The following is a 576,716-nucleotide window of genomic DNA, read 5'->3' as shown; positions in this document are numbered from 1 at the left end:
AAAAACTTTTTCTCTAAAGATGAGTTCTATATGAATATACGATATCCTTAAAAGTCCATGAGGACTTTACCATTAAAAGATGATAACTTACATGCCATCATATGGGTGAATCTCAAATATAGTATGCTAAGTAAAAGTGGAAAAAAAAAACCCACCTCCATTCTGTATGTTTCCATTTATATAACATTCTTGCAAAGGTAAAACGATAGGGAAAAAAAGAAAAAAACAGTGGTTGTCAAGTGCTGGAACTAGAAGTGGGCTACTAGGAAAATTTTGGAAACGTTGGAACTATTCCATATTTTAATTGAGTGGTGAATTTATAACTGTGTGTGTCAAAACTCACAAAACTGCACTAAAAAGAGTGAACGTTCTACATATAAATTATTCTTGATATTTTAAAAAGTTGAAAAAATATCAGGGATTAAAAAGGTGGCAGATTGTGCATTCTTTTCACAAACATTTCTTGAGTGCCTTCCATGTGCCAAATATTATCCTAGGTGCCAGTAATACAGCGTTGAGAAAGCAGACAAGTAACACTGCTCTTTCTAGTAAGATTGATGGAGAGATCATGTCACAGCAACCAACCACATTCATCAGGTCTTTAGTCAGAGTCTACACTGTGCAAAATGTCCCAGGAGGCCAGAGAAAAAGCAAAGTCAAGCTCTATTGGTCACAGAGATTCACGTCATTCATCAGTCCAACTCTGTGCCCAGAAAACACTGCTACTTACTAAAGAAACAAACATTTAAGGAGGAGCCACCACAAGCAAAACTGGTGTAAAATTTTACTAGTCACTTGACATATAGTTATCATATAGAAAAATGTTAACTTTAAAGAATGCCTTTCTATCCAAATATTAACACCAATAAAAATGACAATGTATCAATTTATTTTCCAAAGATGATAACTACCATTTGGATAAACAGCCACTGTTTCAAATCCTGTGCTCTAGAAATCAAGGGTATAATGTCAGCAGTTTTACAAAGAAAATTATAATATCCACTACGAAGATAGCGATTACTTTTTATGTGAACAAGATAAAAACATGGTAACAGATCCTTATATTTACAAGCATCGGACTTCATAACATAAACTGAAACCTGTAAGGGAAAATAAAAACTGAAACATGAGAAATATAAATATGGTGAAAAGAACATTATCCTGTTAGAAGAATTGAGTCCCTCTGATTCCTATAATGTTTCTGAGCGATTTATTTTTTCCTTCATGGACACACACTTTATACATCTGAAAAGCTCTTGCCTTTCAATATGCCCCAGTAATTTTCTGTTGTAGCTAGCTATCATGGAAAGATTTTTGTTGTTAAAAGAAAGTCACCAATTTGTCTTACTGGTGGAGCAGATTTACATTAGAGTTATCTTTCCTGCTCGAGTTTTTGATATTCATGTGTTTGATTTGTCTTAAACTTAATAAAAATTCTTCTCACATTGCATTTCAAAGGCCTATCCAAAGAGATCACAGGGAGTCACATACAAGCATAAGATCTTGGGTGGACAAAATTGGCATTTCCAACACAGAGAACAAAGCATTTATATATTCAAAAGGGGAACATATAGTAATCATTGCATATCTTTAAGACTGACATTAATAAAAATTTCTGTTTTGCATTAGTCTTTGATAATTTCTATTGAAGTAATGTGTCAATTGGGCATAGGTAATATATGATATTTCCTGAGAAATTATCAGGATTGATATTACATATACAGCAAGGACGAATCTCCTATCTCGTGAACATTAGTTCAGAGACACGTGATAATAACTCATAAAATTGAAACTATAGATACTTGATCTAGTACGAGTTTTATCACTATTTTATGTCTTTAACCTAGTAACTTAAATTCTCTTGTTCTTTGTTTCCTCCACTAGAAAGGGGAAAAATTGCATTAGATGATTCCTAAGGTTTCTCTCTTTCTTAATGTGGATTCCCTTAAAAGTAGAGCTTGAAGCAGGCTTATGTTGCCCACAGTTTGGGGAATGGGAGATGTAATTCAAAGAAGCAGCAGTAGGGAGCAGCACGAGTGAGACCATTAGAAGAAAGTCTAACAAAAGTGCTCCTGTACCAACCTCACTGGATCTTGGAATAGTTTAAAAATACCTCCAAGACAGGATTGTGCAAAGGACAATCATTCTGGCTATTGTTCCCTGTTGAGTGAGGATTATCCCTGAAGGAGAAAACCCTCCCACACTTCTGGGCTGCTCTTTGGCTTAGATCGGAGCACAGGAGGAACCCACTGTTTCAGAGAAAGCCTGAGACAAGAGAGCAGAACTATGCACAGTTGGTGATTTCTATGCGATCTCAGTCAGTAAAGAACGGAACTGTCGGCAACAGCAGTGGCCAAAATCACAGGTACAGTCATCCCTTGGCATCTGCGGGGGGCTGGTTCCAGGACCTGCCGTGGATACCAAAATCCACAGATGCTAAAGTTCCATAGTGGACCATCTGTATTTGCTGTTCTGTCTCCATGGATTCAACCAACCGCATATCGTGTAGTACTGCTGTACTTATTTTAAAAATCTGCATATAAGTGGACCTGCCAGTTCAAACTGGTGTTATTCAAGGGTCAACTGTTTTCTGAGAGACTGGGATGATGGCACTATGAGTATTCAATACTCTTTTGGATCTAAAGGCCACGGTTCTAAATCTGTATTTTCTGAATTCAACTGAATATCATGGTCATTGAGAAACAATTAAGAATGGGTAACCAGGACTTCCCTGGTGGCTCAGTGGTTAAGAATCCACCTGCTAATGCAGGGGACACGGGTTCAAGCCCTGATCCGGGAAGATCCCACATGCCGTGGAGCAACTAAGCCCATGCGCCACAACTACGGAAGCCTGCACAACTAGAGCTCATGCTCCACAACAAAGGCCACCACAGTGAGAAGCCCAATGAGAAGCCCGCGCACCGCAACGAAGAGTAGCCCCCCGCTCGCTGCAGCTAGAGAAAGCCTATGCACAGCAATGAAGACCCAATGCAGCCATAAATAAATAAATAAAAATTAAAAAGAAAAGAAAAGAAGATGGTGTATCAAAAAAAAAAAAACAGAATGGGTAACAAGACCCAATAAAAATGATGATGATGGGGAGGGGGAAGGGTAAGCTGTGACAAAGTGAGAGAGTGGCATGAACATATATACACTACCAAACATAAAATAGATAGCTAGTGGGAAGCAGCCGCATAGCACAGGGAGATCAGCTCAGTGCTTTGTGACCACCTAGAGGTGTGGGATAGGGAGGGTGGGAGGGAGAGACATGCAAGAGGAAAGAGATATGGGGACATATGTATATGTATAACTGATTCACTTTGTTATAAAGCAGAAACTAACACACCATTGTAAAGCAATTATACTCCAATAAAGATGTTTAAAAAAAAAAAAATGATGGTGATCCTCGCGGTACCTGTAAATAGAGAATGGTGTGGTGTCAAGTAATTTTCCCACATATCTTGATGATTTCTGACAAGAAACATCCTAGCATATATATTTTCAACAGCATGAAAGGTTGAATTCTGTGGTAGGAGGAGGTGACTCACCGAACTCTCAGCTTGATGAAAGATTCTTTAAGGACATCGAGCTACTAATCAAAAAGTCCTTGCTCAGCTAGCAACTTTCCACTTAGTGATAAAGCTTTCCAAGTCCCAAGATACTGGAAAACGGATATCTTTGCAAGGATTTCGATTTATCTCCCATTGTGAATAATAAGTAGATTTGCTGATACATAAATCACTCTTTTTAGTTTAGTCGTAAATCAACAAGTGGTAGGAGATAACACCTGAATGCACAAGTTTTAAACATGCATCCTCAGAATTAGACCCTGCATCATCATGCCATAAGATCCAGAACACCTGTAGAGTTTAGTGTTTAGTATAAGGAGCAGCTGGGATGGGAAGAGACATAATATACACAAAGGTACATGTTAGACCAAGCTTCATACTTTTAACTTTCACAGTATGTTTATCTGAGCCTACAGTACATGTGGAAATGTTTTGTATCTGAGACAGGAGACACGGGTGGGGTGGCTCCCAATAGATTTCAAAGTGTTCTAGACATTTCTAGAGAGCTAAGAAGGAAAACAGAGAAATTCAACTATAAGTTAATGGCTATGAAGTATTTAATGGGTCAGATATGCTTTCAGTAGATCAAATGAAAGGAAGGACTTATGAATAAATATTTATCATTGTGGCAAAGGTATTGATAATGAGATAGTTGGGAAAAGAGTGTTCATAGTAGGGAGACTTTCCTATCACTTTGATTTGCAACCAAACTTTTATAAACACACAGTATACTAGTTTTTTGCTATTCTTTTTCCTACTTTTCTCCATTTTCTTAGCTAACGTACCACTATGTCCGTTCTCCTGATTCTTTCACTTAAATAAAACTGTCCGTATATACATTACCAAATGCAAAATAGATAGCTAGTGGGAAGCAGCTGCATAGCACAGGGAGATCAGCTCGGTGCTTTGTGACCACCTAGAGGGGTGGGATAGGGAGGGTGGGAGGGAGATGCAAGAGGGAGGGGATATGGGGATATATGTATACGTATAGCTGGTTCCTTTGTGATACAGCAGAAACTAACACACCATTGTAAAGCAATTATACTCCAATAAAGATGTTAAAAAAATTAAAAAAATTTTTTAAAACACTGTCCACATTTCTGAAAAATGTTCAGCCTCGGGCAAGCCAAACTCAATCTTTATTCCCTGTACCTAATTGTGCCCTTTTCAGCTTGAGATGTTTTCTAACAGTTGTTAGCAGTGGGAACTTCTGGGAGGAAGAAGGGTATAAAAATAAGAATGTGGTAAGGGAAAAAAAACAGAGACATAGATAAAGAAGATGTTCAGTTAATTCATACTATGCAATAAATTTTAGAGGTTTACTCCATGGTAGGCTGGGAATGTACTGTAAGTAAGTATGATAATATGAAATACATTTTATAAGGAGAAACCTAGAAGGCTCAAATGAGGTAATGTATTGGGAAAAACTAGGAACTCATTTTCATAAAAATTATTCTGAATTATTATTAAATGTGTGGTATCTATATTAAAACAATTTCTAGTTATCTATACAAGCAAATTCAAGGTAAATACTATGAATGACACGTAGTGCATCAAGTCATAACATGTAGCTACAAAATTATGAGACATTATAATAAGCACATCACAAAGTACATGTTTAATCAAGTACTATATTTCATGGTAGGGTCATTACTAGCAGCTACTTTATGCTATTTTGATCAAGTGTGCCCTGGAACTATTCTGGATTGACTCCTGAAATTAAGGTGTCAAACAAAATCTTTAATCTCCTATAGATTTGTTTTGTTTTGTTGTTGTTTATTTCATAATTTATTCAGCATACATATATAATTTATTTGCCAGTCTTGGGTCCAATAAATGTCGACTATTCCTAAACATCAATCCAACTCCCTCCAGTATGGATACCAAGGGAGAAAAATGGGAGTGGATGAATTGGGAGATTGGGATTGACATATATACACTATTGATACTATGTATAAAAGAGATAACTAATGAGAACCTACTATATAGCTCAGGGAACTCTACTCAATGTTCTGTGGTGACCTAAATGGGAAGGAAATCCAAAAAAGAGGGGATATATGTATACATATAGCTGATTCACTTTGCTGTACAGTGGAAAATAACACAACATTGTAAAGCAACTATATCCACTAAAAATTAATTTTAAAAAATCCAACTCCCCACAAAAGGATAATAGCATGACTACAGATGTTTAAATTTATGCTGACAGCTCTCTGAAGTTTTCTGAAATAAAGTTAAAAAAATATGTGGGGCATTGTTGTAATAAGTTTATAGACCCATGCAGTGAATATGAAAAATTAAGTCTTGTCCATATTCCCATTACATTTATAAGTTAGGGGGGAAAAGACTTAATGTACTGTGCTGGGCCCTGGAAGATTCCTGGAGAGAATTCTGAAAGCCATATTTCAACAATGCCAGCCTAGAAGTGCTAGAGTGACTTGGCAAGTAGAACTCTCTCAACGCTAAGTATGACACAAATTACTACAGCTAAAACCAATTTATCGGAGGCTGCTACATCTGAAAATGACAGAAACATTGGTAGTAGCAGTTAATTCAGGAGGTACCCACAACGTTCTACCCTTATGGTTTTCTTTACCCAAGAAAATGAAAACGATTGGCTTTTGCACTTCAAATCTTGTACAAAATATTTTTAAGTATCTAATGTCAGTTTGCAATGGCCTTTTTTTTCCTTCCAGTTTTAATGGGATATAATTGACATACAGCACTGTATAACTTTAAAGTGTTCAGCATAATGATTTGACTTACATACATCATTACCAATGATTACCGCAAGTTTACTGAACATCCACCCTCTCATAGGGATTCAAAGTAAAACGAAGAAAATATTTTTCCTTGTGATGAGAACTCTTGGGATCTACTCTCTTAACCACCTTCATATGCAACGTACAGCAGTGTTCATTACATTAATCATGTCGTACATGACATCCCTAGTACTTATTTACCTTATAACCGGAAGTTTGTACCCTTTGACCACCTTCCTCCAATTCCCCCTCCTTCTACCCCCTACTTCCAGTGACCGTAAATCTGATCTCTTTTTCTAAGAGTTTGTTTGTTTCTTTGCTTGTTTTTGAAGTATAATTGACCTACAACACTATGTTAGTTTCTGGTGCACAACGTAGTGATTCCATGTTTCTACACATTACAAAATGCTCACCACGATAAGTTTAGTTATCATGTGTAACCATACAATGATATTACATTATTATTGACTATACTCCCACACTGTACATTTAATACCCGTGGCTCATTTATTTTGTAAATAAAGTGTGTACCTCTTAATCTCCAACACCTATTTCTCTCATGCCCCCCACCACCTTCCTCTCTGGTAAACACCCATGTGTTCTCTTATCTTCCACGTAACCAGAAGTCTCTTTAAATGAGGAAACTTTAAAAGGATCTCGGTGGGACTTCCCTGGTGGCACAGTGGTTAAGAATCCGCCTGCCAATGCAGGGGACACAGGTTCAAGTCCTGGTCCAGGAAGATCCCACATGCTGTGGAGCAACTAAGCCCATGTGTCACAACTACTGAGCCTGCCCTCTAGAGCCCGTGAGCCACAACTACTGAGCCCACCTGCCACAACTACTGAAGCCCGCGGTCCTAGAACCCGTGCTCCACAACAAGAGAAGCCACCACAATGAGAAGCCCACGCACCACAACGAAGAGTAGCCCCCACTCGCCGCAATTAGAGAAAGCCTGCACGCAGCAACAAAGACCCAACGCAGCCAAAATAAATAAATAGATAAATATATTAAAAAAAAAAAAAAAAAGGAAGGATCTTGGTCTTCTCCTTTGGGTATATAAAAAAGGGATTGCTAAATTATATGGTAGTTCTACTTTTACTTTTTGAGAAACTTCCATACTGTTTTCCATAGTGGGTGCACCATTTAAATTGCCACTCCCACTAACAGTGTACAAGGATTTCCTTTTCTCCACATCCGCATCACCATTTACTTATTTTTTTTATGATAGCCATCCTAATAGGGGTGAATGATATTGCACTGTTGTTTTGATCTGCATTTCCCTGATAATTGGTGATATGATGCATCTTTTCATATACCTATTGGCCATTTACACATCCACTCTGGAAAAAACGTCTATTCAGGTCCTTTACCTATTTTTAAATCAGGTTGTTTTTATGTTCTTGAGTTATATGAGTCTCATATATTTTGCATGTTAATTCCTTACTAGATATGTGGTTTGCAGACATTTTCTCCCGTTCCATAGTTGCCTTTTCATTTTGTTGATTATTTCCTTTGCTGTGCAGAAGCTTTTTAGTTTGATGTAGCCCCACTTGTTTATCTTTGCTTTCATTTCCTGAGCTTTTGATGTCATAGCGAAATATTAATGTATTGCCAAGGCCAAATCAGTATTTTAAGGAGATATCTGCACTCCCATGTTCACTGCAGCATTATTCATGATACCCAAGTTATGGAAACAACGTTAAGTGTCCACTGAAAGATGAACAGATAAAGAAGATGTATAATATACACACACACACGAATATTACATTATTCATAAAAAAAAGGGCATCTTGCCATTATAGAGGAACCTAGAAAATATTATGGTAAGTGACATAAGCCAGACCCAGAAAGAAAAAAATGCATGACCTCACCTATATGTGGAATCTGAAAAATTCAGCTACATAGAAGCCGAAAGTAGAACAATGGTTACCAGGGGCAGGGAGGTGGGAGAAATGAGGAGATACTGATCAACAGGTACAAAGTTACAGTTACGTAGGATAAATAAGTCTAGAGATCTAATGTACAGCATGATGACTATAGTTTGTGATACTGTGTGGAGACTGGAAATCTGCTGAGAGAGTAGATTTCGGGTGCCCTTATCAAACACACACAAAACGTAACTATGTGAAGAGAAGATACATTAATTAGCTTGATTGTAGTAATCATTTTACTATGTATATGCATGTCAAGTCACGCTGTACACCTTAAATATATACAATTTTTATCAAAAAATGAAATTAAAGTAGGGAATCAACATGATAAGAAAAGCAGAGCTCTCAGGCTTTATGTCTGAGACATAAATGAGTAACATCAGTGTCAAATATGTAACGAACTAAATTCAAGCGTAGAAGAGCGTGTGATCACTTTTATCTTAGTCTCAAATCTGTGTGTTCCTGAGAGTGGATATGAAATGGTTACATTTTAAAATAATACATGACTATAACCAATGGGGGTGTACCGTTAATATTGCCTACTGGACACACCGAGGTCTTTGTAATATTGTAGAAAAAGTGGGGCTACAGATGAAAAGTAGAAGTTAAAAGAGGTTAAATAACCGTCTGCGGTTACACTTCAAAGGTAACACTGATAGTTTTAAAGCCCTAATTTTCTTTTTCATGCCTGCTTTGTTGTCGACATTGTTGTGTAACAATGCTTTCTCATATCAGGCTCCTCTTCTCCAGGGGTCCACCACATCCACCTCCCCACCCCGTACCCCTGATACCATGCATTCAGGTATCATATATCTTCCACTGGCCGGCCTCCCCCCTTTTTTGACCTCATCTATCATCCGTAGTTCAAGGTCTAATTAAAGTTCTACTTTGTTCATGCAACTGTAGCCACTCCAATCTGTAGTAATCATTACATTTCCTGTACCACCAATGAACTTTTAAGCTATACGGAATGAATTAACGCATAATTACCATGTCATTAAACCATTTGATAGTTTGGTAACCCTAAATAGATGGAAAACTCCACCAGCAAGGCTGGGACACATATATGCTATATTAGCACACAGCAAAGAACAGAGTACATATTGGAAATACAGTACACAATACTTTCTTATTGACTCAATGATTCACTTATTCTTTCATTCATTCATTCATTCATTCATGTCAGTGATGATTGCAAATGCATATTCTCTGTATATTAAAAGTTGCAGAGGACTTCTGATTCTGGTACTGAAGACAGAAATGGGACCAGACTTACCCTCCCACATTAAACAACTAGAAAACCAGATAAAACACGTATAAAACAACATTTTTGTCAGATATCGGACCAGAGGCAGTGTAAGACTCTGCCCTTTGAGAAAACAGGACTGAGGTGAGTCCTATAATTACTTTGCTTTCTTGAGGCACTTTCCAGACCACAATGAAGAGAAGGGAAACAAAGTGAGTCAGGCAGTCTTGCTGAATTAAGAAGAGATTCGATTTCAGGGAAGTTAAGTTGCCTAAAACTTGTGGGGCAGAATCTCTCAGGGAAAGAAACTACAGGGAGAGAAAGCTACCCAGACATGTTAAGAGGGTTGCCTTTGAGTATCAGACCGAGTACCGATTTATCCATGAATGCCACAGGTGAGCAGTAAGCCAAACAAATTCTCTGAGTTTCTACAGGGATGGAACAGTTTGTGTTTGCACCAGTCAAAAGGCCTCCAGACATATGGAGCTTTAGGCACAGTCCCAAAAGTGGTATCGCTTTGTAGTGGGACCCAGCCACATACTAAAAGTTTCTCTGAACTTGTCCTAGCAAATCTTAAATGCAAGCCTTAAAGAACCAAACTGATTCAAAGGGACTTAGCTGTGTCCCAGAAGAAACCCCAACAGTGTTTAAAGGAACAACACAACACCCAGGACCCAACAAATTGAAATTCACAGTGCACAGCAACCAATTAAAAACAAAAGCACCAAGCATGCAAAGCAGAGAAAGATGACCTATATGCAATCTGAAGAAAAGTCAACTAATAGAAAAGACACTGAAATATCAGACGATGCATTTAATAGATGATGATGTAAAAATCTGTGATAATATGATCTATATTTTAAGAATATAGAGGAAAACTTAGGAATGATTAGGAGAGAAATAAAAATATAAATAAAGCCAAATGGAACTATTAGAGATAAAGTATATTATCTGAAATACGAAGTACACTGTATTTTTGTATATAGTGTGAGGTATGTATGGGTTGAGGTTCCTTTTCTTTTTTTTTTTTGCATATGGATGTCTAATTGTCTCAGAACCATTTGCTGGAAAGACTATTCTTCACTGAATTGACTTTGCACCTTTACTGAAAATCAATTAATCACATATATGTGTGAACGTTTTATCTCTGGACCTTATTGTCCCATTGATTTATGTATCTAGTCTTTCTCCAATACCACACTTCCTTGATTGACTGTAGCTTTAAGATATGAAACCAGCTACTGTGAGTATCCAACTTTGGATGGCATTTTAATCATTAGAGCATTGCTAACTTTCAATGCACAAATGCAAAAAAAATGAAGTATTGTCAGACATATATTTAGTCAGAAAATATGGTCTTGCTCAGCTTATTGACACTCAAAAATTTAAGATGAAAAGGACAAGTTAATTCTGTTAAAAACATAACAAATAGTTAGCTTTGATCTGAGTAAGAATCTTTCAAATATCTATTTGATGGGTTTTTTTTAGTTGTTTTCTTTCAAGTGAGAAAAACATATTAATTCTTTGCAGGTTTCTTTTATTTTGGACATTTATGCCTATTAATTCTCCTTCAATTTTCATTCCAATTATAAATCCCAAGATGATTTCAGACCTAGGTTTTTCTATTATATTTATTATTGACTGTTTCATTTTCAAAATTACGCAATTTCATCCTAATTCATTTCATCAAGGTATCATTTACATATCTGCTCATTCTTACATACTGAAGGGCTGAGAAATGAGTAAATATCTTTGGAGAAAAGAAATATGATGAAATTAAATATGTAGTAAGACAAAATGACAAAATTTCTTATGTGAATTTAAAATATAAAATGAAAACATAACTAAGGCACGTAGTTAAATTCATGCGAGAAGCATACAATGACTATGGTTGTCACTGTAAAACAGAGAAAGAAATGTGAAGTCAACACCTTTTGTTTTATTCATTTACTGAGTTGCTCTTTGCAGCAAATACATTAAAACCAAGATCGATTTTGAATAAAATTCATATTTGGTCAGTTGCACTGTCTATGGCAATAATACTATACAACATTGAAAAGAATGATTCCTAATTATTAAATTGAGTACAAAAAAATGCTGTTCCCAGCTCCATGTTTTAAAACAGGGATCCCTTACAACAGAAAATATATATATATTTCCACACTGGCTTTCTGAAGAGGAATTCTCACTAAACTATTTGTCTTACAAATTAAATTTGTTAAGCAGAAAGTAGAGCCAAAGCAGAATTCTCCTGCTCAAAGTTCTTGTTTACGTTTGTTTTTTGTCATTTCACTCAGCCTCCAGTTTCTAAACCTAAACCCTAGGCCATCAATCAACAGCACACACTCAAAGCCTAGACTCACTAGAAAAGAAAAGTAGTAGGAGTGATGAGGAAAACATTTCTCTTCCTTAATATTGAGATTGTGTAATAATAAGCTTTTCTTCTATATTGTTCCGGCAGTTAACATATTAGACTTTCAGTTTTGGGAGACTTTTCCTATGCCATAGCTATTCAGTAGCCTTTACATTTCTCTGGCCATTTTTCTTTTCTCTCAGTGTATCATTTTATATTTACCTCTCTGTTTAACATCAAACTTCTTGGAAAATTTCTGGTTTGATTTTAGCTTTTTGTACAAATTTTATATTCCCATACAGATCTAGAATTCAATAACACGTATTTGATGGAGCACTAGCAATGAGCAAGGGACTTTTTGGAATGTGCTGTAACAGGCAAAATATTTGAATAGACACCTCAAGATAAAGATATATAACTGGTCAATAAACACAAAAAAAAAGATGTTCAACATCAGTTGTCCTGAGGAAAATGTAAATAAAAACCATAGTGAGATTCCACTATGCACATTTTGTTACAACTAAAAGAAAAAAATACCAAATATCTAGTAGAAATGTAGAGTTACTGCGAACAGCATACGCTGCTGTTGAGAGTGTAAAATGGCACAACCATTTTAAAATTGTTTGACAGTTACCTATTAAATTTCACATACACTTACCATATGGCCCAAGAATTTTACTCCTAGATTTTAGTCAAGAGAAATAAAACTTTGTCCACACAAGGATGTGTACCTGAAGCTTTATTCATCATAACCAAAAACTAGAAGCTGTGGTATATCCATAAAGTCAATACTGTACTACTTAGAAATAAAGGGAACAAACTACGAATATATGCGACGAGATGGGTGAATTTGAAAAGCTTGTTGAACAAATGAAGCCAAATGCAAAATAAAATTCAGTGTATGATTCCACTTGTAAAAAATTATAATGAAAATGGAAATGAAAAAAATCTGAAAAAGAATAGATATGTCTACATATAACTGAATTACTTAGCTGTACACCTGAAACACTGTAAATCAACTACACTTCAATAAAGTAATAAAAATATTTAAAAAAAAAAAAAGAAATTATAGGACAGGCCAAACCAATCTATAATCTCAGAGAGATTAGATGTTACCTGGGGTTGGTATAGGATTGGACTGACTGCAGAGGAACAGAGGAGATATTTTAGTGGGGATAAAATTTAATTCACACGTTGACAACAAAGGCATATATGTTTGTCCAAGTTTATCAAATTCTACATTTAAAATTGATATATTTTATGTTAATTTTATGTGTTAATTTTATGAAAAAGATACTCTTAAAATTGAATTTAAAAGTAAAAAATAATTGTGACAGAGCTCCTAGCAAGCAGCCACCATTGGAATTTACTTATGACATCTTTGCTTCAAAGTTTAAAGATGTTACAGGCATGCTTCCAGCACCTGAACCCATAAAAAGTCACTTACGTACCGATGGCAATTGAAGGTGTTGTTTGGATACAAACAGATGGAAAGAGTATATAGGATAATGTGACAATTTCCTTACCCATTTGGTTTGGTTCTTATCTTAAACTACCCTGAAATACAGTTTGCACTTAAGACTTTCCTATACAGATGAATGCAGAAAAGTTGGAACGTTTGGGGGATAATTTGAATTAAAAAGAGAGAGAACTTCAATAAAAAGGGAGAAAACCTCAACAGAATTAGAATAAATGAAAAGTTTGAAATCCAAATAGATTTGCAATATTTAGAAGTTATTGGATTTGGAAGTGAAAGCTTAAAAACTGGCTACGAGAATGCACTGAGGAACCTGCCCTCCTTTCTGAAGGCTAAATGGCAAATAACAGCAGGGATTATACCACAGGATTTAAGAGTAGGACATCCATGACAAATAACATTTTTTTTTTCTTTCTGTTATGCACGTCATCAGAAATATTCTTGGGATTGGGTTTTTCCAAGGACCATAAAAAGAAATCTAAAACACCAGAAAACCCATGACAGCTTTCAGTTCACAAATGAGAAAATACACTCCAAATACCAGCATCTCATCTTGTCACACTGTTGCTTTGGACATTCCTGATTAGAGCTAAGGAAATTGAAGGCTAGCCACCAATGAGGGTGTTCTCACGGCAAACCCACAACGTCCATGGCTCTATTTCTGCACAGCACACTATTTTGTCAAACCTAATACAAAACAGAAAGAAGACAGTGTTTTTATACAAAATGGAAACTAACCAAGGTCTCCAAATAAAGGACTGTACTTGCAACCTCCCGATCAGAGTCTCCCAGGTTGCACACATTTATTACTTTAAAGAAAAGAACATTCATGTGTGATACAATAAAAATTAAAATTCATCGGATTTTTAAAAAAATATGTTTTAACCACTTCAGAAAAAAGAAATAATCAATATGGAGAGACTAGTTACTTTTTGAAATGCAGTTTTTTGGAAGTGTTTTGATATTTCAGAGACTCCTGGGCAAAATAAGATGAATGATAAATAAAGAAGTTGATGACATTTGCCTTCATCATCCTTTTTCTTAACTTTTAGCATTATTTTCCAGTTTCATTTGTTCCAACTCTAGTTTCCTATGCTTTCCTGTACCCGCCTACAAACAGTGTAAAGTCTTGTTTCTCTGCCCTTGAGTCAATTCAATAGGGTTAAGCGACTGTCATTCTTTTCCTTCCAATTAGAATAAAACTAAGAAAATCTAGCCTGGGTTTAATCTTCTCTTAAATGTAGACTTCCATTCATAAACTGGAAGAGAACACTTTCAAAGCGTTTCTCAGTTTCCTTCCTGCCTTCCTGCCTTTCTCTCTCTCCCCTTCCTTTTCTCCTCCCTTCCCGCCTTCATTTCTATCTACAAAACAAAACAGGCACATATTCTTGCCCCACATTTCAAAGAAGGAGCCTGAGGCTCAGGAAATACTTATAATGATTTCCTCTCCCTGCCCAAGGTCACATAGGTTAGACTGTGAGATTATTATCAAGGCCATTCACACTCTATTTATTCATTTAGGATGTAAATACTAAATTCCCATAGGTACCTGGAACTCTCCAAGGCAGTGGAGAAGGGGGTGGTGAATGAGAAAGACCCAGGCTTCCCCCTCCAGCGGTCCAGCAAGGCAGATGGGCAATGAGCAAGCACCTGTGAAGGTGAGAAGATGTATGAAGGAAATTTACAACGTGCATTGTAAGTGAATAACAATGGGACACAACAGACCTTTGGGATCAAGGAAGTTATCCTCTGAGAAAATGGTGTTTCAGTTGAGACCTGAAGAAAAAGTCCAAGTGAGATAAAAAGTGAGTATGGAGAAGGGGGTATTAAATTTAAGGGAGCAGAAGGTAATCCGAGTGCATGGAAAACCTGGAAAGTGAAAGATGTTCTGTAGAAACAGAACTTACTCGGGTGAGAGGTCCCCGAGCTTTACACCTGTTTTCCCTCTGTCTGAATGCTCTGTCCCCAGATGGACTTGTGGCTCATTGCTTCTCCTCATTCAGGTCTTGCCTCAAATGCTCAAGTCTTCTTTGATTATGTAATTTAAAAGGAAACACTCCCGGCCCTCCTTATTTTCCTCTAGTCTGCATTATCTTTTGATATGATGTATGCCTCTGTCTCTGCCCCTCATCTAGAATGGAAGTCCTGTGAGAGCAGGCGATCTGAACTGCCTTGTTCTCCACAGTAGTCTCTACACCGTCAAGAGGAACTAGTGCCTGGTACGCAGTAAGCCAACATGTGTCAACAAGTAGAAAGAAATGAAGACCAGCACATAGGTAGGGGCAGACCTTTCACAACGTCATACGCTATGAAAATAATTTTCTTCTTTAACAACAATGAAACAGCTTGTAGATAGATTTAAATATTTTATGTATTTATTTGGTTGCATGGGCTCTTAGTTGTGGCAGGTGGACTCCTTAGTTGCAGCAGGCGGGCTCCTTAGTTGCCATTCCAGGGCTACTTAGTTGTGGCTCGCCAGCTCCTTAGTTGTGGCACATGGGCTCCTTAGTTGTGGCATGCAAACTCTTAGTTGCAGCAGGCATGTGGGATATAGTTCCCTGACCAGGGATCAACCTGGGCCCCCTGCATTGGGAGTGTGGAGTCTTAGCCACGGGTGCCACCAGGTAAGTGTCCCAATTGTAGATAGATTTAAAAAAGGAAGTAACAATTTGTTTTCAAAAAAAGAATACTTTGTTTCTAATGTGGAGATTGGCCCCAAATGGGCAGAAATGTATGTCGGGGAGGGTAGCAAGGAATTCATTGTAGTGACTGAAGGCCACAGATGCTAAGAAAATGTTAAAAAGTTACAGACAGCAACCAGGGATTGGAAAAATGAAATGCAAGGTCCACACTGGAAAGGGCCTTGTGTGCCCAACTACAGAGCTTGAACTTAGCTTTGCAGACAGGGTAGTGCTATTCTAGGCAACTCTACGAGGGAGAGTGATATTTCTTAATTTGGAAAGATGATTCTGATAGCAGTATCTAAAGAGTTGAATCAGGGCTTGATATGAATGAATGTGCCAAATGGAGATAAGTGACTTGTTTAAGGTTATACAACCAATACATAGCAGAGTTGAAATCCTGGCTTTAAACGTAATGTTACTGCCACTATGCTACCTGTTTGTTATGATAATATTGTATAATAGTAATAGTGATGACATCACATCTAGTTGGATGGTAAATTACATCTGTACATAATCTCATGTATTCCTCACAGTAATCTTGTAAGGTAAGTACTATCATTTCATACATGTGTGTGTGTGTACACATCCCCACCCATCCACACAAGCTGAGTGATGCAGGAAGCATGGGTCCCCAGCCACCAAGTCCAGAAGACCCACACCACTTTCAAACGGCCTTCTCCTACTCGTCCCAATCTTTGCCTGAAGGTGGCACTGAAGCTGGTGCTTTTGTTTCTTTTCCCTGTAATTAATGCCTTCTCATTCCCCTTGTTCAAGCAGACAATTCCTTTGGGGTTTCCCTTGATCCAAGAGTCTTGAGTAAGGTACCCATTCCCTGGCAATTTGAGTCCTGGAGAATGTATGGAGCTGATTAAATACACACGGTTTGGTGATATTACTACTTTTATTACACAGAAGCAGAGATCACAAAAAATAGCGTGTGAGTCACATGAAGCCATTTCATGGAGGGGGAAACGGAAGCTCAGAGAAAGAAAATAATTTAAGGCAAACAAAACAACCACCCTACCACCAAAAACAAAAACAAGTTCTTTTTGAGGTCACGACCTATAATCTTCCTATTACATCACCTTACTTTCATAATATCGTCTTACAAAATAGGTTAAAGTATAACATACTTTAGAAAGATTTTTTTTTTTTTTTTTGTTTTGTTTGTTTTTTTATACTGCAGGTTCTTATTAGGCATCAGTTTTATACACATCAGTGTATACATGTCAATCCCAATCGCCCAATTCAGCACACCACCATCCCCACCCCACCGCAGTTTTCCCCCCTTGGTGTCCATATGTCCATTCTCTACATCTGTGTCTCAACTTCTGCCCTGCAAACTGGCTCATCTGTACCATTTTTCTAGGTTCCGCATACATGCATTAATATACGATATTTGTTTTTCTCTTTCTGACTTACTTCACTCTGTATGACAGTCTCTAGATCCCTCCACGTCTCAACAAATGACTCAATTTCGTTCCTTTTTATGGCTGAGTAATATTCCATTGTATATATGTACCACATCTTCTTTATCCATTTGTCTGTTGATGGGCATTTAGGTTGCTTCCATGACCTGGCTATTGTAAATAGTGCTGCAATGAACATTCGGGTGCATGTGTCTTTTTGAATTACGGTTTTCTCTGGGTATATGCCCAGTAGTGGGATTGCTGGGTCATATGGTAATTCTATTTTTAGTTTTTTAAGGAACCTCCATATTGTTCTCCATAGTGGCTGTATCAATTTACATTCCCACCAACAGTGCAAGAGGGTTCCCTTTTCTCCACACCCTCTCCAGCATTTGTTGTTTGTAGATTTTCTGATGATGCCCATTCTAACAGGAGTGAGGTGATACCTCATTGTAGTTTTGATTTGCATTTCTCTAATAATTAGTGATGTTGAGCATCTTTTCATGTGCTTCGTGGCCGTCTGTATGTCTTCTTTGGAGAAATGTCTATTTAGGTCTTCTGCCCATTTTTGGATTGGGGTGTTTGTTTCTTTGATATTGAGCTGAATGAGCTGTTTATATATTTTGGAGATTAATCCTTTGTCCGTTGATTCATTTGCAAATATTTTCTCCCATTCTGAGGGTTGTCTTTTCGTCTTGTTTATGGTTTCCTTTGCTGTGCAAAAGCTTTGAAGTTTCATTAGGTCCCACTTGTTTATTTTTGTTTTTATTTCCATTACTCTAGGAGGTGGATCAAAAAAGATCTTGCTGTGATCTATGTCAAAGAGTGTTCTTCCTATGTTTTCCTCTAAGAGTTTTATAGTGTCCAGTCTTATATTTAGGTCTCTAATCCATTTTGAGTTTATTTTTGTGTATGGTGTTAGGGAGTATTCTAATTTCATTCTTTTACATGTAGCTGTCCAGTTTTCCCAGCACCACTTATTGAAGAGACTGTCTTTTCTCCATTGTATATCTTTGCCTCCTTTGTCATAGATTAGTTGACCATAGGTGCGTGGGTTAATCTCTGGGCTTTCTATCTTGTTCCATTGATCTATGTTTCTGTTTTTGTGCCAGTACCATATTGTCTTGATTACTGTAGCTTTGTAGTATAGTCTGAAGTCAGGGAGTCTGATTCCTCCAGCTCCATTTTTTTGCCTCAAGACTGCTTTGCCTATTCGGGGTCTTTTGTGTCTCCATACAAATTTTAAGATGATTTGTTCTAGCTCCGTAAAAAATGCCATTGGTAATTTGATAGGGATTGCATTGAATCTGTAGATTGCTTTGGGTAGTATACTCATTTTCACAATGTTGATTCTTCCAATCCAAGAACATGGTATATCTCTCCATCTGTTGGTATCATCTTTAATTTCTTTCATCAGTGTCTTATAGTTTTCTGCATACAGGTCTTTTGTCTCCCTAGGTAGGTTTATTCCTAGGTATTTTATTCTTTTTGTTGCAATGGTAAATGGGAGTGTTTCCATAATTTCTCTTTCAGATTTTTCATCATTAGTGTATAGGAATGCAAGAGATTTCTGTGCATTAATTTTGTATCCTGCAACTTTACCATATTCATTAATTAGCTCTAGCAGTTTTCTGGTGCTATCTTTTTTACCTTCTGTAATACACTGGGTCTTGGATTTGACCTTGGGGTTTCCAGGGAACACTAAGTGAAAGTCTTGATTTTTCTGGATAAGATGGATACAGTCTATATGGTCTAATCTGTGGATTGCTAGATATCACCTAACTTGGTTAGTATGAGTACGCTCACATTCTATCTTGTTGACCAAAAATACCTACATTCTCATTGTTGATGCAAATTCTAATCCCAGATGTACATACAAGGGTAAATTATATGAAGGCTATCACACCAATAACTATTACTTTCATAGGATTTTTAAAAATATTTCCTACTCCTCCTAGTGAGATGAGCACTCTTGAGCTCCATGCCTTGCTTCTCTAAATAAGTAAGCTGAGCACCACTGTTATTCTGTCTTCAAACAATGCATTATTCCAAGTGACACCAACTTATGTACAGTAAGTCCCCTACATACAAATGAGTCCCTTTCTGAGAGCGTGTTCGTTAAGTCCAATTTGTTTGTAAATTCAACAAAGTTAGCCTAGGTACCCAACTAACACGATCGGCTATATAGTATCGTACTGTAATAGGTTTATAATACTTTTCACACAAATAACACATAAAAAACAAACAAACAAAAAATAAAGAAAACATTTTTAATCTTACAGTACAGTACCTTGAAAAGTATAGTAGTACGGTACAACAGCTGGCATACAGGGGCTGGCATCGAGTGAACAGGCAAGAAGAGTTACTGACTGGAGGAGGGAGAGGAGGTGGGAGATGGTAGAGCTGAAGGATTGTCAGCAATAGGAGACGGAGGGCAAGCTGCAATTTCACTCACACCTGACGTTGATGGCACAGGTTCTGGTTCCTTTCTGGATTCAATTCTATCTACCCTTTTGAAAAAAATGATCCAGTGATGTCTGGGTAGCAGCTCTTTTTTTCTCGTCATAAATGATACAGCAGCACTGGACTGCATTCTGAATGGCTGCTGCAACCTTCGTGTACTGTTCTATGTTCGGGTCCTGTGCCTAAAGACTAACAGTGCCTCCTCAAATAAAGAAAATCCTCTTGCTATTTCCTGTGTCGTGAATCTCATCGGTTCTTCAGTTACTTCTTCTTCCTCTTGTCTCTCTTCATCCTTTCTCTGGGCCTCCAATACCATCAGGTCTTCATTAGTAAGCTCCTCATGTTGCACAGCAAGAGTACTGCACAGTAAAGTACACAAAAGCACAACCACTTGTAGAGGATGCACGCACGTGACAATGTACGCCAGACACGTGAACTAACAAGTGACGGGACACTTGAACGAACGTTCGCATCTTTGAAAGCTCTCAACTTGAAGGTTAATATGTAGGGGATTTACTGTATTGTACTGTGATGAAATAGATGAATCCAAAAGCGCAAGAAATTTGAGCCACCTGACCCCCTCCCCCGCAAGGAGTGAAAACTAGGATGAAAGAAACCTACCTTGCCACCCAGAGGTTGGCTGTAGGCACACAGATTTGTTTAGAGGTCTGTGGGGTGTGAATAACTCAGTTTATCTGAGGACATACCTTACCTCAAAAAGTCAGATTATTTCTAAAAACAGGCAGCGTGTAAGCCAGAATTCACATGGATTTACTACTCCAAATGCACTTCAGATCCAAGAGCTGTGAAACTAAATTGAAGAAGGATTTCCTGATTTGTTCAATATCACACATCTAATAATTACATGGCTCTGGACCTGGTCTCTGGTGTTAGGAGAACAAAGGATCAATCTGGAATCTGTCCCTTTAGTATTTACGGTTTTTTGAAATAGTTGAGACAAAGGACTATGCACTTAACCCCAGGGTGGGTGCTGGCCAGGCTGAAGGTCCGGAGAGACTTTCAAAATCTCCCATTCTAACTTCACACCGTGAAAGAAAAATGTCGCCTGCCGTATCAGTAGACAAAGGATGTTGCAGCCATCAAGCCACTACAGCCAACCCAACCGTGAGCCCTGAGGGGACTCAGGATGGAGAAAGCAGGATCCTGGCCCTAGATAGCTAAGGTGCGTATCAAAGGAATGATTTCAGTGAACCCAGACTCTTGCATCTTCCCATACCTAGAGAAGAGCTAAATTCATTAACTTGAAATGTCTGGTTTTCTTTCATTAACAGTAATCTTTTGATGTTCTGACTACTTGGTCTTTGTTACAAAACTCCTATATCCTGGTTCCTCCCTCACCTCTTCAGAGCAGTCCCTTAGTGCTGAGAGGCTGTCTCCCAGGCTTAAGTCCTCAGAAAGCCCATTGAATAAAATATAATTCTCAGCTTTTAGATTGTGAATTTTTTTTCAGTTGACAAAAACACCAATTTCAAAGCATCCTGTATTTATGGCTTTGGCCCATATCCTTTTTTCTTGATACCCAGTCTCTGAATGCCAAACTTATGAAGAGGCTTGGGAATGTTGATGTAGACACAGATATTAAAAGAAATATATGGGATGTAACATGAATGCACAGCTTTTTGCCCTATTTTACTGGGAAAAAATATGCAATTCAGATAAAAGCAACTACGCAGGAAACTTAGCTTTTTAATAATAAGCCCTACATGAATCCATAGAAAAGGGAAAACAAAAGACCTAAATAATGGTTATTGAGCTGAAAGAACTGGTAGTACTGAACACATTTCTTTTGATAGTTATTTGAAAACTTTTTTTTTTTTATTTTACTGCATAGAGAATGGTCTAATTATTCTTTCTTCAAAAAGGTATCTATAATCTCAGAAACCATCAGATCCCTGATTATATTTAATCAACACTAGAACTTCCTGTTGGAAATAAATGTTGAAAGTCCCATCATATTAGCAGCAATCTCACAGAAGCCTGATTGTTTTAACTCTTTCACTTTAAAGCCTATGGGGGGGAAAATGTTCTCAATAAGTTTTCTTCCTTCAGTTATAAAACTACTGAACATTCCTAATTAACTCTACCTTTGCATATTTAAGGGTTATGGAACTCCGCTCTTTTTTCTTTTTTTTTAACCAAATTCTCTCTAGGGAATAGCATAAGAACTACAGGCTTTGGGGAAAGATTTACCAAGAGTAAAGTTAAAAGGATATTGGGAACTTTAGAAAAATGTACCACATTAAGGACTTTATTTTTTTTTATTTATTTATTTATTTATTTATTTTTGGCTGTGTTGGGTCTTCGTTTTTGTGCGAGGGCTTTCTCTAGTTGCGGCGAGCGGGGGCCACTCTTCATCGCGGTGCGCGGGCCTCTCATTATCGCGGCCTCTCTTGTTGCGGAGCACAGGCTCCAGATGCGCAGGCTCAGCAATCGTGGCTCACGGGCCCAGTTGCTCCGCGGCATGTGGGATCTTCCCAGACCAGGGCTCGAACCCGTGTGCCCTGCATTGGCAGGCAGATTCTCAACCACTGCGCCACCAGGGAAGCCCAGGACTTTATTTTTAAGTCAATTTCCTAGGCCTACCTAGACTCAAATTGTTATAGCTTATTCAACAGAAAAAGAAAACTAGAGTAGAAACTTTAGTCGATTGTACAAAGCACAAATTAGCTACTGATAAAACTTAGGTTTCCTGATACCAAAATTGTTAATTATTCCATGTATCAGTACAATATCATGTTTCAGTATTAGACAGTACTAAGTAATGCCTAATATCTCTACAGTACTTTATACTTTATAAAGGTAATTTAATGTATTTTATCTTTTTCAAATTTGCATAAAAACTGCAGAAGCTAGTTGAACTATATCAATCATGTAAGCAGTTCTGGGGAGGAAAGAGCTCTTCGCAGTAGGCCCCTTTTGTCTTGACACTAACCTTAAACCAGGCAACCCCATACTCTACTCATCTCTGGCCCTAGCACACCTTTCAGATCTTTTGATAACACAACACCTTGCCTAACTGCTGGTTCTTTCCGTAGATCAAAGAAGTAGAAATGAAGAATAAGTAATTAACAGATGACCAGATCTCTTCTCTAGCTTCCCTTTCAGTAGTCTTGCGAACAAACTGTGTGAACAAGAGAGCATCTAAAGAAAAATCACGAGAAGTAGACAAGGCTGCACACAAGCCGGCACACAGTGGGGGACGGCGACGACTCTGACCCCCCATCTCAATGCTTAACTGAGATTACTTCCATTTTGTCCCTTTAAAAAATTTTCATGGCTGAGCAGAATCTTCGGAGGTGGCTTTTGGGGGACACTGAGTGTACCATCTCCCCAGATTGCCAGCATTCTGATTAAAAGCAACTTTCTTTTCTACCAACATTTGTCTCTCTCTCTCTCTCTGATTTTTTTGAGCAGCGCACAGCTGGACCTGAGTTCGGTAAAAATCATCGGATCTAATTTTACAAGTAAGGGGGAAAAAAAGGGCCCAAGCAGGTTTGGTGACAAATGCCACGTAGTACGTACATAAACTAGAATTATTTCTTCCTATTTCATTTCAGTGCTGTCAGTTCAATGTCTAAAATATCTACTGGATATGCACCTGGTAGGCACCACCTGTCCTATTGGAAGTGAATCTGCTTGTCCTAAAATTATGCAAAAACCACTACATTCATCTTACTGTAGTTTTTTTTTTAACCTGTGAAGCTAGGTTACAAACAAAAGGCCCCACAGAGTCAAAGGGAAAAAGAACTTACCTCTGTGAAGCCCAGCACTTTCCCCCGACTGAATTTTTGATTTGAGGTAAGATTGAGATTGATAGCTTTCCTTTTTAATGTTTTAATTGTGCTGTTTGTTTATTTTTTAGTTGTCCCTTAGAACGATCTCTTTATTTTCCTAATATAAGTTAGGAAACAAAGAGTTACCATTGGATAGAAAGCCTGCTCTGCCTCTTGCTAAATTTAGGATCTTGGACAAGTTACCTTCCTTCTTTAAGGTTCATTTGCCTCGTCTACAAAATACTCAAGTGGGTATCTCAAAGATTTCAAATGAGAAGAAATTGGAGGGGATCAATAGAAGACAGATGTCAATAAATAAGTATATTAATCATGAGGATGATAACGAGGAGGCGAAGACGAAGAATGCACAGCAGATAAATAGATACTGAGAAAGTACAGGGTACCTTCTGTTCTGTTCTTGTTTTTCATGACATCTCTAGAGTTGCCTGCTTCAAAGTGACCTCCAGCTAAAACTGGAATGCTCACTTCTCTCATTTAGATTGGGAAATCAGGATCTAATTTGGAAGTCAATAGAAGTCATGTGTGGCATAAAAATTATAGAAAGAAGATGCAAATACAAATATACCAGCTAGAAAACATATTAACTGTTCCTCAAACAATTCACAGAATGGCTCTGTCAATGCAAACTTACTTAGGAGTGACTATAATTTCTCAAAAGTTAACAGGATTGTTACTGTCCATTAATTTTGGCCAATGGTTTTTAAATGTCCTTGCATAAAATAAAATGAATTTAAAGAGCAGTTAAATTACTAAAGAAACCTGTTAACTGGGAATTTTTTAACAGTTAATTATAGCCAGTGGAGTATTTAAAAAACTCATTTGTTCTGCTCAATTGGAATAAGAAGATTTTGCTCCACTCCACAATTTAAGTATCCCATAAATTTGTTTCTAAATGTTCAGAACAATAAAAAGGTACATTACACATTATTATAAAGGCTCCAAATTATGGGGTGAATAAATAAAAAAAAAAAGATTACATGTGGTGAGGAGACATCTAAGATGGTTCTTAATGATTCCACCTTCTCACTAGTAATCTTTATTTATTAAATAGTGACTAATTGTCTCTTTCACAGTGTTTGCATAAGAGTAAATCCAGAATGTTTTTCAAAGTATTTGTTATGTATACAGGAAGTGAAGCTAATTTTGAAATTTTATTTTGGGGAATGACATGTCATATTTGAATATGAAAAGAAATGAAGGGTCAAGTTAAAGGTCGTATCCTATTTAAAATGTTAATATGTGACAGATTGAATTAAGAAAAATGCAAATTTATTTCAACTGAATGGAAAGCAAACAATGGGATCTCAATTCTAGTTTGGTAAATCCCACTATGTTTTCTCTCAAGGGCTATTTAAATTCTCCTGAAATTTCTCCATAGCAAGTGAATTGTAATTTATTTTAAGTTAGCACCTGTTCATAAAACAAAAAACATATTTAGTGGAACTAAGATCATGGTCACAAAAGCGAAATGACAGAAATAGGAATTGCTTCTGTAAATGACTTTACAGAATGAACGCCCTGTGATAGGTAACATACCTACACTCTTCTTAGGCATATGCCATATTTTTAAAACTCTCCAGAATTTCAATTATACAAAGAACTCTTTTGTTATACTTTTCGTAGGCTGTCATTAATGAATGAGTGGGTTGTCTGAATGATGAGATGCTTTCTAGTTGCATTCTCAGTTGAGATTATGATAGGACTGTCATCTGAAAGAGATATGATTTCAAAATTGTTGGATAACAGAGGAGGAAGAACCTGGTCCAGGAAAGCACAAGATACAATCCACCTTGGCTCTTAGTGACTTTATGATGTGCACTTCACATTGAAGCCATTGCAGATTGATCTAAGGGCACTTCATCTATTCTTAGCAATGCCAGAAGATCAACTAAGCTTGAGTCCATAAAAGAAAAAAGGCTTTATTAATCAAGTGTATTTAAGACTGTTTTATTTCATTCTCTGTGTTTTTAAAGATATGACAGATGGCAATCTTGAAGGTTTTCCAATAATGAAAAATATTCATTTACAATTGAGCCAGTACCCATTGATAAAAGGCAAGGTCTTGAGAGTTAGAAAAGCTGTCTTCTCTTAGGCTCCAGACAGTAATCAGTAAGACTGAGCAATGTTATGAGTGATAAAAATCCATTAAGACTCAGGTCTGTGGCAAAACTATAATTGAGGATATAACCTTTCCACCTATTAGTTATCATGGCTTATAGTAGCATGTGAAAAAGAAAAGCACGGCAGAGAGGAAATAAAGAAATAAATGAGATTTGAAAAATCTACACAAGGATGAACTTTAATACATATTGGCTCATGGAACTGTGTGGAAATAGATCAAAAGCCAAATAAGTATTTGAGGCAGTTTTATTGACAGTGAAACCAGACACACGAACTAAAAAAAGCTTATGATTGTTGGAGCCTTAAAAAATCTTTACACCCACTACTGTGCTCCAAATTAGCATGGGCTGGACACATGTTGTGAAAGCTGTGTGGCCTTCAAGAAAGGCTTCTTCCCCTTCAGATATTAACATGATATCTCAGATACTGATCAACTTCAAATATTGACATGAGAGGTGGAGAGTCATTTTCCTCGTAATTTATAGAGTACAGGACCACAAAGAGGCACCTCCAGGTCTTGAGAGAGAGAGAACCTCACATTTATTATGAGATGTGGGCCCTCAATTGGGATGCACCAACTAGATGGGAATTTGGAAGATAATCCTTCTGGAGAAGGTAAGTGTGTTTTATATCTGGGAAGAAGATAAATTAGATAACAAAAAGGTGGGCTAAGGAAGAGATTGGCCAGTTGATCACAAAATAATATCCATTCTCTCCTGGGCACAGTATTGGACCACATTTCTCAGTCTGCCTTTCAGTAGGCTGTACCTGGAATGAGTTTTGTCCACCAGAACGTGGGCTGAAGTGATGTACACCATTTCCACATCTGGCCTCCATGCTCTCTCCTCTCCCTACCTACTGGTGGACGTTGATGACCTGGGTGACCTCGAAAGCCAAGTGTGGAAGATGCCAGAGACTCTTCATCAGTTTGTGTCCCTAAATGACTGCAGAGAACACAGCTTCCCCTACCCCTGCCTTGACCACGAATTGGATTTTACATGAATGAGAAATTTAGTTGTGTTGTACTACGGAGATGTTGTGGGGTTGTTTTTTTTTTCTTAGTGGCAGCTATCTTCACGAGAATTAATATAAAAACAAGTCATTTGTGGGTATATATGTTCCAAAAATTATATCTCCATGACTTTTATTTTTTCTGTATATATATGATGCTTTTTGATTAGCGACAGTTCTTAATTTTGACATAGTTGAATTTGTAAATTTTTCCCTGTGGAGTTAATTCTGTCTGACCTGCAGAGAAGAATCATCACTGACCATTCCTGGTGATGTCGGTGCTCCTCTCACCAGTGCATCCCCAGTATCTTTGGTAAATGGTTTGGCCTCTGGGCTCTCCTGTGGAACATAATCTTTTGATGGGTCTCTTGGCCTCACATAATATATCTGATTCAGAATACCCACTTCCAGGGGCTCTTGAATCCTTCCCCACCACCTACAATGGCAATTCAGGCAGTTGCCTTTCACTCACCATGGGTTACCATTTTCTCCAGGCTCCCAAGGGCCACCCTAGGAATAAACAACATATCCCGAGATATATATTCAAAACTAAACATCATATTATAATTTATCGTTAGTTTACAGGACTTGGATAGCATGTCCGGGCTTAAAGCATTGGAATCCTTTCTGTACTACATATGTGGTTGGGGTGAGGGGTTAAGGGATGGAGACTAGAGATTAGAATAGTTTCATACTACTAGTGAGTCATGTATATTTAATGGAATTTGATGTAAAGTTGAGTTCATAAGGAATTGGTAAGGTTATAATAGAAAAACTTCACTATGATACCATGGAGGCTTATGTGCTTGGTGTTTGTTTTAACTAAGTGAACACTGATGGGTTCACTGAAATTAGCTATACTCGCTTGGATCTCACTAAAATTTTGAGTTATGATTTGTGACAGTTATGACTGTTATATTAAATCAGTAAGACCACTTAATTTTCTCATTCCATATAAATACAAGTTTACTTTTGATAACATTAATTTTTATTCTAAGAGTTCGTCTGACTAAAGAAGTTATCTTACAATATGAGAATTAGAAAGGAGATACAGTCCAGGACTCAAGATCTATTCCTGGTAATTCATATGATGTTAATAGTCTTCATACTTTTCAAAATAATTTTTTTTTAAGATTTAAAAAAATCTCATGCTGCCAGTTAAATTGCCCTGTCCCTGCAGATGCTGTTTTTAATTTATGAGATGTCTAATAGTGTTTTTAAAAATATTAAACGTGTGCTTCATCAGAACCTATTTGTAATGAGATTAAAGCAATTAAGTAATTGGAAAAGCATGTCTGAACATGATGAATAAACTCTTCTGAAATAATAATTTGTTTAATATTAATATATTAAAATATGAATATGTAGCTAATTTTTGTCAACCTCACAGTTTTCACTTATTTGGCAACATAAACTTATCCAAATACTAATATCCAAGGTAAAGGTTGGTTCACCACCCTCATCTATTTATCTCACTTCAAGTACTCACCTTTTTTAGCCACTAAGGAAACAATATATAAACAGAAATAAGCTATTGGTACAAATACTCAGTATTTCAAGCCCTTCCTTTCAGGCTTACGACTGCCAATGCAATCAACAATTCATCATTCTGGATGTTAGAAATAAAACATCCAGCTTTTAACCATTTGCCTGTGGTGAGGGGAAAAGGGGGAGAAGTATCACCATATTGGAAATAGCAACATTGTTTACAAAGAGAAGTATAGTGAGAAACTACAAAGTACAAAAGTGGTTTGTTATTCTCTTTTGCCTTTTCTGGTATCCTGAAATGGCCCTTGAACCCACATCAGAGACTACCAAGTCCTAGTAGCAACAGTCTAGCTCTTTAATGCTCTAACCTGAACCCACTCAAGTGTGTGAAACATTTTTTTTAAATGATTCGTGTTTAAGACATTAAGTTTGTACTTCCGGGAACGACTAAGAGCCATACTGAGAAGGGATATATTATGGTAATGAAATGTGAGGTAAGAGCATTTTAATGTAAGCATCTAAATGTAAGACTCCTCAATAACATTTTCCGGAACTTCTGCAAGTAGAAACATGGGGAGTTCATTTTCATAGATCACTGAAATTCTCGATACATTGTAATGAAGAAATGTCTAAGCTGGCTGAGCTCTAGGGAGTGATTATGTGTCCTTGAAGAATAATGTGAATGTGGTTTCTTCAGTCTCGGGTAGTGGTCCCATCTGATGCCCATTCACAATCCACAACCTTTACAACGGGTCCCAGAGTAGGTCCTGAGCTAATCCTGACAGAGGCAAGAACCATCAGTGTGTCAGCCCTAGCTTCTGATGGGGCTTCATTAACTTATCCACTTGGATTTGGTGCCTGCTGACTGATATATTTATTTTGGTCTTTGCTTGTTTGCTTCATAAAGGTAATATTACTTTCAAAAATATTAAGAAACTCCTGAAAGAGAAACTGTGACCATGTTACAAGCAGAATAGTATTACTTTTACTATACTCTATCCTGGTCAGATCCCATCCCAAACATGTGTTGAGAGTATTATGAAATAAGGAGTATTCTATAGTTGGATTTTGTCTCTAGTTAGATTAGAAAGGCTTCCTAAGTCTGGAATGTTCTGCCTATTTTTCACTGCTATTTGAAATTTCTCCCATTTTACTAGAGTTCCAGATCCAACTGTATCCTCTGTGAAGCCTTCTTATTACTTCTAGCCCACAGTTAATGTTCCTATTTTTCAATTGCTAAAGCACATTCTGTTTCAACTTTTAATTGGATAATTATTAAAGAGTTTTCATTAAATTTTTATATGTGTGTGTCATCTCACAAGTGAGACTTATGTGCTAGTCTCTATTATTTCTTTTCTTATTATTTTTTCTTTGCTGTTGCAAATAAGTAAAGCCCAAGAGAATAAAGAACATATTAATTAGAGGGGACCAGATCTGAGTGGGGAAGTGAATATGAAGCCCCATCAGAAGTTAGGCCTGACTCATAGAAGGCTCCAACCTCTATCAGGATTGGCTCAGGACTCACTATTAGGGTCGTGGGTTGTGAATGCAAGTAAGATGGTACAACTACCACAGGCTGAAAACCTAATTCATATTTACCTTTAAGGATTCACAATCACTCCCCAGAACTTAACCAGCTTAGATTTTTCTTCATTAGGATTTATAAAGAACTCCATGATCTTTAAAATGAGCTACCTGTGTTTCTATTTGTAGAAGTTCCAAGAAATTTTCATTTATTGGGGGGTCTTACATAAAAAAGCTCTTACCTCACACGTCATTACCATATCACATCCCTTCTTAGCATGGCTCAACAGACTTTCACCTAAACTGTATTTAACACAGGTCTCATATATGAGTAAACGTCCTCTTATGCATTTAAATCTATGATATTTCATTCCTGGTTCTACTTACTAATTCTATAATTAAGAACGTATATGGAAATTACCTAAGGGAAGTCTATTCAAATTTCTGGAATTAACTTATCTTATTATTGGTACCAAGATGGAAAAAAAGAGGAGACGATCGGCCATCAAAGTGGGAATAAAATCATTTGAAAGATGTTGAAAACATAGCTCCTGGTGGCAGATTAAAAAAGGACCATGAATCCAGGATTAAATTCAACTTCACAGCAAGGGACAATCACTTTTAGGTTTGTATACATTGTTTCTTGTTGCTTCTAGCTTTTTGGATATTCCACCAATTCCCAGCAGGAAGAGAAAGAAAGATAAAGGATATCTGTAATTTCACTGTGATTCTGAGAGACTCATTCTCTTTTTACCATGAATAGCAGTGTTTCTCAGACTTTAAAGTACATAAAAATGCCCTGAAGAGTTTAAGAATCAAACTCTAAGGTCCTACCCACAGAGATTCTGATTTGGCCAGTCTCAGATGTGGCCTGGGAGTCTGCATTTTAACAAGAACCTGAGAATTTGAATGCAGGTGGTCACCATTAGCTCAAAGGTTTTTGCTTCCAAAATACTTCCCAAAATAATATTATTTCACGTATGACTGAACTGGCTGCACCACTACCTGGGTGTGTCAAAATATATATATATCAAGGATTAATTTTTTCTTTGGTTATCTGTACTTCCCATGTGCTCCACGTCGCAATTCTTTCTGAGGCTCAGATGGCTACCATGGCGTCAGCATGGAAAAAAACAATGAACCTAGAGGAGAAAGTATGCTTGGTAGGCATTACAGTGTCATTTTGTACAAGCCATAGATATTGCTTTTCCTTATGTAAAATAGCTAATAACTTCCCTGCCTGGGTTGCTGAGACTAAAATAAGAAAATGTGTGTGAATCATTTTAGTAAATTTAGTACATCAAGTAGTAAATTTACAAAACATAGTAAAAGGAAAAATATTCTTATCCATAGCACTGTTCCTTTTGAAAGAATATAGCCCCTCTGATTACCAATGGCAAGTTTAAAGACTAAAACTTGTTGGAAAATTTAACAAAGCAACAGGTGCCGAAAATGTTCCAGACTATATTATCTGATCAACGATTAAGTATTTTACATCCAGGAAAAATTTCCTATTACATTTTTTTAAGAGAAGCATTCACCTTAGGAAAAAATCTCTATTTTTCCCCCCTTTGGGAATTTGCATTAATCTACAATTTATCCATCGCTACATTTTTCTATGTGAAAAAAATAATAGAGTACATAAATTTCATCAACCTGAGAGCAATACCACAATATGTTGAAACAGAGCTGAATATAGAACACACAGATATTGTTTTAACCTAATGCTTTAATCCAGATCTTTGCTCTTAAGAGTACTTTGGTTTTCACTTTTGAACAACTCTAAATAATTTTTGCAAGCACATTACCAGACCAGTCAATGCACAGCTCAGGGCACAGAGAGGCCTGTGTTATAGAAAATGCCAGACCAATCTGTGGCATCCACAGAGAAGTCTGAACAGTCTTCATAGTCACAGTGAAGTACTTCTAAGAAGGGGATGAGTCTCAAAGTGACTCAATAAGGCAAATGCCAACTACCTGGCCTCAACACAGCAGGATCATTTCATATTTTGAATATTTCCTAGAGTTGTGGCTTTTAGAACAGCCCTCACAGACACATCACTTGCATTTTCATTTTCATTCCCCACACCTTTACTATATGACCTAGGTAAGGTATTTGGGGCATAGTATTCAAAAGAAAAAAAAAAAAAAAATGAAGACAATAAGACAATATTCTAACAAATGTTCAGAATAAGAGCTATCTTCAGAGTAATGCTGTCTGTGACTTCAGCTGCAAAAACAAAAGCCTTAGCAAGATTTTACAAGGTGATAAGTTGATTATAAGACACCCTTTCCGCTTACAGAAGAAAAAAACAATATCCAAAGAGATTTTTAAAATTTATCCAAAAATTAAAATCTGATTAGTGATTAGCCTCTCTTGAATCTTTGTTTTTTTTCTTCTATAAAGATGACTAGAAATTATTCAGGAAGTCTATAGTTTAATTTTAACATTCCAAATTCTTTAGGTGAAAATTCTTTTGAATTCCACTTCTAGTATAACTTTTACACAATTTGAACTCAACGGAACATGTTGAACTAGAAGGTCAAGGCTGAGCTATTGAGTCAGAAGTTCCTGTTTTCAAACTCCAAATCCCTGAAACTGAGCTTCAATTTCCTCATATGTAAAAAAGACATACTAATCCATATGTTCTGGCATAATTTTAAGGTCCAACTGAGATAATGTATCTGAAAACATTTTGAGGACTGCTTGACACATTGCAGGTAATAAGTGGTATTTTTCTATTTTTTACACTAATGATTGATGAAAAATTGAAAGTATAATGGAGGAATCATAGTTCAGGCATAAAAAAATGCAGCCATTGAGGATCTGGTCTCAGACACATCCCTGCACCACTGAGAACTTGCATTTTCTCTGAACTGTATCAAAACCAAGGACATCACGAAGAGCGTTTAGAACAACATCCGCCAGCTGCAACCTTATGATCTCAAGGTCCTGCCTTGTAACTTCGCAACCATTTCAGAGCCCAACCAATCCTTGCTTAATAAGCACCCTTACTTCTTGCCAGCTCCAATTATAATTCTCGACAAACAACTTCTGTAACTAACTGTGGCCTTGCCGTTTTTGCCTTTATAAGCTTCCTCCATTGTGTAGTTCAGTGGAACACAATTCAAGTGCTTCTTGAATCTGTCTCCCCTGGGCTGCAGTCTTAACAAACCTCAAATAAAAGCCTCTTTATTTCAATCGGGTCTCTTTCTGAGATTTTGGTTGATATGATCACATTATCAGATATAGATTTCTGTCAACATATTCTGTTTTAAAGTATAACACAACTACAGAATATCAGAAAATATAAATGGCCAATATATGCCCAGTAAACTGAGAGGAGGAAAATTTAGTATATGAAATTCAACATAGAGAATGCTTTTCTGAAACTGAGATATGAGTGGCAGGGAAATGAACCAAGTGTGCAGGTTCCACCATGTAAGAGCTCACACAGCATCTCTGAGCCTCAGTTTCGGTATCCATAAAACAGTAATGATAATATTTACCTCTGTCATCAATCAGAAAGAAGAAAGTCTTTGTTAATTGGATACTGCTATATGAATATGTTAATTTTACCCATAATTTAAAAAATTGCAGAGTAATTTAAATGTAGGTGAAGTAAACGTCTGCATTTCATACATTTGGACTGCATAAAATTTTTCTTTACCTCACCCCCTTTTGGGGGATTTTGCAGAACTGTAAGGGGAGTGAAATATTAATACATTTTAGAAAACCGTATTTTGTTATAAATTACTATAGCACTTTATGTACAAATACAAGTTGAAATAAAGAAGTATGTAAGTTTGGACACTTGTGTATCTCATTCAGTCTATTTCATAGTCTTAAGGTATGTGGTAGGTTGTATTTTCCAAAAAGCTCACAGCAATAATTTACATCTCATATGTTTCTTTACAATGTGACCTTGACTTGGCTCCATCAAGATGGGGAGTTTAGCCCTATCTTCTTGAATGTGCGCAGGCTTGTAACTACTTTGGGTAAGGTGGAAATGACACAGTGTTTCTGAGACTAGGTCATAAAAGGAACCAGCAGCAAGTTCCCCTTGCCTGCTGGAACACTTATCTTGGAACCTTGGCCCCCATGGCCTATCCTCAGGCCAACATCCTATGGGGAAGTCACAAGGAGATCTTGTCTAGGTGCTCTAGTCAGCATTACTAGCCTTCGAGTCATCCTAACACGGGTGCCAGACATGTGGATGAACGAGCCTTCAGAGGATCCCACGCTCTAGCTGCCAATTAACCCCCACCTTCAAGTCTTGGAAATGGAGCTCCCAGGCATTTTGGAAGCAAGCCTTGGTGCTGTGTTTGATTCTTGTTGCCTCAGAATCTGCCAGCCTGATAAAAATGGCTGTCTTCAGTTGCGAATTTTTGGTTACTTGATTATGCGGCAAGAGTTGCTGGAGCAGGATATTTAAGCACCCTAATGTTCTTCTAATGAATGTAATACAAATGCAATACTGAAGTTATTAATAGAACAAGAATGTCTTTTACATTGGCCAGAGCTACGTCAGAAATAAATGATAAACTTACTCACTGGGTTGTGAGTTATTAAAACAAATTAGGAAAAGTGATTCTGAAATAATCAAACAAGACACATTTGAAGAATCAGATTTAAGTGGTCTCTCTGGAGGGATTCAAGGAATATCTTATTAGTTAGAGGATAAATTAGGTTAACTCTAAAAATTCCTCCCAAGCCTGTGCTCCTCTGACTGTTACAGGGAGTGTGTCAAGGATCTATGGTATTCACCCGTAATGGAATGTAACACCAAGCTTTGTTTGGTGGATTAAGAAGTATAAGAGATATCCCAAAGTGTCATTTATGCTGTATCCTCAGGTGTCTCAGCATTGGGCCTGCTGGATAATATATAGAGGGGATTTCCTTACGTAAATATTTTCTCCTCTAGAGAGGAACTGAGCTACAATTCAGACATTTCAATAAGTCAGGACCATACATACAACATCCCACAAAGTTCACATGAGAATTGCTAGCTCAATTTGATTTTGAAAACTAATAAAATTGCAACCTCAATTTGATTTTGGATCTACAACATAGAAGAAAATTGCTTTAGGTGATGTGTATTTATTCTTTTATTCAATATTTACCCTTATTGTTACTTTCTCCTGATAATATTTCTATAACTGTTTATTAAGCCCTTATATTATTTCTATTTTTGCATTATAAAGCATGTTGTGAAAAATAATACTATCTGAATTGTTCACTTAGTGTAATCATTGGGAGGGGAATACAGGGTCAAAGCTTAAAGTCTATTTTTTAGTCTATCAATTTAAATATTGTTCTATGATGCTTGCAAATGAATTCTGATTTCTTTTTAGGGTCCAAAAGCTAAACACAAATTGGAAATAGACAGATTTCCCTCCACTCTGTAGAAGTTAATGACTATTTCTTATGCTAGGTCCTAGTAAATTTGGGGTTCGTGAGTATTCCATGAAATAAAAACCCGAAGTTCCTATAGTGCAGTCCAAAATACTGTGATTCTTCTTCCTTTGCTCTGATGAATGATTATACAGTCCAGACAAACCTGGAATACTCATTTTTATAAATTGAATCACAGGCTAAAGTAAAAATCTTTATGATATTTCAATTCTATCTAACTGGGTGCTTGAAACTTAACTGGGACTTTAGTGATTTTTAAATTATATGAAAGTGAAGAATTCGTATACATTATGTATTAGTGAGCACTAAACCTAAAAGACTGAGTTTGTTTCTTTATTAAAAGCAGTATTTAATATAAAGATAAATGGTTTTCATTAACCAAAATTATCTGTTAAGAAATAAAATAGGATATATTTAATAATAATAAGTCTGCTAAAAACATCAATAGCAGCAACTTCCTTTCTTACCATGGGCCAAGAACTCTTCTAATCACATACTCATTTCATCCTCACAACAACCCTATGGGATAAGTTACTACCCATATTTCACATATTGAGGAAACTCAGCCAGAGAGAAGTTAACTTGTACAAGGTCACCCAGTTACTAAGTTGCGTGGCCTGATTTGATGTCAAGGAATCAAGTTTCTGAGATTACACACCATGTGGGGCTGACTCATGGAAAAAAATGTAAACTGACAGATTTGGACAGTTAAAAAAAATCAACTACTAAGGGATACGCAGCATTTCTCAACTGAAATTGACATTTGTTGAGAGAATTAAACCTTAAAGCCCTAGGCATTCATTGATGCAATGAATTAACTTCTCTCCTGTTCATTTAGAATGATATTAATTAGGTATCATCTTTGGAATAAATTGAGAGTATAGTCACTGCAATCACTTCCTGTGTTCTGCAACTCAGACAAAGAATCCTTATTGAGAAAGGTGGCAGAATCTTTTGAATTAGTTTATAATTCCAGTTCATCTTCTTGATTGATGTATGTCAGGGATCTTTTAGTTACAAGTGACAAAAACCCAAAGGAGATTATGTAAAACCAGTAATTATTTGGTTCATATAGCAGGCATGAATACAGTAATTGCTCACAGAATTAAACGAAGAAATACAGCATCGAAGACTTCAGAGTATGAGATGAGGGATTCAGTTCAAAAGGAAGGTAACTCTCCCCCATCATTTCTCATTCTCAGTTGCCTCTGATCTTCTATAAATCTGCTTGTGCAATTTATTGTGTTAAATGTCCATGATAATCTGTGACCAGGGCAGACATTTACACCTTACTACAGAGTTTCAGCAGGCTAACATTTTTTGCAGAGTGTATTCATATTCAGTTTAATCTTTACTTATACAATAAAAAAAATACTTTTCCTTGTGGATAAACAAATCTAGGAATCAAAAAGCAGATGGAAGAAGCTGTTTGGGTACATTCTATTTGTCATGAAATCAGGTCACCTTCATGAGGCCAGCACTGTTCCAAGAAATGATAATGCTTCAGTATAATTTCAGTACTTCCTTGCTAGAAGGTTCCAAAGAATATTACTCACACTGATAATTGCTTGTTAAAATTCATTGTAAGAGTATATATTTTCCTATAGACTAATAAAAAGTCCTTCACCTTAACAAGTTTAATATGCTGAAGTCTAAATTTGGGACTGTGAGAAATAGTAATTGGCTAAATGTTTTAGAACCTGAGGATCATTTTACACTAAATGATTCCAAAAGACCTAATTTGATTAGTACCTAAATGCATGTAATTGAATGGATTTAAGGTTGAATAGAAAGAAGAAAATCAATGTTTGTCAAACCATCTATTTATGATTATAGGGAGGGTGTGAGTAAACCACAACAATAAAAACAAAAACAAAAAACAGATTTTGTACAGAAGCAAGCAGAATTAAGACAATAGACCTTATGACGGTCCTTACAGCTGAGATAGCCAGGCATTTTTCCAAATTCTCATGCTGCAAATGAGGGTATTCCCCCCACAGAGAGTGAAGAACTTAGCAGAACAATCTGAGAACAACTAACAGAAAACTGGGAGTAAACTTCACAAACAAAAATATCTGGGATGATAGGGTACTCTGGGCATTGGTAATCTCCAAACTAGTCAGCAAAAAAAAGAAAAAAGTTTCACATTGAGGAGAAACTTCCTGGAATAAAACTCAAGTTCTTCAAGGTAGTCACCATGGGGTGGGGAGGGGCAAGGAGGGGAATCAATCAGATAGAAGTGGGGATGTGGAAGAACCATAAGAAGTCAATTTCAGAAAATACAAGAAAGGCAGAAGTAGTGAGACACACACTAGAAACATTTTGATGTGCTAAACAGAAGGGAGGACAGGAGCTCTAAAGCTTCCTCTTCGGACTGAGTGATTGTGTCTGCCTGAAATATGTAAGTTAAAGCCTTAACCCTTAATGTGATGGTATTTAGAGGTGGGGCCTTTGGGAAATAATTAGGTTTAGATGAGGTAATGAGGGTGGAGCCCTCATAATGGGATTAGCGCCCTTATAAGAAGAGGATGAGACGCTGAATTTCGTCTCTCTACCCTCTGAAGATACAGTGAGAAGGCAGCCCCTCCACAAGGCAGGAAGAGGACCCTTACCAAGAACCCAACCTTACTGACCTTGGCCTTCCAGCCTCCAGAACTGTGAGACAGAAATTTCTATTGTCTAAGCCACCTCGTTTGTGGTATTTTGTTATGGCTGCCTGAGCTGACTACGACATCTGATGCATCCCTTATCCTCTTAAAAGTAAAAGAAAACTCATTTGAACAATGTCAAAGTAATAAAAATCCCACACAACTATATTGTAGGAAAAACAAAAAGAGGATAACAATAATCTGAATAACACACCCATAAAATGTACAAACAGGTAAGAGAAAGATGGAGATAAATTAGAGGAAAACTGCTACTTAATACCATGTAATTAATACGTTAAGGAAATTAAGAAAATAATAAAAATAATAGCATAAATCTAAAACTATTAACATCAGAAATGGGATGTCTAGACAACAAGAGGACATAAAATGAGCTCAAAGAGCTAAGGAAAAAATTAGAAGTAGAAGAAAAACCTTTCAGAAATGAAGATTAAAATAGTATTAAGACAAATATAAAGGGATAAAAGTACCCTCATAAAAAGAATGCGAAAATAAGAAAAAAATTAAACAGCAATGAAAGGGAACACGTAAAGGATTCATAGAAAGTGATAGTCAAAAAATATCAAACGTTTGCATAATAAGAATTACTGAAGAAGAGAAGCAAAGCAATGAAACAAAAGAAATACCAAAAGGTATAATCCAGTGAAGCTTCCTGAAATAAAACATGACTTAAGCCTACACATTGAAAAGATATATATGAAACCTTCTAAAGTTGATTCAGAATGTTCAACATGAAGATATATTTTAGTAAAACTACTGAAATTTAAAGCAAAAATTCAAACAGAAAATAATGTCTCTAATATATAAACAAGATGAAGGAAAGTGAACAAACCAATTGAATATCCCAATGGGAAGAAAAGACAAAATTCCAAAAGAGCTATGAACAGACAAATTCATAGTAGTTCTATCCCTTATGGTATTCCTCAATTGGCTTTCAACTTTCTAAATCAATAATGTCTTCCTTAACTTGAAATATATTATTTTCACGTTTCTAATTTTTCTTATATGGTTTTGATGGAAATTAATAGCAGTTGGCCCAGATTTGCTCTATTTTCACACATCATTCAATGGATGTATCTAAAACCATGCTTTAGAATGGGGGCTATTTATCACATAATGTCCTCAACTTTGGGCTTTAGCTCAAACTCCCAAATAGAAAAAGTGGCAAGTCCATATCATATTATATACATATATACATATATATATATATATATTCATATATATATACTTTTAAATATACATATATATATATATACTTATATCCAAGGATATGCAGTGGGTTTGGATGCCAGTCTCCTAATTTTTCCCTTAATAAACTCCTAAAAATCTTTAACCAGGGTGATGAAGAGGATAGAATTTCTGTTGTTCTACCTTCTCCCTTGAATTCCTAACAATAATTAGGGCCATTATTATTTAATCACTTCAGACCAAATGTTATTTGGATTATATCTATCTACTGTAGACTAAAAAACCCAAGTATTAAAAAACCAAACACAATGTCAAAGGTGCACCTCTGGTCTGATTATGCATAGGTAAAAACAAGGCGAAAGTAGCATAACAAGACAAGGAGAGTATAAAAACGTGGCCTCCTTTTGCGTCCAAGCTCCAACACAAATTTGCTCTCAGTTTGGATTGGTCATTTCATTGTGTCCACCCCTCTTCCCTTCTGTAATGGAATTCCCCTCTGCCACTCAGGACTGAGATGGGAAGTTTTGGAAATTTATTTTATTATTCTGTAGTTGTATGTCTCTTTCCAGAGTTCAGTCAAGATCAAAATCAAGAAAAAATTGTGAAGGCAATTTTAAAAGGGATTGAAGCCCTGTATAATTTTAAGGTATTAACAGTGTTACTTTGACAGAAGGAAAAAATAATAAATTGGTCAAGTCCTAAGGATATGGCTTGGGTCTTTCTTTTTTCCACTTGGTGTTTCAGGCCAAGAAGAACACATAAGTGCTTCTGATTAAGACTTTATAATATAAAACTAATGAATAAAATACCACTTCTAAAGGCCTTAGAGGATGCTTTTTTTAACAATCTCATTAGAAGGTCATTTATACAGATGTCCTAGGTCTCATCTAAGTGATCAATAAATGCTGATTTCACTAGAGCAGGACTGGATTACACTGATAGGCAATAAACTCCTTAGTAACTGAGGTTCCAATACTTCACTTTTCCTGAAGCTCCTAAGAACATGAAGAATACAGATCCAATAAAAGTGAGCTTTCATTTTTAGTCTTGTTTTTGTACTCTTACTCTTCAGGAAAAACACAGGGGGTGGGGGTCAAATGTCATGGCTTAATGTCTAGATATGAGTTGGAAATGGATTTTGGCTGTGTGATGAGAGAACTTTTCCAGATGGAGCAATATACTGTTACAGATGACTTTTATGCACGTTCCTGTTTCAGTATTATTCTAATATTGAAGTGTTTTTCTTTTTTGAAAAAGGAACAGAAATGTTTGCATGAAAACTAAAACAGTCTAGATGTCATGAGCAAATTTTCCATGAGTATTATTTTCCTTTCAACATCATTGCACATAAGATCTTTTTAAATGGTTAAATCAGGAAAAGAGCAAATTTTACTAGACATATATTCACAGAGGAACAGTTTAGGAAAATAATTAGGAATTACTTCTGCTCATAAAAATAAAACACATGGATTTTCCCAGAAAACTAAGATTAAGAACCTGAAAAGAAAATTGAAGCATTCTTCTGGATTTTGTGATGTTTATGACAATGCAGTCTATTTAAAAACAATACTTTCTGTTCTGTCTGCATTCTAATGTTATCTGTTCAAATCTGTACGTAAACAAGAGAAACTTTTTTTAAAAAGTCTGAGCTAATTATTAACACTCAGATTGGAAGAATTTTTTTCACATGTCTGTATTTGCCTGGCAATACTTCCAGGGATATTTAAACATTTCTTGCATAGAGGAATGGAAGAGGGTGCAGTATTTGTATAATAACCTCCGAAATGGAAGAACTCTATGGATTTATTACAGTGCTGCTACTTAAAAAAATACGGAAAAGGTAATACATAAGAAAATCCCAGAATGACTGAAGAGTGAGCTTTTTGTGGACATTCGACAAAAGGATACTTTTTTCTATTCTGATTTAGAGTGGTGGAAAGAATACAAGTTTTTCTTAAGATGAAAGTAAACCTGCTCAGAATTGGAATATGACTACTTGTTGAAGCAAATGTCCACATGAATTATAATCACCCAAATTCTGAGGTCATTCATTTTTCAAATAATTTAAGAGTAATCATATTCAGCTACAATTAATTCTAGGCTGCTTATGTGTCCATTTTATACTCAGGGGTAAAACACTGACTCATGGAAATGATGTCAATGCTATTCCTGCCTGAAGATTTGAGTGTACTTGAGTTTAACCTAGAGAAATCTCATTAAAATTCTGACCTGCCTTGATCTTGATTAGTTTAAGACATTTTAAAAGATCATTATATATGATGGGGTATCTGATTAGAAAATCAAGAAGATAGACATTTGTCAAATTGTCACAAACTGATTTTCTTTCTAGATTTTCAGCTTCTTTATTGCTGTGAGGGCTTGGTGCAAGCACAGCAGCCATAAAATGCAGTACATTCTCAGCCTCCTAAATCTTGGCTAATCTCTAAAAACTAACTTGAAACTATCACAATAAGCTTTGAGATTCACACAGTCAAGTATTTATCTACTGTTAAGGGTTGAATTGGGTCCTGCCAAAATAAGTTGAAATTCTAACCTCCAGTACCTGTAAATGTGACCTTATTTTGAAACAGAATCATTGCAGATGACTGAGTTAATAGGAGTTCATTATGGTGGACCTCATCCAACATGACTGTGTCCTTATAAACACAGGAAATCTGGCCACAGAGGGAGAACGCCATGGGAAGAAGAAAGCAGAAATTGGGGTGATACATCCAAAAGCCAATTCCAAAGACTGACAGCAAACCACCACTGACAATTTGTAGAAAATAAGGTAAATGGAGGAACGGGGTAAAGTACATCACAAGACTGTGCTCAAAAATATCTAGACTATGGGAAACTCCAAAGGCCCAGTTTTTCAACAGATACATAACAAGGAAAAGAAAAGGAATGGAGAGGAAAACTGCACATTGACTTAAAAGACTTAAAATACATATCAAATCTAAAAATAGGCAAAATTAAACTATAGTATCCAGGAATAGACATTTGTGTGATAAAACTTTAAAGAAACAAATGGCAGTAATTAGTACATGGATCAGTATAGTAATTATTTTGGGAGAATATAAAGAATGGTATGATTAAGATGGGGCATGAATTCCTATTGAGGTGGCTGGTAGAAGTATATTTCTTAACCTGGGTGGTGGATATAAGAGTTTATTTTTTTCTGTTTTTTAAAAATTTAATCTATTTATATTTATACAGCAGGTTCTTATTAGTTATCTACTTTATACATATTAGGGTATATAGATGAATCCTAAACTCCCAATTCATCCCACCAACCTCCCCTCTCCCGCTTTTCCCCCTTGGTGTCCATATCTTTGTTCTCTACATCTGTGCCTCTATTTCTGCCTTGCAAACGGTTCATCTGTACCATTTTTCTAGATTCTGCATATATGCGCTAACATATATTTGTTTTCCTCTTTCTGACTTACTTCACTCTGTATGACAGTCTCTAGGTCCATCCACCTCTCTACAAATGACTCAATTTTGTTCCTTTTTAAGGCTGAGTAATATTCCATTGTATGTATGTACCACTTCTTCTTTACCCATTCATCTGTCGATGGGCATTCAGGTTGCTTCCATGACCTGGCTATTGTAAAGAGTGCTGCAATGAACATTGGGGTGCATGTGTCTTTTTGAATTACGGTTTTCCCTGGGTATATGCCCAGTAGTGGGATTGCTGGGTCATACGGTAATTCTATTTTTAGTTTTTTGAGGAACCTCCATACTGTTCTCCATAGAGGCTGTATCAATATACATTCCCACCAACAGTCCAAGAGGGTTCCTTTTCCTCCACACCCTCTCCAGCATTTGTTGTTTGTAGACTTTTTTTTTTAACATCTTTATTGGATTTTTTTTAACATCTTTATAACTGCTTTACATTGTTGTGTTAGTTGCTGCTGTATAACAAAGTGAATCAGCTATACATACACATATATCCCCATATCTCCTTGCTCTTGCATCTCCCTCACACCCTCCCTATCCCATCCCTCTAGGTGGACACAAAGCACAAAGCTGATTGCTATGTGGCTGCTTCCGACTGGCTATTTTATATTTGGTAGTGTATATATGTCCATGCCACTCTCTTACTTTGTCCCAGCTTACGCTTCCCCCTCCCCATGTCCTCAAGTCCATTCTCTATGTCTGCATCTTTATTCCTGTCCTGCCCCTAGGTTCATCAGAACCTGTTTTTTTTCTTTTTTTTGGTTCTATGTATATGTGTTAGCATATGGCATTTGTTTTTCTCTTTCTGACTTACTTCACTCTGTATGACAGACTCGAGGTCCATCGACCGGACTATAAATAACTCAATTTCATTTATTTTTATGGCTGACTAATATTCCATTGTATATATGTGCCACATCTTCTTTATCCATTCATCTGTTGATGGACACTTAGGTTGCTTTGATGCCCTGGCTGTTGTAAATAGATTTGCAATGAACATTGTGGTACATGACTCTTTTTGAATTATGGTTTTCTCAGGGTGTATGCCCAGTAGTGGGATTGCTGGGTCATATGGTAGTTCTATTTTTAGTTTTTAAAGGAACCTCCATACAGTTCTCCATAGTGGATGTATAAATTACATTCCCACCAACAGTGCAAGAGGGTTCCCTTTCCTTCACACCCTCTCCAGCATTTACTGTTTGTAGATTTTTTTGATGATGGCCATTCTGACCGTTGTGAGGTGATACCTCATTGCAGTTTTGATTTGTATTTCTCTAATGATTAGTGATGTTGAGCATCCTTTCATGTGTTTGTTGGCAACCTGTATATCTTCTTGGAGAAATATCTATTTAGGACTTCTGCCCATTTTTGGATTAGGCTGTTTGTGTTTTTGATACTGAGCTGCATGAGCTGCTTGTATATTTTGGAGATTAATCTTTGTCAGTTGTTTTGCTTGCAAACATTTTCTCCCATTCCGAGGATTGTCTTTTCAGCTTGTTTATGGTTTCCTTTGCTGTGCAAAAGCTTCTAAGTTTCATTAGGTCCCATTTGCTTATTTTTGTTTTTATTTCCATTTCTTTAGGAGGTGGGTCAAAAAGGATCTAGCTGTGATTTATGTCATAGAGTGTTCTGCCTATGTTTTCCTCTAAGAGTTTGATAGTGTATGGCCTTACATTTAGGTCTCTAATCCATTTTGAGTTTATTTTTGTGTATGGTGTTAAAGAGTGTTCTAATTTCATTCTTTTACATGTAGCTGTCCAGGTTTCCTAGCACCACTTATTGAAGAGGCTGTCTTTTCCCCATGGTATATTCTTGCCTCCTTAATCAAAGAAAAGATGACCATATGTGCGTGGATTTCTCTCTGGGCATTCTATCCTGTCCCATTGATCTATACTTTTGTTTTTGTGCCAGTACCATACTGTCTTGATTACTGTAGCTTTGTAGTATAGTCTAAAGTCAGGGAGCCTGATTCCTCCAGGTCTGTTTTTCTTTCTCAAGATTGCTTTGGCTATTCGGGGTCTTTTTGTTTGCATAAATATTGTGTAATTTTTTGTTCTAGTTCTGTGAAAAATGCAACTTGTAGCTTGATAGGGATTTCACTGAATCTGTAGATAGCTTTGGGTGGCACAGTCATTTTCACAATGTTGATTCTTCCAGTCAAAGAACGTGGTATATCTCTCCATGTATTTGTATCATCTTTAATTTCTTTGATCAGTGTCTTACAGTTTTCTGCATACAGGTCTTTTGTCTCCTTAGATAGCTTTATTCGTAGGTATTTTATTCATTTTGTTCCCATGGTAAACGGGACTGTTTCCTTAATTTCTCTTTCACATTTTTCATCATTAGTATATAGGAATGCAAGAGATTTCTGTGCATTAATTTTGTATCCTGCTACTTTACAAAATTCATTGATTAGCTCTAGTAGTTTTCTGGTGGCACTTTTAGGATTCTCTATGTATAGTATCATGTCATCTGCAAACAATGACAGTTTTACTTCTTCTTTTCCGATTGGGATTCCTTTTATTTCTTTTTCTTCTCTGACTGTTGTGGCTAAAAATTCCAAAACTATGTTGAATAATAGTGGTGAGAGTGGGCAACCTTGTTTTGTTCCTGATCTTAGTGGAAATGGTTTCAGTTTTCCACCATAGAGAACAATGTTGGCTATGGGTTTGTCATATGTGGCCTTTATTGTGTTGAGGTAAGTTCCCTCTATGCCTTCTTTCTGCAGTGTTTTTATCATAAATGGGTGTTGATTTTGTCAAAACCTTTTTCTGAATCTATTCAGATGATCATATAGTTTTTCTCCTTCAATTTGCTAATATGGTTTATCACAATGATTGATTTGCGTATATTGATGAATCCTTGCATTCCTGGAATAAACCACACTTGATCATGGTGTATGATCCTTTTAGTGTCCTGTTGGATTCCGTTTGCTAGTATTTTGTAGAGGATTTTTGCATCTATGTTCATCAGTGATATTGACCTGTGGTTTTCTTTTTTGTGACATTCAAAGAAAGATAGACAAAATGAAAAGGCACAGCACTATGTACCAGGTGAAGGAACAAAGTAAAACTCCAGAAAAACAACTAAGTGAAGCGGAGATAAGCAACCTTCCAATAAAAGAATTCAGAATAATGATAGTGAAGATAATCCAAGACTTCAGAAAAAGAATGGAGGCAAAAATCGAGAAGATGAAATAAATGCTTAACAAAGACCTAGAAGAATTAAAGCACAAACACCTAGAAGAATTAAAGAACAAACAAACAGAGATGAACAATACAATAACTGAAATGAAAAATACACTAGAAGGAGTCATAGCAGAATAACTGAGACAGAAGAACGGATAAATGACCTGGAAGACAGAATGTTCGAATTCACTGCCACGGAACAGAATAAAGGAAAAAGAATGAAAAGAAATGAAGACAGCCTAAGAGACCTCTGGGGCAACATTAAATGCACCAACATTCACATTTATAAGGGTCCCAGAAGGAGAAGAGAGAGAGAAAGGACCCGAGAAAATATTTGAAGAGATTATAGTCAAAAAACTCCCTAACATGGGAAAGGAAATAGCTACCCAAGTCCAGGAAGTGCAGAGAGTCCCAGGCAGGATAAACCAAAGGTGAACCACGCCAAGACACATAGTAAACAAATTGACAAAAATTAAAGACAAAGAAAAACTATTAAAAGCAACGAGAAAAACGACAAATAACACACAAGGGAACTCCCATGAGGTTAACAGCTGATTTCTCAGCAGAAACTCTAAAAGCCAGAAGGGAGTGGCACGATATATTTAAAGCAATGAAAGGGAAGAAACTACAACCAAGATTACCCTACCTGGCAAGGATCTCATTCAGATTCGACAGAGAAATCAAAACCTTTACAGATAAGCAAAAGCTAAGAGAATTCAGCACCACCAAACCAGCTCTACAGCAAATGCTAAAGGAACTTCTCTGAGTGGGAAATACAGAGAAGAAAAGGACCTACAAAAACAAACCTAAAACAATTAAGAAAATTGTAATAGGAACATATATATTCATAATTACCTTAAATGTGAATGGATTAAATGCTCTAACACAAAAGACACAGGCTCGCTGAATGGATACAAAAACAAGACCCAGATAGGTTTGTTCAAGATGGCGGAGTAGAAGGACATGCTCTCACTCCCTCTTATGAGAACACCAGAATCAAAACTAACTGCTGAACAATCATCAACAGGAAGACACTGGAACTCACCAAAAAAGATACCCCACATCCAAAGACAAAGGAGAAGCCAAAATGAGACAGTAGGAGGGGCACAATCACAATAAAATCAAATTCCATAACTGCTGGGTGGGTGACTCACAAACTGGAGAACACTTATACCACAGAAGTCCACCCACTGGAGTGAAGGTTCTGAGTTCCACGTCCAGCTTCCGAACCTAAGGGTCTGGCAACGGGAGGAGGAATTCCTAGAGAATCAGACTTTGAAGGCTAGCGGGATTTGATTGCAGGACTTCAACAGGACTGCGGGAAACACAGACGCCACTCTTGGAGGGCACACACAAAGTAGTGTGAGCATCGGGACCCAGGGGAAGGAGCAGTGACCCCATAGGAGACTGAACCAGACCTACCTGCTAGTGTTGGAGGGTCTCCAGCAGAGGCAGGGGGTGGCTCTGTCTCACCGTGAGGACAAGGACACTGGCAGCAGAAGTTCTGGAAAGTACTCCCTGGCGTGAGCCCTCCCAGAGTCCGCCATTAGCCCCACCAAAGAGTTCCGGTAGGCTCCAGTGTTGGGTCGCCTCAGCCCAAACAACCAACAGGGAGGGAACCCAGCCCCACCCATCAGCAGACAAGCAGATTAAAGTTTTACTGAGCTCTACCCACCAGAGCAACAGCCAGCTCTACCCACCACCAGTCCCTCCCATCAGGAAGCTTGCACAAGCCTCTTAGATAGCCTCATCCACCAGAGGGCAGACAGCAGAAGCAAGAAGAACTACAATCCTGCAGCCTGTGGACCAAAAACCACATTCACAGAAAGACAGACAAGATGAAAAGGCAGAGGGCTATGTACCAGATGAAGGAACAAGATAAAACCCCAGAAAAACAACTAAATGAACTGGAGATAGGCAACCTTCCAGAAAAAGAATTCAGAATAATGACAGTGAAGATGATCCAGGACCTCGGAATAAGAATGGAGGCAAAGATAGAGAAGATGCAAGAAATGTTTAACAAAGATCTAGAAGAATTAAAGAACAAACAAACAGAGAGGAACAATACAATAACTGATGAAAAATACACTAGAAGGAATCAATAGAGAATAACTGAGGAAGAAGAATGGATAAGTGACCTGGGAAGACAGAATGGTGGAATTCACTGCTGCAGAACAGAATAAAGAAAAAAGAATGAAAAGAAATGAAGAAAGCCAGAGAGGCCTCTGGGACAACATTAAACACAACAATATTCGCATTATAGGGGTCCCAGGAGCAGAGAGAAAGGACCCGAGAAAATATTTGAAGAGATTATAGTCGAAAACTTCCCTAACATTGGAAAGGAAATAGCCACCCAAGTCCAGGAAGCACAGAGAGTCCCAGGCAGGATAAACCCAAGGAGAAACATGCCGAGACACATAGTAATCAAAGTGGCAAAAATTAAAGACAAAGAAAAATTATTGAAAACAGCAAGGGCAAAATGACAAATAACATACAAGGGAACTCCCATAAGGTTAACAGCTGATTTCTCAGCAGAAACTCTACAAGCCAGAAGGGAGTGGCATGATATACTTAAAGTGATGAAAGGGAAGAACCTACAACCAAGATTACTCTACCCAGCAAGGATCTCATTCAGATTCGATGGAGAAATCAGAAGCTTTACAGACAAGCAAAAGGTAAGAGAATTCAGCACCACCAAACCAGCTCTACAACAAATGCTAAAGGAACTTCTCTAAGTGGGAAACACAAGAGAAGAAAAGGACCTACAAGACCAAACCCAAAACAATTAAGAAAATGGTAATAGGAACATACATATTAATAATTACCTTAAACGTGACTGGATTAAATGCTCCAACCAAAAGACACACGTTTGCTGAATGGACACAAAAACAAGACCCATATATATGCTGTCTACAAGAGACCCTCTTCAGACCTAGGGACATATACAGACTGAAAGTGAGGGGATGGAGAAAGATATTCCATGCAAATGGAAATCAAAAGAAAGCTGGAGTAGCAATACTCATATCAGATAAAATAGACTTTAAAATAAAGAATATTACAAGAGACAAAGAAGGACACTACATAATGATCCAGGGATCAATCCAAGAAGAAGATATAACAATTATAAATATATATGCACCCAACATAGGAGCACCACAATACATAAGGCAACTGTTTACAGCTATAAAAGAGGAAATCGACAGTAACACAATAATAGTAGGGGACTTTAACACCTCACTTACACCAATGGACAGATCATCCAAAATGAAAATAAATAAGGAACGAGAAGCTTTAAATGACACAATAGGCCAGATAGATTTAATTGATGTTTATAGGACATTCCATCCAAAAACAGCAGATTACACTTTCTTCTCAAGTGTGCATGGAACATTCTCCAGGATAGATCCCATCTTGGGTCACAAATCAAGCCTCAGTAAATTTAAGAAAATTGAAATCATATCAAGCATCTTCTCTGACCACAACGCTATGAGATTAGAAATCAATTACACGGAAAAAAAGGTAAAAAACACAAACACATGGAGACTAAACAATATGCTACTAAATAATCAAGAGATCACTGAAGAAATCAAAGAGGAAATCAAAAAATACCTAAAGACAAATGACAATGAAAACGTGACAATCCAAAACCTATGGGATGCAGCAAAAGTCGTTCTAAGAGGGAAGTTTATAACTATACAAGCCTACCTCAAGAAACAAGAAAAATCTCAAATAAACAATCTAACCTTACACCTAAAGGAACTAGAGAAAGAAGAACAAACAAAACCCAAAGTTAGCAGAAGGAAAGAAATCATAAAGATCAGAACAGAAATAAATAAAATAGAAACAAAGAAAACAATAGCAAAGATCAATAAAACTAAAAGCTGGTTCCTTGAGAAGATAAACAAAACTGATAAACCTTTAGCCAGACTCATCAAGAAAAAGAGGGAGAGGACTCAGATCAACAAAATTAGAAATGAAAAAGAAGTTACAACAGACACCGCAGAAATACAAAGCATCGTAAGAGACTACTACAAGCAACTCTATGCCAATAAAATGGACAACCTGGAAGAAATGGACAAATTCTTACACAGGTATAAGCTTCCAAGACTGAACCAGGAAGAAATAGAAAATATGAACAGACCAATCACAAGTAATGAAATTGAAACTGTGATTAAAAATCTTTCAACAAACAGAAGTCCAGGACCAGATGGCTTCACAGGTGAATTCTAGCAAACATTTAGAGAAGAGCTAACACCCATCCTTCTCAAACTCTTCCAAAAAATTGCAGAGGAAGGAACACTCCCAAACGCATTCTATGAGGCCACCATCACCCTGATACCAAAACCAGACAAAGATACTACAGAAAAAAGAAAATTACAGACCAATATCACTGATGAATATAGTTGCAAAAATCCTCAACAAAATACTAGCAAACAGAATCCAACAACAGATTAAAAGGATCATACACCATGATCAAGTGGGATTTATCCCAGGGATGCAAGGATTCTTCAATATACGCAAATCAATCAATGTGATACACCATATTAACAAATTGAAGAAGAAAAACCATATGATCATCTCAATAGATGGAGAAAAAGCTTTTGACAAAATTCAACACCGATTTATGATAAAAACTCTCCAGAAAGTGGGCATAGAGGGAACCTACCTCAACATAATAAAGGTCATATATGACAAACCCACAGCAAACATCATTCTCAATGGTGAAAAACTGAAAGCATTTCCTCTAAGATCAGAAACAAGACAAGGATGTCCACTCTCACCACTATTATTCAACATAGTTTGGGAAGTCCTAGCCATGGCAATCAAAGAAGAAAAAGAAATAAAAGGAATACAAATTGGAAAAGAAGAAGTAAAACTGTCACTGTTTGCAGATGACATGATACTATACATAGAGAATCCTAAAGATGCTATCAGAAAACTGCTAGAGCTAATCAATGTATTTGGTAAAGTAGCAGGATACAAAATTAATGCACAGAAATCTCTTGCATTCTTATACACTAACAACAAAAGATCAGAAAGAGAAATTAAGGAAATAATCCCATTCACCATTGCAACAAAAAGAATAAAATACCTAGGAATAAACCTACCTAAGGAGGTAAAAGACCTGTGCTCAGAAAACTATAAGACACTGATCAAAGAAATCAAAGATGACACAAACAAATGGAGATATATATATAATGTTCATGGATTGGAAGAATCAATATTGTGAAAATGACTATACTACCCAAAGCAATCTACACATTCAATGCAATCCCTATCAAATTACCAGTGGCATTTTTTACAGAACTAGAGCAAAAAATCTTAAAATTCGTATGGAGACACAAAAGTCCCCGAATATCCAAAGCAATCTTGAGGGAACAAAATGGAGCTGAAGGAATCAGACTCCCTGACTTTAGACTATACTACAAAGCTACAGTCATCAAGACAATATGGTACTGGCACAAAAACAGAAATATAGATCAATGGAACAGGGTAGAAAGCCCAGAGAGAACCCCACGCACCTATGGTCAACTAATCTATGACAAAGGAGGCAAGGATATACAATGGAGAAAAGACACTCTCTTGAATAAGTGGTGCTGGGAAAACTGGGCAGCTACAGGTAACAGAATGAAATTGGAACACTCCCTAACACCATACACAAAAATAAACTCAAAATGGATTAAAGACCTAAATGTAAGACCCAACTCTATAAAACTCTTAGAGGAAAACGTAGGAAGAACACTCTTTGACATAAATCACAGCAAGATCTTTTTTGATCCACCTCCTAGAGTAATGGAAATAAAACCAAAAATAAACAAATGGGACCAAGCGAAACTTAAAACCTTTTGCACAGCAAAGGAAACTATAAAGAAGACGAAAAGACAACCCTCAGAATGGGAGACAATATTTGCAAACGAATCAATGGACAAAGTATTAATCTCCAAAATATATAAACAGCTCATGCAGCTCAATATTAACAAAACAAACAACCCAATCAAAAAATGGGTAGAAGACCTAAATAGACATTTCTCCAAAGAAGACATACAGATGGCCAAGAAGTATATGAAAAGCTGCTCAACATCACTAATTATTAGAGAAATGCAAATCAAAACTACAAGGAGGTATCACCTCACACCAGTTAGAATGGGCATCATCAGAAAATCTACAAACAACAAATGCTGGAGAGGGTGTGGAGAAAAGGGAACCTTCTTGTACTGTCGGTGGGAATGTAAATTGATACAGCCACTATGGAGAACAGTATGGAGGTTCCTTAAAAAACTAAAAATAGAATTACCGTATGACCCAGCAATCCCACTACTGGGCATATACCCAGAGAAAACCATAATTCAGAAAGACACATGCACCCCAGTGTTCATTGCAGCACTCTTTACAATATCATGGAAGCAGCCTAAATGCCCACCGACAGACGAATGGATAAAGAAGAAGTGGTACATATATACTATGGAATATTACTCAGCCATAAAGAGGAACGAAATTTGGTCATTTGTAGAGACGTGGATGGACCTAGAGACTGTCATACAGAGTGAAGTAAGTCAGAAAGAGAAAAACAAATATCGTATATTAATGCATATATGTGGAATCTAGAACAATGGTACAGATGAACCAGTTTGCAAGGCAGAAATAGAGACAGAGATGTAGAGAACAAATGTATGCACACCAAGGGGGAAAAGTGGCGGAAGTGGCAGATGAATTGGGAGATTGGAACTGACATATATACAGTAATATGTATAAAATAGATAACTAATAAGAATCTGCTGTATAAAATATAAATAAAATTTTAAAAAATAGGCAATACATTTGTGTGTGTGGTTTTCTATATGTTTTGTTGTACAATAACAAATTTAAAAATAAAACTTAATTCATAGTACTCTTTAACATTTTTGTAAAGAACATAAAATCTGCAGAAATTGTGGGTTATTTCATGGTCCCGCCCAACTCCTAAGTTTAGAAAAGTGAAGTGACACATGAGATCCACAGTGTTAGATGGTACATGGAGGGTCACGTAGATGGGTAAGAACGGACACAATCATCGTTTCCACTTCTCATTTCAGTGCTTCCCCTCCTACCTTACGCTTTTCCCATTACTCCCTTCCCTGGATGAGCAGGGAAGTCTTTTCTGCTGAGTAATATGTGAAAACGCGTCCAAGTTTAGAGTGAGGCACCTGAGCACTGAGCCTGTCATCCATCACTGATCACACTGGGGTACTGGGAAACCTAAGGGGTATTCCAAGAGTCCCAGAGCCCAGCTCAGCTTCACAGACTAATAGAAAATGAGCAGCTGTTTTAATCTATGTAATCTCTGAAGCAGGACCATGCTATTTGGGTAAAATGGCAACTTTGCTGAAAAAGCTATTTCCACAGGTCAGCAGGGGAAAGGAAACATTTAAAGTCATTATCAGGGACAACATGAGAGCGAAATCCAGGAATGTTAGTAAATGGCAGATAGTTTCAGGTTAGTGGCAGTACAACTCTTATTTGTTACTAAGGTTTTTGGTAAAAGAATTCCAACTCCCTAAGGCAATTATTTGAATTAGTACTTACAGTTTCCATATTAACATGCAGATGCTTAATTTGCATCCATCTTTTCTGAATACCTGTCCTGTAGGTCATCACCAACTTTCCTATACCCACTCTGTTTGAATATCAAGGACAGAACATGAGGAGATCTTCACTGCTAACCCCTGAGAGTCCATTCTGAGCCAGGGGGCAAGGAAGCTTAGGGTGGCTGAAATTTGTGTTGTATTTCTTCTATCGTCCATGATAATTTACAGGATTGTTAGAGAAACTGAAAAGTGCACCATAAATTTGTACTGGTTTGATTTCAGTAAACAGGACAAAGTAGAAGAAAAGTCAGGAAAAACTGAGACTAGAACAATAAGCATCCCTTCTGGAGCCAGCTCTTGGAGTCCTGGTAAGTTTCTGAGGGTACATTCCAGATAAGAACTAAAAGGCATAATGGTTGCCACCAGAGGGTGGAGAAAGGTCCTGCTCCTTGCTGTAATCAATTTTCCCTTTTATTTAAAATGACTTAAAAGATAGACATCGGTAACTTTGGCCTGGATCCTGATTCTCACTGCCACCAGAGTGCCTTTATTTCTAAATGAAACCTCCAAAAGGCTTCATTTCTGTCCAATGAATAAGCATTTTCTTTTAATTTCTTTGGTGGTATCCTTGATTTTCCTCTTTCCTTCCAAACGCTGCCTCCTTTTTTTTAAAAAAATATATTTATTATTTATTTGTTTTTGGCTGTGTTGGGTCTTCATTGCTGCGTGCTGGCTTTCTCTAGTTAACGGCGAGCGGGGGCTACTCCTCGTTGCAGTGCGGGGGCTTCTCATTGCAGGGGCTTCTCTTGTTGCAGAGCATGGGCTCTAGGTGCGCGGGCTTCAGTAGTTGTGGCACGTGGGCTCAGTAGTTGTGGCTCAGGGGCTCTAGAGCGCAGGCTCAGTAGTTGAGGTGCACAGGCTTAGTTGCTCTGCGGCATGTGGGATCTTCCCGGACCAGGGCTCGAATCCGTGTCACCGGCATTGCCAGGTGGATTATTAACCACTGTGCCACCAGGGAAGCCCCAAACTTTGCCTCCTTAAATATGTTTTATGTGGCCTGTTGAAGAACTTTCATGTTCTTTAAACATCTCCGCCTTTACTGTCCAAGTCCAAACTTTCAGTAAGTCACACTTTGACTTTGTAAGAGTCTTCTGATGCAGGCCTGCCTCCATTCACCCACTACCCCAGGTGTTTCCAAACCATTCTTTACAGAGCTGCCAGATCCATGGTCTTAAATGTTACAACAGCAGAATTCGCAGCAGATGGCAGAGTAGGAAACACCAGGAAGCAGCCTCTCCACCTAAACAGTTGCACTGGAAGAATGTCTGATGTATCCAGTTTGCAAGTTCTAGAGGAAGACTTGGACAGTAAATTGCTAGTTGATTTTGATCAATTTCAGCTCTTAGCACAGTAGCAGCTACCTATCCCCAAGCTGCAAGCAGCTTCCGGGAGCCAGGGTGGGCTGAAAGGACCCAGACCTCCAAATGTGGAGGATCTGTGCTCTCCTAGCTGACTGCTACTTCTGATCAAAGAGGTGCAGACAAAGAGGTAGGCCGCCATTGTTGTTGTACCTCCCCCAGTTGTTGCAAGCCCCTCCCCCTTTGGCTGCAGTGACTGCCAAGGGATTTAAAGGGCCAGCACCCTCTTTTTCCTCCCTTCATTTTTCTCTTTTGAGAACCAGACCTTAAAGACTAGGAGATTCGAAAACAACTGCATATGCAGGGAAAATTAGAAAGTGACCATGCATGCCCAGGGAAAGGCTCAGAAAAGACCTGAGAAGACCTTAAGTTTATACCTCAGACTGACACTAGGCAAAGAGACAGTCTACAATTAAAACAAACAAACAAAAAATCAAAAAACAATAAACACAAAGACTAGCAAAAACAGCAAACCCTGGGAAAGAAGCAGAGTCTGATTTCTAGTGCCTCCCTGCGAATGGACACCAATGGAATGTGTGCATGGGATGCAGTAGTCTTTTCCTACTGGGGTCATTTCATCCTGTGGAGCCAGTAAACTCTACACAGGAGCTGCACCCCTGCCCCCAGGGTTCCTCTAGCTGCACAGGTTAGAGGCTCTAAGGACAAGTGGTCATATATTTGTAGATCACATACAGTCATCCCTTGGTATCTTCAGTGGATTGATTCCAGAACCCCCAGCAGATACCAAAATCCAAGGGTGCTCAATTCCCTTTTCATAAATGATGCATATAACCTACCCACATCCCTACCCACATACTTTAAATCATCTCCAGATTACTTATAATACCTAATACAATGTAAATGCTGTGTAAATAGTTGTAAATACAATGTAAATACTATGTACGTAGTTGCCTACAGCAGCGAATTTAACTTTTTTTTTTTCACACACACACACTGTATTTTATTTTTACAAGAGATAAATAGACTGACACCAAGCATTGTAAATGGATGACCACAACAAAAGCAACAATGATTGCAATTACCAAACACGAAACACACTCATACTATGTCATAATATTGACATTCAGTCCAGTAATCCTCCACTGTAACAGCTCCTTTACTTTGCAGTGAAAACTGATTTGTATATAGCGAATTTAACTTTTGCTTCCTGGAATTTTTTTCGAATATTTTCCATCCATACTTGGTTGAATCTGCAGATTTGGAACCCATGGATACAAAGCCCTGACTGAATTTAAGAGAACTATAAGACGTATAAACAGCAACTTTCTCCTTCTTAGAGGAAATATTTTGAAGAAATTAGAACATGAAACAGATGCAGAAGTGTGAACATCTAATTCAGTAACTACAATTAATGTGTTGTTTTCTTATTTAAAAAAAAGAATAGTAGGTCAAACTAGAATAGTTGCTCTTTATTTTGAGGGGCTCAAGGATACCTTGAAGAATCTACTGGAACTAGGGGTCCTTCTGCTCAGGAAATGCTACATCTTCACATATGCACCATTTACATACAATTTACGTGTAATTTCAGGGGATTACTGGAATTAGCTTAAAGTTGTCTTCCTTCTCTGACAATTTTTTATTCTGCCATCCCATGATCAGTGATATTTCCAGGTAATTCATGATGACCTGAGATACATTCCCTAACAATATAGATTAAATAGGATTGAGAGCCACTCAAATTATAATATTTAGCTAGAAAAAGCAGTTAGGCCCTAGAAAATCGACCTGTATGCTCTACTCTTCTCTTTCACCATATTCAGTGATTCAACATTTCAATGGTAACCAGAAAAAGCAATACAGGGTAGGTGGGAAACTTTGAAGACAATGGAAAATGAAAAAAAAAAAAACAGAATGTAATCTGAATACAATTACTGAGTATATTAAGGCCATGTTTTCCTTGCAAAGTTATGATATTTGATGTATACTCATTTAGATAATCCAACAGCACAAAGACACAAACCTACCAGGCAGTATGAAAGCAAATGTCACTACTGAAGGTCAGGAAGAAAAACATATTATATTACACAAAGTATCTATTTTTTTAAATAAATAACAGCTGTTCTTGATGTTCTGGAAGATAAATATACAGGGAGATAGATCCCTCACTAACTCTGACCATAAAAGAATATAAAAAGACATAAAAATGCAAATGCAAATCATCTATCCAATGAAAGATAGCTTATTGTACAGACAAAATCCTAGTGTCAATGGGTCATATTTTATAGAAGACATATATGGCAACAAACTAAATTAAAGATTCTTACAAAAATAGCTTTAAAGGAGGATTGAGAAAGAAGATATGCTAGTGGTAAAATTGGAAATGAGTCAGTATGTAATACAAGAATCTCTGAAGAAAGGCAATGACTGAAAATGATGTTAAGCCCTTCACCAATCATTATAAAAATTTTCTTGGTAATGAGTAAAGATCAGGAAACCTATTTATAAACAGCCCAAATTCTGCAACCCAGGCAGAACTACCTTTAAATATGTCTTTAAAATGTACAGATTAGATATGCAACTACTGATAATTTAACATCATCAATGAATGAATGAATATTTGCAGAACAAAGGGAGGGAGGGAAAATGAAGGGGAGTTCAGTTTACTAAAAGGTTTTTAAAGCTACCTTGTTTTTGACACTGCACTAAGCAGGGTATCACGTTAACTTGTTCACCATGATTTCCATGCTTAGCATAGCATTGGGCTTTAGTGCGTCCTCAACAATTCAGTGAATGAATGCATAACTCAAAGAACTACAGAAGTGAAGACCTATGTCCTGTGCTCTAAGGAGCTCACAGCCTTGGCATTGGAGCATTTCAGCCAAAACGTAGATGCCTTCATTTACACAGCGCTGTTCCCATCACTGGCATCTTCCAATGCTGTGCACTTATTTTTGGGAATCACAACTCTGAGTAGTTCAATTCTAGCGTTTTTGGTTTTTATTGATTTCAATTTTTCTACTCAAGTCCTCATATCCACACATATTATATAATCATTGGTGAACAAAATATTTATTGTTAAACTGGCTTGCTTCACAGACACTGTTAATGCTTGTGATCTTAAGCAGCTGTCTACTCTGGCATCTGGAGACGTGCCCATATTCCAGGCAGAAGCAGCACCCATCTCAGACAGACAGTTATCTGAAATATTTTGATCGATGCCTAGTATTCAAAAAACCATTTCTGCTAAATTCAATAAATTTACAGGAATAGGGATGCCCTGCTAGTCCCCTGTCTCCTGTCCAGAAATAGGACCATCTATGTGATTCTGATACCCACTTTCCCACACTGAAAATCTCTGGCTTAGATAATGTCCAAAGTCCCCTTCCTTGACATCTGGGTTAAGACAGTAGATATCTTAAAACTTAATTTAACATGCTTTCAATAATAACAAAGTTGTAAAGTTTCCTAACATACTGGACTTCCTAGGTTAGTAAAATTTCAAAAAGGGGAAAAAAAATTCTTTATGTTACATCCAAAACACCTGCAGGAACATTTAGGAAATGCTCTCTTCCAGAAAAAGGCCTTGTCTTATTCACAGCTGATCATGAATAGCTTTAGAAACCACAGGATGCTGCAAACATCTCTAAAGGAATCACTAGAACAGGTTGGAATGAGAATAGGAATCAAACCTCTCAGCTATAATGCCTTTCTGGCTTTTGAATATAATTATTACTTTTGTTATTATTATTATTTATTTTTGCTGATACAAGTCTTCTGGAACTTGGTAATTGTAAAATAGCAAAAAAAAAAAAAAAAAGTGGTAGAAACATTGTACTCGACAAAATTTTCACTTATGTTCTTGAGTGTTATCTTCAATATTTACAAGTTCTAAATTCTATTTTATTCTTTCAGGTAAAAGAAAAAGAAACACATATGTAACATGTTTTTCATATGAAATAGGTTTGCAGTGCCATAATAACAATGATAAAATGGGACTCTTCTGTTTCAGGGGCAGTTTGAGGAGCTTTTGCAGAGCTGGCATTCTTCTGAACTGGTTGGGAGGCCTCCAGGGGCTGTCTCCCAGGCGGTCATGGCCTCCTGATTGCACCCATGGGATCTATCATCTTCCTTTTTCTGATCCTGATGTTGGCTTCGCAGGAACCTGACCAAGAAGTTGCCACCCCTCCACCATTCTCACAACTCCTTTCTCTGTGATTCAAAATGTGTCTTGCTACCCCTCCTCCATCCTACAGCTTAATTTATTTACTTCTCAGAGGCAAAGCAAATATCACCAATCTCTATACAAAGGTGGCTGAGAGATCAACACTGTCTAGGTCACTCAGCTCTTACAAAAATACTAAAGATGTGGCTCTTTTAGCCTTTCTTGAAGAACTCTCTCCTGAAGACCCTGGAATGAATCACAGAGAGCTTGGCTGGCAAGTAAACTGAGTCACACACGATACTCTCTAGTAAACATCGGTCCTTCTCTTGGCTAATGACCAAGCTTGTCTTAGGACAAGCCTATGGACTAAACCATATGCAAATGGCATAAACCAAGCTTATGGTTTCCCTTCTGGTATAGAAGAATTTCTTTCCAGAATTTCAAAAAATAAATGATTAGGGGATCTACGCTAAAAGTTATCCAGACATCCCTGGGCATGCCCACATTTACAGTGAATGTAGAATGACCCTTTACTTCGACAGACTTCAATATATTTGTTTTAATCTATTTACCCCTTTTATGTACAGTCAAAATGGAAATAACACTTAAATGAGCACATAATGTAGCACTCCTCTATGTCTTTAGATTTACACTCACAATCCTAGCTACATCAACCGCTGAACCTAGAAAGAGGAAAAATGGAGTTCTGGTCCCATGCCCAATACGAACCATCCACACATAAAAACCAGAAAGAACTGCAAAACATAATACAAAGAAAAATATGGTTTCTAAGAAACTCTCTCTTCATTTCTGACAAAAATCAATGTGCATAGAATTTGGATGCTTGCAAACCTTTGGAGAACTGATCCATCAATTTACCACATAGTCCCAGGCCTGTATAAAATGGAGTGAGATTGAAGCACAGGACAGATATTGTTCTGGAAGGGCCAGGAAACATCCTTGACTGCCAGACAACTTAAGCATCTGAAAAAACTGATATTCCACAATGTGTGACGGCAACCTGTAATTGTTTTATTTCTGTAGCAAACTGACACTTGACATGTGAGATCTATTACTGGACATCCCTAAATAAAAACAAATCACAAAGTCCTGTAAATACAGTTTGACAAGAAGGGAAGACATAGCACAGTTTTAAGCTTATGGTGGAATTCCTCTCTGCATTTAAATGTCCATTATTGTATAAAAAATTGGCTTCGTCTGCTATATAGATGGAATAAAGTTTCTAGAAAGCAAAATGTTTAAATGTTTTCAGACGATCTATAATATAGAAGATCTTCCTCTCCTTCCTTCTGTTGTTTTTTTTTTTTTTCTTTTTTTGGCCCCACTGTGCAGCTTGTGGGATCTTAGTCCCCCCACCTGGGATTGAACCTGTGCCCTCAGCAGTGAAAGTGTGGAATCCTAACCCCTGGACCACCAGGGAATTCCCCCTTCCTCCTTTTTAATTTTCCTGGTTCTTACCTTTTACCCTCCCTCCATACCTTCTTTCCTTTCTTCTTTTCCATTTTTTCTGTTTGGTCCAGAACGGACGCAGAAAAAAAAATACGCACAAGATGACCAGACTGCATAATTGAAATTGCCCAGAAAGAGAAAGAAGGAAAACTAGATTGGGATCTGGTTCTGGGTAAGAAGGAGTAAACACACATGCCCTGTCTGTCCCACTGAATGCAACTATAAAACCTGGAGAGAATGTCTGGAGCAGCAATGTGAGGGTTCTGAAAAGTAAATAATGGCAGGTGGGTTGGGGAAGGAGAGCAGAATTCCAAGTAGCACTGGACCAGTGGTGTGTTACCATTTTTGTATTTGTTTTCTTTCCCCCAGTTGCCTAAGGCTTCCACTCAACACATGCTAAAACCTAAAAGTGGGCAGCAGTGTCCACAGAGACCTCAAAGAGCGGCACTTTAGTTCTGACTTAAGGAGCAGAAAGGGGTCCTTCAACACTCAGAGAGAGTGGGGAGATCTCTCCTGTGTTTCTCTTTTCTCCATTTTCTAGTGCCCCAGCCCCCAAGCTATCTTTTGGTAGCAGCAGGAGTGACAGCAGCAGCAGCAAGAACTCATAGGAACCTAAAACACTGAAAGAGGGAAACTCTTCTCTGATGAGAGGCACTATGGTCCCACGAGGATGAGGTGAAACCACGGTGCTTTTCTCTCTCTCTTTTTTTTTTTTTTGACAAATGCTTACCCCAGTCACCACCCTCCTTCCCCCCAGGGAAAGGTATTCCACATGCCTAAGTTCTGAGTCGGTCAAACACAACAGACTTGCAAATGGTCTTCCAAGGAACCACGAGAGAGGTCAAATAATAATTCTCTGGGAACAAGGCTTTGAACAAGCTGGAGTTGAGTTCTGCCCCCATCCAGCGCTTCTAGGCTTCCAGTTTTCACCATAGTTGTTGGCCCTTAGTTTTTGAGCCTCCCTGATAAAACAGAAAGCAAGAGATGGAACTAGGGCTGCTGAAAACACCACACTGCTCACTGGTTTTATCTGGCTTCAATCATTTTGCTTGATTAAATGCTCTCTAGATTGCTGCAAGCCTTGAGTGAACTTCTCAAGTTCTAATAATTTCAACTCTGATCATTCTTTTGCAAGATTTACTTTGTTGCTTTTATGAAGGAGGGCATTTTTAGATGTCCATGCTCTTCCATTTTCACTAACGTCACATATATAAAGACTTATATCTGCCATAAAATTTACTGTTTTTACTATAATTTAGGTCTTCTTTCTGCCGCTCCTCATCCTCATCCTCTTTCCTAACTTCCATTTCTTAGATTGAAATCTCTTCTACCAGCCTAAAGTTACATATGATTTTGATTTTCTCCTAGAGTTTACCCCTAACTTACCAAGAACACACAATAGGACTTTTTTTCTGCCCTTTTCCTAAAGTTTACTTTTTAATTTATTTTTTAACATTTTTTGGCCTTGCGGCTTGCAGGATCTTAGTTCCCCGACCAGGGATTGAACCCTCGCCCTGGGCAGTAAATGTGTGCAGTCCTAACCACTGGACCACCAGGGAAGTCCCTTTCTGAAGTTTTCAATGTTCATTTCTTCCTCACAAAAATGGCAAATGTAACACAACTGTATTAAACTACTTTTGTTAGCTGACTCTAGAGCATGACCAGCCTGAGCTGTTTCCATGTTCTGCTTCTCACCTGGTGAAACCCCATCACTGACACCTAATCAGGACCATGCCTGTATAGTCACCTGGGTTTCCCAAGCTCTAGCCTCTGCCAACCTCTTTGATGTTATTTCCCAAGGCTCTCTCTTTTTTTTGCTCATGGCACTGGACCTCATTCACTTTCCAACTGGATGGCCAAATAATCTAGTTCTTTGCTTCCCCCATGGTCTTTGCACTGTTGTTCCCCTTGCTTGAATACTTTTCCTCTTCCCACTGCTACCCTATTAACTGATTCTGCTACCCAGTTCAATGCTGAGATATGACAGTAGTCTTCAGATGGAAGAAATTTCCCTACTCATTACACTTATAAAATAGCACCATTGAAACCATACTATGTTCCTGCAGATGAGATCCAATCCTCTGGTTTGTTCAGTTATATCCTATATGAAATAGCCTATTTCATGGTTACTTGACTCTGGAGATTACTGTCATCAACTCCCGATTTTCAATAAACTTTTGTTTAAAATTAAAATCATCTCTTTCATCTGTTCTGCATTACCAAGATGCAGATCAATGTCCAGTCACAGACTACATCTGATATTAGCGTCCTGCAATCTAAATAAGCATTTTAAGACTTTTCTCCTTAGAATTCTGTGGAAAATTGAGGTATGTATCCAGTTAGGACACTACTTGGTTTTGAATCCTGTAGCTTCTTTTCCTCTATTTCTTTTCTAAAACTGGATTCTGGAAACAGAAAAAGCAAAATGCAGCTACCTGATATATTTCTTCTCTTGGTGAGTTCATACAAACAATAATTAACCTGGACAGGAGATATGTAGCCACAACCAGAGAATATAACTCTATCTATTGGGAAATATAAGTCCTTCATTATTTAAAGTTGTTTCTCTATTTTCTTAGCAGCCTGAAAACATTAATTTTAAATGCTAATGGGAATTACTAGAATGCTCCTAGATACAGAATAGATTCCAAATTTAGACTTAGCAGCTGTAGGCAATCATCAAACTGAATTACCTGGAGGGATCTGGGAGGATGGCAGATGCTGGTCAATTACCATAACCTAATTGTAGCAGGGCGCCTGGTTTAGATAAGATAGTAAAACTTTTATTAGACTGGAAAAGAACTATCATTTGGGGGATCTCAAGCAGTTTCTGCTTACCAGGGAGGAAACTAAAATTTGCATTTGGGGAAGACTCTTCTGAGAGAGCTCTTTCAGTAATGCAAGTAAGTACCTACTTATTATTGGGGGGCGGGTAACTTCATATACAGGTGAAAAACCCAAATATATTATAGATGCTTCAGAATGAGCTTAATAAAATGAACTGAAGAGCTTTGACAGAACTATAATGCATGAGAGTTACAGATTTGCTTTTCCAAATCTGAATTATAGCTTCCAATTGCCTTAAAATTTTTTCTTGTTCTCAGTAAGTTCTGTGATTCCTATTCAAGATAATTATTCTCTAGACATCAGGAATATGGATATTGAAAGACGAATGTAAAAAGGAATTTACTTGGCTTGACCCTGAAGACTCTAATCGCAATGCTGTCACTGAAGACTGAATAACCTAGATTTGTAAAATGTACCACAGTGATTATTCTGTCTGGGTCATTGGGAACTCACAGGAATGGATGGGGTTTCGGCTTCTCTGAGAAAGAATTTTAGTTGTCAATCACTCTCAGAAAAGTTTAATTATGAGACAGAAAATAAAGTGAACACTGGACTAAGGAAGAGAATAATTTCCTTTTTCTGTTGCTGGTTGGGAACAGTTCAGCCTGTACTCTTACATACAGAGATGTTAGAAGCATTCTTGATTGTGGGGTGTTGACCTTCAGCTGAAAGTAGATCAAGAGCAAAAAGAGGTGAATTCTCAAAGGACTCCACGGTCAGCATTTCTCTCAGCTTGACTAAACTTTAGACAGGCTTCTCCCAGATTCTAGGTCCTTCCTCTCCCTATTTTAGAGCATTTACTTTAGAAAATGTGTCATTGTATATTCTTTCTCTGCCTCTGTGAAGTGCAAATATTTTAAAAGCCTCTTACTTGTTTTGCATCCCAGGACTGTCTTTCTCAAGGACCTGGGAGCCATCCATTTGAAAGGTAACCATCAAGGAAAATGTGGCCTCTTTCTTCCAGTTTGTGGGAGAAAAAGAGCCCAACTTCCACAGGAGCCTTCCTCCAAGTTTTAAACCTCCCTTCTGTCAATAAGATAGGGGAAAGTTTACTTTTCCTTTGAATAAGGCCACTTAGGGAACACAGATGGCCTATGATGGCCCCTCCCACCAACCCCAGCTCTAAAAGCCTCTCCTGCTGTGCCCTTTGTTTCTGTGGAGTTGAGCTCAGATTGAGTTCTGATCTCTCTCCCCTACAGCAATTGCTTTGATAAAGCCTTCCTTACCTGTTGAACTTTGTCCAGTGTAATTTTGCTTTGACCAGATTGGTCCTTTCTAATGTTAGGATGATACTATCTAGCAGTGTGTGCAATTCACTAGTAATGTTTAGTATTTGCTTTGATAGGGACTGGATCTTATTTTACAGCCGTGGAATAGTGATGCTGGCCATATGCATTTAATCTGTGTTTGTCTCCAGGGTACTGCTGACACTAGCAGACTCAGAGTCACCATGCACTTGGTTTTGTTAAATTATTTAGGAATTTTGTATAAAAGGAACTTTGGGCACTGGCAAGCACATTCTTTCTACTTCACTTTTCAAATAATTGCTTACTTAGCAAATATGAAATCACCATCCTCTCTCAAAATGTGCGGCCCTTGCATGAAAATTTTTAGGTTGACGGAATTATTGGGTATCTTGATGACATTGTTACATGGATGTTTACGTTCCTCAGACTCACTGAACTATACAATTAAAATAGGTGAATTTTATTGTACGTAAATTGTACTTTTTTACTAAAGTATAAAAATTTTAATAAAGTAGAAAATAGATTTTTTAAACTAACAAAAAGCTATGAACAAAACAACAGAACAAAAAGTTTTAGCCTTTGTTGTGTTTCTTTGGTTTCTCTTTCCTCAGGTATCAATATTTTATAGAAGCAATCAGAATAAAACCAGTTGTCATGTCTCTCCAAAAATACTTTAGCAAGTAATAAACAACTAATTTATAGGAACTAATTTCCAATTTTTTCATCTATTGCAATTCTGTCTGTGAAATATAAAATAAATAGCCATCAGAGAAGATACTATTTAATTAATTTGAAAATATGCAGTTCTCATTTGGTTCTCTATGATAAGGGACCATAATGATAAGATTATGTTATTTCTAATATTCAGCAGCTTCTCTAGAAGAACCATGGTAAGTCTGCATCAATTTTTCAGTATCTTCTGATTTCATATTTGGTAAATAACACAAATATCTGAAAAAAGCAGGGATAAAAAAGGTGCTTACTAGTGCCCAAAGCACCTTTCTTTCAAAATTAACAGATATTATTCCCATTTTTCAGGGTTGTTCTTCTTATGTCCCAGCTTTAGCAAACAACTTCGTCTGTCATTATTTTTCATTTTCTTTCTCGTAACCTTTCATTTGTAACTGAGGAAAGTATGTTATGAAAGAACTCCCTGTTTAAGAGCCTCAGTGAGATTTATGCATTTTGCTAACTTATGTGGCATATGTCTAGATGAATCGTGCCTAAAATTTTCTTAGTTATGACCTTTCGTTTTGATTATGTAGTTAAAAGCATGATCTATTCAATTTTTAATTTCACAGACTACTGTTGTATGTTTTTGATTATTCTAGAGACACAGCATCCTCTGTAGTTTCAAAAAACTAAAATACAAAAATTTTAACTATTTGTAGATTGAATTAAATTGCATCATTAAAAATATTTGTATTTTTAAAAAGAGCAAAGGAAAGCTGTATTTGTTATTTTGTTTGCAAATATAGTAGAAAACGACCACATAATAATTTGTTTTGGAGGAAATATCTCACAATAGGGTTTCAGGTATGGAGACTGAGGATTTAAGTCCCCTGTGCTGATATATGCATAACAAAACATGAATTTGAAACCATAGCATACGGTGCTAAATAAGATATTACAGGGTTTACAAAAAGTGACCAGAATATTGTGGGGAACATATTGTATGAAAAACATTTGGCAAAAGTTGAGAGAAGAAAAGACACAGGAAGAATAGACATGGCAAAAAGACAAATGTGTTCTGTGTGGGCACAAATGGTAGATGAAAAGAAATGAGAGTGAGTTATAGGGAAGCAGATGGCAGCTCAATATAAGAGGAAAATTTTAACAGAACTTTCCAAAGATGGAAATGGCCACCTCAGATGTTGATAAATTTTCATAAACTTCCTAATGCTAACGTATTCAAGCAAAGTTTGTATTGCTACTTATTAATGTTATAGAGAAGATTCAAACATTGGATTCTGTATAAAATAATGTCAAACGGACCCTCATTATTCTAACAACCTCTCAGGCAGGGTTGCCCAAGCTCATTTGTTCAAGTGCTCTGAGACTATTTCCTACTGTCTTGGAGACCATGCTGAGAAGGCCTTTAAGCTCCATGCTTCATCCAGGAAAGAAGAAATGGGTTCAGGCACCTTAGATGGCAGCAGATTCACTATCTCCAGTCTCTGCTCTGAACTGCTTAATTCTATGTCTCTTGTGAAATCCCCTATCCTTTTTTCTAATCAAGGAGTACCCTGAAAATGGACTAGTGCAATACCCATAGCTTACCAATGCTTAGATTCTATTTATTTTTAATACAGCATAAGTAGATGTCAATTCCCATATGAGTTGTTAATTGAACTTAGTTCCTCTAGAGATGACAACTGGTCGTATACAAGCCAAATAGATTTGAGTGTCAGGTTCACCCAAACCAGATACATAAACAAGACCTGGGCTTCTTCTCTTTTCCTCAATCATCTCTCTCTACTCCTCTTTCTTCCTTTCCTTCTGCCATCCCATTATTCTTTTTTTCTCCCAAACAAGTTCACTTTTCAAACCAAAAAGAGAAAAATAAAAACATTATCTCTTCTTCCACAGCATTCCATCTCCAGTTCATTTCTGTCTTCTTTCCTATGGATGATGTCTTCACATTTCCTTATATCTTTTCCTATAGTGGATCTAATCTCCTTCCTTTCTGCCTTCCTTCCCTGAACGCTTAATACTGTTCAGGTACACAAAAGGGGTCACAGTACACCTTCCTTTCTCTGTGCCCTTATGTGAGGGAACACTTTTAAAAGATTAGAGTGGGAAGAAACAAGCCCATGGGCAGCAAGGTGTGGGCTGACTTTTTAGTGCAAAAAGCAGTGAGCCCCGGGCTTGCCCCATAAGATAATCATTCTTTTTCAGGATGTTCAACATTGTGTATTGCCTCAGAGAAATAAGTTCCATGTTGAAAATATAATGCATTCTGTGCTTGGTTAAGTAAATCAGCGTGGGTTATGACAGATAACTTACTTCCTGCCCTGTTCTTAACTTTTAGAATAGTATCACAGAGCTCTTGAAGATGACTTGTTTTCATTAAAATCACTAAGCAAGGAAACTGAACTATCTCTACCCAGCACTGAAGATATAATTAAGTTGCTAGATGTAGCCTTGAGCAAAAGGACAAGTGTTAAACTGCCCTGGCTCTCTGGCTATTTTCAGCACACAGAGGATGACAGGGTAAATGAAAAACCAGTAGGTTGTTAAAGCTCATCAAGGAGAAACCTCCACTCTCACTAACTTTAGTCTTTTTTTTTTTTTTAAGTAAAAAAACATTTTGTTTGCCTCTCACATTCAGTACTTACTAAGCTCTGATGTACTTCCTCTCCAATTTTTCCTATCTTCATTGCCTTTTCTGCACTCCTATTAATATCTTACCTAAATTCTTTATCTTAATCATCTCATTCTTCTATATAATCTTTTGCATTATCAACTAAGCTCTAGTCCAAAAAGTCTTGAAATATTTCATTCTAAACATCGAACCTTTCATGACCAGTTGGTGTATGAAGTTACAGGTCAAAATCCTTTACAGTATTTGCACTCTACAACCTCAACCAGCAAATGTTTACTGATTATTTTAATAACTATCGCTCATGGTGCTAGGCCAAGGCCAAGGCAATGCAGTAGTGAGCAAAAATAGACACAGTAGACTTGCAGGCTAATGTAAGAAAGATACATTAATCAAATAATTGCAAAAGTAAAATTTAACTAAGAGAAAGTGCTTCCTACTTTGTCCTAGGTAGGAAGGTATTCCTGAGGGAGTGATGCTTGATCTAAGAGCTCAAGGGAGTAGGAGTTACTCAGGGGCAGAAGGGAAGGAAGGAATTTCCTGGCAGGAGAAGCCATCAGACTGCAGTGCACACCAGACAGTGCCCCCAGCCCACCCAAAGCTCTGGAGCAAAGATTGCTTGTTAGAGAAGTTTTTCATGGGAGAAATGATGAAGCTCTGTCACCACCTCCTCGCTCATCATTAGCCAGGAGCTGCCCCCTCACCCCCAAATATAAAGTGTGACCACGGTCCAAAAGCTGAAGCAGACCCTAAAACTGTGAACAGCTGGAGGCTCTCAGATAGCACTGTTCCTGGTAGGTGGACAGGGAGTCCTCTCCTCAAGAGGGGTCTGAGCAGTGCTTCTCCGTGTTGTAAAAAAACAAAAAAATCAACGGAGTAAATTTTAAAGGTCTTACTGGCTTTAATCAATGATTCGCGAATTGAGCAGCATCCAATCTAGCAGACAGTGTTACAAACCAGGTCCATTTGCCCAACGCATAGCAAGGCAAATGCTGAGACGCAGAGGTTTACAGCCAAGAAAGAGTTTATTCACAAAGCAGCCAAGTGAGGATACAGGAGGAGTCTCAGGTCTGCCTCCCAGAAGGCGAGGGGGTTGGAATATTTATGGGATAAGCAGGGTGGTCTTAGGCATGGGGAGAAGTGATTGGAGGCAGGGAAAATGTGGGGTAACTGGTGTTCTGAGCAGGTGCATCTGCATTACTTGCTTCTGCATATTCAAGACGGAGGGGTTAGCATGATCTGAGGGTGGTGTTTTCCAGTGCTCTAATGTAAAAAGCTATTCCTCAGATGTCTACACAGGCCCAGTTTTAGGGTCAGTGGTCCCAACCAGCCCCAGCCGGTTCGCACAGGCCAGGAGCTGACACCCAAGTTCCTGTGAAACAACTGGGCTGCGTGAAGCTGGGAAGGTCATTTACAAGCCAAGTAGTTTCTTTAACAACCTGTTCCCTTATCTGTTGTTCAAGAATCGCTATTAGTTATTGGCTTCTGTTAACTCTATGGGGCATGGTGTCAATAGAAAGGAGCTCCGAGGAGCTGTAAAAAATGGAACACTTTTGCCAGGAAGCAGGAACAAGAAGTTGTACTGGGCAAAAAAAGTGGATTGTTATGGCAAGGTTACTTTCCTTTATGGGATGACAGGGGTCAATCAGGTAGATGACCTAACTAGTGCCGATAAGGTGATTCCTGAATGACTGGTTTAAGATTCCATTTCTGGGAGAGTTGAAAATATAATTAAGTCTCAGTTTGGTGATGTGGGGCTTAGCATAAGCGACTCCATTTTGGGAGTCTTTCTGTCTTGTTTTTGACAGTGCCTCCCACAATCCCCAATAATATACAATACCAGAGAGCAGGAACATTTTAATAGCATAATAGGTGCATTTATAAAAAAAAAAATAAAGGCTTAAACCACTGTTTAAAAAATCCACTCTGGTGGTTAAGTGGCAAAAACTCAGGACTGAACCCAGATCTACATAACCCCAAAGTCCATCATCTTTCCATTGTTCAAATTCAACATGTATATTGTCTGAGCACCTACTTGGTGCCAAGCTCTGTCCTAGACTCTGGGGATACCACAATGAACAAAGAGGCAAAAAGCCTGAGTTGTGGAGCTAAATATCTAGTCCTTCAAGATACTAACATAACTTGCAGATATGTGCAGAGCCACCATTGCAATCATTTACAGCCCATGAAGAATAACATTGTAAGTAAAAGTTAAAGGTGTTAAATAATTCCAGTTCTCATGGAGAGGAAAAATAAATGTAGTTAGACAAGTAAACTTGACATCAACTTATGAAAATATTCTAGAATGCATTTTAAAACAGATGGTTAAGAGCACAAAAGATAATAATCATTAAGTAATGATAGGATTTCATTAAGAAGAAATCATTCCTAGCCTGTCCACTTCCTATTGGAGCAGGGAAATATAGGCAGAAAGGGTCTTCATTTCAGTGCAAAAGGACATGTTTCCTACCTTTTGAAGAAGATTAAATATCAATTAAAAAATAACACGGTCAACCAGATTTACAGCTGGTGGTACCACTATTCTGCAAAATATATCTATAAAGAGAAAGTTGTTCCACCTGACAGATGGCTTTACGTCACAGGCTGAAAAAGCTTCTTAGTAATCTTGCTCAGTATCTTTATCCAAATGTAAATGAGTATAAGTTATGCTCACTACATACACAGAGTGGCACAAATCTAGGAGGAATGATTAACCTATTGAGGGATAAAATAAGGCTTAAAAATTAGCTCAATGCACTGGAATAATGAGCCTATTTGCAGAGGATGGGATAGGTTCTCACAGGGCTGCAAAAAAAAAAAAAAAGAAAGAAAATCAACTTTCTTAATTCAGAATGGAAGATATCTAGTTTGGCAAAATTCATGTGAAAAAAAAATTGCTCAAAAACTTTTAGTTGACCACCAATAAAGGCTAAGGTGACTATTTACTATGGGTACTACAGCAGCATGTCCTAAGCTGCCTTCTTAGAAGTGTGGTTGAGTCTGTGCCAGTCAGAGAAGAGTAGTGAGTTCAAAGTAGAGAGCAAGATGCCTACCCTGTGAGGCTCCTATCCTCCCATAGAAACTTGGAGACAGGGTGCTGTCTCCCTTGATATGATGACTCTCAGGTCCTTGAGAAAGCCATTCCTGACTTGTAAAACTTGCAATGGAAACAGAGCAGGACCCTGTAGGGCCTTCCTGGAGAAAGACCCCCGTGCCTCTAGCCTCTTGTTTATAGAAAAGCTTTTGCCTCCTAGGTCTTCCCCTAGTTCCAAAGAACAAATTTAATCAGAGAAGTGAGAAAATGCAGAAACAAAGGAAAGCAGTCATGCAAGACAAAATAATAATAGTTTAGCCATAAAACAAAGTCAAGGACCTTTAGTTCCTCCTCAAGGGCTATAGATAATATCCAGAGCCATATCCTTGAGTTGTTTTGCAGATACTAAAACTCCTACCAGGTGGAAGAAGTTAACTGCATGCTCACCACCAGCACATAACCCCAGACTGGTTGGAACCAGAAGGTTGACGACTGAAATTCCCAAAACATCACCCTGTTACCTCATCATCAACCAATCAGAGAATTGTGCACAAGCTGATCATGCACCCTGCGACCCTCTCCCTCACTCTGTCTTTAAAAGCCCTTCTGTGAAAGCCATTGGGGAATTCAGGTCTTTTGAGCATAAGCTGCGTGATCTCCTTGCTTGGCCTTGCAATAAATGCCATACTTTCCTTTACCACAACCCCGACTGGCACTGCTGAACGTCTGGCAAATGGACCCAAATTTGGTTCAGTAACATAACAGGCATTTTTAAAAAGATGTACACACATCTCAAAGGTGCAGAGAAAGAGTTTATAAGTTTACAAAAGAAACTGTTCTGAGAAAAAGGAAGAAGGAACATCTTTTCCCTTATACTTACTGGGAAGAATTAAGCCTCTTATGTTTAATTTTTATATGTCCTTAGAGTTGATTGGGAATGTATATATACACTTTAATGTAATCCCTGCCTTTTTATATTTTCCTCCTCTTTTTTAAAATTTTTTAAATTTCAGTAGGAAAAACAATTCATCACTTCCTCTCCCCTTATATTCTTTCAAATTTTTCCAATTAAAAAAAAATGGGGCTTCCCTGGTGGCACAGTGGTTGAGAATCTGCGTGCCAATGCAGGGGACACGGGTTCGAGCCCTGGTCTGGGAAGATCCCACGTGCCGCGGAGCGGCTGGGCCCGTGAGCCACAATTACTGAGCCTGCGCGTCTGGAGCCTGTGCTCCGCAACAAGAGAGGCTGCAATAGTGAGAGGCCCGCGCACCACGATGAAGAGTGGCCCCCGCTTGCCACAACTAGAGAAAGCCCTCGCACAGAAACGAAGACCCAACACAGCCATAAATAAATAAATAAAAACAAATACTTAAAAAAAAAAAAATCCACACATAATCCTCAAGGTGAAATAAGCATTTCCATTAAAAAAAAAAAAAACGAGGCTGTACAAAACAAAAAGACAACCTACAAAAAGACAACCTGAGGGAAAAAAAAATGAAATAATGCCATTTGCAGCAACATGGATGGAACTAGAGATTATCATACTAAGTGAAGTAAGTCAGACAGCGAAAGACAAATACCATATGATATCACTTATATGTGGAATCTAAAATATGACACAAATGAACCTATTTACTAAACAGAAATAGACTCACAGACACAGAAAACAAACTTATGGTTACCAAAGGGACAAGGGGGTGGGGGAGGGATAAAGTAGGATTTTGGGATCAGGAGATACAAACTACTATATATAAAATAGATAAACAACAAGGTCCTACTGTATAGCACAGGGAACTATATTCAATATTCAGTAATAGACTATAATGGAAAAGAATATGAAAAAGAACATATATATATATGTACAACTGAATCACTCTGCTATACAGCAGAAATTAACACAACATTGTAAATCAACTATACTTGAATAAAATAAATTAAAAAAAAAAAAAAAAGAGGCTACCCAAAGGCAAGGGCTTTTGGGGCATAATACCCTGCTTTGAGGCAAGCAAGGAATGACCTTACTTCTCACTTTGCTAATCAGTTCCTCTGGCCCCGGAGGTTTTTCCTCCACGGGGAGTAGTTCCTCTTTGCTGGTTGGCTACATTCACTAGGCAGTTATAAAGGTGTGATAGTACAGAACTACCTGATGGTGTAGGGGGCCAACGATAAGCTGCTGCAGACCAGGCTCCACTGCAGACGTGCTGGCCTGATGTCATCGCTTTCTTCCCGGTGAGATTTTAGTGGGACGGAAGCGGCAACTGAGAGGTGGCGGTGAGGAAGCAAACGCTGCTGAGAGCTCAAGAAGCTTTCTTAGGTCTGGGATAGGTTTGCAGCCATAGTAAACTGAGACACAATACATTGCCTCAGAGTAGTTAGATGGTTGGAGGGCATGAAAGAGGCAAGGGTTCCAAGTGCAAGCACAGACCAGAGAATCACACTGACATAACCAGGGAACTGTTACTATGGGGAGGAGGCCAGTGCAGCAGTCACTGACCCAGTCCGGATACTGCAACCTTGACTAATGCAAAATAATAATCTTTTTCTTTTGAATCAATTTCTTATGAAATCACAAAAATAAAGGATTCTGCTACCCCAAGACACAAAATAAATTTATATGAGAAATCAATCAAATTTAGCATTAATGTTTTGTAAAAGTTCAGCATATGTACAAAAACAAATTTTGTAACTACTGTTATGACTTTTGTTTGTCTTATCTGAGTTTATGTTGCTGAAAGCACTTAGGAGAAGTTGGTATGTGAGACTTCATGTTATTGATATGTTCAGAAGAATTTGACTAGTTCAGTTCGCAATGTCTAAATTCTTAAGAGATTTAGCTTTACAAGATATTAGTTTTTATTTATCAATTATAATAAGCAGTATTAAATATTGAGAGGAATAATTTAATATATTTTAAGTGAAATACATTGAGTTTCCAACAAACACAAAAATTCAAAAGCCCTTTGGATGTTTAAGGTTTCACCAACATATTAAGCCAAGACTGGCACTCCCACCTGCTGAGGGGTCAATTCTAAGACCCCAGGTACCTTCTTTGAGGACTGAAGTTCTCACACAAAATCAGTCATTTGTATTTCTCCAAGTATTAGCAGTATCAGAGCCAGCCAGCACAGCACCTGGCACAAAGCAACTGCTCAATTAAAGTTGGAAGAATGGCTTATTTTACTTTAGACATATTATGTACCTGAGCTCCTTATTCTGAGCTAGGACTTATGAATACAGTAGCTGGGAAAGGTCTCATCACCAAGAATGGACATGTCAGGAGTAGAACACATTTGTGGTTTCAAATGTTGGTGAGAGCAAAAGTTGTTTCTGTGAAAAAAATGTAAAAGAAGAAACACTCAGTTTGGTTCTTTCTCTTCCGGTCCCAGGGGTTTCAGGATCTAGGGCCCAGCCCAGTGAGCCCCCAACTCTGATCTCCACTTTCGTCCTGCAGGTGCAGTCATGGCCAAGTCCAAGAACCACACCATGCACAACCAGCCCCCAAAACGGCACAGAAACATCATCAAGAAACCCTGATCACAACGATATGAATCTCATAAGGAGGGGGACCCCAAGTTCCTGAGGAACACGCGCTTGGCCAAGAAGCACAAGAAGGGCCTGAAGAAGATGCAGGCCAACAATGCCAAGGCCATGAGTACACTGCTGAGGCTATCAAGGCTCTCTTAAAGCCCAAGGAGGTCAAGCCCAAGATCCCAACAGGCGGCAGGCGCAAGCTCAGTTGACTTGCCCACACTGCTCACCCCAAGCTCGGGAAACGTGCTTGTGCCTGCATTGCCAAGGGTCTCAGGCTCTGCTGGCCAAAGTCCCAGGCCAAGGCTCAAACCAAGGGCAAGGCCGCAGCTGCTGGTGCAGCTGCAGCTCCAACTCCAGCTCAGGTTCAGGCTCCCAAAGGTGCCCAGGCCTGCTCAAAGGCTCCAGAGTAGAGGTCTTATCTGCCAATGTGAGGACAGAAGGACTGGTGTGACCCCTGGGCTGCTGTCTGCATGGGGCTGGTGTCCTCCTGAGCTATTTGTACAAATAAACCTGAGGCAGGATCTGTCAGTAAAAAACAAAAATACAGAAAGAAACACTCAGTTTGATTCTGATATTGTCCAGCTGAACTGCAGTCCTGTGTATTGTCAATCTGATTCGATCATTTACCTTGGGCAGGAGCCTCCCATGCTGGTAACTGGGAGTGAGTAAGCTCGTTGTACAGCTGTGCATAAACTTCAGCAACTCCTAGAACTGTACACTGCACAAACTGCAGACACAGAGGGTGTGAACCCTTTGCTCAAGGTTGGAGATAAGAATAAAAGAATCCAGAGAAAAGGCATAGAAAAGGGAGTTTAAACTAAGTAAAGTAAATGACACGAGACTGTATCCTTATAACTCTGATTATCAACAGTTTGATTCTTGATGCCCTCACACTGGTCTAAAAATTAGATGTGCACTGGAAAAGATTCTGAATGCCGCATGGAAGGAGACAAAGACGAAATTACTGTGAATCTGTGCACATCTTAAATCTTAAATTGAAAGCATTACCTGTTTTACAGTTGGAGTTGTTCTGGGGGCAGAATCCCAAAAGTAAAGTGTTCTGAAGCCCTCAATCTCCTTGCCCTCTAAATCCATATTCCCTGGCAAGGGCCAGCAAAATTTACATGAAACAAGTCTGGTGGAACCAGAAGAGAAGTTTGCTGTCTCCTGGCAGCTTGAGTGCCAGGAGATAATTTCCAGCTTATTTACCCTGCATTATGAGACAGCTACAGATGTATTACAGTTCTCCTCAATCACTTAGTTATGAGCTTATTAACTTTCCTAGCAGCTGGAGTAATATCTCACTGTTTGAGAAAGAGAGATGTGTTAGTGATTAAATGACTTAATAAACAATCTGTCACTTTTCAAGTTTCATAAACCTGAGCACATTTTTGAAGGACAAGGAGGTAGGTTCCTTCATGTATTCAATATAAAGCTTATGAGAGGTGAAGGAAGGATAATTTCAGGGTCTCTCAGATTCCCTTTCTCATTTAAATGTACTCTGACAAAGCAGGTAAAAGTGAGACCTATTTAGAAAATAGGTTCCATATTTGCTATTGAGCAAATAAGGGAAAAAACAAGTCCTATACACCCTTATGTTCATATTACACACACACACACACACACACACACACATACCATTGAAATGTGTGTGTTAGGAGTGGGGAAACAATCATTTTTAGCTAAGGAGAAATTGCTGGCCCCAGACTGCTCAATTCCAGCTCTGCCATTTTACTTGCTGCCTGTGTGACTCTGGGCAGGTTACATACATCAGCACTGCAATTCTCAGTTTCCTTCTCCATACAATGAGGGTAATAGTAGTACTTTCCTCGTAGGGTTGTTGGGAACATTAAAATGATTTTTTAAAACATTTGGAACAGTGTCTGGCACATACAAAAGCATGCAATAAGTGGTAACAATTTTTATTAATCAAAGATAGCCCCCAAATTAACTTTACGACGCAAGTCAGACTTAAGTAAATTTACCATTAATTTGTGTCTACTGGAGAGCAGAGGATATTTATTTGCAACATCCTCAGTGCTACTTTGCTATTTCTCTTCAGTGGGATGAAATGGGGCCGGATCTGCTCTCTCTATAACAAATTAGCAGGGAATCTCCTCTGCTTCCTTGCCTCATAAGATCCTAATGGTTTGAAGTCAGGAGAAAACATCATTTTCCACTTTCTCATACTCTTCATGAACCAAAGGTTCTTGCAGATCTGTTAACTTTCCTGCAACATCTTTAACAGTAGAACAGAGGGGGAAAATCTTACTTCATGAGTAGGACTTTACTGTTTCTTTCTTCCACAATTGAACTCTGCTGGTTAATACAGAATAGCTGAAAGAATGAGTCCTTGAATTATGACACCACTCTGTGCTTGAAGGACATTTTCCAACCAACAGCAACAGCCCTGATAGTAATTTTAAATCTGGTTTCAGTGAACACATCACAGAATCTCAAGGGTCTAAATTAAGCTGATTGTTAATTTGAATAAGAAAAAACAAAAGCATTGATCATATATGCTACTTCCTGTGAAACGTGTGACTGAGTTCCAGAAGTTCTGCTGGATCTCCTTATGCGGCTGTGATTTTTCTCCCAACGTGTGGTCAGTGCATCACTGGAAGCACAAAATTCCTCACTATGTTCATTGCAGAGCCTGTGACATGAATGCCAATGAAGGAAAAAGGATCCATATAACATTGCAAAGTGTCACGTTGCACAGAATCTTGAGAGTATGATTATAAGAGAAACTGCTTGACTTCAAATCATCATGTTTTTTGTGTTCACCTACACTTGACAGAATTCCTGATAAATCTCTCTTACTCATCTCTATGCATTGCTTAGTTGTTATTTTTAAAGATCCAGGTTATTTTATGAGACACAAATCTCAGGCACTTCCTCAGATGCCCTCAGTGCCAGCAGCCTCCTGGACCCTGGCTCACTTGTACAGCTGCCGTGCTAAATGGAGTTATGGGGTCTTCTCAATCCCCTGTCTGGGGCCAACCAGTCACCTGCCCTCGGGATGCCAAGCCCTGTACCCTTGACTGCGCACGGCCAGAGTTTCTGCCTCCTCCTTCTACATCTAAATTTGGATGAAACACCATATCACAGCAGAGGATTTAAATTCTGAATTTCTACAGTAAGACCCAAATGATGCATCCCAGAATATGAGAGAGTTAACTCCCACAAACAGTAAACTTTGACTTATGGGAAGCAAAAAACTAGAGAGCTAAGAAATAAGTTCTTGCTCCTTCTTCCCTCCCATCGATGCCCGAAGTCACAGTCAGCTTCTCCTTGTCAGCCTCCAGAGCAGCCCGTGGGTCCAGCAATGTCTTGCCTCTGGGCAGCCTGCCATGAAGTGGTACTCAGCCTGGCCGTGCATTCCTGCTGCTTCGCCCCTGCCACTGCCTCACTTCGTTACCCTCATCCACGTCATGCTGGGCTGGGTTTCACCTTCAAAACTGCTGCGTTATCACTTTTATCTTTGCTCCAAGCTCTCTTTTCTAGGGAACCTGGGCAATGACAGTTCTATTTTTCTTGTATTTTGAGATAATGAGACACCTTATCATTTTACACTTTTTGTCTTCCTGAATAGAATCGTGACTTTTGGGGATTAAGAACACTAGCATTGTAAGTTAAAGTGAGCTAAAATATTGCTATGAGCAATAAAAACAAATAACTTGATAGGGTCTGGAAAAAAACCCATAATTAAATGTCTACTTTCATCTTATTGGGAGACCAAGATAATTCACAACAGAGCAATGCATCTGTTTATAAATGCTCTTAGGAGGAAAGAAAAATAAAATTTGTTTAACAAGGCTCATGCCTTTTACTTTTCCAAGAAACACAGCAAGAGGCTAGCACCTGGTGGTCAGAGGAAGGATGGTTACGGCAGCAAGGATGATCATTCATAGCGCAGAGCAAACACTCGGCGAAGGCAGGAATAAAACGTGATTCTAGACAACGGTAAATAATTATTTACAAAAAACAATAAACACAATTTACTGACTCTACAACAAGACCCCAGTCTCACAGGTCTGCAGACGTTTGTTAGCTTGTTTGTTTTTTTGTTTCTGTCTGCCCCTGGTTTGTTTCTCGGGAAAGAAATGCAATGCGATTTGCAATCCCCCGTCTCTTCCAAGTCCACTCCTTAAAGGAATCAGGAGATTCTCTGCACGGTCCTTCAGTTCCCACCCCCATCCCAACAGACAGAACCTATAAGATGGCAGCCCAACAACTACCTTTTAAAATGTCTCAAATACATAATTTAAAATGACATAACTAAATATAGCTTGACGATCAACTCTCTTCTTTTAACTGAACACAAACTATCATGAACGTCAGAGAAGAGTAAGAGGAAAACGCTCTTAGATTTTCAGGTTCACTGTTGGTCCTTATTTATTTAATAGGCAGTGACTCTGCTGAATGGGCTTGCAGGAGGGCAGAATACACCACCCCCAAATATGTCACTTTGGCGTAAGGATTATTTTGAGCTAAAGGCACTTAAAAAACAGCAGATGAGAGAAGGCCATTCTAATCTCCCCTCTTCTTCCTGAAAACTGAAGGAAAACTCCCGTGTGAAAGATGCCCTCCCTGTACCAAGAGAACATTCTTCCATGGGGAGTCAAAGCCAAGAGACTTGTATAAAAACAGACCTTCTTAAAATAATTCTCATCTTCCTTTAACCTCGTCATATATTTTAATTACTTTTCCACAATTACCTCTCTTTGTTCAACCTAGTAAAAAAATCTTTAGGTTTCACCATTGCTTTGGGTCCTCCTTGCCTTAGGAAGGCTCCCGCATCACGTAAAATGTATAAATGTGTAAGCTTTTCTCCTGTTAATCTGTTTTATCTCAGTTTCATTCTCAGGTCCAGACAAAAAAACCTAAGATGGTAGAGGTAAAATGTTGTCTCCCCTACAAGTTCCACCTCCTTTCTCCTTCACCTTCTCTGCAGCACAATCCGACTCCTGCTAACCTACTGCTTGGGGCCGAATCAGTGACAACAGCTGCTCCTGGGGACAACTGGCGTCCCCAGCAGCTGACCCACATAGAAGAGAAGCCAATCCATTGACATGGGATGCAGCAATCAACTAAATGTTCTTTTACAATTCTGTGTGGGCTGTTTAGCACTAAAGATTATTTCATGGTTCCAGACTGACTAGCGGAACAACAGCGATATAAAAGGGAATCTGCAGCTTATGTATTCACATAAAAATGAAAAGGGTTTATGGCTACCTTAAATGATAAATACTTGGTCTTCATCCTACTGCAGCACTGACACTCCTGCCTTCGAAATGTTTATCCCCACTCCACTAGAAAAGTTCCCTCTCCTGTGCTCCCTGTAGCATATAAATGATCATAATGTATTTGCCACTAAAGCTAGAAAGGTTATTATACCCCCAGAATCTCTCATTTCCTACTTCCTCTTTTTTTACTGCTACTGGTCGATTCCATTCCCCGTAATTTCTCACCAGGACAATGGCTTCTAACATTTGTCCCCGCTTCCTGATTCCCTCAACCCCAATGTATGCATCCCAGTACATCAGAATGATACTTTTATAATCCGTTCTCTATCATTCTACACATCTGCTCAGAAGTCACCTAGAGCTCCTCGTTGCCAGTCCCACGAGCTCTCTAGTCAACTGTTCATGATACACCCATGTCACAGCACCACTGCTGATGCTATTTCTCCTGCCTGAAATACTCCCTCTCTGACTTGATAAAATCTGTGTCACCATTTAAGCCCTGATTCAAATTTCTTCTTTTCATTGAAACTTTCCGAGACTTTCTGGCTCAGGCATGATTCACCACTGCTTTCTCTACATTCCTGTAGCAATTCATCAAACCTTTTACGGATTTTAAGAAATGTGTGTGATTAATGACTACATTTCAGTCTTTCTTCAATTCCTCATCAGCTTAAGTTATTGCAATTACAACCCTTCCTGAGCTCTGTAATTGGCCTATGTATATATACCAGTCTCTCTTCCTCTCTCCGTGAGAAAAAGGGCAAAATCCTCGCCATGTTCTTAATATTTATTTATTTATTTATTTTATTTTTGGCTGCGTTGGGTCTTAGTTGCGGCACGCGGGATGTTTGTTTTGCAGCACGCGGGATCTTTCGTTGCAGTGCACGGGCTTCTCTCTAGCTGTGGCTCGCGTGCTCAGTAGTTGCAGCACGTGGGCTTAGTTGCCCCGAGGCATGTGGGATCTTAGTTCCCCGCCCAGGGATCAAACCCATGTTCCCTGTATTGGGCGGTGGATTCTTAAGCACTGGACCACCAGGGAAGTCCCTTGCCATGTTCTTATACTCAGTGTCTGCCACCAATGTCTTGCTCATAGAGGGTCCTGATAATATTATTTCTCAATAAGCTTTATTACACAAGAATTCAAATTAGGTAATTTGGCCTATTGTGTAGCAACCCACTTATTTTTTGATAATTCCACTTGATTGCTTAATTGTGTATCTCTTACTACTCACACTTGGAAACAGGCCCCAGACTTTCTAGCCCATGTGAGAAGCAACTGAATTCGATGAATATTGAGGAAGAATGCTAATTTAACTAATCATATAATTCTTTGTCTCTTAATTAGAAAATGAGCTAAAAAATGCTTCCTTGAGGTGATTTTTTTTGTATTATTTGATGCACTAGAAAAAAATTTAAAATGCACAGTTAAAATATTACCTGTTTACTTACATAATTTTATTAATTTCCTTCAATATGCCAGATATGACACCGTGTTTCTTGTGGTGAGGGTTAAAGTATGCAAAGTCAAATAAGACACCACCTCTTCCCCCGAGATATTTACAGGCTGGCACAGTCCCAGACACATCAACAACTCACATCCAAAACCAATGAATCAAATGATAAACAGGGGTACAAGCAGTGCTGTGAAAGGGCAAAATAGGAAAAAGTAGTTCAAACTTAAAGAACAGAACATAAATATTTCATGGAGGAGGTGACCATTTATAGGATATTTACCAAATCAGGCCCTGATTGTCGGCCTATTTGTAATGATGATAGGCTGACTTTGGATTCTGTCAAGATTGGTTCTTTTTTCCCCCCTGAAACAGCAACTTGGTTTCCTTCTGTTTCATCCATTCCATCATTTCATAGAATAATGGAAATGTGCATATCATTTTTACTTGTTATTTATTGTTTAATTATTGCGCAATACAGTTATCTGCGGAGTTAGGCACTATTAAGCACAACTTAGCAGGAAGTGTAAATCTTTCATCAAGTTAATTCCCTACACAATGCTGTTACCTAGCATCTCTGAACTCAGGATCATTTGCAACAGCAGTTTGGAGAATAATCTCAAAGAAACACTGCAGACTTCACTGACCATGTTTGTGAAAAAATGTCCATTTTCCTTATGAATTGCTCAAATGCTAAAAACATTTTTTAATTTTTTTGAGATAGTTAAATTCACTACAAGTAAATAGTATATAATATCAATCTGGATGTAAAAGTTAGTTATACATAAACAGCCATTCATTTACTGATTATAATTGGAATATTAACGGACTCACTGCTTTTGTAGACTACCTAAAATTGCTGTCCTTTAAAAAACAGGTATTTAAAAAGGGATTTCTCTAATACTGATTTCTAAACAATTAAAGTAGTCACATTACTACTCAGTATTTTATGTCATCAGTATAAGTATACTAGAATGTTTTTATAATGTCCCAAATTACTTACAACTTCTTCTCTGCATCCCTAATACCCTCCCAATTCCCACAATAGAATTTACAACTCTTTCTCCTATAATCAATAGACATAGGGAATCTTGTTCTTAGAATAAATTTATTCTTAGAATAAATCAAAATCTAGAAATTTATCAATGCTTATGAAATTGCTGAATTAAAAAACCAGCCTACTACAAACTTGAAAGAGTAATTATTGTGGTGGGGGAGGTGGAGAATAGAAAAAATATGCTGTGCTCTCTAAATGTATTCAATTATAAATTCTTTTGCTAAGCCTCTAAAATTTAAAAAAAATATTCTATGTATCATTAATGTATTTATGCCAAGGAAAGGTAAACAATTACAGAAACTTCCTAGACAACACCCCCCAAGCAATATAAAATACAATCACTATTATTAAATAAAGCATTTGCTTCTCATTATAGGCAGGGTTGATTAACAAAAGTGTTATTTGAATCTCACTTAATAACTCTGTGTTGGGCAAAATCTGCTAAGTCTCTGCCTCAGTTTTCTTAAACATAAATCACGTAATACAGTGTTGCCAAAAAGTTTCAAAGAATATAGCACTTTGTGCAGGTTTTCTAGGAGTGAGCTGTAATTCATTACAGTAGGGATCATGCAATTTTACAATAACACTCTATACAACATTTTACAATAACATTCTGTGATATCACTGCTAAGGAGAAAACTTCTTGGTAGCTTCTAATGGGACTCAGAAAAGGAAAACCAGAAAATCAGTCTGTGATAGCTTTAACATCAAAACAGAAGGAAAATATAACCAAGTTTGTATCCTGATCCTGACATCTTCATGCCTTCCATCCTGTATCACATTTTTCTAGAATAGTGGTAACATTAAGGACTTTGCAACAAAGTCAGAGCTAAAGTGACAGACACACAGAGAGAAAGACAGGACTAGAACCCAGCAGGTCTGACCTTTCCTACTCCTCCAGCCATAAGAAGATTCCAGAGAAAGACAAAGGGCCCATTATCTATAAATAATTATTCTTATTATAATCCATATTTATAAGGCTGTGAGGTTTTGCAAATGATTTGAAGTCATTAGTTATCATTTTTTTAATTAAATTTGAAGATGAATTAGGATAGCCAAAATTTCTGAGCTAACCTAAAGTTCAAACAAAGGAAAATAAATTTTAAATAACAACCTCCTGGTCAAACCATTTGTCTTAACCCTTGGGAAGAACCATGACCTAGAAAAGCAGAATCAACTTGTGACATTAGTTGAAAAGAGAGAGAAAGAGTACCCCTCTTAATTCTTAATGATTTTTTCATACTAATTTTAAGTCAACATCTTGAGATATTCTAGAATAGGAACTAATGCACAAAATTATTATCTGAATATAACTTTTCTCTTACTGCAGATGAGAAGAACTGTTGGGAGGCTACGTGATTTGACCTTCTGCGTCCTTATATGCTCAAAAAATAATGTGTATGTGTGAGTAACCGCTGCAATGTTACTAGGACAACATGAAATAATATAAATAATAAATAATATACAAAAAATAATAGCAATGGCCAAGTGGTACAGACTATCTATGAAGCAATGCAGATTCTAATCCTGAGTGAAGTTTACTCTCACCCCAGTATGAAGCCAAAATTTTATCTAATATAATACTTATCAGAATTACAGCTTTTTGTAGCTGTCTGCCTATTCTTTCCTTCCAAAGTTAAGGCCTGTATGGAGTTATCCATAGGGGAACCAAGTCAAATTCAATTTCTCCCCTTTTCCAGAAGGTCACCAAAAGCCCTCCCACACAATGAGAGGAAAATAAAAGTTAATGTGGGCATTTTTATTTTGGGGGGATTGCACAGAAGTATACAGTTAACTCATTTTATTTGAAGAGGATGGATTCCAACTACAGAAATTTTAATTACTGTAAGGAGAAAGAATGTAATAGTTACAGAGAAATGTCCTAGTTTAGCGATTCATGGAATCATAGATTGTTAGAGCTGTATGGGACACCAGGGACCATCTACTGTCAACCCTGAGTTTATGAATGAGTCAATCAGAAACAGGGAAATTGAAAGAACATGTGTAGGGTCGAAAACTTGGCAGGTAGGGACTAAAATGAAAATTTCCTGACTACAAGTAATTCTGCTTTCATTACATTCTGATCTTTAATTCACTTCTTCAGAGCACCATCCCTGCGATACCTTGGTCTGAGCTCTTGAAAACTACTTTGTTGAAATCTTCGAAAGTTCCTTGTAAGAATGAATAGATTTGAAGTACTATTGCCATGTCCAAGGCAATGGAACCGTCACAATATTCTCTGTGTATGTATGCGTGTGTGTGAATAAAATCACTGTAATCAAATCAATGTGCTAATGACATAGGATGAGAAAGGCAACTCAGTGCAACAGAACAGAGAATCCAAAAATAGATCTCAATATATATGGTAATTTAATAAATGACACTGATGGCATTTTAATTGAGGGGAAAAGATAGATTATAGCACAATTAGCCAAACACCTATGGAAGAAAGTATATTTTGGCCCCCGTACCAGAGAGGATTGTTTTCAGTTTGAAGTAACAAAAACCTCGTGATACAGTAGCTTAAACATATGAAGGGTTGTTTTTACAAGTAGGTCTAGGGGAGTGTAATTCAGTCTATGTCAGCTGCTCAAGAACACAATCTACTTTCTATGTTTCTGCTCCATCATCCTCAGTGTTTTGGCTTTCATTTTCATCATTGCAAGATGACAGCAGAAACCGAGGGCATAATATCCAAATTACAGACAAGAAAGTAGGGGAAAATGGTTTTAAAAAGGGGGCTTAATGGGTTTTTTATTTCTTTTTAACAGGCTTTTGTTCTTACTCAGAAAAGAATGCCTTCCCCATGGACTTGTGCCTATAGCCCAACCAGGGTCATATGACCTCCAAACTGCAAAGGAGCCTGAGATATAAACTCTTAGCTTCTAGCTTTGATAACAGAGGAATGTCAGAGGGCAGGATTTGGGACATTGCTGTGGAATAAGCCAACCCACTGAGTCTACCACATATTAAAAAAAAAAAAACAAAAACCAACAACAACAAAGACTAAGTACATTAAAGAATTAAATGTAAATTAAAATAAAATTTGTTTTAAAAAAAGAGACTATACACAAATAACAAATGCTTGAGAGGGTGTAGAGAAAAGGGAACCCTCCTATATTGTTGGAGGGGATGTAAATTGGTGCAGCCACTATGGAAAACAGTATGGAGGTTCCTTAAAAAACTAAAAATAGAGTTGCCATATGACCCAGCAATCCCACTCCTGGGCATATATCCTGAGAAAACCATAATTCAAAAAGATACATGCACCCCAGTGTTCATAGCAGCACTATTTACAATAGCCAGGACATGGAAGCAACCTAAATGTCCATCAACAGATGAATGGATAAAGAAGATGTGGCACATATATACAATGGAATATTACTCAGCCATACAAAAGAATGAAATAATGCCATTTGCAGCAACATGGATGGGCCTAGAGATTATCATACTGAGTGAAGTAAGCCAGACAAAGACAAATACCATATGATATCACTATATGTGGAACCTAAAATATGACACAAATGAACTTATTTATGAAACAGAAACAGACTCACAGACATAGAAAACAAACTTATGGTTATTAAAGGAGAAGGGAGGTGAGGGAGGGATAAACTAGGATTTGGGGATTAACAGATATACACTACTATATATAAAATAGATAAACAACAAGGTTCTACTGTATAGCACAAGGAACTAGATTCAATATCCTGTAATAAACCATAATAGAAAAGAATATGAAAAAAGTATATATCTGTATGTATAACTGAATCACTTTGCTGTACACCAGAAACTAACACAACATTGTAAATCAACTATACACTTCAATATAAATAAATAAATAAGACTATACATCCATGTAGGAGCAAGAGAGACATTCTTAAACAATACTGGAAAACTATACATAATAAAATAAAAATACTTATATATTTTTTAATTTACAAAAAAACAGAGTTAATAAACAAAACATTCAGAAAATGTCTGTTACGTAGTTGCAAACACATACATAGAAACACACACACACACAGATACACACATATAGACACGCACACGCACACAAACCCACCACAAAGAATCCTTACAAATTTACAAGATAAAAAGCTCAAATGAATAAATGGGCAAAGGGTATTGGTTGGGTAATTCTTAGATGAGTAAACTGAAAGAGCAAAATAACATAAAAAGATGCTCAACTTCCCTAGTTATCAGCAAAATTCAAATTAGATTAACAATAAAATATCACTTTATATTTATGAGACCCACAAACATTTTCTAAAGAGAGACAGAGATACCTTCTGTAGCGAGAACCCTAGCAAAAGGATATTCTTTTCCCTGGTGGTGGAAATAAGTTTTATACCCTCTTCAGAAAGCAATCTGGCAGCATCTTTTAAAATCTGAAATGAATACATCCTTGACCTCAGAAATAACATTCCTGGGAACCTAGCTCATAAAATTAAAAACATTAAGACATAATGATATAGCTATAAGAATATTAATTGCAATATTGTTCACAGTGGCAAAATACTGAGGGGAAATTTAACATCAATCAACAGGAAAATGGTTGGCTAAATTATGTTATATTCACATAATGGAATAATATGTAGCCTACTATTAAAAAACAATAAAATTTTACCAAATTTTACCAGATTTCTTGCACATCCTTAATATCTTTCTTTTTTATAGAATAGATAAACGATATCCTGGGTTCCTGACTGAGGAAAGGGTTTCTATGTCACAACCCTTTTTTTCTCAGCAGTCTTCTGATTTATTCCACTATTTTAAATTTTGATATTGCAAACAAGATGTCCAACACAATCAGATATTTTCCTTTATGCAAAAACTTGTCATTTTTTTCTTGAAATGCATACATTTTTTTCTTCATCCTTTGAATTCATGTCTGGATGTCCAGTTCATGCATCAGGCTATGTCCAGATTCATGTAATTTTTTAAAAAATCTCCCAGATTGGAATTTGCTGAAGCTTTTAAATTTTACAGTCATATCTTTTCTCAGCTTAGGGAAGTTTCCCTCTAATTGTTTAAATATTGCCTTTCCTTTACCCTTTTTTCTCTTTTTTCCTCAATCTGTATCACGTTTTTTACTCATATTGGGTCTCCTGAATTTCTTTTCCAAGTATTTTGTCTTTTTATTTGTGATTTCTTTTTCTGTATCTTTTAACACGCTGCTAGGAGCTTTTTTTTTTTTTTTTGGCACATGAACTTCTCACAGTGATTATCTCTTCTAATTCATCTACTGAATTTTATATTTAAAAAGTTCATGATATTTGAACCCCCAAACGGTCTTATTTTGCATTACATTTGGTTCTTCTTATATGATCTTTTCTTTGTATTTTCATGTTCATCTCCTTCCTCTGGCAGACTTATTTGATTGTTATTATAATCCAATTGTTTACTCTGAAACTCTCTTTGAAAGATGCATCAGTTTAAACCAATGATTTTTTTCCCTCTGTGTGTCAACTGAATTTTTATATAAAAAAACTGATAGCTGGATATCCTTCTACCCTTTTTATATCTGATAGCTGGATAAGTAGAATAATGCAGGTGGAGAAAGGCAGTGTGCTCTCTAGTTTTGTGTACAATTAGCTCTACCTGAGGCCTGTCTGCTTTTGAGAGTCCCACACTCCCCAAGCCTTTAAGGCAGGGAAGACTCACCCCACTTGCTCAGTTTCCCTCTAGGCATTTGAGCATCAGGAACCACTGGCACTCACATTCAGGTCAGCATCACACACACAGATCCAAATAACAAGAACTTCCTATAATTACACTTGCTGGTCCATGCCTTTACCTCTGCATCCATCTCCAATCAATTTCTCAGCACATAAAAGGATGATCCCTGAACCAGTTCAATAGCGAAAAAGAAACTCTTCCAAACATAGCAGCCAGTAGGTCTCTACAGGTCCTAGGCTCAGAAGAGGCAAGTTGCTTGGCATCGAAGATAAAAGGAAAGGAAATCCTGTTCAAATTGCTCTTCCTGTTACTGTGGAAATTAAAACAAACGAACAAAAAACAAAAACAAAAACAAACCCCAAAGCCCAAGATGATATTAGTCTTTTAAAAACATTATAGGCTTCCTATGTGTTGAATTATAATTCACACCATTAGACAAAAATGACACCCACTTTTCTTTCTAAGACATGTCCTTCTATATCTCAGGTTGTGTGTGTAGCTGTTATGACAAAATGCACCTACGATTCTCAAAAGCAACATGAGGCATGCCTAAATATTATTAGTACCCCTACTGCTTACCTGGAGGCACAACCTTAAATCTTTCTGAGGTCCTAACCAAGGGTATTACAGCCATACCTCATATTTTGATCTCTGCCCTGAGGTCACTTCTCTTTGAGAGCATTTTGCTGGCTGGCAAACCCGTTCTGGGACCTCTATATTTCCTCTAAGTTCTGAAAACTAAACATTTCATTTTTAGTCCATCTGGCTCTCCTCATGTTTATCATAGCCAGTTGGCAATTTTAACATTCTACCTGAGATTAGCAAAAACCTGAGATTAAATAATATTTTCTCTTTCTCATGTTATTGCAAGCAGGAGTTTCTGTTTTGCCAGTACATAATTTTTCTCCAGCCTAAAATAACAGTTCTTTCACTGTCCCTCAGATTTTCACCAACCTTCTCCACAAGGCCCTTCCACTTTCTCTATTTAATAATCACCTTGAGGCTCTTCCAGATTTTTCTGTCACTGGTCCTCAAGCCAATGCCACAGGCTTTAGTTTTGTGTTATAGCAGCACTTCACTTTTATGGTAGCATCCCAAATTCTGTTCCAGTTATCTACTGCTATATAACAAACTACTTCAAACACAGAGAATTAAATCAGAAGCAACCCTTTATTTTCTTCTTGCAAATCTGCAATTTGGATAGAGCTCATTGAGGAGGACTTGTCTAAGGTGGCATGTGGCACAGGAGGGCTGACTTCAAATGGCTAGAGGCTAGGACAACTTGGGGCTTTGCAGGAATCTCTCTCTCTTCATGTGGTCTCAAGTCCTCTCCATGGGGTCTCTCCACATGATCTTTCCAGCCCACCATTTAGAGTGATCTAACTCCTTCTGTGGCTGCTCAGGGCGCCAAGAACAAGTATTACAAGAGACCAGGCAGGATGCTGCAAGTTGTTTTACAGAGTGTTCTTTGTTATACAGGGTCATCTCTAATTCAGTGAGAAAAGGGGACTCCACAAGGCATGTACAAGGGGACAAGGACTATCAGGAATGAGGGTCAACCTGGAGCCTAATTACCACAACCAGCTCTCCTCCTCCTGCACCCCAGACACATGTCTTTAATTACATTCATTTTTTTATTTCCTCTTTTATGTCAACAACCTTTAAAGAGACTGTGCCTTTTTATTTAAATGACCATAGTTGCAGTTTGCATGTGTTATTCAGGCATAAACTATTTATGGCACCACTTTCAAAGGGATGTCATTTTGGTGATGAAATATTTGGTCACTCTTCTCATTATTATTATAGCTCTAGCAATGCAAAGAGTGTCTGGAACATACTTGGTAATAATGTAATAAATATTACATTACATTTATTACGTAAAGTAATAAACATCTGTTGAAATAGTTATTTTATCAATCATTATTTCTATAATAAAGAATGACACTAGAAATAATGAGTAGTGTGTTACAACTGCAGCATGAAAGCAAGAGAGTTCATGCTTTTGTGTGAAGGAATCACTCTGATGTCCTTCTGGAGGTTACTAATTTCTCAAACTTAGAAGTCAAATCAATCTGCATATCTGATGAGTAGGGTCACTGATTTCTAAAATAGTTAGCTCTTCACTTAGAGCATTCAAAAAGTATTGACCTTAAAGTCTCCCAAAATAAACACATAAGAATATTTTCTATTTTCCAAGCCACTTCCACAAGGCACTTAATTTTTTTTTCCCACTGATCATTGTCAGAGCTTCCTTGTATTTTCCCCTTAGAGGACAAGGGAACAATGCAAGGGTCAAGAATTTCTAATGACATATTTCCAATTCCCTTTTAACACACCCATAAAAATGATCTTTTAAAAAATAAAGACTTCATAAGTGGAACAAAAATGTTCTGATCTATTTTTGATGACATTTACTTTTCTTAAATGTTCCTTAAAATAAAAAAAGATAAACTTCAAAGAGCAAAAGAAAGACACAAGGTCACCCTTGAGATTCCATCCTATCTATCTATATTTCCAGGACCAGGAGTTTTCAGTTTATATTTACCTTCTAAGAATAAAAGGACATATAAATTTTAATGTATTTACCAGCTATAGTTCTTGCCATGGTGTCTTGTAAGTAGTCACCAATCAATGAATATTTGTTAAGCAATTGTCTAATTTCACCTGCTGTCATTGTACCAAAGCTCCAAATGAATTTTGTTTATCAATTCCTTATATTCTCACTGTGTCCATCAATACCAGCAATGATATTTATTTGCAATATGTTTGACATTCCTGACAGTGCTATTAAGCACAGAAATCTAAACATCAAGGGCTTATAATTTATTTATTATAATGTTTATAATAGGGTTTATTATAATTTATTATAATGTTTATAATGCAAGCAAACAATATCTACTTGATTTACTGATGTTTAACATAGTTAGATTTAAGGACTCTCCTGCCTAAAATAATACCTTTATAGCAGTATTTTGCCAAATGTATCACAGTACACTGTCTTTGCCACAGCTCAATGTTAGTAAGACCTCACCACTGATATCACTTTCCTAACTATAGAAGCAATGCATAGAGTAAGCAACGAAAGCACCAATTTAAGCTTCAGATTAGAAGACTCAGTGTTTCAATTCCAGTTAGGATATAGAGAATTGCCAAATATCATTGCTCTTGCTGTAACAACCAAAAATCATCAGATAACTTTTTAAAAAACATAATTTTTATTAAAGTCATTGAAGAGAATGATGATCAGAAAACAGGGGCACTTTTATTCTTGGAGTTAATTTTCTAGTCTGGGTATTAGCACTTGGAGGAGGTTAAGAGACTTAACTCTAGTGAGGAAAAATAAGCTAATTTTTAAAAACAGAAAATATAAAAATGCTTAACATGTAGAGCCTAACAACAGAGCATCAAATTACATGAGGCAAAAGCTGATAGAACTGAATTCTATCACATCAACAGGCTAAAAAACAAAAATCACATGATCATATCAACAGATGCAGAAAAAGCATTTGACAAAATCCAACAGTCATTTATAATAAAAACTCTTGGTAAACTAGAAATAGAGGGTAACTTTCTCAACTTGATAAAGACTACCTATCAAAAACCTACAGTTAGGGCTTCCCTGGTGGCGCAGTGGTTGAGAATCTGCCTGCTAATGCAGGGGACACGGGTTCGAGCCCTGGTCTGGGAAGATCCCACATGCTGCAGAGCAGCTAGGCCCGAGAGCCACAACTACTGAGCCTGTGCGTCTGGAGCCTGTGCTCCACAACAAGAAAGGCCGCGATAGTGAGAGGCCCGCGCACCGCGATGAAGAGTGGCCCCCACTTGCCACAACTAGAGAAAGCCCTCGCACAGAAATGAAGACCCAACACAGCCATAAATAAATAAATAATTAATTAATTTAAAAAAAAAACAAAAAACCTACAGTTAACAGAATACTTAATGCTGAGAAACTCGAAGCTTTCCTGCTAAGATCAGGTACAAGGCAGGGATGTCCCTCTCCTTTTCAACACGGTACTAGAAGTCCTTGCTAATGTGGTAAATTAAGAAAGGAAATAAAAAATGTATACAGATTGGGAAGGAAGATATAAAACTGTATTTGTTTGCAGAACACATGATCTTCTATGTAAAAAATCTGAAAAAAATGACAAAAAACTCTGGAAACTAAAAAGCAATACACTAAGTTTATAGGATGTAAAACTAATACACAAAGGTCAATTGTTTTCCCATATACCAACAATAAAAATGTGGAATTTGAAATTAGAAGCACACCATCATTTACATTTGTACCCCAAAAACAAAAAAACTGAAGCATAAACCTAACAAAAATATGTATAAATTCTATATAAGGAAAAGTACAAAAAGTATAAAAACTCTAATGAACAGAATAAAAAACTAAATAAATAGAGAGACAATAAAACAAAAATGAGGGGGACTTCCCTGGTGGTCCAGTGGCTAAGACTCCACGCTCCCAATGCAGGGGGCCCAGGTTCGATCTCTGGTCAGGGAACTAGATCCCACATGCCACAACTAAGAGTTCGCATGCCTCAACTAAAGATCCCACAAGCCACAACGAAGATCCCGCATCAGCAATAAAGGTCTCATGTGCCACAACTAAGACCCAGCACAGCCAAATAAATAAATAAATAAAAATTTTTTTTAAAAAAATGGAGAAGAAAAGGGCGAAATTCATATAGACCTATGAAGATAACATGCTGTCAGCAGAAAATGAGTATTTTACATATGAAACACTTTATACCAACCTCATGGTAACCACAAAACATAAATCTAGAGCAAAGACATGAAATACAAAAACAACACACACACACAAAAAAAACAAAACAAACAACAAAAAAATAGGAAACTGAGAAAAACATCATAGAAAACCACCCAACTAAAATGGCACGCAGAAACACAAGTAAAATAAACAATGGAGATATAGAGCAACCAGAAAACAAAAGATAAAATGGCATTACTAAGTCTTCATTTATCAATAATTACTGTAAATGTAAACAGATTAAATTCACCAATCAAAAGACACAGAGTGGCTAGAAGAGTTCAATATGCTGCCTTCAAGAGACTCATCTCAGCTCTACAAATAAACATAGGTTCAAAGTGAAGGGATGAAAGATGATATTCCAAGCAAATGGCAGCCAAAAGAAAGTGGGTGTAGCCATAATGATATCAGACAAAATAGACTTCAAGTCTAAAACAGGTAACAAGAGACAAAGATGGGCATTAAATAAAAATAAAGAGGACAATTCATCAAGAATATATAATAGTTATTAATATATATATGCTCCTAACATAGCACCAAAATTTGTAAAGCAATTATTAACCAACCTAAAAGGAGAAATTCACAGCAACACAATAATAGTAGGGGACTTTAACATCCCACTTACATCCATGGACAGATCATCCAGACAGAAAGTCAACAAGGAAACAGCAGCCTTAAATGAAATATTAGAACAGATGAACTTAATAGATTTATAAAACAATTCCATTTACAATCTCAACAAAAAGAGTAAAATACGTAGTGATAAATTTAACCAACGAGGTGAAAGTTGGATATGTCTCCTCAGGCAAGGGAAACAAAAGCAAAAATAAACAAATGTAATTATATCAAACTAAAAAGCTTCTGCACAGCAAAGAAAACCATCAACAAAAGAAAAAGACAACCTACCAATACCATATGAACACCTACGTTCATTGCAGCATTATTTACAATAGCCAAGATATGGAAACAACCTAAGTGCCCACTGACAGATTAATGTATAAAGTAGATATATATGCACACACACGATAGAATACTACTCAGCTCAGCTATTAAAAAAAAGATGAAATCTTGCCATTTGTGACAACATGGATGAGGGTGTTACGCTCAGTAAAACAAATAAGATGGAGAAAGACAAATATTGTATGATTTCACTCATATGTGGAATATAAAAAAATTTAAAATAAATGAACAAACCAAACAAACATGTAGCTACAGAGAACAGACTAGTGGTTACCAGAGGGGAAGTGGGTGGAAGAAAGGGTAAAATGAGTAAAGGGAGTCAACTCTGTGGTGATGGATGGAAACTAAACTTTTGGTGGTGAACACACTGTAGTGTATACAGAAGTCTAAATATGATGTACATATGAAACATATAATGTCATAAACCAATGTCACCTCAATTTAAATAAAATCAAACATCAGACAAATTAAAATTGGGAGGCATTATACAAAATAATTGGTCATTTCTTGACAAACATGTAAAGGTCATAAAAGACAAACTGAGTAATTGTCTCGGATTGGAGGACAGTTAAGAGACATGACAACTAAATGCAATATGGTATCCTGTATTGGACAATTTGCACAATTGGCAATTAAATAAAGTCTGTAGGTTAGTTAGTAGTATTGTATCAGTGTTAATTTCCTACTTTGGATACTTGTACTTTGCTAAACTATTAAGCTTTGTGCAAGAACTTCCAGTTCTCTTTTTGCAACTTTGTATATGTCAAAAATTATTTCAAAATGAAAAGTTAAAAATAAACAAAACATAAACCATTTTTACAATGATCTAAAGCTCTTTTTAGTCAATATGCAGCTACAAAATAGTGAGCCAAATCTTTTAATAAGCATACCATAAATTACATATTAAATAGTTCTTTATACTTCACAAAAGTACCTTCCTTCAGGACTATTTTAGCGATGACCTTTTCTTCAAAGTATATTTCAAACACTTTTTCTGGAATTGCCACAAAAGTAGATTGTGTGCCACTGAGAATATTAATCACTTTATCTAAAAAGTTGGGGATTTTTTTCACTATTATACAGATAGGATAAACAGACAGATAGAAATACATATATATATAATATATACATATCCATACATTAATGAATATATTCATTCTACCATCTTTGCTACAAAACAATTATACCTGTTTTTAAATATTATGATTATCCACAAAGAACAGACTTTCCAGCATTGAGGATATTTAAAACATTATCCATTGTAATAATTTTTAAAGAAAAGTCACAAAATAATTGGGGCAACGATAGATGTGTTGGAATTGATGCACAGACTTCTACTAAAGTGACAGCTTTAAAGTGTGACAGCACCCACAAGCACTGTAAGGATCCATGGGTGCATTCTATTTATTTATTTATTTATTTTTGGGTGTGTTGGGTCTTTGTTTCTGTACGAGGGCTTTCTCTAGTTGCGGCAAGCGGGGGCCACTCTTCATCACAGTGCGCAGGCCTCTCACTGTCGCGGCCTCTCTTGTTGCGGAGCACAGGCTCCAGTCGTGCAGGCTCAGTAGTTGTGGCTCACGGGCCTAGCTGCTCCGCGGCATGTGGGATCTTCCCAGACCAGGGCTCGAACCCGTGTCTCCTGCATTGGCAGACAGATTCTCAACCACTGCGCCACCAGGGAAGCCCCGCCATGGGTGCATTCTAAAAGCTGTAATTCGACAGTGCCAGGCTAAAAGTGCTTCACTGACTTGTTAAATAGGATTTGCCTTATTATAATTGCTATGATTATAACATAAATCAGTACAACTGAAAACAATTTACATTGGTTGTTTACATTTGAAAAGGTCAAAAGAGTTATGGATAATAGCAGTAACTCTGAATGTACCTATAAAAATCTACATTATGGCTTCCTTTATCCAATAAAATGGGAATGAGTGGCTTTTGCATTTCAATTATTGCACAAAAGCATTTCTAAGGTATTAACATCCAGCTGGTAAAGGCCCTTTCATTTCATAGCATAACGTTGTTTAATTTTAGAATAATAATCATGTTTTATGCCACTTTTTGCCATCAGTTCTTCCCCTCTACCCTCATCAAGCTGGTAATTGTTACGTAAAAATATACTTATAAATTCTTTATGGGTTAGTTGCATGATGCATCAATTTAGCATTATTTATATACTGTAGAACATAAACTCATTATCAGTTAACTCAATTTTATTAATGTCATAACTGTGTATTAGAAAATATTGCCATCTTTTTTTTCTTTTTTGTATTGAGTTTGTTCTATATAAAATTTACAATAATTATATTATTCCAAACTCCACAAAAAGCTTGAGATGTCATTCATTTTTGTTCAAAATGCATTTATTCAGCATATTTTATGGTATTAAAAAATTTGGAATATTCTCCCAAAAAGATGTGTTTTTAAACACGTCAAAAATGGTAAAATTCTATAGTGGTTTGAAATAATATTATGTTAAAAATACATTTTGTCTTCTCTCATTTAATATTTGGCTTCAAATTTCAGGTCAGTTCTAGGTCTTAGGACCTGGAAGTAGAATCCACTGTTTTTGGTTCTACATATAACTGGAAATATTTAAGTCATTTAGATAATGAAAAGAATAGCTTACATTTTAAAAGTGCTTTATGGTTTAGAAATAATGTATTATCATGTCATTACATAGATAAGAAAGCTAAGTCTCAGAAAAGTAAATGTTTTGGCCAAGATAAAGCGAATGAGCAAAGCCTAAACCTGTCTCCCGTCTTCAGTGTGTTCTTTTCCCCAACATGACATAGTTAGCTGCCTTTATAAGGCAATTTGACAAGTCTTCCACCTTATCCTGGCTGTGGAAGAAAAGCATCCAAAGGATAACTGGGCCGAAGACACTATTTTCCTGAAGAAAAAAATATTCTATAGCTAACAGAGCCAAATTATAGGTTTTATACTCCAGGTATAAATATATGTAAGAATCAAGATGAACTAGAGATCAACACTCACTCATCTTCTGCCTGGACTTGATGGTTTATACCCTTCTAAGACTACATTAACTTGTTTAGCCCAGGATATCACTGGATATGGCAGCATTGTACAATAGGTATACGCTCTGAGCTCAGAAGTTGGGCAATCAGTACAATCATCTCTTTGCAAGTGGGACTGTCCCTGTTATACCACCCATAATCAATCAACTGGTATGATTTTGAATCTGGTATGATGTTAAATCTTTAACTTAATAATGATATTGTGTTATCTATCAAGTTAGCAAAGATATTAAAATACAAATACAAAATGCTAGTGAAGATGTGATTACAGGTATTTGCATAGACTGCTAATGGAGAGAAAATTAAAACAAATTTTTTATTGTTGTAAACAGTCAATAGACTTTTGTATGTTTAATTTTTTTTTCCGATGCTGTTCATTACTTTTCAGTCTTCTGCAACACCATCATTTTCCTTCAGGCAGATGAAGTTTCTTTAGAATTTCGCATAGTGCTGGTTGTTGGTGACAATGGCTCTCAGCTCTTGTTTATCAGGTAATGCTTTATTTCAGCTTTGCTGGGAATAGAATTCTGGATTGGCAATTATTTTTTCCTTTAGCACTTTAAAATATCATTCCATTGTCTTCTGGCTTTATATTTTCTCTTCAGAAATCAGCTATTATTTCTATTACTGTTCCCCTAAATGTAATGTGTCTTATTTTCTTAACTATATTTAAGATATTATCTTTGTTTTGGAAGTTTGAACATGGTGCCCCTAGGTGTGGTTTATTTGAGCTAAGGGTTTGAATCTGTGGGTTGATATCTTTTGTTCAATTTGAAAAATGCCTGTTTATTGTTACTTCAAATATTACTTTTCTCCTATTTTCTCTCTCTTCTCTCCTTTCCTGTCATCAGTTGTACCTATATAAGATATTTTGACAATAACCTAAATAAAACTTGAGTCTCAATATTTCCCCTGCAAGCAGTCAATGTAGGCTATTTTCTGCATCCCTGATTTCAAGTTCACTTATACTGGCTTCTGTTGTATCCAACCTATTTTTAAACATCTCTAACAAATTCCTTATTTCAGGTATTGTATTTTTCACTTCTAGAATATCCATTCTTTATTTATAATGAAATTTAATTCTCTGTTAAATATGACAGATTTTTATGTCTTTCGGTCATCTTTTTCTGTTTTCTTCTTAAGCCCTTCTCTGCTAACTCCAACATCTAGATCATCTTTAGTCTGGTTCTTTTAACTTCTTTATCTCGATTATTGGTCACCTTTTTCTGATTCTTGAAATTTCTATAGACATTGCAGATGAAATGGTATTGAGGCTCTAAATTATGTTATTGTCTCCAAAAGATTATGGAATTATAATAGCAGGCAAATTTCCAGCAAATCATCCTGATCTTCACAATGCTTGGTGTTGGGATTTGGTAGGATAGGTTCATTTCAGTTTTGTCCTCAGTCTGTTGGTGTAATCTTCTTCACTCCTAAAGTGTGAGGCTTACTCCTTGAGTATGGCATTTCTGAGGTCTCAATTGAAAGGCTTGGTATTCACCAAGTTCTCTCCTCACTAGATGAGCTGGAGCTCCAATATCTCCCAAACACCTGTAGCCTCTGAAATCTTTGTTTAGCTGTCAGCCTCCCAGCAGCTCTGCTCCACCAGAAGTTTCATAGCCTCACTCTGTGAATACACAGCACAAAAGTTTCCCAAGGGTTTGAGCGGAATTTCTGCACAGAATTTTGAGGGGTTTTTTTCTGCCTGACTTCCTCCCGTCTGGTAACCAACCTCCCAAAGGCAAGCTGGTTTAACTGTCCTGAATTCTGATCTCCATTTTTCTCTCCCAAACACAAACTCTATTTTTTGCTTGAGCTGTCTTTCTCTGGAGAAATCAAGTGTGAATGAGGAACTCATGTCTTGTGCTTCCTTTCACTACAGGATTGTAGCTCAGTAGAGGTCATTGTTTAACGCCTAGAAGCCATTGTTTTATATATTTATTCCAGGTTTTATATTTGTTTGCAGCAGTACAGCAAGCTGATAATATCTACTCAGCTACTCCCTCATGATTAGAAACAGAAGACCATAACTTTCCAAGGAAGATATTTTTATCCTTTTTGAAGAGGAGGTCCCTGAAATTCAGAGAGGTTCTTAACCTGCCTGTTGTTATATCTATGGCAGGACTGGGATTTATCCTTAAAGTTCTCTATTTTTTTCACTGTTAGCAATGTCTTCTCTCTAGTCAGGTTACTTTTCTCAAAGTATCTGACATTTGTCCACCTACATGCACTTGCTCATGATTTTCTCTTTCTATACCCTCAAATTACTCATATTCCTAAGCTTATCACCATTGATAATTTTTCTATGAAATAACCTAACTCTATTCACATTAATTCCTCTTTCTTTGAATCTTTAATGTAGTTTTGGACAATAATATTCTATTTTATTGTTATCTAATTTTACCATGATTGTTAACATAAAGAAGACTATTGTATAGTCTCTAGATAGTGATTTTTGTTCTAGTATAGTTAACTTGAATAAACTCAAACTCTAAATCTTGTCTTCCATATAATGGACAGCAGTTGACATTTCTGTTTAGTTTTTCAGCTTACAGTTGCTGATTTTTTTCACTGAGTCCTTGATGTTTTTTCTTTATCTGTATAATATAGCTGTCGGCCAATTATTTGGGCATATTAGAGGACTCAGCTTTCCCTTCAAAGATTTTCTCCCCTAAACTTTTGACTGTTCCTCCAGACCTTAACTCTATCCTTTGATACCTCAAGCTTATACACCTATGATTTTCTGAATCCCTAGTTATGTATGAATGAGTGAGTGCTCTCATGCAAAAGGCCACAAAGTCAGAAACTGTTCCAATTCCTCTTTCAAGGGTAAGCTCCTGTACAGTTTCTGTTTGCTTGTTATTGCTCTCTAGTGCCTAGAAATAGTGGCATTTTATAAATGGAGGATTGCTCCATCCAACCAAGCTACTCTGCCATTAGCAGCAACTGAAACACCAGTATTTTTAAATCGAGAGAAATTTTCTTATAAAAAAATCAGGATCATAAAATGTTTCATCTTTTTCTTTCAGAAATTTTGTTAGCCAAGATGCTGCATTTTCCTAACTTAAATCTCCCAAGTTGTTCTTACAGTTCTCACAGCTAGTTTTGTTTCATGGTCCACCAGTTTCAGTCTTTTCAGCATACAGAACGTTCAAACAATTAAAATCATATTTGCTAACAGAGGAAAATCACATTTATTAAATTTCTAATCTGTGACAGGTGCTGTACTAAGCATTTTGCATGTTATTTCTTTTAACATATGTCTTGCACCAAAGTCCATGCTTGACTTGAAACAGGTGGCACTCCAATTTACTTCCAGACTGGATGTGAATGATAATAATAATGGTCACAGGACTTCCCTAGTGGCGCAGTGGTTAAGAATCTGTCTGCCAATGCAGGGAACATGGGTTTGAGCCCTGGTCCGGGAAGATCCCACATGCCACGGAGCAACTAAGCCCGTGCACCACAACTCCTGAAGCCCGCGCATCTAGAGCCCATGCTCTGAAACAACAGAAGCCACAGCAATGAGAAGCCCGCGCACCGCAACGAAGAGTAGCCCCCGCTCGCCGCAACTAGGGAAAGCCCACACGCAGCAACGAAGACCCAACACAGCCATAAATAAATTTATTAAAATAATAATAATAATAATGGTAACAATGACTGCTCTTGGATCTGACATCTTATCTTCTGGGACTCTTATCCCTACCAGTCACAGGGTTGTTCATAAATTCTCCTTTGTATATTAAGGATTTTTTTCCCTGATGCAACCAGTATCCTACACCATGTCACTTACTAATACCTTTACATGCTACTCTCCTATTTTTTCATTTATATGAACTAACCTTAGAATGACTTTGGAGTTTGCTACATTGATATCACTCTTTCTGTCTTTACAGTTTACAAATGTATGTGCTGCTTGCTTTTTGAGAGCACTGACTCTGCACAGTTTACAAATGTATGTGCTGCTTGCTTTTTGAGAGCACTGACTCTGCCCAGAAACTATTTTAAATTTCAAAACCAAATGACCTGTTCTCTTATATTTTGATAACACCTCTAGTATTATTAGCATTTTACTTGATAAACGCTTTTAGTTTCTAGAAGAAATTTTGGACAAATTTCAGAACTGACATTAAAAATTATCGTCTAGGGGGCTTCCCTGGTGGCGCAGTGGTTAAGAATCTGCCTGCCAATGCAGGGGACACAGGTTCGAGCCCTGGTCTGGGAAGATCCCACATGCCACGGAGCGACTAAGCCCGTGAGCCACAACTACTGAGCCTGCGCGTCTGGAGCCCGTGCTCCGCAACGGGAGAGGCCGCGACGGTGAGAGGCCCGCGCACCGCGATGAAGAGTGGCCCCCGCTCGCCGCAACTGGAGAAAGCCCTCGCACAGAAACGAAGACCCAACACAGCCAAAAATAAATATAACTAAATAAATAAATTTATTTAAAAAAAAAATTATCGTCTAACTACAAAGTAGCCTCCCCGCGGAAAATTAATTAACATTATTAACAGACAATGATTAACTTAAGAGTCATCTGCTTCATGACTCTCTGCATTGCAAGGTCATTTCTTGGGCTTACAGGGAACAGATTTTACCCCTCTTAATATAGTGTCAATGTCTAGTCTTTTGGGAGCTGATTGTTAATTGCAAAACTTGTTCACATTTTTTCCCAGGGAGGCTATCAGGTCCTTATGCAAATGCTACCTCTGGAGACTAAAGTGCAGTCTCTGCTAGGGTTCTTGCCATTGATAGTTCAGGGTTTGCCATGGATATTTGCTATAGACTTAAATTTTGAGTCAGTAGCTCCAAGGAATGATGGCATCAAACTTTGAGGGTAATATGGGTACTCTAGGGCAATGAAAGGATCAGGCAAGGAGCTATGCAGCCAGGAACTTCCTGTGAGTTACTCCATAACTGGTCCAATGCTGCTAAGGTTCAGCACCGGTGCCACAACTTACACCATTGATGTTGGGTACTACATGTCAACATTATAATTCAGGCTGCTTCTACAAGCTGAATGGTTTGAGGCCAATCCAAAATGAATGGATTCCAAGGCATCTGCTTCTTCACACTCACTGCTGAATCAAAGTCACAAATGGCGGTGTCTGGTGGATACAGCCTGGGTCACACATACTTGTACCCCAGCTGCTAAGGAAGCAGGGGAAGTGTTTTTGTTTTCCATCTCGGGAAAACACAAACGAGTGACTTGTGAAATTCCCCAGACAAAGGACAGATTTTCAAAGGTTCTGTTTCGCCAAAAGCCTGGCACATTTCTACTAGATGGTCATCAGCATCTGAGTGGAAAGTCAGCCATGGATTTAGAGGTTACTGGCCAGGAAAAGTGGATGGTCTAGCTATTCACCTTGCTTATTCATTCTAATTTGTGTCTTATGTTATTCCTAAAAGAGAACTTGTGTATTATTCTACTTTTGAAGGCAAAACAGATTCTATTGAAATATGTGAAGACTTAGATATAAAAAGGATTATCTACAGAGTTGTGGTCCATGCAGAAACCAGTGCAGACATATATTTTACATAGAATAGTTTGTAGGTCTCTATATTCCTAATAGCATCCTTATAAAATGTAATAATTTATTAGAGGCAATAGAGTGGGATCTCATTTCTGGAAACACTGGGAGCTAGAAGAGAAATTCAAATGGAGATTATACTGCAGAGTTCAGGGGCAGTTGTTCTTCTAATTGTTATTCCCTTCCTCAGACAAGTTTCACATTTTGACAAATGGAGTGTGGGTTTTTACAAGCACCGTGGAAGAAAGTCTAAGCACCAACAGTGACAACGCACAGGGCGAGAAGAAAGAAGCAGCAATACATTAGCTTATCACCTTGTCACTGGCTGAAGTATTGACGCCTCAGATACGCCTGAGTAGAGTTCGGGGAATACGTAAGCTTTTTGCAGAGTTGTTTATTTTATAAATCTTGAAGACAAAGGTTGCAGTAAAAAGTTGACACATTTACCTCTGCTATGGAAAATATTAAAAATCCAAGATCTCCAAATAAAGAAGCAGTTCACAACCCCCTTAAGAACTTCTAGAGAGTCCTGCAGACACACTTGTTCTTTAAGAAAAAAGAGCATTCATATATAATGTGAGATAAAATTTAAACTTCCTAGAAATTTTTTTATGATTCTCTTTTAAATCTTTCATAGAAACCTCTGTAAAGAAAAAAACTACAAGGAAAAGTCAAAATCTGACATGCAGAGTTATTTATTTGCTTAATGTTGGTGATTTTTTTAAAATTTCATTTTGTTTGTATTGGTTAGGTCATTTCAAAGAACCCTTAGTTTTGTTCTGACACAGATTTTCTTTCGATAAATTGCTACAGTAGTTCTTCCCATGGGTTTGTTGTATTACTTCTAGGGGTCTTTGCATCTATCTATCCATACCATCAAATATATCTTTGATCCTTAATTCCATACAATAATATAACAGATTTCTTATATATTAATTCCTACATGTAGGAAATGCATGGTAGATTCAGATCCAAAACTAGGCAAACACAGGAAGTAGAAACTCAGAGTTAGTGAAAATGGGGAGCAGATGGAAAAGTGAGGAAAGAAGCATAGCCGCAGGAACTTATTTACACCTATCCATCTCTCTTAGGAAACACAGACTGGGGTTCCTGATTCCTTGACGTCGTCACCACCAATGGGCTGGTCTTCCATTCAGCAAAGTCCACAGATCACTAAGGATCACACAACACTGCCTAGCACCCTTGTCCATTTTCCTAGCATGCTTGATTTTCCACTGTCCAAAATGACTCTTTTACACTTTCTTTTCTGTTGACAAGTCTACCTCCCATTTCCCCCTCCCCCACCATCAAAGAGCTTTGTCTTGTACTTAGGAGAACAGAAGCAGACAACTAGTAAGCACACACCGAGCAACCCATCTGCATCTCACTGCATCTGGCTCCAGGGCTCTGCCTCCATATCAGAGGTGAATGCTGTATCTTTGCTCCTCTCAAAGGCTCACACATCCTCTCTGATTAGAATCCCATTCCTCTCGCAGGGAATCTCTCTTTCAGTGCTCTCTCTTATGGCCTGCAATACCAATTTCTCTGTCTCTAGTGGATCATTCTCAATAGCTGCATACATACTTATTAACTCCCCCCTTAAAAAAATTAACAAAATTCTTCTCATATCATGTTTAGCTGCCATTTCAATAACTCACAGCAGTCAATGAATAAATATAACTGAAAAATCGTCTTCCCATGGCATGTTTAACACCATATCTGCTGACTTTTTATGCTGCCTATTTTGGTTCCTTTGCCTCCGCTTCCTCGGCTTCATATATTAGTGCTGGGATGTTGTCCAAAGCTGTCTGGGCCTCTTTCTCTTCTCTCCTCATTACCCATCCAAGGAAGCCTATCCACTTCTCTTATTTTAAATGCTGCTTACATATCAATGAACCCCAAATTATTCTAGCAATGACTTTTCACACACGTCATAATCTTTATAAAACTTCCTACTTCTAACTTAATATGGCCAAAAGGGAATGCCCATCCTCCATCACCAAGAACCAACCTTTCCTTCTCAAAAATACTATGGCCTTACGTGCAGTATTTTAAGCCAAATATGCAGAGATCATTCTTGATTCTTTTTCTTTCACCTCAGCTGCGCTGTAGGCACCAGGCTACCTGAGCTAGACTGCATAAGAGGTTCATGGACAGTTTTTAAACAAATTAGAAACAGGTATTAGCTTAGATAAAAGTCAGGCTGGCTAACTTCCTTGGCCTCTCCCAGGCCAGGTCTTTTGTATAAACCTGCTCAATACTGCCGCCATGAGTAGGATCCAATAAATGAAGACTGCAAGGAGGAGAGTCCATTTGACCCATCATAGGCTTATTCCCTATAACATCTTTTACTGACACTTCAATATATTATTGTTGCTTCAGATAAAGCTTCGCCTGGTACATGCAGACCAGATGGCCCTGACCATGCCATTTGTTCTGGGAAGTGGAATGAGGAAGGGGCCTGAAATCACCCCAAAGAATAGAGCTTGCTACGCACACAACAACTCTTCAAATGTACCGACACACACACGCTCTCTTAGTTTTATTCTATTTACTTTTTTTTTTAATTGGAGTAAAATTGCTTTACAATGTTGTGTTAGTTTCTGCTGTACAATGAAGTGAATCAGCTATATGTATACCTATATTCCCTCCCTCTTGGACCTCCCTCCCATCCCCCCATCCTACCCATCTAGGTCGTCACAGAGCACTGAGCTGAGCTCCCTGTGCTATATGGCAGGTTCCCACTAGCTACCTATTTTACACATGGTAGTGTATTTATGTCAAACCTAATCTCCCAATTCATCCCACCCTCCCCTTCCCCCACTGTGTCTACATGTGTGCTCTTTACATCTACGTCTCTATTCCTGTCCTACAAATACTTTCATCTATACCATTTTTCTAGATTCCACATATACACGTTAATATACGATATTTGTTTTTTCTCTTTCTGGCTTACTTCACTCTGTATGACAGACTCTAGGTCCATCCACATCTCTACAAATGACCCAATTTTGTTCCTTTTTATGGCTAATATTCCATTGTATATATGTACCACATCTTCTTTATCCATTCATCTGCTGATGGACATTTAGCTTGTTTCCATGTCCTGGCTATTGTAAATAGTGCTGCAATGAACACTGGGGTACATGTGTCCTTTTGAATTATGGTTTTCTCAGGGTATGCCCAGAAGTGGGATTGCCGGGTCATATGGTAATTCTATTTTTAGTTTTTTAAGGACTCTCCATACTGTTCTCCACAGTGGCTGTATCAATTTACATGCCCACCAATAGCACTGGAGAGGGGATGTTATTGCCTCAACAGTGCTGCAATAAACTCAAAATTATAATTTGTTGGCTTTGACTTTTCTGAGTTCTAAATTATGCTTATTTTCTATTCTTTTTCATTCTTTTTATCATGTTCAAAATCATGGAGCTGTCAAGTTTGATTTATAAGATACAGTGCACATACAAACTATACCTATGTCAGAGTAAGGAGGTGAAAAACACACTAAAAGTCAAAATCATTTTTCTGGCCCTGTACAGTACCAACTGCTTTAAAGAATGTAGTCGTGCTTAGGTGTCTCCGTTTTCTCATCTCTGCCTGAGCTTTTACTGGGCTAATAGCAAAATGACAGGGAAATACATAAGCAAAATGTACTAACAAAAAGATTTGTACTAAGACTGTCAGGGGAAAAAGCAACATTTCCCTATCTGCCCTGACTTCAAACAGCCTAGACCTGTCCTAATTCTTCATGACTTTGGTTTTCTATTATATTTTAATGATAATATTTTATAAAGAATACATATCTTTGACATAAGTCATTCTAAAACACTTTTTGAAAATGAGTGCACGTTCTAATAAACTAGCACAATAATATATTCATGGCCACGAATTTTCTGTTGAGCAGAAAAGCCATACTGCTACTATCTGTTTTCCATTGATCTTTCTAACACAGGGATTCTCAACCTAGATAATATAGTCATTTTGGGACAGATAAATCTTTGTTGCTGGGTGTTGTCCTGTGCCTTGTAGAAGGTTCAGCACCTCTCTGGCCTCTACCCACCAGATGCCAATAGCACCCATACACCCCCAGGTGTGACAACCAAAACTGTCTTCAGACACTGCCAAATGTCCCGGGGGTACAAAATCACCCCTGGTGGAGAACCACTGCTCTAACAGCATCTAGAATGGCTTTCCTTGGAGACGACTTTCCTGAGAGTCAAGGAATAAATTATGTTTTATTATCAATTATATGGGTAAGACTAGGTCAATTTCGAGGACCTCTTTCCAGAGCAGAATGGAGAAGAGGGTGAAAATCATGGAAAATCTTAGTGTCTTATGTTTCTTCTTCACCATCTCATTGAAAATACCTCAAATACTTTCTACTGCATGTTTATTATGAATTTAGAAAATTCTTAAGTCCTGCACATGAGGTAAGAAGAAAAAAAGAACTACATTTATTTACTGAAAATGTACTGTGGTTCAAGCACTATGTTTGGTGTTTTTCGTCTATTCTGTTATCCCACTCAATATAGTAGGTAAAGCATGGGTTCTGTGGAACACAAACCTGTTTACCCCATCTTAGCCACTTTCTAGTTGTGCAACACTGTGCATGTTGTTTAACTTCTTTGAGCTACAGTTTTCTCGAGTATAAGTATGGTTAATCATAGTTTCTACCTCGTAAGATTATTGTGAGATTTAAACGTGACAATGCATGAGCAAAGTCACAAACTCACGCTGTAAACATTCCCAGATGTGAAACAGGAAACCTTAGTCTTTCATCATAGTAAAACTGGGCAATTTACAGGTCCTCGAAACTTTGTCTTTTAAATAAAATTTCAATGATTTTCTTTCTTCTCCTTATCTAATTTCTTTTTGCATACATTGCAATTTTTCATTTTTCAACCTCAGAAGATAAATGCTGTATGACAAGTTCTGTCAGACTAAAAGTGATAATGTCCTTTGGCTTATTTGCAGTAACGATTAACAAGCTATTCTGAGACCCAGTGTCATCTGTAAAAACAAAAGTCCGAATACTCAAGAGTGGATGTATCTTTTATGCACTCTATGAATAATAATCATGGATTATTAACGGATAATATGTCAGAGAGGGGAAAGTAGAAACCTCTTCATTCCCTTCCTCATGTTTTTTATTTTATCTTTGACAGTATCATATTTATATAATTTTTAAAAAGCAGAATTTTGAAGTGCTCAATTTTTGTTAATTTTGATATCACAGTGACACATAAATGAGTTAAGAGTGATAACCTAGTAATTGCACACATAACTGCTTGACTTGTTTTCTGTCTCTAGAAAAGCTAAATTAGATCTGGAAAGTAAGTGTAATATCATTAGGTTATCTCTTCATGTAGATGATTCTTGAATAGCAAATATTGGTAGGGATTCTAACAGCTGAACATGGAAGCGATCTTGGCATATTATCATAGACCACTGAGGAGGAACTAAGCAAATTACATGCTTCTATATAGTCCATGTTATATTTCAGTGAGAAATGTCCGATTTTACATATATATATACACACCGCACTTAATTCCTACTTTGATTTAAATATGTTGTTTAGGCTCATACATTTAATCTCAAATATTTAAGGTTTATAAATATTATACACATTAAAGATCAGATCTACAAAACTACTACTTGCATTGAAATTAAGACAGTATATAATTCCTACAGAATCCTTATTTTTAAAACGTCTATATAAAAAAAGTGCTTAGGGGGCTTCCCTGGTGGCGCAGCAGTTGAGAATCTGCCTGCCAATGCAGGGGACACGGGTTCGAGCCCTGGTCTGGGAAGATCCCACATGCCGCGGAGCAACTAGGCCCGTGAGCCGCAATTACTGAGCCTACGCGTCTGGAGCCTGTGCTCCGCGACAAGAGAGGCCGCGACAGTGAGAGGCCCGCACACTGCGATGAAGAGTGGTCCCCGCTTGCCACAGCTGGAGAAAGCCCTCGCACAGAAACGAAGACCCAACACAGCCATAAATAAAATAAATAAATAAATAAAAATTAAAAAAAAAAAAGAATGCAAAATGGTAACAGCCAAAAAAAAAAAAAAAAAGTGCTTAAAAAAATTCAATCACTGCATCAGGAGAATATGGATAACTTTTAAACACCAAATCAGTTGCAACCATGGTAGGTAACTATCTTGCATGTACAGAAATTATTTGATAATGGGGAATGGTTGATAGAACAATGTGTTACTTAACTAAAAGGTTGAGCTTAGACTACTGTATATTTCTCATGTCAGCCTGTGAGATCCTTTCAGAAACATCCCCCATCCCATTGCTGGTGCTCTTTCACCTGTAAATATCTAAAAGGGTTGGTTTACTCTCCAAGTGAACATTTATAGCACCTCCTTCAGCCCCTGATTCTCCATTTCTGCACAATTTATCAGGGCCCCAATGCCCCCCAGGCAGCCCTTTTGGACCAAGCTGTTTTAAGATGGCTCCAGGGCTGCTCTAATGCTATAATGCTCTGATCTGTTCAACCACACTCTTTTGTATTCTCCAAGTAGCTTCCAATGTAGGTTTTAAGCCCCTTCCTTTATAAAGAAGCTTAAGTAGTCTTGTACCTTGCTTTGAATGGGAGCTTCTTAACATCAATTGTGTGGTTCTTAGTATTTGGGGCCTTGGCCAAAGTTAGAGGACCAAAAGAGCCTCCTGTTTCAAGGGCAACAAAGAATGCACTCATTCATACATACATACACACAGTCATTCAACTTAATTTATTAAAGGTCGCCTAGTGTTTGGGATCTAGAGCAGAGGAAGAGGAGTTAGCTGTGGTAAAAAGAAAGTCACTTCCTCTCACTTAATACAAAAAAAAAAAGGAATAAAATATGGCTACAGATGGAGGTATTTATAAATTTGGTGACACTTTAGGCTTATTTTTTACTCACATGCAAATGTTTTCCCTTTCAACTGCATATAAAATAGGTGATTAAAATATTGTGTACACATGATGAGATCTTGGCAGGAAAGTTTCAGGAAATAGAAACAAAGCTATCATAATAATTTGATGAAAGCGTAAATGCTCTTATGTTAACACTGGATGGGATCAAATATATTATAAACATATAAGCACGAATATTAACCTGGCCTTTTTTATTATTGCAGTACAAAAATAAATTGGGAAAAATTAAAGACAATTTCCAATGTTTGCAGAAAAGCCAGCACACCAGGTGCTATCAACTTGTTATCTTCAACAAAGAGCTTTAAGATAACAAACTGATTGTTTTAAGATATGCTCCAATTTTTACTAAAGCCCTCTGAGGAACAATTAAGAGAAAACATTTGTAATGTACAACTGATATTTTGTACATAGTACAGTTACACAGGGAGATCAATTATCCATCACCATCTAGAATATATAACTCTCTATGCTTTACTTTTGTTTGTATAAAATTGGAAAGAATAAACTTTACTGCATTTTGTATCCTGCAGAAGGGAATATTTAATATTCTCAGAGCATCATGTGGTTTATACAGATGCATGATATCACAGTAAGAAAAAAATTACATTATGTCTCTGGCTTGTGAATGACAAAGGGAAAATTGCTCTCTACTTCAAAGAGGAAAATCACAGAATTACACAGTTTAAAATTTTAGGATTTCATTAAAACTGTCTTCCTGTCAGAAGGTGTGTAAGACTTCCAATTTTAGAAAAGCAATCATTACTCATCCCATAGTGATGTCTCAAATCCCAACTTCAACACACAGATGGAACTAAACGTTCCAGGGTCTGCTGTGACCCCTTCCTTTTTGATAAATTGTACTACCTATTTTTCATGTCATTTCGAGGCAGAAACGCAGTTAAAAACACAGACTCAGGAACAGACGTCCCTGGATTTACGTTCTGGCTCTGGAAACCCTTAGCTGTGAGACCTTGAACTCAACCTTTTTGTGCCTTAGTTCCTTCATATGTTAAATGAAGATAATGCATGTACCTCAGTGGGTCCTCAGGATAAAACTGCAATAGTGACTGATACATAGAAAATACTTTTTATAAAATTTAACCATTACTATTAATCATGATTCATCAATTTCCCTGTGCCTGCTTTTGCAATTTTTTGTATTTATATTTTCATATTAAATCATTCCTTGCATCCTGAAGTCAGATATTTCCTTTCTTAACCGCTTCAAGCTCAATGCACATAGTGGGTACTCAGTAAAACTACTCCAAATGAATGCACTTACGTTTAGAAACCTTTGTATGTGTTTGTCAAAAGTGAGAAAAACGTACATTTTGCACAAAGAGGCAGGCTCAATATAAAATAGAACATAAACCATTCCAACGATATGGTTTAAGTCAGTAATGAGATAAACACTGTTTCAAATGGCCAAGAGCTAAGGGAAGCAGGTCACAGAGCAAAGAAAACTGAGTGTGAGAATTTTACGGGGACTTAACAGCGTTAAAACGCCTCATGAGATTTTCTTTAACTTTTTACTTGGCCCCAGGTTCAAGGAAAGGGAACTTAAAGTAGAAAGCAGGCCCTTAACACTGGCAAGCTTCTATGTCAAGAAAAATCCAATATTTTCTGGAAGAAAAATTTAAAAGAATTAGTCAACTGTTTTTTAAAAAATTTTGAAGAAAGTTGCCCTGAGTCTCTGAAAAGTATTATGGCTGTGGACAAATATGAATATATTTTCTTTTTAAGTTAAAAGATTTACAGTCAGTTTAGAAGCAAGGCCATAGACTTACCTGTAGCTTTGTTTGCATAGCAAATGTGGTTTTTTTACTTACATAGAATCCTGGAGTCATCATTAAATCATTCTCTTTTTTATACCTACTGCATCCAGTACATCAGGAAATCCTGTTGGCTCTACTTTAAAAATACATCCCATCTGCCATGGTTCCCCCAGGGACCGACAATCACCACTCTGGTCCAGAACCCTGACATCTCCGCCTGGGCAAGCGTGACAGCTCCTTCTCTCTTTGGGTCTCAAGAGTCTCTTCCAGGGACTTCCCTGGTGGCGCAGTGGTTAAGAATCCGCCTGCCAATGCAGGGGACATGGGTTCGAGCCGTGGTCCAGGAAGATACCACATGCCACGGAGCAGCTAAGCCCGTCCGTGTGCCACAACTACTGAGCCTGTGCTCTAGAGCCCGCAAGCCACAACTGCTGAAGCCCGCATGGCTAGAGCCTGTGCTCTGCAACAAGAGAAGCCACTGTAATGAGAAGCCCGCACACCGCAACAAAGAGTAGCCCCCGCTCACGGCAACTAGAGAAAGCCCACGCACAGCAAATAAATAAATAAATAAAAATTAAAAAAATAAAATATAAATCAGACTATTACTCATTTCTCACAAATCTCCAAAGCCTCCTTATGTCACTCAGAAAAAAATCTTAAATTATTAAAATGATGTAAAAGGCACTCCAGGACCTCCTGCCTAACGCTTCTCTGCCCATCTACACGCGCCCCTCGCTCACGATGCTCTGCAGCGCCGCCTCCTGGCTGCTCCTCAAACACACCAAGCAAGGTCTCTGAACCCCTGTGTTGGTGGTCTGTCTGCCTGAAACGCTCTTTCCCTACACATCACATGTCCAGCCACCTCAGTCTTGCAGGCCTCTGCTGGGACATCTTTTCTGCAAAGCTTCCATGATCATCCTAGCCACTTCCCAACCCCATTCATGTCTTTATTTTTCCCGGTAGCACTGATGCTGTTTAATATATTTTACACACACAGGTCCCTGCTAAAAAGCACTTTGCCATTTTTCATGAGGCAGAATGTTATCTGTATTTGTCAATGCTATGTCCTCAGAGTCATAACAGTGCCTGGATCATACAAGGCACTCAAATACTTTTTGGATCAACTGAATGAATCAATATTGTGATTGTGTGTTTATTTATGATAATTTGAGTGGATGATATAATTCATGATTTGGGAGGGAGGTTGCCCAAGCTATCTCTCCCATCCCTGGCCCTCTCCTACCCCCTGTTGATAAATGAGAAGTAGTTCAAGATCTGAAAGGTGTATCTGGATGAAGGAGGCAGTGTGACTACAGCCAAGTTAAAGGGGAGAGGAGGAGAAAGAGAGGAAGAGAGAGCACAGCTGTAGGTGATGTCAGAGATAGGGTTACCAGATAAAACACAGGACTCCCAGTTATTTTCAAATTTCAGATAAACTATTTATTTAAATTGAATTACAGCATACCTTAATACCCATTTCTTATATAATTATTAGTCAATCTCTAGATAACCAAGATGGTTGAACTCTTATGATAGGATCAAGGACTCACTTGGTAGCCATTTATAAAATTATGAGCATAAAATAACTGTAGAAAATGTGCTTCACAGATACAAAATTTAATCTAAAAGTAATAACCTATTCTGAATACGGCATGGATAAAAACAGTCATACACTTGTGGATCAAATGTAGATCTATTGTGCAAATGCTTACTTTCTTAATTACACCTATGAAATTAATCATTGGGATGATTAAGTAAAATGATTGTACTAATAATTTTACTCTTAAATTTATTCCTCTGCCTTTCCCTATATATATGAGATTTAGATTTCCATATCATAACTTTTCCATAACATAATTACCTGAGACTTCTAAAGAGCTCTTGCATTTAAAAATTACTCCTAAAGAGAAAGGAAAACTAATAATATGTCAGATCATCATTCTTCTTCCTTTAAAGTGAAGAATGTCATGGCCAGAACTCTTTCTTTGCAGCCTATCCTGTTAAACTTAAACAATGAAAACTGTACTTTGCATTTCATGAAGTCTCTAATATGGTCTTTGTTCCCTCTTTAAACTAGTGGTTTTCAACTAATTTTCATTCAGGAGACAATACTGAATATTAGAATTTAGGAAAGGGAATAAAATGCTCAAACAACATTAACAAACCATCAATAATTTCAATGTCTTATTGAAATTAATTTCAATGCCTTATCATCATTCAAAACCCTAGAATAATGTCTCACAATGTCAATATTTATGTCTTGGTTATATTTCAGCCTTGAGCAGCTATTTGAAAAAAACAAAAACACTGACTGTCCTCACCTCTCTCTACCATAAGCACTGAGGACAAAATTCTCCTGTGTTCCAATAAACATGTGATTATTTTCCTTCAGAACTAGCTTGAATTCATGCCTTTTCTACTGCACATTTTATAACGTCCCCATGACTATGTAATGATACATTTTACTTAGAGCAAATAAAGTTTTGTAAAGAATGTTTATTGATATTCTTATTGAAAATTTCTTTTTTCAGTGCTATCACAGTAGGCTAGATGTTTAATTGAAGAAAATGGAAGTCAGCTTTAAAACATTTTTCTCATTTAGAAATGCAGCTCTGTGAGTTTAGAAGGTATTCCTCATTCAAAAATCCTTATATAAAAATAGAGAGAATTGTATTCTGAGGCCAAGTTTAAATATCTTTAACACCTTCCTTGAAACCAACTAAAAGTGAATATAATGAATAGGGAATTCAGAGAATTAGAAAACAAACAACTGTAGCTTCAGTTTTGACGGTCACATATGACATAGGAGATCACACATAAAGCCAGACAGGATCTAATAGGATATCCATAATAAAGCTGGTACCTTCAGGGAGAAACAAATAAAAGTAAACTGGAAATAAGCTGACATATAGAAGGGGACGCCAGATAATTTCTATTTAAACCTTGGCCATTTTGAGTAGTGAGAGGCAGGTTTTCCCTTGAACCTCAGAACCTATGTATATTTGTGGCCTAAAATTATTTATACTTGTGCATTCTTGTGAATCTCCATCAGAATTTATCCTAAAATAGTTCAGAATGGTAGTGTCTCTTTGCTCCTTGCCCACTTCCTCCAAAAAAGCCATATGTTTTGCTCATTTGAAGGGATGTTGTTATAGCTACACAACAAAAGGAAATTTAATGTCCTCTGAAGGAACTCACCTTCAAAAAAAAAACTTCAAAAATTACCACTGATAAAATTCTAAAGACCCTCAATTAAAAAAAAAAATCATGAAACATATAAGGAAGCATGGCATCAGAAAAAAGAGCTTTCAAAAACAACAGACAACAGAATCAGATTTGCAAAATTTCAGATATTCAAATTATCACTTAAAGAATATAAAATAAATGCATAAAATATATTTAAAGAAACAAAAGAGAGAACTATAAATATGAGGAAGTAATATATAACTACAGTTGACCCTTGAACAACACACTTTTGAATTGCAAGGGCCCACTTACACACTGATTTCTTTCAATAAATATACAGTCAGCCCTCCGGATCCATGAATTCCGAATCCATGGATTTAACCAACCACACGCAGATCACGTACTATGTTTACAATCAGCGATTGGCTGAATCTGAGGATGCAGAATTCGTGGATACAGAGGGCTGACTATGGAACTTGAACATCCCTGGCAGGTCCTGGAGCCAATTCCCTGCGGAAATCAAGAGACAACTGTATAAAAATCAACAAAACATATTTGAAAAGCACCAAATACAATCACTGAAAATTAATACTGAATTTGAAAACACAATGGATAAATACCAGTTGGGAGGAAAATTGAAGGGTATTAAAGAATAGAAAGTTAGAGCTGAAGAGATGATCAAGAATGACTCACAGAAAAAAAGAAGTGGAGGAATATGAGAGGGTATAGTATAAAATGTTCTATCATACATCTAATGGGAGTATCAGAAGGTGATAACAGAGAAATGGGGAGATGTAGAACCTGATTAGACAATAGCTAAGAACTTCTGACAACTGATGACAGCACAGATTCAAGAAGCTATTAAATTCCAAGAGGAAGAAATTTTAAAAATCTAATACAGAATTCTATATCCAGCAAGACTATTCTTCAAGAATTAAGAATAAATAAAAAGTGTAGAAAGACAAAAACTGACTTGGCAAACAACAGACCTTAGTAAAGGACAATGACACTCTTTAGACTGGAGGAAAATGATAGGAATCAGTACTCTTAAATTCCAGAATGATGTTGAGCAAAAAAGAAAAAAAAATCTGGTGCAATATTTAAAGAGATCAGAAGTTGCCACTCTTGCCTCACAGCAAGCAAAAATCTGAACAGACTGAAAATCAACTACTCTTCTTAGATCCATCAGAGAATCGAGGTCACTGGGCAAACCACTACCTGAAGAGACACAGGCAGATAAAGAGAATCACAGCTTATCAGGAGAAGAAGGGAACAAAAGCTGCTATCAGAGCCAGCACCCATAGGAGCACGTGAACGGTAACTGACTAATTACTGGAGAGAGAGGTGGGCCACCTGGAAAGTTAAAACCCTCTGGACCTCCAGCCTTAGGGGCCACCACACTCTTCTGAGTTTTACCTCAAGATCATTCTCTGATCTTGACCCTGAAAATGTGCTTGGAGCCCCAGCACATTTTCAGGGTCAAGATTGGAGAATGATTCCTTTGCACACCTTAACAGAGGCCTGCCCTCAAACAAAAACTATTTTACCAGAGCCTAACTGGCTTGAATTTTACTAGAGCTCAACCAACCTGGAGGAAGGGAAATACCCAACCTCATGCCCCTCTAGTCCAAACAAAAACAAAAACAAACAAACCAACAAAAAACCAACAAGCTCTTGTGAAAGTCACAGCCCAGTAGCCCAGGTCCACTAAAAGGCTGAGACCTAATCATAGGATTACGTAATATTTGTCCTGTCCTCACACCTATCATCACATCAATCATGTTCCTAAAAGATAACAAGGGATTACAGCTAAAAGAACGGCAAGGTTCATACCCAATTTAAGAAAGACTCTCTAAGGAAATCCAAGAACAGGGGACACTCTCAGAAATTTTAACCTCTGATACCTATAGCTACAGCAAACAGTAAACACAGCATAATTCCTAGCCAGATAAACATAAAACCTTCCAAAAGGCCTATTTACCTCAATTTCTTTTACCTGATATACGATGGACAGCTATCAACAGAAAACCTTAAGGCATGCTAAAGGGCAAAAATACCATATACAGAGACAAATCAAGTATCAGAACCTGACTCAGATATGGCAGAGATTTTGGAACTATCAAACTGTAATTTAAAATAACTATGATTAATATGCTAAGGACGCTAATAGACAAAGTAGACATGCAAGAACAGATAGGCAATGGAAGCAGAGAGATGGAAAGTTTAACAAGGAATCAAAAGGAAATGCCAGAAATCAAAAGCATTGTAAGAGCAATGAAGAATGTCTTTGATGGGTTCATCAGTAGACATGGGTAAATAAGAAGAAAGCAATATTAATCTCTGTATTAGTTATCTATTGCTGTGTAACAAGATACCACAAACTTCGGGTCTAAAAACAATCCACATTTTTTATTCCAGTTTTATTGAAATATAATTGACATAGGCACTGTATAAGTGTAAGATGTACAGCATGATGATTCGACCTACATACATCGTGAAAGGTTTACCACAATAAATTTAGTGAGCATCCATCATCTCATATAGATACTAAATTAAAACAAATTTTTTTTCCTTGTAATGAGAACTCTTAGGATTTACTCTCTCAACTACTTTCATATATAACATACAGCAGTGTTAATTATATTAATCATACTGTACATTACATCCCTATTTCCTTATCTTAAAACTGGAAGTTTGTACCTTTGATCACCTTCATCCAGTTCCACCTCTCCCCCCACCCCCTTGCTTCTGGTAACCGCAAATCTGATCTCTTCTTCTATGACTTTGCTTGTTTTTTTGAAGTAGAACTGACCTACAACACTATGTTAGTTCCTGATGCACAACATCATGATTTGATATTTCTATACATTTCAAAATGTTCACCACAATAAATCCAGTTACCATCTGTCACCACGTAAAGATATATTATTGTTGACTACATTCCCTATGCTGTACATTTCACCCTGTAACTCATTTATTTTGTAACTGGAAGTTTGTACCTCTTAATTTCCCTTACCTATTCACTCAACAAACATTTATTATCTCACAGTTTCTATGAGTCAGAAGTCTGGGCATGGATAGCTGGGTTCTCACAAGGCTATAATCAAAGTTGGAGTCAAAGCTGCAGTCTCATCTGAGGCTCACCGGGGGAATGATCTGCTTCTAAGTTTATCTGAGTGACTGGAAATTTTCATTTCTTTGCATGGAAGGCTTTAGGCTCTTGCCGATTCTTGGAAAGAGGCCACCTACAGTCCTACAGTCCTCTCACAGTTCCTTGCCTCTTGGGCTTCCCCAACAAGGGGAACATTAACTTTATCAAGCAGCAAGGAGAGCCTTTAGGGCAAATCTGCTAGCAAAGTGCATCATATATCATAAAGTAACTATGGAAGTGAAATCCCATCATCCTTGCCATATTCTGTTGACTAAAATCAAGCCACTGGTTTTGCCCACACTCAATAGGAGGTGATTATACAAAGGCATGGATACCAAATCGGGGGCCACCCCAGAGTCTGTCTGCTACAATGTCTAGCTCATAATGCTAAAGAGGTAGAATTGAAAGATAAGAGTGATGTATGAGTTGGCACTTGGGTAACTGGGGTTATATTTTTCTAAGCTTATATTGTTTGGGATATGGATAACTAAATTGATTTATTTGTGAAGTTAAGTATATATGTTAAATACATTGGAAACCATTAAAAGAATAGAAATAGAGAAGAAAATGGAAAAAAGGAAACAAGAAGGAAGGAAGAAAGTGAAGAAGGGAGAGAAGGTGGAAAGAAGGCCAAATATGAGTATGATAGTTTTAAGAAATTCAAGTATATCAGTAACCTGATTTTTTAAGAAATGGACAAAAACTCTACAGTTAATAGAATAAGATAATCAGAGTAAGTTTTTAAAATCCCCAGTCATATGTAGATTATAAGAAACACATCTAAAATATAAAGTAAGAAAAAGTTTGACAATGGAAATACAGAAATGAGATCAGACAGATCTCACTGAAAGAAGACTATAGAAGCATCAAACCAAGGGAATTTTAAGGTAAAAAGAATTGTTAGGCATAATGAAGTTTTCCACAATGAAAAAATATTTAATTCACCAGGAAAACATAAAAATCTGAATTTCTATTCCCTTGTAACATATATTCAAAACATATAAAGATGAAATAGAAAAAAAAAATCATAGAAATAAATTGGCAAATTACAATCTATTGCAGGACTTTTAAAATACCTATCAGTAACTGAGATAGTAATCAGTTAAAAAATCAACAATAATATCAAAGAATTGAAGTATAAAAATTAGAAAAACTTGAAGTAATTGACAAGAATATATGTTACTATATATATAAACATCATGTACAAATATAATAGAATATACATTTGTATCAAGTACAGACTTTATAAAGTGGCAACATAATAATGAGTGATAATGGAAATTTAAGCTATGGGAGTAGATAGACTCATCCCTTATGTATATGGGTAGAAAGAAAAAAGGAAAAGTTTCAGACAGAACCCTGATTATGAAGCTGAGCGTAATGACTAAGGCTTGATTCCTTGTAAACCTATATCCCTTGGCTTAACTTTTTTTCCAGCCTCAACTAAGAACATCCATCTGGATTTCTATAGGCATCAAGTGAATCATTTCCCAAATGTAATTATCTTATGTACCAAATGAATCCTCTTCCTATGTGCCCTATTTCAGAGGCTGAAACCTCTATGGACTACATTACAGAAGCTCTCTTGCCTCTGACTTCCTGTTGGGTTTAATCGATAAAAGACTCTGAAAGGAGATGGAAGGCTGGGAAGAAGAGGGGTGGGCTATTCACTGCCCCACATCTAATGCCACTCCCAGCTTAACTCCGGCAAAGGCTACTCCTCCTGCCTAAGGATTCTAATAGCCTCTGCAGCTGCTACTGCTGGCTGCCTGATGAATCCTCACCGGTTCCCACTGCTCTGAACTCACCCTTGCACGTAGCTTTTCATTAAATTATTTCTAGGTAAATCCTTTTGAGTGTGCTCTTTCCTGCTGGGGAACTGAGAGATCCCTCACCCATAAATTCCAAACTTAATTCTTAAACAAATGCAGAAGTAGTCTTGTATCCCTAATAAACAGAAGCTGGCAGCCAATCTTCAAAAATACAAATATAATATGTGTTGAAAGGCAGGGGGTTTTCCTCACAGAGGAGCATAAATAATTCAGAAATTATCATCCATTCCTGAATAAGCAAGTGCTCAGCTGCATACTGTGATTTATATTCCCTTGATTTTTTTTCATACAAGATTCGATAGTATAGAGTCTCCTAGCCTCTTTCGTGTGAAGTCTGTTTAACAGATAAAATAGTAAAATAGTCTCCTGATGTTTACAGCAGTTTCATTTTATCTCTAAAAGATTTGTATCTTTGAATAGTAATTGGAAACACCAAAGCTATTTTTTGTGGGGTTTTCTTTCTTTTAGGCAACTCCTTCAACTTTGTATTCTTTATGTTGTTCATTTCTCTTTGTTCAGTGGGAAATCCTCAATGCCATTTAAGAAATAATTTATCTCTAGTTTGCTGTCAGGACTCTTATCATCTGTGGATTAAAATCCATGCCTCCCGTAAATCAACTTGATTTAAACTTCCTCTCTGTTTCCCTTTGCTTCACCTCTCATTCTTTCTCTAATCTTCCTCTCCCCACTGTCTTATCTCCTTTTGACTATTCATGGGACAGATATTTAGTCTGGCCATAAAGTTATGCGTTAAGGATATTTTTCCAAGTGATTTGTCTTAGCCATTTAGTGTAATATCCCTGAAGTTCTAACAAGGCAGCTCCTCAAAGACTAGCTCACTAGCTAGGTAGTAGCTCTATCGACAGAAACTTGATAGGTGAATTGTACAAAATCCTCAAAACCCTAGAGTGTCTTGTTTCTGTTCCTTTGGGAGGTGAGGATAATCAGAGCAGTTTCTGGAGATGCAGGCAGGTTGACTCTGATTATAGCCTGCCAACAGGAAAATGTTGAAAGAATTGGGTTAACCCAGTGCACTGACCCCCAGTCCCAGAAGAACAGGAGAAACCTGGAGAAAAACTAGGAGCATACAGAGGTGTCATCCTTCTTCCCTCTAAGGAAACAGAATACTACTGGGCAGTATCCATAATGTGAGTACACAGAAGGTCACTTTTAAATGCACACACCTGACAAGGTAACATCAAACAGATGAACGTTCTATGAAAATTCACAATTCTTCCATCAATTTATATTCCAGGAAGACAGAATGGATAACTTTTATTGCCTGGGCATTTAAAAGTAATGCAATATATGATCAAAACAAATTCTAGTGCTTTAGAGTTCCAGCCTTTGCTGAAATGATTAGTCCTTTAGATCTATAGAAAAAATATACTACAAAGAATACCATCTTATATATCAGACTCTTTGTAACTTTTTGAGTACCCGCAGGCTTAATCACTGACTGTTAAAAATGATTTCTGCTTCTAGGTGATTTTTCATCTTGAGACTTCAAAAGACATTTTTAACAATAAATGAGATAGAAACGCTCAACTAAAGAAAGTCATATTTGTAGCATTTAACTAATGGTCTTATACTGCTTCCTGTTTTCTGAGTATAACTGGTAATTTTCTTACTTAGCCAAACTCAACTGTCTTATAGCTTCCTGATTTCCACGGCAACCTTGGAGAATACAACCAAAACTATGGACCTTATTAACAGTAGTTTGGACACCCACTAGAGAAAACAATACAAGCAGAGTTGTCTTCCTCTCACCCTATAAAAGCCCTCCTACCCCTGGCAGAGTCTCAAAATAGTTCATCCAGTCTCCTCAGTGGATACTAAAATCTTTCACTGTTGACCTGTAGGCCAACATTCTCTTCCTGCATCCCTGTACCCTAAACTCTGATGCTCTGTGATGGCTCCAGCATATGGACTGACATCGGCATGGTTTTGGTCTATGTAATGACTTACTGAAGGCATTCACGTGATTTTTTTCAAGGTCTTTTTCTGTCTGTAAACCATTTTTTTCCCCTTACCACCTACTTTAATCTAGCTGAGAAGTCTTGATAGTTTAATGGGTTTTGTTACAAGTTCACAAAATAATCTCTCAGTTTCTGTAAGTGATAAAGGTATAGCTCTTTTTACTCACTCTTCCAGTTCTCAGGCAAATAGAAACTGCAGACAGATATACAAGGTTTGGTCAAAGATCAAAGCATAGCAGCTCAAAAGTATCCTTTCCTACTTATAATCAGCAAGTCATTCTAGGCAGAATTCTTCTCTATTCCATAGCCTTATGGTGATGATTAACTAAAATAAAAACATGGAACTAAACACATAGTAAATGTATAATAAATATTATTATTATATATTATACTCTTATTATAGTCGACTTGTTAATAAGAACAAGAACATTGGATTTCAATCATGACTTTAACTCTCCTTCCTGTGAATGATAGCAAGCCACTTAACCTCTATTTGGCCACCCTGAACCTAGTCAAGCTTCACCTACATAAACACTTTACTAGCTCTCCCCGACAGCACAGTGAAGTCCAAATTCCTATGCATAGTGCATAAGGCCCTTGACAATATGAGTCTTGAGTTTCCATTCTTATACCACACTGACATACCATCAAAAACCCATCATGCACTCTAAACTGTAAATCTCATGCTGCTTCATATTGTGACATTTCATATGCCATTCTTCACTTAAAATGCCTTTTCACCCCTCCTTTTCAAAATAATTCTGAGTCATTAAGACTCACTTAAAATACTCTGTGAAATTCTCTCAGAATCCTCCGTTCAGTTACTACGTGCAATATGCTCACATACTGTTCCAATATATATTTATATCTTAGTACCTATGCTGCTCTGGGCTTGTACATTTACCGTTCAGATCCTTACTACAGTTAAGGTTTTCACTAAAAGGCAGAAATTTTATCTTGCTCTCTCTGTAACCTCGGCAAGTGGTGCTGCTTTTAGCACAAAATCAGTCCCCAAGCACTGGCAGAAAAATAAGTAAATGAACAAAATGCATTAATTCCAGGCCTCAAAACTCTCATTTGTAAAATTAAAAAGTTATGGTTAATGATCATTTATGTAAGCTCTATGATGTTATTATTCATAAATAATTTTATTTATAAAGATGAATGCTTCATTTTTATTAGAATTTATGCTTTACTCAACCTAAAGAAATGTATTACACAATGTATTAATTTTGTTACACATCCACAGTGCTGTTGCTACAGAACAGACAATACTGAGAACAATTTTTATAAAGGTGTTGCTTTAAATGACGTGATTTGGAGACCTTCCACTTCAAAATGGGATAAAGCAGTTTACAGCGAACCAACACTCCTGCCAAGAAAAGCCAAGAAATCCAGATACAATTTAAAGAAGTCATCAGTTTCAAGTAACCATGGAGCTGCAGAAGTAATGAGGACCACAGGGACTACAATTACACAAAAAAAGGAGCTTCAGAAAAATTATTTTATGGACAAACTACCTTTTCTGTGCGGGCATCTGCCAGTTCTGAAAACAGGCTAGTGCCTAAGAATTGAGACTTTGCTTGCATTCAAATAGGACTGCTTTTATAGGACCTAAAACCAATCAAACTTTAGCAGTCATTGGAGCTAGAATGATATAACTGTAAAACTGAGAGATCCTAACACACAGCAGGCATTTCAAGAAATCTGCTGAATTATTAAGCTATGCAAAACAAGGAATTAAAGAAATGAGCTTAAAAAAACAAAACCAAACAAAAAATAACCTCTGACAAACAGAATGGAATTCCCTACAGTCTCACAGCACTAAGATGAAAGGCACCAGGAGCCTTCCAAGGAATGGGCTCCTATGAACATACCAGATGATCAGCTAGAGCCCCTGAAGGGCTACACCCTCGGAATAGGGAATGGAACAGATGCAGATGGAGGCATGCTAAAAGGCAAGAAGAAACACAGTCTGAAAAAACAAAGCAAGCATCAGAACCAAACTCAGATATGACACAGATTTTGGAAATATCAGATAGAGCCTTTGAAATCACTGAGATTCATATGTTAAGGTTTCTAATGGAAAAAGTAAACAATAACCAAGAACAGATAGATAACATAGGCAGAGAGACAGAAATTCTCTGAAAGAATAGAAAGAAAATGACAGAAATCAAAAATACTGTAACGGAAATGAAGACTGCTTTGATGTGCTCATCAGTAGACTGGACACAGCCAAAGAAAGAATCAGATTGCTGAAAGATATGTCAGTAGACACTTCCCAGACTGGTTATCATAGAGATGGCATGTACTGATCCTGTGACACCAGTTCATGGGCCCAGTCAAAGAACTTACACAAAATGAGCCAGATATAAATTTAGAGTGGGAGGAAAGAAGGAAAAGCAAGTTTAGTAATTGAGAGTATAATAACGCTAAAACTTAGGAAAATAATCTAAGAATCAATCACATAGGTGGGAAATGGTATGGTAATATATACAATTATAATAAAAATCATATTCACTAGATAATCATACAGCACATTGCTCCACTTGCTCCTTGGAGAAATGAGCCTAATCTTTTTTAGATGACAACTTAGAGATAATTACATTTTAGGCCATTGAAAAATATCTTATATTATCCACTGATTGCAGTGAAACATTAAAAAATTTAGTTTAATTCTGTGATTCATTCTCCCTCTCTCTCTCTCTCTTTCTCTCCCTGCCCGCCCAGCCGTCAGCATCTATTTCCTACCACCAAAGGGATCAGGGTTTCCTCTTCACAGACCGTATCTTCAAAAGGTTCCTTTTTCTCCTCCTATCTTTAACACTTGTTGACCTTTCAAATACTATTTCTAGCAATAAAAGCCTATTCCTAGTTCTTCACAACAACCAATATAATCTCCATTATAGTAATGAAGACACCAATGAGCAAAGAGGCAAAAATGACCTCTTTTTTAAGGTCATACAACCAGTAAACAGAAGAACCAGGACTTGATGCTAGTTATCTTAATCCCAAATTCATGTAATTTTTGTCTTACTACATTGCATTCCACAACTCGTATGGGGTTCCTTTTGTCACTTTGTCATCCTCACCATCATATACTAAATCTAGACTTTAAAATACCTGATTTGTAGAAATAAATTCTTAGTTTTGTCTTATGAAATTCCAATCAACCTACTGTATATCTGTGAAAGTCAAGAATATCTTGGCTATTTTGGAAAACGTTATTGAAACCTTACCAAATATATTTAGCTTTACCAATCCTTCATGCACACTGTGAGTGCCTGTATGAGGTCGTCCCGACATACAGGGTTGGACATGTTTAATGTCACTAGGACAACTCTATTCAGAGCTAGAAGAAGCTAGCAGGACACTTGGACCTGCTGCCATCCACCTGTCAAACACTCAGCTACCTCCTACAGATAGAAATATGGCCACATCTTTTTCTCTCCTGAGGATGAATGGAAGATCCCTCACATCTTATCTGAAATAAATTTTAACCACACGTTGTTAAACTCAACTCCTCACTTTGTAATATTAATACTATATATTTTAATTAAGTATTTACTATTTATAGGCTATATTTCTCAGTTTATCTCGAGCCAGAGTCATAGAGTTTCCCTGACTCATCATTATTTTATAAAGCACTAAGTATGTTCTATACACTATGTTCAGTACTGTGGATAAGAAGTAAACACAGCTCAATCCTTGCCCAGAGATTCAAAATCCACTGGAGAAAATAGACATGCATAGACAATGCTAATACTGGATTACAAATTTCTTAAGAGGAGTAGACCAAGAATCCAAGGGGTTTTCTTCCCCCACACACTCTATTTCCTTTACCTTAATATTTACTATCCTTGATGATACCAAATTTAATTTTGCATGTTAAACTTCCAGGGCTATTTCAGCATCAAAAATTAGTATAGGGGCTTCCCTGGTGGCGCAGTGGTTGAGAGTCTGCCTGCCAGTGCAGGGGACACGGGTTCGAGCCCTGGTCTGGGAAGATCCCACATGCCGCGGAGCAACTAGGCCCGTGAGCCACAACTACTGAGCCTGCGCGTCTGGAGCCTGTGCTCCACAACAAGAGAGGTCACAATAGTGAGAGGCCCGCGCACTGCGATGAAGAGTCGCCCCCGCTTGCCGCAACTACAGAAAGCCCTCGCATAGAAAACGAAGACCCAACACAGCCATAAATAAATAAATACATAAATTAATTAATTAATTAAAAAAAAAAAAAAGCAAATCCTAACAGATTCCAGAGAGAAATACATAAATGAATAGGTCACGTGGTCACATATAAGGAAAGCAGCAGGGATAGAAATGATTTAAAAAAAAAAAATTAGTATAAAATGGCCATAAATAAAAACCAGATGATATTTCATTATTTTTACTTCTTAACCAGACTACATTAAACTTCATCCACATGAAGATATTGCAGAAAGGGAGAAAAGCTTGCCATATATACATCACTTTCAAGCTGTTCCTAAAATATGTACAAATTAATTGAGTGAGTTTAGTTCATACATGTGTTTTAGCAGTAAGACTTCATTCAGAGTGATAAATATAATTAACAAGAGAATACCAACAAGGCATGGAGTATCCTACAGTTTCTACCCATTTGTTTTTATTACTCGTTAAAAAAACCCTAAAATTCATTATCTCAAATTTTCATGAAATTAAGTGTTTATAATTCAGAGCTCAATGGCTCCTCCGTTTGCATGTTAAAGAAAATCTCCTGGGCCTCACTGAAGGAGAAATGATCAGAGAACTGCTTTACAGGAAAAATAATAGGCTGAGCAGATTTTCATATCAAAAATGTTCAGTAAATGTACCAAACCATGAATAAAAGATAATAAGATAAAATTTAAATGAAAAAGATAAAGATGTTTTTCTTATTTTAACTTCATTAACTATTATCTGCCACTAATATCTCGGATGTTCTGCCCTTTGATAAATATGAGGGCTGTTTTCAAAAGAAGAGTAGACTCAGCAAAATTTGTGCACTGAATGAAATTTGAGTTAAGGGACAATGTTTATAAAACTATTCAGGAAAATTTACAAGAGAAAATTCCAAGGCTGAAATTCAGCTATAGGGCAATGATCTTATCGGAGTTTCATGGCTAATACTTAGAAATGCATACGATCTGCCTTTGTAATTCATTTTAGGTTTCAAATGTCTCGTGTTTCTGAGTATTGCTCCTGACCGGTTCCCACATCCAATGGTGGCCACTGCTGCTATAATGTGATTGTTATTAGTCCAAAGACAAAACAGTCAAAGAATGAAAGATTGGTAAGCAAATGTTTTAGCTAGAAACTATGGCTGAGAAGCAAAGAGGTAAAAATAACCTCTTTTTTTAAGGGCATATATACATATAATCATACATGTAATAGTAAATGGAAGAGCTAAAACTTAAAACTACTTATCGTAATCCTAAATCCATGTGATGGCCTTTTCCAAGTTGGTCCCCAATGACCTTTGCCTCCTTGTATTCATATCCTTGTGTAACCCCTGCTCATGTTATACCAGCGTTGTTCTGTGTGATCAACAGAATATGGCAGAAGTGATGATATGTAGCTTCTGATATTAGGTATGAAATACATCACAGCTTCCATCTTGGTTCTTCTATCTCCTGGATCATTTGCTTGGGAGGAAGCCAGAAGTCCTGTCATGAAGAGTTCAATGCAGAGGCCCATGTTGTGAAGAACTGAGGCCTTTTGCCAACAGCCATGTAAGTGATCTTAAAAGCAGATTCTCCATGACCAGTCAAGCCTTCAGAGGACTACAGCACTGGTCGACAGCTTGACTGCAACCTCTTGGGAGACTCTGAGCCAAAACTACCCAGCAGCCACGCCTGTATTTTGAGATTCAGAAACTGTGTTTTTTAAAATTTCTAAATTATGGTAATTTGATAATTTGTTATGCAGCATCATATAATGAACAAAATGACCTCAGGCCTATTTTTTTTTTTAATTTATTTATTTTTGGCTGCATTGGGTCTTTGTTGCTGCACGCAGGCTTTCTCTGGTCACGGCGAGTGGGGGCCACTCTTTGTTGCGACGCACAGGTTTCTCATTGCAGTGGCTTCTCTTGTTGTGGAGCACAGGCTTCTAGGCGTGCGGGCTTCATCAGTTGCGGCGCGTGGGCTCAGTAGTTGTGGCGCATGGGCTTAGTTGCTCCGCAGCACGTGGGATCTTCCCAGATCAGGGCTCGAACCCGCGTCCCCTGCATTGGCAGGCGGATTCTTAACAACTGCACCACCAGGGAAGCCCTCTTGGCCTATTTTTAATAAAATCTCTAAAAAATAAGTGGGTTGGGGGACAATGGTATTATATACTAATATCTGAAAAACAAGAGTTTTGAAGGCAAAGCTAAGATCAGTGTCCAAGGGTACTGAGCCACATAAGAAACATAGGCAAACGCCAGTATCTGCAGACTTGAGTTCAATCGGGGCAGGTGAATTCTGATTGTAGGAGAAAGGAACTAAGTGTGATATTCACGGGGGATGAGGAATCAGGCAGAAGAGGTGTACAGACTGATTCTTTTGGAATACAATGATTTAGCCCTGCCTACAAACCCAACCTCATCTCATGCTAGTCTCCCTCCCACCGATCATCATGTTGTCCTAAGGGTGGCTTTCCATCAGTTCTTAGGGAAGGCCAAGCTCGGTGCTATCTCAGGCAAAGCTAAGATCAGGCACTTTTCCTGACCACAGTATGTAAATAGATCCACATTCTGATAGTCCTCTCCTAAACCTTATCACAATCTGAAATCATTTACATATTTGCTTGCTTCTGAAATTTCTACTCATTAAACAGTAAAACCCATGAAAGCAGAGATTTCACTTCTCTTCACTCCTGTATTCGCTGAGCCTAGCACATTGCCTGACACATAGTAGTTACTCAGAAAATAACTGGAATCTTGTTAGAAGTCAGAACAGAAGATTCCATACAACCAGACGGATAACAACTGCTAATCTCAGAAATGAGGCTGTTTGCCCTCTGCCTGCATTTAAAAAAAATGCATGGGAGCAGACAAGATTAGCAGGTGGATATGTTTCCCAAACGAAATGGATTCTCCCAGGCTGAGTATTTCAGCAAGGAGCTGTTTTATCCAAGGTAAGGCAGTGGTTCTCAAATGTTAGCATGTATCAAAATCACCTGGAGGGCTTTCTAAAATACAGCATGGCTAAACCCAATCCCAGAGTGTCTGAGTCAGTGGATCTGGGGTTGGGGCCTAAGAATTGGCATTTCTAACAACTTCTGAGGTAATACTGATGTTGTCTGTGCAATGATCACACTCGGAGAACCACTGAGTCTAAGGGACCTTCACAGTGCCTGTTAATGTTTCCATATGCTCTTTACCACCTCCATACTTGGTAAAGTGAAGATAGGCAGATAGTACCATGTACATGGCCGCAAGCTGGACTCTGTCCTTGTTGAACCTGAAAAATTTAATGGATCTCTCAAAAAGGGAAAAACAGAAAAAAATAATTTTAAGCCAGGAAAAAAAAATGTTCACAGACTATTCCATTTCTCAGCAAAAGAAATAATGCTCTGCGTTCCAAGAAAGCAACCCACATAGAATTGATGTTGTGGCTTTTGGAAATATCAACAAAGAACATCGTGTTTATTCTATGTGCAAACTATGTGTGAGATTTGGGTTTGAGTAGAGTCATGCATTACAGAAAATTCTGCATAAAAGCGTATTTCTTTAAAACCTATGCATCTATTCCTTAAAACTCTGTAATTCTGTTCTAATTATCATGGAGATTTTACCCTTATGATAATTAAAATATTAAGGTTACAAAATTACAATTACCTAGGATAGACGCACTAGACACATTCCAAGTGTGAGGAAGACCTCTATCTTGACATCGGTAACTAGGACTATCTGGGACACACATGACCCACCCTGTACATGTAAGCCGGTGTTACTGCTGGGGTTTCCCAGGAGGCCCAAGAAATAGGATATTTTTTCTCTCTCCAAATTCTGAACACATTTAGAAATAAGAGAAAGGGAATCTGGTAAAGACCAAAATATCACTGTGATAATCTGTAAAGACTAAAGTGGACCGGAGAGCTTAATGTGAGAACTAAATGCCTTTCCACAAAGAGAACCTGCCCAGGTTCAGACTTCCTGAGTGAAGGCGTAGAGGGTATTCACTCCTGGTTTAATGTCTTCATAAATTTGCCAGAGATAAGCCACCCCTTTCGACTAGAGTAAAGTACGTGGTGAAGAGGTGGGGAAAAACGTAGTGTTTCACCAGTTCAGCCCCCTCAGAAACATCAGGAGGAAGAAAGAAACGTGCCCACATTACTACTACTGCTGTTACTGTACGTTTCAAAGGAATCCATTTCTTCAGATGAAGAGATATTTCTGTGCTTAGTAGTTTTCTTTAAAAATGGCCTTAACTTCGCCACACCATGATATGTGTTTCCCCAAGCTCCCTGGCATACATTCAACTTTCTGCTCCAGCCTGGACTAGGAAACCTTCTTTATTCCTCAGGAGTCAATCTCTCCACTAGCTCCAGGCCTCCCCAACACAGAACTGTAGACAATATTGATCAGGGAGAAAGCACTGACCCTTCCCCAGGCTGGACCCTCACTCTCTAGAGTACTACATCTCTTCAAAACAGTACACTTAAACACAATCCCATGTCAGCTCAGATTTTGCGGACTAAGCAACTACAGCAGAGTACAGAAACCAGCAGTAGAAAGTGTCTATGAACTGTGGTTCTGCATATTTATTGTGGGATAATTGTCATAAAAATGTAACCTCAGCTAAATCCTGGGTTCCAGCTGGAACTTTCTGAAGTTAATGCTTTGGGGGATAGCACTTGAAAATCTCTTTTAAATTGAGTCAGCCAGCTAATTAAGTTTCCATTTCCCAGAACTGTTTTAGTAAGATGTATCAAAGCTATTAATAGACTGTGCAGCAAAACACATTTACTACCATCTTGCAGGCCCACAGTATAGATCTCTTGTTTTGATTAATGCCTAAAAAGTCACTTAGCCATGAAAAATAATTTTATCACTTGTGGTTTTTCTCAAAAATGTATAGATACCATAAAAGAGTTTTTCATTAAAGCATTTTCATTAAGAGATACTTCCCAAAGTCCTCACAGATGGTATATCAAATAGTTAACACCTATCTACTCCACCTTTAAAATTTCTCTAACAGCTGACTAAAAACTGAAAAAAGACATTCAAAATATCCCAGATCCAGGATATGGTCGATTAACTCTTAAGATCACTGTAACAAGTTACCCGTTTTACTAGGAGGCCATTTGGGCTGCCTGACAAGGTAGTAAGTTATAACTCAAAAGAGAGAAAACTTGCTACTGATAAGATACTGGAATCTGAGTCTCCTTGCAGCAATGAAAATTACTGATTTTAGCTACCTTTTAAGTTAATAAAGAAAGAACCACAACAGATTGCCATGAAATGATAAATGAGCTGGTAAACTACTTTACCTAATAATAAATACACAAAGATCTATAAAGCAAAAGCATATTCAGGAAAACTTCAGACAAAAAAATTAATGACCAAGATAGAGTCCAGGAAATTTTTGTGTAATTTATCAAATTTGGAAAGTGAAGTTGGGAATTTACCTGGGCCTCTTGGAAGACCAAATTTCTTCCAAAAGCCTGAATAATATAAAATATGTATTTCTCTCAATATAGAAAGACTGTCTTCTTTTCATTTGGAACTATATTCCATTAGTTTCTTTAGAATACTTTAACAATTAGAATTTATATATTTGCCATTAATATAATTGATGTTTTCAAACATATGATGTATTTGAATGATCATAACTATAACATACAGAAGTTGAGTGAGATATAGACAAGTTACTTAATTGTCCTAGTCATACATGAAATTTAATGTTTCTTTTAATGTTGCTTTGTATTTCTTTCTAGCATCCCAAGTTTGTACACATACAATTTCTTAAGCACCTAGCGCCTTCATGCTGCCCATCGCTGCCTACTTCCTCTCGTTTTGCTGCCCTACCTAGACCTATATTTCCAGAACAGTTTCTCTAGCTTCAGAGCTCTCTGATTTCCAGTTGTAAACATAGAAGCTCTATGCTTTCTAGCACCATAAAGTATTACAATTGTAAAGAACCTTATGGGTCATCTAGCTCAACATTTTTGTAGATGGGGAAAACAATTTACTCATTGTCAGTGAGTGAGTAACAGTTTAATTTTCTTTTCTCTTATGTTCCGGCTTTGAATACGGGAAAATTATTCCTTCTGCTAGGTTAGGCACATGTTTCCTAAAGGAATCCAAACATAAACAATGTGTATTTCTGTTTACATGAGTTGAGGGGAGCCAGGCAACCATTCACACGATGAGCAAGAAGCAGAAAAGGCACGTTAACAGAAGTCAACATCCACTCATGAGAAAGACTCTCAGCAAGCTAGGAGTGCAATGCTGTAAGACTGAATGCTTTCTTCCTAAGTTGGGGAGCAAGACAAGAATGTCCTCAACCCTCCTAGTCATCATCATACTAAAAGTCCTGACCAGTGCATAAAGGCAAGAAAAATAAATAAAAGACATGCATGTTGGAGAGGAAGGTAAATCTGTCTCTTTTGCCTGACTTGATTGTCTAGGTAAAAAATCCAAAGGAAATTTTTTAAAAAGTCTTCTGAAACTAATGAGTGAACTAAAATCCCAGGATACAAGATCAATATACAAACAAAACAAAATAAAACGAAAAAAAAGTTATTTTTCTATCATCTAACAATGAACAACCAGAAATCAAAAACACTTAAAGGGCCATTTATAATCCCACACAAAATTTAAATAGGTAATGATCTAACAATATATTTAAGGGTTCTCTATGCTGAAAAGTACAAATCATTAAAGAAGAACTAAATAAATAAAGACATTTATAACGTTCACAGATTGGAAATCTCAATATTGTTAAGATGTCAAGTATTCCCAAATTGATCTATAGAGTCAATGCAATCTCAATCAATATCCTAGCAGAATTCTTTGTAGATATCTACAAGCTGATTCTAAAATATCAAACTATCAATGGCATTTTTCACAGAACTAGAACAAAAAATTTCACAGTCTGCATGGAAACACAAAAGACCCGAATAGCCAAAGCAACCTTGAGAAAGAAAAACAGAGCTGGAGGAATCAGGCTCCCTGACTTCAGACTATACTACAAAGCTACGGTAATCAATACAGTATGGTACTGACACAAAAACAGAAATATAGATAAATGGAACAGGATAGAAAGCCCAGAGATAAACCCATGCACATATGGTCACCTTATCTTTGATAAAGGAGGCAAAAATATACAATGGAGAAAAAGCCTCTTCAATAAGTGGTGCTGGGAAAACTGGACAGCTACATGTAAAAGAATGAAATTAGAACACTCCCTAACACCATACACAAAAATAAACTCAAAATGGATTAAAGACCTAAATGTGAGGCCAGACACTATAAAACTCTTAGAGGAAAACACAGGCAGAACACTCTATGACATAAATCACAGCAAGATCCTTTTTGACCCACCTCCTAGAGAAATGGAAATAAAAACAAAAATAAACAAATGGAACCTAATGAAACTTAAAAGCTTTTGCACAGCAAAGGAAACCATAAACAAGATGAAAAGACAACCCTCAGAATGGGAGAAAATCTTTGCAAACAAAGCAACTGACAAAGGATTAATCTCCAAAATACACAAGCAGCTCATGCAGCTCAATATCAAAAAAACAAACAACCTAATCCAAAAATGGGCAGAAGACCTAAACAGACATTTCTCCAAAGAAGATATACACATTGCCAACAAATACATGAAAGGATGCTCAACATCACTAATTATTAGAGAAATGCAAATCAAAACTACCATGAGGTATCACCTCACACTGGTCAGAATGGCCATCATCAAAAAATCTACAAACAAGAAATGCTGGAGAGGGTGTGGAGAAAAGGGAACCCTCCTGCACTGTTGGCGGGAATATAAATTGATACACCCACTAAATAGAACAGTATGGAAGTTCCTTTAAAAACTAAAAATACAACTACCATATGACCCAGCAATCCCACTACTGGGCATATACCCTGAGAAAACCATAATTCAAAAAGAGTCATGTACCAAAATGTTCACTGCAGCACTATTTACAACAGCCAGGACATGGAAGCAACCTAAGTGTCCAATGACAGATGAATGGATAAAGAAGATGTGGCACATATATACAATGGAATATTAGTCAGCCATAAAAAAAACGAAATTGAGTTATTTGTAGTGAGGTGGATGGACCTAGAGTCTGTCATACAGAGTGAAGTAAGTCAGAAAGAGAAAAACAAATACCATACGCTAACACATATATATGGAATCTTAAAAAAAAAAAAAAGGTTCTGATGAACCTAGGGGCAGGACAGTAATAAAGAGGCAGACATAGAGAATGGACTTGAGGACACAGGGAGGGGGAAGGGTAAGCTGGGACAAAGTGAGAGAGTAGCACTGACATATATACACTACCAAATGTAAAACAGATAGCTAGTGGGAAGCAGCTGCATAGCACAGGGAGATCAGCTCGGTGCTTTGTGACCACCTAGAGGGGTGGGCTAGGGAGGGTGGGAGGAAGATGCCAGATGGAGGGGATATGGGGATATATGTATACATATAGCTGATTCACTTTGTTATACAGCAGAAACTAACACAACATTGTAAAGCAATTATACTCCAATAAAGATGTTAAAAAATAAATAAATAAATACCACTTTACTTAACAAGAACAATTCTAATGCCTTTCTTTAAGAAAAATTGTCAACACTGTAATCTTCTACTGCTAAAATGTCCCTCAGGACCCATGCAAATCTTTACCACATAATAATGACAAACCAATTTAAAAATTGTATTATTTTAGTTGCAACATTTTGCCCCTAGATTTTTTCCTTCGGTAAATAAGAAATCAACAGCACTCTCATCTTTGGATCTGAAAATGCCATGAGCTTCTGTTTGACTTTTTTTTACAATCCATCTGTGACAGGCTGAGTTGGTGATGGCAGTAAACAGATATTGAACTTCTTTTCAAGTGTCTCCTTCCCAGAGGACTCTTTTAGCAATCTGGGAAGTTCGTCGTTTGAAGCTTTTCTCCTTTGGAAAAGCATGCCAGTGAAATTCAGCAAGGAATTAAGTCATTTAAAACTAAGCAAGTCATTCTATTGCCAATGAAGCTAGAGATATCACTTTTGTGACTGAACCACAGGAAAATTAAAACTGTCCTTACCAACCTGAGGATTATCAGGTGCAAGAAAAAATACATTTCATCCATTTTTAATAATAGACATATAATCATACAGGGTAAAGATGATTTCTCTGGTCCAAGGAAAAATTTCATTTACATGGCATTGATCGAAAGGTGAGTTTTCAAAGTTAGTTAACCAGGAATCGGGCTCAATACAATAATTTTCTTAGTAGTGAAATATTATTACACATTTGGCGGTACTATTTAGAGGGTAATTTGGCAACCTCTTAACTGAAAATGGCTCCTCTCATAAAAATGAGTACCCAGAGAGATTTTTATGCATACTCGAATTCCATTTTATATGCAAAGAATTACTCTAGAGAAATATATCACTAACTTTTTAGTGTCAGAGTAGACAATAGTGTAAGTCAACAAAATCTAGCAATGGCAGGCAGAGTTTAGGGAAGAAAGGTAAAATACAGTCGAAATGCATTTTGTTAGAACCAGTGTTTGCCTACCTAGTATCCATTCTCCCCTTCCTTCTTACTCACAGCTTTTGTACCTACAGGCTATTTGCCAACTAAAATCAACCTTTTTTAGCTTCCCTTGCAGCAATGATGGCTATGTGACACATTTCCGGACAACGAGATATAAGCCATATTCTGCCAGGGGTTTCTACAAATGCTTTGTATTACTGAGATAAGCAATTCTCCTACTCTTTCTTTTTCCTTCCTTTTTTATGCTTGGAATGTGGTCTGGAACTAAAGCAGCCATCATGAAACCAAAAGTATGAGAAGAGATGCCCAAGGTGATGGGACATAAAGCTATAGATTGAGATATGGGTGGTCTCAAGGGGCTGCTACCTCAGACCTGGACCATGAGCCTCAATAATTCTTATACAAAAAATAAATTTTTTTTGGCTTAAGCCACTGTAGTCAGGTTTCTGTTACATCATGCCAAATGCAATCCGTAACTGATAATAATCTTTAGTGCAACTACCAAAAAATATAATAATCTCCTTGAATGAGGACAACTATTTATATGAGCATTTATGATAAATTCATGAGTCTTAAGTCATATTGGTGGAAGAAAACTTTACACATAAAATCATGAGCTTCTGACATGGTATTCTCCTATGATTTTTATGCAGAATGTCACAGAATCCATTACGCAATACATAAAGTAGGATAAGTTAATGTAAAACGAAAATATCACCCAGCAGGTGCCTAAGGTACATTTGCTACAGAACTAAATGAAAGAAGAGACATCCTGATGAAGCATCTTAAAAGGTCATGGTTTACATTCCTTCCATCCTTTTTCATAAAATCCTTCTTCAGTTAATTATGTTACTCTTTCTCAATGTATATGTGACAACCATCTGGATCTCAGAAGCTCCGAGAGTCTGTCCTAACACTGATAATACACATGCTTCTCCGAAGTCCTAGGACTGTTGATCATAGGCAATGACGACTACAGAGAAAGTAGCTCACCTTTCCAAATAGACGGATCTGTTATGAGCTCTATTTCTCAGCCAGATTGGAATCGACAAGTCTTACTGTATTAGCAACAACCTCTTTTAAGTCTTTTTTAAAACTTCCTTAATTTTGCCAACTGCGCAAAACTGGTGCTTACAAACTGTTACAATTCATAAACAAAAACCTAACCATTTCTAGGTAGGCACATCTCTTCTGAACCATGAAGTCTGCCTTACCCAAATTCTGAGATGCATATATTCATATAATCAATCAAATTATCAAATATCCTGTTATTTGTTAACTTGACATGAAATAGTCAATATTAAAAAATAATGAATTTAGGAACTATTAGAGTCATTTTATCTGTGGGATCTTTGCGTTGATAATTCTAAAGAAAGAAACAGTACAGTTTAAACAGAGGTCTCAGCCAATTCTACAGGAAGTTCTGTATTTGGGGACCTTCAAAGCTTTCCTAAGTTGAGGTAAAGGGTGAGGCTTTACCACTACGTCTACTAGTAATTGGACGTGGACTGCTCCTGAAGAGGGGAACTATTCTTGAATGAGTCCATTGCCATCAGCTAGGGTAATTCTGGCAGAAAGAAACAGCCAACACTTGCCATAGTTGGGGGAATGAGTAACTTGACTTGAAGGTGAGTCTGGACAGTGCACCTCTAAGACCCTTCTCATCAACTGAAGATGTCTGAGAAACATTTATATGAGATATACATCTCATCACACTCTGTGCTCATACTACAAACCCCTCACCCAAACACCTTTGTTATCAATTTTGCAACCTATTCTTTCCATGTCCTTGACCATTTGACCAACGTATTAGTCTCTGCCCTTGAATCACTGTAGATCTGTACCTCAAGCCCCCTTCCAACTTGAAGTAAATGACCAAAGGCACAATCCGAAGTGTTACCCATTTAAAGGACTTATTTTACTACATTCAGGACCAACCCTGCTAACTGGCTAGGCAGATAACATATAAAAACTAGTCCTTACTTTTCCACAGTTATAGGTGGAGGGGAAAGCAACAGCACAGTAGGAAATAGTACAATGTGAGTCTGAAGCACCTGTTTCTACTTCTTTACCTTCTGGATTTGCTCAGATCAAATCACATTACTTCATTTCCATTTTATACTGAATACTGCTGTGCACATTGAGCTGTATGGGGCTGTCAAACAGATAATTTCCAGTTCAATTTGGACATAATCACTTCACTATGTATCAAGCCAAGAGGTGCCTTTTAACCGGTTGCAGAGGATGGGAAAGAAAGAGAGGTTGAGAGTTATACCAAACTTGTAGGAGGTAATAGTAATGATGATTGATATTGTAAAAATTAACAAACAGAAACCTCAATTAAAATAGAGTCAGAAAAAAAAAAAAAATAGAGTCAGGACAGCTACATGTAAAAACAATGAGATTAGAATATTTCTTCCCACCATATACAAAAATAAACTCAAAGTAGTGTAAGACCAGAAACCATAAAACTCCTAGAAGAAAACAGACACAAATTGTAGCAATATATTTTTACAGCTGTCTCATAAGGCAATGGAAACAAGAGTAAAAACAAACAAATGCGGGCCTAATTAAAGTTAAAAGGTTTTTCACAGCAAAGGTAACCACTGACAAAATGAAAAGACAACCGACTGAACAGGAGAAAATATTTGCAAATGCTATGACAAATAAGGGGCTAATAGCAAAAATATATAAACAGCTCATACAACTCAATATCAAAAAAACAAACAACCCAATTAAAAAACGGGCAGAAGACCTGGGATGCTCAACATCCTTAATCATCAGAGAAATGTAAATCAAAACCACCATGAGATATCACCTCACACCTGTCAGAATGGCTATTATCAAAAAGACAACAAATAACAAATGTTGGCGAGGATGTGAAGAAAAGGTAACCCTTGTACACCGTTGATGGGAATGTAAGTTGGTGCAGCCACTATGGAAAACGGTATGGAGGTTCCTCGGAAAACTAAAAACAGAACTACCATATGATCCAGCAATTCCACTCCTAGGTATATATTCGAAGAAAACAAAAACACTAATTTGAAAATATATATGCACACCAATAGTCATGCCAGCATTATTTAAAACTACTAAGATATGGAAGCAACCTAAGTGTCCATCAACAAACGAATGGATAAAGAAGATATGGTGTATATATACAATGGAATACTACTCAGCCATAAAAAAAGAATGAAATTTTGCCATCTGCAATAACATGGATGAACCTGGAGGGTATTACGCTTAGTACAATAAGTCAGAAAAAGACAAGTATTATATGACATCAGTGATATGTGGAATCTAAAAAATAAAACAAACTAGTGAAGGAAGGACAGTTTGGAGCAACAGCTTGTCAGTTACTTGAACAGCTCTGGAGAATAATTGGGAAGATAAAAGATGAGTAAGTAAACCATACAAATTTAATGTCTGAAATATCCCTGTTAATCAAAGCCAGGAAGGGGGACCATCATCCCTTGTCAGTAAATCCCACCTTCCCTTCCTTCACTCTTTCCTTCCTTCCTTCTTTCCTTCCTTCCTTTCCTTCCTTCCTCCCTCCTTCCTTTCCCTCCCTTCTCTTCCCTTTTCTCTCTCTCTCCCTCCCTCTCTCAAGTGTGGTAAGAACACTTAACATGAGATCTGCCCACTTAAGATATACAGTATTGTTAACGCTAATCACTATGTTTTACAGTGGATCTCTAGAATTTATTCATCTTGCATAACTGAAACTTTATACCCACTGAACAACAGCCTGGGTCTTATGAATAAGCTTAGCATGTCAGATCTTGCTAGTGTGTTTCCTACATATCATGCTCAGCAGAAGTTAAGCTGAACAACAAGAACGAAAGGAAGAACCCTAATCCTTTGCCCTGACTGACTTGCTCTGCTCTGTGCTGTGAGAGAAGCATTGTCTGAGGCATCTGGGAAAGCAGCAGTGGGGACATACAACTCTACCAAAGACCTAGACATCTAGTTGCACAGACCTAGACACCCTTTTCTCCAGCCCACTCTGAATGAGAATCAGAGTGACTTTCTTGAAAGTAGACACATGTGGTGGGAAGTTGAAGTGGCCAAAATATATGTATATAAATGACGTTTGTAACTAAATAATGTGCCCAGAAGCTATAAAAATAATTTTCTTTTCAAGAATCTATTACTTTCTGGACATGTTTATGTTATTAATTTTCTCTGTAAAAACCTTTCTTGCATAGACTATGAAAAAGAAACTTCAGCCCTGTTTCTGTCTGAATTAGTTTAGAATATAAGCTAGTGGAGTCAGTTAAGATTTTATAAAACTGTAGAGGTTACATGTGCTTTTCTCTGTGTTCTGAGTGCTGCAGTGCTAAAAAGGATGGGGTGGGAGGAAGAGCGACCTGGTCCTATATTTAATCTTTTCTGGCAAGGGTCCAGCCACACAGCAGAGCTTAAACGTGACATTTAGAGTTCTGGGAACCAAACTTGACAGTGCACTGCCACCGGAATTCACCACAACCAAGCCCTGGCAGGAATTACCTTTGTAGAGAGAACACTGAATTCCCTCTGCAAGACCTTGAAAAAGGAAACAGAAACAGCGAACTAGAGGATGAGACTATCCAAAATACAGCATTTTGGCCCAAAATAAAGGGCGTTTAAAATGTGGCTCTGGAAAGTAAGTCCACTGTTGAGGGGAAAAGTAAGTTCACAAAATGCAGTATTTAATGTGTACCCCTTTATTTATAAATGTATAATATCTAGATATAGGTAAATATAGAACACAGAAGAAAAGTTTGAAAATGAATATAAGATCTTAGCAGTGCTCAGAGTGGAGTATGGTTCTTCTTTCCCTCTTTTTGATTATCTTTAATTTCTAAGATTTATGATATATAAATATAGATATAACTTTTGAAATTTTAGTTATTTAGAAATTAAGTTATTTGTCAAAGTTATGTATGGGCTGATGAACCAGGACATGTACATAAAGTCTTGCACCGTGTATAGCTCTAGTAACACACGGCATTATACCAATCAATGCTTATCATCTCTTCTCTTCAGTAAACTCTGAGCAACTTGAGGTCAGGGATAGGATCTGATACTTCTGGATACCCCACCTCCAAATAAATAAAAGAGAGGAGTGTATGTCTTTAGTAACGTGTACGTAGTTAACAAACTTAATTCTTAAAACAACTCTGTAATCGTCATCATCCCCAATTTTACAGATGAGAAATTGAAGCTTGGAGATATTAAGTAACACAGCTCAGGTCCTTCGGTTAAGAAGCGAGTGAGATTCAGGTGCACATCTGTCTGACTCCAAACTAATGTCGGTGGTAAAATTTCAAATCTGTTAAATGGAAGAGAGAAGGGAGAGGGGCAAGCCATGTGGATCTGGAAGAAGTTTAAAGTTATTAATGTAAAGCAAATGAATAGAATATAAAATAAAATTTACAATAAGCAATTGTTTAAAATATGTATAGAAAATATGCATCTCATGAGCAAGAATGTGCTCCCTGGCTGATATATCCAGATGGGAACTGAATTACTAGCACTCGAGAAAGTTGTAGTAGAGATTGCTGTCCTGAGGGCAGATGCTTTTAGGTAACATCCGGGCTTATCCATCTTGGTTCTCCTGTATTTTATTAGGGTCAGTCTCTCATTTTTGTTTTGTTTTGTTTTGTTTTGGCCGTGCCACGTGGCATGTGGGATCTTAGTTCCCTGACCAGGGATCGAATCCGTGCCCCCTGCAGTGGAAGTGCTGAGTCTTAACCACTGGACTGCCAGGGAAGTCCCTCTCAAGTTTTTAATGAAGGTCCCAGGTGATTTTTAAGGACAGAAACTTGTTCCTTTCCTCCGACATCCTCTTTCATTTGGCAGCAATGCATCCCGAAAGCATTGCTGAAAGAAACAGCAATCAGAGGAGATTCATTATGATTCTAATGAATCACAAGAGACAGGCCCTTTGCTTCAATGCATTAACAAAAATCATGGATGTAAATGCAGTCCCACGGGTTTTGTGGAGTTTTTTAATAATTAAAAGTTAATCCATTAGTGCTATCTCTGGAGCATTATGCTTGACTTTATGATAGCTCTAATCAAAGAAGATATACCCATAGGTAAATGCTGGGACATACTCAGAAAGTAGGACAGGCTCAGTTTATCCAAAAGTGTAGAGGAAGTAACTGATTTCCTCTTAGGGGCTTAGAATAAATTTGATAAAACCAGTTACCATATAACTCAAGAATGTGGATATGAATTAAAAAGCCCTAACAAATATTGCAATTTAGAGCTACCTATTGTCTAAGTAGTTAGTCCCAAGTTTGCCCTGACTTTGAAGTAAGTCCTAAGGTATGAAGGTTGGGATGAAAAATGGGAGAATCCAAGTTGTTCGTTCCCTGAATGTTTTTCAGGCACATGGGTAAAGAAAAGTGTTCCATTCAAAGAATGGAACTTGATATTTTTTCCTATACCATGAACCACATGGATACTAATATTAGAAGTACTACCTATAGTATTTAACAAATAGAAATGGCACTATGTTATGACAGTTAGTTTTGGCATTCCAAAGGAAAACAAATATCTTGGATTCTCATGATATGTATCCATAGAAAATAGTACATCTTTCGCCTATCTTATTTTTTACCTAATCTCTCATTCCCTATCTGTAGCCTCAAAGCCTTTAATCTTTACGAGTAGCGCAAAATAAATGTATCTGATAGAATTTAACAGTTTTCAAGTTCAAAAAGTTCTGCCAAAATGAGACAAAGAGAGGTGATTTCTCCGAAGAAGTCTTTTTTTGGGAGACAAAGGATGAACTAAACTGATATTCCAAGCACTCTGCTGAGCTCAGGGTATAGAAAGATGAATAAATAGCTTCTTCTCACAAGGAACCTACTGTCTATGAGGAATACAGACCATCACAGACAAATATAAAATTCTGAGGTAGGTATGCTGATGGAGATGTGGACATGCATTGTATGTTCGCTAGGATGTGACCGCTAACGCAGGCCACTGGGTACAGGAAGGGCTTCCTGAGTAGCTACTGGAGCTGAGATCAAGGTGTGTAGGTGTTAACCAGGCAGAAGGGTGGAGTGGAGAGAAGAAGAGTAGGGAAGGACATGCCAGGTAGAAGGGGTAATATGAACGAAAACACAGCGGGGAACTATGAATAGCTCTAAAATGACAGATTGTAAATTACGAAGCAGAGAAAGAAGAGATATGGGGGGATGCAGTTAGGCAGTGGACAGATCATAGATGAGGATATTTGCACACATGAAAGAGTTTATCCTTGTGGAGTTACTGAAAGATGTAAAGCAACCAAGTGGTATTACCAAACCCGAATTTCTTTTATTTTTATTGAAATATAGTTAATGTATAATATTACGTTAGTTTCAGGTGTAATAATTATGATTTGACATTTGCTCTCATCCTCTAATTTTTTAAGAAATAATGATTACATCCCTAGCACTGGTCCATCCCTCCAGACACCTCACACTTTCATTCAGTTACAAGATAAGGATAGCACAAGGACACTACAATGGATACACAGAATACAGATGGAGCTAAATCATATATGTTGAAATGATGAAATGCACCATTTCTATATTCAAGCATTCTTTCCACAGATGTCCCAACCTCTCACTGCTCCGCTTGGAGTCTAGTGCTGTGAATACTGTTACCTCCTTCTTATGAAGATAACCTGATTAAGTCTTACTTCACAATGGCAATTGGTTCATCGTTAGGGATACACTGGGGAGGCTGAAGATTATTGGATTTTGGACTCTTCACTTGTAAGAAGTATCATAATAAGAGATGTTCACATATATTTTTTCCTACCCCAAAATCATAACTTCAGGGGTATGTGTAGACTCATTTGAGATCTTTTTTTTATTCTGTGTTCCAGGCACTGTTCTAAGTTACTGCATTCAACCCTCACAACATCTCTGTGATATTGTTTTTTTAACATCTTTATTGGAGTACAATTGCTTTACAATGGTGTGTTAGTTTCTGCTTTATAACAAAGTGAATCAGCTATACATATACATATGTCCCCATATCTCCTCCCTCCCTCCCACCCTTCCTATCCCACCCCTCTAGGTGGTCACAAAGCACCGAGCTGATCTCCCTGTGCTATGCAGCTGCTTCCCACTGGTAGTGTATATATGTCCATGTCACCCCCTCACTTTGTCCCAGTTTACCCTTTCCCCTCCCCATATCCTCAAGTACATTCTCTAGTGGGTCTGTGTCTTTATTCCCATCTTGCCCCTAGGTTCTTCATGACCAATTTTTTTTTTCTAGATTCCATATATGTGTGTTAGCATACGGTACTTGTTTTTCTCTTTCTGACTTACTTCACTCTGTATGACAGACTCGAGGTCCATCCACCTCACTACAAATAACTCAATTTCGTTTCTTTTTATGGGTGAGTAATATTCCATTGTATACATGTGCCACATCTTCTTTATCCATTCATCTGTTGATGGACACTTAGGTTGCTTCCATGTCCTGGCTATTGTAAATAGAGCTGCAATGAACATTTTGGTACATGACTCTTTTTGAATTATGGTTTTCTCAGGGTATATGCCCAGTAGTGGGATTGCTGGGTCGTATGGTAGTCCTATTTTTAGTTTTTTAAGGAACATCCATACTGTTCTCCATAGTGGCTGTATCAATTTACATTCCCACCAACAGTGCAAGAGGGTTCCCTTTTCTCCACACCCTCTCCAGCATTTATTGTTTCTAGATATTTTGATGATGGCCATTCTGACCGGTGTGAGATGATATCTCATTGTAGTTTTGATTTGCATTTCTCTAATGATTAATGATGTTAAGCATTCTTTCATGTGTTTGTTGGCAATCTGTATATCTTCTTTGGAGAAATGTCTATTTAGGTCTTCTGCCCATTTTTGGATTGGGTTGTTTGTTTTTTTGATATTGAGCTGCATGAGCTGCTTGTAAATTTTGGAGATTAATCCTTTGTCAGCTGCTTCATTTGCAAAGATTTTCTCCCATTCTGAGGGTTGTCTTTTCGTCTTGTTTATGGTTTCCTTTGCTGTGCAAAAGCTTTTAAGTTTCATTAGGTCCCATTTATTTTTGTTTTTATTTCCATTTCTCTAGGAGGTGGGTCAAAAAGGATCTTGCTGTTGTGATATTTTTTTATTACACTTTGCATAAAAATAAACCAAGGAGGTTTAAAAATTTATCGAAGTATCTATAGTTATTGACAAAGGAGGACCGAGGGAGCCCAGATGACCAGCTAATTACAAGCAGAACCCAACATAAAACTCAAGTTCCTGAGTTGGCAACAACAGTGGGCTCAAATAAATATCCAATCCCTTGATAGACTTACAAACTTAACATCTCCAAAGAGCATTCCTGACATTGATTGAAAGTGACATTTCAACATTGAGGATGCACTGTCTTTCTTCTCTGGAGACCGAATGCTCTGAAGCATGAAAATGATGAAACACGGAGTGTATCTGGGGAACCCACCATGATTATGCCCCAGACTGCACTATCCCAGGCTCTCTCAGGGAAAAATACCAATGCCCACCCTGCTAAGAAACATATATTCTTTCCCTTTTTAGGGTTTTTATTCCCAAAATATTTTCAGCCACCTCAGGGATGCTTACATGTGTAACCTGGGGAACACTTCTGCTCCAGTAGCTTTGTAACATATGGTAACTCGTGGGTGTATTTTTTTCTTATGGAATCCGAGCAGCAGTCCCTCTGCACCAATACCTGGTATTCGAGCTTCTTGAGCTCTTACTGAATTGGTTTCACCAATCTTCTTTTCTTCCCCCACGGCGGAGGGGAGATGGCGTGCAAAGCACATACAGGCGTTAGGGTGTTCCAGCCCCGTCCCAGCAGTCCCCACAGCACAACGTGCTGCACGTGCCAGGCACTCATTTCAGTTATGCTGACCTTCGTGGTGCTTTTTTTTTCTCCTTTTCCCCATAATTCATCCTTCTGTTATGGACAAATTTGGGGCCTGTATCATTTAGGAATCTTTCAGGTATGAACGAATGAATGTGACAGCCTTTAAACAAACAAACAAAAAGGGCGGTTCACTTGCCCAAGTCTGATATCTGACTTCAGGCACCAGCTTGATCTAGAATTCAAAAGACATCTCGAGAATCCACCACTTTGTTCTCTTTGTTCAGATTTGGCTCCATTCTAGGGGGTCTACTGTATACAGCCCCCCAAAAACTCCAGGCTCCCACTTTTGTTTACCTCCCTGTCTCTAGGTGACCAACAACATCTGATGCCCACTAAGCCATCTGGCTATACCTCTTTTCTCCAGAAAGAAAAATGAGAACAAGGGACTGCAGGAAATGGGAAGGGAGAAAGAAAGAGAGCTGAGATTTGTTGAGCAGCTACTATGCACCAAGACACTTGGTAGGTACTTGACCCTCTTTAATTAATTAAGCCCTCATGAAAGTCTCTTAGGAACATAATCTCCATTTTTAAGCTCATGCTTTTACCGCACTGTCATTAAGGGAAGGGTTCCTCCTGTCGATCACTTTCCACGACATTCTATCATATCTTGCTCACCCCATCAGTACTTGCCCTATCCTGTGCTTCATCTTACTCTCATCTCTCCTATACTCCACTGGCCAACTTTCCAGTTTCCAGTTTCCAATGTGCCACTGGAGTTTTGTTCGTCTCTTTTTGTTTTCTTCTCCACTCTGAGCTTTAGAAGTCCTGCTGCCTCGGCTCTTCTCCTGGTCCTCGTCCAGCTAATTCCTCCTCAATTTTGGATCTTCGCTTACATGTCACTTTGACAGAGCGGCTTTTCCCAACATCCCAAATTAAATAAGACCACCTTAGTACCCACCCCTATTTGTTGCAGTCTGTTTTATTTGGCTAGAGTTGACACACGCAGTGTAACTATGTGTGCAGTGATGGGCTTATGTCTCTAAATTCTGTCCCCTAGCTGAACTTTAAGCTCCATGAAGAAAAAGACTGTCCTTATTTTTTTCACATGTGCCTAGCATAGTGCCTGGCACAGAGTATGGCTTAAGACACATCGACTGGATAAAATTTTAATATCAGTAAATGGATAAAAGAATAAAGGAAATTTTCTCCTTTCTGAAATCCACCTTTACTTTGTTCAAGGTATATGTCACTGTGTGTGTTATATTAAAGTTATTTATTCACATGCGTCATTTTTTTAACTAGGCTGTAAGCTCTAAAGAGGAAAAATTCTACAATTTCTCTATGTATCCCCCCCCACCCGCCTTCTCTCTCTCTCTCACACACACATACACGCGTGCGCACACACACACACCCCAAGAAAATCCTATGCGGTAGATACCAAATAATAGTGTCTTAAATAAATGAGGGGGGAAAAAAGTAAGTGTCTCAAGTTGAGTGGAGAAAAGCTAATTATGGTTTCACATGTTTCCTTTCCCAGGAATATTTGAAATGAAAAGAGCATCACTGAAGAGTTATGCCTGATAAGCTAATGGGGTTTCATGGAGTTCAGAGACCATTTTTCTCTTTTTTCAAATCCCATTCCATAAATAGTCTTCTCCTATTGGCCTGAACATGAACTTGGCTCTGTTTGTAAAAAAAAAAAAAAAAAAAACTGTAAATAACCTTAGAAGGTTTTTTTTTTTCCCCCCCCAGTCTCCCACTTCCCTGTTCTTCACTTCAGAATGTGATGGTGCCCATAAATGCAGCATTTATCCTCAGAGGGTGTCTTGATCAGCATCACCCAGCTCTCACTAGCAGCTTCCTGGTTCAATTCAGGATCCCCCTGTTCCATCTTAATAATGGAATCCTCATTTAATGGCCCTCCAGCAAGATTCAGAAGCATTTCCTCTCTCAAATAAACACATATCCAACCATTTCAAATTTCCAAGAAAAAAAAAATGCAGGGTTTGATTTAAGATGTGAGAGGACGATTATCCTGCATTCCTCTGGAATCACAGAATGAGCTCATTCACTCTGAACAGCACACTGGGAGACAGCCTGGATGTTAAGTAGTATCACCCTGTCACCAAAAGACGAATGTGTCCAATTATCAGCAGCACCTTGCCCTCAGTAGAGTATAACCTGAAAAGTAACAGAGGAGAGCTCCTCAGCTCTGGGGCCAGGGTTTCGCGACCTAAACTCAAAAGCGAATTCTGATCAGCACAATATGAGATGTCCAGCTCTCTCCCTAGTGTTCTGGGAAGGCTTCACTGTGCTAAATCATGGAGTTTAAGGTAATCCATTCACAAGCATGCACTGAATACCTCAATTGCTGATTCCTCCCTGTGCTAGAAGAGCTTAAATTTGTACCTCCCTCTGACTCACCTTCCAAATCCCACCCTGGGGCTGGGGAGGATCTCCACACTCGCTTTCCCAGTCCACGTGGGTATGTGTGTTGAGAGTGGAAGGGTGCTGTAAAGAGGAAGAATTAATACAGAAGTCTGGAACTCAGTGAGGATAAAAGGGGACCTCTGACTTTTCTGAGATGGACTGTTACTATCCTCAACCAGCAGCAGGCAATGGCTTTGAAAAGTAGAAAGAGAAACTCTTTAGCACTTGAAATATATTCATGCCACCAAAAGTCACCCTCAGCACTAAAACTGGCATCCTGTAATTTAGGTAGTAAACCTCTCCTCTGCCTACATTGTTACCCCAGAGGCACCAAAGAGGCTGCACATCAAAGTGAAAATGCAAAACAGGGTGTGATTCAGTTCACCTTATGAAATCAAAAAAACTTGCCCCTTTCACGGTATAATTCTATATATGCTTATAAATATGAATATGAATACACAACACAAAATAATGACTTCCAAAATGTGGCTGTTTGTATGGAATGTTAAAATGAATATTTGTCATTTTGGGATGTCTAGTATGCAAACATTTTTTCTGTTTGAGTGAGTAGAGGTGGGGTTCCATCTCTTACTACCTAAGAAGAAAAGGAAAAAAAGTGTCTTTCCCAGACCTCTGGCAGTTGGGGCATGGCTGTCAGACATAACATTAGCCAGCAGATGTCCCAACTGAATTTTTGAACCTTGAGGAAATAATACAAAAAATTTCAGAGAAAATTAAGACCTCAATAAAACATTAGAAAACAGAATCTATAATATATAAGAATTGTACAACATGACCAAGTAGTCTAACGTCTGAAAATCAACCAATGTAATACACCATATCAGTAGAATAAGGGACAAAAGCCACATGATCATCCCAACAGGTGCAAAATAAAAGCATTTCACAAAATCCAATACCACTTCATGATAAAAAAACAAAAACAAAAAACAAAAAACTCAACAAACTAGGAATAGAAGGAAACTTTCTCAAGCTGATAAATGGCACCATGGAAAAACTGACCTAATATCATACTTAATAGTGAAAGACTTAATGCTTTTTCCCTAAGGATCAGGAACAAGATGAGGATATGCACTCTTGCCACTTCTATTCAACATTGTACTGAGGTTCTGGCCATGGTAATTAGGCAAGAAAATGAAATAAAAGGCAACTAGATTGGAAAGAAACAAGTAAAACTATTCCATTTTCAGATAACATGATATTGCATATAGAAAATCCTAAAGAATCCACTAAAAAGCTAACTGAATAAAATGCATTCAGCAAATTTTCAAGGTACAAGATCAATATACAAAAACCAACTGTGTTTCTATACGTTACCAGTGAGCTATAAAATAAAATTTTGAAAAATTCATTTAAAATAGCATCCTAAAGATCAAATTCTTAATAAATTTAACAGAAGAGGGATAGAACATACACTATAAAAACTATAGAAACGTTGAAAACGATTAAAGAACGAATGTGTTAAAACCTAACATTTATGATACCACATATCCTGTTTTACTCTAGATAAAATCCTTATGAAGTTTTTCCGGTGGAAACCAGTGAACTTTTTTAACAGCTTTGGGAATTTTTTTGCATGATAACTTTTAAAATTGAAATGTGTACTCTTCAAACGAACTAAGGCTTGAGGTTTTCCAGGAGTCACCTTTTAAAAGTGTCTGTGCACATTTTAACACTTTGATATTTTCTAATTTGGTTTTGTATATTTTTATGTGTACACAGTGTACAGACTTTTTTTCTTGTAAATAAAACATGTTTTCATTTGTCTAAAAACATTTTAAAAAAGAATGTGTTTACTCAGAGCAGCTGTGGTGAAGTTAAGAGTAAAGCACTACCAGAGCATCTAAGGATGAAGATGCTTCTGACAACAGGGACTGACTTCCTGGAGGCCAGTCCAGTGATAATGTAGAAAGGGATGCTCCTATTTGCAGGATGAAATTTTGGTTGTGACATGACTTCAAATTTTGGTCCGCTTTCTTCGTCTATTTCTTCGGCCCTCCCTTAAATTCAGAGATCTGTGTATTACCCTTTCAATAAATTCCATTTAGCCAGAATCGGTTTCTATTTTTTTGTAACCAAGAACCCTGACTGGTATGGGTATTATTGCTGCTTAGTTTTCCTCCTCTCCTAAAGATTTCGCTTAGAAAAGGAAAAGCCCTTAAAATTCCTAAAATATATACATATTTTTAGCCCTTTCTAAGTGCCATTGTTTTCCCAATAACATTCTAACTTAATAATAATAACCTCATAAAGCATATATGATTAATCTTATTTTTATAGGTGAGAAAACTGAAGTTAAAAGAGGTTACATGATTGTCTAAGAGAGGGCAGACCTCAGACGGGAATCTAGATCTGCTGAGTCTAAATCCCGAGCAATTTCAACTATAATAAGCTGCTTCCTTAATTTTCTGTCCTCAAAGCACAAAAAGCATGTTAGCTGGCCTCTCCTTAAGGAGGATGGCATTGAGTTTAAGTAGACCCCACACTAAACAACATTAAAAACTCAACAATAAAGAAATAGTTACATGAATTACTTATATGCAGTCAATGGAATAGGAAACAGTCATTAATAGTTATGCTTTCAAAAGTATTTAATGACATGACGATATTAGTTGCAAATTTTAGGATAAACACTGTCAGAAACAAATCCAATTATGTGATATGCAGACATATGTGTGTTTGTCTGTCTTATATATGTGTGTACATGTATTAGACAGACATAAATATTATAAAAAGTGCTAAGAATTAATAACAGAAAGATAAGGAAAGAAAAGAGTATATTGTGTATTTGAGGAGAAATAGCAGGAGATAGGCAATTATAAAGACAATAAATAGCTCTAGTCTTGGGCCTTGAAAAGATTGGGCCCATGCAATCCTACCATGCTATACTCACCAAAAACCTATTGCGTGCTCAAGTCCCTGAGAAAGCCACACCTTTCCTTTCTGTGTCGGAGATTCCCATCACTTTTGGATTGCTTGTGGCTCTCACAGCTTCCCCAAACAGCCAAGTCCTCCCATAGCTTCCTGAATGCTGACCTCTCCTGGCCATTTATGATACTGCACTTCTTCCAATTGAGGCAGCTGTCAACCTGTTCTCTTCACCTGTTGCAGATGAGCTAAAATGACCAGAGGTGCCTAAGAGGCTAACGCTGCTGGAGACCCACTGCCAATAATCCTCCTTGGTGTCAGTCTTGCCATTATCCAAATCCAAGTTCACCCTGGGTGGGCATTCTTAAGAGCTCTCTCACCACCTAGCCCTGGGCACTGGAGACTTCTCTGTTGTGGACACTTTTAGACTCAGCGAGTTTTTCCAGACAGGGTTTCCATCACTGATTTGAATTTTCTCACTCTCATTTGTGTTCCCTGGTTTTGTGCCTTTCTGCTCACGTCTGTGTCCTCTTTCTGCCTAACTGAACAGTATGACTGGCTTTGATCATTAAGAGTCTCCACAGCAGCTGATAAAACCGCTGAATTTGGCAGCAATATCACTTATGAGAGAAGGAAGACTGGGCCCTTGGATGACTGAAATTCCATCTGTCACTCTGGGGAACTCTCAATGTTAGGAGCTGTGTCCTGACATCTAAAAGGAGGCTGCACAGGTCTCCAGCTGTGGTGGAAAACACAGCCTCATTGTGGTCAGTCCTAATGGTCATCACTCCACTACCAAGCAAACTAATGGGTCATAAAACTGTTGTAGCCACTAATGACCAGTCGGCTCTCTTGCCGACAACACAACCAGCCCAACACAATCACTTGATGAGGGCATTTGTCAGTCTTTCAAGCAATATCTTCTCTTCATGCTGAGAGTTAATGGCTGGCTAGGATAGAATCAGAAAGCAAAGCTTTAACAATGAAGACTATCCAACTGGTAAAATGTGTCCGATGCCATTTATATTATGGTTATAGCCTGACAAACATGTTAGATGGATTATTTTAGATGATACAGATTTTCAGTGATAGCCTTGGGATTTTCTAAGGGCCATTCCCTTAAGAAAGCATACACATGATTTTGAGTGTATCTGAGCATATCTGTGACCAGTCTTTCTGAATTTAAACTGTTATAGGGCTCACTAAATCACACAAATTTCACCCCAGGAATGAGAAAGAGGAGTAGGAAGAAGTGGAGAAGAAACAGCACTCACCACAATGAAGCAAGTGTGGGGCTGTTTAAGCAAGAGGCTGTGAAGCTTCGCATTTCCAGTCTGCAGAGTCAGCTGGAAGCACTGTCCTCAATCATGGTCTCCATTTCCAGTGAATCTTTGTATCTTGCCTACAGCCTGTCTGCTTTCAATTTAAGTCAAGTTTATTTCAGGCCTTGGGCCTGTGGACAAGGTCGTATAATCTGAACAATCTGTCTTTGTTTTCTTAGGGTGCAATTTCTTTGCCTTTGCAAGGAGACTGGGACCATGAGTACCCATTTTACACAAACATGTGATGAAGAGAAATATAATTATAATCAAACAGGGAGTATTTAAGAACCTAAACTTACACAGATATAGACAACAAACTAGTGGTTACCAGGGGGGAGCTGGAGGGGCAAGATAGGGATAGAGGATTCAGAGGTACAAACGACTGTGTATAAAATAAGCCACCAAGGATATATTATACAGCACAGGGAATATAGCCAATATTTTATAATAGCTACAAATGGAGTATAACCTTTAAAAACTGTGAATCACTATGTTGTACACGTGAAATTTATATAATATTGTACACCAATTACACCTCAATAAAAAAAGTGTTTTGAAAAAAGAACATAAACTTGGTCTTGACATTGTGAAGGATATATTAGAAATATATATTAGCTAGAATGCGTTCAGTGCAACTGAATACGCAGCTAAAACTGGTTTAATTGGTCAGAACAGTTATTTTCCCCCATAACAAAAATTCTGGAGGCCAGGCAGTTCCAGGGTCTGTGTAGTGTTGACTTAAAAAAAAATGTATGCACAATGTGAGAGTTGCAAGTTAAGTTTTATCTGGGACTAAATGAGGACTGCAGCCCGGGAGACAGCATTTCGGATAACTCTGAGAAACTGCTCCTTTGAGGAGGCGAGGGGAGGAGCCAGGTTATACAGGAGTTTTTTCAACAAAGAGCAGGTAATTGGGAAGTCAAAAGATTATATTGTTAAATAAAGAAAACCAGACATCTCAAGTTAAGGAATTTAGCGCTTTTCTATGTATGGGAAGATGCAAGAGTCTGGGCTCACTGAAATCATTCCTGTGATATGCACCTCAGCTATCTGGGGCCAGTAGCTTGTGTTTTCACATCCTGAGTTTCCTCAGGGCTCAGGTGGCTGCAATCTGACGGCTGCTAGATGGCAGGTATTCTTTTCAGCCTTGAGTTTCCTCAGGGCTCACCAGCTCACGTTGGAGGGCTGCAATCATTGGTGACTGTGACATCCTTTGTTTATTGATATGGCAGGAAATATTCCATTTATAAATATTCCATTTATCAGTAGTCGCTCAATAGAATCAGAGACCCATGTTCCATACAGCTTTCCACTCTGCCGCTCTTAAATTAGTGACTCTCACTTTTGGCTCTTCTCCTTGGAGTGGCATGATCACCATCAGCGTTCCAGACAACCACAGCGAGGCAGAAAACAGGATATTTTGTTTTCATGCATTTTTCAATTCATAGAGTTAAATATTTCCCAGAAACCACAGAGCTGATTTTCATTTAGGTCTTATTGGCTAGAATTGGGTCCCCTGCCCAAGTCCTAGCTGCTGGAGATGCAGCAAAGAGAGTATTTAGGCATCTTCAGCCTCTATGGCAGGAGGAGGATTCTGCCAGCAAAGAAACACAAAGGGGCTTGTAGGATGCTTCGGCAGTCAACACAATCCGCCACAGTAAAAGGTACATTTTACTCTCAAAGAGCTTACAATTAACTATTAATAATAACATCATTTTGTATGGTGATTGACAGTTCACAAAGTCCTTTTGAATAAATTATCTCACTTAATCTTCACATTACCCTACAAAATAGATTAAATTACCCTTTCCATATTTTTAAAGAGGGAATTGAATCTCAGTATGGAAAAAGGCTAGTAATATAGTACAAATTAAGCTTCCTCAACCTTGTAAGTCTAGTAGTATACAAACTTAGAAATCACAGGGATCAACTGGAATTGGAACCAGGTAGGCAGATCGCCACCAAAAATCAGCCAATAGTCTAGGAGAAGAGGAAATGAGCAGACAAGAAAAAATGAATACCCAGTGAATAGGTAAATCTAAGACAGGGGTCATGAATGCAAGCCCTACTGAGAAGTTTAATTCTACAGTATTTATTGGGCAGTTACTGTTGGTGCAAAGTTTAGACTGTGGAGAAAATCAATGTGAATTAGACTTAGTCTCTGTGCTCTAAGAGCAGAGTCTAATGTAGCACCAATTAGTAAATGCTCTGATAGAAACATGGAACTCAATATCTCATGAATAGTTGAGGGAAGAAAAAAGAATGTAGGCAGATTTTAGAGAGTAGGACACAGTCTTTTATTCAGCTCTCTTCTCCCTCCACATGTGATGTTCATTGTTAATCAGAGTTTATTTTCTTCCTGCGCAACTATTTTTGGTTCCCAGATCATTTGACATGAACATCAACCAGCCAGGATGGATGTTGGCCAGGGTGCCATATTCTTAATGCCCTACATGCTCCTGGTAAGAGTGTGAGTGGAGAGAGCCACATCCCATGGTTCGTGTAGACCCCTTGGAGGACAGTAACGAGCTGGTCACAAGAGTCCTTGGCCTCCATTTCACTAGACACTTTGTTCCTGGTGACCCTTAATTTCTCCTATTCAGACCAAGGGCTTATCACGACCTGGCTCTCACATCCTTAATAACCATGTAAATCAACACACTGTCAAAACCCAGGTTCCATCCAAAATTTCACCTAAAACACAGTTATTTAGCCCTAACTTTTCTACATCTTTCTAGGGTTTTTTGTGTTTTTTTTCTTAAATCTGTATCACTAGGGAACTTTGAATGAATTTGCTCTATGCAGAGCCTTATGAAAATGATGCAATTAGAAACAGGGAGAGGTGCTGGAAAGCGGCAGGAAGCTCAGAAAGTAAACAAAAATTTTCTGTACGCTAATGTAAAGTGGAGTTAAACATTTTCCCTACCCTCAGTATTCTTTAAAAAACTAAGTTGACCTGCCCTTACAAAGAAACTTCTAGTCTTGAGCTGTTGGGATGTGCTCAGTTGAATAAAGTCTCAAATAATAATTTATTTTTTCCACTTTAAAAATTTTCTGAGATTATTCCAATCAATGGAACTCTCATAAGAGAGGTAGAAAGCAGAAATTATTCAAAGTACAAAAAACAAGCAAAAAGTATTCACTGGCATTGTCTGTTGGGGGAGGTCATCAAGAGGACATGACCACCAGCTGACCCAAGAGCTGAACCCAGGCAATCGGAGGTGCCTCACCCCCTTCCCTGTCCTTGGAATGTACATCCCACCCACCTTTCCCATAGCCGGAGACATTTCAAGGACAATTCTTGAGAGAGCACTGTTTTGTTGAGACCATCTGGACTGAATACGTGACTGAACCCAGTCAAGGCCTCTACATAAACTTTTAAGATTCTGATGGATGGGTGTGGAGATCTACTCATCTTACAGTCATCCAAGACAAGCCTCAGATGTAAGTTCCTTTGCCTATTAAAACTGCCACCTACCAATCTGGAGTGATCTACCTCTTTCCTCGTTCTCTCTTTGCCCTCCGCGTATGGAGGCCAATTTCAGATTTCACCCACCGAGCTCCCAAGGTTGCAAACCAACACTGTCTGACCTTCAAGTAAATAGAACAAATTCAGATTTGTGGTCATGTGAACTCTGCCATGCACATGGCCTTTCAAAAAATATTTCAGGGACCAGTCCTCCAAGAGTCATTTAGTATCTCATGCAACAGTGATAGCTTATTGCATATAAAGGTGAGAATTGTTGTTGTGATGTGTACAGTTGATGGAGAATAATAGCAGCCTTCTCAGCAGCTAATAAAAGGCCATCTGGAGACACCCTTCAACACTGATGTTACATTTCATTTTTTTAATGCACTAGAGATTGCATGGAAAATTAAGTTTTGTGAAAGCCAAAAAAGTGGCATGTTGTTGCCTTTCCTTAGGACTTTGTCACTTGTATTCATAATATTGTTTCTAAGCTGACAAGGTGACTCAAATCAAATCCATTTTTAGAACTTACTTTGGCTTTGCTGTTGCAGATTTCTATATATCACAAATCCACACCTTGGAAACAGACTAAATAAATAACATATCCTATGTACTAGTGTCCTCTGATATCTTTAGTAGTCAAAGTAAAGTAGAAAATCTGATTTTTTTTTTCCCTTCCAGTCTTAACCGAGTGAAAAATTGTGTCATTGTCTTCTTGGATAACCCACACATTTTTCTCTCTCCCTGAGGGAAGTAAAACTAACATTCTTCAGTGTTTACTCTGTCTGAGACATATATTCATATACAAAACATTCAAGGAGGGTGACAGAAAACTGAGGCTCAGCAAGACAAGCAGTTGAAGTTGCCCACAATCCAACATCTGGAAAAAGGCTGAACTAGAACTTGGGTCAATCTAATGCCCAAGTCCATGCTCTTTCCACAACTGGACATGATTCACAGAGGCTGAACTGATGCACAACCAAAAAAACCTAGAGAGGAGATATATATATGTATATGCAATGGAATATTACTCAGCCATAAAAAGGAATGAAATAATGCCATTTGCAGCAACATGGATGAACCTAGAGATTATCATACTAAGTGAAGTAAGTCAGACAAATATCTAATGGTATCACTTATATGTGGAATCTAAAAAAAAATCATACAAATGAACTTATTTACAAAACAGAAATAGGCTCAAAGACATAGAAAACAAACTTATGGTTACCAAAGGGGATGGGGGGTGGATAAATTAGGAATTTGGGATTAACATACACACAGTACTACATATCGATATAAAGCAAATAAACAACAAGGATCTACTATATAACACAGATATTCAATATCTTGTAATAACCTATAATAGAAAAAATCTGAAAAAGAATATATATATATATATGCTGTACACCAGCTGTACACAACACTGTACACTGTATATCAACTATACTTCAAAATAAATAAATTGAAAAACCACATGCCTAGAGAAGTCACTTGATCAACAGAATGAAAAGAAGAAAAAGTAAATGTATTTTCATATTGGAATCAGAATCTTAGAACTAGAGGCCCCCAGACAGTGACCTCCACACACTGGCACCGCTCCCTCCCCAGCCCTAGTCCCCGGGGTGTGGTTGAGGGTTTCCTTCTCAGGCTCTGCTGGAGTCCCCTGACTGCATCTGAGACAGGAAGACAAGAGCACAGCCATTTTGGAAAAGGACCAGGGAACGCCTTGGGCAAAACAGGCCTTGCAAGCTAAAGAACAAAGGCCCTGGGGGCCTGAGTCCCAGAAGGGGGGGAAAAACAGGCTTAAAAGATTAACTTTATCTCTGTTACACTGACGAGTATATCTAGCTGCCATAACACAAAAAGCTCAACTATACATTTGCACCTTATCCGTGCCTGTGCTTTCTTGCAGAAAATCCTCCTGCATGTCTTTCCTCTCAGAGCAGCACTCCCCATTCCTGACAGCCACCCTGGAGCCCCCTGCTGCTGATCAAAGAAATTATCAGTGATTATGAGACAAACCCTACCTTTTGTTATAAAAGCAACTTGCCCCTGGGAGCTGGCCCTTTTCCCCCCGCCTGCTTTCTCCGTTGTGCACATTCTATCTCTTCTAATAAAAAGCTTTGCTTGTCTAAGAGTCTTAAGGAAGCGATATTCATTTCTACGGTATTGCTGTCCAAGAATCTGGAAAGGGCCGTGCACCAGCACATCAAGGGATACTCCAGGTTAGAGGGAAAGGCTAAAGGGATTCGCTACCACATCCCCGGCGCCCGGCCAGGCTGGGGAGGGGTCTCCGTGCGCCCTGAGGCGCCCTGACGAGGAGCTCGGTCACCGGGCAGGAGGACGTGTCCAGGGGGAGCGCCGAGGGTTCCAAAAGGTAGCAGGAGTCGAGGATGGAGAAGAGGGGAGGCCTCGCGGGTGGAATCTTGAAGAAATAGGGCCTCGGAGCCAAAAGGGTGGAAGGCGCGGGGATGAAGGGTGCTTTGGAGCTACTGGCCTGGACCGAAACGCGGCTCACTCACCTCAGTCGGTCTTCTGAGCTGCGAGGGCCCCGGAGAAGGCGCTAGGCACGCGGGTCCGACCCTTCTTAGGCCTCCCGGGCCGCAGGTGGAGTTCCCAGAAGCCCCGGGACGCCTCCGCAATGTCGGGTCTGTTTCCGCCTGGAGGGCGTGGCACATCAATTCTCGCGTTTTTTCCGGGACCGATTGTTGAGCCCTACCGTGTGCCCTGCGCCCTCCTCGGGGCCCAGCGGGCACCCAGACAGCCCCGACCTACCCTCCCAGGGCACACAAGCCAAGGGGACTTAGATTCTCGTCTCTTATTACTTTCCGTTTTCCCGGGACCCTGGAAAGGTTGCGGGCATACCCAAGCTGACCAATAAATGTGTATTGAATAAAAAAAAAAAATCTTAGAAATAGAAAGCATTATACCCATCAATACCCACAATAGTTTGCTTCCACGTCACCCGCATATCTTCAGTACCAGTAAGTGGACCCTCAGCAAAAATATGAAGTGAAAATTGTTTTCCTGTGCATGCATACGCACACACATGCATGCATGCACACAAATACACACATACATACCTGTTAAAAATACTCAAATTATTTAATGAAAATAGTTTGACAGAGGAGATATGTCTGTATAGAAGAGGTGTACGTGCAGCATTCTCTAGCATACATACTATTTTCTTTCCATCCTTGGTTCTCTATGGGGCGCGTAGTTTTTGTTGACATTCTCTTTACGAAAGTGTCCTATCAGACAAATGTTGGGCTCTCCTGGTTCTTGAACCAAATTTGGCCTCAGCAAACCCATATTTTCATTGGGAATGGTGGGACAGTAGGGTGGATGAGAGCATAAGTCGTACACAGGTAATTTAAAAAACAAACAACCAAAAAAAACTTTGTTGCCAATTTCCCATTGTTCAGGAAAACCCATTGCAAGAATGTGCCTCAATTTTCCCTTCTTCTCTGCCCCTGCCCCCATTCTATTACTCACACAAATACCCTTTTTATTCTCTTAGCTCCTTTATACTCTCTCCCAGATCAAAATGTATGTGCGTAAAAAGATCTAATATGAATTGTCAACACTTCTCCCAGAGTTATTTAGAGTTTACTCTCAGTCCTAACTAGAATTAAAGATGTGGTCTACTGTTAAAGGAATTTCTAGCACAACTAAGCATGCGAGAAAGTGTATTTGGGGGTGGCATCTTTGAAATCATACGAGTTGATTATTTCTTCTCTTGGTCTACAAATTTATTGTCCAACTGAGCAGTGACTTGGATGAGAGTCAGAAATTTTGTATTCTCACAGCATCATGTGGAGACTTCCTTCACATCATGTAGTCACAATCTTCCTGCGAGTTCATCTCCTGCAAACTGGCTACCATCTCCTTGAGAGGAACCATGTCATATGTATACATTATTTTTATTTCCAAGGGCTAGAAGTGAGGCTAGCATAAAGTGTAATAATTACTATAGATAACGTTGATTGGTCTTTCACTGCAGGCTGCACAGTTCAAAGTGGGTTCCATGCACTATCTATCTCATTTAATCCTTAAGACAAACATTTGACATGGGGTCTGCCGTTATGCCCCCTTCAAGGTGGAAAACAGCAGCACAAAGTATGCAGGGCTGTGACAGTGCAAGACTACAAAGTAAATGGCTCTCCCTGGAGGTGGGCAGTGCACAACCGTGCAGAATTAGCAACAGCCCTCTCAGTCATTGCTTTTAGAATCAAATTTAAATTTTCAATTGAATAGTAGGCTTTCATCAGATATATTTGCAATTCTGAAGAATATTTTTAGAGGTCTTAATGCCTTAAACCAAAGAACATGTTAGAGGTAAAGACAGCCATCTGCCTAGTGTCCTTCAAAACTTATTGTCCAGATAACCATTTATTCTGACAGAAAATTGTCACTAACATTGCTCTGATGACCATATGGTCTAACGAGAATGAGAAAACTAAAGGAGAGAATAGGACAGACTGTTTGAAGTAAAGATAGTCTAGAAAATCTGAGAATATCATCAATGTTACTCTACTACAAGTTTTAGGCTATTTTGGTAATAATTTAACATGAAAATGTCTCTTTTCTATAGACATATGTAATGCGTACTGGCCATGTGGAGCTCTGCTAAAACATAATAAAATCTTGTATGTCTTTATTTTCTAAAAGTAATAGCACATTAGGGTTTCCCTGATGGCGCAGTGGTTAAGAATCCGGCTGCCAATGCAGGGGACATGGGTTCGGGCCCTGTTCTGGGAAGATTCCACATGCCGCGGAGCAACCAAGCCTGTGTGCCACAACTACTGAGCCTGCGCTCTAGAGTCCGCGAGTCACAACTACTGAAGCCTGCGCGCCTAGAGACCGTTCTCCACAACAAGAGAAGCCACTGCAATGAGAAGCCTGCACACCACAACGAAGAGTAGCCTGTTTGCCGAAACTAGAGAAAGCCTGCACGCAGCAACGAAGACCCAACACAGCCAAAAATAAAAAATAAAAATAAAAAGTAATAGCATATTAGAATTTAACACCTGAGAGTCAACCAATAGTACACATTACATGAATTCATGGCATTTATCTGAATTGATATTTTGTCCATGGTCTCAGAATCAAAAGGATATTCAAGTAATCCTGAAAGAAGTTATTAAATTCTGCATTTCTCTTTTTTAAAGGACTTTAATGGAATCTGTATATTGCGTTGTGTATAAATATTCCTAATATCATTCTCTGATCTCATGGTAAATGGAAAGAGAAGATCAGTATAACAATAAGAGGTTCAAGTGCAGAGGGAGGAAACATGCCATGAAGAATTAGTAACTTAAAATGAGTGTGAATTAGGGATGGATTTACTGAATAGAATTCAATAACAATCTCATATCCAAGGACATATTCTAGCTTCACTGCTAATGAACTGCTCATTTTAGCACAAATGCAGTACAGTTCATGAACAATTATCAACATGTTGTTTTATCAACCATAGATCACAATCACAAAGGATGACATTAGGTGCATCTAAGTAGATTATTAAAGAAATTTTCTGAGAGTGTTTATAGCACCTATGGGTCGCCAGAATGGGCATCATTTCGAATATTTTCAGGGAAATAGAATAATCCTGAACTTAGGGAGACACCTACAGGTAGAATAGAAAAATCAAATCAAATAAAAGGAGGATCTGAGAACCAGAAAACAATAATATTATGTTTAATCACGAAAACCAAAATAATTTTCTTTGAAAATAGTTTTGAATGCTGAGAGCATTTTTCATAATGATAAGCACAAATTAGATAAGAATATCTTAGTAGCAAATATATATATATATATTTTTTAATTTTATGTCTCAACTTTAAGGTACTTATAAAAATCAAACTTCGTCAAATGGTCTAAAGCATGGTCCATAATTGTTGGGAATGGGTCAGGATTTATCTATTGGTAGAAATAACATTAGTTGCTATCACCATTACTATTATCATCATCATCATTTTTACCGAGTGTCTACCAAATAGCAACAAGTATATTTAGATATTCATCACTTCAGTAAGTTTTTTTTTCCTCATTTAAAATAAAAATACTCCTGATTGGACTTCCCTGCTGGCACAGTGGTTAAGAATCCGCCTGCCAATGCAGGGGACACAGGTTCAAGCCCTGGTCTGGGAAGATCCCACATGCTGCGGAGCAACTAAGCCTGTGCGCCACAACTACTGAGCCTGCGCTCTAGAGCCCGTGAGCCACAACTACTGAAGCCCACGCGCCTAGAGCCTGTGCTCCGCAACAAGAGAAGCCACCGCAATGAGAAGCCCAGACACCGCAACAGAGTAGCCCCCGCTCACCACAACAGAGAAATCCCGCGCGCAGCGACGAAGACCCAACGCAGCCAAAAATAATAAAATAAATTAATTTTAAAAAATAAAAATAAAAATACTCCTGATAGAACAAACATGGTCAATGCTAGCAGACTTTTATGCCTTAACGTAGGTGATTTTATTAGGTTCTTTTTTAAAGAAAAGAATTTTGAGTAGTATGGAGTGCATAGGAATATACAGATACTAGTGGAGAGTGATGCTGACGAATAGCATAATCTTGTCTGTGAATAGAGACCTAGAGCTGTTTAACAGCCCCCCATCCCCACCCCGTTAAATGAATCCCCACTCCCTGAAATGGAAATCAGAAGAATTCATCCGGTTTTCCTCTGTTGCTTATCCCTCCTACTTCTATGCAGGTTTTGCTCAGAAAGGCTGCGTCTTCGAAGCTCTCCTCCACTGCCTATATTACTATTATAATATTAGTATTTATATAACACTTATATTTCCATTAAAGGAAAGGATTTGACATCTTCAGATGCCTAGAGACATCATTCTAGTATACTTCCAAAGCCAGAAAAGCTTCTAAAGCTCTGGTATTGACCAAAAAATCATTAGAAAACAAATCCTGTAATTCTGCCTTTTCCTAATGTTGACATTATGCCAGTGTATCCAGTCGTGAAATCACTGCACATCAAAAAAGGTCCACAAAAGAACAACTAAAATGGGTGAGGGGAGAGCAGATTCCACACAGCAAATACCTAAGGATCAAGAGCCTTTTTTTTTTTTTAAGACAAAAGCCAGATTCTGTCGATTCAGTCTTCCAAAAATAAGATCATAGTCTCTCCATCTTTGCCATTTCTGAGCAGCACCTAAGCAGATAAGCTTAGATACTTAGAATTTCTGTATTATATTAACAGTCTCTCAATTCTTATCTCCAGTCTCGACTCCATTAAAAGCCATCTTCCACACAGCTGTTATGCTGAAACAAATCTCATCAGATTATTTCCCTGGTTAAAACCCTTATATGAATCTCTATCTTTATCTTCAGGATAAAGTCCAAATCCCTGAACTGTACAAGCCTCTGTACAAAATCGGTCCCTGCCTACCTTCCCAGTTTCATGACTTAACATTCATTCTTGTTTAATAATAACAACTAACATTTATAAAACAGGTACCATATGCCAGGGCTGTCCTAAATACTTTTTTGTTGTGGTAAAACATACAAAACATAAAATTTACCATGTTAACCATTTTTAAGTGTACAGTTCTGTGGCTGTAAGTACATTTACATTGTTGTGCAACCATCACCACCATCCATCTCTGGAACTTTATCTTCCCCACCTGAAACTCTATACCCATTAAATATTAATTCCCTGTCCCCTGCGCTCCCCAGGCCCTGGCAAGCACCATTCTACTTTCTGACTCTGTGAATTTGACTCTTCTAGGTACCTCATATAAGTGGAATCATTCAATATTTGTCCTTTTGTAACTGGCGTATTTCACTTAGCATAATGTTTTCAAGATTCATCCATTATTACGTGTCAGAATTTCCTTGCTTTTTAGAAATAAGCTGAATAGCGTTCTGTTGTATGTATATACCACATTTTGTTTATCCATTCATCTGTCAGTGGACACCTGGGTTGCTTCTACCTTTTGGCTATTGTAAATGATGCTGCCATTAACATTAATATACATAGGTTAATGTACAAATATCTGTGTAACTCCCTGCTTTCAATTCTTGTGCACGTATACCCAGAAGTGGAATTGCTGGGCCATATGTTAATTGTTTAATTTTTTTGAGGAATAATATCACCTTCCACAGCAGCTGTATAATTGTACATTCCCATCAGCAATGTCAAAGGGCTCTGTGATAGTTAATTTTATATGTTGACTTGCCTGGCCATGGGGTACCCAGATTAAACATTATTTCTAGGTGTGTCTGTGAAGGTGTTTCTGGCTGAGATTAGCATGTGAATCAGTGGACTTGGCAAAGTAGACTGCCCTCCCCAATGTGAGTGGGCACCATCCAGTCTGTTGAGGGCCTGGAGGAGGAAGGAAATTGGAGGAAGAAGGAATTCACCACTTTTTTCCATCTCACTAATTGAGCTGAGACATCTCTTCTCTGGCCCTTGGACTGGGATTTACACCATAGGCTCCCCTGGTTCTCAAGCCTTCAGACTCAGACTGAATCACACCACTGTCTTTTCAGATACAGACACCATAGCCCTTTTACACTCCCGGTTCACATCATCATTCTGGAGGAAGCCATGGTAACAGCCTGTGCACTTTCATTTTAGGGACTATTCATAAAGATCCACTCTCCTGAGTCTTAAGCCAAGCCTAGCAATAACAGGGTCACGTGTTCACGTTCAGGAAGAAAGTAAAGTCAGACCTGAAGGAATATTCTGCCATTTCCCCCCCGCCCCCCCATTCCAACTTTGGGTCTGATTTAGTACACTTATAGAAGTAATTCTGGTAGAATTTGCCTGAGGACTACAATCACAATATAGTCCCTACATAAACACTCCCATTATTTTTTCCAAGATAGGTATAATTATTTTATATATAGGGATTACATCTTCTGGTGTTCAAGTCAATGTAAAACTAAATTAAAGAATGGGACTAGGGCTTCCCTGGTGGTGCAGTGGTTGAGAATCTGCCTGCCAATGCAGGGGACACGGGTTCGAGCCCTGGTCTGGGAAGATCCCACATGCCGCGGAGCAACTGGGCCCGTGAGCCACAATTACTGAGCCTGCGCGTCTGGAGCCTGTGCTCCGCAACAAGAGAGGCCGCGATAGTGAGAGGCCCGCGCACCGCGATGAAGAGTGGCCCCCGCTTGCCACAACTAGAGAAAGCCCTCGCACAGAAACGAAGACCCAACACAGCCATAAATAAATAAATAAATAAATAAATAAATAAATAAAAAAAAAAGGATAAGCCCAACTTTATTAAAAAAAAAAAAAAAAGAATGGGACTAGTCAGATTTTTTTTTAGGCATTGTTTAATTCTTAAAATAAAAAGTAAATAGGTTTATAAGAAATCTTTCAAATAAATATCACAATTAAAAAAAATAATACCTTTGTCTAGAGTTTCTGACAAAGTATTGAGCATATGTTATAGAGAGTTTTTAAGGATAATTTTATAGAGAGTTTTTAAGGATTTTTTTTTAATTTTTAAAATTAAAATTAAAGTGAAACTATACATACACACTTATAGCATAACAACATTCTTATAAGTCAGGTACTTGAATGTAAAGCTTTCAGGAAAGCACATATTAGGTGTTGAATAATTTGAAGATGTGGCTTCTTTGATCACTAGTGAAAGAACAGTTTAGAAAGCTAAAACAAAAACAGAATGTTATATAGATTGTTGCTTCTTTTCCAAACACTTCTCAATATCATCAAGCACTTGAACGGCAGCCTTTGGAATTCGAGTCCCAGGACCAAATACATTGGAAACACCAACTTTAAACAGAAATTCATAATCCTGTTGAAAGAATTTAATTAGTAGAACAGACAATATTTCTAATTTCAAGAAAATGAAACAAAAGGACAATGAATGCTGTCCTTTCTTCTTTATCCCCAATGCCCCAAGCTTTCTCATCCGATACACTCTTGGCATTTGGGGCTGAAAACTTCTTCCTTGATTGGGACTGCCACTAGCACCACCGTTAGTACTCCAAGACATTAAAAGAACAAAAGACATCCGCCCATTTTCCAAACACCCCAGTGTGTTGTTCGTGGTGGGAAGCTGTATGGTCCACCAACTGAGAACTTCTGAGCCCTAAACCATAATTTTCTCTCACCTAAATTTTTACTACTTGCCATTATTTGTGTTAAATTTAGCAACACATTATAGCTTTAAATTTACAAGGCTATTTATTTCCTCCAAGGTAATTTTGTCTACAGCTAGTGAATGGTGTAGTACTTTGAATTTGGCTTCGTGATGGAATTCGATTTTCTAGAAATGAAAATTAACTCATTTAAAAAAATTCTCTGTTGTTGCTGCTGCTGTTTGTTAGTTTTACACAAAGTTTGAGTGAAAAGATTCCCAGGGCACAAATACTGCTCCAGGCTTTAGACTGTTTTAACAGCAGAATATTTGTAGCTGTATCAAGTTTAGGACGTGCTTTAAAGTCCTGATCCTCATCCACTAGGGTGATCATATTTCCAGGACATTCTGGTTTGTGCTTACTGTTGCAGCAGCTTTTTTTTTTTTTCCCATGAGTCTTTTTTTTTTTATTATTGAGGTATAATTGACACATAATATTAGTTTCAGGTATACAACTTCAATATGTGTATATACTGCAAGATGATCACCAGTAGGTCTAGTTAACATCTGTCACCCTAGTTACACAATTTTTTGTGTGTGCACTTTTGAGTTTAGAACTTTTAAGATTTATACTTTAAACTCTGTAACACACTGAGTAACTGTGGTTACTAACTAACTGTGGTTAGTAACTGTGGTTACTCTTGGTAACTCTCTTAGTTACTCAGTACTATGTCCTTAGTCTCTAAGGTACTACTTACTTACATACTACTCTCTTAGTAACTTTCAAATATGCAGTACGGTACTATTAACTATGGTCACCATACTGTACACATATACCCAAGACTTATTTATTTTATAATTGACAGTTTGTACCTTTTGGCCCCCTTCACCCATTTCACCCACCCTCTACCACTGCCTCTGGCAAACCACCAATCTGTTCTTCTCCATATAAGTAAGATCATGTGGTATTTGTTGTTTCTCTGTCTGACTTATTTCACTTAGCATAATGCCCTCATGATCCACCCATGTTGTCGTATATGGCAAGATTTCATTTTTTTTAATGGTTGAATAATATTCCTCTGTGTTTGTGTGTGTGTGTGTATCACATTTTCTTTGTCCATTCACCCACTGATGGACGCTTAGGTTATTTCCATGTCTTGGTTATTGTAAATAATGCTGCTATGAACATGGGGGTGCATATATCTTTCAAGTCACTGTTTTTGTTTTCTTCAGATAAATATCCAGTATTGGAATTGCTGGATCATACGTACTTCTATTTTTAACTTTTTGAAAAGTCTCTATATTGTTTTCCATAGTGGCTGCACCAATTTACATTCCTACCAACAGTGCACAAGGGTTCCCTTTCCTACACATCCTTGACGATGCTTGTTATTTCTTGTCTTTTTGATGATAGCCATTCTAATAGATATGAGGTGATATCTCACGGTTTTGATTTGCACTTCCTTGATAATTAGTGATGTTGAGCATCTTTTCATGCACCTGTCGACATCTATTTAGATCTTCTGTCCATTTTTTAACTGGATTACTTTTGCAGCACCCTTTTTAGTAGTACTCATTTTCATTCTTAAAAGTGATCACATTGGATGATTCATTACATGGTCATGCTAATTATCCCCCAGCTACTTCTTTTCTATCTCTATTATTTCCTTATAATATTCTTGTAATACCATAATTCTGCAATGGCACTTAACATCTTATTGCTATAAGCTCCACAATGGCAATGGCTCAATCATTCTGATTAACCGCCATATATTAGTGCTTTCTAATCTAAAATCTAAGAGACTTTCAGTTGAATAATAGCAACATTTTATATATTTACTGAAAACAAATAATGAGAAAAATGCATGGGTGTTAACTGATATATAATTATATTATAAAGGATACCCATGTTAACACACAAGTGTGTCATTATAGAATATGATCCTTAGTCTTTAAACTCATGGGGAAAAAAGTATGGCAAACACCTACAGATGTTCTAGGTAATTTAAATATCCAGAGACTTATACGAAATATATTTCTTGAAAATGTCAGCTCACTTATATAACAGGCCTGCATTTCTTCTCAATTCATATTTCAATGCCAGTATTTTGTGCTGCCTAATTATTTTGGTTCTTAAATTTTAATATCATGCCCAAGAGCTTAGGGATTGTAGACTCTAAAACTGCATTTTGATAGAAGTATTCCACAGACAGACAGCAATAAAGACTAAAAGCCCTTTATATTCCCAAATAGTAAACTATATTTATGAAGATAAGAGCAAATGTGCTAACAAAAGCAGTTTTGTGTTGACTGTACCACATTAAGTATTGTGTTGTTAGAAAGAATAAGTAATACACAGCTTGGTCGCCAGCCCCACATTGTCACCAATCTCACAACCTCATACATATGTGTATTTTTTCATTTCCTAAGTAGTGTATAAATTCATTATTTTATATTCTGAGTTGTAATGAAGGGAAAACAATTGTAGACATGGGCACAAGGTCACATGTCACTGACAGATTCCTGCTATATAGTGGTGAGACCTTTATAGTATGTATGAATCATTTACTTAGGAGCAGTTTCATGTAAAGTTCTTGTAACTCAATACTTTTTCCATTCTTAGTAGAAAAAGAAAATTTGATATAATTAAAAATTAAATTGGAAATAGACTCAATTTATATCTTAACTATTTTAACTTATCAGGAAGGTGTCCCTGCCCCCTTAATAAATTAATTGACATTATTGTTACCTAGCATCCATTTCTCCTTTCCTAAGAGGATCTACCTTTTTGTTCAAGAATCCACCTCTGCCCCATTCAGCCAATAATTTTCAGGACAGGCTGACTCCATTTTTGTCTGAATTAGGTATTTTTGTCTCTAAGAAAACTATACCCCAATCAAATTAGCTTCATGAAAAAGGGGCTCTTACAGGACCATGTAATTTATACAGTGCTGAGTTAAGGCAACATTTAGGGATGGGAACAGGCAGGAAATGGACAAGGCAGTGACTCTAAAACAACAGAAGTAAGTGCTACCGACTGACTGACTAAAGGACTGGCTCCACTGCTAGGACAAGGGGTGCTCACTCTATCTCTTGGGAGGGGCTGATATAGTCACTGTGTGTTCACCATTTTCGCTACTCCAGTTGTGAGATTTTATTACTTTTATCCTGTTCCTTCTCCATCATTGCTTATTGAATATAAAGAAGATAGATCTCTAACTAGGTGACTAGTTTGTAGGGAGGCAACTCTCTCATACAGCATTATATATTATTAAATCAAATTATGCATATTGAATTATAATATAGTCTGAATAGAAAACAACATGGATCACTTTTATAGAATTTACTTAGTAAACGACCTAGGAAATGATTTGGCTCTAAATCTGCAACAAATTTTTAGAGAAAGTATATAGAAAATTAAAGAACTATGAATAAGCTACTCAGGTTTCCCATCATGGTACTAGAAAATGTAGGAGATGAACAATACCTGTGGTGGTATCACCCCTCCACACATGACGAGAATATCCGGCCGTCCAAGGGCGCTGAGTTCCTTGATGAGCTCAGGAACCAGGGTCTTATGCCCAGCAGCAAGTGTGCTCACACCCACAGCATGAACATCTGCATCCACAGCCTGCTGGGCCACTTCCCGGGGAGTCTGAACAATTCAAAAGTAAAGAGACAAACCATTATTTATCCCTAAATGTGTTTCTAAAGTGTTATACTACTTCAATCAACATTCCAAGATTTTCCTCATTAAAAATCTTGAAGTGAATATAACTTCATACTTCACCATCAAACACTAACTCATCCAATTATTATAATAAACACCAGGGCTATATCTGCTTCTAGCACTACAAACTATCAATTAGATTTAAGTTACACCAAAATATAGTCCTCCCCAAAATGTTCAAGATAAAGTAGGAATATAGGCAAAATATATATTATCTCTTCATTATAATTTTTAAAAAATACATCTGTTGTCTTCACTATCAACATTTACTGAGAGGTAACATGGCATAGGGTTTATAAAGAAGTAAAAGACTGAAAATAAAATGCAACATGAAAAAGTGAGCCTTAGGTTTTAAAATAGAATAGGAAAGAACAAGATGGTGGACTAGGAAGCTCCAGGACCTCATTCTCCCATGGAAACACGGAATTAACAGTAATATATGGAGCAAAATAAGGTGAGAACTATAGAAACTAGTTAAGGGGCTACAGCACCCAGGAAAGTGCATAAACAAGAGAAAGGACAGTGCCAAGGAGGGCATGCCTCTCATTTATTAACTAATTTAACCATTGGGATATAGAATCATAAAGGATGTTTTCAAACATTCAATTATGAATTGAATTACCAAAGATAATATCTGCTCTGTAATGAGTCCGTGACATTGCTTTGATACTATACACATGTATTTAAATCATTTCATATAAAAAGTACCTACAAGTTTCTCATTGTAAATATAATGTAAATTGAGACAACTGGGAAGGATAAGGCCACCTGAGAAACCACTGCACAATTATAAGCACTAAAAATACTATCAAAATCTGTCAATTTTCTGAGTTGGCAAGATTTTAAGGCTCATAATTTTAGTGCAGAAACAAAAGATTCTATACTCAGTAATGGAGCCACATTCAAGAAGATCTCTAGGTAAGTCACACAACATATTGGTAAAACCTTGCGTCTGTGAAAAATATTAACACATGAAATTAAAACCTTTAAAAATGTGCATATTCCTGCTATTGATTTCTTAGAGGTAAGACATTTAATTTAAGCATGATTTGTTACTCATATCATCCATGCTACCAAAATTGATTAGATTAAAATTCCATTTAGGGACTTCCCTTGTGGCACAGTGGTTAAGAATCTGCCTGCCAATGCAGGGGACATGGCTTCGAGCCCTGGTCCGGGAAGATCCCACATGCTGAGGAACAGCTAAGCCCATACGCCACAACTACTGAGCTTGCCCTCTACAGCCCAAGATCCACAACTACTGAGCCTGTGAGCCACAACTACTGAAGCCCGCGTGCCTAGAGCCCGTGCTCTGCAACAAGAGAAGCCACTGCAGTGAAAAGCTTGTGCACCGCAACGAAGAGTAGCCCCCGCTCGCTGCAACTAGAGAAAGCCTGCGTGCAGCAACAAAGCCCCAAAGTAGCCATAGATAAATAAATAAATAAATTTATATTAAAAACTTCCATTTAAACAATTCAGTTCCATGCCTTATGTTTATATAAATTAAACTGTATTTTAAATGATCAAATGTTGCAATTTTAAAAACATCAAATCTAATTTTAATTAAATCAGTCATCAGAGAACTGCATGATTGTACCTTCAGCCACAGATAAGTTTTTATTTTAATGATGCAGAATTATGGTAACAAAGTTGGTGGTACTAAAAGACAAATTATATTTTTGCAGATGGTATATAATGGGGAAATAAACTTTTGGTTATTTGAGAAATTCCTTTAGATGCCAATGGCTGACAACAATTTTTAAAAATTCTTTTATTTTATGAAAAATTATTTCCCAAAAGCTAACCACTAAATGTTGAAAATGCATTATATTTGATCACTATTTAAAACAAACAAACAAACTAAAGCAAAAGGACAGCAAAATGTAAGTAAAAAAGTAGAATGGGAAAGTATTCAACTTAGAGGAAGACTGAAAGCAATCTAAATACAGTGTATACTATTTGTTTAATCTGAAACATATTTGAGATTCTTAACAAAACCAACCTTAAACGCCTAAGACTCTAAACACATTTACATATTTATCTACCAACACAGTTCAGGACATATCTCCAGAAGTCTGTGCTAACTCTGTATAGTAACAATTTCTTCTAGCCTCTCTAGAGTAGTATTTTAAAATCCCAAATGGGAAAACTCTTATGGGAGACTCTATAAAGGCTGGGCCTCTTCAGGAAGATTTACTTCTTTCCTGGTGAAAATGCAATGAATACTCTTTAGTCTTCATTCCAGTTGACCTATCCGCAGTATGTAGCAATAGTACTTGAAATTCCTCCCAACAATTTTCAATACCTGAAAAAGAGGACCAATATCCACATCAAAACCAAGATCAGCAAATCCTGTAGCAATAACTTTTGCTCCTCTGTCATGTCCATCTTGTCCCATTTTTGCCACAAGAAGACGAGGTCTACGACCTTCACATTCCATGAATTTCTGAACCCTAAGGAACATTTTAAAATACAACAGTTATATATTAATTGTCCAAAGGTAAGATATAAGACTCTAATTTATTTGCAGTAAATCTTTCAAGTTTATTTAAAACATCTAATCTGTTTACTCATATTTTATTAGTATCTCTGTTTCACATTAAGAACTCCATTAAAGCCTGAGTAGTATGTTTACCATCTCCCCCCTTAGAAAAAAATTTGAAAGATGGCACAGACTGTAAGCCTGTAACACTGAGAACATCACGGTGAAGCAAGATAAGGAAATAACAACTTTACAACTTAAGACAGTCCCCAGAGTACAATATGCAGAAATAGTTAAATATAAACTAAAAAATGCCTTCAGAAGTATTTGTACATATACATGACTCCTAGCTGTTTTGAACTGTCCATATCTCACTTACCCTTCACAAGTGTGAACTCCCCCAAGGTGACCTCAATGTGGTATCTTAATGTATAATCAAAATACTTGCTTAAATCAATAAATTTACGCCTCAGATGAAAAAGCACGAAGAAACAAATTTATTTTTGTTAAAAGAAAAAAAAATGTTCCATTTCGATGACTTTCACCTTGGTTGTTTTGATATTTATCTCATATATGAGTAGTGACATAATATTTTTCATGGAAAATTTATTACAGTGGTTGAGAAAACCAATCATCAGGAAGCTACTACTCACACTTCAGAAGCATGATCAATTTATATTAATTCATATTTCCAAATCATGTTTGACAGTTATTTACTGTCAGTCCAGTGACGAGTGATTTTAATTTATGCACAGATGGCAACCAAATATTTACTTTCAAATAGGAAAAGTAAGATTTTATAATTATTTGAGCAATTAAACAATGTAAATAAAACTTCAGAAAATATGAAAATGTACCATCGTAAGGAGATTGAAATCTAAGTACCTGGAGGATATGAAGCAATATCAATGTTAGTTAAACAAACATATGCTTGAAATGAGAAACTCCTAAAGGGGACTGTGGTGAAAGTTCAAAATATTATTTTAGTAAAGCTACAGATTAAGAGGAAAGTACAAGTCAAATATTTTCCAGTGGTATGTGAAAAAATTAAGCCCACTGTCGATTCATGGGGATTGTGTTAACAGAAAAGATGACATTCTGGTTTAAGAAATCTCACATATTACCTCTTGATAGCAAATGATATCTCTTTACTTTCTCCAAATTCCTGGCGATAGGCTCCACTCACCATACGATCACTAGCTTTATGCTCACCAAATACCTTTTTCATGGCATCTGTGATTTCTCCAACTGTACATCTAAAATATTAAATGGAAGTTCTGTTAACATCATTACTTGGGATAAAAATATTTATTTAACTTAACATTCAATATAATTATACATATTTTCTTACCTAAGTCAAAAATAGGCTGTCAAAAATCTAAATCCGAATGCTTTCTACTGCATTCATGATAGGATCTTTCCTCAGAATACTTATGAAAAAAAATGATTCTGAATGCCTTTACTGAAAAATGGCCGAATGACCTAAAAACTACTAATAGACAAGTATCTAAAGGTTACTGAATAATTCACTGCTTAACAATACAAATGGGCAAAGAGCAATATTCCTACTGATATTTTTTGATAAAAAGTAAATCTTTTAGCATATTCCATTTGGTTATTAATTCATTCAACACGTCTTGAGTGCCTAATATGGGCCAAGCACTGCTAAGTGCTAGAGATACAGTGATAAGTAAGACCAAAAAAAAAAAAAAACCAAAAGTACCCGCTCTTGCAGAATTTATCATCTAGTCAGGGAATACAGATAATGCACTAACAAACAAATAAATTAATAAGATAATTTTATGGTAATAAGTACTATAAAGACACTAAAATAGGCAAAATGGAATGAGGTGTTTGGGAAAAATGTTTTAGGGATACTGAAGATATGAAGATACAGCTTCTGAACTAAGACCTAAATGATGAGAAAGAGACACGCAAGGGAACTTAAGAGGGAAAAGTGTTTGAAAAGGAAATGCTAAATGCAGAGGCTCTGAGAAGTAGGAAAACAAGTTTTATGTTCTAAAAATAGAAAGAAGGACATTGGTACACAGCATAACAAAGGAAGTAGGATAAGACAAGGTCAGAGAGGTAGGCAAGGATCATATCCAGCAGTCTTGCAGGCCATGGTAAGATTAGGTTTTAATTTAAAAGGACTGGGAGACCACTGAAGGATTTTAAGCAGAGAAGTCATCTTATTTCTTTTAAGAAATTAAAACTAAAAAAAAAAAAAAAAAAGAAATTAAAACTGAAAAACAAACAAAAAAACAACCAATATACTATTCACTCCATCCCTTAAGCACTTGAAACAACTTAGAAGTCCATTATATTAAGCAATAAACAATAAAAGCAAAAATAATTTATTTAGTGACATTATCGTATATTGGGAGAAAAGTTTTTGTGTCACTTGCTTTTCTGCATGTTCTGTAAGGCAAAGTACTGACTGCCTTTATGCTGGACTATCTTTTCAGAGATGTCTACATAGTACACAGTCTTGGAAGACAGAGATACTGTCCAGCTTGGACAAAGGGCAGGTTTGATTACTGTCCAACATAATAATGTCTCCCTATCCTTGAAAGTATATCAAACTTCAACCTGCAAATCAGTGACACAGGTTTATTATAATAGCTTCGAATGTCCTGAGCCACAGGGAAATACACGAATATTAATACACTCCATTCAAAATGTATGAATGTTTTAAATGCACAGATGTTTAAGAAAAACAAGAATTTTTTTTTTTTGGTTTCCAATATTTTCTTTTAGGCTCACATGGTTTATAGAATCAGCCTTTTATTTAAGTACACCCTGAAAAACTAAACTGGTCAACTTTTAGGATTTGGAAATCTCCAAACTTACATATCCTTACCTTGCACGAGTTGCATCTACTGCAAGAGCGAGAATATTCCCATCTCCACTGGCAGCACATGCAGTCAGGGCACTGAGACACCGCTCAGCCAAAGCTTGATCCCTGCTGGATTTGACCTTACAGAAAAGGGTAAGGAAAGGGACCATTTATGTGATTAGGGAATAAAACAGAGATCAGATTATACTCTTATTTATATCATATGGAAATTGTTCCATAATCCTAACTTTAAAAACAAAAGAAAAAAATAGAAGAGAATAATATGTATCCTAGCATTGATATTCATTACATTTATTCATTCCCTCAACATTTAAGGACTTCCTAAAATAATACTAAATTCTGTATAACACTGATAATTCAGAAACAAGCAGGGCAATAATAAATAATAGTGCTGACCCTCCCAAGTAGTACATGCTACTTAATAGATTACAACTTAGGGAATATTTTAGTTATATTTTAAGTTTCCCTTAGCTAATTAATAGTCTACTGGTAATAATATGTATGTATATCGCTATTCTACTTAAAAATAATCCCGAGAGAAAAAGAGAGACAGAGACAATGAGAAATACTGCAAAAGAGAGAGAAAGACAATGAAAAGTGTAGTCAAAAACATTTTCCCTTGGGTCTTAGCTCTATTCTGCTCTGCTAACAACCTGCCTAAACAAAGTTACCTAAAATCCAATTTTTTACAAGTTTTCACCACCTGTAAAGAAGTCTAAAATATGATACTGCCTAAGATGCCACTAAAATTATATCATATCTATAAGCAGAGGTGGGTTAGAAAATTTATATTAAAGGCAAGGAGGAACCCAAATCCATTATCATTATTGAATTTCTCACTCTTACCCAAAATAAGGTAGATATCATTTATGGTAAGTGGATGCTCTCAAGCTGTGCGTTTAAGAGAGTTTAAGTACAAGTGAGGAAAAAAGCAGTTTTCCAAATACAATAAATATTGAGACTTTTGTGACCACTGGAAATATAATGCTACATCCTAAATAGGACCCTTTAAAAAATGACAAAAATGTGGGAGAGGAGTCATTATCTCCTGAATGAGGGTGAAAAAGGAAATAATATCATTAAACATCTGCCATTAACTCTAATAGAAAAAACAAATGGAAGTTGAAAGTTACACATACAGTCTAACTGGACAAAGTCTACTGGATTCTTAAAGAACATCTGAACTGAGGGGAAAAAAGTCCTATCTTAAACAATCATAGGGAAAGTTAACAGAGAAAACCATTAAGGAATTTCAACTTTCCTGCCTTAGAAATAGCAGTAATTACTAAAGCCAGAGATTAAGAGACCAAAGTAGATTCATACAATAGAAATATATAGGTTACAGCAGTTAAGAATTAATATGTTTTATCTATTTTAGTATTTTATATACTTTGGTTCATCTCAGTGAGAAACTGGAAATTAAAAGTTAAAACAGTTCTCTAGTTTCAATCTAAATATCTTTCATTCTAAACTGTATCTTACTAAAGCACTATTCAAATATATTTGAATTTTTTTTTTAAATTGAAAGCAAATGATTCTTTCATAGTAGTATCAGGAACATGGAAATAAATTACAGTGAGAAGACCTGGGTTCAAATATGGACTCTGAACTTAATTTTGTTTTTAACTTTGAGTGAGTTATATAATCATCTAAGCCTTACTTCAAATGTGTAAATTATAGGAGACATTATTATTATGGTGTGGTTTTTAATAAGAACGTATAAGTTTCACAGAGGCAGATATCATGATTAAAAACATGAGTGTTTGGTGTCAACAGACTTAGAGATTTGAGTCTTGGATGCTTAATTATTTATCCTGGGCAAGTTACTCCATCTCCCTTATCTTTAGTTTCCTTACTTTTAAAATGTTGGGAAATAATACACACTTCATATGGTGGTTCTAACAATGCAGCAGGACAGCGTGAGGGCTTGGACAGTGCCCAGCACACAGAAAACGCTCAAAATATGATAGCTGTTATTACCTTCTTAAGTTTTTCAATCTGCTTGTTACGCACTGAAGTATTATCAATTGCCAGAACATCCACAGATTCTTCTTTTTCCAACTGGTACTTATTTACTCCAACAATTACTTCAGAACCTGTTAATCTCCCAGAGGAAAATAATATGTAGATTCTATTCACAAATAACTGTCTAACAGTAATGCTCTGATCACCACACATATTTTCCTTATAAGTTTGATATTTTTAAGTAGTATTCTTACTCTTAATGAAATTTCAATATAGATCAGTGAATACCAATATGTAATGGGGATAGGAGGGGAAAAGACAGGTATATATCAGAATCTCTGTAAGGGAGGGCTTTGATTATTCACCCAAACTATATGCTTTCCCAGAGTTTCTGATAAACTCTCTTCTAACACTACGAAATTAAAACTGTAGTAGCAGCTACCAACTAAGATTTATGAGGTAGAAGACAAACATGCAATGGCTTTTCTAATATTTTCTTGAATCCTCTTACAGCCAATCACTTTTAAACAAAAAATACCTTTAAAATCTATAAGTGATAAACCAGAATTACAAATTATACTTCTTTAACACTATAAATATATTTTGCCTCAAACTACTAGATTATTACTCTAGCTAGAGACATCTCGCCAAGAAAAGAGGTATATCCTACCTCAGGATATACCTCTTTTCTTATTTTCTTCATAAAACTTACCATAATCCATAACTATTTTGTCTATTTATTTGTTTACTTGTTAATTTTCTCTCTCTCTCTTACCAAAATGTAAGCTCTAGGGTGTAGAGACCATGTCTGTCCCATTCACAGTTGTATGCCCAGACATAGCACAGTGTCTCAAATACTAAAGACTAAAAAAGTACTGGCTGATTGAATGAATAAATAAATGAATAGTCCAATGCAGAGCACAATGACCAATAATAATGTCATCTTCAAAATGGTAGAGATATCTACCCACATATATACACATAATAAGTGGGCAAACCTCCACACATACTTTCTACATGTGTTTGCTCATGTGCATCCAGGCATGCAAAAATACAAACACAGAGATAGATACATACAGATTCATGAGAAACATTTTATCCAAGTTTCATTTTTCTATAATTTTTGTTTTACTAACTTTATATGTTATCTTCAAACAGAAATTAATATTTCTTTTTAAATACTGGATTTCACATATAAACTTTTCTACTTTATCTTACCAGAATCTATTCTAGCTTGTCTTCGGGCAGCACATTCTTCGATTCGAAGTTTAGGTATTCCCTCTGCTACAGCTTTGGCCATTCCACCCATCTCTTCAATTTCATTAATGAGCTAACAAGGAAAAACAGATTAATAAAACTAGAAGAGAAGACGAAAATATTTTAATAAACAATACAAATGTGTTATGTTATATAATTACTAATGTTAATAAAATCATAAACTATTTTAGTGGTAAATTTAATGTTTCATAAGAAAAGAATTAACAGAGCATTAATTAGAAATTCTGCGGAGTTAATAATGCTGTATTAGGGGGCTTCCCTGGTGGCGCAGTGGTTGAGAATCTGCCTGCCAATGCAGGGGACATGGGTTCAAGCCCTGGTCTGGGAAGATCCCACATGCCGCGGAGCAACTAGGCCCGTTAGCCACAATTACTGAGCCTGCGCGTCTGGAGCCTGTGCTCCACAACAAGAGAGGCCGCGATAGTGAGAGGCCCGCGCACCGCGATGAAGAGTGGCCCCCGCTTGCCGCAACTAGAGAAAGCCCTCGCATAGAAATGAAGACCCAACACAGCCATAAATAAATAAAATAAATAAACCCAAAGTTTAAAAAAAAAAAAAGTAAGCTGAAATATAAAAAGTAATAATAATAATAATGCTGTATTATATATTTGAAAGTTGCTAAGAGATAGATCTTAAAAGTTCTCATCACAAGAAAAAAATATCTGTAACTGTGTGTAGTAATGGATGTTAACTAAACTTATTCTGATAATCCTTTCACAATATATACATATATTAAATCCTTATGTTGTATACAAACTAATACAGTGTTAATATGCCAATTATATCAATAAGAAAAAAGACATTCTGTGTTTAAAATTATTTAAAAAGACAACAGAAAAACTAACAAGCATATTTTGGAAAACACAAAAATCTCTCGCTCAAGTCTTAGAAGCCAACTAATGATAACACTAATTCTGTAATTTTTATTTTTAATTACATAAATAAAGTTTTTGTGGTTACATAAATACTCTAAAAAGTACATCTCAAAATGCCATTTTATTTTTCGATTTGAGCAGCAGAGTAATGATATAACTCTAGCATTACTGACATCAAGAAACACCTAAACCTTCAGTCACAGCCTCATATATACATGAGACAGTGGAAAATGGATGGTGGAATGGAATACGATTTCGTAGATAGGAGCAAGGTCAAACTGGCTTTCTGCTGATGGATTCAAGAAAGAAGAACCTGTACTAGATTCAAAAGAAGCCAAGAATCTTCTAGGAAGCTAAAAAGAAGGGGACTACTTGAGAATTTGCAACTACCTCTCTCCCATTCTGTCAGGAAAACCAAAATTTACTGAACTAGAGAAGCAATGGACTATGAAACATCAAGTACAGGGAGAGGCAAGAATAAGATGTCTTACTGAAACAAAAACCTACATTATGAATGCTAAGACTGCAAACAAAAAGGCACACAGAGGAAACAGTGACAATACAGGATATAAAAGAAAACTTCAAAAAATATAATGATCCTCAGAAAAAGAGGAAGAGATTCTGTAATAATGAAACAACTAGTATGAATGCAAGAGGAAAAATTAGAAAACAAAAATGAGCTCTCAGAAATTAAAAATACGATATATAAATTTTAAAGTATTTAAGTAGAAAGATAAAGGTGATGACTCTCCAAAAAACCAGAACAAAAACTCAAAGATGCATTATAGAACAGATAAAAATGTCAGAAATCATTTAAGGAGGTCCTTACCTGATAACCATAAGTTCTAAAAAGAGAAACCAAAGGAAAATGAGTGGAGAGAAATTATCAAAAAAATAATACATGACAAATTGCCCAGAGCTATGATAACATGAAAAAGGGGCCAGGTGAAAAATGTCCACCAGAGGGGACAGTGCAGGAAAAAATACACACACCAAGGTACATCAACACAAAAATAAAGAAGAGATCCTGAAACTTTCAGAAAGAAACATCCTGAGTGAGAATAGCATCAGATTTCTGAACAGAAATACTGAAAGCTAGAATAAAAAGTAGGTGAATGCTTACAAATTTGCTTACAAACTCCCAAATGAAAAATTTCAAACCCAGACTATCAATTAAATATGAAAGTAGAATAAAGACAGTTTCAAACATCCAAAGTTTCAACTAATTCATCTCCCATGCGCCATTTTTAGGAGGTTCCCATAAGATGTGCTTCAAAATAACAAGGGATAATCAACAAAGAGACAGGATTCAGGACACAGATACAACATAGCAGAGGTGAAAAGGATTCTGACAATAATGGCAAAGGGAAGGTCAAGGACAGCAACGGTCTAGAGAGAAACCAGTCTAAATCAAATGAGAATATAGAGGACTTCAGGAAGGATTTACATTGAGATATAATTATATTGGTAATATGGGACAAAGGAAAGAAGGGACAAGATCCAGCTAAAATACTAAGCTACCATACTAGCAAAGCAGTAGATAAGGTCTAAAATTGATTGAATTAGAACAAACAGTATATACATGTAATTTTAAAACATGGAGACAAAAACAAACAAAAAGATGTAGCTGACTCAAGGAAGCAGGAAAACAAGCAAGTGGAGGAGAAAGGACTGCTTTTTTGTTATAGTCTTTTAACATTAGTTGTCTTTTTAACTCTTTGAAATAAAATACTTTAATACAAATACAAATGTATTTTAAAATTAAGTTTCAGTTTTAAATACTATAAAGTCAAATCTAAAATTCCCTTTTCTCTGAAACACTTTATAAATCTTGATATAAATCTATAAATGATTTGATTTATAAATCAAAAATCTATAAATCTTTATAAATCTGTAAATCTTATAAACAAAGTTTCAAAGAGGAGAAACTGACCTTCAAGGCAGCGTCATAAACATCATTTGTGAGAGATTCCATCATATATGAACCTCCCCAAGGATCAGCCACTTTAGGAATCCCAGATTCTTCTTGAATAATGATTTGCGTGTTCCTGGCAATTCGAGCACTTTTCACAGTTGGCAAACCCAGGGCTTCATCAAAAGAATTTGTGTGCAAAGACTGAGTTCCTCCAAACACTGCTGCCATTGCTTCTACTGCGGTACGAATGATGTTATTGTAAGGATCCTAAAACATTTAGTAAAAGGCAAAAAACCAAAACAAAACAAGGCCAACAATTGATATATATTGCAGCCGTAAAAGATGACAATGATTAAGCAGTGGCTGATGCATACTTTCTTTGCCAAAGTCTGTATTAGTTTTCAGAATATCTAATAAATTTAGACAAATTAGTAAACAAACCAGACTTAGGATTAAGAGCCAAAGGATCTAGTCTGTGCTTAGGCACTAAAACATCACCTCTTATAATCATCTGAAAAATGAAGTATTTGTTGTGCTTATTTTTGTATTGCCTAAATAGTCTTCTATATGTGCATCATGAGTGTATACTTTCTCTACTTAGATAATTAACATACTTCATTTCATAATTCACTATCTCCTAATTATTGTATACCTTGAAGTATCTACCCTAATGAGGTGCACAAAACTGGCAATGATTTATTAATAAACGATTAATAAAACAGATGAACAATGGACTATGAGACAAGAAATATGACTTCTAGTTCATTCTGTTCCTAACTGTGATTTGGGCAAGTCATTGGACCTTTCTGAACTTCAGCTTCCTTAGCTGTAAAAATGAGGTGGCTAAGTCAAGAACAATTACTAAAGTTCTTTCCAACTCTGAAATCTATATTTCTCCATTTATAAGTACCTGAAATCATATTTAATAGGGAGACTACTAGTTTATATTTGTTTTAAATTTATAAAAGCAATGTAACTTTAAAGTTATAAATTATTTTAATGTATCAAAATAATTTAATATGGAAAGAAAATGCATGTTAAAAAAGATCACCACCACATAATTTTTTAATGAAATGAAATTTAAATAGATTACCCAAGTGATAATAGTTTTTAAATGGCTTGTTTGCATGCATGCTTATTTAAACACAACTATAGTAAAAAAATTTGTAGGTATAAAATCAAATTTTAATGAGGAAGTTTTGTGTTAAGAATTTTAACCATTAAAATTATTTAAGACAATATTACTTAAATTATAATTTGTACTTCTTCCTCCTCATCACATTTTTTTACTTTTAAAAAAGTAAAATACACAGCCTTATATGTAAGCTAAGATATAAATGATTTTATATTGTTAACCACTAGAGGGGGCCAATTTTATTTATTTATTATAATTTGTGTAAAAACAAATATAAGCATGTGTTACGCTTCAGAATAATTACGATTTTCAAATATTAGCAGATAAGTTCTTAAATCTGTTTCTTGACTATGCCAAGTTGCTTAGAAGAAAATATATGACTTTACTAAAATTCTACACTTTAAATGTTATACATACTTGCTCAGTAAGTGACCATCCTGATGTCTGGCAATGTGCTCTTAGAAGAAGAGATTTAGAGTTTTTAGGCTTAAACATTTTCTCTATTAAGTGAGCCCAGAGTCTTCTCCCAGCTCTCATTTTTGCTATTTCCATATAAAAGTTCATCCCAATTCCCCAGAAGAAAGACAACCTAAAATAGTAAAGTCCAGAATTTGATTATAAAATGGAAATTAATTGTATCACACACACACACACACATACACACAAAAAGCTCAGATTTTAATTTCAAGCAACTTAGTTTGAATTAAAATCAAAGCATATGTACTTCAGTAACCTTAAACCTGTAATAATAGATGACTTCTGTATTTTAAAATGGAAATATTAAAAGAACAAAAGCAAATCTGTCTTGAAAACCATATTTACATTTTAATATTATTTGTCAAATGTGCTGGTTAATTGTGTTCTCTGAACAGCAGAGGCCAAAATTCCTCTAATTTACCAAGAAGTACAGTCAAATTTAATTCTGAATTTTAATTATAAACAGTATTGGCTTATTCCCTCTTTATCACTAAGATAAAACATAAAAAAAAATCTGGTATATTTATATATACAAATTCATTTTTATCAATATATTTTGCTATACACTCATAAAATGGTCCTGTGAACTTTCTTAATGTTGAGGCAATATTGGAGTTTAATTTACTCACCTTGGTGCAAATTCATCAATTGTCAGCCCAGCTTGGAGTCCAGTTCTACAGTACTCCAACCCATCTGCTACAGTATAGGCCAGTTCCAGAATGGCATCAGCCCCTGCTTCCTGCATATGGTATCCACTAATTGAAATTGAATTAAATTTTGGCATGTGCTATATAAAATAATAAAAAAATACAACTGTAAATAAAAGTATAAGAAAGGTTCTATTAAGTCTATCTTCTAAAAGACAATATTATTTTAAAATGATATTCGATTCAGATATACTAATTAGTTCATAATATTAACTGAAAATATTTAATGTTTAGTTACATTCAATTCACTTTCCAATTAAAATGGCTGATCCAATGAACCACTGTAAGGACTGTACCTGTTTTATTTTTCTAGTGAAAAAGAATCACCAACCATCATTTAGCACCAAAAGTTAAACTCTGAAATTAGGTGGCTGAGGTTAGGAATGTAACCTTTGGCCCAAGAACTGAATGATGACATCTTTAATTCCAAACTCATGACTTCAACCTCATAAGAGGTCCTAAGACCTCAAACCTTTGGGAGAATCTGCTGAAGATGTATAAATTTAATTATTATTAACTAGTTATTAATTGTCTTATTTGAATGAACTCATTGAATATGCATAAGTACACAGTGGGTAAAAAAAGAAAATGATTCAGTGCTAGTACTGTATATCAAAACAGGAAAAAATGCATGGCTTAAAAATCAAAGATTTCAGTTTGATTTACTGTGACATTTAATGCTAAGGATAATTCAGACAGGTTCCTTCTACCACAACCACTAATCCACTATCCCCCTAAAATGTCACGTTAGGTGGGGTACATATCACACAGAACCTGCAGAACCAAAAAACTATTATCCTTCCAAGAATTAACCAAAGATAAAATAATAAAAACTAAATCAGACACTCATTACAGTTGGTTCAGAACATGGACTCAAGTCAGAGTGCTCAAATTCTAGTCATGTCACTTAACTAGCCAGAAGACTGTAGGCAAGTTTCTCAACCTTGTTATCCCTTGGTTTCCTAAACTATAAAATAGATAATAACTCTACCTTCCTCATGGAATTGTTGCAGGATTAAAAGAAACGATTCATCTAAACAACTTAGTACAGTATTATGCCAGTACACAATAAGTATTCAAAAAAAGTTAGCTGTTGTTAGTGTATGGTATGGATTATCTGTATTTTACATTTGCAAATATTTTATTTATAACTAACCAAGAGTTCTTGAAAAATGTTCATCACAAAAGTAATAAGGGGATTGAATTACATGGAATTGAGAGACTACTTGAATATATTTGGAGTTACAAACGAGAAGGAAACAAACATGTGCTTCTCTACTGAGAGGAGTTTAATAGCAGAAATTTTTTTAAGAATAGTAGAAACACTGGGAACATTGGAATATTATTCAGCCTTTAAAAGGAAGTAAATTCTGGGCTTCCCTGGTGGTGCAGTGGTTAAGAATCCGCCTGCCAATGCAGGGGACATGGGTTCAAGCCCTGGTCCGGGAAGATCCCACTTGCTGTGGAGCAACTAAGCCCGTGAGCCACAACTACCAAGCCTGCACTCTAGAGCCCACGAGCCACAATTACTGAGCCCACGAGCCACAACTACTGAAGCCTGCGTGCCTAGAGCCCGTGCTCAGCAACAAGAGAAGCCACTGCAATGAGGAGCCCACGCACCCCAATGTAGAGTAGCCCCCGCTCACCGCAACTAGAGAAAGCCCGCATACAGCAACAAAGACCCAACGCAGCCAAAAATAAATAAATAAAATAAATAAATTAAAAAAAAGGAAGTAAATTCTGAAACAGGCTATAAAATGGATGCAATTTAAGGGCATTACGCTAAGTGAAATAAGCCAAACACAAAAAGACAAATACTGTATGATTCCACTTATATGAGGTACTTAGAGTAGTCATATTCATAGAAACACAAGGTAGAATGGTGGTTGCCAGGGGCTGAAGGAAGGGGAGAATGGAAAGTTATTATTTAATAGGTACAGAGTTTCAGTTTTGCAAGATGTAAAGAATTCTGGAGATGGATGGTGGTGATGGTTGCACAACAATGTGAATGTACTTAAAGCCACTGAACTGTATATTTGGAAAAGATTAAGATGGTAATTTTTATGCTATGTGTATTTTGTCACAATTAAATATTTTTTAGAGGAACAACATAAAAGTTTAGTTACTTCAAATAACATACTTGATCAATATCTGAAACTGGCACTTTTATCACTTATATGAAAGACTATATAAAGCAATTTTGAACTTGCAGATGACATTAGTGTTTCACAAGGTTAAATGCCCAAGTACGTAACAGCAGACTGGTACTATCCACTCCAATAGCCATTCTCCACTCTCCTCTTGTACCTGAACCATACAGTCAGTGCCAAAGTGTTCTACATTTCCAATCTTCTCTCTTTGTGTCCACTGAGATATAAGTGGAAGTTTGGTTTGTTCCTTCTGGAAGTTCACCTTTAATCAGATGGGCTAGGTCCCTCTCCCCACACAAACACAGCCGGCCCACCTACTTCCTTAATCATGAGCTGGCACACAAACAATAGAGAAGCCAAATGAAAGGAGGCTGGAATCCTCACGACTGCAGTGTTTCCATACAACCAAGACCCTGAGTCTACCTTCCAACTTTTTTTAGTTGAAACAGAATTGACTCCTATTTAGTTAAAGCTACTGCTATTTGTGTATGTGTGTGTGTTTGTCATATACTGCTCAAATCAATCCTCCTGTGCATGTGTTCTTGAAATTGAAAAAGGTGATAGGCGTGTATTCTATACAATTCATGTGAGCAGATGGAATCTATGAAAAGCAATAAAATTGAAAAGTATAAAGTTTATCAAATGAGGAGAGCAGGCAATGCTAGCAAGAGTTCTGAGATAACAGCCATTACAAGAGGTAAAGAGATTAAAAAAAAGGTTTGATGATGGAGAAGAGATTTGCCCTTTGCTATGAAATAATGGTCTAATTTTAAGGTAGGTAAGAAGAGAGCATTGCCAGCAAAAAGTAAAATGGGAATGATGGGGGAAAATATAAATGAATTACTCAGAGGAAATGAAGAAGCTTTATGTTTCTCTGTAGAAGGATTGCTGCTAATATAGGAATACTACAAGAACCTTATTTTCCCACCAATCTTGGGAAAATGAACCTAGTTCAGGGGTGAAATATTAGGGACCTCATTGTGGTTGCAGATATAAGCGTTATCTTCTAATCCAGTTTTTTGCAGAAATAAAGCTAATATTTTGATCCCCATCTGTCTGACACCAGTGTCTATTCACAACTGAATCTGAACTTTGGGGAGAAATAAAAGAAGTGTAAATTATAAGCCCTCCCTGATTCTAACAAATATCAGAGAATAAAAATTTTAACAATAAAGAAAATACAATAAATGCCTACTGCCCAGAGTCCCATAGGTAATGACAGACCATAAAACTAGTACATTAAAGACCAAAAACTAAAAACTAACAATACACACACATAAACACAAAACCCACACCCTGACTCTATACTACAAATATTACTCTGACTCAATTACCAAATACAAATTAGGCTATGGCATTTTATAAAAATTCCTACATTCAAAGAACTACAGCAAAATCTATAAGAACCACAAAGGATACCTTTGCTGTATATTGGAAGATGTCAGCAATAATTTTCATGGATGGTTCTGGAGGAAAAATGTAAGTATTTCTGACCATAAACTCCTTTAGTATATCATTTTGGATTGTACCAGTAAGTTTCTCTTTAGGTACACCTTGTTCTTCCCCAGTTACTATAAAAGTTGCAAGAACTGGAATAACTGCTCCATTCATGGTCATGGAAACTGACATTTTTTCTAAAGGAATTCCATTGAAAAGAATTTTGGTATCTTCCACAGTGTCAATAGCAACTCCAGCCATTCCAACATCACCACGAACTCGAGGGTTGTCTGAATCATAGCCACGATGAGTTGCCAGATCAAAGGCAACTGATAATCCCTGCTGACCAGCTAAATATATAAAGAAAAATAATGTAGGATTAGAGTCTGGCATCAAAGTAAACTGATTTTCTTTAACACTACTTAGTGTTGATTCATCTCATCACATTATACTTTTATAATAAACATTTTTTATGCTCAAAACAAACTTAAATAAAATACTTTATTTCCTACTAAAAGTCTGCTGTTTCCCATGTGCTAAAATGCACAAAGTGAATTCCAGACTTCACTATAATAAAGGATAGATGGAACCAAACATGTCATATATCTCATGTCCATCTCAAGATTTTATCTTAATGATTTTTTTTTTTATTTTTAATTTATTTTTGGCTGTGTTGGGTCTTCGTTGCTGCCCACGGGCTTTCTCTAGTTGCTGTGAGCAGGGGCTACTCTTCGTTGCGGCGCGCAGGCTTCTCATTGTGGTGGCTTCTCTTGTTGTGGAGCACAGGCTCTAGGCACGTGGGCTTCAGTAGTTGTGGCACGCAGGCTCAGCAGTTGTGGCTCGCAGGCTCTAGAGCACAGGCTCAGTAGTTGTGGGGCACGGGCCTAGTTGTGCTCCGCGTGGTATGTGGGATCTTCCCAGACCAGGGCTCGAACTCATGTCCCCTGCAATGGCAGGTGGATTCTTAACCACTGTGCTACCAGTGAAGCCCTATCTTAACAATTTTTGATAGAAATATATTTAAGATTCACAAAAACATATGGCTGTTTGTATATAGTTAACATAATTTAGTATTTGTATGCTCGCTTATCTATTTTTGTTCTTGTCTTGACCATTCAAATATTATGGGAAATAGAATTATGAAAACCATGCAAAAAACTGAAATTTGTACATGATCATTTGTTTATTCCTTTCTTTGGCCATCACTTAAACCATCTTCCCCTCCAATTCCTATCCTGACGGTTTTAAGTAAAAGCTTCTCAAAGGCAAAGAAAGCCAAGGTCTCTTTTCTTCATACAACTTCACTTCACCTAATTCCTTTTACACAATGTGCATGTAAGTATTGTTTACTCTCAAGAATTTAGCACTTTATTCTGGGTCATCTATCTTTTTGACCATGGAAGTTGAAAAACATTTTTTTCAGAGTATAGCCTTAACTACAAAATTATAAAGTGACTATTACCTTTATAGAGATTAACCAGCCTCCCTTCAAAAAAACCAAGATGAGGAAGTGTATGTTTGATCATAAATATTACGTCTCACTAAAATCTCACCCTTAATATTGTCCTTATAGAACTTATTGCTCTCTTCCACAGTACTAAAACCAGCATACTGGCGGATGGTCCAGGGCCTAAAGGTGTACATGGTGGGATACGGCCCACGTGTGAATGGCTTTACTCCTGGAAGTTCTTCAGGTAAGTCCTTGGTATCCCTGCTGGAATATAGAGGCTTTATGGAGATCCCCTCTGGGGTGTGCCATATTAGTTCTTCCGGGTTTTTGCCTTTCAGCTGCTTTTTAGCCAGGGCAGCCCATTCTGGGTGAAGGGGGTGTTGCTGATGCAGAAGTCGCTGCCATATAAGCCTGGAGCCTGATGACTCTTTCAGCTGCTTCAGGTGATGAGGTGAAAGCAAAAAAAGCCGACTCTTAGCCCTCAACATGATGGAGCATGGAAAACACCCAACAGGAACAAGAACTGACCTAGAAAAAGAAACACAGTGCATATGTATTTATAAGAGAGCAGTAAAATAGGAGCTTTTGGTGAAAAGGGAAAAGAAAAAGAAAGGGTATATTAGTATGATTTCATCTCTTCTCCTCTGCTGCTCCCTCCACCTGATATTTTTTTAACTCTGGTCCCTCTTTTCCATAACTGCTATCATTGTTCTAGTTCTAGTCCTCTTCCTCAAGAGACTCTTAGTTGGTTTTACCGACCAACCTTACCACCTCTCATCCACTCCACACACTGACACCAATGAAAACATGATCATGTATCACACTTCTCTTAAAATTTTTCAAAGGCTCTGCATCACGTAGAGGATTGAGCATAGCCTCCTAACTAACTTTTTCATTCAAAAGGTTTTTATTTAACACCTACTTTATGACAGGCAGCATTGGACGCTGGAGAAAAAAGTGGTGAACGAAACAGGTATTCAAGGCCCCCACGACCTGATCCCCGCTTATCTCTCAGAATCACCTCTGTCTTTGACCTCTACAAATTTTGTGTTCTAGAAATACTGGCTTATCTACAGTTCCCTGCATACGTCAAAGTTCCGTGACATGCTCTTGCTCTTCCATCAACCTAGATGCTCTTCTTTGGCTAAGGCATCACCTCCAGTATGTGGGGCTTTCTATGTGACAGGCACTCCTTAAGGACTTTATGTAGAGCAGCAATTTTAATCCTCGTAACAGCACCAAGAAATAGGTACTAATATTATCCCCATTTTACAGATGAGGAAACTGAGGCACGGAAGAGCTAGCATTTAAACCTAGGAAGCATTTAACTAATATACTCACAGCCTGTCCCTGAAACTACAAGCTCAGCTAAATGGCCTCTTCAGTAATCCATACCACAGAGCTCTGTTTCCCTCCTTATACATTTATCATCTCCCACACTACAATATATTAGAACGTTGTTTTTTTTTATGTTCATATAAAACATATTTCTTTATATATGTTTTATGTTTATGCAAAACACACGTATATAAAATTTCATATATTGTATATATTCTCCTCTATTCTATAAACTGATCCAACATCAGAGTTGTACATTCCTGATAATTAGCAGAGTCTTTTTCATCATTTTAGGTAACTAAGTCCGATTTCATCATTTTACAGATGTAGAAATTAAAGTCCAGAGAAATACAGAAATAAAGTGGCTTGATCAAAATTCCACACAGAAAAGCAGTAACTGTTCACCTGAATTACTAAATCCTTGTCAGAGTCATATAGTCTCAATATGTAGAGCCTAGTATTTTAAAAGATTTTGAGTTGCAAATTTTATCTATATAGTCATCATGCCATGTAGTAGATAAGGCAACAGCAAAGTGAGCCTAAAATTCTATTTTCCATACTATTTCTTACCTATCAATTTAGTGGAGCTTAAAAGAAAATAAGAATAACCAACATTTGTTAGGGAGTTGTGAAACAAAAGACAATCCACTGGTGGGAGTATTAACTGATTTAACTATTTCCAAAAGCAAACTGGCAATATGCACAAAAAGTCTCTGAAATGATTATGCCATTCCACTGAGGGCCATCAGTCCTGGGAAAGTTACTAGATAAAATACATGTTCCCGGGGCTTCCCTGGTGGCGCAGTGGTTGAGAGTCTGCCTGCCAATGCAGGGGACACGGGTTCGAGCCCTGGTCTGGGAAGATCCCACATGCCGCGGAGCAACTAGGCCCGTGAGCCACAACTACTGAGCCTGCGCGTCTGGAGCCTGTGCTCCGCAACAAGAGAGGCCGCGATAGTGAAAGGCCCACGCACCGCGATGAAGAGTGGCCTCCGCTCGCCGCAACTAGAGAAAGCCCATGCACAGAAACGAAGACCCAACACAGCCAAAGATAAATAAATAACTAACTAAATAATAATTAAAAAAAAAAAATACATGTTCCCTATAGTTTTACTTGTAGTAAAGAAAACTTAGAATCATTAATGTCTAACAATGAAGAAATAAGTGAATTACAGTATATACAAATTACAGAATTTGATATAGCTATTAAAATATGTTTAGGACTTCAGCAAAACTAATCTTTGATGTCAGAAGTCAGAAGAGTGGTTACGTATGGTGACTAGGAGAGAAAGGGAGCAAGAAAGGAGCTTTGGGGTGATGGTCTTGATCTGAATTCCTATTACAAAGATGTGTTCAGTTTGTGGAAATTCCTCAAATTTTACAATTATGATATGTGCACTTATCTGTAAGTATATTATACGTAAGTCAAAATTTAAAATATGTTATGCACGGTTTCTTAAAAAAGGAGATAGGCTCAAAAAGTATTAAGTGAACGATAAAAAACTATACATGCAATGTGTTCAACTAGTTAAAAAGTGCATAAAACAAAGTCGAAACAGAAATACAACAAAAACAATTCCTATTTTTTTTTTAACTATAATGATTTTTATTCTATTAAATCCATGGGGTCCTTGTCATCCAAGTTCTTGTGAGCCATAAACTACAGGTACCAGCTTAAAAGGTGGGTGAGAAAAATAATTAATTTATAACTGAACCATTAGGGTAGTAATGATATAAAAAGTAATCTGAAAACTGCCTGAGATTAGATTGCAGACAGATAATATCAAACTCATTTCACACAAAATACAGGTAGGGCTTTTCTAAACCTGGATAAATGATAGGAAAGAGCCCTATATAAGTGACTTCCTAAAATCGCATGGCAAATTGGTAACGGTTGGAAATAGACATCACTTTTAGATAAGAACACAACTTCTGCTGATGGCAACAGGATTTCTGCATTCTTCTCATATCCATCAAGAGAGGCTTCAGCATCCAAAGAAGCAACATGCAAAGCAAATATAATAAGTTATTGACGGTTAGAATGTATTAAAGAGCAACGATGAAGCAAGCCTGACCCCACACCCTCAAAAAATATGGGTAAAACACCTACATACAGCTCTGAATCAAATAACTTCCAAGTTTGTTTACATGTGGTTCCGCACTAATACTTCAAGAAAAGCTAGCTTGGAGAGGACAGCATACAGCATGCCAATTAAATGTACTATTAGCATAAATAAATCATTAACCATAAGAAAATACTGGGAGAAAATCATCAAATGATTTTAAATGCGACACAAATTCACAAACAGATTATTGAGTTTCGAGCTTATGAAGGATTGCACTTTCAAGATAAAAATGAGAACAAGTTAGTAATTTACACTTTCATGTCAACTTAGACCTGTCTTTCCCCCTCTCAACCTTACCTTCATCTGTACACAGAAAGACACTTCCACTCCCGCCACCTCTTACAAAAAACCCTCACAATCACCGCGGCCTAGACGCGAGGCAGCTGTGAAGCCAGCACATCCCTGTGAAATCTACAATCGCCCTCGGCCTAGAGAAACTTCGGGGTGCCTGGGGGGCCAAGGAAGATGGCGACATGGCCTCTGGGACATTAAAGGCACCTTATATCCTGCAGTACCTCCGGACTCCCCCTCGCTGAAAGAGAGCGGTCGGTGGAGAATCTAAACCTAAGAAGCAAGTAGAGGAGAGTGGGATCCCTTCCCGGTCGTAAAGTAAAGAAGGAGAAAGTTGGGAGGTTGGGAGGAGGGAAAGGACCGAGGCTCAGAGGACAGGTAAGGGGGGAGAGAGGAGTCTGAAGAATGGAGGGATTTGAAAGGCTGACGTGCCTCAAGGTGCACGGTCTTACTCACGGGTCGGCCTATCTCGGACCGCGGATGCGGGAGAGGACGGCTGGACCTCGGCGCCCCAGCCCTACAAGTAAAAGGTCCCCAAAGCTGGGCCTGCGACCAAGCAAACGCAAAGGCCAGCGGGACGGGACGGGGGCGTAGGCCGACACCACCCTCTTTCCAGCCAATCTCATTGCGCTCTCGCGGGAGCGCTCCCGATGACGTTAGGGGCGTGGCTAGATTCCCGCCTCTCTCCACAAGTGTTTCCGGTTTCTACTGGTTCACTTCCGGGTCTCCGCGGCTTTGGAAGGTTTGGGCGCGAGTTGCTCTGAGCGCGGCACCTGGAAGGATTCAAGAGGCGTCTTTGGTGAGTAGTGAAAGCGCTTTCCCTGACGCTGGCTCCAGTTTGGGGATGAGTTTTGTGTGCGGCGCGTTGGTGGCAAACTCGGCGACTCGTGTTTGAGGAGCTTGAGGTGGTTTTCAAAGAGCAGGGAGATCCGAACAGGTGTGCCCTTCGGAACCAGTGATTGAAAAAGTGGTATTTGATTCGCAAGGAGTGAGTGAAGCCACGCATGGTTCCTCCCTCGTTTCCCCGAATCATCGTAATCCTTGTTCTCCCTCCTTAACCTCTCCCGCAGTCAGTCGTGGGGCTAAGTGCGGCCTTAGTGATGAGTGCCTTTGAGCCTTAAGGAAGCTGCGGTCGGCAGCGTCGCTACACCTAGGCCTCATTTGTCAAGAGGTAAACATTGTGTATTTGCAGTTTTGCCAGACGTCGTGCTCACCTGTTGTGCCCATACAGAGGTCTAGCTTGGTGGCTTCCACGAGTTTCAGCACGCTGGCAAAGAAAACAAGACAACCTAGAATACTTCCCTGTTTCCTACAGAGTAAAGAATACATTTCTTACTGCAGTATATAGACTGGCTGCAAACTACAGTCCCAGTCTTTTTTTCTGTCCGTTCCTCCCGTACACGTCAAAGCCTCTCTGAACTTTTTCTGCCCCTGAACAGACCAGTTTCTTTTGAAGTGTCTTGCCAACGGGCTTTTTTTCTCTCAAATGCTTTACTCCCCTTCCTTCTGGCTAAATATTGCAAAATGTAATTCAAATATTACTTTTTTCTCTGAATTCTGTATGTCCCCCCCCATACCCACACCAATTTGAGATATTCACTCATTTGTCTCGTAACATTTGTCGCATTGTGTATAACTGAATATACATAGGAATTGTTTTCACGTGTCTGTAGCTACTACCACTAGCCTGTGGTTTCCTGCGGATCCAAAACAGGCCAAAGTTTACTCTTCCTTTTTGTATCTGCTACAACTAGCCCAACAGTAACAGTAGATTATTTTATTTATTGAGTTCTTACTATGTCCCAAGTTCTAGGCACTTTATGTATTCTGTACAAAATTTTAGCTTTACAAAAGCCTTTGATGTTGATACTTTTAGCCGTGGGGAAAGTGAGCAAATTTAGTTCCCCAAGGCTATACAGCTGGTTAAATGACAGAGCTGGGATTTGGAACCTGGGCAATTTGTCCTCATCCCTGGCTGGCTCTTGGCAGTGGTTCTCAACCTCGGGCAGTTTTGCACCAGCAGATATTTGTCTGGAGACAATTTTGGTCTATCCCATGCAAAATGTTAATAGTGCTGAGGTGGAGGAACTTTCTGCACTATGGCTAATTGCCTCAAGTAGGTATCAATGAAAACAGAGCTTTTCAGACTGTCTGTGGTAAAGGACCAATTTTGGGTTTTTTTAAAATTTTTAATCAGTCACAACTGATACTTTTGTAAAATACAATTTAAAAAAAACTGAATACTAGCCAAACCCATGGAACGTACAACACCAAGAATGAGCCCTAATGTAAACCATAGACTTTGGGTGATAGGATGTGTCAATGTCGGTTCATGGACTGTGGCAAATGCACTGCTCTGGTATGGGATGTTGATAGTAGGGAAGGGGGGATATGCTCGAATTTTGTTCTTTCTGCTGAATTTTTCTGTAACCATAAAACTTCTCTAAAAAAGAAAGTCTTTTTTAATGAATTATTAGAAAAATTAAACTTAAAAAGAAAAAACAAAGCCAGTTATTTTTTGGCCAGATCTAACATACATAAAATTGTTGTCAAATTGCCATAAAAGTTTCTAAATGAATACTTTTAATGTCTATACTTTAAAAGACTGTAACAAACAGTTTGTAAATCAAATTTGGAGTAGCACTGAATTACATGTTACTGAATAAAGAATATCAAGAAAAACGATGAACAAAACCAAACTATAAATAAGTGCCAAATGAAAGAGACCATTAAGAGCCCACAGACTTCTGTAGAGCGTTGAGGTGGAGTGGTTAGGAAGGCTTTCAGAAGCAGGTGGCTCATGATCTGAGAGGAGGTTGGGCATAGACAGGAGAGAGCAGCTCGGGTAGAGTATGTGCACTACTCAAAGTGTGTTCCGGGAATCCAGTCTATCTGGAGAGGGAGATGCAGTTGAGGAGTAGTGGGAGAGAAGTATGGAAAGCTTGGCAGGTCTAGATTGTTAAGGACTATAAATGTCATGGTAAAGAGTTGGGATGTTATAAGGTAGGTATTACGGAAGGATTTTTCTTTTTTAATTAAAAAAAATTACCTATCTTGTTCCAAAATTTGGGATTGGAAACAACTTGGTAGGGTTGACTTATAACTTTTCCACGCAGCGTCAGCTGCAGTGTATTGGCTCAGGTACATGCGCGAGGCTGGCAATCGTTGGTGTTAGCTATTGGTTGGGAGTTCAGCTGGGGCTTTTGCCTGGGTCTTTAGTTCCTCTCCGTGTTGGCCTTCCTCATAGAGTGCTAGCTGGGTTTCAAGAGCAAATATTCCAAGCAAGGGGAAGTTGCAGCTGCTAGTCTCTTCATATTTGGGCCAGGAAACTGGTACAGAATCATTTCCACCATATTCTACTGCTCAAACCGCTGCACAGTCTGTAAGATTTAAGACAAGGGGTCATATACTTCACCTCTCAATAACAAGAGTGAGAAGGAATTTGCACCATTTTTAGTCTCCTAAATGGAATGAGGACTAAATCTCAGCCTTCAATTGTTCTCTCACCTGGATGCTCTTCTTCAGTGAACAACTGTACTGTACATGGCAGTCCTTCCAGGAGAGGTTCACAAGCAAAACTCTCATATGGATTAGTTTTTAAGTAGGGGAAATATATGGCAGGGATGTCAAGTTGAGAGAATTTGACATTTTAGGAATGCAACAGAGGAGACTGTGTGTAGAATAAGGTGCCACATTGTTCAAAAGCAGGGTAAAGTGTATTTTAGCTTCCACTGCTTTTTGTAACTGATCTGACATGTAGTCTCCAAGTATGGTTTGTGATCTTTCAGTTAATTCTTTCTTTCCCACTATTTTTGTCTTACGGGAAAAAGAAAAGCTTGAACTTTTCCTTTTAAAATTTGAGAGAATAGATTTATCCAGAGTACCCACTTTATTGTCTGTCTCTAAATCTGCGCGTATATTTAAATTGTAGTAATGTGATAAACTCTGAATTTTTAGAAAAGGAATGGTGACTGGTTTGTCTATATATCTAACTATATATGTCTAGAAAAATATGTATATATAATGTACACACCACACATACTTGTGTGTGTGTGTGTGTGTATGTGGGTTTGTGTTCACGTGTACTGTACCAAACGTGTACGTAACTTCTTAGCTATCTGCTCTTTATGATCTAATGCAGGAATATATATTTTATCCCTCTGTTTCTTTTAGCAAAAATGAGTTTGGTGATAAAGAACTATTAAATGGGGAAAAGGAATTATTCTAAATTTTGTCATTGACATTCTCATCCCCACTCCGGTGCCTGTTTTGTAATGTGTGAGAAGACAGAGTAATCAGTATACTTCTGTGCTTTTGTTAAAATACACATAACCCAGAAAAAGTTAAAGCTTAACTTTTTAACTTTTTAATTCTTAATTCCTTATGAGTGAATTTACCACATGAATGTCTACAACGTAGATTCATGGTATAATCCTAAAAATTATCGTCTCCCATCTTTGACGTTAAGTTGAATGATAAATCCATTAAGCCTAAAATAAGAAGGCCTGAATGTTATTCTTTGAGTTGACATTATCTGTGACTAGAGTAAAACAATTTAGCACTATATATTTCCATCTTCTTGGATTTTAATATAGAGATAACGTTATTGTCTGGGGGAGTATAAAGTAAGAGGTGTAAAAGTGTTTTTATATAAGATTTTTTAATGCTATACAAATGGAAGAAATTTTTAGGAATGAAATTGAATTAGATATCTTTACTCTAATGAGAACCAATGTTATTTGTTTTAAAATATATTTAAATGTTTTAAAAACACACAATACTATGCCAAAGCTTTCTTTATGATTTTTTTTTAAAGGCAAATTTGGAACATTTATAAGTAGTCTTTTTAACAAAATGTTTTTAATAAAACAAGTCTTTAGTGTTCTTTTCATCTTTACAGACATTTTGAAACACTGTTATAGTTGTTCTGTTTACATCAAGATGTCTAGCAAAGCAAATCCTTCTAAGAAAAGGTCTCAACATTTAAAAAGAAATCCAAAAAGAAAAATTGATAATGAAGAAGCGGAGTTATCAGAGAAAGAGGTAATGAAATATCAAGTTTATCATTCAGGACTCTGATTAGAAATATCATCTGTTCTATGTAAAGCAGTATGTGAAGACTAAAGGTCAGCTTTACTACAAATTATAGTAATTCTTATTCCACATATATTGTTATATGGGAGCTGTTGCAACATGGTTTGTAAAAGTTCTCACATAAAAATTGTTTACCTCAATTTCTAAAGATATTGATCAGAGAATTCTTTAGGGAAGAAGTGCTATGGGGCATTGCTAAGGTGTTTAAATAGGAAGACTGGGAATATAGTATACAGATTCTATGGCATTCATATGTTAAAAGACAAGAGAATCTGTCAATTGGTGGAGGAGATTTTTATTAACATAGAGAAAAATTAGTTTGGGAGGAATTAACTTCTTCCTACCATAAACGAAATAATCAACAATTTTTCTCTATTTACCCTGTATTAGACAATGCCTATATTTGTTTTTCAGGAAAAGTATATAACACTATTTCACAGGCAAGATGAGTATGATTTCTTTAAAACATTCTTTGACACCATATGAAATTCTATTATACTTTATCACCATTGTTCAGGAGTAGCTTTAGTATATCCTCTGCTTGTGATAAATACACATCCTTTTTCTGTAGAAGTAGCAATATACTTTTTTTCTGTCTTGCCAGAAGGTATATGAATTCTCTCCAACATACATGACAAATCTATTGCAATAGCAGTATCTTTTTATCTAATGTTTAATTCTTTGTGCATACACATGTGTTTTTCCCTCTAGGTTAGAAACACAGCGAAAAAAAATAGAAGTCATCCAAAACATCTGTCTTCTGAAGGTATTCCTTTTCTATGTCTTGTTTAACCTATCTTTCCCAAGCTATCTATATTTATGAAAAAATTCTCAGTATCTTGTTTATGAGTTCTGCATAAGCAAAAGACAGTAATAAACAGTTACATTCTTATTTTTGCAAGAATAAGTAGCACTGGTTGGTCAGTTCTTTTGGTCAACTGAAATTTTACTTACCACCTGTAGCAAAATACTGTGTAGGGTCCTAAGTTGAAAGGAGCAAGAGAAATTCAAAGTGTACCACAGTCTGAATTATTACTGATTTGTGATATACAGACACACCTACTGATTTCTCTTTGAGACAAATATGCTTCTGTTTCGCCACCACTATTTAGATTAGATTGGAACCACTGAGTTTGTCTGGAGTAATTTAGTTTGGAGTAGTCATCTTTACTTAAACATCACTTCAGCATGGAAGAATTTTCTACCTCTCCTCACCCAAGACCAAGTTAGGTCCTCCGGTTTTATACTTCCATAGTGCACTGTACTTTTTCTTTCGTAATGCTTTGCATACCTGAAATGTAATTATTTAATCTCCCTTCTCTCCAAAACTAATCTTCATGTGAGCCAATAGTGTATCTCCTTTGTTTATTTCTTATAAGTAGAATAATATCAACAACCTAGTAGACACTGATTATCTGTTTGTGGTTTGGTTAATCTCCTTTGTTTCAGTTGCCATCCAGCATTTGGCAGAAATCATTTTCTAGTCTTCTCAATGAAGCCCTTTAATTCAGGTCATTTCTGAGAACCAGACTTTTATGTTGAATCCTAAGAGTTGTAGCTTGGTTCTTTATTTAAGATTGTCTTGAGTTTGTATCCGCAATATCACTTAATAGTATTTTAGTTAATATAACAATAGCATATTCATATTCAGTACCTGGCCTGTTATGGCTGTGCAATAAAAAGGAAATTAAATAGTTTATACAGCTTCATAATATTGGTTCTCATAATTCCATTAGCTCTTTTAGATAAATTTATATTTGAATCACTTTTTAAGTAAAAACATACAAACTTCTAGAAAAACCAGAGTCTCTTCTTTCACCGGTGACAGGACAAGCAAAGCATACTAATCTAAAACAGGTAAAGATCGCAACCCACAAGAGAAAAACCTGGCAACCTCTTTCGAAGAGTAGCAGAGAACATTTGCAAACTATGATGGAATCAGTAATAATGTGAGTATGAAATTTTTTTCTATTTCACTCTTTTTATTTCTGCTTATATGTTTCCTATAGACAGTATCCTTTTAAATGTTATTATGTACTTTATGGTGATAGGGTGTTTTTCTCTTTTGCAAGATTTATTTAATGTCTTTTGATGGCCTTAGCATTCAGCAAAAATGTCTTTATTAATTTCAGAAACTTGGAATTTCATCAGTGGAATAAAATTGAAATCTTTGCTTGATCTGCTATCTACAACTTTTTCTGGTGAGGGATACTTTAGGAAGAAGTTAGCTCAAATTGACACTCTATGTGGAAGCTAACATGCTAAAAGGAATACAGAAACAGGATTCTGCCATCAAGAAGCTGAAATCTATCAGAGGAGTCAGGCCTATAAATTAATTACAACAATATAATGTGATAAAAAGAACTTAGATTATTCCTCTGCTTTAAATGTATTTAACATAAAAGAAAAAGTGATTGATTCTGCCTGGCTAGTAAAAAAGGGTACTTGAAAGAAATCAGAGAGAAAAAGTAAACAGATTATACTAGTTATGTTTCAAACTAATATTTATTCAATCCCTATTTTTTCTCTTCTAGAGAAATTTTGAGTAGCAGTGTTAGAGAAAATGAAAAAATTCAATATCATCTGAACTTCCTAAAGAAAAGGTAATACAGTTATGCAATTAAAAAATGATTGAAATATAATTGAAAGGTTAAATGATGATTTGTCAGGGATTTGGGGGAGGCGACTTATTGCTAAGATTAGCCACTGTTAATAAAAGAGCATTACAGGACTTCCCTGGTGGCACAGTGGTTAAGAATCCGCCTGCCCATGCAGGGGACACGGGTTCAATCCCTGGTCAGGGAAGATCCCACATGCTGCGGAGCAACTAAGCCTGTGCGCCACAACTACTGAGCCTGTGCTCTAGAGCCCACGTGCTGCAACTACTGAAGCCCGCGTGCCTAGAGCCCGTGCTCCGCAACAAAAGAAGCCCCTGCTCACCACAACTAGAGAAAGCTGGCGTGCAGCAATGAAGACCCAATGCAGCCAAAAATAAATAAATAAAATAAATAAATTTATTTAAAATAAAAGAACATTACAGCCCTTGGGAGTATGAGGGAAGAAAAAAGAGGATGACAGTATTTCAAAACAAGAAACAAAAATGATACTAATGGTACTCAAAAATAAAGTTATGTTTTTATTCTATCCATAAGATTGCTGCAACTGTGTGAAACCCTGAAAGTCCCTCCCAAAAAGCAGCAAGATTTAACTCATGTGTCAAGTCTACTGAAAATGGAAAGGGCACAGCACAGAGCTAATGAAGAGGGTCTGGCATTATTGCAGGTATGAAGTTTGAACAGGGAGTTCATCTTTAGAGGGTAAGGGGGAAAAGACCAAAAAGTTTTTAAAATTGTCATGATATTCTTCTAATAACAAATACTAGATCTTGGACCAGGTTTTTCATTAACTTTTTTTTTAACAAAGCAAAAACTTTCCCTGAACTTTGGGCCTCTAAAGTTAAGACTATTTCTAATATATTTGTAATTAAGTAGCAGTCTTATTTTTTTCATCGGACTTTAAATATCAGATTATAGGAATTCATCACTAAATGCTGTAGCATTTCAAAACACATTATATTAGTTTTTCTGTCCTGTACATGCTACTTTATTGGCAAGAAGAACACAATCATCATCATTACTGTTGTTATAGTCATTATAGATAACATGTAATGAGGGCCTTCTGTGTTCTAGTCATTGTTCTAAGCACTTTACAGTTATAGCCCTTAATGATTTAAAGAGACCTGTGCTATATTTCACATTTTACAACTGTGAAAAAGAGACATATGGGCATTTCTAGCTGAACCTTAGACAGACTGCTTACAGTTATGATGCAAACCTATTAGTCCGATTTCAGGGCAAGTGATTCTTAATCATTATTCTGTAGAAGACAGTGGGAGATAATATTAGCTGTCATGATAAACTGCAGGCTTTTAATTAGTGGATACTTGAACAATTAAGAAAAGCAACCTCAGGGGGCTTATTAAATAATTATTAAAACTAAAACAGATTGGACCATATATCCTTTTGCCATTTTGAAGTAGTTTGTAGATATGGTCTTTGCTAGCAATTCAACTTTGTAAATCAATAAGTTTGTTAACCTTTGTTAGTAAATACGAGGTGGTGGTAGTTTAAGCAAGGAATGCATCCCTAACGATTTCTAATAACTCACCATTCACAAATAGGTCATTCCAGATTTTCCATATGATTGAGAATAACAATGGAAGGATTTATTTGTGAGCAACAGCTCTACATATATTGTAAATTTATAGAGTGGTATTTTTTAGTGGTTGCCTCACTTTCTTCATTGTATGAGATTGTATTTAACTTTCATCCCAATGTTATTACTTTGCAAGAGTATATTCTCAGTACTGACACTAGCTCCCCCAATGAACAGTTGGATAACATTAATATAGGTTAATTTTTAAATTTCAGCTTTGTCTGAGATATAATTGACAAAATTGTAAGATATTTAAAGTGTACATCATGGTTATTTAATATAACTATACATTGTGAAAAGATTCCCCCCATCTAGTTAATTTCCCTTGTCATCTCACTTTTTTTTTTTGATAAGACCATTTAAGTTCTACTCTCTTTCAATTATATAATACAGATTTCAATTATGTAATATCAGTTATAGTTACCATGTTTTACATTAGATCCACAAACCTTATTCATTTTAGCTGCAAGTTTGTATCCTTTACCAACTTCTCCCTATTTCCCCCAGCACCTGGCAACCACTTTTGTACTCTCTGATTCTATGAGTTTGACTTTTTTTAAAGGTTATTTTAAAAGGTTTTAAAGTATAATAATGGTAAATGTTATTTTAACATTTAATATTTGCATAAAGTACTAAATCAGAGATAGTAAATAGTCTTTGATCAGAGACAGTAAATGATAGTGTGATTTTTGTAACACTGGGAGGCATTTCTCTTTTACACCTAAAACTGGATCTCCGTGTGCCAAAAGCATAAATAGAATTAAATGGAAAAAACTGTTTTTCTATACTCGCAACACTTCTGACACCAAATTTGTGGGGTTTTCATACCAAGCAATTCTCCACTTCTCTGTGGAAACCAACTGGGTGTCCTACAATTTAATTCAATTCTAACACTAACTACCTGGAGTTAGCACAGACCCCACAGGGTAAGGGCTTAGTCCCACAGAACTGCCCCCCACTTCAGATGCCAATGCAAGGCCAAGCCTCCGGTACTTCTGACCAACCAAGTATCAATCGGGGCTTCCCATGACCTCCTCCTCCGGTTTGATAATTTGCTAGAACAGCTCGCAGAACTCAGGAAAGCACTTTATTTACTATTACAGGTTTATTAACAAGGATACAACTCAGGAACAGCCAGAGGGAAGAGATGCATAGGGCAAGGTATATGGGAAGGGGCACGGAACTCCCATGCCTGTTCAAGCACCTCCATGTGTTTACCAACCTAGAAGCTGTCTGAATCCAGTAATTTAGAGTTTTTATGGAAGCCTCAGCATGTAGGCATATCTATTATTAACTAAATCTCCAGGCCCTCTCCCCTTCTCAGAGATCAAGGATCCAGGCTGAAAGTTCCAACCCTCTGATCACAGGATTTTGGTTGCTCTGGCAACCAGCCTCCATCCTCTATGAGTTATTAAGTAGCATAAATTCAGGTATGGTTGAAAGGGACTGATTATGAATCACAAAAAGTGCTCCTCCCACTTCAATCATTCAGAAAATGCCAAGGATTTGGAAGCTCTGTGCCAAGAATCAGGGATGAAAATCAAATGTATATTTCTTATAACATCACAACAGCCTAACGTTTGCTTCACAGTCAGTTAGTTACTCAGTTGAAGCACTGTTGGCATTTTGGGCATAAGAGTTCTTCATTGGCATAAGAGTCTTTGAACTAGGAGTTTGTAGGTGTTATCTGTGTCTATTAGTTTTCTCCAATGTGCCTTACTTAGAATGGCTTTTTCCCACTGCAGCCTAGAGTTACTGCTGGTGATGACTTTCCAAAACCTGTATCAGTTACCAGTAAGAGAAGTTGTGTTCATGCAATAAGGACACATTCATTGAACTCTCGCTGCTGCTGCTAGGGAAAGGCAGTGGTGAACAAAGTCTTTCAGAGATACCGAGAAGATGGTATAGGACCTGCTGGGGCATAGTTTTTTTTGTTTGTTTTTTCATTCGTTTAATTAATTAATTAATTTTTTACTTTTGGCTGCGTTGGGTCTTTGTTGCTGCGTGCCGTCTTTCTCTAGTTGCAGTGAGCGGGGGCTACTCTTCGTTGCGGTGAGCGGGCTTCTCATTGTGGTGGCTTCTCTTGTTGCAGAGCATGGACTCTAGGCGTGCGGGCTTCAGTAGTTGTGGCTCGCAGGCTCTAGAGCACAGGCTCAGTAGTTGTGGCGCACGGGCTTATTTGCTCCGCGGCATGTGGGATCTTCCCGGACCAGGGCTGGAACCCGTGTCCCCTGCATTGGCAGGTGGATTCTTAACCACTGCACCACCAGGGAAGCCCTGGGGCATAGTTTTTAATCTCTCTGATCTTACAACCAGAGTTAGCATAAGAAAATATTAGAAGAAGGACAAAAAGTAACATTTCTACAGACGCACACATGCCAAAAATATGTGTTCACAAAACAGATGAATGCTAACCTAATTTCCCAAGCGAGCAGAAAGAAATTTAGAAAAAGAATAGAAGGTATGAAAAAAGTCATAAATATTAGAAATACTAAAAAATTAAGTTATGGAATTCAGGAAAGAATTAGAGCTAAAAGAAAAAAAGCTTTTAGTAATGCAGACTAAGTTAGAAGGAGCAATAAGCAAATGAACAGAACAAATAATACTTAAATAAAAGGTAAAGTAAGGAGAAAATCTTAAGACTGAAAAAGAAAGAATGACATTTTTTTAAGGTATTGAGGAAAAGTGACAAATATAAAAGTTTGGCAAAAAAGATACAGCATGGATATGGTATGAATACCCAAAGAAGATAACCAAAGCAATGAAACAAAATTAATTTTTTAAATTATACTGAAAAATTTTAGTTCTTATTACATTAACCCTTTCCTTCATTCAGTGCTATTATTCATTCCCTTTTGTAGTGTGTTGAATGGTGGCCCACCAAAAGATATGTCTAAGCCCTAATGCCTGGAACCCATGAATGTGACCTTATTTGGTCTAATAAGTGTAGCTCACAGACCCAAAGTCGTGGGTACTCAGGGATTAGCACACTATTCCTATAAGGGCCAGGTGATAAACATTTTACTCATTGTGAGCCATGTATGGTCTTTGTTGCATAGTCTTGTTTTGTTTTTTGACCATCCTTTAGAAATGTAAAAACCATTCATAGCTCTTGGACTGATCAAAAACAGCCTATGGGCAGTTGCAGACCTCTGCAGGTACCCTTTTTAATGGTTACTAGAAGCCATAATATATTTGTTGAGGAAAATTACTATAGTTGACGGTAAAAATTCAGCTTCCAGTATTTGGAGAATGATGTAGATGTAAGTATCAACCATATCACTCCTCAGGATTTAAGAGTTATTATTTCTGTATGACTTCTGTGTGGCTTCTTTACTTGTTCCCTGATCCCCAGGGGCAGTGCTATCCTTGGCTGTTGCTAGGACTAGATTTGAAAGCAGTACAGTACTTAATACCATTTAGAAACCTGGAAGCTGGCTAACTCTATGTGTGGCCTGCAATCAGTACACCCCTGATATCATTATACTCATTTCATTCATTTCTTATTTTCTCTTTGTTTTCCCCCGTAAGTTATATTTTCTTTTTAGGTGGGAAACTGCCACTCATTTTCTATTACTATCTCTGCCCTAATGTTCAGCATTTCTTTCTTTTGGCAAATGAAAATAGCACTCAGATGTTCCTAAATTAAAGTTAGAGTTTCTCTGCTGTTACATACCGCTTAAGGAATGCTCCTGTACCTGCTGCCATCAGTCCTTGGGCTCTGCTAGATTCACACAGGTCTTCCAGGTTATCTGATGCCTGCAGTTCTCGTAAGTTTTTGAGGAAAGCTTCACATACATCTTTGTTCCGTTGGTAAATCAATTTCTAGGGAGTCTGTTTTCTGAAAGAAAAATGAAAATTATCAGTTTCTTCCAGAAGTGTTTCAATATATAAGGTGTTTTTAAAATATGTATGTATATATTAATAGCTGTTTGGGTTTCATTTAATAATATATTTAATTTAAAACATTAGCTTTCTCTCTCTGATGCAGGAAGAAACAGATAAAATAGTGGAGACCATAGAGTCAATGACTGGGGATATTCACAGCTTAAAGAACAAAGTTCATGTTCTGAGCAGTGAGGTAGAAGAAGAGGAAAGGAAGGTAAAACAGGTAATTTTTTTTAAAAAAAGTATCGCTAGAATCTGGATATAATTTTTCATGATTAGATTCTACCCAGACAGCTTTTGAGTGTAATAAGAGAAGTCAGCCTTTTGAAATAATCTAGCTTTATGAAATAATCTGTAGCTTTCTTTTTCTACTTTAGATGTTTCAAATAGATAGTGAGGTACTCTCTCTTCCCGAACTTTCTCAGAAGAGTCTCAAAGCACCCATACTTCAGGTAAGTACCAATTTACCATATTAACTGCATCACCAGTTACGAATTGTATATATGTAAAAACATTATATGCTACTCCTTTTTTTTTTTTAAACAAAATCCATGATATAAACTGTAAGGCAAAATTATTTTTCTCATTTGACAGTATAACTTGGAACATCTCATTCTTGTCAATAGCTGTATAGCATTCCATTGTATGGATGTGCCATGATGTAATAATTTGTGAAAATGATGGAAATATATAATTTTTGCTAGTACAGGTAATGCTAGGAACACCCTTGCGCATATATCTTTACACATTTGTGCAGTCATGGCTGTAGGGCGGGTTTCTGGAAGCAAATCCTGACAGCTGCTTTTATTTGTGCTTCTGATAATGGTGTGTGCAGCTTTTCCTAAGACAGTGCTGTGTCCACATTTGTGCAGTCATGGCTGTAGGACGGGTTTCTGGAAGCAGATCCTGACAGCTGCTTTTGTTTGTGCTTCATATAATGGCGTGTGCAGCTTTTCCTAAGACAGTGCGGTGTCCACATTTGTGCAGTCATGGCTGTAGGACGGGTTTCTGGAAGCAGATCCTGACAGCTGCTTTTGTTTGTGCTTCTGATAATGGCGTGTGTAGCTTTTCCTAAGACAGTGCTGTGTCCACATTTGTGCAGTCATGGCTGTAGGAGGGGTTTCTGGAAGCAAATCCTGACAGCTGCTTTTGTTTGTGCTTCTGATAATGGCACGTGCAACTTTTCCTAAGACAGTACTGTGTCCCATTTGGGCGTACACAGCACACTGCTAACTTACCTTTGCAAAGGACCCCCATAGGTATTATAGTGTAAGTGTTCACAGTGGTAGAAAGCCTTTACGTTTCCCCAGAAAGTAACAAAATTTTCCTGTCTCAAATCTACCTAGGGTGAGAGGAATGGGAATGGGCAGAGGGAAAACAGAATACCATAGATTTAAAAGCAGAATGGCAGTGAGTTGATGATAATTGAAGCTGAGTGAAGATTATATGAGGTTTATTATACCATTCTCTCTAAATAACATACATATAACATTTTTCATAATGAAAGATTAAAAACTAAGTATATGGGTAAAGGTGGTCAAAAGGTACACACTTCCAGTTATTTATAAATAAGTCATGGGGATGTAATGGACAGAATGGTGACTAGAGTTAATACTGTATTGTATATTTGGAAGTTGCTAAGAGAGTACATCTAAAAGTTCTCATCACAAGGAAGAAAAAGTTTGTAACTGTGTTTGGTGATGGATGTTAACTAGACTTACTGTGGTGATCATTTTGCAGTGTATACAAATGTCAAATCCTTATGCCGTGTGCCTGAAGCTAATATAATGTTAATATCAATTATATATCAAAAAAAAAATAAAATTTAAAAAAGAATTATTGTCATGCCCACAGAAAGAAATTTTGATGCTAATTCCAAACCAGAACGCTCTTCTGAAAGACTTAGATGTTCTCCATAATTCACCCCAGATGAAGAACATGTTAACTTTCATTGAAGAAGTCTATAAAAGACTGGATGCCTCTTAAAGAGTTTATTGTTTTGTTTTGTTTGTAGATTGTTCCATATGAGTTTAATGTTTATGAATTTGTAGAAATGTTATTCTACGTGATATTGCTGGGGCTGAGGCTTCTTCAGGATTCTCCTAATATGCGCTTTAAAATTAACCTCTATAAATCTACCATTAACCTCTATACATCTAACGTAGGCCTTGAAAACTGTTTTTATCAATTCCCACATGTAGGAACTCACATTTATGTTGCTGTATTTCCAGTTATTTGCCTAAAACCGTAAAATGAGAACAGCCACAATCTGATGGTTTATAATGGCTGAATAGAGTTCATTTATTGGTTAGTGCAGAGGAAATATGATACTGTGACTTAACATACGTAAAGTGTTTATAGTGCCTAGCACATAAAAATGTAAGTGTTTGGTATCAGTATTGTTTTTTTGGCTGATGACTTGCATTTTCTGTCCGGTCATGTCGAACTCTAGAAGTCCCCAAATGCCTTTGCTCTTTTACATAACTCCCTAGACTTTTTGTGGCATAATTAAGATTTGCCAGGTGTCTTTAACTTTAGAGGTAGCATGAACATTTTATTTCTTTGGTTAGGTTAGTGAATAGATGTTGAATATTTATTTTCTACTCTCATCAGAGCATACCTTTATTTCATAAAATTGTTAAAAACAAACCCAAGTTCATTTATTCCCTTAAAGTAAACACCAAACCAAAAAAAAAATCCCTTTCTAAATCTTTTCTCATTGCGATAATAAGCATATACACGTGAAGAAATTATCACTTAAATATATTAAAAATCATTTTTAACCAACCACAGTATATTGTCTGGGTTGCTTTTATCTGTTTATAAAATAAAATAATTACTTTTCTGTCTAACCTAGAATGTTTTGTCAGTTAATTTAGAGGGTGCTATAATTCTGTTAATGCCCTCCAGGCTGAGACCACCAGGAAGACAGCTTCGGTTAAATAAGTTGGGTTTAGTGCTCACTGCAGTGAGGGAGACCACACGTCATGGGGAACCCTGGGCAGCTCAGCAAAAGGGTCAAAAAAAAGGTCTCAGGAAATAATGGTCAAAAAGGACATTAATGGATCTTAAGGGAAAGAAAATCTTCGAGAAAGGAAACCTATAGTGCAACATTTAAAGAGAACATTACAGTATATACTTTGGACTGTCTGCTACATGCCAGGCAAAGCAACTAAAGGAAAAAGATTTCAAAAAATGTCTTAAAACTTAAAAACCCTTGTGTTTTTCTTTCTTTCTTTTTTTTTTTTTAATTTTATTTATTTATTTATTTATTTATGTATGGCTGTGTTGGGTCTTTGTTTCTGTGCGAGGGCTTTCTCTAGTTGCGGCAAGTGAGGGCCACTCTTCATCGCGGTGCGCGGGCCTCTCACTATCATGGTCTCTCTTGTTGCGGAGCACAGGCTTCAGACGCGCAGGCTCAGTAGTTGTGGCTCACGGGCCTAGTCGCTCTGCGGCATGTGGGATCTTCCCAGACCAGGGCTCGAACCCGTGTCTCCTGCATTGGCGGGCAGATTCTCAACCACTGCGCCACCAGGGAAGCCCAACCCTTGTGTTTTTAGAGTGGCAAGTAGAGCCCCAAATCACTTTTATCATTAACCATGATGTTTATAATCGCTTTTGGTGGGGATGAAGGAGTTACATTAAGTCTGCTGTTTCTCTCAGAACATCTGTTTAACAGATGATTGAAAGTCAACAGGAATTTTGACTTACCATTGTTGCTGAGGGGTAGTTCTCTACCACGCATAAACTGGTCATACTACCCTCTTGTAGCTTTGAAAAGTACATGATCTAATTTTGAGAGATGTACAGTATCTTCTGGTAGGTAGCAGGCAACATACACAATATTTTCTTCAAAGGTTGAATTGTGGTATACTCTTTGTGAAGAATTTAAGAGTTAATTACAGACCCAAATAAAATTGAAATTCAACTGCACAAGGTCCTAGTAATTCAGATGGTCATCTTATGTAGTATCCTCATCTGTCTAAATTATCACATACACAGGCCATGCCAACTATCATATACCTTCTCTCCGGTGACTGATAAGTACCCATGCCAGAAACTTTAAATTCTAAAAGATAAATATTTTGGAATGGAGCCTATATGGTGTAAAAATGTAGCCTGTGATAAAGATAGAATATCAAATAAAATGTAGAGAAAATAAATTATTCAATAAATGGTCTTGAGAAAGCTAGCGAACCAACCGCACTGGGGATGTTGGTGGAGGGTGGTGGTAAATATTCCTACTTTATGACAGAATATATTCAAAATAAATAAAATTAAATAGAAAAATAGAAACTGAACAGAATTTATGAATAAATAACTGATGTCAGTGTAGATAAAGCCCGACAGACATACTTGTTTTGTAGTACTTCACTTTATTGCATTTCACAGATGCTGTGTTTTTTATGTATTGAAGATTTGTGGCCACCCTGTTTTGAGCAAGTCTATTGATGCCATTTTTCCAACACCATTATTTTTTAATTAAGGTATATACATTTTTTAAGATATAATACTGTTGTATACTTAGTAGACTACAGTGTGACTGTAGTAGTAGTCATACACTAAACTTTCATATTCACTGTGAAGCCAAAAAATTGTTGCAAGATTTGCTTTATTGTGGTGGTCTGGAACTGAACCTGCAGTATCTCTGAGGTATGCCTGTATTATTCATATAAACAGAGACACACATGGTTTTGTCTCATAAATAGAGATAAAACCATAAAGAAAAAAAATTAATAGATCATTACATAAAACTGAACTTTTTAAAATAAAAATTAAAAAACCAGGTCAAAGACACAGCACAGACTGAAAAATATCTATAGCATATATAAAACAAAAATAATGTCTTTATTCATAAAGAGCTCTAAAATACCAGTAAAAAATAGATTAAATACCAATAGGAAAATGGGCAATTCTCAGAAGAAAATACATAAATGGCCAGTAAGTACTTGAAAGATTTTCAACCTTAAAATAATCATGTAAATGCAAATTAAAACAGCAGAACTTTTTCACCTATCAGATTGGAAAAGATTGAAAAAGGCTGAAAGGGAAAGTCGCTGAATATGCATGAAAATGGGTCCCCAATAATGCTGCTGAAGGAAGGAGGGAAAATGGTGTAATTTGGGGGGGGAAGGCAGCCTGTACAGATGTTACAGAAACACAGTTTACTGTCAGTCATTTAAAATCATTATTTTATATGGGTTCTACCATTCTGCAACTTTCAGTTGGGCATATGTTTAACGAACAGGTTTTGCTTAAATATGAGACACCTGCCCGGCAACCTAAAATTAAGGGATTTACTTTCTTTCATTTGGACAGAATTTCTTGGCATTCTCTATTTACCAGAAATAAATGTAGGTGCACCTGTCAGCATTAATATTTGAATCATTTAGGTTGGCTTAGTTTCCAAACATAAGTATCCTAAATCCTCTCAGGTTTCATTCATTGTCAAGAAATATTCAGCTTTAAGGAAGAGAGAGGAAAGAAGGAAAGCAAAAGCAGAGAGAAATTCAAATTTCCCATTTGTGCTTTATTCTATCCAAAGTGACTGATACATTTTTCTGTTCTAACTAATTTTCTCGTTAAGAGTTGCCACCCTTGAATGTATTTCTCACCACTTAACCACCACACAACCACTTTCTCTTGCCTTGGGTGTTTGTCTCCTCATTAAAGTGACAGCTGTTTATAACCATATCCAAAGACTGGTTATACTTGTTAAAATTGGACAAAGAGGAAGATGAAGGAGGGATGTTTTCCAAATACAATAAAACTACCATAGAGTACTTTTTTTACATGGACGTTTTTCCTTTTTTAACTAATAGAAACAAATGTGCCCTAGCCAGTTTTACCCATTTCCACCTCCAAGGAGGTCCTTAAAATTAAGGTAAGTTTTCAAATGGAACGACAGTGCTGTATAACAAAAATAACAATGGTTAAAATGGCTGATATTTATTGATATGTGCTATATGCCAGGCACTATTCTAAGCCCATTACATGTATACATGCATTTATACCAATGTTTAATCCTAGTAACAACCCTATGGGGATTAAACTTCATAGCAATCACTGTTATTCCCATCCTGCATAATCAGAGACAAAGAAAGCTAAGTAACTTTGTTTTAAGATCACTCAAATAGTAAGTGGTGATAGAGCTAGGAAGTAAAAAAGATCAGGCTATTTGTCCTTTAGAGTTTTAGAGTTTCCCACAGTCTGTTTACTGTCCTATCCCTGAGATGTTGTTTTAAATTTTCCTCGATCCCCAGTCAGGCTTTTTAAAATCAGATTTATTTCTGCATAGGAAGTTAGACAGTTTGTCTGTTTTTTTTTATTATTTTATTTTTATTTATTTTTGGCTGCGTTGGGTCTTTGTTGCTGCATGTGGGCTTTCTCTAGTTGCGGCGAGCGGGGGCTACTTTTTGTTGTGGTGCGCGGGCTTCTCATTGTGGTGGCTTCTCTTGTTGTGGAGCACGGGCTCTAGGCACAGGGGCTTCAGTAGTTGCAGCACGTGGGCTGCAGTGGTTGTGGCACGTGGGCTCAGTAGTTGTGGCTCGCGGGCTCTAGAGTGCAGGCTCAGTAGCTGTGGCGCATGGGCTTAGTTGCTCCGCGGCATGTGGGATCTTGCCGGACCAGGGCTCGAACCCGCAGTGGCAGGCGGATTCTTATTCACTGCGCCACCAGGGAAGTCTGACAGTTTGTCTTTAACACCTACATCATTACCCAAATTTGGACACCTTATTTTGGATATCTGCCCTTCACATACAAGGTCATAGTCTCCACTGTCACTCCTGAAACACATGTGTTAGTGTTTTTATTTGCAGTGACATTTCTGCCTGAGGCTTCTTTGACTTTGTTTTGAAGTTTATTTTCAAGAATTAAATGAGAAAGCCTATTGAGCCCGTTATTGCTTGTATTTATTTATTCTTTCCCCCTGCTTAGTTGTTAGATGAGTGACCCAGTGCCAGAGTCCACGGAATGCCTGGGATGTGAGCTAACACTGCAGAACCGCTAATAAAAAGAAAACACAAACGTGTTCTTTATAAAGAAGGACATAGTGAGAATGACATTACCAGTCTTTTAAGTGGGGATGGTCTTAGGATACTGATAATTTCTAGAATGAAAGCAAATTCGGAAGCACAACCAGCCCCAGAGACTTGCAACTAAGTAATCCATCTCAGTTCTCAGAAATTGCACCAATTTCTATCTTTTCTTTTCTTTTCTTTTTTTTTTATCTTAATGTCATGGGTTTTTAAACCTTTTTCCAGACCTTTTAGGGAAAGGTCTGGAAGAGCTAGCATTTCTTGAGCATCTACGTATGCCTAGAATATTAAGAAATTTGTATTTCTTTTTCTGGTCACGGATGCATAAAGATAGAAATTCTATCCTAAAACGTTTATTTTTACCAAGGAAACGATTAGGGGCCCAAGAATCTGGACTTGTTTAAGGCCCTCAGAGAGGGTGTCAGCAGTGTCAGGAGTTAATAAGATCAAGTCTGAGATCTGTTTTACAGAAAAATGAAATACTTACCTTCATCTATTCTGAGGACAATAACAAAGGGGCATAAAATTCGAAGGAAAGACTTAAATCTAATATAATGAGTGTTGTGTCTTATCAGAAATGAAACCCTAAAAGATGTTTATAAGTGGTGAGTGACTGATTCTAATTCATTGAAAATATTATGGTATTTGCAAGGCACTATCTCGAGGATGATTTCTCAGTTTGAGTCGGTATAAAAAGAGAAGTAGTTTGTGGTCCCGTGATACCGAGTTCATATTTCTTCTCATGTCATTTTCTTCGAGAATGAGTTCTTCCCCACGACTAACCTACCTGAGAGTTGCTGATGCTTATCTACTCAACCGGACTTGGTCTTGGGGCGGCAATGAACAGTGTCGTTGGTATATTGCCAACCTCCTCTCCTGCTTCCCGAGTGTGCGTCCATGATGACAAGGGGAACCCCGTGTCTTGGTCTGTCACAGACCAGTTTGCCACCATGTGCCATGGCTACACCCTGCCAGAGCTTCGCAGGAAAGGTTACAGCTGGCTGGTGGCCCTCACGCTGGATTCCCCTCTCAGGGCAATGTCCTGGATGACAACGTGTTCTCCATTAGCCTCCTAAACAGCATCCAAGCCGAGTTCTTGCCTTGTCGATTCTATAGGCTTGTTCTCACCCCTGCAGCTTTCTCTGGGCAAGTTCACCCCTAGCCCATTAGAACTCCAGGAATTTTCTTCCTTTTTCTGAACATAACACATGCTCCTTAGCTGTCAATGAGGGGAAAAATTAAAACTAGAATCAGGAGAACCTTAAATTTTTGAAAAGGACCAGAAGACAAGCAGGGTTAGGCTGGGAATGCCTAACTCTCCCTGTCTCAAGTTTCTACAGTAATGACTATAGGGGTCAGAGACAGCTATGGCTAAAAACAAGATAATTATCCTCCTTTGCGATCCACTGTAAGAAGAAGGTTCTAAAGTCAGCGGGTCTTCGCAAAGGAGCAGAAATGACTGCATGAGAACAAGTGATTTAACACGGGAGCATGTGGCTACTGCTTCCTTATTGCTGCTTGGGCTTCTGCTCGGTTTTCCCACTACCACGCCAGTTCCCTATGACCCAAAATAATGCTCCCCTGTGCCTGCCACTGCTGTTTCCCCAAACTCTTCCTACCACCTGTGACTCAAGTTCTCTGTAGAATATCCTGCTTTTTTCCCTTTAATTACTGTCTCTCCACTTCTGCCTAGGACTCTAGCCTATAATTCTTCCCTGGGAATGTTTGAATGCAGTGGTTCTCACCTTTTAGTGCCCTTCAGAATCACCCGGAGGGCAGGTTGCAACACAGGTGGCTGAACCTCTCCCCACAGCCCCTGATTCAGTAAGTCCGAGGTCAGGCCTGAGAATTTGTACTGCTAACAAGTTTCCATTTCTCAGTTGCCTTGGATGGAGGAATGAAGATATGGGCATTTTAAAAGCTAGAAAGAAACAAAAAAACAACAAAAACAAATAAATCAATAAAAATTTTTTTAAAAAAGCTCAAAACAGATGATGTCGGCATAGGACTGGACATTGCCTATCACCTATTCCAGCCCCCTTGTTTATAATCTGCTTTCTCATGGGAAACTAAGATGCATATGTAGGTGTGAATCTGGATATGCAAATGCACGTGTAAACATACATACACATATATTTACATTTATTTCATATTTCTGTATGCATATGTACATACTCAGAGAATTTTGATAAGATAAACTTTAATTCTCTCATTACATATGAAGATTTACGGGCCAAAGAAAATAAATGACTTCTTCGAGATCATATAGATAATCAGTGCTAGAGGACGAGCCAGAACAGTGTTATTTTGATTTCAACCTATTTTTTTCTAAGTCACGTATCTTTTTCGTAAAGGAAATTTAAATGATTAAATTGATTAAATGATTAAAATCAATACTCTTATTAGTCTTTTATCCTTGTCAGAATTTTTGTTTTAATTTGGGTTCCAATTGATTGTGTATGCATATCTTTCAAGGACAATAAAGGAAGAGATAAACATCACAAGCTATTTTCTTCTATCTGCAATAAAAGCAGACACAAACACAATGGTTGGATTTATCTAGTCTGGATAAAGTTGACTTAGCCATATAGAAAATATTGGTTTCTTACCCCATGGAGGTCACAAAAATCCCAACTACAAAGATTAGAGGAAATCTAAATTTTAGGTATTTATTCTTAGAAAAGTAAACAAACTGGCTGAAGGAGAGCTTTGTTTTAATAAAAAAGTATGATTCCTTGGGAGTGACAATATGTTTAGGTCACCATGAGCCAGTTGTTACCTAGAGACTTATCCTTGGTGCCAGAGGGAAGAGGTCTAAGTAACTGGAGTCCATAAATCTCTTGGGAGAATGTGGTCTAGTTTCTGCCCCAGGGATTCTCATTATCTTTAGCATTGATAACTGAGGGTTACTCCCAGGTGGTACATGGCATCATTATTATAGCCCTGTGCCTTATTGTCTTACTAATAATAATGTGCCTACTGTTTACTTAACATTTAACTACATGCTGATAATTGTGCCAAATTTTTTTTTTAAGACTTTATTCTTAGAGCCATTTTTGTTTGTTTGTTTGTTGTTTATTTTTATTTATGGCTGTGTTGGGTCTTCGTTTCTGTGCGAGGGCTTTCTCTAGTTGCGGCGAGCGGGGGCCACTCTTCATCGCGGTGCACGGGCCTCTCACTATCGCGGCCTCTCTTGTTGCGGAGCACAGGCTCCAGACGCGCAGGCTCAGTAATTGTGGCTCACGGGCCTAGTTGCTCCGCGGCATGCGGGATCTTCCCAGACCAGGGCTCGAACCAGTGTCCCCTGCATTGGCAGGCAGACTCTCAACCACTGCGCCACCAGGGAAGCCCTGTGCCAAATTTTATATATACTTTTGTGTACGTGTGTGTGTGTGTGTGTGTGTGTGTGTGTGTGTGTGATTTATCTTATTGTCGGAGTTCTGGCTCGGGGGTTTTATGAGGCATCAAAGGTTATGCAGATTTTAAGTCATGATCAGAGCCTGAGTTTGTCAGATTCTGAAGCCTGTACTTTGAATTATTATGCTAATTGGCCTCTCAGGCAGCTAGGAACTCTCTGAGGACTCAGTACAGGCAACATGCTCAACTCTCCAGAGACATGTACTTGTCGGCTCTGGGTGGATGCGAACTGGGTTTTGCAATTGTCTGTATTTAGTGAGGATGAATGTTCACTCTGCCTAAGACTCACTGAGGGGAAATACAGAGGAAGAATGGAGATTTCAGTCTGCTCAAACTTTGGGAGCAGGACAAGGCAGGGCAGTCAGTTTCGGAGGACATTTAGACATCCTGTAGAATAGAATCTCATTTAATAACACAAGTTTTGTTTCTACTCATTTTGCATTTTTCATCACTAATTTTTGTTGGGTGATTTGAATTTTGAGAAAAAAACATGAAAGAACTATAAATTAAATTTCTGTAAGTTGTCTGTGATAATACCTAAAGTTTTGTATCCATTTTCCCTAATCCCAGTAAGCACTAGGAACAGGGAAAAAATAAAACTGAAAGTAAAACACAGCCGATGGAATAGCACAGCACCTACTACAAAGATTTCTCCCTTCTAACCTGGGATGTTAGCATTAAAATCATTTTAGTTGGGGAAAATAAAAATAGTTTAAAAAAAATGCAGACGGAGGGATTGTTGTGTCAGTATAGGTAACATTAACAGCCTAATTCTCTTTCCCCAAGTTTCTATTCACCCATGTTTCTCAATCTCTGATAGAAATCTTGGCTCCAGCTATAAAACCCAGTTGCCGACAGCCCTTTGCTTTTTCTGATCTTACTGTACCTGAGCAATGAGGTGAAAGAGAGAAAGAAGCCACTCCCAGCCTCTCCTCTTTTCTTTACTCCCTCCAACCTCAGCAGTGCTGGTGGCATGTGTGTTCCAGCCGTGTTCCAATTTTGTTCACTTCTTTTTAAATTATTTATTTATTATTTTTATTTATTTATTTGGCTGCGTCAGGTCTTCGTTGAGGCACAAGGAATCTTCGTTAAGGAGTATGGGTTTTCTCTCTCTAGTTGTGGTGCGTGGGCTCTGTAGTTTGCAGGCACGTGGGCTCTCGTTGAGGGGCACGGGGCTTAGTTGCCCCGTGGCATATGGGATCTTAGTTCCTTGACCAGGGATCAAACCCAAGTCCCCTGTATTGTAAGGCGGATTCTTTACCACTGGACCATCAGGGAAGTCCCTGTTCACTTCTTGAGTGAACTTTATTTTCTTGAGTGAACTTTTGTTCACTCCCCCTTATTCTGGCTCTTGTGATTTTAAAAGTTACAAACAAAAATAGCGAACATCCGGGTATTCTTCTTCCTAATTGATGTGCGGCTTTCTCTCCCTCTAACAGATCTGTTTCCAAGGCAAAATATACTCTAGGTTTTAAACACTGTTAAAAGACATTGCTTATAATCCAGTAAGACTGTCAGACTTTAGTTAGTACCATGCAGTTACTGCAGTGGACACTAGATGTCAGATTTTAGTTCTAGATTATTTCCCAAAGTGAGCACTTGATATGTTTCTAGTTGTCCCATTAGAATTTTTGCTTTTTTTTTTTTTTTTTGGCTGCGCTGTGCAGCTTATGGTATCTTAGTTCCCGGACCAGGGATTGGATTGAACCCAGGCCCCAGCACTGAAAGTGCCGAGTCCTAACCACTGGACCACGAGGGAAGTCTCTCTGCTGCATTTTTGACTATTTCCTTTTATCAGATTCCTGAGACTAAGAACATGGAAAATAAATATGCAAAAATAACAATACAAATTTCAGGAAAAGAAAATAGGTTAAAAGGGGAGATTAACCCCGCAAACATTAAAACATACTACAAAACTTATATAAAGTGTAGTAATGGTACATGATTGTGCAGAACAAAGTCAGGGGGAAAAAAGGTCCAGAAATAACAAGTACACAGGAAAGTTTAAAATAAGATCAAAGTGGCATCTCAAGTCACTGGGGTAAAGATGGAATTTTAAATAAGTGGCAGTGAGACAAATGGATAGCAATCTGAAAAAAAGTAAAATTAAATTAAACTCATATTTCATACCTATACAAGAATAAACTCCAAATTGATCCAAGATATAAATAAATAAATAAATAAAGACTTTAAAAAGAAAAGTCATACAAATACTAGAAGAAAACATTGGTTGGTTCCTTTATAATCTGGGTATAAGGAAAGGCTTTCCAAATTCAGAAGTAATAAAAGAAAAATATTAAGTTTGATAAAATACATATGTATGTGTGCACGTGTGTAATTTCTCAGTGGCAAAAGATCTAGCGTCAAAATATAAATTACACACTAGGAGAAACTATTTGCAATTTATATCACAAATAGAGAACTATTTTCTGTAAAATATAAAGAGCCCTTAACACTGAGAGGAGAAAAAAAATATATACTCAAATCCAATAGAAAAATGGGCAAGAGACATGGTTAGTTCACAGAAAAACAAAATGACCCTTAAACATATGAAAAGATGCTTAACTTCACTCAAAAAAAAGTGTGATTAAACTGTCATGCAATACTTTTAAAAAATATTGAGAACCCAAGTTTGAAGCTGTAGAAAATAGGCATACTCATATACTGGTAGTGGGAGTAGGAAAGTTACAACTCCAGTGAGGGGAATTCAGTACCGTCTAATACAATACATATGCATTTACACAAGCAATTCAACTTCCAGAAATTTACCCTGAGGATTCCTCCACAAATATAAAACCAATGTTTGCACTGGGTTATTCACTCCCATATTATGTGTAATATCAAACTTTTAGAAACAACCTAAATTTCCATCCTTCAAAGTCCAGGTGAATGAATTACGACACATCTACACAATGAAGCACTTATAGCAACAAGGAAGTTCTCTGTGATGTAATTTGAGGTAATTTCCATGATACGTTTTTAAGTGGAAAAAAAAGCTACATGTACAAGAGTATGTAAGAAAGAATGAGAAAATTAGTGTATATCAAATAGATCTCTGCTAACTTTTCTTACTTTTGCAAACAGAAACACAGGAAGATTAAACGAGAAACTATTTTTTAAGTGACTTATAAGTAGTGGAGTTAGGGATGGGAATAAGACTTCCCCGAATATGTACCTTTTATATTGTTTTGACTTTTGAACAGTGTAGGAACCTGGGATTAAAGATAACATCTATTCTTTGGCTCTGTTGACTGAAAAGGGCTACAAGTAACAACACTCAATGATCATCCCTGATAGTCAGATCTTCGTAAATACCTTTCAGGGAAAATAGAACTCTTGGAGAAAAGGCTGAAGAACAGGAAAAGGAAAGAAGAAAAGGAAAGAACACCTTGGGCAAGAAAGTAAGGAAATGCTCAAGACTAAATGTGGTCATGTTGGGAATTCCCTGGCAGTCCAGTGCTTAGGACTCCACGCTTTCACTGCCAAGGACCTGGGTTCAATTAAAAAAAAAAAAAATTGGTCATGTCAAAAGAAAACAGAACTGGTACAACGAACTTCCTACTTGGCAAATTTGATACCATATATAACAGCATCGAAAATAACAATAATGCAGTGGATTGTAACACATGAATTTTTTAAAAAAATCCTTGAATCCACAATGATATGAAAACGAGGTGATCTGGCAAACAAAAGCTCTTCTTTACAGAAGAATACCTACTAAGGAATGTAGAAGGAATGACAAATTAGAAAGTTGACATTTTGCAATCTCCAATTTAAGAATTAACTCAAGCAAGAATTATTATTAAATAATATTAAATAAAATTTATTTAATATTATTACTACTTACAAATTGTAAAGGGTAAAATGGACCTGTATAATGGAGATGACCGGTGGTCACCATCTTTACCAAGTGGTCAAACTTAGCATGAGCCACAGTGGAAGAACACAACATTGTGTGCCTTCTGATACAGTGCAGTGAGAAGTGCAATATATCACCATGTAGATTTCTGGCCAAAACTGCGTAACCTGAATCTAATCATAAGGGAAGAATCAGAATAATCCAAATTGTGGATGGAACATTCTATCAGATAATTGGCCTGAACTCTTCAAAAAAGTTAATATCAAGGGTGGGAAGAAAAGATGTGAGTGCTTCATTCTAGATTTTAGGAGACTAAGAAACTGAATCACCTGCGACTCATGAACCTTTATTGAATTCTGGATCAGAGGAACAAACTCTAAAACACACATTTTGTAGACCATTGGGAAAAATTTATTATGATACATTAAATGATACTATCGAATTAATGTTAATTTTCTTAAGTATGATATTGGTAATGTGGTGGCATTTATTTTGTTAAGATGCATGCTGAAGTATTTAGCAGTAAAGTATGATATCTGTAACTTAATTTCAAATAATTCCTAGTAAAGGAATGTCTGTATAGTGTGTGTGTGTGTGTAAAGACAGAGAGAGATCAAATATGATAAAATATCAGTAAATCCAGGTGAACAACAGCTGTTTATTACACTCTTCTTTTAAATATTTTTACGTTTGAATCAAAATAAAACTAATGGTAGAAAGTGGCAGATTTTTACAGGCAGCTTATTAACCTATGTATAAATGACAAACACAGGTCACCACAAATTTCATGTAAAATATTGTATTTAAAGTATTATTTTATTCTCAGTTTTCCTTGACTCAAGAGTTCTTCTTTCTCTTTTCATTGGAAACTCCGTGACTAATAATTACTGATAAATGTTGAATTTGTGATGTTTAACTCTACTCAAAAACCTTAGACCCAGAGCCATAGGAGACAATTTAGGTGAGCAATAGATGATGGAAACCTGAGAGGAGGGAAGAAAGAAGAAGCAGAGCTCCAAAGAAAAACACTGAAAGATAAACACAGTAGAAATAGAAAATTAATTAATTCAACAATGGTATCAGGCACTGGTCTAGGTACTGGAGATACAACAGTGATAGTTACATTGCGGTGAACAAAATTTTTAAAAATCGCTGCCTTCATTCATTCTAGAGGAAATGGCATCTACTATGTGGCAGGCACTGTTCTAGAGGCTTTAAATATATTAAATCATTTGCTCCCAACAACAACCCTATGGGATTGGTACTGTTCTTACCCCCAGTTTTCAGATGGGTAAACTAAGGTAAGAAAAAGGTTAAATAGGCCGCCTAAAGTCGTTCAGCTAATATATGGCAAAGGTAGATATTAAATCCAGGGAGTTTGGCTCCATCACTCACGCTCTCTAATTCTGCACTATATCACAATAGAAAGGAAGGAAGGAACTGCATAAAAGACCAGAAAAAAAAAAAAAAAAGGAGGAGAAAGTGCAGAGAAGAGGTAAAAGAGACACAAAGCATGGTCAGAGGAAAGGAGGAAAGGGTACCTATCAGGAGTATTAAACTGAAGGAGGGCTAAATTCCATGCCTTTCTTAATGAATTTATGGCTTTGAAAATAACATAAGATTGTCCTCAGTAAAAGAGTTGAGAAAGAAGGGGGAGTAGAGATAAGCAGTGGGGTTACTAATGATCAGTTTAACCTACTACACCATTCTGTCTAAGCCTTGCCTTGGAGGGATGAATTATGAAGTATGAGTAAGAGGTAACGAGGGATTATTACTAACAGTTTCTTTGAGTTCCTAGACATTCCAGGTCAACTCGTTTGCAGACTTGTTAAATGAGAGACTCAGTATTTTCCAGCCACTCTTTGCTTGTTGATAAAACGTAGCAAATTATAACAGCTAGATATTTGGGGAATGAAATCTCTCTAGATGTAAAACATCACTGAGGATTTCTACAGCTGTTATACCCCATACCTGATCACATGCACATTGGTTAATAAAATAACGTAATGGGAAGAAAAATTGCCTTGCCCCATTAAAAATGTTTTATTATAAACTAATCAAGATTGGGTATATTAAGATCATGACCTTTATTTTACTAACCTGAGTGATTATTTTATATGAAGTATTTCATAAGTATTAATTCACCCATATTGAGTCAAAGATTGAATTATCTCTGGAATAGTAGTATGGGCTGCTGTTGAACAAGTCAAATTTTGTTTATGCTGAAGATGAATGTAGGATAAAGAACACTGGTTCTTTATTATCATCATAAAATGCCAACTCAATTACTAATGACAAAATTTCCTGTTTAATAAGTTGTTTACTCATACTCAATGAAAGAGCCTGGTGGTCTTAAATCCTAATCTCTGACAGGAGACGATGATGATGAATATACTTTAAAATGTTGGATAATGCAGGCAGCTGACGATGAATTATAGTTTAAAAATCCCCTTTATGCAGCTACTATTCAGAGTGCTGCGTGCATCATCTCTTGCAGCTGACTGGCACACCTAGCATTCTTTGTCCTTTCAGAGTGCCTGGCCGACATCTTTTAAGGGTCGCCAACTCTCTGTGGAGTGAAAAGGCAATGTGCTTAAATGCTTCATTCAAAAAATATCATACATATATAGCAAGTTAGTCTCAGGGCCACATGTTAGGTAAACTAAGCCTCTTTTTATTTCTCCCAGGAACACACCCTTTGGTAATACAAAATTTAAAACAAAGACTCCTTTTTAAAAAATTTGCCTCAGTTTCCATTTTATCTCTGACCACTGGGCTAAGCTGCTTGATATCCCCAGAACTGCCACATTCCCTCTCTTCCTCTTTTTTCTCCAATTTGTAGCTAGTAACATTAGCTCCTCTATTCTAAGATTATGGGTCTGGTGCTTATTGTCTAGCTCCAGCCCTTGACTTGTGCATCTTTCCCTAAGGATTTCATTAAAAAGTGTGGTTTGGGTTCCCAGTTCTAACAAACAATAATGAACTTAAAAAAAATAAATTTAAAATATTTTGCAAGTTTCATAGTTTCAAAGTGTTACCAGAAGAATTGTTTCATTTGACCTCCACAAAAACCCTGGGAAGCACACAGGACAGGTATTATTTATACCTTGCAGATAAGAACATAGATTTGGAGACATTGGGAGACTTGCCCAAGATAACAAGGCCCATCAAAGTCACCTGACTCAGTCCAGTGTAGATTTTCTTTGCAGGGTCTGAGTTCTTCAGGTCCCGAGAACCTTAGTTGTCAAAGGAAATATGATTAGAATCTCTTCTAAAAGGCTCGTAGTTTTCAAGGTCTATCCATAATCAGGCTGGATTTTATTTATACACAATAACCTCACCCTAGTCTCAGACTTGCACTTTGTGTTCATTTAGGTGGCTTGTTTGTTTCTTTTTTCATTTATTCATTAAACTATAAACAGTGATAGTAGGATTATGAAGATATTTTATGTCATGCCTAAGGGTCTGACTTTATTTTTGTAGCTGTGGGGATTGGAGAGGTAGGGACAGAGGAAATACACACATACACACACATCAACACTCGGTTAAATATTAGATATGTGGGGTGGGTCTAGCCGCTGAGGGAAAGGGAAGACAATAGAATTGGTAGTCAAGCTAATCCTTGGGATAAGGAACACTTGAAAGAGGGGACTGATTTAAGAGAATACATAATGAGTTCAGTTTTAGGTATTTTAGGTTTAGAGTGTGTTGACTGAAAAAAGAAAAGCACAACATAAAAGTTGAGAGTTATGTTTTATTCGGCGGACATTCTTAGGACTTCAAGCGTGGGAGACAGCATCTCAAATAACACTGAGAGACTGCTCCGAAGAGGACGGGGGGGTGAGAGGGAGGAAGCCAGGATATATAGGAGTTTTTGCAACAAAACCAGGTAGTTGAAATATCAACAGATTATTGTTAATAAAAGAAAATCGGGTATCTCAAGTTAAGTTTAGCGCTTCTCTATGTTTGGGAAGATACAGGAGTCTGGGCTCACTGAAATCATCCCTGTGCTATGCACCCCAGCTATCTGGGTCCAGTTAGCTATCTGGGGCAGTTATCCTATGCTTTCTCATTCTGAGTTTCCTTAGGTGCACCGTCGGGGGCGACTGCTGGGGCTGACGGCTAGATGGGCTTGAAGTGGGCAGCCCCTTTGCCTCCATCCTGAGTTCCCTCAGGGTCCACAATCTGGACAGCTGTAATGTAATGGCTTGATGGCTGCAACATCCTTTGTTTACTAATATGGCAGGCAACATTTTAGTTCTCAAGTGACATTCAAAAGAGGTGTCCAGTAGAAAATTGAACAGAAACATTTTTCACTAGGTTAGACTGTGGTAGGAAGCAACCCTCAAATTTCATTGTTTTACTATAACAAAAGTTTGTTTCTTGCTTAGAATATGTATCAGCTGCTGTAACTTTGTTGGATTCCAGTCAGCTCTGTCCCATGTACTGTCTTCATTCCCAGATCACAGCAAAGATGGTAGCTCTGATTGGGGCCTGCCCAGGGCCAACCTTGCAATGACTCTTCCTTTTTGCTCAGATGGCATCCAACGTCACACCTGTTTAAGCTGAAGCAAGTCACATGGCCAAAGTCAACATCAGTGGGGTAGAGAAGTGTATGGGAATAAGGAGCATTGCAAGTCATGTGGTACACAAGCCAGGAAGTATGATCTTCTTTCAGGATGAGGAAATAAATAATTTGAGACAATAATACAATCTACCACAAGTCTGGAAATAAGCATCATGGTCTATAATAGAGATATAAATTGGAGAATCATCAGAGTACAGGTTGCAGTTGAAGCCACGGGATGGATAAAATCATGGAGAGTGTTTTAGACGTGAGAGAAGAGAAATGTCAAGGACAAAACTATTCTCTACACGTGCCTCCATATTCACCATTGCACCATTGCTCATAATGTGGCCTTATCCAGAATACCCTGTCACTCCCATATCCACACTCTGTTTATAATAGTTAGTGTGATAGACATTAGTGCAATTTCAAAAAAATCTTAACAGCACCCTGACTTCTTTTTTGGAATGTTACCTTTCCCTATCATACAGTTTTATTAGGTGGTAAGTCCAGCTGTTTGCTTTTCCATTACAGAAGCCAAGGGGATCCCCCAAAGGCTTCTTTGACTGTACCTTTTCTTTTACTGTCCTGTATTGTAAAGGGGTAAGCAGATTGCATAAACTGAGCCAGGTGGATACTTCTGAGTGGAATTTGACTCCTGAGTAAGTGCCACAGGGACAAATGAGAGAGTTGGAGTGCATCTGTCCAGCGGAGAAATCTGTTCCTGTTGTACCAACTCCTCATTCCCTCGGCAACAGCTTTGATTTCTACCTGTTTTAAAGTCTGGTATTCCCACTTTCCCAACAAATCTGTCAGCTCCTAATATCCTTATGACAAAGCCTCTTTTCCTTAAATTAGAGTTGGTAGTAGGCAATTCAGAGGGGAAGTAAATGGTTCATTTTATCAGCACCCTTTATCAGGCTTTTATGCACTGTGAGATATTAAAGCATAGCAGACACCACTATCCTGAAGGCAAGCTGCCTATTTCTTTGTTTTATGTTCTTTTTAGACTTTATCTCTTTGAAGTTTAAATTGTTTGGCATTTCCTCTTAACATTCTTTTATGCATTAATACACAACTTCTTGACATCTAGAAATGCAGGTGCTTTATGGTGGATGAATCAGGCTCACTCCTCAGCAAATAGGTTTTCCCCATTCCCCATGCCTACTCTAACCCTCACCCAACCCCCACTGGCATGAAAATTTGAAAGCAATAAATCTTGTGGTTTACATTACACTTCCCTCAGAATACAGGCACCTTCATTGGAATTCTCCCAATATTCCTGCAAGGAAGGAAAACACAGTGTTCTTATTGCCACATGAAAGCAGCAAAAAACGGCCTAGAGTTTATCTATGGTCTAGAGTATTATCTTTGGTAATGTTTCTTATAATGTTGTCCATGCACCACTAGCATCAGAGTTGCTGAGGGTCTTGCTAAAAATCCACATTCTAAGCCCTCCCCGAAACCTATAAGAACAGAATCCTAGAGAGTAGTTTAGCGCATTAGCCTGCAGTTGATTTTCATGTGCGTTAAAGTTAGCTTATTATCTCCTACGTTAGAACAGAGGATTTGATGTATGTAACTGATGTAAAGAATGAAAATTCCAACAGGACAAGCAATTCAGCTTCTTTCCTCCATCACCTAGAACAGTAGCTGACATTTAGCACACACTCAGTGATTCCTGGTTAAGTAAATGAAGAGAAAAGAACATGAAGTCATAGGTTTAAAAATAGGAAGGTCATTTAAAATAGGACCAACCATTTAAACTTGTGAGAATCCTGGCTCCACTGTTTATTGGTATTTGATCTTAACCTCCCTGTTCTTCAGAGTTCTCAAGGAGACTATAGAGCTACTTCCTTAGTTTGTTGTGAAGAATAAATGAGTTTGGGCTTCCCTGGTGGCGCAGTGGTTAAGAATCCGCCTGCCAATGCAGGGGACACAGGTTTGAGCCCTGGTCGGGGAAGATCCCACATGCCTCGGAGCAACTAAGCCCGTGTGCCACAACTATTGAGCCTGCGCTCTAGAGCCCGAGAGCCACAACTACTGAAGCCCGCATGCCTAGAGCCCGTGCTCCACAACAAGAGAAGCCACTGCAATGAGAAGCCCTCGCACCGCAACAAAGAGTAGTCCCCACTCACCGCAGCTAAAGAAAGCTTGCGCGCAGCAATGAAGACCCAATGCAGCCTAAAAGAAATAAAGAAATTTATTTTTTAAAAAAAAGAATAAATGAGTTTAAATATATAGAATGCTTAGAGCAATTCTTGCCTAATACACTCGAAAAATTTAGTTAATTGTAATTTAGCAGTAACTGGCCCAAGGTCAGGCATCCAGTCAGCCAGGTATGACTCAGGTTTTCTCACCCCTTGTACACTTTTTTTTTTTTTTAGTGACTTGTCAGACATCAGAAGGTCCTCTCTTTCCAAAATATCTTTCACCATACTACTTGGTCCTTCAAAGTACGGGCAGAAATTTCCACCATTGCAGTCATTTTTTTCTAAAGTAGACAGGAAAAGTGAACACTTTCTAATAAAGCAAGGACCTGTAACCGAGGACAAACTGGAAATCACAAACTAAGCTCCCTTTTTTCTGTTAGCTAGCTTTCCGCATTACCCTCAGGCAAAGTTAAGTGTGTCAGAGGGCCTGGCAACGAGAGATTCTGAAAGCCTACCCAGAGATCCATATATATATATATTTTTTTAACTTCTGGGGTTAAAGATGTGTGTGTGTGTGTGTGTGTGTGTGTAGGGGGGGGGTGAGGGAGGTAGGGGAGTAGTGAAAGGGGAAATTTTAAAAACGAACACAAAATTTTAAATCCTTAAGTTCTTTTTTTAAAAAAATAAATTTATTTATTTATTTATTGGCTGCGTTGGGTCTTCGTTGCTCGGCGTGGGCTTTCTCTAGTTGCGGGAGCAGGGGCTACTCTTCGTTGCGGTGCACGGGCTTCTCATTGCCGTGGCTTCTCGTTGTGGAGCACGGGCTCTAGGCGTGCAAGCTTCAGTAGTTGTGGCGCGTGGGCTCAGTAGTTGTGGCTCGTGGGCTCTAGAGCTCAGGCTCAGTAGTTGTGGCGCACGGACTTAGTTGCTCTGCGGCATGTGGGATCTTCCTGGGCCAGGGCTCGAACCCGTGTTCCCTGCACTGGCAGGCAAATTCTTAACCACTGTGCCATCAGGGAAGCCCTCCTTAAGTTCTTGTAGCGGTTTGGTTTTGTTTATTTCCGTTTGATCAAAGGCACTAATGCCCCTTTGGACAAGCATGGCCAAAACCAAAATGAAGACCGGTGTGACCATTGTCTTACTGATTCCCGCATTCCAACGAAGAACAACAAACAATACACAGGCGTTTTCTCAAAGGACTCAACTTTCCCAATCAGATGCTTTTGATCTACATTCGATAATCTTGGTAGGATGGTGAGGGTGGATTCGGAGTGGACACGGAAACTTTTATCAGAAGAACTTGATTAAATCAGACTTTTTTTTTTTTAAACTTCCTTGTTCCTTCACTCCAAGGAGAGTCCTTGGAAAGAAGGCATACACTGTGTTGGACATTTCGTGGGGCAGTGCGGGTGTGTGTGCAGTGCAAGGGTGTCTCCTGTTGTTTAGAGACAAACGGTGGTGGGCTGGAAACTAGGATAGAACTGAGAAGAGAAAGGGGAGAGACTCAGAAATGAGACCACGGCCGCAGGTCTAGGATCGCAGGTAAGAAGAGGAGGGGCGATCGTGGGGTTGCGGGGCAAGTGAGGTTTTTCGCCTTTAAAAGGCCCAAAAGCCGCGAGAGAGGGAGGGAGGTGCGGACGGGAGGGAGCGGGGACAGTCCCAGGCCCGGGAGGCGGGGCGCGAGGAGGCCACGCCCACGGCCAACTGGCCGTCCTGCGCTTTCCAGAGCTCCGCTGGCGTTCGCTGCGAGAACTGGCGGAAGACCCACCGGATGAATGGCCTTCCTCCCGGGATGGGGGCCCCGGGTCCCCGCGGGGCTCCGAATCTCGCGGCCTCGCCCCACAGCGTGCGGCGCGCCCGGCCGTTTGTGCGCGAGGCGGGGCGCGGGGCTCCCCTGGCCCTGGGCGCGCCGGAACCCTCGGCGGCGGGGGCGAGGAGCAGCCGGGACGGCGCCCGCGAGCATCGCGAGGCCGGAGAGAATGTGCACTGTGACTCCTGGGTCCGAGAGAAAGTGCTCTTTCTTCTGCACCCGGAGAGGTGGTTGGGGACTCAGGGGGACTCCGCACGGGAAGAAGTGGCCGATGAGGAGGACCTTTTCAAAGCGGGCGGACAGGGCCGGGAACCCGACTGCCCTTCGCCTCTCTTTCCACGGGAAAAGCGAATTTCTGGCAGCCGTGCAGACGCTCCCTCCCGAGCTCCGGGGGACCCACCCAAACCCCTCCTCGTGCGGATCGTGGATTATGAGGTGACACAAGAAGTCCTGCAGGTCGCGTGGGCGAAGGGCTGCATGACCACGCTGACCGAGGAGCGCTCCATGACCGCGGTCACTTTCCCCGCCAACACGGAGTGAAACCGGTTGCGGGGCGCCGGGACCCCTGGAGAACCCCGAGCTCTCGGCACAGAGAGAGAGAGAGACCCCCGTGTCCACGCCGCGGACGGACAGTTTCACGGTCCCTCAGGACCTGACTCCCCGAGGAGATTCAGTGGGGAAGAGGAGCCCGAGGAACGTTCAAGAGTTGGTGAAGGAGCGCTCATCCTTAAGAAAAGAAAGTGCTCTTCCGGAAACTCCAGCCTGAAATTAACCGACAGCAAGAACCTTTTAAGAGGCTTCAGGGAGGCACACGGCACCCAGTGCAGACTGAAGAACTGTAAACAACACGATACCTCCTTTATACCGTGGCTTAAATACTCTGACGGTCTGGGAACCTTAGAAGAGGGGAGGAAAGGTATTTTCAAATTGGCAGAACGTGGGGATTTTGAAATAAGAAAATCTGTATTTAATTTTTATTTTGAGATAACTCTCGGTCACTTTTTTGCCTCCCTGCCCTCCCCTTCTCTTTAAGACCTGAAAGCAGAAGTGACGTTTGAAGTCTGCTCTCTGCAAAAGGGTGGGGGTGGGAATATATGTGGAGAGAGGCTTGTTTTGAAACTGAAAAAGAAAGTAAAAAATGGGAAAATAAAATGTAAAACAAAACAGCCAGTAAACAAAATCTTTTTTTGTTACTGTCTTCTGGTGTGCACATCTTTTTCTTTCTTTCTTTTTTTAAAATTTTTTAATTACCTTTAAGTGTTAAGAAAAGAAGGGGAGGAAACAGAAGACTGAATTTTTAAGGTGAAATGCTATTTCAAAGGGCTTTACCCCAAGTATCTAATTTAGTTCAGTAAAAAATGCTATTAATATGAAATTTTTAGTTATCTTAATGTTTGAAACACTGCAGATAAATCTGCTCCAAAGGTAGATAGAAATATATAGTTTGCCATAAAATGACTGTATATCTTATTCTTATTCGAAGCTTCTTACTAATAAGATTTGTAGTCGAGACTGGATTGAAAAAAAATCTCTCCTGATACAGTTGAAAAAAAAATTTATTCTGATGCTATTGAAACAACTCATTTTTATTTTATTTATTTTTTATTAAACACCATCTTTATTAACTCTAGTAGTGGGGCCTGGTTTGGAGGTGTGTTAGGAGCAAAGCACCCCCTCTAGAGATGAACTGATGAACTGAAGGAGTTATCTGGTTACTGCAGGAATTAAAACAAATGGGACTCTGGCTTTTGAGGAGTAAACTATTGAACAGGGCCCCCTCCCTTACTCTTCCTCCTTTGCCCCTTATTTTCAGTTTAGAGCTTGACAGGCCCTCAAATATCATCTGATCCACCTCTTGCCTCTTGGCAGACAAGATAGGTAAGATATGTCCCTATTTTACAGTTAAGCCAACCTAGGCCTAGAAGCCATGTGGCTTATGTAGGTCACAAAGCTAGTTACTGCATATGCTTACTAAGTAGATAAGAATATGATCATCTCCCTCCTAAAAGTTTGGGGATGCCTTTAGGACTTACTTCTAGGGAGTCAAAAGATGAGTGAGGGCAGCCTAGGTTTTCTGACTCAGTCAGTTATGAGAAATACTAAGATCACCTTAATGTCCCTGAGTCTGGCCAGACCTGTGGGCTTGAGATTCACCACTAGCAGTTCTCAGGCCAGTGTGATCCTCACTTGAGAGAGGAATTCAGCACCTGAGCTCATCTGTGCTCAAAACTGCTTGGTAGGTAGAAAAGGTAATACAGGCTCCATGAAATGAATGATCTTTTCATCCAACAACCCTGCCTGGCTCCAGTGTGAGGTTAAACTTATTGGCAGACAAATTTCAGACCTGACTCAATAAGTTCAGTTGTTGTGAGTCAACATATGCCCCATGTGATAGAGCTTTGAATAGAGACAAGAAAAGCCTCTTTAAAGTTGACCAAAAACAGTAGCGACATTCTGTTGCCTTCCCTATGGAGCAAACTCAGGACTTGAGCTACTTGGGTTCACAACCACTCCACCTCTTACTAACTGTGTGACATTGGGCAAGTGTTTCACCTCTCTGTGCCTCTGGATCCTTATTTGTTAAATAGGGATAATAAATAGTATCAATCTTATAGGGTTTTTCCTAGGATTAAGTTAGATGAAAGATATTTAGATCAGTGCTTGGCATATAATAAATGCTCAAAGTGAGCAATTATTATTATTAGTATTATCGTTATTGTTTAGTTCACTTTCATCCTAACAAGGCTTTAGGGCTTTATTTAATAAAAAGCAGCAGAAGGCATACAACACAAGAAATCTTATAGAACCCAAACCAGTGGTTTTTATGGACTTTTTTCTGCATTCTTGAAACAAAAGTCTTATTTCTAGCTTTTCCCAACATTTAATGGATCAATAAATTTAAATTCCTTAGATTCCTTAGTAATGACAGCGCCCCCCCCCCTCCCCAGCTTGTGATAAGAGGCCTAAGGTGCACCATGTTTGACAGTCTTTGAAGAGGTTTCTCAGACTGCTTAGTTCCCCTTGGCAGGTAGGAGCTTGGAGTACTTTCTTTAGGACCTGTCAGGTTAGTTTGTTTGCCCTCTGGGATTTTAAATCTGATGCCCTTGTCATCTCAGAAAAGCAGAATAGGCACAATTAATTTTCATTTCATCTCCTTTCTGTCAAAAAAGTATTCAAGTCAGCTGGACTCCTTTAATCCAAATACATTTGGGTTAATTTTCTTTCCTTTAAGTAAAAATTATTTTTAAAGCACTTAACCCCCCTGCTAACTGCCTATAATGTCCTTATACGTGTTCTATAAACAGATGTCTCCCCGATGCAAAAAGTAATAAGTTGAAGTCTACTGAATTTGCTTCACAGATTTTCCCAATCCAAGCAGAACCCTGCTGTGGGAGGAAGCTGAGGAATCTTTTCCCAATTAACAGTGTTCTGGGGGCATCCCTGGTGGTGCAGTGGTTAAGAATCCGCCTGCCAATGCAGGGCACATGGGTTCGAGCCCTGGTCTGGGAAGATCCCACATGCTGCGGAGCAGCTAAGCCCATGCACCACAGCTACTGAGCCTGTGCTTTAAAGCCCGCGAGCCACAACTACTGAGCCCGTGTGCCACAACTACTGAAGCCCGCACGCCTAGAGCCCGTGCTCCACAACAAGAGAAGCCACCGCAATGAGAAGCCCACGCACTGCACCGAAGAGTAGCCCCTGCTCACCGCGACTAGAAAAAGCCCACGCACAGCAACGAAGACCCAATGCAGCCAAAATAAATAAGTAAATAAATAAATAAATTTAAAAAACAGAAAGAAACCAAACAAACAGTGTCCTGGGAGTGAATCTGAAGGGAAGCCTGGGCATCCTCAATACCAAGAAGTCTCTGAGAATGACTGGGTCTTGGCTCTTTGGTCTTACCTCCACCTCAGCAAAAGTGTGATCATCTACAATTGTCTTATGTGGATGAATCACGGCAAGAACTTTGGAAGCCAGCTGACCACTCAAGTGACCATAAGACACATATTATAGTCACATAACTGCCATGGATCAAGCAAGTGTCAACCTCTCTTAACCTTTGTCCACAGCCTCCATCACCTTTGAGAGTCATTACATTTGACTCGCTGATCTTATTCTTGTTGGTCATCACCAGCACTTGATGTGCCTTTCTGCTTAAAAACAAAAAAGAAAGAAAGAAAAAAGGAGAAAGAGAAGAGGCTTTCTGTTAACAGAAAAAGTTATATTCATGGCAAAAAAATTTGAGGAAATGTTATTTTGTGAGGAAAAAGAAAAATGGAATAAAAGAAAACAAAAACTCACCCATGACCCCAAATCTCTTTTAGTAATTGGTATGTTTCCAGTCTGGTTTTATTTATTTGATTTTTTAATGTGTATGTACATACACTTTTCTGATCATAAAACTGTATATAAAATCTGAGTATTGTCTTTATGTAAACTAACATATACTGATGCTATTCAAGGTGGGGTCTGTGAACCAGAAGCTTGGGCATCTCCAAGAATGGTTTTTTAAGAAATGCAGAATTCCAAGCCCCACTCTAAATCTGTTGAATCGGAATTCACATTTTGGCCAGATCCCTGGGTGATTCACATTAAAGTTTGAGAAGCATTGACATATATGCTATATTTAGTTCTGTATCCTACTTTGTCACTTACAAAAACTTAAAAGTTTTTCTTCTCCTATATGGAAAACAATGCCATGGTAATAACACTTTGTAGAATTATGAAAACATTTAGAGATCACAAAAGAGTGAAACGTATTGATTTGTGAATTGGCAAAGAGATCTCTAAAAAGCTTCGCAGTGTTTTTTTAAAGAGCCTTATTATTCTAAAGTTTTCCTAATGAAAGATTGATTGGTTATTGGAGTTCAAACTATGCCAGAAATGTGGTTCTTTTATTGTCTAAGAATGTGAAACAATACTTACTTAAAAATCCCCTTAAGGGAAGAGGACAGGAAGTCATTAAAGAAAGCCCTATTACAACACTTGCAGGCTGAGTCGAGACTTGCCAGCCACTTGTAACGAATTACCAGGGGGTGGGGAAAAAGGTAGAGCCTGAATTTGAATCAACTGATTCAGATAAGAAAGCAGGCTGTGACTCTTGAACACCCTGACATCCTTATAACTCTGGTCAGTACTTTGCTATTTCATTAGGGAGGGCAAATCTTTGTAACTTTTCTTCTGTAGATGAAGATAAGAAACAGTCCAATTTACTTCGGAAAGAATAAGGAATTATAATCATTTATTAGGCACAATGTAACTAATAGTTAACAAAACATAAGACTTGGTTAGCTTTAAAGCAAGGAATAAATTTAAATTCAAACTCAGATTTCTAAGTATAAGAGAGAATGACTACTTTTAGGAGGCTGCAGGCTTCACAAAAATAGGACAAACAGAGGCTGTTTATTCAGAGCTTGCAGCATCACTTGCACTAGGCAAGGGAGCAAAGGCAGGCGGGGCAGTGGGAAAGTTTTATAGTGACCAAGATGATCTTAACTTTATTCTCAGCTCAACTAAACCTTAGGTTTCTTCCTGACTATAGCTCCTGAGCTCCTTAGAGCATTACTTGAGAAAACTTGCAATTGTAAATTTCTTTCTCTGCCCCTTTGAGATATAAATCTCCCAACGTCTTGCCAACCCAGGAACAGGACCTTCTTTCTCAAGGATCTGGAAGCCATCCCTTTGAAATGTAATCTAGAAAGATGGGGGCCTCTGACTCCCAGTCTCTGCAAGAGGGTGTCAGAGCCCAACTCCATAAGCCTTAGTTAGCAAACACAGATGGCTTAATGGCTTTGACCAACCTCCCCCCTAAGGTCCTCTAGTACTTCTCCACTAGCTCACCCCAGTTCTTAAAAGCTGTCCCACCTTTTGTTTCAAAGGAGTTGAGTTCAGTCTCTCTCCCCTATTGCAACAGACTTGAATAAAGTCTTCCTTGCGTCTTTAACTCAGTCTAGTACAATTTTTGTTTGACAACAGTGAAGAAAGGAGGGGTTTCATGTATGCTCTGATTGGAAGCTACTAACATGGGAAAGCTAGAGGTGGGCTATCAAGAGGGGCTTCTTATATAATGGTTTAGGGCTCTCTCTGGTAGGTCCTGAGTTGGAAGGGTGCAAAAAAAAAGAAAAAAGAAAAATAGGGAAGCTGGCAGTCATTGACCAAGTAAGTCCTGGTCTTTCTGGGCTGATTGCAGCAGAGACTGTGGTTTGCCTTCCCAGGCTAGTTGCTCCAGAGGTTGTAGATTCAAGTTCTACAACCTGGTAGATAGTATCAGCCTCAGGATTTTTTTCTAGGAGTAAGTTTAAACTACTTAGAACAGTGCCTCATATACAATAAATACTCAAAATTATTATTATTGTTACTATTGTTATTATTGTCTATTTTAATTTTTATCCTAACCAGCTTTAGTTTTTTTGGTTGTTTGTTTTTAAGAGCAAAAGGCATACAACACAAGAAACCATATCAAACCCAAACCGGTGGTTTTTACTAAGACTGTTTTTCTGTTAGAAACTAGAAGTTAGAAACTAGAAGACCCAGTCACAGAATTCTGGAAGGTCCAGTCACAGAATTCTTTTTTGGAGAAAATCACGTTATAATTATTTCTTAAAAACATCCAGAATGCAGCACTGCAAGTAGTTTCTTCATGGGGTGAAATATGCTTTGGCATAGTTCAGCCCTGACTGTTGGCACCCAAAATGCTATGTAATGGACTAGTGCTACCTTACTGAGAGAAAAGTAAGGGTTCACCTAGTATTACCCAGTGATCACTGAGGTTGATTAGTGCACAAGCCTAATCTTAAGGCTGGTTTGTTGGACAACCTGCCCCAGGCTTGGAACCATGAGTGTTAAAGCTGGTTTGTGTGCCTGTTGGATCATCCTTAGGCCCATGTCTTACTTCTAAAAAATCTTGTGACTTTGAGCTTATTTTGAAAGCCTGCTAGGTCCATGGAAAAGTGAGTACAATTGAATAACCGGAATTCAACTTACTTGGGAGAGGGACAGGGAGGTATACGGGGGAGGTACGAGGTATACGGAGCACCAGGTAATTTTCACCAAATCAAAAGAACTTGAAGGGGAGGGCTTGTGAACACAGTCACCTTGTGTAAGGATTCTCTGACCACTGATGTCCATGTTTCAGAGAGAAACCCTGTGCAAGCCTATGGACTTCCCAAGCCAGCCTCAATATTGACCCAGATTTCTGAGGTTATAGGTTCAGGGTTTACAGTCTTTCCATCCCAACATAACTGGATGGGAAAATGTGCAAACTTACAAGTGAAATAATATTAGATCAAAATACGGGAGTAGAAGAAAGGAGGTTCTGTGACCTATATTCAGTGGCAGGGTTATATTTAGGCAATGGGCAGGGTTTGCCCCAAGAGTGAAAAATAAGCAGTACAACATCTTCAGAGATTAAAAAAAAATAATGCTGGACTAAAAGCCTGTCTGCTTTTTATCATCACCATGGACTTAGTAATAAAATACTTGTCTCTGAAAAAACTCTATTGTTGATCTAAATTCTAAAAAATTCCTGTGATTACTGTTTGAACTTTAATAATAGAGAGGTAAGCCTCCAATGAGCACATTTTCATTTTCCTTTATTATTTTTTTTCTATGTGGAAGATAATTTAAAGAACTCTCAGTGTTGCCCCGCAAGTCAATCTCTCTCTCCCTCTCACTCTCTCTCTCTCTCTCTCTCTCTCTCTCTCTGTCTCACACACACACACACACACACACACACACACACACACACAGAATCAGTTACATGCATTCATTTAGAGAGTAAATTCCTAAGAGTTCAGAACCTTTCTTACTCACTTGGAATGCACTTTGTGTCTCCGACCCCTATATATTCCTGCATTTTAAGAGTAGATTCAGGGACTTCCTTGGTGGCGCAGTGATTAAGACTCCGTGCTCCCAATGCAGGGGGCCTGGGTTCAATCTCTGGTCAGGGAACTAGATCCCACACGCATGCTGCAACTAAGAGTTCGCATGCAGCAACTGAGAGTTTGCATGCCACAACTAAGGAGCCTACCTGCCGCAACTAGGACCCAGCTCAACTAAATAAATAAATTAAAAAAAAAAAAAAACTCTTTTAAAAAAAGAGAGTAGATTCAATATAAACTGTAACCCAGTGGTTGTAGTGATTTAGAAAAAGAACTCGAGTTACTTCAATTCTGACATTATATGTGGCATGTATAAAATTTTAAATAGGGAAACAGCAAAATGTAATATTTTTTGTTCAATAAGCGCAATTTTAGTTCACACATGAACGGTTTTATTGCATTTGGATAATTGACATGAAATTTATTATTTATTCATCGTTTTATAACTAAAGAATGAATCAAGAAAATAAAATATCCCATGAATTGTATAATTTAGTAGTTCTGTTTCTTTTGCAGACATTTCAGTTTTATTAAAGTTTATTAGTTATTTGACAGTAATTTACATACATAATTATTATATCAGACTCACAGAAGGATCAAAGTTATTGTTTTAGTTTATGATTATTATTGAATATTATTTTCTCATATTGGTGTTAAAAATTATCTGCTACTGGTGTCACATTCACTAAGTATGCCACTGCCAACATGTAGTCATAAAGTCATAAAAACGGGGGACTGAAAGGGTTGGAATTCAAACTCAGATTTCCTGATTTCGAATCAAAGCTGTTTCTGTTAATCCCTATATAAGAGAAAGTAAAATCTCTACCTTAATGCAGTAAGTAATAAGTGATAAGGATAGAACTGGGGAAAAGAGCGCCTTCAAACACAACTAGAGAAACATGAGGGTTTGGAGAGATTTAGCTCTCACAGTTCAGGCATAAAATTGATTTTATAATAGTTTTTCTTATTGTGACACTTGGGATTATATTTTAGTAATATTTCTGTTTGTGTATGATAAAAAATAGTATTCCTACTCCTAGATTTCCTGAAGTAGAAAAAATATATATATATATATATCTAGAGATGTTTAGAATTCCTGAGGTAAGCTGGGCAAAATCCTTTAAGGATGGGGCCACCCTGCAAAAATCTATCTGCTGCTGCCTTGTGGTCCAAAGAAGCTCCAGGTCCAAGTGCGTGAGAAACCACGGAGGCCCTGAACACAGTGTCAGTCAGAGCTCAAGAACAAAAGTCAAAGTAATTACTGTTCACAGGGTGTCATAGAGAACATAATTTCTTTAAAGATGAACAGCAGTACGTCCAAGAGCTGATAAAGGGCTCTGGAAAGCAATATGTATCTCTTCACTTGTAAAATGAAGGTTTGGAGTTAGATATAGCTGGTGTATCCTCCAGAGATCATTGTTTATATTTCTGTGGCTTTTTTTTCCCCCCAAACTATAATGCAGGGAAGTGTTGAGAGAAATTGAGCTCGAAACACTGCAAATACATGTATGTTACTTTTCATTTACTTTACCTCTTGTTCCAGATGTGATATTATGTTTTTCATTTTAAAGCAGGAGTCATGAATACATGCAACATTTTTTGTATATTATTCTGTGCCTACGTGTGTATGTGTGTAAAAACTAGGAGAATGGATTGTGCTTTGTATCTCTCTGCATCCTTTAGTTATCAGTAGGTAAAGAAAGTCTATTTTTTGGGTGGCTGCTGTTTACCCATCACTGAATGGGAATCTGGAGTGATGCTAAGCCATTGTTTGTACAAGTGCAAAGATGACAAACTGCTTATGGTGAAGTTTTGCTAAGACTCTTTTCTGGAAATGGAGAACTCATTTCAGGTTCTTAGAAATCCAGACAATTATAGAGTAAGTTCATTTAGTTCATGGATTTCAAATTTAATGTAAAGCTCTTTTCTTTTCCCCACTTTGCTTTCTTCAAGAAATCCTAAGAGAAACACTGGTATTTACACAATTAAAGCTTCTCTGGTTGGAGTGAAGTGGGTTTGCCCATTGTTGCCCTGCTTGACTTTCTCTTCAAATTCCTGAGGCTCTGCCCTAGCCTCACCCACAAGGAATCTTCAAGGATTCCCTAAGAAAATATCCTTCCAGTGCTTAAAGTCCTACAGCCAATTGAAAGCCGGGGGAGGACTCTTCCATATTTCTGAAGTTTAGTGCCACATGGAAAGATATAAAACCTTAGCACTGGCTTAAGACAAAGCCAAATCTCTCCAGTTTTTTCAAATCACCTTTCTCAAGTAAGATGCCTTACCTGCTGAAAAGGGCATGAAAGCTTCCTTCTTGATAAGCTTCCCAGTAGAGTTAAGGAAATGAAATGTTTAGGGTTAAATGTTTTTGGTTTTTCCTACTGTGTTTGATCCCAAAGCACAGAGGTCAGGGATGACCTCAGTGCCCTAGAGATAAAAGTGTTATTAGTGACAGAGATGAAACTTCTTCCTAAAAAAAGTGGCTCTTTAAGATGTATGGTGACCTTGGTTGGCAATTTTTGTGAAGCAGTGTGTTCTAGAAGGAATAGGAAGTGGAGAAGGGGGAGGTGGGGCTTAGGATTGAGTGTGAAGTAGTCATGTACTCAACCAAATTTTCATTCGGTACCTTCTAAAAAACACAAGCTTCGGATTCAGAACTGGGAATAAATTCTTAGTCAGGTATCTGCTATGTGATAACAGCATGTTATTTAACTTTTGATAAATTCCAGTTGCTAAATTCATATGATGGCAGTTAAATAGTCCTCATTTGGTGACTCTGAGCCTTCCTGGTGGGTTTGGGGGCTCTGTGAAAGTTTGATCTTTTATCTCCAGGGACAGTGACGGTGGACAAACTAAATTTAACAAGCCCATCAAAACAAATCCTCCAAAATAAGCTACCCCACTTCCATAGCTTGCCACATACTCTGAAACAATGTAGGGCTGTCAACAAAAGTAGTTTTAATTGTGATATAGGAAAGAGTGTTCTGAAAACTAAAACTACACCAAGATAATAATAAAAACAAAAGTTTGCCTTGAAATCAAGGGCAATGTTCACTGCTTCAGCTTGGTGAATCACAGTTTCCTCTTGAAGAAAGTTTTGCCATACTATCATTGTGGTTAGCTGTTTTATCACAGGAACTGGTATAGTTTTCAAGTGACAAAAAGCAATCAACTGCTTTTAAGTGTTTTGTTAAATAATAGTCATCCATTCATCCATTCATTCATTTATGTGCCTGGTCATCTTACATGGACTTTCTCCTCGTAGTTGTGCTAGATTATTTCCATTCCATGGAAGAGAAGACTGGGGCTCAGGGAAACGAAAGGACCTAACAGCAGTAGCACGGGGTCAGTTAGATGCCCTACAACTCCAAGGCTCTTTCTAACACAACACTCTACCTAGCTCGCACCAGTTCATCTCAGCGCCTCTGTGATTTTGAGCAGCATTTTGATGTTCTTTCCCTTTCCCCTCACCCCTCTTCTTAAACCCTTACCTTTGGAATATAGTAATTTTTAAATATAATATTTGTGGTGGTTGCACAGGGTAAGCTTGCGGGCAGGATATCAGCAAATCTCTGTGCTTCGTGAATGACAGCGTCTGCGTAAGGCATTTGAGTTCTGTGTGCCATTCGAGGCACCCACGACTTTGGCGATCTCATCATGGACCTTTTCTGGATAAAACAGAGCATGGTTACAGTCTGCGGTGGGAGGCGGGTATTGAAACAGTCTCTCCATTTTCTTTAAATGTGAAAGTCAAGCCCAAGTGCTCTCTGAGTTCTGACTCATCTTTTCCCCCCACTGCTTCCACCTCCAGGCCTCTATTCCTACGGCTCCTCTGGGGACCTGCATGTAGTGATGCCTTCAGACCATCTCAGGTTGCTTAGAGGGGAAAATCTACTTTCTTATATCACAAGGAGACTAAAGGTACAAACTATCCTCAAGGGTACAAATAAAGGTATCAGGGAAACTCTAGAATTCTGCATTGTCCAGTCCAAGAGTTTCTGCTTCCTCTCCTTCAGACAATGCTCTGAATTTTAGAAGACTTACTCTGGGTCTTAGGATATCGCGTCATGAGCAGAATCCCCCAGCGCAGCGTGGAGGCCGTGGTCGCTGTACCTGCTGCAAGCAGATTACTAACAAGTGCCACCAAATTGTCATCACTGAAAAAGTCAGTAGATGTATCTTTCTCCTGAAAGAGGAAGAGGAATCATTAGTGATGAAATAATTTTATCCTGGGCAACCATCACAAATAACCTCAAGTGAATTGAAAAAACAAAGTGTTACATTCTTCCCTCAATCGAGTGGAATTTTATTTTATGACAATGTTGTGCAGAATTTTAGGATAAAGCCCATCCCAGATGCTAATAATGATACATAATTCTAAAAAATGGGAAGGTCTGTTTCTCATTTAGGAAAACTGGGAATAAGTTTTTAATTGAGTGATTGGAAAATTCCTGGCACTGTTTCTTACAAAAAAAAACCTTAAATTATCTCTCGAGTTTGTCAATTGAAACATATTTTTCAAGGTTGTAAAGAAAAAAGAATATTAATTCTAAAAGCTAACATATCTGAGATCTTCTGTATATCTTGGTTTTTTCAGAGAGTGACATAAACAGAGGTGGAAAATATTTAAGAATGCAAAATGTAATAAATAGCATTTTTGTAGTGTACAAATCTGTCATTATTAACTTGAGTCTAGTTATCTTTCTTCTCTGAAAGGAGTATTTTTCCTCCAGATGCTATTAATTAAATCAAATAATAAACAATAGGCTAAGGTAACCTCAGAAGAAAATGCTGTTGCTTCCTGCTGTCTCACCAGAAAGGAATCAGTGAAACTTCTTGGATCATTTTTGCCAAATTTATAATGGTAATCGAGGAAAGTCATCCTTATCAAGGAAAATAATTCATCTCTATTCCTGAGTACTTATAACTTTTTAGGAGGAATCCCAAAACAGGAAACATATTGAAAAGCTAAAAATAAAAAACAACAGAGTAAATTAAATATACATATGTAATGCTTGGGATATTGGAAATGATACCACTGTTTCTGAAAGCATTATAGAAATAGCATCTCATATAGACTTAGATTTTACCTCAACTAACAGTGGCAGACCAGACTAGACAAGAGGATTTCATTTATTGGAATTTAGTAACTTACAATTAATATTTATATGACTTAAAATAAGTTCTATGTATCCAGAGTATTTTGCATATTATACCTGTGGTCATAGATATATGTACTTAGAGGTTAGATGAGACATAAAAAAAATTTGTCTTTATAGTCAGAGCTATCAATCTAAGTGTTTTGCTTGCAAAATCCCAGGTGATTCCAGGTCAAACTATTCTGGTTCAATGTAGTATACTAAATTTACTACTAACATTTCCTTGTAGGATCAGAATAATTCTGTTTTAAATTTTTAAAAGGCTGACTGTCCATAGGTCTCACAGAGCAGTACCACTTAAATCCAATATTCCCTGACCATTAAAAAGTTCACTGTTTGCTAAATTTAGTGTGTTTGTGAGTGTATTCATTTTCTGAGAGACACGCTTTATGTTTTTGGTCAGATTCACAAAGGGGTTCCTAACCGCCCCCACCCCAGATGACTTAATAAATACCAGAGATAAAAGACCATGCTTAAAATTAGTCATCCTAGGGACATCCCTGGTGGCGCAGTGGTTAAGAATCCGCCCGCCAATGCGGGGGACACAGGTTCGAGCCCTGGTCTGGGAAGATCCCACGTGCCGCGAAGCAACTAAGCCCCTGCGCCACAACTACTGAGCCTGCTCTCTAGAGCCCAGGAGCCACAATGGCTGAGCCCGTGTGCCACAACTATTGAAGCCCTCGCGCCCAAGAGAAGCCACCGCAATGAGAAGCCCGAGCATCACAATGAAGAGTAGCCCCCGCTCACCGCAATTAGAGAAAGCCTGCACGCAGCAACGAGGACGCAACGCAACCAAATAAATTAAAAACAATTTTTTTTAATTAGTCGTCATAGTTGTCCGACCTAGTGTTCTCTAGCACGTGTATTTAGAGTAAACCTGCGGTTTTATGCTAGCAGAGTCCAAAGTGAAATAATATGGTCGATTGTCTGTGGTATTATTGAAAAATGGGAATTGACAAGGCTCCTTTTTCTTACATTCTAGAAGATAGCAACTTCACTTGCAAATGTAAAAAATTGAATTGCAGCACTATTGTGCATTGACATGGCTCAGAATAAATACTAAGGTTTCATTTAGTGCTTTATAATTTTTGTAATAACTGACAGTCCTCTTTTGTTAAAATTCAATTTCCTAAGTGGATTCCTCTGAGCACCCCTTGCTCACTCATGGCTTATCCACATTCCGTGCCTAACTAGTGGAACAGGTGAAAGATGACAAAGATGGTAAGAATCTACTAAAGCCGTATAATGAACTATTTACTGGTGTGATTCACAATCCCTGCATTGTAAGATACTTGATGCAGTAATCTGTGATGGGAGAATGATCAGATCTCTTAACCAGGCAGACTCGTCACATCTCTAATACTCAGAATGTTCCAGAAAGTGTACATTTTTTAAAAAAAGATCAAGTCCTCTTTTTTTAAAATTTATTTTTTAAATTTATTTATTTTTTGGCTGTCTTGGGTCTTCGCTGCTGCACGCGGGCTTTCTCTAGTTGCGGCGAGCAGGGGCTACTCTTCATTGCGCTGCGAGGGCTTCTCATTGTGGTGGCTTCTCTTGTGGAGCATGGGCTCTAGGCGCGCAGGCTTCAGTAGTTGTGGCACTTGGGTTCTAGGGCGAGTGGGCTCAGTATTTGTGGTGCACGGGCTTAGCTGCTCCGCAGCACGTGGGATCTTCCCGGACCAGGGCTCGAACCCGTGTCCCCTGCATTGGCAGGCGGATTCTTAACCACTGTGCCACCAGGGAAGTCCCGAGAGGTAAATTTTAAAGAAGAAAAATGGTAGACAGAGCTTAGGGAGAAGTGGGGAGAACACATTTCATAGGTGAAATTAGCACAGAACAATAGTACAGAGATGGGAATGAGAAAAAAAAAATGAAAGACTAAGTAGTAAAGAGATTAGGCTGGTTAATATATAAGCAAAGGACAGGAATATTGAGGAAACAAACACACGTGATTGGGGCATATGGAATTAGATGAAGGACACTATTGAAAGAAAGTGTTCTTCTGAGGAATTAACCTTTGTGTTTTGTGACTTTTGAATGTAGGAGAAAAAGCCATAAAGTAGTTTCAGAAGATCAGAAAACTCAAGTCCTGGTTTTTTAGTTACTAAATAAGTCAATCGCTTTGAGTCACACTTATATGTAAAATTGAGATAAAAATATCATCCCTGTTTTCCTCCTAGGGTGGCTGTGAGAAGTAAGTGGAATCCTAGCAGCCCTTTGTAAAATAAAAACTACAATACAAATATGAAATGTTATTATTATTATGTTGCCCATTGAAGTAAAGTACTGGTCTCTTCAGTATATCTCCTGCTAGGCTTTTCAAACTAGGAAGTTATAGAATATAGCAGAACTCAATTTAAAGTATCTGCCCTTTAGAACTTAAAAATTGAAATTTACAGCCAAATCCCAACTATAAATTTCTGCTCCCCCTCCCTCTTCCCTTCTTCCCTTCCTTCCTTCCTTCCATCTTATCCCACAGTCAGGAACTCTAAAATCTTTGAAGTGGAAATTGGAGAAAAATTGGTCTAGTACGTTGTCTAGCCCTTTCATTTTACAGATAAGAAAACAGAGACCAACTTTTTACATAAATTCACACAGCTAATTAATGGCAAGCTCAAAACTAAATTCTGGGTCTCAGTTTCTGGGGCCGTGCTATCAGTTGTGACTTTTGAACACACTGTTTTGAGTTTAACTAAAAATTTCTAGAGTAAGACTATGATCACAGCTCAGTTCCTTCATAGTAGGGTATATATGAAATATGTAGATTGAAGTAGTTGAGATAAAGTTCGCAAGTCATAAATACGTTAAGATAAAAATACCACTTTAAATAATAGAAATAGATTTACTAGTATTTTATATATACAAATTTTAAAAAGTAAAAATTAAATTTAAAGCAGCTCTATTAATTTTGAATCTTATCTAATTACCTCATTATACATACTGTATATGAAGCAGTTTTAAATACATACATGCTAATAAACCCACAAGGGTAAAAATGATTTAGGAAATTATAAACATGAATTAAATGAAAAATTATTTATTTGTTTACCTCCAGCATGGTTTGATATGGCCTCTTCAGATTAAGGATGTGCAGATTTCCAATAATTGTTAAAGGTCTGGGTCCTGGAGGAAAATGTCGCTTGGAAGCTTTGGTCATGAAGATTTTAATATTTAAGATAAAAATAAGAATCAGGCTCAGAATTGGAAGTATGAAAGAAGATTCAGGTCCACTCATTATCTTTAAGTAGAAGTATTATTTAAAAAAATAGAAATCTTTGTGACTGCAACCAGACAAAATCAGCAGTTTTCAATGCAAATCACAAACATGAAAGTGTTGCTAATAGTATTTGTTCTGTGCTATAGTCAACCACCTATTTTTATAATTAACATGAATTAAGCCCTACACTTTAAGCTTGCCTTATGTGAGCTTCCTTCCCTTTTCTCCCTTTCGCTTATCAGTTCCATCTGTTTTATTCAATAAAGGCTGGAGGGATTTTCTTTTCATGTAAAACAGGGATTAGTCTTAAAATTTCAGAGAAATACACCATGTTTAATCTTCAGTGTGAAATCTACACTTTTACAATACAACTACTGGTATTTGGTAAGATACACCGTGATCTGTGTCTGGTTGGTCACATAACAGTGTCACATCAAGAATTTCAAGGTTCTTGTACAATGATGAGCTCATACTTTTCCACTCTCTTAAAAGAGTTTCAGGGAAAGAGCACTGATTTTTAACTTAATGAGAACTGCGTGCAGATCCTAGCACAGACCTTCAGCATGTTACTCAACCTCTTTGAGCCTTCATTTCTTTATTTTAAACTGAGGAAAATAGTAATAATACATAAATGGTTGACTTGTTGTGACGAGTTAAGAATGAACAGATACACAGCTCCTGAAATATACTTAGAATTATACCTGGCATTTCTCATTTTTTTCCCCTCTTTTGTTCCCTGACGAGCATTTTCATTTGTTTATGTCCCTATCCCCTTCTGTCAGAGCTGACTCTTTCATTTTGCTGTCACTAAATTTTCTACCTTTTTATGCTACTGACTTTTAACCATGCATCTGGGAGATAGCTCATTTTAGTTGACTTGATCAAGAAAGAAATATCTTTCCCTTTTGTGTTAGAATGACTATGAAAAAGGAACTATATTAATAGACTGGATTGAACAATCTTTTACATATTGCCTTCTTGATAACAATATTTCCTCAAGTTTTTACTGGTTGCCATTATATTATATATTTACCTTTTAGTGTATCATTCTTTTTCTCCAAGGAATTAAAAATTCTTGAAAGCAAGGACTCTTCCCCTGACCATTCCTACCCGCTGCCCCCAACTATGGAATCCCCAATGTCTAGAACAGAACAGCTCCTGGCACTTACTGAATTGAAACTGGTCAATAAATGGAGGAGTAAATGAATTATTGAAGTCTCCTGAACATTTTGTTTCTAGAGAGTCATTCCTAGTAACATAGAATTTGCGGAAACTGAGTGACCATGCGTATCAAATTCTGTCATTTTATGGGTAATGCAATTTAGACCCAGAGAGTTCAGGTTTGGTAAGGGTCATGCACTTCTTCCTAATAGAGCTACGATTAGGACTTAGGTCTGCTCCTGCTGCAGTGTTCTTTACAACACGTGGCTTCATGCCATGATACTAAGTATACACAACTACTTGACTCCTCTGCTTGGCATGACTTTGGCTTGCTGGAACACAATCCCAGATAATCCTGTCTGGCAGGCACTAACAAAAACCTTCTTGAGCCAAGTCTAAAAGAGGCAGCTGCAGGCACAGAACAAAGGGCTGTATTTCTTTGCATAGAAAGTGACTGTTAGTTTCAGTGATATCCTTTCCGTGATATCCACACTTAACAGTGTTCCCATCAACTAAACTCTTTTTCTAAAACAAAGGACGGAGGGAGAGACAAAAAAGAGATTCCAATCAGACCAAATGGGAGTGTGTCAGGGATTAAAATGACTTGTATCTGATTCAAATTGTTATATAATAATAGGTAATGCAATATGTAATAGACCCTAGTGATGCTGTTATTATCCCAATATTACAAATGAAAAAAATGAGGCTTTAAGAAGTTAACCAATCTGCCCAAGGTCATGTATTTATTAAGTGAGAGAATTCAAGTTTCCCTGATTCCTGGGCTGTTAATTTCTTTAATATATTGCTACTTCCCAGTATTGATTCACACATCTGGCTCTGATTAATATAGCACCTGGAAATGATGATAGCTGACCAGCAATCAAATGTTTCTTTTTTTTTTTTTTTAATTTTATTTATTTATTTATTTATGGCTGCGTTGGGTCTTCGTTTCTGTGCGAGGGCTTTCTCCAGTTGCGGCGAGCGGGGGCCACTCTTCATCGCTGTGCGCGGGCCTCTCACTGTCGCGGCCTCTCTCGTTGCGGAGCACAGGCTCCAGACGCGCAGGCTCAGTAGTTGTGGCTCACGGGCCTAGTCGCTCCGCGGCATGTGGGATCCTCCCAGACCAGGGCTCGAACCCGTGTCCCCTGCATCGGGAGGCAGATTCTCAACCACTGCGCCACCAGGGAAGCCCTCAAATGTTTCTTGATTGCTCTGATTCTGACTGTATAAAGAAAATTGCTGGATATACTCAACCTTATCTCCTAAGATCTGAGTGAAGAAAGCTGGGGATTTTCTGTCTATAGCTGTTAACTATTGAGAGAGGAGTAATGATTTTTCTGACCATAATTGTGGATTTACCTATATCTCTTTGCAGTTCTATCCAATTTTGCTTCATGTAATTTGAAGTTTTGTTATTAGGGGCATAAATATTTAGAATTGTTATGTCCTCTTGATTAATTGTTTTATTATTATGAAATTACCTTTTTTATAACTAGTTATATTCTTTTTTCTTAAATCTACTTTGTCCAATATTAATACAGCTCTCCCAGCTTTCTTATGACTGGTGTTAGTATGGAATATCTTTTCCTCATCCTTTTACTTTTAAGCCTATTCTTGTCTTTATATTTAAAGTGTATTTCTTGAAGGCAGCATATATTTGGGTTTTGTATTGTTTATTTAATCTGACAAGGATAAGTCTTTTAATTTGAGCCCTTAGCCCATTTATATTTGATGTGATATTGTTAAGCTATTTGTTTTCTATTTATGTTACGTGTGTTTTGCTCTTTTTTTCCTGTTTTTCTCTGTTCTTTTGGATTATCTTTTTTTTTTAATATAAATTGATTTTATTGCCTTTGTTGGCTTATTAGCTATAAAACTGTTTTGTTATTTTAGTAGTTGCTTTAGGGTTTTAGTACACACCTTTAATTTATCATTCTCTATCTTCTAGTGATATTACACCACTCCTTATGGTATAAAAACTTATAATAGTATATGTCCATTCCTTTTTCTCTGGTCTTTATGCTACTGTTCTTATACATTTTACTTTACATATATTATAAATACCAGAGTACATTGTTATTTTGTTGTTGTTGTTTAAGCATTTAATTATCTTTTAAAGCACTTAAATAGTAAGAAAATTTTTAAAAGTTGTATATTTATCCAAATAATCACCATTTCAAGTGCTCTTCATTCCTTTGTGTATTATGTTTCCATCTGGTATAATTTTCTTTCTGCCTGAAAGACTTCCTTTAACATTTTTTGTAGTACGGACCTTCTGGTGATGAACTCTTCTATCTTTTATTCTTTTCAATTTATCTAAACTAAAAATACCAAGAAAAAAAGAAAAAACCAAAAAAACCCACCCAAAAAATAGTTCACCTATTTCTCCTACTCTCTACTCCCTGCTTCTGGCAATCACCAATCTGTTCTCTGTATCTATGAACATAGTTTTTTGGGGGTTTTTTTTGGTATGTATATTTTTAGATTCTACACAAGGAGAGATAATATGTTATTTGTCTTTCTCTATCTATTTTCACTTAGCATAATGCCTTTGAGTTCTGTCTATGTTGTCGCAAATTACAAGATTTCTTCCTTTTTTAAGTCTCAACAATATTCCATTGTATACATATACCACAATTTCTTTAGTCAATAATTAAAAACTAATCTCTCAGATTTAAGACATGAACCAGAAATACAAAGAATTCCAGAAATAGGCCATCTGAGTAGAGTTTGAGATTTTTAATCAAATTGTCCAATCAATCTAAATGGTATTATTTACTACTTTAAGTGATTTTGGAATGGATAAGGTGTAAACACACCAAAAGCATTCAGTGCCTCAGAGCTGGGCTATGTTTTAGGGGTGGACCTCAGGGAGAGGGGCTTTGTGCCCTGTGCCCAAGCCTGAGATTAAAAGGGCATGGAAAGCATGAAAGGGGGGGCAAGGAAGGGCAGCATTTGGCTGACAACTGGGTAGTGACTCAAAAAAAGCAGTAGAGGGGAGAGAGACCTTCTAGTCTGTAAAAGAGGAAAAGAAAGAGAAATAAGGAAGAAAATTAGAAAGAAATAAAGAACAGACAGAAGGAAAGAAAGAAAAAATATTTTAGGTTCATAGATAGACATACTATATATATAAAATATATACATATAACATTTTTAGATTTAAGAATATTCACATGACAAAAACATATATTTATATACATATTCAGCTAAAAATCCCCTGAGAATCTTTAAAGCAAATGAGTGGGTCCCTAACTTCATTTTCATATTCACTCTTGAACTTTACCTTATTTTTCTTGCCTCAGTGTGAATTTTAACCTAGTTTCCCTTACATAAATGTAACCTATAATCTATATAGCCCCAACATTTAGTCACATCTGTCAAATAAAAAACCAACTGAGAAAGCGGAGACTTAGTTCAAAAGGATTATTGCAAGGCAGGGAAAGGGACTATTGTAGGAGGGTGAATGCTGAGATCATAATGAAGTCCGCAAGCATCTTAGGAGTACAGAGAGGGGTGAACAAGGCCAGGAAGGACAGGGTGCGTGGAAGCGGGGTGACAGGTGGGATAGTGTCAGAGAATGTTCACACCTCCCACCCCAAGCCACCCTGTTCTGAGCAGGGTTGTCTGCTGGCTCATGCTGGGTGTGGGCCAAAGTTCAGGGCTCTGGAGGAAGGAGAGAAGCTTAACCAGTCTGTCTAACAAGTGTTTTGTTCTGATTGGTCAGTGAAATGAGTAGTTTAGGAAATAAGTTATGAGGCAAAGCATAGGAATTTGTGCCTGGCCTTGTCACAGGTAAACAAGGGGTTTTGTGAGTCTTATCTAATCATATGCGGAAAGGCTTTTTTTTTTTCTTTTTCTTTTTTTCAGTGAACTGTGAGGTTCCTTTAAACTTCCCTGTTTCCAGAAGCACAGGGCTTAGGTAAAATTCAACACTGTCAAATCCCTATTATCTAATTTTTGACATATTATTGAAAAAAATTGCTAAAAACTGAAAAAAAAAGGATTAGAGAATAAAGATCCACACACATGCATTCATTCACCAACTTTTTGTGGTAAAGTCAAGGGCTTACCCTTGGGTCTGCTGATTGAAATTTCCTATCTTCTTCCTGGCATTAATTACACAAAAAGTGCATTGTCTAAGATATTCAGCTTCAGATTCTTTAAATAACAGAAAGAAACTAGACAAGCAATCTGAATGAAGAATCTTTCTAGATTTTTGTATTGTTTACTTCCCAGTCTTGATTGTTGTCTTGTTTATTTTATTTTATATGTTGCTCTTGTCTGATACAAGAGCAATTTCTTTGTTTCTTTTTGTTGTTGTTGTTTTAGCAACTTGTCTTTATAGTCTTTCTAATATAGCCAATCTAGAAATGACCACTTTCATTCATTGCACTTATAAAACAAGTGAGCATTGAGTTGGATGTTTTTGAAAAGTTCTATATAGGCAAGTTACTAAAAATGCATCATTCAAATAAGGATTAAGTAAACTGATAACATCTAATTGTTTGAGGTCTGGCCTTTGCTCTGAGTTTCTGGGAGATAACGCCTGAACCTTGGAATGTCCTGCTTGATAAAGTGTATTTGTTTACCTGGGAACCTTGGGCCACCTGGGTGGTCTCTGGTAATAATATGGTTTATGGTGTGGTCTTTGGCTGTGTGGTAATAGCTGGTCTCTGGAGGGTAAACACTAAGGTCAGCCACATGGGTGACCGGCCAAGTGTATGTGACAAAGCCCAAATAAAAACCCTGGAAACCAAGGCTGGGTGATCTTGTTGCCAGTACTTCATGCACATTGCCACACATCATTGCTGCTAGTAAGCCCAGTCTGCTTGACTCCACTGGGAGCGGACCACTGGAAGACTGTGTCTGGAACTTTCTTAGACCCTGTCTTATGTGCTGCTTCTTTCACCTGATTTTAATCTGTATCCTTTTGCTATTATAAACTGGAACTGCAGGCATAATAGCTTTTCTGAATTGTGTAAATCTTTCTAACAAATTATTGAAACTGAGTGTGGTCTTGGGAACTCCCAAACTGCACTTTCTGATAAAGTCAACATAGAAATTACCACTCACATTAAGTGCACTTGTAAAACATGAATAATATTGAATTGGGTGTTTTAGAAAGACTCCATATTGGCAAACTGCTAAAATTGCATCATTCAATTATTAAGTAAACTGGTAACATATACTTGTTTGAATAATATGATTACAGTAATAGAACAGACAGTTTGCTTAATTCCATGAGTTGAGTAAAATGGATGTCAGTAAATAGAACTACTGTATGTTAGTTAAGGAAATGATGGAGGCCACTGGCTTTCCTATTTTTTTATTTATTTTATTTTTTAATTTTTGGCTGCATTGGGTCTTCGTTGCTGCGCACGGGCTTTTCTCTGGTTGCGGCGAGCAGGGGCTACTCTTCGTTGCGGTGCGTGGGCTTCTCAATGCGGTGGCTTCTCTTGTTGTGGAGCACGGGCTCTAGGTATGTGGGCTTCAGTAGTTGTGGCCCACGGGCTCTAGAGCTCAGGCTCAGTAGTTGTGGCGCACGGGCTTTGTTGCTGCACGGCATGTGGGATCTTCCTGGACCAGGGCTCGAACCCGTGTCCCCTTCATTGGCAGGCGGATTCTTAACCACTACACCACCAGGGAAGCCCCTGACCTTCCTATTTTATTCTACAAAATAACTGGCCTATAATCTTCAAAAGTGTCAAGGTCATAAAAGTCAAAGACAGACTGAGGAACTGTTACAGACTAAGGGACTAGAGAGAAATGACAACTAAAGGCAAAAATGTGATTCTGAACTGGATCCTTTTGCTGTTTAGGGCATCATTGGGACATTTGGTGAAACTTTAATTGGGTCTCAGGATTTGATAGTTGCTATGGACTGAATTGTGTTTCTCAAATTCATGTTGAAGCCCTAACCCCCCAATGCGACTGTATTTAGAGATAGAGATTTTAGGAAGTAATTAAAGTTAAAGGAAGTCATAAGCGTGAGGTCCTAATCTGACAGGATTGGTTTCCTTATAAGAAGGCAAAGAGCTTTCTCTTGTTTCTCTGTGCTCACACAATTAGGAAAGGCCATGTGAGCACACAAAGAGAAGGCAGACATCTACAAGCCAGGAAGAGGGTTCTCACCAGAAACCAAATTGACCAACACCTTGATCTTGGACTTCCAGCTTCCAGAGCTATGGGAAAATAAATTTCTGTTGTTTAAGCTTCCCAAACTATGGTATTTTGTTATGGCAGCCCGAGCTAACAATGGTCATAGTTTAGCAATGTTAATTTCCAGATTTTGATGATTATATTCTGGTTGAGAGAATATTTGTTAATCGGAAATACATACTAACATATTCAGGGATAATGAGGCCAGAAACTTAAAAGGTTCAGGAAACAAACAGTTCCTTGTACTCTACTTCTAACTTTTTCTGAAAGCTTGAGATTGTTTCAAAATAAAAACTTGTGGAAAGTCTAGTTATTTCAAAGAGGCATTGAGCAAAATATCCAAGTATTTTCTGAGGACATTTGGTCATACTTTAATAGGTTTCATTTTAGGAGGATACCAATAAAATATGCAGAAAGCTGACATTTGAATTTATGTTGATGAAACAATTTACAAAAATATCAAGGAGCCGCTTTATTGAAGTATAGTTGATGTACAATATTATATGTCACAGGTGTACAATATAGTGATTCATAATTTTTAAAGGTTATACTCCATTTTTAGTTATTATAAAATATTGGCTGTATTCCCTGTATTGTACAATATATCCGTGTAGCTTATTTTATACATAATAGTTTGTATCTTTTTTTTTAATGTAATTTTTTTTTTTTTTGGCCACACCACAGAGCTTGTGGGATCTTAGTTCCCCAGCCAGGGATCGAACCCGTGCCCCCTGAAGCATTGGGAGCACGGAGTCTAAACCATAGGACCGCCCGGGAAGTTCCATGCATCTTTTTTTTTTTTTGTATTTTGGCTCTGCCAGGTCTTAGTGGTGGCACGTGGGATCTTCATTGAGGCATGCAGGATCTTTAGTTGAGGCATGTGGGATCTAGTTCCTTGACCAGGGATTGAACCCGGACCCCCGGCTTTGGGAGCACAGAGTCGTAGCCACTGGACCACCAGGGAAGTGCCCCCCCCCCTTTTTATAAAATAGGGAATGTTTCATGAATTTGAGTGTCATCCTTGTGCAGGGGCCATTGCTAATCTTCACTATATCATTCCAATTTTAGTATACGTGCTGCCCAGTCGAGCATTCAAGTAGCCACTTTAGAATAAATGTTTTTTTTGAAACCTATTGACCTGCATATCCAAATGAACTCTCTGGAGACCCTCTGAACGTTGCCTTACGATCAGAGGAACAAGGAGGACTTGGGACATCCTGGTGTCGAAAATGATTCTTTGTGATGATCAGCAAGAGTGGGGACAGTGGATTTTTATAGGTGAACTTTTTCAAAAAGCCCATTTGAAAGAGAAACTGATGCAGGTTTGAAAGAAGTCACCTATTTATCTAGTAAAATATTTAGGATCTACAAATAAATTACACTATTTTCCCAGAGCAATAACATTAAATAATTAATTGTTATTATAATTTTTCAGTTCTAGCATCTAGGAATTGAAGTCCTGTTAATTATGGCAGGGCCTCACTGATACTTAAGCGCATCCTGGCAAGAGACCATGACTCCAGAAATAGAAGAAAAATCTTCAGCATTAACAGAAAAAAATTTTATGTTATTTCCCTAGAAATGGTTTTATATGACTATGTCAGTTACCTTTTTCTAAAACTGAGTTCTTCAAAACGTACCCTATAACGTGAGACATTAACTTGATTTTTTTTGCAGTGAATACATAGTAAAAATTTATTTGAATTGAGTATGGACTAAGTATGAGGAATGTGTGTGTACGTGTGTGTAATGTGTGTGCATGTGCTTGTTACTAAAATGAATTCTAACCACCAAAGAAAAAAGACAAATGCTTTATTTTATAATAAGATTTAATCCACTGAAATTTTGTACAAAACAGACATTGGTCAGATAGCATTTGCGCTCTTGTTGCAAATTAGTAAACATGCAAAAGAAGTTAAGCATAAGAATATTCAAACTGTGAATGAAACATGTCGCCTGCCATATCAGTAAACAAAGGATGTTGCAGCCATTAGCCACTACCTGTTCTCTTGAGGGTGAGCCCTGAAGGAGCTCAGGATGCAAACAGCAGGATGCCTACCAGCAAGCCCTCAGGCACTGCAGCCTCCCCCAGCGGTGCACCTGAGGGGACTCAGGATGGGGAAGAACAGGCTACTGGCCCCAGATAGCTGAGGTGCACATCAAAGGAACGATTTCAATGAGCCCAGACTCTTGCATCTTCCCATACATAGAAAAGTGCTAAATTCATTAACTTGAGATGTCTGGTTTTCTTTCATTAACAGAAATCTTTTGATGTTCTGACTACTTGGTCTTTGTTGCAAAACTCCTGTATATCCTGGTTCCTCCCTTACCTCTTCCAAGCAGTCCCTCAGAACTCTCTGAGAGGCTGTCTCCCGGGCTTATGTCCTCAGAAAGTCTACCAAATAGAACACATTTCTCAACTTTTAGGTTGTGCATTTTTTTTTAGCCGACAAAACAAAGACATAACATTACTAACTAGACCATTTTTAAAATCAAGAGAGCTTAGTCAAAAAACAATCATATTACTGCTTTACATACATACATTTCTTTCTTATTTCTTATATAGATTTCTTATATAAATTATTGTTTCATTGGCTTAGGTTTTATAATCTTCGGGATTGAAGACATAGTATGTACATTAAGACATGATTGGAAAATGTTGGTCTCTTTGTAAATTTTCCTCTATGTGGAAAAAAAAAAGATACAAGAAAATACATGGAACGTTCACCCTGTACCTACCCACTGGCAAGAGTAATCTGGGAGTCCTGAATAGAATCCATTTGACCATCTGTTGTATGTCACATTTCTTCAACTAAACGATCATTGATGCCAAGAGACAGCACCAGATTATGTTAAAACATTTTCACACTGGACATTTGGGGCTCAGGATCTATCCATTCTGGTCCACATTCTCACTGGATGCTGCCATTTTATTTCAAGTCTAGGCAATGGGAAAAGAGGCGGAGGCACAGGAATGGTTTTTAGGCTTCAGGTTCTAACTGGTTGTGGTTGCCGTGTTCATGGAAACGACTGAACATGTCCAGTTCTGTCCTCCTAGGGACCTTAAAAAAAAGAAGAGATTAGGGCACTTTTGTTAGTTTCTTTCACTGGGCTTGTCAGAGGTTAGTATTGAAACAAAGATTTTCTGTAATTATTATTCAAGCTTAGAAAAAACTGGAAATAAAAATTGTTTGAGTTGGGAAAAAATAATAAAACAAATATATTTATCCTGCCCACCCTGACTACATTCGCTTTCCCAAACCTGTTCTCTTTGAAAATCCCATGGAACACATCCAAATATCTATCAGTCTTAAGCTTTGCAGGAAATAATTTGGGAGAAAATGTCAATGAAATAAAGAGATAGAAACCGGAGGATGGAAAGAAGCTGATGTTTTGTTAGTCCTAGAACCTCTTGTGTACTCACTGAAATTCTTCAACCTTGCGTGCTCCACCTGTTTCATCTACTTTTATATGTGGGGTAAAATCTCACACCACTGCCTAGGATTCTTATAGTTTTATGAGGAGCTTTTTTATTGCTCTCGGAGGAGTGAAAGGGCACTTGCCAACTAAAGTCTGTCTTTTCTTCATCTAGTTTCTGCTTTGGAAAATATCATAGCTTCTGATTTTATCTTTCTGGGCACATTTTCTCAATTTCTCTCTATAAATAGGGAGTTCAACCAATTTCATCATAGGGACGCCACACAGACATCTAGACATGAGGTGAGCAAAACTTTCCCTGGTGTAGTCATCATGTACATCCTCAGAACGCTATATAGTACCTCCCAATAAACAGAATCATCGTAGCAGTCCTGGTCAGCTGGTTGTCCCCAGATAGGTATCTTTAGAATCAGACCTGTGAAAGTGGGGAGAAAATAAGTCATGTTATGATGCTGAAGAGGAAAGTCAATTTGCAAAGTAATTAAGATACTGTTGTAAAGTCATCCCCTTGAGCTTACATGATTACTGTCAGAAGTTTAGAAAAATTTTAAATTTACCAATGTTTATTATCATCTATTATGCTGAGAGCATGAGATATAAACATATGTTTACTTTTTATGCTCACCTGTGACTAGCCCTCCAACAAGTGCTGTTCCGATGGAAGAACCTAGCGCAGCTGCCTGCATGGCCATGGCAGACCTAGGAGGCCAAAAAAATTCCACTGTTTTTCCAAGCCAGCAAACAAAGCTCATCTCCTGAGGGCATGCATGCCTGCCCCTTTCAGGCCAGAGTGCATCATTACATACCAGCAAACAAACATTTGTTACAATTTTTCTTTTATCTCATATATTTATTTTCTTTGAAACTCTTGATCAACGTTCACAAATTCTTATAAGCACTTAAACAGGAACTACCTTTTTCTTCAGGAATGATGAAAAGATCTTCCTCAGATTCCATATATATGTGTTAGCACACGGTATTTGTTTTTCTCTTTCTGACTTATTTCACTCTGTATGACAGACTCTAGGTCCATCCACCTCACTACGAGTAACTCAATTTCGTTTCTTTTTATGGCTGAGTAATATTCCATTGTATATATGTGCCACATCTTCTTTATCCATCCATCTGTCGATGGACACTTAGTTTGCTTCTGTGTCCTGGCTATTGTAAATAGTGCTGCAATGAGCATTGTGGTACATGACTCTTTTTGAATTATGGTTTTTTTCAGGGTATATGCCCAGTAGTGGGATTGCTGGGTCATATGATAGTTCTATTTTTAGTTTTTTAAGGAACCTCCATATTGTTCTCCATAGTGGCTGTAGAGAATGGACTTGAGGACACAGGGAGGGGGAAGGGTAAGCTGAGACGAAGTGAGAGAGTGGCATGGACATATGTACACTACCAAATGTAAAATAGATAGCTAGTGGGAAGCAGCCCCATAGCGCAGGGAGATCAGCTCGGTGCTTTGTGACCACCTAGAGGGGTGGGATAGGGAGGGTTGGGAGGGAGACACAAGAGGGAGGGAATATGGGGATATATGTATACATATAGCTGATTCACTTTGTTATAAAGCAGAAACTAACACAACAGTGTAAAGCAATTATACTCCAATAAAGATATTTAAAAAAAAAAAAAGATCTTCCTTAGAGGGTTTAGTATTTTCTAAAAATGTGGTACAAGGTTCTGACTGGCAATCTGATTCATTCAACAACTACTTATTGGGTACTTGCTCTGTGCCAGCTTCCCTTCTAGGCACTGAGGATGGAGCAATATACAAAACAAATGTGAGCAGCCATCTCCCCTTACTTCATCCCCCCAAAAAACAATTGTGATGAAATTAAAAATCAGGAAAGCTAATTTTAACATGTATTGTAGGGACAACTCACTGAAAATATTAAAGTGTATCTATATCTTAGAAGTAGTTACCTTAAAATGAAATGAGTGAAAAATTCCTTATAATTTGGGGAATAGAAGAATGTGATAAAAAGCTATAGAAATGCATAAGGGTGTCAAATGAATTAGGAGTGTGGGAATCTCCTTAGCACAGTGCCTCACTCTTAACAGGCAATTAACAAATAGTTGAGTTATTGCAGGAAAGCAAACCATTGAACTAGGAGAATGTGTTGTTTCTTCCTCATCCTTCAGGGAAAAGAATGTACTTAACTCAGATTCCTTTTTTTCTCTTTATTTGAAGGGTTTATTATTTTTTTTTCTACTAAAGAAAAAATTGTACGAGTAATATGTGATCATTGTAAAAATTTCAAAATCACTAATTAAGAAAAGAAAGGAAAAAGTTTAATTTCCCTCCAATCTTATCAGTATAAACATGTAAAATATAAGCAAGTATTTTTATAAAAATGCAATCATGTCATGATACTGATTTTCCCATTAAATCTTAATGTTTTTTCATGTCAGTAAATGGAGATCTGGATCATAATTTTAATTGCTAGAGTATTACACTGTACAAATATACTGTAATTATAGTGCTATAGGTTGGATATTTAGGTTGCTTCTGATGTTTCATATTTTTAAATATGCTGTGAGAATATATCCTCTTAGGAACATGCTTATGGACTTGTCCAATAATTTCCCTAAAATAAAACCTATCTAGAAATAGGATTATCAGTAAAGGTTTATATTCTTCTTAAGGGCGTTTCCAAATAGGACCTTGTACAATTTATATCCCCATTTTTCCACTTTAGCCACCATTCAATATTATAATTTATTAAATCTTTATCAATTTGATAACTGAAAAATGGATAACTTGTTTTAATTTGCATTTCTTTGATAACTAGCAAGGTTGAATATTTAATATGTATTTACTCATCTGATTTTCTTCTTTTGTAAGCTGCCTGTTAATTTTACTAGAATTTGCCAAGATCTTTTACAAGGTATTAAAAGATGTTTTTGATGAAAGTTATTCCATGATAAAATAGGCTTGGAAAACACTGAGTTAGACAAAATTAACAGCACTATTAGAGTAAAGCTGCCATAACTTGAAAAAATGTCCCTTAAGTATATTAACTTCTCCTTGTTCTATGCGTACCAAGAAACTCGATTTGCATTTTAATATTCTGAATAGACACATGTGAGTAAATAGATTTGGCTCTTGTACAAAGGTATTTTATCTGCTGTGTGAAATATGTGTGAATTTTACCCACACATGTGAATGGGCCTTCCAAGGCTTGCCCCCCTCAACGCCTCCTGAGTAAATTAAGAAGTTGCTAAGCCTGTATACCCAAGGACTAGACTCTTAACCATGAAACCTACCCCGAATCTGGCCACCCAGCAAGACCCAGCCTTTGAGAGCCAGACAGACTAGTTTTATTGCATCTATGGAACTGATCCAGGCATGATGCCCAAGAATTCCTCTATTTCTAATCCTGAGACACCTCTTAAGTGTGTGTGCAGAACGTTTACACACTATAATACTTAGGAGTTGAACTCTTTAACTCAAACTTTTGTCACGCTTGATTTGCATTAAAATACATTAGTGTTTGGTCTCAACACTCTGTTGGGTCCTGGAAAGAACTAAAAGAAGATGTGATATCTCTAGGGTTGTCCTCCAAATTTACAAAAGTAGGAAAAAACAAAAAAAAAACCAAAAAAATACAGAAGAAATGGGTCACCTATACACATGAAGAGGAAGCAAATTTTCTATTCAGTAGAAAATACGATGAAGCAAGTTTTTCAAATATTTATCATTACTGGTCTTAAAATGGTAATACTTTAATCTGCTAAAATGGAAGAGAAACACTTTCTTTTCATATTATATAACTCCAGCCAGTGGTTTGTTGAGACATCATCAAACACATTCACCTTTTCCTCATGTTTTCAATCAAAAATTGAGCATTTTGTTTCCTCCTTTCTTACTCCCTGAGTGATCTGAACTCTACAGTTTTCCTAGCTGTTTTGCATGGATGGCATTCATATCAAATTGTTCCAATCTTGTTGCATAAAATTACGACTGATGGCTTATGGCATCACTTCCATTCTCCTAAATTTGACTGATGGCTGTTCTTTCTCTGGCCACTTGGGGAAGAATCTAGGTCTGTTATAGCCTAGAAGGGATTTCAGAGAATAAATAGTACAAGTCTCTCATTTTACAGATGAGAAGACTTAGAACCAGACATGCTGAGTGACTTGTCAAAAGCTACTTAACTAGGTAGCAAAGTTGGAACCATATGCCAGTTGTTCTGATTCCCCAGATCCAAATGCTCTCCACATTATGCTAACTCATTCTTCTTTGTGTGGATTGGATGCAGAGGTTGCCAGTTCATCACACATGCCCCATATGCTTGATTTTGGTAGGACTAAGTAAAAGAGTAAGCCTACTGTAATCTGAATGTGATGATCAAATTGTCCTATCTGCAATGAGACAGTTGCCTATGGTAGAGAAATTTAAATTAACATGTTAATTAAACAAAATAAAACCATTAATAATGCTGGTTAAGAAACATCTTCCAATACAATTCTTTTATCTTGGTTGTGTCTCTTTGGCTTCAGTAAGAACAGTACTTACGAACTGTGGTCTGGACTGCTAAAGAAAAAGCTCTCTTATCACTGGGTTTCTCTAAGAGTAAGAGAAAACAGCACTTGACCTTGGGGAACAGGAAAACCCATTCTTTCACTCACCTGTCAGCTGTCTCCAAGGCTATGAACACAATGCTGGCGAGGCCTCCTATCACACCAGGTAAGCCGTGTAGGTTATGGACCCCACATGTATCGTGGATCCTCAGTTTAGTAGTGAAAAATGGCTAAAATTGTAAAAAGAGGAAGCTTTATTATTTTGTTAGCTATAGAGAGCTGTGTGACTGAAGTCAATGACCATGCAGGAAAATTTTTATCTGCAGGCCAGTTCCCCATCTTCATCTGAAACCTGCTTACATCAAAGAATCTGAATACACTGATGGCAAAACTGCTCATTTCAGTCTTAGGTAGATAGATTTGAAGGTGAGTGACTTTAACTCCTACTCATTCTTACCCACTGATGGTATCCTAAATCCCCCGAATAGGGCTCAGAGTACTTAATTATACAAAACAAACATCAACAACAACAAAACCTTTAATGGAACTGCCCTGAGGAAAGTAATACAAGTATGTTCAGTTCATACTGTTATAAGTAACTGATATAAACAAAAGAAAGCAAGAAAGAGTAGAAACCACTGGAACACTGACATGTTGAATGACCGAAGGAGAGGTGCTTAGGAAAGGACTTTTCATAGCTTTTTTCTGCTGGTGGGATGTGAGAAGATGATGCAGCAGATCCAAAGTTTGACTCAGAGTATCTGTTAATACTTACAGTCAGAAACTTGAACCCAAACACGGAGACCATTCCTGCAATGCTCCCAATGATCATAGCATAGTATGGGGTATTTGCCATGTCTGCACTAGTGCCTATAGCCACTCCTCCAGCAAGGGTTGCATTCTGAATGTGAACCTGTGTAGGGCACAGAAATGTGAGTGAGGTGAGAGGAAGGAGGAGGAGTTCAGAAGGACTGTAGCAGTCGTGGATTCAGTGGATTCCACACACCACACATTCTTCAGTTGGAAGGGTTATGGATTCGTTCTTTACTTTTTTTTAATATTATTGGGGAATGGACTTTTTATTTATTTTTAAAATTTTTATTTATTTATTTATTTGGTTGCACTCAGTCTTAATTGCAGCAGGCAGGCTCCTTAGTTGCGACTCAAGGGCTCCTTAATTGTGGCATGCGAACTCTTAGTTGTGGCATGCATGTGGGATCTAGTTCCCTGACCAGGGATCGAACCCAGGCCCCCTGCACTGGGATCGTGGCGTCTTAACCACTGTGCCACCAGGAAAGTCCCAGGATTCCTTTTTAAGAAGAAGGTTCTTTGTAATTTCAGAAGGCCTTTCCTCCCAGCAGTTGACACTTGGTATCCTTGTTGTAGGGTTCTTTGGTCGTGCATGAGAGATCAAGTTAGTAAGACCAGTGTGGAGAGGGATGTGAGGAAATCAAAAGAAGTTGTAGTAGGAGGGTGGGAATATACAGCAGTTATTCTGGCAGTGTTCTGCCTCTTTATGCAGCTTTGGAATGCATTTGTGGTTACCGTGAACTGAAAGAGGCCTGTGGCCACTGTGTGCTTTTGCAGAGTCCATGATATTCCGATAATCAAAGAGGGGATTTAGAGACATTGAAATGTACACATTACACATCAAAGACAACAGCTTTTGCAAGTGTCACTCTTCTGAGAACATTTGAGGATGGAGGAAAGAGTAACCAGTTTCCATTTACCAGAATTCCTCAGAAAAATCATATTCTGGCTGTTCTGCCAGAGGAAGACAGGTTATCAATACTTTTGAAAAAAAACCACTGAGCTGTACATGTACGATTGCTTCTTTTTATTGTTTTCAATTTTTTCTCATGAAACAATTTGTAGAGAACTGAAATACATGTCCTTAGCTACGCTTAGAAATATTTTAGTGGGACTTCCCTGGTGGTGCAGTGGTTAAGAATCCACCTGCCAACGCAGGGGGCACGGGTTCAAGCCCTGGTCTGGGAAGATCCCACATGCCGTGGAGCAGCTAAGCCCGTGTGCCACAACTACTGAGCCTGTGCTCTAGAGCCTGCGAGCCACAACTACTGAGCCCGTGTGTTACGACTAGTGAAACGTCTAGAGCCTGTGCTCTGCAACAAGAGAAGCCACTGCAATGAGAAGTCCGCGCGCCGCAATGAAGTGTAGCCCCCGCTCAAGGCAACTAGAGAAAGCTCGCACACAGCAACGAACACCCAACGCAGCCAAAATAAATAAATAAATAAATAAAAATTTTTAAAAAGAAAGTAATATCTTGGTACAATATCTTTTTTCTCCCTCAGCTTAGAAAAGAAGAGTGGCTGATCTGAGGATTATTCCTTCACTGATATTTCTTTAAGCTCTTAGGCAAGAAACTCAAAAGACTATTTTGGGGGAGATATAAAAAAAGTTTGATTTTGAAATAATTTTAGACATGTAGCAGTTACAAAAATATTGCAGAGGGTTTCCATATATACCACACCCAGTTTCCCCCAATGTTAACGTCTTACATCACTGTAGAACTAGGAAATTAGCATTGGTGTAATATTATTAAATACCTTTTTGAATTTCACCAGTATTCCCACTAATATTCCTTTTCTTTTCCAGAATCCTATTCAGGATCCCACATTACATTTAGTTGTTATTTCTCTGAGAGAAATATCTGCTGTTAGAAAAATAAAATCAACTTGCATTCTCCCACTCTCTTTTTCTACTCTTGTAGAAATTCCTCTTTCTAAGAAAGATTTTCTAAGAACTTGGGGACAGTTAGCTCTATCATTAAAGAAATATGCTTCAGATCTTTGATTTTTGCATGATTATATTCCCTACTGGACTGTAAATTCCTTGATAACACTTCTAATTTGCCAGAGTACACATTTGAAGAATAAAGGAATGTTATTTTCAGATTATTCTCCAAGGTTTGCAGTGTTATGATTTGTTCGGGCAGCTCAGCAGTGATGCAGAAATGAACTAGTCATCAGAGCAGCCATCAGGGTCGCTTAGCGAAAGTTCCATGGGGGTTAACATGGCACTTACCATATGGAGCTTGCCTCGGCTCTCAAGAAGGCTGGAGCATGCATAGGCTGTAACCACGCAGGCGGCAAGAGAGAAGTATGTGTTTACGATGGCCATGTACTGGTTCTTTCCAGCATTAGCGATGGCCGAATTAAAGCTGGGCCAAAATATCCATAAAAAAAGAGTCCCTGTAGTAAATCACAAAAAGGGATATTAGTTCTGAATATGGAAGACAGTCCAGGGGAAGCCGTTTGCCTTGGGCACTGACAAGATGTTTTTACTTTTAGGCTTTGTTATCTAAGAGTTAGGGGAAAATAGGGGTATTCCCTTGCATCTGACCAAATAGACAAGAATCAGCCAAGTTCATCCCAACTCACCAATCATTGCAAACAAGTCTGAGTGGTACACAGACTCTTCATTGTGATGCCCTTCTTTCAGGCTTGATCGATACAAGACGCCTGCTACAGCCAAACCAAAGTAGGCCCCAAAGGCATGGATGGTCATTGATGCTCCAATGTCAGAGGCCTGAGGGTGGCAAAACATTCATGTAAATAGAGGTGAAGCTCGCTACAGGAGGGAGGTCAATGAAAGAACTGCTTCATGGGTTAAAGAAAAAAAGATCAAGAGAGAGAAAAATGTGTCAGAGAAAGGGAATAAAACAGGGTTGTGAAAAACAAAAAAGTGCAAGCATTGGAGCCACACAGAACTGACTTTCAATCCTAGGTCAGGTACTTCTCTGATGTGACTTTAGACAAATTACTCTGCTTCTTTGAATCTCCAGTTCTGTAAAATGGGGAAATGTTACCCAGCTAATAGAGTTTGTGGTAAGATTTAGATGGGACCATGTTTTTCAACTGTTAGGTCCTTAGTGGGCACTCAATACATTTTAGGTTACTTTTCCAGGTTAGGGAGATTCTCAGTGAAATATTATGCATTGCACTTGATACAAAACAAACATGATTTTTGCATTCACTTGACATTGCAGTAAAAGCTCACTGCATTGTAACTCAAAGACTTGAAGTTTCAAGAAGCTTCACCCTGCAATGATGATATGAAAACCAGCTGAGGGACTTCCCTGGCAGTCCAGTGGTTAAGACTCTGCGCTTCCACTGCAGGGGGCACGGATTCGATCCCTGGTCTGGGAACTAAGATCCCACATGCTGCTCAGTGCCGCCACAAAAAAAAAAAAAAAAAAAACCAAAGAAAAAGAAAACCAGCTGAGGTCCAAGATTCATTTGAAGAAGTGCATGTTAGGTCCCTCTTTAGGACACAATGGATTTGATCCAGTTTTCTACATTTCTTGTCTCTAGATGGAAAGTTCAGTGTGCCAAACCCAAGGCATTGCTCTGTACTTATTAAAGTAGGAAAATGATACAAATTTATTTAAATTTTCATGCTTGATAAACTCCTATGTACCTTTCAGGTCCAGCTTAGCTGTCACTTCCTCAGACAAGTCTTCCTTGATTCCACAGTCTAAATTAAGTCTTTTAGGTATACTCCTTCAGAGCCGCTCCATTTATTTTTTCAAAGCATGTGTTGCAATTTATAATAATATTTTTTTGTGTGTGTGCGTGATTCTATAGGTAGATGGTTGAATGTATGATCATTTGTTGGATGTCTATCTCCCCCACTAGATTGTAAACCCTATGAAAACAGAGACCTTAACTATTTGTTTGTCACTGAATCACCAACACATGACACCTAGAAAGTTACCAAAAGTGTTTGCTATTGAATTACATGTTCAATAGAGGCATAAATAAAATACTGGAGAGTACCCAGAAATATTCTGTTTATTTTCCTTGGGGGAATCAATGAGATTTTCATGGAGGAGAAGAAATTTCATCTAAGCTTTAATAAAAGGCTTTGAAAGAGCTATTCAATGAGTAGTTGAAATATAAATAGGAATTGATCATTGATAGAAAATGTATTTTAATAAAAAGAGTTGTAGAGCTAGAAAATTCTGGATTTGAATCCAGATTCAGGCAAGTAAGTCATTTAGCATCTGTGATCATCAGTTTTATCGTGTATAAAGAGTAACATCATAATACCTACTTTACACTGTTGTGGTGATAGTGCAATTAAATAATGTTTATCAAACTCCTGGTTTACAGTAGGCACTCAAATGATTACTATGATTACTATTTGCTGTGGTGTCACTGTCACCAAGGTTTGTCCCTGAATATAGTGGGCATCCAATACATGTGTTGTGATGTTCAAAGCTAGGTAAGTATCACTAGAACACTTACCCCAAATATCTCGACAACCAGATATTCATTGACAGCAAAGACAGCAATTTCTAAAATTGTCATGGTCAGCATTTGGATTGGGCTTGTTTTTCCCAGGACAGCTCCAAAAGAAATCAGAACTGTGGCTGTACTGAAGTCTGCATTTATCATGCTGAGGGAAGAAGAAAGAAGACACTGAAGAATGATGCACACCCCACATACATGGGTTGTAATGAACTATACCACCACCATGTCCAGAGTTCAAGGCCCCTCTCCCCACCTGTCCCCATCAGGTGCTTCTCCCAGGCCTACTTTTATCCTCTCCCACGTCCTTGCCCACCCCCACCTCCAATTACCATACAATCTTTAGTTGCTCTCACATTTCCTTTAAGCTACCTGTTCTTTACCTCATTTAGGGTTTTACCTTAATAAGGTAAAGGAATAATAATTATTATTATTACCTTAATAAGGAAGGAATAATAATTTTGTGGAAGGAGATTTCTCATACCCTTAAGGTCAAATCATAGTGGATATAGACATGAATGTATGGTCCAGCTCAGTTGAGCAAGGCATTGATTTAGATCCTTGGATCCCAACGATCTTCTATCATGGAAAGGAAACAATTTGCAAGCTAGTTCAGAGGCTGACTGTCAAGAGACTAAGCAGAGAAACAATTGCTCTGAAAACACAATGGTTGGAAAATAAGGGGTGCTCACTTTTTGATTTCAATGTGGAATTTCTCTCCATGGCTCTGCAGGATCCCCTGTGCAATAGTGCCCCACTGGAGGCCCAGAGCAGCAATGAGTAGGTTGATGCCCACACTACTGAAGCCATATTTTCTCAAGAAGGTCATGAGGAAGCCAAACCCAGCAAATACCATAACATGCACATCTTGGAAGACTGCAAAAGAGCAGAGGGAAAAAAATCTGCATAAGGGGACCACTGAGAAAGTGTTACATCATAGCATATTCCATTTACTAAGTGCTACATCCTTTTCAGAAAACACTACAAAGGGAACGTTAACTGGGCTGCCAAGGGCTGGGTTCAAGTGCCTGCTTGGTTACTTACCAGCCAGGAGACCTTGGGCAAATTATTCAGTGTTTGAGCCTTTTCTTGGAAGACTCTGCACTATCATACCAGTGTGTCTTTCATCCTCTCCCTGAAGAGTTTTCCATTACTTTCCACCTGAGGAAAACTTTGCAAAACACAGTGCAAGTATCACCCGCTCTTGCAGACTTTCCCAATATTTCCAGGGAAAATTAATATTTCCTCTTGTCTTTCCCAAACCTCAGCTTTAGCATTTGTCACATTGCATTACCATTTATTTAGCACGTATCACACTGTAATAGTTATTTTGTGAGGTGCCCATTGCCTGCACTAGATTGTGAGTTTCCTGATTGAAGGGATTAGGGCATACCCATCCTTTGCTTCCCTGAATCTGTCATAAAAGCGTGCGTAGAGGAAAAGAGGCAACATTGACTAAATGAATGAGCTGCTGTCTTTATCTATCAAATGTGTATAGTAGGACCAGCGCTGGAAATCTTACTAGGTCATTATTCAAGTCATATGGAATAACGTCTTTGTTAACACTTTCTAAGCCAATGGAAGGAAGGCTGTATCCTCTTGAGGAACAGATACTTGACTTGGTTCTGAAGATGTAGGCTGATATCCCCCAATTGCATCACGTGACCGTGAGACCTTGGGCAAGTCACTTATTCTCTGGGAGCTTCCGTGTTCTCATCTGCAATACTGCAAAAGCTATATTTCACATTTCCTGGGGCTGTAGGGAGTGCTGCCAGGTGACAGCTCTCCCTTCTCTCTGGGAAACACTCTTGTCTTATACAGGTCACAGGCCTTCCCTCGGGAAGCCTGAGCCCAATGACTGGTTCACATGAGCGTCCCCTTGCCTCGGGAGAGGGCCACCTGAAGCTAGGCAATCCCAGTCTCAGAGTTTCTGGTGGGGTCAGCTGAGGCTTCTGTCTCTGCCCAAACACTTCTGCTGCAGGTGTTGATCATAAGACACTCCCCAATAACCTTCTTTCAGGCTAATGTCGCTCTTAGAGTCTGTAGCACCTTCCCTTTGGGCTCCCCTCGTCTCTGTAGAACTGTCCTGACTCTCTCCCCAACACAGCTTGCATACTACATTTTTTTTCAAACTTTTCCGATTAAATCCGATCAACTAATCTGTGGCAGTGATCACAAACCCAGAAGTGGATGAAGGTGCTGTCTTTCCAAAGATTCCCAGTATTTGAAAAGGGCTGGTTGGAGCTGTGGGGACTTACCCTACCATCTTACTCTATGACAAACACCAGGACAGACAGAAGTTGGCATCATAGACTGAATTATGAGGGTCCTTTGGTGGTCTAGAAGCTAGTCTCACTTGTATATGAGTGCTGCAAATGTAATAAAGAGAATGAGAAAACCAGAACAAACTTGCTGATTCAGGCACACACAGGGTCATCATTCTTTCGACCCCATCCATGCAGTGAGCCTTTTGGTCATTTTATTGTTTGTTGGTGCAACCTCCCAAGACAGTCAGTCTGAGGAGGGTGAAAAAGGAAAAAATAGATTTCTGAAGATTCCCTCTCCTTAGCAGCTTTGAGGGAGGTCTCAGAGAGGAGAATGCTGCAGTCTTTTTGTTTTCCTAGTGAGATAATGCCTATTGGCAATAATCTGACTTATACCCATTCTGGCATTCTGGATGCCCGCCCTCATCTCATATCTTCCCAGAGAACTTCAGAATTGGGATTTTACCTGACCTGCCGATGGGCAACTGTCAACTAACATCAACCTGTTTGATTTTGGAAATATAGGTGACCACATACATTCATCTATTTTTACAGATTGTTTTACCACCATTTAAATTTTTTACGTAAACATCTGATTTAGATTGTAGACTAAGTTGGAGTGGAGCTCAGAGAGTATGCGTGACGTACTGTTTATGATTTTCCTAGACCTTTCTGCAACTCAGTTTTCTCCTCTTTAAAGAACAGTTTGGATTAGATGAAGCCCAAAGTCTCTCCTAGCTCTATAAGTTGTTTCATTTATTTTATTTTGTTTTTAGGTCAGGACTCTAAGATCCAGAGAAGTTAGGTGAGTTGTTTATAATCACAAAACTAAAATAAAAATAAGAACCCAGTCTTACTGTCTTCGCTGTTTTTTTTTTTTTCATTACGCCAAGTTATTTTTCTAAACATTCTTTTCTTTTTTCCGAGAGTACTCTTGTTCCTCCTGTCATCAGCTGATTTTAAAGTGTGCAGTAACCAACTAATTTAAAAATTGTTTTAACTAATTTTGTAATGTCTCACACTGGGAGTAATAATTATTCAGATTCTATCCCCCTCTCCCTTTGTTGGAAAACCAGACATTATACAGAGGGAGGAATTTCTTGTATTAACAGTGCTCCACTGTTTCCCACTGCTCCCCCAAATCTAATTCTTGTTACTGCTTTTCGCCACAAGAGGGCGTAAAGAACCTCACCTAAGAGAGCTTACAAAGTTGAGAAGGCTCTTGACAAATAATGATTCTGTATGAAAGGTATGGATAAAAAGGTTTGTAAACAGTTAGGATTATGTATTGTCTTTCATCCTGCACTAGGAATTTTTTTTTGCAGGTGGGGTCAAAGGAGAGGGTCATGAGTTTAGTTTTATGGTGCAAGACTCTGCCATTAAAGGAATTAAGTATCCTCTTCATAGAAGGAAAAAGGGATTTCTTTAGTGATTGGTACTTTTGTGAAGTCTTCTGATGGGTTTTAAGGGCTGCCAAGACTTATCTAAATCAGATATTCTCAGTAGCAGGCAATTTTTAAAAATTGAAGTATAGTAGATTTACAATACTGTGTTAGTTTCAGGTATAAGGCATAGTGATTTGCCTTTATTTTTTTTTTTTTTTCAGATTATGTCCCATTATAGGCTATTACAAGATATTGGGTAAAATTCCCTGTGCTATATAGTAAATCCTTGTTGCTTATTTACTTTATGTATAGTAGTTTATATCTGTTAATCCCATACCCCTAATTTGTCCATCCCTGTTCCCTTTCCCCTCTGGTAACCATCCCCTAATTTGTCCATCCCTGTTCCCTTTCCCCTCTGGTAACCATAAGTTTGTTTTCTATGTCTGTGAGTCTGTATTCAAGCATTGTATCACTTAGGATAGCAGAAAACAATTTCCTAGGAATCATTTACCCTGCACTTTTAGTAACCTTTTGCCTGTCACGTGTATCTAGATTTGCTGAATCTTTTGTAGTAAATGAACTGAATGAGGAACTCCGTGGTGGTCCAGTGGTTAGAACTTGGTGCTTTCACTGCCCTGGCCTGGGTTCAATCCCTGGTCAGAGAACTAAGATCCTGCAAGCCGCGTGGCACAGCCAAAATAAATAAATAAATAAATAAATAAATAAACGAACCGAATGATATCTGAATAAATATAGGAGCATATTCTTAAATTGAGATTTAAAAAATAAATCATACTAATCTGTTGCTGGTATTGAAATTCATAAAATAATTTCTAGTGCTGTGTACATTCGTTGCCAGTTTACCTATATCTTCAGTAATTCTTCAAGTGTGATCTGCAGACATCTTGGGCATCTTGGAAACACTTTCAGGGAATATGAGGTTAAAATTATTTTTATGATAATTCTAATTCAAGATGCTATTTGACTTTTTCACTGTGTTGATATTTCCGCAGATGATGAAAAACAATGGTATAGAAAACTACTTGTACTTTAGCATGAATGAAAGCAGTGGTACCAAACTGAACTAGTAGTCTGGTTTTCTTCATGACCACACACTTGCAGTAAAAGAAACCAGTTTTACTTACAAATTCCTTGATGAATCAGTAAAAATTATTAATTGTAACTATTGACCCTCTCATACATGTCTTTACACATAAAACACTACTGAAACATGATGGTCGTCTCAGAAAAGAAAAAGCACGTTTGTTATTGTTTGAGTTATGAACTGAGTGAGCAACTTTTCCACAGAACTCCATTTTTTTTTTTTTTTTTTGGAAAACAGATTGATATAAACTATGGTTTTTCAAATGGGTATAAACTTTTTCTGAAAAATGAACGAAGTGATGTTGTGATTTCAATGAAAAGAACTCACAGTATTTGTTGCCAGTAATACATTTTGAGTTTAAAAAAAACTTAGAATTCCACCAGAAACTAACACAACATTGTGAATCAACTATACTTAATTAAATAAGAAGTAAATTAAAAAATTAGAAGTAAATTAAAAAATTGGAATTTCAGAAAATTTATGTCTGCCACTACAAGCTTGTCAGCTTTCTGAAACTTCTTGGGGTTTCTGGTGACATTGTTGGTGATATTAACAAGTATCCTTTTTTGATATTATATAATGAAATATGTCAACATTTGGAGTATCTGCATAACTGTGAATCAGTACTTTTCAAATGATCAATGTACAATGTAACAAGATCACACATGGGATCCACTCAAAGTTCAAGATAGACTAATGGATTCTAATGTTTAACAGAGGACATAAAGTTCATTGATGTGGTTTTAATGTCCTGTAGGCATTAAAGACCTTGTATTTGTAGAATCTCTGATAACATGTTAACAGCCTTCAAGGAGCCTTCTCCTTAAACTCTACTTTTCTCTAGTCTTGCTACGTGTTAGCAAGGATTAGTTGACAGTCACAGCCAAACGTCATTCCTTTTCAAATTATTTGCCTCAACAAAGTGGCCAACACTTTGCTGGGTGCCATGAAGGCCAAAAACCATAGAGTGTATCTAGTTCCTCAAATGAGTTTTCTCTGGGGTCCGTCATGACATGCAATGTGATATTCAGGTGTGTTGCCCACTTCCGTAGTTGTGCCCTGGGATGGGAGCAGATGCCAGGATTGTGTGATATCATCCCTTTCTCTGCATTGCGTAGTGAGGAATGCAAGTGAGGAGAGAGATGAATAAACTTATATCCTATTGAATTTATTTTAAATATAAATTAAGGTCCTACTTTATTTATTTGTGGAAAATTTCATAGCTTTCACCACACTGCAACTGAGAACTGGTGAAACTCCCTGTGAGCTTCTTAGGCAGGAAATGAGCCTCTTCTGTGCTTGAACCCCTGAACCTGGCACGGTCCATGACACTAGGTAGGTGCCCCCAAATGGTTGTTGACTTGACTTGAACTTTGCTTCTTAGTGAGTGAATATTTAATAATCTTCTCTCCAGTGACTTACGCTGTTGCATAAGTTTGATGTACATCAATTGTTTGAAATGTAGGAAAAAATATATAGGTATAATTAGTATAATTGTGTGGTTTCTAGGGCTGTTCTACAAAATATTTTAACCAGTGATAACATAGCTGAACTGGAAGATTAGTACTAACCAGAATTTTAGATCTTGGGAGCCACCTTACAGAAGAGAGAACTTTTAATTGTGTATAGACTTGAGTTATGGGGAGCATTTTGAATGAGTGAAGACTGCCTTCCATGTAAAATTTCACTTTGTGTTCTGCTTAATGTCCTTCTTCTGGGCCCCCAGGGGCCTCAATTGCTTAAATTCTTCTTCCCTTATCCTGCCCCCTGCCTATGTCCTGGCTTCACTGCTCTTATAGTGAGGAAGATGCTGTGGTTTGTGTGTGTGTGTGTGTCTGTGTGTGTGTGTGTCTGTGTGTTGGCTGTTGATTGTTAATCATTATTATTATTGGCAACTGTGATTTGATGTTTCCTTAAAGAAGTGAAAAAGAATCCTGCCCTAGATATCATGTTTTGATCCCTCTCTTGTTTTCATGTTTGATACAGCTGATATAACAGAAAATCCTTTTAGCGATACTTTCAAGTTATAGCCAGAATTTGACCATTTCTCGGAACTTCCTCCATTATGACCTTGGCCCAGCCTACTTTCATATCTCTTCAGGATTACTGGATGGTTCTCGTATATGACTTCCTAGTTGTTCCCCTGACCCCCTACAAACTCTTTTCTACTTAACATCCAGAAGAATGTCTTTAAAACTTAAGTCATGTCATACTCCTCCTCTCAAAGTCCTCCAATTGTTTCTCAACTCAGAATAAAAACAATTTGCTTACCACGGTCTACAAGGCTCTGTAGCACTCAAACTCTCACACTTCTGACTTTGTTTTCCCTGCTTGCTCACTGCATATACTAAATACCCCAGGGCCTTTGCGCTTGCTGTTTCTTCCATATAAAATGTCCTTGTTCCGTTTCCATATAGTTTATTCTCTTGCCTCTTTTCGTTCTGTTTAATGTCACTTCATATCAAAAAGACCTATCCAGACTCTACATTAACTGCCTTTCTCAATCAGATTTCTCATTTAAACCATGGAACAAGACAATGATTTAAGTAACTATTTTCTAGTTCTCTCAGAGATGGTACAGGATTGGTACCACTGTAGAAGCACAGAAGAGAAGTTAATTAATTGTATGCAGTGGATGCCTTGGGCTAGTAAGACTTAATTCATTCACATAACCCTGGTTGAGAAAGGCTGAAAGGATATCCCCCTTGTCCAGGTGCATCTATTTTTTAAATATTGCTTTGTTTATTGGTGTGGCATTTTATTACCATGTGAGTGTGTGTGTGTGAGTGTATGGCTGTGTGCTGTGTGTATGTATAACATACAGGCAAATATATACATGTATATATTTGCTTGTATTACACACAGATATGCATATGTATATGTGTATATATATATACACATATATGTATATATGTGTAAATGCTTTTCCCCTCCCGGCACAGTATACATGTGAATATGAATATATATATACGTATTGAATATATATCTATTCATATATATATATGTGTGTATATATATATGGTCTGGGTTTCCCCATTGGAATGTAAACTTCATAATGAAATAGAGCAGGACCCTATGGTCCTCCCCCTGTCCATGCCCTCCACCTGCCTTTTGTGTGTGGAAAAACTCTAGCCAAAGAATAGGTTTAATAGAAGTGAGGAAATGCAGAAGCAAAGAATAGCAGTCCAAAAAGACTAAATAATAATAGTTTAGTCATTAACCAAAGTCAAGGACCTTTAGTTCCTCCTCATGGGCTATAGGTAATATCCTGAGCCACATCCTGTGAGCTGCCTTATAGACACTGAAACCCCCGCCAGGTGGAGGAAGTGAACTACATGATGACCAGACTGTAGCCATGACATAAGCTGCCACAATTCTGAGAATTGGCCTCAAAGAAATGGGAACAAACCAACCCTGGAACTAAAGACTAACTGTACTTAAAACAGTCAATATGACACTGATCAGACCACTGATGACCAATATCGAGAGGACTGTCAGAGCTAACTGTGCTCTTTCTGCATGTAGCCCCCTCCCTCCGTCTATAAAAGCTCTTGCGCCCTGATTGTCGGGGGGCGGGGGGGAGTCGGCCTTTGGACAGGAGTCCACCCTCCCCCTCAGTTGCAGCATCTATAATAAAGCAAACTTTCCTTTCCATCAAACTTGCTTCTTTATTGGCTTTTGAGCGGCGAGCAGCCAGACTCCACTTTCGGTAATAGTAAGGGCGTGGACTTTGCTTGTTTTGTTTGCTTTGCTTTATTCACTGCCTAGAGCCTAGGACCTTGAAGACTGCTTGACGAGAATTGGGAGCTAAATAGATATTTTCTTAATGCATCATAAAATGAATGAATTTCTATGTTCCTTGCAAGCAGAGTATAAAGGTCATGTGATTGCTAGGCGCTTGAAAAAAATGACCATGTTTAGTAACTCTTCTCTCCAACTTGGCTTTTATCTCAAATTCTGAATTGAAGTTTTACCTACGAGTGTTGACACTGGAACTGAGAGAATTCAGCTTGAATTATGCAAATTATGAAGCTTTTGATCTCTTAAGATAACTTTATTTGAATAACACTAATCTTAGATTATATTTTTGGCATTTTGTTTCTATGCCATACTGCAGCTCTTCGTTTACATGTGCACCGAACAGTGGAGTCTTACAATAAAGAGATCTTACTTGTTTTATCTTTGAGTAAGTTTGCTGTAGCACATGCTTGGTGCATAGTAAAAATGTTTACTGGATGAAGAAACGAAATGTACAAAAGCATACAGAGTTGAACAGAATTCTTTTCTGTTTTGGTGTTCTTGAACTTGCAAATTATAAAATTCTTTAATCAAGAACTCTTTTGGATATCTATGTAAAGAGAACTAGATTTGGACCCTGAGTCTCTGACTTATGGTCCTAACTCTGCCCTTAACTTGTGAATGTGCATTTTGGCTGAGTCGCTTGGCAACTCTAGGTCACCTTTTCTACATGAGAATACTCCGCATTATATAAACTTCCTCAAAAATGTGTAGGAATGAGAGAACAAATGTCATATTTTTTTTTAAAAGCTTAGACATATGCTGTAGAACTATAATAAATATCGCTACAAAAATAATTTAATAAATTAATAAAATTTAACATTTAATAAATAATAAATACTAAAATTATTTGTGCCTCACTGAAAAAACAGTCTATATAACAGGATTATATTACAACCTCCCTCCCTGGTTAACAAGGTGATGAATATGCCTGGCTCATAGTAAGCAGTCAGTAAATGGTAGTTATTATTTTTACACTAAGTGTTTCATAGCCTGCCTATCCAAACTTGAAACTAAATCCCTTCTTTCCTCCAGTCGCCATTCCCAGGGAAGGGTCCTGCTTTTAAAATATGTCAGGTGCTCACACGTTTCTTCTCATCTCAGAGGAACAAACGGTCTTCCTTTCAGAATATTATAAAACCTTAAGTACATCATTTACATCCTATATCATCCTTAATACCCCTTCTTATGCCTTAAGGCCCTTACATGAATTCCTTCTCAATATTCCATTTTGTTTCTACTCTTTCTCCTCCAAAGTTAACTTTGAGTCTTTTTTTTTGGGGGGGGAGGCGGATATTTTTATACCTTGCAGAACTAGTGATGAAGGGAAAAATAAGGTCATTTAGCAGCATGTAGGCAACACAAAACATTGATCAATTATTTACATTTTCAGCTTCTTGTTCTGATATTTTAATAAACACAGATTCTACCCAAACACATTAACTACAGAGACCAGATGCCCCAGCATAAACTTATAACAACCTTAGCGCTCAGAACTATCACATAATTCTATAAGGAGCTCCCATGTAGAGTGCTAGGGGTTACAGTATTTACAGACCTCACATTCTGAGAACCTAAAATGGGTCCACATTCTGAGAACCCAAAAATGTACAATAAGAAGCAGATTGCTTACTCACGAGGATACAAGTCAAGGTATCTGTCCACATCCACGGTAGGTGACTTGGTGCTGTTGGGCTGCTGGGAAAAGTTCTGATCCGTTTCATACTGAACAAATAATCCAAATAAAACAATCATGGCAACTTCCAGGCCAATGGCCATGAGAGGGAATGTGAACCTCATGTTTGTGGCAAAGGACAGAGGCACACTGAGGGCTTCGCGGTCTGTGGGAGGTTGATAAGGACAGAGGGGCTGCTCTGTGTGTAGAATTAAGCTGCATGCTCAAGGCACTCCAGTGACATTGCAAGAAAAAAAATGGGCAAGACTGGTGAAAACGCCCCATCCACTGGAGTGAATTATGCTCTGTAATCAAACTGTTGTAAATGCTGGTTTGAAGAAAATACAATATAGATTGAAAGAAGCCAGCTGATGGAAATGATCTATTGCACACAAGTGTCTAGACTCTTTTTTCCCCCTTTTTATTACATTTTTAAATTAAAAAATTTTTAATTATTTTAAAAAATTTTTATTGGAATATAGTTGATTTGCAATGTTGTGCTGTACAACAAAGTGAATCAGCTATACATATATATATCCACTTTTTTTTTTTTTTAAATGAAAGCTTCTTTATTTATTTATTTTTGGCTGTGTTGGGTCTTCGTTTCTGTGCGAGGGCTTTCTCTAGTTGCGGCGAGCGGGGTCCACTCTTCATCATGGTGCGCAGGCCTCTCACTATCGCGGCCTCTCCCGTTGCGGAGCACAGGCTCCAGATGTGCAGGCTCAGTAGTTGTGGCTCACGGGCCCAGTTGCTCCGCGGCATTTGGGATCCTCCCAGACCAGGGCTCGAACCCGTGTGCCCTGCATTGGCAGGCGGACTCTCAACCACTGTGCCACCAGGGAAACCCTCCACTCTTTTTAAGATTCTATTCCTGTGTAGGTTATCACAGAGTACTGAGTAGAGTTCCCTGTGCTATACAGTAGGTTCTTATTAGTTATCTATTTTATATATAGTAGTGTGTATATGTCAATCCCAATCTCCCAATTTATCCCTCCCCCCACTTTTCCCCTTGGTAACTGTAAGTTTGTTTTCTACATCTGTGACTCTATTTCAGTTTTGTAAATAGGTTCATTTGTACCATTTTTTAGATTCCACATATAAGCGATATCATATGATACTTGTATTTCTCTGTCTGACTTACTTCACTCAGTATGACAATCTCTAGGTCCGTCCATGTTGCTGCAAGTGGCATTATTCCTAGTGTCTAGACTCTAATGTAACTTTAATTCAGCAGAAACTTGGTGCTAATTGTATGACAGGCACTGATCTGGGCTCTCTAGGAGACACAAAAGTAAGCAAAGTATAGAATGGGTCTATTAACTTCCTTGAGGAAGTTAATCTAGTTGGGAAGACAGAAATATAAGCAAGTGATCATATAAAAACAGATAAGTAATATAACAGTGTTTGTAAAAGTATTGGGGAACATAAATAAGGCAGCAATTCATTTTGTCTTGGCCCAAGAACACTACTAGCACATGAAATGCTATGGATGGAGGCATTAAAAAAATAAATAGGCTTTACCAGTAAAACAGAAAGAGGGACTAGCATAAGGCTTGGAAGAACATGGCATATTTGAGGAATAGCAGTTCGTTAAGTAAAGCTGGGAGAAATGGGGAGGGACCAGGTGTGGGGTAGCTGGTGATAAAGTTGTAATGGTAGCTGGGCTGGATTATAAAGGGTCTTGCATTCAGTATTAAGAATGCTAAATAGGCTTCCCTGGTGGCGCAGTGGTTGAGAGTCAGCTTGCCAATGCAGGGGACGCGGGTTCGAGCCCTGGCCTGGGAAGATCCCACATGCCGCGGAGCAACTGGGCCCGTGAGCCACAGTTACTGAGCCTGCGCGTCTGGAGCCTGTGCTCCACAACAAGAGAGGCTGCGATAGTGAGAGGCTCGCGCACCGCGATGAAAAGTGGCCCCCGCTTGCCACAACTAGAGAAAGCCCTTGCACAGAAACGAAGACCCAACACAGACATAAAAATAAAATAAATTAATTAATTAATTAAAAAAAAAAGAATGCTGCATATATACAATGGAATATTACTCAGCCATAAAAAAGAACAAAATAATGCCATTTGCAGTGACACGGAAGGACCTAGAAATTATCATACTGAGTGAAAGATAGCACCACAGGAGTGGGTTCAGATTGTTAACTTCGGGGACACACGTGTACGTCCCCCACTTTGATTTCTGGTTTTGCAGTGGCCCAAAGGGTGCTTGTGATAACTCCAACAGATCATAAAGGCAAAGTACTTACGCTGATAAACTCTACACAAGGTTGTAAAAAACCAAGTAACAGGGAATTCCCTGGCAGTCCAGTGGTTAGGACTGAGCTTCCACTGCAGAGGGCCTGAATTCCAAGTTTGATCCTTGGTCGGGGAACTAGGATCCCATATGTATCTAGTGAAGAAAAGAAAAAGTTTTCCTGTCCCCAAAAAGGCTCTTTCCACCTCTCAGGGCTATAGCTGGGGGACCCTGTGTTTCCTCATCATCCTACATGGCTGTGGAATTATTTCCCAGAATATTACCACCGAGCTGGGTTACAGGACCAGAGTGAGCACCAGCACACCCAAAGCAGCTGTCTGAGGTGTAGGCCCTTGTCTTAAGCCAAGGGTTCTTAACATTTCTGTGCTATGGACACTTTTGGCAGTTTGTTGAAGCCTCTGAATTTCTTCTCGAAATATTTCTTAAATGTACAAAATAACATGCATAGAATTATCAAGGTAACCAGTTGCATTGAAATTCATTGATCAAAATATAATAAAATCCAAAAGTCTGATGTAGATGCTTCTTCATAATATAGAAAATAACAAGATCTAGTGGCATTTCTAATAACTAGCATAACTTCAAAGTAGGAGTAGGAGTATAAACAATTATTACTCATTATTTTAAGATATTTGGAACAAGAATAATATGAGAGAAAATTATTGGGGATGTCTATTGGTGACAAAGTCATAAAACTACTAATGGAAATACTGAATTTCAATTAAATGCACTTTTTTCTCTGCTCAAGTACATGGACCACCTGCACTCTATCCATGGAACCCTGGTTAAAAATGTCTGTTTTGGGGACTTCCCTGGTTGCACAGTGGTTAAGAATCTGCCTGCCAATGCTGGAGGACACAGGTTCGAGCCCTGGTCCGGGAAGATCCCACATGCCATGGAGCAACTAAGCCCGTGCATCACAACTACTGAGCCTGCGGTCTAGAGCCCACGAACCACAACTACTGAGCCCGCGTGCCACAACTACTGAAGCACGCGCCTAGAGCCCATGCTCTGTAACAAGAGAAGCCACCGCAATGAGAAGCCCGTGCACCACAATGAAGAGCAACTCCTGCTCGCCACATCTAGAGAAAGCCCGCGCGCCGCAACGAAGACCCAAAGCAGCCAAAAAAAAAAAAGTCCGTTTTAAATTTGGCCTTACTTCCCCTTTGTTTCAATGTAATTTTACCTCAGGAATCTCCTCATCATTTCTTGTCCTTGGTAATTCTCATGGACACCTTAGTTTATAGCAATAAATCTCCTTAACTCTACATCCCAGGGACAATTAGAGGAATATTAGTCAAAATCTTCCTAGGAGATACTGTGCACCTTAGAAAAGTTAATTCAACATCCCTCATATGATCGGCGTTGCATAAGAAGAGCTAGAGGACCTGTGAAGTGATCCTTAACAAAGACAGTAAAACTAACTTTGCCAAGTAGAAGAGAACTCTATAGATAGATAATAAACTTGAGGCTCAGAGAGTTTAAGCAACTTGCTCAAGGTTGCACAGCAGGTAGAAGGCAGAGCTTGGCCAGACATGTCTGTCCAATTTCCTAAATTTAACTTCTTTCAGCTATACCATTTCATTTTCTATGTAAGATAATTTAGGTTCCTGCTGATCTCAAGGTACTGAAAAATGTCAAAGAATCTTCTGAAATATTAAAGGAAGACATTTCCAATTTTAGCTCTGTCTTCTGTTTATTATATTTTATTTTACTTTAATTTGGAAGGTACTATCAAATTAAGATAGATGTCAACTTTCTTACTTGGGGCACTCTTTTTCCCAGTGAGGACATCTAGATAATAGAGAATATTTTATGTTTGCATATAGTTATTCGACAGATGTCCCCAAACTTTGTCCCTGATACATAATGGCTTTATTACAGAATACTAAAAATTGCTATGAACTTCAAACTTTGCACTGAGAAAAAAAAATATGCCCTATGTACTTTTCAAATCAAAAGATATGAAAACTACATTTCTATCCTGTTGAGGACTGTTATACACTTATATATTATATATTTAAAATATAATTCTATATTTATTTAAATGTAGTTTTTACTATGGAAAGAGTGGGGATCACTAACATGTATTTACCCCTGCCTGTTAAATGGATGAATCTCATCAACCAATGATCAGGTACAAAGAATCTTCAAATCTGATCATTACTATGGGTTAAGTGTTGAGCCACAGTTGACATTCTATAAAAACATCCCCTTTTTAAGGAGGTCACTCCTTGCTGCCTCAAAAATTTTCAGTCTAGCTTTTGGCTATTATGAGAAATGCTGCAATGAACATTTACATACAAGTTTTTGTTGTAGATATACTTTTTTTTCTTTTGGGGATATATTGAGGAGTGGGATTTCTAGGTCTAAGACTAATCATTTGAAGAACTGCCAGGCAATTTTCCAAAGTGGCTGCACCATTTTATGTTCCCACCAGAAGTGTATGAGGAGTCTGATTTCTCCACATCCTCATCCACAGTTGCTGTTGTCTGATTTTTTGACCCAGCCATTCATTCTAGTGCTATGACCTCGTGGCTTTGATTTGCATTTCCCTGATGACTAATGACGTTGAATATCTTTTCATGTGCTTTGACTATTTGTATATCTTAAAGAAATGTCTATTCAGATCCTTTGCTCATAATTTTTTTTAAAGTGTTGTTGAATTGCACCCGTCCAGGTTCTTGACAAAACTCTGTTGCTAACTCACAGACCATAAAGTGAATCTCAAACTGCCTTTGTCACCATTTTGCTCATCTTTAATGTGGCAGTGAGGACTCCTTTTCCATCTCAAGAAGTTGTAAAGACTAGATGAGAGAGAATATACTGCAGGTACTTTATCAATCAAAAAGAGATGTGAAACCTAGGTTATTAAAAAGCTAACAAAGTGGCAAATGTATGGGGCAGTTTGGGGGAGAAATTTGAAACCTTGCTTTAAGGACAATAAATTGGAAAAATGAAGGCATACTATTTAACTAATAAAGCCACTAAAGTGTTTATATCCTATCAACATTAGGAATCAGAAGAGATTTTTAAATTTTTAATTTTGAATAATTTTAGGTTTAGAATAATAACTTAAGATTTATCTCTATTGCAAAGATAACAGAGAGTTCATTATGACCCTCCATTCAGTTTTTTTCTAATGTTGACATCTAACATCATCATAGTACAATGATCAAAACCAGGAAATTAACACTGGTACAATACTATTAGCTCCAGACTTTTTTGCTAGTGTCCTTTTTCTGTTCCAGGGTTCAATCCGCGGTCCCATATTGCATTTAGTTATCGTGCCTTCTTAGACTCTGATGTTTTCGAAGAGTACTGCTCAGATATTTTGCAGAATGTTCCTCAAGTTGGGTTTGCCTGATGTTTTCTCATGATTAGACTGGGGTTATGGATTTTAGGGTTAACTACTCCAGAGGTGAACTGCCCTTCTCCTCCTAACATATCACGGAGTATGAGATATGGATATGTTTTATCACTGGTGATGTTAACCTTGGTTACTTGGTTAAGGTGAAGAAGAGTTTTAATGTTGAAAAATATTCATTCTCCACAGTCTTGCCAAGAAAGGATTAGGTCCCAAACATGTTTCCCTAAATTCACTCATAATAAAATGCAGTAGCTGCAATTCCACTGTACAAAACTAAAATATAGAACAAAAGAGAAGGAGGTGATAGTAGAGGAGAAGGGTGGGGACAGAAACTTGTATCTGGGTTCCAGGGAGATCCCGCCTGATTAGGGTCCTGGCCGTTAGGCCCAAGGGAGGGTACAGCTAAAATGAAAGGGAAGTCGTGTAAACCAGGCACGGTCTTGAGCAAGCTGCTTTCCAAAGATAAGGTTAGAACTGAAGGGCCTCCCAGAAAGTATGGCAGGACTTTTTTTTTTTCCTCCCGGAACTTGGTTCTTTCCCCATTGCGTTTTATCAAGGTACATCAGCGTACTGGGCTTCAGGCACTAATGTGTCTTTCCAGTAAGCGTTTACTGACCTTTAAAACATCCACTGGCACCTGATAGCTGCCAGGCTGTTTACACAGGTTAATTATTATCCTTGAAACAGTCCATCAAGGTAGGTTTGTTTCTTATTGTCATTGTACAAATGGGAAAGCCAAGAAACTAAATCACTCCCAAAATCTAACAGCACCTAGAAAAGTTCCAGGACTCAATTAAAATGCAAGTCTGTCTGACTCTGACACCATTGTTCTTTTTCTTCGGCTAATTGTCGTTGGCGCTCCTTTACTAAGTCTTTCGGGTATTACTTACCCTAATGAGAATGATTTTAGAGGCTTAGAGGAGATGAAAGCTGGAATGGAGTGGGTTGAGGAGAAAAATGGGAAAGTCTAAATGAAGGAATTAATAAAGACAAAAAAGTGAAATTTTCCTGTGAAGGAAAAAAAAAAAGCTTTTCGTGTGAGCAAAAGGAATTGGGCTCCAGAGCATGGGTGCCATGGTTGGCCTTGGATGGAGCAAGGACAGTTTTCCCATTTGAACAGGAGGGAAAAAGGTAAATATAAGTACATATGCCTGATGGATACCATTTCTTCCAGTATTATAAGAAAGAAGGTCTTTAGATAAAGAAAACACGTTTTGTTCTTTTTGGTTTTGCCAGACAATATTTCACATGACTTTTCCTTCTTTGCACATGAATGATTTTTATTGGCCATGGTATCCCATTCTCTAGATCAGAAGTCTGTGCCAATACTATATTAAAGAAAAAAAAATGAAGAATATGTGACAGAGATCTTATGTGGCTCACAAATCCTAAAAATTTTACTATCTTGACCTTTACAAAAGAAGTTCATCAAATAGAGAGCAGACTTGTGGTTGCCAAGGGGGAGAAGTTGCGGGGGAGAGGGAGGGATTGGGAGCTTGGGATTAGCAGATGCAAACTATTATATAGAGAATGGACAAACAACCAGATTCTACCTTATAGCGCAGGGAACTATATTCAATATCCTGTGATAAACCAAAATGGCAAAGAATATGAAAAAAGCATATATATATATGCATAACTGAGTCAATTTGCTGTACAGCAGAAATTGACACAACATTGTAAATCAGCTAGACTTCAATAAAAATTTAAAAAAATTTGTTGACTCCTCCTGTAGACATCCCATAAGGTCTTTACTCAGTTCCTTCCTGATGTAGATTTAAGCACGTAGGCTATTTTCAGCCTTTTTAAAAATATTTTACGATTCCATGCAATACTGCAATCATATCATTTTGTTCGGACATTTTCACACACATAAAGTAAATATAGCTATTGAAGAATTTCCCAGAAGTGAAGTTGCTGATCAAAGAATATGTGCATTTAAAAAATCGTCAAATTGTCCTCAAATTTGTGCTAATGTGTACTCCCATAAGAAAGTGATTGCTTTCTTCCCTTACCCTGGGTACTATTAAACTTTAAATTCTCATCAATGTGATATATGAAAAATGTTAAGTTTTCATCCTCTATATCTATATATAAAGCCAGGCCTCCTTACATATGTTATTGGTGATTGTATTTATTTTCTTATCATCTGATAAGGACTTCTGCCTATCTTTCTATTGGATTTTCTTATTTTTGTTGTTTTGCAGTAAGACTTGGCAAGTTGCAGAAATTATCCCTCTGATGGTCACATAATTTTTTTTTGTCTTTTCTCATATTTTTTTTTTATTATTGAGTTATGCATTTAATGTTCCTTCTTCCTTCCTTCTTTCCTTCCTTTCTTTTTGTACATTGGTTTGACTTGACCCCACTGATGACTTTCATGTTGCCTTTGAGTTGGTTATCCTCTCCAGCTCTAGTTCAACCTAAAGCTTGGCAAGTGAGCATCCTAACTCACAACTCCAAGTTGCCAATAAAAAAGCTGAATCAAATGTGCATCCCTGATAATAATGATGACCTCCTGTCCTGGAGTTCTTTATATTTAGAAAACATTATAAAACCTGCCCACATTGTTTTAAGATGTTGAGGAGATCCATACCTTCCATAAAGTCAGGCTTTCCCAATGCAACTAATCAGTACATATGGGACATAGTAGATCCTCAATATATATTTAATATATTTTTGAATGAAAGACTATCCTTTTTTTTTTTACCAGAGATATGCATAATGGTATTGGATATTCAGTTGGATATTCAATTATAAATATAATGATGTATATCAATGCTCAGAGTTGCCTTTTAACTTCAATGTTCTTGTTCCATCAAATAAATATATTGTGGTATGTTCCTTTATGCTACATTTTTAGACACTGTTACTTTCTCTTTCAATTTTATAGGCACCAAACAACCAATATATCAACTTAACATTTTAAAACAATAAACATCGTATTAAGGAGAGAGAGAGAGGACTTGGGAATCAACTAAACTTTCAGTATTCTTTTATGTATGTTTCTTCCTTGTATTTACTATGTTTCAAAGGGAAGCTGGCTCTTATTTCCTCTTCCCCACAGAAACAGTAGCGATGGTCCATGTTTACCAAAAAGGTGGAGCCGACACTATTCTCTTTTTTTTGTTAAATTAGAGAGCAGGTAGTGTTCTTTCACGTACAATTTTAGCAAGAAGTACATTAAGGAATTCTTTGGCAACACATCCTTCTGGTAAAGAACCCTTTGGATTCTGAAAAAATCTGTGTCAGTCTCACAAAATACATTCCTGTAGCAATTAATGAGTTATTTTTTCATTCATTTACTTATTTGTTCATGTATCCATTTATTAAATTGCTACTAATTTGTAGCTAATGTTGAGCAGAGTACTGGGTGTGGGTTACTGAACAGAGTTCTAGTTAAACATAGACCAAATTTAACAATGAATAAGGATATACTTGGGGAGATGCCAAAAAATCAAAGCAGATAATCTTTTGAGGGATTGATACTGAATAAGGAAATAGGTAATGAAGGCAAATATGATTATGGTAGAGAGGTAAGCAATGATGATATTTAAGAATAAGTGTAGTTTTAGTGAAACACTTACTGAAATTGGACTCAGGGAACCTGGGTTTAGAATCAATGTTAGACTTGTAACTTGCACTAATTACTTCTGTAACCTCTTTCAGGGTTTCAGTGTTCTCATCTCTAAAAAGAGAGTAGGCCATAGAACCTCTGAAGGTCCTTTTAAGCTCTGGTTCTTCATATTTGCAGGGTTGAATATACCAAAAAATCCATCTGGAATTTAAAAATAAAAATAATAACATAAGAAATAGAAAAGGAGTTTAGAAACAACTCAACACAACAAACATCCCCTGAACATCAAATATTGTTCTACAGGGTGCTGAGTGTTTAGGGGACATAAGAGAAAAGTCGTCCATAACTCCAAGGAGCTTGTATAACCTGATTGGGTTGATAAGTCAAATATTTTAAATATAAGAAGATAAGAAAAATATTTTAAATCATAGGAATTTCCCACAGGTTAATATCAAGCTTTCCAGATTTTCTGGTTCCTTCCATTTGTCATGTCAGTCACCTTATATGGCTCTCCTTCCTCATCATTTTTCAAGATTAACTGATAGCTATCAACTGACAGTAATTTCATGATCATTTTCAAAAGGTTTTCAGTATTCCCCAAGCATCTGGATGATCCATTTGTGTCTCCTTAGAGATTGAATTATTCCTTTCCTCCTTCAGGTAATTGCACAGGCATAGAGAATTTAAAGATTCATTTCTTTGATTGAAAAAAATGATAGGAGTTACACAGTAATCTGTCTCTCTGACATCCATTTACGTTATACTCTTCAGTCCTTTCCACTTCTTCTCCTGTTTTGACACTTTTGGTGAACCTTTATATCTTATTTTCCAAGCTTCAGCATATTCTGGGATTTAGCACATTCCTTCAATCACTTCCTAGGAATCTAATCTAATATCATGACTGTAGGTATCAACTATACAGAGATGATTTCCAAATTTTTATTTCCATTCTAGACTGAATCCTAGACTCATATATTCAACTGCCACTCCATACCTCCAATCATAATATGCACCAAACAAAAACCAGATTTTCTTCCCAAACCTGTGCTCTTTGCCATATCATAGTAACCTATTTTCTTTTATTTTTTTTGCCTTTTCCTTTTTTTTCCTTCCTTCCTTCCTTCCTCCCTCCCTCCCTCCCTCCCTGCATCTTTTTTTAAAAAATTGAAGCATAACTAATATACAATAAATGCACAAAATCTTAAGGGTATATAGCCACTTTAATTTTTACATATGTGTATAGCTATGAAACCAGCTATACTAATTCCAGAAGTCTCCTTCATGCTCTCACCCAGCCTAATTAGTTCTCTTCAAGTTTTAATTTATTTCTTGTCACCTTTTTTATAACTATAGAACAGGTTGTTAAGATAATAGAAATGGAAGTCAATAGGCTTGAGTCATGATGTAATTTTATAAAATTCTAAGGAGGTATTCCATGCCTGACTACCATTGAACTATTAATACAAGTCTTAAATGTCACATTGTCCAAAGTAAACACATCTCCATGAATATAGAACAAAGAACCTAAGAACTTTGTATAAAACTTTATTTCATTTCCCATTAAATCCTCCGTCTGAATGCATTTTTCATCCAAACTGTCAATTAATTTCAGTCTAGATCAGGAAACAGCATTGTGTATTCCCTAAAAGCGTGAGGGTTGAGTCTGTGCTCTGATGTTGGGTGGCAGTCCCTATCAGAACAAAATACTTCACCCTACTGTCCCTGTTCACTCACCTGCAAAACGCAGACAAAAGGACTATTGCGAGGATAAAGTGCAAAAAATGAACGTAAAAAAATCAGCATATCACCTGGAATGTAGAATGTTTTCTAATTAACTTTGGTAGCACTAAGGTGAAACAGAGAAGTAAATTAGAATTTACTGAGCACCATTAGTCTCTCTTACTCCTAAATATCTTACATGCATTATTTCACTTACAAAAGAGAAACATGATCTCAATGTGAAATGGCGAAATCAGTACCTGATGACATTTCAATATTCTATACATAGATCCAGAGTACATTTTATAATCGTATTTCCCAGTACTAGGGGGTTTGGTTTTAAGACAGTTTCCATCAGTTGTTTTCATGTATGTGTGTGCATGTATGTGACAGGGAAGAGAGCGTTCCCTTCTGCCTGCTATTGAAAGAGCCATAAACCCTACACTTTTCACCCAACTGCTACTGGGTGCCCCCAGGGATTTTCTCACGTGTGCTAACAGATCCTGTTACCTCCCCCATAGCATCTGCTCTTTGTCTACTTTTCTACCCCACCTTGTTTCACAGATCTGGGACTCTAAGGATTCTGATGCTTGGGGACTCTCTGTGAACATGTTTCCAGTAGCTCCAGATCTCAAAGATGAGTTTGTCTTCTGGACGCCACTGAAGTGACTGCTCGCCAGCTACTACCGTCTTTGTTGCTGGCTGCCAACCTTGCCGGGATAAGGATTAATACCTCATGGGGCCAACGTGAAACCGTTTTTTTCTGGAACTTTTTTTTTTAAATTTCTAATTAGCATCACATTGATTTAAATTTATTTATTTATGTATTTTGTATTTTGGCTGCATTGGGTCTCCATTGCTGCACACGGGCTTTCTCTAGTTGCGGCGAGCGGGGGCTGCTCTTCGGTGCGGTGCGTGGGCTTCTCATTGCGGTGGCTTCTCTTGTTGCGGAGCACGGGCTCTAGGTGCACGGGCTTCAGTAGTTGTGGCACGTGGGCTCAGTAGTTCTGGTTCGCAGGCTCGGTAGTTGTAGCGCCTGGGCTTACCCATGTCCCCTGCATAGGCAGGCGGATTCTTAACCACTGCGCCACCAGGGAGGTCCCTGGAACTTTCTTTAACTCAAAGCCACTATGTGTTTCATTTAAAAGTGGTTAAGACTACATTTTGTTGTTACATTTTACGAATAATTTTTATCATCCCAAAGAATGGTTTGTGTCCCTAGTGACTCTGGGAACCCTTATGTTCTTATCCTCCAGTTTCAAAAATTATCCATGCAGGAGGGCAGGAATTCCTTCTGTTCTGTTCACTATTTCTCTAACACCTCTATGTATATGTGAAAAACTACAAATTCACACTAATATCTCCAATTCCAATGCAACAACACAGGGTTTAATCCTGTATTCCTTCTTTCCATGTGTGTAAAGCCTTTCTCCAACAGTGAGAATCCTGGCTCCATTATTTATATTTATTTGTGTGTTTGTAGGATACATAGTAGTTTCAGAATTACTAATCCATGTGTCTATATTAAAAACAAACAAAACAAAATCTTATTGACTAGAGTTGAACATTTGTTTATATAAATATAGAAGACATACAGTCCAAATATGACATTCAAACAGTTGAATTGATTCTTTTTTCCCACCCTTTATGGTGATTATTTGATCTATGTGCAATACAATTTATTTTATTCTTGTTTTTATTTCATTTTGGATTTTTCTCCCCACCCTTGTTGATGATATTTTATTTTAAAGAGTATGTGAAACAAAATTCACAAGCTGAAACTATATAAAAGGAAATAGAGAAGTGTCACACCCCACCCATTTTCTCCTAGCCTTCTGACACCCTCCATCCTGCCCAACCCGTTCTCACCCACCCACTCTATATAACCAATCTCATTAGTTTCTGGTATATATTTCCCATGTTTCATGTACATTTTGCATAAATGTGAAATTGCATGTGTATTTCTATATTTACTATTCTTTTTATACAAAAGGTAGGATATCAAACCAGTGCGGAAGGGAGCAAAATGTCAAAAAGCAAAAAGCAAAATGAGAATACAACTGATTCCTTTTTGTTATTGTTAAAATTTAATTTTTAAATTTTTAATTTTTTTTATTTTTTGGCCGTACCACACAGCTTGTAGGATCTTAGTTCCCTGACCAGGGATCGAACCCTGGCCCCCTGCAGTGGCAGTGCAGAGTCCTAACCAATGGATTGCCAGGGAATTCCCAAAATTTAATTTTATAGGCAAATGTTTTCGGAAATTTTGCTCTGTCTAATCATATATTGGGCTAGTCTAGCTGGGGTTATATATTAATATTATAAAATATGACTCAAGAATCACATCCATGTGTTTGCTTAGATAAATTCTTTATTTTAAAAGCTGTTTGCTTTTATTTAAAGAGGATGTCATAAGACAAAGGTAGATGTCAATCTTTGAATTCATTCTTTAAACATGTAAAAAGTCTTAGAGTAGGAATGACAATGTTACAGTCTTTTTTTTTTTTTTTTGGCATGTTGTTTCAGGAAACATGTAATTCTTTATTTTAATCCAAAGTTCTAGTGACTAAGTCCTGTGGTTGTACAACTTTCAAAATTCTCAACTTGATTCAGTTAATTAAATGTAAGGTGACAAATTTGTATCAGTCCAAAGTTGTTGTCATAAACTAGCTTACTTTTGTAAATCGTTGTATGAAAGACATCTCTGTAAATATCCTGGAGAAAAAGGTTCCTTACTGTTTGGAATCAAATTTGTAACTAACATGCCTACAATTTCCCTCTTGGTATGTGTCAACTAAATGATGCAGATTTTCTCCACTTAGTCCTGCACAATGCAAATTGGGCATTTCAGTAAATTTTGCCTTCACATAGGCAAGTAGCCTTGCACTTTTCCTTGAGCAATTCCTGTTCACAGCCAGCTGTTTTCTTCAAGGAATCACAGTTACTAAGGAGATCTTCATACTCGCAAGAATTGGCTGTAACAAAAACAAATGTTACCTCATTATCATTTTTCTCAGTAGTGAAAAAACAATCCACATATTCAAAGTGTATGAGTGGGTAAGATTGGACAAACAAGTCAGCGTCACTTACACCACAAGGGGCCTTTCACTTCTTGAGGAACATATGAGGTGCCTTAGTTGAGCTCACTGATTAATCCATCACTTTTTATTTTGAACTTGGTGACATGTTTCTAAAATGAATTGACCTATTTTTCTCCCTTAGCAAAGAGAGTAAAATGAAAATACCTACAGAATCTAATATGGAAGGAGTTACTAGACACATAGAGCTATTTAAACTTAAATTATTTTAAATTAGGCGAAATTAAAAATTTAGTTCCTTAATCTTACCAACCACAGTGTTCAATGGCCACGTGTGACTAGTGGCTACTTGTAAGATACATGCTGATAGAGAACATCCTTGTCATTTCATCCTATTGGACACACTGCCTCAGACACCAATGCTTTCTTTCAGGAGAAAGTGATTCCAGTGGGAAGATAGAGATGTAAAACAATGATAATATGCCTTCTTTCTTTCTAATGTTTCTTTTTTGGATGTTCTCCAGGGACCCCAAACCCAACAAATCTCAAACTAAACTCATCCTCCTACCCACAGTGGATCCAAGGTGACTATTCTCCTCCCACAATCCCAGGGGAATGGCTCCCTGACTACTCAGTCATTCAGGCCAGGAACTGAATCAATCTGAACTCCTTTTCTACTTCTGACCAGCACCAGCCAGCACTGGTAACAAACACTGGCTATTTTACTTCTTGTCTCTCAGCCCTGTCCATTGTTCTTCATTCATTTTCCCAGTAATGAGGTTAAGACATTCAATTTCTTTTTAACCCATGTTTTTCAATAGTTTTCTTGCTGACTTCCATCCAATAGTTTCTACATACCATTGCTAGAAAGCTCTTTATCAAACATGATTCTGACCTTGTCACTCTTTTGCTGAAAACCTTTCAATTGAGTGCTTATTGCTAATAGGATAAATTCCAAGCTCCTTAGCTAATATAGCATTCAGCACAGGTAGAAATATTCCATGTTTTTTTAGCTGATTTTTTTCCTTTCGTTAATTTATAGTTTTGACATCATCAATAGTCTGAATTATAGTTCTATAATTCAGTAAGAAAGAATGTTGACTAAAGGTGAATGCATTTGAAAGGTAAAAATCTCAGGGAATGAGTCAACTCTATTGTTCATAATAATTTTAATAAAAGTATCCCAACTATTAAAAACCAACAGCTATTTTTACTTCAGATCGTGACAACTTTAGAAATGACACATATGACATTTATTTTATTCCCTCCTTTTGCAACAATATCTTTATGGATTCTATGAACCCATATCATATACAGGTTGGATTTTGTCATTAAAAATGTGCACAAAACCATGATTAATTTATAGGGCAAGTGATCATTTATTATGTTAATCACCATGCTTCCAATTATACTATAGAAAAAAATGCAGTAATCAGCATGAGGAACTCATTTGCACAAAAGAAACATTCAGTTTGCCTGTACAGACTGAGACACAATGTGGTCTCACATCCTTAGATTTATACATTTTTATTCTTTCAAAATACTACCTTTGGTGTAATGATACTAACGCTGATGAAATTATTTATCAGAAGCATGAATGTATAGTTATTAATAAGCTCTGTGAGGTCACAGAGACAAATGGATGCTAGATGTTTCATTATCTTACATATGATAATATAGGCATACCTCATTGTATTGCATTTCACTTTATGGTACTTTGCAGATATTGTGTTTTTTACAATTGAAGGTTTGTGGCAACCCTGCATTGAGCAAGCCTATTGGTGCAATTTTTCCAAAAGCATTATTTTTAATTTAATGTACATTGGTTTTTTTTTAGACATAATACTATTGCACACTTCATAGACTACAGTATAGTGTAAACATAGCTTTTATGTGCACTGGGAAACCAAAAAATTTGTGTGACTCGCTTAATAGCCCTATTTTCTTTCTTGCAGTGATCTGGAACAACGTCTCTGAGGTTTGCCTGTATTCTTTTCATTACAGAGAATATGTAGGTTATTGAAATGTGTAAAATGTTTACTTAAACACACTCTGTTGGGTAATCTTTTTGTCTTGGCATAAAGATGTTATTTAAATTGGTTACTTTGGGAGATTTCTTTATCCATAAAAAGAAAATTAAACATCAATTCTTGATTATAATAGCAAGTTAATCACTTTAAACTTACTGCATAGTCCACTGTCACAGTTACCAGGGCAACTGGCACAAGGTGTTCCTTGTTGGTAAGGGGTATTCTTTTTACTCACATTATTACCACTGTAATGTAAAATACACACTGTCAAATATTTTTCACTTTACTGTTTAGTTGCCAAGGGCAACATCATCACTAAATATATATAAGTATATAAGTAATGTTTTTAGTTCTGTTGACAAAACTGAGGGGAATTCCCTGGCGGTCCAATGGCTAGGATTCTGCACTTTCACTGCTGTGGTCCCAGGTTCGACCCCGGTCGGGGAACTAAGATCCCACAAGCCGCACCGCCGGGCCAAAAAAAAAAAAAAAACCAACAAAACCAAACTGAAAAATTACAATTCCCAACATGTAATTTACATAACATCCAAATTAAGAAAATACTTCACACACATCGACCCATCCCCTTGACTCTAATTCTTCAGGCTGGGCAGCTACATTGGCATAACTAGTCTAAAGCATTCAGATAACTTTTTTGCAGCAATACACTTTTCATCTCCCAGTAGACTTGGTCAGATTGGTAAGGCCGTGCCCCGCAAAGAGCTAGCTAGGGATAAATATATCCCTTTGAGAGACAGGGAAAGATCCTGGGGCCAGGAGGTTGCAGTATGAAAAAGAATACTCAATATTGCAATATAATTTTATATTTGAAAAAGGATAAATACCCTAATTCCTCTAATATGAACTAGGGGCAGTAAAGCTCCAATATATATATTTTTAATTTCGAGATGGCATTGTGCTATTTAAGTAGTTTGTGGTGTGTGTGTTTGTGGGTCAGGGAGAGCTGGGGAAGGTTTGTGAGTTTCCAGAGGTAGTGCGTGAGAGATTTTTATGTTTACCGAAAAAGGAACGTTAGATTAAAAAGTTTTGATAAATGCCAATAGCCTGAGTGTAGTCAATTACAGTGACTAACTTGTAACTCATCAATGATGATTATCCTATTGGCTGTTAAATTTATCTAATTCATCGGAAAACACATGGGAATGCAAATCTCAGTAGTGTCAAGGGAGCCAAGGGCCCAAAGTGATGTATTTGAATCTGTCTTCCTGCACAGAACATGGCTGTCCATGTGGTAGCCCTTGGAAAAATTGTGACATAGACACAGAAGTGTTCTGGAGGTTCTCTCACTCCCGCTTTCCTCATTATTCACTTCAGCTCTCACTTCAGATGCCTGGTTCCCGATGCCTCCCCTCTCACAGCCAGGCAGTGAGTTTGGATGCATTCTCCAAGGATCTATCGATTTTTTTATTAAGTTATACTTGACACACAATATTCTATTAGTTTCACGTGTACAACATAGTGGTTTGATATTTTTATACATTATGAAATCACCACAATAATTCCAGTTCCCATCTGTACATCCCATGTGGTTTGATGGATTCCTTTAGTGTTATCTTTGGACTTCTTTTTCATTATTTTTTGTGTTTCCATTGTAGGTTTTTGTTTTGTACTTAACGTGAGGTTCATATATATCAGCCTGTATCTATAGCTGTCTGTTTTAAGCTGATAGTCACTTAAGTTCGAAGGCTTTCTAAAAGCACTAAATTTTTACTACCCCCAACTGTTTTATGATTTTTGTGTCATATTTTACATCTTTTTACCTTGTGTAGCCCTTCGCTACTTGTTGCAGTTACAATTGATAGTAGCACTTTTGTCTTTTAAACTTCATACTAGCTTTTTAAGTGGCTAATCCACTGCCATTACTATATATTTGCCTTTATCAGTGAGATTTTTTCTTTCATATGTATTTTCTGTTTCTAGTTGTGGCCTTTTCTTTTCTGCTTAAAGAAGACCCTATAACATTTCTTGTAAGGCCAGTTTAGTGATGATGAACTTCTTCAGTTTTGCTTGTCTGGGAAACTCTTTATCTATCCTTCAATTCTGAATGATAACCTTGCTGAACAGAATATTCTAGGTTGTAAGCTTTTTTTGTTTTTGTTTTTTCAGAACTTTAAATATATCCTACCACTCCCTTCCAGCCTATAAAGTTTCTCCTGGAAATCAGCTGATAGTCTTATGGGGTTTCTCTTTTGTGTGATTAGTTGTTTTTCTCTTGTTGCCTTAGAAATTTCCGCTTTAACTTTTGCCATTTTAATTATGTCTTGGTGTAACTCTAGGTTCATCTTGTTTGGGACTCTCTTAGCTTCCTGTACCTGGATGTCTGTTTCCTTTTTCAGGTTAGGGAAGATTTCAGGCATTATTTTTTTTAAATGTTTTCTGTTCCTTTGTCTCTTTCTTATCTTTCTGGGACCCCTAGATGTTGGTAGCTTGCTGTTGTCCCAGAGGTACCTTAAACTCTCCTCATTTAAAAAAAAATTCTTTCTTCTTTTTGCTGTTCTGATTGGGTGATTTTTCACTATTCTATCTTCCAGATCGCTTATCTGTTCTTCTGTATCATATAATCTGCTATTGATTCTCTCTAGTGTATTTTTTATTTCAGTTCCTATATTCTTCATTTCTGATTGGTTCTTTTATTTTTTAAGTCTTTGCTGAAATTCTTATTGTGTTCTTCCATTATTCTCCCTAGTTCAGTGAACATCCTATAACCATTTCTTTGAACCCTATCAGGTAAATTACTTATCTCCATTTCATTAGAGTTTTTTCCTGGGGTTATATTCTGTTCTTTCATTTGGAACATATTCCTGTCTCCTCATTTTGTTTGAATTTTGTTTTCATTATTATTAAAAAAAATTTTTTTATTGGAGTATAGTTGCTAAATTTTGGGTTTTTTTCTATGATTTAGGCTAAACAGCTACTGCTCTTGGTCTTGAAGGAGTGGCCTTGTGTAAGAGCATCCCCTGTGACTGCTTGTGACTGGTGGCTTTAGCAGACCAGCTTGAACTGGAATGGGCCAGGCTAGAGGAAGTCCCTGGGGAGCACTGTGCTTAAGGCTGCCTTGGTGGGATGGCTAGGGCTGCAGCTGGGAAAGGTGTGGACTGGGGGAGTCCCAGGGGGACCAAACAATGGTGCTCACTGGTGTCTCCGACTCTGGAGAGGGCTCCAGCAGTTCCCTGTTCATTTGGAAGAAGCTCTCAGGATAGTAGATGGATTTTCCTTCTGTATAGTCTAAGCGCTTTTTAAATTGCTGGGGTTTTTTTTGCTGTGTCCCAGGGCAGGTGACTCTGTTCTCAAGCCCCTCAGCTATATCCCTCCTACTGCAGATCACTGAAATGGGGGTGGGGTTCCCATGCATACAGTGTCTCCATCTTTCCTACTAATTTCTATGTGGTCCTTCTATCTACAGAAGCTGCTAAATCAGCCTTCAGGTCTTCAGGAGCAATTTCTTTATATGTGTAGGTGTAGATTCAGTGTGTGCATGGGAGGAGGTGAGCTCAGGGTCTTCCTAGGCCCGTGTTGTCCTTCCCCAAATGACCTATCTATTCTTTCTACTAAACTCTAATAGCTGTTTTCAGGAAAATGACTTTGGAGGTCATATTTCTCAAACTGGAGACCCATACCCCTGGGTCATCTATAGTATCAAATAAATCCTGTATGAGGCTTGGTTTGGGGCCTCCCTGCCTGTAGTGGTCAAGAACTTCAAATTTTAAAAGAAATTAAGACTAGCAGATATGTTGAGGTTAGGTCTTCAGTTTATCCATAGGATTTGTTGTGGAGAACTTCAAACATTTTGCTTAATGAAAGAGCATGTTTCCTGTTATAAATAAAGACTGTAAGGAATTGTTCATTATGGAGTTTTTTGTGAAAACTTCTGAGAAACAAAAGCTTAAGATGTTTCCTTTTTCTGGACTCTGAAATATATTAAAGATCTCTTGAAAAACCTTGGAGACCCAGAAGAATGAATCATTTCTAATGATAATAACATATGTGGTTTTCAAGATAAGTAAGAATAGGAACGTTTCAGCAGAAAGGGCTGAAATCACAATTTACTATCCCTTATTTTTCACTCCACTACTGCCTCTTGCTTAATCATCAAGCTTCCACCCACCTAGGGTGTGAAATTAGTGAGAACTGATGACATCAAATCTAGAGAAATGCATACTACACGTGCCCACAGAATAACCTTGAGCCCTGGGGAAAGGCAATTGAGAGAAAAGACATGACTTCATAATTGAGGAAAGAGAGTTTCAGCTTTTACTCTTGGAAATGAGAACTTGGTCTCTTCTCTGATAAGTTGAATGTATCTTACCTTAAGCAGTATTTCCAAAGGTTTATCCTTTCTCTTTATTAAAATATGCTTTTTTATTTTGGTTGGTTAAATGTAAGAGTATTTTAAAATATTAAATTGCTGATGGAATTATTGGCATTAGACTTTAAAGTATATACTTACGCAGGACAGTATTGGCAAATATAGAAGTATTTTAGACTCTTCTGATTGGGACAGTAGGCAATTCCACATCCAACACGGAAAGATGAGTACCAAACAAGCTACAAATGCATAAGGGAATACATGAGAGTACATTAAAGAAGAGGGGAAAATACTGAGAAAACAAATAATAGCAAATGTAAAACAAAAAAGTGATTCTTGGGACCTCCTTGGTGGTGCCGTGGTTAGGAATCCGTCAGCCAATGCAAGGGACACGGGTTCCATCCCTGGTCCGGGAAGATCCCACATGCCTCGGGGCAACTAAGCCCACGTGCCACAACTACTGAGCCCGCATGCTACAACTACTGAAGCCTGCGTGCCTAGAGCCTGTGCTCCACAACAAGAGAATCCACTGCAACGAGAAGCCCACGCACCACAACGAAGAGTAGCCCCCGCTCACGGCAACTAGAGAAAGCCTGCGCGCACCAATGAAGACCCAACGTAGCCAAATATTTGAAAAAAAAGTGACTCTTATAGTTTGTAGCCGTATACCTTATGGAAATATTTAAATTACTGAAACAAAGTCACAAACTTTAAAAATATTAAATTTCATGTACATTCACTACTTTATCCATTTATAATGTTGGAAAAGTACAGAGTGTACTTCCTTGCCAAGAATTTTGCAGCCCATGGGAAAAAAAATGACAGTTCTAGATGAAATACCAGCCAAATGCCAGGACTCTATTATACTCAAGCCCTTCCCCCAGATTGAACATTGGAGTTGGTCATCATTAGGAGAAACTTTCTCTGTTAGAGCATTTGTGGTGGAAGTTTTTCATTTGTTCTGGTTACCTGGGTATAATGTCCAACAATTGCACTGGAGCTCTTCGGTCCTTCACCATAGACAAAATTGTGGTGCTCTTCAAACCAGTTTTGGATTACATCTGACCAGGCAGTAGGGTTACTTGACATGTAGAGATTCTCACCACATTTTGTACCTAAGTGTGAACAGATCACTCATGAAGAAAACAAAAAAGCATGCTGTGGCAAGAGAAGTCAACTATATGAACACAAGGATGTTGCCCTTCAAACTCAGTGCCTGTATTTGCTAACTGTTAATACATGAAAAAGATGCTTCCATTCCTTTTCAACTGTAAAGCTGAATAGAAGACAGATCTACCTAGCCCACTGAGGCTGGCCACAATATGCAAACTTTGAATAGGTTGAGAAGAACTTTATTCTAACAAGGACCTACTGTATAGCACAGGGAACTATACTCAATATCTTGTAATAACCTATAATGGAAGTGAATGTAAAAATATATATATATATGTATATTTGAATCACTTTGCTGTACACCTGAAACTAACACAACATTGTAAATTAACTATATTTCAATAAAAATTAAAACCAGACCAAACCAAACAAAATCCTTCTCCCTCTGGATTGTCAAAGATGCATTCTTTTTCATGCTAAATTCTTTACAGGTATAATGTGTGTGCTCTCAGCTTTGTATTGTAAGCTTATGAAAGGCAACAACCAAATTTTATTTTTTCTCTCCTCTTACCCACCCTCAGCAGAGATTTTTCACATATAGGACCCAGAATAAATATTTATGATTATGAATCTGCATAAACTTTGAAAAAAAAAGGTTTATGGGCAGTCTTTAAGAGTCCCAATCAAGAGGCAACTGACATCAGGAAGGTGTTCAAAACTTGTAGATCTTCCCTTAATCCGAGAATCATAATGTCACAAGGCCAAATTCCCCTCAGAGAGTTAGGCAGGAAGGACCTTGCAGAGGGTGACATCAGCAGAATGGTGAGGTAGGAAGCCCTGGACTCTCCTTTCCCCAATACACACACTGATTCAGCAACAATTCATGAACAAATTGCCCTTGTCAGAAATCCAAAAACAAAACTAAAGGCTTCCTTACCCTGAGGGATATGAAACCAGACTCACTGAAGCGTCTAGAAGATTGGAAAACCCTCTTGCGAGAATCCCTACCCTCAGCAGAGTGTTATACAATCAGGAAGAGACCCTCTAACTCCCAGCTTCTCCCAGGGGAGGGAAAGAGTTGGCTCATGTGTCCAGCAACCCAACGTTTCCAAGGGGGCGCCCCAGAAGGCTGGCTTCTGTCTTGCTAGTCTTGGAGGTCAGACAGTCGGCTAAGAATGGAGATGGTGGTTGGGCTGGTAGACACCATAACTCCTCCTTCTGGCTCAGCACAGAGCAAGCAAATGAAAAAATCCTTTCATTTTTTTCCTTTCTTCCCTGGGAGGCAGAGTTGATCAACGTGTCCAGTGCTCCAGTTTCTCTGGGGCTACCCAAAGAACTGGCATCTTTCTTGCCAGTCCTGGAGCACAATCTTGTTCCCTGGGGGAGAACAGAGATGGCAGTTTGGATTGGTAGATGCCATAGCCCTTCTCCCCAGCTCAGCACAGAGCAAGCCGACAAAAACCGCAGCTGCCTGCTTCTCCCTGGGGAGGGAAGAAGCTGGTTTGGTCATCTGATGCCACCCATTTTCCAGAGGCTGCCTGAAGGACTGGCTCCTGACTTGCCTGTTTTGGAATACTATCAAGACCTAGCATAAACTCGCTGCCTGCGGCTAGTGAGAACAGAGACAGATACTTGGGCTGGCAGTTGCCATAGCCTCCCTTCCTGGTTCAGCACAGAGTGAACAAACAAAATACTCCAGCTCTTAGCCTCTCCCTGGGGAGGGAAAGAGTTGGATGGACTGTCAGAGATCCATCTTTTCTGGGGGCTGCCTGAGGAAATGACTAAGAATCTTTCTTGAGCAAAATGGACTTGAACAGCATTTCTCCAAAAAAGACGTACAAATGACCAACAGGTATATGAAAAGATGCTCAATGTCACTAAGCATCAGAAAAATGCAGATCAAAACCACAATGAGATATAACCTTACACCTGTCAGGATGTCTGTTATCAAAAAACAAAAGACAGCAAGTGATGGTGAGGACGTGGAGAAATTGGAATTCTTGTATGCTGTTGGTGAGAATAAAACATGGTGTAGCTGTTGTAGGCAACAGTAGGGAGGTTCCTCAAAAAATTAAAAGTAGAGCTACCAAATGATCCAGCAATCCCACTTCTGAGTATTTATCCAAAAGAATTGAAATCAGGATCTTGAAGAGATATTTGCATTCTCATGTTCACTGCAGCACTATTCACGATAGCCAAGATGTGGAAATGGCCTAAATGTCCATCAGCAGATGAATGGATAAACAAAATGTGGTATATACACACAATGGAATATCATTCATCCTTAGAAAAGAAGGAAATTCTGCAACATGCAGCAACATGAATGAACCTTGAGGATATTTTGCTAAGTGAAATAAGCTAGTCACAGAAAGAAAACTAGTGCCTGATTCTATCAATATGAAGTATCTCAAATAGTCAGATTCATAGAATCAAAGAGTGGAATGGTGGTTGCTGGGCTGGGGGGAAGGAGGAATGGGGAGTTACTAATCAATGGGCATAAACTTTCTGGTAAGCAAGATAATTTCTAGATATCTGATAGACAGCATGGCACCTACAATCAACAATATTGTATCATACACTTAAACATTTCTTGAGAGGGTAGATTTCATGTTAAGTGTTATTAGCAGCATAAAATTTTTTAAACACTAAAAAAAAAAAAAAAAGATAGGTGTTCTTACCACAGTAAAATTAATTTAAAGAAGAAAGAAGTGACTTGCAGTCCAGAAACTTTTCTCTACCCTTTTCAGCCCTCTCTTAATATTTACATTTTGGTGACTTGAAATATAATGTTTATGTGCTGCTTAAAGAGAGTATAAAATATTTTTGGATATCTCCTTTAATAGAGAAAGACAGAAACTAAGAAACTAACAGTAGACTTGGATCTTTAAGACCATTTGTTCCAATGTTCTACTGAACACAGTCGCCTCCTGTTGTAATTTCATCATAATGTTTGCATCAACAATATAAACAAGAATAATTCTACTGAAATAACAGGTAAGTTATTCACTACCTTTAAATTGGGCTTACCTATGTGTATATCATGCTTGATAATGTGAAACATTTTATGTAAGGTTTGTGAATACAAGTTTTTTTTCTCTCATGGCTTTTATGATCATTGGTAAGATACGTCTTAAAGTTTTTTTGAGCCTAGCATATTATTCTATGCATTATAGGCACACAGTCTGTACAAAATACTTGACAATTTGTTACCAAAACTTTAAAAAATGAATCAACACACCCAAAATATTCATCCTGATTAAAAAAAGCTTAAATATTTTTAGAGTAAAATTCAGGAACAGTTCAACATATTTTAACACATTTTGTGAATGCAAAATAATCTGATTTCAAAACACCATACAGCTACACAATATCACAAAAAGGGCAAAGGGTGAGAAATCAGGAAGCCTGGTTAACTTTCCAGTATATGATAATCCTTCCAGTTGTGTTCTTGCATAATTCATTCCTTCCGCATCCTTATTTTTTAATCTTTAAAATCGGGAAAATGATTATGCATGACCTGTTCACCATGAGCTGATCAAGAGGAGCAAATGAGATGCTGCTTAAGAAATAATTTGCATAATGTAAATAATCAACTTATAGTTGAAATAGTACTTATCATATCTCTCTATATACAGATACTTTAATTTTAAAAATACAGCCATATAAACAACATTTATTCACAAAGTCTTCTGAATACAATGCCCCAGAATGGTCTATCCTATTTTATTTATCTAATATTTTATTTGCTCATTTATTCAACAAACATTGACTCATTTACATACTGGTCTTCCGGTCACCTGGATTACTGTGTTCTAAAGTGCACTTGTTTGCCCACTTCTGGGCATTTGCTGCTGCTTCTCTGCTCCATTCCTAAAGGTCACAAGAAAAACAAAATACACAAAGATTCAACTCCAGTGAAGTATATGCTTTAAAGTCTAATTGGTAGGCTGATTTGCATTACTTTAAAACTTCTGTAGACGTATTATCTAATTATCATTGGTATGAAAGTACCTTTTTGTTTGTGTGTATGTGTGTGTGTGTGTCTTTATCTGTCCCAGTGCCAGTTTCCACACAAAGACAAGTCCACAGGTATGTCTACCGAGAGAAATACCTAATACAATATTATCTGACTATGATAGCATAGCAGCCACACCTAAGATTTTTAATAATGGTGCTGCTCTAAATACTAATTAACATGTGCGATAGTCTGACTACATTTCAATAGTAATAAGCTGACCTAGTTTATAGCCAATTCCATTTGTAGCCCGCTGTGTCCACATGGGAGATATCTACCTTTAATGGACTATTCCCTGGGAAATGGGCTGTTATTTACCCTAAATGGCATTGATCCTGAAGGATAGGAGATTTCTTATTTTCGACTAGGGAAGATAGTGAACCAAAAATGTAACACCTTCACATTTGATGTCTGAAGATTGGGCTTCCAAATTCTGCCTTCCCAACTTAAGAGCCCTGTAATCTTGACAAGTTCTTTAACCATTATAAAGGAAAATTCATTTCTGCCCTGCCCATGACAGAGCTAAATGAAATAGAAAAATAGAGACAGAACTTTGTAAGCCACAAAAGTCTTTAAGAGATGCCAGTTAGCTGCCTTCTCTTACCACTGCTGGTTCACACCACTTTATTTATACTCTTGCTTCTTACCATCTTTAGCATGTTGCTGGCAGGTGGAGAGACTGATTTCCTTAGTTCATTGTGTTTATTTACAATCTCTCTTTGGACTTGCGTTTGAGTGGTTAACAGAGCAGTAAAGGTTGGATCCTACAGGGAAATAAAATTAGGGTTATTTTTTAAACATTTTTGAAAATTGCATTTAAGGGTGAATAAGTTAATTCAAGGGCTCTGAGATGACTTTACAAAGTGCTCAGTTCAAGCACTTTGAGTTGTTAAGCACTGCCAATGAACTGAACCAAGGCAATGACAAATAGGGAAGAAGTAGTTTGAAGTTTTGAGAATGGGAATGGAATTCACGGCATGACAAATTAAAAACTCCTCTGAGGCCGCAAATGCCAATTTCTAGTTTCAAGGGAACCCTCAGTGTGATTTTTCTAGACATACAAGTGATAATGTTTTATAATATTTTATAATATCGTGTACAAGGGTATACAATAAGAACATGAAGACAGATTCATCCACATTCAATCAGGCTGCAGCAGTGGGGTAAGAGTGGACCTCAAGACTCATCCTAGACTTTAAGGGGAACTTTTACCTGACATGGTGTCTGTTTTTAGAGAAAGAATATATTTAGAATGTATTTAGAGAAGGAATGTTGAGGTTCAGTCGAAGTGCATTCAGTATTCTAGTAAAATGATTCTACCTGTTTTATTTTTTTAACATCTTTATTGGAATATAATTGCTTTACATTGTTGTGTTAGTTGCTGCTGTATAACAAAGTGAATCAGCTATATGTATACATATATCCCCATATCCCCTCCCTCTTGCATCTCCCTCCCACCCTCCCTATCCCACCCCTCTAGGTGGTCACAAAGCACTGAGCTGATCTCCCTGTGCTATGGGGCTGCTTCTCACTAGCTATCGTTTTACATTTGGTGGTGTATATATGTCCATGCCACTCTCTCACTTCGTCCCAGCTAAACTTTCCCCTTCCCTGTGTCCTCAAGTCCATTCTCTATGTCTGTGTCTTTATTCCTGTCCTGCCCCTAGGTTCTTCAGAACCATTTTTTTTTAGATTCCATATATATATGTGTTAGCATATGGTATTTGTTTTTCTCTTCCTGACTCACTTCACTCTGCATGACAGACTCTAGGTCCATCAATCTCACTACAAATAACTCAATTTCATTTCTTTTATGGCTGAGTAATATTCCATTATATATATGTGCCACATCTTCTTTATCCATTCATCTGTTGATGGACACTTAGGTTGCTTCCATGTCCTGGCTATTGTAAATAGAGCTGCAATGAACATTGTGGTACATGACTCTTTTTGAATTATGGTTTTCTTAGGGTATATGCCCACGAGTGGGATTGCTGGTTCATATGGTAGTTGTATTTTTAGTTTTTTAAGGAACCTCCATACTGTTCTCCATAGTGGCTGTATCAATTTACATTCCCACTCCATAGTGGCTGTATCAATTTACATTCCCACCAACAGTGCAAGAGGGTTCCCTTTTCTCCACACCCTCTCCAGCATTTACTGTTTGTAGATTTTTTGATGATGGCCATTCTGACTGGTGTGAGGTGATACTTCATTGTAGTTTTGATTTGCATTTCTCTAATGATTAGTGATGTTGAGCATCCTTTCATGTGTTTGTTGGCAATCTGTATATCTTCTTTGGAGAAATGTCTATTTAGGTCTTCTGCCCATTTTTGGATTGGGTTGTTTGCTTTTTGATATTGAGCTGCATGAGCTTCTTGTAAATTTTGGAGACTAATCCTTTGTTAGTTGCTTCATTTGCAAATATTTTCTCCCATTCTGAGGGTTGTCTTTTCGTCTTTTTTATGGTTTCCTTTGCTGTGCAAAAGCTTTTAATTTTCATTAGGTCCCATTTGTTTATTTTTGTTTTCATTTCCATTTCTCTAGGAGGTGGGTCAAAAAGAATCTTGCTGTGATTTATGTCAAAGAGTGTTCTGCCTATGTTTTCCTCTAAGAGTTTTATAGTGCCTGGCCTTACACTTAGGTCTTTAATCCATTTTGAGTTTATTTTTGTGTATGGTGTTAGGGAGTGTTCTAATTTCTTTCTTTTACATGTAGCTGTCCAGTTCTCCCAGCACCACTTATCAAAGAGGCTGTCTTTTCTGCATTGTATATTCTTGCCTCTTTTATCAAAGATAAGGTGACCATATATGCGTGGGTTTATCTCTGGGCTTTCTATTCTGTTCTATTGATCTATATTTCTGTTTTTGTGCCAGTACCATACTGTCTTGATTACTGTAGCTTTGTAGTATAGTCTGAAGTCAGGGAGCTTGATTCCTCCAACTCTGTTTTTCTTTCTCAAGATTGCTTTGGCTATTTGGGGTCTTTTGTGTTTCCATACAAATTGTGCAATTTTTGTTCTAGTTCTGTGAAAAATGCCATTGGTAGTTTGATAGGGCTTGCATTGAATCTGTAGATTGCTTTGCGTAGTATAGTCATTTTCACAATGTTGATTCTTCCAATCTAAGAACATGGTATATCTCTCCATCTGTTTGTATCATCTCTAATTTCTTTCATCAGTGTCCTACAGTTTTCTCCATACAGGTCTTTTGTCTCCTTAGGTAGGTTTATTCCTAGATATTTTATTCTTTTTGTTGCAATGGTAAATGGGAGTGTTTCCTTAATTTCTCTCTCAGATTTTTCATCATTAGTGTATAGGAATGCAGGAGATTTCTGTGCATTAATTTTGTATCCTGCTACTTTACCAAATTCATTGATTAGCTCTAGTAGTTTTCTGGTAGCATCTTTAGGATTCTCTATGTATAGTATCATGTCATCTGCAAACAGTGACAGTTTTACTTATTTTCCGATTTGGATTCCTTTTGTTTCTTTTTCTTCTCTGACTGCTATGGCTAAAACTTCCAAAACTATGTTGAATAACAGTGATGAGAGAGGGCAACCTGTCTTGTTCCTGATCTTAGTGGAAATGGTTTCAGTTTTTCACCATTGAGAACGATGTTGACTATGGGTGATTCTACCTGTTATAGGTAGATTTTATAGGGTCACTCAAAAGACCCCATTAAAAAAATCTCCAAGGCCATTTGGAGGGAGCAAAGCCATCCAGTAAATGGACTATTGCTGACTTTGTTCCTTTTAGAAACAGAAATATAACTGATAAGGTATTAAATCAGGTGCTGATATTTTTGGTGTATCTTTGTGTGTGTGTGTGTGTGTGTGTTGGAGGGGATGGGTCCTAAACCTGGAGGTGGAGTAGGGTGTGTGAATTGCTCCCACAAGGTATAGCAATTTGATAGCCTAAATTTACACAAAAGGCTGATGTTACATGAGGATGAGTAAGATTTTTTTTAAAAAATAAATTTATTATTTATTTATTTATAATTTTTGGCTGTATTGGGTCTTCGTTGCAGTGTGCAGGCTTCTCACTGTGGTGGCTTCTCTTGTTGCCGAGCACGGGCTCTAGGCATGCAGGCTTCAGTAGTTGTGGCACGCGGGCTTAGTTTCTCTGCGGCATGTGGGATCTTCCCGGACTAGGGCTTGAACCCGTGTCCCCTGCATTGGCAGGCGGATTCTTAACCACTGTGCCACCAGGGAAGTCCCAGCATGAGTAAGCTTTTGAAGTGTAAGTCTGAATAGACAGGGTCCTTGGTTGATCTTCCCCTGACACCCTGGGATAAGTTATTCTCTGCTCCCCCAGTACTGAGTCCCCTTCAAAGCTCTGCAAATACTGTGAATATGGGTCTGACCACATTTTATCTCCATGATCTCATTGTGCGTCCATTTCTCCTGCCTACTTGTACGTTCCTAAGGACAGGGACCAATACTGAATGAAAAATAAATCCAATGGCACGTGTCTTTATAAGAGGCACAAGAGGAGAAGGTGATGTGAAGATGGAGGCAGAGATTTCAGTGATGTAGCCACAAGCCAAGGATTGATGGAAGCCACCAGAAGCTGGGAGAGAGACATGGAACAGACTCCCTCCTAGATCCTCCAGAGGGAGCATGGCCCTGCTGATACCTTGATTTCAGACTTCTGGTCTCCAGAACTGTGAGAGAATAAATTTCTATTGGGCTAAGCCACCAAACTTGTGTTAATTTCTTACAACAGCCCTAAGGACCTAATGCATTAATTTTGTAAAATAATCATTCCGTCATACACTCCATATAAAAATAATGCAATATTTTTCTTTTTTTGTACTAAATCTTTGAAATCTGTTGTGTAATTTATACCTACAGTACATCTTGTTTTGGAAAAGCCACATTTCAAGTCTTCAATAGCCACGTGTGACAGGTGGCTGCTGTACTGGACTGCTCATCCTTAAACTTTCATCTAGATAATTGCATTAAGTGCTCTGAGCTACCAATGAGTACTCTGTGATGTACTAGACACTCTCATTACTTCCACTCTCAAAGTGCCTTGCCATCCCACAGAGCTGCCTGGATAGCTCTGGAAAGATTTTTCCACTTTAACCTTACCTTTGCTTCGGTGGGGAAAGATGGTAGCAGCACAGCAGCCAGAAACAGCACAACTGGGAGTAAAGCCATTGCTAGGAAGTAAGTCAAAGAGAACAAAGGTCTACATTGAAACATGTAGTACATGGACCTCTAACTAGGAGGGAAGAACTAACGTAATGATCTTGGTTATCTCAAAGGAGCCGTGATTCCCAAATTTATAAGTAATGTAACAAGAGAGGACTGTCATATGGTGCCAGTAGAATCATAATAGAACCAACCTTGTCTCTGATAGGGACAATAAAAAATAAGCTGAAGAACTTGACTGTTGCACTTGAATTATACCTATAAAGGTGAGGGACATACCACTTCTTTCTGCCCACTTCTATTGCTCCTAAGCCCATCAGAAAAAAAATATGGAAAAAAACAGATTTCGACACAGTTAATTATGATCTTGCATCGATTATTCATTTCAATTTTAGGGCAAAGTCTATTTTTAGTGTATACCATTTCTTAGTTTTTTTCCTCTTGTCTATGAAAAGTAGATCTTTCTGTCCTTTTATTTATACACAACTCTAATCAAGATTTCAGGGTTGTGATTACACAGAAATGTACAAATACTTTAGTAGTAGTTATTTCTCCAATGGAGGCATTAGAAGTTATATTTATTTTATTCCTTACACTTGTCTATATTTTCAAATTTCCCAGTATAGAAAAAATATAAATAGAACTAATATATTGAAAATCTAGCCTGTTCGAATTTGCTGAATCCATGATTGGGTACAAAGGTTATTTAATATCTTCATTAACTTTTTAAAAGACTCAGCATTGGGTTGCCCACATTGTGCTTTCTCAATGTGTCAAAAAATCCTTGGTCCTTTAGATGAAGCAACAAGAATATGAAGTTTAGGAAGCATTCATATTCTCTTCCCCACCATTCATCATATAAAAATTACTCACTTTGTAAATTAAAGGAATACTGCTTAGATTAACTGTCTTCCTATGCAATTGCTACTCCCAAATTCTTGGAGGAGAAGAAAATTCTAAACTATTTATCTGCAGTACTTCTCAGGCCTTATTGATTTGTAAATAGTGGACAGTTGGTACCTCTTCCATGTATTGCCTTTCTTCTCAATAGTGTGATTATCAAAGGGAGAGGAATGAACATTTTTGACAGTGTGGGGCAAAATACAATGTCTAATTTCACTCTCATACCTTCGCAGGTGTGGTGGTGTTTTACCGATGAAGGAATTGAGGCTTATAAGAGTTAATTAACCTATGCCAATGGTAAATTCTTTTATCTATTTATTTTTATTTATTTATTTATTTTGGCTGTGTTGGGTCTTTGCTCCTGCGTGCGGGCTTTCTCTGGTGGCCTTGAGCGGGGTCTACCCTTTATTGCGGTGCACGGACTTCTCATTACGGTGGCTTCTCTTGTTGTGGAGCACGGGCTCTAGGTGTTTCAATAGTTGTAGCACACAGGCTCAGTAGTTGTGGCTCGCGGGCTCTAGAGCACAGGCTCAGTAGTTGTGGCGCAAGGGCTTGGCTGCTCCACAGCATTTGGGATCTTCCCGGACCAGGGATTGAACCCGTGTCCCCTGCATTGGCAGGTGGATTCTTAACCACTGCACCACCAGGGAAGTCCCAAGATATGAGCTGTTTTTTTTTTTTTTTAAATTTCTGAAACATTTATATTAACGTATTTCCATACAAATAACCCAATGAAAGTTTAGTATTAGTTGTTTTGTTTGTTTGTTTTTTTATACTGCAGGTTCTTATTAGGCATCAATTTTATACACATCAGTGTATACATGTCAATCCCAATCGCCCAATTCAGCACACCACTATCCCCACCCCACCGCAGTTTTCCCCCCATGGTGTCCATATGTCCGTTCTCTACATCTGTGTCTCAACTTCTGCCCTGCAAACCGGCTCATCTGTACCATTTTTCTAGGTTCCACATACATGCGTTAATATACGATATTTGTTTTTCTCTTTCTGACTTACTTCACTCTGTATGACAGTCTCTAGATCCATCCACGTCTCAACAAATGACTCAATTTCGTTCCTTTTTATGGCTGAGTAATATTCCATTGTATATATGTACCACAACTTCTTTATCCATTCGTCTGTTGATGGGCATTTAGGTTGCTTCCATGACCTGGCTATTGTAAATAGTGCTGCAATGAACATTCGGGTGCATGTGTCTTTTTGAATTACGGTTTTCTCTGGGTATATGCCCAGTAGTGGGATTGCTGGGTCATATGGTAATTCTATTTTTAGTTTTTTAAGGAACCTCCATATTGTTCTCCATAGTGGCTGTATCAATTTACATTCCCACCAACAGTGCAAGAGGGTTCCCTTTTCTCCACACCCTCTCCAGCATTTGTTGTTTGTAGATTTTCTGATGATGCCCATTCTAACTGGTGTGAGGTGATACCTCATTGTAGTTTTGATTTGCATTTCTCTAATAATTAGTGATGTTGAGCATCTTTTCGTGTGCTCCTTGGCCGTCTGTATGTCTTCTTTGGAGAAATGTCTATTTAGGTCTTCTGCCCATTTTTGGATTGGTTTGTTTGTTTCTTTAATACTGAGCTGAATGAGCTGTTTATATATTTTGGAGATTAATCCTTTGTCCGTTGATTCGTTTGCAAATATTTTCTCCCATTCTGAGGGTTGTCTTTTCGTCTTGTTTATGGTTTCCTTTGCTGTGCAAAAGCTTTGACGATTCATTAGGTCCCATTTGTTTATTTTTGTTTTTATTTCCATTACTCTAGGAGGTGGATCAAAAAAGATCTTGCTGTGATTTATGTCAAAGAGTGTTCTTCCTATGTTTTCCTCTAAGAGTTTTATAGTGTCCAGTCTTACATTTAGTTCTCTAATCCATTTTGAGTTTATTTTTGTGTATGGTGTTAGGGAGTATTCTAATTTCATTCTTTTACATGTAGCTGTCCAGTTTTCCCAGCACCACTTATTGAAGAGACTATCTTTTCTGCATTGTATATCTTTGCCTCCTTTGTCATAGATTAGTTGACCATAGGTGCGTGGGTTAATCTCTGGGCTTTCTATCTTGTTCCATTGATCTATGTTTCTGTTTTTGTGCCAGTACCATATTGTCTTGATTACTGTAGCTTTGTAGTATAGTCTGAAGTCAGGGAGTCTGATTCCTCCAGCTCCGTTTTTTTCCCTCAAGACTGCTTTGGCTATTCGGGGTCTTTTGTGTCTCCATACAAATTTTAAGATGATTTGTTCTAGCTCCGTAAAAAATGCCATTGGTAATTTGATAGGGATTGCATTGAATCTGTAGATTGCTATGGGTAGTATAGTCATTTTCACAATGTTGATTCTTCCAATCCAAGAACATGGTATATCTCTCCATCTGTTGGTATCATCTTTAATTTCTTTCATCAGTGTCTTATAGTTTTCTGCATACAGGTCTTTTGTCTCCTTAGGTACGTTTATTCCTAGGTATTTTATTCTTTTTGTTGCAATGGTAAATGGGAGTGTTTCCAAAATTTCTCTTTCAGATTTTTCATCATTAGTGTATAGGAATGCAAGAGATTTCTGTGCATTAATTTTGTATCCTGCAACTTTACCATATTCATTAATTAGCTCTAGCAGTTTTCTGGTGGCAGTTTTAGGATTCTCTATGTATAGTATCATGTCATCCGCAAACAGTGACAGTTTTACTTCTTCTTTTCCAATTTGTATTCCTTTTATTTCTTTTTCTTCTCTGATTGCTGTGGCTAAAACTTCCAAAAGTATGTTGAATAATAGTGGTGAGAGTGGGCATCCTTGTCTCCTTCCTGATCTTAGAGGAAATGCTTTCAGTTTTTCACCATTGAGAATGATGTTTGCTGTGGGTTTGTCATATATGGCCTTTATTATGTTGAGGTAGGTTCCCTCTATGCCCCCTTTCTGGAGAGTTTTTATCAGAAATGGGTGTTGAATTTTGTCAAAAGCTTTTTCTGCATCTATTGAGATGATCATATGGTTTTTCTTCTTCAATTTGTTAATATGGTGTATCACATTGATTGATTTGTATATATTGAAGAATCCTTGCATCCCTGGGATAAATCCCACTTGATCATGGTGTATGATCCTTTTAAAGTGTTGTAGGATTCTGTTTGCTAGTATTTTGTTGAGGATTTTTGCATCTATATTCATCAGTGATATTGGTCTGTAATTTTCTTTTTTTGTAGTGTCTTTGTCTGGTTTTGGTATCAGGGTGATGGTGGCCTCATAGAATGAGTTTGGGAGTGTTCCTTCCTCTGCAGTTTTTTGGAAGAGTTTAAGAAGGATAGGTGTTAGCTCTTCTCTAAATGTTTGATAGAATTCACCTGTGAAGCCATCTGGTCCTGGACTTTTGTTTGTTGGAAGATTTTTAATCACAGTTTCAATTTCATTACTTGTGATTGGTCTGTTCATATTTTCTGTTTCTTCCTGGTTCAGTCTTGGAAGGTTATACCTTTCTAAGAATTTGTCCATTTCTTCCAGGTTGTCCATTTTATTGGCATAAAGTTCCTTGTAGTAGTCTCTTAGGATGCTTTGTATTTCTGCAGTGTCTGTTGTAACTTCTTTTTCATTTCTGATTTTATTAATTTGAGTCCTCTCCCTCTTTTTCTTGATGAGTCTGGCTAATGGCTTATCAATTTTGTTTATCTTCTCAAAGAATCAGCTTTTAGTTTTATTGATCTTTGCTATTGTTTTCTTTGTTTCTATTTCATTTATTTCTGCTCTGATCTTTATGATTTCTTTCCTTCTGCTAACTTTGGGTTTTGTTTGTTCTTCTTTCTCTAGTTTCTTTAGGTGTAAGGTTAGATTGTTTACTTGAGATTTTTCTTGTTTCTTGAGGTAGGCTTGTATAGCTATAAACTTCCCTCTTAGAACTGCTTTTGCTGCATCCCATAGGTTTTGGGTCGTCGTGTTTTCATTGTCATTTGTCTCTAGGTATTTTTTGATTTCCTCTTTGATTTCTTCAGTGATCTGTTGGTTATTTAGTAACGTATTGTTTAGCCTCCATGTGTTTGTCTTTTTTACGTTTTTTTCCCTGTAATTCATTTCTAATCTCATAGCGTTGTGGTCAGAAAAGATGCTTGATATGATTTCGATTTTCTTAAATTTACTGAGGCTTGATTTGTGACCCAAGATGTGATCTATCCTGGAGAATGTTCCGTGCGCACTTGAGAAGAACGTGTAATCTGCTGTTTTTGGATGGAATGTCCTATAAATATCAATTAAATCTATCTGGTCAATTGTGTCATTTAAAGCTTGTGTTTCCTTATTTATTTTCATTTTGGATGATCTGTCCATTGGTGTAAGTGAAGTGTTAAAGTCCCCCACTATTATTGTGTTACTGTCAATTTCCTGTTTTATGGCTGTTAGCAGTTGCCTTATGTATTGAGGTGCTCCTATGTTGGGTGCATATATATTTATAATTGTTATATCTTCTTCTTGGATTGATCCCTTGATCATTATGTAGTGTCCTTCTTTGTCTCTTGTAATATTCTTTTATTTTAAAGTCTATTTTATCTGATATGAGTATAGCTACTCCAGCTTTCTTTTGATTTCCATTTGCATGGAATATCTTTTTCCATCCCCTCACTTTCAGTCTGTATTTGTCCCTAGGTCTAAAGTGGGTCTCTTGTAGACAGCATATATATGGGTCTTGTTTTTGTATCCATTCAGCAAGCCTGTGTCTTTTGGTTGGAGCATTTAATCCGTTCACATTTAAGGTAATTATCAATATGTATGTTCCTATGACCATTTTCTTATTTGTTTTGGGTTTGTTTTTGTAGGTCCTTTTCTTCTCTTGTGTTTCCCACTTAGAGAAGTTCCTTTAGCATTTGTTGTAGAGCTGGTTTGGTGGTGCTGAATTCTCTTAGCTTTTGCTTGTCTGTAAAGCTTTTGATTTCTCCATCAAATCTAAATGAGATCCTTGCCAGGTAGAGTAATCTTGGTTGTTCTTCCCTTTCATCACTTTAAGTATATCATGCCACTCCCTTCTGGCTTGTAGAGTTTCTGCTGAGAAATCAGCTGTTAACCTTATGGGAGTTCCCTTGTATTTTATTTGTCGTTTTTCCCTTGCTGCTTTCAATAATTTTTCTTTGTCTTTAATTTTTGCCACTTTGATTACTATGTGTCTCGGCATGTTTCTCCTTGGGTTTATCCTTTATGGGACTCTCTGTGCTTCCTGGACTTGGGTGGCTATTTCCTTTCCCATGTTAGGGAAGTTTTCGACTATAATCTCTTCAAATATTTTCTCTGGTCCTTTCTCTCTCTCTTCTCCTTCTGGGACCCCTATAATGCGAATGTTGTTGTGTTTAATGTTGTCCCAGAGGTCTCTTAAGCTGTCTTCATTTCTTTTCATTCTTTTTTCTTTAGTCTGTTCCGCAGCAGTGAATTCCACCATTCTGTTTTCCAGGTCACTTATCCGTTCTTCTGCCTCAGTTATTCTGCTATTGATTCCTTCTAGTGTAGTTTTCATTTCAGTTATTGTATTGGTCATCTCTGTTTGTTTGTTCTTTAATTCTTCTAGGTCTTTGTTAATCATTTCTTGCATCTTCTCAATCTTTGCCTCCATTCTTATTCCGAGGTCCTGGATCATCTTCACTATCATTATTCTGAATTTTTTTTCTGGAAGGTTGCCTATCTCCACTTCATTTAGTTGTTTTTCTGGGGTTTCTTCTTGTTCCTTCATCTGGTACATAGCCCGCTGCCTTTTCATCTTCTCTATCTTTCTGTAACTGTGGTTTTTGGTCCACAGGCTGCAGGATTGTAGTTTTTCTTGCTTCTGTTGTCTGCCCTCTGGTGGTTGAGGCTATCTAAGAGGCTTGATGGGAGGCTCTGGTGGTGGGTAGAGCTGACTGTTGCTGTGGCGGTCAGAGCTCAGTAAAACCTTAATCCACTTGACTGTTGATGGGTGGGGCTGGGTTCCCTCCCTGTTGCTGTGGCGGTCAGAGCTGAGTAAAACTTTAATCCACTTGCCTGTTGATGGGTGGGGCTGGGTTCCCTCCCTGTTGGTTGTTTTGCCTGAGGCAACCCAACACTGGAGCCTACCTGGGCTCTTTGATGGGGTTAATGGCAGACTCTGGGAGGGCTCATGCCAAGGAGCACTTCCCAGAACCTCCGCTGCCAGTGTCCTTGTCCCCACGGTGAAACAGATCCACCCCCCGCCTCTGCAGGAGACCCACCAACACCAGCAGGTCTGGTTCAGTCTCCCCCAGGGTCACTGCTCCTTCCCCTGGGTCCCGATATGCACACTACTTTGTGTGTGCCCTCCAAGAGCGGGGTCTCTGTTTCCCCCAGTCCTGTCGAAGTCCTGCAATCAATTCCCACTAGGCTTCAAAGTCTGATTCTCTAGGAATTCCTCCTCCCATTGCTGGACCCCCAGGTTGGGAAGCCTGACGTGGGGCTCAGAAGCTTCACTCCAGTGGGTGGACTTCTGTGGTATAAGTGTTCGCCAGTCTGTGAGTCACCCACCCAGCAGTTATGGGATTTGATTTTACTCTGATTGCGCCCCTCCTACCGTCTCACTGTGGCTTCTCCTCTGTTCTTGGATGTGGGGTATCCTCCTTGGTGAAGTCCAGTGTCTTCCTGTCGATGATTGTCCAGCAGCCAGTTGTGATTCTGGTGCTCTCGCAAGAGGGAGTGAGAGCACTTCCTTCTACTCCCGATATGAGCTTCTTAAAGAAGCTCAGTTAACTGTTGGTTGACCAACTTCCTTGGAATATCACAGCACACTTTCAAGACTCTCAACTCCTTATCTAGGCCTCCAACCCATACACTCTTTAGAAGGTAATTTCTGTAAGTAGCCAGGCGGGTATTGAGTGGATTTGGGGGGTCCTACCTATATCTCTTCATGTCTTTTCCTGGAAGCCAGCAGATTACATAAAGTCCAGAAGAGTCCTCAGTCACAATTCTAATTGTTTGTAATATACGGTTTCTAATAACTGTTCGTTCAAAACATAAATAAGAAACTAAAACTCTTAGTTTGATCTCATGAAAAACCAGAGTTAGAAATGACTTAAGGTTTCTGCTATGACTCAGTGTTTCACATAAATAGAATGATTTGTCTTTTACAATAGGTAACAAGTTTCAATAGGATATCTTAGACAGGATGTTGAGTCTTTGGTGGCTAGGTGCTGAGCAACAAAACTGACCACTCTGTCGTCTGTCTGAACCGAATCAGGCCATGTACCAACCTGAGTGCCTGAAGAGGCATGGAGGATCAGAAGACCCCTCACCCCACAGATCTTTCTCTCCCCTGTTTTCACCCACCTACCTCCCCACCCCCATCCCCGGGCTGGGCATTTCCAGTTTCCTAGCCTGCTCTAATTCTTTTTTTTTTTTTTTCTATGAAAGAGTATTTAATGGCATTGCTTTTCTTGGTTTTCCATGCAGGCTTTATGATCACATATTAATCCAGATTCCTTAAGCACTGTTTCTTAAAATTGGAATGGATGTATAGAATATGGAAAATGGATTAGCATATTCAGTAATAAGTAGGTTATTTGATCCTGGCAGATTAGCCATAGTGTAATCCTACTGCAAAGTTTTCCCCACAACTTTCCAACCGTCACCATTTCCATCTAGAAGGAATGTAGAATTAGGCAAAGCCACAAGTGAAGCATTCCCTGTAGATTCTTACTCTTACTAAGCCTTCAGCAAAATCTTCTCTGGAATCAGAAGGTAAAGGAAATTAAGAAGCAATAATATATGGCTTGACTTGGAGTTTTTTTTTTTTCCTTTGATCTGGAAGACACAACTACTCTGTCTGATAACTGTGTGATACAAATCAAACCTAGTGTGTTCCCCATTTGAAGCCTAAAACCAGCGCTTTAGAACAAACATCAACAATGTTTTCCTTTTAATTCTGGTACCAGTTTATTTATGACACTTTGAGATTAAATTCTTTAGTGATAAAATCTGATATGCCAATTTGACATCAGAAGATAACATCTATTATTTCTTAAATGTAATTTTGACTCAGGTAAGTTTTCCAACGTATTTAAGAGTTGACCTTTATCATGATTTTTTTTCAAAAGCAAAAAAAGAAAATATCACAAAAATAGAAAATAAAGCTAGCCTTCATAAAGCAGAGCATGGACTTTTCAAACAGCAATTCTCTCTCTTTCCTATTAACACCAATGACATTGCAAACCAGACATGTAACAAAAAAGAGAAATACAATATACCCTGAAAGTAAAAAACAAGGTCAGAGGTGAGGATTTAGCTAAAAGACTTTCTTTAGGCAACAGAGACAGCAAATCAAGCTTATGCTTTTTTCTGTTTGAATCCTCATTAAAAAAAGCCGTAATAGCTCAGGTTTTTATTTTTAATTTTCCTTCCATGAAGTGCTATGTTAACACTTTCCTGCATTGCTATTTCCAAACATATTATGCATAACCCAGCATTGAAAAAGACTGTTAATTTTTTAAAAAGGAAGGAAAGAAAGAAGAAGAGAGGGCAAGAGAGCTAACAGGAAGAAGATGGGAAAGAAGAGGGAAAGGGAGGGAGACAGAGGGAAAAAGATAAGGAAGGGAGAGGGAGGGAGGCAGGTAGAGAGAGAGAGACAGAGAGAAAGAAGAAAAGAAAACGGAAGGGAAGAGAAATTGGAGGGATGGAGAGACATGTTTTTATGTCAATCTGGTACATCTGATTTGGGTAAGCAAATTAACAAAGAAATCTAACACTGTTAACAGAGAAATCTAAAAGTGTTTCATGGCATGAGGACACTTTAAATAAGTCTACCAGGTATGAGACCGGATTTCTATATTTCTTATACTTTATCTACTTTATAATTTCCAAATTTATTTATTTTTTTCCCTTTTATTAGATAATTCTTATAAACGTACATCTACCAGATTCCTCACTATGATTTTTATTTGTTTATCCTTCTGAAGTATTCAACTCCTGGTGACTTATTTCTACTTCCCTTAATGTATTTGTTATTTGTTCCTCTTTGCCTTATTGCTTTCTCTTCCTAAGTTTAAAACATCATCTTATCAGAGGGATACATGTAGTATTATTGGTTTTTTTTTAAGTCTGTTCCTAAAGAATGGACCAAAAGCAAAGTGGAGCCATTAGAGTAATAATCTATTTCAATGCCCTAAACTGGCTTTATTCAAAACTCACCTGCAAAGGGTAGATTGTTGTTTTTGTAAAGAAATTATACTCCAATAAAGATGTTAAAAAAAAAAGTACTTATTTACAATCAGTAATTGTTTAAACACTTTACAATTTATCAAAGCTAATACAGAGAGAATATAAAGAATTTTGTCTTTGATCTGGTAGTCTATTAAATGATGAATTATTTCAGTCATTCATTATATTATTATTCATTTATGCAATTGCATCTGACTTTCACTTATTTTATCCTATCCTAAAACGTCCTTAGCCAATAACAAAGGTGTCTATTGTGTAGTAGAAATCTTTGCAGTGAGCATTATATTTGTAAGTGTATCTAAGAAATAGAGTGAAGGGATTGTGACTAAATTCGTAGTAGGGGGAGAGGAATAAATGGTTCTCTTTGTAAAGAAGAGGGGCACAGAACACTGTACAACAAGTCTCCCTGAAACATTTGAAAATTGATCTCAGTTTGAGCTGAAGTCCTTACCAACCTCACCTCAACAAAGTGCCCAAATGACTTTTTAAAAGGGTACAGCACAAACCAGGGGAGAATGAGGGAAAGGGCAGGTTTGAAACTTACAGTGTTTCTATAATCAATACTCTGCTCCTGAACCAAAGTGTAAAGAGGCGCACAAATGTGCTAAACTGCATTTCAAAAATGACATCGTAATTGCTGGCACTGCCCAGCCTACCCTGGCCTCAGCATTGCCTGGTTTTAAATGTATTTCAAACTGTTCTTCCAAAGTCTGCCTAATTTTTTTTTTTGTCCAAATAGCAGCAACTCGCAGTTAGTGAACAAAGCTTCAGGATTTTTTTTTTTACTTACAGCTAAATTTAACTTTACCTATCCAATAAAAAAGAAATAAGGGAGACTTTATTATCTCCCTGGATTTCTGTGTATGATACCACATCATAGAGAAGTGGTTATTAGAGACAATGGCCTACCAAGGTGAAGTTTGTAGTAAAGCCTATTATGTGGTTTCACCATTGACACTAATGGAATGTAACAGTGATTTAGAATGATTTAATGGCTCCCAGCTTGTGCTCTAATAGTGCTCTTTATATTATGATGTATATCACAAAACCTAATGTGGCCCTTGTGATATATTGACAGTATTCATGCTGTTTTTTTTTTTTTTAACATCTTTATTGGAGTATAATTGCTTTACAATGGTGTGTTAGTTTCTGCTTTATAACAAAGTGAATCGGTTATACATATACATATGTTCCCATATCTCTTCCCTCTTGCGTCTCCCTCCCTCCTACCCTCCCTATCCCACCCCTCTAGGTGGTCACAAAGCACAGAGCTGATCTCCCTGTGCTATGCGGTTGCTTCCCACTAGCTATCTATTTTACGTCTGGTAGTGTATATATGTCCATGCCACTCTCTCACTTTGTCACAGCTTACCCTTCCCCCTCCCCATATCCTCAAGTCCATTCCCTAGTAGGTCTGTGTCTTTATTCCCGTCTTGCCACTAGGTTCTTCATGACTTTTTTTTTTTTTCCTTAGATTCCATATATATGTGTTAGCATACTGTATTTGTTTTTCTCTTTCTGACTTACTTCACTCTGTATGACAGACTCTAACTCCATCCACCTCACTACAAATAACTCAATTTCGTTTCTTCTGTTTCATTTTTTACGAGGAACTTAAAAAACTGTCAGAGGAAAATTAATAGCTGCAACTGCTTTATTTTCAAGGGTTCTGTTATCTAAATGTATGTGCATAAATTTCCATTTGGTGCCACTCTTAGGCTAATAAATTCATTTGCATTTTCATTCTGAGTTAATAAAGAAGTGTGCATGTGTGTACGTTTGTGGGTATATTTATGCATTGTATAGCTATACGTATATATTTGAGCTTGAAATCCGACTTAGAGAAGACTGCACTGTCATTTCATATGTTTGCAAAATGGTACTATTAGATTAAAATGTACCTGAAGGAATAGTACAGGAGGAATCATAGTTTTATGGTGTAAGATAAAATTATTTACTTTGAACAGTGAAGCAGAAGGCTAGGGTTTTACTACTAGTTCACTAAAGAAAAAACAAAAACAAAATCCCTTGGGTAGCTGTCATGTGAGCTCTTAGATTTCTGAGTTAAAGGAGAATAGAATTAGTCTAAACCAGCCTGCTCCAATTCTTACCTTGGCTTAGAGCCCAGATCTTTCTGCTGCAGGGCGACGGCCAGGGACCTGCTGCTGCTCACCGCTCCGGCCACGGCTGTTAAATACCCTGCCAGCCACGTGCGGGCGACGTCACCGGGCTTTATGCCATCAGCGCGGTCCTGAGCCAACTGAATTATTCACGCAACTCCCTTATCTCCCTCCAGGGATGCACCGTGAAAACCCTACACATTTTCTCATTACCGTCATTACCATCACTTGAGGAGGAAAATAAATGTCTGCTCACATACGTGAACAGAACAGTACGAGCCGGTTGGAGATAATATCAGGATTCAAAATGCCCAGGGCATAATATCAGGATTCAAAATGCCCAGGGCATGGCTGAAAAAAGGAGGGCCTCCTTTCCCAACACGATCTTTTGAACTAACAATTTAAAGAGCTGATTGGAAAAGTCCATAGATACTTGGGTTTGACACCCAATACCAGTGTGGTGTCAACAATGCACTCAGAGAAAGTTGGCATTTTGAAGGTTTGCTCACAAACACGCGTGTTCTTGCCCCTCCTCCTCCCTTCCACGACAGTTTTGTGGTCAGGAAATTCAAGAAGAGTAACAGGGACAAGTTTCAGAAAAATGCCCAGAATTCCTGATCCCAGGCTGCTGGCTTCAAGTTCAGCAGGCATTGGTTGAAGACATGTTGCCTGTCTTCATACTGGTCAGATGAGTACTAGATGATTTTCTCCTATGCTTAGTTGTTTTCAAGATTTAAAGGAATGAATTAACCTATTACCTAAGAGGATGGGTTGGGTCAAAAGATGTCAAACCAAAGATTAAGGTCCATCACAAAGTAGTTCTCTGTACCCCATGCAAAGAGGCTTGACATTTCTCATTCCAACTCTTAGATGCATGAAGGCAATTGTAACTATAACTGCCATGTTTCCTGAGACTGAGTGCTGTTTTCCCTTGGCAACGTTAAAATTCCAAGTGACCAAAGCACAGACGTTATTTTACTAGAAAATGGCTGAAAATTTATAGTACCTGTTTTATCTAGCTCTTTCATTGTTGATTTATGTATTCACCTATCCTTTTCACTAATATAGTACTATTACATAAATATTAAGACTAATTATTAAATATGAACACAATTTAGTATTGTTTAAATTTTGTTTGTTAAGTATGGACGGTTTTTGGTTTTTTACTAAATGCAAAAAGCATCAGATAAATATACAGACAAAATGAAATGACTAAGCCCCCCAAATGACAAATATATATATTCTGAAATGTCTTTGCATATTGACTTCCTGTGGAACTCTGTTATTAACTCAGATAAGCACAGGATAGGCTGAACCCAAGCTGTGAGGATTAAGATGGGAATTTTAATTTTATTAAACTAATGTAAATAAGAATCATTTAAAAATAAACAAGACCAATCATCTTCAGCTCAAACTAATCCTAAGAAAGGATTAGTGTGCTGCTGAAATTAGGTTGTGTTTCATATTCACTAGAGTCCAAAATGCAGCTTAGTCCCCCACAAATAATAAGGAAATTGTGTTCTAAAACTTTTTGATTCGAAAGCTTTTCAAAAGTGATTCCTTCAATTCAAATTTTAACAAAACAGTGATTAGCAGCTAGAGTATTCAAATTCATGGTAACAGAGTTATTTTTCTAATGATACTTAAACTGCTATGATTTTTTTAAAAATTAGCTTTAAGGTTTTTTTCATCATGAGATAAAGTAATATACTGGTTAATCAAAACTTGAAAACACCTTCTATATGCCTTCATAATTGTCTTCTAAAAAACGCATCCAGGGGTCTCATGCACTTAACACAAATTTTATTACTGCAGAGTTTACAATTTCCAATAGGAAATAGAAGAATGTGACTAGGGCAGTTAATCACTCAGTTTTCATATAAAAAACTTCCATCCTTCAGTACAGTTATGTTATATCTTTTAAAGTTCTCTAAATGTAACATCTAGCTAATCAGAAGACAAAGAATGAGAATGTGTGTCCTTGTGTCTCCAGCATTAAGTAGGATTGAAAGAAGTTATTAGATAGACTCACTAAAGGGAGAAAGATAAATGATTCTCACAACCGTAATAGAAATATTCCTTAAGAATATATACGTTCCAGGACATGCTCTCACTCCCTCTTGCGAGAGCACCAGAATCACAACTGGCTGCTGGACAATCATTGACAGGAAGACCCTGGACTTCACCAAGGAGAATACCCCACGTCCAAGGACAGAGGAGAAGCCACAGTGAGACGGTAGGAGGGGCGCAATCAGAGTAAAATCAAATCCCATAACTGCTAGGTGGGTGACTCACAGACTGGCGAACACTTATACCACAGAAGTCCACCCACTGGAGTGAAGGTTCTGAGCCCCACGTCAGGCTTCCCAACCTGGGAGTCCGGCTACGTGAGGAGGAATACCTAGAGAATCAGACTTTGAAGCCTAGTGGGAATTGATTGCAGGACTTTGACAGGACTGGGGGAAACAGAGACCCCACTCTTGGAGGGCACACACAAAGTAATGTGTGCATTGGGACCCAGGGGAAGGCGCAGTGACCCTGGGGGAGACTGAACCAGACCTACCTGCTGGTGTTGGGGGGTCCCCTGCAGAGGCGAGTGGTGGCTCTGTTTCACCATGGGGATAAGGACACTGGCAGCAGAGGTTCTGGGAAGTTCTCCTTGGAGTGAGCCCTCCCAGAGTCTGCCATTAACCCCACCAAAGAGCCCAGGTAGGCTCCAGTGTTGGGTTGCCTCAGGCAAAACAACCAACAGGGAGGGAACCCAGCCCCACCCATCAACAGTCAAGTGGATTAAGGTTTTACTCAGCTCTGACCGCCACAGCAACAGGGAGGGAACCCAGCCCCACCCATCAACAGTCAAGTGGATTAAGGTTTTACTGAGCTCTGACCGCCACAGCAACAGTCAGCTCTACCCACCACCAGAGCCTCCCATCAAGCCTCTTAGATAGCCTCAACCACCAGAGGGCAGACAACAGAAGCAAGAAAAACTACAATCCTGCAGCCTGTGGACCAAAAACCACAGTTACAGAAAGATAGAGAAGATGAAAAGGCAGCGGGCTATGTACCAGATGAAGGAACAAGAAGAAACCCCAGAAAAACAACTAAATGAAGTGGAGATAGGCAACCTTCCAGAAAAAAAATTCAGAATAATGATAGTGAAGATGATCCAGGACCTCGGAATAAGAATGGAGGCAAAGATTGAGAAGATGCAAGAAATGATTAACAAAGACCTAGAAGAATTAAAGAACAAACAAACAGAGATGACCAATACAATAACTGAAATGAAAACTACACTAGAAGGAATCAATAGCAGAATAACTGAGGCAGAAGAACGGATAAGTGACCTGGAAGACAGAATGGTGGAATTCACTGCTGCGGAACAGACTAAAGAAAAAAGAATGAAAAGAAATGAAGACAGCTTAAGAGACCTCTGGGACAACATTAAACGCAACAACATTCGCATTATAGGGGTCCCAGAAGGAGAAGAGAGAGAGAAAGGACCAGAGAAAATATTTGAAGAGATTATAGTCGAAAACTTCCCTAACATGGGAAAGGAAATAGCCACCCAAGTCCAGGAAGTGCAGAGAGTCCCATACAGAATAAACCCAAGGAGAAACATGCCGAGACACATAGTAATCAAAGTGGCAAAAATTAAAGACAAAGAAAAATTATTGAAAGCAGCAAGGGAAAAACGACAAATAAAATACAAGGGAACTCCCATAAGGTTAACAGCTGATTTCTCAGCAGAAACTCTACAAGCCAGAAGGGAGTGGCATGATATACTTAAAGTGATGAAAGGGAAGAACCTACAACCAAGATTACTCTACCTGGCAAGGATCTCATTTAGATTTGATGGAGAAATCAAAAGCTTTACAGACAAGCAAAAGCTAAGAGAATTCAGCACCACCAAACCAGCTCTACAACAAATGCTAAAGGAACTTCTCTAAGTGGGAAACACAAGAGAAGAAAAGGACCTACAAAAACAAACCCAAAACAATTAAGAAAATGGTCATAGGAACATACATATCGATAATTACCTTAAACGTGAATGGATTAAATGCCCCAACCAAAAGACATAGACTGGCTGAATGGATACAAAAACAAGACCCATATATATGCTGTCTACAAGAGACCCACTTTAGACCTAGGGACACATACAGACTGAAAGTGAGGGGATGGAAAAAGATATTCCATGCAAATGGAAATCAAAAGAAAGCTGGAGTAGCTATACTCATATCAGATAAAATAGACTTTAAAATAAAGAATGTTACAAGAGACAAGGAAGGACACTACATAATGATCCAGGGATCAATCCAAGAAGAAGATATAACAATTATAAATATATATGCACCCAACATAGGAGCACCTCAATACATAAGGCAACTGCTAACAGCTATAAAAGAGGAAATCGACAGTAACACAATAATAGTGGGGGACTTTAACACTTCACTTACACCAATGGACAGATCATCCAAAATGAAAATAAATAAGGAAACACAAGCTTTAAATGACACAATAGACCAGTTAGATTTAGTTGATATATATAGGACATTCCATCCAAAAACAGCAGATTACACGTTCTTCTCAAGTGCGCACGGAACATTCTCCAGGATAGATCACATCTTGGGTTACAAATCAAGCCTCAGTAAATTTAAGAAAATCGAAATCATATCAAGCATCTTTTCTGACCACAACGCTATGAGATTAGAAATGAATTACAGGGAAAAAAACGTAAAAAAGACAAACACATGGAGGCTAAACAATACGTTACTAAATAACCAACAGATCACTGAAGAAATCAAAGAGGAAATCAAAAAATACCTAGAGACAAATGACAATGAAAACACGACGACCCAAAACCTATGGGATGCAGCAAAAGCGGTTCTAAGAGGGAAGTTTATAGCTATACAAGCCTACCTCAAGAAACAAGAAAAAGCTCAAGTAAACAATCTAACCTTACACCTAAAGAAACTAGAGAAAGAAGAACAAACAAAACCCAAAGTTAGCAGAAGGAAAGAAATCATAAAGATCAGAGCAGAAATAAATGAAATAGAAACAAAGAAAACAATAGCAAAGATCAATAAAACTAAAAGTTGGTTCTTTGAGAAGATAAACAAAATTGATAAGCCATTAGCCAGACTCATCAAGAAAAAGAGGGAGAGGACTCAAATCAATAAAATCAGAAATGAAAAAGGAGAAGTTACAACAGACACCGCAGAAATACAAAGCATCCTAAGAGACTACTACAAGCAACTTTATGCCAATAAAATGGACAACCTGGAAGAAATGGACAAATTCTTAGAAAGGTATAACCTTCCCAGACTGAATCAGGAAGAAACAGAAAATATGAACAGACCAATCACAAGTAATGAAATTGAAACTGTGATTAAAAATCTTCCAACAAACAAAAGTCCAGGACCAGATGGCTTCACAGGTGAATTCTATCAAACATTTAGAGAAGAGCTAACACCCATCCTTCTCAAACTCTTCCAAAAAATTGCAGAGGAAGGAACACTCCCAAACTCATTCTATGAGGCCACCATCACCCTGATACCAAAACCAGACAAAGCCACTACAAAAAAAGAAAATTACAGACCAATATCACTGATGAATATAGATGCAAAAATCCTCAACAAAATACTAGCAAACAGAATCCAACAACACATTAAAAGGATCATACACCACGATCAAGTGGGATTTATCCCAGGGATGCAAGGATTCTTCAATATACACAAATCAATGTGATACACCATATTAACAAATTGAAGAAGAAAAACCATATGATCATCTCAATAGATGCAGAAAAAGCTTTTGACAAAATTCAACACCCATTTCTGATAAAAACTCTCCAGAAAGTGGGCATAGAGGGAACCTACCTCAACATAATAAAGGCCATATATGACAAACCCACAGCAAACATCATTCTCAATGGTGAAAAACTGAAAGCATTTCCTCTAAGATCAGGAACGAGACAAGGATGGACACTCTCACCACTATTATTCAACATAGTTCTGGAAGTCCTAGCCACGGCAATCAGACAAGAAAAAGAAATAAAAGGAATACAAATTGGAAAAGAAGAAGTAAAACTGTCACTGATTGCAGATGACATGATACTATACATAGAGAATCCTAAAACTGCCACCAGAAAACTGCTAGAGCTAATTAATGAATATGGTAAAGTTGCAGGATACAAAATTAATGCACAGAAATCTCTTGCATTCCTATACACTAATGATGAAAAATCTGAAAGAGAAATTTTGGAAACACTCCCATTTACCATTGCAACAAAAAGAATAAAATACCTAGGAATAAACCTACCTAGGGAGACAAAAGACCTGTATGCAGAAAACTATAAGACACTGATGAAAGAAATTAAAGATGATACCAACAGATGGAGAGATATACCATGTTCTTGGATTGGAAGAATCAACATTGTGAAAATGACTATACTACCCATAGCAATCTACAGATTCAATGCAATCCCTATCAAATTACCAATGGCATTTTTTACGGAGCTAGAACAAATCATCTTAAAATTTGTATGGAGACACAAAAGACCCCGAATAGCCAAAGCAGTCTTGAGGCAAAAAAATGGAGCTGGAGGAATTAGACTCCCTGACTTCAGACTATACTACAAAGCTACAGTAATCAAGACAATATGGTACTGGCACAAAAACAGAAACATAGATCAATGGAACAAGATAGAAAGCCCAGAGATAAACCCACGCACCTATGGTCAACTAATCTATGACAAAGGAGGCAAAGATATACAATGGAGAAAAGACAGTCTCTTCAATAAGTGGTGCTGGGAAAACTGGACAGCTACATGTAAAAGAATGAAATTAGAATACTCCCTAACACCATACACAAAAATAAACTCAAAATGGATTAGAGACCTAAATGTAAGACCGGACACTATAAAACTCTTAGAGGAAAACATAGGAAGAACACTCTTTGACATAAATCACAGCAAGATCTTTTTTGATCCACCTCCTAGAGTAATGGAAATAAAAACCAAAATAAACAAGTGGGACCTAATGAAACTTCAAAGCTTTTGCACAGCAAAGGAAACCATAAACAAGACGAAAAGACAACCCTCAGAATGGGAGAAAATATTTGCAAATGAATCAACGGACAAAGGATTAATCTCCAAAATATATAAACAGCTCATTCAGCTCAATATCAAAGAAACAAACACCCCAATCCAAAAATGGGCAGAAGACCTAAATAGACATTTCTCCAAAGAAGACATACAGACGGCCACGAAGCACATGAAAAGATGCTCAACATCACTAATTATTAGAGAAATGCAAATCAAAACTACAATGAGGTATCACCTCACTCCTGTTAGAATGGGCATCATCAGAAAATCTACAAACAACAAATGCTGGAGAGGGTGTGGAGAAAAGGGAACCCTCTTGCACTGTTGGTGGGAATGTAAATTGATACAGCCACTATGGAGAACAATATGGAGGTTCCTTAAAAAACTAAAAATAGAATTACCATATGACCCAGCAATCCCACTACTGGGCATATACCCAGAGAAAACCGTAATTCAAAAAGACACATGCACCCGAATGTTCATTGCAGCACTATTTACAATAGCCAGGTCATGGAAGCAACCTAAATGCCCATCAACAGACGAATGGATAAAGAAGTTGTGGTACATATATACAATGGAATATTACTCAGCCATAAAAAGGAACGAAATTGAGTCATTTGTTGAGACGTGGATGGATCTAGAGACTGTCATACAGAGTGAAGTAAGTCAGAGAGAGAGAAACAAATATCGTATATTAATGCATATATGTGGATCCTAAAAAAATGGTACAGATGAGCCAGTTTGCAGGGCAGAAGTTGAGACACAGATGTAGAGAATGGACATATGGACACCAACGGGGGAAAACTGCGGTGAGGTGGGGATAGTGGTGTGCTGAATTGGGCGATTGGGATTGACATGTATACACTGATGTGTAGAAAATTGACGCCTAATACCAACCTGCAGTATAAAAAAACAAACAAAACAACTAATACTAAACTTTCATTGGGTTATTTGTATGGAAATACGTTAATATAAATGTTTCAGACATTACATGAAATTTCTAAAAATCTTATATTTGTATTTGTATGGAAATATGTATGGAAATATGTTAATATAAATGTTTCAGACATTACATGAAATTTCTAAAAATCTTATATTTGTATTTGTATGGAAATATGTATGGAAATATGTTAATATAAATGTTTCAGACATTACATGAAATTTCTAAAAATCTTATATGTTCTGGTATAATGTTATAAGTAATAATCCTAGTTATTACTTTAAAATGTATATCTCAGAAATAACTAATTTTCTTGTCAACTGCATTATTATGAACTTTCATCAAATCTTTAACCGTGGTCATTTTTAAGTCTTTTGTCATTTACAGACAGTTCTGGGTGTACTCTGATGATTTTGCAAATGTGTTCCTGTAAAAGGGTTTCATCTTCAGGAAATTCATGGAAAAGACTCTGACAAGTACAGGTTTCTGGTAACTGACTGTACTGCTGAACTGAATGAATAAGCATTTTCAGAACTCTAATGAAATACTGATGAACTCATAAAAGTGCTAACAAAAGATCAAGATGAAAAAAAATGAATTACATGGGACTGAGTGAACTGATGAGGAAGAGTATAATTTTTGTGACTTTCTCTCTGAATTAAAAAAAAAAAAAAATCCCACAAGGACTCAGAGGCAAAGAATATACAAATCAATTTTCACTGCAAAGTAAAGGAGCTGTTACAGTGGAGGATTACTGGACTGAATGTCAATATTATGACATAGTATGAGTGTGTTTCATGTTTGGTAATTGCAATCATTGTTGCTTTTGTTGTGGTCATCCATGTACAATGCTTGGTGTCAGTCTATTTATCTCTTGTAAAAATAAAATACAGTGTGTGTGTGTGAAAAAAAATAAGTAAATAAATAAATAAATAACTTTTAAAAACCCATTAAAAAAAAAAAAAAAGAATATATACGTTCCAAAATATGACCAGACAACACTAAGTTTCCTATAAGCTGGAGACATAAGCTATAAATACTTATTCTTCACCCCTCATCTAGCCCCAGAGATGACAGAAATGAGATGGGAATTCTAAGAGAGACTTCTGCAATTATAAAACTGATATAATGTTGATGGATCCTAAGATGGTTGGAACTTTATGTTTTCTTGATGGACGCAAAGACATGGGCTCAGTGGGAAGTATCCAAAGTCCAAGGAGAGGAGATAGGGATAGGTTGCTGGATAGAATTGTGGCATTATTTCTCTTTTTCATGCCCTTTAAATCAAGTCAGTATCTGAGATCAGGAAAGGCCTAATTGCGGTAGCATTTGGACGAGGTGTGAACTTTGATGAGTATTGGCTAAGCCTGGAAATTAGATCAAAGAACTCAGCAAAATAAGGAAACTACATGAAATTAAAGAAGGAATGGGAAAATGGTATCTTCACCTTGAAAATAAGTCCTGGCAGTAGATTCCAAATATCTACTGCTCTTCCTTTGCCAGTTATAGAGAAATGCTGGGACAATGCTGGAAGCAGTTAGAGACGGGAGCCGAGAACCTAGAACAATAAATATACTTAGTTTTGGCAGCCTTTAGCCATTAGCAGTTAAAGGGACACAGCCATTAAGAAGAAGAGCAGTTATGAAACCGAGCAACAGAGATGTTATCTTGAGGACAAGAAATGTCCATTTGGGAGGATGGAGGATAGAGAGCCCGAGACCATCGACAGCAACGTAAAGCCTCTCAGAACTGATGAAATTCTCCAACTTCACCAAACACCCAAAGGAAAAAATAAAGTGGTATTCATAGGGAAAAATACAATATATTCAAAATTTATGTGAGAAAGCCAAAAATGGGACAAAACATACCAAAGGAAGCTGAACTATTGAAAAGTCAATACAAACTTAAAATGAACACAACAAATATCTTTAGGGGAAATAAGCAAATGAAAAATCTAAATGATGATCAATCAATTTTATTGATTTATATTGAACATCTTTTACTGTGCCACATGCCTGGAAGACAGTGGTTAAACATTATGCTTGAAGTTCATCTTAGGGAGGAGACTTTTGTGTTGACCAAGTAAATACAAATAGCAGAATGAGACACGTAGATCAGTCATCAGCTGTCATTAGCAGAAGTGATATTTAAGCTGGTATTTGTAGTCAGCTATGGTGGGGGCTATATCCAGCTCAGAACAATCCCTCCTTTCTGATGATCACCACCTGAGCAACAGAGATGGGTCCCTGTATCATCTTTGTCTTAACTTGATCTCCCTCTATAACCACTGTTGAGGAGTCAAGGGAGTATCCCTGCCCCTAGTGAAAGAATTAGATTATCTTTGGGAATTCCCTGGCGATCCTGTGGTTAAGATTCCACGGAACTAAGATCCCACACGCCATGCGGCGTGGTCAAAAAAAAAAAAAAAATCAGATTATCTTTTCTGGGAATTAGGACTTCTGATTCCTCTGATGGAATACCTCTGATGAAATCTGCAACATGTAAATTTAATTTTTAATTAAAGACATAAACCAATATTCGAACTAAAGTACAAGAGCCCTTGGATTTTTCTCTTTTTGATACTCTACCACAATGCTATTATTGAGTTCTAAAAATAATCCTGTATTCTTGAAATAAATTTCATTGCTTCTATGCTTAAGCTAGCTCAAATTTTTTTGCCTTAAATAATACTAACTTCAAGAATCAATAGCAGGGAGTTCTCTGGTGGCCTAGTGGTTAGGATTCCAGGCTTTTACTGCCGTGGCCTGGGTTCAATGCCTGGTTGGGGAACTGTGTTCCCTGAAGCCACATGGCAAGGCCAAAAAAAAAAAAAAAAAAAAATTCAATAACACATAGCAACACTACTGGCAATAGTTCTGAATTTTTACATTCTATAAATGTCATATTTATTTATTTACAAAAATATAATGTAAAGAAAAATACCCGTGTGTATGTGTGTGAATAAACTAAGAGTTTATATTTTTAGGGCAATTTTATGTTCACAGCAAAACTGAGGGGAAGGTATAATTTCTCATATATTCCTTGCCCCCAAACATGCATATCCCCTCGTACTATCAACATGCCCCACCAGAGTGATACATTTGTTACAATTGATGAACCTACATTGACCCATCTTAATATAATAACCCAAAGTCCATATTTACATTAGGATTCACTCTTGGTGTTTTACATTCTCTGGGTTTGGACAGCTATATAACGACAGGGATCTATCATTATGGAATCATGCAGAGTATTTTCACTGCCCTAAAAGTCTTCTGTGTTCTGCCTATTCATCCCTCTCGTACCTCCAAACCCCTGGCAACCACCGATGATTTTACTATCTCCATAGTGTTGCCTTTTCCAGAATGTCATATAGTTGCAATCGTACAATAAGTAGCCTTTGCAGATTGGCTACCACATTGGACACTACATTTAAGTGTCCTCTATGTGTTTCCATTTTTTTGCACTACATAATATTAGTTGTTTGGATGTATCACAGTATATTTGTCCATTCACTTACCGAAGTGCATCTTGGTCGTTTCCCAGTTTGGGCAATTATGAAAAAGCCTTCTGTAAACATCAATGTGCAGATATTTGTGTGGATATAAGTTTTCATATCCTGTGGGTAAATACCAAGAAGTGAGATTGCTATATCATATAATAAGAGAATGTTTAGTTTTATAAGAAACTGCCAAACGGTCTTCTGAAGTGGCTGTACCATTTTACTTTCCCACCAGCAATGAATGAGAGTTCCTGCTGAACCACATATTTGCCAGTATTTGCTGTTGTCAGAGTTCCAGATTTTGGCCATTCTAACAGGTATGTAGTGGTATCCCATTGTTGTTTTAATTTGTATTTCCCTGATGATATATCATGTGGAACGTCTTTTCATATGCTTTTTTGTCTTCTATTTTCTTTGGTGGGTTTGTCTGTTAAGGTCTTCGGTTCATTTTTTTCATTGGGTTTTCTTATTTAAGAGATCTTTGTATATTTTGGATAATAGTCCTTTATCGGGGGTATCTTTGGCAAACATTTTCTCCCAGTCTGTGGCTGGTCATTTCATTCTCTTGACATTATCTTGTGCAGAGCAGAGGTTTTTAGCTTTAATAAAGATCAGCTTATCAATTCTTTCTTTCATGGATCATGCCTTTGGTGTTGTACCTCGAAAGGCATTGCCACATCAAAGGTCATCTAGGTGTTCTATGTTGTCTTCTAGGAATTTCATAGTTTTGCATTTTGCATTCAGGTCTGTGATTCATTCTGATTTAATTTTTGTAAAAAGTGTAAAGCCTGTTTATAGGATTTTGCATTTTGCATGTGTATGTCCAATTGTTCCAACACCATTTGTTGAAAAGACTATCTTTGCTTCCTTGTAGTGTCTTTGCTCCTTTTTCAAAGATTAATTGACTATTTATGTGGGTCTATTTCTGGGCTTTCTTTTCTGTTCCGATCTGTCTGTTATTTCACTAATACCACATGCTCTTGATTGCTGTAGCTTTATAGTAAGTTTTGAAGTCAGAGAACGTCAGCCCTCTGATTTTGGTCTTCTCTTCAATATTGTGTTGACTATTTTGGGTATTTGCTTCTCCATATAGCCTTTATAATCAGTTTGTCTAAATTCACAAAATAACTTGCTGAGATTTTGATTTAAATCTATACCTTGCATTGGCTCTCTTGATCTAGTTAGATAGAATTGACACCTTGACAATGTTGAAGATGTGGATAAATTGGATCCCTTGTGCACTGTTGGTGGAAATGTAAAATGATGCAGCCCATGGGGAAAACAGTATGGCAGTTCCTCAAAAATATAAAATAGAACTACCTTATGATCTAACAGTTCCATTTTTGGGTATATTCCAAAAAGAATTGAAACAAGGACTTAAAGAGACATTTGTACACCCATGTTTATTAGCAGCATTATACACAAGCCAAAAGGTGTAAGCAAACAAAGTGCCCATTGACAGATGAATGAATACAGAAAATCTAGTATATCCATACAAGGGAATAGTATTCAACTTTAAAAAGGAAGGCAATTCAGACACATGCTACAACATGGATGAGTTTTGAAGATATTTGGCTGAGTGAAATAAGCCAGTCACAAAAAGGACAACTATTGTATGATTTTCTTTATTTGAAGTACCTAGAGTAGCCAAATTCATAGAGACAAGAGTAGAATGGTAGTTGCAAGGGACTGAGAGCTAGACCATCACTTGAGTTACTGAGTTTTAGATTTTAAAGATGAATATTTTGGACATAGATAGTGATGATGATTACACCAAAAAATGTGAATGTACCTAATGCCGCTGAACTGCACACTTATTATGGTTAATACGATTTTTATATATCATTGTAATTTTTGATTTGTAACTGTAGTGTAAATGCCTGGCAGTTAGCTTTTTTGATTGTAATGTAAGTGCCTGACATTAACATTTGGATTGCTGAAGCATCCACTTCAGAAACATTTATGTATAAGAAGCACATTGCCAGCAATACAACCAGAGAGAGGACCAGGCTGTCCCACCCATGAGGTTCCCTTTTTGGAAAACTCTGGTTGACCTAGCTAACGGACCCTCTGATGAACGCTGGCTTTTCCCTTCCCATGCTTTAATTCCCATTTTACACTCACCAATAAAAAGTGAACGCGCAAAACCCTAGGCATCCATCCTTGACCCCAATAAAAGCATAATCCTGAGTCTACTCCCTTTCTCTCTTTCTAGCTGTGGGCTTACTCTGTGGCCCCAGGCTTGCTGTGTATTCTCCACAACTTGTGAGTAATAAAACTTGTCTTTTCAAAGTTCCCTGCTGGTTGTTGCTGAGGTGCATTTGCAATCATAATATGAACCCCAGGGGCCAGTCCAGCCACAACACTGGCTCCGGCCAGGGAAATGTTTGTGAGAACCACCACGTATAGTATGAGCCCAGGTGAGTCCCCCACAGACATTCTAACCCACAGCATCCCTATTGATAGGCTGAGACTCACACCCCTAAAAGTAGCTAATTTTTTATTTTCTACAGAATTTAAAATGCAAATGCATAACAATAATTATTAATCTCTGTTAATGGGTGCACAATATTTATTTAAAGAAGTAACTTGTGACATCAATAAAAGAGGAGGGGCAGAGTTGCAATGGAGTATTTTATGCAATTGAAGCAAAGTTGGAATCAGTTTAAAATATATTTTAATAACTTTAGGGTGTTTTACATAATCCCCATGGTAACCACAAAGAATAATAAAATATACACAAAAGGAAATAAAAAAGGAATCAAAACTTGTCAAAAAATCAGCTGAACAATAAAGAAGAGATTAATGGAGAAATGAGGAACAAAAAGGATACAAAGACATTCAGAAGACAAATAACAAAATACCTAAGGTTAGTCCTTATTTGTCACTAAGTATATTAAATACAAGTAGATGGATTTAACTCCTCTCTAAAAGATATAGTTGGCAGAATGGATTAAAAATAGGATCTGATTATATGCCATCTACAAGACATTCATTTCACACCTCCAGACACACAAAAGTTGAAGTGAAAGGATGGAAAAAGATACCCATGCAAATAGCAACAACAAGAGGGCTAAATTAGGAATGGCTAAATTAATATCATACAAAATAGACTCTAAATCAAAAACTGTTACTAGAGACAAAGAATGACAAAAGGATCACTTCACCAGGAAGATATAACAATTATAAACATGTATTCACCAAACATCAGAGTTCTCAAATACCTGAAGCAAACACTGAAAGAAATCAAGGGAGAGAAACACAGCCCTACAGTAATAGTAGGAGTTCAACACCCCACTTTCAATATTGGATAGAACAGACAGACATAAGATCAATGGGGAAATACAAAGAACACACCAGCCAACAATAGCAGAATACACATTTTACTCCAGTGCACACAGCATATTTCCCAGGAGAAAACGCACATTAGGCTACAAAATGAATCTTAATATGTTAAAAAAATGAAATATTTAAAAGTATCTTTTCTGATTACACGGAATAAAACTAGAAATCAACAGCAGAAAGAAAAGTGAAAAAATCACAAATATGTGGAAATTAAACACAAAACTTTGAACAACCAATGGGACAAGAAGAAATCACAAGGGAAATCAGAATATGTCTTCAAATAATGGAAAATGAAACACAATATCCAAAAACTTATGGTTTGCAGAGAAAGAAAAACAGATGAAAATTTATAATTGTAAATGTTTATGTTATAAAAAGAAACACCTCAAGTCAACTAGTTAACTTTACACTTGATGGAACTAGAAAAATAATAAACTAAATCCAAAGGTAGTAGAAAAAAGGAAATAATAAAGATTAGAGCAGAGATAAATATATTTGAGAATAGAAAAATGGTAGAGAAAATCAACAAGTTGGTTCTTCAAAAACATCTACAAAATTGACAAACATTTAGCTAGATTTGACTAAGAAAAAAGATGACAAATAAGTAAAATCACAGAAAGAAAAAGGATTATGAGAGTGTTATGAACAATAGTATGCCAAAAATTGAATTACCTAAAAGAAATGGGCAAATTCATAGAAACACACAACCTGTCAAGATTAAGTCATGAAGAAATAAAAAAGCTCCGTAGGCCTATACATAATAAAGAGAATGAATTAGTAAGCAAAATCTCCCAACAAAGAATAGCCCAGAACCAGACGTTTCTCTGGTGAATTCTACTAAATATTTACAGAAGAATTAACATGAATCCTTCTCAAACTCATTCAAGAAATTGAAGAGGAGGGATAACTTTCTAATTTATTCTGGAAAGCCAGTGTTATGCTAACATCAGAGCCATAAACAGACATTAGAAGAAAAGGGAACTACAATAAAATTTAGGATTATTTTTGAAAACATCCTCAAAAATACCAGCAAACTGAATTCAGGAGTATATTAAAAAGATTGTATGCCATGACCAAGTGGGATTTATTCCTGGAATCAAGGATGGATTAACCTACAAAAATAAATCAACTTAATAGACCACATTAAGAGAAGGAAGGGGGGAAAAACATGATCTTCTCAATTGTTGTTTCAAAAGTGTTTGAACAAATTTGACACCCTTTTGTGATATACTCAACAACTAGAATAGAAAGAAACTACCTCAACTTAATGAAGGCCATGTATTACCTTTATTACCATGAGATACTCCATGCAATACAATTGTGATATACTAAATTTTGTACTATGAGCACAATTAATAAATGACAGCTTTGATTAGAAGCAACTGTAGTGTCAGGCATCTCAATGGAAAATTGTGCATTATAAAAATAATAAAAATTAATAGCTAACACAACATGCTGGGATCTGTTAGGAATTCTGTATATATTTTCCCCTTACTTTACCCTCACAGCAACTCTACAAGGGAGGGGCTATTATTATCCCCATTTGCAAATGAGGAAACTGAGGCTCAGATATGTTATCAGGTCGTTGTCAGCAACAGCTATTCTACAAGTAATCAGTAGGTGTGGGACGAATAACCTCCCTAACACTATTATCTTTTCATTGTGTACATCCTCTTAAAGGACTGTGACCTGTTGCCAACAAAGTGTGGAGGTTGTTTTGTTTTTACTATAATCTTTTTTTTTTTTTTTTTTTTTAATTTTATTTATTTATGGCTGTGTTGGGTCTTCGTTTCTGTGCGAGGGCTTTCTCTAGTTGTGGCAAGCGGGGGCCACTCTTCATCGCGGTGCGCGGGCCTCTCACTATCGCGGACTCTCTTGTTGCGGAGCACAGGCTCCAGACGCGCAGGCTCAGTAATTGTGGCTCACGGGCCTAGCTGCTCTGCGGCATGTGGGATCTTCCCAGACCAGGGCTCGAACCCGTGTCCCCTGCATTAGCAGGCAGACTCTCAACCACTGCGCCACCAGGGAAGCCCTACTATAATTTTTAATGCAAATCGTTTAGCTACTCTTTAGAGTAATTTTAGGATATCAATCTAACAGTTAATTTTCCTTGGCGTCAAACCAAGTTTAACGATAATATGTATATGCTGCCATCTTGTGGTCATTTTCTAGAATTACCCCTCATGTGAATGAATTTTCTAAACCCTGAGATGAATGAAGTAACTCAGCCTGGCACAGAGAAAAAAACCATGTTTCTACAGCTTTTAATTATTTCACACCAAAAGACATATTTCTATCAAACTATATGTACCTGAAGGAGTAGAACTGACAGAAAATACCCAATCAGGGCATAAGATCTTCTGGCAAAGGGAATACTAATGCCCTCACTAGTAAAGAAATCTTGCTGTTATGACCAGGTTACCAAATGCTTAGAACAATGACCCCTAATATAGGCAGTTGTCCATCTGCATATCTTGTATCATTTTATTACACATGCCTCCATTTACATCTGCAGAGAAATGAGTTTTTATTGTAGAGCTTTTTAAATTGAGAATCAGGATGTATTACCTTTTCTTATGGCATCAAATCCAAGTCGTCCAGTTTGTCTTTCCTTCAAGTTTCCCTGTAATCTGGATCCATTTTTGTGCCCATTTGCTCTCCACTACAAACCCAACAATCTAATCAGGTTTTTGCCCTTAATGACGCTCTTTACTACCTTTGTTTTACAGGTTTTCTGGACATCCATTAGTATATGTACACACACACACACCTGTGTTTTTTTTTTTAAACTGAAAGCAGGTTTATTTAGAGAGATACACATTCCATAGACAGAGTGTGGGCTGTCTCCACACACGTCTGTTTTTTTTTTTTTTTGTTGTTGTTGTTGTTTTGTCTGTTTTTAATAGAACAATGTATTTGGGTTCCTGAGTCCAGTCTTGACACTCCCCCTGACGGTGACCCTGGAACATACCATGAGATTTCAAGTCTAGGAGTAAGAATGCTGCTGTGTCCACAAACACTCCTGATAAGCCGTGGTCATTGGAGTGAGGTTGGGAAGTATTCAAAAAGTTGCCCTCGTGAAAGATTAATAAACAGAAACCTCAATGAAGTAGAGTCAGGAGACCAGAAGGGGAAGCTCTCATGCCCTGTGAGGAGAGCAGAGCCCAACAGGGAGATGAAAGACTCTTCTTTCTTGGCAAAGACTCATCCAATGAAGAGCCACGGGCTCTTTGTTTACTACAGCCCTCCTCACTAGGTTTCTTTAATGTTCCAATTCGGTTTGAAATGAGGGAGACAATATCCTCCGTATACGGATTACCCCTTGCATGTAATCAATGATGAATACATCTTTTGTTAAATTAAGCACTCACACGGTTTTCTTACCCTGCTTTACAAATGTGTATAGACATGGGAATGAAACAATGAGACATTTAAATCATTTCCAATTAACCAATGTTTACCTTTCAAGTAATGAGACTGGACTCTTTGTTTGCTTTGTGGATTGTTTTAATGATTGATTTAAGGTAGAAGTAAAGTTAAGAAGTGAAGAATTATTCGTGCATGTAAATTGTACAGGAAAGACAAACATCAGCGAGGTTGGAGACCTGGGAAAGCAGGGGAAGGAGTCAAACAGGGAAAGACCCTCCTTTAGTACAGGTTGCTGAATCAGTTATCCAATCCACTGAATCATGCCAGCCTGAGAACGAGACATCACATGATTTAAATATGAGGCAGGTGTTGAACTGCCTTATATTTAAATCATATTTCATTCCATATTTCATAGTTCAATCATATTTCATCAATCATATTCACCCCAGCTTTAAGAAAGTTTAAAACAATGTTACTTCACGATGTATCAGAACAGGAGTGAGGGGCACTGTCGTAAACGTACTGATGCCCATATTTGATTAGTGAAAATTAAGATCTCAGGTGTAATTAAAACCACATGAAATGCAGGGGAAACTGCTGAAGCAAAGTAAGGTCAAAGTTATGATTCAACAGCACATTACAGCTGCAAATAACAAAGGCTATTTTATCTCAGTGGGACACAGGCAACTAGCTTTGCAGAGTCGTTGAACTGACAGGTGGCTGCAGGCAGGACCTCCTCGTGTCTGTGTCTTACAATTACTGTATTCATCGTAGTAGACGCAAGGGTTCGCTGAAAGGAAGAAGCAGGGTTACCCAATATTGACTCAAAAGCTTATCTCTCATCTTCTCATGCCTCTTTGGTGAGTAAAGGGCTTAAGAGAGATGTATATTCTGTGTTATATAGTCAATATTATTAAGTAATACTTTTTTTCTTTTCTACTCTCATTTTACTTCTATTGCATCTTTCAATTCCATTGTAGACATTGCTTTTGTCTCTTGGATAAAAAAAACCTACCCCATTCCCTGTAGCAAAGATAATTAGTAGATATTTGATCTTTCTCCAAGTACATTTATTTTCAGAAATGAATTACTGAAAGTGATAGGAGGAGGGAAAGAAGGAGGAGGGAGACAGAAAGAGAGAGAGCAAGAGTGAGAGAAATTGGTAAAGGGAAAGAGATTACATTTTCCTTGCTTTAAAAGCAAACAGAATGACCTGGTCAGGTGAAGGAAAATAAGTTTTTTGGTCTTACAAATCTGAAGGTAAAGGATATTTTTTTGGGGCGGGGGAGGTTTGTTATTTCTCCACAAACTTATTGAAAATTATGATGTAAACATATCCCTGTGGAGTAAGGAATTATGCCTGCAGGAAGCTCTATAAAAAGAAACTTTAGCTATCTAAGGAAATGAACATGTAATTGGAACTCATTTGGTTAATACTGCATTTTAGGTAAGATTTACTTAGGAAATAAAAGGAAGTGCGATACACGGACAGTGTGATCATCAGTTAATATCCTCCAATGTGTCAGTGGAAACTTCAAAGAATAAGGATCACTCAGTAAGAAATTACCGGCGCTGATAAGTGGTCAGGCAGGTTAGGGAGGTTATGACCGGCAAGTAATCTGAGAACACTGGTAACCTGAAAGCAAGATGTCTAACTTCAGGGCTGCAATAAGAGAGCCAAGAAACTTTTTATAGAGCAGAGAAAAATTTATACTTATATTAACATGTTATCTGAGGTGCCCATATTAGGGTGGGAACTTTAAGCTTTAGGGTGGAAACTTGAGCTTAGACTTGGACATTCTAATTTCCAATCCAATAGATTTAATCAGTGGTCTTCTGGGTCACTCTGGGGGTGGGGGAAGGGAAATCAGATAATGTTGATTTTTCCTTTGGGATGATTGAGGAAAAAGTAATAGAAAAGTACAATATTGTTACATGCTTGATTTTAAGGACACATGGCTCCCAGATCAACAGTCAAGAGTAAGCACACTGAGATGTAAAACTTACTACAAAGTTTATCTTCACAGTTATTTGGACAGTCTCCGCATGGAGTTCCCTTATTATAAGGTACGTTCTTTTTGTCAGGATCATTGCCCCTTAAAAAAGAATAAAGAAAAAAGGGCCTAATAAAATTGATGTTTGAAAAATGCATATAAAATTTCACTCACTATTGAAAATCAATTAAAATAATTTAAAACAATGAAACAATTTTTGAAAACCACTGGTAACCACTGGTATGTAATCTCTAAGAAATGTAAGATTTCTAGCCTTAGAATGAGAATAATTTATCTTTTTGAATATACCGGAGGCAACTCTGAGGTGCTAAGAATATTTAGACAATTTGCATCTCTTTGGACAGTTAAGTTCTAACAAGCAGGGGGCTTTAGAAACATTTATGATAGGACTCTGAGCCTTATTTATACCCATAAAGACTGGATAAACATTTATGTAAAAGGGCATCGTTCTTAATAATGTAAGAAAAGTTTTAAGTGAGTCAAATTGGAGATGTTCTAACTTCGTCTTGCCCTATGTCATGAGAATTTTGATACATGTCAGTGCCATTTGTAGAAACACATGCACTATTATAAAACATGAAAGTACAACAACATGGAAAAAGCCAAAGAGTTGGAGTTTGGGGAGAGAGAATAGATGAGAATTTCCTGTTTTGAGCCAATTTAAAATTTCAGAGAAGACGGTCGTCCCTTAGATATCCAAGAAAACAATGGGGATTATGGCTGATTTTCACTTAAATTTTTTTTTCTTTTGGAGTAGAGGAAGGTTTATTGCAGGGCCAAGCAAGGAGAACGAGTGGCTTGTGCGTGCTCAAAAAACCCCAAACTCCTGATTTTCACTTAATATTACATAAAAAATAAAGTAAATATTCTAGTTGAAACAACATTCTATCTGATATATTTCTCCTTGAATGAATTGTTAAAATTTAAATTTATAAAAGAAACATTATTTAATTCAGCAAGGGGTTTTGTCAGACTCTTGGCCTCATCTTTGGCTGAGAGAATTCTCGTATTTCAGCCCCATGTATTCTACTTTTCTTTTTTGTGTTGTCAGAAGTTTGCTGCAGACCATGAGCTCCCACAAGGATTTAGTACAATTGATGCATTGTATATGCAAGGAGACCTTATTGTCTTGAGTACTAATCACACAGATAAAATCACAACAAATATTAAGTACTGAAATCAAGACATGATAAAACCAGTAAAGAGCTCACATAGAGCTATTGTATGAATATGCTACATCTACTGAATCTACAGGGATAGTGGAGACCTCATTTAAAGTGTAAATATGGTAACTTACTATGAGAGAAATCAGTTTCATTGATTCATATTGCGTATCTTTTATTGTGCTACACACATGGGAGATGGGAGTTCAATAAATACCATACTTGGAGCTCATCTTATGGAGGAAAGACTTGTGTATTGAACAAGTAAAACACAGGTAGCTGAAGGAGACATGTGCAGACTAACAACTTTCCTTAGCAGAATAACATTTAAACTGGCATTTGTAGCAAACTAATGGAGGTTTATATCCAGCTCAGAACAATCCCTGCTTTCTGATAATCACCGCTCAAGCCACACAAGTGGGTCCCTGTGGGTTCTTGCAATTACCCTTTTCTGAAGTTGACCTTGCTTCCTAACCAGAGGTGACAAGACAAAAGAGTACAGCTGTCCCTAACCAGAGCAATCGGATGATCTCTTCTTGGAATTGTTGCTCACACCTTTGGTAACATGTAAATTTAATGTCTAAAGGAAATAGATATGCCAAGACTAAAATGCTAAATACAGAAACACTTGGCTTTTTCATTTGTTCATTCTTGACACTCTACTGCATTTCTGCCCTTGCATTCTAAAAATACTCTTGCACTGTTAAAATAAATATCCTTTTTTTTTTTTGCTTAAGCTAGATGAAATTTGTTTCTCTTAACTAATGCTACTTGAAGAAGGAATAACACATAGCGAGATGACTGGTAATAGTGCCTAATTTGAACATTATATTGAGATATAGACTTATTTAGAAAAATATAAATAAAAATATGTGTGTGGGGGTGTAGTGTTTTAGGTGTTGGCTAAAAGACATTGTATCCCTAAAGTTCTTAACTGAAAAGAAATATTTATTTGAGTTTTATTTTATAATGGTTAAGAAACTAAATTAGGGAAACTAGTAAGGGAAATACATTTCTAAAAGCTATGTGAAACTAAGCTGTAAAATACATACTCGTGACAATAGTGACAAACGTAGAGATACTGAATTCCTTTACGACATGATGATATGCCACAGCCAATAAGGTAAGAAGTGGCCCAAACAACCTGTAAAGATAAGGTTATTTTATTAACAATTTGGTATTTTGCTAAATGATTACTCTCTGAATATTGTTATCCTTGATTGAAAATAAACACACATGTTTTTAGGATGCTTTGAGCATGGCTTATTAGGAAGTCCTAGAAACAGGAAGATTCCCATGTGTCTAGATAACACACATACATATGCATACTCAGTTGCCATCGCTGACCCTGACTCATTCTCTTCTTCTTATCAAATCTATATGGGATATATGATAACCTGATGAAGGCTGCTTGGTGATTATATAAAAATCAAAGCATGGAAGGAACTTTACTTAATCATCAAAAAACTGGCATGGTGGAGAGTAATGAGTTGACCTTCGAGAAAAAATTGAGTCAGGTTCAAAGTCTGTCTCTACCATTTTCTGGTGGGATGGTATTTACCAGTTTGCTTTATGTCTTGAAATTTCATTTTCCTATTCCTAAAATGGAATATAATAATATTATCTTTTACATCATAGGTATATGGTGGGGATTAAATAATAAACCTTATAAGTATTTGGAAGAGGAAATATTAAATTACTATTCCAAAGTAATAGAGCTCATGCTCTTTTGATGGAAATAGTGGGGCTAGTCTACTTTTATCTAAAAGAAATGGAAAGTAGGAATTGACATCACACATTTGTCATATTTTTAGTTCTCTGGGTAATTATTTTGGTTTTTATCCTCTGCCTGATAACGTAAGTTATATAAATAAATGGTCTAATGCTATAACATTCTTGGATTCCTGGCACATACTGCTTTTGTCCAAGGATATCAATCTTAAAAGAAGAATGCTATTTGCTAATCTTTTACTTAGAAATGTCTGCATTGCTATACATAAGTGATTTAAGTCTATGAGTTTTAAATGTACTATCTTTGTCAGCTTTTAACATTAATCTTAAGTAGGCTTTATTTTAAGTAAATTTTATTATAGATTTTGCAGTCACATCTGAGTCTTCTGCTTTGGGGACAACAGCTGTTTTTCCATTTTTGTATTTCTTACATGTTCAATGTTTAAATCTATCCATTCTGGATGAGTTTTGTTAATTTATTTTTTACTGGAAAATAACTTACCTGATTTAGATATTCAAAGTCATTTTTGTAGAATTATTTTATTATCTACACTGAAGCCCAATGGTATTTTAAAAACATGAATCAGGTTAAATCACTTACCTGTTTAATGACTTCTACTGCATTTAAAATACAATGTAAAATTGATGATAGCTAATAAGGCTGCAGTGACATAGTCCCACTTCCCTTCTGTGTTCATCTCCTTCCACTCTTGCATTTATCAGGTTTCAGCCTCCTTTTCCAACCCCTTCCCTAGTTTTTCTCTGTCCTTGCACATACCCAGATCCCAGATACTGGTTTCCGAATATTATTTCCCACTAAAAGTAAACAAAAATCTTTAAAGGGTGTAAGTTTGCATAAAATGGATAGAATGATTTCCCATGGTTCTCATTCGCCTATTTTCCACGCATGCTTATGGTCACTTAACCAATGGGTATATTTGCCAGCACACAGTTTACCTGTGTGTAATGCTCGATCATCACGTCATCATCTGTCGGGGTCCATTCCCCATACTTGAAATATTTAGACTCACTGTACCAGATTCTGATTACGTTTGACCATGAGATAGGATAAGACGTCCGATGCATATTTTCTCCACAAAAAGTATCTGAAAGGAGGAAAAAGATCTAGGTCATACTCTACAAAATTTGGAAATACTTTATAAGGATACTTTTCGTACTTTTATTCTACAAATGTTTCACTGGGCATCCAAGCAATGTTTGATAAGAGGAAGCAAACTCAGCTCTATCTCTGCTAACAATTTTCTTTCTCACTGATGAATAAACTTGTGGTGCTCAAGTTTGCTGAGAATTTGACAGTAGGAGATGATCTGCAAGCTTGGGAATCAGATCAACCAACATCTCAGTCTCTGCCATGTCCAAGCTGATGGAGAAGGGTGAAACCAATCAGAATAACCTATGCATTGTAACCAGGCCCATGGCTTGAAAGCAGCCACACAGAGGTATTCATCATGCATAGACCTTGAAATAAATATGTGCTCATTTAACCATCCATCCTCTTGTGATGTGGGCCTTGATCAAATATGATATTTGGGAGTAAACTGCCCTTCTCTGGAGCAGGGAAGACTCACATTGCTAATTCACAGCTCGACAACATTGGGTAAAGATGCCCAATAATCTGTAAATATAGCAGGGGGACTCACATTGCTAATTCACTGCTTAACAACATTGGGCAAAGATGCCTAGTGATCTGTAATTATGGAAGTTTCATTAATATTTAAAAATATTTATAATAAACAAGTATCCTGTAAATGTTATTAATGTCTACTTGTGTAGGAGGTACTGATGGCTTTTCTGGAAACCAGCAGGGATCCACCTAATATACATGGCATGAGATGGACTCATTTTTGAGCGCCTAATATTGTTCTCATGGGCAGCTCAGTAGAGTTGGATATAACTCACCTCTCAACTGTATTAGTGTTCCAAAGCTAAAGATAGCCCCATGGTAATATTGTAAGAAGTTGAAATAAATATACAGAGTGGAAACCTTCTAGCTATACAGCTTTCCAGCTAGTCATCTTCACATTACTGAACTCTTCTGTGATAGTGAGAGCTTTGATTCTTTTCTTTTGGTGACCAGAATCAGGAATTTGAAAATTTGAATTTCCAGATTCAAAAATTAATAATAATGAAACAGTGCAGTGGGCCACAATTCCTACCATTTATGGGGCAAATGTAAATATAGGCTAGATGACTTAACTTACCCATACCAGGTTACTTAACAATTCCTGAGAACTTTTGAGCAGAAAGGTGTGTCATATACCTACTTGTAATTCGCCTCTTAAGTGCATTGCTCTCTACCAATTCACAATCTTTTGACAACATTCTGGCATTTCTTGCAGCTTCTTCACTCCAGTTCTACAGGTGAAATACAAGCACAAGGCCTTATTAACATTTCTTTGATAAGATTCTAGTTTATTGTTTCTAAAAATCCAAGGCTAGCAATATCCTCAATTGTATTAGCTAACAATTTAAATCACAGCAACTCTCTTAAATATTTTGGTTGGAAGAGGAAGACAAATCTTTCAATCCATTGTTTTAGCCCTTGAATTTACAAAATCACAATTTGGCAGTAACATTCAGTTGTAGCTTCTCTTTCAGAAATATTAAAGAATTTGAGTAAATGCTTCCAGTAAAACAGACCAGGGTTAGAAATCCATCCCATCATTTATTAGTAGTTTTATCTCTGACACATTATTTAATCTCTTTGAATCTCAAGGTTGTACAGTTGAGATTGTACAGACAAGGTTGTACAGTTTTCCCACAATTCATACCCAATAGCTTGTTCAAAAGTTTTAATGTGATAATTTATGCAATACAACTGTGACATGATAAATCTTATGCTACATGCTCAATAAATAAATATTTCTGTGATTAGAAACATGTATGGTATTACACATCTCCATCTAAATTATGAATAATAATAATAGCAAATCATAGCTAATACTTCATGCCAGGACCTCTTACCAATTCTATATGTATATTCTCTCATCTTTACTCATAGCAATTCTACAAGGGACGTACTGTTGTTATCCCCATCTGCAAATCAGGAAACTGAGGTGCGGAGATGTTGCATAATTTTTCAGGATAATACAACCAATAATGGCAAAAAGAGAATTGGAATCCAGGTTCGTCTGGCTCTGGAGTGTGTGCTCCTAACTCGTGATGTGTGTCAATTGTGCTAAGCTGAAGCATTTTGTTGGGTTTTTCTCCAAAGTAGATGAAAAGCAGAAAATCTACTAAAAAGAGACAAAGTTTGTATCTACAAATATGAGGTCTTTTGTGTAGAAAAGGATAACACATTTTTGTGATTTGAATGAGTCACACAAATCAAAGGACACGGGACTATGTCCACACTAGTTATGGGACTATGTGACGGATGTTCTCCCAGGCATTCTTTCATTCTCATATTATGCACATCCACTTAAAAGACTGTCCCAATACCTGCATGCAACACATTATTACCAACAAAAGTTGTGGCCTTTCTTATTTACTACAGGCTTTCACGTAAATCATTCAGCTACGCTTGAGAATAATTTTTGGATGATGCCCTAACTTAGGTTTTCAATATTTTTCCTGACACCGAAGAAGTTTCTCTCTTATATGCATAGGCTGCCATCTGTGTGAGTTTTACAGAATTACCCCTCAGGTTGATGAATTGGTTAAACTGTGAGGTTAATTAAGTAACTCATTAGCCTAGTGTCAAAGTAAAAATGTGGTTTTTTAGGGTTTGACTGTTTCATGCAAGAAAAGATGTATTTCAGTGATGGATACATCTAATTGAAAAAGTAGAGATGACATAACACATCCCATTAGGGCATAGCATCTCCTGGCAGTGGGGATACCATCATTGGACTCACGAGTATAAACTCTTGCCTATTATGACCAGGTTACCAGATAAGTAGGACTGGAACTTATCTGGTTAATTTACTGCTGATTGCTAGTTTTGCATGCATGATGCACTACCCATACCCAGATCACTTTCTGAACTGAAGCACTTATTTCCTTTTAAGCTGAGAGTCCTGCCCTACTGTCTTCTCTAAAAATTATCCTCATTGACGAGAATACTCACTTCCCTGTGGCAGCCCATATCTAACAGCAAGTAGCTGTAGTAACTATAAGTGCCATGTAACCTCCCTCCAACTCAGGACAAGGTTGTACTGAGTTGTCCTAGTTGTACAGCTTCGCATAGGATTAGCTGAGGACCCTGTTATGCCTACATCACAACCAAACTTCTTTGTATGTCCTATGTTGCTTCTCTATCTATATCCATGGTCGGTGTAAATCTGGAGATTATTCCCCAATAAGCATCATGCATGCCAATCTCCATCTCAGAGTCTGTTATCTTATTGTGTAAACTACCTGCAACATTAATTACAAACAGTCTGTAGTTCAGACCTCTTTGAGGAAGCTCTTTAGGATATTTCCTCTGATTAATGTTGGTAAGATACTAATTTTTTTGTGATAGATCCATGATTAAAATCAAAAGTAAGTATTCATGGTTATTGCAGCAAAGTTATGAATTCTGGCTTTAATAAATGGTTCTATTCAAATAAAATTCTTATCCTATGTGCAGAAACTTTTTTCATTTTTGGAAAATATCTGCCTGGCAGTTGTGATTGGCTCTTCAGCTCTACTGTAATTCTATCAGTTCCTTTCTATCTGTGCCCTATGCATTATTTATGGAAAAACTCAACTCCCATATTCCCTTTAAAATGTTACTCAGTTTTACTGGTGCACTTACTTTATCATCTTGTTGATCTCTCATACCTTTGGACCTTAGCACTTGAATATATGCATTCTATATATTCAAACAATATGTTCTAATGTTTCCTCTGTATTCACCTTGAATCCACAATAATAAAGTCTCTGAAATCAGAGACTATATTTTCTGTTCACTCCATAACTTCTTTACTACATCCCAGCTACACTTATTTGCTCATCTGGAAACCAAGGATTTTGAACCCTGTTTGTCCTAAGGAAGGTAAAGAGTTAAGAGCAGGTGCCTGGAGCTGGCCATTTGTGTTTGAATCTGTACTGATCCAGTACTTAGGACTTTGGATGAGCTACCGAATTTCTCTGAGGTTCAGATTCACTATCTGTGAAACAGAGATGATAGTATCATCTACATCATAAGATGACTGAGAGAATTAAATGAAATAATGCAATACCGTTCTAGAAGACTGCCTGCCAATCAATAGTAAGCACAATATGCATGTTAGCTACAACACTCACAATGCAAGAATGCCTATGCTACTATTGGCTTTTATTGTTTTGGATTCTAAGATGACCAAGAGATAAATTTCAAAATCATTTTTCTCGTCACTAGCTTCCTTCCTTTTTGTCATTTGCATGAGGAAGCTGTCTCTTAGAATCACTTCCCATAGCCTGCATTATTTCTGACCCTTGTTCCTCTAAGCCAGTCCAGGGCTAAAGAGCCAGGCTTACGATACCAAAAACCTGAGTGATACTTCCGGTATATAGTATAGGTGAGGCTAATCACCTAATACACCCGAGCAGTCCCTAAATCTGTTTTGTTTGGCAGCACCTAGTCTGCTCACGCAGCAGGTTTATAGTGGAAAGGCAATTTCTCTTTTCTCTTATGGGATGCAAGGAAACTGGGAAATAGATTTGCCAATATTTGTTCATCTGGCTGCACCACCTGGCTTAGAACCTGGACATCTTTTTTTTTTTTTTAATTATTATTTTTTTATTATTATGTATTTTAATTTTTTAAATTTATTTTAATTTTTTATTTTTTTAAGAAGTATTATTATTATTTTAAAGTATTTATTTATTTATTTATGGCTGTGTTGGGTCTTCGTTCTGTGCGAGGGCTTTCTCTAGTTGCGGCAAGCGGGGGCCACTCTTCATCGCCGTGCGCGGGCCTCTCGCTATCGCGGCCTCTCTTGTTGCGGAGCACAGGCTCCAGATGCGCAGGCTCAGTAATTGTGGCTCACGGGCCCAGCTGCTCCGTGGCATGTGGGATCTTCCCAGACCAGGGCTCGAACCCGTGTCCCCTGCATTGGCAGGCAGATTCTCAACCACTGCGCCACCAGGGAAGCCCGAACCTGGGCATCTTGATTCTCAGAGAGTGTCTTAGCCTCTGGGCTGCTGCTCAATGAAGACAGCTGTGAAATGCCTCTGTAATTTATGAAACAAGGTCTGCTACATGGACGATACTGACCGGCAGCATCATCTAGGAGCTTGGAGTGGTCCCCATCCCAGACCTCCTTAATCAGACCTCAGAGAGTGGGGTCCAGGGACCTGTGCTTTACCAAGTGCTTCAGCTGATTCTTAAGCACGCTCAAGTTTGAGAAGCACTGTCTTAGGGTCCGTTAAGAGTGAAATTAGACTTTCTGCGTTGGAATTGTGGCTCTGTCATTTACTAACTCTATGAGTTGGGGAAAACTACTTACCTTCTCTGTGCCTCTGTTTCTTCTGCTGCTGCATGATAGGTTTGTTTGTGAAGACCAAACTTTTAGTATATGGAAAGCAAATAGAACTTAATAAAATCTCAGTAAACACCGTTACTATTATTGGCATTGTTGTGGTTGCTGTTTAATTAATCTTACCATTTTTAGCATGTTGCTGGCTGGTGGAAATACTCCCCTCCTGAGGGTGTTATGTACAGCCACTATATCTTCTTGGACAGTTGCCAGTTCTGTAAGGAGTGTATCATATGGAACTTTAGGTGGTTTTGCCTGTTACCAGAAAATTATTAATTAGTCTTACTTCTTTTAAGTGGAATTTGTAATGCATAGTATATTACTTGTAGACTTTGTGACATGAATTTATAATTGATGTTGAATGAATAGTGATCAACAGCATTTTTTAATCTACAACATCTCAGTATATTAGTCTCCATTTCTCCGGTGCTGGTTTTGAGGACTTCTGAACGTCAGCCTGACATTATACAAGTCTATAGAACAGTGACTGTTCTGGTTGTGACTGGTTTTCTTCAGATTTATGATTGGTATTTTGGACCATGTTGAAGCATTTTATTGGGCAATGTGAACCACAGTGGAAGATGTTTTGATAATATTACACCTTTTACTGACCGACTTCCCTTCCTTGGCTCATTCTTCACCCCACCTCCTACAAGCCTTCTCTCTGCTTCCCAAATAAACACTTGCACTTGAATATTATTTAAAGGTATGTGTCTGGGAGAATCTAAAAGATTCATTATTGAGTACAAAACCTCTAATATCTTCAACCCAGGTTCTGCATCTCTGTCTTATTCATATGAGAAAACATTGATATTTGTATCAGTATGTATACATACAAAATAGAATTCAAAAAAATTTTGTAATATGGAATTGACAATAAAAGTTTTGTTTATTTTATTATTTGTTAAAAAAAAAATAGAATTCAAATCAACTACAGTCTAGAATTTGTGACCGTTCTTTTCATTTGTTTACCTTTTATCCTGTAACTCACTAAGAACAATGCATGGCCTTAATATTTTGGGTTAGCATTAATTTTTATAAAGATCATCTTCTTTTGTGTGTGTGTGTGTGTGTGTGTGTGTGATATATCACATGCGTTTCATACTACTTTTTTAAAGTGACAAAGCTTATGTAGTATAATTTGAGTGGTTATCTATCTATTCCTCAGCTACCGCAAGACTATCAATACAGTTTCTGAACGGATGGGATTCAGCCATACCTTGCTCAAATATAGAAGTAGTTATTGTCATTTATTTTGTATCAACAGTTTAAGGATATCGGGAGAAAACTATAAAATCAGTAGACTCCTCTAGAGACTGTCCCCTGTGGACGTCATTTCCTCAAAAGCACACTCACGAGGTGTTATTTTCCTGTCATACTGCAGGTAGCCTGGGCTAGATCTGAGGGAAGGTTGGGAACCCATGAGAATTCCCTTACAAGTTCCAGATTATAATTCTCCTTGCTCCTCTAAGAAAACCCTGCTCCAGTGAAACTCATGGCAATTAGCTCTACCTACATCATTCCTGAACATTTACTCTCCTACAATGATTTTCCTGTCAATTTCTCTCATTTATAGAAACTGGGTCTCCTAAAACAATTCATCTTGTCCACCCCAAATTCTGCAGTCATATGGAGGGACTTCAGCATCCACATGGATGACTCAACCATCTGCTATCTCAGAACTTGAACTCTTCCTCTCTTAAACCTCTCCTCCAAGGCTTTTTAGTTCCCCACCGTGATGGTCACAGCCTATACCTGGTGATGACTCCAAAATGCCACACCTCCAGCTTGCCGGAGGATTGTTGCGTATCGGGCAAGACCTCCACCTGGTTTCTCTTTGGGAAAAAAGTGTGAGTGAAAAGATCCAAACCAGCACCCCAGTAATCTAATACGTACGGATTTTCTTTCATTTATTGAATTAAGCACCTTCGACTTTTGATTTCTCCTATGTAGCATGTGAAAATAAAAAAACCACTCATGTTCTTTACCAACACTATTAACTTCAGCTCATCGTAAAAATATTTTGGGTACATTAAAAGATGTAATATTTTCTTTATATCATTGAGGTTATTTAGAGGTACATGTTAGTTGATGATCATAAAATATTAGGAATTTATATCCTATTAGATACCATTGAATGTTTGGTTTCTGCTGTGTGAATGTTGAAACTCTTGTTTTTAATAAGCGGTGAGTTTCAGGCCTCATATATTAACCCCATTGCTAACAGATCCACACACTTCTCTCCGTGCTGTTGCACCTTTCGTTTTATATTTGATTTGGATGTGTTAAATTCTTGTTATTGTCATCAGTCAGAGAGCTCAATTGGGATATTGATGAAATACTTACCTTTTCTGGGTAAAAACTAAAAAAGAATACCTTTTTCCCATTTTGTCTTGGAAAATGCATGGATCGGTTATAAAGAAAGTAATTCCCGCCCTACATTTTTAGCTTTTTTGAATTATCCAGAGAGGCTATCATGACATAGGCACAGGCCCATGGAGACAAACTGCTTGAATTTACCTTCAGGCTCTGTCACTTCCCAGTTATCTGACCTTGAACATATGACTTAACCTCCTTATGTTTTGGTTTCTTTCTCTGTAATCCGGGATTATGAATAGTACTTGCCTAATAGGGCTATGGTGAGAACTAGGTGAGTGACGGGCATAGCGTCCTCACAACAGTGCCTGTAACAAAGTGAGTTCTAGCAGAGGGTTAGCTCTTATCCTCTTCTCAAAAGTAATCATAAAACATACAATCCTCACATACTCTTGTAATCAAAACATGCAGGAAGACAGCAGCAGCAGCCAGAAACAAGAAGTGTTTCATTGTCATCCCTGGAAAGAAAAGTAACATAAATTTAGACTATTGCAAACTTGTGGGATAATGTTTTGTAATAAAGCCTTTTGTGGAAACACTTTTACATATACCTGCAGTTTCTGCAAAAAGAGACCTGCAGGATCAGAACAAGGTTTATTATGTTAGTCATTAGGACCAAGAGAAGAAGAGAGAACTGTGATTGGAAGAATAGTAGACTTAATGTCTTAATCCCTGTAACCTTTGAATGTGTTACACTGTGTGACAAAAGAGAATTAAGGTAGCAGGTAAAATTCATATTGCTAGTCAGCTGACTTTAAAGTAGGGATATTGTCCTGGATTATCCATGTGAACTCAATGTCATCACAAGGGTACTTAGATGTGGAAGAGAGGACCAGCGTCAATGATGGATTATGAGGAAGACTCAACTAGCCACGACTAACTTTGGAGATAGAGGAAGGGACCATGAGCTAGAGAATATGGGCAACCTCTGGAAGTAGGCAAAGGCAAGGAAAAGGATTGTCCCCTGGAGTCTTCCTGCTGAATCTTGATTTTAGCTCAGTGAGACCCATTTGGACTTCTGACATCCAGAATATAAAATAGTAAATTTGTGTTGTTTGAAGATTCTGAGTTTATAGGAATTTGTTACAGTAGCAACAGGAAACTAACATAAAACAACAAGATTAGATTTGAATTCTCTATTGCCTGTAGCGAGGAGGTGTGATGTTGGTACAAGTGATTTACGTACATGATTTAGAGATATTCTGTAAAGTCTGATCACTCTGCTAAAAATGATTGTCATTGTGAGTGGAGCAAATCAGAGCTAATATACCCTCTCTTTTATTTCTATTTGATATAGGTTGCTGATGCTAGGATATTAATAAGCATAGGTTATTAAATTTGTTTGGTACATTCTTTTTACGACCTGACAAATTTATTTCTGAATCAATCCTGCTGAGTGGGAAGCAGAAGAGGCTAACAGTTTGGTTTGTATTTTAAAGAAATACTTTCAAAAAGCAGGTTAAATGATTTGTGCAGAATGATACACACAATGCAATTTGCCATTGCTCTCAAGCTCCTCCCACACACTGCCAAACATGTTTGTATGAAAAGAATTCTGTAAATCAACTTTTTCAGAGAACATACACATACAAACAATCTGTCCCTTATTGCACTTTTTTTTTCATCTTTTTCTTTCCCTTCCTCTCTTTCTTCCTCCAAAATGTTACAAACCCTCGAACCCTAAGATAGACAGTAATATAGTAACACAGATGATGAAATATGCAACCTAGTCTCTTACTTAGTCCTCAAAAATCCAATAAAGCAAATAATTTTTTCCCTGAGTTATTGAAGAAAAAATAGAATAAAAAAGCTTCTGAACTATAGTAGGTTGATATATACACACATATTAATATTTATACCCCTCACACTATATCTCTATATCTCTGTCTCTATTCAGTGAACTGTTATTATTCAAGTTAGTCCCCTTAATGAAGCTGTCTATAACTGCTGTTGCATTTTCTAAGGGAAAATTTTTGGGGGGTGGTGTGTACGCTCGTTATCTTAATTGTTATGATGTTTTCTGGATATACACTAGCATGTACCTCAAAAAAGCTGTTATAAAATGTTTAAGAAATGCCAAAAATATTACCTGTTTCACACCAAACAACTGGCATTGACAATTTAGATTTTATCTTTCCAGTCTTTTTTTCTTATGCGTAAATTCTGCACTTAGATTTATACATAAACACATAATATACCCCAAAATCGTATTCAATAGAATTTCTATTGTTATTATATGTTCATTAAGAGCATCATTTTGATAATGTGAATAAGTTGTAACTAACTTAAGATCTTGGCTAAGTTTGATTTTAAGCTTTAATATTTTTCTCTATAAGTAATGTTATCATGAATATTTTAACACAAACACCCAGCCATTTTTAGGATACTTTTCGTAAATTACCGTAGGATTTGTGCTTCAGAATTGGAAATTGATTGAAATCTTTGCACTTTTTTCTTTTGACATGATACAAAACTAATTTTACCTCTAAGTATACCTGATACATAATAAGTGCTTAATAAATATTTATTAAATAAATTAAATTTTGTACAGTTGAAATAATTGAAATAATAATTTAATAGTTAAATAATTTAAATAATAATTGAATAATAATTTCAGACACACACACACTCTGCTAATCAATACATGTGATATAATAAAAGTCATACTGATCCTGGAGTTAAAATACTAATGTTTTATCCTAGGTTTTCCTATTATCTATGACACCGATAAATCCACAAGTTTTCTGAAAATCAACTTATTTTTGCTTAGAATGAAATCCAACAAAAGGGCATTCAAATTTATAGGACTACAAGACACAACCAACTCTTTAGAGTTGGCTACTATTGTTCTTTTTAGAATGTTGCAATCTGCTCAATGGGCTTCCTAATCCAAATTTGAAAGCATATGTTATTTTATAAATGGATTATAATTCTGATAGATGGCCTTTGAAAGCATACACTATCCCCCATATTACTGGAAATAGGTAAAAACAACCTGGATATTTTACATACAGATATAATATCTTTCTTCTGTCACAAATGGGTGAAAAATCACCATTTTATGATATAAGATACATAAGGAATTAGGTACAATACTGTGTATTGATGATTTAATGCCAGAATTTATATCCTGTGCAAGAATTGAAAGCAACCATAAGAAAACTTATCGTGACCTCTTGAGAGTGTTCATGGGACAATCAGTGTCAACTGGGATTACAGTTACCTTAGCAAATTTGGCTCCTCCAAAGAGCTTTGATCGGTTGAAGTTAAGGGCAACTAAGCCGCAGGGGACCTCAGATTTTTGAGCCTAAGTTTTGGCTTGGGGTCTATGAATAGGTAGAATGTGTGCATTCGACCTAAAACTCTTCAGAAATCAGAGGCTACGAGGAAAATAGGAGGATACCTTTACTTAAGGTTCAAATATCCACTTGGAGCAACTGAGCCAAAACAGAGAGGTAAAGGTTAATACCTGAGCATCAGTAGTATATTAAGCATTTTAGAATGAGATTGGATCCAGGTAGTTATAAAGGCATCCTTGTTGGCCCATAATTGTTATAAAAGTACAGACTGGGCTCTGGGATCGTCTTCAGAGATAGAGTCAGAGGGTCAGGTTAAAGGACTAGAAAGCAGCAGGCAATAGGCAGAGCTTCTGGCAAACAGTGACTCCAGCGGAAGTGACCAAGGTGCAGAAATAGAGATGAAAACTGGAGAGCATGACTCTGAGGTTGAGTAGAGGTTATGGGGGTGGAAAAATAAGTGGCCCCAGGGTTAGAGACTCTGGGGACACACTGAGGCTTGTTTACTGGAGAATTAGGACAGGGGTAGCTTCAGGAACAGGACCAGGGCCAAACCTCCAGAATGATCTGAATGATTCTCCACTGCCTGGAGGACTCAAAACCTGGATACTAAGTAGGCCATTTTAACTAAGGAATTCCAGTTACTTGCACAGGACTCAGGTAAAGGCAGCTCTTCTGAACAGAAGTATTACAGAGCAGCTGAGATATCAGCTCACGGATGCTCATTAACTTGAACATCAATCCCTACTTAACATAGTTATCTAATAAGCAATAGGCAATTTTAAGCCCAAACTCAAACTATTTTCCAACAGTAATACCAGAAACTTGATACACTGACTATTAAAATTAATTTCCCCTACATTTCTATTTCAGATTGTATGCCTTATTAACATATAAACAGAAGTTGGATATTTGCAACTTAATATTTGGTAGGAGGAAAGATCAAAAATGAGGGAAAAGACTAAGGAGAACTGAGTCCTGCCCTCTGGCATGCCCTTGGGAATGGTTTCTCATATATGGATTAAATTGTTAGACCATGTCCTTCTCAGAAAGCACTTACAGGAAGAACAGTTCCTTCCTTCCCTTAATTAAAGAATTCAAAAGAATAAACTCTACAAGGATTAGATCATCAATCCTTTTTATCTTCTTTGCCTCAGTGAATTCGTAAATTTAAAAATAATTACTAAGGTATAACTTATATTTAGTAAAGTATGTAAATTTTAAGTGTATAGATTGATAAATTTGTAAATACGTATATACCTGTGTAACCACCAAAGCAATATATATATATATAATAGTTCCACCACCCAAGAAGGTCTCTGGTTCCCCTTTCAGTCAGTAACTCCTAAGAGTAAAAATCATTCTGGTTTCCATAATTAAGGCTTAGTTTAATCAGCTTTGAAACTTTACATAAGCAGAATATATATATTTTAGTACCTAAACTTTTTCACTTAATATTATGCCTATGAGATTCATCCATGTTGCTTTTAAAGAAGTTTACTTTTGTTAATAGCTGGGTAGTATGCAGATAATATAATTTATTTACCCAATCTATTATTAATGAACATTTGGTTTGTTTTCAGTTTAGAGCTATTACAAATAAAATTTCTATGGACACTTTTTCCATATGCCTTTTAATACATATTATTATTTACTTTTTTTGGACATATACCCGGAAGTGGAATTATTAGGTTATATGGTATACATATGTTTTCCTTCAGTAGGTACTGTCAAATATTTTTCCAATGGAGTTGTAGAAATATATACCTTTTTACTTCTACCAGCTTCATATCTTCACCCATACTTGGTATTCTTTTTTTTTTTTTTAGTCTTATCCATTATGTTTATGTAATGGAATTTCATCAGGCTTTTTCATTTGTATTCGTCTAATTACTAATGATATTGAACACATTTTTGTATGTTTGTCAGCCACTTTGATACCATCTTTTGTGAAGTCTCTGTCAAATTGTTTGCTCGCTGTTGTAAGTAGGTTGACTGCCGTTTTCTTATTGGTTTGTATTAATTCTCTGTATGTTCTTGATATAAAGTATTTGTCAAATGTACATATTGCAAATCTTTCTTCTTCACCTGTCTTACTTTCTGAACTCTTTTAATTGTATCTTTTGTTTTAAAAAATTCTTTATTTAAATATGTTCCATTTATCTTTCTTTCTTTATGGTTAATGCTTGTGTTTGTGTGTGTGTATGTGTGTCTGTCCATCCTACTTAAGTCATGAGTCATGAAGTTATTCTAAGCTTGATTTGAACATTGATAAAATACTGAAGTCGAATAAAGCTGGAGGACTTATACTATCAGATATCAAGATTTACTATGATTCTATAGTAATTAAGAAAGAGTACTAGTGGCACCACTGTGGATAAATGGACCAGTGTAATATAATGGAATATGTAAACAGAATCACATATATACTTAAGTGGTTTATGACAATCCATGAAATGCCTGTTGACTTTCAAGGTAAAATTTGAAACTAGCCTGCCTTCAGTTATAAAAGAGACAGAGGACCCCTGCCTTATGACTGGCTGGTTGCTTTGGAAGCAGTGTCACATAGTTCATGAAATAAAAGATGCCTGCCTTAGCACTTTAAGATGTACATAACCACATGGTAATTGGCCCTACATGAAAATCAGTTTCTTCTTAGCTTTGCTACAAGAAGTTCTCGAGAATGATTTGAATAAGTAATATTACACTTGCATAGTATGTCTAAGTTTATTAATCCCTTTATTAAAAGCATGGAAATAGCTAACATTTACTTTTTTCCCCCTAAAGTGGTTATGTTGTTTTACTTACTTTTTTATTGAAGTATAGCTGATTTACAATGTTGTGTTAATTTCTGCTGTACAGCAGTGATTCAGTTATACATATACATACATTCTTTTTTATATTCTTTTCCATTATGGTTTATCATAGGATATTGAATATAGTTCCCTGTGCTATACAGTAGGACCTTGTCATTTATCCATTCTATATATACTAATTTGCATCTGCTAACCCCAAACTCCCACTCTATCCCTCCCCTACCCCTCTCCCCCTTGGCAGCCACAAGTCTGTTCTCTAACTAACATTTACTTTTACGTTATAATGGATGGTGTTAAGATAAGGCTGCACATTATCTCTTATTTAACATTATGACAATGCTATTAAGTAGTCATTTATCATTAATCTCACTTTTCAAATAACTAAACTGACACTTAAAGCCATAGATAACTTACCCCAGTTCACACAGTTTGTAATATTCAGTGTTCTGATGAGAACCAGATATTTGGCTGTATAGTGTGCTCTTGCCTTTACACAATACTCCACAGGGAAGATTTGCTCTATGAGGAAGTCAGCTCAATGAAAATGCTTACAAGAGATTCAGGAATTTACAGCACACAAGGGGCATGAACACATAATAATCACAACAAATCTAGAGCCTGTGAAGCCTACAAGTCATGATTGTGGATGCGTTTCTAATTTGTAATCCAGACTACGTCATCTATGAAACTCACCAGTCTTAAACTTCCACATTTGGAACAAGCGGCAAAGATTAGTTGCATGATTCACTGGAGCCACAGTCAGATAGCAAGACAATGAAAGGGAAAGTGACCCCATGGCCCAGAAAAGAAAAGCAGCTTATCAGCTTTCTTTGCATGCAAGAATGGATGCATTCAATAAATATTTATTGAGATGTTAATATGTACCATGCTCTCCCCTAGACACTAAAGAAACCTGAAATAATCAAATATATAAACTGCTCAATCTCATGAAGTTTGCAATCTAGCACCTGGTATATAGTACGTACAATGTATTTATGGCAACTGCACGATAAATGCCAGACACTGAGATTCTGGGAATGAAAAGATAAATAGTGCATTTTCCTAAGGAACTTCTTGTTTAACAGGAAAACTACCTGCGATATGAGAGCTTTCTAATAAAAATTTGTCCAAAGTCTTGTGGAAGCAACGGACTGCCTTGAAACGTCTGGAAATTTTAAATCATATTGTATTAGATACTAAAATACTCTAGATGCCATTTGAGCTAGATAAGGGCAGATAAATAAGACTTTTAAAGCAAAGAAGGGCATTGCTGCACAGACAGAAATCATATATGAGTGTAGAAAATCACAGGTAAAATCAGATGTTTTTGATTTATTTTATTATTCTGAAAACTTGGGAAATGCTTGTTTACATGAGTGCATGACCATTTATATTGCAGTCTCTACATAGGTTCTGGTATCTTTTTCTTTTTCTTTTTTTTTTTTTTTCCATTGTGGATTTTGCCTTTGTTCTTTGGAAGAAAGAAGACACTATTATTTAATAAAAATGTGTTCCTTGGATCTTTCCTGAGAAAGGTCAATTGAATACCTATCTACAAGGGAATGAAATAAGGCAAAGAGTGTGTAGTCATGAATTATTTTGTGTTATGTGTTGAGATGGGGGATAGGAAATAAAAAATAACAGAAAGATTGAAGGCTCTTGAGACAGCATTTTCTAGCTTTGCCAAAGAGCTGGTAATAAATGCCTGGAAAACAGTTTGTGAGAAAGAATGACTAAATGTCATTCAAAAATTGCTCACCTCTAGCCATAAGAATTTGTCGTTGTTGCTGGAGAGGGATGGTAGTAAGCTGGAAGCATGCCAAATCTCATCTATAAATCTTTTAATATTTTGCGGAGAGAGAAATTCATGTCTCAAGTAAAACTCACAAATTACTGAGTAACTTTTTTTTTTCTTCCACATGGTAAAAAGAAAAGCTGGAAAAGAATTCTGTTACTTCATCAAACCAGCATGGTTTATAGATTGGAAATGTATGATTTGTTATTTATGCCTTGCTACACTGCTGTTTAGAAAGAAGAGTGTTGATTCAACACCAAGTCAAGTGTTTATGGAAACTTAATTGCTTTGGTTTTATCTGTTGGTCCTGTCAACTCCTGGCATTGCTCTACCCAACACAATGCTGTCTGCATTTTTATCACTGATGTCTTCATAGAGAGTTGCTATCCAGCTTCAAATATGGTTTTAAAAGAATTTGGGAAGTGTTGGAAAGCACAGAATAACTTGATTTGCATATGAGTCCGAAGCATGGATGCCAGTTGGCTGCTTCGTTCACATCTCTCTTATTTTCATACATTGTTCTTTTTCTGTTTAAGCTTCTTAGCATCGAAAGAAATGATCTGCCATGACTTTTTTTTCTAAAGCAGAAAATCAAGACACATTGGTCTAACATATGATATGATAACAGGATAGAATAGAATAGAATTGGAATTATCCCCAAAAATCTTTTGGAGATAGATAGAGGAAGACTAATATGTTTACAAGCACAACATGTTTGTTAAAATATATGAATTAAAAAAATCAATCATTTACTTAAAGGTTGGCTACCAAAAATTTCAGAAAACACAAACAAATACAGAGAAAGAAGAAACCAGTGTCTGTGCATTAAACGCTATTTGAAAATGATATTTGTACAAGAAAAGTTACATACATTATGGCTATAATATCCTTAGGGTAAGAGTTAACCTAATAACATCTCCTGTGAGAACTTCCTGCTGAGATGTACATATATATATACATATATATATATATATTTTTTTTTCCTTTTCCAATTCAATGGCTTCATTCCCATTTTCCATTCATCCCAGACTCCTCTCCCTTCTCTTCCTCCATGGCTGAACTCTTACCTACTAAAGTTCCCTCTGAAGCTGATTGCTTCTTCACATCAGTCAGTAAAACTGTACGTTTGCTTCAAAGTCCTCTGTGTCACAATGCCTCAACAACTCTAGACTTGCCCAGAAACTTGGGCCGCGCACCTGAAATTCTCTAGACCCTATGAAATTCAAACATCTGTCACACACAGAATAAAGTCAAAGGAATTTTTGGGATATAAATTCTAAGAAACCTCCTGGATATCACAGCCCTTTAAACTTTTTTCCCCCTCTTGTCCTATGATTTATAGCTTCTGTAGGGGTGGAAAACTCTTCCCTTTTTCTTTTTTAGGTTCTTTGGCTGGCCTAATAATTAAATTGATGTAAGATAGATTAAAAGGAGAAAAAAAAATTTGTACGTATGGGCGTCCCCATAAAAATATAATAGACTCATAGGCAGTCAGACAATTGAGGCTTATACACCATCCTGAGCTACAGAGAAGTGGGTAGGGGTCTGGGGCTTCAAAGGCGAGTGAGACAATTCCCAGGAGGATGAGAAGAGTTTGGTAAACAGATGTTTGCCCTGCCATACAGATAAGTCTTTCTGATATAAAAAGTTATCTCTGGTAATAGCTCTTTTCCTAGTTTAAATTAGTTTAGGCAGTTAAAGGAGAGGCAAAAAGCTCTTCCTGAGTCTGCTGGGTCCTATTTGCCTTCAGCTCAAAACAATCGATGTGCCAAAGTGGCACATTTGGGGTGACGTATTCTGCTCCCCTTCTTGTAATACAGCTCATTTCAAAGCTTAGTGGCTTCAAACAATAAATATGACCTCTCAGTTTCTGGGGATCAGGAATTTGGGACCGACTTGACTGAGCAGTTTTGTCTTGGAGTTTTTCATTGATTGCAATCAGATGCAATCCTCTGCAGGCTCAGGCATCTATCCCTCCTGCCGGCTTAACTGTTTCCAAGTTCACTCATTCATACCTCTTGAAAACTGGTTCTGTTTGTTGGTGGGACCTTTAGTAGCTCTCCTGATTGGCCTTTCCACAGGGATGCTTAAATGTCCTCATAGTAGGGCAGTTTATTGGTCCCCAGTAAGTGATCCAAGGGCACAAATAGAAGCTGTGATAGTTTTACCATGTAGATTGGGAAGTCACACACTGTAGTATTCCATTGGTCACACAGAGTAGCCCTAATTCAGTTAAGAAGGATATCACACAAGGGCATAAATAACAGGAGGCAAGAATTATTGGAGTCATCTTGGCAGTTACAATCATAAACTCCCTAGCCCCATCCCCTTTTTAACTCTATGTCCAGTTTTTCCTATTTTCAACTTAAAGACAGGCTTGTAATTTCTCTCCAATTTTCAGGAAGACATCTGTAGGAAGCAGGAAGTATAAAAATGGTATGTTCCTTCTTTCTCAGAAATAAGAGTGCTGAAACATCATGCCTAAAACTTAAAAAAAAAGGACAGATAAATAAAATTCACCCATACACAAAAGAGTTCCGTAGCAACGCCAAGTGCCATAATCACGTAGATCTTTCTAAAATATTACTATAGATATCCTCTGCTCTAGCTCCTCTCTGAAGTACCTATGTAACAGTTTCTGATGCACATTTCCTGAGCTGTTTTACAAAAGTGAACCACGCCCACCAACTGGAAAACATTAGCAACTTGATGACCGTGAGCACACAGCCCCAGGCCTCCTGGAGCCTAAGGACTGATAATGTTGACCCCTGTGCCACCACCCTGTTACCTCACCATTAGCCAATCAGAGAATTGTGCATAAGCTGATCACATACCCTGCGACACCACTCCCTCACTGGGCTTTTAAAAATGCTTTGCTGAAAACTTTTGGGGAGTTCTGGGTTTTGGGGGGCATGAGCCACCCGTCTCTTTGCATGGCCCTGCAATAAACCTTTCTCCAAACTCTGATGTTTCGGTTTGTTTGGCCTCACTGTGTGTCGGGTACACGAACTTGCACAAGCAAATATTCAATATCTTGTAATAACTTATAGTGGAAAAGAATCTGAAAAAAATATACATATAACGAATCACTTTGCTGCACACCTGAAACTAACACAATACTGTAAATCAACTATACTTCAATTTAAAAAAACCCCAAGGGCTTCCCTGGTGGCGCAGTGGTTGAGAATCTGCCTGCTAATGCAGGGGACACGGGTTCAAGCCCTGGTCTGGGAAGATCCCACATGCCGCGGAGCAACTAGGCCCGTGAGCCACAACTACTGAGCCTGCGCGTGTCGAGCCTTGCTCCGCAACAAGAGAGGCCGCGATAGTGAGAGGCCCGTGCACCGCGATGAAGAGTGGCCCCCGCTTGCCACAACTAGAGAAAGCCCTTGCACAGAAACGAAGACCCAACACAGCCAAAAATAAATAAATAAATTTAAAAAAAAAAAAAAAAAAAAAAAACCCCAAAATTGTTATTCTAATAATCATATGTGTTTGATATGTTTTTATTAAATAAAATATTGATCATCTGAGAAGACTCTACTGTTCCTGACCAAATATTTAAGAATATTCAATAGGCTGATTCGTTAATTTTCAATAACTAAATTTTTTAAAAGACAAAACTAATAGCTGCTAGAGCTTGGATTTTTTCTTTTTTTGGTTCTTCTAGTGATGAAGTCATGATGTAGGGACTCCCATTAAAATGTAGTAGAGCTTCTAGAATCAGTGTAAGAAATGAGTATTAACGGGGGTGGGGGGGGGGGAGGGAGGTAATGACTCTGTCAGCCTGGAAAGAAGCGCCTGTGCATAAGAATTAGCACTTGACGCATCTTCTTTAACTTCCCTATGATTTTTTGGTGAAAGGAATACAATGCTGTAGGAGCAATTATTCCATTTCTAGTGTCTATCCTACCTGAATTCCAGCCCATGAATCCATCATCCTGGCTCAATTTTTCGACTAAACATTGTTAGTAAAAACTTCTCCTGGAATTTGATGATTCTGAGTAAAAGCCTTAATTTCAAGGACTTAATTCCCACTGCTGTTGAAAAGTCTGTCTCTCTCTTATGTGTGTGTGTGCTTTGTGTTTCTCAAACAAAGAACTTAACAAAGAAGACTTGTTCAGTAATTATTTGTTAAAGAAAGGAACAACAAAATGAAAAGTAAGGGAAAAACTGATATCACTTCTTTCACTATTGTAAGACAAATCGGCACAGGATTTTTTTTTTTTTTTTTTGGAAAAAATTCAAATAGCCATTACTTTTTTTTTTTTAAACATCTTTATTGAAGTATAATTGCCTTACAATGGTGTGTTAGCTTCTGCTTTATAACAAAGTGAATCAGTTATACACATACAATATGTTCCCGTATCTCTTCCCTCTTGCATCTCCCTCCCTCCCACCCTCCCCATCCCACCCCTCTAGGTGGTTACACGCAGGATTTTAATTTAATTTGATTATGTTACACATACATATTCCAGATTTTTGCTAAATTAAATTTAAATACATGTATTTCCTAGAATACCCTCTATGCTGCTGACCAAGACAGCCTTAACAGCTTGACAAAATGTTAGGCCTCTTCCGACTATGTTAGGCCTCTTCCTGAACTCCCTTTTATTAGAGCATTTACTTTAGAAAATTGCACTTGTAAGATCTTTTTCTCTTCTTTGAAAGGTGAAACTTCTACAACCCAGGAATGTCTTTCTCAAGGACCTTGCAACCATCCTTTGAAATGTAACCATCAAGAAAAGCAGAGCCACTGCTTCCCAGTCTCTGTGGGAGGCTAGGAGCCTAATTTCAATAAGCAACAGTTAGTAAACACAGAGGCCTAATCAAATGGACCGAACTACCCCTTAATGCCCTCTAGTAATTTTCCATTAGCTGACTCCAGCATTTAAAATCCTCTATTTTTTCAACAGAGTTGAGCTCAATCTTTCTTCCCTCTTGCAATATAGTCTTGAGCTTTATTGCAAAAGTCTTTTTTTAAACAATTAATTAGTTAATTTCTGGCTGCATTGGGTCTTTGTTGCTGCGCACGGGCTTTCTCTAGTTGCAGCGAGCGGGGGCTACTCTTCGTTGCCGTGCACGGGCTTCTCATTGAGGTGGCTTCTCTTGTTGCAGAGCACGGGCTCTAGGCACGCGGGCTTCAGTAGTTGTGGCTCGCAGGCTCAGTAGTTGTGGCGCACGGGCTTAGTTGCTTCACGGCATGTGGGATCTTCCCGGACTAGGGCTCAAACCCGTGTCCCCTGCATTGGCAGAAGGATTCTTAACCACTGCGCCACCAGGGAAGTCCCTGTAATAGTCTTGAATACAGTTTTCCTTGCTATTTTTAGCAGGTGTTAGGTGAAATTTTTCTTTTCCACTACCTTATTGTTCTTCATCAGTTCTTCTTCAACTTTTATACTCCAGGTCAGATGTTGTGAAGCATTCATTTTGAGGAGACATCAGAGTAATGAATTATGGTGAACTCAAGAACGCACCTCTCCACATCTAGCACAGGCCGAGTTAGATTAAAATTGCAAATGTCACCATCCTCCAATGGGAGCAGAGTTTATCCCTCCCAACTTCAGACCCAACAGCACTGTAGGTGGAGAACGATATCCTTTATATTTAGCATTTGGGGGAGGCTTGAAATGGCAGAGTAAGAAAGGAACAAGAAGAACAAAGGGATATAACTATTTTCAAGAAATAGTGGATAAGAAATACTTAAAGACAAGACAGTAGAAGAAAGATACAGGTCACTTAGAGAATCAGGAAAAAAGAGAGAGAGAGAGAGAGAAATTAGAAAATGCTAAACAATTTAAAAAATGCAAAAAAGAAACAAAATTCCTAAGCCTTCACTAAGTAACCCATGAGTTTTGTACATTTTTGGTGCACAACACATTTGGATGCAGAAGTGGGCTCCTCAGCTTCTGAATAGTCAGTAGGAAGATTAATCTTTCTCTTTGGATGTGTAGTCAGAGAAGTTAACTCACCTAACTGGAGGCAGTGTAAGACATACTCCCTGTACTTCCCCAGTTGCCTCTCTTTTATCAATCTCCGGTAACCCTGGGAAATGGAGAGACTATCCTATATGGGCTATATAGCATAGTATCAGTACTTCTATATCTTAAATCAAGAATAGGAATGAAACTATGGGCTCTAACTTCTAGAAAAGAGTCACCTAGAAGCAAATTGTTTGTGACTTATCTTAAGCATTTGGTTTCTCTATTAGGATGGACATTAGAAAATCCTGAAGTGAATTTATAATGTGCTATGTTTCAAAAAATGTCAATATTTGTGAAAGTACTGTGTACACTATCATATCCTACACAGAATTCCCCAGTGGTTCTTTATAGCTTTTATGATATATTTCATAGTATTAATTAACAAATCATTTCCTTCAAAAAGTGATCCTGCCTACCTCTTGGTTCTCCTTTGCCTTCTTAACCACTTAAACTTCATTTGGAAATCTGCGTTTTTGTTTGTTGAGTAAATCATTTGATAGCTGCTTCTGGTAGGGGTGGATAAGATAACACAATGAGCATCTTTGTATAATATGCAAACTCATTTTTTCTCCCATTTTAAAAACCTGTAAACTGAATGGGCTCTTTTTACTTTATAATGACTTTCCTTGTTTGTTGGCTTTGATATCTTTTATTCTTATGCTCAAAATATTTGCTGATCTATGGCTGTCAGCTTATATTTGAGAAGGAAACACTACAGACGCTGACAAGGAAGCTCAATCTGTGAGGGCAGAATTAGCAACTGGTAAACTTGACCACAGAGGAATCAAACAGCAATGTGGCTTTCATTTTGGCGATAACCCCGAGATCCTCGTGGATTTACCTGCCAGAGTTTAGTAAACTGTACTGATGGAGAAGAGTGCTTACTGGGATGCTTAACCCCAGGCATGGCTTTTCTTTGCTCCAAAAGTGAATTCCAAATGATAATGAAATTTTACAGCTTGTGACTCTCTTTTCCTCTTGCTTTTTTTCCTCCTCTCTTCTGATTCTGTGTTTTCCTTTTTGTCTCTGGTTTATGTACGACCACTAAATGATTCCCCATTGGTGGGTGGCAGCAATAATTGATAGTTTGGTTTTATCGTCTGACCGTTTGGTGTTCTTGGTTGATCAATGGTATTAACCTGTTCTCCACTAGGTAAGAGATGGTGGAGAATCCAGTTTGTTATTTTCATGGATTTGTCTGTTTGCCACCTCAAATAAATAAATAAATTTGTGCCTGCTGGGAAGGAATGTGCGAGTTCTTGTGTATTTTTACTTGTGACCTGTGGCTGAGATTGTAGAGCTGAAACTATAAGCTCTCATGTGTTTGTTTTATGTCTGGGAGTCGGTGTGTCTATAATTAAGAAAAGCCTTGACCTTTATTGTGTGTGAAATGTTTCCCTACCTCCAGAAATTATTAGTAAATTATTATAAAAGGGGTGTACATGGCTGTAGAAAGTTGTGCTATGTGAAAGACAAATGCACAGAACAATTAAGGAGTTAACTGTGTTCAGCCTACTGTGATAGGGAAAAAGAGATGAAGAACGTCTCAAAGAAAAGGAGGAGTCTGGGGTTTTATAGAGGCAACTAAACAAAAGAATCATACACAAGTATATGAGAGTCATGAGGAAGGAGGGAGAAGTGTCTTATTTCTAAATATGTGAGAGTTGGAAGGTCCTTTATGCTAGCCTTTTCTTGGAACACACAAGGCTTGGGGATTTCTGGATCTGTTACTACTTTCCAGGAACATAGAACTCAGATACAATTCAACATTGCCAGTTACATGTATTCAGTTAATTTCTTAAAATGTTTGCGTATGACAGTCAATTCTTACTTTTCTACCTTCCGTGTTTTTCTCTGTACAAAGAAATTAGGTTATGTGGATTAAGAGGTAAAATTGCTATTGCTAGTGAAGTCTATACGAGGAGCAGCAGTGACAGAGAAATACATGTGTGTATATTATTTTTTTCCCAAGGAGAAATAGTACAATTTTATCTTCAAGTATCAGTTTATTCTAGAATATGAAAGCATAAGTAGCAATTAACACACAGAGAAAGGCAAAACTTTTCTATCATAGCTGAGTCTGGAAAGAAGCCATGATATATATATATAAATGTTTTTCAGAGTTTACTGAGTTCCCATGGGCTTGCTTCTTTGTTTTGTTGATTAATGTCTTCCTCTACAATAGGAAAGATTATTATTTACCTTCATAATGTGCTTAGACAAAGACCCCTAGTCTTATCAGGATTATTTTTAATTATTTCAAAAGAGATAGCACTACTCTGTCTCTGTTTCTGTGGGAGATGGGACCCTGATTGTAGTAGGGTGCCTTATTCTGAGCTATGAAACTACCTCCTGTCCTAAAGATAGGAGAAGTTTATTTTTCCTTTGGATAAAACCAATTCACAAACACAGATGGCATTTGACCTCCTCCCAATCTTCTCCAGTACTTTTCTTCTAGCTCACCCAGCCCTTAGAAATCCGACTGCCCTCTGCTTCAGCATAATAAAGTTCATACTTAGTTCTGGTCTCTCTTCCAGGCAATAGCCTCTTTCCCTCCCTCGCAATAAGCCTTCTGAACAAGGTCTGTCTTTACTAATTCGGATTTGTTTTTTGTTTGACACGATTATGTTATACTTGTACAAGAACCATGATTTTCTCTCTTAAAACAATTCTTTAAACACCTCAAATACAAAAATGTGGAGGGTCCCCCCCTATACACACACCAAAGGGAACATATAATCTCCTAATTTAAAGAGTATGGATCGTTATAGAATTGACTGCTGGTATTCTAGGAGCAGGGAGGAAGATTAGAACTTAGAATTCTGACACAGCATATAGAGATTATCATGTACTAGCCTCTCCCTTAATTTTTCCTTCTATTGCATCCTTGCCTTGTGCTTCATTTTGCGTCCCTGAATCCAAAGCTCCTGTTGTTTAATTTCTCTAATTTATAAACCTTCCATTTTCTGCAGAGGAGGAGTCATCTGCCTTTAGAGATAAAGGAGGGCACTGAAGAAGTGTTGGGGAGATGAGCTCTTCTAAAGAAACACTTTAATCGATCATTCTATATCTTATATTTCAATCATTTCTATGTATTTATATTTCCCAAACTGGCTTATAAATTCATGTTTCTAAAATTTTATATTTCTCACTGAGAGTTACATACTACTTTTCTCTCTGTTTGTTAATCAAATATATGGTAAGCTTATAGTCATCACATTTGTTTATATATATATTTATATATATAACTATATATGAATAAATTGCAAAAAGCTCTAAGGGTTTATTCTCTTCTGTATTTAGTAAAGTTTTTGAGTTCTTAAAAATTATTTTATTATTATTATTATTACTATTTTTTAAGAGCAAGCATCATCTGAGCAAGTATCATTACAATTGCATTTGTGAAGCTCTGTATTTCTGCTGTGGCAAACAAGACTAAGCCCGCCCCCCCCCCCCGCCCCCCGCCTCCAATTTAAGAAATCATTAATAGTATGAAATTGCTAAGTTTGAGAAGGAAGGGATTTTTAAAGTGAGCCCTGTAGATGTTTCACAAAGGGCTTCTCTGAATCTAAAAGGAGAAATGACTAAGGAATTCCTCTGTTTAGGAGTGGAGGGTGAAATGTATTGTGATTTTAGCAGCGCAGAGGAGTAGTGCAGGTGCGAGGCACAGAGAGGCTGCCAAAGCAAGAGCAGCAGCTGCTGCGAGTGAGAGCTGAGCAGATGGTGCGATGGCATGGGCCACGGCCGCCATCAGCAGTGAGAAGTATCAGTTCACATTAGAAGGTTCTGGAACAGCTGTCCTGAACCTAGGGCAATATGAAGTCATTAAATTCAATGATTATTTGTTAGTGTGGCCTGGTGTTGAGGGTTAGGTAAAGACAGCCAATGGTTATTGATCAGAGGAATGACTCTATAAAAATACAGTCATTGATTTCATATTTTCAGTTATCTGATTGAGTAAAACAAATATTATTCATTGTATGTATATTTGCAGGGATAAGAAGGACACCCGATATTTGTACCAGGCAAAGTTGCTGATGTATGTTGCTATGTTTTTCAAGTACTGTCAAAACATGTAGTTTCTTAATCCTTAAAGCCAATTCTTCTTAAAGTAGGAAAGCCTCAGATATATAAGAAACACATGAGATATTGGCTAAAAAAATACAAATTCCTGGGTTCTTTCTCCAAATGGTTAAATCAGAAATTCTAAAAGTGAAGCCATAAATCTGTCACCAACAAGCTTCTCCAGAGATTCCTATGCACATTAAATTTAGCGTCCACACCTTAAGGACATTTGGGGGAAAATTAGAAAAATGAAAATCTGTGAATAAGTATAGTTGCAAATGAAAGAAATTATATGTTTGTCATCTGTACATGGGAAGTCAGATGGTATAGTTCTGACTTTATGTATGGCTAGATCCAGATGCTCAAATGCTCTTTCTCCTGATATTTCGCCATTTCTCAGGTCTGCTTGTCTCTTCAGGAAGGTTTATCTTCCAAACAACTTCTTTACTCATCCCTAAAAATGACTCTGTTCTTAATTGGTTTATATTCTCACCCTAGAGAACAATAAGCCCCAGGTCTGCAATGGAATTGTTATCATAGGTTTGCACGTATAATGACTGGGGGAATAAATGAATATGGATCACTTGAGAAATTGAATATAGCTTGATTTAATGCTTACCAGAAAAAGATGGTGGTTAGTCTGAAAAATCAACAGAAAGCAGATCAGTCTACACAAATGCTACAAAATTTAAACCTTATTCTTGAGGGGAAAAAGTGGAAAGATTTAATCAGGCAATAGACAGCTTTAGATAATCATTTAGAAAGATCACCTTTATCATCCTTGTGTTCTTAGGTACAAATATTCTTCAAAGATTCCCTGGAATCTTAACAGAGAACTCTTAACAATGGATCTCCTCTTACAATTCCATCTTCCTACCTCAAAATGTGTTCCTCCTAAAATTGACAAAAGGTTAGAAAAACAAACGTTTTCTAAAGAATTTACTATGGAACCCAGAATTTATAATTCTGCAATATTTAATTTTTGGACAAGTGTAGTAAAGTATATTGCTCACATTAAAAAAAAAAAGAAGAACCAAAGAAAGAATCTTTTCCATGTAAGGAATTTATATCTTTGTGCGATGGTGGCACACTTGATTGTACCTGATTCTCTGTAATATGAAAATGCCTCATCTTAAAGCTGATTTTTCCTTATGTCTTATCCTAACCGTTAGAAAAAAGTCAAAGATTAAAAGACGTCAAACAGCCTGTGGGTTTGTGACAATACAAGAAAAATGGGTCTCCATTATTGAGTGTCTACAACATGTTAAGAGCTTAACATATGTCACTAAATTCTCACTATAATCCCACAAAGAGGTACTGCAATAATTCCCATTTTTCAGGTGAAGGATCTGAGGCTTTAAAATATAACCTGGTCAAGATCACATAAGAAGCAAGTGGCAAATATAGGACTTGAACGCTTTTCTGTCTGATCTCAAGACATGTATTTTTACTATGTCCATCATGTCAGTGATGACCAATTTTATTCTCAGTTTCCTAATTTATCAAATAGATATAACACTACTCCATAGGACAACTGAGAGTACTAAATGAAACACACACACATAAAGTGACAAGGCAATAATTTAGGCTCTGCAACATGTAAACTCTTGAATCGCTGTGGCTTTGGAAGAAACAGAGTATTGCTTACTAGTTTTTTTTTTACTTGTAACTTTTTATTTTATATTGGAGTATAGCTGATTAACAATGTTGTGATAGTTTCATGTGCACAGCAAAGCGACTCAGCCATGCATATACCTGTATAGGCCAAGAAGGACATCATACCACGTTTGCTGAAAGTTTAATGGCTGGAGATATTAACGTGGTCCCACTAACTTCCCGGGGTGGGGGGGGGCGGGGAGGAAGAAGTATGGTGAAGCAGAGGACCTATTTGGTGAGCACCACTGTCACTCAAAGACAGTCAGTGAATCATGTTTTGATTTCAAGAAAGGATTGTTATGATATAAATCTAAATTTTACCTCAAATATAAATGCAATTATAGGGGTATTTAAGTTGAGGGGGAAAGTTCAAGCTAATATCCAGATATTTTAAGTTGTATAATTCCATTCTTTACAGTATCTTTTAGTTTTTATAAGAATTCTTACTTTCTAAATGGTCCTCAAATCACAGATTTTTTTTGAAGAAGTAATTCTGATATTTATGTGTTCTTATTTTTATAGCTATCTATATATTACTTGGCTCTTCACACAATATAGTGAGATTTTATATTCCCGGTTTTAAAATCTGAACAGTTGAGCTGGCTAAATTAGAGGCTGGAAATTTCTGCCTCCTTTTCTCTTTAAGAACTAGGTTTTAGGTGTATCGTGACTCATAATTAGCAAAATGCCACTGGAATCCCATTTTAAAAAATACAGGGTCTGAGTGAAGAATAGCAATGCAGTCACTTTTTATTTTAATTATAAACATTATACATAACATATAGTCATTCATGAGAATTTTTTCCCTTGCCTCTTAGGTTGTAATTCTGAGCTTCTCTTTTCTTATGATTTCAAGAGCACATCATGAAATCATGTTTAATGTTTTACAAATATGTAATCAACATGATTAAGAGCTCATTTTGCCCACAAATTTTTTATCTGTACATAAAAATCATAACTAAGGAAATGATTATTTTTTAATTTATTCCAAGAATTCCCGTAGGAATAACTTATTTTTCTGGCAGTGTTCATGAATACTTGCAAATATGCCAAAACTAAATCATGGGAGAGTGGTGTTTGTCAGGATATTAGCTCCAAAATGGGTTATTGTCAGCATCTAACAGTTGTGAGGTGATGACACAGTGGCAGGTCCTATTCCCAACTAGACTTGGCATTCCTTTGAGTAATGAAAGCCAAGACGTGTTAACTTTGGCTTAAGCTAGAATATGTCCCTAAAATTTCTTTTCCTCCCTAACACATAAGCAGTCAAGGCTTCTGTTCTCCTCTTAAACCAATGAATATATCTAATCTTAAAGGTAAATAACCAAAGGGGTAGATTATATTTAACACCTGTGTTATGTGTAAACTGCCTCTTCAGAGGATTTATAGACGAAGAGGAGACAGCTGACTTGACGAAGAGAGGTTTATTCTAGACAGAAAGATATGAAACTTGTAATTTTATCTAGTCCCTTTATACTTAAAGGATTTGTTCTATTATCATGACCAGTTAACCTAGAACTTGTTTCTACTTATTTTTCTGTTTATAGACATACTGGCATGGTTATAAGAAGCTCACTCATTTTAGGGGAAATAATTCCAAAATAATCTTCCTAAAATATGATATTTTTCTATGTATACAAAATGAATTCAACTCATCATTTAAAAACATTCATTAATTTGCTCTTTACTCTATAGATATTTTCTTTTTAATAAAGTAAAAGGATTGAAACTAAAAAGCTCATATTTAATGAGTAGACATTTCCAAACTGACAATGTTGATTTATTTTTAAGAAAGCTATAAGAAAAAAATTACTTGACTATTGTTCTTGTTATAATCCAAGCTTAAATCTGTTCTGAAGGATTTTCTTAGTTAACAACTTTCTAGCGTGCTTTTTACTCTTTATTATAGGTAACTCAAAAAATATGTTTACCATGTCTGAACCAATAATAGATGGTAAGATAGAGACTCATTATTTTACATTTAGTGTTTAGTACCTGTCTTTATGAGTATACCTATGATGTAAAGTGTTTACTCTTCCCTCTTGAATATGTAGCAGCTTTGCAAAATATTTTGTGAGCAAAGTATATGTTCAAAATATCTCAGTGCCTGAACTTTGACTGAAGGTATAGAGAAATAGCATATACTGTTAAAGTAATTTTGATGATAATAATAATGAATATGATATAATCTAAATCTATTATTTTGTAGTTTTGCTGCCAGATACTCAGCTAGCCACTTTAACTCTTGGAACAAGCTTGCAGTGAGTTCACTTTACAGAAGACAAAGAGGTTAAGTTCTTACCTAAGGTCACATAGCTATGAAATTCTTGAGCTGCGGTTCTTTTGCACTTCTCTGTTTATAGTCTTTCCTGTGCATGACATTGATTTTATCTTATGAACATTTTTTTCTCAATATTAGACTTTTCAGTGTAGACACCAGCATTTTGATGGAAGTCAAAGAGCTATGCTTTCAATTAATAAATTAGGGATTGACATATAAATCAAAATATATAATATTGGAGATGCATAGTTAATTCTATTCATTTCAAGCACGTTGAATTTCTTCCACCTAGTAAGATTTATTCTTTTATTCTAAAGCAAGTTTATAAAGTACCTTAATACTTAAATATATACTTAAATATTTAATCTTTAACTAGTGACATTGGTTATTAAGAGTGCCTGGGTTGACTATGTGAGCATCAACATTTCACATCATTTGGTGAATCTAATTTTACAGAAAGCTCTTGTTATTCTTTGATTTGAGAGTTTTGCTATCAGTGTATTTCTCAAGTAACATTATTTCCCAGTAGAGTGTTTGAAATTTGGTTATTACAAGTAACACATCTGCATGCAATTTTAACTCTTCCTTCAGGATGGCAACTAAAAGGGAAAGAAATGGCAAGATAACGAAATAGTAAGACTTCAGAAATACAAAGTATTTATTGCAAGTGCTGTTTTAAAAAGGTGAATAATTATAAAAAGTTGTAATCTTGTAATGCATTGAAAATAAATTCAATATGACTTTCAAGTGCTCCTCTTTCTCCTTTGAAACATCTCCTTAAAGTAGTGTAGCCTTCAGTAGCCAACAGAAAGCTATTGTCAACTCAATGGTCTCTTTTATTTCTTACCATCCCAACTTTCCCCTTCAACTTAGAATGGGAACCAGCTTCCTGATATGTGAAAGTTTGGGATAATGAAAGCAAGGAGGTTAAACTGAATTTGGATATGCAAATCCTGGTATTTTAAAGAAAAGAACAGTCCTCTAAGAAAGATCATGGTTGGAAGTCTCAACACAAATGCCCTTTATAAAAATGTGTTTCATTTTAAAATAAACAGGCAATGGAAAGGATAAAATTGGGAGCAACTAGGAGAAATGTTGACACATAAAATCTCTGTGACATTTTCTGTCAGATTCAGTCTTGGAAAGACAGTGCTTTACACATGTGGAGGGATTGCAATGCTATCTGATGGAAACAAAAAAAAACAAAGTGCATATCTTTATCTACATATTCCAAAGGTGTCATTAAGGGTAGAACATAGAAATTTAAGGAGACAGAAGAAGCGAGAACTGAGGACCTGGTGGCTGAGAGTAATAAAATGTAACGCTGGAGAGTCCCCCAGAATGGAATATCTCAGAATGATAGTCTCTTAAAATCCAAGAACTATTCATTGAATGCTGGAAAAATTCTTACCATGGGCTTATATATACAGAAACAATTTGTTTCTTGTGTTCTGTATGAGTAAGAAAATTACTTTTAAAAAATATTAGATATAATGTAGTCATTTTCATGGCTCTCATTTGCTTAAAGTTGTATTCTTTATCTTACATTCTTAAATTCTTTGTTCTTTTCATTTGTTATTGTATTTGAATCATATTATAAGAAAGCATCTTAATTATTTAATTTAATAAATATTGATAGAGCCCCTACATATTGAAAGTTGATATACCATGTTCAGGTGCTCTGTGGGATAGAAAATTCCCCAAAGAAAACGATGCTGTGTAGACAAAAATAACAGATGGTTACCATAGCAAAAAGTGTGACTTATTTGAGTTCTACTTAAAACGTAGTTATGCTCTATACAGAGTAGATGTCCCTAAATACTTGTTGGCTAAAAAAATGAATGGTTCATATATACTTTTATACATATTGCCACATTCTCATTGGAAAACTAGCATGGAAAAATTTTGAAAGTTTGGCACAATTGAAAGTTTGAATTGTATTAGTATTATTAGCACTGATAAGATCAATATGTAAATACTTGAAATAAATGGATTTTTTCCAATGGAGGAAAAAATTATCCCACCTATTTCTGAATAGCATGTATATTTCCTTATTTGGTTCCTGCAACTTTAAGTTGAATAACCTAGCAAGAAAGTTCATTCGTGCTACTTATTTTAAATATTCATATTGCCAATTTAAGCTTTTTTTGTACTGAATCAATAAAGTGATTTAATGTGATATTAGATTTTAAAAACTTTAACATTTTGTGTCAAATATGAATTGATGACACTTTAAAATATTTTTATAGAGTAGGATATTTTATGGAGTAAGATATTTTATAGAATAAGGTATTTTACAAGATAAAGTCAATTGCACATTCTTGATAGCATTCTGAACATGTCTTTTGTTGGAGAGTTATATACCCAACAATCACATATTCAAGTCTCAGAATCTCTAAACTATGCTTATTATATCTATGTATTGATTAATTGATTAGTCGATTGATAGATCCCGATAGGTATGTTTTGACACCTTTAAATTTTGTATCCATAGGTTAAATATATTAAAACTGTAAAATATCCTGTATACCAGTCTTAAAATTTATATTCCAGGTTTCTCCATTCTTGTATTTAGATGCTTCATCCTCCGATAAATATCCTGCTTTTATTTGAGAACTAACATGTTCTGTATTCCTTCCAATCTTTGGATTCTGTAGAAAACACAACCTATTATGAAACTGTCCAAGGTTAGTTTGGACAATATAAAACATATATTTTAAAATATGTTTTTTGGGAGGTCTTCTGGCAAATACGTTAGAGACAGTATGCACTGAATCCTCATACACAAAAACACAACACGACAGTTGAAACATTATTAGTACATATTTCAAAAGATATATTCATGGTCAAAAGTGGATTAACTTTATCTGGGGAGCAGAATGGAAAGAAAACACAGAAAATAAGACCTCGAAGAGGCAAACCCACAGGCTCCACTACTGGAAATGACTCGTGGCATCTTTGTGTTCAACTCCCATGAGATCCAGCTCTAACAATGTTCTACCCTCTGTGAGGAAACAGAGGACTGGGTCTGCAGATGGAGGCTGGAAATAGCTTGGACTCTGGTTAGGATCTGAGCAATATAGCATACATAATGAGCAATATCACCGGAATGTCAAAGAAGGTCAGTGACAATCCTCCGACGAAGAGCTGGGCCAAATGACACCCTGATTCTCAAAACGGATGGGTTATATTTCCTTAAGACAATAATATGGAATCAGAAATATAAGGGTTGGTTCTCATCTGAGAACCCTGGGGTCCTGGAAAAGTCAGTGCAGAGAAATCAAACACGGAGGAGTAAGCATGGACAGAAACAATCCAACCAGCCACGATATGGCTGCCATGAGAAAAATTAATTTAATGGAAAGATCCCAATGAGAGATCACTCCTGAACTCACATAAATAAGAGAGTAATCTAAAAAAAAGGAATTACCATAAACTGAATAAGCGTCTAAAAAAATACGATAGCATTCTAAAAATAAACAGAAGGCTATGAAACAAAAACAGTTGGATATGGATCAAGAACTGTTGGATATGGAAAAAGAATGCATTTGTAATCTCAGAAAAAAGAACATTCAAATGTATTAACCCTCACTTGCAGAAGAAGTCTTTTGCTCCTTCAAGATTGAATGGATGGAAGTGATTTTGTCATGAAAGAATCTGGGATTTCACAGGGTTATTATTCATAAACAACCCCCAGTTGGATCACCCTCAATAAAGCTTTGACTCTGTCTGGTAGAAAAAAATAAAGCCTTAAGATATGACGTCAAGGCTTCCTGAGTCAATGAAGTATCTTCCCCCTAAACTACATTACCAGCCCTTAACCTAACAATGCCTTGAAGAGCCTACATTTTTATGAGTTGCCTTGTGAAAATCAGAGCTAGGAGGGAAAAAAAGCAGCATATATCTTAAGAATTTATTTAAAGTAAGTAAACTGGTCATATACTCAAATTCCCTAACACCTAAGATCTTACAGTCATCTATTTGAAATAGCCACAAATCTTAGCCTTCTACAGAGCTCTGATCATCATTTATTACTTCCAGGGTCCTCCATGCTCACTGGGCCACTACTATTCCATTTAGACAATATTTCTAGGGAAAAAACAGTCATCTGTCAGATGGCTATTGAAGTACTATTTTTACAATAAAAAATGTATTTGTTGCAATAGTTTAAATGGTTACAGAACATTTGTTAAATCATTTTATGCACACACGACTCTATTTAATACTAAATAAGAAGAAAAACATAGGTGCAGCCCATTGAGGCTCTCGGGGTCTAGATTGTGTGGTATGTTAGCAACGTTCATAGAGCCAAGAAGCTGTCACCACCACGATTGCTGGTGCCAAGAGAGGCCTGAGCAGACTGCTCAGTGCTGGCACTCTTCTTTCCCTGACAGTGATACTGATGATGGTAAGGACACCCCTGCTGTTGTTCTGGTCCTTGTCAGAACAAGAAATCACAAGTAGCTTTAGTTGAAACAGTCTGTCAGTATCTTCTAGGAACCAAATACAAAGCATTGTTAGAGGATCAGAGGCAAGCTGAAGCCTACAGCTAAGAACTGTAGACACAACGCTCTATCTTCTCTAGGTATATTTCTTTCTTATAGCAAATAAAATTAATGAGAATTTGAGAAGAGATTCACCCTTCTACCTAATCCCCAAAATTATAATTCCGATTCTACCACTAAGTTATTTCTGCAGCAAATATAAGGTCAGATAACCAGAATTTACACACGAATTTAGTGTTTATAGCCAATGAACGAAAAAAAATTCCAACACAGAAGTCAAGAATAATTAAGGCAACAGTCAAATCTGACCCAATCTGTTATATGAGAATTGACAATATCCTGTCAAGGCAGGCATTCAGCAACAAGAAAGTTATAAATAATTTTTCAGTAATCAATCAATTACAAAATGTATTACTGAATGCAATTGATATTCTTAATTTTAATATGATACAGCTTGTATAGCATTATGAGGATATATTTTGCTGCCTGTCTTCCTTTTTTAAGATTGTAAATCAGATAGTAGTTTTTCAGCTGTGTGATAACAACAAAATCTATTACAGGGAACACCAATCATGATATTAATAAGGTTCTGAAATTTTATTTTTAACATCAAAGCAATTTCTATGCTTTTGCAATTACTGTGTGACCTCTTAATATGTCCCAGGAAGATTTAAATAATATATAATGATATATAAAATATATATGTATATGTGTGTGTGTGTGTGTGTGTGTATATATATATATATATATATATATATATATATATATATATATATATATATAAAATAGCAGCTCTACCTTCTGTGAAAGTACGAATTCTGGATTACTAAGGGGAGTATTTGGCATACCGAGAGGAATAACTGGCAATATGGCATGCCCACAGTACAGTTTTTCCTTTTTTAATTTTAAGGACTATTAAAACTGTTGAATTAAAAATAAAAGGATTTTCTGGATGGAATTATTTTTAACCCTCTGCCATTCTAACGAGTTTAATCACATATTAATAATGATGTACCGAAAACTTACTGTGTTCTGGAGGTAGAGTATATCACAACATGTAATTCATTCCGGGAGTGGTAGTCATGGAATGAAGCAAGCAGTTGCCTTTATCTTGTCGTGAATTTGTTGTTTATGATTAGTAAAAAGAAAAATCTAAAAATGAAAGATTTCTACTTTATTTTTTAAAGTTAAATATATTATATTGAATTCCAATAATAATAGTATAAACACATTTTTGTTATTCACTTTTTTTTGTTAAAAGAGATGATTTGGAAATTTGGGGGAATTTAACTATTTTTTCTTTTACCTTTCTTTTTTCTTTTCCTTCCTTCCTTCCTATCTTTCATTCTTTCCCTTTCTTTCTCTTTCTCTCTCTTCCTTTCTTCCTTCCTTCCTTTCTTTCTTTCTTTCTTTCTTTCTTGCTTTCTTTCTTTCTTTCTTTCTTTCTTTCTTCCTTTCTCTCTCTCTCTCTCTCTCTCTCTCTCTCTCTCTCTCCCCCTCTCTCCCTCCTTCCCTCCCTCTCTCTCTCTCTTTCTTTCTTTCTTCTTTCTTTCTTTCTTTCTTTCTTTCTTTCTTTCTTTCTTTCTCTTCCCTTTATTTTTTGTCATTTTGATGTTTTAAATTGTGTCACAAAGCTCATCTTTTGAAGAATTTCCATACTGCCTCTTTGGGGAGTTAATAATTTACCACCTTTGCATCACTACACAAATTAACCACAATACAACATCATTTTCTGGGTAACCTTTGCAATTGTAAATGGTAAAATTGTTTTAGCGGCTTGCACACGTCATTAGTCAGGGACATTTTAATTAAATTTAAAGTGATAATTGCCCTTCATAAGCAAATTTAGTGTGTGGGACCTAACAGACAAGCTGAAAAATAGAAACATTGGTTTTGTTTATTTGGGTTTAGATGTACTGAGGTCTTAAGTGCTTGTTCAGATCTTTAGAGGAGCTAGAAAGTGTAGAAAAAGTTAGTACATGTTGTAGCACAGTTTTTTGTTTTTTTTTTTTAAATCACACACCTAAACAGTACTATTAGGAACATGCTTCCCTTCTTAATGTGAGCCTCGTGCTGGTAAAGAGTGAAAATTGACAGCTTTGGGGAAATAAATCTCCCATCCGGGGAAGGGTCCCAGATTGACAGTGACAGGGCTATATCCTCCCATCTCACCTCCACCAGTTGGTCTCAGCCAAGCAGGAGCTGGCAGCCTCTGAAATGCCTGCTCAGGATCTACATCCAGTGACCTGTTCAGCTCCTGGCCTCTCTGCAGAGACCACCAGCAGGGGAGAGAATTATTGCCAGTCTGTAACGGGGACCCCCCCACCCAGGAGTAGCTGAACTGAAGTCACTTCTTTCACAGCTATTCCATGTCCTGGCTGTGAACAGCTATTAACCAGTGAGGACTTGCTCCCAGCAGTGACCAGGTGGGGATTTACATTACAGACCTAGAAGTAAAGGCTCCATCATGAATCCCTGGAGTCATCCAAGCCACTACTAGTCTTGCTACAGTTCTGAAATGAGATCTTAAAAAATCCCTGCAAATTCTTTTTCATTTTACCGGCTGTAGATTGTACTCTCTGTCTGGTCTCCATTTCTCTCTGCATAAGCAGTTTTAGGCTTTATTTAAGTGTTGCATTTCCAAGTGCTCTTGACTCTGTGCAGGGCTCCTCACACATCACTCATGCCTTATTTTACAGGGTGAGCGGGTAATTAGCATCTTTCACAATTAGCCAGGATTTGCTCTGCTAATTTCATTCCCTGATGAAGGTGCTAACTTGGCGTGAAACTGTAATATGTTGGGTGATTTATTAATTCTCCACTGATGGGTGGAAATCACATGCCTGTGCCTTTACTGTTGAGAAAGTTAACAGCATCCATTTGTAAGAGATGGTATTTGAAAAGTGATGCTGGTGTGATTGAATGTGTGAATGTATAATGAAGTCAACCCAGATAGCCCCTTTCTGATTAAATTGTATTAAAATTATGTGGCAGTTCCTTGGAAAGAGATTCTTAAGAAAGAAATATGTGCTCATCTTTTAAGAGTAGCTGTCAGTCACAGTGTGTGTCACTGGGGGCTATAGAGGAAAAAAGTCATACCTGTTTTTTAAGCAACAACTAGAAGAAACCATACTGATATGAAGGCCCTTTGCCTAAACAAGCTGTAGCATAAATTTTAACAACACAGAGAGCAAACTCCTTTAAGAAATCCCAGAATAAAGCAATTTGGCACATATATCATTAGATTTACTGTTATGGGTTTCCCTTATCTTATTTCCACTCTAAGCGTAAGCCTTTGATATTTAGTATGAGAATTCACAATCAATCAAGAAATATTGACTATACTGAAAGCTAGGTTTCTGAGAACACTTTTCCTGTCGCTTTTCCTCATTTATCCCAAGTTTCCAAAAGAATATTAATTTTTTTTTAAAGTTCTTTTATCCAGGAGAAATCTGGAAGACATCAACTTAACCAAGTGACTAAAGTTAATATTATCAATGATGGGGAAACTGACATTATGTGCCTCTTGATGAGACGATTTATGAAGAACATTTTATGCAGTATTTTGCTACAGATTAAAGAATAAAATATCAAATACTCATCAGGAAGAAATAATAGAAATCAAAGAATATACTATAAAATAACTTTTCCTAAATAATTTTGACATAATCATTAAAAGGGTCAATGTCAGGAAAGAAAAAGAATGGCTTAGGAATGGTGTCCGATTAAAGAAACCTAAGAGATATGAAAACTAACACGTGTGATTTCCTGTTGGATCCTTGTTGGGGCACATTGCTATAAAATATATTATTGAGACAATTTGGTAACACTTGAATATGGATTTTATATTAGACAATAGTACTACATCAATTTTAAGCTTAATTTTATAAGTGTACTGTGACTATGTAAGATAATGTGTTTGTCCTATGAAGATATATGCTGAAAAAATTAAATCTGCAACTTACTCTCAAATGATTTAGCCAGTAAATAAATAAACAAATAATAAATAAATAAACAAATAAAATACATATATATGTATACACTGTGTGTCTATTAAGAGAAAGTGAAAGAGAGGAAAAGCATGCACAGGGAATTATAGCAATTATCCTGTAATAACTTATAATGGAGTATAATCTGCAAAAATACTGAATCACTATGCTGTACGCCTAGAACTAACGCAATATTGTAAATCAACTATACTTCAATAAAAAATAAAATTCAATTATAAAAAGCGTGAACGGGAAATAGATTTTTTGAAATTTTACATGTTGGCCAAAGACTTTTATTTTAACATCACTCTTGATTACAGGTTGGGTGGGTATAGAAGTCTTACTAATAAATTATTTTCAGGGACTTCACTGGTGGTGCAGTGGTTAAGAATCTGCCTGCCAACACAGGGGGCGTGGGTTCCAGCTCTGGTGTGGGAAGATACCACATGCCGCGGAGCAACTGAGCCCGTGCGCCACAACTGCTGAAGCCCGCGTGCATGAGCCCGTGCTCCCAAACAAGAGAAGCCACTGCAACGAGAAGCCCGCACACCGCAACAAAAGCTCGCCACAACTAGAGAAAGCCCACGTGCAGCAACGAAGACCCAACACAGCCGAAAATAAATGAATGAATTAATTTAAAAAAAAGAAATTATTTTCAAACGTTTCCAATATCCCTTCAAGTTCTAAGACACGGAACAACCCAAACGCCCCTCAACAGATGATCAGATTAAAAAGTGGAATATATATGTATATATCTATATCTATATGATGGACTATTACTCAGCCATAGAAAATAAAAAAATTCTGCCATTTGCAGCAACATGGATGAATATTGTGCTTACAGAAATAAGTCAGAGAAAGACAAATACTATACTATATAACTTACATGTGGAATCTAAAAAATATATAAATGAATGTATGTGAAAAACAGAAACAGACTCACAGATTCAGAAAATAAACGTGTGATTACCTAAGGGAAGAGGAAAGTGGGAAGTGGGAAGGGACAAATTTGTGGTATGGGATTAACAAACTACTACACACACACTGAAGGAATGTTCTGTCTGAAATTTTGTAATAGATAAAAAAGAAATTCCTAAACAAATATTGATGGTTGTTATTCCAAATTAAGCCCAAATGATGCATATATAATCACAGTATTTTTTTCTCAGTATGCTATTAATCCCAGTATGCTATTAAATATCTGAGAACATTATTTAATCATAATGATGTAAACAATGGAGAGTGACATTTAAAAAATAAAGATAAAACTTTTCTGAGGGGATAAGAAGAGGTGAAAGTTATGCATTGTGAAGTGATTTCTTGAGTGTAAGCCCTCATCCATTACAGAAAGTTAATAAATAACATCTCAAACTAAATCAAAAGTGGTAATGTAAATATATTATACAGAATATAGAGGTAGTAAGAGATCAAACAGTGAAAAGCACTAAGGAGTGGAATTTAGAAGTGGGGAATGGTGGAGCAGGGGCTGCTATTTTTCATCGAAAATCTAAATTACTATTTGATCTTTAGGAACATGTACCTCAATCATTTGGATAACAGCAAAATTAAAATTAAGTCCACTAAACACAAAAATTAAAACAAAAATAAATATTAAAAACAATTGAGGACTTATTATGTACAAAGCCCAATACAAGGAAATTTGCATGTATTGTCTCATCTAAAACTGAAAGCAAACTATGAATATTTATCTTTTCGTATTCTCTACATATTTCCTGTGAGAAAGGAGAAACTTCATAGTTTAATAACTCACCAAGATCACACAATATGACTGAAATAAGAATTCAAAATTACATCTGTCAGATTTTCAAACCAGTTCTTTTAATAAGTACAAAATGCTACTTGATCCATCTCATTCATTCACTTAATAAATATGTACTTGGACACTTACTATGTTCTAGGTACTAAGTTACACACACTTAGCTAATTGAGGAGTGAAATGAATTATTACAACATCATGTAATTACAATTGTGTTATGTTCTAAGAAGAAAGTACCACAATCCCACACCTAGACATTTTTTTGAGTGGAATGGCACCCTTTGCTTCCTATCCCAGAGAATTCTCTGACAAAAGATGTAGGATGCCACAGAACTCTTCTTACTGCCCATGAATGTGTTATTCAGAAACATAGGAGAATGGACACAATGTAGGCAAGATCTTTGACCAATAAGAAATGAATGTTTATAAATAAATTTATCCTTCTTTCTTTTCTGTGAAGCACAGTCCTGAGACACAGTTAGTATGGCTGCTCAAAAGCTGGTACCATGAGATGGAGCAGTGTCTGTGTAGCAATGTCTTGCTCAGTAATGAATGCTTACATTGCCTCTTAAGGATCTAGAACAAAAGTTTATAAATGATAATTTTTTAGTAATATGTGGAGGAAAAAAACTCAGTAAAGGAGTCAACAATGCTAGTGCCAGGAAGAGAACCAGGTGACAGTAGTACCAAGAAAGGAAGTAAGTGAAAGTTAAGGAAGTGAATTCCTCATCTGGATAAAATTTAAAGATACTCTTATAATGAGAAAGATAAAGAAGAGCTAGTTGAAAACAGGATCAAGGGAGAGTTTTTAGAAAATAAGAGTAATTAAAATGGGTTCATAGGATGAAAGGAAGAAATCAAAGTAGAGGAAAATGATTGTTGAGATGTCAGAAGAAAACTAGGTGATGGACTTTTCCTAGAGGCAATTGATTAGCCTCAGACAGGGGAAGCCCCTTACTGTCTGAAACACTAAGGAAGGCAGTACTAAGAAGGCAGAGATGGACATAAAGAAGTACAGTTATAATAGCTCATGCTTGGTAGACATTTTATTTTTTTCTTTTGGATAGTGAAGAAAGATGCTGAACATAGATTTGAAGAGAGCTGGAGGGTAATCAGGGACCATCCATTTTCTCCAGCAGCATGCAGCAACAGGGTATGGAAGAGTGGGGATTGAACCTAAGGTTAGAGTTTTTCAGGATGGGTTGGGCACAGGAGTTGACAATGCTGGTAGGAAAGTGGTTGAAATTTATCACCAAAGGTAATTGCACTGGAAATAAATTGGGATAGACTTTTTTTTGATGTAGCTCCCCTTTGTTGAAAGAGGTCTATTACAAATGCAGACATAATTGACATCGTTTGACATGATGCCTAGAAGTTGTATGTAATCATGGTATATAGACAGTATGGTGAAAATCAAAACTATTGAGCCAAACGTGTTGGCCATTGCCCTTTTCTATTAAATATGAACTATTTTGAAGCAAGATGTAGTAAGAATCATATAGGACTTTTTTCTATTATTACGAATATGTTTTCATATTATTTTAACATGTGTAGATAAATAATTTTTTTCCTTCCAGTTCTTCTGACTATCGTGAGAGAGAGTGTGTGTATGTGTGTGTAAGCTTGTGTGTATACACATCCATGTGCAGATAGCATTAATTGTGGTCTGAAGACTAGTTATGACTTATGCATGAGTCACAGGTTCCTAGCCTCCTGGATTGGGAAAGGCAATGCTGCCACTGCCAGCCTTCCCTGTGACACCAGACGGAGCTCTGGTTACATCTCTGCCTGGCCTATAGTGGCTGAGAGGCAAGAGGAGTTTCTCATTCAAAATGCTCCACAGCTGGAATCTTGTCTGCAGTATCAGCTGATGCCTCTGGGCTCTAATCTTTCGGATTGGACTCTAGAAGGTTGCTTATTCAGTTTTGTAGGCTGTTTAATCAGTAGCTGTTTTGGACATAAAAGACTGTTCTCTCATTGAAAACAGTATGGAATTATTTCTTCTTCGGTAATTTGCTTGAATCCAATACGTTTATATATATATATATATATATATATATATATATATATATATATATATATATATATATATTTACATATAATCAAAAAGGAGAGGACTTATAAATGACTTTTATTGTACGCATTATAGAAAAAAAATACTTGTTTTAATCTTTTTGAAATAATGAAAATAATTTTTTTAACATCTCTTTCTCTAAAACTCACTTGACTAATATGCAGGAGAAAATTATAGGGTTGAGATTTACCAATTTTTTTAAATATGAAGAATTATAAAAACCCATTGCTGTTCTCCTAACTTATAGGTTCTTTTTAGTAAAACTTCTTAGGTTTTATGAGATTTTATTTTGAAAGCAATAGTAAAAATAATATTCACAAACTTCACAGTAAAAGCAGTTTTTTCTAATTTCTATGCATTTTGTCTTCAAAGTAATTTCTGCTTTGCATTTAATGTATCAAAGAAATTATAACAAGTAATTTGATTTCCATATGTATAAAATTTCTATCAGTAATTTAATAGATCAGGAAAAATATTTTAATGCACTATATGATCTGATTTTCTTGTTCAGAAAAATAAAATCCAGAGTGAGAAGAATCCTTAACTTTGTTTCAGCTCTGATTTCTAGTCTCAATTGTTCCAGAAACCATATAACTTGAAAATATCATTTAATACATTAAGATATTAGTTTTTTAGTTTTCATTTCTAATGCCTTCTTTCATATCTTCATTACCTCTTTATAGATGACTTCCAAGTTTTATTTCCATCTGTAACTTCATGCCTGATATACATATCCTATTACAAAACTACTCAAGGACTTGACTAGCTCACAATTTTAATGTGAGAATCTATGAATTTGAATAATTTATCTAAAGATGATGTCATCACATTCACTCCAAAGAAGGTTCTCCTTCAGATTTTCTACAGTGATGTACTTTCTCATCACTTATTCAGTCTCTCGTGCTGGGAAACATGGAGCTAACTTTGATCCTTTCTTTTCTTTCAACTCTTTTATCTAGTCTGATCTCAAGTCATTATGTATTTTTCTTCACAACATCCCAGGGAAAATAGATCTGGAACTTGAGGAAAATGGTTACGAGTCCATAATTTAAGAACAGAGTAAGGAGAAATAACTGGGTGTTTGGCGGGTGGCATTCTAAAGATCATAAACGTCCTTGGAAGAGGTCAAGGGACCATGGGACATAGTGAAAAAGGCAAAAGTAAGGAATTGGGATCATGCAATGCCATGCTAGTTCAGAGAGAGGAAACTAAACAATATTGGGAATTTTCAGAAGATCAATCTACCTACTATGTAGAAGAGATTGAAGAAAGGAGCAGTCGCAGTGATCAGATGTGTATTTAGGAAGACAATGAATAGAATGGTTATACACCTTTATCTTGTTGGTATAAATTACAGTAATAGGTTTTCTAATGTTACTTCATCTTTACATTTCTAGATTTACTGGGTAATTGTGTTTTCTTAACTACCTAACATCTGAACCTCTTTATAATATTTGGCCCTCTTATGCTTCTCTAAAGTTTGTATAAAACATTTGCTTGAAGTTTTCATAGAATTTAGCTATATTTTACATTAAACTAGATAGAGGTAAGGTGGGTAACTCACTGAGATATCTTTTTTTTTTTTTTTTTTTTTTTCACTGAGATATCTTGAAGTCGTTTTTGTGCCCTATATTTACCAATGTAAAGAACTAAAAATTAACTATACACTGGTAATAGTATGGAAGGCAATACTGCTGCATAGCTTTGATGTTGTTTAATAATTGCTGTGATATACTGGGCTAGTGTTCATGCTCTTAATATGCTTAGACAAGATTTATTTGAGCTCTAAGAAATGCCTATTATAATGACTTCCCAAGGGTACAATTGGGTACTCTTAGTAGTTTGGTGTCCAGCAAAATAATCTGCAATACTCTCCCTTTCCCAAGACATAGGAGGTTACAAGAATGACATACTGCCCCTGAAATGTGTGCCAGTATTTGACAGAGTACACACATATCCAGAATGCTCCAAAGCACTGCTGAAACCCAGGTCTCCCTGCACCTTCCTTCACTGGTCCACTTCTCATGGCTATAGCTGAGAGGAGAGAGAAGTCAAAGGCAAGGCAAATTCAATTTACCTTTCATAATATTACTTTTTCTTCCCTGGGAAAAAAATCCCTTACAGCAGTTGGCTAGAGGCAAGTTCATACTGAGCACATGGACCAGTATCTAGAGCTGACTCAACCCAAGTGTCCATGGAAACACATATGTCAGTATCTCCAGAGATTAAAATGCCGTATGTCAGAGTTATTCCAGACTTATGTTCTGGAATGGCTTTCTTAGAACTATATACACTTTAGAGTTGAAAGAACTATCCAAAGTCACTCAGTTTAACTCTTTGTTTCATGGATGGGAAGACTGAGAACCAGAATAGCTAAATGACATGCCCCTTGCCAATGGCTACCCATACAGTTTAGAGAAAGAAGAATTTCTTAAAGTCCAATTCTGAATTTAACCAAGTTTATTTTTTCTTTCTTTTCTGCTTCATTTTCCTTCTCTGTAGAAAAGTTGAGAGATCACTGAAAATTACTTTAGAGAAACCCTAAAGCTTTTGCCACCTTTCCTCTTACAAATGTGCGAGACCGTATAATCAGCACTTGAACTTTTCTAGTTCTCCCTTTTATCCTTTCTGTGACTTCTTACACCAGATGCTGTTTTATTTTTTCTGAGATTATACTTCAATCTGATTAAGTGTCAGTGTGATCCTGAAGCTATGATAAGTTTGTTTCTTCATAGAGCTAACAAATATAATACTAATAAGTATGGAGAATAATGCGTGAGGAAAAAGATAATGATAACTTCTCTAGAGGTTGCATCCCTAAATTATTCTGAAATAGAATTTTTTTAAATGTAAAGACTTTTAAAATTACCACAATTTATAATCTCATGTTTACTGTAGTACAATGTGATATATTAGCACAGTGAAGCCTCTGATGTAGGTTGGGGATGACTCCCCCCAACACACTCATTCTAGTTCTTTACCAAGTGCAACCCAAGGGAGGTGAGTTGCCCTCCGGCCTTCCCTGAAGTAAATCAGTTATGTATACAAAGCCCCTTTGCTCCGTGGCAGCTTCGCTTCTTTCTGTCTTGAGCAATATTGATAGCTATCAATAAGCCAGAAGGAAGAGGGAGGGTGGGAAATGATAAAGGAAGGAAGCTTAAACTAGTAGAAGAAGGAAACTCCCACAATGTAACCTGGGCCAAAGCAGTCATTAACAGTAAAGGATTCACATCAGTGGAAACACTTTGAACTTCTTAAAATGTTGCAACTGCCAGTTAGTGGTAGGCAGCAAGGATCTGAGTTAATATGCTTTACTGAATGTACAGAACAACAGGACATTAGAGAAAATGCAAAGTTCCAAAATATGCCTGACTCTAATACAGTAATACACACAGTATTTATATAAAAACATCTATCTATCTATCTATATTATACATAATACATATATGTAATTTCAGGGAAATCATTCACAGTAGACAGATGAGCAAAATGTTTCTAAGATGGGTGTAATTTTGAGAAAGGTACTCTCAGTTTTCCTTAACTCTGCTCTGTACGTCAAATGGTGTCTGGAAGAAAAGTGAGAAGGAAAATATTAGCTTTGCTAACTTAATGAAGGTTAGTTATCCCTAGATAGAGACATACTTTTGATTGTGATAATTACATTAGACTGTATGAGTAGATAAAAAATAAATCCAAACAGGGGAGGTGTTTCATCAGTAGTCAAACACTACCTGGAATCTTGCATTTGATTCTAGAAAAGAAAATGGAATACAATGGAAATCCCGGAGCAGTTTTCTAGGCAGCGGTGCCTGAATGGTATGAGGATGTGAAACCATACTGTATGAGAAAGAAAATGGAACGTTTAGTGAAAGAAACGTAAAATACAAAGAGAGACTGTGGAGAAGTCTTTAGATATTTAAAAGTTGGACATGGGAAGGTGATTAAACTTGTTAAATAAAATCTCAGAGTATAGATCCAAGATGTGAATATTTCAGGGAAAGTGATTGAGGCTGATCATGGGGAAGATGATTTTTATATCTCTTAGATCAGCTATCTAAAAGTGGAATCAGTTACTCCTGGAAGTTGCAAATTTACTGTTATTGAGATTATTCAAGAACAAGTTGGGTAACTCCTTGGTGGGAACATCTTAGAAAGAATTCAAGCATCAAAAGGAGGATGGACTAAAAACAGAGAATGATACCTTTTAATCTTAAATACTGTTTGCAAAATGAATCAGCATGAAACCTGGACTATTCCTCCCTACAAAGAACTGTTTGTGCCTGATTAGTCTATTTATATGCCAAAGCCCAAAGAACATGAAAGATGCATTTTGTACAACCATTGAACTAAACATACTGGAACACTTGGATCTCTAAAATGAATTCTATGGTTAGTATTAGAGCCATTAGTTGTGAATAAATTTAAATATTATATGCTCTTCTTTCTGAGCTCGTGTGTGTGTTAAAAACAGCTAATTAACATTTTTTGAGTGCCTAATCTGTAGCATGCTTTACTGGGTATTATGGGTATACAGAGATGTATAGATACAGTTTGCTAGCTTAAACTGTTTACCTTACTTCTCTTTTCTTTTTTCCTTTCCTTTCTCTTTTCTATCTTTACATATTTTTATACTTCAAACATCTTGATTTTTAACTTCACATGACACATAGATTTTAGTCCAAGATTTGTCATTTATTAGCTGTATAATCTTGGTAAAATTACTAATCTCTTTAAGTTTCAGTGTCCTTATTTGTGAAAGATAAAAAAATAATAGAACCAGCTTCACAGTGAGGACTCAGTGAGATATGGACACATCTCTCAGCATATAGTAAGTGTTCATTCATTCACTACTAGCTCTTATAGTATCGTTCAAACTCACTGTCACATCTACCCTTAGCATCTCTCATTAAACCCTTCTTATTCTGGGTTCATTAGAACCTCCAATGAACCACTACTCTCTACCTCATTGTTACCACCCACTCTGGTGGTTATCCTACCTTGTTTTGGAAAAAGATGGGCTTCCCATTTCAGTTTAAACCCCTGCACATCTGTACCTTTACTCTCAACTCTTGCCCTTACATGGGGAGATGGGAAAATCTATAATGTCATAGAATTCTAGGTTGGTAAATACTAGAGTTTATCCAATTGACCCTCTCATTTTAGAGATAAGGAACGTGGGATAACGAAGACAGGTCTGACCTTTTTCAGATAACAGACCAATTAGTTGATAGGAGCAAGTTAATAGCAGAGTAAAGTACTCCTCTGCTATAGAGTATCCCTGGTTCCAAACAGTTGTGAGTCAATTGAGACTATGGAGAAAAAAAGGAAGAAGGTCAGAGTTTGATCTTTAGCCCTCAGTGGCACGTAGGACAATATTTTGAGTATTAAAATGAATAAATTAAAAGAAACTAACATATTTTTAGTGCCTATTCTGTTCTGAGCACTAAGATAGTTTCTTTATATATAGCACATTATCTGATCCTCAATAACAAAACCAAAACATATAAACAAACTTTCTCTTCATTTCTTAATTGAGACAATGAAGCTCAAAGAAATTATATTTGACCAAAGTTAAATACACTAATAAATGGTAGTGCCACAATTTTAACCCATGTTTCTATGAATGTAAAATCTATGCTCTTTGACTGCTTTTATGGCAGTGCTCACTCTTCCCAATCTTGGCTATTATATAATCCCAGTCCTCTAAGGCAAATAAGTCCACTTCTCCTAGGGATGTTCAAGATACTTAGCATGTATTTGTCTTTGGGAGAAGAGGTGGGTATAGAAATTAACTATGTAGACTGTCACCTCTTGTGGTTCCTGGGCAGTAGGAAGCCTAATTTAAACAACTCCTCATCAGGGTGCTTACTCCTGAGCTTATTCTACAAGAAGTTGGATCTCACCAAGAGAGATGTAGTAAAATTCCCCAAACCCCAAGAATATAAGAAAAATTTAATGTCAGAGAGGGCAAGAGAGAGAGCAAAATAATTTTTTTCTACAAATATTAAGAATTGTTTGAACCTCAGAATTTTCACTGGCAACTTTGGATAACAGGAAACATTGGAGCAATATATTCAATCTGTATGTTATTATGTTTAATGCACCATCCTTTCAAAGAGCAAAAATTTAGAAGTCATCACTCTGCTTTCAGAAAAAAAAAAAAAAAACAACCCTCTGGTTTGTGGCACTGCCTAGTTTCTGTATTATAAATATTCCTACATGGCCAATTTCAAGGTACCAACATGAAACTGCTGACTGCAAAGTTGAAAGATATATGCACATTGTCTTTGATGAGCCCACTGCAAGTTCTCATTTGCATATGACAGGGTTATATGGATATTTCATATAGGTACATGCATATTTTTATGTGTATGCATAGAAAAAGAAGGTCTGGAAGTATATGCAAAAATTATTTTATCAGTTTGCGCTGGAGAGAAGAGTGGGTTTAAGATACGTCTGATAAAAGAGGACTTTCCTATTTTATTCTGTATATTTTTGTATCTTTCTAAAACATTTTATTAACATGTATACACAAAAAGTACATATATAATAGATTTATACAGTTCAGTTTTCACAAACTAAACACACCTATATAGCCACTTACCCAGATCCAGAAACAACATTATCGACACTACTCATATCTCTGCCAAGCATTATTCCTCAACACCCCAGAAGTAACCATTATTCTGATTTCTAACAGCATAGATCAGCTTTGCCTGCTTTTGAAATTTACATAAATGGTACAGCATATATTATTCTAGTTAACCCAAATATTCAATGATGTAGACATTATACCTACGAGCTTTGTATTTAGGTTTAAGTATGAATACAGCCATGTCACTAGGGAGAAATGGCTTGGTGATTTTAATCTGCCAATCAGTATGATGAGCTCTTTTTAAGACCTTATGAGAGGGCAAGAAATACGTAGCTGTGGAAATACGTTGATTACAGACTGATGTTCAACTATGTTACCTGGGGCCTGAATCAGCACTGCTTCAGACCAGTGCACAAGAAAGGATATAGGGAAGAAAGCACAAGAGTGAGGAGAGATTCCAATTACTTCCTACAGGACAGATGGCAGATTCAGTCCCCTGAGGGCTCAAGGAAGACTCTTGCAGGAGATGGCTATACCTGGTGCTCAGCTTTCTGAGACAGAACAAGAAGCAGAGATGTAAAGAGGAAAAATGACAGCCTGACTTGGAAGAAGAATAGGAGAGTTCTGGTTCCATGGGTAAGTCTCATATCTTTCTGAGATACCTACATATTTCCGTGCAGTCTTGGTTGTGACTATGAGCTAGTGATATGTCCACAAATATACCCATAATCTGGTAAAGTTCTCATTATTTCTATTGAATCCATACTTCACTTATAATGAAAAGTGAGTACATGAAAACATTGGAAATCTTAAAGAGGAGGTATTGCAATTCTTGGAATCCCAATGAGAATGCACATGATAATATGATAAAATAATTATGTTTTGATTGTGTCATCATGATTTTTCACAACTTTTGTCTAGAGAGGAAATTCTAATGACTCTCTGTAGACTTAGCCACAGTCCACGAGTGATACTGAGGTACGAGAAAGCTGGTAACTACAACTTCTTTCTATTTGACCCATGTTGGTAGTACTGGAACCTAAGGTTGAGTCATAGAATTGCTTTAGAAGAGATTCTGAAATGATAGGTTAAAAATGGTGTCTTTTCTATCAAAATGGATGAAATTTGTTGGTTGAAGGAAAAATATATTCTAGAAATGTCACCCTTCCTTCTACAATTCTTCTCCCCAACCCAAATATAGAAAGGGTGATATATCTCACAAATATCTGCACCAGACCATTGCAGAGCCAATTTTTCAAAATTTGGTATAAGTCTATAGCTTAACATACTTATTAGGAGTTTCCCAACTAGAGACATTTTATAAAGCAAAGATATATGCATATACAATGCTTTTTTTTGGTTAAGATTATAGCTTTATGCTGAATATTGCAGGGAGTTTATTAATTTATTCGGTGACCACTTAATAGCCAAATATGGAGGAATAGTACAGTGATTTAGACATGATTTCTATCCCAAAGAAGTGTGCAGTTTTGTGCCAAAGAAAAACACATAAGGAAATAACTCTGAAAGTAATTATTTTTCTGGTCCAAAATGATGTACGAACATGTTGCTAGGGTAGCACATAGGTGGCAGTGTATAGCTATGCTTCAAAATAAATATATATGCTATAGAAATTTACTAAGGTTTTGTACACTGGAGTTTTAGTTACTCAAGATTTTCTGAGGGTCCCATAAATGTAATGAATTTTTAATCATCAAGTATTTTTTTTTAAGATTTCTCATGTGGGTGTACTATTTTTGATGCTACAAGGAGAAAATTTCCATTTTGGGATGCAGGACATAATCAGAAGTATTTTTCCATGCTATAATGATAGAGACTATAATCCAAGCATTATTTCATCTAGAAAACTGTAAAAATTGGTTTAACAGTGTTTTATTGTATATTGTGGAATAAACAAATCCAAAGATGGAGAACTAGAAAAGCCCTCATAAAAGAAATAACAATCATCATGTGGTCTGAAGAATGAGGAATTTTATGGACTAAAAATAAGAGAGAATATTTTTAAAAATATAACTCAACAAGCACAGTTTTGGATCTATGAATGTCACCAGATGTGAGGTGTTGATGTTAATATTAGGAAGGCTAGACTGCTGTGAAACTGGACAGGATAAGTATCCTCTACAAATGAGACATCAGCATGCATAAGAATGAGAGTGACTTTAGAAATTTTCTTTTCTAAAGGTAAGCCTGGTGAAGTTGTGCAGTGACACTTTTGTAGGAAACTATTGATATTAAGGCAAGAAGAAGCAAACAACAATTACAATATAGCAAATCAGGGATGACAAACGCCACAAATTCTGTACTGCTGGCCAAACGAAACAAAGAGAAAAGGGGCTCCAGAATATTCACCTTGGCATTTAGAACATGTGGACATCCATGGTTCAAACTTGAAAACTAAGGAGTATGATAAATCCAGAGTTTGTCTGGATTCTGAAATCAGAAACCAAAATTGTCAGTAAGGGGAGAAAAATTGTTCTAAAGTTCTAGGACATGAAAACTACAGTTCAGTGGTAATTTTAGAAAACGGGTAAGTGTTGATCGTTAATTACCAAAACTCATGCAAGGTGATTTTAGAAATAGCAAAAAAAGAAAGCCCAAACCTAACTACAGCTCTGGTAGGAACTATGTGAGAGAATTAGGCTGAGGTTGTGATTTGGGATCATCCTTTGGGTTTGGGTTAAGATTAGTATTCATGACTTCGTTATGAAATCACTTTAAATGAACTTTCCACACAAAGTTGAGTTTGACAGTCAACCTCCAATATGATACTTGAATAGCTTTCTATAATCTTAAATAGATCACTGAGGAACATTAGAAACCTAGTGTGAGCAAGCTAGGCTTTTACCTGGTGGAAAGAAGGAGGGACTATTGCACTATCCATTGGTACTTCTGTACTATTTTCTCTTAATTTTCACATAACATCAACCCCAACTCCTGTAGATTCTGCCACCCATGTGCAGCTAACATCCATCCAGTTCCTCTCATATCCGTTGCAGGAATCTGCTCTAAGTAACATCATCTCTCATTTGTAATTCTCCAACAGCCTCTGGATTTATCTAGAAGTACACACCCTTGATCTTCCATTCCCCACACAGTAGTCACAAAGATCCTTTTTGCTTAGATTCCTGTACTTTTTTCTCTTAGAGTAAATTCTCATACATTTCCCTTAACCATTCATGGCCTTGGCTCACCCAGGCTTCCACCTTCATATTTTTTCTGTACTACTCTTCCTTTCCTTGGCAACCACATTGAATTTTTTCTGTTTCTTGTACCGTGTCTTTGCTCTTTTCCACCTCAGGACTTTACACATTTACCTACGACATTTACCATAATAATTATCCTTCTCAACCTGCCCCCCTTTTCAACTATACGGTAACATCCTACTTATCTTTTCCTCATTCCTCAGATCCTAGTTTAAATGCCATTTTCTTAATGCAGTCTTTCCAGAATCCCTTACTTCAAGGTAAATTTAGAAGCTAGATTTCTTCTATTTTAGCACATGTCACACTAATAAATATGTGTTTAACAGTTACAACATTTATAGAAACTATATTCCCCTCCATTCAGCATCACACCCCTAGTGCTTAGCCCATAGTGACTGACTTGACTCCTATTGATCCTTTCTGTAACTTGAGTAGGGACTAGCCTGAGAGGCAAACATGACTGTGGGTACGTGCCAAGGACATGGGACAGGCAAGGGCTAACCATGAGGGATTGAGCAAGTCTGCGTTGGCAGAATTGAAAGAGCAGTTTCAAGTAGTATGGTTTTTTTTGAACTTTTAATTTTATATTGGAGTATAGTTGATTAACAATGTTGTGTTAGTTTCAGGTGTACAGCAAAGTGTTTTAGCTATACATATACATGTCACTATTCTTTTTCAAATTCTTTTCCCAATTAGGTTGTTACAAAATATTGAGCAGAGTTCCCTACGTTATACAGCAGGTCCTTGTCAGTTATTCATTTTTAAATATAGCAGTGCGTACACGTCAATCCCAAGTATTTATGAATTGGAATAAATGTACTTATAGATGGAGATGATAAGGAAGTAGTCCTGTCCTTTAGGTGAGGCTAACAATGATCATAAACAATATAGGAGAAGTCAGTTTATGGGGGTGAGAACGAGAGAAGAAGGAATTATGCTGATGGTGTTGAGTTTAAGGAATCTACAGAATTTTCATAAGAGATATCCAATAGGCATAGTTGCATCTTGAGCTGAAGAAATAAGTGAAGATTAGAGAGTTAGGATTCATTTCGTGTGATTGGAATAGTGCTTGTAAAATATGTTTGCTCAGGAGAGTATTTTTAAAAAGTAGACTGAAGATGTGCTCCTGGGGACCTTGGAAGTGTTTATTTTTCTATTGTGACACATGAGGCTCACAGAATTTAATTATGTTTGGGGGGTAAAATGTATAGAAAATTAAAAGGACTTAGTTTTGAAACTTTTAAATGACTTCCATCATTATTACTCTATGTCCCTAAAGCTTTAGCTTTGCAAAAGCATTTTGAATTTAGAGATTTGAAAATACAAACACAGCTACTATAGTCGTTCATCTTTTTGGCTTGCTATTCTTTATTCTCCAAGAGACGCATGACTTGGGAAATACCTGGTACCTTATAGTAGAGCTTTAAGTTGTTTGTCTTTGACCTTTATCACTAAGTTATCCTAGTCTTGCTATAGAACCCATAAATTTTTTTTACCATGTCAAGTTTTCTAATATTTCTTGGTCATATGAATAGCTTATACTAGTTCTAGCTTTCCTCTTCACCCAGGGCAGAGACAAGAAACAAAGCAGAAACCAAAATGTTGAAATATCCCAGGGCTGTCTCCTTGCCTCAGGATTTCTCTCTTGAGACTTCTCAAACCCACCCACATTTAAAGATATTTTATGCTCTTTCATCTTTTTATGTGTGGGATAGGCTTCTGATGATTACAGTGTGATCTCTGCACACATATACACCATTTATGCAAGAGCAGGTTTGGAACATTAAACAGTTATAGTAGTAGTGATATGATTACAGTGATAATGATGATTATCAATTATGTGTTTATTATGCACCAGATATTGCATGAGTTTTACTTGGATTATCTCATTTAATTTTCATGTCAAACTTATTCAGTGAGTGTTATTATTATTCTTATTTTATAGATAAGGACACTGAGACCTAGAGAGCTGGTAATGATTTTTGTTCAAATCACACGGCTCAGAACATAGTTAAGCTGGGATTCAAACTCAAGCAATCTAACTTCAAAACATGAGGACTTCATCACTATGGTGATATACACCCCCCACCTTCCTGACTCACTTAAATTTCTGACACCTAGAGAAACCTCTAGCTTCTTAGTCACAATTTTCCACCATTTTGGAAACAAAATAAAATTATTGGTTCCTCAATCAATGCTTAAGACATCAGCAGATATGCACAGTGACAGTGAATTTCACTCATGGTTTAATTTTATTAATTAAGATGCTAAGAATGTGCATGACCCGGGAACAGAAGAATACCAAGACGAGCCATCCCTTATTAACAGACCAAAAACAAAATTTCACTTTCATAAACGGTGTGTTCATTTCCAGACATGGTTGCATTTTGGACGTAAAGCGGATATGCCAGAGTATAGGACAATATTATTCAGATCTTTATTAGACACCTCAATCTGTCCATATCCTGGCTAAGAAAGCAACCATATCCTTTGCAGGTAGCAACTGGCTGAAAAACAACAGTTGAATCATTGTTAGTGACTTTGGCCTTGGAGATTTATCTGGCTTTTGGGGTCTGGAGCAAATATTTTGTTTATATTTCCTTCCATATTTTCCCCTCTCCTTATGTTCCCCTCTCTCTTTCTTTCATTTATTTTTCCCATATATTTTTACCAAGCAATCATTATATATAGAAGAGATACCGTCTTGGGTCTTGAGAAGCCATAGTAAATAAAAAGAACTGAGTCTTCAACTTCATGGAGCTTATAGTCTAATGAGAAACACAGACATATAGACACCTAAAGGTGCAACTACAATTCTGAATGATAAAATGCTATTACAGAATAAATAGGTGGGTCACTTAAGGAGGGGGAGGAGATTCATAAATTCATCTTATATGGGATAGTTTCCAAGATTAGACTTGAAAGGTTATTTATCAGGTGAAGAAAGAAGTAGAAAATTCTAGGGAGAGAGAACGGCAAGTGCAAAGAGTTGGAAGCAAGTGGGAACATGATGCTTTGATAGAAGTTGAGTGTTACTGAATTATATAGAGTGAAAGGTGAGGAGTTAAGCATTTTAAACCTGGCTAAGAGGTCTGGACTTTATCTTGAGGGTGATGGAGAACTTGTGGAAGGTTTTAAGTAAGATTTTAGGGTGTGTCTTATATCCTGTTACTTCTCAAATTGGCCAAGTCCATGTTAAAAAAAAAATTAAGAAAATAGGCTGTGGCTGTACCCTTGTAAGCTAGAAAGGATTGATAAATAGAAGCAGAACAATAAGCTCTTTTCTGTCTCGTACTCCATACTTCTAAGTTAACACGGACAAGTACAAACACAATCTAATAATATAACATGTGAGTTTCTCTTGAAATCTTACTAGTATTTGTTTTATTCAATACGTGGAGCATAATTTGGGAATACAACATTTGCTAGAATGTCTCAAATCTGGTCCACTATCCCCCTAGATCATGTCTTTATCTCTGTATACCTGGATTATTTCAATAGTCTCCTATCAGATCTCCCTGTGTCCATGCGTTCTAGGTATGCTCCCCTACACTGGGGTGCTTTACTGATTTCCCGTATGCTACTCTTCCTTGTTATCCTGTGGGCAATAGGGAACCAATGAAATCTCCTTTCTCAATTTCTTTTACTAGCTAAGAGGCTCATGTATTTACTATTTGACAAAAAATGATTCTCAGATTTAATAACAGCTAAGATTGGGCTGCTGAAATTAATCCGAGGAATTACCAAGAAGGATGTCCCAGTTGTCAGTGTGTATTTCAAGTTCAAGTTCTGAGGGCTGGATTCCGCCTTGCCCAAGGGCAGTCTTTAATGCTTGGCAGGATTCCCCTTCCAACTCCATCTTTTCTGCCTCTTGTGTACAAGGCAGCCAAGAAGAAAAACATTCAAAATAAGGCTCTTTATGACTAAAGGTATTGTCAGTTAGATAATCCAGCTTGGGGAGAGGAGGCAAGAACACCTGAATGGGACTCAAAGTCTAACTTTGTTTTTTGTCTCCATAGCCTGTGGAATGAGGTCTGGTTATATACCTTGAAAAAGTCCCTGATTATCATTGCACCCAACTCTCAAACTGAGAATTTTATAAGATACTGTTTCATGCAGTAGTAGTTACCCAACATTTCAACGTTTCAACTTTATAAAATTGAATGTAAGGTTGAGTAATCAGAAATTTTTAAAGTTCATTTTTTAAAGTTGGAACATAGGAGCTATACAATCATTAGTTCTTTTTAACTTGGCTAGCCAAAAGTTTAATATTACATTTTGATGCTCAATTGCAGTTTTACATTTTTGGTGAAAGTTGGAATGTGATTAAGTGGACATTTTTAAAAAGTGAAAAAGAATTAGGGTTTATATGCTTACTCTCTAGAAGTCACTAAAACTCAGTAATTATTGAGTCAATATTCATATCAAAAAGCCTCAGATAATTTTTGGCTCCTTCTCCCTCTGAATGTGGTGAATAATATTAATTTATTTTGATCCTCTCAAGTGCTAAGAAAAGTAGTTGTTTTTCGATAAGATTCCTATTTCTTGCCAGCTCAGTCATTTAATAATTCAATAAGTGGCCAAATTGGAGGTTTGGCAAAGCCAATGTATCTTGCCTTTTTCCCTTTATTTATCTTATGTCCACAATTATTGCCCATAAATGAATTTCTGGGTGAAATAACAGTAATTTTGTCGTTTTGTTTTTCTTCTTTTTGAGAAGAATAATTGACATTGAATGTTGCCTAAGACAGTATAGTCAAAAGTAGAAAAAGGATCATTGGGACCTCCTGAGAAAGAAGAGAATAATATCTCAATACCTTCTCCTTTGAGATTCAAATTTATTGAAACCTGTTGGAGTTTCCACTAACAAGGTACAAAACTCAGACTCCCAGAAAATAAAATTTTATTGGGAGTAGAGAGAGATGGGACCACCAGACTGAAGGAGAAGACCCATTACCACTTTTGCTACAATTGTCACTGATAATGTTTTTCAGCAGCTATTTTAGGGTTAGATCAATGATCTCCTTATCAGGCATCAGTAATAATCACTATTACAACAGGCTTCTGGCTCCACAGCAAGCTGGCTAGTTCTCCAGTTCCCACACTTCCTGTGGTGCCCATGGCTTTCTCTAGCCTTACAATAATGTGATTGAGTTCTGACTTCAGAGCTGGACTAGAGCAAGCTTGGCTGACTACTTGGACAGGATTGATAGTGTTGATGGACTTTAGTGGCTATGTCTTATTTCCAGATATAGCGTCTTTTAAAAGTTCCTTGTTTAAGAGAACAAATACATAAAACTGAAGGGTTGGACTGACTCTTGGACTTCCTGCTTGAAGTGAATCAAGTCCCTTGATCTATGACCTGATGAAGATCCTATTTGTCCCATTCCTTTGGTCTCTTTCAACTTCTCACTCATTTGGAGAAGTGCTCCTATCAGTTTGGATACCTTTGAATTGAAGGGTCCTGATAATAATAAAATTTTTGGTGTCATTTAGCATTCTCCTGCCAGTTAATAGAGAATTGATATCCAAAATAATGAAATGGTTTCACAGAACCACCCAATATATTGGATATCTCCCACTATTGTCAGATTCTTTGAAGAGAAACTAGTTCCCCAAATGATCCCATGTGACCAAAAAAGCAACACGTACTATGCAGAAGTGGTTAGTAATTCAGGCTCATTTATTACTAATCCTGATACTCACTGCATTTACTTTTCAGGGATGTTGATTTTTATTTCAGACTTCTACATACAACAGTTGGCATTTAATTTTGTGCAGAAACCAACTGGTGTTTCAAAATCATGGCACACACGTCTACATTTGCCTCTCTTGATGAAGCAACTATAAGTGTCTTTCATGGCACATTTCACTGTTAAAAGGGGAAAAAAGCACATAAGCCATTTAGTTGTTATATGTGACATAGGGTCCTGAACTTGGAATAAATCAGTTGTTGACATGAAAATTATTATAGCATCTGCACATGCTAAGATTCCCCCTGCTCCTGCCACAATGGGGATTTAAGAAGTCATTTATTTTACTATTTTTCTGGTAATGAGGCTTTTGTGATTCGTTGTCAGGTCTCTCTTCAACTTTTGGCTGGGCCCAGTAATGGCTACAGCTTAGTTTTCCATGAAAATTTACAAATGGTTATTGTTTGATCCAGAGTAGTTTTGGAACAGACATTGTATATTCCTAAGGTTACCTAGTGACCTGATTATTTTTTCCTCTAATTCAAAAGAAATTAAACAGTTAAATTTTTGGACTTTAGTATTCAAAAATGGGAAATCAGTTTATGTTGCTTAAATTACTCTCTTGATTTTATCTTTAGGACTCTCTTTGATGGGAAGGATGAATAGAACCCTAGCAGGCACTGGGTTAAGAGGGCTTCTTTGAACACACACACAGATCTGAGGCTCTCAGGGAAGAAGACGTTGTTGTACTAGTGATGCTATGCATGACCAGCTTTAGACACACTTTGAAGAAGGGTGAAATTGCTTAGCATTTCTTTGTGTTTTCTCAGAGTCCCCTCCTTTACAAAGCACTCAAGTCTCCATTATCACAACATGTACCAACTAACAAAATCATCCATATCATGGATAGAAGACTTGCTGTTTCACCTCTTCAATAAATGTTTGCATTTTTAAATGGGTCACTAAAGGAGGGAAACTCACAAAGTAAAAGCATTAAATGTAATGGTGAATTACCAAGCATTCACAAAGAAGGTTATGTGAACAGTGTTCTTCCCTCTTCCCCTAGAATCTTACTATATAGGATCCAACTGTGATGGAGTTGATGGTACTGGCAACCCAAGATATACTGATGCCCTCTGATTTCAGTAAACTTATGTTAGCATAAAATCTCTGTTACTTTGGATAACTAGGCCTTATAGGAAAAAAGTCAAACCCATGTTACATTGATTTTTTTGCCATATATTTTATGCCATGTGATATCACTGTTCCACTGTACAGATTAATGATGTCTCCTTATTTGTAATATTTAGAGAGATGTTATTTATTGCTTTTGATGCCGGCGGGAAAAGACATTATCTCACCAACTTAAAAATGCATCCTCAAATTACACCGTCCTACATGAGAGGTGTGAAGCATGTATGTCGACTTAATTGGAATATACAAATAACAGAAGATGACAGCTGTCAAACACCAGTATGAGGAAAAGAATAGCATTATTCAAGTGTCAATTCTAAATTAGCATATTTCCACTAGTAACAAAAACAACAAATATCTTTTCTCTGGATAACAGCTATTGCATCATATAAAAATTCATATTTATGTGCAAGAAGGAATTGCAAATTTTTCAACTTTTAGATGAAACAGTGCACATATCCAAGTGTCTTAGGTTTCTGAAGATACTGCAAATGTCATGAAGGTTTTCACATATGTTTTTCAAAAGCAGGTGGCATGAGGGACACATATAAATCATGATAACATGACTGAAGGTAATATTATATTCCCAAATGTGGGTGTCCTATATACCAGCCTTCTCTATTTTAAGGAAACCTTTGTTTGGGGTTAGTAAAAAACAAAACCTGGTTTTAATTTGATTTGTTCTGAGTTTAGAAAGATGTCATATAATAATAGTCCTCATAATTTTCATCTGAGAAAATTTATTTTAATTGTAAGATAATTCAGATCATTTGAATATTTTACCCAGAATACTTAGGTGTTTGAGTTTTTAAATTTACTCAAAGATAGACTTAACTGTTAGAGCACTTGGTTTCACCTATGCTATTAAGGAATGGAGTTTGAGTTCAATTAGTAAACTATTGAAGTTCTAAACTACTTCTAAATCAAAAGTCCCTAGAGTTTTATTTGTTTGCTTGTTTGTCTTATTTGTTTCTAAGGTGATTGGAATTATTTTCTTGGGTGTGTGTTTTTACAGTGTTCTTGCATATACAAGAAAAATACTTTTTCTATCTCAAGTAGCCTGAAATATGTCAAAAGAGCACATCCAATGATCTCCATCAAGACACATCCCTTGGCTGCTAATCCAACCTAAGAGTGATAAGTACAATGGTTTACAAAGGAGGGTACATAACCCAAGCACATGAAATCCAACAGGGTAAATATTGCATCCATTGTCTCCTACAGTAGTTGTCAAAGAAGAGTTTCTTCCTCCAAAATGAGACACCAAGAAGTTACTTTCTTTCTAAGATGTTTCAGTACAATGTAAAAGTAATTACAATATTTAAGAAGGGCATAATATATATTGTAGTCTATATTAGGCATTTTGCATATTTACATATCAGTAATCCTCATGATAATACTATGAAATAGACTTACTACACTTAATTCACAGATGCAGAAATTTATGCTGAAGGAATGTAAATAACTGATCCATTTATATAGCCAATAGGTGGCAGAAACCAAATCTGAACCCAGGTATAAGTAACTCCAAAGGCCATATTCATTTCATTATCTGATTAATATTAATTGCTATGTAATCGGACCTGCAGTAATAGAACTGTTAAAATGCTTTTAGGCTTTATTTATTTATTTATTTATTTATTTATTTTTAAATTAATTAATTTATTTATTTTTGGCTGTGTTGGGTCTTCGTTTCTGTGCGAGGGCTTTCTCTAGTTGCGGCAAGCGGGGGCCACTCTTCATCGCGGTGCGCGGGCCTCTCACTATCGCGGCCTCTCTTGTTGCAGAGCACAGGCTCCAGACGCGCAGGCTCAGTAGTTGTGGCTCACGGGCTTAGCTGCTCCGCGGCATGTGGGATCTTCCCAGATCAGGGCTCGAACCTGTGTCCCCTGCATTGGCAGGCAGATTCTTAACCACTGCGCCACCAGGGAAGCCCTGCTTTTAGGCTTTAAATCCGTTGAAAACATCAATTTTTTTTTTAAATGAGAATTCTCAAAGTAAATCATGCAACATATTATAGCCAAATCTATCATTCAGTGTAAGTTAGTGGAAAATCCACTGTTACTGCACAACACACACAGTACCTCATTGTTTCTCAAGGATCCAGGTGATTATACTTTAATATCCTATCTACCTTGTCTTTCTGGATAGCCAGCCTAGACTGAGAACAAAGAATTTGACCAAGTCCTTAAACTGACTCCCATAATGATATAACTCACCAGGAACCTTATTTTTTAGTAAGATCACAGGTCCTTTCTTTATGATTTACTCCTGGGACCATCACAAACTTCTCTCTTGGCAACTCAGTCACTATCTCCAGTTGACATCAACCAAGACTCCATAAAGATTTCAACCACTCAATTAACTTTTCCATTTTACCTGGTGGCAATGGGGCCAGAAAGAAAAACACAACAAAGAGAAGGACAGGAATCTTCATGATTAAAGAAAGTCAGTCAAATCAGCAGCTGTGGAGTCTTTCAGTGAGAAGAAGGTGGAGAGTGTATCTTTTTATATTTCCCTGCAGTGATATGAATTTAGTCATTCATGTTTATCAAAAGTTAACTCTCCTATTTAGCAGTGCCTGGGGCAAAAGTGCTGGATGTTGTTTTTCTTTTATCTTGGTAATCTAAAGGGCTTATGACATCGCCAGCAGATTATTATGATTTTTAATAGCTAGTTGACTAAGTAATTCCATATCACTGGAATTTCTTACAGGAGGTCTGAGGAGTATAAATATGAGAATTTAATCTTTGCTTTTCTTCTTCTATATCTTAAGAAGTTATGCAAATATAAACTACTGAATTTTAAAAGTAGCAGAAATTTCGTGTCTACTAATTTATTACTTTTGCTACTAGAACCACCTTTTCCCCTGTGATCTATAGTTATTATTAAAACCCTATTCATCATTACAGAAATAAATAATTCTTTGCTGTCTCTCACATGCAATGTAGATCTTAGAGACACAATAGGCATAAGAAAATTTCACAATGAATACATGCTCTCACACACATATACACAGTCAAATAATAATATGTGTAACGTCATATTTGCAAGATGCCAAATGATGACACCATCAACAAATACTGTCATTTTAATACAAGAATGAATTATTTGAATGGTGTCTGTAAGGTGTTTGTAAGGAGTTATGATCATATAAAGGGGATGTTTAGCTAAAGATCCAAGTGAAATTTTGCTTTGCTTTGCTTTGGCTGTTCTTTTTTTTTTTTTTTTTAAGATCTAGAAGTAACAGGATTATTGGAAAATGTGGTTACCATGGTCCATTAAAGAGAAGTATTAATGAAATTCCCAATTTAAAGACATTCCATTCCTCTGTTCTTAGAAAGCAAGGAAAGTTTCTCTATTAAAGATTAAAAAATTCAATAAACCTCCTTATGCTTAACTGCTGAACCAAGAAACCTGGAACACTGCCAGATTATTCAGTGGCTGTTATATATAAGCTGCCGAATTCCTACGACCAGCCTCTGCAACAAATTTGTACAGGGTCTTCTGAATGATCCTTATTCTTAGGGTAAGTTCAAAGGGTTGGTAATTATTCAAAGTGAAGTTGGATAGTTTTAGATTCGATATGACCCTCAGTCCAAAGAGTGCTATCAAAGCTCTGGTGCTTATCCAAGACTGATGTTTTTAGGACATATTTCTTATTCTCAAGGCGCTAGTCATTGCAAAGGCTACCTTTGCAGCTACAGAGATTACAAAAACAGATAAAAGGAAAAATTAGCCAAAGCTCATCTTCTCCACTTACTGTGGGCTTCTTTCATGGACCTCTTTTGTATTTGGGAAGAATGTTTGTCTAGGAGTTATGGTACCTGAGTTCTTTTCCTTATGTTACTAACTTGATAAGAAACATTTTGGTCAATTCATCTAACTGGACTTCACATCCCTTATCGTTGAACAATAAAAGCTAACATATGTCCATCATTTGCTGTGTAGGTACTGTCTTGAACAATTTATATATGTATATATTAACTCATTTAATCCTTACAACATCCTACAAGGTATGTAAAATGATTATTTCCTGCTTATAGATGTGAAAACTGAGACTTAAGAAGATTAAATAATTTGCCCAGTTTGGTACAGTTAATAAATTGTAGTGATGAGAATTGAACCCAGGATGTTGGATACCAGAGTCACATCTCTTGACCACGTTATACACTGTCTAATGAAGGGTGTGATTAAATTATCTAAATCTTGCCAGTGAAAACATGATTTTGCTCTGATTTCTTTCTTTGCTTATGACATGACATAGATAAAAATGTTTGTAAATGTAAAATACTAGAAAATTATCTGGTATTATTATTATGAAATCATTGAGATACCTAATCCTGCTAGTATGGTTTTCAAAAAATAATTTTGTAATTTCTGGAATAACTTGGTTGAGCTTGTTAAATATTTTAAGTAATATTGCACATCATTTAAGCCGGTATTCATAAGGTAAAGCACTGCACTCCTCTAATCATTTAATTACCAGCATGTCAAATGTACTGAATAAAAGTACAATAGCAAAGTCTCTTTGTTCTTCAAAAGAAACTTCTTTAAGAATCCAAGAGAGTGAGACTCTGTGTGATATCAGAGTTGTAACATTGATTTCTGTTAGTTGAGCAGGTAAGATCAAGGGCATCTTCTAAAGGGAAAGTAACCTAAAAAACAGCACAAAGAAGGATGTACCTTACTATGTATTATAACATACTACAAAGTTATAGCAATAAAAATAAGATGGTATTTCTCAGAAATAGAGGTCAATTGATAAACAGGCCCACATATATATTCATAAATTTAGTTTCTCATGAATATAGCATGTCAAATCTGTGTGGAAAACATGGCATAAATATGGCACAAATGATATTGCGATTAGCAAACTATCAGAAAAAAAATGTCCAGAAACCCACGTCTCCTAACATATGCTAAATAAATTATATTCTTTAAAATAAAAATAACAGAATGTGAAATACGTGTGTGTCTGTATGTGTGTTTGTGTATGTATGTATATAAAATATATCAAAAATATATATGGAAATATTTTATAGTCTGGTCACAGGAAGTGGCTTTCTAAGCAAGAAAGAAAAAGCCTTAGAAGTTATACAAAAGATAATACAATTTAATGATACATACATTTATAATTTATTTATGAATGAAAATCAAGCAAAACTTGGATAAAATATTTGCAACATGTAATAGCCAAAGGGTTATTGTACATAAAGAATGAGTGCAAAATTATTTTAAAAATACAAATCATTCTAAAGAAAATCAAGAGTTGTTTATGAAAAAGCAATTAATGGGAGAAGAAATACAAAAGTCCAACAAACTTACCCAAAATATTTAACTCACTGGGAATTAGGAAAATATAAATGAATGCAATTATGATATTTTTCCATAATCATATGTTGCATTTTTTTTTTTATTCTTTAAAGAACAATTATGAGTTGTGAGCTTATTGTGGGAAAACAGACAGGACATCCTGGCTGTGTATAAATGTTAAAAATGTACTTTGACACAGGAATTCCAAAAATTCATGCTCCTTTTACAGATAGTGTGCAAATACCTCAAGATGTCACCTATATGCAGAATCCCCAAAACAAAACAATTAAACAAAACAAAATGAAAACAGATTTATAGATATAGAGAACAAATGGGAGGTTGCCAGAAGGAAGGGGGTTGGGGGACTGAGCAAAACAGGTGAAAGGGATAAAGAGGTACAAACCTCGAGTTAGTTACATAATAAATAAGGCATAGAGATGTAATGCACAGCATAGGGAATATGGTTAATAATGAAACAGCTAAGTGGCATTTTGGGGGGTTCTGAGGAGCTCCGGTTCTTTATGTCTCAGCACAGAAAAAATTCAGCGAGAGGTGAAGTGATAGATAAGAAGTGATTTATTAGAATAGGATGCTTGTGAGGCTTAAAAGCAGGCGGGTGAGGTACCACCCTGAGAACTTAGTGGGCTACAGTTTCATAATCAGAGGAAAAGTGGGGAGGATGAGAAGACCACCTTCTTCCTCATTCTTGAGTAGATGTCAAGCTTCTATCATCATTTCCTCCTCTGGTTGGGCAGGGGAGTTTTCTTGTCCCTACATGGTCAAGCCAGGACTCTCATGGCACTATGGAAAAACTATTTCAGGTCTCAGTAAAATGAGGGTCTTTCATTTTGAAATGTCACCTTTCCATAAATTATAGTTTTTTATGTGTGCAGAGAGCATGTCCTAGGGGTCATTAACTTACTGAGCTCACTGGGCAGGATGTGGGTCTCATGCCACCATTGTTTTATTGTTTTGGAGTATGTCTCATGCTTCTGCTGCATGGGTTTTGTTGCTGAGCAAGCCTGCTTGGTTTTGTGGTTAAGCAAACCTGCTTTCTTGAGTAATCATGAACTTACAGGGGTCTCCCATACCTTTTTTCTTTACTTACAATCCCCTACTGGGATTAAATATTTAATCACCTACTCTGTCCCTTTACTCTGTCCCTATCAATAATACTGTAATAACTTTGTATGGGGACATAAGGTTACTAGACATCGTGGTGACCATTTCATAATGTATGCAAATATCATCATTTTGTATCAACAGTACACCTGAAACTAACATAACATTGTATTCATCAACTATACTTCAATAAAATGGGCACCTAATAAATACCTTTTGAAATGAAAAAAAGAACAGATGGGAAATTGGGATGTCTAGGATAAATGTAGATAAACCATCTACTATGGTTACAAGCTTGTTAAGTTTGAGGAGAGATGAAGGAATAGGATATAAACCCTTTCTAAACCCTCATAATTTACTTGAAATCTAGCTGAGGCTCCAAAAGAGAAGCATCTCTAGGAGCCAGAGCACAGTGAAATATAATACAGTAAGCCCCCTACATATGAACGGGTTCTGTTCCAAGAGTGCATTCGTAAGTCCAGTTTGTTCGTAAGTCCAACAAAGTTAGCCTAGGTACCCAACAAACACAATCAGCTATACAGTACTGTACTATAATAGGTTTATAATACTTTTCATGCAAATAATACATTAAAAAACAAATGCAAAAAATAAAGAAAACAGTTTAAATCTTACTGTACAGTACCTTGAAAAGTACGGTAGTACAGTACAACAGCTGGCATACAGAGGCTGGCATCGAGAGAACAGGCAAGAAGAGTTACTGACTGGAGGAGGGAGAAGAGGTGGAAGATGGTAGAGCTGAAGGATCGTCAGCAATAGGAGACGGAGGGCAAGCTGCAAGTTCACACATGCCTGACGTTGATGTCACAGGTTCTGGTTCCTTGCTGAATTCAGTTCTATCTACCCTCTTGAAAAAATGATCCAGTGATGTCTGGGTAGTAGCTCTTTTTTTTCTTATCATAAATGACATGGTAGCACTGGATTGCATTCTGAACAGCTGCTGCAACCTTCGTGTACCATTCTACGTTTGGGTCCTGTGCTTCAAAAACTAACAGTCCCTCCTCAAATTAAGAAAATCCCCTTGCCATTTCCTGCGTCATGAATCTCTTTGGTTCTTCAGTTACTTCTTCTTCCTCTTGTCTCTCTTCATCCTGTCTCTGGGCCTCCAGTTCCATCAGGTCTTCGTTAGTAAGGTCCTTGTGTTGCACAGCAAGGAGTTCAATGAAGTTGTCCTCTTGCAGGTCTAGCTTGAAATAAAAATACTGTACTACTGTATTCTATATAGTACCGTACAGTAAAGTACACAAAAGTACAACCACTTGTAGAGGATGCACGCACGTGACAACGTACGCCAGATGTGTGAACTAACTTACGTGATTGAACATGTGAATGCATGTTCGCATCTTTGAAAGTTCGAAACTTGAAAGTTCGTACGTAGAGGACTTACTGTGTATTACTGTATATTAAGCAAGTATATGGTGCTGCCAATACCTTGGTTGGAGCTCTAGAACTGGGTATAATGTACATTGATCTTTGTTCCTAATTAAAATACAGAATTGGGCTATTGAGAAATGGGAATTCTGGATATGGATCTGCCACTGACTGTAGTCATGAGCAAAATCTCAGTTTCCCTTTTCTCATTTTCCAAGTCCTGGCCAATTTTCCTTCCCACTCCCAGCAGTTTTTTTTCTTAATATTGAGAAATATTCTCTCTGAAATGAGCCCAGTCTGGTTGGTTTCAGGATTTCATAGGAGTAGATTTTCTCAGCTCCTTCAGGTATTGCTAATTATCACTTCATTTACCCACTATTAAATTGGAAAATCCCTCCCAGTTATAGCTGATGTAACGATATTGGCATGCTATTCCTCCTCCAACAGCATTCATTGTATGGGACTGTTCTATTGTCACATTCATAAAAAGGCTGCATACAGATTTCACAAAGGCCTTTAGGCCATTGGTGTTTTGTCTTTTGTGTATTTTTTCTCCACCCATTTGTATGATAAGGTATGTGGGGATATCTTGTCACCTAGTTTGTTGTAAATTTTTTCATGAGTTTTGGTTTTACTCTTATTTGCTCTATTTCAAACAACTGTGTTGCTGCCACCATCCTCCAAAATCCCTCTCCTCAAAGTTTTAATGTAAATCTTGAATTATTGTGCCTTATTTCACATTGCATTCCACATTTTCAACTTGTTCCTTATCCCTAGAGCTCTTTATATATTTCTTTCTTCTGTTCTCAAATCCTTGAATTTGATCCTCATATCTGATTCTTGAGCCTACAGAAGTACAGACACTGGCTAACCTCCTTGTCTCTAATGGGTGCATTCTACTTGAATTAAACATTTTTCTTTTGAGGTACACATCACTAAACCCCCGGTGGCTATATGATGCCTATCTTGGTAAAATCTGTTTAAGGTAAGACATTCCCACTAGGTTCACCAGATTTTCAATTAAAAAAAAAAAAAAGCAATAATCTTGGGCCAGTAGTTAAGTTAGTTTTAAAGAATATGATGATTAAAAATATGTTTGGGACCTTGTAGAATATTGATAAAGTGTTGATTTATCTTTTGCTTTTAGCTGAAAAACAAATTCTAGTCTTCATGTTTCTTCCTCAGCTTTTAACATTACGGAGACTACTTGTGCCATCTAGTAGTTACATGGAGGTTAAAATAACAGATCTTTATGCATTTTCCCAACCTATCCATACTTAAAGAAACACAGAGCTAATATTTTATGAGTGTAAGCTCTAGCCAAAGTTCGGATTGTATTTAAACCCAGTTTAACAGTACAGTTGACCCTTGAACAAGGAGGGGGTTAGGGGTTCCCACCCTCCCCACAGCCGAAAATCTATGTGTAATTTATAGTCAGCCCTTTGTGTACACAGTTCCTCTGTGTCTTGGTGTCTTGGTATTGGTGGTTCTGCATCCCCAAATCCAACCAACTGGGATGGTGTAGTACCTCGCAGTTCAAATCTGTGTTGTTCAAAGGTCAAGTGTATTAGCATTAGATAGTATTAAAATAATATGCCTTTTTGAATGAGAAGAACCTTGGGAGAAGAGAGGGAAGGGCAACGAGCATTTCCATGCTCTACTATAGCTCATGCATTCATCTCGTACTTAGGTTTTCTGTCTCAATGTCAGTAACGTGTTGATGATATTTAGGTAATTGATAAGCCTATGGGTATTAATGTTCATGAACCAACTTTCTAGTGAAGTCATGGTTAAGTTGGGAAATGTTCAATTGTGTAAGTGTAGGTGAACCTCCGACACATCAAAAGTGGTCTGACATTGACACAAACATAGTATCCATGATAAGAAATTAGCACCAGATATGCCTCCATCTAAACTTTAGCTTAGAGAAAATAAGAAAGATTCTACCTCATTCCATTGAATATATAATTAATATCTATGAAGGAAGGCATTGATATCAGCTTATGTGTTTATTTATTACAGAGCTTCTAATTACATTCTGACACCTCTCTGCACTGGTGCACACATGACTTCTTTGGTCAGAGGTAAATCTTCCGTTTCAAGATAAATCTTCTTCAAACGCCCTCTCAATGCAGCAAATTTTACTTGGTGACAAACATATTTCAATTTGCTTTTCATGTTTAGAACAGCGTTTCTTACATTGACCATACAATTTTGAGCATCGATTAGGATCCACCAAGGCTATAGTAAAAGAAGAGTAATTGAAATAACTGATCTCTTATTTAAGAACATATTATTTATGATTATAAAAATACTACGTGTACATTGTAACAAATTTGTAAAATGCCAAAAAATAAGAAGACACAAATATTACATATTCCCATTATCTGTATAAAATTGAAATGTGTTTTTAGTTAATATATGATTAGATTTTATGACATGTTGCTCTTCTCAACAAGATTCAAGATTTTTAGAGCTGCATCATATTCCTTGAAATTATATATGACAATTTATCAATTTCTCAACTACATTATAGTTAAAATTTTACCAGGTTATTATAAACAAATTTGTATTACATATTTTAATATTTACATGATATATGTTTAGGATAGTTGTGAAAGAGTTTGATTCTAGAGTTTTTTTCATTATATTCTTAATCTTACATTCTAAATTCTCACAAACTCTAGACCTATATTGAGCTATCTATTCTACTTTGTGATTATATCTATGGGTTTTTGAAACAAAACCAATGAGCTAGATTATCAAAATATATAATAGAAAAATCATTTATTATATTTAATTTTATATAAGTAAATTTTAAAAATGAAACAAAACTTGCAGGAGAATGCCCAAGTATAAATGCTCCACAAAGAGAATTATTAAAATTAAGCGCTGGTGTAAACACCACCTAGGTCAAGAAATAAAACATTGCTGGCATCACATTTGTGCTGCTTCAAAATCGTATCCCATTCTACTCTTTCATTTTCAAAATAATCTGTTATCTTGACTTGCAGTATTTTGTTTGCTTATTTTAAAGCTGATGTGAAAGCAACTGCACAGTATATATATTTTTTCACTTATATTTATGACAGTTATTAATATATGTTGGTTGAAATACATGCTTTTATTTTTTCTCTCTCTCCTTTTTTAAAAATATATATTAGTTATTTTTTTATGATTCTATCACCTTACTATTGTGTATTTATATCATCTTTTATTATTCTTTTACTAGTTTATGATAGAGGTTTCAGCTTCCCAAAATCTTATCAAAAGCCACTGCTTTTTTTTCTGTCTCTGAGCTTCCATATGAGAAGATAATTTTCTTTCTGTCTAGACAATGCTTTTAAGAATTTCCATTAATACAGGAATGCCAATGTTGAATTCTGTTTTTGTTTGACAGTACATATTTTTATGCTTTCATTCTCAGAGTATTTTCATTTGATACAGACTTCTAGATTGTAGTTATTTTCTTTCAGAACCCTGAAGACATCATTGCATTGTCTTCTCACTTCCTTCTTTGTTTTTGTTGGTGAGAAGTCAGCTCCCAAGTTAATAGTTGATCCTTTGAAAGTAATCTGTTGTTTTCCTCAACTTTTGCTCCCTTCTTTCCTTTCTTCTTTCCTTCATCTTTCCCTCTCTTCCTCTCCCCCTTTTTTTTCTATTTTTCAATCATTAATTTTCCCTTGTTTCATTCCAGATAATTTCTTCTGATATTTCATCTTTGTTAAATATCTCAGCAATTATGCATTAACTCCTGCTTAACACACTCATTATGTATTTAATTTTGCTTTGTTTATTTTTCAGTTCTGGAGTTTTACTTTTGTTCTTTGTTATAGTTTTTATTTCTATGCCACGTTTTAAATCTTGTTTTTATTTATTTATTTATTTAAACAAATTACACATAGTTATTTTAAAATCTTGGTCTGATAACTCCATTATCTGGATCCCTTGTTAATTTGTTCATTATTGTGTTGGTTTTTGATTTTTGATAGGATAGTCTTGTTTTCATTTGTTCCTGATTATTTTTGTGTTACATACTTTGGCAAAGAAAAAATGAGGAAATAACTTGAGGCCTAGAGAAATATTATCTTTCTCCAGAAATGATTTATTATTGTATTTTTTGCTGGTGGCTTGAACAGCCAACCAACCTTCTTGGATGGTCTTAAACCGTTTATAGAATTTAAGGTAATGTGAAAATGAGCACTAGTCCCTGGGACAACTAGAGTAATGTCATTTTAACTTAGGCCTACTTTGTAGCTTTCTGGCATCTGAAATGAAAACTTGCCAGTTTTTCCATAGTTCTCCTTCCTTCTCGGGCTCTGAATTGCAATTTTTGTCCCAGAAGTAGCATAAGGCTATCAAATTTCTGTTTTTCAACTTCTCTCCTGCCTCTTCAAGAATGGTTGAAAGATTGATCTCAACCAGATGTTTTTTCTATAATTTTTAATTGACCTGTTAACTCCGCAATGCTTTTAAACAGAGTTTTTTCTCTTATTTTTGTTCATCTATCCCTCTCAATAGGGAAGCTGTAGTTAAAAACTGTTATAATTTTATAGTGTGTTTTAACATTTTAACACTGCTATGTGAAACAGACTACTGTAATTTTATAGTGTGTTTTAACATTTGATAGAGCAAACAAATCACTACTTTTAGTTTTCAAAATCTTTGTATGGTACAGATTGATAGTTCTTTCTAACTGCAGAGTGAATATGGGTTTATAGCCATAGACTTTGAGCTTCAATTTTAATTCTGTCATCTGTTAGCTATGTAGCTTTGGGTAAGCTATTTCAGTTCTAGGAGCCTTAATTGCCTCGCTTGTAAAATGGGGACAATGGCATGTAATTCACAGTCTTTTTGAGACATGATGAGTTAATATGTATGTTTACAACAGTGGAATATAATAGCTTCTCACAGATTAAGAACTATTATTAAATGGTAAACAAAAGACTATAGTTGAAATTAAATTCTTACTGAGTACGACTTTTAGACCACACAGCGGGCTTTGTTCTGAAGATAAAACAAAATGTGGAGGCAAAGAGATAAATCCACAGATAGACTCATTAAGTACAATGATAAAAGAAATATATTGGGTCAAACGTGTGAACAGATGAGTGCTTATTATCTTGACATGGTGTCATGGGAAAGTGATAGGAAAATGTAAACCTTAAAAAATGAGTAAAAGTTATCCAGATGAATAGAAGGACTGTAAAAAGAACGTGAACCAGCAGACAAAGTAGTATGATTCTTATTCCAAAGTTGAAAGAGGACATGATATGTTTAGGTCCAAAAGCAAATAATAATGAAAATAGTTTTTATTCATTAAAAACCTATGTGTCAAGTATTGTTTTAAATATCTTGTACACATTATCTCATTTAACTGTTCTAAAACTTTGAAGTAGATGCTGTTCAGATAAAAACTTGAGGCTTTGGGTGACCAAATAATTTGCCCAAGGATGCAAAACCCATGCTTAACCCAGGATTTAATCTTAAATTTCTCCAAATCCAGAATTCACACTTTAAATATTTAATCCATGGCTTCTACATTGAAAAAGTTGGAAACTGACACATGAAAAGCATTCAACAGCTATCTGAATATTGTATTAAATTAGATACTGCTTGTGATAGATTTGGCTGTCTCTAGGAGCCTTAATTATTTTATGACTACAGAGAAATATGAAGATTAAAAAAATTGGAAGTTGAGTGGTTAATGACAAATAAATGGGATTCTATTAAAATGAACATTTACATTTGTAAAGAATCATTAGTAATAAATTCTTGATAATGTACTCTCTCTATATGCTTAATAAGTGGTTTTCCAGGCTGCAACCTGAATGTAGAAAAAAATTTTACCTTAGGTAAATTTAAATAAAATAGTTCTGGCCCTTCTATTTGGAATTCTTTATTAGTTCTCCTTACTTTGATATGTCTTAACTCAAAGTTAGATGATAATTGGGAATTTTATATCACTGTCTGTTCCCCATCTCTTACCCAGCTCTTATTTAGATCTTAGAATTACATTTTTGATTTCTTTTCTATTCCTGAAACATTGTCATTTTGGCAAGGGTTATACTTACTCATCTTATGGCTGTACTTGGATCTTTACAACTGAAGAGATTTAATATCAATTAATAGTACCATCATGTAAAAGTCATAAAGGATTCTAAAGTAGGTATTAATTTATTTGTTCCTTAGTTTATTCAAGAATATTTAAAGAATTTACAAATTGAGGAAGGTCTAATAAGGAATTAAGACTAATTTGTACATTACCTCAACTAATGCAAATTAATTAATATAAACTAATCATTGCCACATGAGAGGCCGAGTGTGGAGTTCATTTGTGATAGAGCAGCTTTCTGGATTGGTTGGGAAATTATTTAGCTAATCAACAAAATCCTGGCCACTTTGAAAAGGCTATTTATTATTATGGGTTTTACTTTTTTCTCTACATTTTATCATGTTTCTCAAGTAACCAAATTGCCTTGGTGACTGACTCAGCTTACTTGTAAATTGAATAAAACCTAAAGCACCAAGACTGATACTGTCTTCTCACCAAAATTTCAACACAGATGTGTGTCTCTCCTTCACTATTTTAGACTTGGCTTCTGGTTCACCATGCACTAGATCATAAATCTGCCAAGGCCACCATATTTCTGCTGTTTGGGATCCACGGCCTCTTCTGAGACATCTTAAGAGCTGGCTATACCTGAACACAACCTTGTGTTGTTTCTCCTCTTCTACTTCCTCTCCTCTCCTTTTTTCTTTTTGCTTCTATTCCTCTTCTTTCATTTCTTGAAATATTGCAGTACAGTCTTCAATGTGATAAATACTTTGCTTACACTGTTGTTTTCATCCTTTCAAAACCTTATAAAATTAATATTACCATCCATTTTATAGTTAAGAGAACTAAAGATATTGCCACAGCTACAAAGGAGCCCCAGGTCCTTACTATAAACCCTGATCCATTTAATGGCAAGCTCACTCTATAAACTATGATAGTATGTTATGTTCACTATCGCTATGGATTATTTTAGGCTTGCACTTCCCCTAAAATACTGTCCATTCCTTCATATTTTAATCAAAATCGGTATTAATCTCTTATCATTTTACAGCTGGTCTCTCCAGCATGGTTTCACTCTGTTTGGACTGAACACTCATCTGACATCTTCACAAAGTATTCACTTAGATTAGACACTTTTCCTCGCTTCTTTTGTGACTTTAAGGTTTTACCAATAGTCAAACCACACCATTGTGCAATGGATATGCACCACTCTATGAACTCCTTCAAAGCCACCCACTCTGACATCTTGAATTACTCTTCCTGGTTTTTTTTTTTTTTTGATCTATCAAAGGCCACATATAGTGCATTCTATCCATTTCAGCTGGCATTATAACTTAGTATCTGTTAGAATGATCAAAATGTAAAAGAAATATTGTGGTCATAGACATAGACCAACCATCTTCATAGGCTTCTTTAACGTTTTCTGCAAGGCTCAGTAAATGTAGAATTTGATGGTATAGACCGTATACATCTAAAGTGCAGCTATCCTCCTGTGTGACCTCACTGCTTTTGACCAAGTTTATCTATTCAGTCTTTTATTTAACCTCAGTGCCTTCTACTATAGGAAGCATGATGAAGTATAAAGAACAATATGCTGGGATCTGAAAAGTCTGTATTTGCATTCCACTTATCATTGATATTTGTGTAAGTGTGAACTTGAAATATGATCTTTTATGTCATTTTCCTCTTCTATTAAAAGAGGCAATGACAGTCATCTCATAATGTTATCTGGAAGGTCAGATTAGATATCGACATGGAAAGTTATGGAATGGGATTGGCATATACTAGACCCTCATACATACTTATTGTCTTTCTTTCTTTCTCTCACCTTTCAAAGTCTAAACACAAGTGTCTTACCCCCAATTTCAAAACTCTTCATCAGGGAATTCAGGATATTCTCCCAAACCTCCACTAATGCCATAATTGCACCATTCTTACTCTTTGAAGCATAATTACATAAACTTTCTAATTCGAGCAAATCCTCTGATTTATCTTTTACTCAACTAGCTTGTAAGGATGACTAGAGAATTACTGTATCTTTTATTTCTGTTTCCTCAGAGTCTAGCATTTTGTTCAGTAGTTTACTAGGCACTCAATGTTAGATGGTTATTGATTGACACGCTAGTACCATATGCCTCAACACATTCCTTAATCACATTTGAAGTCCTCACTTACTCAGGCCCCTTTCATTATTAATAATAACTGTAATAACAGAAACATCTATAATAATAATAATGATAATAATAATAATAATAGTACCTAAATTGGTAAACTAATTTTCAGTTTGTAGAGCCACTTTCCAATACGTTATTTCAGTAAATTTTAACTGAGGTGCATGTAATTAACAGGTACAAACTTTCATATCAGATATTTCATTTTTTTTTACAATTGTTATTGATTCTTCTGTATTTTCTTTGTTTTTTGTTAAGGACATCGACAAATCACTTAAATTCTCTGAGTGGCAAGGTTGACAAGCAGTTGAGTAGGGAGCTAGTAATAAAATCTAGATTTTCTAAATTTGAATTCAGTTCTATTTCTAATACATGTTGCACCTTTTGAACTTCTAACTCTCTAGGGCCAAATTAGCACACTTTGGGTCATAAATTTGTATCTCTCTTGTTAGAGAGTCTGGATTGCTTCAGGGGCAACACGTATTAAGAATAGCATGTAATCACCACCAGGGGCTTCACTGTACTACATATTTTGATCGTTTATTTTTAATTGAATCATAAAACCATTGCTGTATTCCTTTACTAATGCATTAACTAATTCAACAAAGATTTTTGAAGTACTATTTCTTTACTTGCCTTTTTATTAGCACTGTACCTTATTGCCCAGCATATTCTGAGACTATATCCTGGATCATTTTATAAATTCTGTCATTGATATCCCAAGAGATATATACTGTTTTCTTAGTCCATTCATCTTCCCTGTGATCCAATTTATTATGAAGTCTTCACTGATATAAGAATAAATAAATTTAATAAATTATGAATTTCTTAATAACTTGAATAACAAAACAAATCAAGACCCACAAAAGAAAAAGAATCTCATCTTAATCAACTTATTTTATTTGCATTTTAATTTTCAAAATGAGATAAAGTATATTAGTATAACACTATTCTGAACGAGGAAACTGAGATTCAACATAATCAGAGACTTTTTAATTGAAAAGAGTGTATTAAGAACCTGCATTTTCTAATTCATAATTTAATATTTCTACTTTTAGCTAGGAGCTATATGATACATACAAACACACCAGAAGCATCTATTACCTGGTAGAATGAAGGTCACATAACACAGAAAATGAAGAAGATAAATAAAGATCTTCATTCTGTAGAAAGAAGCTGCTGAAAGATTTGTTAACAACTAGAACACTTTCCAAAAAGCCAAGAGACATTTACTATTTATAGTTTTCTAATGGAAGAAAGACTCTTTTTCCGGAAACTGTTTTAATTTTGTGTTCTTATCTCTGCTTCATTGACTAGGGTTGTGGGCAGAATTGAAAACACTTGATATTAATTGGTCTTTAGGGAGGAATCTCTATGTAGAAGATAGTTGTAAACATGACATTCTTATATCAATGGTGATCAATTAAATACCAACACAGAGGAGCATGTACGGAGTAGGCTTGAGATAAATATTTACCATTTTAGATGTAAAACATCTGAACATTACTTTGTCATTTAAACTCCTGATTATTTTTCAAAATATATTCCAATCACTAACCTGGTACACAAATTCATCAGTACGTTCCTATATCCAAAATCCTACCTTATATCCAGTTATCCCATTAGTTTCCCCAAATTATTCATTTACCAAAGTCCAGATATTATGCGTCACTTTTGTCACTGATTTTTTTTTTTTTAACATCTTTATTGGAGTATAATTGCTTTACAATGGTGTGTTAGTTTCTGCTTTATAACTGATTTTTATTACCTTTTTTTTAGATGTAACTTGAATATTTATGAAGCTCTGTTTCTTTCTAGAAAAGTCTAACTAGTGTCCACTTATTTTAAAGTTTTTATCACAGTAAAACAATAAATATTGAAAAAATAACTTGTAATGAATATAAATAATTTCTTACCTCAATTTCCCTATTTTTATGTGTTCTGGTTACTATAAACATAAGAATTTGTCCTTGCTTGGCAACCAAGAGTATATCTTTTGGTTTCCACTAAAAAAAAAAAAAAAAAAAAAAGAGGATTTAGACCACTTACACTTTCTCCTGTGATGTCCTTCTCCTCAAATATTTGAAAGTTATATTAATTTTTGAAAATCTCTGTAGGTATCTTTAAACATTTAAATACTTTATCTTTTCCCCACCAACTTTAGTCACAACATTAACTCTTCTCTATTTAAAATAAAGATATTAGTCCCCTCTCCATTCACACCAACATTTCTCCCCACTTTCCACACACTCATTCAGTTGTTGTTACACACCTCCTCTTATGTGGTCTAGAATAATATTTGAACTGTGTGTATAACCAGAATTGAAACAGAAAATTCATGCTTTATATTTAAAGTTTGTAATACAGTAAGCATCATATTGCCTTTTTAAAATATGTTTAATATAAAAACACTTGTGCTAGTCAAAGAAAACTGTCCTTGGTTTCAAAGTCAAGTAGATTGTTACTATTATTTTACTATTATTATTTTCTTTTATTATTATTTCTTTCTTTTCTTTCCCCTTTTTTTCATTTTTTAAATGGAAGTATAGTTGACAAACAATGTTGGTTTCAGGTGTACAACATAGTGGCTCGACATTTATATATATACTATATACATTATGAGTACGTCTAGTAACCATCTGTCTACACAAAGTTATTGCAATATTGATGCTGTACATACATCCCCATGACTTATTTATTCTATGACTGGAAGATTGTATTTCTTAATCCCCTTCATTCCCCCACCTACTTCCCCTCTGGCAACCACCAGTTTGTTCTCTGTATCTATGAGTCTGTTTCTGCTTTTTTTATGTTGTTGTTCATTTGTTTTGTTTTTTAAATTCCACAGACAAGTAAAATCATGTGTATTTGTCTTTCTTTGTCTGACTTATTTTGCTTAGTATAATACCCTCTAGATCCATCCATGCTTTTGCAAATGAAAGGATTTCATTCTTTTAATGGCTGAGTAATATTCCATATATATATATATAATATTCCATTATATATATATAATATTCCATTATATATATGATATTCCATTATATATAATATTCCATTATATATATAATATCCCATTATATATATATAATTGACACTTAGGTTTCTTCCATATCTTGGCTATTGTACATAATTCTGGGATGAACAAGGGGTGCATATATCTTTTTGAATTACTGTTTTCATTTTCTTCAGATAGATACCAAGGAGTGGAATTGTTGGATTGTGTGGTAATTCTGTTTTTAATTTTTTGAGGAAACTCCATACTTATTACTATAGTAACTGCACCAACTTACCTTCCCAACAACAGTGTACAAGGGCTCCTTTTTCTCCACAACCTTGCCAACACTTGTTATTTGTTATCTTTTTGAAAACAGTCATTCTAACAGGTATGAGGTGATGTCTCATTGTGTTTTTAGTTTGCATTTCCCTGATAAGTAGTGGTATTGAACATCTTTTTGTGACTCTGTTGACCATATATATGTGTTCTTTGGAACAATGTCTCTTCAGGTTCTCTAACCATTTTTTATTTATATTGCTTGTTTTTTGGATATTAAGTTGTATGCGTTCTTTGCATATTTTGGATATTAACCTCTTATAAGAGATATCATTTGCAACATCTTTTCCCATTAAGTAGGTTGCCTTTTTGCTTTATATTTTTGATGGTTGCCTTCACTATGCAAAAGATTTTTAGTTTGATTTAATCCCATTTATTTATTTATTTACTTATTTATTTTATTGTCCTTGACTGAGGAGACACATGTACAAAAATATTGCTAAGACTAAAGTCAAAGAGTTTATTGCCTTGTTTTTTTTCTAGGAGTTTTATTGTTTTAGGTCTTAATATAAGTCTTGAATCCATTTTGAGTTTATTTTTTTATATATGGTATAGAGAATATTCTAATTCTATTCTTTTGCATGTAGCTGTCCAGTTTTCCCAGCACCAATTATTGAAGAGACTGTCTTTTCTTCATTATATATTCTTGCCTCCTTTGTCATAGATTAATTGACCGTAAGTGCATGGGTTTGTTTCTGGGCTTTCTATCCTGTTCCATTGATCTATGTGTCTGTTTCTGAGCCAGTACCATACTGTTTTGATGATTAGCTTTGTAGTATAGTCTGAAGTCAGGCAGCGTGATTCCTCCAGCTCTGTTCTTCTTTCTCAAGATTATTTTTGCTTTTGTGTCTCCATACAAATTAAAAATTTTTTGGTTCTAGTTCTGTGAAGTATGTCATTGGTATTTTGATAGGGATGGCATTGAATCTGTAGGTTGCCTTGGGTAGTATGGTCATTTTAACAATATTGATTCTTCCAGTCCAAGAACATAGTATATCCTTCCATCTGTTTGTGTCTTCTTCAATTTTTTTCATTAGCATCTCATAGTTTTCAGACATTTCTTAGTTTTTAATATAACCATTTATATTGAAGTAGCCCAAATTATGTCATTTGAATCTGTGATCCTCTATTTAACAGCATGTAAAGAACTGAAGCCCTAAGTCCAGTAGCTCTCAAGAATGAAGCCTGCCAACAACTACATGAGTGAGTTTAGAAGATCCTTCAACCCTGTTGAGTATTGAGATTTCTGTAGCTCAGGCCACCTATTTCAGTACAAACTCATCAGAGATCTTGAGACAAAAGCACCAAGCCAAGCTATTTCTGGAATCCTACTCATAGAATCTATGAGATAATAAAGGTTTTAAGCTGTTACTTATTGGGGTAATTTGTTATGTAGAAATAGATAACTAATACAACATCTTGTCTTACAGTCTTTACCTTTTAATTGCTATATTCATAATATATTTACATTTAAGAAAATAACAATATAGTTGTTTTTAAACCTGCCTTCTGGTATTTGTTTTCTATTTGTTCTCCCTCCCTTTGTTCACTTTTCTTTCCTTCCCTTTCTTGTCTGTGTATTTTTTATGATTACATTTTATCTACCCCATTCACTATATATTTTTTGTCCTTTCCTTAGGATTTATAATATAGGTCTTTAGCTATCACGTATAATATAAGGGCCTTAAAATCCTCTACTTCTATTTTCCTTTCCCATGATTTGGGCTATTATTGTCATTCATTGCTCTCTGCAGTGCTAGAAACTGCACAATATATTATTAGTTTTGCTTTAAGCAATAAATTATCTTTTATAGAGAATAAAAATTGAGGGAAAGGATATTTACATTTACCTGTGAATTTACAAATTCCAATTCAATTTATTCCTGTGTGCAAATCCAAATTTTTATCTTGTATACTTTTCCTTCTACTGGAAGAATTGTGTATATTTGTTCAAGAAAGATCTGCTGGAAATGCATTATTTCAGATTTTGCTTGCTTGAAAGTGTCTTTATTTCACTTCCATTTTTTAATTTTTTTTATTTTTTTAATTAATTAATTTATGGCTGTGTTGGGTCTTAGTTTCTGTGCAAGGGCATTCCCTACTTGCGGCAAGTGGGGGCCACTCTTCATCGTGGTGCGCGGGCCTCTCACTATCGCGGCCTCTCTTGTTGCGGAGCACAGGCTCCAGACGCGCAGGCTCAGTAATTGTGGCTCACGGGCCCAGTTGCTCCGCGGCATGTGGGATCTTCCCAGACCAGGGCTCGAACCCGTGTCCCCTGCATTAGCAGGCAGACTCTCAACCACTGCGCCACCAGGGAAGCCCCTCACTTCCATTTTTGACACTATTTTTTTTTTTTTACTGAGTAGAATTTTAGATTGACAGAATTTTTTTCAGTATTTAAAAATGTTGATACATTGTCCTTTGGCTTGTATAGTTTCTGACCGACAGTTGGCCTGTATTCTTGTTTTTCATAACAATGTTATTGAGATTTAATTCATTACCAGACAATTTACCCATTTAATTTGTACCATTCAGTGGTGTTCAGCTCGTTCATGGAGTTGTGTAACCATCATCACAATCAATATTTGAATACTTTCTATGCCCCCAAAGAAACTCTGTACTCTTTAGCTATCACACTCCCACCCCTCGATAAGGTCCCCTCCCTCTAAGCCATAGACAGCCATTCATCTACCTCTTGAATCTATAGGTCTTCCCAGTCTGATCATTTCATATAAAGAGAAGATAGTACAATATGTGACAATTGTGACTCGCTACTTTCATTTAGCATAATATTTTCAAAGTTTATCCATGTTGTAGCATGAGTCAATACTTCATTTTATTGTCAAATAATATTCCATTGTATAAATATGCCACATACTGTTTATTCATCCATCAGTTTATGGAGATTAGGGTTATTTCCATTTTTTGGCTATTATGAATAATGCTGCTATGAACATTTGTGTACAAGTTTTTGTGTTGACAAATGGCTTTATTTTTCTTGCATATATACCTAAGAATAGGATTGCAGAATCAAATGAAGACTCCATGCTTAAACTTTTTGGGAAATGTCAGACTGTTTTCCAAAGTGTTTGCACCAATTTACCCAACAACAGTGTATAAGAATTCTAATCTGTTCATATCCTCGCCAGTATTTGTTAATGTCTGTTGTTTTGGTTATAGCCTGTTTAGTGGGCGGAAAGTGGTAACTCATTGTGGTATTGATTTGCATGCCTGAGATGTGCTTGTTGGACATTTGTGTATCTTCTTTGGAGAACTGTCTATCCAACCCCTTAGTCCATTTTATAATTGCATTTTGTGTTTTTAAAAATTGTTTAGTTGTAGATATTCTTTATATGTTCTCAGCTACCATGGTTGGGAGATTGCTGGTTTTCAAGTCTACTGTAGAGCTGGGGAGAGTTGGAAGGAAATAGGGCAGTAAAAATGCCACAAAGGTAGCTGTTCTTACTGAGATTTAGCATTTTTTCTTGAATATATGCTCCTTGGATTTTTGCAAGTCTGTGGTTAATTTGCAGAGCTCTTAAAAAGTTGATGTTGACAATTTTTTTGCCAGTGTTTTGTTACTTTTATCAAGTGGCAAATTTTTGGAGTTCTTTACCTCATCATTTCAGAAGTCTTGCCTATGATTCATTTTGTACTGTTTCTTTTTTGTTTTTTACACTTGCGTTGTTTGGAAGTTATACACTGGTTAATAACGCTGTGCAACAAACTACTCTGAAATTTGGCAGCTTAAAACAAAAACTATTTTACTATGCTCATCAATTCTGTGGATCAAAAATTAACACAGAGCATAGTAGTAATGCATTGCCTCTTTTCTTCTACATCTGGGACCTTACCTGGGAAGACATGAAGCCTGGGAGTGAGTTCTCATTGGCTAGCTTCTCCTTCTTATTCTCCTTTGCAGTGTCCAATTTTTTCTTAACATGATTTAAATGTTATTCCTTGAAATTTCAGACTTTTTTTCTTCTCAATCTGTAATCTTCCCTTGGGCGATTTTATCTCATTGCTGCAATAAATGGTTCCTCAAATCTATATTTGAAGCATTTTTTTTCTTTCCTGAGCTTCACGCATGTTTACAGTAGGAAAATCTAAACTCAGAATGTCATAAATGTTTCCTTTAAATCTACACCTCTTACTGTATGTCCTAATGAATGATTGTGTTGTTCATCAATTTCTTTAAGTAAGAAAGCTGAGACTTACCTTTTCCTCTTAAATCTCAAATTGACTGAACTTTTTTCATTTCCTCTAATCAGAATTCTGTCCTAAATTTTTATATTTTCCAGATACGTGCTATAGCTCTATGTAAAAAATACACTCAGTGGAGACTTTAGGTTCTAAATGTCAAGCATTTACTGATGGAAGGCTTTATAATTCATAAGATAGATTATGTTAACAATTTAATATTGTGATAAAATTAATGTGGAATGTGGAAAACTGGAAACACAATGAGTTTATTGAAGAGAGGGATGAGGACAGAAACACTAAATACAGAATTATAAGGTGAAATAGTTAAATAAATTCTTAAGACCCAGGAGAGAAGACTCTTGGATTGGCTGCCTATGTTCAAAATTGATTATGATAAATAGCACTGGATGGCAGAATTAGAAATGATATTTCTTTTCATCTTTAAACTTTCCTGTAATCTTCCAAATGTTCTTATTATCAGAAGAAAAAATATACCTTCAAAATATTTTAATTTACTTTTATTTTCATCACATTTTACTCCTTTTGAGGTTTGTTTGATTGCTCTTTCTCACAATTATATTATCATACTCTCTTATTATGTGAATAAAATGTATATGACTTTGTGTTCAAGGCCCGGGTGCATTTTTGCTGAAACTGTGGAAAGGTAGCATAAACTATGACTGATGGCTGATACTTAAAAGATCATATGAAAATAACTAGGCTATTGCACAGGGCAAATAAATAGGCCAGAGGTAAAGGGAAGTATTAAGGATGGAGGGTTTTTGCCATGTGGGTGGAGGAGAACTTCTGCCAGTTTAGTGAAGAGGCTGCCATTCTTCTTTATTTCTCTTGGACTAACCTAACATTGAACTCACTAGCTGTCATTATATAGTTGCGTAATCCAGAAGGCTAGAGAACAACACGTGAAAATAGATTTATAGAAAGTAGAAAGTTCATTTTTATTTATAATATAGTTACAATATAGTGTTATATAGTGGAATTATAATTTACATCTGTAGTATTAGACAGTGTAGTAGAATTATAATTTGCGTCATTAGTATTACGTAGTGTACTAGAAACATAACTTGCATCTGTAGTATTACGTAGTGTAGCAGGAGTATAATTTACAGTTATAGAAGCTTTAGTGGTTGTGCTGGGTTTGACTGGCATTATGTATTCCCGTACAACACAGCAGGGCTCCGAATCGCAGTCAGTAAATACGTATTCCCAGGAGTTGCATGAAGTCTTGCAAGCACCACGAACAAGGTAACATTGTCTTTTTCTTTCTTCAATTCCTCTTGTTTTTTCTCTTGTTTTCCTCTGCAAAACTAGGAAAAAGTGGCTATGGTCATGATCCAGGTTTAATCCCCTTGCATAGGTAGATGGATAAATAGATAGGTAGATAGATAGATAAGTAAATAAAGTTGTTTAAAGTATAGAGTTAAACCATTTTGCTTCTGAAATCATGCCCAGGCAACTATATTAAAGAGCTTGGATTTTATTGCCTATAAATTGGTACAGTGTAAGTACTTATTTATCCAACAGTATTTCCTTTGCCATTAGCTTTTTTGTTGTTGTAAATAGAATATTTGTAAATATCTAATCCGTGCATGCTTTCTCAAGAGTAAAGACAAAAGGATGTGGATAAAAGAGTCTACATATTTTGTGTTCTAAATACCCATCCACTCCAACACCCCTCTCCCTTACCACAAATTACTGGGCCAGTAGTAGAAAGATTAATTTTGACAACAGCTATAGCATCAGTTCATTAAATTGCATTTAAAAAGAGAAGGTATTAGGAAGCATGTAAGGAGTCATAGTCTCATCAGAAACAACAACAAACAGGTTTAATTGCACCACGTTGGTAACTGTTTTCCTATTATATTCTCAACTATCAGTTCTACTCATTGCCTCTTCCATTAGTGAATTACATTATGAGTTCATATGGGGCCTCCTAACAATAATTTGTTTTATTTTCCAGAGTAAAGCATTCACACACACCCACACAAAAAAAAACAGTTGCCTTTCCCTCTTTTTCCATATTAACAAAAATTACCTGATGGACCACAAGATATGGTGAAGATAAAGATCAGGAAAATACAAAGTATCTTCATTGCTGATATAGTTCCTTGAGTAAAGTTGAGGCAGAGCTCAAAATGACAGAGATGTGCTATTCTTTGAAAAAAGATAGATGAACTCTTGTTTTTATAGCTTTCTCAGGGTGATTACTATGCTGATTAATGCTGCCTTTCAAGATTGAGCAGATATTCATGTAAGTATTGTGAAACAACAACAAGCAGACTAGAGGACTTAGTTCTGTTATGACCTCAAAGAGCCAAAAGTGAACTCATTTTCAGTTATACAAGCCACTAATGGAGTTAAAGTCTTCCTCATTCTTTAATTGAAAGCACATATTCAGCAGCATCAACATTTTCAGCCACAGGCTTTTTCAAGTATTTATTATGTGCTAGGCAGTGTTCTAAGCACTTTATAGGGATTAATTAGTTGAATCCTCATGACAATTTCTATGACATACAAACTTGTTATTTTCCAGCTGAGGAAAGTGTGGCACAGAGGGATTATGTAATTGCCTCAAATCAGACACGTAGTGATTGGTAGAGTGGAAATGGACTCTTAAGTAATGAGGTGCTGGAGTCCATAGTCTCAATCCCCACCTTCTTCACTCTCATAACTGAATAATGGGTGTCCATCATGTGAAGTCATATGGCCTGAGATAGATACTATTTCTGGAACTCAATTTTTCTAGGGACTTCCCTGGCGGTCCTGTGGTTGGGACTTCACCTTCCAATGAGTGGGGTGAGGGTTCGATCCCTGGTCACAGAGCTGGGATCCCACATGCCTTGCAGCCAAAAAACCAAAACATAAAAAACAGAAGCAGTGTTGTAACAAATTCAGTACAGACTTCAAAAAATTTTTTTCTACAAACAGAAAATATTTCTAGTTCTAATACTGTTACATTAAAGCTTATCATAGTTATACTATTAGAATAATCAGTATAATTCTTTATATACCATGTAATGACTCATCCATAAGAGTACCTCACTCATAGGGGAAAGCAGTGTATTAAAAATTGAAAGAGCACTCAATTTAGATACAGAGAACTAATCTTGAGATCTGGCTCTTCTGTTTACTACCTGTATATTTGGGATAAATATTCAGTAGATGAGCCTCAAGATTCTCTCTTTGAAGGCTGGATTGGTAGGACCAGACATACCTAGAGGTTTATGCTAAGGATTAAATAAGTAACATATGTGAAAAATATTATCTATTATATTTAAATATAAGCCATTTAGCTGGGTGTGAAAATCCCCAAAAATGTATAAGGATACATGTTAGAAATAAGAAGCCTAAAATAACATCATGATCTCTTTGCACTACAAAACCATGGTGTCATTTTCATTCTTTGCTCTTCACTATTAGACACCATGAATTATTTCAACCCCCCTGAAAAACATTGTATATTTAAATTCAGCGGTGCAAAGCTTTGAAATTAAAGGTTAAGAATTCATTATGGGATTAATTTTATATACCAGTACAGACTGATGGGCACTTTTGGAAAGTTTCAAATTGGAAAGGATCATAAAACTTTTTACACATGAGGATATTGAAGATTAAATTATTAAGAAAACAAAAGACCGCATAAATATCGGTAGCTGGATTTCTGCTACAGTTTCTACTTCTTTCCACTACAAAAATATCTTACGCAAGCTCTGATAATTATTGATGGTTCATATCTTTAGAATACATGAGTCCAAGAGGCTCAGCCGCTCTGTAATGCATAATCTTGTTGCACTTTAAAAAACACCTATTAAATATGGATTATGTACAAGGCACTGTTCTATGTAACTTACATGTACTAATATTAAGCCTCATGAAAGTCCTCTGAGGTAGGTATAATGCTTAGCTCCAGTTTCACATACAAGGAAACTAACACATAGAGATTGAAGTAACTCACCCAAAGTCAACCAGCTAGCTGGTTAGTAGTGAAACTGGAATTGAACATGGTCTATTGTCAGAGTTCATATTTTTAACCATTATTATTACTACATACCCAAATCACCTGAAATGGTTGTTTTAGAGTTCAAAGGAAATTACTTAATAATGGAAACTTGTGGTTTCCAAGGTAAAAGAAATATTACAATTCATTTGTTCTCACCCTTTATTTTTACGGCTGAAGAACCCTTCTGGAAGCAGGAACTCTGGAAAAAAACCACTCCTGGGAAAGTCTGTTTTTAGAAGAATCTAGAGACACTTTGGTAAATAGTGCAAATTGTTCTTTCCTTTCATCCCAACAAATATTTTTCCCAGTCCAGCATGAATCCTCCTTGGCATTCTAAGGAGTAGAGGAAACTGTTGTATATTATACATTGTCACTGAGATGAGTCGAAAACAATTTCTCATGCAGAACTCTGTTGCAACTAGTTGCTCTTATTCTATATTAAGCCGTAATTGGGTGCTAAAGGAAATAATATCAACCTTGAATTTTAAACTAACCTTAAAGATAACTATTAGAATGTATAGTCTGGTGGGAAAATGTTCAGTGTCTGTTGGCTTGTGTGTTTTGTCTTGATTTTGGTGACAAATGTTACAGTCTAACAAATGTATATTTTGTGCTATCTTATTACTTGTGAATCATTTTTTAAAAAATTTACACATGAAACAATTGATCTCAAGAATTTGCTTACAGTCATACCACACTGTTATTGCAGTGTGAAACTCTCTGCCTAATCACTACTACTACTACTACTGGTAAATCTTAGTACAATGGGTATGTTTAACTTCATTATTCAGTTCCAACAATGACGTCTTCCAGTGTGTGGGCAGATGTCTACTCCCATACTTTCAAAGTGTCCTTAAGCTCAGGGCTACAGTTTGGGGTTATAAATGAAGGGTGGGTGATAGGAAAGAGTATAGAAAGGTAAAGGAGAGACATTTAAATCTATAGATTAATGAATAGTGATAGAAATATAAAAGAAAGCCACAGCTAAGTAGGCAGAGGCCATTATTAGTTTTACCTTTTTATACAGTGATATAGAAATATTGATCTGCAACTATCTCCAGTAACTATTGTTTAGTAGAGGCTTAAGTAATACTCTAGAGAAAATATATGTTGATACTGACACCTCCTCCTAATATCTTTGTTTGTAAGAGCATCACTTAAGTTGGTGGTTTGAGGAAAGATGAAATTCTATAACTATCAAAATACATTTATTACTTTTGGTATTATGCATCGGTGAGCTAAGGAAATTAATGTGGTGATCAAAACATCATATTTTAATTTTGAAAACAGAGTATTGATTATCCATTGTGTTACATGTTTTTATGTGCCTCCTCTTCTTATGTCTAAGTGAATTTTAAGTTATGGATTATAAATTCACAGTAGTCATTAATCATTCATACATATTTTGCATATGATCCATTTCTGTGTGTCAATCCAAATTTTACTCAAATGAAGACTCATTTCTTCACTGAATGCATTACTTTAACCCTCACCCAACTGCAATCTTCTCTTTGCTTCAGAAGGATTTTGACTCTGTGTGTGTGTGTGTGTGTGTGTGTGTGTGTGTGTGAGATATGTGATATTTAGGCCTCATTATCAAGCATTCTTTCAAGTTGTAGTCTCCTCACTCTTTTTACCCAGAATCACAATTGATTTTTTTTTTTTTTTAATTTGGTCTCTGCTACTCATATGTCATCTTATCAGAGGAGATTTTAAAGGCTTTTTTGGTACCTACTCTAATGATTATAGTGAGCCTCGCTTCATTGAAATTTATTTTCGGTGTTCTTTGTTTGTCTTTATCTGAAATTAGCTGGATCCCTTGTCAGCTTTTGTTTTTTTAAAATTATTTATTCACACAGTTTGATATAATTGTTACCACTATTATTATTATTAACTGCCACATCTCATTAGAATGTAAACTCCATGAGGTAGCGATCTTGACAATTTTACAGTGGAGCCTAGGACAGAAAAGGTATTTAATATAGACCTACTGAATGGGGATTGAAATAAAGTTATAGTAGCAATTGTAGTATCTATCATTTATCTACCCAGAAAATTTTAGAAAATGACACTTCTGAGAGAGTGAATGTCAGAATCCTAATCTTAAGGGATCAGAGACCAATTCATAAAGAGTTGTTACCCATTTCTCTCCCTTTTCTTGGTTATGGAAGATGACAAAGGGGAACTAATGCTCTGTTTTCTTAACCTTAAACAGGTAATTATGACTTACCATTCTAAATATGGTTTGTATCAAGGATAACGGTGAGAGAAATGTTCTGAAAAGTATATAGATTGTACATATAAATATTCCTTACAACTCCACTTCCTATTTTTATTTTTTATATTTAGCCAAAGGATTGGTTCTTACTATATGGCCAGTAAGTAGTAGTGAGTACTTATTGAATATTTACTAAATATTGGTTACTACCTGAACACTTTATATTTAATATCTCAATTAAACATAACAGCAAGCTTATGAAGTAGATACTACTGTCAAACATTATGCCATGTTTTACTGTCATCATTTCATACAGAGGTAAATGAGGATTAGAGGCATTCATTTAATAACCTGTTCAAAGTCACTGTACTAGTCATTACCATTGCTGACATTACACCCCAAAGCGGTCTGATTCTTTTTGTTTTTTTTGGCCCTGCTGCATGGCTGGTGGGATCTTAGTTCCCTGACCAGGGTTTGAACCCAGGCCCTCTGCAGAGAAAGCACCGAGTCCTAACCAAAAGCAGTCTGATTCTTGAACCCATGTTCTTATCCACTACACTAGAATCAATGAATTTGCGAATGAACAAATTTCTGAAAGGCAATAATGAGCTCCTCTAATTTCTCTCTGTTTATAACACAGCACTAAAGCTGTTTAAGCTTTGGTAAATGATAGATGGCTGACTCTAAAAGAAAAAGGTGAATTCATATTCAGAAATAGCAGAAGGATTATGTGAATCAATGGTTCTCTGAACTTCATAACTTTTAGAATCAAATGGGATGATTTAAAAAATACACTCTCCTGGGAACCACCCATGAATTGTCTCATTCTGTGATTCATGGGTATGGTTCAGAAAATTGCACTTTTAAATAAATACCCCTAAATCTTCCGGACACTTATCCAGGTCTGATACAACTGATTTAGTCATACGCTCTGTTTTTGTCAGGCGTGAACTCATCTACACCATTTCTTCCATTCATATGATGAGTCTCATCACTTCTTTTGCTCTGATGAAGTGATGCCCGAAATGTGGATGAAGCACATTTTTCTCCCCACCAAGCCCAGGAGAGCATCAGTACCCAGGATGTGTATACTCAAGCCCTCTATTAAGGCAGTGTATGGAATAGCGTGGACAGACTGAATGAGTTTGAATGCCACTTTACTACTTTCTGACTGTGTGAGCCTTGGGCAAAGAGTGTTTCCATTCCGGTCTCAGCTTTCCTAGGGGTGGTGGTAATAAAATTAGTCACCTTAAATAGATGATGTGAAGATTGAATATTGCAAGATGAGTACTTAATCTGACCCAGACAATGCTTTTTTCCCTGTTCTCTACATTTTACTGTGCTCTGGGATTCATAAGCCAGTGCTCTACTGGGAATTTCATCCTTTGATATTTCACATGCACCATGAGTTAGGAGACCACCTGTGGAGGAAAAAATATTTTACAAATATATATATATTTGTGTGCAAATATGTATGTGTATATGTAGACACACAGAGTGTACTTAGAGATGGAAAGAAAAAAAGAGTAGGAATAAAACAACTAAAAAAATTAAATAATAAAATCTGAGAATATTTATATTTCCCATAGTTCTTATAGAAATATATCCCTCAGGGATGTCACAGGTGAAGCCCAATTTTTCCCCACTTCTCCACTATGCAAAGACCTTACTGAAAAGCCCCTATTTTGTTAAAAAATATTAACAAAAATCATAATACATCTGAGAAAACAGCTTCTAATTGAAGATAAGTAAGAATTTATTTTAGGAACTGAAACCAAACTAAAGAATGTAGATAACTGTCAAGTGCATGCTTCTATCCCTTTGAAAGTTGCCTGCAGACTCTCGGAAATGAAGAAACAAGATTTATAAAGTATTTCCAAAGTTCATTTAATGCAGTTTCCTACTTCTGAGCATTCATACTACCCTTGACAGATTACCTCCATCTGGGACCCCTTGATCAGGCTGACTGATTTTAGGATATAGAAAGAGCCAATTCTTTGACATTAGAAAGCCCTGGAGTTGAACGTTAGGCTTGCTTTTACTAAGTGATCTTTTGGAGGTTCAATTTCCTTATCTATAAAACGGTGCTTTTAATATAAAAACGTATTGAGTTGTACTGCATATTAAATGAGACAATGCGTGAATCTAACAAGGAAAGTACTCATTAATAACTTAAAAAATTACTGAGTTCTCGCTATGCGTTGGTGCCACTCAAGACTCTAGGACTGAGCAGGAGGCACGAAGAGCATGGTGACAGCCACGCTTGGAGTTTAATTTTCAGATATGAATTGCTCTTCATAAAATTCCATAGAGTGTTAGGAAAGAGAGTGGTTACCGAGAAAGACATTGTATTAAATGGTCCAAAGATGACTTCCACCATCCTGAGAAAGAGGTGGCCAACAAAGGGTGTCTCATGCAGAGGGCCAAAGTTAAATACTCCAGAGAGCATAATGTGTGTAAGGAGAAAAGAGCAGGTGAGAGACTGACACTTACTGAGAAATGGACAAGTCGGGGGCAGAGGTCAGGGAGCAGCAGGGGCTCCATCTCTACTGGGCTTTTCAGGTCATGGGGAAGTGGTGGATCTCATTACATGTTTGATGGAAGGTGGCTAAGTGTTTAGGAATTCACTCTAGCTCCCACTCTGTTTGGAAGGGAGTATGAACAGAGTCAGGGAGGGAGGTGATTTTGGAGATTACTGCAGTGGTCTATGAGGGAAAAGATGGCAGCTTAGAGAAAGTGTCCCTTGTTTTTGACTCTCCCTATCATTTCATTCAGTTCTCCTCCCTTTGAATCTGCAGAAACTCCTACCTCTCAGGTCCAACCACAAATAAGGGGAGCCTGTCCTTGACAATCAGACCATTGTCAGAACATTGATCATTGATATGTATCTGTCCTCTCCTCCCCGCTTCTGGTTGGCCTTGGATTAGATTTTGTACTTTTTAAAGGAACAATCCAATAATATGACACACTGAGCCATGTGGGAGTTTATGGCAGGGGGCTTCCTTTTATCTCACAATACATGTGTACTATAGGGGACATTCACATCCCCCCAAAATGTCTAACACACAGACAAAACCAGAAACTCCCACAGGGGAAAGTTCAGGGTAGCTGAGAGATGAGGATAAATGCTTTAGAGGGGAAAGAGGGGGAGAAGAAAAGAGGGAAAGGGGAGGGAAGCAGGAAGATAGAGATTGATTAGTAGCTGGATACAGCTCTGATGTGTTGCTAAAACAGTGTTTCTTGAGCTCTAATTTGCATGTGAATCCCCTGGGTTCTTGTTAAAATTCAGATTCTGGCTCAGTAGTGATGGGGCAGGGCAGAGATGCTCCATTGCTCACAAGCTGTCCTGTGGTATAAATGCTCTTGTTCTGTAGAGCACACTTTGAGTATTGATGCCCTAGAGCACATCAGCTAAGCAGGTGCTCACCCTGTCAGAGTTTATGTGCTTAGTTACAAGTTTAGCTATGTCCTGCTGAATTAATCCTGGATTCTTTATCAGCACCATTTGACTAGCTCTATATTTACTTGGATCATACGTAGTAATCTGAACAGAACTTAAAGAATGCACTTCAATAGGTTTCAAGAACAAAATCCAAAAAATATGTTACTTTTCTTGAAGAAAGATGTGCTAAAAAGAAGGAAAACATTACAAATAACAAAGTCCTGTTGCTGGTGAGGTTTCTTAAAGCAAGAAATAATGACATTATATAGGTGAAGCTCACTAGAGTTTGTGATGAGGGACCTATCTGTATTTATAGCTTATCTGTGTTGTTCATAGTTTAATTCTAAACCTTAGAAGATCATTGAAGCTGTGGCTTATTAAACAGGACTATAGCTGAAGAACTTCACCAACATACCTCAAAAAAATTAAAGAAAACCTGCGTGCTATCATCCAAGGCTTAGCAGTTTTCAAGGATGTTAATTTTGTTAATGATTCCTGGGTAGTGGATTTGAGTTTTTGATCTCTGAACCTCCAGTTTTCATTTAGAAAACTTTATTCCCCTTGTTTTTAAACTAACTCCCCAGCTTCCATAGTTATCTGTGGAAACATAATAAAAACTATGTGGGTGAAAGTTGTTGAACAATTTGTCTCTGAGCCACATTCTACTTTCAGACTTGCAACCTACAGGTCTCTCTTGTTCCCTGCAGGGTCCTGCTGTGGGTTCTGTGTTCTGCTTGATGGCTAATATGTTTTCCTTTGAAGTGGCTAGTCCAGAAATTCATTACTTGCCTTGATTAAATGGAATCATAAGATGTATCGACATTCATGTAAACCATATAACTTAAGTATTTCAGATAGAGTAGCCTAAACAATTTTAAGCACACAGGTGTATGTGACATTAATAATCTCTTGTTAAACTAAATGCCATCTCCTCATTCCTGGTCCCCAATAGGACAACTTCTGAAAATGCAAAAGCCGCTCTTTTAATGTGTTCATCCATCCGAAATACAAAGAAAGTGTGCAAAGAATAGACAGATTAGAGACTGTAAATTATTTTTATTTATGTAAACAGTGATATTTAAGATTTAAAAGTATACATTTCCATTAAACACTGAAAGCATTTTCTTTTTACCTACTCTTGAGTCAATAAGATGTATCTCTTTTAAAGACTTTGATGTTCAATTGTACTTCTGGTTTCCAGAGTTTATATGCAGCACTGAATTCTCCATTTAATGCAGTATCCGTAATCATATTCAACGTCATCACAAAATGTTTTACATATTCCTTTCACTTCTTGGCATCTCTCAAATCTATACTTTGGTTCAAGTTCACTTCTGGCTGCAATCAAGAAAGACATCTAAAGTCAGCAATCTAATTTTTTTACTAAAGGGAAAAAACAACCTGTTCTAGTCATGAGATCATGTGTGTAGGAGATGGAGTGTCTGGGATGTCAGGTTGTTTTACAGGACAATTTATCAGTTGTTTCAAAAGGTGACCAAGATACAAACATTTCACTTGCACAAAAAGCGTACATCCTTATATTACAGCTCACATCAGCATTAAATTTCAGGTGGCTTCTAGGGGCTCTTACTCCCCTATCTTTTTTTCTTGCTTTATTTTTTCATTTCATGTTTTCTCAATTTTTTAAACCGATTCTTATTTCCTCCTCACAGTATCATTTGTTCACTACTTTCTTCTCCATTCCAGATCTTACTATTAATTGAAATTTTTTTCATTATACTAAAGCAAATGGATATGTTCCTTTCAACAGTCTACATAACATAATTTAGTACTTAATTATATGTATTTTTTTAAACATTTGTTTATTCTTGCAGCCAAAATATAAACCCTTATGTGATAGTTATGGTTTCTTCTGATTCTTTGTTATCTCCTACCCAGTATATCCCTGATAATTGGAACACAGTAGGCATGAAAATACTTATTCATAGAATAATTTATTAAAAAGTAAGCTACCTTAGATATGCACATAGAAACACAGTTTTGTTGTATATTAAGTATTTAGTAGAAAATGGAGCCCCCTGTTAGCTTCTAATTTGCCGTGAGTCATCTAGGACAATGCAAAGAAAGATGTTCTGAGATTCCAAAGTCACAGTTTCCTGTTCATACGCTAAATCAGGGATCCCCAAGCCCTGGTCCGAGGCGGTAAAGACCTGGGCCGCACAGCAGGAGGTGAGCGGTGGGCGAGGGAGCGAAGCCTCATCTGCGGCGGCCCCCCATCGCTCCCATTACTGCCTGAACAATCCCCCCACCAGCCCCCTACCCCGTCTGTGGAAAAGTTGTCTTCCACGAAACTGGTCCCTGGTACCAAAATTGTTGGGGACCGCTGCACTAAATTATAGTACACAGAAGCTAAGCTTTTATTTTTCTTAAAGATTCAATTGTACTGCAACCAATGCTTTAGAATAGAAGGCACTTTGAAGTCAGGCTTATTTCTTTCCCCTAAATTTTATCATAATATTTATTTATCTTGGATAAGTCATTCCACCCATCTGCCCTACAGACTATAATAAATAGAGCTACCATACATACATTTTGAATATTAAATTTTGCATATGTGTGTGTGTCAGGAAAAATACTGCAGAATAATTTCGTTAAGATTTGGAGAATTAATTGAATTGAATTTAGATTAAAGTTATATAATGTCAACTCATAGAACCTAATTGTCTGCCTAGAATCTAACTGAAATTCAGAATGGTGTTTCATTTCATTCCACGTGGCAGGTGTTTGAGTACCTAGGATTCTCCAAGCATTAGGGTGAGAATTGGCCAGTAACTTCAAAAGTAGAGAACATAGAGAAGACTTCAAATATACTAACTCTATTGTTAATAAAGTCAGTAGAAAAGAGAAAGAAGTTAAGCTTAAAGTGCAAGAGATTGTCAGGAAGGTTTTGACATGTGAATATATGTATCTTCTTTGGGAATGGGAAGATAATTCATGATGAGACAATCTCTGGCCACTGATGAATCTTGGTGAAATCTAAAGTCATTTCAGAGCCATATTTAATATAATTTAAAGGAGGAAAGGGTGTGCTGCATGATTGCATTTTGCTTTTTTAAAAGTCTTTTGCCAGGGTAGTACTTTTTAAGCTAATCAACATGCCTGAGACCATAACATCTTGTCAACCCATCAAATCTATGTTAAGATATGTTAAATTCAGAAAAGAGAAATGTAGATTTATAGAGATCATGAGTAACATTAAAATATTCTAATGTTGCTTTTACTTTCTCATTTTTTCAAAGAGTAGAAACGTTTTAAATAATAAAGAAATGTATAGAACTATATGATCTGGAAACAAAGAGGGTGCATTGAAAAACTGGTTCTATCACACTTCTTAGTTATTTGCAAATAAGATATCTGTTTAGAATCACAGCTATGTCATGTGAAAACTGTGAGTGAGAATAACACATCCTCATAGCATTGTTGTGAAAATTGGTTATGTGATGTGTTATAAACTGTTCAGTGCTATACAAATGTCACCCATGAGCACATAAACATTCATGTGAGGTGATTGAAACTAGCTGATATATACCACATATAAACAAAAATAAGTAACTGTTTGAAGGACACATAGCATCTCTTTCATCTTCTAATATGTCTGTACTTTTTAAACATTACTGGAGAAATGAAGTTGATGATAAATTTTCATGATAAGAAAAATATAAACACTAGTTTGGAGGCCCCATAAGGAGTATATGTTCTGGAAAGATTTCTGGGAGTCTGGGCAAGAGTGAAGAGCTACAATTATGGTGGCAGTATATGGTGGACAGCAACGTGACAAGTCCTGCTTGCCCATGCGTATGGACAGCTCTTAGAAAACTGACGGTTCAAAGCTCAGTGGTTCCCATAGAGTTTATTAAATGTTAGTTTTCCCAAGTTCTGTGGGGGGTTCTTCATCCTCCCAGGAGAAATGTCTGGCATGTATCTCCCCATCTCCGAGGAGATGACTGCTCTGCCTACCTCATGATACTCTGGGCAAGTAGAAAGGAAGAGTTGAAAGTAAGAAGAGGTGGGTTTGGAGGATATCTAATCTCACTGGGTCCAGGTGTAAATCAAGGTAGAAACAAGGCCATAGGTTGTTTGGAAGTTTGGACAATATTGTATTTTGAAAGGGTATGATCTTTCAGAACCAGACAGTACTATGTTTCAATCCTGTGTACCCTACTTACCAGCTGTGACATATTGGACAAATGATTTAGTCCACTGGATTTCAATTTCCTTATGAAATTGAGGGTTTTGTGAAATTTGAAAAGTTATAATGAGATGAAACACGTAAACTCCTTTTATAGTATTAAAAAATGAATAAGCTTTCAAAATCAGGTTATTCTCATACCCATTGTTTTTACTTCCCTTTTGCATTCACCCTTAAAACTGACCCCAGATGAAACACTGTTATTAGTGCTTATGCCCTGCTATAGTGCAAGCTGCCTTCCATCAAGCATGCTGTCTGCCTTGTTTACTGATTTATTTCAGCGTGTAACAAAGTGCTTGAAACAACATACTCAATAAATGTGTAAATAACTGATAAAATGGCTGAGTGAACAAATATGTCACCATAGAAAGAAATCTAACTGGTGTTATATACTGAAAACCTCTCTGGACTTTATTACACTCTCCATCAGTTATTTCCTGTATCAACTGAGCAAATGACTTAACTCCTATGCTAGTTTCTTCAACTGTAAAATGTGTTTAATAATAACTGTGTACTTCAGAGGGTTGTGTGACAATTGAATAAGATAACACAAATGGAACTAGTTTGTAGCCCCCAAATTAGTAAAGTAAGTTTTTATAGTCAGTATGAATGATTTATAGGTTTGTGGCAAGTTAAAGAAAAACCCTTTATTAACTCACCGGTTCTTCTTCATTTTCACTATTAAATGAAGAGAATACCTTCTCTCCTGATTCACACAACACACATTTAGTAAGCAACTATGTTGTACTTGATACTGTGCTGGATGCAGATGAAAAAAATAAATAAAATAATTAGGCTCCCACCCACAGAAGAGAGCCAGTGTCTTTAGTTGGGAGATGATGACATAGAAATGAAAAAAATACAATATCACTTGTAAAGGCAATTCTGAGATATAAATAAAATATCTTCACAGCATAAAATAAAGAGCTCCTCCTAGAAAGGTCTATTTTTTACTAATACTACTATAGATACTACTACCATAACCGTTATTAACAGCTATGCTTCACTAAGTGTTCTTTAGATTTCAGGTTCTTTACTAAGCAAGTTATTAATATATTCACCATCTGATTTAATACTATAATAACCTTATGAGATAGGGATAACCATTCCCATTTCACCCACAGGACCAACAGATAGATAGATAGATAGATAGATAGATAGATAGATAGATAGATACAGATACAGATTAGATATAGGCATATCTCCTAAACATAGATATGGTGTTTTGAAAGAATTTATGATACATGCAGAATGGTATCACTTTAGCATAACTAAAGTGATGTGGACACAGACTTCATAAAATACAGAGTCAAACTGGGTACAGGTGGCAAAAGACCTGCAAAACTGAGGAATTGAATATTGTCATGAATAGAGAGGTGAAACTAGAGAGATTTTTTTTTTTAATCAGTCATCAGTTTTATACACATCACTTTATACATGTCAATCCCAATAAAACTAGAGAGATTTAAAACACCATTTTCTCTTTAAGGGAGTGGAGTTTTGTAGCAGAGAAGCTAGTTAGACAGTTTTTAGAACATTCTAAATACAAAATAATGAGAAATATAATTGAGTTAATGGGATTTAAAATAAAGAGGAGAAAGTGAAGTTAGGAGATATCTATGAATTCGAAGCAGCCCAACTTGGTAACTTTTGGATTTGGGAGAAAAGTACTGCTGGGAAGCAGAGCAGCAATGATATCAAGTGTTTTAGCTTTTAATACTGTGTAGTTGATAATAGCAGTTAATGAAACAGAGAATAATAGGAAGAGGAAAGACTTTACGCTTTGTAAGAAGCTTTATTTTTGACATACCAGGATTAAAAAATTTGGAAGCTGGCCGAATACATAAGTTCCATAAGTAGTAATAAATATAGCTTTGTGGTTTGGGAAATATATTGAGAAAAATGCTTGTTGATAGAAGAAGTCATTGTAGTAAACAAGATTATCTTGGGAAAGCGTATCAAACAAGAAGAAAGGAGATTCAGGGACAAAACACTAGAGGCCATGGCATTCAAGAGACTATCAAAATGGAGAAGTCAGTTAATAATTGTCAAAATAGTGACCAACTCTAGCCATGTGCAGAATTCCAGCAAGATGAAGAATTAAAATAAGTCTTTGGGTTTGCTTTTTGGAAAACTTTTATAATATTAGCAGGAAGATTTTCAGTTAATTGAAATGGATAAATGTATTGGGGAGAAGAGTATAATATTTGATAGAGCGGAGACTATGAGTCTAGGCTACTTTTTAAGAAGGTTTGGTAAAGAATAGAATAAGGCAGATTAGAAAATAGCTTAAATGAAAAAAATCTCATAAAATCTGACTAACTTCCCCCTCTGTGATGAAGTGAGAGAGTGGCATTGACATATACACACTACCAAATGTAAAACAGATAGCTAGTGGGAAGCAGCTGCATAGCACAGGGAGATCAGCTTGGTGCTTTGTGACCACCTAGGGGGGTGCCCACATAGGGAGGGTGGGAGGGAGTCTCAAGAGGGAGGGGATATGGGGATATATGTATACATATAGCTAATTCACTTTGTTATACAGCAGAAACTAACACATTGTAAAGCAATTATACTTCAAAAAAGATGTTAAAAATATATATATAAATCTGACTAACTCTACTTTACATATCCATAATCCTACCATTCCTCACTGTTTTTATTGTTACCACCCTGCTACCATCATGTATTACCCATATTATTTCAATACCACCTAATTATGAAAGCACTTCAGGGATGTTCTTTTAAAACAACATTCAAATCATGTTTTTCCTCTGGCTGAAACTCACTGGATTTCTCTCAGAATAGAAGGCAAGATCCTTTCTAGTTCCTAAAGGCTCTGGGTAATCTGTATATACGTTTCCCTTCTGACCAGCTTACCCATGACTCTCCTCCTAAGTCACTCTTTTCCAGCTACCCTTGCTTCACCAGCATTCCTCACAAATCTCAAGTATGTTCCCAGGAGCAATTCTGTGCCTTTCTCATTATCTTGCTCAACGGTCACTTTCTCAATAAGGGACCCCTGAAAAATCCTATTTTAAATTATTACAGCCCAACAGCGTTTTGGGGTTCCTTAGCTCTGTTTGATTTATCAACAGAGAAATTTGCTTATTTATTTGCTTATTTATTATGTTTACTGTTTGTATTTGTCTCTACCTCTAAAATATGGCTCCAGAAATATAGGGATTATTGTTTGTGCTGTTTATTGATGTGTCCCAATCTTATTACATTATGGCTGACACACAGTAGGTTCTCAATGAGTATTTATTGAATTGGTAAATAAATGAGGGGGTGAGGAATGCAGAATCTAACTCACATATTATCAGTATTATGAACTGACGTTGATCTTGGGAGCGGATCCCATGTTTTATTCATTTTTTAACTCTATCAGTTGAATAGTACTTAAAACTCAGTTTGTAATCAGTTAATAACAGTGCCTTAAGACAGAAGGTGTAATTTTTTAATCTTCAGATCTAAAACCCATGACATCATACCTGGGCAGAAGCAAGCTCTTAATCAAATGCTGTCTGAATAAATAAATTATTAATTGGAATTAGATTTTGTTTTCGCCCAAGGACATTGAGGTGAAAGAAATTCTGAAATAGATTGGGTTTGAATGCATGATATCATGCTGGATGTTAATTCTTCTCTTCCTAGTCCTGTTCTGGAATTTGATGGTTTCAACATAATGCTTTTAATTGATTCAGGTGTATATTGAGCTACTAAATAACAACAAAAATATGTGATACCTCGTGGTGTCTATTTCATCAAGGTCTCTGCCAATTAAAACTTACAGAAAACTAAAAGTAAAGGAAAATACATAATGTCATCAAAATTCGGATTCTGGGCCAAAGGAGGGGAAAATGCAAAACTTTCAGCTTTTTAGAGCAAACTAGTTTAATTTAAGATTATCTAACCATTTGGTCAATAAATGCAATGAAAATTACAGTGTATGAGCAAGAAAGTTGCCAGAAATCTTTGCATTTATAAGTATTTTTCCCCTTTTTTTTTTCTTTTCTTTTTTTGTTAATAAATTCTGAGGGCAATATGAATAATCAGTGACACCTCTTTCTTTTTAAGAAAGCTGGCTGCAGAACTTCATTAAAGGGGCTTCTAGAATTTTCAGTTGCTATCACAAAGAACTAAAAGATTTCTGCAGGGAAGAATATTAATTTCATACTTGATGTTCATGGGTTTGCATTCTTCAAGACTGTCACATTTGTCCCTTGTGCTGAAGGCAGAAGCTGGTAGCTTGAATATACACTGGACTACACAAGGAGAGACCAGATCAAAAATTTAGATGGTTTTGGTTTTCTCTGTCAAGCACTGAAAGATGGGGGGTCTACCAGTACAGACTAGTTCACATGCAGAAGAATCTCGAGTGTCTTCCAAGAAACCTCTACCCATCTACCACTTCTGGGTGATCACTAAAACATTCAATTCTTACTTGCTCCATACTGCTAGTATATTAGGCTTCTCAATTTTACTTTACAGGCTTTGATGTAATTCTGGCTCAGTACCTGGTCAGGTAGGACAAATATCAATAATAATCAAACTTTCCTCTGGAGCATTTATTTTACTAATCTGCTTCTCAACGTGGCTGATATATTTATTTTTCAAAAGTTAGGCTAATCTTTTTCTGGGACCACCAATATATCATCATCTCTAGCTAATTTATAATAACTTTTGAAAAATTCAAATAGATATTTGTTCTCATAAAGCACAGAAAATTTATTGATTATCTGAAAACATTGCTGATTTTTTTTTTGTTTCCATTTTTATTTTTAAATTTCTGTGAGAAAGAGTGCTTAATTATAAACCAGTGGCTCTAAACCAGGAGTGATTTTGCCCCCTAAAGGGCATATTTAGCAACGTAGGTAGATATTTTTGGTTGTCACAATTAGGGGAAAGAGTGCTATCAACATCTGGTGGGTAAAGGCTAGGGATGTGGAGAAACGTCTTGTTGCAAAAGATACAATGCATAGGACAGCTGCCACAATAAAGAATTGTTGGACTAAAATATCAGTAATGCTAAGGTTGAGAAACTCTTTTTAAATGAATATTGTAAAAATACTTTTGAAGATATTTACACTGCAAAGCAACACATTGGACAAAGTCTATTTTAAGTTATTAAAATGTGAAATACAATGCATGTAAGCCTCCAATGTATGCCTAGCAAATAATTGTTTCATAATGGGAACTCATGTTTATTAAAATAAAACTAAAAATTAAACAGTCCCTCGTGGTAGAAATATATCTAGAAACTTTATCTAAATAGGGGAAAATTATTTCCCCATGCACTTCACTGTAAGAGATAATGCTTAGTATGAACATAGACTCTTAGATCTCATATTTGCGTTTAGAATATGGGATGAGACACCATAATACAAATATCAAGAGAGCAGCTGGGGCCTGGAAATACTTGTATCCTTCTGAGTCCGAGTCTGGCCCACAGGTATCCACTCAATAGATGTCCTTTTTCTTTACTTAAATGACCAAAGGATTATTTAATTTTATTTTGGGAGGAAGGGAAATTTCTGTTTTATTACTCTGTTGTGGTATTGATGATTTTTTTCTAAAGCATTCTGAATTGATACAAATTACTAAACTGCATGTCTAAACTCATAAAAGAAGCAGAATTTGCATTTTCTGAGTAGAAAATGTATGATACGGTTGTATTGTTGAGAGGATTGTGGGGAAAACTACTGTAGACCTTCAGAGAAGGCAGTGAGAGGAAGTGGGGCAGAGTGGAGCTGAAGGGGGAAGATCCCCCTCCTTCCGTCTGCTCTGTGTATCTCCTTAGACAGGGTCACCTCTCAGGACGGAGGAGCTGAGTTCAGCTATTAGTCATAGTTTCTGACTTCCTTGGTCAAAATATTTAATTACATGTTGTCTCTTCTCCTTTCTGAAATTATTTTCTTCCCTTTTCACTCCCTCTTCAATTTCCTGATGCAGATTTTTCTCTGCTACATAAACAATATGGCTAGAAAATGGAGCTGATTTTGATTTTCCCCTGCTCTTCTGTTCTTACACTCTGTCATTCTCACTCCAGCTCTGTCTCGCTCAAGAGAAGGAGCTGCAGTCTCAATGTCTTGCCTCACACATTCAGTGGATTTATTTTTTTTTCATGGGATAATCTACAAGCAGCGTTTAATAATAATATAACAGCACATCTCGATTGGAGGCTTGTATCTCAGAAATAAGATGGGTCAATACCTCTGATCTATGGTTTCTCCCAACATTGCTGATGTCAACTAGCACAGGGCCCACAGAAATGTGAACAGTTCTTGAAGAACTTCCATAAAATAAATCGTGCTTATTTCTGGTACCTAGAGATCAAGAGAAAATGCAATGTAAAGGCACCAGATAACATGTGTGACATAGAACCACTTCTGAATGGTTCACTATTAAATTTTATTTAATTCTCTATGTATGACTGTGATACGCAGGCCTGGAAGGATGTGCTGAAGGATGTGAAGGAAGACTTAGTAACACTGGTCCTTTCTTCTCGGAGCATGTGTCTCTTTCTTTTCTTCTGTCATCTTTACTTCTGCAAGCAGCAACGAGTTCCAGGTCTTATGCAGTAAGCAATCCTAACTTCAGTGTTACGGCACTCAGGTTTACATCGACCATTACCCCTTCTGCACTCTCTCCTCAAATCCAAGCTACCGTAGTGAGGATATCTTTTTCTGGCTGTAAGAAGGAAACAATGACTGAAATTAGCAATATAGCTATGACACACTCATATTTTAAAAGGAGAAAATCCGATAAGCAAAAGAGTATAGAGTAGGGCAAAAGAAAAAGCCCCCTTCTAATTTATGACTGTGAAACTCTTACTGAGGAAGTTTAAGTGAATGTTCTGTCCTTTGTTGATGCAAGGTAAATCCTGGAAATTAGAGAGTGTCTTGGACTTCATTTAGGTGTGCCAGCTTGCTTTTTTTACAAATGACTGGATAGCAACAGAAGGATAGTTCCAAGACAACAATAAAAGTCCACATAATTTATCTCCTGCTCTCACACACATTATTTAGGCTGAATGTTGTGCTTTATGAGTTCTCCTTCAAGAGATTTCTACTGCAGCTTGATTTTACTTTCCTTTAATGTCAGGAGTGGCAATGTTAGACAATTTGTCTGAATTCCTGCAACTCCCTTGTATATCTTGAGATTTACTTCCCCCCAAAGTAATGAACGAACTTAGAGATATATTTGATGTCAGCATTGATTTTAAAAAAAAAGGAGAATGACTAGAAGATGGGTCCATTTTTGCCCATTAGATGATTTCTGAAATTACCAGTGCTCCAAGTTCCATGTTTCATCTTGTAGTTTGGAGGTTGACTGTCACTAGAAGCTGATTATTTTGGACATTTGGGGATATTTGGGGAATTGGGAGATATTGGACTATAAGATCCATTCTTGCACTGCTGGTGGGAATGTAAATTGATACAGCCACTATGGAGAACAGTATGGAGGTTCCTTAAAAAACTAAAAATAGAACTACCATGTGACCCAGCAATCCCACTACTGGGCGTATACCCTGAGAAAACCATAATTCAAAAAGACACGTGCACCCCAATGTTCATTGCAGCACTATTTACAATAGCCAGGACATGGAAACAACCTAAATGTCCACCGACAGAGGAATGGATAAAGAAGATGTGGTACATATATACAATGAAATATTACTCAGCCATAAAAAGGAATGAAATTGGGTCATTTGTAGAGACGTGGATGGACCTAGAGACTGTCATACAGAGTGAAGTCAGAAAGAGAAAAACAAATATCGTATATCAACGCATATATGTGGAATCTGAAAAAATTGGTATAGATGATCTTATTTACAAAGCAGAAATAGAGATACAGATGTAGAGAACAAACGTATGGATACCAAGGGGGAAGGGGGGTGGTGGGATGAATTGGGAGACTGGGATTGACATATCTACACTATTGATACTATGTATAAAATAGATAACTAATGAGAACCTACTGTATAGCACAGGGAACTCTACTCAGTGCTCTATGGTGACCTAAATGGGAAGGAAATCCAAAAAAGAGGGGATATACGTATACGTATAGCTAATTCACTTTGCTGTACAGTAGAAACTAACACAATATTGTAAAGCAACTATACTCCAATAAAAATTTTTTAAAAAATGAAAATAAAAGATCCATTCTAAACCAATCTATTTTAATTTCATATTTCACCTTATGCACTGAGGTATGTACTTTCAGAAGCCCTTTATTTTGGAGTCTTTTAAAACATAAACATCACTTTTGATAAGTATTCACCTTACAATATGATGAGAATAAGGAGAACTGGTGTAGGAGAATTCCAAGTTTTGTGGATAGCTGGCCAAAGGTCAGACTCAAATAGTTTTTATATAGTCATGGTATGAAAGCAAATAAATCTTGCCACTAGTTTCTGCCATTAAGGTTTGGTATCCAATAGTTCCTTTAAAGGCCAGGCCTTTCTGCCTAGATATTCTGTCTACATTTCAACCAGTTGGTGGTGAGTAGTGATACTTATTAGTGGATCCCTAGACTCGGAACTACTTTATCCATATTGTTGGTATAAATAGCTGGTATAAAACCTAGCTCTTCTATTAAAAATAGCTGTTTTCTCACTATAAGTGAAGCAGTGCAGAATATGACACAATTTACAGCCAAAATAATAGTTACTCAGCACAGTTTAAATGCTAACTTCTTAATATCATTATTTATTCTACAGTTTCTGGGGAGTTACTATCATCAAGCCCATAAATGATTTGCCAGTGATAGAAACCTGAATTATACTCATTTTGACAAGAGTTCTGTCACATTCAACACTATTGTCCAATATTTCACCCTAAACTGACCTCACCCCTTTCTTATTCCTTGTCTTATTTCACTTTTCTAAAAGTGAAATTATTGTCTTCTTTCTCCTCATTCTGACCTCTAAATAAGAGTATTCCTTCTTTCTCCTCATTCTGACCTCTAAATATGAGTATTCCTGAAGCTTGTGTCTTTGGATCACTAATACTCGTCTTTGCAAGCATCCATCCACTCATTCAACTATTAAGTCCACTTCTTGTCAAACTCTGACAGTCCCAAGGGCAGGGTTTTTCATCCTAAGTACTATGGACTTTTTGGACAGTTCTTTGCTGTGAGATGCGATCCTATTCAGTGAAGGGAATTTAGCAGCATCCCTGGCCTCTACCCATTAGATGCCAGTAGTACCAGTTGTGACAACCTAAAAGGTCTCCAGACACTGCCTAATGTCTCCATGGGGGCAAAGTTGCCCCTCACTGAAAACCACTGTTCTAGCAATGCTGTGATAAGCCAAACATATATTTTCTCTGTCCTCAGATACACTGCTCAAATACTATCTTCTCTCTGAAATCTCTGTTGATCATTTTCAAGAAAGTCACCTCTCCATTGCTCTCACAAAGCACTTCATAGCATCATTCATACGGCATCTATAACATTTTCACATGTTAAGGAATTTATTTAAACTATACATAAAACTCTAATATATAAGCTAAAAATGGGCATGGCATCTCTTAAAATATCTCTTCAACCCATAATTTGTTTTTGATTTCACTGACTTCTATTTTATTCTGTAGAAGAGCGGTCCCCAACCTTTTTGGCACCAGGGACTGGTTTCATGGAAGACAATTTTTCCAAGGACCGGGGTGGGGGGGGGGTGAGGTGGGGGGAGATGGGGGTGGGGGGATAGTTCAGTGGTGATGTGAGCAATGGGAAGCGATGGGGAGCAGCAGATGAACCTTCGATGTGTGGTGTTCTGTGGCCTGGGGGTTGGGGACCCCTGTGGTAGACTATCGTTAACCTTCTTGGAAATGGGAAAAAATCATGATTACCCTTTCAGTACAAAACTATACCATCCTACATCCAAAGTACATGGCAGACTTGAAAAGTAATTGTTAGCAATAACAGAGTTTTGAATTTGACAGAATAAAACAATAGGTTTGAGTGAAACAATGCTTCATTTCTAGACATTTGGTGCCTTTATAACTTCTAGAAAATGAAGAAGAAAGCTAAATGACTTCAGTGGAAATTTCCATGCATAGAAAATGTAAGGACTTTTGTCTAAACACTTTTTCAACTGTAACTGTCTGAGTGGAAAATGAGTTTTTGTACCTCAATTTTGAGTAAGAACTTTTACCATCTGAAGGTGAGATACAAAAAACAACTGAGGAACTCTAAGAGTCATATATGAGATTCAGTTTTATCCAGTTTAGTTCAACCGCCATATGTTGGTGAATTACGAGGTAAAAGACAACATTCTTATTGCTTTATTATCGTCTCAAAGTGTCCATATTTCACATACACCTTTTCTAATTTTGTGAAGAAAATATGTATGTTGAATATTTCTTTACTTTTACATATATATTTTTATCACTAATGGTAGGAATTCCCTAAAAGTTTGGTACATGTGTGATTAACAAGAACAATGGCCTCACTTTGAAAATATAAGAAAAAAATATACAAAAAGTTAATACCACTGATGTTGTAATCTATGTCACTGTATTCCCCCAAGTAGCTTATAATTTCTAATTCTACAGAACACATCATTTAAAAATTTGTTGATCAATGTGTGAATAACATTAGTCATTATTAAGGGCACTTGATATAGCTGTTATAAGGAAAAAATAAGCTAATAAAACATAAAAACCCTTGGCATAGTAATCTATTAATTTTAGCTATTGTTAAAATGAAAAGAAATTTAAAAAGATTTATCATAATGTTAAAAGCAATATGAATCTGTGTAGAATTTCCTTTTGGCCCTTTCTAGGTCTGGAAAAAAATACAGAGATCCTTTTCTAATAATTTTTGAATGGAGGTAGAGGAAGTTATTTTCTTAGTTAAATTAACAATTAACTGTATTACTTTGTTACTTCATTGATGTTTGGCCCCTATATAGAAGTGTCTCCATTTGCAACCTTTTAATGATAATTTATCAGTTTATTATGTGAAAATTTTTAGGTTGTCATGATAGACTTTATAATATTCACAGTGAAAGAGTAAGTTAATTCATTCTCCTAGGCCTCTATTATGATTTTCATTTGTCCTAAAAATGTCAGCCAGGTTCTACAAAGGAGTATTTTCCTAGAGTTAGTGAACTGAACCTAATTTCAGTGCCAATATTATAAATTGGGCAGACTTGAGATCAGCCTTTCACTTTAAACTCTTTAAGAAGGGAGTAAACTCGAGTTCTCCACTTCCAAAACTTATTATTTTATTTCTGTACAATTCATACTTACACATTAGTTCAGGAGAAGAGAATCTTGTTACATACCTTATGTGAAGAGATAATCCTTGAGGGGGAAAAATCTCATGAAAAATACAGCTCATGTACAAGTTATTACACTCAACATTCACGTGATCTTAAGAAAGGCCAACAAGGGACATGATTTACCTATAGTACCAAGGACAGAATATGAAGAAAGTCTTCCTAGACTGGAAGTAGTATATTGGCATAGGTTAAAAAGAAGGAAAAGGTAAATAGGTCTCTCTCTTATACCGAACCATCTACCACTTACCAGTTGGTTATGCTTAAACAATACTTTTTTCCATCAAGAATCAATTCTAACTGTTACCAGATGAAGGTGATGAGACTAATGAATTGATCTTTCAGGTGTTTTACACTTTTTATTTTGAAATCATTTTAGATTTATGGCAGAGTTGCAAAGATAATAGAGACCAACTTCCCCTTATGGTAACATCTCATTTACCCATGGTACATTTGTCAAAATTAAAAAATTAATATTGCTATAATACTGTTAACTAAACTACAGACTTTATTCACATTTCACCAGTTTTCCCACTATTGTCTTTTTTTTATTTTTCTGTTCCAGGGTTCAATCCAGAGTAGCACGTTGCATTTAACATAAAAACCTTTTAATCTCTATGTTATTACCATACTTTTAACAAGGAAAAACTGATGCCTCCTCAAATTCATTAGCACAAGTATGCCCATTAACATTTCTGTGTTACCTGGTAAAATTGTGACCCAAAAGAGTAGAATAAAGAAAAAGAGATGAATCTTCATGGTAGAGAGTTTCCTGAGGGAAAAAAAGTGCCAACAGATCTTCTTTTTTAAGTCAGGTGTTTTCAAATAAGGAAACAGAGAAACCTTTTATTTATAGATTCTCCTGGGAAGTGGTTTTAACTACTGAGGCTTATCAATAGCAAGAACATTTGTACGCTTGGTTGAATAGTGCTATGTTCAAAGAACAGGGCCACAAAAATTATTATTAAATTTTTTTCATAAAAGTAAAACCTACTTGTGTTACCTTAAATAGACTCTCATGAAAATGCAATCTTTAGGGAACTTCAAAGGGATATGTGTTTAGATTGCTAAAACATCAGGATGAAAATGTTACAGTAATACAAATCCTCTATTATATGTTACATGTAATACTAAATATTCTAATGCTCTTAGAATAAGGATAATAGAGAACAATGATTATATTTAAATTATTGGCAGTATTAAGTTATTGGATGCCTGAATCATAGGATTTTACAGCTATAATTTTCCATTGATATCTTTTCTGTTTACAGGCGAAATCAATGAGAACTAGGGGTGGGGGGTTGAATGATTTATTTCAATTCAAATAATGTGTAATTACTTAAATTAACATGATCATTCTGGAGTCACTAATGAGTATGGGAAATTACACAATAGGTTTTAAGTATGACATGAATTTCTTATAGTAAATTATCTGACTTCACAATTCTATGTTCAATAATTTTAATTCTGTTTATGGAACTGGAGGTGATATCTGATCCAGTTTGCATACTGCCCAAGACTATTATTTCAGATATGTGAGGAAGAGCTGGAAATATTACACAGCACCCAGAATAATTAATTGATTATCTCCTACCACAGAGTCAAGACAGTTTCTAGGATAATCGTTCTTAAACTTTAGCTACATCACAATTCCATAGAGGGCTTATTAAAAACAGATTGCAAGACCCCACCTCAGCATTCCTGATTTAGTAGGTCTAGAATGGAGTCTGACAAATGCATTTCTAACAAGATCCTGGTATGCTAATACTGCTAAAAGGCTCCACATATTACTCTAGGAAACCTGATTCATTCACTCTACAAAACATCAGAAAAATGAATCAGAGAGTCATAGAATCTGTGCCATAGTTTAGTAAAGAATGTGAAGCTGCTTAGAGATTCAAATCAGATCCTCTCATGCTACAGGTGAGAAAATCATAGATTCATAGAATACTTCCCCTCCCACATACCTCACCACCACATTAACAGGGCCCTGTATTATAATAGGTGATTACAGATAAAAGAATGGCAAGGCTTAGAATATTTAAGAATGAGTCTCTAGGGAAGTCCAAAGACAACAGGAGAGACCAAATGTGAAAGATTCAGAGACACTTTCAAAGGGCCTGATGTATTTTCCAAAATAACTCTCAAGTTATTTAAACTTTTCTCACCTTTGCCCTGTCAGTCTGCTGTTAGTGAGGGTTGAGATGAATAAAGTAATATGAGATGTGAAAAACATACAAGATTCCATTGATGAATTATAGGCAGTGGGGAAAGATACCGTGGGTCAAGTGTCCGTATCCTAATCACTCCCCAGACAGGTCAAGGAAACCCTAAACACTCTCTGAAAACAACAGTACACTAAATTAGGTGATAAATTTGGGCTGGGGCACCCAAATTTGGGCTGGGGCACCCAAAAAGTGGCTCGAAATGCTTACTCCCCAGAGTGAATCTCTACCTGTGTAATCTCCCTTTTCCTCTGAGCCCCCTCCCAGGGGCACTCATCACTTCTCTTCCCTTCCCACCCAATTCCAAGTATATCGTTCTTACAGCCTTGGTTATACAAGAGTCCTTCTGCCAGTTTCCAGTTATTTTTCAGTGAGGATTGTTCCACATGTAAATGTATTTTTGTTGTGTTCATGGGGGAGGTAATTTCCCCATCCTCTTACTCTACCATCTTGATCCCTGAATTTCTGAAGACTATTTCTTTGGTTTGTCTCTCTCCCTCTATCCATGCATCTATCTATTTATTTATTGATTGATTCAAAAAATAAACCTTTATTTAGCTCCTACTATATATCAAGCACTGTGGTAGGCTTTAGCAATGACATTGTGGCAAAAAAAAAGTGGGCCCTGTATAAGTAAACTTGACCAAAGACCTCATCAATAAATCCTTTTCTGAATAATGTCACAAAGTAACTCTCTTTCCTTACCCTCCCATAGAAATTTATTTGTATCACTCACATGGTGTTTATAACAATCTAACTTGAGAAGATATTTTGCTAAATAATATCCTAAATCATGATTGAGATAAAGACTAAAACAGAAAAAAAAAATTTTTTTTAAATGTCCCCCGCACCCAGTCTAGACTTTTGTTGCTCAACTGCCTCTTCAAGTTATCTTAATTACATCATCCTTGGAATTCATAAGAACACCTTAACTACTCTTTCTGTATAACTATATCTTTTTTGTATGATATCCAAAGTTATCAGGGTTATGAACGATGGACAGTGGTGATTAACAAAAATAAAATCTGCCAGTTGTCAGCTAAGAGGAAAACTGAGACAACAGTCTCACTCTTAAGCATAAAGGCACTAACAATACTTAAAAAATAATAAGAAATTTGGAAGAAATGGTTGGAGAATTTTCCCTCCTGGAAATATTGAGGACATTTGTCTAGACAGAGTTTCATCAAAAATAAGACCCTATAACTTTAGAATAAGACTTATTTTCGCTTTAAACATGAAATTCAGCCTTCATAAGCCTGGAATGTAAAAGACAAGAAGAGCTAAGTAAATGGGACCGGGATAGAGAACATCCTTGGGATACTTCCTTCATTTCATTTGACAGATAGTAATTAAAATGTGCAAGACATAATTCTATTTGTTTTATTTCACCTCTGTAGTTTTCCTCTGTACCACATTGTGCGTTTTCAAATATTCTGGAAGAATTACATGTCTCTGAGTATAGCTTCTCAAATTTCTGTCTACATAGGATTTTTTTTTTAAACATCTTTATTGAAGTATAATTGCTTTACAATGGTGTGTTAGTTTCTGCTTTATAACAAAGTGAATCAGTTATACATATACATATGTTCCCATATCTCTTCCCTCTTGCATCTCCCTCCCTCCCACTCTCCCCATCCCACCCCTCTAGGTGGTCACAAAGCACCGAGCTGATCTCCCTGTGCTATGCAGTTGCTTCCCACTAGCTATTTTACATTTGGTAGTGTATATATGTCCATGACACTCTCTCACCCTGTCACATCTCACCCCTCCCCCTCCCCATATCCTCAAGTCCATTCTCTAGTAGGTCTGTGTCTTTATTCCCATCTTGCCACTAGGTTCTTCATGGCCTTTTTTTTTTTTTTTTCCCCTTAGATTCCGTATATATGTGTTAGCATACTGTATTTGTTTTTCTCTTTCTGACTTACTTCACTCTGTATGACAGACTCTAACTCCATCCACCTCATTACAAATACCTCCATTTCATTTCTTTTTATGGCTGAGTAATATTCCATTGTATATATGTGCCACATCTTCTTTATCCATTCATCTGTCGATGGACATTTAGGTTGCTTCCATGTCCTGGCTATTGTAAATAGAGCTGCAATGAACATTTTGGTACATGACTCTTTTTGACCTATGGTTTTCTCAGGGTATATGCCCAGTATTGGGATTGCTGGGTCGTATGGTAGTTCTATTTGTAGTTTTTTGAGGAACCTCCATACTGTTCTCCATAGTGGCTGTATCAATTTACATTCCCACCAACAGTGCAAGAGGGTTCCCTTTCCTCCACACCCTCTCCAGCATTTATTGTTTCTAGATTTTTTGATGATGGCCATTCTGACCGGTGTGAGATGATATCTCATTGTAGTTTTGATTTGCATTTCTCTAATGATTAATGATGTTGAGCATTCTTTCATGTGTCTGTAGGCCATCTGTATATCTTCTTTGGAGAAATGTCTATTTAGGTCTTCTGCCCATTTTTGGATTGGGTTGTTCGTTTTTTTGTTATTGAGCTGCATGAGCTGCTTGTAAATCTTGGAGATTAATCCTTTGTCAGTTGCTTCATTTGCAAATATTTTCTCCCATTCTGAGGGTTGTCTTTTTGTCTTGTTCATGGTTTTCTTTGCTGTGCAAAAGCTTTTAAGTTTCATTAGGTCCCATTTGTTTGTTTGTGTTTTTATTTCCATTTCTCTAGGAGCTGGGTCAAAAAGAATCTTGCTGTGATGTATGTCATAGAGTGTTCTGCCTATGTTTTCCTCTAAGAGTTTGATAGTGTCTGCCCTTACACTTAGGTCTTTAATCCATTTTGAGTTTATTTTTGTGTATGGTGTCAGGGAGTGTTCTAATTTCATACTTTTACATGTATCTGTCCAATTTTCCCAGCACCACTTATTGAAGAGGCTGTCTTTTCTCCACTGTATATGCTTGCCTCCTTTATCAAAGATAAGGTGACCATATGTGCGTGGGTTTATCTCTGGGCTTTCTATCCTGTTCCATTGATCTGTATTTCTGTTTTTGTGCCAGTACCAAACTGTCTTGATTACTGTAGCTTTGTAATACAGTCTGAAGTCAGGGAGCCTGATTCCTCCAGCTCCATTTTTCGTTCTCAAGATGGCTTTGGCTATTCGGGGTCTTTTGTGTTTCCATACAAATTGTGAAATTTTTTGTTCTAGTTCTGTGAAAAATGCCAGTGGTAGTTTGATAGGGATTGCATTGAATCTGTAGATTGCTTTAGGTAGTAGAGTCATTTTCACAATGTTGATTCTTCCAATCCAAGAACATGGTATATCTCTCCATCTGTTGGTATCATCTCTAATTTCTTTCATCAGTGTCCTACAGTTTTCTCCATACAGGTCTTTTGTCTCCTTAAGTAGGTTTATTCCTAGATATTTTATTCTTTTTGTTGCAATGGTAAACAGGAGTGTTTTCTTAATTTCACTTTCAGATTTTTCATCATTAGTGTATAGAAATGCAAGAGATTTCTGTGCATTAATTTTGTATCCTGCTACTTTACCAAATTCATTGATTAGCTCTAGGAGTTTTCTGGTAGCATCTTTAGGATTCTCTATGTGTAGTATCATGTCATCTGCAAACAGTGACAACTTTACTTCTTCTTTTCCGATTTGGATTCCTTTTATTTCTTTGTCTTCTCTGATTGCTGTGGCTAACACTTCCAAAACTATGTTGAATAATAGTGGTGAGAGTGGGCAACCTTGTCTTGTTCCTGATCTTAGTGGAAATGGTTTCAGTTTTTCACCATTGAGGACAATGTTGGCTGTGGGTTTGTCATATATGGCCTTTATTATGTTGAGGAAAGTTCCCTCTATGCCTACTTTCTGCAGGGCTTTTATCATAAATGGGTGTTGAATTTTGTCAAAAGCTTTCTCTGCATCTATTGAGATGATCATATGGTTTTTCTCCTTCAATTTGTTAATATGGTGTATCATGTTGATTGATTTGCGTATATTGAAGAATCCTTGCATTCCTGGGATAAACCCCACTTGATCATGGTGTATGATCCTTTTAATGTGCTGTTGGATTCTGTTTGCTAGTATTTTGTTGAGTATCTATGTTCATCAGTGATATTGGCCTGTAGTTTTCTTTCTTTGTGACATCTTTGTCTGGTTTTGGTATCAGGGTGATGGTGGCCTCGTAGAATGAGTTGGGGAGTGTTCCTCCCTCTGCAATATTTTGGAAGAGTTTGAGAAGGATAGGTGTTAGCTCTTCTCTAAATGTTTGATAGAATTCGCCTGTGAAGCCATCTGGTCCTGGGCTTTTGTTTGTTGGAAGATTTTTAATCACAGTTTCAATTTCAGTGCTTGTGATTGGTCTGTTCATATTTTCTATTTCTTCCTGGTTCAGTCTCGGCAGGTTGTGCATTTCTAAGAATCTGTCCATTTCTTCCAGGTTGTCCATTTTATTGGCATAGAGTTGCTTGTAGTAATCTCTCATGATCATTTGTATTTCTGCAGTGTCAGTGGTTACTTCTCCTTTTTCATTTCTAATTCTATTGATTTGAGTCTTCTCCCTTTTTCTCTTGATGAGTCTGGCTAATGGTTTATCAATTTTGTTTATCTTCTCAAAGAACCAGCTTTTAGTTTCATTGATTTTTGCTATTGTTTCCTTCATTTCTTTTTCATTTATTTCTGATCTGATCTTTATGATTTCTTTCCTTCTGCTAGCTTTGGGGTTTTTTTGTTCTTCTTTCTCTAATTGCTTCAGGTGCAAGGTTAGGTTGTTTATTCGAGATGTTTCCTGTTTCTTGAGGTAGGCTTGTATTGCTATAAACTTCCCTCTTAGCACTGCTTTTGCTGCGCCCCATAGGTTTTGGGTCATCGTGTCTCCATTGTCATTTGTTTCTAGGTATTTTTTGATTTCCCCTTTGATTTCTTCAGTGATCACTTCGTTATTAAGTAGTGTATTGTGTAGCCTCCATGTGTTTGTATTTTTTACAGATCTTTTCCTGGGGTGTTAAAGTCCCCTACTATGATTGTGTTGCTGTCGATTTCCCCTTTTATGGCTGTTAGTATTTGCCTTATGTATTGAGGTGCTCCTATGTTGGGTGCAAAAATATTTACAATTGTTATACCTTCCTCTTGGATCGATCCCTTGATCATTATATAGTGTCCTTCTTTGTCTCTTGTAATAGTCTTTATTTTAAAGTCTATTTTGTCTGATATGAGAATTGCTACTCCAGTTTTCTTTTGATTTCCGTTTGCATGGAATATCTTTTTCCATCCCCTCACTTTCAGTCTGTATGTGTCTCTAGGTCTGAACTGGATCTCTTGTAGACAGCATATATATGGGTCTTGTTTTTGTATCAATTCAGCCAGTCTGTGTCTTTTGGTGGGAGCATTTAATCCATTTACATTTAAGGTAATTATCGATATGTATGTTCCTATTCCCATTTTCTTAAATGTTTTGGGTTTGTTATTGTAGGTGTTTTCCTTCTCTTGTGTTTCTTGCCTAGAGAATTTCCTTTAGCATTTGTTGTAAAGCTGGTTTGGTGGTGCTGAACTCTCTCAGCTTTTGCTTGTCGGTAAAGGTTTTAATTTCTCCATCAAATCTGAATGAGATCCTTGCTGGGTAGATTAATCTTGGTTGCAGGTTTTTCTCCTTCATCACTTTAAGTATATCCTGCCACTCCCTTCTGGCTTGCAGAGTTTCTGCTGAAAGATCAGCTGTTAACCTTACGGGGATCCCCTTGTGTGTTATTTGTTGTTTTTCCCTTGTTGTTTTTAATATTTTTTCTTTGTATTTAGTTTTTGATAGTTTGATTATTATGTGTCTTGGTGTGTTTCTCCTTGGATTTATCCTGTATGGGACTCTCTGTGCTTCCAGGACTTGATTAACTATTTCCTTTCCCATATTAGGGAAGTTTTCAACTATAATCTCTTCAAATATTTTCTCAGTCCCTTTCTTTTTCTCTTCTTCTTCTGGGACCCCTATAATTCGAATGTTGGTGCGTTTAATGTTGTCCCAGAGGTCTCTGAGACTGTCCTCAGTTCTTTTCATTCTTTTTTCTTTTTCCTGCTCTGCAGTAGTTATTTCCACCATTTTATCTTCCAGGTCACTTATCCATTCTTCTGCCTCAGTTATTCTGCTATTGATCCCATCTAGAGTATTTTTAATTTCATTTATTGTGTTTTTCATCGTTGCTTGGTTCCTCTTTGGTTCTTCTATGTCCTTGTTAAATGTCTCTTGCATTTTGTCTATTCTATTTCCAAGATTTTGGATCATCCTTACTATCATTATTCTGAATTCTTTTTCAGGTAGACTACCTATTTCTTCTTCATTTGTTAGGTCTGGTGTGTTTTGACCCTGCTCCTTCATCTGCTGTGTGTTTTTCTGTCGTCTCATTTTGCTTATCTTACTGTGTTTGGGGTCTCCTTTTTGCTGGCTGCAGGTTCGTAGTTCTTGTTGTTTTTGGTATCTGTCCCCAGTGGCTAAGGTTGGTTCAGTGGGTTGTGTAGGCTTCCTGGTGGAGGGAACTAGTGCCTGTGTTCTGGTGGATGAGGCTGGATCTTGTCTTTCTGGTGGGCACGTCCACGTCTGGTGGTGTGTTTTGGGGTGTCTGTGGCCTTATTATGATTTTAGGCAGCCTCTCTGCTAATGGATGGGGCTGTGTTCCTGTCTTGCTAGTTGGTTGGCATAGGCTATCCAGCACTGTAGCTTGCTGGTCGTTGAGTGAAGCTGGGTCTTGATGTTGAGATGGAGATCTCTGAGAGATTTTCACCGTTTGGTATTACGTGGAGCTGGGAGGTCTCTTGTGGACCAGTGTCCTGAAGTTGGCTCTCCCACCTCAGAGGCACAGCCCTGATGCCTGGCTGGAGCACCAAGAGCCTTTCATCCACACGGCTCAGAGTAAAAGGGAGAAAAAATAGAAAGAAAGAAGGAAAGAGGATAAAATATAGTGAAGTAAAATAAAGCTATTATAAAGCAAAGCTATACAGACAAAATCTCACCCAGAAGCATATACATATACACTCACAAAAAAAGGAAAAGGGGAAAAATTAATATATCCTGCTCCCAAAGTCCACCTCCTGAATTTGGGATGATTCGTTGTCTATTCAGGTATTCAACAGATGCAGGCACATCAAGTTGTTTGTGGAGTTTTAATCCGCTGCTTCTGAGGCTGCTGGGAGAAATTTCCCTTTCTCTTCTTTGTTCGCACAGCTCCCGGGGTTCAGCTTTGGATTTGGACCCGCCTCTGCGTGTAGGTCGCCTGAGGGCGTCTGTTCGCCGCCCAAACAGGACGGGGTTAAAGGAGCAGCTGCTTCGGGGTCTCTGGCTCACTCAGGCCGGGGGGAGGGAGGGGTACAGAGGAGGCGGGGCGAGTCTGCGGCGTCAGAGGCCGGCATGACGTTGCAGCAGCCTGAGGCACGCCGTGCGTTCTCCCAGGGAAGTTGTCCCCGGATCACGGGAGCCTGGCAGTGGCGGGCTGCACCGGCTCCCGGGAGGGGCGGTGTGGAGAGTGACCTGTGCTCGCACACAGGCTTTTTGGTGGTGGCAGCAGCAGCCTTAGTGTCTCATGCCCGTCTCTGGGGTCCGCGCTGATAGCCGCGGCTCGCGCCCGTGTCTGGAGCTCGTTTAAGCGGCACTCTGAATCCCCTCTCCTTGCGCGCCATGAAACAAAGAGGCAAGAGAAAGTCTCTTGCCTCTTCGGCAGCTGCAGACTTTCTCCCGGACTCCCTCCAGTTCAGCCGTGGTGAGCTAACCCCTTCAGGCTGTGTTCACACCGCCAACCCCAGTCCTCTCCCTGCGATCTGACCGAAGCCCGAGCCTCAGCTCCCAGCCCCGCCTGCCCCGGCGGGTGAGCAGACAAGCCTCTCGGGCTGCTGAGTGCTGCTCGGCGCCGAGCCTCTGTGCGGGAATCTCTCCGCTTTGCCCTCCGCACCCCTGTGGCTGTGCTCTCCTCCGTGGCTCCAAGCCTCCCCCCTCCGCCACCCGCAGTCTCCGCCCGCGAAGGGGCTTCCTAGTGTGTGGAAACCTTTCCTCCTTCACAGCTCCCTCCCACTGGTGCAGGTGCCGTCCCTATTCTTTTGTCTGTTATTTCTTTTTTCTTTTGCCCTACCCAAGTACGTGGGGAGTTTCTTGCCTTTTGGGAGGTCTGACGTTTTCTGCCAGCGTTCAGTGGGTGTTCTGTAGGAGCAGTTCCACGTGTAGATGTATTTCTAATGTATTTGTGGGAAGGAAGGTGATCTCCGCGTCTTACTGTTCCGCCATCTTCTTCGACCAAAATGCCTACATAGGATTTTTGATGATGACATAGAATTTCCAACAAAGTCAGAGCCCACTGTAAAAGAAAAAAATTACTTCAGAAGTTTAAAAAAAATGTTTTCCAACGTGAAGACATTAATGTACTTATCTTTATTTCATGGTCCTATATACTATAAGAGGTTTTAGAAAATGATAAACAAGTAGTACACATTTCTTTAAAATTGGGTTGAATAAGTAAATGAATGATTTGTTTATTCCTAAGATTACCTCCCATGGCTATTGTAAGGAGTAATAAATTAATGTGGGCAAAAGGCAGAACAGGTGGTAGCTATTACAATCATTATTATTAAGAAGAAAAAACATCAGTGCATATTGAAATTTATATAACATAATATCTTAGAAAATTTCTAGAAATAGAGGGAATTTTAGTGAGCATATTCTAATAAATTTTTATGAAGATGATGAAAGAAAAAATTAGCCTTATTTAAATTAACTGCAATCCTTGAGTTACATGGGTTATATTTTCAAGTAAAGTTTATTTACTTTTCCACTTTTGGTAAGAAATTGTAAGCTAAAAGTTATTTATGTTTGGGCATTAGAACAGAGTAGCAGTGAGAGAATAGTATACTACAGATTTATTTTTTGGTGATCTTCTCTGATCTCATTAACGACAGATGTCTTTGTGTTTCAGGGAAAGCAGCAAAATAAGGAAGAAGAATTCAACTGAAAGTGAGTAGCTGTGCATCTAGTCTCATTTATGGATATAATAAAATTTGGACTTTAATATGCCATTGAACTTCACTTAAACTCTGCTATCTATACTATACATGTGAGGTGAATAATTTCCAAACCTAAATTCATTCCACTTCAATTTTTAAAAGTATATTAGTATATTAAATTTAGTAGAATTTGAATATTGAATAAACACACTTTTCAGCGATTGATGAAATCACAGTAACAGTATTTTCTTCCAATAATTTACGAACTTAGTGAATTAAAGTCTTTATTAGTGCATGTCCTTAAAAAATTATTCAAATATTTTCTCATCTAGGGACAGTAAGTAAATATAATGTGGTCCTGCGATGGTATTAATATGATTCTGTAACATTAATGATATTCACTTAAAAAAATCCTGACACCCCCCTTATTTAGAGCTGACCCTCCCTGGCAATAATATTCATTTTACCTGGTGGAATGAAGACATTCTGAAAGAAGAACGAAATAGAGAAAAAGAGAAGGATCTTCACTGTAAATGATTTCTTAGGAGAGAATAGTCCACAGATCTTCTGTCTTAACTCAGGTGTTGTTGAAATAAGAAAGAAAAGAATCCTTGATTACTGAGGCTTATGAAGAGTAAGAACATTTCTATGCTTGGTTGAATAGTACCATGGTCAAAGATATTATCGCTTGAAAAAGCTGATGCTTTGTCACACAAAAATGCAATCTACTGATTCCTCTTGAAGTCACTTTCTTTAAGAAACTTTAACGGTTACAAGATTATGGGTATAAATTGCTAAGTGACCAAGGTTGGAAATAATATGGCAGTAATCACATGATATTACAGTAGTATGTGTTTTATATAATCACATATACTATTTTAATGTCTGCAATATAAAAAAATGAGTTTCAATGTAATGAGAAATTCAAAATAGAATTTTAGACTGAAGTTATCCTTGAGAATATTTAATTTTTTACACATAAATGTATTGAGTTCCAGAGTGGTCAGATGACTTCATGATCCATGTCATTTTATTTAAAATACACATGAACATAAATCATGACAGTATAATAATGTGTTTGGAAATTATTTGTACCTTGAAGAAAAGCCAATCTCCTCAAGTAGGATTTATAAATTTCAGTGCACGAACATACTAGGTTAAAAAGTCAGATTGCATTTCTCTTTCTCTCCCTTTTTTTCTATGTAGGTTGGAGTTATTTCTGAACTCATCCACAAGTTTTCCATGGTCTATTATAGTAGATATTGGAGAAAAGCAGCTGAAATTTCTCCCTAGATCCCATAAGCAAACGTTAGGAGCAATGGTCCATTGATTCTTACTATACCGAAAAGGGCACTAAGAATCAGTGTATAAAAGAGTTCTGGTCAGCATTAGTCATCCTTATTTTACAGCAACAGAGGTTTTTGCTATTAAAACATGTGTAGATATTCAGAATTTTGGCAAAACTTCCTGAAAAAAGTAATAATGAGATATGTCTAAGAACTGTTTCCTTCTGCAACCAATTTCTTCACTCTATGAAACATGAATTAAAAATGAAGAACTTCTATTGAAAGCTAAGAACTTGCTGGGAAGCACATGATTGAGAATTTCCACAACATCTGACATAGAGTGAGATCATTTAGCCTTAAGTTATGTAAGATAACTTCAACAAAATTTAATCAAACACTACCACCGGCCTATTACTGCTCTAGTTGCTGTAGTGTAACTGTGAGAAGATAAGAGTATTTGATTGTTGTGGATAAGTACTAGCTGAGTCACTGAAACTAAAATTAAAACTCTATTAAAATCACTTATTGGGTACCGTCTCTGTTATCAGAACTCCTGCGAATAAGTATAAGAGCAGAGAAGAAAGGTCTCTCATTGACTTTCTATTTTATTCCTTTCCAAAGATGTGACAAATGTGTAATATCGTTACCTTCCTTCAAGGACTGAAGCCAATTAGAAATTTATCTTGGATATTTATTTATTAAATCTGGAGGGAACAAAAGAGCAAAATAATAACATAACTACTGATTCACTTAGGATACTTTGTAACCCAGGTCTAGTCCCATGGAGAATATGGAAACTACTCCTTTTTTTGACCAGGTAAGCATCATTTCAATCTTCCACTCTGAAAGTCCAACATGTTAAACACATTCTACAGAATCTATGTCACAAAGCAGAATTAGATGATTCCTTTCAACATTTATTATTTGGACATGATAATACATATCATTTAAATTGTTTTTGTTTTACAAATATAAAGAATTTTAAATCATAGACAACTGGATAATTTAGGAATGTTTGGATCCATTGACCACAAATCTATGATCATCTTGTAGAAATTCCAGATATTTAGGAAAATAGATAAGAAGACCTTATTACTGACTTGAGAAACTCAAATTATTTTTTAAAATACATGAAAAGAAATATATAACAATCAATAGGATAAATGCCATTACAGTTATATGAAAATAGTTCTTATATGTCTTCTGAATATATTTTCCCTGTAGCACAAAGTTCAACATTGAAGATTTTATATCACAACATTTCTGGACTAGGGATTTTGTGGATCTAATAAGAAAAGCTCAGATGGTGGAAATTAAGGCAAAAACTAGTATACTGAGTACATTAATAAGGTTATTTTATTATGCTTCATTTTCTCTAAACTTTCTAATTCTCCTTATTAAATTATAGAGAAGTAAATTATTACTACAATTAGTGATTTGGGATCCACAATATTTCCGTTTATCAAAAACCATACCACCTTGGATATAAAAATGCACAAAATGTATTTGCTCTCTACTAGTTGAGAAACATGGGGAATTACTTCCCTTTGGATCCAGAGAATATCCTCTTCAGGAGAAAAATTTCCCCAATTAAGTTTGTCCTTATTCCTAAATTACTTTATTATTTTTAATCACCATAAAAATGAATTTTCAATTTTTCCAAAAAGTTTATGGGAAAGAAGTAAGAGGAAAATAGCAAATCCAAACTAAGAAATCAACTGTAAAAGGATGCCAATAAAAAGAGACATGGAAAATTTCAAATTTTAACAAATTGCTTCTTGTTGAAATGTGGGGCCCAAACTATTCCACTACTTTTGTCCAAAACCGAGATACCATCTATGAAAAAATTTCCTGCCAAGAACCCTCACTTGGCGGCCTGTCCCAGGGACTCACTCATGCTCTTGCTGGGAAAGTAAGATTCAAGAATTTCCCTATCAGTTGACATGAGGGTAATATTTCAGCCTGTCGCTAAGTAAAATTCATGTATCTGGTCCTGCTCAAATCACACAGTGAACAATATAAATAATTTAATTTTGCTATGAATAACAATGATTATTAATGTGGGTCACCAAACCCATAAGCAAATCAGTTAAAACATCCTTTTGTTACCAGAACTCCTGATACTAAGAACAGAGAAGAACATTCCATTGATTTTATCCTCCTGTTCCATTACAAAGAAATAACAAATATGAGATTATTCCTTTATTCAAGGACTGAAGCCAATTAGAATGACTGTTTTTGAACCCACAGTTTCCAAATTGGAAAGGGAACAATGGCAAAAGGAAATGTTAGTTCTGATTCAGTAGAAGACTTTATGAGCTAGGTCTTACTCCATGAAAAACATGGAAATTTCCTTCTAACCTGATTGTGCATTTAAGGTTGACCCCAGAAGTAAATTTGAGCTTATTATTTTAAACTCTGTAACACTCAGTCTTTTTTCCCTGCTCAAGATGGTGAGCATAATCCATAATTTAGGTTCTGTGACATAAAAGGTAATTATTGTCCAAATCCTCATATTCACTACCATTTCTTGAAAGCTTACTATGAATCAGGGACTGTGCTTTGAGATGTTACAATTTGGTATCTACAACAACCTTATAAGGTAGATATTATTTTTTACATTTTATAGATTAAGAGAGGGTAAATAACTTGCCCAAAATCAAATAGTAAGTCAAAGGACTAGAATTTTTACCCCAGTATGTTTAACCCAAAATATATAATCATAACCACTAGACTTTGGTCAAGTCATATCATTTTTTTGGATTTCTCTTTTCTCAGCGATAAGGCATGGAGTTGAAAATTTTGGGGCAATTTTCAAACTTTGTAAATTTTTTTGAAATGAAATTGAATTTTTTTGAAATGAAATTGTGTATATAACCTTGATTTATAAAAATCAAGCTTCAGGAGGAGAAGAAAAAATAGGTCTCTAAATCTTCCCATCCCTGTGGTTGTCTGGAAACAGTTTTGCAGTAATCTTGGCTCCTATAGAAAACCTATTTTGAAAATTACTAGACTACAGGACCTTTCGGGGACCATCCAAATCCCTTCCACAAATCACATGAACAAACTGAAGAAAAAAAACCATATGATCATCTCAATAGATGCAGAAAAAGTTTTTGACAAAATTCAACACTCATTTATGATAAAAACTCTCCAGAAAGTGGGCATAGAGGAACCTACCTCAACACAATAAAGGCCATATACAACAAGCCCACAGGAAACACATTCTCAATGGTGAAAAACTGAAAGCATTTCCTCTAAGATCAGGAACAAGACAAGGATGTCCACTCTCGCCACTTTTATTCAACATAGTTTTGGAAGTCCTAGCCATGGCAATCAGAGAAGAAAAGGAAATAAAAGGAATCCAAGTTGGAAAAGAAGAAGGAAAACTGTCACTGTTTGCAGATGACACGACACTACAGGTAGAAAATCCTAAATATGTTACCAGAAAACTACTAGAGCTCATCAATGAATTTGGTAACGTTGCAGGATACAAAATTAATACACAGAAATCTCTTGCATTCCTATTTTTACCAAAGATATTGATGAACTTAGTAAAGGATTTCATAGTGAACGATTTCATATATGAGCACTATTAGGCTGCTGAGAGAAAACGATGGGGTAAGGGTCCTTTCCCTTCCAGTAACTCACCATACTGTTCAGACACTGTAAACACTCCTTATCTGAGGACATTATTTAGACACCTCCTCCCCCAAGAGACAAAAAGCATATGATATCAGATTTACTTTTGGCATAGCAAACAAAGAGGTCATGTTATTCCTGCACAAAGGCTCTTGATCAAGATATTCTTACTGTTCTCCTCACCTTGGCTAAACTGTGGATAGGTTTTATTCCCTGTCAACAGGCCCCTGACCTCCTTTTTCTTAAAGCATTTGCTTGAGAAAACTTGCAATATAAATTGGGGTTTTTTTGAGATGTAAATATTCTCTCAGTCTCTTCATAGTTTTACAATCCAAGAATGTCTTTCTCAAGGACCTTCTCAAGGAATAGATGATAGCCAAGGTTTGCTACCCTCTTAGGTTGATGGCAGAAAAAAAAGTAGAAAAATAAGTATGACCCAGATTTTGAGATTTGGATGGAGATGAGAGTGTGTTCAAGGAAACAGACAATAAAGAAGACAATGTGTGTATTAAGTGATGGCGAGAACAAATTTCAAATGATGAGAAGATACCCATGACTTCCATAAAACTTCATGGAATGTGCAAATGGGGAAGAAAGAACTCTTTTTGGATAAATGCTTGAACAGATAATAGTGTCATCTGGAGAAAAGAAAGGGAGATTTTGCAATGGTAAGATAAGTCAGAGGAAAGTAACCAAATGAGAAATAAACTCAAGGTGAAGGAAATTGCATAGAATTGATACAGCAGAAAGAAGTATAGTTTAGGTGACTTTGAAGTGACCATGCTTTTCTGTGATCTCCAAATTGGAAACTATGCTCATGCCAAGTATAAAGTGAAATCTCCAAGGCTCTACCCGCAAGAACACTCTGTAATATCAAGCACAGATAACAAAACTAATTAAAGAGAGAAAGTTCTTACTGAACAACTTAACATTTCAACCCAACCACAAGGCTATTTCAGAATAAATTGTTCACTAAAATGCCACATGCCCTTTGATCCAAATCTATGCTCCATTGATATTCTAAGTAGTGACAGTCATTAGATTAGTGATAAAATTTTATTACATAGTGAGAATAATGAAAGTTATGTCTTTGTGTGAGACAAAAGGGGGGGAAAGAAGATCAAAGCAATGAGGTCACAAAAACACGGAGGAAGATAGAAAATATGACTTGGCTTGAAACTCTTGGTCACTAAACATTTCCTGACTTACAAAATCCATTAATATTTATGCCAGGAGTGAAAAAAATTGGCTATAGAATATGGCAGTGTTGGAACATTTTTGTGTGCAGCTAATGTTTATCTGAGAATCCTCCAGTTCCTTCAGTCACTGATGTAACTCCTCTTGGTTCATGGTCACAAAAGCATGTGGAGTGGAGCTGTTCACCAATGTAAGGCCCCAGAATGTTCAGGGTAGAAGAAGAAGAACTAGGACATGATCACCTTCTTTTTTCTTTCCCTTAACTATGTCACTTGGGGTTAAGGAAATGGCTTCTCCATGTTTGTACAAGGAGGATGGTCATCAAAACCTTTTATTTTTTCACTTAATCTTTAGTGCTTTCAGGGGAAGAATGAAAAGCCTTGGTGAAACTTATATTTTCTTTTTAGTTATAGCATAATTTTATGTTCACAGTCCTATTGAAAAACGGGATCCCCAGAACACAAAATGTTCAAAAAAAAATTAGTCCTCTATACATCTCAGTGTTCCCCTTGAAAGTGAAGGAATTAGCTAGAAAGAAGTCTAATGCCTCTTCCATGCTCAAAAACCTCTTAAAATTAAAAAAAAATATTGTGCATCACTATGCTGAGTATTATACTAGACACCTTCTGTGGCTATTTACCAACAAGTAAAAAAGCATTTCAATATTTGAACAATTAGTATGATCATACCCAAGTGTACTAGTGAATAAGCACTAGGTACTCTGATATTACAAGAAATTACAGGTGAGAGGCTGAAAATAAAGAAGTTAAAAACAAACAAACTTTTATTCTCTTTCCTTAACAGTAAGCCCTATGCAATCAATTTACCATTATAGCACCTGGGAATGGGTACAGTGTCTTCCACATAAGGAAGGAGAAGAATGTAATATACAGAAGTATCACATCCAGGAAAAAGGAAAAAGAGACAAGCCAATTCCTTCCAGCCTCAGAACAATGTGGAAAGAAGTTGAACAAGAGAAGGGAAGTTAGGGGAGAAGTGCCTGTAGCACAAGCTTCTCTTCAGAGCTTCCAACATGAGCAGAGAGAACATGGGATAGATGGACTGATGAGATGATCAGTAGCATAGACGCTTCACCCCCACTTACACACTTAACAAAGAGATTCCACTAAGGCTAGTCTTGTACTAACCTGGGGTCAACCATCATCAGAGAAAAATAATGGCATATACACTAGTTAGGCAAAGGAGAAACTTGACATAGATCTCCCCAAGCATCTCAGCTTCCATGTTAATCTCAGCTGGCATGAGACTCAGAACTTTCCATTTGCACTTGGAAATGTGGGAAGGGACACACAAAAGTTAGCTGAGAGTCTTGACTGATGTTGGCAGAAAAGATGGTACTTGTAGGAGCAAATCGATTTTGAATTCAGTGACTTGCCAGAGCCTAATTAAATGGAAGTTGCAGTTATATCTCAGAGGGTCTACAATGCCAGTGAGACTTGAGGTTGGTCCTCATAAGTGGGAGGACTTGGTCCCCAAATGAGCTGGGAAAGAATAAACCGCAAGTTCACCAGTAGTAAAATTAAAATGCAAAATATGGTCACATGAGGCCCCTCCCTCCATACATTCAGATGTGATCTTGGAGTTGAGGTGGGGAAATGAGTGCCACTCTGAAACACTACACATTTACTCAGAGGGACATTCTAAGTTATTGTCTGAGGCCCAGTGCCCCAAGGGATTGATAGGGAATGGAGTCCCGCATTATCCAGGGGAATGGCTATCATGAGATTTATTATGTGAAATAGAAAGAAAATATATTCTTTTTGTACATCTCAGTGTAATGTGAGTAAATGTGTGACCTCATAAGACAACAACAAGAAAATCAATGAACTGTCAATGCTCAGCAGTTTGGAAACTTCCTGAAGAGTGTTTTTTAAACATATGTTGTGCAAAAGTCTGTAAGGTTCCATTTGTTAAACTTTACTATGCTTATTGTATTCAAAGCACTAGTAACAAATTTTTAAAAAAATGCCTTGTCAACCATATTTCAGTGAATAAAAAAGAAAGAAAATAAAATAAGTCAACTATACTTCAATAAATTAAAAAATGAAATAAAATATGCTTCCCTATCCAAGAATATAGGTATTATATAATTTATTTGATACTTTTTTATATTCAAATTGATTAAAATACATAACAGTTTATTTTTGAAGTGAAAAACCCTAGCTAAAGAAAACATTTTTTTCAGCTGAAGTTTCTGTGAAACCATTTCACACTATACGTATTGTTTCATAGGAATCCATGATGCTTAAATCATTTATTTTTATTTCAAATTCAATATTATTGTTCATTTACTGTTTTTACTTATGTTCTTTACTATTTTCAATCATTGTCATCAGATTTTGGCTTCAACAATCATCTCTCTATTTCTTTTATCTTGAATACCAGTTTCTCCTTTAAATGTACCTCATTTTCTTCAAAGTAAGAAAAAGAGAAAAGAATTTATTTGGTGACTATTCTGTGTAAGGTTCGGTTCTAGATAAGGAAGTATTAAAAAAGAAAGAAAGAAAAAAAAGGTACCGTTCATACAAACCTAGACCAAACTCTTAAGTCACCTAAACCACTGATATTAACAAAGATTTAAAATATATTTTATAATAATTCAGAAAAACACTTCATCAATATTCAAGAAGAGCATCAGATTCCATAACCAGGAGGACTGAATCCCATCAATAGTTGCGTGAAACTATTTCTTCCTGGGAAGGAAGGCTTTTCCAAATGTCTACCTCATCATTTAAAAATGAACATTTTAAGTTGTGAAACCTGAACATACATTTTAAACAAAGAATATGATGCTCTTAACAAAGAGATTAGGAATAAGGGAGCAAGATTTCTTGGACTGCTTGTCTAGAGTCAAACATGGATGGACTAAACAAAGCCCTGTTTCAGTTTTTTGACTCAAAGAAATCCACTCAATGACAAGTAAGTTATTCTCCCTTTTTAACAGGGGTATTGTGTTAATAATGACATGAACAAAAAACAATCTGCTGAAGACAATTTAAAATATCTAGAGACATATTTGTGACGTGAAATGAGAGCAAAGCTGTGTTTGCCCTTCGTTTGTCAGAAAGGTCAAGTGTCTCAGAGCATTTAATTTAAAAAGAAAAAAAAAGTGCACAAAACACAACACTATTTCACCAGTTGAAATGGCTCTGGAGTCTTCCATCAACTTCAGAAATTAGTTTCCAAGTGTTGCCTGCTTTCATTCAGTCTGCAACCAGCATGGAGCAGACCACCTGCTGTGAAATAAGGGTGTAGCGACCAACAGTTATTATAGCAGTAGCCATAAATTTATTGCTTATTGGTACTAAACTTAAATCTTTGTAATTTTGAATTACTGAGTTAGCTTAGATTTATGGATATGCACAATCATTTACAATGGCATTCATTCCAGAAGGGTATATTATCTAAACCAATTATCTTATAGTGATGCAATTGCAATGCTATAGTTATGGTTGTATCAGCATTTCCATTATAAAGTCCTATTTTCAGGGTTTTATAATTTGACCATAAAAATTCTCCCTTGAAACTTGGCAAACAAGATCTGAGACATAGAACTCAGTTTTCTAAATGAAATTAAAAAAAAAAAATACACATTTGATCTATTCAGCCATTTTAGGCACTGAGTCTGAAAGTAACAACAAAAATACACCAACTATATCTAGACAGATGGAAAGAATTAGAGAAAAGAACAATTACCTAAAACACCAAGGTGTAGAAATGGTCAATTTCTATCAGTTACACATTAAGTTCCTGTGAGGTTAAGAAGAACAATGGTTTGAAAGGAGGTTTGAAGATGCAAATGAAAATCTCACCAATGCTAATAGCAAACCAATGATTGGGGCAAGTCACTTCACCTCCAAGGATCGGATCCCTTATATGTGAGGCAGAGAATTACACTTCTATAGAGGTGTGAGAATCCAGTAGAAACAAAGACTTTAAAATTGTAAAAGCAGTTTATAAGTATGCAATATTATTTCTTTGGCTGACAATCGTTCCTTCTTCTAAACTGCCAGGTGTTATTGTCCACACTGCTTGTTTAGATTTATTACACATGAATAGCTCTCCCCCAGATATATTGTAAACTCGCGGAGTAGCGAATCTCTGTTTTTGTCTCCAATGTGTCACATAAAATTATTTGTTGAATTCATGGAGAATTAAATTGGTTTTACACTCTCCTTTCACAACTGAAAGTGGTTGCCTGACTTTATTTTGCATGGAGTCCGTGTTTCTAGTCAGAATTAATCCACCCTAAAAACGTGACGATTGCCCTCTAGTGATCAACAGAGAATGTGCACATGATGCACTGTGGAAAGGCCAGAATCTGTTTTTATGAGACAGATCCATGGGAATTTACTTTTTATAATTTATAGAGCATATAAAACAAATCATAAGTCCTTAAAAATCTAAAATACTCGATACGAAAGAGGGAAGGCATTTCTCAGTGCTGTATTAATGCAAGTGATGAAGAACACAGGCTCTGATGACAGACTCCTTAGGGTCAATCCTGACTCTACTGTTTGCTAGCTTTATACATTGGCGAGATACCTAGTAACTCTGAGACCCAATTTCCCATCTATAAAATTGAGGCTAATGGTAGCAATTACATCTGAAGGTTATCATAATAATTATAGGGGATAATCCGTGAAAACCTTGGCTTCTATTAAGTATAAGAAAAATGTTCTTTCATTATGTTGTTCTTTCTGCTATTCCATTCTGAGCATAATATTCTTTCCAAAATTGTCATTCATGAAGAGTATCCTCTTTCATGTGTTTTTCTTTGAATATTTTATTTAAACAAGCTTAAAGAAATCTAAAATTGAAAAAAAGGCGAATGTTTCTTTTACTATGTAAGGAATAGAATATATGTCAGCTCTTACCTTCAACACACTTATAATTCTTTCACTTATGATATAGAGATGTAATTAAGAATCATTAAGGCCCTGGGCTTAGCACTGAACAGAGTAAAGACGTGGTCTTTACTATTCAGAAATTTACACTCACCTGGGAGAAATATGACATACCATGCGGGCACTTTAGAGTTGGAGGCATAGAAGGTGAGCTCTGGCAGGAACTGGATTTCAATTCACTTGCTGTGTAAACTTTGGAAAGTTTCTGAACGTTTCTGTGCCTCAGTTTCCTTATCTACATCATGCAGAGGAACGTCCATAAAGTATGTGGTATAGTAACTGGAACATTCCAAATGCTCAGTAGATGTAAAACAATGCTGTTATAACCATTGTTTTTCACACTATCTTGGATTCTAATGCTCACCTAAAATAGATAAATGTTGCCTACCCACACTTTTTTAGTGTTTGCAAACTGGGTAATGAAACGTCTAAGAAGCCCACCTCATTAGAATGTTTCCATGGCAGACAGAGAATCCTATCCATGATAGTCAGTGAATGAGGAATTATGATTTTCATTTGCTGGGGGTGGGAAAATCTAGACTCAAATAACTTGTAACCTCCAAAATGTACAGGAGACCCAAAATTTTTCCACTTCTCAATGATACCTCAACTTTCCTGGTCTTCTCACACTCAGAACAGAAAGGATCACATACACAGTTGAACTCTCAGATATGTTAAATTTGCTGAGAAGAAGTATTTTATGGCTCGAGAGGAAGGAGGATTATTTTTTATAAAATCTGAAGAAAGGTGGACTTTTTCCTAGTGATCTGTTTATGCAAGGGGTAAGTTTTGAGGTCAAAACTTGAGTGAATTCTCTATGTGAGACAGTTTTGTTAGAAAGAAAACAAGAGATGTTATAATTTAGGAAAGATGCCATTCTACAAGACAGACGCTAGGGAATTAAAATACATTGTCTTCCCTGAATCAAGAACATCGATCCTAGATTCAGGGAAGGGGCATAATAAATTGGAATATTACCTAGAAAATGGCTTATCCATTCTGGGATGTTGTTTGTCTCTCACTTGGAAGGACTCAAGTTCTCAAAGACCAAGTTCCACATAGTTACCTGTTATGGAATAGGGATGCATGGAAAAAGAAGTTTATACAAACAAAAGAAGAGTTATTGAGAAAGGTGAGAGAGAGAGAGAGAGAGAGAAAGGGATGGTTTGAGGACCACCTACCTAATAGTTCAGTGTTCACCTCTGTGGTTCACCTCAATTAATATTATAGGTGGATGGTCTTCAGTTCTGCTTTATAAAATTCAACAAGCATATACATTCAATATATGTTATGGACAGTTGCTAAATTAGGTGATTGGAATTCAAACATAAATTAAAAATAGATCCATGTTCTCAAAGAGATTATGGTTTGGTGGAAGAAACTGACAAAAAAAATCTGAAGATTTTAATAAAATCTGATAAGTACTTTCACAGAATGTGGGCAAATAATACTTTGAGAATACCTAAGAGGGACAGGGGGTGTTGACCGGAAGTCTGAAAATATTTTCTGAAGGAGACAGTTTACCTGAAGGTTTAGTGAGAACAATTTTTCATCAGTTGAAGAAAGAAGGCAACATGTTACCGACCAAGTAGGGAAAACAAACACGAGCAAATGTTTTTTGCTGGCCTGCTCCCCTGCCCTCCATCCCCTCATTCCCTCCGCCACACCCACACTCCAGCCCCACTTTGTCCCCTCAAGCTTCTCTCTCTGCAGCGTGCTGGGCTGGGTCTCAGGCACAGACACATGGATGTGATTAGTATTTACTCTCCATGATCCATCCTCACGTTGAATGGCCGGGTCACAAAAGGTGAGCATGATGTGACCTCACTAGACTTTGTCAAACACAGTTTAAAAGGTAGATCCTGATACTGTGTCGGAGTGAGACTATCAAGTCAGTCCACACTTGTTGGGCTACTTTTTGACAGAGCAGTAAAGAGGAAATTTGTTTGTAGTAATTGACTACTCCTGAAACAGTGTGTAGTCTCTGCTTCTGTAGAGTTTGCAGTGTAATGAAAAAGATACACTAGCAAACTGACCATTAAAAAGGGGCAGGGTCATCTGTAACGTAAACATAACACATGCCCAGAAATCCCAGGAGTTTATAACATCAGGCATCTAATTCAGAATAATTCAAGGACTCAAGTCTAGTGAGAAATTCTAGAAGAAGTGGTAGTGATAGCAGAATTGGTAGGAGTTAGCTATAGTAGTGACAGGGCTCGGGGCAGGCAGCCCCCAAATGTGCCAAGGTACCATGTTGATTATTTTGAATTAAAGTTACTTGAGAAAACAGTCTGTACAAGAAGAACACTCTGACCCACTTTTGTTCCCCTGAAATCAGGAAAAAAACTCCTATGCGAAGGCATCCTTATCTCAGGAGATAGGGAATCCGAGGCCGACAAAGCTGTATAAACACACGTTGTTACTTCTTCATTCATTTGCCACCCCAAGCAAAAACCCCTTTGATTTCAAACCCCGTCATTGTCACCAACCCCAGGGGTGCAAAATATTCCTGTGCATAAACAGCAGATTTGAAAAAGCAATGTTAGCACAGTAATTGTAAAGATGAAGAAACAGAACTTGAGTTACTGTAATTCTGTAATTCTACGAGACCATTTGAAGTTTTAATTTGAACTTAAGATTGAAAACAGTAAAACAGTGCAAACTCTAAGGTGTTTTATACATAAATAAATATGTATATGCATATATATGATGAAATTATGTATAAAATGTGAAATATTTTCCTGAATTACCTGACCCAGGCCTCAAATATACAGGAACACCACCAGAGGAAAGACGTAGCCTGGGCAGAAGGAACAGCATATGTGAACTTAAAGAGCTCAGAGATTGCCGCTGAGAGATTACAGGGAGTGGATACTGAAGAGTTAGGCCCTTGCAAAATCAGGAAGAAGGCTGGGAGCTATGTTTTGAAATTTGAACTTGAACTGATGGGTAACTGGGAGCCATTGAAGAGTCCCAAGTGTGGGATTAGCATGATCATTTGTACTTTCTAGAGATTATTATGACTACATCGTAAGAAAAAGTCATGGGGGTGACACTGAGCGGAAGATCAGTTATGTGACTGCTGTCATTTCAGTGAGAGAAAATGATGCTCTGAATTAAGGTAGTAGGTCTACTACTAGAGAAAAACACAAGTGGAAAGAGGGGTGTCCTGGTACTGCTAGGATTTTGGCTTGGGTAACGGAGTGGGTGGCAGTGCCAGTCACAGAGCTAAGGAGAGCGCTGGAGTAGGAGGTTCAGGAGAAAGGGTCATTTTGGTCACAGGTTGCATGCTTTTCCATTGGGATACGGAAACAGAAGTGTCTTGGAGGCACCTGAATATATTACCCAGAAGCTGAAGGCAGACCTAGAAAGAGATACAGATTTGAGAATCTGGGGAGAGAGATGTTTGGCTAGTTGAAGCTCTTTGGGCCGTATACTCTCATTAGAAGTCCTGTGACCCAGATCCCTGGTGCTGCACCTCTTATCTCTACCACGGCAAACTCTATCACCATCCTTTACTAACTCTATGTCCTTAGTCAGGCTATTTCATTTCACTGGGCCTCAATAATCTGTAACCTAGCAGTTATCATACATTAGGGGGAGGACATATTTTGAGAGTTCTTAAAATATTTGTCTATATATTTTTTTCCTAACTGCCTCATAAGCTGTTCTAGTATCTTCCCAGTTAGAAAGTCTTTCTTTGGATATAGATTTTTGGCATCTCCAAGAATTCCTATTTAAGATAAAATTTCCTTGACATGTTATTAATAAATAAGGATAACAGCTATTAAATTGTGTTTATTATGTGCCAGACACCGTCCTAAATAACGTGCATATTTTAAGTCATCCAATCTCTTAAAAGCCCAGTAGGTAGGTACTATTTTTTTCTTTTTTTTGGTAGGTACTATTTTTATTACCCATTTTTCAGATGAAAAAAACTGGGGAAAGAAAAGTCAAGAAACTTGCTCCAGGTCTCACAGCTAGTGGTAGGATCTGAACCCACACAGTCTAGCTCCAGAATCTGTGCTCCTGATGACTAATCTATACTACTATTTATTTCTTTAGTAGGATAAATTGTTAATGAAGAATTACGTTGGTCAGGTCAGAATGCCTGGTAAGTGTGATTAACTTATAGAATGAGGTTTTGGCAGAATGAGATTCAGGGCTGATGAACTTTAGTGGGGAGAAGTAAAGATGCTGTCTTGTTGAATGCTGGGCCAGGCATGGTGCTTGACCTCCTGGACATTTGGGAGTAGAAGAGGACATGCCTAGTGGAAGGGGTATAAATAGGGGCAAGAGAGTCACAAAGAAGGAGGAATCCATCAAAGACCCATTCAGGTACTTTATATTGACAGCACCTGTCTGCCCCAAGTTTTTCCACATAATTATGTGTTTACCAATTTGTATATTTCCACAGGAAAGTTATCTGCATGATGTGGTACCAAATCCTTGATCCAATTGTTGAAAAGTGAGAGAGTCTTTGGGGACAAAGAATCTGTAGAGCATTTCAAATATTTGATAGCACTTTTCCCCTCCCTGTCTCCATTTGTTTTCTTCTCGTTCATTTTATCTTGATTTTGTTGTAACAGATGCCGATAGAGTTTTTGACACTGAGAATGCCAGATCCATCATTAACGTGTTGCCAAACTGGGGAAGATTTACTAACAATATGTTTTGCCTGCATCAGTTCTCAGTCTCTCGTAGAGAGACTCATTTGAATAACATCTGAATAAGGGAGTTAATAATAGTAGCCTAGAAGCGAAAGCCAGATTGGATTAATGAGCAACTGACCCGAATCTTCACCCTGAATTGAAATTGAATGCCATTAGAATAATTTTGGAGGCACAAAATGTTCTGTCAATACTAAACCCTCCTTCCACCCTTTCCCTGCTTCCCCTCCTGCTACCACATTTTTAACACAGTACTTGCCTTTGCCCCTTTCTGGCTTTACCTGGGAGTTAAGAAAGGATATATTGGATTGACATTAAGATCACTTCATAGCATCAGCAAAAAATATTATTCTGAAATTGGTTACAAATTTTAATTATTCAGAAATGATGTATCGAGTAGTTCATGCTGATGTATAGAATAAATGTAATGGCTAAAAATGGTAAGGGGAATTAAGAAAGTTTTCTTCTTTTAAATTCAAATATCTAAGAATGTTACATTCAGTTTGTGCATTTGTTTGTAAGAGAGAGAGTGGAGGGAGATAGAATTATTGGTGGTTAGCCATTCAGACCCATCTATTTATAATAGTAGCACAAATTTGCTGTAAGACATGATTGTCTCCTGTGACAAATATAACATGAGCTTGTGCTTATTTAAATACAACAAAATATATAAAAGGTAGAGGGGTCAAAGGAAGGTATGTATGTGGGAGGTATCTGAAAGCGCTACTTTATTTCACAGTTAATTTATCAGAATTGAATTTCCAGGTTTTTTTTTTGTTGTTGTTGTTAATCCCTCTGAAGTATTAAATATAGAATGACTTCAAAAATCCTAAGTGTACACCGTGATAAATGCACCCATATAACTAATAACCAGATCAAAAACAGAAAATTGCCAGCATCCCAGCCATTCCCTTCCGTCCCCTAAAAAAAAAAGGCAACCACTAGTTGACTTCAATTTCCATGCATTCTCTTTGTGGTTTTGTATTTTATATCAGAAAAATCAATCTATAATTTTTGGAGTCCACTATCTTTCATCCTGTGTGTGAGATTCAACCATGTTGGTGTGAATAGTAATAGGTCATTCATTCCCCTTCTCATATGTATGACTAGACCACCATTTATTTATCCATTTTATTGTTAAAAACATTGACTTATTTCCAGTGTATGGCTGCTATGAAAATTGTGTATGTCATTTTTGGTCAACATATGTGAATTTTGTTAGGTACTTATATATAAAAAATAATTTCCACAAACTTAAGAAAATACTGATTGTTCTTAGACCTCTGTTTGGCTGGGAAATTCAAGACACTGTTCATAAACCCACACTTTGTACCTAACTGCCTCTCATCTTTGTTTATCATGAATTTGTTTATGTCAAAATCTCAAACTCTTCCTGGAAACACTTTGAGTTCCTGAATTAAGTTGCACTGTTTTCCAAATTCTTGTACTTTCCTTGAATAGGGGCAAAAAGTAGTTTTTACTTAGTATAAAAATGGTCCTTAAGTGGGATTTCTGACATGTCAAAATCAATAAGTCAACATGTTTAAGGGTAGTCTGAGGAAAATTAAGAGATCAAACAACAAACAGTAACTTTCTTTAAATGCTCTACTCAGAAATCAAAACAATATGTCACTCTAAGAATTTTGTGAAACACATATTCTGGATTATAGATCTGCACCATGTAGTTCAGTTAATCGTTAGCTCATTGATGGAGAAAATACTCAAAAGCAACAGAGTAGAAAAGAGAAAATTTAAATATCACAGCTATGAAATTTTTTAAAGTAAAATATTGAAAGTACAGTATATAAGGCAATTTCAGAAGCCTCTCTCAAAGAGAAGATTGAATACAGTTCCAAATTGTAAATTAAATTAAGATAAAACATAGATTGCAGGGAACATTCCAGTAGGATTCTGGGGTAGATGCAGCCGCTAACACATGGAGAAACTTATCCTTTATTTTTGTAAATGAATTCAAGCTCATTTAACCAGAAAAAAGTTAAGATGTGAAATTGTCAATTTAGAAAATATTCAATGTGTGGTTAGACATTTCCAAATCATCTTAGAAAGTAAATAGGCTAGAAATTAATACAGTTTATGGCTCTTTAAATACAACAGCCAAAAGGATCAATAATCTCTACAATTTAGGAGTCTAGAGATAAGCAAATGTATAGGTATTGCAGGTAAAAGGGCCTTTAAAAGAACCAATACTCCACATTGGCAAAATTAAGAAGGATAACTATTACAAATGTAACGATTCTGCTCCAAGGGACATAGTAGCACTCCAAACTTCTCTGTCCTTCCTCTAGTCTCTCTAGAAGAATTGTTTATAATTGTAGATGGACAATAACATAGCTTTATTATTCTTATGAATATCCCTATATATACATATAATCCCACTACTGTAGAATACCAGATACTTCAGAGAAAAAAAATTTTAATTGTCTAAAAAGCAAAAAAAAGAAAAAAAAAAAGGAAAGAAAGAAAGATCGACTTTTAAGATTAAAAACGAAAGGAGAAAGGAATTTTATAGTAAAGTAGAGATGACTGGTGAGGTCAGATTGTAAAAGAAAGATAATAAAAGACAAATTTGAGGATATACAGCAAGTCATAAAAGCCATGAGGGGAAATAAACTTTACCTAAGTTTAATCAAACCACCCAAGAACTAAAAATACCTACGTATCAACCTCTAACCCATATTTTGAGGTCATTATCCGAAGAAAATTTTGTATTCTCAGTAGAACAAGTCCTACCAATATAATAGTTAGGATTCGCTCCCAGATAAAAGGTACTACATCTCTGACACATGATAAGATTATAACTTATCTAGACACCAGAATGCCTACACTATGTATGGCTAAAGAAATTACCAAACAAATACAGTGATGACAGCATTCCCATGGGCCCCATAGCATAGATTACCTGGATTAACTGGAGTACAATGCCTAAGAGTTTATACTGATTCTTCCTATAATATTTTTCTTTTTTACCAATAGGAATATGTTAGGCTCTGCTCTACATGTGTTAATCCAACAATATGGCACGCATACAAGAACATCTGTCAACAAAAGCCTATCTCCTAGTTCAGCAGCCAATGCTTAGCTTCTTTAGCTCCCAGCAAATATAAGCATTAACTAAATCAGTCAAAATATCTTTAAATCTTATACTCCAAGGTCTTTATATTTATTGTTACCATAGTAGTAAATCCCTATTCCTAATGGAAACTACCAAATATTTTTTATACTAGTTTATTAGTGAATTATGAATCATCATTATATTCTCCCCCTACTACCATTGGTGTAACACCCTTACCCAGGGACCCTAGTTCTTGAGCTCTCAACCAGTCTTCATCTGAGGAGGATGGAGGGGATGAATGACTACTGTGTCTCTGAGAGTATGGTACAATGTATCCTCCGAGGTCTCATTGTTTAATCTGAAGTTCAGGACTTTTTCCTGACCCAGAAGAGCTGATCTTCCACATGTAACCACAGGGAGGCATCTGGGCAGAATTGCTACCACCTTTTCTATAAAAGGTCGGGCTGGGGGCTGATGGACCTCTTGTCATCTGGATGTTCCCCCTCTGGTTATGATACAGGAGGCTCAAAGTTTTTACTCCCCTTTTATGGAAATTTTTGCTGGTCTCCCTCATGTGCAGAAAGACCAAAGTCTTTCTATTGGCCTGAACCTTCCCTTGGTATTTATCAATTGAGATTCTGTGCATTCGTTTTTGTTTGCATTTTAAAAATCTTTAACAAATATATATATATATACACACACACATACCTATGTGTGTATGTATATATGTGTGTATATATAATAGCACTGTTGCTGCTACTCTGCAAAGGCAGGAAGGACCACTCTCCAAAATCTGGTTTGAATGTCCGGACTGATGTCACAATTCCCCCTCCCCCCAAGCTAAGAGTCAATGTTTATTATAGGACTGGGCTCTCTGGTGGGGGCAGGGCAGGCCTCTCAAGCAGATCAAGAATGGCTTAAGAGACCAAGGAAAGGAGAGACTCAGGATTTTATTTGCAGTTAGGGTGTGGTGTTAGGGTGAGATTTCACTCACAAAGGGGCTTGTGTGGTTTGAATCTTTAACCAGTGTCCAAGAGGGAACACCCTGGGGTTTTCTTAGTTTCCCCATATATGGGGCACATGGTAAAGGGAGGAGGGTGAGGTCTGCAAGCTGCCAGGAGTCCAACATCCAAAAACAGAGTCAGATCACCTATTTTAAGCACATTCTGTGTGTCAGACACGATTAGAGGTACTTAGGGTATGTCAGTAGACAAAACAGAGAACAATGCCTAGTATCATTGAACTTTCATTCTATTTAGGGAAGACAGAACATGCACAGCAGAGATCATACGTGAGTAAAACAAATAGGATGTTAGATTCCAATGAACCTTCTGGAAAAAAAAGAGAGTAGATTAGAGCAAGGAGGATGAGGGGTGCAGGAGGGTGGGGGCAGAGGTAGAACTTAAAATAGGAGGGTCAGGATAGTTCTCACTGAGAAGGGCAAATTGCAACAAATAAAGTAGATGAAATTGTTAGTCCAGCAGAATCTAAGGAAGAACCACGCAGGTGGCAGGAGCAGCCAGTGCAAGGACCCTAAGGAAGCAGGATACCTGCTGGAGTGTCTGAGAAACAGCAAGGAGGCAGGTGTGAAGGAGGGATGTGAGCCAGGGGAGGAGGAGCAAAAGGAGATTAAATCACAGGGGAAAAGGGAGACAGATTATGAAAAACCTTACAGATCATTGTGAGAAATTACCGAGTAAAATGGGGAGCCGTGAGAGAGTTCTGAGCAAAGGAGTAACATAATCTGATTTGTCTTTTAAAAGATTCCTTTAGCTGCTGCATTGAGAATAGCCTGCAGGAGGATAAGCGTGGAAACTGAGAGACCAGCTAGGAGCCTACTAAAATAATCTGGGTGAGACATGATTTTGATTCAGGCCAGAGTAGGAGCAGTTGAATTCTAATATATATTTTGAAGATAGCGTCAACAGGATTTACTGTCAGACTGAATGTGGAACGTGAGAGGTCTTGGGGTCAAGGAGAGCCCAGTGTTCTTGGCTTGGACAGCTACAGGCGAAGCAGGTTTTTATAAAAACACATGAATGAGGCCAAGGTCTGCCTCCCAGTACTCCGTTCATCGCACAATTTGATGGGAGATTAAAATAGCTAATATGTGTAAGGTGGAAACAGATTTTAAAATATAAACAGGTAATGAGTTGAGGCACAACTGGGGCAAAATGGATAGTGGTTCCCTGTGTGGACAACAGAGTGAGACTTCCTGGTCTCAAATCCAGACTCTGCTTCTTTCTTGCAAAACGATTTTCAGAAAATCAGTTACTTTCTTTATCTCTAAGTTTCCTCTTGTGCAGAACGGAAATAAGAGTATATAATTATTATGGATGAAGATGTTGGAACGTAAAGACTTTAGAAGTGGAGTTGAATTTGAGTTCCTGGGAAATTCTGTAGTAACTTATGATACTGTATTCACCTCTTTGACCTCAATTTCTTTATTTGAAAAGAAAGAATTGAACTCACTTCCGCAGCACATATATTAAAAAAATTGAAAAGCAAGCAAATAGTACCTAACTTGTGTATGTGTAAGGAAAAAATAATGTATTTGGCATAAAGTAGGTGTCCAGTCATTAGAAGTTAATTATAACTTGCAATTTTTCTTCTTTTGTGTATTTATATTTCCCTCTTTAAAAATGATTTAAGTAAGCCAACAGATTTTTTTCTCCATTTCATTTATATCTGATTTTTGTCAGCAAAGATGACATAGCAGAGAATGGTCTTCAGAAAATACTAAGCAGGCTTGTTCTTGAGATGGTACGAAGATGGTAAAAGAAAAAAAACCCATCTGTTTCAACCACTCTATACCTTGTTTTTGCTTCAAAACAGCAGATTAATGATACTATTGGACCTAGGAAACATTGTGAATTAGATAAAGTTCATGTGTAATGCCCTTCCTGTCACCATACTCTATCATGTCTCTATTTTCTGTCACTTTCCATCCCTAACTGGTTCCCTAACCTCATTATCTCACTCCTACATATTCAGAACTACATAAATAAATATAAACTTACATCTACAGGATCATTTCATAGTGGATCTGTACCACACATCAGCTCATTCTGCATACATTGAGAGTCTATGCAAATTAAATGGTGAACACTTAGCAGTAAGCCGGGTACCGTCTGTGAGGGCTACAGTTAGACTGGTCTACTCAATTTGGCAATGACAATATAAACTAAAATAATGGTTGGGTTCCCTAGTTTCAAAAACTTCTTACTAACACTTAAAAGGCAGTCTTTTAATTCAGGACTTTAATGCATTTGTTGAATTTTCAGTTGCAAACGATGATAATATTCACATTTAATGATATTTTTATGCAAGGCATCTGATATTAAGCATTAGCATATATAAAAAGATTCTTAAAATATGTTTGAGCCTATTCAGAAAGATATCAACGATCACAATAAGGTACTAGGTTATACAACCAATCTTTGGAGTCTCATGTTTCTTAAGTTTTCAATAACACCCTTATAAGAAAAGGCTGGATGTTAACCTCTGAACATCTTTGTGATATGGATTCATGCCTTGCACCAGCTCTGTTGATTCTTGTGGAGTCTGCACACATCAGATGGGGAGATGAAATGTTGGAATTATGGTATTCTATGCTTCTCTTTCAAATGCGAAAGTGCCTGTAAAAATACTCAGTAATATACCTGCATATTGTCCTTTGACTATTTTTAAAATTTAGCAACAGGAGGATTTAAATCTCCTTAGATTTAAAAGAAAAAAATTATCTTTATTAAAATGTGTGTTTTACAAATATGGCGGCAAGGGATTTTAGACCATCTCTATATTGGTATGTGAAACAAACATAAAAACAAGAAAAAGTAACTTCCTGGATGAGCGATATTTATAAGAAACTCCTATTTTTCAGAAGGTTTAATTTCTTGTTTGTAGTTCATTCACGTATCCATCGTACATTAATTTATTTATCAAAACTTGGTTGCCCGTATACCATATTTTTGGTACAAGAGAGATGAAGGTGAATATGTAAGGACCCCTTTACTCTCACCACCAAATTTCCTGAAATAATTGGGATTCAAAATGGTTGATCTCTGTCCCATTAGGTGTCACTGTTTCACAGCTTTATGCCTAATCCAAACCCCAAAGTTTCTTTGGTATATATTGTGTAAAAACAAAACAAATAATAAAAGACATGATTCCTGCCCTAAAATTGCTTAAAATATCTTTAATTTGTGGATGAAAGCCTCTGAGAAAAGCCTTACTGAAAAGTAAATTAAGGAGTTACTACAACTGTGTGTTATGGGCACCAGGAAAAATGCCTCACCTTATAGAGTTTCTCCCATTTTGATGTAATCATTCATTCATTCAAAAAATATATTAAGTTCAAACTACGGTCTAAAGGATGTGATATATTTGGGAGCACAGAAATATTCAAAAATTGTTTTTTTTTCTTTCTGTATAGCAGGGAATGTAGATAAACCACCAAATAATCATTCTGTAATGTGATAAACATTTTATAAAAGTATGGCCAACAGTTTGTGATTTTAGGAGGAAAAAATTTAATATAGGAGATTCTGAAAGATAAATAGGAAGGCCAGAACTAGGGTGAAATGATTGAGGCATTTTCCTTGAATGCAAAATGTAGGGTGATGCCAAATAATTCAGTAATCAAGACAAATAATGCTTTAACAAAATAATTTTAAAAATCAAGTTGGCAAACTATGGTCCATGGGCTGACCAACTATTTTTGTAAAGTTTTATCGGGCTTTCAACAAGTAAGAATGAAAGGTAAGGTTATTCTAGGAAGAGAAAATAACATGAGAAAACACTAGAAGATTTGGGACTGGCACATGAGATGTTTAAGAATGATAACTAGTCTTGTGAGGTTAAGAAGACTGAATAAAAGTGTTTTTTTGTGTGTTTGTTTGTTTTAATGTGAAATTCTGGATTATAGAGTCATTTCACCCTCTTTTAAAGTTTCCATCCTACTGGAAGCAATGAATTAGATTAACTGACCTTGAAGTGTTTGCGATTTATTTGAAAATATGATGGGCTTTAAATAATATTTGCTGAATTGAATAGTTTTCCTACTATTTTAAGAAAGCTAGAAGGGATGAGGGGACATAGGAAAGGAAGGGAGGTATTGGAAAGGGGCAGAGAAAAGGGGTAGTAAGTGCTTAGAAGGCACAGTTTTCTTACTATACAAACTTGCTGGTTTACCGTGCATGAAACAAGTACAACGTGTGTAGAAATCATATATGCACAGAGCACTAAGGGGATATGTGAGAAGACTAAAGATAGGTGGAACATATGGAAGTTTTCTTTTAAGAAATGAAATTCTGTATCTATTTGGGGGAACTTGGTTTTTAAAATTTTTTCCAGCTTTATTGAGGAATGATTGACACAAATTAGACATATTTATGTTGTACAATCTGGAGTTTTAAGAAGTACATGGTGATTTAATACATGTATACCTTGTGAAATGATTACCACAGTCAAGCTAATTAACACATCCATCACCTCAGTAGTTACCATTTTTTTTCCCTGTGGTAAGAACACTTAAGATTTACTCCCTTACCAAATTTCAAGTACCCAATATAGTATTAGTAACTATAATCACCGTGCTGTACTGTAGAGCCCCAGAACTTACAAGAATCATCTTATAACTGACAGTTTGTATGCTTTGACCAATATCTCCCCTTCCCCCAACCCCTAGCCCCTGGCAACCACCATTCTATTCTCTAGTTCTATGAAGTCATGCACAAAAAAACAAATAGTGTATGATCTCACTTATATGTAGAATCCAAAAAAGTCTGTATCTATTTTGAAGGGAAAAAATACCTATGACGGTATAGGTTGATTGGAAGCATGTGCTATGGGAGTGGTGGAGAATGTTGGGAAGAATAAGTAATTTGAAGCATATGTACAACATGAAGAAAAACAGACACAGTAATGCTCAAAGGAATAAAGGTTACCTAAAGTAGTGTACCTGGTTCTGTACCATATGAAGACGAAGAACACAATGAGAGTTTTTAATTTTATATAAATGATATCAAATATATGTATATTTGAACTGCTTATGCATCTAGATATAATGGTGTCTGTACTCGATTTTTAGATCATTATTGGTTCTTCCGTAAAGCTCACCAGTAAACTTCAAGGTCAACAATGAATTATCTTACAATGTGGAAAATTTCTGGACTCAGGAAGCAATCCTTAAGAAAGTAAGGGCACCACAACCTAAAATCTGGCCATGTCACCACTTAATGACTTCATACTAAAGAACTCTTAAGAGGGTGTAAATTTCCCATCTCACAACCTGGCCCAGACACAATGTTGAAATTAGAGTAGGTCATGCATCTCAACTCACCTATCGTGTGGCCTTCATGAAGTTTGCCTATGTCTAATCTGTTTTTCTTTAAAATCAGAATAATACTTACAACAAACTTCAAAGCAATGTCAAAGACACTAAGGAATACTACAGTTATCACCAACCTCCATGATATGTTTCTGCACTCCCAGGAGTTTACAATAAGAAAAATAAGTTGTTATCTAGTATAGCATCAAAAACATAAACTACAGTCATAGCAGTATAGTTTTTCCTTTTTCCAGGTTCCTCATTATTTTTAGTCATAGCCTTAACTGAGAAACCACTAAATATGAACCACCAAAATGAGAGAGGCAAAACAGCAAAGTAAAAGATGGCTAGAGCAATAAGTAGATTTTAATTCTTTTTAAAATAGCATCCATCTCTCCAGTGTCTGTGGTGGATGGCTTAAGAGAAGACCTCACAAAATCCAACAATATAAAAATGTGACATTCAGTACACAAGCACATTGCCTTGGCAGGGCCTTCCTCAGTGAGAGCAGAGAATATTGCTCAGAAATTTGGCCACGGGTCACTTGGACAGAGCGGTCACTGTGATGGTGACTTGCTGCATTAGTTGTTTGTTTGTTTTCCCCTTCATTTATACGGAAGCTATCTGCTCTGGCTCTTGGTTTTTAGAGTCAAAGTATCCATATACCCACTTGTTTTCGCCATGTTTATTACAATATTCCTTTAGCAGTTTATATTTTCCATATTCAATTACATTTATTACCTTATGCCATGACAGCCTTATGATATAAAGGAGCTATCCACTACATTGACTGCGAACAAACACGTCCAAATTGAGAGAAACATAAATAAATGTTGTATATCATTAGCAGGAAGTGAAAAACTTTCAGGTTCTAAACACAGTTCTGGCCAAATCATATTCAGCCAACAGTTATTTACTTCTCTCTCGACTGCTGCTCACCCCTTCTCTCACTGTCTCTGGGCTTCATCTATCTCCCCCTTTCTCCTTCTTTAATGATGTTCCTCTCTTAAGACTTACAAATAGAACCACTATTTACTTCTTTATTTTAGTTTATTCCTTCTTCAGCCAACTTCTCAAAAATGCCTGTGCTAGTCTTTCTTACCCAGCCTTTTTGCTTCTTTCAAACTCTTCCCTCTGTTTTGACCAAATCAAACTGATTGAGTCTATTCTTAGGCAAAGTTTCTTACTTTAGGAATCTCTTCCCGACCTACTGTGTTCCCTTATGAATTCTGTATCCAGGTATTAATAGAATTCCTGTCACTTTCTTGGGTTTATCACGCAGTCTAGTGTCAGCCTGAGTATCTGTCAGAGAATGTGAAAAGCTGTGAGCCTGCTGAGACCTGCATTTAAAATGTTATGTAATGCAGATGACATTACGGGTGCAGGTGCACCTTAGCACCCGAGTCAGGCTCTAATGTGGACAAAATGTCCACTTCAGAAGAAGTACCAGGGACTAGAATAGAAAGTCTTCAGAGTTAAGAGTATTTATTCTTGAAGAACTATTCATTCATTCATTCATTTACTCATTCATTTTTAACTTATTTATTTTGGTTATTGTTGCTCTAGGTCTTCTAATCTTTTTCTTTTATCTACAAGGGTCTTAGAGTTAATGCTTTGTAAAGTATTTCTCCCAAGCTGGAGGAAAATCATTTAGTAAGGCTCTCTGTCCAAAGGATGAACAAAATTAAATTTATGCCACCCTTTTATGCATGGGAGGTTGAAGTGAATGATATAAAAGCAACAGTCTGCTGAAATCTGGGCTCAGAGAATCTGATACCAATTAAGGTAATAACTTATTTACCTGGGTGTTATTTTCATGTAACCTCAAGTATTCTGAATCAAAACAAGGGCCTGGAAGAAAGCAAATACAAGTAAACAAATAAACAACTGCAGTCACACAAAAGGGATGCTACAAAAGCTATCCAGGTAAACTGAAACTTAAAGGGATTTTTCGAAGATTCTTAAAAGATATTTTTATTTTATAAAATATATAGTTACCACAAAGCTGGATTATGTTACACATTAAAAACATAATTTAGAAGTGTGGGAAAGATCTGGCTTCTGGAGAAAGTCTTCTGTCCTCACATCAGGTCTGACAAAGACAAAGAAAAGATAACTTACAGAACACAGTTCCAAGAATTAAAAATAGAGTCCTTGCCTCTTTTCAGTTGAGATAAATGACCAAAATATCATCATAAGTTTTCAGAATATCATTGTATTCAAGTTTATCTATTAGTTTTTGTTGCATTAAAAAAACACCCCAAAATATAGTCGTTTAAAACAACCACCTAATCACTTATTGAGCTTGAAGTTCTACTGGGCGGTTCTTCTGGTCTGGCCAAACTTTCCTGAAATTGACTGGGTTAGCTTGTGCAACTGTAGGTATCTGGTGAGTCTCAGGCTTCACTCACAGGCGTGGTAGATGGCTGGCCATCACCTGGGGCAACAAGGGTGATCAGGCCACATGTCTTACATTGTGTGCTCGGCTAACATGGACTTATTCACATGGTGGCATTTTTTCTGAGAGCAGCAAGGAAAGGAAGCTGCAAAGCCTCTTATGGTTTGAGTTTAGAACAAGCACAATCTCACTATTGCCAGTTTCTGTTTTTTAAAACAAATCTTAAGGCTCCCCTAGATTCAAGGGGTGAGGAAGCAGATTCTGCCTCTTTTTGGAAGAGCTATAAAGTACTGTGAAAGCCATTGCTTTGCAACCTACCACCCAGAGAAGAGTAAAATCATAGATGCTTGAAATGGTATCCTGGAATCAAAAAGAAAAGGGAAAAAAATGTCTTGTTTATTAGGCTATTTACAAAATTTTAAAAGATTTATAATAGCAGATAATTTTGAAGCTTAAAGGATAGCTTAGTTATTATTATGGCTCTTATGAAGCTGATGTGTATAACAATTCTTAATAAGTGATACAGTATTCACTGACAATAAGCTAGTATTATTATCATCTAAAAAACTCCAGTAAAGTGGCACAATTCCTTCCATGGCAATACTAAATAAGTGAGGTAAATATTTTGTGCATGTCCAGCATATGTGATATTCTGTGCTTGATGTCAAGTCTAAAATGGTTAATATACCATTCCAAGTCTCCATCCTCATGGAGCATAGAGTCTAGTGGGTGAGACAGATGATAAATTCAAGAAAGAAACACATATCTACATCACTGAAGACTGGTATGATGAAAACAATGTGGTTTTGGTGTAGAAAATGAAAGGAAGGGGATGATACCTGCTTTATATGTAGTATTCCAGATGCCATCTCTGAGGAAATCACATGGTAGCCAAGGCTTGGATAGGATTAAGAATATTATAATTAATTCCACTTTAAAATACTATGTTCATTTGAATATTATTAGAGTTATAGATGTTTATAGAAATGATCTAATCAACACTTTTATAGATGAAAAACATTTGGTACCTAGACAGGAGAAATAATTTGCTCAATTAAATTTACATTTATGTGCTCAAATAATTTCCTCAGTAGTTGGGAATGACTTGGGACCTGGCCTAGTTCAGTATGTGCCTTTACACCACTGTGCCCTCTTTCCCTTTGTTCTCAAACACAATTCTGCAAAAGCCTTTGTCACCCACTTGTGAGTTCAATACATCCAGCCACAACAGTAAAGAACATTGATTTCAGGGACTTTGTAGTGTTTCTCTTGGGGCAAGAGCAGGCTGATAAAGGAGCTGCAGGAAAGCACAGTAGTTAAACGACTTCAGCCTAGGAGACATTTTGACCTGGTTAAATCCAGCTCTGCAGCTTAGTCCTACATGTTCTCAAGCCTCTTTGTGCTTTGGTTTAATAATCTGTGAAACGGGGATAAAAACATCCATACTTAATTCATAGGACTGGTGTGAGGACTAAATGAGATAAAAACTGCAAAGCATTTAGAACAGCACATAATACTTAGTACACCTGTAAATGTCATTGATTACTAGTCTAAAGTTTATTCATGAAGCCTAAGGTTGGACCCCAGCCACGTTTTCTGGGAGAAAAGAAATGAAAGAACTAATGGAGGGATTAGAATTGAGAAAGTTCTGACATCGCTAATAACAGCATGGAAGCAAATTGCCAAACATTTTCTCCTTGATTTTCAGGGAGAGTGTATAATTAAAAATAAATAATAATAATAATACCACCAAATATATTTTTGTTTCATAAGTTTCTAGTAGAAATTTCAGGAGTTGGAGGCATGACTAGTGCTAGTGAAGATGTTTCCCTTGTTTTCCTTTCTCCAGTGTCCACCCTGTTTATTCCTCTGAATCCTGCAGGACATTCAGTGTAGGGAGAATAATTACATAGAAAACTACCAAGGAACCATTGTTACCAAGCTCTGTAAGAACTGAGTGATTGACGCCTGTCATTAGTTCACACCCTGATCCCCGCGAGGACGTTTCGGCAGCCATATGGAATGTGGGTGGAGTTCAATGTATCCTTTCCCCACACACACACTCAAAGCTGCAAATGCCCTTTGTGTATGTGAATGTTTGGGAGTTGTCGTAAGTACACACTCAGGTGCTACAGTATTTTAGATTTATGTTAATATGTCACAGGGTTAACATAAGAAGTCAGCAAGTGTCATTCATTCCTGACTTTGGTAACAACTTCTATCACCCCAACCACACGTCTTGTCACTTTCCATGCTGTTCTGGAAATGACTTATGTTGCCACCTGATCTTAACATTACAACTTATCGTCAGATTCCTCTTCAAGAGTCCCCAACATTCCTTCATTTCTGAGTTGTGCAGTCCACGTCTGGTTAATCATAACATATATATTGAAGAGCCTCCAGTCAATTTTGATTACCATCTGCTGCACCTTTGAAAGTCATTCCTGTAATGGAGTGGCCAAACTGACATGTGTTATACCCAAACCTTCATGATAAAGTGGAGAAGCTAGTTTGGATAAACTTAATTGAGAGGCATTCTTTTAAAGGGACATTACCCTTGGCTACATACATACATCATTTTAATTAGTTTCTCTCTTTGTTGTTTTTATTAGTTTTTATTCCTTCTCAAAACTCTTAAGTCAATCATGTTTTTGTTTTTGTTTTTTCTAAATAAAATTTCTAGAGAGAAAGAAGATCTACAGAGACAGAATACATGGTGCTCTGTTACCCCTGGGAAGCTGCTGAAACATTATGGCAATATAGCTTGAAAGGGAGGGAATCTGGATGTTTGAAGAAAATATTGAGACTTTCTGGATTTACCTATATCTTCCTAAAAACAAAAAGAAGCCCATAGTCATTTAATTAGTAGTTAGTTCATATTGCACTGGGTCAGGTGGAGGAGATCCATTTTCCATCCAAATTATTCTCATCTTAAACACTTCTCACAGCTTGAAGGGTTAGTATATCTATGGTAAAACAATGAATTGCTATCACAGTTATTTATGCAGTTTGTCCCAGTCTCTATCATCTTGGTCATTACCATCCTCATCAGCATCAGCCTGGGGTAAACATAAAGCAGGCAAACCTTAGCTCTTGTGATCATTGTCTTAGTCTGTTTGGTCTACTCTTACAGAATACCACAGACTGGGTAGCTTATAAACAATAGAAGTCTATTTCTCACAGATGTGGAGGCTGAAAGTCCAAGATCAAGGTGCTGCTTGGGCAGGGGAGGGCCCTCTTCAGGGTCACACTCTTCTCTTGTACCTCACTTGGCAGAAGGGGCGAGGGAGCTCTGTGAGGTCTCTTCCATCAGACCACTAATCCCATTCATGAGGGCTCCATCCTCATGACCTAAGACCTCCCCAAAACCCCACTTCCTAATAACATCACACGGGGCAGTAGGATATCAACGTATGACTTTTGGGAGACTTACACATTCAGCCATAGCAATCATCCTCTAAGTTTTATTTAGATACTGCTATTTATGGAGCATTGTTGTAAGTCCAGGGGATCATATAGAAGTGTATACAATAATCTCTGTCCTTAATGAATTTCTAATTCTAGTTTAAAGGAAGGAATCAGATCAAACAAATCAATACCAACAACAACCAAAGCTGCCTAATGAATATTCAAACAGAAAACATCTTTATGGAACAGGGAACCTTCTCTAGTAACTCATTGTAATGGACTTTGAAGATTTTTCTTCTTGGGTCTTTCATTCTCTTCATAATTCATATATACTGATTTAATATCTGTTATATGCCAGACTGTGCACAGTTCCAGACCTTCCCACCTCTGACCGACACTTCCTTGGGTATGGAGTCACTCAGAGCCTTGGGCAGGCTGAATTCATCTAATGAAGTGAAAATTAACATAATTCACACTCTGTAATGAAGAGGCCACTCCAGGTGATATTTATACAATGAATGGGGAGAAGAAGTGGCCAATAGGGGCTGTCAAGGACTCTCATTTTCCATGAATTCCAAAGCTCCAAGAACAGTTTACCTCAAATAATAACTTCCTCCTTAATTTCAGCAGATACTCCCATCCTGTAAGCCTAAAATTTAGTGAGGGCAGGGATAGAATGCAATTTTTACAAACCTCTTCTGTTGACAGGATTTCCAATTTCCTTTCCTGATGTCTCTTCAAGTCTTAAAAGCAGGAGTTGTGTGTTCAAGGGATAAACTGACAATTTAGAACTTCCGTTGTTACTGAAAAACAATAATGTTGATTTGCTGGCTCAACTCTTACTTGAAGTGGAGAAACAGATATTTGGCCTGTGCCCAAACCCTGCAGTCTTGTGCCTGCTGATAATATTGTGTCACAAACTTTCCAGTTGTTCTTCTCTACCAGGATGGAAAGTGGAGGTCCAATTCACCGAAAAAGTGTCGGTTAATTCAGTTGAAAGTAAGAGGAAAATTTAGCTTAATTTAGTTGATAGTAAAAGGAAAGGTTCAATCAATGGAACAGGATAGAAAGCCCAGAGATAAACCCACGCACATATGGTCACCTTATCTTCAATAAAGGAGGCAAGAATATACAATGGAGAAAGTCAGCCTCTTCATTAAGTGGTGCTGGGAAAACTGGACAGCTACATGTAGAAGAATGAAATTAGAGCACTCCCTAACACCACACACAAAAATAAACTCAAAATGGATTAAAGACCTAAATGTAAGGCCGGACACTATAAAACTCTTAGAGGAAAACATAGGAAGAAGACTCTTTGACATAAATCACAGCAAGATCTTTTTTGACTCACCTCCTAGAGTAATGGAAATAAAAACAAAAATAAACAAATGGGACCTAATGAAACTTAAAAGCTTTTGCACAGCAAAGGAAACCATAAACAAGACGAAAAGACAACCCTCAGAATGGGAGAAAATATTTGCAAACGAATCAACGGACAAAGGATTAAGCTCCAAAATATATAAACAGCTCATGCAGCTCAATATTAAAAAAACAAACAACCCAATCAAAAACTGGGCAGAAGACCTAAATAGACTTTTCTCCAGAGAAGACATACAGACGGCAATGAAGCACATGAAAAGATGCTCAACATCACTAATTATTAGAGAAATGCAAATCAAAGCTACAATGAGGTATCACCTCACACCAGTCAGAATGGCTATCATCAAAAAATCTACAAACAATAAGTGCTGGAGAGGGTGTGGAGAAAAGGGAACCCTCTTGCACTGCTGGTGGGAATGTAAATTGATACAACCACTATGGAGAACAGTATGGAGGTTCCTTAAAAAACTAAAAATAGAACTACCATACGACCCAGCAATCCCACTACTGGGCATATACCGTGAGAAAACCATAATTCAAAAAGAGTCATGTACCACAATGTTCATTGCAGCTCTATTTACAATAGCCAGGACATGGAAGCAACCTAAGTGTCCATCGACAGAGGAATGGATAAAGAAGATGTGGCACATATATACAAAGGAATATTACTCAGCCATAAAAAGATATGAAATTGAACTATTTGTAATGAGGTGGGTGGACCTAGAGTCTGTCATACAGTGTGAAGTAAGTCAGAAAGAAAAACAAATACCGTATGCTAACACATATATATAGAATCTAAACAAACAAACAAAAATGGTTCTGATGAACCTAGGGGCAGGACAGGAATAATGAAGCAGATGTAGAGAATGGACTTGAGGACACGGGGAGGGGGAAGGGTAAGCTGGGATGAAGTGAGAGAGTGGCATGGACATATATACACTACCAAACATCAAATAGATAGCTAGTGGGAAGCAGCTGCACAGCACAAGGAGATCAGCTGGTGCTTTGTGACCACCTAGAGGGGTGGGATAGGGAGGGTGGAAGGGAGACGCAAGAGGGAGTGTATATGGGGATATATGTATATGTATAGCTGATTCACTTTGTTATACAGCAGAAACTAACACACCATTGTAAAGCAATTATACTCCAATAAAGATGTTAAAAAAAAAAAAGGAAAGATTCAATAACGGTGTCCTATATTTTAAATATTTTAAATTCTCCTGTCTTTTGGGGAAGGGAATAACTCAAGAGCTAGGATTTTCACTATGTATTTAAATGTATATGTAGCTATGAGCAAAATATTGGAACAAAATTTATGTTATCACTATTCATGGTTAAAGGGATCACCGCCAGTAGCATTCTAATGAAGCCAAATCAAATCTTTTTTGGAATAAGGAGGGTTGCATGTTAAAAATAAGTAAATGTCTAACTGTTGGTTAAGTATACATTAAAAGAGGAAGCAGGGCTTTTACAGAAATGTGATGCTTTGCCAAAGTTTGTCTAACCACGGACCACAAATCTCTAGGTCCATTTAAAATAAGCTCTGGAAATGGAGGCTTGGTTTCAAAAAGTGTTTTGTTTTGAATTTATTATAATTAATCTCATTTTGTCATTCGTATGACACATTTTCCCAAAGGATATCAAGACACTTAATAAAAGCTAGGAGTGACGGTAAAATAGCATGATAATTGGTGTTAAATGGATCATTTGTTAAAGTGTTCTACTATGCTAGTTCATCTTTCTTCAGCTTCATTCTCTTTTTTCCTCCTCCCAAATGATGCCAATTATCTAAAATCCTGAATAATAATTTATTAACCTTCACTTGTCACCTTATTAACTCAGTTCTTCCATTCCCTTTGCAAACCGTGCATCGCACAGTTATCTCACATTCAGCAATACTTTTAATTATAAAATAATTATAGACTGTGAAAGTATCTATCAGTGCCCATTACTGAAGTAAAATCTGAATCCAATTTTGTCTTCTGCAGATCCTTTAAATGTAACTTTGTTTTCTGTCCTATTTTTGGCCTCTAGGGGGAGTAGACATCTTTCTCCTCTGCTTTGCACTAATAATGGATTATTTTATGGAAGCAGGTGGTTTTTCTATGAGTTTTGGTACACAGGTCAGGGTCTTACTTTGCGTAGAACCCTCTTGGCCTTATTTCTGCTATTTCCCCTACAGTTTGGCTTCGTCTATATAAAACAGTATTCTGTGTTCCTAAAATATCTTCTTTTCAAAGTCTGCTATTAAATAAAGTGTTTAATTCTCCTTACAGACCTATTGTAGGTCTGTGCCTCAAGTAGACATATTAAAATAATGACTCGTTTTGAAAATAAATGGTTTTCTGTTTAGTACATTGTATAGTAACTGAAAAGTGGGAGAGGAATAAAACTCATTGACAAAAGAAAATGTGAATATAGTAGTTATTCTCCCCTGTCTGCAGCCAACCTATGGGAACATAATCTCATTGATCTCCTGGAATAAAAGCCCGCCTAGCCTACATAAAGTGGACTCTTTGGTATTTCAACATTTAAAGTCTATATGGAGAAGAGATGTCTTTCTTGAGCTTCTGGGTGGTCTGCTGATGTCCAGGTCACATGTCCATTTATGTACGCAGTGCCATGCACTTCAAAATTACCTAGCAGTCCTGATTCCAGGTATTCAGCCCCAATGTCTCCAAAGGTTCACTGATACTTCACAAACAGGTGTTTTGGTTTGGAGTTGAAAGATAATATAGTCACAATGTAAGTGACTCCAAACTCACAATCTTTAAAGAATGAGATTCCTAGGCAGAAATATACCATACCTCACTGTCTTGGAAAATCACAAGCAAATGGAAAATCACAAGCATCTCCACCTTCACTTTGGCGACTGTTTTTTGGATACCCGTGGACACACCTTAAAAGAGGCTGGAACTCTGTTAAAGCCCCGCTGTAGCTTTGGCTGCCAATCTAGGTCTAGTCAAGACACCAGGGCATGTAGTGAGCATGTTAGCATTGGCCGTGTGTTGGTACCATCCTCTGGTGGATGTCCGAGGAAGATTCCAGTTGGGAGGAATTCTCATTATGCAGATGAGGAAATACACATTATGAGAGGACATAATGGAGTTGAGATTTTAATCCAGATTTACGGGGTTCTAAAATAAAGCCTATTACTCCTATACCTTAATGCACCTGTATTAGTTTCCTAGGGCTGCTTGACAAAGTACTAAAAACTGTGTATCTTAAAACAATGACACCAAAAATATTGTCTTACAATTCTGGAAGCTAAAATCTGGAATCAAGGTATTGGCTGGGTCATTCTTTCTCTGAAAACCTAGAGGGGAGAATCCTTCCTTGCCTCTTCTAGCTTTTGGTTTTTATCAGCAATCCTTATACTTCCTTGGTTTACAGATGCATCACTCAAATCTCTGTGTCTTTCTCTTGTGTCTCTTCTTACAAGGACACCAGTCATGTTGGATTAAGGGTTCACTTTACCCCAAGATGACCTCAACTTAATTAATTCTATCTGCAATGACGCTATGCCCAAGTAAGTCACAATTGTGAGGTACTAGGGGTTAGGACTTCAACATTATCTTTTTTGAGGACACAATGAAACCTGTAACGCCTCCCACATACTAATGCAACATCTTCAAAACTAATCTGAGTCTGCCAAAAGCTCTTCTTGCCTCCAGGGGAGTTTGAGTTTGAGAGAGAGAAAGAAAGAGATTAAAAGATATATTTCACTCAACTTCGTCTAGCTTATGACTATATCTGGAGGATTTGTAATATTTTGTAAGTACTAAACACATGCCTGCCTAATGCTAAACAAAATGTTTCTTTGCTTGATTTTTAAGCGCTCTATCATATTATTCCTGAGTTGTTTCTAAAGTATCATGCTGTCCAAGTAGTAAGTGGTCAGGATTTATATTTCTTTGACTCCTCTATGTAACATAACATAAAACAAAATAGATGCTCTGTTCATACTTATGAACTTGAATTGAACTGCATTACATAGAATTGTCAAAGAGGAACAAGGTAGAGCAGCAGAGCATTATCTAGGGATGCCCCTTCCACTTCTGCAGGTGAGTCCCTTGGCTGTAGGTTCTTTTTTTTTTTTTTTTTTTTTTTTTTTTTTTATAGCTACTTTATTTATTTATTTATTTTTGGCTGTGTTGGGTCTTCAGTTCGTGCGAGGGCTTTCTCTAGTTGCGGCAAGTGGGGGCCACTCTTCATCGCGGTGCGCGGGCCTTTCACTATCGCGGCCCCTCCCATTGCGGGGCACAGGCTCCAGATGCGCAGGCTCAGTAGTTGTGGCTCACGGGCCCAGCTGCTCCGTGGCATGTGGGATCTTCCCAGACCAGGGCTCCAACCCGTGTCCCCTGCATTAGCAGGCAGATTCTCAACCACTGCACCACCAGGGAAGCCCGGCTGTAGGTTCTTGATTCAACACTTCTTACAGAGTCTGGTTGAGTCATGTTCAACAGGAAGTGATGCTGCACTTTCCACACTGAGCCAGAAAAGCATGCTGAGTATACAGTCCCATAAAATTAAGACAGTCCACATGGCCCAGCCTGGAGGACTCTTTAGTATGATTTACTTAGAAAAGAGGCTAAGATAATGCTGTATTAGTCAGGTTTCTCCAGAGAACCAATAGGAGATTTTATATATACATTTTATTGTTATTTATTCCTATATATAAATTGATTATAAGGAAGTGGCTTACATGATTATGGAGGCTGAAAAGTACCCCAATCTGCTGGCAGTAAGTTGGAGATCCAGGAAGGCTGATGGCATAGTTTCAGTCCAAGGTCAAAGGCCCGAGCACCAGGAAAGCCAATGGTAGAAGCTCTAGTCCAAGTGCAGATGACCTATGTCCCAGCTCAGAAACTCTCAGGCAGAAAGAGAACAAATTCTCCCTTCCTCCTTTTTGTTTTATTCAAGCCCTCAACAGATTAGATGAGACCCACCCATACTGGGGCTGGGGGGGCAATCTACTTTACCCAATCTACTGATTCAAATATTAATCTCATCCAGAAACACCCTGAGAGACACACTGAGGAACAATGTTTAACCAAATACCTGGGCACCTCGTGGCCTAGTCAAATTGACACATAAAATTAACAATCATAGGTACTGTTCTTGAATTTTTGAGAGAATCATCCCTAAATATTTATCAGTTACTTAGGAGGCATACTTCCTCATCCTTTTTTGGATCCTATACCTGATCTCCTAGGCCAACTATAGGAAGTGATCAGTGTTAGAGGAGGTGAAGGCAAAACCCTGTGTTATCAACACAGGAAGCAATTCTGGTGGTGAAGCAGCACATTCTCCCCTAAATCATCAATACTGCCCCCACCCATATTCTTTTTTCTCTCTCACTGTCCTCTAAATCTTCAAACTTGACTGATAATTTTATTTCAGAAGTAAATGAGAATTACAGACAACATATCATAATTTAGAAAAGCAGAAAGCTAAGAATTCAGACAGACTCATATTAGAATCCCAGATTTGTTTCTCATTACCTGGGAGCTCTGGCGGCATGGCTTGACCTCTATGAGCTATAACTCTCACTCATAATATCAGGAAATTAATACATTCCTACAGGGTTATTTTGAGGAATAACTGAGATAATAAAGTGATATGCTGAAAATATGCTCAGCGTCACACAGCTAGTGTGCAGTAGAGCTGAAATTTGAAATCAGGGTTTATCTAACTACTTAGCCCCTGGTCTAAAACAGTGGTCAACAAACTACAGACTGTAAGTCAAATCCAGCCCGCTGTCTGCTTTGACAAATAAAGTTTTATTGGAACAGAGCTACGCCCATATTGTAAAATGTATTACTTATGCTTTTGCAGGCACAGTTGAAGAGTTATATTACAGACAAAAACTTAAAATATTTACTATTTGTTTCATTGCATAACAAGTTTGCCAACTTCTGGTCCCAGACGTCGCATTATACTGTTGGAGGTATTTATGATAATGTTTGAATTTAAAAGATAGGAAAAATAATATAATAATGTTGTATCAATGTGGGTTGATCAGTTGTAACAAATGTACCATTCTGGTGTGGGATATTGATAGTGGGGAGGTTGTGCCTGGGTGGGGACACAGGGCATATGAGAATTCCCTGTACTTTCTGCTCAATTTTGCTATGAACCTAAAACTGCTGTAAAAAATAAATTTTATTAATTAGTCAATTAACTAATATTATTTATTCATATTATTGTATTATTTATTTATATTATTTGTATTATTAGTTTATAAACATATATATATACATATAACAAAGAAAAATTGAAACTAAAAAGTATATTAAGAAGTCTCCTTATTTCAGCAAATGAGGTAGTACCTGGTCCATTTTCTGTCTATGGAGTAACTAGAAATCGTATTTGGCAACAATTCAGGTAAATAGTACTTCTAGCCACATTCTATTTTTCTAAGAGATTGCTATTCTAATAATTATTTTAATATGGCCCTACTGATATGAATATACCATATTTGTGTGTTATAACATGCTATCTAATAACAATACAACTAATAATAGTTATGTCATTATTAACAAGTTGTCACTCTTAGTTTGACAAAGATTGTTTTGTCAGGGACAGATGGACACTATATTCTGCTAACCAGTTGCTCTTTTCTACACCATGTCTAAGAAATGTAGCATCCTGTGGATGACTGTGTATTTCTAGTACAGCCAGAGATGATTTAACTGCCTTCTAGTAATCAGAGCATTGTGTCTCACCAAAAATATTTTAAAAAATCAACCACTGTGCATTTTAAACAGGATGCTCCTTTTAAAAAAACGAATATCTTTTATACTGCTCACATAAATACTTCCCAATAGATTATCAGAATTAGGAAATGCAGGCTATCCCTATATTGCAGATTTGACAAAACCACATGTTTAAAAAAAAACAAAACTCCAAAACAACTTCTTGTTGAGTTCCTGAAATAGATACTGTTTAACCTGTCAGATTGATTTTTTTAAATCAAAGTTAAAAAAAAAAATTCAGAACTTAAAGTTAAGAAATTAGTTAATGAATAGCTCCAAATTTGCAACTGATTTTCATATAAGTTAAAAATCTGCAAGATTTAATTGATTTTCCACATTGTATACTGAGGAATAGTGTTTTGTACCTTCTGAATAATTCACAAATCTGAATCCTACGGAGCATACACACACACAAATCTAGATGCATAAGTATATATTATGTGTGTATCATATATATATGTAAATATATATATATACATATATATGGCTAATTATTCTGGTAGCAAAGGTCAAAAGGACAAGGGGGTCACATAAATTAATAACAGGTTAGAGGATTCAGATGGAATGTGGACCTAAATTACTGTGTTACATTACCTTGCTGAAATCTTATTGCTAAAATTTTGCACTGTTAGGCAGTAAACTAGAAAAAAAAAAAAAGAAATTGAGAAAGTGTTAATTTTTAAGCAAGTTTGACAAAGATTGAGTTTCATATGACAAATATTGTCAGCAAGACAGGATTCTGTCAGTGGAAGAAGTTTAAACATTAACAATTTCTGTCAGGCTGTTGACACAATCATGGCAGACATTTCCCAAGATGCCGAGATGACTGCTGGCATTTGTCAACAATCCTGTCATAGTGACAGCAATAAGACCATGTCTGGAAATGTGACAGTTTTGGCTTTGTGCTCCCCTGAGCAATAGCCCAAGTGTTCAGAGAAAGTGTGGGAAAACCCACATTTCTGCATTGTCATTCGAACACAGAAAACACAGGAGGAAAATGAGCTGTCACTCCAATTCCCATGATGCCTTGCTGCTTAGCATAACTCTACAGCGCGGCCCTAGGTCCACTGGTCCATACTCTGACAGATAATTAAGAAAGCAGCAGCTTTTTCTAGACGGCTCTTCCTCATGATTTGCATTTTAGCCAGAGGCGACCAGTTATAAAAAAAAACATGATGGAAAGATGGTAAGAAGCCAATTAGATGGATGGATGGCTGACTGACAGCTCTCTGGTATTACGACTCCAGATTTCAGACTACATAGCCTGGCAGTTTTCTACAAAAACCAACTTTTTTGCAGGTTAGTAAAGCTGTTAAATGTGGGGCTATATATAGCGCTATATAATTTTTGCAAAGTTGTACATTTTCCTTAAATAAGCATGTATTCTTTTCAATCAGGTTTGCATTAAACAAGTTTTCACAATTTAATCACAACTTGTGTCACTAAATTTAGCAGTATTAAAATTCCAGACAACTTGTAGGCACATTAGCTGTGCCAGTAGAGAAGTGATTAAAAAGCTGAGAACCACGTTGCGCCAGCAGAGATAGAGTGAACTAATAATTAGAATGTCTGTGCAAATGTGCCTTTGGAACTTTGAAATGTACATTGTTTGGTTCTAAGCAACTAGAAGCATAAACCCTAAACTTCCTTTCCATCTTTACATTCTACACACATATATTTGCTTATTATCCCTGTACAAGGTCTAATATATGCTTGCACGTCTGCTACTTTGGCTAATTTTGATGTAAAAAAAAATAAACTGTTAGACTCAAGCTTCCAGTTTGGTCGTGATATTCTATAGCTTCTAGCCAATAGGAGTTAACTCTCCATAATATTGTCCAATTTGGAACCTTACCCAATGTTTCCTGTGTACTGCCTGCTGTGTATGTGTATGTTGTCTATATACATACACAGACACACACACTCACACACAGACACTCTTTTTGAGAAGCCAACCATTTGTTATTAGAGCGACATATCTCCATCTGTAGTTTGAAACGAGAGAATTTTCTTTCAAATTATAATGATACCTCTGACTTGTTTTGGATTTTGAAATACTAAGGGAAGGCAATTATTTCAATATAAATTGAGGTTTTAGTAAGGAACATTAACCCAAGTCAAAATTGTAAAGTGTATTTTATTTCTGCAGGTAATGGATCTTCAAGCTGAGAATGAATGTTAAACCAATAGTGGGTCTGAATGCTTTCAGTAGCTTAAAATAAAACAATGTAGATTTCAAAGGTCCATGTTTATCAGTGAATGTACATTTGATGTCAAAATCCACAATACACATAAAGCATGACTGAGAATGTCTCACCATATGTATTAAATACCCTCCCTTTTTATTTTCTTTTTCAACCATATTGGTATTTGTCTTTTTTGCTTTTGCTTTATATCATGTTGTTGGAATAAAATAACCTTATTATACCTATAATCGTTCTAAAAAATATTCTACCTGTACATACTTGGAGAGTTTAAACAGAAGTTCAGGGGACTAATGACAGTTCCATAAACTGCCTCCCAAATTAGAGAGGAATAAATGCGCATTGGTTTTTCATTAGAAACATTTTTTTCCTACTGACATAGTACAATACCATTAGAAATAAAAATCTTCTAGAGAGTTTTTATAATTTTTTAAGAACTATGTTTCATTTCAGTAATTGAAGCCCTTATATAAGAAAAATATACTTTCATTATTCAACATTTTAGTTTCCTCTGAATTTGCCATTTTAAAGAGAGAAATTCTGTGCCCCGATAAAGTAATTCTTGAAATAAGAAAAGTGAAAAGCTTTGAAGCATTTACTTATGTGGATGGATATTCCTGCGCAAAGTCTGGTTGGGTCTTTTTTTTCCACGTCCTCAGCTTGCACCAGCCACTCATACTTTTTGTTAAAATTTCTTTCACTTTTGTCTTCTCTTACTTATGGCACAATGTCAATGCATTATATTTTCTCAAGCTCTGGGGGAAGTTATACATCTTTTAAAAAATAATTAGAATTGAAATGTGAGTAACAGTATATAATGGACAGATTTTGAAATAACAACTACACATATTATGTAAAACTTCTTTTTTCCCCTAAACTACATATTAAGAGAAAATTTCTGTTTAAGGGAAAATCTGAAGAATGGTGCTTATTAAATTGAAATGAGTTCTGAAAATACTAGTTTTAAAGGGGACCTTTGTGTCACTGTAGGGTAAAGAGATATATTTCTGGATAAAAAATGAAGTGTGGTATCATCAAAACAAAAAGACACCTCACCACAAGACCTGTGTAGCTGTGCCTGGAAAATGTACTAAAACTCAGTGGAGCTTATTGCTGTCATCGTGTTCATATTAAACTCATTTGCAATTTAAGTGGATGGAATTTGAACATAACAGCAAAGAGAATATAGACAAGTTTTTAAAAAATTGTCTTTCTTCAGTGTATCTGTATTACTAATTGAATATTTGGCTATAGAAGTGCTCTGTCAGATTTAAAGTAGAATATTTTGATAGCATATAACTATTGTAGCTCTGCCTCTCAGGTAGATATATGTAAATAGTGATTTGGGACACATTTTGAAAATAACCAATTTTCTTTTCAGTGCATTTTACCGTAACAGAAAAGTAAAGGAAAGAAAAACTTAGGCAAAAACCATTTAAGATGTGAATGTGAAAGTTATTTCCTGTTTTCTTCTTCCAGATGATTTATAGAAATAGAGCTTCGTTGATCTCTTTAGAATAAATCTTTATAATCCTATACGAAACTGGATTTTTTGTGGTTCAATATGTATAAACAATTTCTAGAAGTACAATAACAATTGACCTTGAACATCTTTTAAACACTGTCATTAAGGAACAATGTTATTTATGTTGAATGGATCCTCAGCACCTCATATACTTTTCTAACTCCCTAAACATCCAATGGCCCTGTGAACCGTCACGGAGTGACAACATGGGGGTGAGGTATGTGCCTCCTTTCCTAATCTGGTTCGGAATACTTTCTAGAAGCGAAGATATTACTCAAAATCTGTTCATCTTCCCTGATTTGGAATATAGTCTGGTTATATATATATATATATATATATATATATATATATATATATATATATATAAAATTGACAGAGAGAAAAAAAAAAGAGAGAGGGCACTGAAGGGGCAGAGATACTGAGAGAAAAGCAAATCAGCAACAATTCTTTGTTATACCTTGCTCATAAATTGTTCAGAATCCCGTTAAAATGAATGGCTTGAATTATGTAAGAAAGTCCACCAATACTGAGACACATATAGTAAAACCAGAGCCTTCCTAAAGACTAGAGGAGTATGTAGATCCCAACAGTAAGACAAATCTTCCTCTCTCTCCCTGCATTCTGATAGTCTTTCTCTTAAATGTCTTTGCAAGCACATCTCTGTGTTGTGTAACAGCAAACTGCAAGCTCTTTAAAGACAGGAGCTGCATCTCACTTGTCTTTTTATTCCTGCTCCAGCAATACAGGCTCGCGGTACAGGTTCAATTAACAGTGACTGAATTTAATGCCGATGTGTGCCTGGCTTTGCAGTCATTCGTTCTTTTACCTCTCACAGGTTCAGTGTTCCATTGGCTACTTCCTTGTGCCCAAGCTGTGACTGGGCCAGGCAGTTTTATTATATTTTTCAAACACAACTGAGTCAAATTTTTATATGTGCTTTGGCTGTGAGAAGACTGGATGAGAAATGATGGCCAGAGCAATGCATGTCCTCCTCCTCCTCATCACATCATGATCATCACAGTAATGGTAATAACTAGCATCATAATCCATCATCTGCCTAAGACCGACCATTGACTGTTTATCTGTTCTGTAGTGACTGCCTTCCATAGCAAAACTATTCTGTGTCTGTGGATAAAGATGCTAGAATATTGGCAATTCCTTATCATTCAACCCAATTTTTCCTATTCAATCATTCAAAACACCTTAAAAGGTAAATATTTTCATCCTCATTTTGCATATGTGACATCCAAGAAGTTAAGTAGCTCTCCTTAGATGTAATATCTATGTGGTAAAATAAAATTTGAACTGAGATGTATCTGATTTCAAAGCCTCTCTTCAGTGCCTGACTTTCTAATAAATAAATAAATATTAGCATAACAATAGGTGCTAATTTTAATGAAAGCATTTCTGGAGGAAAAAAACTTATAAAGCATTAGTAGTGTTGTGTCCCTTAATAAAAGGACACCGACATTATTTATTTTAACTGTGTTAATCCTCATGTCATCAATGCACAACAGAATGTTTCTTATAATCTGTAGAGGCTCAAGTTGATAGATAGGAAAAAAACATGGATACTAATCCTGTTTATAAGATAAATTTAGGGAGATAGAAGGAGAAACAGTAGGGAACATAATATAGTATTTGTCCTCTTGGACCTCAAAATCTATTGGAAAAAGACACAAATAACTCTATTACAACAGTTGCTATGCACAGTGTACTGTCTTAAAGAAATGATTCAGTGATCGCCCTGAGATACTAAGAGAAGTCTTCATTTGTGTTAGGTCTTGTCAAGTGATTATACAACTACACTGACTGGGATAGCAGACAGCATTTAAGGTAAGAGGAACAGCAGGAACCGGGATCTGTAAGAATGAGGGTACCAAATTATCACATGTATCTAGAGCATAGCGTGAATCCTGGAAGGGCGAGATTGTGTGGGAAGCTTGTGCAGGGTTGAGTATGTTGGGAAATAATCTTGGAAAATCAGTCTGGGGCAAAATAAAGGAGACACTTCCTTGCCAGGCTCAGAAGCTTACACTTTCTTCTATAGGTAATGGCAAGTCATCTATGAGTATCACTACGATGTGACTGAATTGGTGACTTAGGACGATACCTCTAACAGCAAAATGGATCAGTGTTGAAAAGTAAAGAGTTTGGTAACAGAGAGACCAGCATGGGGACTGCTTCAGTGACAGGGATGATAAATAACTGAGCTAAGACTGTGGATTACAGTGATGAAGGTTTAGTTACAGCCAGCCCTGGTTTGCAGTGTATCAAAAACACCTCATTTTTGTGCAATTTCCTCTAGTTTTCTAACAATGCTAATGGCTTTACTTTTCTTAGATTTTGCCTGTAAATCTGTTGGTAATTGCCCAATTTGATTGTTAAGCGTAGTTCTCTGTCACCAGGGAAGAGTCAGAGCATAAGAGGAAAATGTTTCAGTAATTTTTTTCTCTTCGGGAAAAATTTTATTATATTCATGTTAATTTTTCTATTTTGATTTTTTCAACAGAAGGTCATACATATGCTATTTCAGAGTTCACAGCTAGCCACTCACTACTCAAATTGTGGGTGTTATTGCCAGACTGCGGAGATGCAGAAGAAGTGACTTGAGAAGCCAGAAGATTATTCATGCACCCACACACACTGTTATCTCTGGGAACTCTTAATCAATGCAGGGTGAAAGCCAGTTAGCACGACTGAGGTTAGGGCACCTGGGCTGTTCCGTGGAAGATGGGGAATTAAAATGTGACTATTATTCAAATTGGAGTATAAAATAAAGAGCACATTCCAGGAAAGAAGAGAAGGAGGATATTAGAAATAAAGATTTGCTTACTCAAGCACCTGCTATATTGTGTTTTTTTCCTTGAAATGCCAACACATTATAATAAACTTTGACGGGAGGGAAGGGTTTGGGGGAGTCATACCCCATCTCTATTTTTCTTGCAAATATGCTGAAATAAATAGAAATTCTTAAAAGCTGGGAATGTCTACTAAGTCTGCCTGAATATATAAACTAATCCCCTTATAGAAAATTGCACTAAAGAAAAATCTATGTATGAACCAAAAAATAAACTATAAATGTCAGTTAATGGTCCAGTGATTACAAAGAAAATAGATGATGGACCAAAATTCTAGTTATAAACACTGGAACTTAGATTGCAATTTTGGAGCTTATTAGGGACATAATGATAGTGTAACTTACCTAAAAAATTTAAAGTTTTTCTTAATATTTGAAAACATAAGTATTTAATAATCATTTATTTGATGGCTAATTTAAAGAAGTTTTGGTCATAAATACATGCTTGTCTTGACTTCTTGACAGTAAAAAAAACAGTGATTTAAACTCATATATATCCTAGATATCTGAACCATTTTACTTTATTTCTCTTGGATTGTGCCTATGAATTCATATTTCTTGGTTTTCCTCCATATTTTTGAGTGTGTTTCTGACCTTGTGTTTTTACTCTATATTTTAATCATATAATTTGATTTTGTTTTCACATCACATTCTAGCTGGTTTCTGGACCATTTTTTCTTTTTCAACTGTCACTAGCAGATGGCCTCAACGTTCAATAACTTACTATCAGCAATTACTAGAAAAGATAACATTCCATGGAAATACGTATTAACCTTGGAGGATTCTTTTCAAAATACCTTGACATTCCCTCCCTAGATCCGCGCATCCCTGGATATATGCTTTAGTTCCTTTTCGCTCCCAGAGTCCTGGGTCAGAGCAGACAAAATCTACTGCATAAGAGGCATAATACGATATTGTACCTTTAAATCAAAGTGAAATTATTAGATAATCTTCATATTTCAAATGAATAAGCCACATATAAAAAGCATGGACTACAAAAGGAGAATGGAATAGTTCATTCTTTTTCTGCAATTCTTTAATTTGAAAGTATGAGCAATTGCCTCCACTATATGATGTCATTAGTCCACTCAACATTTTTAGTGTTGTTTGAAATCACTTTCAGGTGACTCTGCAATGTTGACTGCCTATGTTAACATAAGAGACATTGAACTTTTTTTCATGATTCCTGCACAGAGTCATTTCTGTTCAGGATGGCTAAAATATCTTTTTGTAAAAAATGAATCTCTTTATTTTCCATATAATAAGTATATTATAATACTGCAGCATTTATCCAGCCTGAATAAAATCTTTACCCATTTTTTCAAAAATAACTAATTCTCACAAATGTCCAATTGTAACCCAAACCATTTTATTAATTAAATATGTATAAAATAAGACTAAAATGAATTCTTTGTGGTCAAGACCTTATAGTACAACTCTAAAAGCCAAACAAATTCATATGTTAAATACAAATGAATTTAGAAATAAAAAAATGAAATAAGATAATTTATTTTACGTGATTGAAGAAGTCATTTTCCTGTAAATAAACTGCTGCCAGCTACCTGAATACACTATCACACAAGATTATACACTGAACTCCATGTGATAACTCAGTTCTCCCACCACTCTTTCTAGCTCAATTACTTAAAAAAAATAGTTCTTATTTTGTACCTTGACTTGTCGTAATGTATTTCACTTTCAACTTTTCATAAATGTATTGTTTGCTTATTAAGCACGTTTAATCCTGTCCTTTACTTATTAGCCCAAGGTCATTGAAAAAGTACTCTTCTCCCCTTTGTGATCATAAACACAAATGCCTATATAGACAATGAAATGGAGAAAATTATGAAGGGGCCATTGAAATGATCCAAAATATACATATACAAACAGTTTTGAGATTATCATTCAAAAAACTCACAAAATATAAAAATTTATATAAATTACTTGCAACTGCTAAGACACATCAATCAAACTTTAGAGAGGTATTCACTCTTATTTGAAAAATGCTGAAGTAGGTTTGGTGGGCCAGCTGCAGGAAGAGAGTTATATAATGTAATCTTTTTAATATTTATATTCTTCTTCAAAATGCTTATGAGATGAGACAATAATTTGATAAATAACCAAACCAGAAACTTAACCAAAATTTTAATTTAGGGATTAAAATGCTAAATACAAAAACTGTGATTTTCCCCAGATCTTTGTAATTCTGCTATTAGTCAGTATTAGGACGCCCAGAGGAAATATGAGTTCAGTTGTATTTCCTAAATCTATTCTGTCAATGTCTTAAGACAGGACAATAAGAATTCATCTTCTAAATGAGCACTAGGGCACTGCCGCCTCCAGCACAAGGTGAGCTTCCTTTGAATTAATGTTGTGATGCAGCTTATAAAAGTGTTACCAGGAGCCCCTAATGCTCTGCTAGATATGGCAAATCCCCATTCTGACCATACAAGCCTCCTTGCTGTTCTTGCTTTGAGGTCTTTGCACTAGCTCTTCCCTTGGCCTGGAATGCTTTTCCTCCAAATATCCACATAGCTCACCTCCTACAATGTTGTGTTCTCACTTATCAGCTTCTTAGAGCTGTCTTCCCTGAATTCACTGTGTAAAACAACACTGCCTCTATTACTTGTCCTCTTTAGTCACTCAGAGGTTGAAGCTATTGAGATAACAACAACAACAACAAAAACATTCTCAAAGTGTCTACTGGGGAAAAACAATTTCTTAACTGTGTAAAGTCAGTAGAGTGGCAATACTCTATATTGGTAAGATAGAGGCATCTTCACAATATTTTAAGAACTCATAGCAAGAACACTTTGCGAAGGTTTAAAACAGATTTTCTAAGAGAGATAAGAAAGAAATGGCTCTGGATCAGAAAGAATGGCTCATTTAGTCAAAGGACTAAAGTAAGATAAGGTTTAAAGTCAGAGTGAATATCACGAGCAAAGGAACAGATTCATGATACAGCCTGAGGAAACTATACAGAGTGGCAAATCACAAAATTGGAAGGTAGGGAAAGTTGGGAGACACTTGTAGATATGCTTTAGGATATATGTATGGATTTGTTCCCCTCCTTAGTGATTGTCCAAATCTATTGCCCCTGCAAAAGGGGCATTTTTCAGGAAATATTTTAAAATTACCATATAGCCTTCCTGTCCCCAGAATTAGCTAGAAAGAGCTGACTGAATCAGGGGACAAATGACACTAGGAAACTATTTTATTGGATTTTCATTGACCAATCAGATTTTCACACTCAGTAATTCAAGCTACAAGACCTACAGAGAGGTGAAAAGTCATTTAGTGGAAGGGTTTGAGTGGAGGTGATGTTAAGCCAATGCCACATACAAGCTGAAACCACAGAGGGCATAACTTACGAGACAATTATGGGAATAGGAAGCAGTCATAAGGAGACAAGAAAAAAGCAGAGAGAGAAAAAGTAAGAGAGAAACATCAATTCTCAATTTCTAATTTCTCATATCTACTCTCTTCAGTTCCAGCTGACTTTTTCTTCTTGACCATGGATAATAGTTCGACTATCAGTTATCCTTTGCAAATGTCACATCAGTGGAACTTCTTTTGTCACAGTTTTTATTGGACCCAAAGACAATAGGTGCAAACCAGCTCCACAATCCAAAGCTGGGCAAAGACACTGGATTTTCAGAGAGGGATTCAACGACTGTTTTTTCAGTACTTAGCACCTCACACACACTGAGTGTGTAGAAGTTGAAGAGAGAATTTTTTTGAGACAGTTACAATGTACTGGAAGGGCTCTCTATGGAGTGCAGATAGGATGTGCCTCCTCCTCACCTCAAAGGAATAAAGAAAAAAATGATTTTTAAGGCCTTTACCAGAAAAGCTTGATCTGTGTCCTCCTGGAGTCTGATAAACACAGCTGACTGGAATCATATCTGAAAATTCTACAGATGGAAGGTGGTAAGTGGAGCGGCCTTCCAGTTGATGAATAAAGAGGGCTCAAGTGGCGAGTAGCTGTTCTTCTACCCAAGGCTGGTCCAAGGCACATGTCTTCAAGGGCCCAATGTGGAAACTGGGATGAGATGTAACCCTCAGGTGTAAGTGTAGGGTCACTTGAAGAGCGATCCTGCCCGAGAAGCCTGCCTGAGGTGGTGTTGAAGCCCCCAAAGAAAGAGGCTGAATGGAGTGAATTCCCAGGGACTAAAGGAGGGGTCGTAAGCAGGTAGTGAGAGAGCTCTTACCAGTTCTCCGAAAGTTCTTATGGATGAACCTCTGAGGAGTTAACAAAAAGCATCCAAGAGACAAATAATCAATTCTAAACACCTATGATAGTCAGAGATGCCATAAGAAATGCCACCTGAGTCAGCTGAGTACGATTTTTCCTACCAGGTAATGTCGACTCTCTTCCCACTTTCAACCCTGGAGGAATCAGAAGACCTAAGTGGGACCAACAGTTTCCAGGGAGGAGCCAGAGGCACAGACACACAAATGAAAGAACAAAGGCAGACGACTCATCTACCCCTAAGTTGGAGGAAAGGAGTTTAACATTTTGGCTTTTGGTTAGGACTGGACTTTTTAGTTACTGAAGTGAAACTATTCTTGGAAAGAAAAGTTAACACAGATTTTTTTTTTTCTACAAGTGAGTAAATAAGCTATGGATTCTGCAAGAATTTTAGGTAGTATGTCTTTGGTCAGGTTCCCTAGAAGCAGAACCTAAGATGGGATTCTTGTCTAAGTGATTTTTTGGGATGAGTGCTCTCAGGAGAAATTGACTGGGGGAAGCAGGACAGGGGAGAAGAAAGTTAAACAAGAGAGCGATCTCAGCTGGAGAGTAATTTCAGTACTACAGGGATGCCCTGGAGCCCAAGCTGCCTCACAGCGTCAGTTCTGCCTTCATTCACTGGCTCCGCTGCCACAGCAAGGCCCAGTTTAGGAGATCTGGGTAGGGCACTGATAGAACCCACTAAAGAGGGATAGGGATGGGGGCAGAATTTATCTCGCAGAATGGATTTGAATAAGGAAAAAGGTAAAGCTGTATCCTAACTACATCAACTAGTACCATTTTTGTAATAACCATGTCAGTTATAGTAACTCATCCTTCTTAATTAAGCTAGTGGAGCTGATGTTTCAGGTTTCTATCCTTTAAAACAAAGAACATGGCCTGGAACAAAATTGGGGAGTTACATAACAATCTTTCTGTCTCCAGCAGCTAGGACTAGGGAAGGACAGAGATGATATTTTATAGATATCTGTGGAATAAGTAAATAGATGAACACAGCATTTCACTGATTAAAATCACTTCCTCTTGTCAATCTCAATGCTTCTGTAGTCATGCTAATGAACTTGACATCTCTGCAAACGGGGCTCATTCAGAAATGAATATCTGTATGCAGGTAGGTAGAGAAGGAGCATGGCAGATTTAAATAAGATCTGAAAAAAGATTTAATTAAAGGCAGGATCAACCTAAGATTCATTTATTTCCCTTTATGGATTTCAGAGCATAATAAAAAAAAATCTGTAGGAAGTGAAAGGAGCTAGATATTTCAGAGTGTATGATGCCACATATTTTGGCATGGAAGGCAAGAGCATATTTATTTTTCTCCCCCAATTTCGAGTTCCTATAAACCTTGAATTATAACATTTGGTGATTCACCTCTGTCTTGTAGAATTCCCTCAGAAGGTCACACCCTGGTTTAATTTACAAAACAGGTAGTATTGGCTATTCTCCCTTGTTTCAAAGTGTTTTACTCACTAAGGGACTCAAATTAGATAGAAACTGATAGAAGCTGTCATGGTGTCTAATGCCCCAATGGTAGCCTGGTGTTTTCATTCCACCATGAGGAGTCAGGCTACTCACAACTTCCAAACCACAGTAACGTGCTATGAGAAGAGGACTCAGAGTTACAAGAGGCCCTGTGTTCCTTCCTGGCTGCTAGCACCACAGCAGGTGCTTTGTTGAAACTAATCCCCAAAGACAAAGCTATGGCACCAACAGCGAGCAGAGGAATAACACTGATGGCAGGGAATGGTCTGAATGCGGGAGGCCAGAGAATGATACTTTTGGGCAGGAAGGCTCTTGCTACAATTTCTTTTCACACTTTTAGACAAACAATGGTGAGGGTACCAGAGCTTAGTTAGATGGTGTGGGTTTGAGATAAAAGCCACGCTGATAAGAATATTTGGGCTCCAACCTGGATCATAGAGAGTCCTCAGAGTGACTAACGAGGATCACACACAAATCCTAATTGGATGACCTGAGTGAACAAGGAGAAATCCAGGGTTCTAAGAGCTCAGAAAAACAAGAAAGAAAAAGACCAAGGAGGCATTGAAATATGAAGATAAAATCGATACAGAATTGCCTAGGAAATCAATAAGAGGAATAAAGGATGTGCAGGGGATGTGAAATACGTGTTCTGTCTCCTGTACAAGGGAGAAATCTGGCAGCGTGTTTTGAACAAGCTGCAATGCTGTAATTAAAGCTCCAGGGAGAACGGCGAGGAAGAATCTTAATAATCAAGTGAAAAGATGCCACGGTAATAAGTGACTCCTTGTCAGGAAAACAGTTTCATAGGCAAATCTTAAGTTAAATATGAACTCAGGTACATAGCCAGAAGATGGGTGGATAATCGTGTCTGTGTATTTGTGAAAGTAGAGACTGGTGCTTGATTTTAGACTCATAACCCAATAAAACGTCATCTTTCAATCGGCCAAAGTAACTTGCTCATACAATTACCACAAGCTTGATGATCACAGCATTGTCTTGGGCTATACTTCAAAGTAAGAGATTATCGCCTCTCAAATGCCCAGGGTATCTGCAAAGGGACAGAGCCCCTAAGAGTTAGTCTGTCATGGTTAGATGTATTTATAGAAAACAAAGGATAGGTGTCCTACCCTCTGACACATCAGACATGAATAAAGCACTTAGAGAAGAAGCTTAGAAAATTACTCATGCACACACACACACACACACAATTTCTTGGTCATACAGAAGGTAATACAGAATATATATATATATATATATAACTCAAAGCAGTATTACTGAGAATCAGGTTTGATCACATGAACAGAATATTAGGAAACCACCTGCTTAAAAAATGCTATAGTCTTTTTATTGTTCCTTCCTTATTTAAGCAGAGGTGATGTATTTAGAAGTCCAGGGAAAACATACATATCAATAGGGACAGATTACTGACATAGACAATTTATAATTGCTGGGTATTTTTGTATATCCCCAAATTGCCAATATTTTCCAAAGAGGACATTTTAAGTTTGATAACAAGCAAAAGTTATTTAAAATAAAATTTTAAGTGTTGGAAATCCTAGAAAATGGTAGCAGGAGTGTAAATTTTTTTAACTCAACAGATCACCACATCAAAACAGAAAAACTAGGTAGCAAAGTCAAAAACACAAGATGACCTTTGCAACAAAACAAAGGTGATGAAGTATCTTCAGGAAGCCCCAAATACAAGGACAAGGAGAGAAACCACCAACAGCCATGAGACCTGTATGATATCAACATCTGTGCTGGAAGAAGCAGAGGGAAGCAACAGGTATCTGACAATGCTAAGCAAGGGGAACCTCAAAATGGACAATAGGTATTTTCTGGAGAGTATGGTGAGCCACTGTAAGAATAGCGTGTGAACCTGGAAGAGGTTTTGCCTTCTCCAGTAGGGGGTGAACGCCTGGAGCCTGTGATAGGAAGATCTGAAGGTAAATGGAGCAGAGTACCCTCTTGTGAGCTCTAGAAATAAAGCATCCAGAACAAAGAGCCACCCCCTCTGCCCCCCGCACTGCGTGGAAGAGGAACTCCTGAGTGTCATCAAAATTGACTTGATACATAAAGATTAAGAAGGTCCAGATAAGAGTGAGGGAGGGAAATAGAGCCAGAAAATCTAAAAAAAAACCCACAAAAAAACATTTAGCCATATTTTTGAACATTGTATTAAAACAACAGAAACGAGAGCTCTGAGGTTAGAAAAGCTTTCCTGAAAACCATCTTCTTCTAATTTCAAGAAAAAAGTGAGCAACAAAAAAGTCTTGAGATCAAGTTTCTTAGTTGTTTCAAGACATTAAAAATACTAATAAAGAGCAGGATAGCATTTCTATAAACAAGAAGAGTACATAAGAAATACATTCTCATAATGACATAGAAGGACAAAATAAATCAGAGTTAGAAACATTCAATAATGAGTTGAATGAACTTAGAAAACTAGGAATAAAAGAAAAATCATTTAATAAAGACTCAACTAGAAGGATCATAAGAATGACTAAACATAGCAGATAATAAAAAGGAAGAAAAATTCTAAATCATAAAGAAATGAATAAAAAGACAATTAAAAAAAAAGAGATGCATATTGAACATAGGCAAATAACATCAAACATAATAGGTAATGAGAAGTGCTCAAGAAGAAAACTAAAGCACAGAACAGAATCAATACTAGAACATACAATCTAAGAACCATTTACTGAAGAAAAGAAACTTCAAAGAAACTACACATTGAAAGACAACACTACATTCCCCAAAATGTCATGCCAGGATGATCAACACCAAGTCACCAAGGGATTAATGAAGAAGTACAACTTAGATGATCAGATTTTTGGACAGCAGTGTTTTATGCCAGAAGAAAATGGAGCAATATATGTGAATTACTAAAGGAAAGAAAATGCACCAAGAATTTTATATCCAATAAATCTGACTTTAAAACTTAAAGGGCATATTAACAGATACATTAACAAACTATTACTATGTAAGGACTCAGAGAATTGTACCCACGTCCTTAGGCTGTACTAGAGAACAGAGGTTAGACAACCAACATATGCAGAGACACTGATATAAGAACTGGGAGTGAAAATTCAATATGTATCATATAAAACTAAGACCAAATGAGAGTTTAAAAATGATAGAGACTATTACATAATGGCCATATTCTCTGATAATAAAAAATGGTATAACCATAAACGTAAGAGAGAGTGAGAGGTCATATGCAAAAATCACACACACTTTTCAGTAACTGTATTGGGATGATAATATTACTGTTGCTATTCTTATGTTGTAGCATACATAACATCAAATAAAGAAAATTAATAATTATGCAATATTGAATCATCTCCCTTGCCCTTGAAAACCATTATTCTTGGTATGAAATAGAAGACTTATAACATAGATTCTAACTTTGAATTGAAAATGTTAGTATGAACATATGACATATTTTATCTTTAAACAGGTCCTAGTTCTTTCTACTGAAAAGATCTAGAAATAATGGTCAACCCAAGAGCAGAGGGCATTGAGCATTACTAGCAGCTAGACAGTGGTCTTGAAATACCATTTTCCACTAAAAGAAACAAGGGCTCCATAGTTAAATGGCTGATTCCAGATTCGATGTGGGAAATGTATAAGATGTGCCTGGAAAAACTGCCATACAGATAATAAGGAGCCTTTAAAGACTGTAAGTTCACATCAAAAGAACTCAAGAGCCAATTTGAAGAGGCTTCCACTGGTCAAATATGGAATAATTTGAAACTTAATAAGAATAATCATTGCAACAGATTGCAACCTATAAGATAGGTATAGGTTTATGAATTAATAATTATATTTTTAAAATGGTCACCCTCAGAAATTGTTATGAAAACATTCATTTTCTTGAGAACTGGTAAATCAAGTTAAGGAATCAAGCATTTTATTCTGTCTTTCCAGTAGCAATTGTACTATTGGATAACCAAATAATAAATGAAGGGAAGCATTTATTTAAAAGGCTAACCTAATAAATGAAAAAAAAAGGAAATGACAGAATCAAAATAACACCATTTTGGAACTCCAGTGATTAATAGATGTAGGTAATGAACATCAATAGCTTCAAGCATTGCAAAAAGATAAAATCAGGCAATATATCCTTCCTGATAAAAGAATAAACTACATGTATGGTCTTACCAAAGGGATGGAAGCTGAATCTGATCAAAACTCTGGATTCCAATTGACAGAAAATATGAAGGACAGAGGATATGCTGATATGCACCATAAGTATTGGCAATCGGTAAAATGCCAATTATGGGAAATTCTATGGATCAAATGTCCTGGATTCTACAACAAATAAATTGTAAGCAAAATAAAGGATGGAGGGACAACATGCAGCTTCAAGAAGACTAAAAGACACATCACATTTTAAAAATGGGCGTGAATAAACCATAGTGCCTAGGGATAGTATCAATAGTATTATTTATTGAATAATAAATATATAAGGAGACACAGGAAATAATCATAAAAGTCAGAAAAGTAATTATGGGAAGAGGGGGTAGACTGTAATTATGATTGGGGCAGAGAGGGTCTTGTGAGGTGGCTGGAAAATTTTTAGTTCTCAATCCAAGTGTTGGTTGCAAGAGTATTCATCTTTAAATCGATTACATATATTTATTTTTATAATATAATATATATTATATTTATAATACATAATAATTATTAGCCATAGATTTGCTCATTGTGGTTTTCTATATCTATATTTACTTCATAATACAAAGACTTTTAAAAGGTGTTATGTGTTATAGAGGGCTTAAATAAAGGTGTGTTAAATATTTTGAGATTAAAAAGTAGTGACTCATTAAAAAACTAATGACTCTGATATTTTGGTATATTTCACTATAAAATTAGTAATAATTTCAAAGGAACTTTACAAATATTTGCAAAGTATGAATAATAGCACCACTGTTCAACTAAAATTATAATATGCCTTAGTAACTAATTTTAAGGGAAAATATTTAAATGATTTCCAGTGTATTTTAAAAATCATTGTGCTTAAAATTGCATTCATTAATTATTGTGGAAATATGGAGCTAGAGGGGATTATGAAATATCACGTACCCATCTCCTTTTGTCAGGGCAGAACTACATGAATATTATCTCAAAATGGTATTTGATTTTTTTCTTTCCTCCTTCCTCTCACTCACCTCTTCTTCTTTCTACTCTTGCAAAGTACCAGGAAGCTAATGAAGTTTCAGCTTTAAGGGATTCCCTTGCGCAAGCACTTCCCAAGGCTCTAGTAGGGTCCCTAGACATCTGTCTACAAAAGCATCAAAGTAAGAGATTTTGACCACAAGTAGACAAGATTTGTCTTTTTCCTGTTGGTCAAATATCTTCTCATATATCTGGTGTTGCTGTGTGACTGCAGCCATTTTTGGGATTCAGCTACAGTGAAACTAAGTTGAGAATATAGCAGGTTTGTTTAGGGGGATATTTGTTGGTTCGTACTCTTCAATTTCTACATAAATTATTGCTCCCTGTCCTAGTGGAGGAATAGCTTCCAAGAATACTCTACTGTGCTGAGTTATCATGATGATATGAAGGGGTAGGATCCAAAGTCAGATCACTATGTGAAGATGTCTGATAGCAACAGGTACTGGAAGTATATATAGGTTCTGAAGAAGGTACACACGCTATGTAGAGACTTTGGTTCCCAGTGGAACCTAGCCAAAACAAAAGGAATAGTCTCAGCAATACAAAGCACGCACACTTTTCCTTTTTTGATAAGAATGATACAAACTGAATTTGTCAAAATCCCAGTATTTATGTTTGTGATATTAGTCAGTTTTTTAAAAAAATATATAATTTGTTGCAATTTCTTTTTCTCATTCTAAATAAATGCTTTTATTCCTAAACTGTATTCCAACTTTATATTCTTTCTCTTAAAACAGACTCCAAAGCTGTTAAAGATTCAGGTCTTACAAAACCTGCGTCTGCCTCTCTTCTCGCTAGAGAGTAGTAGGTGAATGGAAGGCATATTAATTTCCTTTTCTTACTTCACCCTCCATTGTTAATGGACAGAAGTTAAAAGGATAAAGAAGAGCCTTAATTTTGGAATGAACTATGTGAATGGATTTCTTATCTCTCACCAACATTTTACAAGCAGAGTATGTTCATGCCCAGGCCAATACTGGGCTCATTTTTGCAATGAAAAATCGATTCTTTGATTAGAAAGAATGCCATCTTTGAGTTAAAAGAAGTCATTGCCCAGAAGTCAGGCATTTCTTTCTACAAGAAAAAGAGGCAATATCACATCATACAAACATGTCAGACTTTGACAGAGGGACTCTATTTTAAAAAGTACCTTTTGAAGTCACTAATTTTAGAGGTTTTTCATACCCAATGGTATTCAATTCTCACAAAAGCCCTGGAAGGGAAACACTGTCGTGCACATTTTTTAGATGAGAAAACAAGCTCAAGGATATTATGCTCCTGCTACAAATCAGTAGCAAAGTAAACTGTCTGGCCTCAGTTTCCTTATCTGGGCAAATATGATGTCTGACTAGAGGATCTTGCAACCCCCAAAGTCTTGGATTCTATGAGGCCAAGTAAGGAAACATTATAATCTCCCTTGTTATCTCATTCCCATGTCATATAACTTGGGAAATCCATCTCGATTTCCTTGTGCCTCGTCTAAATTTAGTAATAATTAAAATCCATCTCCTCTCAATCTGTCCTTTGCAGAGGTGTAAAACAGCTAGTTTGTCACAATCTTGCACAATAATTTTATGTTATGATGACAGAAGCAAAAGCAAGTAGGGAGGAATGAAGGAAGCTCTTGAAGGACCACCTAGTAAGAAATTCTGCAGCTTCATCTCCTCCGAAATAACCTCAGCAAGTCATAGAAGAAAAATAATAATGTTTTATTTTTCTCATCTCTCAGGTATAATAAGTGTGAATATCTAAATGACATCTAGAGAGATTTAAGTAATATATAAGTAATAAGCTTTTAACGAATACTTTTAAAAGGCATGTGGAAAGAGACTGTGGATTTCCTTCCTTGGCTCTCTGTGTAAAATCAGATGTTTTTGCCAATGTGGCAGTAAGAATCTGGACCAGGGAGCCACTGGAGGTTGGGAGTGGAGAGAAGCTTCCACCATAGGGAGCTCTGACTCTGTGATGTCTTGGTGGGTTCTGGTGGGCTTTCAGACTGCAGCTTCACCTCTGCTGTTGTCATTATTGCATCTATTTCTGATTCTGTCTCTCCTGCCTGGTGGTGGGCTCTGCAACTGCTCTGGCTGCAGTTTCTTTGTCAGAGATTTGCCCTCTTGACACATCCAAACGAAAAAGTTACAGCACTGAAAGAAGATTGGTGACAGACCCCACAATTTCATTCCCTGTAGCAGGTCCCAAAATCTTATCTACATGTCATCTGGCTAATCAGAGGTCCATGGTGAGATCTGTCAGAGATTTGTTTTAAAAAAGAAATTCAGACACAGTAGACAAGAGAATTGGAATGCTTTCCCCTGTCTTGTGGCGGCTACCAGCACTGTCTATTATCATGTGAGTGCAACCTTGAGGCTGTGGGGAAAGAGGAAGCTCCGGGTGGCCTCCTAAGGACATGGTTCAGGTGAGAGGACTCCCCCTCCCCCCCCCCCCCAACAACAGAAAACAAAAAGGAACCCACCACCAATCACAAAAAGCAGATACCAGGTAAAAACATGACAGCTGAACATCAGTCTAAACTGGTTCTTCAGAGAATATAATGAAACTCAGGAATGACACACAATTAGTGATGCAGATGGTACCAAATGGGGCAACTACATCTTTAAAAAAGGTTGGAGAGTCATACATGTAACCAAGCCAATAAAATCTCCAAGCAGAACATCCATTTTTTTTTTTTACTTATGGAATTTATAAAACTATGGAAATTAAAAGATTTACATCTATAATTCTTGGGTCCGAAAAAACAACTCAGTTCCTTGGAAGCTCTTGACTCTTTTCCTCTTAATAAAGTACAAAGTGCATTGGCCTTGTAGTCAAACCTTACCAGAGATGGGAATATAGACATTTATCAAACTCTTTGCCAAATCAGTCCATGATACTAATGAAATCATCTTTGGAAGTTGCACAAGAGGAAGTAAAACACAGTGGTTAAGGGCACAGTTGCAGACCTGAAGTGTCTGAATTCAAATCCTGGCTCTGCCACTCATAAGTTTTTGTCACCCTGGACAAGTTACTTAGCTTCTCTCTGTATCTATTGACTCATCTGTAAAAATGGAATGATGGTAATAATCTGCGGACATCATGGTATTATAGAGAGGATTAGAAGATCAATACAAAGTGTCTGACATAAGAAACATTCCATAAATATTATTATTGTTGTTGTTATTTTAATCTTATCACTTGGGATAGGCTCTATTAATCTATGTAATAATCATCCCCAATATCTGAAGCACTAAAACAAGGAAAGTTTATTTCTCACTCATACTATACTTCCATTGGCAGAGAAGAGTTCCTCATCAGTTATTCATGGACCCTAACTAATGGAACAGCTACCATCCTGGATATCGATGGTTGATGTAGCAGAGGGAAGAGAACTTTGAAGGGTCTGGAGTCAACATTCAAATATCCCAACCCAGAAGAAACACACGTCACCTTTCTCAAAACTCATTGGCCACAAACAAGACACTTGGTCCCATTAAATAACAAGGGTACTAGGAAATGCAAACCTTTTATGTGCCTAGAAGGAGAAACTCTGTAACTGGAGAACAATATTAACACCTACCATTATTTTATTATAGTAGTAGTAGTAGCAGTGGTGGGGGTAGCATCATGCTAAATTAATTCTTCAAGATACTTATTATGATCTACTTATTAGAATGAGATATTCCTATGTGAAAGAAAGACTTGGACCAAAAAAGGCTATATTTATGTCCTTCATTCTCATCAATGCAACATTTAGTTGCAGACTAAATAACATCACTTGAACATTTGTTAGGTATCAGAAAATACCCTAGTTGGTTTCACATGACTTTACACATAAATCTAACAACCCTAAAAGGAAAGCACTTTTAACCCATTTTCACAGATGAAGAAGCAACACTGGAGAAATTACATAATTTACCCAGTGACACAGCAAATAAGTACGGAGCCAGATTTTGGATTCAAATCTACTTGACTCTATGTAATAATATTTATTTATTTGTTTATTTATTTACATCTTTATTGGAGTATAATTGCTTTACAGTGGTGTGTTAGTTTCTGCTTTATAACAAAGTGAATCAGCTATATGTATACATATATCCCCATATCCCCTCCCTCTTGCGTCTCACTCCCACTCTCCCTATCCCACCCCTGTAGGTAGTCACAAAGCACAGAGCTAATCTCCCTGTGCTATGGGGCTGCTTCCCACTAGCTATCTATTTTACATTTGGTAGTGTATAAATGTCCATGCCAACCTCTCACTTCGTCCCAGCTTACCTTTCCCACTCCCCGAGTCCTCAAGTCCATTCTCTATGTCTGCGTCTTTATTCCTGTCCTGCCCCTAGATTCATCAGAACCATTTTTTTTTTAGATTCCATATATATGTGTTAGCATACGGTATTTGCTTTTCTCTTTCTTACTTCACTCTGTATGACAGACTCTAGGTCCATCCACCTCATTACAAAGAACTCAATTTCGTTTCTTTTTATGGCTGAGTAATAGTCCATTGCATATATGTGCCACATCTTCTTTATCCATTCATCTGTCGATGGACACTTAGGTTGCTTCCATGTCCTGGCTATTGTAAATAGTGCTGCAATGAACATTGTGGTACATGACTCTTTTTGAATTATGGTTTTCTCAGGGCATATGCCCAGTAGTGGGATTGCTGGGTCATAAGGTAGTTCTATTTTTAGTTTTTTAAGGAACCTCCATACTGTTCTCCATAGTGGCTGTATCAATTTACATTCCCACCAACAGTGCAAGAGGGTTCCCTTTTCTCCGTACCCTCTCCAGCATTTATTGTTCGTAGATTTTTTGATGATGGCCGCTCTGACCAGTGTGAGGTGATACCTCATTGTGGTTTTGATTTGCATTTCTCTAATGATTAGTGATGTTGAGCATCCTTTCATGTGTTTGTTGGCAATCTGTATATCTTCTTTGGAGAAATGCCTATTTAGGTCTTCTGCCTGTTTTTGGATTGGGTTGTTTTTTTTTTTTTGATATTAAGCTGCATAAGCTGCTTGTATATTTTGGAGATTAATCCTTTGTCAGTTGCTTTGTTTGCAAATATTTTCTCCCATTCTGAGGGTTGTTTTTTCATCTTGTTTATGTTTTCCTTTGCTGTGCAAAAGCTTTTAAGTTTCATTAGGTCCCATTTGTTTTTGTTTTTATTTCCATTTCTCTAGGAGGTGGGTCATAAAGGATCTTGCTGTGATTGATGTCATAGAGTGTTCTGCCTATGTTATCCTCTAAGAGTTTGATAGTGTCTGGTCTTCCATTTAGGTCTTTAATCCATTTTGAGTTTATTTTTGTGTATGGTGTTAGGGAGTGTTCTAATTTCATTCTTTTACATGTAGCTGTCCAGTTTTCCCAGCACCACTTATTGAAGAGGCTGCCTTTTCTCCACTGTATATTCTTTCCTCCTTTATCAAAGATAAGTTGACCATATGTGTGTGGGTTTATCTATGGGCTTTCTATCCTGTTCCATTGATTTATATTTCTGTTTTTGTGCCAGTACCATACTGTCTTGATTACTGTAGCTTTGTAGTATTGTCTGAAGTCAGGGAGCCTGATTCTTCCAGCTCCATTTTCCTTTCTCAAGATTGCTTTGGCTATTCGGGGTCCTTTGTGTTTCCATACAAATTGTGAAATTTTTTGTTCTAGTTCTTTGAAAAATGGCATTGGTAGTTTGATAGGGATTGCATTGAATCTGTAGATTGCTTTGGCTAGTATAGTCATTTTCACAATGTTGATTCTTCCAATCCAAGAACATGGTATATCTCTCCAATTGTTTGCATCGTCTTTAATTTCTTTCATCAGTGTCATAGTTCTCTGCATACAGGTCTTTTTTCTCCTTAGGTAGGTTTATTCCTAGGTATTTTACTCTTTTTGTTGCAATGGTAAATGGGAGTGTTTCCTTAATTTTTCTTTCAGATTTTTCATCATTAGTATATAGGAATGCAAAAGATTTCTGTGCTTTAATTTTGTATCCTGCTACTTTACCATATTCATTGATTACCTCTAGTAGTTTTCTGGTGGCACCTTAAGGATTCTCTATGTATAGTATCATGTCATCTGCAAATAGTGACAATTTTACTTCTTCTTTTCCGATTTGGATTCTTTTACTTCTTTTACTTCTCTGATTGCTGTGGCTAAAACTTCCAAAACTATGTTGAATAATAGTGGTGAGAGTGGGCAACATTGTCTTGCTCCTGATTTTAGTGGAAATGGTTTCAGTTTTTCACCATTGAGAATGATGTTGGCTGTGGGTTTGTCATATATGGCCTTTATTATGTTGAAGTAGTTTCTCTCTATGCCTACATTCTGGAGGGTTTTTATCATAAATAGGTGTTGAATTTTGTCGAAAGCTTTTTCTGCATCTATTGAGATGATCGTATGGTTTTTCTCCTTCAATTTGTTAATATGGTTTTTCATATTGATTGATTTGTGTATATTGAAGAATTCTTGCATTCCTGGGATAAACCCCACTTGATCATGGTGTATGATCCTTTTAATGTGCTGTTGAATTCTGTTTGCTAGTATTCTGTTGAGGATTTTTGCATCTATGTTCATCAGTGATTTTGGCCTATAATTTTCGTTCTTTGTGACATCTTTGTGTGGTTTTGGTATCAGGGTGATGGTGGCCTTGTAGAATGAGTTTGGGAGTGTTCCCCCCTCTGCCATATTTTGGAAGAGTTTGAGAAGGATAGGTGTTAGCTCTTCTCTAAATGTTTGATAGAATTCGCCTGTGAAGCCATCTGGTCCTGGGCTTTTGTTTGTTGGAAGATTTTTAATCACAGTTTCAATTTCAGTGCTTGTGATTGGTCTGTTTATATTTTCTATTTCTTCCTGGTTCAGTCTCAGAAGGTTGGGTTTTTCTAAGAATTTGTCCAAATCTACCAGGTTGTCCATGTTATTGGCATATAGTTGCCTGAAGTAATCTCTCCTTTGTATTTCCGCAGTGTCATTTGTTACTTCTTTTTCATTTCTAATTCTGTTGATTTGAGTCTTCTCCCTTTTTTTCTTGATGAATCTGGCTAATGGTTTATCAATTTTGTTTATCTCTTCAAAGAATCAGCTTTTAGCTTTATTGATCTTTGTTATTGTTTCCTTCATTTCTTTTTATTTCTGATCTGATCTTTATGATTTCTTTCCTTCTGCTAACTTTGGGGTTTTTTTCTTCTTCTTTCTAGAATTGCTTTAGGTATAAGGTTAGGTTGTTTATTTGTGATTTTTTTTGTTTCTTGAGGTAGGATTGTATTGCTATAAACTTCCCTCTTAGAACTGCTTTTGCTGCACCCCATAGGTTTTGGGTCATCGTGTTTTCATTGTCATTTGTTTCTAGGTATTTTTTGATTTCCTCAGTGATCTCTTGGTTATTTAGTAGTGCATTGTTTAGCCTCCATGTGTTTGTATTTTTTACAGATTTTTTCCCCCTGTAATTCATATCTAGTCTTAAAGCATTGTGGTTGGAAAAGATACTTGATATAATTTCAATTTTCTTAAATTTACCAAGGCTTGATTTGTGACCCAAGATATGATCTATCCTGGAGAATGTTCCATGAGCATTTGAGAAGAAAATGTATTCTGTTGTTTGGATGGAATGTCCTATAAATATCAATTAAGTCCATCTTGTTTAATGTGTCATTTAAAGCTTGTGTTTCCTTATTTACTTTCATTTTGGATGATCTGTCTATTGGTGAAAGTGGGGTGTTCAAGTCCCCTACTATTATTGTGTTACTGTTGATTTCCCCTTTTCTAGCTGTTAGCATTTGCCTTATGTATTGAGGTGCTCCTCTGTTGGGTGCATAAATATTTACAATTGTTGTATCTTCTTCTTGGATTGATTCCTTGATCATTATGTAGTGTCCTACTTTATCCCTTGTAATAGTCTTTATTTTAAAGTCTATTTTGTCTGATATGAGAATTGCTACTCCAGCTTTCTTTTGATTTCCATTTGCAGGGAATATCTTTTTCGATCCCGTCACTTTCAGTCTTTATGTCTCCCTAGGTCTGAAGTGGGTCTCTTGTAGACAGCATATGTATGGGTCTTGTTTTTGTTTCCATTCTGCCAGTCTATGTCTTTTGGTTGGAGCATTTAATCCATTTCCATTTTAGGTAGTTATCGATGTGTATGTTCCTATTACCATTTTCTTAATTGTTTTGGGTTTGTTTTTGTTGTTCTCTTGTGTTTCCTGCCTAGAGAAGTTCCTTTAGCATTTGTTGTAAAGCTGGTTTGGTGGTGCTGAATTCTCTTAGCTTTTGTTTGTCTGTAAGGGTTTTAATTTCTCCGACAAATCTGAATGAGATCCTTGCTGGGAAGTGTAATCTTGGTTGTAGGTTTTTCCCTTTCATCACTTTGAATATGTCCTGCCACTCCCTTCTGCCTTGCAGAGTTTCTGCTGAATAATCAGCTGTTAACCTTATGGGGAGTCCCTTGTATATTATTTGTTGCTTCTCCCTTGCTGCTTTTAATGTTTTTTCTTTGTATTTAGTTTTTGATAGTTTGATTATTATGTGTCTTGGTGTGTTTCTTCTTGGATTCATCCTGTATGGGACTCTCTGTGCTTCCTGGACTTGATTGACTATTTCCTTTCCCATATTAGGGAAGTTTTCAACTATAATCTCTTAAAATATTTTCTCAGTCCCTTTCTTTTTCTCTTCTTCTGGGACCCCAATAATTCGAATGTTGGTGCGTTTAATGTTGTCCCAGAGGTTTCTGAGACTGTCCTCGATCTTTTTCATTCTTTTTTCTTTATTCTGCTCTGCGGTAGTTATTTCCACTATTTTGTCTTCCAGGTCACTTAACTGTTCTTCTGTCTCAGTTATTCTGCTGTTGATTCCTTCTAGAGAATTTTTAATTTCATTTACTGTGTTGTTCATCATTGTTTGTTTGCTCTTTAGTTCTTCTAAGTCCTTGTTAAATATTTCTTGTATTTTCTCCATTCTATTTACAAGATTTTGGATCATCTTTACTATCATTACTCTGAATTGTTTTTCAGGTAGACTGCCTATTTCCACTTCATTTGTTTGGTCTGGTGGATTTTTACCTTGCTCTTTCATCTGCTGTGTACTTCTCTGTCTTCCCATTTTGCTTAACTTACTGTGTTTGGGGTCTCCTTTTTGCAGGCCGCAGGTTCGTAGTTCCCATTGTTTTTGGTATCTGCCCCCAGTGGCTAATGTTGGTTCAGTGGGTTGTGTAGGCCTCCTGGTGGAGGGGACTGGTGCCTGTGTTCTGGTGGATGAGGCTGGATCTTGTCTTTCTGGTGGGCAGGACCATGTCCGGTGGTGTGTTTTGGGGTGTCTGTGACCTTATTATGATTTTAGGCAGCCTCTCTGCTAATGGGTGGGGTTGTGTTCCTGTCTTGCTAGTTGTTTGGCATAGGGTGTCCAGCACTGTAGCTTGCTGGTCGTTGATTGGAGCTGGGTCTTAGCGGTGAGAGGGAGATCTCTAGGAGAGCTTTTGTTGTTTGATATTATGTGGGGCTGGGAGGTCTCTCGTGGACCAATATCCTAAACTTGGCTCTCCCACCTCAGAGGCTCAGGCCTGACACCCAGCCAGAGCACCAAGACTATGTCAGCCACACAGCTCAGAAGAAAAGGGAGGAAAATAAATAAATAAATAAATAAAATAAAGTTATTAAAATAAAAAATAAATATTATTAAAAATAAAAAAATAAAAAGTAATAAAAAAAAGGAAAGAAGAGAGCAACCAAAGCAAAAAACAAATCCACCAATGATAACAAGCACTAAAAGCTATACTAAAAAACAAAAAGAAAAACAAAAATAACAGACAGACAGAACTCTAAGACAAATGGTAAAAGTAAAGCTATACAGACAAAATCACACAAAGATGCATACGCACACACTCACAAAAAAAGAAAATATATATATATAGATTTAAAAAAAAAGGAAGACAGCAACCAAATCAATAAACAAATCTACCAATGATAATAAGCTCTAAATACTAAACTAATATAAACATAAAACCGGAAACAAATTAGATGCAGAAAGCAAACCCTAAGTCTACAGTTGCTCCCAAAATCCACCGCCTCAATTTTGGGATGTTTTCTTGTCTATTCAGGTATTCCACAGATGCATGGTACATCACGTTGATTGTGGAGATTTAATCCACTGCTCCTGAGGCTGCTGGGAGAAATTTCCCTTTCTCTTCTTTGTTTGCACAGCTCCTGGGATTCAGCTTTGGATTTGGCCCTGCCTTTGCATGTAGGTCACCTGAGGGCGTCTATTCTTTGCTCAGACAGGACAGGGTTAAAGTAGCAGCTGATTGGGGGGTTCTGGCTCACTCAGGCGTTAGGGAGGGTGGGGTATGGAGTGCAGGGCAAGTCTGCAGCGGCAGAGGCCAGCATGATGTTGCAACAGCCTGAGGTGTGCCGTGTGTTCTCCCGGGGAAGTTGTCCCTGGATCATGGGACCCTGGCAGTGGCGGGCTGCACAGGCTCCCGGGAGGGGAGGTGTGGATAGTGACCTGTGCTCACACACAGGCTTCTTGGTTGCTGCAACAGCAGCCTTAGTGTTTCAGGCCCGTCTCTGGTGTCCATGCTGATAGCCGGGGCTCACGCCCATCTCTGGAGCTCACTTAGGCGGTGCTCTGAATCCCTTCTCCTCGTGCACCCCGAAACAATGGTCTCTTGACTTTTAGGCAGTTCCAGACTTTTCCCCAAAATCCCTCCCATTTAGCTGTGGTGCACTAGCCCCCTTCTGGCTGTGTTCACGTAGCCAACCCCAGTCCTCTCCCTGGGATCTGACCTCTGAAGCCCAAGCCTCAGCTCCCAGCCCCAGCCCGTCCCGGCAGGTGAGCAGACGAGCCTCTCAGGCTGCTGAGTGCCAGTCGGCACCGATCCTCTGTGCGGGAATCTCTCTGCTTTGCCCTCTGCACCACTGTTGCTGAGCTCTCCTCTGTGGCTCTGAAGCTTCCCCCCACCCACCCACCATCTCCACCAATGAAGGGGCTTCCTAGCGTGTGGAAACTTTTCTTCCTTCACAGTTCCCTCCCAGAGGTGCAGGTTCTGTCCCTATTCTTTTATCTCTGTTTTTTCTTTTATCTTTTGCCCTACCCAGGTATGTGGGGGAGTTTCTTGCCTTTTGGGAAGTCTGAGTTCTTCTGCCAGCATTCAGTAGGTGTTCTGTAGGAGTTGTTTCACATGTAGATGTATTTCTGGGGAGGAAGGTGATCTCCACGTCTTACTCCTCCACCATCTTAAAGGTCCCTTGCACTGTAATCATCTTTATATTATGCCACAACATGGCTTCAAAAAGATATTCTATATGAACCATATATTAGACTCTTATGTCTCTGTAGGAAGTACACATAGACATGAAGTAGGCTGAGAGAAAAGTAAGCCTTTACCTAGAGATTTAATAAAATCTTAAATTTCCTTCTTGATTTTATATGGTAAGAAGGTAAATGTTTTTTCTACTTTCATTATGGGAGTTTATGTTGTCTATTTTGGGTTGTTTTCAATTTTAAGTTCAGTAAATTGCTTCATACATTATCCTGGTTTTCATTCCCAACGTGAAATTTGAACTTGGGTCCTCAACCATAAAAGGGGAGTGAGGCATACTGAAAATGTTTGCTTATTGTTGCTCGTTCAATTGGGTACCAGAATCCTCATCTGCCCCTTCAGGGGGACCCTCTGCTCTAGAAAAGCACATGGATTGGAAGGAATCATGGATGGACTGTCAGGGCAGTGAACGCAGCAGTGCCATTTGAGAACAGTTTGACAAAGTTGTTCTAATGTTAGAGGGTTGGAGAGAATGCCTGTCATTTTGGATTGGGTTAAAAAGGAATAGGAAGAAACAGTGATAATTCCTCAAATGCAATGCTTCCCATGAATTACCCAGGATCTCAGCTCACTTTGGGAAGCCACGCTTGAGGCAAGAATTATTATGCCTTATAGAAACAGCAAAAGCATGACCTGGACTCTGCGTTCCTGGATAGAAACCATTTTTAACTAGAAAGGCATGGCTTTGCACCCTAAATGATGTGTGTAGCCCTAGGAATGTAGCATAACAACAGAGGTGTCAGTGAACCACAGTTGGCTCTAAATAGCAGTGTCTCTGTAGGAAATAAAGTCATGGAGCTCGCTAGGGGGGATAACTGCATGCTCTAGTCTGCAATATTTTTTCATATGATCAATTTTATGAAGACTTATTAAAAGAAAAAAAAAGACAACACTAAATGAATAAACAAATGCAAACCTCTGGTTTTTCATTTATCTTTCTAGATTAGATTGACTCCTGCCTACCCTTTTCAGCCTCATAGTACTCACTTCTCCACACCATACACAACTTTTTGCAGTAACCTGAATGCACCTAATTGATCACACACATCTACATAATACAAGCATATGATTATATGGTGCTTAGGACTTTCTGGCATTGCTCTATGTGCTTGACATAGAGTATTTTATGCTCACAATCACACTTTGCACTAGGTATTATTATTACCCCTATTTTATGGATGAGAAAAATGGGGTCACAGAATGGTATGTAACTTGGGCAAAGTCACACAGTTGGTAAGTAATAGACCAAAATTCAAATAGAGGTAATACAGTTTCAGAGTCCATCCTTTTAACCTTAAGTTATGCTTTTAAATTTGATATTATCTTTATTTGGAAGGTCCTTTCAACCTTTAATGCCTGTCTAACTCCTTCATCATTTAAAACTTAGATTGACCTCATCTACTTAGCAAAGTTGTCCTTTGATCCCTCTCTTACCCTCATCACCCTGCCATTCTTCACCAGATTAGGTGTCAATCCTCAGGCAGCCTGAGATTGCCCTGTTATTTGTTGGTCTCCTCTACTAGATGTGAAATCCTGTACATTGGGGTAGTATTTATTCCTTTTTACATCTATGTACATATGTATGCATGCCGTCTATGTGTGGCACATAGTAGGTGTTAAGTAAATATTTATTGAATGAAATACTATAATAAATAGGAGGATATGTCTGTGTAGAGATTAGAGTTGTCATTCACTCAACAGTTGGTAATGATCTTCGGAATTTAGTTAAAACTATTTTAGGAAGTTTTGAATGGGTATAGCTCAGAACTTCAGCTACCACACACAAAAGCTGAATGAAGAATTCTGTTGACATATAGGTGCTTCTCAGAGAAAAATGAACTCTATTTTTAAACTATTTTACAGAGTTTCCAACCTTAATCCACAAAGTGTCAAATTTTCTCTGTCTCTTTCTCTAAAAGGACAGCTACCCCTTAGATCTAAAGAATGCTTTCTTCAGTTTTTACAGAAGGAAAGAATAGCAACCAAACAAAAACAGATGTTTGTGACTATATTATAATTTAAGGAAAGGCTTTGGGAGACCAGTTTTTTTCCCCAGATCCTAAGTGATTCAAATCTCAAGAACCTTAAAGGAATCATAATTCAAAGCTTGAACTAAGGAATATCCTTTGCGTGGACTCTGTTGACAGAAGTCAAGCTGATGGTTTTAGACAACATGACATTAAGTCAATAGCGTGTTTTGAAAACTGTGCTGATGTTAATGACTTTTTTAATAGTAAGCAGGGCATCCAGTGTGAGTTGCTATAAAAGAGCCTTCTCTCTACGTGGCTGATACTTCAATGTCCCTTTCAGAAATGTCTTCCCTTTAGACCCCTACTGAAAGCAGGAAAGTCATAGCATCCAGTAATCCTAGGCTGTTGTAATTAGCATTCCCTGTGCATTATCTCAGGTGAGAAAGGCAGGGTAGCCAGTAGATTAAGGTATGCTGGTTCTGTTCCATATTGGATGAATGTGGACTGCAATTTTATTCCCATAGAAAACAGCAAAATGGATCTGAGAGAAAACCAACATGTAAATGCACCAAGCAGGCTGTGAGGCATTACCCCAAAGCTTCACACATCCGTAAGAAAAGATGAGGGAAAACCAAACTTACCCACCGTGACTAAAAGAACATCTTTTCCTACCCTAGGTTAGTCTCAAGTGTTTTATGTTCATTGCAAGGGAGCACTTTTTCTTCTTTACTGGATTTAAAATATTTATACCCTGCCTAGGCATGATAGGTACCTTGTGAAATGATAAGCAGTGTGTAGAAGACTGATAGATAGAAGAGCTGAATGAGAAGGAAAGAAGGAAGTCATGTAATTTTCATTTTAACAGTTGAAATTCCGTGGTCCAATTTCTGGACAGAACCAATAGCTCTAGCTACATTTCCTCTTATTTTTTTCTTCATCCCTTTTTCATATTCCTCTTTACCATGGTAGAGCTCGAAAAATTGCAGCAGCAATTCTGAATGTGATGACAGTTTTTGTATGGATTAGATAACTTGGGAAATCCTACCATCTCATAGCGTGGATAGAAGCCATTAGCCTCCTACGCCTACTTCTGCCCTCCCCTCCCTTCTCCTTGTGTGGTGGATAATGGTCCTCACTAGACCTCAGCCCACTACCTGTGCTTCGGGTCCTATGCCCTCGAACCTCTTCAGGATTCATTCACAATCCGCAGCAACATGGATGGACCTAGAGATTATCATACTAAGTGATGTAAGTCAGAGAAAGACACATATTATATGATATCACTTACATGTGTAATCTAAAAAATGAACAAAATCTACAAATGAACTTATTTACAAAATAAGACTTTTTATCAACCAGTAAAGTTAAAGATCAACCTGTACTCCACTCCACAAAAAGTTCAAGTGAAATTATGTCTTAACGAAACCTTGTTTTTCAAGGAATGTTTTGCAAAGAAGCAGCTTTTATAATTAGGAAGTAAACCAAAATAATACATTAATGTCTTGTGTTTGCCTGGTAATAAATTGAGAAAACTCACAAAATGGGTTATTGATAGATTTTTTTTTTCTTTAACCAAAATAAAAATAGGCTTTAGATTCACCTGGTAAGGCCTTACTTAAAGATGCAGTGCACCAATAGGATATCACTTAAATGTGGAATCCAAAAAATATTACAAATGAACTTATTTACAAAACAGAAACAGAATAGAAAACAAATTTATGGTTACCGAAGGGGAAGGGGGGGAGGGATAAATTAGGAGTATGGGATTAACGGATGCACACTACCATATATAAAATAGATAAGCAACAAGGATTTACTGTATAGCAAAGGGAACTATATTCAATATCTTGTAATAACCTACAGTGTAAAAGAATAAAAAAATAGATATTTTCGTATATATATGTATATATATATCTATCTGAATCACTTTGTTATACACCTGAAACTAACACAATATTGTAAATCTACTATATTTCCATTAAAAAAAAAGAAAAAAAAATTCATTCACAATTCAATTTCCCCCAAAAGCTGTACTCTTCTGTTGACATTAACATAGTTCAAGCACTCCTATATTAGAAGGAAGGAAGGAAGGAACGAAGGAAGGAAGGAAGGAGGGAGGGAGGGAGGGAAGGAAGGAAGGAAGGAAGGAAGGAGGGAGGGAAGGAAGGAAGGAGGGAGGGAAGGAAGGAAGGAGGGAGGGAAGGAAGGAAGGAAGAAAGGAAGAAAGGAAGGAAGGAAGGAAGGAGGGAAGGAAGGGAGGGAAAAGGCCTGTTGTCCTTAATGTCTCTTTACTTGGTAGTTTTTCACTACTTACTCACCTCTTCACATTTTGAAAGGCTTCTATATTTTCTATAGTTCCTCTTCTTCCACTCATTCACCAACAAAATCCCATCTCAATTCCCCTTATTCCACAAAACGTATTTCACTAAAGTTACCAATAATCTCTATGGCTTCAAGTTCAATGGACATTTTTAGTCCTTATCTTATTCGACTTCTCACCTTTCAACTTGTCCATAAAACGCTGGAATCCCTCAGGGGTGAGGCCTAGCCCTTCTCCCTTCCCAATCTGAGTTCTCTCCTTCAGCAACTTCATCCATATACTCAGCCTTAAATACAAGCCACATGATAATGAACATCAAATCAGGCCTGTAAAATATGATTGCCTTCCTGCTTGATAGCTCCACTGGGATGTTGCTAAAGTACCTCCAACTCAATGTCAAATACAAAGATAATGCTCTCCTCCGACTACAACCTCTTCCACTGACCCTATCTCAGTGATGACACCAACAAATGCCAGAGTCACTCTGAGAAGCCCTTTCACCCTCCCCTTCCAGGCCCTGAAAAATACATGTCCTCAAAGGCTTCCAATACATCCCCTCCTGTCCCTGCACTATCTCACCCCAGCCCAAGCCATAACCATCTAATGCTACAATGCTGTAGTAGAGTTGGAATTAGTCTCTTTTTTTGCTTTTTCCAGTCTGTTTGCCACAGAAAAACACAGTTGTCAAATGTGTGGTTTCTGAACTCTGTGAGTTCTTCAAGTGCATCTTACTTCATTTCTGTCTGCTTTTTACCTGAGTGGACAAAACATCGCTAGAAAGGTGAAGTTAAATGCACATTCTAATTAATGACTGCTTTAGTAATAGTAGCTCATTTTCTGTTTGTTTAAAATGGATTATATAATGCATGTGAGGCAAAAGATTTTCCCCATCATTTATAACACATAAAAATGTAGAACTGTGTATTTTTCTAAAAATGGAAGTGGTTATCTCTGTTTATGAAAATCTTACATATTTGTTCTGCCCCTGAGGCTTATTTTCCAAGTATTATGCCAAAAGAGTTTGAAGTGCTTCCATAGTTACAACTTTACCTTTAAAATGAAAACTTTACTTTCTCCCTTTTAATCAGAACATCTCAAGTGCTAAACATGAAATCTTTATTTTTCTACATAAAGGATTCAAAAAGTATGTATGTCAACCTCCTCATAATCAATTTACTTATATTTTTTCCTGAGTGATTGGGGCAGAAATTTGAGTTATTCATTTATTTATTCTTCATTATAAGCTTACTGAGTTCTACTGAATCCTGGTAGAATTGTGTAGGGGATAGTGGGAGACAGAATAGCAAGAAATCAGATAAGAAAGGAATATGACATAGATTCCATACATAATCTGGTTGGAAGAGAAAACCACGCCACATAAAATATATGCATGTAATTATTAATAGATAAAAATAGATAAAGAAGAGAGACAGTTTAATACGTAAGCAGATTATGTTAAAAAATGTCATTATATTTCAATGGACAGAGAAAACAGAGAGGCCATCAAGGGCTTCATGAAAGAGGTGCAACTCGAACTGGGTATTCAAAATTTTAGATAAGCAGAAAGGTATTCCATGTAGGAGGAAAAGTTCAAGTAATAGAGTATTCGTCATTTATTCATTCATTTGATTCACTGAAGAAATATGTATTGAGCAATTACTAGGTGTCAGGCACTGTTCTATGTACTGGGGATTTATGAGCAAGCAAAACAAAAATGATAAACATATCCTCATTCTTATGGGACTTACATCTTAGTTCATGGAGACCAAAAACTAAAATCAATCAATAAAATAATAATAGCAAGTGAAAAAACAAATAAATAAATATGAAATTTAATGTCAGAGAGTGGTAAGCACCCTGGAATAAAACAGAGAGAGGTTAAGGGTGTTCTGCAAATAATTTTAGGAAGAATATTCTGGTAAAACACAGGTGAACATACAGCATTTCTAAAAGACAGAAAAAAGTATACAGTGCAGATATCTGAAGGAAGAATGTTCCAGGCAGTGGGAACAGCAGTGTCAGCAAAGGCTCTGAGATGGACGTATGGCTGGCATTTCAAGAAGGCCACTGGGGATAGGACAGAATGACAGAGGGAGAGGAAAAGGTAAGAGGTCAGATCTGTCAGGGCTTTGAAGGCTAATGTGAGGACTTTGCTTTTACTCTGAGTGAAACAGGAAGCCATTAGAGAATTTTGATAGAAGACTGGCTTAATTTCACTCACCTTTTAAAGGGATCATTCTAGCTGCTGTGTTGTGAACAGGCCAAAGGGAATAAAGGTAAAAGCAGAAAGACTAAATAGACAGGTAGTATAATAACCTAGGCAAGAAATGATGGTCACTTGAACCAGGTAAACATGATGGTAAGTTATCCGATTCTGGTAAGTGATTCGATGTGGATATGTTGAAGGTAAAACTGATGTGATTGGCTGATGGATTAGAATATGACATTCAACAGAAGGAGAAGAGTGAAAATTGACTCCAAAGTCTTTGGCTTGAACAACAAGAAAAAGAGAATTGCCGTTTGTTGAGGAGAAAACTGCCAGAGAAATAGTTGGGGATGGAGAGAAGAACAGTAATTCATTTCAAACCTGTTAAGCTGGAGATGCTAATTAGACCCCGAGGAAGAGCTGTCAAGGAGACAGTTACACCTATGAGGCTCTTCTTCAGGGATGAGGTCTGGGTTGAAGTTATACATTTGTGAGTCACCAATATATACGCAGCATTTAAAGCCATAAAGTTGGATGAAATAACCAACGGATTAGGACAGAATAAAGAAGAGGGCCAATGAGTAAGCCAAATGTAATTTGATACTTGAAAGGTGGGATGATGAAGAGGAACCAAGATGAGAGGAGTGTTCCATGAAGATGGAGAAAAATCAGGAGGCTGAGGTGCTCTGGAAGCCCCCTGAAAAGAGTATTTCAGGGATGAGGGGTGACCACTTTTGTCAAATAATGTTGAGGGGTCCAGTAAGATAAGCCTTAAGACTGGCCATTAGATCTAACTACACAGAGGTCACTGGTGACCTTGATAAGAGCAATGCTAGTGGAATTTTGTGGAACAAAGTCTAGTTGGAGGGAGTTGAAGAGAAAAATTAGAGATAAATTTTGGCAGATGTTTTGCTGTAAAAGGGAGAAGAAAAATGGGGTGGTAGCCAGGTGAAGATAATGAGATCAAAAGAGTCATGTGTTTGTTTAAGAAAGGAGAAATTACTGATGGGACTTATGAAGTAAAGAGAAAATTCACAATGCAGGAAAAAGAGAGGAAATGAATTGATCTGTATCATTGAGTAGGCAACAACAAGCTAGGTTGAGCCGGACCCCTAAATACTTGGGGATCAGTCCAGAGCAGCCATATTTTTTTGGAGACCTGAGCAAACTTCAAAGATAGCAGAAGAACCTAGATCTCTCTTCCCTCCATTAGGAGTGCATAAACGCACTCTCTACCCTGGAGCTTTGAAGGAAATAGAGAAAGAGAGACCACGGAGAGCTGGAGAAAGAACTCTGAAATGAAATACTTACCTTAATGGTGCTGGGGTAAACTAAAATAATCATTCTATGTTTAAGTGTAATAGCTCTTAACTATTCAAAACCAGTTCATGCCCACCTGACTTAAGTTAGTTGCAGCTCCACTGGGGAGACTTCCTGTGAATCTGTGTCAAGTCCTGATGTCGCACCTGTCAGTTCTGTCTTAGGTGGAATTAATGCCATGGAAAGGGAACCGAATAGCCCTCCAAGAACTTCAGGGCTTAACTCTTTGTGTGGAGTAGAGGAGGGGATCCATTTCTTCAAGTGAAGAAATTGTGAGTTTATGAAGCAGCATCATAGCTTAAAGGTGAGGCACTCTGGCTGCAGAAGTAGCCCATGGGCCTGAATCCCGGCTCTAACACTTCCTAGCTCTCTGGGTCTCAGTTCCCTCATCTCTAAGATAAGGATAATATTAATGTGTGGTACATAAAATTGTGTGAGGGTTAAATATATGCAATGTGTTTAAAATGGTATCTGGTACATACATAGGGCATTATTATTATTATTATTGTTATTATTATTATTTTCACTCTCTTGGTTGCCAGATTTTTCTGGGCACTACCATCCACTTCCCAGGAATTTTGACAGATCTCCGAACTGTTAATGGTATTCTTCTTTACTTCTGTTGGGGCCAGAGTGTGTTTTCTGGTCAGGAGGGTCCTCAATTGATTCCAACTCTACATGTTGTGCCATGTCTCTGGAAAGGCAATAGCATAACAGCATTTTCATTTAGAAGAAAAAGAAATTGATTTTCTAATTGTCTCACTTGTCCCACTTTCAATAACAATTGTTCTTCAGCTTTTACAGCAATTACATGCATACAGTGCTGGTGCTTTGTCAGATTTTCGCATGCAGGCTTAATTGCTTGACTACTCCGGGATCCTTGTTCATCAGTCTCTTAATCATGGCATCACATTTCTTCTGACTGCTGCCCAATTTGTCTACATTGTTTTCGAAATGAGATGTCTCCATGCAAACGGGATTCTGAAAGTGTAATTTCTCCATCATTAGAGGGGGAGCCAGCATCTTCCTGCTCCCCAGCCCGATGGCTCTATTTCTGCATCTCCAAATAACATTGGCCTTTTCAGACTCAATATCACATGTCTAGCTGATTGCAGTGTCATCTCATAAACTGTCCACCTTCCTGTTACAAAGTTCTTTGACAATATCACTTTCTGCATTTTCTTCTTCTTGACTGTCTACACGCCGAATGTGCAAGTTAGCTCTTTCTCCAGATGGAATCTCATTGTGTCATGTTCAGCTCCTACTTAAAATGACATCTGATGGAGAAAGTAATAAGTTGCTCTCAACACTTTAGTAGGTTACCTGCTTGCATCAGGGTGAGCTTTCCAGAGCTTAGAAGAAATAGTTTTCAAGTATATATATTTTTTCTTTTTTTCCTATGTGTGGGAAAAAATGGTGCCATGTTTTATAAAATGACTTGACTTTTTTAAATGCATGTAGCAAATCTGGTCAATTATAGAAGTAAGAGTCTCATGCCATTTACTCACCAGTTTGTTTTACCAGGTACACAGTTTGATAAGTATCCACAGGATGACTGATTTATATTTTGTACGAGAGGGAGAACTTGCCTAGGATAACTCTGGACATCTTGTTATATCCCATTCCCAAATCTGTCAACCATTTAATGACAGCCAGAGCACAAAACAATATTTTGCTTGTTCATAAGCAACAAGGCTCATGAGTAGAAATAGCTATTTTTCTAAATGTTTATATGGTGAGGGACAAACTGTAGTATATAGCTCATGTTCTTGGGAAATCATAAAATGGTATGCTGTGTTAATTTCCAATATACCTAATCAGTAAGATTCTATAGGCATGGTTGTTATACTGCTGGAATACGAAAAAAAAGAAAACTCACTGAAAGCCAAATCCTAATGGATTTACCTCTCTTGAAATAATTAAATGTTTCAAGAGAATCTTTTCAATATGCGTCAAATTTAATTCCCATGTTCTGAAAGCCAATATCCTGTCAATTGAAGATTTTAAAGATTTCAGGACACCACAATTTAAAATTAGTGTTTTTTGGGGAAAAAAAAAAATATATATATATATATATCTATAACTGAATCACTTTGCTGTACACCTGAAACTAACACAATATTGTCAATCAACTAGTATATTTCAATAAATAAATGAATGAATGAATGACTAAATAAATAAATAAAATTAGTGTTTTGGCCAAGTTGCAACAAATGTTCTATTATTTCTTTCACTTGACTGGACAATAAAAACCCAACATTATCAGACTGGAAACTTACCATGGGACAGAATTTTACTTATTGTCCTAAAATGTGATTCATCAAATGAGCACCATGGTTGTCCCACTCCAGGCAGACTGGTGGTATGGAATGGGCTCAGCCCATTCTAGCAGACATGTATGACTTTTCTTCCTCATCTCCCTGACCTCTTAACTATGGGCTCGGTTCTTGGCCCTTTTCTCTATCCTCACTTACTGCCTTGGTGATTTCTTGCAGCCTAAGGAACTTTAAATACTTCCTTTATATTCCACAATTTATATAAATACCTCTGAACTTTCCCTGCACTGTGACTCCTATTTACATCTGGTACTCAGTGTCTCCACTTAGACTGATAACTTAATATGCCCAGACTTAGACTTAAGATGCTCTAAATGAGCTCCAGATCCCTTTCCTTAACATTCTTTGCAAAGTCTCCCCCATCTCTGTTAACGGCGTCGCCAACTCCATTCTCCCAGTTGCTCAGACCAAACACTTAGAATCATTTCTTTCACACCTATGTCATCCAATCCATCAGTACATCCCCCTGGCTCTGTACTCTCAGCGTAGCTAGAATCCTACCACACATCACCACCTCCACTCCTGTGACCCTGCTCCATGACCCCATCATCTCTCACCAGCAATAGTGCGGGAACCTCCTTACTGGTTCCCTGCTTCTTCCCTTGCCTCACTTCAGTCTATTCTCAAATCAGCAGCCAGCATATCAGTTTTATCAAGTTTCTCCTCTGCCCCATACCCTCCAATGCCCTACAAGATTCTGACATCAAATTTTGTATCTTCTTGGGTGTCTGTTTCCCCTAAAATCCAGAGGGCTCAAACCCTCATCTTCTCCAGGTATTTACTCAAATTCTCCTTAAAATTGCAATCCCCTACACACTCCCTACCCCCCTCATGATTTCTTTTTCTTCTTAGTATTTATCACTATACAAAATACCACCTATTTAGTGATTTATTTCATTTATCATCCCTCTTACTCCAAAAAGATTAGGTCCTTTAGGGCAACGTTTTTGCTTGTTGTGTTTTTTTTATGTGCAGTAGTTCCAACAATGTCTGGTACATAGCAGGCACTCAAAAATATCTATTGAAAGAATCATATGATCCTGCAATCCCACTCCTGGGCATATATCCTAAGAAAACCATAATGCGAAAAGATACATGCACCCCCATGTTCACTGCAGCACTATTTACAATAGCCAAGACAAGGAAGCAACCTAAATGTCCATCAACAGATGAATGGATAAATATGTGGTATATTTATACAATGGAATATTACTCAGCCATAAAAAGAATGAAATAATGCCATTTGCAGCAGCATGGGTGGACCTAGAGATTATCATACTAAGTGAAGTAAGTCAGACAGAGAAAGACAAGTATGATATCACTTATGTGGAATCTAAAATAAATGATACAAATGAACTTATATACAAAACAGAAATATACCTTCAGACAAAGAAGATGAACTTATGATTACCAAATGGGAAAGGGGGAGAGTGATAAATTAGGAGTTAGGAATTAACATATACACACTACTATATATAAAATAGATAACCAACAAGGACCTACTCTATAGTATAGGGAACTATACTCAATATTTTGTAATACCTATAAGGGAAAAGAATCTGAAAAAATAGATGTATGTGTATGTATAACTGAATCACTTTGCTTTACATATGAAACTAACACAACATTGTAAATAAACTATACTTCAAAAAAAAAGAATTAGGGCTTCCCTGGTGGCGCAGTGGTTGAGAATCTGCCTGCCAATGCAGGGGACACGGGTTCGAGCCCTGGTCTGGGAAGATCCCACATGCCGCGGAGCAACTGGGCCCGTGAGCCACAACTACTGAGCCTGCGCGTCTGGAGCCTGTGCTCCGCAACGGGAGAGGCCGCGACAGTGAGAGGCCCGCGCACCGCGATGAAGAGTGGCCCCGCTCGCCGCAACTAGAGAAGGCCCTCGCACAGAAACGAAGACCCAACACAGCCATGAATAGATAAATAAATAATAAATAAAAATTAAAAAAAAAAAAAAAAAGAAAACACGTTCTGTTCAGTTTAAAAAAAAAAAAAAAAAAAGAATTAAAAACACATGCTGCAACCTCCTCTTGTTTTATAATCATTTAAAAGGCACACTATAAAATGATGGTTATGGGAATCATCGTTGTATCACAGTCATACTGTAAACGTACTTACTTAAAAGAGAAGGCAGGAAAAGTAAACCCAATTAAAAAATGCTCTGTAATCTAATTATTTTCCATACTTCTAACTTTTGACATCACCTCTTCTCTTCAATATATGCTCTTAAAGATTTAAGCCGTCAAAGATTTATGTAAATGAGGGCATATTTATGGAAAAGGAAGGGAAAAGGATTGTAAATGCTCCAACAACTTCAGCCCACTCTTCAGTCCCACTGCATATGATGTGCTAACATTTACTTTTATATTCTCACTGTGGATGGTTGGATAGAGCTAGGGGTGTGGAGGCCTCCTATGGGACTGAGAACTGACCTTGAAACGTCTTCACTATTTATTTCAACCAGAAAAGTATTTCATTAAGAAACTAAATGAGGCTGCTCATTATGGTCCAGTGTTTCTGTGCAGAAACCAAGCACAAAATGAATGAAATGGGAAGATAATTTGGCCTATGTACAACAAGAGGAGTTTCTTTCCTCCACATCTCCACACAAGGACCGTTATTCTGCTGTCCAAGAAGAGGAAGTCAAGCTGACACAAATATGGAAAAATTCAGTCTCATTGATACCTGGTTTATGTTTAAGCTACTGTTAAAGAAATTAAGTGCACTTCTAGACCTCTAGAGCCAACTCTAGATTCTCTTGTTTCCTCATATATCTTCCTTGATCTCCTAAATCTAATTTTCTCTTTTCCAAAATCCTTTTCTCTCTCTTTTGTAACTATTGTTTATATCTTATGTATCCGGTATCCTACTCTGTTCGGTCAGTCCTCCTGGATAGAAAATAACCAGGCCTATCCCAGCACACACATGCACATACACATACGTTTTTAGGATGCAAGAAATTATAACATTCTTTTAAACAGACCTAGAGGAAAGTATAATTTAAAATACGAATCAGACTAAGACTGGATGAAAGAAAGATGTTGAAGTACACATGCAATGAAACCGGGAAAAGAAAATGAAAAGATAAGCAAAGGCTATTTGAGGGTTACATAAGTGAAATATTTTAAGATAAAATTGCATGTGGATAAGATACCTAAATTTTTATTTATAATCCAGTCCTTCTGTGTAAGTGGGTGATCAGATGGCAAAGATAAAGAGGAGTATAAACTCCTGGTACCTGCATGGTCTCTACAGTTCCTGGTACAGAATAATCACTTGATAAATATTTGTTGAAAGAATAAGAGAATGAATAAATACAGAAATTCAAATATGTAGCAGTTCAGACAAAAATCTCCAAATATCAAGGTGTATTCCAGATGCGGCCAAGCCTGAATTGTATGTTCATCATTTAAGTGAAAGGCAAATAAAGCACTCACAGATGGACGTGGACACCACTGAGCCCCTCTATAATCCATCATTTTCCACCACTTGATGCTTTGAGTCATCCATGTCCTAATGACCAGTGTTTGGTCATAGGCAGGATGTGAGTTACAGCTTATGGAATCAGTCACATGATTTTCTATATGCTTTCAAACTAGTACTGATTATATTTTCTGAAGGCTTTTTTATGAGGTACAATTGACTACGACATTATGTTAGTTCCAGTTGTACAACACAATGATCAAATATTTGTGTAAATTGCAAAATGATCACCACAGTAAGTCTAGTTAACATCCATCACCATACAGATTTACAGTCGTTTTTGTTTGTGATGAGGACTTTTAACAGCGGTCCCCAACCTTTTTGGCACCAGGGATCAGTTTCATGGGAGACAATTTTTCCACGGATGGGGGTGGGGATGGTTTCAGGATGATTCAAGGGCATTACATTTATTGTGCACTTTATTTCTATTATTGTTACATTGTAATATATAATGAAATAATTATACAACTCACCATAATGCAGAATCAGTGGGGGTCTGGAGCTTGCTTTCCTGCAACTAGATGGTCCCATCTGGGGTGACGGGAGACAGTGACACCCAAAGTGTGTTGCTTATGTCCAGTCTACTTCGTAAGATGCAGCTTCATTGTCACTTGCCACTCGCTGATAGGGTTTTGCTATGAGTCTGCAAGCAATTGATGTATTATTGTCTCTGTGCAGTCAGACCTCTCTGCTAATGATGATCTGTATTTGCAGCCACACCCCAGAGCTAGCATCACCACCTCAGCTCCACGTCAGATCATCAGGCATTAGATTCTCATAAGGAGCATGCAACCTAGATCCCTCACATGTGCAGTTCACAGTAGGGTTCGCCCTCCTATGAGAATCTAGTGCCGCCGCCTACCTGACAGGAGGTGGAGCTCAGGCGGTAACGTGAGCGATGGGGAGCGGCTGAACATACAGATGAAGCTTCGCTGGCTCGCCCGCCGCTCACCTCCCGCTGTACAGCCTGGTTCCTAACAGGCCACGGACCGGTACCTGTCTGTGGCCCGGAGGTTGGGGACCCTTGACTTTTAATACAGCATCAACTCTCTTAGCAACTTTCAGATATGCTCTACAGTATTATTAACTATAGTCGCCATGCTGTACATTGCATCCCCATGATTTATTTTATAACTGGAAGCTTTTATCTTTTGACCCTCTTCACCCATTTTGCTCATCCCCCACCCCTCCACCTTTGGCAACTGCCAATCTCTTCTCTTTATCTATGAGTTTGGTTTTATTTTCTGAAGTCTCTAGTCCTGAAGAATTTCTTGTGTTTTGCCCCATGAGTTTAATTGTCTCTGCTCAATTTACCACTGTCAACTTTTTCTCTAACTACTCACTTCTTTCTATTGCTCATCACGTCCCTAGATAAAAGGAGTCCAACCATCTGCCCACAGAACCAAGTAAGCACAAAATTGAGACAGAGTCTACAGCTTTTATGTGAACCTAGATCCTTAATGACCCCTTGACAACTGGTACAAACCATACCTTGTACGGTCAGCTTCTTCACCCTCTCTCATACTGTTCCTCTACCTGGAATGCCTTTTCTCTTTCTCTCTCTCCAGTTTCTACACAGTGACCAAAGTCTATAAGCATGGCTTTAATTTAAGTAACTCTTGTCTGTCCATCTAGTTGACACATCACCGATGTTTTGTCACATTAGCCAATTATGTTTTCAAATGATTTTTAGGTCTTTTGTGCAACGGCTATATCTTATATCAGTTGTGTCCTACAGTATAGATCATGATCCACTGCGAAATCGTCACTCAAGTGTTTGTTGTTTAAAACTGACTAATTTTGGGTGATCTTGTGTCTTCCATGACACCAGTTCATTACAACATGGACGGTCACTGATTTCATTCCTGGCACTTATGCAGGGCACTGTGCCTAGAGGCTCAATTACTAGAATCTGCATTTCTACTTCTAGACCATTTGGGATGGTTTTCAGCTCCAAATATTGGAAAACCCAGTGAATAATGATCTAAATAGTTTTTGTTTTTCTTTCACCTAATAAGAAGTGTGGAATAAGTGGCTGCTGGATTTGATTCACTAACTCAGTGATACCAGGGCCAGTATTTTGAAAAGTGCCTTGGTCTTTCTGCAACAGATATAAGATGGCTGCTGAAACTATGGCATCACATTCCTGTTCAAGGGAAGAAGATAAAGAAAAAGGAAGGGTGAAGCCAGTAATTCAGTCCCTTTTAAAAGGAAGCCAGAGCTTTCCAGGAAGCACTCCTACACCTGGCATGTTTCTGCACACTTCTCATCAGCCCCTGGAGGAGTTGGGAAAAGAGGTCGCTGATACATTGGAGGGGTTAATTAATTAACAGAATCTGCCAGCCTGAATATGCTCTGTGTACCTCAGTTTCTCTGGTCATAAACTAGGCATAAAACTAACAATAAATTATGTCAGAGGAGGCTGAGGTTGTGAAGTGTTTGAGCTCAAGATAAAATAACATCCTATGCATTATCTAGAAAACCTGGGGAATGAAATCTCTGATAAATGAAATAGAAGGTTACACGCAGTGAAGCGTGTATTATATTATTATATTTAAATATATTTATATATTTAAATATTATTTAAATATTTTTATTTTTAATTTTTATTTATTTTTATTTAATTAATTAATTAATTTATTTTTAATTTATTTATATTTAAATATTATTATATTTTTAAAATAAAATACAAAATTACAACTCATGTTTTACTAATTCACAGAGGTAGCATCCCCTTAAATTTCAATTAATAATGATATAATTTTACTATAATAAATTAATTTGACCAGAATCTTATCTTTAATAGATAATAATCACAGGGGTGCAGTTTCGTACTTCTATTTGGAATAAATAATCCAAATAGTTCTTTATTAGGCTAAGTGGAAAATTAATATTTTTCTATACTGAAATGATTAGAAGAAGTAGAATTACATACTTCTGACTTTTAAAAACAATGTAAATTATTCAGTTTAACTCACATTTAAACTGTCAAATTTTATCCTAAGTACAAATAGAGGTTTAGGATTCACAGCCAAAGTTTACATTTGGTTTTTAGTTTATTTCAGAGTCCACGATCAAACATTAGGTGGCACTGTTGTCACAATGAAAAACTGCGGCATTCACCCACTTTTCTTCACCATCTAGAAGAATCTTCTTTTAAAATTCTTAAAATTAAATTTAAGACCTCACTCTGGATTATTTTCACTTTTCTAGAGTGATTAAAATATATCTGTAATAAACATAAAAAAGATTAAAATTCATTGTCAACATCTGCTATTCACTAAGAGGTGTGAACCATGATAACTTTTTAAGGGAGTGTTCTTTGAATTCTAGCATTTAAAGGATATTTGCATAAAGATGAAATAGCTATTATAATTAAATGTTATATTTTCTTTGTTCAAAAGTCCCTATTGCATTAATGTAGAAATACTGTATCAAAATGGTTTTAAAAAATTTCTTTCTGGAAAATATTGCCCAAAGTTTTATGGAATGCCTGAAAAATCACAGATCAAGTTTTTTAGGAATAGAAGAAAATATTCTAGGAAATATTGTTTAATATGCGATGAAAATAAAAAAGAGTAACGAATTGGATCTCAAAAACATCAGTTCATACTTTTGTGTTGTTTTGAGTGTACACAGGGAAATGGAGATAGATGGAAAAGGGGAAAAACAAACTATCAGTGTAAGGAAAAATACTTGATTCTAAAAGGAATTCAAAAATTTCAGGTAAAGTTATAAGAAAGAGAATTGGAAATAGAACACAGTTCTTCTAGGACCAGAAGGACACTGCAGCAGGTTTACCAAATATCACAGTGAAGATGAGCTTCTCTTGGCTTACTCTGAGTTTAGATTACTTGGGTGAGTTTACTGACCTCTGGGGCCACTCATGGCTGTCGGAGACCATAGTTTTTAACACTTTGTGGAAGGAAGGTGGCAGTTTAGTTCCAGAGGTAAGAACACAGCAAATGTGCCTGTATTTGAATCCTGGCACACAGGCAGGACTTATTAAACCTCTAAACCTACTTTTTCTCATCTATAAATTGAGGGCGATGATATTCTTTGGAGTTGAATTGAGAATCAGATTGGAAAATCCATGCAATGCATAAAGCCAGCCACACTGTGAGGCCGTTAGCTGGAGGAGTGGTGCTGGGATGGGAGTGTTACCTTGATGTTATTAACACAGTCACGGAGCTGCAGAGGTGGTCCCCCTTCCCTGCAGACAGCAGCAGGCTGATGCACACTGGGGATGGAGGGGGCTGCATTGTGCCCCACTCCCCTCCACCCAGAGGCCCTGGGGCCCCTTACTGTGAGGCAGAGCCAGGCGTTCAAGAACTTCAGATCTACAGTCTGACAGCCACGGCCACCAACGGCAGGGCTGTGGGAAAATGACATAACCTCTCTAAACCTCAGTTACTCCACGTGCAAAGCAGAAATAAAATCAGGAAGCCTCACCTCACAGGGGTAATGCGAGGACACCGGTATATACTGATTGCTGTAATTAACGTAATAAGAGCTCAGTGAATGTTAGTTACAACAATGGTCACTACCACCACCACAGACGATCCGCTTGTGATTTCTCAGTCTGTGAAAGCTTTTCTACTTTTTCATTTCCTTCTACTTGGGAAAGCATTTAAAGATTCCAAACAGTTTACTTCTATACTGACCTCTCCATTCATCCGGGGAGAAAACAATTTATCAATATCAAAGGAATTTAGAAAAAATTATAGCCATCTCAGCACAACCATAAAAACCAGAGATTTTCAATGTAGGCACATTGTGAATTGCAAATCCAAGACATAATATGTCACTGTAATTTGCTGACCTCACTTTACAAGCAGCAAAGGCTATATTTTGACCAAACTGAAATCTCCTCTTTTACAAAACATGAATGCCAAAGAGAACCTAACCTGCATTTATTAAACGAATGCATCCATACTATCTTAAACATTCCTGATTATAAATCTCCCCTCCCCTCATTATATTATAAACTGCATAATGGTAAAATTAGTTTCTTGTTCCAGCATTGATTTCAACATCTTGATGTATTAGGCACTGAGTAATCTTTGTTAAGGACGAAAAATGAGTGAGTGAAAAACACACAAAAGCAACTATCTGTCAATCAAATCATAGGGACCAATTTTTAAAAATTTCTTTCCGGCTTTTGTGGTTGAAACTACTTCTCTTCAAGTCTTACTGGCATCACTATGACTTGTGGACCTTCAACTGCTGACATCCAGAGAGTGTAAATGGGCCAAGGAGAAGCTGGCCAGATTCATATCTACTTGTGCTGCTTCCCCATTCCCCAGAAGTCCCCAAATTTCTTACTCTATAGAACTTCAGGACTTACTAAATTAATACCAAATTGTCCCAAAAGAATTAAGAGAGGCAGCAGGGAGATGGAAACATTCTATTTTATATTTCAACTTACTGCTAACTTCTGCTGTTCTGATTTGTATATTTAAACTGAATGTTGTAGACTGTATTTCAGTCTAGCAGAAATTTATTTTCGTACATTTTCAGTTTAAATAAATAGTAGTTATTATAAAATTTTATACTTTCCCCTCGAGAGGCAGGTTTGTAGTATTGTGTGCAATGTGAAATTTAGAAACAGTAATAGTTGCCTATGAGTAAGGCCTCCCATGCTTCAGGCACTATGCTGGACCTCCTGATATTTATGCAATGCTTCATAAATTCTGAAAGCCAGTTATTACTACAAATGAGGAATCAGGTTCAGAGAAGTTAAGTAACGCTTTCATGGTCAGATGGCTAAGTAATCTGGGAGCTGGAATTTAAATCAAGGTATTTCTGATGTCAAAATCTGCACTTTGCTCAACATTTCATTTACCACTACAAGTATCTGCTGAAAGTCACGATTTCTCCTTAGGAGATCCATTACTTAAGGTAACTAAGGTTATATATATATTTGGCATACCAACTTTGGATGGTCTGGCTAATTTAGTAAATAAAGGACAACTTCTGGGAGAAATAAGATATTTAGCTGACCTGCTTAAGTGAGACAATAACTCATGTTCACAAAGCTTGTAAATGAGGGGTTACTCTAATGAGCAGCATTGGTTCGCTTAACGTATATTTATTAAACACCTACCATGTGCCAGGCGTCATGTGAGGGACTTGCAGGAAATAAAGCAAGTGAGACAGGCTCCGGAGAGGTGGAGATTGCAGATGGACGAGAAACCACAGACTTGTGACCTTGTGAAAACGATGCTTACAGGTGGTCTTTTCTCTGTAAGAATGAATATTTGGGTCTCGGTACTTCACATCAACAAGAATGGAAAACAACTAGACCTAGTGAAATAAAGTCTTGAACAATGCGATGAGAATAAAATAATGCCATCAGAGGAAAAAATTAATCAAAGTGAATGAGGTAGGTTAGATTATTTTGACTCCAACTCCCACAGCATGGGTCTAAGCCGCCTGGATGTTTTCCCCTCATATATTCTCTGTTCTACTTCTTCTTTTATCAGCTTCATCGGTCAGGAAAGTAAGTGGTTGTTGTATCGATATATTTCCGTATATTAAGGTCATCTGCCAGCTCAGTTAACTGGAATACGTTCTCATAGTATGGGGTTTCTTGGAGGAGTAATTCTATTGTAACGCTGCAGAAATTATATAAATGTCCTATGTGACTAAGAGGAAAGAAATGTTTGGAATGACAATCACTTATAACATAAAGAGATCCAAAGTGCACTGTTGTTTTATTGTTGTGTTTTTTTCCCAGACTTTTGAAACTGATTTTCATTTTGACATCTTATAACTAAATATGAAGTTTTTCTTTAATTTAATTTTGATGAGATAAAGTCACATTGTTAAAATTTTAAAAGTACAGCAATGCATGGAGCATTTAAAGGCAGTACTACTTAATGAGATTAATAGTGGTAGAACTCAGGAATAAATCTTCTGTTTCTGTCTCCATGGTCAATGTCATGTGTGACTTTTCCCTCCATAAACCTGTGTTTCCTTATCTTCAACAGGACAAGGATGAATCAGGGTATTAGTAGTTGGGGTGCAGGTATCAGGGGAAGCTTTATTCTGAATTATGGACCTACCTGATACTCCTCTGCTACACACACAAAGATTTTTTTAATTTTAAGTAGATTGTTAAAAACTACAAATGTAATTGACAATAATTCTGTGACTTGACAGATAGAAAATAAAGTGTAAGAAATTATAATTTTATAGCATAAAAGGGGATACTTTGTGGAAATTCTCATGGAAAAGAATGATATAGAAAAGGATCACTCCTTTTGAAGGAAAGAAAATGTGTTCAAAATGCATCAGGGCTATTTAATTTAAATACACAGAATTATTGTGTGCATGAAGCCCTAGTAAATATTACTGTTGGAGGCTATGAAATTCTTTTATCTCAAAGACTATAATTCTTCTTGAAACAAATAAATACTGGATCAACTCGGGCATCTTTCAGAAAGCATATTCCTATTTTGTTCATATTCAAGAAAAGAAGATCTCCACATTTAAATGTATTCAAGTGGTCTTATCTTTTTTTTAAGTTTGGGTTTTAACAAAAGAACAAAAATGAGTTTAATACGAATCTGGGTTCAGCAATTCTGTACTGTTCATTCTACATTTTGGCTTAGAATTCAGCATCTACCCTGGTTTTTAGGAAGAGGTTTCAGTGCGGTCCTGCAGGGAAGCAGGGATAAAGACAGGTGACCTCATGCTCTCTCCCATAGCTAAGAATCTATTAGTTCACATTCATTAAGCTGTTGGTATGTTCAAAGCACTTGGTCTGATTAACCCCTTTTTCTCCTAGGATGTTGTTCTCTCTGGGCAGAGGTAAAAATAATTCACTCGGAGTCGAGACCCTATTATTCTTCTCCTGAATTCTCTTCCTGTTCCAGTTTACACCAGGCAGTAGAGAACATCTTGTACAAAGTCCAACTGAGCAAATTTTCTTTATTCCATGGATGAGAAACTTGGTGAAGAGAAAGGTCACAGTTCTGCTCTTTCTTACCCAAAGTGAATTTATTCAGTTAATATTTATTTGTCAAGGGCCCCCTCTGTGACTGCATAGGTTGATAGGCTGTTGGCTTTGCACTGGGAAAAGCTCAAAACGTAACTGGTATAATCTGACTCCACAGCTGTGGAAACAGGGTATCCTTCTAAGCCATTCTTAGAAGCTGCCTTCCCTGCCTTTGCTTTAAATGCAGGTCTGTGTTTTATTAGAGAATATAGTGCACGACCAGGTTTTGGAGATGATTCCTGGAAGTACTTAAATGAGTTAAGGGACATGGATATTTCTTTATAAACTGGATAAAAATCTATAAATATAAGGAACTGCTATTGTTTTATTAATAGGTAGAAGTCTAAACCCACATGCCACTTGTGGGTACGGTTTCAAGTGCAGGAGATCCACTCTGTGCATGAGTACCTCGAAGTGGAAAGAATATTCCATGACACCTTAGAGGAGATTCCTTCTGCCCAGAGATAGTCTTGAATGCTTTTGACTCCAAGAGTCTCAGATTTCTTCACCAAGCCCCTAATGGGTTAGTCCAAGAAAAGCTTGCCAACTTTCCTTAAGGAATAGCACGTAGAGAAAATAATACTGTTTGTAAAGCACCGTGGGCTTTACGAACAGGAGAGCTCAGAGTGCAACTGCTCTGGGAACTTTGGCCACTCCAGGTCCCAACCACTCCTCCAAAGATTCAGGCATGTATTTGCCCAACTTGAAACTCACTAGGAGGACAGGAGTGTTAGCTAACAAAGTAAATAATTGGAGAATATGGAAAACTAATTCTTTCTTTCCGTCATCAGAATTCTGTTGCCCCCCTTAGGCCCTGAGATTAAGAAGAATGATAGATGGATTTTATCTTAGTTGGCACTGGTACAGGATATATATGATGGTACTTGGATATATATGATGGTTAAAAAAGTCTGTGTGTGTGAGTTATCCTTTGGTGTGTATGGGTGTATACATCCGCTACAATTTCCTGGGTGTGTGTGTGTGTGTGTGTGTGTGTGTTCATGTGCATTGGAGTTATGAAATGGGGGAGAAGCATCTCAGTAAGTATAACCTTTGTCCCCTTGTGTCTTTAGCCAGTCCTGTTTTTTGAACCTGCCTCTAGCATGATTACATCGAAGGTTCTCCAGCACCACAAGAAGACACAATAGTCATTCCTGAAGATGAATGTGAGCAAGTTTTGAAGAAGAGGAGTGAAGCATAGACCACTTTATAAAAAGTTAAATAAAATGGAAGAAGCATGAAGTGGCAGAACTGGCTAGAGGTAGAGACTTATAAAGAAAGGCACTGAGAAAGTTGGGAGAAGGAAGGTGACAGCAGAGGGTAGGGAGCTTCTCCCTTTGGCGCTGCTCACCATTAACTGGACTTCCATTAAGCAGCCTTGACACTGACCCATAGCAGATTCAGTCCAAGTATTAATTAGTGAGGGCACCGGGGTTACTGAAGACACATTCATAAACCTACGCTACTATTGGGGTTCCCCCAGGAGATTAAATACTTATTTGAAAATCCTAAAGTTACCATAGGCCAAATGCAGGACTCTGAAGAAAATATACAGCATCTTCACATTTCAGGAGGCCTTTTACAACAGTCGTTTTCAAGATCTTGGTGGAAGACAGATTTTTTTTTTTTCCCTAGGCCGGCTGTGCTGCAAATTTTCTCAGTCTATTGGAATTTACTGCTCTTTTCACCTAAAATCACTGTAAATGTTGTGACATGTCTAAAAATGTGTCTGCCTCTCCCCTGTTTCATCTCACCCCAAACTCTTTTTCTTTGTAATTTGACCATGTACTTTCAAAGAATGCATTATTATCTTCCTTGCTAGGGCCTGTTCTTTATTTCTCATACGGGAAATAGCTTTTTATTTGATTCGAGTGAGATGCCATAGAGGGAGGTTAATTGATCTGTAGATCAAATTCTTTTGTATATGGGCTGAGCACAGGAAAATCATAACTAGCTAAATAAGTAAATTGGCTTGCATCAAACAAATTGGGGTTAAAAAAATTATGGGCAAAGAATTTGAAAAAGAATAGATACATGTATATGTATAACTGAATCACTTTGTTGTACACCTGAAACTAACACAACATTGTTAATCAACTATACCCCACTATAAAATAAAAAGTTTAAAAATAAATGAATAAATAAATTTGTTGAGGGAAAAAAATTATGGGCACGGGAGAATTCGCTATTTAAATTGTAATGCTAAATTGACGATATAATTTTGTTGAAACTGGCTCAATTTTGAGTGTGAAGGGACAGTATTGATAATTATTCAGGGACAATAACTTAAATTGAGATTTTTTTTTTCCCCAAACCGGATGATATGGTCACCCTATTGATAGTCTTTATTTTTCCCTGCACTTGGCTGTATAACCTGGGTGGAGTACTTAACCTTGATGGGAGTTAATCAGTGAGGAAGAATGTGAGCTCTCATGCTGGACTGAAGTCTTGGCTGTGCCCCTTATGAGCTATAAGACAAAAGGCCCCAGGTAGAGTCAGGTACACAGTCAGCAACAGACTAGAGCAAAGGGATCTGGTACTAATAAGGAACAGTCATTGTTCCTGGGACTCACCACCATCACACACTGAATAGAGTTATGGAAAATGTCCCTGGACTTATATTCCAGGAGACAATAGACCACTACTTCTTCTCCTAAAATTGAAATTAAAAAAAATAATAAAATTTAAAAATTTACAAAATTTGAAATTAAAAAAGGGCTAATGATATTGATGAACTGGTGAATTGCATGCTATTCTCCTCAACATTCTACCTACTCTCCCACCTGTGTCAGCTCCATCCTAACTTCACCCAGCTCCAAGAGAAAACCAACTAGGATATGCACATGCAACACAAAGACATGTTAATATAATTCACTTTTAATATAATGATAAGAATATAATATTTATAAATTTGTAAAACTTCACATAGTTTTCAAAACTAGGAAAATTTCCTTCTATCACCTTGTCTTAAGATTCCTCTCATTTCTAAAGAGCAATAGTGACTTTTTTGTTTTTGATGGAATCACCTCATTATTTTAAGTTGTGTGTCGAGAGAAAAGAAAAAGTTTGAAAGTTCTTACCTCCCCAAAATGGAGTTACACAACAGGGACATTAGAAGAAAGAAAATATAAATGACTTTTATTCTTAGGCCCAAGTTTTCCAATTAAGAGGGTAGCATGCATTTCCTGAGTTCTCTCCACTTTCATTAATGTGACAGGAAGTCTTAGCCTTGTTTGTATCTATCAGAAAAATAAGTTCTTCTTGGATTACATGCAGACCCAGCTTAGAGCAGTCATCCAGTCAAAAGGAAATGTTGCCTTTAAGTTTTAGTGCTTTATAATGCTCTTTAAGAGGCCATAATGTACTTCACTAGATGAAAGGGAGCAAAGGGAGACAGTGCGTGTGTGTGTGTGTGTGTGTGCGCGTGTGTGTGTGTGTGTGTGTGTGTGTGAACTAATGTGGGTGTGTCCCAAAGCAGCTTCCTTCTGCTTCCAGATCATCAGCAGGAATGAAGGAGTTGATACAGGCTGCTTATGCAAAAATTTCCCAATCATGCAAAACCATTGAGTTTGATGAGGCCAGTTCACAGTCTAAAAAAGGGATGTCATTTTCAAACAACCCATGTGAGAAAGTTATACAGAAAAATGAGGAAATAAAAGTACCGAAGATGATTAGATAAGGAAAAATCATCTTCTAATACTCTTTTTGTCTCCCAAACAGCTACCTGTAGATAGACCTAGTTTAAAGGGCTGATTCTTTTATTTAAGGTCCAGATTTCTGACACAAAATTCAGTGGCCAATGTATAATATTATTAAATCTTGGAGAGAAAACCCAGTTGGGCTTTGCAGAGGGTTGGCTAAATGAATCATTCTCCAACATTAGTAAGTTCTTGCCGTAATAAGTTATCTAAAGAGTTACCCAACAAGCCATTTTAAAATATAGCAATAGAAATATTTAATTATAGGACAGTGAAACAATCAATTCTTGATTATACATCAATGCAAAGGCAATATAAAATATAAACAATAATAACTCAAAATAGTTTCTGTGAAATTGAAATGAATCATGTATACTTATTTAAGTATTCTCAATAAACAAATATTAAAATAAATTGATAGAATGTGGAATTCTCTCATATTCTCAAGTCAGGTCCACAATGTATGACTGTCTTGTGAGGTATAAGTATTATATGATTTTTGTATAGTCAATGACGCTTTCTTTCAAAGGTAAGAGGAAAAACACAAGTCTAGGTCACAAATGGGTTAAATAGGCTGCCAATGTTATCAAACACCTGGCTTGAATCCCAGTTCTGCTACTTTCTAATGGCATAACCTTGGAAAAGCTTTATACCTTCTTGGAGCCTTAGCTTTTCTCTATATAAGCTGTTTTCAACTTCTTCTAAAGATTAAATGGTAGTTATTAACAGAATTATTGACCTAGAAAAACATTTTGAGATCATCTAGTCCAACTCTTCCTAGTCCAACTCTTCCTTTTACACGTGATAGGTGTAAGGTCCAGAGATTTAACTGATTTTACCAAGGTCAAACATAGCATTATCAGCAGAGCTGGTGGTACAGCCTCTCTTTCCCTAGTCACCATACATCCTGCTTTCTACTCCAGCATTCTGCCTTCTAATAATTTAGCAATTAGAACTCTCAGTACAATTTCTGAAACATTTATGTTAAAACCCACCCGATACTTAATTTTTCTATATGTTTTCCTCCAAAACATTTCCACAACGTGGGCTGTTAGTCATCCTAAACTGAGGACCTCAAATATCAGTAAGACTTTAGCTAAACTTAGTTGTACCCCTTGATTATTTCTATCTGAAAAAAATCTCTCAGAAATAATACCAGTGGTTTCAGTTTTCCTAAACTATAACTAGTACTTCTCTGAACTGGAGATTTTAGTTAAGTAAAATTACATAGTGTCTTCACACAAAAATTTATATAAATACAAATAAATTTAAAGTTATTATAATATTCCATGAGTTATGTTTCTAATTTTTAAGATATTGGGCTTTTGTCAAAGATAGTATAAATTTCATTGAAATAAAAGACATGTGGCTGTTTTGGATTATCTACTCTTATTTTCTTTTTCATTGAAGTATAGTTGATTTACAATGTTGTGTTAATTTCTGCTGTACAGCTATCCACTCTTTTAAATGATGTTTTTCAAATTAGCTACTACCAAAGCTGTTATGAGGAAAAGATAATATAAACAAATTCATATAAAATTATAAATTACTGTCAGCTTAATCTATTATCCTTTCCAAAGATAGCTAAATTTTACTAGGCAAAAGCAAGCCTTTAACAAACAGAAGAGAACTATAATGATTGAGTTCTAGAAAGGAAGGTAATCAAGGCCAACAGATAAATCTTTCAACCCATGCTATGGGCCTCCGCAATCCATAATCCAAACCAACAGTTCTCCAACGTTAGTGGGTATCAAGAATCACCTGGAGGGCTTATTAAAATACAGATGGCTATGTCCCACTCCAGGTTTCATACTCAACATTCTCATGTGATGCTAAAGCTGCTGGTCAGTCAGTGGGTCACACGGAGAAACTCGGGCTTAGACTGGCCACTATTCAAATGATTATATGACCGTTTAGATGATATTAGCATTACTTTCTTGGGCAACTGTGCACCACCGATAAAATATAAGAAAGTATGACCTTTTTGAGATTAGACCTTTAAGACTACAATAGTGGGAAGGTGGCTGGTGGGCGTGGTACCTATAAAATTTCCCAATTCAAATGGATTGTAGGAGCAAAGCATCAAGTCAGAGAACAACAGGGATCAGAAGTAAAGATGTACCTAAGGCGTGGAAAATAGAACAGTTGTTCCAACACTGGGTAAAGCAAAAAAAATTGAGTAAACAGAAATACAAACGGTACACGATGCTATGACCTGAGCTATTAAAGAACAGAACATGAAGAGGCAACATGCCTACACCCCAGTACCACAGAGTAAGTACAAGAGAAGCAACCTTACTCTACAGCCCCATATCTGGAGTTGCTATCTCCTTTCTTGTTTTTTTTTTGACCTCCACCTTAGTATCAGGCTCCAAGTTTGCACTTCCCAGAACTCTACTACTTTATCTTATCATCACCCCAATCCCTTGATTATTAACCCTTTCAAACCTCACCACATTAAACTCTAAATCAGGCGCCCAAGGGAGTGCACATTCTTGACTAGGCCATGTCCCCTGCTCTCTGCTTGAAAGGGAAGCTAAACAGTGATTCTTGTCACAACCTCCAAGGTTGCAAGCAGGGAGTGATATTGAGGATACTCACTCAGGAGACTGAATTATATGTGAGGACTGACCATCTCCTACACACACACACATACACACACACACCCCTTCTCTCTATATCCAGGGCTCTAGAGAGAGCCATTATGAACCTGTTGGGAAAGCAAAAAAAGAATGCAAAATAAAGTGTTGGTAATGGATTTGGGAGATGGAATTAAGAAAATTCCAGAGATACCCAAGACTAGCTAGCCTATGTTCTGTGAGGGACATGATAAGTGCTCTGAGCTTATTAGAATATTAGATGTTTTCTATCTTTACTTTCACGGTATTCTTTAAAGGTCATTTCTTTTATCACCATTTTACAGATGAAGAAACTAAGAATCAGAGGGGACTTGCTCTTGGTCAGCAAGTAATGGCAAAGCTGGAATTAAACCATATGAAATCTGGTTTCCTTAGAGAATTATTATGAATATTTAAAATTGAAATCAAGAATGTAATTGAAATGTATAATTATTATTATTGTTCACATTTTTCCAAGGTAGAAGAATCAGAATGCCCCAGAAACCTTATCTTCTCTTACCTTTCTCGATAGTATTAGGTTCTTCACAAGCATTACTTTAAATATTTTTACATGCCCTCACAAAAATCTTATGAAAGGCTGTGTTTTATGATTTTAAGAATGAGGAAACAGGCATCAAGCACTTAGGAAAGACATCCATCTAAGTAGTAGGTAAAGTATTCAAATCCAGATCTATATCATGACTTCAGAGACAAAGATTTTCTCCACTGCACTCTTCAACTTCTCATATAGGATTTTTATCTATTGATATCCCTAGAGGTCAGGATCCAGCAAAAATAACTTACTCTATGAGGACCAAGGAATGTATTTTATGCCAAGACTTACTCACTGTAGTGAGTATTCCCAAAACATAATTGTGATATGTTGACATACTAAAGGGTTCAATGTCTTTTTTCTACCAAGGAATTAAAATGAAGATACTTTTCATAGCTTATAAGGCCCTTCATAGTTTTTCACATGCCGGTCAGCCCAGGCCCCATTCTGAATCTGCCCACCCACAGGCCTCACCCCTTGCTAAGCCAATTGAATTAAGGGTGTTTATCTGACCCAACGGCAACCAATCCATAGGCTTTCTAGGGTCTCCTAGACATGCTGGGCCAATCACATTCTTTTTTTTTTTTTTTTTTTTTAATTTAAACTGAGGGACAGAGGGAAGATGCAAAATAGCAATGGGACAGAGACAGAATAACTTATGAAGTGGTAGCAAGGGCAGCACCTTAGAGACAAATTCTAGGGTAAAACCCTTGACAGGAAAGACATAAAAACTGGAGGTATGAAACATTGCATATTTTATGTTCTTCACTGCATTCTTCCACTCAATGATATTCTCCCCAGATTTATTTTTAAAATGAGTTTTAAAGACCATATCAGAGCTGTTAAACAGCTTTGGCATGTTTTCTCAGCCAGAATCCTTTAAATGGAATCTGTATTAAATTTTTAAAAATTTAATGGTAACAAATACAAAGAGTTAATAATATTTACACTTAAGTGATGGAAAATTCCTAAAAGTAAGAAAAGTAAGAAAAAGAAAAAGGATTCAAGGGCAAAACCCATTATACTGATTTCCTCTCCAATGTGGTACAGAGGAAAACCCAAGGATTCTGGAGTCAGTCCTGGGTTCAAATCATCTGTTGATACTCATTAGGTATATGACTGCGGATGAGAAACATTTACTCTGGGTAATATTTTGCTTCTCTGTAAAAGATAAGCTATATTAATTCATACTCAACCTCATTATCCTTGTGTGAGTTAAAGGAGTACTATGACTAGTATAGTGTTCTTCTTTCAGTAGGCTCATGTTTTATCATATAAAATATTGCTCCAATATACATCACCTAAAGCTTAAAAGTCAATTTTACTGTACAGAGTGTGTCTTTAATAGTTTATGGAAAAGTAGGTCCGATATACACTTAGGTCATCAGTTATACCTCTTCCTCCCATATTCAGTGATCTATAAATCCAATGCATACTTAGAGTGGACATCATTTAATAAACTCTTAGTATTTTCCTAGGGAGACACAGCAAGGGCTTTCAGAAATCAGGTTTATAAATTCAGTATATCTCCAAAATCTGGCCAAAAACTAGCAAATTTAAATTGTCCACTTGGCACGCTGGTTCAGGTCTCATAAAATCTGCTGTTTTCTGGCTTCCCCAAAACCCCTGATCTGACTTCCAGATCTGTATACTTTCATAGCTTTATCATGACTTCCTCCTTCTTATAAAAAGAACATGAGGTAAATGATACTTACACTCCACTTGAAAACTTCAAGCATGAGCGTCCAGTCTCATGTTCCCCAAATGCAGCCGGGGAAAGCTGCTCTCACAACACTGTTAATGCCTCATTACCAAACGAGATGTGGGTGACAGCAGCATTCTCTCTGACAGTTCAAATGGCACATTTCTGAGAGAGTGTTAAATTCAGGACTACAAGTGGACAGAGCTATTCAGACCTCTTCACCACCCTTATTATGGGTTTCAATTTTGTTGCTGGTATTTTTCCCCCTTTTTAATAGGTGAGGCAGCTGACAACTGAATTAGTACACTCTCCTTAGTATGCCAGTGGCTCATGACAATAGCCTAAGGGGGAAGATATAGATAACTGAGAAGTTTTCTCACTGTTGTGATATATTTTTTCATATGGTTAATAAGGCAATTGAAATGACATTCTGTCACAGTGGTATAATACAGTGGGCTTGTGATTTCCCTTGTGCTACCACTAGGAGGAGATGCATTTTGTTTAATACTTTTTTTTGAAAAGAAGAGGAAGAAGAAGAAAAGAATATGTTTAAAAATGTGACGGTCTGCAAACTTGAACATCCTTAGTGTAACGAGGTATAAGCAGCACCTAATGCTAATGGGAGGGGGGCTGGGCTTTTTCTGGTGATGAAAAGGTTAAGTAGAATTAATAAAGAAGACTTAAAAAACCTAAAGAAAATAGTTCTTTATCAAACAGCATTGGAAGGCAGAAAAGCTTTCCAAGGCATCAAGTTTTACACCACCAGAAGATGGGCCAAGGGCTAGGACCACTTTCTCATATTGGGATGTCTGGAGTTCCATTAGGGAGAGGACTGGAGATATCAGATATTGGTAACTTTTTTAAAAAATTAATTAATTAATTAATTTATGGCTGTGTTGGGTCTTCGTTTCTGTGTGAGGGCTTTCTCTAGTTGTGGCAAGTGGGGGCCACTCTTCATCACGGTGCGCGGGCCTCTCACTGTAGCGGCCTCTTTTGTTGTGGAGCACAGGCTCCAGACGCACAGGCTCAGTAATTGTGGCTCACGGGCCTAGCTGCTCTGTGGCATGTGGGATCTTCCCAGACCAGGGCTCAAACCCGTGTCCCCTGCATTGGCAGGCAGATTCTCAACCACTGTGCCACCACGGAACCCAGATATTGGTAACTTTAAGATAGGCTAAAGGAAATAGAATGTGGGAACTGAACAAAGAGAAAAATGGAAGTGAAGGAGTATCCACTTATATGAGAACTGCTACAACCTCCAACAGAGTTCCCTGTGCATTATTGAGAGGTTGGGAAATACCTCAGAGAGTCCCCACACCTGATTACCAGGCTGAGGAGATATTGACAATCCCACTGTGAACCACTCAGTTAAGAGGAACATAAACAGACAACCCCTCAAGCACAAGGTTCTTAAAGACAGTTTTCCATAAGTTTTCTCCCTCTCAGGACAGTGATGGACACCAGCTTGAGAACAATATATAGGGTCCTTTACTATACCTGAGTGTATTTATTTGTACATTCTTCTGCCTGGGCAAAGCAGACATCAGGGCAGTCTTTTTCCCTGTCTCTCACAAGTAATTTAGCTTTTGCCAAAGTAATGTGGACCTGAAATAGTAACTTGACCCATGTCTGGATGAACACATGTGTGGAGCTGATAAACGAAGAGGCAGAACATGGTTTCCAAACATCTATTACTCAAGTGAAACAACCTTTTCAAGAGGAAGAATAGATTCGACATGCAAGTGTGATTGGAGCATTTTGGTTCACTACTGCTTTGCTTCAACTTATTCCTGTGACACAGTAATGCTCAGGAAGAGCTGCTGCTCTAGTAGTTAACACATGGTCTCTATTTTATATAAAGTGATTTAATAATGATCATTGCAATTACAACCAAGGGTGAAATAAATACCAACTTGGGAAACTGATGTTTGAACAATAACAACAAAAAATGGTGTTTTGTGCCTATCAAATACCATTAAAAGATCTACTAGGACATTTTTTAACAAAATATTTTAATATATACTTAAAAATATACAAACATTTAACTAAAACATAGACCCTGAGCAGAAGAAGAATACCTAGGGAAATGCATAGGAGGATGTTATAAAAATATTAATGAACTGCTTAAACAAGCTCCAGAGATGGGTGCAAGCCACGGCTATCAGCGCGGACACCAGAGATGGGCATGAAACTCTAACACTGCTGCTGCAGCGACCAAGAATCCTGTGTGCAAGCACAGGTCACTATCCACACCTCCCCTCCCGAGAGCCTGTGCAGCACACCACTGCCAGGATCCCGTGATCCAGGGACAACTTCCCCGGGAGAACACATGGCGTGCCTCAGGCTGTTGCAACATCATGCTGGCCTCTGCTGCCGCAGGCTTGTCCCGCATTCCATTATAATTACCGTACCCCTCCCTCCTCCAGGCCTGAGTGAGCCAGAGCCCCTGAATCAGCTGCTCCTTTAACCCCCTCCTGTCTGTCTGGGTGAAGAACAGATGCCAGAGGGTGACCTACATGAAGAGGCGGGGCCAAATCCAAAGCTGAACCCCAGGAGCTGTGCAAACAAAGAAGAGAAAGGGAAATCTCTCCGTGCAGACTCAGGAGCAGAGCATTAAATCTCCACATTCAACCTGATGTACCCTGCATCTGTGGAATACCTGAATAGACAACAAATCAACCCAAAACTGAGGCAGTGGCCTTTGGGAGCAACTGTAGACTTGGCGTTTGCTTTCTGCATCTAATTTGTTTCTACTTTCATGTTTATCTTAGTTTAGTATTTAGAGCTTATTATCATTGGTAGATTTGTTTATTGATTTGGTTGCTCTCTTCCTTTATATATATATATATATATATATAAATATATATATATTTTTCCTTTTTCTCTTTTTGTGACTGTGTACGTGTATGCTTCTTTGTGTGATATTGTCTGTATAGGTTTGCTTTTACCATTTGTCCTAGGATTCTGTCTGTCTGGTTTTTTTTAGTATAGGTTTTAGCGCTTGCTATCATTGGTGGATTTGTTTATTGGTTTGGCTGCTCTCTTCTTCCTTTTTTTAAAATTACTTTTTGATTTTATTTTAATAATATTTTAAAAATTTTTTATTTAATAACTTTTTTTTTCTTTTCTCCCTTTTCTTCTGAGTCATGTGGCTGACAGGATCTTTGTGCTCCAGCTAGGTGTCAGGCCTGAGCCTCTGAGGTGGGAGAGCTGAGTTCAGGACATTGGTCCACCAGAGACCTCCTGGCCCCCTGAAATATCAATAGGCGAGAGCTCTTCCAGAGATCTCCAACTCAACACTATACCCACCTCCACTCAAAGACCAGCAAGCTAAAGTGTGGGACACCCCATGCCAAACAACTAGGAAGACATGAACACAACACCACCCATTAGCAGAGAGGCTACCTAAAATCATAATAAGTTCACAGACACCCCAAAACACACCATCAGACACTGTCCTACCCACCAGAAAGACAAGATCCAGCCTCATCCACCAGAACACAGGCACCAGTCCCTTCCACAAGGAAGCCTACACAACCCACTGAACCAACCTTACCCACCGGGGGAAGACACCAAAAACAACGGGAACCACGAACCTGCAGTCTGTGAGAAGGAGACCCCAAACACAGTAAGTTAAGAAAAATGAGAAGACAGCGAAATATGCAGCAGATGAAGGAGCAAGGTAAAAACCCACCAGACCAAACAAATGAAGAGGAAATAGGCAGTCTACCTGAAAAAGAATTCAGAGTAATGATAGTAACGATGATCCAAAATCTTGGAAATAGAATGAAGAAAATACAAGAAACATTTAACAAGGACCTAGAAGAACTAATGAGCAAACAAACAATGATGAACAACACAATAAATGAAATTAAAAATTCTCCAGAAGGAATCAACAGCAGAATAACTGAGGCAGAAGAACGGATAAGTGATCTGGAAGATAAAATAGTGGAAATAACTACTGCAGAGCAGAATAAAGACAAAAGAATGAAAAGAATGGAGGACAGTCTCAGAGACCTCTGGGACAATATTAAACTCACCAACATTTGAATTATAGGGGTCCCAGAAGAAGAAGAGAAAAAAAAAAAAGGGACTGAGAAAATATTTGAAGAGATTATAGTTGAAAACTTCCCTTATATGGGAAAGGAAATAGTCAATCAAGTCCAGGAAGAACAGAGAGTCCCATACACGATAAATCCAAGGAGAGACTTGCCAAGACACACATTAATCAAACTATCAAATATTAAATACAAAGAAAAAATATTAAAAGCAGCAATGGGAAAGCAACAAATAACATACAAGGGAATCCCCATAAGGTTAACAGCTGATCCTTCAGCAGAAACTCTGCAAGCCAGAAGGGTGTGGCAGGACATATTTAAAGTGATGAAAGGGAAAAACCTACGACCAAGATTACTCTTCCCAGCAAGTATCTCATTCAGATTCAATGGAGAAATTAAAACCTTTACAGACAAGCAAAAGCTAAGAGAATTCAGCACCACCAAACCAGCTTTACAACAAATGCTAAAGCAACTTCTCTAGGCAGGAAACACAAGGGAAGAAAAAGACCTACAAAAACAAACCCAAAACAATAAGAAAATGGTAATAGGAACATACACATCGAAAACTACCTTAAATGTAAATGAATTAAATGCTCCAACCAAAAGACATAGACTGGCAGAATGGAAACAAAAACAAGACCCATACATATGCTGTCTACAAGAGACCCACTTCAGACCTAGGGACACATACAGACTGAAAGTGAGGGGATGGCAAAAGATATTCCATGTAAACAGAAATCAAAAGAAAGCTGGAGTAGCAATGCTCATATCAGACAAAATAGATTTTAAAATAAAGACTATTACAAGAGACAAAGAAGGACACTACATAATGATCAAAGGATCAACCCAAGAAGAAGATATAACAATTGTAAATATTTATGCATCCAACATAGGACCACCTGAATATATAAGGCAAATACTAACAGCCATAAAAGGGGAAATCAACAGTAACACAATCATAGTAGGGGACTTTAACACCCCACTTTCACCAATGGACAGATCATCCAAAATGAAAATAAATAAGGAAACACAAGCTTTAAATGACACATTAAACAAGATGGACTTAATTGATAGTTATGGGACATTCCATCCAAAAACAACAGAATACACTTTCTTCTCAGGTGCTCATGGAGCATTCTCCAGGATAGAATATATCATGGGCCACAAATCAAGCCTTGGTAAATTTAAGAAAATTGAAATCATATTAAGTAACTTTTCTGACCACAACGCTATGAGACTGGATATCAATTACAGGAAAAAAATCTGTAAAAAATACAAACACATGGAGGCTAAACAATACACTACTAAGTAACCAAGAGATCATTGAAGAAATCAAAGAGGAAAACAAAAAATACCTAGAAACAAATGACAATGAAAACATGATGACCCAAAACCTATGGGATGCAGCAAAAGCAGTTCTAAGAGGGAAGTTTATAGCAACACAATCCTACCTCAAGAAACAAGAAACATCTCAAATAAACAAACCTTACACCTAAAGCAATTAGATAAAGAAGAACAAAAGAACCCAAAGTTAGCAAAAGAAAGAAATCATAAATGTCAGATCAGAAATAAATGGAAAAGAAATGAAGGAAACAATAGCAAAGATCAACAAAACTAAAAGCTGATTCTTTGAGAAGATAAACAAAACTGATAAACGATTAGGCAGATTGATCAAGAGAAAAAGGGAGAAGACTCAAATCAACAGATTTAGAAATGAAAAAAGAGAAGTAACAACTGACAATGAAGAAATACAAAGGATCATGAGAGATTACTACAAGCAACTATATGCCAATAAAATGGACAACCTGGAAGAAATGGACAAATTCTTAGAAAAACCCAACCTTCTGATACTGAACCAGGAAGAAATAGAAAATATAAACAAACCAATCACAAGCACTAATATTGAAACTGTGATTAAAAATCTTCCGAAAAACAAAAGCCCAGGACCAGATGGCTTCATAAACGAATTCTAACAAACATTTAGGGAAGAGCTAACACCTATCCTTCTCAAACTCTTCCAAAATATAGCAGAGGGGGGAACACTCTCAAACTCATTCTACGAGGCCACCATCACCCTGATACCAAAACCAGACAAAGATGTCACAAAAAAAGAAAACTACAGGCCAGTATCACTGATGAACATACATGCAAAAATCCTCAACAAAATACTAGCAAACAGAATCCAATGGCACATTAAAAGTATGATACACCATGACCAAGTGAGGTTTATCCAAGGAATGCAAGGATTCTTCAATATACGTAAATCAATCAACGTGATACACCATATTAACAAATTGGAGAAAAACCATATGATCATCTCAATAGATGCAGAGAAAGCTTTTGACAAAATTCAACACCCATTTATGATAAAAGCCCTGCAGAAAGTAGGCATAGAGGGAACTTTCCTCAACATAATAAAGGCCATATATGACAAACCCACATCCAACATCATCCTCAATGGTGAAAAACTGAAACCATTTCCACTAAGATTAGGAACAAGACAAGGTTGCCCACTCTCACCACTATTATTCAACATAGTTTTGGAAGTTTTAGCCACAGTAATCAGAGAAGAAAAAGAAATAAAAGGAATCCAAATCGGAAAAGAAGAAGTAAAGCTGTCACTGTTTGCAGATGGCATGATACTATACATAGAGAATCCTAAAGATGCTACGAGAATACTACTAGAGCTAATCAATGAATTTGGTAAAGTAGCAGGATACAAAATTAATGTACAGAAATCTCTTGCATTCCTGTACACTAATGATGAAAAATCTGAAAGTGAAATTAAGAAAACACTCCCATTTATCACTGCAACAAAAAGAATAAAATAACTAGGAATAAGCCTACCTAAGGAGATAAAAGACCTGTATGCAGAAAATTATAAGACACTGATGAAAGAAATTAAAGACGATACAAACAATTGGAGAGATATACCATGTTCTTGGATTGGAAGAATCAACATTGTGAAAATGACTCTACTAGCCAAAGCAATCTACAGATTCAGTGCAATCCCTATCAAACTACCACTGGCATTTTTCACAGAACTAGAACAAAAAATTTCACAATTTGTATGGAAACACAAAAGACCCCGAATAGCCAAAGCAATCTTGAGAAAGAAAAATGGAGCTGGAGGAATCAGTCTCCCTGACTTCAGACTATACTACAAGGTTACAGTAATCAAGACAGTATGGTACTGGCACAAAAACAGAAATATAGATCAATGGAACAGGATAGAAAGCCCAGAGATAAACCCACACACATATGGTCAACTTATCTTTGATAAAGGAGGCAAGCATATACAGTGGAGAAAAGACAGCCTCTTCAATAAGTGGTGCTGGGAAAACTGGACAGCTACATGGAAAAGAATGAAATTAGAACACTCCCTAACACCATACACAAAAATAAACTCAAAATGGATTAAAGACCTAAATGTAAGGCCAGAAACCATCAAACTCTTAGAGGAAAACATAGGCAGAACACTCTATGACATCAATCACAGCAAGATCCTTTTTGACCCACCTCCTAGAGAAATGGAAACAAAAACAAAAATAAACAAATGGGACCTAATGAAACCTAAAAGCTTTTGCACAGCAAAGAAAACCAGAAACAAGACGAAAAGACAACCCTCAGAATGGGAGAAAATATTTGCAAATGAAGCAACTGACAAAGGATTAATCTCCAAAACATGCAAGCAACTCATGCAGCTCAACATCCAAAAAACAAACAAGCCAATCCAAAAATGGGCAGAAGACCTAAATAGACATTTCTCCAAAGAAGATATACACATTGCCAACAAACACATGAAAGAGTGCTCAACAGCATTAATCATTAGAGAAATGCAAATCAAAACTACAATGAGATATCATCTCACACTGGTCAGAATGGCCATCATCAAAAACTCTACAAACAATAAATGCTGGAGGGGGTGTGGAGAAAAGGGAACTCTCTTGCACTGTTGGTGGGAATGTAAATTGATACAGCCACTATGGAGAACAGTACAGAGGTTCCTTAAAAAACTAAAAATAGAACTACCATACGACCCAGCAATCCCACTACTGGGCATATACCCTGAGAAAACCATAATTCAAAGAGTCATGTACCAAAATGTTCATCGCAGCTCTATTTACAATAGCCAGGACATGGAAGCAACCTAAGTGTCCATCATCAGATGAATGGATAAAGAAGATGTGGCACATATATACAATGGAATATTACTCAGCCATAAAAAGAAATGAAATGGAGGTATTTGTAATGAGGTGGATGGAGTTAGAGTCTGTCATACAGAGTGAAGTAAGTCAGAAAGAGAAAAACAAATACAGTATGCTAACACATATATATGGAATCTAAGGAAAAAAAAAGGTCATGAAGAACCTAGTGGCAAGACAGGAATAAAGACACAGTCCTACTAGAGAATGGACTTGAGGATATGGGGAGGGGGAGGGGTGAGATGTGACAGGGTGAGAGAGTGTCATGGACATATATACACTACCAAATGTAAAATAGATAGCTAGTGAGAAGCAGCCGCATAGCACAGGGAGATCAGCTCGGTGCTTTGTGACCACCTAGAAGGGTGGGATAGAGAGGGTAGGAGGGAGGGAGACGCAAGAGGGAAGAGATATGGGAACATATGTATATGTATAACTGATTCACTTTGTTATAAAGCAGAAACTGACACACCATTGTAAAGCAATTGTACTGTAATAAAGATGTTAAAAAAAAAGTCTACAAAGAATAAATGCTGGAGAGGGTGTGGAGAAAAGGGAACTCTCTTGCACTGTTGGTGGGAATGTAAATTGATACAGCCACTATGGAGAACAGTATGGAGGTTCCTTAAAAAACTAAAAATAGAACTACCATATGACCCAACAATTCTACTACTGGGCATATACCCTGAGAAAACCATAATTCAAAAAGAGTCACGTACCACAATGTTCACTGCAGCACTATTTACAACAGCCAGGACATGGAAGCAACCTAAGTGCCCATCGATAGATAAATGGATATAGAAGATGTGGCACATATACACAATGGAATATTACTCAGCCATAAAAGAAACAAAATTGAGTTATTTGTAGTGAGGTAGATGGACCTAGAGAGTTTCATACAGAGTGAAGTCAGAAAAAAAAAACAAATACCGTATGCTAAGAAAATATATGGAATCTAAAAAAAAAAAAACGGTTCTGAAGAACCTAGGGGCAGGACAGGAATAAAGTCGCAGACGTAGAGAATGGACTTGAAGATACGGGGAGGGGGAATGGTAAGCTGGGACGAAGTGAGAGAGTGGCATGGACATTTATACACTACCAAATGTAAAATAGATAGCTGGGGGGAAGCAGCCGCATAGCACAGGGAGATCAGCTTGGTGCTTTGTGACCACCTAGAGGGGTGGGATAGGGAGGGTGGGAGGGAGACGCAAGAGGGAGGGGATATGAGGATATATGTATACATATAGCTGTTTCACTTTGTTATACAGCAGAAACTAACACACCATGTAAAGCAATTATGCTCCAATAAAGATGTTAAAAATATATTAACGAAGTTTTTATGAATATTTAACTTTTCTATAATAAATATTACGAAATTGGTTTTGCTTTCTTCTTAGAGTCAGAGTGAATCTTCTTTCTCTCATCTTGTTATAAGTTGAGTAGAGATAAAGGAACCCTTAGTTATTGCTTTTTAGGACATTGATAATGCTCACCCATTCTTCTCAAACTTTCTTCCTAACTTCCAACCTCCCACCCTACTTTGGCCCTTACCTGCAAGACACCAATACTTAGTACTTGAGTAGAATAGATGCTGTCAACAGAGATTTGATTATACCCACCACTCCCCATTTCAAACACTCTACTGTTATTCTTCTGACCAGTTTGTGAGATCCAGAGTAGTGCCTTTAATCTATCTGTGCTACAGCTAAGCATGGTACAAGTCTGATACTGAAGTCGTGGATCGTTACCTAAAGGAAGGCAATACGGAAGGAGAAGGGAAGCTCTCTGGAAATCAGAAGCTAGAGGAAAGTTTGCTCTGGACCAGAGTACTTAGCAAGGGGCTTATCTCCCCTCCTCTCCAGAGCACATGTACAACAAAGAATTCTCTGAGTGTTGGCCATTTTCTGTTGTCTTGAGAAACTCTAAACTGAATGTCACAGAACTCTGTAACGGTCTTAAGATCCTGCAGACATGATTTCTGAAAATTGCCAATCCATTTTCTCCTTCTGAGAAGGATGCCTCAGGAAGTTATTTAAACTCTTAAATTTTTCTTGGGACAAAAAGAATTAGCTTTGTGTTAAGAACAAAATCATTCAGTGTTCCACTCTCCTCTTTGCAGTACATAACCTAAGGATGGAACAAATTCTTGCCCTCAAGGATCTTACAGTCTCTCTCAAAACACAGTGCATTAGCATTTTAATAGTGCAATAATTCTGTGATGCTGTTGGAAATGTTTTATTTAAACGGGCACAACAGCTACATTTATTCTCATGAAGACTCACTGACAATATGGATTAGCATTTGCCTGTGGGGAGTAGCTATTAACCTTGATATATGTGAATACATCCACATATGGTGGCCAAGTCTCTGCACAGAGTACATTTTCTAAGGTATAACAAGGGGGTGGAGGGAGGGAGGGAGTGAGGAGAGACCATGCTCTATTTACCATAGTCAGAATGTTTGAAAGCAGAGGAGAGTAGAGAGGTGGGTCCAGACCCCAGGCACAGGTGAAAGAACAAACATGTCTGATCAGCAACAACTCTTCTAAAACCTCTGTCTTTCAATACCAGAAAAAAAGAAAATAGTCCTGGTTCTTTAATTTTCGACTTACTGAGACTTAGTTACTATCTGGTATTTTTACAAAATCATCCAGATGTATAGCATAAAAGCATTAACCCCCATGTTTTTTTTTTTTGTTTGTTTGTTTTTAAACTGTTCTTTTTTTAAAAAATTAATTAATTAATTAATTTTTATTTTTGGCGGTGTTGGGTCTTCATTTCTGTGCGAGGGCTTTCTCTAGTTGCGGCGAGCGGGGGCCACTCTTCATTGCTGTGTGCGGGCCTCTCACTGTCATGGCCTCTCTTGTTGCAGAGCACAGGCTCCAGATACGCAGGCTCAGTAGTTGTGGCTCACGGGCCCAGTTGCTCCGCGGCACGTGGGATCCTCCCAGACCAGGGCTCGAACCCGCGTCCCCTGCATTAGCAGGCAGATTCTCAACCACTGTGCCACCAGGGAAGCCCACCCCATGTTGTTTTTTGGTAATGATAATAATGCTAGTACTACTAATAATGGTCAGGACCTATAAGGCTGTTAAAAATGCATTTGGCATCTTCTATAGGAGAGTCCATTTAATTCCCACAACAGCTCTACAGTTTAGAGTATTCATATTGCCCAGGATTTCACAATGTGTACCAGTGTGTCCAAAATTCTTGCTTAGCTTGTCAAACTCAACATTTCTGCTCCCTTCACTTTCCTCTGAGATTAACACCAGTCCTAACATCACTAGAATAGACAGTCTCTCATATACAGGAACAGAGCCACAAGTATATACATACCTATAAGAACCTCACAAACAAAAATGACAATAAAGTATATAAAGCTCTCACTGCTACAACCTATCTAAAAACCGTTTTATTACACAAAAACATTTACACATCAAGATTACCAATACTGTACAGATATATCAAGTCAGAAGGAGTAGAAGATGCCCTTTTCAGAGATGCTGACTTTGAGGCTTCATACCTCTGTGGTTTATCCCAGATTTAGAAACCCTGGCAGAGCTGTAGCAAAGCTCATCCACTTTGGAATTCTATATTGCTAGCTGAAACTTCCAACCCCCTTGACACTACGGTTGGTTTCAATGATGGAGTTCTTTCTGTTTGTTGTTTCTTTGCTTGTCTTTCTTATTTTTACTTGCTTTGATGTCTCTAATCCTACTCATCCACGCAGGTGACCAAACTCTCATCCATAATCTGTAGCATTAAAATTAAAGGAATGGTTTATAGATTCTAGGCTTTTCTGAGTACCTCAAATAAATCCTTCCTAGGCCCCTCATGAACACATAAAGCCCGGAGCCGAGGTTGAAGTTAAATTGATCCCAATCAATGTACCACAAAGCATCAAATTGCATTCACTGCCAGTCAACAAACAAATAAAGATCTGTTCCTTCCCATTTTTAAAATAAATCTTGCTTTCATTATGTTTTACTTTTTTTCCTAGTGCTGCTTGATCACAAGTTGTTTTTTTTTCTAGTAAGTTTAGATTCGTGGGGTAATTCATTCTTCATTATATGATAAACAGCTTTTAGATTTCCACAGAATTCAATTTCTTGTGGCTTCCTTGAACTAAACACTTCTGAAATGCTTACACTATGTGCTACATTAAGAAAAAATATTATCTCTTTTTCATAGCAAAATTCTATATCTCTTTAAAGAAAACAGATAGGATGGAAATAAGTGCACTTTCTCCCAGTCACATTAAACAGAAAGGTTAAGCTCCTACTGACAGGAAAGATGTATTTGCCAGTGATTAGTTATATTTCTATCATAGTGCTTGTCTGTGTTCTTCCTTTGATGTTTAAACAAAGCTCTTGAACACGCTGGGTTGTATGCTCTGATGTTGATTTATAGGTAGAACTGAATTCCAAACACTAAGCCAGTAGGTAGGCTTTAATAAAAGGCACAGACTTTCCCCCTGCTGGTTAGTATGTGACTAAGTGATATTGTTCTAGGGCACCAATCTGTCAAGACAGGTGTACAATGGGGGAGTCCTTCAGGCACAAAGACCCGGGCTACCCACAGAGGGCCACATTCTGCTCTACTGGATTGCGGGGTTATAAACCCTTAGAAGAAAAAATAAACTGTGTTTAAAAACAAAACAAAACTGGGTTTTGTTCAACAGTGATGTTGACACACCTTCGTAAGGAAGTGAACTGTACCTGGGATGGAGAAGCTGAAGGCACTGAGGCAGTCAGATGGCAGATGAGATGCAGCGCAGGCAGCGCCAGCACTAAAGCAAGCACCTCAGAAGGAATGACAGAGCATCTTCCACAGGCTTATCCACGCCTAACTGGCTGACATCTCTCAGCGTGCTGGAGGATGAGGATCCAGGCAGCCCAATGAAGCTATCTGGTGGAGCCACAGAAAGAGGAAACGTTAATGTAATAGAGAGATTTGGTTACATTAATAGCGGCATCCCCATCTGGCCAAGCCCAGGGAGGTGTGAATTACTGTAGTCATAAAATGAGGGCACGTGAAACACCTCAGTCTGCTGACTTCATGATCTCAGCACGTATGAAATGCATAGGACCACACCATCATCTGAAGAAACAGCAGCTTACTGTTCAGTGTTGCCAGAGATGCTTCACTTTCGCCTGAATATTTTGCAATGCATTTTCCAAATAATGGATTGCAATTTCCACTTTATATCCAGTCTATTTTGGGACTCTCTAGGTGCAAGCAAGGCAATGAAAGTCATCTCTTTAAGGACAGGAAACAGATCCTAAAAACAAGCAGACAATCTAATAACACTAACAGGTATTGCTTTTGTTAAAGGAATAAATACATATATCGTATAAAATATGTAAATAATAAAAAAATTTACAGACAACAAAGATACCACCAGCTAAAGTTAACCACTTTGCATTTCCTTCCAAATATTTTATGTCGTTTACACAGGAATATTTCAACATATAGATACATAAATATATATATACATACATACACTATGTATAAACATATATATTTACAAACACAGGGTATATGTTCTGTTTTGTAATTTTCTTTTCTCACTTACCTTTTATTGTGAATATATTTCATGTAAAAAAAATTAATTTACACCTTTATTTTAAGGCAAAAGATTCTCAATAATTGAAAGTTTAGATTTTTCTCCAAACTTTATTATTGTAAAAATGTGCAAGAGATCTTAAATATAGTAGATATAAATACTTACTTTCTGAACTAGTGAATGCATGTGTCTGGGTTGGGCCACCCCAAAATACACCTCAATTGCACACTGATTATTTTGCATTAAAGTTACTTAAGAAAATGCCAATGCAAGGGAGACACTTTGATGCTCCGCTCTATCTCCCTGAAAGTAGGAAATAAGTCTCCCATGTGAACGTTGCCCTCCTTGCTTCTGGAGGTAGCAGGGCACCCTTATTACCAGAGACAGAAAATTTGGGGATGAGAAGCCGGTAGAAACAAAACTTGTTACTCCTTTAATTGACTACCTCAAGTCCAAACTCCATTTAGATTCTTCACTAACTAAGCATACAAAACCTAGATTTCTTTGTTCTGTCAATTCCTCACAAATTTGTTGTTTCTTGTCTACCCAGTAAAAAAGCTTCCTGCTTTGGTCACTTCTTAGGTTCCATGCCTATGAGACTTCTGCACGCATGAATTAAATTTGTTTTTTGGAACTTCCCTGATGGCACAGTGGTTAAGAATCTGCCTGCCAATGCAAAGGACACGGGTTCGAGCTCTGGTCCGGGAAGATCCCACATGCTGTGGAGCAACTAAGCCCATGCACCACAACTACTGAGCCTGCGCTCTAGAGCCCGTGAGCCACGACTACTGAGCCCACGTGCCACAACTACTGAAGCCCGCGCACCTAGAGCCCATGCTCCACAAAAAGAGAAGCCACTGCAATAAGAAGCCCGTGCACCACAACGAAGAGTAGCCCCCGCTAGCCACAACTAGAGAAAGCCCGCGGGCAGCAACGAAGACCCAGCACAGCCAAAAATAAATAAATAAATAAATAATTTTAAAAAAAATCCAGGAACAAGTACTCAAGAGGAGTGGAGAGGAAAATTTTCCTCTCCTCACACATGAAAATGAGCGTCCTTTACTACATATTTCTTTTCTCAGAGCCAATTTTCCCTTTAAACATAGTTAAAATATTTGTTTTCTTAGGTGATGTTCGACTAACAACTGGGAATTTTTAATTTCGACTTAAAAAGAAAATTTTTCCTTGTTCCAGATTTGCTTTAAGGAGTTTATACCAAATTGTACACTAACTCATATTTTTCTTGTAGATGAACCTTAATAGTGGGAAGAACTTGTGAATAGCCTTTTCTTCACTCAAAGAGGTTAAGGAAATACTACAAAATCTAAGGACCGTAGGACACCCTAATAAACTCTTCCTAAAAGTTGATGTTTGATATTCAGATATTTCTAACCAACATATCTTTTCATAATTTTTAGTTCAGTGTATATCTAAACCTAGTCCCTAATTACATAATTGTAGAATAAAAACATTTGTTGCTTATGCCTACTGTTTCATGTATCAATATTTATGACCATTTGGCCAAAATTCCACACCCACCCACGTGTGCTTTTATTCTTTACTAATTAATCTACTTTTCTCTTCTTAGTTATCTTTTTTTTCCCTTAAATTGTATCCTCTAATTCAAAACTCAATAAACTATGGCTCACAGGCCAAATTCAACCTACGTTCTGTTTTTCATATGACCCTCAAGCTAAAAAAATCGTTTTTTACATGTTCAAAGAATTGTAAAAGAAATAAAGAATATGCAACACAGACCATTTATGGGCTACAAGTCCAAAAATATTTACTATTTGGCCCTTTACAGAAAAAGAGTGCTGACCCCTGCTCTTCTCCCACAACAGTCTAGGCTAATGCTAGATTTTCCAGAGGGATTCTGAGAGATATCATTTTACTGATGTTAGTTGTGATGATGATGATAGTGTTGGAAAGAGAAGGAAATGGGTGTGTCATTCTGTAGTCCAATGAGTTTAGAAAACCCTAAATTAAACAAAGTTATCCTATTTTCTTATTGTTGAGTGTCTTAGCATATTAATGTGCTAACATGCATTTTGAATCTCCAAAAGTGGCAAGACTATGAAGCAAAGTGCATTATTTCTCAATCTTACTAATATGGATGTTTTGTAATATAGAGATAGTGTTCTATGAAAATTTGCATAGACAGAGTCTTTGAAATGAGGAGAAAATAATATCAAAAGTAAAAGGAGGGTATGATAAATCTGTTTTTAGCACACTGATGCATTCTAAGTATATCCATCCTATTGTTTTTCAAGATTAACATATTCTCAAGATAACAGCTATATCTACACATAAAAAATAAAATGCCTAATTCAGAATTTACTTAGATTTTCCAGGGCCATTTTTCTTTGAAACTCAACTCTCTACTATAGAGGACAGTAGGGATGGAAGAGCAGAAATGTATTTATGTTGAATTATGAAAGTAAGTACTTGCTCTTTTATTGTGAGTCAGTGTTTATAGACTGTTAGATGCAACATTTACTCTGCCTAGTTCTATCTGCCACTAGTAGCTCCATGAGAGGAAGGACTACATTCAACAACATAGAAATTTAACTACATATAGAAGATGGTGGCTGATGAAGTGTTACCTTTTCTAGTTCTCAGCTATGTCTGCTCTGCAGCTGCATTTTGAATGAATGTTGTCTATTTCCCAGCTTTGTTTACAAATTATTGACCTTCAAAGACTAAACCTACAATTGCACTCTTGAGTACAGGGCTGCTCTGATCACCACATGTTACATTTGTCTAGCTAGACATAAATATTGATGCGTGCATGTTCACATTTTTTCCCACCCTTGACATACACAACATCAGAACATTTTAGGTAAACTGTAAAAACTTGTGGATAAAGTGCATACAAAAACAACATGGTAGAGTTTTCAATAACTTCTCTTACAGACTTTTAAAAATAGACTCTGTGCCCATTAACTATTGAATTGTTAATATTTAATATTCTTCAAGTCAGAGAGTTGGACCAGATGATTTCTAGAATTTATCTTGGAATTATGATTATAGGATGCTCTTGGTACCTGATGTATTAGTTACTGAACTGAGGTTCAGCTGCCTGTCGCTCAAGAATCCAATACTGAGAGACAGGTGTTGGGTAAAAGGAAAGATAGCATTATTGAGGAAGCTGGCAATCCTGGGGTGAAGGTGGACTCATGTCCCAAAGTGCCAACTCTCAACTCCCCAGGTTTTGCTCAGAGATTTTATAGGGAAAAGAGGAACAGGCTACGTGCTGAGGAGGGGGTAATCTTCTATTTTCAGAGATGACTGTCACCATAATGTGGTTCCACGTAGCCATTAGCTTGTGGCTGGAACATTATATGAGCCATAAATCTCTGGTTAGCTATTCCTGGAGAATAAGGATCAAGGGTGAAGCCTATAGAAAAACTAATCTTCAGTCTTGATATGCATCAACAGCTTTCTCCATCTGCAGCAAGCTAAGCTAACTTAATGGTGAACTAGGGCAGAAGTCAGGCATAGAAAGCACAACATCACAGCCATATCATAACTAAGAAATAGAGTTGGAATAATGCTGAGGAGCTGAGAGTCCCTAGTTACAGTCTCACTGCCTCAGTTACATATAGAATCAAATACTTTTACATTTAACCTAGGCCTTCCATATATTTCTCTACTTTCGCAAACCTTCACACACTCTTAAAAGCTCTCCAAATCCAAGTTTTTCTTTTTTTAAAAAAAAACCAATTCCTATTTTATAGGGTAAGGAGATGGTACTTAACATCTTTTTTATTGCCCAACTATTTTAACTAGCACTTTCAACCTCACTATTTTGATGTGGACTCAGATATTTTCAATCACAGGGCACAAAAATTATTTTGTACAACAAAATAAGGGGACAAAATTTGCCACCTCAAAATAGCTCTTTGGTATGTGGAGTAATTCGAACTGAAAACAATCAAGGACCAAAAGATTCAGGAAGAAACTTTGACCTTCCTGCTATCTGCCTACAATGTAGATAGAGAATTTGTTCCAGGAAGGGAGCTAGCACCACAGATAACTACAGTATGAACTAGGTGTGTAGATAGGGTTGAACCTAGCAAAGTCTGCTAATCGGTTTCCCATTGTCTCTACCTGGCCCAGCAAACATTTATTTATTGAACATTGCTTTTCCATCCCCATGTGAAAGTCTTCCTCCCTCTTGAAGTCCCAAATCACTGACCTAAGCACCTTCTTTTGTCTTTAGCTTAAAGATGACATTAAAGGTGAGGGCTTCAGCCATTTTGGCAAGTTAATCAACTTTCCTGAGTGTCTCCCATTTACATTTATATTTATGTTTGTATTTATATTTATATGTTATTAAACTTTTATTCGATTTCCTCCTGTTAATCTGTCTCATGCCAATTTAATTCTTAGAACAACCAGAAGAACCTAGAAGGGTAGAGGAAAATTTCTCCTTCTCAACATTTGAAAGAGAAAAATGAAAAGTGGAAAAGAAAATTGAATAATCAAAATTATCCTTGAGTACATCCACCAATTTATCAATTGTGTCATTGAAAAATAAAGCTAAATTGTTTTAACATCCTCTGTAACACTCCACCTGATGCTACAAAACACCACTGGGTCAAAACTCTTATGATATTGTGATTTACAATAGATGTATATTTAGTCTTTTCCCCATTTCTGGTGCAGAGCTCCTAAAACCCTTGCAATTTCCTGGGCGATGAAAGCAATAAAGGTGTCTTTTTTTATGTCAACGAGGTGACCTTTGGACCCTACCTAAGTATGGGGGTTGGTTGCCAGTGGAGCCAAGCATGTGATTAGAAGATTGAGGCTTTCAGTCCCACCCCCTGAACTCTGGGGAGGGAAGAGGGGTTAGAGATTGAGTTCAATCGCCACTGGCCAATGATTTAATCTATCGTGCTTATGTAATCTATCGTGCTTATGTAATGAAGCCTCTATAAAACTCCCCCTAAAAATGGGGTTTGGAGAGTTTTTCTGTTGATGAACACATGGAGGTGCTGGGAAATCGGAGAGCCTGGTGAGGGTATGCAAGCTTTGTAGCCCTTCCCACAAGAGATTGCCCTAGGCATCTCTTCCATCTGGCTGTTCCTGAGTTATATCCTTTTATAACAAACCAGTAATCTAGTGATTAAATGGGTTTTCTGAGT

General features: G+C 37.1%; 11 protein-coding genes, 1 long non-coding RNA gene, 1 other non-coding gene and 1 pseudogene across 19 annotated transcripts; 4 read left to right on the top strand and 10 right to left on the bottom strand.

Moving 5' to 3' along the window:
• Window positions 1-74,259: 74,259 nt before the first annotated feature.
• On the top strand, window positions 74,260-74,741 carry LOC132373964 (large ribosomal subunit protein eL29-like; annotated as a pseudogene).
• An 89,208-nt stretch (window positions 74,742-163,949) lies between these two features.
• MMUT (methylmalonyl-CoA mutase) lies at window positions 163,950-191,492 on the bottom strand. 3 transcript variants are annotated; one of them, XM_059938540.1, is made up of 13 exons: window positions 191,306-191,492; window positions 187,222-187,646; window positions 185,651-186,018; window positions 182,004-182,161; window positions 181,315-181,486; window positions 179,781-180,029; window positions 176,913-177,024; window positions 175,710-175,825; window positions 173,733-173,848; window positions 171,994-172,125; window positions 170,693-170,840; window positions 168,145-168,312; window positions 163,951-164,372 (listed from the first exon to the last, which is right to left on the bottom strand). In XM_059938540.1, exons 2-13 carry the CDS (start codon window positions 187,604-187,606, stop codon window positions 164,244-164,246), a joined length of 2,253 nt encoding a protein of 750 aa, XP_059794523.1. In that variant the 5' UTR covers window positions 187,607-187,646; window positions 191,306-191,492; the 3' UTR covers window positions 163,951-164,243. The 3 variants fall into 3 exon arrangements, with proteins under 3 accessions (XP_059794524.1, XP_059794523.1, XP_059794522.1); XM_059938539.1 differs by having other exon boundaries at window positions 191,330-191,492; XM_059938541.1 differs by lacking the exons at window positions 187,222-187,646; window positions 191,306-191,492 and adding an exon at window positions 187,131-187,215 and having other exon boundaries at window positions 163,950-164,372.
• Window positions 191,493-191,594: 102 nt separating this feature from the next.
• Window positions 191,595-505,223, top strand: CENPQ (centromere protein Q). 5 transcript variants are annotated; one of them, XR_009505702.1, is made up of 14 exons: window positions 191,595-191,672; window positions 195,774-195,916; window positions 196,679-196,733; window positions 197,796-197,916; window positions 198,502-198,570; window positions 199,120-199,249; window positions 204,174-204,293; window positions 204,448-204,522; window positions 328,538-328,619; window positions 390,076-390,237; window positions 459,617-459,654; window positions 503,280-503,470; window positions 504,226-504,280; window positions 504,957-505,223. XR_009505702.1 is itself a non-coding variant. In XM_059938536.1 (9 exons), the coding sequence occupies exons 2-9, from the start codon at window positions 195,815-195,817 to the stop codon at window positions 238,638-238,640; spliced, it is 711 nt and encodes a 236-aa protein (XP_059794519.1). In that variant the 5' UTR covers window positions 191,595-191,672; window positions 195,774-195,814; the 3' UTR covers window positions 238,641-238,893. The 5 variants fall into 5 exon arrangements, 2 of the variants coding, with proteins under 2 accessions (XP_059794519.1, XP_059794518.1); XR_009505703.1 differs by lacking the exon at window positions 390,076-390,237; XR_009505704.1 differs by lacking the exons at window positions 503,280-503,470; window positions 504,226-504,280; window positions 504,957-505,223 and adding an exon at window positions 461,702-461,746.
• GLYATL3 (glycine-N-acyltransferase like 3) lies at window positions 211,803-212,356 on the top strand. The gene is given in 3 exon segments (XM_059937434.1): window positions 211,803-211,992; window positions 211,994-212,118; window positions 212,121-212,356. Coding segments are annotated over 3 exon segments (417 nt in total). The 5' UTR covers window positions 211,803-211,849; the 3' UTR covers window positions 212,270-212,356.
• C11H6orf141 (chromosome 11 C6orf141 homolog) lies at window positions 226,825-228,106 on the top strand. The gene has a single exon (XM_059937433.1). It carries the CDS (start codon window positions 226,875-226,877, stop codon window positions 227,451-227,453), a length of 579 nt encoding a protein of 192 aa, XP_059793416.1. The 5' UTR covers window positions 226,825-226,874; the 3' UTR covers window positions 227,454-228,106.
• Window positions 251,471-251,578, bottom strand: LOC132375461 (U6 spliceosomal RNA). The gene has a single exon (XR_009506011.1). It is a non-coding gene; the product is annotated as a U6 spliceosomal RNA (small nuclear RNA).
• On the bottom strand, window positions 253,143-274,076 carry RHAG (Rh associated glycoprotein). Its single transcript, XM_059938534.1, has 10 exons — window positions 273,914-274,076; window positions 264,417-264,600; window positions 263,722-263,872; window positions 261,853-262,000; window positions 261,497-261,663; window positions 259,227-259,364; window positions 258,560-258,681; window positions 254,550-254,623; window positions 254,266-254,339; window positions 253,143-253,548 (listed from the first exon to the last, which is right to left on the bottom strand). Exons 1-10 carry the CDS (start codon window positions 274,074-274,076, stop codon window positions 253,468-253,470), a joined length of 1,302 nt encoding a protein of 433 aa, XP_059794517.1. The 3' UTR covers window positions 253,143-253,467.
• CRISP2 (cysteine rich secretory protein 2) lies at window positions 287,646-316,792 on the bottom strand. Its single transcript, XM_059938538.1, has 8 exons — window positions 316,750-316,792; window positions 304,496-304,566; window positions 300,049-300,165; window positions 299,169-299,256; window positions 295,243-295,388; window positions 294,415-294,512; window positions 290,103-290,191; window positions 287,646-287,853 (listed from the first exon to the last, which is right to left on the bottom strand). The coding sequence occupies exons 2-8, from the start codon at window positions 304,562-304,564 to the stop codon at window positions 287,726-287,728; spliced, it is 735 nt and encodes a 244-aa protein (XP_059794521.1). The 5' UTR covers window positions 304,565-304,566; window positions 316,750-316,792; the 3' UTR covers window positions 287,646-287,725.
• Window positions 335,676-349,224, bottom strand: CRISP1 (cysteine rich secretory protein 1). Its single transcript, XM_059937432.1, has 7 exons — window positions 349,159-349,224; window positions 346,519-346,647; window positions 342,211-342,301; window positions 340,883-341,031; window positions 339,247-339,338; window positions 337,024-337,112; window positions 335,676-335,806 (listed from the first exon to the last, which is right to left on the bottom strand). The coding sequence occupies exons 1-7, from the start codon at window positions 349,222-349,224 to the stop codon at window positions 335,676-335,678; spliced, it is 747 nt and encodes a 248-aa protein (XP_059793415.1).
• On the bottom strand, window positions 409,638-416,930 carry DEFB114 (defensin beta 114). Its single transcript, XM_059937997.1, has 2 exons — window positions 416,864-416,930; window positions 409,638-409,780 (listed from the first exon to the last, which is right to left on the bottom strand). The coding sequence occupies exons 1-2, from the start codon at window positions 416,928-416,930 to the stop codon at window positions 409,638-409,640; spliced, it is 210 nt and encodes a 69-aa protein (XP_059793980.1).
• DEFB113 (defensin beta 113) lies at window positions 424,290-425,431 on the bottom strand. The gene is made up of 2 exons (XM_059937995.1): window positions 425,359-425,431; window positions 424,290-424,630 (listed from the first exon to the last, which is right to left on the bottom strand). The coding sequence occupies exons 1-2, from the start codon at window positions 425,414-425,416 to the stop codon at window positions 424,290-424,292; spliced, it is 399 nt and encodes a 132-aa protein (XP_059793978.1). The 5' UTR covers window positions 425,417-425,431.
• Window positions 434,188-434,374, bottom strand: LOC132374152 (beta-defensin 110-like). Its single transcript, XM_059937665.1, has one exon. The coding sequence runs from the start codon at window positions 434,338-434,340 to the stop codon at window positions 434,188-434,190; it is 153 nt and encodes a 50-aa protein (XP_059793648.1). The 5' UTR covers window positions 434,341-434,374.
• On the bottom strand, window positions 443,719-449,239 carry LOC132373959 (beta-defensin 110-like). Its single transcript, XM_059937431.1, has 2 exons — window positions 449,185-449,239; window positions 443,719-443,886 (listed from the first exon to the last, which is right to left on the bottom strand). The coding sequence occupies exons 1-2, from the start codon at window positions 449,237-449,239 to the stop codon at window positions 443,738-443,740; spliced, it is 204 nt and encodes a 67-aa protein (XP_059793414.1). The 3' UTR covers window positions 443,719-443,737.
• A 30,720-nt stretch (window positions 505,224-535,943) lies between the features above and the next one.
• On the bottom strand, window positions 535,944-570,902 carry LOC132374627 (uncharacterized). The gene is made up of 4 exons (XR_009505705.1): window positions 570,719-570,902; window positions 547,272-547,409; window positions 541,639-541,808; window positions 535,944-536,028 (listed from the first exon to the last, which is right to left on the bottom strand). It is a non-coding gene; the product is annotated as an uncharacterized LOC132374627 (long non-coding RNA).
• Between the last annotated feature and the right edge of the window lie 5,814 nt (window positions 570,903-576,716).

The sequence above is a fragment of the Balaenoptera ricei genome, chromosome 11 (assembly GCF_028023285.1).
Source record: "Balaenoptera ricei isolate mBalRic1 chromosome 11, mBalRic1.hap2, whole genome shotgun sequence".
In the NCBI taxonomy this organism is placed as follows: Eukaryota; Metazoa; Chordata; class Mammalia; order Artiodactyla; family Balaenopteridae; genus Balaenoptera; species Balaenoptera ricei.
The sequence above is the reverse complement of the archived record's forward strand: the minus strand, read 5'-3'. Positions and strand labels throughout refer to the sequence as shown.

Excerpts from the sequence above, each read along its gene's own strand:
- CRISP2 (XM_059938538.1), bottom strand. The coding sequence starts at position 304,564 with ATGGCTTTACTCCCAGTTGTGCTGTTTCTGGCTGCTGTGCTGCTACCA. Across the intron at positions 299,257-300,048 it reads CCAGCAACATGCTAAAGATG|GAATGGAGCAGAGAAGCAGC; the intron begins GTAAGAAGCAAG and ends TGTGACCTTTAG. Across the intron at positions 287,854-290,102 it reads CTGTGACAGTGGACTATGCA|CCAATTCTTGCGAGTATGAA; the intron begins GTAAGTTTAAAG and ends TTTTTGTTACAG.
- CENPQ (XM_059938535.1), top strand. The coding sequence starts at position 195,815 with ATGTCTAGCAAAGCAAATCCTTCTAAGAAAAGGTCTCAACATTTAAAA. Across the intron at positions 198,571-199,119 it reads CTGAACTTCCTAAAGAAAAG|ATTGCTGCAACTGTGTGAAA; the intron begins GTAATACAGTTA and ends TCTATCCATAAG. Across the intron at positions 204,294-204,447 it reads AGGAAAGGAAGGTAAAACAG|ATGTTTCAAATAGATAGTGA; the intron begins GTAATTTTTTTT and ends TTTCTACTTTAG.
- CRISP1 (XM_059937432.1), bottom strand. The coding sequence starts at position 349,224 with ATGACAATGAAACACTTCTTGTTTCTGGCTGCTGCTGCTGTCTTCCTG. Across the intron at positions 346,648-349,158 it reads TGCATGTTTTGATTACAAGA|GCAAAACCACCTAAAGTTCC; the intron begins GTATGTGAGGAT and ends TTCTGGTAACAG. Across the intron at positions 337,113-339,246 it reads GTTTGTCACTATTGTCACGA|GGGCAATGATCCTGACAAAA; the intron begins GTATGTATTTTA and ends TTCTTTTTTAAG.
- MMUT (XM_059938540.1), bottom strand. The coding sequence starts at position 187,606 with ATGTTGAGGGCTAAGAGTCGGCTTTTTTTGCTTTCACCTCATCACCTG. Across the intron at positions 177,025-179,780 it reads TTTATGACGCTGCCTTGAAG|CTCATTAATGAAATTGAAGA; the intron begins GTCAGTTTCTCC and ends TTTCCTTGTTAG. Across the intron at positions 173,849-175,709 it reads AGATTGAAAAACTTAAGAAG|GTCAAATCCAGCAGGGATCA; the intron begins GTAATAACAGCT and ends CTTTTCTGTAAG.
- DEFB113 (XM_059937995.1), bottom strand. The coding sequence starts at position 425,416 with ATGAAGATACTTTGTATTTTCCTGATCTTTATCTTCACCATATCTTGT. Across the intron at positions 424,631-425,358 it reads CATATCTTGTGGTCCATCAG|TTTTGCAGAGGAAAACAAGA; the intron begins GTAATTTTTGTT and ends ACTTTTTCCTAG.
- DEFB114 (XM_059937997.1), bottom strand. The coding sequence starts at position 416,930 with ATGAAGATCTTTATTTATCTTCTTCATTTTCTGTGTTATGTGACCTTC. Across the intron at positions 409,781-416,863 it reads CATTCTACCAGGTAATAGAT|CCTTGGTGGATCCTAATCGA; the intron begins GCTTCTGGTGTG and ends CTTTTACTATAG.
- RHAG (XM_059938534.1), bottom strand. The coding sequence starts at position 274,076 with ATGAGGTTCACATTCCCTCTCATGGCCATTGGCCTGGAAGTTGCCATG. Across the intron at positions 264,601-273,913 it reads ATACCTTGACTTGTATCCTC|TCTTCCAAGATGTGCATGTT; the intron begins GTGAGTAAGCAA and ends GCTCTTTTGCAG. Across the intron at positions 254,624-258,559 it reads GCCTTGGAGACAGCTGACAG|GTCTGCCATGGCCATGCAGG; the intron begins GTGAGTGAAAGA and ends TTGGCCTCCTAG.
- LOC132374152 (XM_059937665.1), bottom strand. The coding sequence starts at position 434,340 with ATGTCTTTCTTGATTGCAGCCAGAAGTGAACTTGAACCAAAGTATAGA.
- C11H6orf141 (XM_059937433.1), top strand. The coding sequence starts at position 226,875 with ATGAATGGCCTTCCTCCCGGGATGGGGGCCCCGGGTCCCCGCGGGGCT.
- LOC132373959 (XM_059937431.1), bottom strand. The coding sequence starts at position 449,239 with ATGAAGATTCATCTCTTTTTCTTTATTCTACTCTTTTGGGTCACAATT. Across the intron at positions 443,887-449,184 it reads TTGGGTCACAATTTTACCAG|CCAGAAAAAGATATCCTCAC; the intron begins GTAACACAGAAA and ends TCCTTCTTACAG.